Source organism: Erythrolamprus reginae, chromosome Z (genome assembly GCF_031021105.1).
Source record: "Erythrolamprus reginae isolate rEryReg1 chromosome Z, rEryReg1.hap1, whole genome shotgun sequence".
NCBI lineage: Eukaryota > Metazoa > Chordata > Lepidosauria > Squamata > Dipsadidae > Erythrolamprus > Erythrolamprus reginae.
This window is the reverse complement of record NC_091963.1, coordinates 90,378,124-90,898,811: the sequence shown is the minus strand read 5'-3', so window position 1 is coordinate 90,898,811 and position 520,688 is coordinate 90,378,124. Positions and strand designations below refer to the sequence as shown.

General features: G+C 42.1%; 2 protein-coding genes across 5 annotated transcripts; both read left to right on the top strand.

The window, feature by feature from the left end:
* The first annotated feature begins 66,258 nt into the window (after window positions 1-66,258).
* Window positions 66,259-100,753, top strand: VSTM2A (V-set and transmembrane domain containing 2A). The gene is made up of 5 exons (XM_070727055.1): window positions 66,259-66,334; window positions 68,398-68,564; window positions 70,825-70,875; window positions 83,639-83,966; window positions 100,677-100,753. The coding sequence occupies exons 1-5, from the start codon at window positions 66,259-66,261 to the stop codon at window positions 100,751-100,753; spliced, it is 699 nt and encodes a 232-aa protein (XP_070583156.1).
* Window positions 100,754-148,526: 47,773 nt separating this feature from the next.
* On the top strand, window positions 148,527-512,493 carry FHOD3 (formin homology 2 domain containing 3). Of its 4 annotated transcripts, XM_070728905.1 has the most exons (26): window positions 148,527-149,291; window positions 189,366-189,472; window positions 208,948-209,012; window positions 271,336-271,403; window positions 289,432-289,537; window positions 297,997-298,091; window positions 309,243-309,354; window positions 323,277-323,371; window positions 331,545-331,688; window positions 338,389-338,624; window positions 339,916-340,011; window positions 348,786-349,139; window positions 353,601-353,735; window positions 367,422-367,472; window positions 383,396-383,610; window positions 412,860-413,159; window positions 416,127-417,022; window positions 421,735-421,893; window positions 423,595-423,777; window positions 428,016-428,135; window positions 444,378-444,539; window positions 459,685-459,875; window positions 464,560-464,752; window positions 501,422-501,590; window positions 508,196-508,357; window positions 511,047-512,493. In XM_070728905.1, the coding sequence occupies exons 1-26, from the start codon at window positions 149,094-149,096 to the stop codon at window positions 511,127-511,129; spliced, it is 4,695 nt and encodes a 1,564-aa protein (XP_070585006.1). In that variant the 5' UTR covers window positions 148,527-149,093; the 3' UTR covers window positions 511,130-512,493. The 4 variants fall into 4 exon arrangements, with proteins under 4 accessions (XP_070585006.1, XP_070585007.1, XP_070585008.1 ...); XM_070728906.1 differs by lacking the exon at window positions 339,916-340,011; XM_070728907.1 differs by lacking the exon at window positions 348,786-349,139.
* Window positions 512,494-520,688: the final 8,195 nt, after the last annotated feature.

Here is a 520,688-nt window from a genome sequence, read left to right as displayed (position 1 = left end):
CTGCAGCATGTGGGTGTCTCCCCCACATCCACAGTCCTTGGGGCAGGAGCTGGGCCAGAGCTAACCCCAACAATGTTCGACTTCTTTTTTATTGTGTTGTATCTATTTATATTATATTTTTTATTATTGTTGTAAGCCGCCCCGAGTGCTTCGCGATTGGGCGGCATAGAAGTCAAATAAAATAAATAAATAAATAATTGATCTGATTGTGTACCATCAAGATCCAGTCGTAAATGATATGTATGGTTTTTAACTGGTGGGTTTAAACTGTATTTAAATTGTTTTTAGAGGTTTTATTATTATCTCTATGTTTTAATTTGGGTTGTGAGCCACCTAAAGTCCTTAGGGAGATGGGCGGCATACAATTGAATAAATAAATAAATGGGCCTATCAGAAGTTCAGAAACGACCTTCTGGTTGGGCTGATGGGCTGTTTTTTTGCCATCCACAGCCTCCGGAGGCTTTCGTAAAGCCTGGAATGGGTGAAAATGGTCTCCCTCAGCTGTTTTGAATGCTAAAAATCAGCATGTCAGTGAGCACATATGCACTGGAGCTGACAAAGAGCAACACCTTGCATGCCCTCAGATATGGCTCCGCATTGTTCTTGTGGCATGCATGCCATTGGTTTGCTGTCACAGCTATAGGCCACCCAAGCAGAGAAAATAAGTGAACTTTTTGCTAACCAGTTAGCTAAAGTGTGAATTGGGGTTGGATACAAATACCCGGAATAATCTTATGCAATATTATCTGGATATAAATTCCAAAATCAGTCTGGACTTTAGGAGATAAATTTAATATTCAGAAGGATCATCATGACATACTTTAAAATCAATCCCTATTCAATATAATGTAGTTAAATGGTGAGAAAAGCAAGGTCATACATTTAGGCAAGAAAAACATGACTAGAATGTCTGGTATATGACTCAACAGTAGTAATTGTGAGAGGGATCTAGGAGACTTGGTAGACTGCCTGTTAAATATGAACCGGCAATGTGCAGTAATTGCCAAAAAAGATAACCCACAGAGTTCTAGGTTGCATTAATTATAGAAAAATAGTATAAAGATTGTGAAAAGTTATAGTGATGCTTTACACTACAGTAGTGAAACCACATTTGAAATACTGCTTTTGTAATCCAGGATATTAGAAAGAGTGCAGAGAAAAGCAAGAAAGAGGATTAAGGGTCTGGGGGCTAAATGCATGGTGAATGCTTGAGGGAATGGATATAATGAAGAAGAGAATTATGAGTGACATGATAGCAGTCTTCCAGTATTTGAGGGCTGTCAGAGAGAAGAGGACATCAACCTATTCTCCAAAGCACCTGAGGGCAGTACTAGAAATAATAGGTACAAGATTGTTACATAGATATCCAACCATGGAGAGCTAAGGAGAAATTTCCTGACATAGTTGGCAAACAGCATGGTCAGCTTCAGCATAGTCTGATCTAGCGTGAGCAGTTGATTGGAAATTGGATCTGCCTCCTGGAATAGCTCCTATCATTTGTCTCATTAGCGCCATTGTTGCCCATTGCCACTGCCGCCTATTGCCACCTTCACATGCCCCATTTCGGCCCCCACATGTCCCATTTTCGGCCCATTCCAGGCAACAAGGATCCCCACTTCCACTGCTGCCTGGAACCAGCCAAGATTGGGAGGCCAAATGGGGCATGCGAAGGTGGTGATGGGCAGGGGCCATCTGGAACAGCTGATAGGAGGTATTCCAGGAGGCAGATCCAATCACTAATTAGCTGCCCATGCTAAATCAGGCTGTGCTGAAGCTGACCACACTGTTTGTTGTTTGCTGCAAGGGGGCAAATTGCTCTGTGGGCAAGGAATTGGCATCATTTGCTATATAAGACACACAGACGTTTCCACTCACTTTTTTGGGGGGAGGGTGCATCTTATACACATAAAAATATGATATGTGAGATTGACAGCTGTATAAAGATAGATAGATAGATAGATAGATAGATAGATAGATAGATAGATAGATAGATAGTAATTGATAACAATATGAAGCTAATCCCTGACCAATCTGAAGGAAACTTGCATATACAGTGATCCCTCGATTTTCGCGATCTCGATCTTCGCGAAACGCTATATTGCGATTTTTCAAAAAATAATAAATTAAAATACATCCGGGTTTTTTTCTACACCACGGTTCAATCATTTTCTCATTTCTCTTTTTTTCTCCCCTTTTTTCTATCATTTCTCTCTCTCTTCCTTCCACTCTTCTCTCTCTCTCTTTCCTTCTCTCTCCCCCCCTCCACTTGCCCACGAGAAGAAAAAAAGCAACCTCTGCCGGGCAGCTCCCCTTGTGCCCTCGCTTTGTGCCTGCCTCTTGTCCCTCTCTTTTGGGGATTTTTTTTTCTTTTCTTTTTTCGCCTTTGGTCTCCCATTACTGTAAACCTGCCGCTTGGTCGCCGCCGAGGAGAAGCGCGGGGAGGGCGAGAGAGGGAGATCCCTGCAGAGGGGTGGCTGAGGCGGCGGAGGCGTAGCGGCGGCGGCGGCAGGCGAGCTTGGAGACGCAGCCTCGGCGAGCCGAAGGTTTCCGCGGCTCTGACCCAGAGCAGGAAGGGCTGGTGGGGGCGGCGAATCCACCTCCCCAGCCACCGGCTCCACCATCTGCGCATGCACGGCCATGGGGAAAAAAGGGCACGCATACGCAGATGGTGTTTCCACTATATCGTGAAAAATCGATTATCGCGAGAGGTCTTGGAACGTAACCCTCGCGATAATCGAGAGATCACTGTATTTAGGTTTTGTATAATATTAATGATCTTTTTCAGAGAAAAAATGGGGGGGGGGAACAGAATGTGATTCCAACTAAATGTAGCATTACACCACTGGGTGTCACTATATGAACACAAATGACTGTAGTACGTATTAGAAAATAGTCCTCCAACATTTAATAGTAGTGATTAATTTCTTGGAAATGTTTTCTCCTTGAAATTTTGAATTGTGGTTCAATTAAAATATTTGTCATTAACATAATAACTCTCTACACAAACACAATCTGGGATCAAAGTAAACTGAAAGCTTGCCTTTTATTTTAAGCATGTAATATTATCTGAACTGTATATAGTTTGAGGAACAGTCTATGTCTGCTTGGTTCTACTTATCCGTCCCCACAGAGCTATTTTCCACAGATATCCTAGGGTAATAACCCCACATTTTTTAAAAAATTAAAGTAATAACCATGGATATTTGCTATTTATATAGGCAATAATATCAAACCAATAAAAATAAATGGAAAAAAATTGAAAAATTATGGCAGATTAAGAAGCAATATTTAAAGGAAGAGATATCACAGTGACAACAAATATACACATTGATAGGGTCCTGGTTTATTTTAATTTTATTGATTGATTGATTGATTGGGTTTGATTTTTTTATGCCGCCCTTCTCCTTAGACTCAGGGTGGCTTACAACATGTTAGCAATAGCACTTTTGAACAGAGTCAGTATGTTGCCCCCACAATTTGGGTCCTCATTTTACCCACCTTGGAAGGATAGGAGGCTGAGTCAACCTTGAGCCAGTGATGAGATTTGAACTGCTGACCTGCAGACCTAGCAGTCAGCTTTAGTGGCCTGCAGTATTGCATTGTAGCCACTGCGCCACCTCACAGCTGTAACAAATGGCTATAAAACCTGGATTCTGAGAAAGGCTGAATAAACTAGAACTGATGTCTTTGAAGAGTAATTTTGGAGAAAAATTCTGAGAATGCATTGAAATGCAAAGAAGATAAATCGTTCTGTATTAGGAAAGAACCCAAAGTTCTTACTGGAAGGATCTATAGCAGAGAGGGGTTGCTCCTGGTTTAGACTGGTTCTATAGAACTGGTGGTGGGAATTTCCCTCACTCACTGAACTGGGAGCGATCACTGGCTGGCCATTCCCTGAACTGGATCTTGTTATTGGCCTCTACACAGAAACTGTTTTTGTACATGCACAAAAGCTTGGATTTTGGCACTGCTCATGTGCGTGTGGCTGTGTGGCACACAATGCATGAGTGCCCATGCAGCACAGGAGGGAGTAAAGTGGTGGCGAGGTAAGTTAGAACCCATCCCTGACATATAGTAATGCTAAAACCTAGTTCCTTTAAACATATATTATGTTTCCCTGAAAATAAGACTTCCTCCCGAAAATACCATTGCCTCTGGTTAAGGTTAGGGAGACCGAGTTGAAAATCAAATAAGATGGCAAGAAGAGCCCGTCTTGCTCCACACACACCAAAATAATAAGACTTACCTGAAAATACGGCCAAATGTCTTTGAAGATGTTTCACGTCTCATCTTGGATGAGAAGTGAAATGCCGTCAAAGAAAAACCAGAAAGTTCAGTTTTATTTATTTATTTTATTTTTTCTTTGTCCAATATACAATACATATGGAAGAGAATAGACATTAAGTAATATATATAACGATAGAAAGTAAAAAGAAGAGAAGAAGATGGGAAGGAGAGAATATATATGATATAAGAGATAAGGAGAGAATATATATGATATATATATAATATATATATATATGTTAAATGTTTTTAGCTGGAATTTTAAAATTAAGGAAGACTAGGATGGTCCCATTTCGGCCTTGTTCTGGCCTCATCAGCTAGCCACACCCTTTCCTTTACTGGGATTCGATCTGGTGAACTCTGCCTTGTAAAGCAGAGAACTAGCAGTTAGAGCTATCAGATCAGAACCCTTCCAGCTCTGTACCAGGGAGGGGGTATATGTTTTTTTATGTCGGATCACCCTGGTATATTTTAAGGAACGTCACAGCTCTTAGAGGCAAAAAAGGAACTAAGAACTTAGTTGTACATTGTCTAAATCCCTGCCAATCAGTATCCATAAATGTTCTGATGAACTAGCAATCCAAGTAAGGCAACCAGGTGCAAAGAAGTACAGGACACATTTCATAATGGTGTAGAGTTTTTACAAATATCACTTGTCATCTGTGAAAGTTCCTTTCCTGTACAGCTATGGAATGCTATACCTCTTTTGTATCTGATTATTTTATTTATGTCAGAGGAAAAGAAGAGCTGTATGCTTTCTCTCACTACATATAATTTTAAATCCATTGTCAATGCTTTGGATCAGATCTCTCACAGTCCCTTGGTAAGCAGGGAGTCTCAAATTTTATTCTTTCTTTTTAGTTCTAATTTTATGCTACTTTTAAAAGATGTAATTATTTATTTAAACCCTTTATATGGCTATGTAGAACTTTGATTTATATTGAAAGGATTAAAATAAGAACATAATATATAACATAAACAATTATTAATCAAAACCACCCTCCTCCTCCTTATCATCATCATATAAAATACACTTTGATCTAAAAACATTCTATCTTCAATTTATGAAGACTGAAACAAACAAACCCACCGCTTAACCTCCCAGCCCAAGTCCTTGAGGAGATAACCTGGGGGGATTAAATTCTCCCCCCCCCCGAACAACGGACCAACAGATAGAATGTTCTTTTGGAGGAAATACCAGAGCCACTCGGTCTTGTCGGTGTTGAGCTCGAGCCTGTTGGCTTCCATCCAGACACTTACAGCATCCAGGCACTGGCACATCACATCAACCACTTCACTGAATTGGCACATGGTGGAGATATATAACTAGGTATCATCAGTGTACTGATGATATCTCACCCTATGCCAGTGATTGGCAACCTTTTGAGCTTGGTGTGTCACCTTGAGAAAAAAACCACTCTCACTCTCTCTCACTCTCTTCCTTCCTCTCTCATCACTCACTCTTTCTTTCTTGCTCTCTCTCTCTCCCTCTCTCTCTTCCTTTCTTTCCTTCTCTTTTGCTTCCACTTTTTTCTCTTTCTCTCTTTTCCTTCCTTCCCCTCTTCCCCTCCCTCTCCCTCTCTCCTACTCTTCTCCTACTCTTCCTCTCCTGCTTTTCTTTCTCCTCCTCCTTCTCTTCCTCCTCCACTCCTCTTCCTCTCCTCTTCCTCCTCCTCTCCTTTTTCTCCTCCTCTTCCTCTCCTGCTTTTCTTTCTCCTCCTCCTTCTCTTCCTCCTCCTCCTCCTCTTCTTCTCCTTTTCCTCCTCTTCCTCCTCCTCTCATTTTTCCTCTTCCTCTTCTCCTTTTCTTTCTCCTCCTCCTTCTCTTCTTCCTCTCCTTTTTCTCCTCCTCTTCCTCCTCCTCTCCTTTTTCTCCTCCTCTTCCTCCTCCTCTCCTTTTTCTCCTACTCTTCCTCTCCTGCTTTTCTTTCTCCTCCTCCTTCTCTCCTTTTCCCCCTCTTCCTCCTCCTCTCCTTTTTCCTCTTCCTCTTCTCCTTTTCTTTCTCCTCCTCCTTCTCTTCCTTCTCCTCTCCTTTTGCTCCTCCTCTTCCTCTCCTTTTCCTCCTCCTCTCCTTTTTCTCCTCCTCTTCCTCTCCTGCTTTTCTTTCTCCTCCTCCTCTTCCTCCTCCTCCTCCTCTCCTTTTTCTCCTCCTCTTCATCTCCTTTCCCCCCTCTTCCTCCTCTCCTTTTTCTCCTCCTCTTCCTCTCCTTTTCCTCCTCTTCCTCCTCCTCTCCTTTTTCTCCTCCTCTTCATCTCCTCCATTTCCTTCTGGTTCTCCTCCTGCTCTTCCTTCTCCTTCTCCTCTTCCGCTTTCTCCTCCTCTCCTTTTCCTCCTCCTCTTCCTCTCCTTTTCCTTCTCTTCCTCCTCCTCTCATTTTTCCTCTTCCTCTTCTCCTTTATCTCTTCCTTCCTTCCCCTCTTCCTCCCTTTCTCTCTCCTTCTCGTTCACTTTTCTCTCCCTTCCCTCCTTCTTTCCTCTCCTCTTTCCCTCCCTCTTTTTCCCTTCTTTCTCTCCACGTCTCCGGCGGGCAGACGGCTTTGCTAACCGGCACAAGGTTCAAGCCAGCTGCCCAGGAAAGCCCTGTGCCAGTCAGGAAAGCCGGCTTTACGGGAAAGCAGCGCGCTTTTCAAATGCGCTGCTTTCCTGCTGCAACTCTTTCCTGGGTGGGGGGGGGGCTAAACAGAGGCGGTGGCGGGGGGTTCAAGGGACCAACAGCCGGTCCTTTTCGAGGCTGCGTTGTTGCAGCGTCTGAGGCCGCCGCTGCCTCCGCCTCCAGGCGAAGGGATCTCCTCGGTGGGTGGCCTCGGAGGCTGCAACAACGCAGCCCCGAAAAGGACCAGCTGTTGGTCTCTTAAACCTGCCGCTGTCGCCCACTGCGGAGATCCCTTCGCCTGGAGGCGGAGGTGGCGGCCTCAGACGCTGCAACAACGCAGCCCCAAAAAGGACCGGCTGTTGGTCTCTTGAACCCGCCGCCGCCGCCTCTGTTCAGGCGAAGGGATCTCCGCAGTGGGTGGCAGCAGCTTGAAGAGACCAACAGCCGATCCTCATTGAGCTGAGTTTCCTTTGGCTTCCTTCGAGGCAGCAGGTGAGCTTTGCAGTTTTGCCTCGAAGGAAGCCAAAGGAAGCTCAGCTCGGGGGCGGGCCTGAAGCAGCCGCCGTCTACTCCACCCCACGTTTCGGCCTCGCTGGGGCCAAGTAAGCTGAGGCTAGGCCCGTCGCCCCGGCTCCAAGTGCGGGGCCTGGGCGGGCAAGCATTGGGAGGGCCTCGCCGTCACTTGGCGGGAGAAGAGCTCCCCTCCCCACGATCCGGGACAGCATGGCCGTCAGCAAGTTAGTGTGCGGGGGTCCTGATGGCTTGCTTACGGTCCCCTCCAGCCGCTCATGCAGGGTTTCCAGGCTTCTCGCGGGGCGGCGAAGAAGCAAAAAAGCGGCACTGAAGGGACCAATACGGTCTGCAGCTTAGCGTCTGGAGGAGGAGGAGGAGGAAAGCCAGGGGGCGGGGAGGAAAGCGGGCCTGCAATTGGCCAATTTCTTTCTTGCCTTCAGGGAGAGGAACTGCTGCTGCTCTGCCATAGGGTGCTTTCCTCCCCGCCCCCTGGCTTTCTTCCTTGCCACCGCCAGACTCTCAGCAGCAGAGTAGAGGGGAGATTCGGGAGCAGCCGCGTGTCACCAAAAATGGCTACGTGTGTCAGTGCTGACACGCGTGTCATAGGTTCACCATCACTGCCCTATGCCATTGGTTGATCTCACCCAGTGGCTTAATGTAAATGTTAAATAGTAGGGGGGGAGAGGACAGACCCCTGGAGCACCCCACAGAGTAGGGTCCTAGGGGTAAAACTCTGCCCCCCTACTAACTGTAACTGCAACTGCAACTGAGGTAGGAGGAGAACCCCCATACAACGTTGCCTCCCACTCCCAACCCCTTCAGCCGTCTCAGAAGGATACCATAGTCAATGGTATCAAAGGCTGCTGAGAGGTCAAGAAACACCATAATAGAGGAATGACATTGTAATAAACCGGGAGTGCTGGCCACACCCCTAAACCAGCTTTTCCTTGGTTAGGGTTAGGCCCCATCATGTTTTTTGCTTCTGTGCATGCACATAAGTTGTTTGTTTTCAGCACTGTGCATGCAGTCTTCAAGTTTCATCCCTTTCCTATATGTCGCAATGTTATATGAAAGAAATTTGGTGATGTGGTTTGGCTACTATCTGTTCCTTTTCTTGCACAGATAAATAGGCACCTTTTTAAAGGACAGAGAGGAACTATTTGCTAATTTCAAAACAAATATGCAGTGCAATTTTTCTCCTCCATTGCCTGACCAAATGCTTCGGATTCTGTGAGATGGAAACTATGACATTTTTTTTTTAGGTAAGCAGAACATTTCTCCATGGTAGGTGGAGTTAGCCTCCAAGGATGGGTTTGACCTTAGCCAATCAGGACTGAGTATCCTCCATCTTACATTGCCCCTCTTCAACTCAGTCCTAGTCCAGAACGTGTGCCCTTGCTTCCAGAAACAGGAACAAGTCAAGAGTCTTCTTCTACCTGTCATACCATCTGTGATTATAAATCACCACCACCCATTGCTTCAATGATCTCACCTGATTGCTGTTCACCAGAGCTGCTTCCCTGCCACTCTACAAAGTCTTCAGCTGATTCCTCAGCCTCCATTGATCTCCTGCGTTCCAGCTGATGATCCTCTTCTAGGACCTGCCGAGGAGCTTCAAAGAGTCATTTGCTTTCCTCACATAGTGAGCGGCCATTTTGAATAAGGCTGTGTGACTGGCAGCTATTTTGGGGTATAATTTTTTTATTTTTTTCCTCCATACCTTACATAAATACAAATTCACATACCTTCAAATTAGAATACAATACAATATAGTATCCAAATTCTTGCAAAAAAATTAATAAAATTCTTAATTATTTGTCTGTTTTGTTTTGATATACATCATTTATCTTGTGCTACCTCCTTTTCTAATTTTGTCCCCCAGATTTCAAAGATTGTTTTCTGTTCCCATTCGGGTTCAAAATACTATTAGCTACCAAAATTTCTCTTGGCCATTTGCTTTTTTTCACTAAAACTATGCCATAGTGCTTCAGTCCAGTTTTTATATTATTACTTATCTCATTCATGTTTTTTAAACCCTCATTTTAATATGACTGCCCTTTACGAGGAAAGTTCCAAATTTACTTCTCTTCATACAACAAGGGGAAAAAAAGGTTCATATCATACCTTTAATCTAATAATAACAATAGCAATACGGGGGGGAGGTTATTATTAAGAATTACAGTATCTTCTTTCTGTGCTTAAACATTATATCATTCCTTTCATTTTACAAATATATGATTTCTAATTTAGCAAATCATAATTATAATTATAGTGTAACTTATTTTTCTATTTATTTTTCACTGAAAGTATCTTCCATTATCAATCCCAGTACAATAGTAATTTTCCCTAATCTATATGTTTTTCACTGTTGTTCTCAGTGTAATAATCTTCCTTAATCTATAACTTCCACTGTCAAACCCAGTGTAATAATCTTTTCTAGTCAATATATCACTGTCTTTCCCAGTGTAATAATCTTCCCTAATCTATATATTTTCCCTATTCTATATGTCTTCCACTGTCAAACTCAGTGTGACCATTTATCAGTCGTATAGATTTTATCATTGTCAAAATCTTCTCCCATCTGCTCCTTCTTATTTCAATTCTTCTTTTACTTTCTTGCTTTTATTTTTTATTATTATTTCAAAATTTTTAGTCCCCTTTCTCAATTCAATTTCTGTGCTGCAAATAAAATCTTTAATATCCACATGTTTCTGCAGTTCTATAAAATAATTCTTGTAGAACAATGTAAATTTTCCTCTTCAAGATGTTGTAGCTTCCAGATGGAAATAATTAAGAAAATTGTAGTGCATAAATTCTTGGGCAGCTGGAGACCAATTCTACACCTGAAAAGACTAAACAGGTATGTGTTTATGTTTGTTTATGTTTATGTTTATTTAGATTTGTATGCCGCCCCTCTCTGCAGACTCGGGGCGGCTCACAACAGAATAACAAAAAACAATTACAACAAATCTAAATTTCTACTAAAAACATTTAAAAGCCCCATTTTCTAAACACACATACATACACACATACCATTCATAAATTGTAAATGCCCGGGGGAGATGTCTCAGTTCCCCCATGCCTGACGACACAGGTGGGTCTTAAGGAGCTTATGAAAGGCAAGGAGAGTAGGGGCAGTTCTAATCTCTGGGGGGAGTTGGTTCCAGAGGGTCGGGGCCACCACAGAGAAGGCTTACCACAAGTCAAAAATGCATACCTTGCAGTCTATCTTGGCAGCCATTAGGTAGGGGGATCTTCTATCCTCAATAGACCTTTCAGAAACATACCTGCACATATCAATTTGGTCCTGTCATCACCAATATTTGCACTTCTGCTACGTAGGTGTGCACATTATCCAGCAAGTTCTGGCCCAACACTCAGTTTGGCTGAGTGTGCTGTCCTCACTCCTGGGTAAGATGATATCAGCCCACTTGCACTCCAGGAACCTTCAATGGTTTTTACTTTCATTTCAGTGGGTGGGGTGGGGTTCTTCTCCAGCTAGAGTCAAGCTCCCAGCCACTGTACAGATCCCTCCAGTGGTGGAGGCCAGCAGCCATTCACAAAGGGACCTACTTCCTGGAGCCGCAAAAAATAGCTCTCACCACAAATGCCAGCACCCCCATCTGGGGGGCTCACAGCCTTTCAGAAATCACTCAGGGCATCTGGACACCAGCAGAGAAACAGCTCCACACCAATTTGTTTGAGCGCTGAGCAGTCTTTCTGGCTCTATGCCATTTTCAGCCCCTCCTGTTGAACCAGCATATGATTGTCCTCACAGACAATATGACAGCAAAGGTGCACATCAATTGGCAGGAGGGCACCATGTCCCGGCTACTGATGGACAAAGCCATGAAGTTCAGGCAGAGCACATCTTTGGGATGTGCTTTGAAAAGTAGACTGGCTCAGCCACCACAATATTGGTCAAGTGGAGTGGGCCATGCATCTGGATATCTTCAAACAGCTGGTGTCCTGGTTTGGCTGACCAGTCTTGGACCTCTTTGCCACCCTGGAGAATGCCCAGTTACCCAGGTACTTCAACTGGTCCCGGACTCAGAGTGTGGAGGGAATGGACACTAATTGCTGCACCTGGCCAGAAGGCCTGCTCTACATGTTCCCTCCAATATCCCTCATCCCCAGGGCAGAGGTCATCCTAATGTCTCCCCACTGACCCAGGAGAGCCTGGTTTGCAAACCTTATGTCCCTCTCTTATCAACACCCTGGCAGATCCCGCAGACAGAGTGGTCACTTGTCCAGGGGTCAGTGCCTCATCCTGATCCCACCTGGATACAACTGACTGCCTGGCACTTGAGCGGCTCACTTTGAGGACCTTATAGACATTATGTTGGTTTGTAGGAGGCATCAACTAAACATATTTATTCTGCTTCTTGGAGGGCCTTTTGTACATGGTGCAATCAGGTGGGTTATTCACCTCTTGATCTGTCAATCATACATTTTATCCAATTCCTATACCAGGTCTTACTCCCAATACCCTCTGCTGCCAACTGGCAATCTTCTCTACTGTACTATCATGTGTAAATCACTAGATTCCCTTGAAGTTCATCCTTTTGTGCAAAGATTTCTTAAAAGTGTAACTAATTTGTGTCCTCCAGTTATCCATAGGTTCCTTACATGGGATTTGTCTAAAGTATTGGACTCCTTAACCCTAGGGCCCTTCGAACCCTTGGACTCTGCTTCCCTACATCACCTCACCTATAAGATTGTGTTCCTAATGGCTGTGTCCTCAGCCCATCGGATCATCAAATTGCCAGCCTTCACCTCTGTATCTTTCACACTCAGGCTAGTTTCAACTTTCACTCCTAAGATAAATTCAAATTTCCATGGGGCTCAAGAGGTCATTCTGCCTTTCTTCTTTCCCTCTCTGTCTACTGACTTGTAGAGGCAATGGCACATACTTGATGTGCATCGAGCACTGGATATTTATGTGACTCAAACTTCAGACTTTTGCTTGTCAAAAGCCCTTTTTGTTTATTTTCAATCTGCCTCCCTAGGGACAAAGGTGCCTTCTCCTACAGTGGGGTGATGGATTTATGCGATCATTTCCCTGTGCTATGACCTGCTTGGTCTACCTCTGCCAGAAGGAGTCACCGTCCATTCAACACATAGCACAGCTAGCACAGCTACCACTGCTGCTTGGTCTGCCCAAGTGCCGATCGTGGAGGTTTGTAGGATGGCTACCTGGGCATCTCCCTCACCCTTTATCCATCCTTTGCCACTAGCACGGTGGACTTCTGGCCACTGAGTCTTGTTCAAGCAACTGTGGGCCAAGGTTGTCCTAATTGGGCTGCTTTGGCATGTCCAATCCTTGGAGGCTAACTCCACCTTTCATGGAGAACAGGATGTTGATACCTACCTGAATGCCCATTTTCATGTGGTGGAGTTAGTCTCCAAGTCCCGCCCTTTATTGGGATCTGGCTGGCTGTATATATGATGTATATATTGTTCTCCTCTGTATATATATCTGCGCATATGGTTCTTCTCTGTATATATGTTGTGTTACTTCTATCATGAGTGTTTGGTCTGAATTTCCCGCTACATAAAGTTTGTTTCTTATGGCACTGGAAGCTGCATACAGCCTATCCTTTGTCCCTCATAGAAGAGAGGGAATATAAGATGGGGGCGCTATTTATACTTTTCTAAGACTCAAACCTGATTGGCTGTTGGATAAGGTCAAATCCATCCTTGGAGGCTAACTCCACTACATGAGAATGGACGTTCAAGTAAGTATCAACACCCCATTCTCACTAAGAAGCTAGTGGGGCAGGTCTGGAAGACCTGGGAGAGTGGATAAGATACAATTGGGTCAAGGGTGGGTTCTTGTTTTCTTTGTCAGTTTGTTCCTCTAGGTGCCACATGGGCGTGTTACATGCTTAACACACACACAGTGCTAAAAAACCATGTATAAAAGCAAAAAAGGCATGGTAATGCCTACGCCGGCACCGAGAGAGCCAGTTCAGGAGTGTGGGAGACCACTGCTGGTTCTAGCAATCCAGGTCACCAAGTTATTACCAGTTCCATAGAACTGGTCTGAACTGGCAGGAACCCACCTGTGAATCAGATCATAGCTATTGCCATGTTAATTCCTTTGGTAAATTCAAGGGATGGGCAGTCCCAACATAGAATCTATTCTTTGTGAATCTTTGCCAATTCAAGGATCCACTGTGGTTAATGTTCTAATAATTGTGAATTTTTAATCCCACCTGTTGTATCCTGAAATGGCTACCTTGTAACGCTGTAAATAGTTTGTTCCTCTTTTCCAGCGCTGTCTGAGCCCAAGCAGGAAGTCGCTCCTGATTGGCTCAGACGCGGCCGGCTCTCGCTTTGGCGGGAACCGCAAAGTATAAAAGAAGCGGCTTCTCCCAGCAGAGCCAGTCGGTACTCGCTGAATTGTCACTTTACCTTGCTGAGCTGTCACTTATTCTCTGAGCTGAATAAAAGTACCGATTGCTCAAACCCTGTCTCTGGGTCTACTTCACTGGCGACGAACGAACGGAAGAACTTCGCGTGCAACATGGACAAAATCCAGATCGGCCAGGCTCCAGAACTTTTCGATGCCGAGAAAATGACTTGGGACGAGTACATGGCCACCTTCGAGATATTCCTCGAGGCGGCGGGAATGCAGGACGCCGGAGCCGATCGCAGACGGGCTATTTTTCTAAACTACTGCGGCGCAGAGATCCGTAGACTTGCCCAAACTCTCACCGAACCAGAACAAGCGAGAGCCACAGCGTGGGACGTCCTTCAACAGAAACTAGCGAGCCATTTTAAACCAACCAGACCAGCCGTGGTTTACCGGCATCAATTTCACATGATGGCTCAGAGAGAAACCGAGTCGATAAGCCAATTCACAACGCGGCTTCGAACGGTACTCGCTCAATGCAAGTTTCAAGATCCGGAAGCTCGCCTCACCGACGCCTTGATTTTCGGCATGAAGAACCACACAGTGAGAAGTAAACTCCTCACCGAAGATGAGCCGACTCTACAAACCGTAATCAAATTAGCGCAAACCGCGGAAGCAGCCGACGCAGCGGCAAGAGAATTAAAAGAGCACGGAAGGCGAGAAACCATTGCCAAAATCGACGCCGAGTCTCCCAGCGCCATGGGAACAGACGTCCGCAGCCAGCCAACTAGCAACGGGGACGACTGCCTCCTCCTGCAAGACCAACCGAGACACCCTAGAGCTACTCATCCAGCCCCCTGCGCGGGCTGCCGGGGAAATCACCAGCGCCATCGATGCCCGTTCCGCGACACCACTTGCCGCCGTTGCAACCGGAGAGGCCACATCGCCATCGCATGCAGAGCAACGGCACCAGAAGAAACTTTTGCCACACAACAATACCAGCGACCCCAAAACCACCCCCCCCAATCGCGAGAAAGGAGACCGTTCCGCAACTCGGGTCAAAGGAATTACCCCACCGCTAACCGAGACTACAATAGAGGTAACTCTCAATATTCCGTGAATAACACGGCAACCAAAAAGGGGGCTAAAATTGTTATCTCGTTGTTACTAAATAACCAGCCTTGCTCAATGGAGCTAGATACGGGTTCGAGATATACCATCATGCCCTGGGAAAAATTTAAGCTATATATGCCTAATGTGTCTGAGGCTGACCTAATTCAAACCTCTTTGGTGATCAGAGACTTCCAAGGGGGGGTAATCTCGGTCCTGGGAACTGCAAATGTACCTATTGTATTTAAGAATGTCAAATGTACCCTTCCCATGCTTATTGTGACGGGGGCCAAACACTCCCTGCTAGGGCTAGCATGGATGGAACCGTTGGGGATTGAAATTTCGGGTGTGTGTAATGTAAACTGTGATATTATGCCTAACTTTGTGAAAGAGTTCCCTGAAGTGTTCAGCCCCACCTTAGGATTGTATAAGGGAACCCCCATATCTTTCTCTATTGACCCCAAGGTCCCACCGGTTAGACTGAAACCTCGCAGGGTTCCCCTCCCGCTTCTCCCCAAGCTAGACTTACAGCTGGACAAACTCATTAGTCAAGGTATCTTGGTCCCTGTGGAACAGGGGCCATGGGAAACTCCCATAGTGACACCCCTGAAGCCAGATGGCTCCTTAAGAGTTTGCGCTGATTACAAATCAACCCTGAATAAGGCACTCCAACACCACCCCTACCCCATTCCGGTTGTGCAACAACTCTTACACTCCCTGGGGGAGGGGAAAAGGTTCGCAAAGATCGACCTGGCGCAGGCTTACCAGCAACTTCCGGTCGATGAACAAACAGCAAACGCTCAAACAATTGTAACGCACAGGGGGGCTTTCAAATGCACGAGGTTACAGTTTGGGGTGAGCATAGCCCCAGGGATATTCCAGAGCATCATGGAACGCCTATTGTCAGGGGTAAATGGGGCCATCCCATATTTTGATGACATCTTAATTGCAGGGGAAAACCAGGAACAAGTGAACAAAAGAATAAGGGAAGTACTTAAGAGGCTACAGGACAAAGGGTTACGAATCAAGCCTGATAAATGTGTCTGGGGAACTAACAGTATTGAATTCCTAGGATATAAAATAGATAAGGAAGGTATCCACCCCACAACTGAGAAGCTGAGAGCAATTAGAGAAGCCCCAGAGCCACGAGATAAGAGTGAGTTGCAAGCATTTTTGGGCCTCCTTAATTTTTATTCCGTTTTTTTAAAGCAGAAGGCAACAGTAGCAGAGCCTCTCCATCGTTTACTCCAGAAGGAAGCCCGCTGGACATGGGGGAAAATTGAACGTGAAGCCTTTGCTCAAATAAAAAATTTACTAACTTCTAAAAGTGTAGTAGTCCAATATAGTGCCTCACTACCCATTAGGCTCACGTGCGACGCTTCGCCGTACGGCATAGGAGGAGTCCTAGCTCACGTTCTACCTAATCAGACAGAGGCCCCAATAGCATTTTTTTCAAGAACCATGACCAGCACGGAGAGAAATTATAGCCAGTTAGACAAGGAGGCTCTGGCATTAGTGGCAGGGGTAAAGAAGTTTCACAATTACATTTTTGGAAGAAACTTTGAGCTAGTCACTGACCACAAACCCCTACTAGGCCTGCTAGCCCCCAACAAGCCCACTCCACCTTTTATGTCTCCAAGACTAATCAGATGGGCCCTTTTCCTCTCAGGGTATCAGTATGAGCTCACCCACAAGGGGGGGAAGGAAATCAATCATGCAGACGGCCTCAGCAGATGCCCCATAGCAGACTTGGTAGAAGACCCTGTTCCAACCACAGACGTGCTAATGATAGAACTCGAGGAAAACCCACTAACCACAGCAAAAGAGGTAGCTGCACACACGCAGCAAGACCAAATCCTGAAACAAGTAGTGAACTGTGTTCTAAAGGGATGGCAAAATGATATTGTTAAACCTGAAGTGTGTGATTTTAAGAACAAAAGGCTTGAATTGTCATATGTAAAAGGTTGTTTGCTGTGGGGGGATAGAGTGATCATCCCCAAACGCCTAAGGGAAAAGGTACTCAGAATGTTACACGTGGGCCATCCTGGGATTGTCAGGATGAAGAGCCTAGCAAGGGGGCATTTATGGTGGCCAGGGCTTGATGCTGATATTGAAAGTTGGGTTTCAAAGTGTGACCCGTGCCAAGAGTCTAGGCCCAATCCCCCCAAAACAACTCCGGCTGAGTGGGAACAGCCTGCTGGCCCTTGGTCTAGGATCCACATTGATTTTGCTGGCCAAGTGGGGTCTCAGTATTTCCTAATAGTGGTTGATGCTTTCTCCAAATGGTTGGAAATAATAGCAATGAACAACATAACCACAAGTGCCACTATCAAGGTATTGAGCAGACTGTTTGCATCCCATGGTTGCCCTGATCTATTGGTGTCTGACAATGGACCACAACTAACAGCCAGGCAATTCGAATTATTCCTAGATGGCCTGGGGGTCAGACATGCCCTCATCTCGCCTTACTCGCCCTGGGCTAACGGGTTGGCAGAACGTTACGTAAGGGTGGCAAAGGAGGCATTGCACAGGTCAGGCCCTGGAGATGTGCAACAGAACTTGGACCAATTCTTATTAACACAGCACATTACCCCTAACTCGCACACACATGTAAGCCCTGCAGAGTTATTGATGGGGAGAAAGTTGAGGTCACCACTAGACAGGTTAAACCCAAGGTTCTGTTTGAATAATAACCAAATGTGCATAAAACCAGAAAGAGAAATGTATTTGGGTCAAAATGTATATGTAAAATGCTTTGATGGAAATGTAAACTGGATGAAGGGAATTATTGTTAAGCAAAATGCACCCAAGACTTATATTGTTAAACTGGAGGATGGTCGTTTGTGGAAACGACACATAGACCACATTCGGAAACGAACTGAAAACCAATTACAACAACCCGCTGACTCGGACTCTTCCCCTTCAACAGACTTTTATACATTGCCCGAACTAAGAAACACGCAGAGAGACTTATCGGGCCAGGGGGAACCATCCAGCGACGCCGAGCCATCCTCGTCCTCCGAGGCCTTCGTTGGGCCCGCCAGGCCTAGTCCGCCGCACCGGGAGAGCAGCGGCGAGCCATCCTCCACAGTCAGTGGCGAAGGAGAAAATGGACTGCGCAGGTCAGCGCGAGAGTCTCGAAGGCCTCACCGATTGGACGACTTCGTCACGTGGCTTTCTTGATGGATGGGTCCAACTATGAGGGGAGGGGTGTTGTATCCTGAAATGGCTACCTTGTAACGCTGTAAATAGTTTGTTCCTCTTTTCCAGCGCTGTCTGAGCCCAAGCAGGAAGTCGCTCCTGATTGGCTCAGACGCGGCCGGCTCTCGCTTTGGCGGGAACCGCAAAGTATAAAAGAAGCGGCTTCTCCCAGCAGAGCCAGTCGGTACTCGCTGAATTGTCACTTTACCTTGCTGAGCTGTCACTTATTCTCTGAGCTGAATAAAAGTACCGATTGCTCAAACCCTGTCTCTGGGTCTACTTCACCACCTACTTCTCCACAGGGCATCTGCTACTTTATTGGTTAGTCATTTTAAAAGAAAACAAGAATCAGAAAATGCTTAAGGTTATTTTCCTCACTTTACATTACCTTCTTAACTTGGTTCCTTGAAAACATATAAAAAATCAACTATGGAAGGAATTAAGGAATAGCTTGCTCAAGGTAATTTAATTAAATCCACTGTTGATGCATTTTATATTCTCAACAGAATATTGAATTGCTTATAATATGTATTCATTAAAGCTGTTTCCTAAGCTTAATTGCTAAATTCTCTGGATATTGTACTTTAATGTAAGCATGTTCAACTGAATCCACAATAAACAAAGTTTCTATAGTCAAGTAATGTAATGTCCCATTCTAATTGGCTAATTAGCAAATTAATGAATATTTAAATGTTTTTGGTTGAATAATGTAAGTAGAGAAAGTGTCTCAAATGGTAGAAGATAAACAGTACTCCACTAACAAAACTGTCATAGATAGGACATAATTATGGAAGATGTAGCCTAATTAGTCTGTGGTTTTCAAAAGCACGACTCCAGGTTGATTATTTTGGTATAATTAAGAACTGAATTTTACAAACTAGTGAGCCCTTCTATTTTTGACATCTGAGTTTTACTTGCTTGTCTCTGTGCTAATTAAAATTGCCCAAACTCTCTTAGCATACACCAAAGAACTGTCTTTCTTCATAACGCCATTGGATGTCTTTGTAGATATTAAACACACAAAATGCTGATAACCCATAAGAGAAGTGTTACACATTTCAATTAAACAATGCATATTGACACTCTGTCCTTCTCTGTACATGAAATATTAGAAATATTTTATCCCCTCCATTTCGAGTAATGCATGCTTTTAATCCCAAGAAATATTCAGCAGCATTCTAGCATTTACAGTTAACTTAAAATCATTTCACTTTTCTTAATACATTTCCATGAAGAATAAAGTATTAGGTTGGTAGGGACAATCAATTCTCAATTAAATATGTCAGCTCAGCTGTCATTTCCAATTCTGCCATAGCTGAGATGGCTAGCAGGATTGAAAGACTTCCATTTTCTCTGATATATTCTTAGCCTGTCCAGAATGACATGGTTGGGAGCTGTGGGACATATTTAAAACATAATAATAAAGCAAAAACCAATTCAAATGTCTCACTAATTTTTTATGTTATTAATGATCTGAGCTCAGGAATAACAGTAAGTTACACATTTATTTATTTATTTATTTATTTGTTTGTTTGTTTGTTTGTTTGTTTAATTTATTTATTGGATTTGTATGCCGCCCCTCTCCGGAGACTCGGGGCGGCTAACAACAATAATAAAACAGCATATAATAATAATCCAATACTAAAAACAATTAAAAACCCATTATTATAAAAACCAAACATACATACAGACATACCATGCATAAAATTGTAAAGGCCTAGGGGGAAAGAGTATCTCAATTCGCCCATGCCTGGCGGCAGAGGTGGGTTTTAAGTAGCTTACGAAAGGCAAGAAGGATGAGGGCAATTCTAATCTCTGGGGGGAGTTGGTTCCAGAGGGCCGAGGCCGCCACAGAGAAGGCTCTTTCCCTGGGTCCCACCAAGCGGCATTGTTTAGTTGATGGGACCCAGAGAAGACTCACTCTGTGGGACCTAACTGGTTGCTGGGATTTGTGCAGCAGAAGGCTTTCTACTACCTAACAGAACTACAGAATAGCAGGATAACAGAGGTGCAAGGAATCTTGGAAGTCTTCTAGTTCAACTCCCTGCTCAAGAAGGAGACCCTTTAGCTCAGTGTTGATAAACCTTTTGGCACCGAGTGTTGAAACAGGAGTACTCCAGCACACACAGGAGTGCCAGAAACCAGTTTCTTTCACGAATGCACATGTCAGGAAGCTGAACTACTGGTTTACGGTCCTCTTTGTAGAATTAGCTCAGCATTCAATACCATCATATTGGACACTTTTCTAACTAAACTAAATCAGCTAGCAGTATCTGAACATACTTGTAAACAGATCATGAGCTTCCTATAAAACAGGAAGCAGCAGGTGCAGCTAAGCAGAATCACATCAGATACCTGTACAATTAGCATAAAGTCCCCTCAAGGATGTGTGCTCTCTCCACTTCTCTTCTCTCTATATATCAATGACTGCATCTCAAACAATCAATTTGAGACAATGATGAATCCACATGCAGATGGTGTGTGTGTATGTTGAACAGCTAACCTCATGGTGCAACCAGAACAATCTGGAACGGAACACACTGAAAAGCATAGAAATGGTGGTAGATTTTAGAGAAATCCTTCCATACTCCCCTACAATACTAGACAGAGCAGTATCAACAATAGAGACCTTTAAATTTCTAGGTTGCATCATATCTCAAGACCTAAAATGGTCACCTAACATCAAAGTCATCAAAAAAGCACAACAAAGAATGTTCTTTCTGCTCCAGCTCAGGAAACTCAAACAGTCCAAGGAGCTGCTGATACAATTCTACAGAGGAATTATTGAGTCTGTCATCCGCACCTCTATAACTATCTGGTTTGGTTCTGGAATTCAACAAGACAGATACAGACTTCAGAGGATTATTAGAACTGCATAAAAGAGCAATTACTACTAACCTGATGTCCATTGAGACTTGTATACTGCATGAGTGAAAAAGAGGGCTGTGAAAATATTTACAGACTCCTTGCATCCTGGACCTAAATTGTTTCAATTCCTACCCTCCAAACCATGCTATAGAGCATTGCACACCAAAACAACTAGACACAAGAACAGTGAATGCCATCACTCTGATAAACAAATAATTCCCTCAACTCTGTCAAACTATTCACTAAGTCTTAGAAACATAGAAACATAGAAACATAGAAGACTGACGGCAGAAAAAGACCCCATGGTCCATCTAGTCTGCCCTTTTACTATTTCCTGTATTTTATCTTACAATGGATATATGTTTATCCCAGGCATGTTTAAATTCGGTTACTGTGGATTTACCAACCACGTCTGCTGGAAGTTTGTTCCAAGGATCTACTACTCTTTCAGTAAAATAATACTTTCTCATGTTGCCTTTGATCTTTCCCCCAACTAACTTCAGATTGTGTCCCCTTGTTCTTGTGTTCACTTTCCTGTTAAAAACACTTCCCTCCTGAACCCTATTTAACCCTTTAACATATTTAAATGTTTCGATCATGTCCCCCCTTTTCCTTCTGTCCTCCAGACTATACAGATTGAGTTCATTAAGTCTTTCCTGATACGTTTTATACTTCAGACCTTCCACCATTCTTGTAGCCCGTCTTTGGACCCGTTCAATTTTGTCAATATCTTTTTGTAGGTGAGGTCTCCAGAACTGAACACAGTACTCCAAATGTGGTCTCACCAGCGCTCTATATAAGGGGATCACAATCTCCCTCTTCCTGCTTGTTATACCTCTAGCTATGCAGCCAAGCATCCTACTTGCCTTTCCTACCGCCCGACCACACTGCTCACCCATTTTGAGACTGTCAGAAATCACTACCCCTAAATCCTTCTCTTCTGAAGTTTTTGCTAACACAGAACTGCCAATGCAATACTCAGATTTAGGATTCCTTTTCCCCAAGTGCATTATTTTACATTTGGAAACATTAAACTGCAGTTTCCATTGCTTTGACCATTTATCTAGTAACGCTAAATCATTTACCATATTACAGACCCCTCCAGGAATATCAACCCTATTGCACACTTTAGAGTCATCGGCAAATAGGCAAACCTTCCCTACCAAACCTTCCCCTATGTCACTCACAAACATATTAAAAAGAATAGGACCCAGAACAGACCCTTGTGGCACACCGCTTGTAACCTGTCTCTGCTCAGAATACTCGCCATTAACAATAACTCTCTGATGTCTATGCTTCAGCCAGCTTGAAATCCACTGAACTATCCAGGGATTAAGTCCAATCTTCACTAATTTATCTATCAGCTCTTTATGTGGAACCGTATCAAAGGCTTTGCTGAAGTCCAGATAGGCAATATCCACGGCACCACCTTGATCCAACACCTTTGTGACATAGTCAAAGAACTCAATGAGATTAGTCTGACACGATTTGCCTTCAGTAAAGCCATGCTGATTTGGGTCCAATAAGTTATTGTTTTTTAGATGCTGATTTATCCTCTTTTTGAGTAGAGTCTCCATCATTTTAACTACAACTGATGTCAAGCTAACTGGCCTGTAGTTTCCAGCTTCTTCTCTACTGCCCTTCTTGTGGATAGGCACAACACTGGCCATTCTCCAATCCTCAGGAACATCTCCTGTTAACAGGGATTGGTTAAACAAATCAGTCAGGGGGGTAGCAATGACAGATCTGAGTTCTTTAAGAACTCTGGGATGGATGCCATCTGGACCCATTGCCTTATTTATCTTTAATCTTTCAAGTTCTTCTAAGACATCGGCTTCTAAGATCACTGGAGCTGAATCCGTACAGCTGGAAGCAATGCTATATCCCTCTATAGTATTATTTTGTAAGGTGTCTTTTGAGAAAACTGAACAGAAGTAGCTATTGAAATGGTCAGCGATCTCCTTATTCCCATCAATGCATGTATTATTCCCGGTACTAAGCTTTGTGATGCTGCAGTTTTTCTTCTTCCTATCACTAATATATCTGAAGAAGGTTTTATCCCCCTTCTTTACAGATTTTGCTATTTCTTCCTCTTTTGAGGCTTTAGCAGCATATATTATCTGTTTCGCCTCCTTCTGTCTCATTTTATACACCTCTCTATCAGCTATACTTCCAGACTCTTTATACCTCCTATAGGCAGCCTTTTTTTCATTGACTATAGCCCTTACATCATTGCTAAACCATAGCGGTTTCTTCTTCCTTTTACCTTTAGTTACTTGCTTTACATAAAGTCTTGTGGCTTTTAAGATGGCCTTTTTTAATACAGTCCACTGGGTGCTCGCTCCTGCCATTTTATCCTTCCCCTTTAATTCATTATTTAAATATTCCCCCATTGCATTAAAATTTGTTTTTCTGAAATCCAATACTTTGGTTGCAGTATAGGATTGCTCACAATCAGTTTTTACATCAAACCACAAACATAGATGGTCGCTGCAACCTAAATTTTCTCCCACCTTGACCTCTGAAACCCGATTCCCATTTGTAAAAACTAAATCTAGAATATTCTCCCCTCTAGTTGGTGTCTTAACTAGCTGTGCCATAGCTGCTCCTGTAAAGGCCTCTACTATATTCTTACTTTTGCATGTAAGGGCACTGGGGATATTCCAGTCAACATCAGGCATGTTGAAATCACCCATAACCACAATATCTCCCTTTACTGCCATTAGGGTAATCTCATCCACCATCTTGTTGTCATGTTCCTCAGATTGCCCTGGAGGCCTATAGATCACCCCAATTCTAATGACAGAACCATCTTTATTTTGCATGCAAATCCAGACGGTTTCCAGATCTTTACATGTATTTTGAATTAGTATTGTTTTTAGACTTTCTTTAACATAAATGGCTACTCCACCTCCCCTTCTCTCTATTCTATCCTTCCTATACAGTGTATATCCTGGTATGGATATTTCCCATTCATTGGAATCCTTAAACCATGTCTCAGTTATGGCAACCAGATCCAAATTATCTCTAGATATTATGGCCATTAACTCACAGAGCTTGTTGCTCAAGCTTCGAGCATTCGTGCACATTACCCGAAGAACATTATTTTCATTATTAGTTTGCCCCTTATCATCAACAACTACATCTATTTTATTTTCAGCTCCCTTTTCATAAGCTTTCAGAAACTGATGTATCCTCATTGGTCGGGGACAGAAATCCTCCACATCTGGTACATCTCTGTCCCCTCTGTCTTCTCATTAAACTTCTCATCATTCTTATCACATATCTCCTCCAACTTACGACTTATGATTGCATGACTGATACAAAGTGTTTGCATCCTTATCAGGTTAACCAGGTTAATCAGCTTCAGCTGCAGCTCTCTCTGTTTGGTTTCCCCTTGCAGCCTAGCTGATCACTCTGGCTGTGGTTGGTCTGTCAACTTGGAGATCTCAATTTCCTGGTCCATGTCTCCATGTTTCACTGTACTAACTTCTGCAGAAGTTCCACGTCCCTGCTCATTCTCTTCCTCCTCCAAGCTCACATCCAGAGAAGAGCCAGAGGTACATCCATGACACCCAAAAAGGTATCTTCAAAATCTAGTAGTATTATCAAAATGGTGAAAGTAGCATTAGGCCATCATAATAAAATGCACCTCTTATATGTGTATGTGATGTGACATCATGCTACATATGCCAAAGTAATGGAGTTGCATTATAGTGATGCAACACTACATTTGTTATTTGATTACTTCTCCCTATTCCAGCCCCCTCTTGCTTCTGATCACCAAAAACATTTTCAAAAGAAATCATAAAACAATTTAGCACCATAAAAAAAGTATATTCTGAAGTGAAAGAAATATTTTTGAAAAGTGAAGAACAAATTTAATCAAAGCACTGCAAAACAAATGTGCATTGATCTATCTAGCTATCTTTTGCCTAAGTCATTTGCTAAAAATGGCAGCAACTTGTCAGGATTTCAGGTTTTCCTAACCACGTCCCTGAAATATTTAAAATATGCTAAATACATATTGTTATGCTTTCCCCATGCAAAGCATGTGCAGGTGTACTGAACTACTGACAGCAGTGAGATTAAAGTCCAACCATAGCATTCTATTCCAGATGGAAACAATTGATTTTTCTCAAAGTGAAATAGGCAATCACCTGATTGCTAATTAACACTTTGATCTTAAAATGCTAATATGAGTACTCTTAAGATGGAACTCTGCCTATGTGTTATAAAAGCTACTTTAAGTGAAAGATGAATAATTTTTTTCTAATATTTTTGATTGTCAGAACTCTAACTGATTGGTGAGGAATTATGCAAAAATGGATGGCTCAGTGGTTAAAGATGCTGAGCTTGTGATCTCGAAAGTTAACAGCCTGGGTTTGACACTCAAGAGGGATAGCGAATTACAGCACACACTTTGCACTTGGAGGGAAACAGAATGAGGATGCTCATCTCTAGCCTTCACCACAATGCCTGTCGATGATCTACTGACTACTGGCCCTGCTCGTTCATTTCCGCTGGCTTCCTGCTACACAATAATAATAACAACTTCCCCCATGAACATTCCCCATGAGAACTATATGCCTTGTAATCTTACTTTCTGGATAATCCTTATAGTTTGCATATTTTTAGTCATGCTCTGGATTTTATTCTTTGAGAATTGTGAAGTTGGATTTTTGTAATCAGAAACAAAATTTGGATTTGTAGCTAAATCTGCATATAAGAAAATTAATTATATGCTGTTTTAGTATCTTGCCATCTTCACAGAACTGAGAAAGTAAACTCTCTATTTAAAAATTACGCCTTACCATAATATTTATCAAAATGTGCAAAATGTGAAATGGTTCTTTGAAGGAAATCTACAAATGGGTTTGATATTGACAGAATATTGCTTTAAGTCAAACTCAAGTGGTACTTAGATCTGACCTGTGGGGCTGCCCTGGAAACAGTAAAGGACTAGCTCATGGTACTTCTGCTAGCACGACCACAGGTGCTCCCGTGTCATTGAACTGGCCATGCCGATCCTGGCAACACTCATTTTGGCCCCACCCCAGTCAAACGCAACCCTGATGCAGCCTCAATGAAATTGAGTTTGACACCCTTACCATAAGTAAATACTGCATTTAAGCATCAAGCATTTCCAGGTTATCGCAACAAAATATTGTTGAAAAATCAGGAACACCTTGATATACTTTAAGTTTTCGAGTTCATAGTTAGGTCAATATTTATTGCATAGCACATCAGGGGTCCCAACTTCATAACTCAACTTCTTGATCCCAATTTTCTAGTTCTGGTTTACTTTGTCAAATACCTTACTGAATTCCAAGGTCAGTAATAGCAATAGCACTTAGACTTATATACTCTATCACAGTGCTTGGCAGCATGCTGCTGAACAGTTTACAATATCAGCATATTGCACCAATAATCTGGGTTTATTTTATCAACCTTGCAAGGATGGAAGGCTTTGTCAACCTTGAGCCTATCATGAATGTACTCCAGACTGTTGGAATAGTTAGCCTGCAATACTACATTCTAACCACTGTATTATCAGGGCTCTATAAAGTACACCTTGTCCACATAATTTTTGGTCAAAAGGCTATCATTTTTGTCTGGTATGATCTGTTCTTGAAAAAACCAAGCTGTTCTAGTAATAGCTTTGCTTATTTCTGGAAGCTGCTGGATTATCTTTTCCAGAATCTTCCCAGGTAATGATGTCAGGATGTATATCTGTAGTATCTTGGGTCCATATTTTTTGCTTGAATATGGGAACCATATCAGCTGTTTTGTGGTACTCTGGTACTTTCCCAGTGCTTCACGGTCTTTGAAAGATTTTGTTCAGTGGTTCTGAAATCATATCTACCACCTTCTTCAGTAGCCTAGGGTGCAATTTATCTGGTTCTGTTGTTTTGAACTGACCTAGAATGAATACATGTTTTCTTACAATTTTCATGCCTATTTTGTACTTCTAGTCTGTTTTTATGTTCTCTTTTTAGTAGCTTGGGCTATTCTTTTCTTTGTCAGAAAACAGATGCAAAAAATGAAGTAAGTAATTCCACTTTATCCCTGCTACTGTAATTTCCACATCTTCTAATAGTGGATCCATCATTTCCTTATCTTTTTTCTTGTTTTTTTTAACATGTTGAAAGAAAGTCTATTATTTTTGACATTTATTGCAAGTCTTAATTTATTCTGAGGTTTACTTAGCTTTTCTGTCTTCATATTTGTAGATTTGTGCTATATGCTGGTATTCTGCCTTAGTTATGTGTCCTTTCCTTTTTTTATACTTTTCCTTTTTTGTTTTTCACTTTAGCAGATACAACCATTCTGGCATCTCTCTTTTTTTTTTTTTTCAGTAGCATTGTGCTAGAGTGGGCTTTTATAATCTCATTTTTAGAGTTTCCCAAGCTTCTTGATTTATTTTCTATTTAAAGATTTTTATCCATAGAATTCTTCTGAAGTTATCTCTAAGTTTGTTGAAATTAGCTATATTAAAAGCCTCCAGTGATGGATTACCCACAATATTTAAAGGCAAGCTATTTCACAGGTTAATCGTTTTCACTGTTAGAAAATTTCTCCTTCTTCTCCTTGCTTCTCTCCTTGATTAGTTTTCATCCATTGCTTCTTGCCTTCTGTTGCTTTAGAAAATAGATTGACCTCTTCTTTGTGGCAACCCTTCAGTATTGGAACACTACTACATGTCTTCCCTAATCTTCTTTTCACTAGACTAGATATAACCAATTCCTGCAACTTCATATGCTTTAACCTCCAGCCTCCTATTAATCTTTCTTGCTCTTTTTTCCTCTCTTTCAGAGTCTCAACATCTTTTTATATTGTGTGATCAAAATTGGATGTAGTATTCCAGATGTGGTCTTACTAAGGTTTTATAAAGCAGTACTAATACTGCACATGATTTTTATGGATATTTTTTATTCAAAAAGGTTAAAATACAAAACATTGAAATACTTTAAAAGGGACAAAAGAATAAAATGCCAAAAGCTGGGAAGGGGGGAGCTGCAATCTGTTCAGATTTGAAGAAGCCAACATTTTGAAATTCACCTTTCAAACAGACAATAAGTTATCCCTTTCTCTTCTTAATCAACTTCAACAATAATCTTTTAAAAATCAACTTAAGCACTGAAGAAGCTGGCAGGTTGTCTCCCTCTTTGCGAAAAAGCCTCTTCTCTTCTCCCAGCTTACTTGTATCAAGTTTCCGGCACTAAGCAGCAGCCATAGAAAGAGATAAAGTCTGATTTACAATTTCATCCTCGTTTCCCCCATCACAAGCAGCGGTAGTGCCAATCTTCTCCTTCAGGAAGAACGGGTTCTTCAATCAAGTCTCCAACCCACAAGGCTCCGTCGTGCACAGGCTGCAGGAATGGCTTCAGAGGGTCATTGGTTTTAGAATTGGGAGGAAGCTCCCCTCTGAAACATTTAAACCTGGCTTCTTTTATAAGCTGGGAGCCAGCGGGGAGCAGCAGATGAGCAGAGAAGCTTTGTCCCCTGTGTTATGGGTGGCACCTGACCAGCTCTTTCAATTATCAGCAATTAAGCCCTAATGAAGACTCAGACTCTAATTTAATATGTACAATAGTCTATTTACAGAGCAGAGTGCTGGAAACAGTGATGAACTCAAAGGAATGACACTTTGCCTGCCAAGACTCCAGCATTATCAGTCCGATTGATAATAAATATCCAACAGAAAGTCGTAAATTAAAGCCAATTAATTCTCAGCATGAACAGATACTCACAAATGTTTCTCTAGATTAGATTTTGCAAGGTTGCAGACAGAAAAAACACTTTGGCTGTTAGCTCTCTCTCTCTCTCTATTCAGAAAGGAACATTGCAATTCTGCAACGACTTCTCTTTTTCCTCCCCTTTTATACTACCTGTGATGATGTGGCCTACGTTGCCGGAAATACTGCTGTCTCCCTCACATTCTTCTGACTCTCACATCTAAAATGGGGTCCACTATATCCCCTTCCTCCTCTGACTGTGATACCATCACATCTGGGGGGTCTGCAACCTTTGGAGTATGCCCAGGCCCCAACACTCCCTCGCTTTCACTGTCCGACTCCTCTGATAGATACAGTGGCCTATGACCCCGAGACAGACCCAGTTCATTTTCATCAAAGTCCAAGACCAAAGGAGCTGGATGTGAGCCAACCACAACACCCATGACCCCTCCCCCTCTGCAAGTAACTTTGAAGTAGCTCAGGAGCAACTTGGGGATTTTGGCGGATTCCAGATAACCCATAAGGAGGCTTGTGGAAGAAGTAAAGAAGAAGAAACACAAAAAGAACTGTCTGCCTGTTGCAGAGCCTGTTTGTTTCCCCATCTGAGCTGTGTCCCTTCCCTGTCAGCAGCAAGAGAAGCTCCAAAATGCAGCCAGAATTTCCTCTCCCTGAAGGGGAAAACAGGGAAGGGACACAACTTTTTCCTTTTGTCATCTCCGACCCCCAGCAGCAAGAGAAGCTCTGAAACTGCAGTGAGGATCTCAGGGATCCTCATACATTTTGGGGCTTCTCTCGCTCAAGGGCAAGACAGGGAAGGGACACACCTTCTACCCTGTCTTCCTCATGAGTGAGAGAAGCCCCGAAATGTTTAGGGATCCCTGAGATCCTCACTGCACTTTTGGAGCTTCTCTTGCTGCTGAGGGGTGAGGAAATGAAGGGCAGTCTTTGTTGCTCCGACAATTTGAGCAATTTTTTTGCCTCCCAGGCTTCAGGAAAGCTTCCCTAAACCCTCCAGAATGCAAAAAACCCAGCACATAGCAAACCGGAAGTGTGCTTTTCCAAACTTCCAGTTTTTGTGTTCAGCAATTTTTTTGCTTCAGGGAAGCATGCGCACTGGAGCTGACATAGGGTAACACCTCGCGTGCCCTCTGATATGGCTCCGCATTCCACCTGTGGCACGCATGCCATAGGTTCGCAATCACGTCTCTAACTTGTTCCAAGTAAGTTTCTTTCCAGCCCTAACCAGGTATTAACAATGTTTCCAGCTCTTACCAGCTTGAAAGGTCTTTCATTGTTACTCTCTGCAAAGAATGTTTTCCAAGCCCTAAGTCTTTGTAGGGTTTTTTCCATTGCTCTACTTGATTCAAATGTTTCTTTGCAGTATTTTTTCCCATTGGTCTAACTTTCTCCAAATGTTTCTTTCCACCTCTAGCCAGGTGCTAACAATGTTCCCAGTTCTTACTAGCTTGCAAGCTCTTTCATTGTCACTCTCTGCAAAGAATGTTTTCCAAGCCCTAAGTCATTGCAGAGGTTGTTCCATTGCTCTAATTGCTCTGAATGTTTCTTTCCAGGCGATAATGATGTTCCCAGCTCTTACTGGCTTGCAAACTCTTTCATTGTTACTCTCTCCAAATAAAGAATTTTTAAAGCCCTAAACAGGGATAAAATAATGTGTTGAAACTGACCAGACTAAGGACACTAGCCAGATGAATATCTTGTAAGCAGATTCTTTTCCCTATTTTCCTCCGCAAAAACTAAGGTGCATCTTATACTCTGGTGCGTCTTATACTCCAAAAGATATGGTACATATATTATAAAATATAACTAAATCCATCATCCTTTGCAGGGTGCAAAATGAAAAATATTTTTCTCTGAAATGTAGTGGGGGTTTTTTTAAGTGTACTTTATAATTTGTTAACAAAAAAAGCAAAGCACTTGAGTAGCACTTGTTTACCCAGTTAAGTGACATTCATAGCATGGTATATTAATTAGAACAAAATGTTTTATAACTTTTATAGATGGATAGCCATCTTCCAGGAAACAATAAAAAAGCAATTGCAGCATGGAGCAATTTATTTGAATTTTGCTTAAATGTGAATAATATGATGTCATATGCCATTCAAATAATATTCCATATAAATGTTACCTCTCCCACAATCTTCATAGAAGTTTCAACAGAAGTTTTTGTGTGCTTCAAAGCAGTCTGTGTGCCTACAGCTGGGGGTGCTGAGCTGCAATCAGTTCATTATTGTAAAAGCGGATGTATTGGAATTTATTTTTCAAATGAATAGTAAGTTGTGTCTTTCATTTCTTAATCACTTTTAAGGACTATTAATCTTTATTAAGTGAAAAGATGCTGTAATTAGCCAAGCATGTTATTTATTTTTGAAGCACTATTGTTTCTTCAAATGGTTGCTGAATAAGTAGTTGAGGACCAGAATTGATATTCAGTCAGTTCAAACTGCTTTGGGCAAACCGGTAGTGGACATTTTGAGCAATTTGGAGAACTGGCAAATATGATCTCTGATTGGCCCCGCCCTCCAATCCTCGCTGTTCTCTGTCTTATATTCCTCTTTTTTTAGCTCAGCTGATTCGCGCGGCAGAGCTGATTGCCATGCCTCAGCTGAGCTAAACAACAGCTCAGTTCACCAGCTCTCACACCGAGGGCGGTCTTTGAGTGCTGCCATGTTTTCAAGCTCTGTATATTTCAGAATATTTTTCTGATTCAGCTAGATAATCACAGTGTGGTATAGCAATTTGCCATACCCAAAGAACAGAACAATATATGATTCAATCATCATAAATATGTTAAATTATTATTACATTCATAACTTCTTTCTGTTTTCATTTTTTTCTATATGTGTTCTTGATGCAAAATGTGTAATTCACACTGAAGCAAATGGATAGCAAATGGATATTAAAGATTTGTGCATTTTCCTTAAATAATCTATTTATCTTAAAAATTTCAGAATATGTGAATGGTGTACCTGTTATAAATCAAAAGAGCTTCTTCTAATATAGTTCAATGCTTTTCTCCAGTCTTATAATATATCAAAAGCCATTATGATACTTTTCACTGAAATTAAGCCATTTTTCACTTACTTTTCAGTTACCATCTACACCTTTAATGAATATCATTGTATAATATCTAAAGCATCTGTGCTTTTGTAAATAGCAACTGAATATAGTTCAAAAAATTTCTATCTGAATTAATTCCTTCACATTTCTGTTAAAGCCATAATCAACTTTACTAGAGACGAGTACATGCTTTCAGAAATTTTCTTATCAGTACAAAAAAGTTTGCAAGACATTATTTTATGAATAGATATTTTGTAAAAAGTCACAGTGATTTAGTTGTGTTGGCTTTTAGGCAGCTGCCTAATATCAAAAGATGCTTTTCTAAGTATAAGACTCAAAATTCTCTTTAGCAAGATTGGCAAAAAAAAAAATCTCTTTAATTCCCCCAGGAATTTATAGCAATTTTGTATCACATGAGAAGGTGCAGCTAGGGAAACCATGGGGAGAGAGTTGATGCAAATTCTCATCCAGGTACAGTGGTCTGGAAGTTGAGTCAAAGTAATATTTTCTTATTGGTTTCAAATGTTTCACTGTTTAGCTAGGTAGTTTCTTCAGTCTGAGTAAATTGGTATAGGGACCCAATATATGTCCTCCAGGGAGGTTTCATTTCTCCCCTAATCTAGATAGACTTGTTAGGTGAGTACAGACACAGGGAGTGGGCAAAGTAACTTCCAGTCCCAAACAGAGTCAGCAATGGAGATTCAATGCACTTTTCAATACCATACTCTATTGGTTCATTTCTGCAGTTGCATCAAATCATGTAAAAATGGAATGCATTATTGAAAAAGTATTTGAATGCAAATATATTTTAAAAGTGAATTTTTAGCATTGCAGGAAACTTCCTTAATGATGCACCTGTTTATAGAGTAAAAATGTTTGGTTTTAATAATTTTATATCAAGGAAAAAATACAGTAGTATTACATTTTTAGTGGTATATAAAGAGTCTGAAAATATAGATTGGCAACTTTCACTTTCATTCTGATATATGGTCTAGGAAATGTGGCAAGAATAAAATTTGTTTGTTTGTTTGTTTATTTATTTATTTATTTGTTTATTTGTTTGTTTGTTTGTTTGTTTATTTATTTATTTGTTTATTTGATTTTTATACTGCCCTTCTCCTTAGACTCAGGGTGGCTTACAATAGCACTTAACAGAGCCAGCCTATTCCCCCACAATCCAGGTCCTCATATTACCCACCTTGGAAGGATGGAAGGCTGAGTCAACCTTGAGCCAGTGATGAGATTTCAACCGCTGACCTACAGATCTACAGTCAGCTTCAGTGGCCTGCAGTACAGCACTCTACCACTGTAGTCTTATAAAACAATAGTCATGCACATTGACTTTTCCATTCTCTGTACAAACTATTTCACCTATACGATATTATGAAAGAAGGGCTGTCCAGGTGGCAAAAAGCTATAGGCACTTTAAGTTTACAATATCTGAATCTTAGACCTAGTTTCTCAAGTAGAGCAGGGCTGATCAGGCTTCTGGTGTAGGGGGGGCTACCAATTTCCCTTTGCACTCCATGGATGGCACTACCAGTTCCATGGGAATGGTTATTGGGATCACTAGGTGATTTACCAAGGGGTCATCATCTGAGTCAGTGTCACTCTCCACCCTCTTGCTGGAATAGTCAGAGTTTTCTTGCCATCCTTGGAAGATGGGATGAACTCAATGACTTCCATTCCCTCCAGGACTATCTTCCAGGTTCTTAGCATTAGCTTCTGAGTATTGTATTGGCAGTTCTGTGTTAGCAAAACCTTCAGAAGAGAGGGATTTATGGGTAGTGATTTCTGACAGTCTCAAAATGGGTGAACAGTGTTGTCAGACAGTAGGGAAGGCAAGTAGAATGCTTGGCTACATAGCTAGAGGTATAACAAGCAGGAAGAGGGAGATTTTGATCCCGCTGTCTTGCTCTCTCTCTCTCTCTTTCTCTCTCTCTCTTGCTCTCTCTCTCTCTTTCTATCTCTCTCTTTCTTTCTTTCTTTCTTTCTTTCTCTCTCTCTTTTTCTCTCGTACACCACATATAAGATCAAAGTAGGAGTGGGAGGGCGCCAGCAGCAGTACACTGGGCAGTAGCCACAGGGCGGCAGCGGGGCGGGCGGCTGCGAGCGGGAGCTCCAGAATGGAGGCACTGATGGTGGTGGCTGGACGTGTTGCTAGACACCGTACATGCTGGTGCTGTGCTGGGAATGCGGGTGGGGCTGGCACTGGAAACTTTGCCAGGCTTCAGGACTGGGGGGGGGGGCAGCTCCAAAATCGGGACATCTTTGAACTGCTGCGGGACGCGGGAAAAATCATGCAAAAGCGGGACTGTCCTGCTGAAGGTGGGATGGTTGGTCACCTTAATCTAGTTGCAGGTCAATGCTGCTGACATATTTTTATCAAGAATATTAGATGGTAACATGAAAATGTCTACGGAGAGGGGCGGCATACAAAGCTAATAAAATAATAATAATAATAATAATAATAATAATAATAGTAATAGTAATAGTAATAGTAATAGTAATAATAATAATAATAATAATAATAATAATAATAATAATAATAATAATGATGGACTACAACTGACATTTTCCTACCCAACTCTTAATGCAATTAAGTGTAAGATAATTAAAAGAGCTAGTTTTGCAGATTTCATATCATGTTCTATTCTAGCAAGAACATTTTATGTGCAGTATAGAATAAAAACGAATTCTAATGTATGTCAGACCATTTGGTGTGTGAGCTTTCTTAATATAAAATGAGATTTGGCAACTGTTTCCACAGCTGTTGCAAACAAGCCCTTCTAATCATCAGTACTTGTTTGATTAATTCCTTAGAGACGATAAAGGCAGTAGATATGAGCTATTTGGAAACTCAATTTTAGCAAAGTGCGTGATTTGATTTGCAAATTCAAGCCTTTTCTTCAATTGCACTGTTCAATTAAAATTTCTGTCTTACAGCATTACTGAGACTAGATTACTATCAATTTATAGAAATATTGATTTTTCAGAAATGCCATTTAAAAAAGCAGTTCTAAAAGAAAAACAATAAGTATTCGGTTATATGCACTCATATCACTTATTTTCTCCTTTTATGTGATATTTTAAAAGCATTTATGAAGAAAAACAAAACATGTTTACTTTCCTCAGGGGAGGGTTCTGGTTTCACCCGCTGCTGGTTCACTCAGGGGTGCACCATGTGGGCATTGGCATGATGCACACTGTGCACACACAGAATATTTTTAAAAAACTTCTGTTCATGCGCAGAAGCAAAAAACCCAAATTAGTGGTGCCTTTAGTGCTGCAGAGAGAACCAGATCGGGGGCATGGCAGGCCTAGGTTGCTGCTGGCTCCAGCAACCTAGGCTGCTAAGTTACTACCAGTTCCGTAGAATTGGTCCAAACTGGGAAGAACCCACCTCTGACTTTCCTATATAGAATACATACCTAAGATATTAAGAATTAAACATACATTAAATATTTGAAATAGCAGATATTCAAAAACTTGTAATGTAGCATAATATAATTGGAAATAGGATGAGTCTGTTTGTCAAAACATATACAAGATACTAGGTATGGTATAAATATAAACAAAAGCAAAATAGGTATAGGTAAATTTGGACAATAGGACAGTAGGCAGGGATGGTATGCACAATGGTGTGTTTATGCACGCCCCTTACAGACTTCTTAAGAATGGGCTGAGGTCAACTTTAGACAATCTAAGGTTAAAGTTTTTGGGGTTTGGGGAAGAAACCACAGAGTCAGATAGTGTATTCCATGCATTGATCACTCTGTTGCTGAAGTTGTATTTTCTGTAGTCGAGTTTGGAGCAGTTTATATTGAGTTTGAATCTATTTTGTGTGCATGTGTTGTTGCGGTTGAAGCTGAAGTATTCATTGACAGGTAGGACATTGGGATAGATGATTTTATGAAGATCAAAGGCAATGTAACTCTAGGTTATCTAAGCACAAAATTTCAAGTCTGGTGAAATAGGGTATTCTCTTGTGAGCAGAGGAGTAGAAGATTTATCTTGTGAAATATTTCTGGACTCTCTCAATTGTATCAGACATTATCGGACCCACAGTGTGGGTTCCAAATGGGTATGCTATATTCGAGGATTGGTCTGGCAAATGCTTTATATGCTATGGTTAGAGAAGAAACTATGCAAGATTAGGTTAACAACTCTTAGTGCCTTTTTGGCAATGTAGTTACAATGGCCTCTGGCACTTAGGTCATTAGTTATATATCCCAAAGTCCTTAACAGAGTGAGAGTCATCTTCAAGTTTGTATTTTATGTTCTGATTGTTTTTGACAATGTGTAAGACAGAGCATTTATTGTTTGGGATTTGAAGTTGCCAATTATCAGACCATTGTAATAAATGGTCTAGGTCTTTTGAAGGGTAGAAGTATTGTCGGTAGTGTTGCATGGTTTAGCATCGTCAACAAAGAGAACACATTTACTTATAATATGACCACAAAGGTCATTTATGTAAGGAATGAATAGCATTGGTCCTAGAATGCTGCCTTGAGGGACACCACTGTTGATAGGTGCCAGATTTGATAGAGCACTCCCTATTTTAACCATTTGTTGCATCTTTGAAAAGAATGCAATTATCCAATCATGAAGGGTGTTATGTCCACAGTTAATTAAAAGGAATTGTTTCTAGGTAAATTTCTAATACTTGTTGTTAAGCAGAAATCATCTAAAGTAATGTAAACTGTTTACCTGTTTCCTATTGGTTGTTGGATTTGGCGCCAAGATCGGATAGCTGTCAGCCGCGGCTTGTTGCTGGGCTAAATGTTATAAATAGGACGGCTTCTGGTCTTACGCGTCTTCTGTTGAAGCGCGGCTAAGCGAAAGTGTTACAGCCGCTTGTTAACCTCCTGCTGTGAATAAAAGAAGGAATAGAAAGAAATCGTGTATTGCATTTATTACAGTGGCGACGAGGGTCTAGAGGTGATTTTTTTTTCCACAAAAAATCATAATGTCGACCCCATCGATCATCCAACCTCCTGAGCTGTTTGACCCCGAAAGGTCAACATGGACTGCCTATATGGCAAAATTCGAAATATTCCTTGAGGCAGCAGGAATGAAGGATGCTGAAGACGGTAGAAAATGAGCCCTGTTTCTTAACTACTGTGGCTCTCAAATTTTTGATTTAGCAGGCATCTTGACTGATCTGGAGCCCGCTAACTCCGTGCCATGGGACACGTTGAGAGAGAAATTGGCATCTCATTTTAAACCCACAAAGCCTGCGAGGGTTTACCGGCATCAATTCTCCCGTACAGCCCAGGCTGAGGGAGAGTCTATCAACCAATTTTCTACTCGTGTTAGGACGATTTTAGCTAAATGCCAATTCGAGAATCCTGAAGCTCGATTGACTGATGCCATTATTTTTGGCATGCGAAATGTCACAATTCGAAACAAACTGTTGGCAGCGGAAGATTCAACCCTGCAGGATGTCATCAAAGCTGCTCAAACAGCTGAGGTAGCCGAAGCCGCTGCAGCTGACCTCAAATCAAACGACAAGCTGCCAACTGTTTGTAAAATCTCTGACGCTCATCGCACCCCAGGGAATCGTCCCCACGACTACCATCCTCAAGACCTCGATACCTATGAAGACTACTGCTGTCAAATACGAGGACCACCAGCGAGACAGCCCCATCAGCCGTTCCAGCCCTGCGCCGGATGCCGCGGCCAGCACCCGAGATCCAGATGCCCCTTCAAGGATGCCTTCTGCCGCCGCTGCGACAAGCGCGGCCACATTGCCGCCGTCTGCCGGGCCACTCTACCGGATGACCTCTCTGGCAACCAAGAATTACTACCCACCTTTTCTTCTCAACGCTATTATCGCCCCTTCAGACAGCAAGGCAGAGGAAGCAGACGTCCGTGGACCCCCCGAGGTAATAAACCGTACTCCGACTGTGGCACCTATTTCTCCCCCCCCCCAATAAAATTGTTGTCCCGATCCTCCTCAATCACCTGCCTTGCCAGATGGAACTTGACACTGGCTCAAAGTTCACTTTAATGCCGTGGCATAAGTTGCGGCTCTATGTGCCAGCATTGTCTCGAGACTCTTTACAGCCGTTGGACATTGCCATTAATGACTTTCAGGGACACCCTATTCAGGTATTGGGGAGAATTAGAATTCCTGTCACTTTTAAAAATGTCCACCATGTGTTGCCAATTTTAGTTGTTGAAGGGGCAAATCACTCCCTTTTGGGTCTGGATTGGATGGCTCCCTTGGGATTGGCTGTCACCGGCCTCCACAAAATAACCACCGGGGGGTCGCCTAATTTCATCCACGAATTTCCAGAGGTATTTCAAGAGGGTTTGGGCACGTATAAGGGTCCTCCTATTTCTTTTTCATTGGATCCTAATGTCCCTCCCCTTCGTTTAAAACCACGGAGAGTACCGCTGCCTTTATTAGAGAAGCTGGATGCACAATTACAGAAGCTGCAGCTGCAAGGCATCCTAGTCCCTGTTGAACATGCCCCTTGGGAGACCCCTATAGTAACCCCGTTAAAGCTGGACGGCTCACTCAGAGTATGTGCAGATTATAAATCAACCCTTAACAAAGCGTTGCAGCATAACTCATACCCCATACCAGTTGTACAGCAGTTGCTGCATACCCTAGGGGCTGGAAAATTATTTGCAAGACTGGACCTTGCCCAGGCATACCAGCAGTTAACCGTTGATGATGCCACAGCATTGGCACAAACGATTGTTACACATCGGGGCGCTTTTAAATGTACACGGTTACAATTCGGTGTCAGCGTAGCCCCTGGTATTTTCCAAAGGTTGATGGAAAGACTGCTGAGTGGGCTTAAAGGGGTGGTCCCCTATTTTGATGACATCCTAATTTGTGGGGACACCCCTGTGCAGTTGCATGGCAGAATTAGACAAGTTCTCTCTCGTCTACGGGATAAGGGTTTGAGACTTAAGCCTGAAAAATGTGTGTGGGAAACACCATCCGTTGAATTTTTGGGGTTCCGCATAGATTCACAGGGAATACACCCCACGGACGATAAAATTAAGGCCATCAAGGATGCACCAGCCCCCACATGTAAAGCGGAACTGCAAGCCTTTCTAGGTCTATTAAATTTTTATTCCGTCTTTTTGAAGCAAAAGGCATCCGCAGCTGAGCCGCTTCATCGGCTCCTCCACAAGGGGGCAGCTTGGGAATGGGGAGAGAAACAACATCTAGCTTTCACAGCTGTCAAGAATCTATTGACATCGAATAGTGTCGTTATTCAATACAGCTCGACCCTACCACTTAGACTTACATGCGATGCTTCACCGTACGGTGTGGGGGGGTGCTCGCTCATGTATTCCCTAATGGTCAAGAAGCCCCAGTGGCTTATTTCTCAAGGACATTATCTATGGCCGAACGAAACTATGCTCAAATCGACAGGGAAGCATTGGCACTAGTGGCAGGGGTGAAGAAATTTCACCACTATTTATTAGGTCGCCCTTTCCAATTGGTTACTGACCACAAACCTCTCCTAGGTTTCCTAGCCACTGGTCGCCCTACTCCTCCATTTATGTCCCCTCGGATGTCTAGGTGGGCAATATTCCTCGCTGGGTATGATTATGTGCTCATTCATAAAGGTGGCTCAAGCATAAACCATGCAGATGGACTGAGCCGCTGCCCCTTAGGTCAGAGGGTAGAGGACCCAGCCCCTGCAGCTGATGTCCTCCTCATAGATTTAAATACTGACCCCTTGGTTACAGCCAAAGAAGTGGCTATAGAAACAAAAAAGCATCCTACCTTACACAGGGTGCTACAATATATTTTAAAAGGATGGCCACCTAATGGAGAAGACCCAGGTGTGGGGGAGTACAAAACTAAATGTTTGGAGCTGTCAGTCATGCATGATTGTATTCTGTGGGGTGACAGAGTGGTCATTCCCACTGCTTTAAGGCCACAGGTCATGAAGATGTTACATCTGGGTCACCCGGGAGTGGTGAGGATGAAAGCTTTGGCCAGAGGTTATGTATGGTGGCCTGGATTAGATAAAGCAATTGAAGATTGGGTTGCCACTTGTGCACAGTGTCAAGAATCGAGACCTAATCCACCTAAAACCACCCCTGCACTGTGGAACATGCCCCAAAGTCCATGGTCACGAGTACACATAGACCTGGCAGGACCGGTAGGCAACCAGATGTTCCTCATTATAGTGGATGCATACTCTAAGTGGTTAGACATTATTTTGTTGGGATCCACTACTTCCACTGCTATTATAACTGCTTTAAGAAAATTATTTTCCATGCATGGGTGTCCAGACGTTCTAGTGTCGGACAATGGGCCCCAGTTCACATCAAAGCAGTTTGAGGTGTTCTTGGCACATCTAGGGGTCAGACATGCTTTAACATCGGCCCACGCAGCGTGGTCTAATGGGATGGCGGAGAGATGTGTTCGTGTGGCCAAAGAGGCCATTAAAAGGTCATCACCAGGGGGGATGCAAGAGAGGCTGGACACCTTTCTCCTTACTCAACATATTACACCCAGTTTGACCACTAACAAGAGTCCAGCCGAGCTGCTTATGGGGAGGAAGTTGAGGTCTCCCCTGGACAGACTGCACCCCTCTTTTGTGCAATTCAAAAATGTAAATATGTCTATTCCAAAAAGGGCAATGTGCATAGGTCAATCAGTTTTTGTTAAAAACTTTGACAGGGGCCAGCAATGGGAACGTGGCACTGTGACCGAGCAACCTGGCCCAAAGACTTACATGGTCAAGTTAACCGATGGACGTCTGTGGAAAAGACACATAGATCACATAAGGGAAAGACAGGAGACAGCCAGTTTGAGACAAAATGGGAATAACAATAATAATGGGGCTTCTACTCCTTCACTCCCCGCAGGGAGTTACAACAGACCGGGCAGAAACCAGGAACAAATAGACTGGGACTTACCTGGGCACTCTGACCTCTCCAGCGCTGCCCCTTCTCTACCACATGTCAGTCGTGGAGAATCGTATGCATCAGGACATGAGGAACCCTCCTCTTCCGTAGACACCCAAGTATCCCATGATCCTCGCCGGTCAGACAGGACACCCAGAAGACCTGCCCGGTTGGATGATTATATTACTTATTTGTCAGAATAAATACTAACCAGAAGGGGGAGGGGTGTTATGTCCACAGTTAATTAAAAGGAATTGTTTCTAGGTAAATTTCTAATACTTGTTGTTAAGCAGAAATCATCTAAAGTAATGTAAACTGTTTACCTGTTTCCTATTGGTTGTTGGATTTGGCGCCAAGATCGGATAGCTGTCAGCCGCGGCTTGTTGCTGGGCTAAATGTTATAAATAGGACGGCTTCTGGTCTTATGCGTCTTCTGTTGAAGCGCGGCTAAGCGAAAGTGTTACAGCCGCTTGTTAACCTCCTGCTGTGAATAAAAGAAGGAATAGAAAGAAATCGTGTATTGCATTTATTACAAAGGGGACCAGAGATGCTGTAAGATTTTAATTCCCAAAGTACCGTATTTTTTGGGGAATATAAGACACACCTTTTTACTCCCCAAAAGAGGGTCAAAAACTGGGTGCATCTTATATTCTCAATGTAGCCCCCACTCACTCACCAGCCCCCACCCTTCAGAGATTTTCATGTGACAGTACAGCAATCCCCTCTCCAATTCCAAAAACCCATCGCATTTCAGGCAGCGGGCAGTTCGGGACAGTTCTGCTGCCCAAAAACTCTTTCCTCAATTCCAAAAATGGGGCATGCAAGCAGAGCTGCCCACCACCTGAAATATGATGCTCTTTTTTGGTCTCCGCACAACTGACAGTTTAGAGTTTAAGATTCCTACATAGTTTTTAAAGATGCCAGCATTGCCAAAAGAACCATGATCTCATGCTCTGCAACTTCTCTTTACACACAGTTGGACGCTCTGTTTTTGGAATTGGGGAGGGGATAACGGCACTGCCACCTGAAAACATTTTCCACCCTGATTCCAAATACAGGACATCCAACTGTGTGGAAAGAGAAGTTGCAGGGCAACAGATTACGGTTCTTTTGCCAATGCTGGCATCTTTAAAAGCTATGCGGGAATCTCAAATCCAAAACCATCAGTTGCCACTGCCAGCATTTAACATGCAGTTAAAATGATGTTACAGGTAAAAGCAAAAATTGTAATTCTGTCTCTGCCACAGAATTTCTCGATGACGACAATATGAGTTTGGAAGAAGTTCAAAAACAGGCAAAACATGGCCAGAAATTTCAGCCCCGTTATAGCACCCAATGAATGACCATCAGTACCTTTGAAAGCACCAAGTATGACATTCTCTCTATGGAACATATGGGGGCTGTTATGCAAAGGACAAAAACGTCCATTCGGCCACCTGAAAAAGGAGACACTGTCAGTAAAAAATAGATAATGCAGTCAGGCACTAGCGATGATAGGACAGGAAACCATAGGAGGCATCCCAGCCAGGAAGAAAACTTTCACACACACACATACTCACACACCCATTGCCAACGTAATTTGATCAACTTCCTTGCCTGGCCATGGTGAGGGAATGCTCGCCAGGGAAACCAAACCAGAAGGTGGCAGAAAGGTGGAAATGCCAGGAGCAACTGCCTAAAATGGGTTCCTTGCTTTTTAAAGCAGGAGCAGCTCCAGGAAGAGCAAGGATGTCAAAAGCTGAAAGGAAAATGGAGACCCTCAAGAGGCAGATAGACCCTTGGGGGAAACCAAGGTCAGGTTTGGGGAGAGAAAGCCACCAGGTGCTTTGGCATCGCAAACCGAGATATCCATTCCTGGTTTACTAAAAACACCTTCTTTGAATGGAAAAAACAATCAGGTGTTCCCTTTAGTGTATGAAAGGGGGTTTGGGGTACAGAAAGGGGTTTCTCTACATCAGGAAATGTTTTTAAGGACTACTAACTTCTAATGTTCTTTAAATACATGCGGGTGGTCTGTGATAGAGAATATTGCAATGATATTTAAGCAATAAAATTGCATTTCTTGTTAAAAAGCGAAGATTTGTTTTTCATTTTGCTTAATGTTTTTGTTAGTGTCAGCTGACTACAAAATCCAAGTCAAAATCCTTAAGCACAGTTTAGGAAAACCTTATTCCTTCACAACTAGCAGTTCAATGATTTTTTTCCTCTCTCCCAGCTTACTTTGTACAGAACATAGCTATTAAGAAAAGTTGCATCATAACCACTTAAATTTTTGCTCTACTAATAGATAAAGCAGATGTGCTATTATGGTCTTTGTTCTTGACTACATGCCAATTTATTTTCAAACAATAGGAGCTTATGTATAACCAAATACTTTTAAAACAGGGAGATCTGTGCTGCTCGCTATCAGAATTGGTTTTTTTATTTTGCTTCCTCAAAATTAAGGTATGTCTTATACTCTGGTGCATCTTATGCTCTGACAAATACAGTAGTTTGTCATGTACTACTGATTCAAAGGCTTTATAAAAAATTATATAAATTGCATCAATTTATTTACCTTGATTGTGTTATGAAGTCCATATGTTTTTGCAGTGTGGATAATTTTTTTCTGAAACCAAATTGTTTATTAGAGCAGTGATTTTCAACCTTTTTTGAGCCGCAGCACATTTTTTACATTTACAAAACCATGGGGCACATTGAGGGGGGGGGGCTAAAAAAAAAGTTTGGACAAAAAAATTCTCTCTCTCTTTCTCCCTTTTGCTCTACTTCTCTCTCCCTTCCTCTTTTTTTCTCTCTCTCTCCATCCCTCTTTCTTTCTCTCTTCCTTCTTTCCTCTTTTTTGCTCTCTTTCTCCCTCCCTCCCTCCCTCCCTCTGTGTCTTTCTCTCTCCCACCTTCCCTCCCACCCTCTCTTTCTCTCTCTCTCTCTCTCTCTCTCTTTCTTTCTTTCTTTCTTTCTTGCTCTCTCTCTCTCTTGCTCTCTCTTGCTTTCTCTCTTGTTCTCTTTCTCTCTCTCTTGCTTTCTTTCTTTTTCTCTCTCTCTTTCTCTTTTTTTCTTTCTCTCTATCTTGCTTACTTGCTTTCTCTCCCTGTTGCTCTTTCTTTTTCTCTCTCTTGTTTTCTTTCTCTCTCTCTTGCTTGCTTGCTTTCTCTCCCTCTTGCTCTTTCTTTCTCTCTCTCTCTCTTTCTTTCTTTCTTTCTCTCTCTCTTGTTTTCTTTCTCTCTCTGAGCTTCACGGCACACCTGACCATGTCTCACGGGCCGGCACACTGGTTGAAAAACACTGTATTAGAGAGTAGGTTGTTAGTTTTTAGGTGAAGGGTGATGGATTGATTTATGATTGATTCCATGACTTTGCAGGTGATGCAACATAAAGAGATTTCAATGTTACATGGATCTCCATTTTTGAATATAGGGACAATTATAGCTAGTGACTGTGGCTAGTAACTAAGATTCTTCCTCTTTTTCAGAATGAAACCAAATCATTCTAGTGATTTGTGGGAGAAAAAAGATAAGGCTTGGTTGTAGCCATATCAAGCAAAAGTAAACATTTCTCTTTCCCCTTTTCTTTTGTTCCTTCAGGATTTAAGAAAGCTCTATTTATTTGCAAATAAGTCTTAACCTTTCTTTGCCAAGTTTGCCTATTTTGTAATTTCTACCCAGTTGTTGCAGAGGGAGTACAGTACTGCCAAAAAGTCAAGATAGTGGCTTTGATCATACATTTGTGGCCACCACCTTGACTCTCCCTGCTTGTTTATCAAAACACCCATTCCAGGCCCTTTTAGAAAGGAGACAGAACTCTTCATGTGAGTTCAATTTGAACAAATATACATAAATGGTCAAATTCTAGAAACCTAACGCTAAAATCTCATGCTTGTTCCATAAGCAGTAAATCTCATTAATAGAATTCAGTATAGTCTGAATAAGACTGCACCCACAAACTGGTACTTGGAAATGTATCAGTATTTCTAAAATATAATTTCACAGAAAAAGAAAAAGAATAATTACCATCAGAAAAGATTTTTTAAAAATCTTTATTCATATTCCTTGTTAGTCATTAAATTGTTTGATTTCGGGGGCAGGTATAAAATCATTTACTCCTAACTAAAAATTAACTAAATTAGCAATACAAATTTGACTGAATTCTAATTAAATGCAAAATTTAAAGCATTTTCAAAATTCCCCTAAAGTTAATTTATCTGACCAATCCAACCCATATTTATTAAACTATATTTAGTAAGGGAATTGCATTAATTACAGGCTTTTTTAAAAACACCGAGTCTGTTAAAGAAACTTTCACTACAATTTTTGATAAATATTTGAACTTATATGATGGTATCTTGCCATGGGATAATTTGCTAGTTTTCATTTGCTGGGCTATAGTTGATTAAAATAACTATAATAGAAGAGGTCTTTGGGGAAGGAAAAAAAAGTAAATCTAAAGTGATCACTTGCTGACATTAATCTTCAGGAAAATTAAGAAGTGGGATAGGAAGGCTAACTATAAACAGGAACATGTTGAGAGGACAAACCATTCAATATATGATAGGATTAATGTTTGATGGAATAGAGTGGCAGTGGTGGCTTAGCCATGAAGATGCTTCTCCTTCTCGGAATGTTGAGAATTCAATCCTTGGCAGTGATAGATGTTTCTCTGTCAGGGTACAAAGAGAAAAATTAACTATTTTAGGCATCAGCAACCCAGCCAGTAAACACACAGCTCTATTCCGTTCTCCTGACTCCACCCTGGTAGTAAAAAGGGGTGGGGGGGAGTGTAGAATATACTAAGCTACATTATTTGGCCACATGTGATTAGATAAACATGGATTATTTCCGCTGGTGCAGAAGTTCAGATCAGATTAACAGAGTTAGAAGGGACCTTGCAGGTCATTTAATCCCCCATGCCCAAGCAGGAGATCCTTATATTTGCTTCAAGCTAGGATCCAACTCACAATCTCCTGATTGTGAGGCAAGAGCCCCACCTCTAGGCTCCAGCAGATGTGGAGAATAATAATCATAATATGATACCAATAATAGGGGGTAATAGAAAATGGTGCGGAGTGGTGCAGTGGCCTTTAGCTGGAATTATTGCTTCACAATCAGGAACTGTGAATTTGATGTTAGGCAGAAGCAGTTATTTCTCTCTCAGGCATATTGAAATTATATCTACTGTATATAACTCTGCATTGGTAACAGGAAGGGCATGCGGCCAGTTAACACCAATGTTCCAGCACCTAAAAATTAATAATTTATTGGATCCAAGCCAGCATGGCTTTACTGAGGGCAAATCAAGAAATCAATGTCACAAAGGTGTTGGATGAAGGTGGTGCCATGGATATTGCCTATCTGGACTTCAGCAAAGCCTTTGATATGATAGATAAATTAGTGAAGATTGGACTTAATCCCTGGATAGTTCAGTGGATTTGCAGCTGACTGAAGTATGGATATCAGAGGGTTATTGTTAATAGTGAGTATTCTGAGCAGAGTCTGGTTACAAGCGGTGTGCCACAATGGTCTTTTCTGGGTCCTATTCTTTTTAATACCTTTGTGAGTGACATAGAGGAAGGTTTGGTAGGGAAGGTTTGCCTATTTGCTGATGACTCTAAAGTGTGCAATAGGGTTGATATTACTGGATATGTCTGTAATATGGCAAATGATTTAGCTTTACTAGATAAGTGGTCAAAGCAATGGAAACTGCAGTTTAATGTTTCCAAATATAAAATAATGCACCTCGGCAAAAGGAATCCTCAGTCTGAGTATTGTATTGGCAGTTCTGTGTTAGCAAAAAATTCAGAAGGGTAGTGATTTCTGACAGTCTCAAAATGGGTGAAAAGTGCGGTCAGACGATAGGGAAAGCAAGTAGAATGCTTGGCTGCATAGCTAGAGGTATAACAAGGAGGAAGAGGGAGATTGTGATCCCGCTGTATAGAGCTCTGGTGAGACCACATTTGGAATACTGTGTTCAGTTCTGGAGACCTCACCTACAAAAAGATATTGATAAAATTGAACGGGTCCAAAGATGGGCTACAAAAATGGTGGAAGGTCTTAAGCATAAAACTTATCAGGAAAGACTTTATGAACTCATTCTGTATAGTCTGGAGGACATGATTGAAACATTTAATATGTTAAAGGGTTAAATTAGATTAGATTAGATTAGATTTATTGGATTTATATGCCGCCCCTCTCCATAAACTCGGGGCGGCTTCAGGTTCAGGAGAGGTGTTTTCAATAGGAAAATGAACACAAGAACAAGGGTTCACAATCTGAGGTTAGTTGAGGGAAAGATTAGAAGTAATGTGATAAAATACTATTTCACTGAAAGAGTAGTAGATGCTTGGAACAAACTCCCAGCAGACATGGTTGGTAAATCCATAGTAACTGAATTTAAACATGCCTGGGATAAACATAGATCCATCCTAAGATAAAATATAGGAAATAGTATAAGGGCAGACTAGCTGGACCATGAGGTCTTTTTCTGCTGTCAATCTTCTATGTTTCTATGTTTCTAAAACTATAGTGTCTGAGCAGCACATTTCCATGCCTGAGCACCTGAATTTTTTTCACAAATGTCAATAAAGTAAGGGTTATTTGAAACTCAAAGTTATGTTTATTCAATGTACTTCCTTAATTTAAAGTGTTATATATCAGTATCATTTGTAATACTGCAAGTCTGCAATATTAAAATATTTGTATAGTGTTTACAGTAATGTATACGATTGCACAAATTCTATTATAGTCAATCACTACAATAACTTCACATTTGAAGTATGTGGGAAAAGTTCAGAATATTAATTTCCCAATTAATGTAAACATAATTATCTCTTTGCACAATTGTTTCAGGATCTGGCAAACAATGGAGGTACACACTTAGGAGCTAGCATGGAAAGAGAATATAGTTTCAGCTAATGTAAGTTAATGAATTGTCAGTTTCATAGAGAATTAAGAGACTTGTACATTCTGCATGGGAACATTCCAAAGATCACAGAGAAAAATAAGGAATATTATACAGTGGTATCTCTGCTTAAGAACGCCTCTACTTAAGAACTTTTCTAGATAAGAACCGTGTGTTCAAGATTTTTTTGCCTCTATTTAAGAACCATTTTCTACTTAAGAACCTGAGCCTGGAAAAATTTCCCAGGAAATTTGAGAGCGGCACGAAGGCCCGGCCAGTTTCCTGCCACTCGCCCATTAATCCCAGCCATCTGGGCTGCCAGAGGAGCCTTTTGGTGACGCTTAAGGTGGCTTTGGCAGGCCAGAATGAACAAAGTATTTTCCTTTCTCTGGGCAGTTGGACAGGGAGTAAACCCCCAGAGAAAATAAATGCTCCCTTCACTCAGGACAGCCAAGGAATAACCATAGCGAAGGAAAGGCGCCGGCTACAAAGCGAGCGAGCAAGAAGAGAGGGGGGCCCTTCAGCATGGGAAGGAAGAGGCAGCAGGTAGCAGCAGCAGCAGCCAGTGTATGGGAGGCAGCCTCGCACCAAGTGTATAGGAGGTGCATGCTCCTCCTTGCCGCCTCAGAGTCCCTCTTTTTTTTTTAAGCCTTAAAGTTTTGGATTTTTTTTTTATTCACCTTACCTTCTTCCTTCGGCAGCAACTCTCCTCCTCCTCTTGTTCCTCCCCTTCCTCCCACCCAAATTCTGAGCTTTTATTTCTTTCCTAATGGGTTTGCACGCATTCTTTGCTTTTACATTGATTCCTATAGGAAAAATTGCTTCTACTTAAGAATGTTTCTACTTAAGAACCTGGTCACAGAATGAATTAAGTTCTTAAGTAGAGGTACCACTGTACTTTCCTATCTCTATGACCAATTAAATAGGCTGTATAAAATGTTGTAAAATTATGTTCACCACAAATTGAGAATTACTACTGTGGAAGGAGATGCAAAAGTTTATTTCTGCATATGTTTAATATTAACTGCACTATCAAGTCACTAGGGATTAGTACAGTATTCCACTTCTTACTGTTCATTCATAAGAATGCAAAAATGGTAAAAATGTGTACTTTGCTTAAGGCGGAGGTCCCCAAACTTGGCAACTTTAAGACCTGTGGTCTTCAGCTGCCAGAATTCTCCAATCAGCTTTGCTTTGCTTTTCCTTAAACCTCTGGTTTAAGGTTTCAAGTATTCTTTCTATGGTTTTGTTTATCCATGCAGTAGAGGATTGGAGTAACTTGCATACTACGTTTTTTTTAAATGAGGTATGTTTGCTTGATCAAATTCCTTCATGTGAAGTTCAAGATTAAACTTTTGCAATGGAGCAAGGGATCCCCAAACTTGGCAATTTTATGACTTGTGGACTTCAACTCGCAGAATTCTCCAGCTAGCTTTGCTTCAACTTCCCAGTGGCACCTTGTGAGGCTAATTTCCCCTTCAATCACCTCGTGGAAATTGTTTTTTTTCCTCCTTATAGTTCAGCTTTATTTTCCTTTCCCACAATCTCACTTTCTTAGTTTTGCAATTCTGCTTTTTCTCCAGCCAGAGATGAGATGCCATTCCCGCCTCCTTTCGCTTCCCAATGAAGGAGCCTCATTATGAGGTACAATTTCTCGACTATCCAGAATTTTCAAGCTTTTCCTGCATTGTGGAATCATTTTTTCTTTCTCCGCAGGAACCAGAGATGAATCATCTGAGAAAGGTCCTGGGGGAAGGGCCTTCTCTGTGGCCCTTTGGAATGAGCTCCCCCCAGAAATTCGTACTGCCCCCACTTTTCCTGCCTTCCACAAAGCTCTGAAGAAACCACCTTTGCCAGCAGGCTTGGGGCCATAGAAACTTTGACATCTTGCCCTGCCCAATGTATGATTGTAAGATGTGTAATGGATAAATCTGTTTGTTTAGTTTTAAATTGCGGAATTTTTAAAAATGTTATTTTATGTATATTTCTAATATGTTGTAAGCCACCCTGAGTCTCAGGAGAAGGGCAGCATAGAAATTGAATCAATCAATCAATCAATCAATCAATCAATCAAATAAACAATCTTCAACCATAGCAATTATTCCTCCAACCACCAGGTAGTGTCATCTGTTCTGCCCTCCAGCTCTGCCTTTCCTGTTTAATTCCATGTTGTTATTATTGTTATTTATTATTACATTAAGTCCAGTCTAATTTTCAAAGTCCTTACAACCTTTAGCCTTCCTCCTATGGTCACTCTGTTATGGCCGGGCAGCCACCATGATCGCTACCCAGTTCTTCTTGTAAGGAGCCGTGGGGCAATCCCTGCCCTGTCTCTAGGGAAAAATTTTTACAACCAAACTTCTTATGCTTTTTAAAACAGGGTTCAAAATTGTTAATAAATGGTTGCATTTCCCTTTTACTCTTGTTTCTCTCTTGTATCCACATAGCAGGACAGCAGCTTCTTAGTTTCTGGTCATTTTGTTTCCCTTAAATTGTTTCAATGTCTCTTTTTAATTTTCTTTTGATGAAATCACTCACCCATCTCCATTTTTCCTCATCTCCAGCAGAGATCTTTGATTTTTTTCTTCCCAGATGACTCCAATCTCATGATATCAATCCTTGCAAAAGCAACCATTAGGCAATCAATTTTGATGAAACCTATAATCCTGTTTTTAACAAGATGTTTAATATGTTTGTTTCATTTTGTTTCATTTTCTGACAAAGAACTTTTATCCTTATAGAGAGCAATGGCATTAATCAGAAGAATTTATTCCACTTGAAGTCAAAGAGAGGATAAGGAAAAGTTTAGACAAGATGGACAATTCAAACAAATATCTGTATCAAATCAGCTCATCACACCTGCCTCAACATAACAAAGAAGATAGCCACCTTTCTACAAAAAAAAATCTTCATTTCCATGTATATGCCCAGCCTGCTTTCCAAAACTTGACAACTTTATTACCATGTCTGACAAGATCCATACCCTAGAAGCATCCACAAAGACCCAATAAGCATATATTGAAAACCTTGGACCATGTCTTGCTTCCATGGAGAAAAATATTCAAGCACTGAAAAATGCAAACCTATCAAACCAAGTACCCTACACCACACCACCACCACCTGTTTATACTCCACCATAACCACCTCAACCACTACCCTAACCACAAAGACCTACCAACTCAACCATTAATATCTCCACCTTACTCAAAGATGCCATCGAACATGAAAAAAACCATCAGAATGCCATCATTTTTGGTCTAGAAGAAAACAATGAATCCAACATAGCAAAGGTATGAAACATCATCAGCAAACATCATACACAAACCATTACCCCTGAAGATATTGAAGTCTCCAGATATGGCCCTGAGCACAGGTATTACCAGACACTACCAGAAACAGCAGCTATTACAATAAGGTATCCGCTCCCATGAATGCCATGTGGAACTTAAGAGATGACTGAATCTTGGAGAAACAAACATACATAGATTACCATGCTGAATGCATCAAAATCAAGACTCACAATCCATCCTAAATCTTCCAACCCACCATTCCCCAACAACAAATCGACATCTCATGCACCAGCAACCAAGAATAGGAAACTGTGCTCCTTTCTTCCTCAATCCAATCCAAAACCAATCTCGAATACAAAACCAATCTCAAATGCAAACTAATCAATGCAAGAAGTGCAGTTAACAGTTGAATTTATCATTCTAAAATGTTTTCAAATAGAGAAATGTAATAGATATTTTTATTCCACTGAATTGATCTAATTAACAATAGTTTTTCCTTTCTGCATTATGAAGACTTCTATTTTGAGTGGAGCAATTGTAGCTCCTTTTTATGTTATATGTTTTGTTTGGTTTTTTATGTTTGTCTGTGATGTTTTGCTTTTCTTTTGAAAGATAATAAAAAATTTATAATGCATAAGATTTGGACCAGGATAGACATGGCCTAGGTGTCAGCCCATATACAAGACGAAATTAAAAGTATTGAGGATGAAACTAATACCTGGGCAGATCATAGTCCATTGGTGATGATATGTAAGGGCGACAAACAACAAAATGATTGGGAAATGAACCATAACATATTGAATGAGAACCAATATAGGGAATGGATAGAAAAAGAAATGGATTTAAAAAAATAAATAAATAAAAACATGGAAATTTTACCACATAGCAAAAAGGAATAAAGAGAAAAAGGCACAATATCTAGAAATAGAATGAAAATTAAAAGAGGCAGATAGGGAGTTTCAAAATGATCTGACGAATGATAAAGTTAAAGGGAAAATGAACCTACTAAAACACAAAATTAGTCTAATTGAACAAGAAGAAGCAGCGAGAAAATTAAAAAGGGCAAAACAGGATTATTTTGAAAATGCAAAAAAACCTGGATGCTGGTTGGCCTATAAATTAAGGAAACAAAAAGAACTTAAAATAATTAATGAATTAGAAGACAAAGAGGGAAAGATAAGATATAGTTTGGAGGAAAAGAAGGTAATAGCTTTTGAATTTTGTAAACAGTTATACCAATATGAAGAGGTTAATGAAATAGAAGTTAAAATTTTTCTAGACTCTCTAAAATTTACCTATTAACAATCATAAAAACTGAATTCCCAAATTACAATGGCAGAACTCCAAAAAACAATAAATAGACAGAAGAATAACAAAGCAACTGGCCCGGAAACAATCCCAGCAGAATTCTATAAATTAGACTGTAATTCCATCACAGTGAATATGCTTGAGATTTTTAATAAAATAATTTCAGAAGTAAAAATACCAACATCCTGGTCTGAGGGCCTGATTACTCTAATTCCAAAAATAGAAACAGCAAAAGAAAAAGTAGAAAATTATAGACCAATATCCCTTCTAAACGTCAATTATAAATTAGGGCTGCTGCTATAAATAGCAGCGTGTGGGTTTGACCGTTGTGTAAGAGTATCTGATTGCAGTTCTTCAGAAATCGTGCCTTGACTTTATTTGTTGAGTTTTCACGTCTTTAAAACCAATGCAGAGCAAAGCGTGTGGGTGTTTCACTTTGTGGAAGAAGAAGGGGTGTGAAGTTTCTTCACAGCTGCTAGCTAAGTACTTAAAGACTAATTAAGGGAAATTGTACAGACTATGTGGTTGTTTTGGGATGAGTGCTCTTTGCAATAAAAAAAGAATGCTCAGTTTATTTTGAATTTTGTGATAAAGAACATTGTTTTGAATTTTCAAACGTGTGTGTGTCTGAAATTTGTATCCTTGGATTTTCGGGAGGCTCCTACCAGAGAGCCTAGCAGAACATTATTATTATTATTATTATTATTATTATTATTATTATTATTATTATTATTATTATTATTATTATTAATTTATTAGATTTGTATGCCGCCCCTCTCCATAGACTAGATGGCATTTGCCACCAAACAGACTTGCCAAAATATATCTGAATCTTCAACCAAATTGCTGGAAGTGCAAAAAAGGGATAGATAACATATTATCACCAATGGTGGACCTGCCCTAAAGTCAAATACTATTGGAACTTAACCCTGCTGTTCTGTTTAAGAAAAATAACAAATCTTCTGTTCGGGTCACATACGACCCGGACCGAAAACTCTTCATTTGCAGTGCTTATGTTTGGTCTTTTTGAAAGCTTTTTTCACTTGGAAAGTAGTCTGAACATTTCTGCACACAATGATATGAAAATTGAAATGAAAAAAGTAAATCTTATTGGTTTATTTTGCGGATATAATGCACGCCCCCCCTGTTTTTGTGAAATTTTTTTCAATTTATGGATAGTTTTGCTTACAAAATGCATTCTATTTTACTAAAGTTGCTATGGGATTGGTAGCTTGAACATTTCTGAACATAATGATATGAAAATTGAACTGGAAAAATTGATGCATATTGGTTTATTTTGTTGATGAAATGCATGCCCCCCCCCCGTTTTTTTAAATAGTCTTCACTTTATGGATAGTTTTGCTAGCAAAATACATTCTATTTTACTAAAGTTGGTGTGGGATTGGTAGCTTGAACATTTCTGAACATAATGATATGAAAATTGAACTGGAAAAATTGATGCATATTGGTTTATTTTGCACATAAAGTATGCCTCAATTATTTCAATTTATATAAAAATTATGCTGTTAATTTCAAACTTACATACTTTTTTTTAGTAAAATGGATTTGTTTCATAAAATTAGTTCTCTGGCTACAATGTGGTTGATTTTCAAAAGGATATTCCAAATATTTCTAGACAAATATGTATAAACAGTGACAATAATGGCATACAGCAAGGCCGAGGGGGGGTGGCCCTTTTGTGGCAAAAATAAACCAATAAGAACCATTTTTTTCAGTTCATTTATATTTTTCTTATATTCAGAAATGTTCAATTTAGTATATCAAACCTCTTGGGGGAAAATTCCTTAGGGATTTGTAGCCTTAAAAAATAGAAATTGACACGAAATTAAAAAAGGATGGGGGGAGGGGCTTTTTGATCAAAATAAAAATATAAGTCTCAATTTTTCCAGTTCAATTTTCATATCATTATGTTCAGAAATGTTCAAACTAGTTTTCCAGTTGAAAAAGTTTTCAAAAAGATCAAATTCAAGTACCTAAAAAAAATATTTTTGGTCCGGTCACATACGAACAGAAACAGATTCAAAGTTATGATTTTTTTTTGCCCAGAAAACAATTAGCCACCACCCCAAAAATATTTTTTGATGATCAGCATTGTTAAATTGAGTAAATGGATGCCTAAGATTTTAAAGAATATTTCGGATTTGGAGCATAAAAAAATAAAAAGTGAAAATGGTTGCAAGCAGCCAAGGGGGGGGGGAGGCCTTATTTCTGATGTTAAAAAACCAATAAGAATCATTTTTTTCAGTTCCTTTATATTTTTCTTATATTCAGAAATGTTCAAGCTACCAATCTCACACCAACTTTAGTAAAATAGAATGCATTTTGCAAGCAAAACTATCCATAAATTGAAAAAAATTTCACAAAAACGGGGGGGGCGTGCATTATATCCGCAAAATAAACCAATAAGATTTACTTTTTTCATTTCAATTTTCATATCATTGTGTGCAGAAATGTTCAGACTACTTTCCAAGTGAAAAAAGCTTTCAAAAAGACCAAACATAAGCACTGCAAATGAAGAGTTTTCGGTCCGGGTCGTATGTGACCCGAACAGAAGATTTGTAACTTTTTTTGCCCAGCAAAAACTAAGCCCCCCACCCCCCCAAAAAAATTCTCATAGAGAGAACCCCTGAAATGATAAATAGTCATGAAATTTCAAGTTTCAGATATGCAGGGAAAAATTTTTACAGGGACTCAAACTTGGCTTCGGGTCACATACGACCCGAACAGAATTGAGAAGAAGAAGTAGAAAAGACGCCAGAATTTTTTTATTAGGAATTCCTACTCAGAAATATATAAAAGAAACCCAATATCTGTTAATATACAGCGATCCCCCGATCATTGCGAGGGTTCCGTTCCAGGACCCTTCGCAATGATCGGTTTTTCGCGAAGTAGCGCTGCGGAAGTAAAAACACCATCTGCGCATGCGCAGATGGTGTTTTTACTTCCGCCGCAGCAGCGAGGAGCCGAAGATTGGGGTTTCCCCGCCGCCCATGCAAACTCCTCGCTGCCGCTCGCCCGCTCTTCGCCCGCCCACGCCGTTCGCCTCGCGCCGCTTCCCAGCTGAGTCCTGAAGCCAATTCGCTTCAGGACTCAGCTGGGAAGCGGCGCGAGCGAACGGCGTGGGCGGGCGAAGGGCAAGCGGCGGGCGCGCGGGCAGGCAGGCAGCGGACAAGCTGTTCGCTCGCACCGCTCGCTTCGCGCCGCTTCCCAGCTGAGTCCTGAAGCCAATTCGCTTCAGGACTCAGCTGGGAAGCGGCGCGAGCGAACGGCGTGGGCGGGCGAAGGGCGGGCGAGGGGTGGGCGCGTGGGCAGGCAGGCGACGAACAAGCCGTTCGCTCGCGCCGCTCGCTCGCGCCGCTTCCCAGCTGAGTCCTGAAGCCAATTCGCTTCAGGACTCAGCTGGGAAGCAGCGCGAGCGAACGGCGTAAGCGGGCGAGCGGCGGGCATGCGGGCAGGCAGGCGGCGGACAAGCCATTCGCTCGCGCCGCTTCCCAGCTGAGTCCTGAAGCCAATTCGCTTCAGGACTCAGCTGGGAAGCGGCGCGAGCGAACGGCGTGGGCGGGCGAGCGGCGGGCGCGCGGGCAGGCAGGCGGCAGACAAGCCGTTCGCTCACGCCGCTTGCTCACGCCGCTTCCCAGCTGAGTCCTGAAGCCAATTCGCTTCAGGACTCAGCTGGGAAGCGGCGCGAGCGAACAGCGTGGGCGGGCGAAGGGCGGGCGCGGCAGCAGCGAGGAGTTTGCGTGGGCGGTGGGGAAACTCCTCGCTGATGCCCGCCGCTCACCCTCCCGCCAGCAAGAGGGGGAAGACCCGGGGAAGCCGCCCAGCAGCTGATCTGCCCGGCGCCATCTACGCATGCGTGGCCATAGAAAAAAAGGTCGCACATGCGCAGATGGTGTTTTGACTTCCGGGTTTAAAAATCGCGATTTAGCCCGTTCGCAATGATCGGGATCGCGATACCCGGGGGATCACTGTATATTTTAACAGCTGCCAGGGTAGCCTATGCTCAAAGATGGAAAGATACCGAAATTCCAAGAGATGAAGAAATAATAAATAAAATTACTGACTGTGCCGAAAAATTACTGACTGCGCCAAAATAGATATGTTGACAAGGCGGTTAAAGGGACAAGAAGAATCTGACTATTACAAAATTTGGTATAGGTTTTATGAGTGGCTGGATAAAAGAATGCTATCATAAATATTGTAATGTATATCAGATGGTACAAAACTATGTGAACTTTTGTAAATAGTAATTATTCATAGTCTATACCTCTTTTTTCCTTTCATTACTTCTTTTTTTTAACCTTTTCTTAATATGATCTACAAGACTCTTATTTAAATTTCTTAGACTTCTAAAAAATATGGAGCAGTTTGAGCTCCTTTTTTCTGTTGTGTGTTTTTGAATGTGTTTCTGTCTTGTCTTGAAATTAAAAATCAATTAAAAAAGAAGATTGATGGCAGAAAAAGACCTCATGTCACATCTAGTCTGCCCTTATACTATTTCCTGTATTTCATCTTAGGATGGATATATGTTTATACCAGGCATGTTTAAATTCAGTTACTGTGGATTTACCAACCACGTCTGCTGGAAGTTTGCTCCAAGCATCTATTACTCTTTCAGTAAAATAATATTTTCTCATGTTGCTTCTGATCTTTCCCCCAGTGTACCTCAGATTGTTCTTGTTCTTGTGTTCACTTTCCTATTAAAAACACTCCCCTCCTGAACCCTATTTAACCCTTTAACACGTTTAAATGCTTTGATTATGTCCCCCCTCTTTCCCTTCTGTCCTTCAGACTATACAGATTGAGTTCATTAAGTCATTCCTGATAAGTTTTATGCTTAAGACCTTCCACCATTTTTGTAGCCCGTCTTTGGATGCATTCAATTTTATCAATATCTTTTTGTAGTTAAGGTCTCCAGAACTGAACACAATATTCCAAATGTGGTCTCACCAGCAGTCTATACAATGGGATCACAATCTCCCTCTTCCTCCTTGTTATAGATATGCAGCCAAGCATTCTACTTGCTTTCCCTACTGCCTGACTGCACTGTTCACCCATTTTGAGGCTGTCAGAAATCACTACCCCTAAATCCTTCTCTTCTGAAGTTTTTGCTAACACAGAACTGCCAATACAATGCTCAGGTTGAGGATTGCTTTTCCCCAAGTGCATTATTTTACATTGCCATATTAGAGACACCTTTAGGAATATCAACCCTATTGCACACTTTAGAGTCATCGGCATATAGGCAAACCTTCCCTACCAAACCTTCCCCTATGTCATTCACAAATATATTAAAAAGAATAGGACCCAGAACAGACCCTTGTGGCACACCGCTTGTAACCAGGCTCTGCTCAGAATACTCGCCATTAACAATAACCTTCTGATATCCACGCTTCAGCCAGCTGCAAATCCACTGAACTATCCAGGGATTAAATCCAATCTTCGCTAGTTTATCTATCAACTCCTTATGTGGAATCATATCAAAAGCTTTGCTGAAGTCCATATAGGCAATATCCACGGCACTACCTTCATCCAAAACCTTGGGTGACATAGTCAAAGAAATCAATGAGATTAGTCTGACATGATTTGCCCTCATTAACCATGCAGGTTTGGGTCCAATAAGTTATTGGTTTTTAGGTGCTGATTTATCCTCTTTTTGAGTAGAGTCTCCATCATTTTAACTATAATTGATGTCAAGATAACTGGCCTGTAGTTACCAGCTTCTTCTCTACTGCCCTTCATGTGGATAGGCACAATACTGGCCATTTTCCAATCATCAGGAACATCTCCTGTTAAAAGGAGAACATTGAGGAAGCAAGCTATTCTAACCACTTGTTCAATTTCATACTGGGAACCAACTGCTGCCTGTTTACTCAGGAGGGCTGGGCTGTTTTGATATACTGTACTTTGTTTTTCCTGAGATTATTGCAAAAAACATTTTTCAGACTCAGGACATGTTCCCAACAGGTTCTGCATACTGAGAAACCCAGACCACCCACATGAAGAGAATGGAACTCTAAGAACCAGGCACACAACTGTGGGCTTTTCAGCCGTCTGCAATATGCCTGTACCTTGGCATTTGGTATTTTTACAGTTTCCATTCCTTTCCAATAAGGGTGTATTGTGAGAAGAAAAACAAGAAAACAACAGAGGGAGAGGAGACAAAATATTTTGCTCTGTGTCCCAGTGGGGCAGTGAATAGCATATCCAATTCTTTTAAGGAAACTTGACTGAAAAATGACCTTTTTTGGAAGGGAAGGGTGGGGCTTTTGTAGAACTTAGAGATTTAAAAAATACATCTTGGAAAAAGATTGCTTTTTAGAAGGGTGCCTAGTCTCATTTGATACTTTGAAAGCTCACTATCCTATTTTGTTTCCCACTTCACCATTCTATCTCTCAACACCTGTCATTTGTATTGGGATTCAATCACAGTCTTTGGCAGGGGAATCAATAATTTATCTGACAGATCTGAGATCCCAAGAAGATTTTCTCCATGGAAAGTTGGTAATCAGAGATCTTCATATTTTCAGGGGGAATTCCAAAAAAATCAGCCAGAGTCAATGTTCCCTCTAATTTTTTTTCGGTGTGGGCGGAAAAGTATAGTGTCTGAGCGACAGTCCCTTTGGGACTGGGCGGCATAGAAAAATAAATAAATAAATAAATAAGAAAAAAATTCCCTTCTTTTTTATTAAAATAAATTAATAATAAAACCAAACCAAAATCTATTACTATTATTATCTTCTCTTTTTCCATCCCTGTCTCCTCCCCCGTGTGTGTGTGTGTGTGTGTGTGTGTGTGTGAACTCTTGAACCATTTCCAACTGGAGGTGAGCTATTGGAAATGGTTCAAGAGTTCACGCACGCACACACACACACACACACAAACGGCTGGGGTTTTTTTCTCTGTTATTATTTGGGTGCTTTTTACCATATGCTTTAAATCAAGAGTCATTTCTCTCTCTTTCTCTCCCCCCCTTTTGCTCTCTCTCTCTTGCTTTCTTTCTCTCTCACTCTTTCTTTCTATCTCTCTCTCTTTCTTTCTTTCTTTCTTTCTTTCTCTTCTCTCTCTTGCTATCTCTCTCTCCCCCCCTTCCATCTCTCTCTTTCTCTCTTGTTTTCTTTCTCTCTCTCTATTGCTTTATTTCTCTTCTCTCTCTTGCTATCTCTCTCTCCCCCACCCTTTCTCTCTTTCTCTCAGCAGTGGCATTGGGCAGTAGCCGTGGGGCGGCGGCAGGGTGATCAGCTGTGAGGCGGAACTCCGGAACGTAGGCACCGATGGCGAGGGGGCTGTGAGAGCGCTTTCTCCAAGCACTTCGGGAACGCCTGCCCTGCCTCTACTGCAGCCCCCTTGCTGGAAGTTTGGGACAAAAGCGCTCCCAGCGAAGGGGCTGCGAGAGGGGCGGGGGCGGGCATTCCCGAAGCCCGCGGAGAAAGCCCTCTCTCGCAGCCCTCTGGCTGGCAGCACTTTCATCCCGCAGCTTCCACTGCCATGGCAGAAGTCGCGCACCAAGGCAGGAGGCAGCGCTTTGGTGGCCCCACAAGTTAGTGTACTCTGTGCCATAGGATGAACTTATTTTTAAACTTCATAACCATTATGCTCCAGTTCCTTCATGGATTGTGAGACATTTTACATTCTGCCAGCATGTCCAAGCCGAAGGAGAAGTGATCAATCAGTACGTAGCATTTCTGAGGGATGCAGCACTCAAATGCGACTTCCCTAACCTCCATGATTCTGTACTGGAGTAACTGGTGTGCGGGTGCATGATTTGTGTTTGCAAAGATGACTTCTCGCATGCCCTGAATTGACTCTTTCAGCTGCCTTGGATGAATCCAGAGCGGCCGAGATGTCCGCCACTTTGACAGCGGAAATTCAACGCCATCACTCATCCTCGTCTCAGTGCCTCTTGTCAACTCCAGTACACCTGGCTGACTGCAACTCTTGCCGGCAGTCAGGTCAACTCTGCTGCTGGCCAACTCTGCTGCTGAGGAATCCATCAACCGTATGTGCACAATCAACCGCTGCCGCCTGCCATCTCAGCCACCACCACCCCAATAACGCTGTCCTCTGATGCCTGCCTGTGACAGCTGCAGGGATCTCCACCCCTGCAGCACCTGCTGTTTTTTCACAGCCCCTTGCCATCATTGCAGCAAAGTTGGCCATTTAACGAAAGTGTGCTGTTCTGTTTCTTCATCAGGTGACACTTGTTCTGCTCCTCCTTGCTGTGTGGCTGGAAAACATTCTGATCAATGCGGTAACTGTTTTGGAATCTGGCCTGATGTCTCACTTCCAGAGGAAGAGAAAGAAGTGTTTTTGGCTGCAGAAGGTGGGCACAATAAACTATTCTGTTGAGGAGGCTCAATTGACTTTGGAGGTGGGCACCAGCTCTCTCTGGAGCCTGGTATCTTGGCACACACTTAAACATCTATTGCCCACTTTCTCTAAAGCCTGACCCCCCCCCCCTGCAATGTCCTGCTATGTGACTCACCTCATCACATTGGCATCGCATGACATATTGGAACTTTCTTCCCCCTGTGCTAAACCAGGCATATCCATGGTCAGGGTGTGATGCATCTGGCCCATGGGCTGGGAGTCTGACAGTCCTGCTATAAAGGGTTGAAGAAAGAAAAATATCTGTCTTCAAAAATAGTAAGCAGTTTAGGTAATCTCCATCAGCATAATATTAATACCAAGCAAAATTTTGAACAGATTACTAAGTAGTTGAGTCAACCATAGGAACTTAGTAGACAAATGAATCTTGACTTAAACCAAGTATTTGTGAAATCCTGGTAGAGAAGACAGCACACTATGCCGATTTTGTTGAATAATCATATTCAATCAGAATATTCAAATGATTAGGTTGAAAGGAAGGGTTGAATAGTAGACCACATGAACATGTTCTAATTCTTGTGCATATGTATAAAAGAATAAGGAAATGTTACATTTTCAGGCATTACAAAAACAGATGAAATAGCAAAACATCCCCATGATTCAGGAGGATTTTGACAAGTTTAAAAAATGAGTAGAAATAAGCAAGATTAATTTCACCCATGGATACCAGCCAAATCCTACATATTAGTAAAAAAAATTAAGGCATGAATATAGAAAAGGGTAATCATACAGGGTGACAAAGTTATGGAATCTGTGTATCTTAGTAGGTCATCAGGTAAATGTATAGGTTTATTGGTTCGATTTTATAAATGCTCAGACAAGCTGCTTTAAAAAAGCTAGTTGTATCAAGAGAAGTATAATATCAAGCAGTTATCATTCCTCTCTATTGTACTTTTGTTATGCCTTATTTAGAACAATGCGTCCAATTTGGGATATCATATTTTTTAAAAGATTTGAAAAATTAGAACATGTTAGTAAAAAACAACTAAAACAAGTGACCTAGTAAACATTTATGACAAGCAGCTGGAAGCCCTATGTTTAGAAAGAAAGACTGTGTGGGAGACATGATAGCTGCATATGAATAATTGTCATACAGAAGGCAAAGCAAAATTGTTGAGAGCTATTTTGCAAGAGAAGGCAAGAAATGGGTTTAAATTACAGATCCATTTCAGTTGGACATCAGAAAAAAATATAATGGCAAAAACTGTTCAAGAATGAACAAACTGCCTCAAAAAATGATGGACTTACTATCACATATGCCGCATTTTTGGAGTATAAGACACACTTTTTCCTCCCTAAAAGAGGCTGAAAATTCAGGTGCGTCTTATACTCTGAATACAGCTTTTTTCAAAGCTTTTTTATATACCAGCTAAGCACGATGGAACAAACTGCCAAAAGAAATCCATGTGAGATTCGCCAAGAAGGCAGCCAGAGATGGGGTTTATAATGCAGTCAGGGGTAATACCCTCACCTATAAGGGGAAAGAAATAATTGTCCTAAAACAAATCCCAAAACGTGTCCGGGAAAAAAGAAGATCTTATCAATTCCTCTCCTCCAAATTAAACCGCCATAGAGTCCCCTTTAAATGGCTGATTCTGGAGGGTATGTTAATTATACTGCTTGGTAAAAAAACATAGAATAAATTCCATGGAAGAAGCAAAAGAGTTTTATGAACAACACATCAAAGAAATAGAGAAACACGAGGTCAGAGAAGAAAGAAGAAGAGAGGGGGAGACAAGGGAAGAAATAAGCTCACAAGAAAGCCTGCTGGATACAGAAAAAAAAAGGGGCACAGGATAACAATGACAGAGAGGGAGCCATCACCAGATTGAAAACAGCGGGAAAGAAACAAAAGTAAAAAGTAAAAGTAAATAATAATGGAAGAAATAAGATTGCTTTCAATAAACATAAATGGCTTAAATGCTACCAAAAAAAGAAATGAAGTGTATCATAAATTAACAAAGCATAATCTTGATATAATTTGGTTTCAAGAAACTCACATTAAAAAAGGACAACAACAATCACTAGAGAATTCAAGGTTGGCTAATTTATATGGAACCAGTTAAAAAAGGGGGAATTGCAGTCTATATTAAACCATGGTTAAACTCAAAATTAATATATGCAGATGAGGATAGTAGAATTCTGATTGTCCAGATCAACAAAGGAGTCAAAACCACTACAATTGTTAATATATATGCACCAAGCATAAATTTAAAAAAAATCTATACAAAAATTCACACAAAACTGCAGGAAATAAAATGGGAGAAATTGTTAATTATTGGCGATTTTAATGCAATAGTGGATAGGAAAAGAGATTATAAATCAAAGAATAAAAGAAAAAAGAAAATGAGGAAATCTTTACCCAATACTTTTCTGCAGATGTCAGAGGAGTATCAATATATGGAGACATTTCTATCCAAATACTTTTGACTACACCTTTTCTTCAAACCCGCACCAATCCTGGTCCAGAATAGTTATGGCATGGGCAAATCAGGAACTAATAAATGGAACAACAGAATGTAAAATTCTCCCTAATACATGGGCAGATCATAATCCTCTGAGTATAAAATGGAAAGACTCCAATAAAAATGTAATTAAAAGGTGGACAGTAAACCAGACAATAATTAAAGAGAAAGCATGTGTTAATATGCTGGAAAAAGAATTAAAACTTTTCTCACAGATAAACAAAAATGATGATACCACAATATTCAATCTATGGGACACCACAAAAGCTTATGTCAGAGGGCTATCAATAGCATTTCAGGTATCATATAATAAAAACAAAATAAATAAAATAAATGAATTGACCACAAGTTTAAAAACGCTGGAAAGAGACTTGCAAAAAAAAAACCTCCGACACAAAACTATTAGAAGAGTTAAATACAACAAAACATAAAATTAATATAATAGCACAAGAGGAACTGGCACAAAAACTGAAAAGAACAAAACGTGAAAGAGACGAGATCAAAAACAACAAATCGCTAAGGATCTTCAATTACAGCACAAATAATAGGTCAAAATGCCTAGCAATCCCCCAAGGAACTCTTAAACGTCTCTGCAAAGGAAAGTCGCCTTTAATGGTCTCTTTGTTTTTAAATAGCCCATCATCACCTCCAGCTGATTCAACCGCAACACCATTTTGCAAGAAAATACAAGGGTCTCTGGTGAATGGAACAACAGGAAGGAAAAGGCAAGGGTCTTCAAACCTGGCAAGATTAAGGCTTGTTGACTTCAGCTCCCATTCCTGAGGTAGCATGACTGGTGGAGGAATTCTGAGAGTTGAAGTCCACTAGTCTTAAAGCTGTCAAGTTTGAAGACCACTGAGTTAGGTGTTAGAAGTACAAGGGTCTTCAAACCTGGCAGGTTTAAGGCTGGTGGAGGAATTCTGGGAGTTGAAGTTCACAAGTTTTGAAGCTGTCAAGTTTGAAGTTTGTAAGAAGTGTACATGGTTTTTAAAAGTATACATCATTTTAAAAAGTATACATGGTTGCAAAAAGTATTCTGCTACACTGATATTTTATCAAACAATATAATACTACACCATTTGGTTCAAAATACTTTTTTCCTTGTTTTCCTCCTCTAAAATCTAGGTGTGTCTTATATACCCGTGCGTCTTATACAGTAATATGGTAATTATTTATGCATACTTTGGTAACACATAAATTTTACAAATATTAATGCAAACTAAGTCCTTTCATTTCTTTATAATTAAGCAGGACTAGAACTGCTGGGGATGGAGAATGGAGCTAGATTATGATAAAATGTAAATTCTGATTCTACTAATTGTATGTATCAAGCACAGAAATTGTAACCAATTGCTTATTCCAGATAGACACAAACTTAAATATAACATATTCCAGACAAAGAAGATCTAATTTCTAAATCAAGATATTATATTAATAAGAGATTAATTGCTAATAAGATCCTGGCCAATCAATTAGTAATTTGTTATACAGCATGCATACTCAACAATGGCCATTCAGACAATAAACTGCAATCAGAAGTAATTGCAGACGTAATAAAATTAGTTTATTTTTTAGCCCTTTATCTAGGCCAATGTAGGTTTAATATTTTGGCGGGAAACCAAAGTACAATCATTTTGACAATTCCCTTTTCAATAGAAATTGTAGGGATATTTTCTGCTAGCTTTAAATATGTGTGTGCAGCTATTTTCATTAGTGGATATTGAAATGGTATTTATCAATTCATCTTTAATGAATGTCACTTTGGATTTTGTTCCCAAAATATTCCCCTTTTCTAATATTGATATAAAGGTAAAAGTAAAGCTTTCCCCTTCCAGTCATTTCTGACTCTAGTACTCATCTCCCTTTCTCGGGCAAGGAAGTCACTGTCATCTGAAGATATTTCTGTGGGCATGACTATAAGCAAAAGCACATGGAATACTGCAACCTTCCCACTGAAACTGTACCTATTTTTCTACTCACATTTGCATGCTTAGTAAAAATTGCAAGATTGGCAGGAACTAGGGCAAATCACCGGAGCTCACCCCATTGTGCAGTATTTAGGTCTTGAACCCAAGCTATCAGTTTTCCAGCTGAGAAGCTCAGCATCTTTACCATCGAACCACCGTGCCCATTAGTATTGGTTTATGAGAATACAATTCAGAAAATCACAGTCAGAATTCATATTATTTTTCACTTAGAAGATACGTTTGAAAAATATAGAAATGTAAAATGTCATGAAAGAAGCCAATCATCCTTCTATAATTTTAACCAACTTTTTATAACCTAGGAATATTCAAAAGGGGATGCTAAAAATAATTTCTAGGAAGGAATCTGTTTTGGATCAGAATTCTGACTCATAAACAAGGTTGTAAAATTATTTTCTGTCACTATTGTGATATATCAGAGCTTACAATATGAAACATATAAAACAAAAGCAGCACTTGGCTCTTTAATTATATCCCCTCTGGAGTGCATGCAGAAAAGAGGGAGAGAGGGAGAGAGAGAAAGAATGGAAACAGATTCATCAATGAAACCACTGCATCGAACCCTCAGTCTAGGATGGGAGGGGTGCAAAAAATTCCCTCATCAATGCAATCAATGTTTCTGCCCTCTGCAATGATCCCCCATTATATGCTTCAGCCTCATGTTTCTTTCAGCAGTATAGACAGTGAGGAGGGGGGAGGCAGAGGGAGGCAGAGACAGAAAGACAAAACCAGCAATAGTGAGAAGCCAGCGTTAAAGGCATCAGCACAGCTGTTCCGACACAGTCAAAGAAGGAGAAAAGTTGAAATATGACGAGCAACACCAGGCTCTTACCTCCCTCCCTATTTTTCCAAGCCAGCACAGTGTTTAGAGAGGGCGCTCATCATGCAGTGCTTAGCAGCAGGGGCTGATTGAATTGCCAAGTTGCAGCAACGCAATGTGTCCTGAAGAATCCATTTCCAAAGACAAGAAAGACTGGATCTGCACATCTGGCATCTGAGCAATTAGCTTCTGTCTGTCTGTCTGTCTGTCTGTCTGTCTGTCTGTCTGTCTGTCTGTCTGTCTGTCTCTATTTTCCTCTCTCTCTTTTTACCAAATCCCTCTGAAGCTGGTCTTCCCCTTTCCAGCTTTTTCAGAAGAACACTGACAGTGTTACAATTGGGGCTCTGGCGTCCAATTCATTTTAAAATTTTCTTTGCCCTTCCTTTTCTTGGGGGATTGTGTGGCTCTCCGGCATTATCCTGATGTGACTTTCTGATCCCCTCTCGCTTTGGAATCATGGGCATCTTTTGGCCTTCTGTTGGATTCCATGTCTTAACAGCATTGTACATTCAGCAAGGACTTTCTTCTCAAGGTAAGAGCCATTTATCAAGACTGGAATAGAGGGGATTTGATAAAGAGAAAAAGAACATGGATGGGGAGGCTATTGATGTAAACACTCCTTGTATTTTCTTGTTTAAATCTTACTTTAAAAAACCATTAAAAGTGGGGAATATGTTGCCGGAAGTGAGTATAATATAAATATGTGCATTCAGTTTCCAGACACAAATGTAGCAAAGAAATCATGTTTGTTTGTTTGTGTGTGTGTGTGTGTGTGTGTGTGTGTGTTTATATCTGAGAAGTGCTTTCATTTAATACAATATTTTTTGGTTTGTTTTTTAAACGAAGAGGTCATATGTGCAATTTTTCAAACCTTCTCTTCAGAATCCAGGATCCTGGAGTCTGTGGGAAATCGAATTCATTTTTCTGCTTTAAATAGTACAGTCTTTTAAAAACATCAATCTCTTTTCTCTCCCCACCCTCTCTTTTGTTTTCCACTATAATCTTATGTTCATTTCTCAAATCTTGGGTTTCTGTCTGTATTTCCACAAAGACCACTCCATTTTCTGGCCCAAACTGCTCTGACAAAGGCACCATCTGCATTCCAAGTAGCTCCTGCTATGCAGAATTCATCCAGTTGTTTGAGACTTAAAGGCTGCTGTGTAATTTTCAGCACCATGGAGAGAAATCATAATAGGGTACTCTTCCAAATATTTGTACAGATAATTGGAAATTCTGTTAGCAATTTTTAGCTTGTTATTTGTTACACTTTAGACAGAGATGGATCAGGAGTAAAGGAATAGTAGCCAGCAGGAATATGATTAATTTTTTTTTACAAGCAACGAGTTTCTATACTAGTGAAAGATTGGGAGGGAGATAGTGTGGGAGACTTTATTTTCAAAGGACAGAGAGGGAAGGAGAGAGAGGGAGGAGGACGGAGAGCAGAGGGAGGGGGATGAATGGGAGGCCGTGAGGGAGAGAGGACGGGAGGGAGGGAGGGATATATATATATCTGAGGAAGATACCTGTGGCTGTCTGCAATTTAGCTATTTTAAAAAGTGAAGAGCAATCAATAGTTTTCTTCAATGACACAGCAATGAGTCACAGGAGATAATTTTGCACATACCGTATGTGTAAGTTATTATGGAAGTCTTTTCAACATATCCACTATTAATCTGTAATATTACAGAACTGAAGTGGTCAAACTGGTGCTTACTGTCTGAAAACTGAAAGCAAGATGTGTGATACCTTAATTGAACAGATTACTTTCCCACTATTCCTGTGGGAATATAAAGGGCCTATGCAGATTTAAGAAACATGTTATTTATTTTGTGTCTTTCAATTAGATAGTTATCCTGGAGTGCTGGGACTGAACTAATGAAGCAAAGTATTTCAAATGTTTGAATTTTCTGAACTAAAATATTATCTATTTTTTATTTAGTGTAGTATTTCAAACAAATTTTAGAATGATATTAAGTAGGATCTAACCCCAGGAATTTTTATAAGAAATAAATGCCTTAACTTACTTTTTAAATCTTGTTTTTAAAAATATGAAAGAAAGAACCCAATACTTACTTAAATATATGAAAAATATATGAAAAAGAAAAATTTGGATTGCTTGATACATTTCACTAATCCCTAAGGAAAAATATTGAAATACTACCTTCCATACATTCATTATATGTGATTTTGTAAATATTTGTTTAGTTAGTTTTTCCATTTATCCATGGATAGCAGTGGTACTTAGACAAAGAAGAAAAATAAAAGTGATCATTAATACTTCAAAGGGGGGCATAGAACAAAAAAGACATTAATTTAAAAGAGGAAAAATGGGAAAGACAGTGCTGCAATCCTAAGCGTGTTTAGTTGGGTTTAAGTACTATTCAATCAACTAATCAGGTACATGCACAATCTTCTGCAATATTATTTATAAAAATGTTCTTGGTGAATGCAGTGCAATTTATTCCCATGTACATCTGTTATAAGACGGTATCCTCCAATCCTCCAAAAAGGGAAATCAAGGAAATGAATATGAAGGGGAAGTAAAGACCAAAAAAGAGAGAGAGAATCCTAATGAAACCTGCTTTTCTTTTCCAGCCAAATTTATTGAATTTCCTCAGAATCTCACAGCTACTGAGGGGCAGAATGTGGAGATGTCTTGTGCATTCCAGAGTGGTTCTGCCTCGGTGTACCTGGAAATCCAGTGGTGGTTTCTGAGGGCAACTGAGAACCAAGAAGCTGGAGCTGAAGTGACAGATGCTCAGGTACCAGCTCACAACCTAAGCATTCCCTAAGCAGGTAGAAAGTAGAGGTTCAGGGTAAAGACTTGGTTTTTCCCAGAAATGTAATATACTCACTTAATAGGAGAAGTTAAAAAAAATATCTGAGCAAGCCCTGGTTTTTTATTTCATTACTAACAAGCTTCGAAAGACCTGTTATTTCTAAGTGGGAGTAAAAGATCTGTAGACTCTTAAAGGAGTTAAATTTGATCAACGCAAAACATATAATTTTAGAAAGTACATACACAGCAATGTTGACAAATATGTACCAGCTGCCAAGCATCCGAATTTTCATCACATGATCATGGGGATGCTACAAAGGTTGTAACTGTGAAAAACAGTCATAAGTCACTTTTTTCAGTGTCATTGTAACTTCAAACTAGGAATGGGCCATGAGCTAGTACACTGGGAATGCCGTGCTGGTGGCGGAAATAGAACGCATAGCCTCGCTCCATTGCTGCCAGGTGTGCACGCATCGTGCACATGCAACTGTCATGGTTCTGGTAAAAATTACCGGGTTTTTTGCTTCCGTGCTTACGCGGAAGCAAAAAAAAAGTCATTTTTTGCCCAATCTCTGGCTGCAAGGCTTGCTTTCTGCTCTCCCACACCCCAGGCAGATGCCTGCGGTGCAGAGAGAACAGAACAAGCCGCATGGCTGGAGCTCGGAGCCGCACAGCCTCCTCCTCGTACTGCATGCTATCTTCCTCCCCATGCCGCATGCAAGCACCAGAGAGAAAAGTAAGGCAGGTGGCAGGAGGGGAAGCGCTTGGGCCATGAGTGGCAGAGCCATTGCGAGCGGCAGGGGAGACGGCGGGTGGAGGAACGCTCAGGCCGCGAGTGGCAGAGCCACCACTCACAGAATTAATGATGGTCAATACCATACAAGCATGTTGTAAATTATTCCATAAAATTCATTTTATATACAGGATATTATCTGGGCCTTTAAAATATTCCTGTGGTTTCCAGATTAGATCCAGAGTATATTGGATCCTTTCAAATTATTTCCAGACCAATCTGTTCATCCTCAGGATTCAAGATTGTTTATTTTATTTTAATGGTGGAGAATGGATTGAGATTATAGATTTGTTTCATATTATGGTAAACTGAAATAAAACCTACACTGAATAATTATTTATTCATCAATCAGCAATGTGCAGAATCAGTTCAGTATCTCACATGCTCACTGATAAATTCACAACAGTACAATAAACTAATTTTCTTCTCTCTGAATTGTTCATAAAAGTAATTCCAGTGGAGTAAACATGTCATCATGTGCCTGATAATTATAAGCAGTTCGTGGGTCCAGCCAGATCATTCTTTGGATCTATTTCCCCAGGGATAAATCTTTGCCATGTATTTCAGAGATTTTGTTTTGCTTGCTTATTACCTAATTTGCAGTTTAAAAATATTGGTAAACTAGATTTGTCACAATAATGGCAGTAAAAAGAAAAAAATGGAAGAACCTTCATCAGGATATAAATTAAGCTACTACAAGATGGCCCCTTCACTGACATTTATGGACCATAATATCTTGTGGTGGACCAGTGTGGCTTAATTAACCAGCATAGTTATTTAAGAGAATATGGACATGAATGAGTTCTGCTAGTCCCTAAGATGAGATAAGGACATTCTTTGAAGCAACATTCTTTTATGCAAGTGAGTAGACACTCTAATGTCCATAGTAGTCAACCAGATGGCTCTGGCATGCTCACAAGCAGTAGGTGTGATGTGAAAGACATTTTCTTGCTATTGCCAATTACCATCAGATTTTTAACAGTAGACTATCTCTACTTTGCTGTAACTAATAGAGTTATAGCAAAGTAACCTCTAACTACCTAACTGCTATGAAATGGCAAACACATTCATAACAGTGCTAAGAATAAGGGCCATTATCACATTTTGCAACAAGTAGGCAAAGCAGGTATAGGAAATAGGTGAGACATATATATGTTATACTGAACCACAGCAGATTTTCACTATGATTTTATATGTATACTAATGCAGTCACTTAGTGTACCATATGTCTAGTTAAATAAGCAATGACTCAATCTCACAATAAGGTACAGATTAGCAGCATTTTAGCACACTTGAAAGCTTGTAAATACTGTACTTCTTAGATATTCTTTCTTTACAGTCCTATAGATTACAATCTGGAGTAATTTGAAATGAGAAATGATGGGATTTATTTTTTACATAAAAAACCTTTTACTTTCCATAGGTAAAACAGTTATTCATTCCCCAACAGGTACAGCTATTACCAGAGAGAGACTTGGATAATGATGGAACAAAGATAAGTGTATGTCTATGATAAAGTATAAAGTATCTTTTCCTTTTAAAAAACTTTCTACTTGCTTCATTCTCTTTAATTAATAACCATACCAAAAACATCAGTCTTGGACTACTTAAAGCCTTTCCGTGTCTTTTCCATGCTTTTGGGATAAAAATCACAGAATCTGTAGATAAATTATATTTTCCTAAGGGTTTAATTGACTGCAAATATATCCATGTGGATATATTGGCAATAAAGTTGTCACTGCTGTTCTCCTAAGAGAAATTTTGAAGGTGCCTTCTTAGCTGAAGCATCTTCTAATCTAAAGAATGCCAAAGAATACAACAGCACAGTTTCCATAAGAAAGTGATCACAGTATATCAATATTTGATGCATATTTCTCAATCTTCAGATAATAATGATACAATTTCTGTGAATCTATATTGAGCATGCTTTTTATCAACCCTGAAGATTTTCCTGACTGATGAACCCTTATACTGCTTATATTTTTCCAGGTTTTGCAGCAGGTGCACAGAATTGAAGTAAATTATTGGTATTGTATGACATGGCAATAATGAAGCTGTCTTCAGAGTTCAGACCCTGTTTTTGAGGTGTTCTCCATTTTAATTTCATGTTTTTAATGAGAAGTAATTCATTCTGGGAGCATTCATCTGAAAAGTATTTGGGAGACTATATAAATGCTATATAAATATCTAAGTAAGAACAAAATAATATTTTAGAGTGATTTCAGAGTTAGGCAGCCTCTCAATCTCCTAAGTAAAGTAAGTTAAGTAAGTTAATAAGTGAAGTAAATAAATGTCTTTATATATCATGGAGAAGATTCTTAGAATAGTATTTTTAAGTAACATGTTAATATTTTAAAGTAATATAGGGAAACATATCCTTCAAAAATTGCAATAAACAGATAAGATTGCTGTAGTAGAGGGGATGTTTATTTCGGGGGACATAGAGCAGGGTCAGGTATCACAGTGGTGAAGGGCAAGGGATGCTACAGGAGCCAGAGTGCAGGCTATTACAAGGGAAGATGCTTAATATTGGCGGTGTTATCCACCACCACCATCTGAGTTTATCCCCACTCCTGGAGTCCAGGATGTGGCTGCTAAGTGCCAAGTTTACTTATTTGTTTGTTTGTTTAGATTTCTATGTCAGCTTTCTCAGCCGACTCAGGATGGCTTACAACATAATAAATACAATATAAAACGTGTAGAAATCTATTACAAATCTAAACATTTCTAAAAACCCATTATCTTAAAATCACAATCATCCGCATTCATCCAACTAATTTAACCATTTGTGGCCGGAGTCAGTTCTTAAGGTTGGTCAATACTAAAGCTGCTCTTGTTCAAGATCTTCTTGAAGAAGAGCAAGCCTAGCATGCATTACTGAGACCTGCCTGATCCCAGAAAGGGGTTGCCCTCTCGGAGATGTGTTCAGCCAGGTTTGGCAACAGTCAATAGGTAGGGGGAGTAGAGTGGCAATAGTTATCAGAGAAACTTTTCAGCTTTCAGAGGCATTGCTCCACAAATCTCTGGTTGTGAGACCCTGTTCCTGAAGTTGGAATTACAGGACCAGATGGGATTGTTGCTAGTATAACTGGTGGGGACCAGTTAAGAGGGTGAGGGTCTTGCTCCTGACTCCTACCTGGAAGAAACTCCTGAGTATAGCTCAGCAGGGCTTGAAAGTGATTGCAAAGAAGCCCCAGAGAAATCAAGAGTCTCTGTGTAGTTTGTAAAGATGGCTTGGAGGCCCTGTAACACCAGAGCGCAACTCAGGGAGATCACTGGACAGCTGGAATGCTCTGCCGTTGGGAAGCTCCATGTAGATTTCTTCAAAGACAAGCTGGAGATTGAATCACCAATAGTATAGTGTCTCAGAAAGGGGTGAGTGAAACTGAATCCCAAAGACAAAGATCAGCAAACAAGGACTCTCTAATTGAAAGGTCTCTGTGCTCTCTCAGATACTTCAACAACAGAGAAACTATTGTTTTACTAATTACTAATTACTTGAATAGCAATGCTTCATCCATCTGATTAATTACTGTTTAGTTAAATAACAGTTAATAATTAGAATTTTAATAACTAATTAGGGTTTAACTGTTTTAATTTAATTTAACTGATTAGTTACATTGTTTATTGATCTATTGTTAACAGACTATATTAATGCAATCTTTAATTACTAGCAAATAATACCAGATTAATTAATTTGATTATGCAATATTGATTAATTGATTACAAGTCTATCATCAATATCTGGTTGTGAGTCATTTTCACCATACAGTCAAACGATCTTTTGACATGCCAAGCAAAAAATCTAAAAGCAAAAAAATCAGGAAAACAACAGCAACACAAATGACACTAGTACATGTTTTAAATGCAATACCATTATCAACAATCATGAAAGGTACAAGAAATGCCACATCTGCATCAAATCAGCTCATCACACCTGCCTCAATATAACAAAACAAATAGCCACCTTTCTACAAGAAAAGTATTCATTTCCATATATATATTTATCCTGCTCTCCAAAATTGGATAATCTCAGTACAATATCTGACAAGATCCATACTGTAGAAGCAACCACTAAAACTCAACAAGCATACATTGAAAACCTTGAACCATGTCTTGCATCCATGGACAAAAACATCCAAGCACTGAAAAATGCAAACCCATCAAGCCAAATACCCTGCACCACTCCACCACCACCTGTTTATACTCCACCAAAACCATCTCAACCACTACCCCTGCCACAAAGATCTACCAACTCAACCAATTATATCCCCACCCTAGTCAAAGATGCCATGGAGCACAAAAAAAAAAGTCAGAATGCAATCCTTTTCGGTCTAAATGAAAATGATGACTCTGACATAGCAAAAGTACATAACATCATCAATAACTATCATGCACAAACCATTGCCCCTAAAGATATCCTATAAATTTCCAGAGATGGCCCTGAGCACAGGTATAATGATGGCTAAGTGGCCCCCGATTCTGTAAAGTGGTATGCAAAAATGAGCCCACTAAACAACAATTCATCAAGACCACAAACTCCATTGCCAGAAACAATACCAATTACAATAAACTTAGATCCAGACCAGATCTATCTCTCCCTCAATGTATCCATTCCCATGAACTACGAGCAGAACTAAAGAGACAACTGGATCTTGGAGAAACAAATTTATACATAGATTACCATGCTGAATGCATCAAACTCAAGATCCACAATCCATCCTACATCTTCCAAACTACCATCCCTCAACAATAAATTGACATCCCAAGTACCACCAACCAAGAATAGGAAAGCACCCTCCTTACTTCCTCAATCCAATACAAAACCAATCTCAAATGCAAACGAATGAATGCAAGAAGCATAGTTAACAAGATGTCTGAATTCCTCCTATTACTAGACACTGACACCTCCGACATTATTTTTGTCTGCAAAACATGGCTAAATGTATCCTACCCCGACTCCATCATCACATCAAGAAACTATCTTGTCTTCCGATCTGACCATGAATCCCACAGAGGAGGCGGAGTAGCTATATTCTACAAAAAGTCACTAAACCTAAAAAGCATCCAAGTTGCACATGATCTTACCCTCTCTGAAACTGTTATGCCGGGCTTCACGTTACGAGTCCCAATTAAGTCCAAAGTGTAAATTCAAACACACACTCTGTTGTAAAGTAAATAAAGAGTTGGTTTATCAAAAGAAAAATATTGTACACACGCACTTTACTCAGCCAAAGTGCTCTCCCACAAACCACAAGCCTGGAATGCTGTGAAAAGCAAAAACAAAAGCAGAGTAGATAAAGGCAGCTATGAAGACGTCACAGCCACCCCCCTTCAGGAGTCCTCAAGCTGTACTTAACTGTGAAATGTTCAGAAAGTCCTGGTAAAGCAGTCCAAAATCAAAAAGCACTTATCTCTAACCAAATGGATAATCTCCAATGCACACTCTCAGCGATGCTGGCAATTTATCAGCAGCCCCATTAGCCTAATTGCCCCAGCCACAGGTGTTCTCCCTTATTTTCTATAATACTTGTGCAGTTGTTCCCTTCTCATCATAAACCTGCGCCTGCGAGCATCTATGAATCCCTCTTCCCCTGAATCTAATGATGATTCACTAATGGGATCATTAGCTAATGGGCTGCTTGTAACTACCTCATCATCCAATCCTGCTTCACTCCCAGAATCTGCCCTTCACACAGAATCCTCACTGTCCGAAGCTGTTAGCAGCAAAATCAGTCTCTGATAATGTGAGGATTCTCCCAAACCAACACCCATAGTCCTCAGAGCAGGAACTGGCCCAGAGCCAACCACAACAGAAACCATAGTCTGTGATCTATCCCTAAAAGCCACACTTCACTTCCTACTTTGTTACAGAGCCCCTGACTATGACATCATCCATGCAAACAAATTAACCTCACTACTAATTTAAATTAGATTAAGACCTAAGACCGTTGAAGACCAGAAGAACATCATGCCTGGACTGACTAACTTCTGATGATTGAAGAGTTTTTAAAGATCTGTTTATACCACCATCGATATCAATTTTATATTAATTTATAATTTTAGCATATATTTTATATATTTATATTTTAATGTTTTTAGTGTTTAAATTGCTGTTAACTGTCTTTTTATACTATTATTAATTTAATTGATTTTTTAACGTAATTGGGGCTTTAAGTAATGGATGACTGGGATAAACATACTTGTGGTTACGAATGGAATGACTGGTACGATTGGATGGGTGGGGGGGGGTATGGTATGGATGAGTGTATCGATAGTAGTGTGAATGATATGTCTGGCCCACCTGACGCCCGGGAGACAGGAGAGGAAGGGGCACCGATCTCTGGGGTGGCAGGGGGCCGGAATATCCCTGTGTTGCTGGGGAGAGGCAGATATGGCGGGGGCCACAGAGTTAGCCATTCCAGGGGAACGAGGGATCGTTGCTTAATAATGGTCCCCTGTTCTGGCTCTGTGAGCCCAATCTTGGGTACTGGTGATGAGTGTAACTCTGGCCCTGGGCTCAGGTTGCTGCTGCTGAATGCCAGGTCGGTGGTTAATAAAGCTCTCCTCATCCGGGATTTGATCCTGGATGAGGAGGCCGACCTGGCATGTATTACTGAAACCTGGCTGGGCCCGGAGGGAGGTGTTCCTCTCTCTGAAATTTGCCCAGCCGGGTTTCAGATATGGCATCAACCGCGACCCCAGGGGAGGGGGGAGGAGTGGCTATTGTAGCCAGGGAGAGCCTTTGCCTGCGTAGACTCATTGCTCCGGAAATAGCGGGTTGCGAGTCTCTCTTGATGAAGTTGGACTTAGGAGTTCAGGTGGGCTTATTTCTCACGTACCTGCCTCCCAGCTGCGTGTCAAAAGCCCTGCCTGTGCTACTCGAGGAGGTAGCCGGGTTGGCGGTAGAGTTCCCCAGACTCATTGTCTTGGGGGACTTCAATCTGCCGTCACTCGGCGAAACCTCTGGGTTGGCACAGGAGTTCATGGCCACCATGACAGCCGTGGACCTGACTCAAGTAGTTCAGGGTCCGACTCACGAGGGAGGGCACGCACCTGACATGGTATTCCTTTCCGAGCAATTGAGTAATGGTCTGAGACTAAGGGGCTTAGAAGTGTTGCCTTTGTCATGGTCAGACCATTTTCTACTACGGCTTGACTTCCTGGCTCCAATCCTCCCCCGCAGGGAGGCGGAACCAATGAAGATGTTCCGCCCCAGGCGCCTGATGGACCCAGAGGGCTTTCAGACGGCGCTTGGGGTTATTCCAGAGGCACTCGTCCACAGTTCGGCGGAGTCTCTCGCGGAGGCCTGGAACAGGGCTGCAGCGGGGGCTCTTGACCGGATTGCGCCTTTGCGACCTCTCCGTGGCGCTAGACCCCGTAGAGCCCCATGGTTCAACGAGGAGCTCCGGGAGTTGAAACGCCATAAGAGACGTCTAGAGAAGCGATGGAGGAAGAGTAGGTCTGAATCCGATCGAACACTTGTAAGAGCTTTTATTAAGACTTACAAAGTGGCGCTCAAGGCGGCAAGATGCGTGTACCATGCCGCCTTGATTGCATCAGCGGAATCCCGCCCGGCCACTCTGTTTAGGGTGACCCGCTCCCTTCTCAACCAGGGGGGAGTTGGGGAGCCCTTACAGAGTAGTGCCGAGGATTTTAACACGTTTTTCGCTGATAAAGTCGCTCGGATCCGGGCCGATCTTGACTCCAATTGTATAACAGAGTCGACTGACAATGAGTCAGTCGAGGTGACTGGGGCACGTACTTGTCCACCTGTCTGGGAAGAGTTTGATCTGGTGACACCTGATGAAGTGGACAAGGCCATTGGAGCTGTGAGTTCCGCCACCTGTTTACTGGATCCGTGTCCCTCCTGATTGGTTTCGGCCAGCAGGGAGGTGACACGGAGCTGGGCCCAGGAGATTACCAACGCCTCCTTGGGGAGGGGAGTTTTTCCATCTCTCTATAAAGAAGCGCTCGTGCGCCCCCTCCTCAAGAAGCCCTCCCTGGACCCAGCTGTGCTTAACAACTATCGTCCAGTCTCCAACCTTCCCTTTATGGGGAAGGTTGTCGAGAAGGTGGTGGCGCTCCAGCTCCAGCGGTCCTTGGAAGAAGCCGATTATCTAGGTCCCCGACAGTCGGGTTTCAGGCCCGGTTACAGCACGGAAACCGCTTTGGTCGCGTTGATGGATGATCTCTGGCGGGCCCGGGACAGGGGTTTATCCTCTGTCCTGGTGCTCCTTGACCTCTCAGCGGCTTTCGATACCATCGACCATGGTATCCTTCTGCACTGGTTGGAGGGGTTGGGGGTGGGAGGCTCTGTGCTTCAGTGGTTCTCCTCCTACCTCTCTGGCCGGTCGCAGTCGGTGTTAGTGGGGGGCCAGAGGTCGACTCCTAGGTTTCTCCCTTGTGGGGTGCCTCAGGGGTCGGTCCTCTCCCCCCTGCTATTCAACATCTACATGAAACCGCTGGGCGAGATCATCCAAGGACATGGGGTGAGGTATCATCAATATGCGGATGATACCCAGCTCTACATCTCCACCCCATGCCCAGTCAACGAAGCGGCGGAAGTGATGTGCTGGTGCCTGGAGGCTGTTGGGGCCTGGATGGGTGTCAACAGACTCAAGCTCAACCCGGATAAGACGGAGTGGCTGTGGGTTTTGCCTCCCAAGGACAATTCCATCTGTCCGTCCATTACCCTGGGGGGGGAATTATTGACCCCCTCAGAGAGGGTCCGCAACTTGGGCGTCCTCCTCGATCCACAGCTCACATTAGAAAAACATCTCTCAGCTGTGGCGAGGGGGGCGTTTGCCCAGGTTCGCCTGGTGCACCAGTTGCGGTCCTATCTGGACCGGGACTCACTGCTCACAGTCACTCATGCCCTCATCACCTCGAGGTTCGACTACTGTAATGCTCTCTACATGGGGCTACCTTTGAAAAGTGTTCGGAAACTTCAGATCGTGCAGAATGCAGCTGCGAGAGCAGTCATGGGCTTACCTAGGTATGCCCATGTTTCTCCATCACTCCGCAGTCTGCATTGGCTGCCGATCAATTTCTGGTCACAATTCAAAGTGTTGGTTATGACCTTTAAAGCCCTTCATGGCACTGGACCAGAATATCTCCGAGACCGCCTACTGCCGCACGAATCCCAGCGACCGATTAGGTCCCACAGAGTGGGCCTTCTCCGGGTCCCGTCAACTAAACAATGTCGGTTGGCGGGCCCCAGGGGAAGAGCCTTCTCTGTGGCGGCACCGGCCCTATGGAACCAACTCCCCCCGGAGATTAGGATTGCCCCTACTCTTCCTGCCTTCCGTAAACTCCTTAAAACCCACCTTTGTCGTCAGGCATGGGGGAATTGAAACATCTCCCCCTGGGCATGTTTAATTTATATATGGTATGCGTGTGTGTATGTCTGTTAGTATATGGGGTCTTTTAAATCTTTAAACATTTTAAAAACTGTTGGATTATTTATGATTTGTTGTTACATGTTGTGAGCCGCCCAGAGTCTTCGGAGAGGGGCGGCATACAAATCGAATAAATAATAATAATAATAATAATAATAATAATAATAATAATAATAATAATAATTTGGGCAGCCTCCTGCCCATACCCCCTTGGTGACCTCAACATACCCCACATTAACTGAATACTAAATGAATGCACTACGGAACCTATTCATACTACTGTATACAATGCTGTTACCAATCTGGGACTTCACCAAGTAGTTACAAACAATACTAGACTCAACAGCTACCTAGACCTCATATTCTGCAACAGCAAAAGCACAATTTATGGACTACAAATAAAAGAACTATTTTCCAACAGTGACCACATCATGATCAACTTCAGCCTCAACTTGCGCCACTCCAAGATTCACCCTAATGATGTGACACCAAGTTCAATTTTTAAAAAGCAAACTATGAACTCATAGATGCTGATCGCTCAACTCTTGACTGGCAAACTCTATTCTCTGGCTGTAACACTGCCGATGACCTCTACAACATACTATTGCTTGAAGTCAAAGGAATTATCAGACTACATGTATCACTAATAACTACCATAAGCAAGAAAAACAACATATCCATCTCAATAAGAAAACTACAAACCAAAAAAAAGTTCTCTGGCAGAAAAACAAAAAAAGTCATATTGCCAATTTCAAAAGCTTCTACAAAAATATATGCCATCAAATAAAGACAGAATGCTTCAACTACCACAGCAAACAAGAGGAAAATCTCCTGCACACCAAATCAAACTGTGCCTTCTACAACTTTGTAAATAACAAACTCAAGGACTCAAAACCCATTCCACCATTAAAGGGACCCAACAGCAAAGAATGCTATGATGAATCAACCAAAGTTAACCAACACATTCTTTGGCTCAGTCTTTGTAAACAGTGGCTCATCCCCAAAATTTACTAATCGCACCTCAAACACTCACAACGACTTAACCCAAATAGATTTCACAGGAGATAACATTGGAAAAGCACTACACAACCTTACACCTTCTCTATCAGTTAGGCCTGATGGTCTATGCGCATACTTCCTTAAAAAAGCTCTCCACAGCTATAGCTGAACCACTAAGCATAATCTTTGAAAAATCATTCAGGATCAGCTCATTACCAAAGCTATGGTCACAGGCAACGGCCATTCCCATCTTCAGAAAAGGAGATCCCAGTCTAGTTGAAAACTACAGTCATGGAATCAATCATAAACCAATCAATTACCCTCCACCTAGAAACTAACAACCTTCTCTCTAACAAACAATTTTGTTTCAGAAAAAAAATATCTTGCAACTTGCAACTCCTTCACTGCAAAAACATATAGACTGTACATCTCGATCAGGGCAAATTAATAGATGCAATTTACATTGACTTCTGTAAAACCTTTGACTCAGTGGTTCATGACAAGCTACTTCTAAAACTCAAATCCTACGGCATCTTAGGATCCCTCCATAATTGGATAACTGCATTCCTATCAAACAGACAACAAGTTATCAAAATAGGGAGCGTCATATCCAATCCTGTTCCAAGGCAGCATACTTGGACCAACATTCTTCATACTCTATATAAATGACCTTTGCAATCACATTATAAGCAACTGCGTTCTATTCACCAATGAGGTAAAACTTTTTAACACCACCGATAAAACAGCTACTTTCCAAAAAGACCTTGACTTTGTGCCTAAATGTTCAAACATCTGGCAACTCCAAATCTGAACCAAGAAATGCTCTATTCTACACATTGGCAAAAAGAATCAGAACACCAAATACAAGCTGAACAAACAAGATCTTACAGACAACCCTCACTCCGTAAAAGACTTTGGAATACTCATATTAAAGAAAGAAAGACTCTTGCTAAACAAAAGCATTGTTAAATAAGATTCACCACATTTTACTCAATCCATAACATTTCCTAGCTACAACAATGATGTAGAATAGTCTGGCAAATATTTTTAATATTTAATAGCATGGTCTGAGTCATTCAATGCAATAATAAACAGTACTGATAAAATAAATTTCTTGGAAGATTCATCTCTTGAAATTAACCTCTCCTAGTCTAGCAACCATGTATTTCATTATGCTATCAGTCTTTGCACAGAGCTTCTGATGTTCCTATTATTTCCTGGCACTTGATTATATAATCATGTGGCAGAGATATCAAATGCCTTTTTGTAAACAATACATGATATATTCAAGCTTGCCCTCCCTCTCTTGCAGTTTATCAAAAAAAGTCTTTTCAATTAGTTGATTTTTTTTCTTCTTCTGGTGTTTGGATGATTTCCCTTCTGCTCAGGTGGAAAGCGTTTGTTGTCAAATAGATGCTGTTGGGCTGTATCAGCTACCACACCAGTTAGGAATTTGAAAATTGTAGGTAATTAGGTAATTGGCTTGCAGTTATCTGGCACTGCCCCTGGATCTTTCATTAGCCAGTAGGTTTTGCCAGATATTAGCCACACTTCAATTTCACCTCTTTGCAATATGTTTTTAAACTGCTTGACAACAAATGAGTGTAAATTAATCAGATGTTTCAATAAAAATACGTGCAATTAATGTTTACCTGATGCTAACCAATTCTTAATCATGATGTAATCCCAAACATTTATATGCGATTACACTTGCACTTCATTGTTCTTGGATAATGTTCCGGGGATCACTTTTGGCACTTTAATTCCCAGAAAAGGGGTGGGATGTGGAGCTGGAGATGGTCCATATCCCCCCTTAATTTCTCTGACATTGTACCACCACTGTTTTTCTTCTTCTGCAATTCCCCATTTATTACCCCTGACGTATCTTCTTCCATTGCTCTTTCTTATGCATAGTGAATTCTGAGTAGGAAATGAATTTTATTGAACAAAATTGATTAAAAAAACCAAACCCAAAATGATCCTCAATAGAGATATTTATTTGACTGTGATCCTATCTTTGTTTAAGTACTACTGAAATTATTCCTATCCAGGTAAATGAGAGTGATCTTATTTTCCTGTAATTAAGAGAAATTGTGGGAAAGACCAATTTGACATCAGCAACAGCATCCATGGACCTTTCCCAAATTTATCACTTCACAATTTTTCAAGAGTGGAACTGAAAGAGACTGTTCAGCTAACATTGATCTTATTGTGACCAGTGATATTCTAGTCTTTCCCAATTTAATTTCTTCAATTTAAAGAAAAATGATACAATAAAAGGTGGTTTTAGTATATCACTATTCTGTATTTTTGAAATCTAAGTTCAAGAGGGGTAAATGTTGTGATAAGTAAAGCTTCAGACAAATAGGTTGAGAAAGCAGATTGTAATGAGATAACAGGAGTTTGGGCAAATATGGACATACCCCAAATATATCCCCGCAAGGATAGATCAATAACATTTGTTTTATTAACTCAGAGTTCTTTGTAATAAAGTAGAAGTGAGTGGCATAGACTCTATATTCAGCAAATTGTAAAAATTAAAAGCCAGAAAAGAAATTGTATAATGTAAAAAAGAGATTCATATCTTAAAAAACTATTCAGATTTAGTTTTCAATAAAAAGGCAGTGTGTTGAACACTAGCTTCCCTTCCAATCAATGTAAAATGATAATTGAGTAATCTCAGTAATTAAGTAAATTTAAAGTTAATTGGATTAGATGGGTATTGAAACCACATTAATTGTAACAAATATTGTGTACAGTTAGTAAAAGTCAGAATTTAGAATAGAATATTCTAAATTTAAAACAAAGAAATAGCTAGCTGGAATGAGATCAGCTCTATTTGGACTGAAGTAGATCATGTTACATTTCTCATCTTAAAAAGATATGTTTTAAGTGAATTAAGAGAAATAAAATATTCCTTCAAAGAAATGTTGTGCCTAGTAGACATTAGATTGATCTTGACCCACCCATTCTCTCTCCCTCTCCTCTCCACCCCCTGGGCTGCTTAAGGAAGCTTAAGGAGCTTATTTGATTTAAAATCTTTAAATGCCAGAGGCTTGTATGGTCCATTTTCCAAACTGCAGAGTGTGTGAGAGAGAGAGAGGTGGGGGGAGATCTAAATCTGTAGCCATGGTTAGCTACTGAGGAATTTCCATGGTGCTGCTGGGCCAGACTGCATTCTATTTAAAACCTTAGCTCCTATTCTGATAACATGCTTAATCCTTACAAAGTGCCTCAAATGCACTTTACTTGCTTTTCCTGAGCACCATTTTCTTCATAACCTTAGCTAAGTCACCCTCTTTTAGAACCTCTGCTCTGTCCTAACAATGCAGAAATAACACTACTGTGTTATAGCTGTGTAGCAAAACATATATAAAATGTCTAAAAGATTGGAAAATTTGTACTGTATATCAATTTTAAATATTTAAAATTTAAAACTGGTCAGGATGGTTCATTTATTTGCTCTAAAATTATTTTTAATATAAATCCAGCTGTTTAATAGAACTATCCCCAATATTTTACAAAAGGTGGCAAACAGTAGATTATCATAAACACATATAGAAACACAATACCAGATATGCAACAACCTAGCAAATTTAAAGTTAATTGGATTAGATGGGTATTGAAACCACATTAATTGTAACAAATATTGTGTACAGTTAGTAAAAGTCAGAATTTAGAATAGAATATTCTAAATTTAAAACAAAGAAATAGCTAGCTGGACTCAGATCAGCTCTATTTCCCCCCTCTTCGTTCTAATTGACCTGGAACACTGTTAGCTGGGCACAGGTACAGGAAAGGAAGACATGGAGGGTATCTACTAATAGCAATAACATTTAGACATGTTTCTGGCATTTTTTGCAGACAGTAAAAGTACAGGGGAATGATATTTCCCACAAGCTGCAGATCTCCAAAGTCAGGAGAAAGGATGAAGGATTATATGAGTGCAGAGTGATGGATGCCAATTTTGGAGAACTTCAAGAATACAAAGCTCAAGCTTATCTTAAAGTAAATGCAAACAGCCACTCCCGAAGAATGCAGGCTTTTGAAGCTTCCCCAATGTGGCTGCAGGATAAACCTCGCAAGAATATCTCAGCTGCCATCTCTAAGAGCATCCATAATTCTGCCAGTCAAAGTTCCACTTCTAATCCTCCAGTAGATGCCAAAATCCCTAAGCAAAGCCCACAATCAGGTATGAGCAACCATTTTGAACATTTTAAGCTTATGACTAGCATTTAACTGAAACTCAAAACAATGTTATTATTAGAGGGAAATGATGCTGTTGTTCTATACCCTACATAGAATTAGAAAACATTTACTACAAAAATCTTGATATGCTTAATCCTTATGATCATGCATAACACAATATCATTATCATTGGTTATGATAAAATCACTTAATACAGGTACAACTGACCTGTTCTCCTGCATGTCAGTTTTAGCCTATGGTAGGACACTAGAAGTTTAATATATTTTGTTTTTCATAGAAAGGCATCCTTTTGAGGCGGGGTAGGGACATCCAACATAAACATCATTGTGATGTTTCAATACAAATTGAAACACATTATATAAGGATCAAGAAACTGTAATCATACCACAATGCTACTTTTGTTCAATCTAACTAACATAATAAACTTCTGCAGAGACCCACGTTTGTATACTTTCTTAAGATTGCAGGAACAGAGCAAAGAGTAGGTGGGGTACATCAAACAAATGACAATTAGTACCTCTCAATGGCTTAAACAAAAGAAATAAAAAATGATAAAAATATAAAAGTCCAAACTGAAACAAGAGAGATTATATCCAAAGGTCCTTACACTATTCCTGTTATTTTATTACTATTTTTAATGTGGGAAGAACTGTTTGGTCTCTGTCATTCTATTATTTTTATTCAGGAAACTATTTATTTTGAGCTTTGTCAGGACGAGTCCTTCTAGTGTGCTTGATTATCTTGCTTTAAAAGACTTAAACAGGAAATAAATAAATAAAGGTTTGGCAGCTGTACTAGGATTGGTGGGTCACAAATCCTGAGTTCTGATTAAATATTTCTTTATATCACTATGTTATCTACAATTAAAATACCTCAAGCTCTATAATAAAGAAGTACAATAGAGAGGAAATATAAAATATTCTATAAAATGTTTACATTTTGATATGTGATATTTATACTGTGTGTGTGTGTGTGTTTGTATTTTATTATTCAACAAAATTCCAGATGATTTTGCTGGGTATGGACGATGAAGGTTCATTATCATAGATGAACTATGATTTGATTAACTCATAAGATAACTCCTTACCAAAATCCCCTGCTTCCATCCTACCCCTTTACAATGTTGAACAATAATACTGATCCTGATCATATAGAATTGTTGTAAAAATCCATAGTAAAATAGGTGCTTAAAATATTTAATAGTGCTATAAATTTACTATTGTTTATCACTATCGTTAAAATTATTTCCATTGGTTGGAAAGACAATCAATGTAATATAATTAGGCATAAACATGTTGTGATAAGTTTCTGGGGTGGAATAAATTTCCCAAATAGCATCTGGATTTCCGTCATGGGTATATTCTAATGAAGATTAGACAACCTTGTGTCCAGAATATTTTAACATGGACTAAGCAGGCTAAATCGCCTAAATAATTCTTTCCAACTCTATTATTCTGATTGAATAAAATGATTTCATGCCTGATGAATTATCCTCATTCTAAGAATGTGCTCAGCATTTGATGTTCTGTTCAGCAGAATATTAGAAGTACTAGACATACCTACTTTGGGAAAGCTTTCAGTTATTATTTCCCCTCCCCCCGTCAAAAAAACCCCCTCACACACCCCTACACCCCCACACACATACATGCACACACACACACATACACACTTCTCTGTTTATAATATTCCAAAATGCAAAGCTTCCTTGGAAGATAATATATTTGTCTAAAATATTAAGTACATTCATAAATCGGTAGCTGCATTTGAAATTAAATATATGAAACTTGCTATGATCAAAGCTATGAAATGGTGAAAATTTTAAGCAGATTTTTAAATTTTCATCTTTGTAGGCAGAAAAACATAATCAAACCTTGTACTGGAATATAATCCTAGAAAGTAGAGGGATGGAGGATCTCACACAGAAACACTCCCCAATTCATGCCCACCCCCACTCCTGCTTAGAGTTACTATAATTGTAATTTCTGCCAGTACCATCTTAATAATAATAATAATATTATAATAATAAACTCTATTATTATTAATAATAATAATAATAATAATAATAATAATAATAATAATAATAATAATCTCTATTATTCTGAGACTTTGGAATTCCAATGAACTAGAGAAATCAATGGAATCCTGTCCTTTCCCTAATCTTGTCCTCAGAATCTTCCTCTGACAACCCCTTGAGTTCTACCTTCTTATGTTTTCTTTAAAAAGAAAAAAAGAATTCACATTTTCTTCTTCTGAGAGAATGACAGAGATGTTTCTCATGTTTATGTGACCAACAATCTTTCTTTCTGGTATGAAATATCAATTCCGTATCAATCCCTAATTAGTGAGTAGATTAGCACTTGGGAATTTCAGAAGCCATCCGGTTAGTTACACCATATTCAAAATCAAATTGAATTCTGTTGCTCAGGATTTGCTTGATATTTTTTCCCAAATATGTACATGGTATTTGCCATTAAATTGACTGCTTTGGCTGCCAATCAGTTTCCAGACACAATTCAAAGTGTTGATTATGACCTATAAAGCTCTACATCAGTGTTTTTCAACTAGTGTGCCGTGGCACACTAGTGTGCCATGAGACATGGTCAGGTGTGCTGCAAAGAAGGAAGCTCATCTTCCGGTCTCACAACTTTTTGCTGAGGGCGCGAAGAGCAAAAAGTTGCAAGACCGGAAGATGAGCTTCCTTCTTCGCGCATTCCAAGTTTTCCGGCAGCTGCAGTGCCCTGCGTGGCTGGAGCTTCCCTGGTGGCTGCAGCAGCTGAGCTTTGGGGCCCGGCGAGGGGGCACCGGCAGCGGGAGTGGGAGGGCGCTGCAGCAGCAGCAGCAGGCAGCAGCTGCAGGGCGGCAGCTGCAAGCGGTCGGCAACCATAGTCCACACCGGCAACAGCGGCATTGTTGATGAACTTTTCTTTTCTTTTACATACACTGAGAGCACATGCACCAAAACAAATTCCTTTTGTGTCCAATCACATTTGGGCAATAAAATTCTATTGTATTGCTAACAAATATCACTTAAAGTATCAGTTAAAGTAAAGTATTTTTTATTATAACTACATTAATACAAGTTTCTACTACATTAAATACATAATGGTGATGCTTCTGTTAGAAGCAAACTCAAAAGAAAAAGAAAAATGTTCAAGGAAATTTTAAGTACAGCAGAACTATTAATGGAAATTATTTTCAGAAACAGTATGGAAAAAATGAAGCTGAAGATTTCACAGAAAATGGCACTGGAGAATTCCATCAAATGGGGCGAAAAGAGTGCTTAAGCCATGAGATAATATAAATGCTAAGTATGGTTGTCAACTAATCAAGCTCTTTAAATTCTTATGCTGATAAGAGCATTCTCCTCCTACATTTAGAAAAGGAAGTACTCAGGAGAGTAGAAGAGTGGATATAATTAAGCTATTAAAAGAAACTCCAACATTTCTGCAAATAATAAGAAGAATACATAATAACTGGGTTTTATTCATCTCTACATTCTTGATCTCTCAGACACAAAATTAATGCGAAGATCACTTTTTGGATTGCCAGCACAGCTATACTATACAGTTCCTTTCTAGAACAAGTAATTCTTATATGGATCAATATGACACTGGTTACAGAGATTTCTTAAGACAAATATAGTTATCTTCCTCTTAAATGTCTATTTTCTTTGGCCATGCTACTGCTAAAACCCATTTACAGGTTATCTTTGACTTCATTGAAAGATTGTTCAAAATTACAATGGCACTAAAAATATGAATTAAGACTGTTTTGCATATTTACAACTGTTGCAGCATTGCAGCAGAGGCGGAATAACAACGCAGACACAGAGCTGGATTTAAAACTGGGTCATTTTTATTAATTAAATTAAAATTAATTTAATGCAACCTTACATGGACCCGCAGAGGTCAACTGAAATACTTCCGGGGCAGAAATGACGTAATAAAAACTTCCGGGGCAACATAGGGCGTAGCTCCATGCTGATCCAGGTGAAGGGGCCGTGCCCTCACCTGGATCCCAGCCATGCCATGCATGTGGGAGGTCTCGCCGTCCAATCCCTGAAAGGGGATTGGAATGGGCGAGACCCAGAGGCAGGTTCTCCCCAATTGCTCAGGCCGATTTAAAAGGCACCATGAGCCCTTGGAGAGAGTCTGCCAATCATCCCTAAAGATGCCCAACGGAGAACACGCAGTTTCTAAACACTTCCCAATTTCTGCCCCTAACCTGTCAACCCAATGACCAGAGGTAAGCCAATTAGAACTAATCGGGGAGCGAAGCACCCCCTAACCATCTGTCCTGTACCGCAGTGTGGAATAGGCAAAAAAACGGTCGCAGAAAATACTGAGACTGCCAAAAAACCCTATTCGTCCCCCTAAGGGCGACCCTTGTAGCACACTGAAAGATAGGGAGGGAGGGTGTTTGCCTGCTCATTGTCCGGGGCGAAAAGGAGGCCCCGAGCCTGCACAGCCCTTTATATAGGGCTGGCAGGCTCCGACCTGGCAACGTCATCGGCAAGCGCCGATGACAAGGCATGGCCGGGATCTCGCAAAATCTCGTGAGATCCCGGCCACTCAAAATGGCGGCTGAGGCCGAGGGCCACGTTTCCCTGGCCCTGTCGCAAATCTTGGCCGGCGTTAAGTCGCCGGCTGGGCATTCCCATGGTCACATGGTCAAAATTCAGATGTTTAGCAATGGACTCATATCTATAATAGTTGCAATGTCCTAGGGTCATGTAATTCTCTTTTGTGATCGTCTAACAAAGTCTCTCATCAGTCTCATAGGCCCTCCCCCCCCCCTTGGAGTCTCTCTCAGTCCCTCCTATAATTAATTCAGATTTCATTTCAGTTGAATTTTCTTAAAAACCCTTATAACATTCTATATAACATAAAAGCATAAGCCTGGAAACTTGGAGGCCTATTAGACCAATTCTCCCTTCAATTCAATAGGTTAGATACACTTAGCTCCTTCAAAGGTTAATAATATAATTTAGTCTCCCCACCCTTTATCTTTATTGCTCTTCTCTACACACTTTCTAAGGTTTCAAAATCTTTTTGAATCATGGTGACTGGAATAAACTAAAATTATGGAACTATGTAGAAATTAATATAGTAGCATTATTATGACTATTTCTTTATAGAATCAGACCTAAAAATGTAGAAGGATATGAAATTACACTATGTACTTACACTATTTATTCAACAGGAATAAATAGTTGCTGCAATTATCTTGCTGCTACCAAGTTAGGGAAACAATAGGTCTACTAATGAGAGAAAATGGCAAAAAAAAAATGACAGGTAGCACAGAAAAAGTAACTTAATTCCTTCTTTGCTTCTAATTTTATAGAAAAGGAAGAAATAACCCAACCTGTCAAAAGCAGCACAGAGGGAGGCAGAACAAGTGCACAAGTCAAAAATAGACAAGCATATAGTAAGAGAATATCTATCCACTTTGAATGAGTACAAATGAACTGGACCAGATGATTTGCATCCCAGGATTCTGAAAGAACTAACAAATTGTTATTTTGGAATCACTGAATGTAATCTTTCAAAGCTTCTATAGCAAAGATGTACTGGTGTGATACCAATGCACAAAAAGTGGGAAATGGATCCAGAAGATTATGTGCCAATCAGCTCGACATCAACACCAGGCAATAATAAGCTGAAAGATTAGTGAACACCTAGAAATGTACCAAGAGATTACGAAATGCCAGTATGGGTTTGCTAACAAACAGATAATGTTAGACAAACTTTATATTCTTCTTTGGCAAAGTGACCAAATTAGCAGACTGGCAAAATGCTGCAGCTAACTTGCCATGATTATTTCACCATGGCCAACTTGCTTTAGTCATCTTTCCATGGCCAATTTGCTGCAATTATCTTGCTGCTGCCAATTCACTGTGGGATAATTTGCTGTGGCCTATAATATATGGAAGAGCTCACTGTGAACAATTCTATACGGAATAACTCAATGCAATAAATATTATCTGCCACTGTTTCAACAAATTTATTTCTAGTGACAAAGATGAAAACAATGTAGAAGAAACAGTGGAATATAACATTTATAATATTGAGTTATCTCATATGGATTGTCTCATAACAAGATGTCCCACAGTGAGATGTAAAAGGGAAGATGGCCATGGTGAGCCATGTGGACAGTTTTCCTAGATCTGTTGTGGACATAGTATACTGGAACTTCAATAACAGTTACTATCAGTTGCAAAAGGCAGCTTTATTTGGAAATGTCATCACAAGGTTGTTTACATCGTATGATGATATCTATAATACCATCAAACATTCGCACCTGCCTCTCTCTTTTGCCGGATTCACTTGTACACAATTCGGCAGAGTCACTTCTGCAGCCTGGAATAGGGCTGCAATGGAGGCTCTAGACCAAATTGCACCTTTGTGACCTCTCTCTGGCAACAGACCCTGGAGGTCTCCTTGGTTCACTGAGGAGCTCCAGGGAATGAAATGCCAGAAGAGATGTCTAGAGAAGTGTTGGAGGAAGACCAGATCTGAATCTAACCAAACACTTGTAAAAGCTCATATTAAGATTTACAAAGTGGTGATCAGTTTGAGTAGACATGCATACAATGTCGGACTGATTGCATCTGCAGAATCTCGCCCGGCTGCCCTGTTCAGGATGACTCACTCCCTCCTTAATCAGGGGGGAGTTGGGGAACCCTTGCAGGGTAGTGCCAGGGCTTTTAATAAGTTTTTTGCAGATAAAATCGCTCTGATCTGGACTGACCTCGACTCCAATTGAAGTGCAGAGTCGGTTGACAATGAGTCAGTTGAGGTGACAGGAGCCAATCTTAGTCCACTGTTTGGAGCAAGTTTGACCTGGTGACACCTGATGAAGTGCACAGCCATTGGAGCTGTGAGTTCCACCACCTGTTTGCTGGATGTGTTTCCCTCCTGGCTGGTCTCGGCCAGCAGGGAGGTGACACAGAGCTGGGTCCAGGAGATTACCAACGCTTCTTTGAGAGAGAAGTCCTTTCCGGCTCCATACAAGGAGGCACTTGTGCACCCCCTCCTCAAGAAGCCTTCCCTGGACCCGGCCATATTTAACAACTATTGTCCTGTCTCTAACCTCCCCTTTATGGGGAAGGTTGTTGAGAAGGTGGTGTCGCTCCAGCTCCAATGGTCCTTGGAAGAAGTTGATTATCTAGGCCCTTGGCAGTTAGGATTCAGACCCGGTAACTGCTTTAGTCACACTGATGGATGATCTCTGGTGGGCCTGGGACAGAGGTTTATCCTCTGTCCTGGCACTTCTAGACCTCTCAGCAGCTTTTGATACCATTGATCATGGTATCCTTCTGCACCGACTAGAGGGGTTGGGAGTGGGAGGCACTGTTTTACAGTGGTTCTCCTCCTATCTCTCTGGTTGGTCGCAGTCGGTGTTAGCAGGGGGTCAGAGATGGACTCCTAGGTCCCAAGGTCCTCTCCCTTCTGCGATTTAATATCTACATGAAACAGCTGGGTGAGATCATCCAAGGGCATGGGGTGAGTTACCATCAGTACGCTGATGACACTTAGCTGTACATCTCCATCTCATGTCCACTCAGCGAAGCAGTGGGAGTAATGTGCCTGTGTCTAGAGGCTGTCAGGGCCTGGATGGGTGCCAACAGGCTCAGACTCAATCCAGACAAGATGGAGTGGCTGTGGGTACTGCCTCCCAAGGACACATCCATCTGTCCATCCATCACCCTGGGGGGAAATTATTGACCCCCTCAGAGAGGGTTCGCAACTTGGACATCCTCCTCCATCCACAGCTAACATTAGAGCACCACCTTTTGGCTGTGGCAAGCCTTCTCTGTGGGAGGGCCGGCCCTCTGGAATCAGCTCTCCCCGGAGATTCGTACTGCCCCCACCCTCCTCGCCTTCCAAAAGAGTTTTAAAACTCATCTTTTCCACCAGGCCTGGGGTTCCTTAGGTCTTCCCCCCTGACCAATGTTTGATGTTTAGTTTGATTGTTGAATGAATGGTATTGATAGGTTTTTTTAAAATTAGAATTTTAAAGATTGTTTTTTAACATTTTATTAATTGGATGGTTATTACTGTTTCTTGTTTTTCTGTACATGCTGTGAGCCGCTTCGAGTCCTCGGAGAGGGGCAGCATACAAATCCAATTAAATCTGAAATCTCAAGTCCCTTGGAAAGGACTAAAAAGATAGATAAACATGCCAAATCCATTATCAACATCTGGCTGATTGTGTGAAAACCATAATGATAATCTTGACCACCCCACCCCCCCAAATTTTGACATGGTGGTAGGGCTTATGTGCTTTGAAGATGATGAGAACTGTGCCAGCGGTTCACCCATACTAGACAGGTCTAAGACAAAGATTTGTTTTTCCTATTAAAAAAATAAAGAAAATTACAGAAATCTATATTGGCTCAGTCACTGTTTGGTTAACAAGGAGCACATTAGATGCTGGCATTCCTGGACATCTGCTGAAAAAAGATGGTTGGCTGAGCAACTGGAAGAAAAGATGTTTACTCACCACAAGCATAAAGTTAGTTTACATCTCGCTGTAATATTTAACACTATCAAACATCCAACTCTGCCTATTCCAGGTCCTTGGAATGGATACAATAAGTAAACAAAAAGGCCAAATTCAATCTAAACACCTGGATGACTATGTAACAAAATAATAAAAGGAGGAAGTAAAATAAAAGTAAAATAAAAAAGGAATAAATAATACTATAATCACATTCTAGTAGATAGAACTGCAAGAATTCAGTATTCAGCAGAATAATAGCACAGGAGGGAAATCTGTGCTTATGTCTAATTGTCTTGCCATACAATTTCCTATAGTACAGGGATGTCAAACTTGATTTCATTGAAGGCCACATCAGAGTTGTGTTTGACCAGGGTGTACCTGGCTAGGGTGGGCATGACCAGCTTGATGTCACTCAGGTTGAAGGTGTCTGTGGTGGCCCAAGCACTCTGTCAGTGAAAACGGGCTCCCCAGCTTTATTTTCAGCCACAACAGCCTTGTGCCACCCTCTGCCAATGTAAACTGAGTTCGGGTTTTTCACTGGCAGAGGGCAACATAAGGCTGTCGCAGGTGTAAACGGAGCCTGGGAGGGACGCATTTTTGTTGGCAGAGGCTCTGTGGGCCCATCCTTTGCTTTTTTTAAGGGCAGCCCTGTGGGCCAGATCTAAACACCCCATGGGCCTTGAGTTTGACACCCCTGCTATAGTTGCATCCCAAGGAAAGAAATAAAACAGTTTATTCCAGGAATATAAAGTGTTTGCAGATATATTCTCAGCTCTGCTTCTGTCCTGTAGATCTTCTGAGGTAGAAGATCTGAGGTAGAAGATCTTTAGTAATCTTGACTATCCATTGGAATCTGTACCTGTCCCATTTGGTTACTATATCAAACCAGACGGTTATAGAAGTACAAATAATAGACTCAATAATACCTCTATAAAACTGTATCAGTGGCTCCTGGGACAGTTTGAACTTTGTACATTGAGGCAAGAAGAACTCTTCTGTTGTGCCTTTTTAATGATGATTCTGATCTTAAGTGTCCAATTCAAATTGTGGGAGATTATAGAATTCAAAAACTTGAAGGACTCTACTGCTGATACCCTTCTATTGAATATAGTAAGAGGTGGTAGAATAGAAGGATTCCTCCTAAAAGTTATCATCATCATCTCTACAGTTTTAATCATATTCAACTCTAGATTATTACAGCTGCATCACAGAACCAGTTGTTCAACTTCCCATCTCTATGCAGATTTATCATACTCACAAATTAGGGCAATAGCTGCTGTACCTTCTGTGAACATTTGCATGTTAACAGAAGATGCCCTTGAGGTATAGTTATTCTTACAAAGGGAGAAGAGGAATGGAGAGAGCATAATAGCACTGAAAGGTCTTTGTGCTAATTGCCCAAGTACTGATGTAATTTTCTTTAACTTCACCTGCTGCTTCCTATCTGTCAAAAAGCTGATTATCCACCTAGAAATATGAACAAGCACAGAGAGCTGAATCAGTGTAGACTGAAGAATTTCTGAAATGATAGTAAATGTTGAACGGAACTCCACAAAAAGTATGCATAGGTTCCTGAGCATTCGAGAAATTTTAGGAAGTAGTGCAACGTCATATTGATAGCATCTACTGCCATCTATTTGTTCAATAGGTAAAGTGCAAGGAGTCTTGCATCTCCATGGATCTGTAACTGTAGATCCATGACGAGTTTCAGATGGACCAGTTCTTAAAAATCTTCATGATTATGTATGTCAGAGCAACTGACACATGTAACTGTTTTATTTATTTATTTATTTATTTTTTATTTATTTATTTAGTCCAATACATAATACACATTGAAGAGAATAGATATGTAGTAATATAACTAAAGAAATGAATTGAAGAAAAGATATAAAAGTATAGGTGAACAAATTTGAAAGGAAGAAAAGATAAATGAGATAAGGAGAGACAATTGGACAAGGGACGGAAGGCACACTGGTGCACTTATGCACGCCCCTTACTGACCTCTAAGGACCCTGGAGAGGTCAATCATGGATAGTCTAAGGGAAAAATGTTGGGAGCTAGGGGTTGACACTACTGAGTCAGGTAATGAGTTCCATGCTTCGACAACTCGGTTGCTGAAGTCATATTTTTTACAGTCAAGTTTGGAGCGGTTAATATTAAGTTTGAGTCTGTTGCGTGCTCTTGTGTTGTTGTGATTGAAGCTGAAGTAGTCATTGACAGGTAGAACGTTGCAGCATATGATCTTGTGGGCAATACTTAGACTGTGTTTTAGGCGTCGTAGTTCTAAGATTTCAAGACCAAGGATTGATAGTCTGCTTTCGTAGGGTATTCTGTTTCAAGTGGAGGAGTGAAGGGCTCTTCTGGTGAAGTATCTTTGGACATTTTCAAGGGTGTTGATGTCCGAGATGTGGTATGGGTTCCAGACAGATGAACTGTATTCAAGGATGGGTCTGGCAAAAGTTTTGTAGGCTCTGGTGAGTAGTGTGAAATTGCCAGAGCAGAAGCTACGTAGGATCAGGTTAACAACTCTAGAAGCCTTTTTGGTGATATTGTTGCAGTGGGCTTTGGCACTTAGATTATTTGATATTAGTATTCCAAGGTCTTTTACTGAGTGGGAGTTGGCTGTGAGATTTTGTTTATTCAGTTTATATATGAGGTTCAGATTCTTTTTACCGATGTGGAGGGTAGAACATTTGCTGGTTGATATTTGAAGTTGCCATGTGTTAGACCAATCTGAGACAAAGTCGAGGTCTTTTTGGAGAGTAGATGTGTTGTCTGTGGTGTTGAAAAGTTTTACATCGTTGGCGAAAAGAACACAGTTGCTTGTAATTTGATTGCAAAGGTCATTGATGTAGAGAATGAATAAAGTAGGTCCTAGTACGCTGCCTTGGGGAATGCCACTTTTAACTGGGATAGGAGTGGAAATGGCACTTCCAATTTTGACAACCTGTTGCCTGTTTGACAGGAATGCAGTAATCCAGCTGTGGTGGAATCATGAGATGCCATAGGATTTGAGTTTTAGGAGTAGTTTATCATGGACCACTGAATAGAAGGCTTTGCAAAAGTCAATATAAATTGCATCAATGGATTTTCCTTGATCAAGGTGGGTAGTCCATATGTTTTTGCAGTGAAGTAGTTGAAGGTTGCAGGATAATTTCTTTCTGAATCCAAATTGTTTGTTAGAGAGTAGGTTATTAGATTCTAAGTAAAGGGTGATTGATTGATTTATAATTGATTCCATTACTTTACATGAGATGCAGCATAGCGAAATAGGTCTGTAGTTGTCAATGAGAGAAGGGTCTCCTTTTTTGAAGATGGGGATGACTACTGCTTTTGACCATAGCTTGTGGAGTGTGCTGGTCGTGAAGGAATTTTGAAAGATGATACTTAGTAGTTCGGCTATAACAGAAGAAAGTTTTTTAGGAAGTATGCGCAAAGACCATCTGGTCCTACTGATAGAGAAGGTTTGAGGTCTCGGATTGCTTTTTCAACAGGTCTATAGTGAAGTCTACTTGGGTTAGGTCGTTGAGATAGTTTGAGGTGTGATTTGTGAAGATGGGGGATGAGCCATTACTGTTAACGAAGACAGAGCCAAAGAAAGAATTGAGGAGATTAGCTTTGGATGGATCATCATGGTATTCTTTGTTGTTGAGTCCAACGAGAGGTGGAATAGGTCTAGAGTTTTGAGTTTGTTGTTGACAAATTTGTAGAAGGCTCGGTTAGATTTGGTGTGAAGGAGATTTTCCTCTTGTTTGCTGTGGTAGTTGAGACATTCTGCTTTTATTTGTTGGCAAATACTTTTGTAGCGTCTTTTGAAGTTGGTTACTTGGCCTTTTTTATTTTTACGCCAGAGAGATCTTTTCTTGGTTTGTAGTTTCCTTATTGAGATAGGTAAGTTATTTTTTGTTTTTCTTCTGGTTGAAGTTAGTGGTACATGTTAGTGATAAGTCTTTAACTTGTAGTAAGAAAGTGTTGTAGAAATCATCAATAGTGTTGCAGTTAGAAAATATAGTTTGCAAGTCGAGAATTGAGAGATTGGCATCTATGAGTTTGTAGTTGGCTTTCCTAAAATTGTACTTAGATGACATATTATACAGGTGAAAGTTATCCTGGTGTAGATTGAGATTGAAATTAATCATACTATGATCACTGTTGGAAAAATGTTCTTTTACATGCAGACCATAGATTGCGCTTTTGCTATTACAGAATATGAGGTCAAGACAGCTGTTAAGTCTAGTATTGCTTAAGGTAGTGTGGATTGGTTCCATGCTGCATTCATTTAAGGTCCAGTTAATGTGAGGTAGGTTGAGGTCACCAAGGAAGATAATGGGGTAAGGGCAGGAGGTTGCCCATGTTAACAGTGAGGTTAATTTGGTTTCATGAGTGATGTTGGAGTCAGGAGCTCTGTAGCATAGTAGGAAGTGAAGTGTGGTATTGAGGGAGAGATCACATATAATGGTTTCTGGGAGGATAAGATCATGTGCAACTTGGATGTTTTTTAAATTGAGTGATTTTTTATAGAATATAGCTACACCGCCTCCTCTGCGGGATTCACGGTCAGATCGAAGGACAAGGTAGTTACTTGATGTGATGATGGAGTCAGGATAGGATGTATTTAGCCATGTTTCACAGACAAAGATCAAATCAAATAAGTTGGTGTCTAGAAGGAGAAGGAATTCAGACAACTTGTTAATTATACTTCTTGCATTGATTAGTTTACATTTGAGAATGAGTTTGGCTTCTGTTGGGGGTTTCTTAGGAACAGGGATGTAAAGATGGAAGGTCAGTTGTTCAGTTTAGGTTTTCAAGCAAGAGGGAGTCATTCCATTTGGGCTTGGAGCTTTTCTGACTTTTTTATCTATGAAATAGACCTTGCACATCTTTTTCTGAGATCACTAGAAGTGGGGGGACGGGGGCGGGGGCAGCAGGATGAAGATAGATGTAGAGAGTGGTTACCTGGCTTAACAACAGTAACTGAGAAAGAAAGATCTAGGTGTCCTGGTAGAACACTACTTAAATATGTATTAGTGTGCTACTGCTGCTTAAAAAAAGCCAAAACAGTGCTGGCCTGCATCAACAGAGGGAAAGCATTAAAATCACAACAAGTATGATTTTATACTGTACTAGTGAGGCTACACTTGGAATACTGGGTCCAGTTCTGGTCACCATGATACAAAAAATATGTAGAGACTCTGTACAGAGAAGAATATCAACAAAGATAAAGGGTCTGGAGGCTAAATCTTATAATAAACTATTTAAAAGGACCTAGGTATGTTTAAGCTATCAAAGAGAAAGGGGATACAATAGCTGCCATCTAGTTATTATGGGGATGTTATGGGGGATTAGTGGGGCTGTTATACCAAAGAGGGAATTGATTTATTCTCCAAATCACCAGAGAGCAACACAAGAAGTAATGGAAGCTTTGGGAAGAGAATTTCAGTCTAAAAATAAAGAATGGCATGGCATGGTGTGGAATGATGTGGCGTGGCATGGCTATTTTAAAAATAGAAGTTCATCTATTTGAGCAAAGATTAGCATATTTTTCGGAGTATAAGATGCACCTTAGTTTTGGGGGAGGAAAATAGGGAAAAGAATCTGCTTACCAGGTATTTATCTGGCTAGCGTCCTTAATCTGATCAGCTTCAGCACATTATTTTCTCTCCTGGTTAAGGGGTTAAAAAAAAACTTTATTCTGAGACAGTAACAATGAAAGAGTTTTGAAGCCAGTAAGAGCTGGGAACATCATTAGCAACTGGAAAGAAACAGTCGGAACAAGTAGCAAAGACTTAGGGCTTGGAAAACATTCTTTTTCACAGAGAATAACAATGAAAGAGCTTGCAAGCCAGTAAGAGCTGGGAACATTAACATTAACAGTAACACTTGATTAGGGCTGGAACAAGTAAAGCAATGCGGGGGGAACCCTACCAAAACAGGGTTTGGAAAACATTCCCCACAGAGAGTAATAATGAAAGAGCTTGTAAGTGGGTAAGAGCTGGGAACACCATTAGCACATGGTTAGGGCTGGAAAGAAACGTTTGGAGCAAGTTAGACCAATGGGGGGGGGAAACGTAGGGCTTGGAAAACACTCTCCGTACAGAGTAACAATGAAAAAGCTTGGGAACATTAATAGCACCTGGTTAGGGCTAGAAATAAACATTTAGAGCAAGTAAAGCAATGAAAAAAACACCCTACAAAGACAGGGTTTGGAAAACATTCTTCTTCTCAGAGAGTAACAATGAAAGAGCTTGCAAGCCAGTAAAAGCTGGGAACATTGTTAGCATCTGGTTAGGGCTGGAAAGAAACTTCTTTTGAGTAAGTTAGAATAATGGAGTAATGGGGGGGGGGGAACCTGCAAAGATTTAGGGCTTGGAAAACATTATTCACAGAGAGAAACAATGAAAGAGTCTACAAGATAAGAGATGGGAAGATCTTTAGCAGCTAGTTAGGGCTGAAAAGAAAAGGCTACATTCAGAGTATAAGGTGCACCCTAATTATCAGCCTCTTTTAGAGACGGAAAAAGGTGCATCTTATACACTGAAAAATACGATAGTTAAAAGCAGAAGTGAAGGGGAGATTTGCTTGCCCATGTTCCTGCGCCTTTGTACTGTAATATGCTTCCTCTCTTGCCCCTCTTTGTCCTTCTTTTGTTCATCTGCTTCTTTGTTTCTGCTGGGATGAAAGAGATAATTACCATTCCCTCAGTCAGAATTTCCTCCACATTTGAAAAGAAGGGAGGAATAGTTCTAGATAGATTTTTGTTATTTAAAGCCCATTGTTTAATATTCAAAAGTTCAATTCTTGAATATGAAATTTTCAGAGAGTCACAGAAAATAATAGAAAACTTCAAAATTACAAGAGAGCATTTCACCAAAGCTGCTATCTGCGTCACCATCTTGAGGGAAAGAGAAGTTTTCTGACAGTGAGAACACTTAATCAGTGGAATAACTTTCTTCCCAGAGTTGTAGCTCCTCCTTCACTGGTGGTTTTCAAAAAATAAACTGGACAATAATTTAATCGGCATGATATAAGATTCTCCTGCCTTAAGCAGGGCGTTGAACTGGAAGACCTTAAAGGTTCCCTTCAGCCTATGATTCTATATTCTATGCATTCCTTGCGCTTGATTTTACAGATCTTGCAGTCTTCTAAGTACTGTACTTGAAACATCGTCATATGTTCAGTTCAGTTGAACTTGAGTGAGCACTCTTGGCAGATTGTTTTTCAGAGTATGGAGAGGACCTATAGTGCTAGGAGTATGCACAGCATTAAGAATAACATGTCACTCCATACACTTCAGAATATCTTTCATAATATGTACATGATTGAATAATATTGATCAACCCTTAGGGCTTGGGAATAGTTTTGCAACAGACATTCTTTCAGAAACAGAAGGGTCCTGGTCCTATTTGAGTTAGGAATGAATTTTCATTGTTTTCATTATGTCTCACAATATGGTTGTTTAGTCTGTGGTTCATCGTATCTCACCAGTCTGCCATAACTTCATATGCACATGTGTGCAACATTACACAGGCCAATTTTTGTGATGTGTCACCTAATCTGCAATAGATTTATAAATATTTATGAACAGAGATACCTTTAAACATTCTCTAAAAAATCTCAATACACTATTGTCTTTTAAAAATAGACATTTTAATTTTAGATTGCACAACTGGTCTCCCAGCAAACTGAAAACAGCCTGCTACTCATATATGTTGACCCATGAGGGTTGGAATTATCCTCTGCTCATAGCTTGCTTTGAGGCATAAAGTTCACTTTGTAAAGCTATTATTGGGATGTGGGGATAAATAACAGTTTGAGAATGTATTCGTAATGCTCTTTTTCCATATGGTTAGATTATATTGTTACGGGAGAAAACATACAAAGCAATAATAATAATAATAATAATAATAATAATAATAATAATAATAATAATAATAATTTATTAGATTTGTATGCCGCCCCTCTCCGAAGACTCGGGGCGGCTCACAACAAAAATTACAAAGCAAAGCACCTTGTGGGACTGAAATCCTTTGTATGTGTTGTTATTTACAGTGCATGCCAAGAAAGTCATGGGTACAAGAGCCAAGCTGACGAACTAATTAAAATATATGAATGTATATGTTTAAACAGCCTTATAAAGGAGCATTGGAAATCTGCAAGATGAGCGAATATCTTATAACTTCTTCCGCAGGTGCGAAGATAGCTACAAGCCATGGACTTTCTGTTCTGCTTCTTGTTTATGGCTTTGTGAAGGGTGCTTTGCTTTGATCTAAAAAGTGCTGACTTTTTCCAATATCACTTTCTCTTCTTAAAGCAAAGAAAAAAATTGCTTGTAAATTCTGTGGAGCAGACAGCAAAGCTGACCCTAACTTCCAACCACCTCCCTGCACCCAATGTACTCTAAATCACTACACAATGGAGCACCTTCTTCAGAAAATGCATACAAAATCAATAAATAAAATATACTTTTTAAAAGAAAGAGATAGAGAGAGAGGAAACTAATATCAAGTTTCTTCCCTTCTTTTTCTTTTCCTTTTTTCTCTCTTTTTCATTTTTTTCTGTATCCTTTTTAAGGGGAATTGGCACACTGTAAAAATATTGTTCAATGTGGCAATGTACTATTTTTCAGTACTTTTTTTCTTTTCTTGACTAAAATTAATGAAAATACTGAATTCCCTCAATTCTTCAGCTGTTATTTACATTTTATTTTTATTTATACTTTTTAATATATTATCAAACTTGACATGATTCCTATCCTAGAAAGAGATAACACTAAGCAGAAAGATAATGAACTCAACTTCCCTCCTACTACATCTCAACACATAGCCTCGCTAGCTCTCCAGATGCCAGCAATACTCGGATGGCAGCGGAGGGAAACATCTTTGTCTTTTGGAAGAACTTCTTTCCTGAATGGCAAATCTTGTCATAAATCCAATGCAGCTAAGAAGTACAAAAAAATCTATAATGATGAAACATGTGGGCTTTCTTAGTTGATTTCTTCCTCTCATCTATTGCTTTCTTTCCTGTTTGATAGTGGCAAATACTAGCCTGACCAACCCCTATGGGGTACTTAAAAGTTTCTATAAATATATACCAGTATATTATATGTGTGTGTTCTCTATTTTGGTGGGTTTTCTTTAATTTTGCAACTTCTGTATCTTCAAACTTCAACTTGCAATCTGTAAACTGCTTCCATGTGTAATACAACCTGAAATGGATATTCCTTGGAACATTTTATAAGCCAGTTTTGAATATTATCTTAATGTGGTACCACCAATTTGACATCTTTTTTCTTTTATCAAAACATTTGTTGTGTGACATTTTTATAATGTGTGGCATTTTATAATTCATGCAATCACTTTCCAGTGACCTGAGTGCTTGCTGATAGCAATGCATCTCTCTACTAACTCTGTAAAAATCCACATTAAATTTGTTATGATCCCTAACAGGAAATATTTGAGATGCCCAGACATAGTAGAATTATTTCTGAAATATATTTTATCAATTACAAATACTCTGCAAAGAGAAAAGAGAAAGGAAGAAGGGAAAAAAGAAGAGAGAGAAAAAAATGCACCTTGTTCTCTGGTTGGGTGGGTTTTCTTTTAATTTTGTGAGTAATAGAAAGAAGAACTTGGTATACTGAAAACTAAATTTACTCATAATATAGGAAGTAGTCTCATTTATGAGGCTACAGAGAATTATTATATTTAATTGACTCGTGTACTGCATTTGATGTCATAATGAGACAGGCTATATGAGAATGATATTTCATTGTGATTTTTTAAAAGATAGCAAAGTCTTTACACTTCTTAACTAAATGAGTGCCAACAGAATGTGTTAATGACTGTATATTAAATGGACCTTTACTTCTGTTAAAGGATATAATAGCAACCAATAAGCCTCAAGGGAAAATAATAATGATTCATAATGAGCTGTTCTTCTCTTGCCATAAATACAGAGTGAATTTTTTCTTCTTACTGACTAGTCTTTTCTGAGTCTGAATCTCTGATCTCATCCACACATATATATATTTAATTTTCACCTTACACCAAAAATATTTGGCATGGTAATTTGGTTGTAGTGCTGCTGGGGATTATTTGGTAGCAATTCCTTCTTCTCCATGCAGAACTATATGTCACCTTCAGATCTTTTGAAAGAAAAGTGGATTTGCCAACAATTACTTCATTTTGTGTCACCATAATGACAGCACATGTGAGATGGCCAGAGATCAAGGAGCCTTAATGTTCCAAAATTAGGGTTTAAGAAAAGTTTCACAATTTCCTGATTTTCTCATTCTTTTGTGAGAGAAGTTATTCCTTAATAATCAGTTGAAAGAAAAGTGTTAGATGTGAGTAATAGTAGAAGATCCTATACCCTATATCCTACTATATACTTTATATATAAAATAGGTAAAGAAATCCATAATGCACAGTGTCTGGCAGCATAGTTATCAATCAAGAACACAATTCAACCAATCACTAAAATGTGGGGTAAATTTGGGAACAAAATTTCAGTCTCACAAGTAGGGTAGATATTAATTTTGTAATACACAGCTGCTTCTCCCTGTCTACAAAGTATTATAAACTACAATGCTCATTCAGATTAGATGCACTCCTCCACCTCCAATTTCTTTCTTTTAGCAGACACCTTCAATAAGGGATTTTAAAAAGTTAAATTGTAATAAAAGATTTGTTATGGGACTGTATATGGCGGGAACCCCTATGCAAAACATAGCTCATTGTTTTAAGTGAAACAATATTTTTTTTTCAAGATAATAAAATTAATCTGTTTAATATTTCAGTATTTCATATTTTTCCATATAGTCCTGAGTATTGAATTGTGGAGTTCAACAAAAAATAAACACTGACTTTACAAAAAACAAAAAAACAAACAAAGCAGATGTAGGATGCAGCAAGAAGAAATCAGGAAAATCTCAAATGAGCATTTTATTCATGAGCCAATTGGAATCTTAAAAGGGTTCTGTGTCAGTTTTCAGGTTTTGGATCTCACAATTATCGTGCAAAACCATTTTGCTTTTGTAAAATAATATAGCTAAGAACTGATTTCCTTTTACCTGACTGTCACCAAATATTTGAAAAAACTATTTCCATTTTATTTTAAGGGTAATGGGGTTTGGTACTGGATACAATAATGGCATTGGACAATCAATAAGTCGGACTTGCTCCTGTCAAGAGCTTAAGAAAGAAAGATCCTTGACTTCATTTTGGTGAAGTGCTAAATTCTTTCACTAAAAGCAACTGGTTATAATATAATCAAGTAGAACTAAGATCCCCACACAAACGTTTTTGAAGTTTTTTTCCTTAAACCATTTGACCATTTTATCTTCAACTAATGGAGAGCTGCATAGATGTTTTGCAACTCACTGAGATCTTTAGGGCAATCCACTATCCATTCTCAGGATGAGTGACCTTGAAGACTGGCACCAACTGGTTTTGTGCCACACCGGGTTTTGTCAAGATGTCATCCTCCCTCACTATTTCCCATCATATCCCATATATGTTTATTGCCCATTTGTCTCCTCTCCCCCACAAGCATTTGATGACAGGATGCCAGCAAGGTGCCAAACTGAAGATGGCAGAAGTGACACAATATTTGTTAAGAATAAAGATCCTCACAGTTCATTCTTATTCAATATTCTTACCTACAACTAAAGCAAATCCAAGCATCCAGCAGTAATGCAAATATTTCATTTGATTCTTTGATTTAGTTGATTCTAATGGTTAAGAGTAAATAGATTAGAAGCTATAGTATCTAGTAATTCACACAAATAATAAAACTAACACTGAGGAAAGATCTTTTTAATTTGTTTTTTATAATTGAATGTTTCTAATGGGGTGAAACTTCAAAGCATTTTTGAAGATTCCAGGCAAAGTGATGGAAACCATTATTAAAGATAAAATTACTAGGCACATAGAAAAACAGACATTGCTGAAAGAAAATCAACATTGTTTCTGCAAAGGCAAATCATGTCTTACTAACTTGTTAGAATTCTTTGAGGATCTAAATAAACACATAGATAAAGGGGACCCAGTTGATATTGTATATCTTGAATTTTAAAAGGCTTTTGACAAAGTCCCTCACCAAAAGCTCCTAAAAAAGCTCTTCAGGCATGGAATTAGAGGACAGGTCTTGTCCTGTATTGGTAACTGATTAAATTGTAGGAAGTAAAGGGTGGCAATAAATGGACAATTTTCTGGATGGAAAGAAGTGAGAGATGGTGTACCCCAAGGTTCAGTTTTGGGACCCTTTCTTTTTAATTTATTCATTAATTATCTGGATCTGGAGAAGTAAATAGTGAGGTAGTAAAGTTTGCTGATGACACTAAATTGTAGTGAAAAGTGAAACTGATTGTCGGGAGCTCCAGAAAATCTCTCGAAATTGAGTGCGCAACAAAGTGGCAAATGCATTTTCACCTAAACAAGTGCAAACTTATGCATATCGGGGCAAAGAACCCCAATTATACCTACCAACTGATGAGGACCAAGCTTTCTGAGACAACCCAAGAAAGGGATCTTGGGACTTTGGTGGACAGCTCAATGAAGTTGTCAACCCAGCACGCAGTAGCAGTAAAAAAAAGCAAATTCAATGCTTGGCATCACCGTTCCTGGTAAGCTGTGTGCGTGCGCGCGTGCTCCAAAATACCCTCCGCGCAGCCTTTTCCTTGGGCACGCGCTCCCCATCCCCCTGCCAGCCCACGGGGGGGAGGCGCGGGCAGTAGAAGGGAGCCACTGCCACCCCTGCCTCTCCATGGTGCCTCCGGCCCCCTCACGCTCCTGGCCCCTCGGCCCTGCCCCCCGCCCGCCCGATCTGCCCCCTCTCCTCCTCCGCCGCCTCCTGCCTTGGGCAAGACTTCTTTTGTGGCAGCTGCGGCTGCGGCTGCGGCTTCAGCTTCTCAGGACGAAAGCGCTCCCAGCCAGGGGGCTGCGAGAGGGGCAGGCGGGCTTTCCCAAAACAGACAGAGAAAGCCCTCTCTCGCAGCCCCCTGGCTGGGAGCGCTTTCGCTGCGAGAGAGGGCTTTCTCCATCCGTTTTGGGAATGCCCACCCCGCCCCTCTCGCAGCCCCTTCGCTGGGAGCGCTTTCGTCCCAGACTTCCAGCAAGGGGGCTGCAGTAGAGGCAGGGCAGGCATTCCCGAAGTGCTCGGAGAAAGCGCTCTCGCAGCCCCCTCGCTGACAGAGAGAGAGAGGGAGAGAGAGAAAGTAAGTGAGAAAGAGAGAGAGAGAGAAAGGGGGGAGAGATAGCAAGAGAGAGAAGAGAAAGCAAGCAAGAGAGATAGAAAGAAAGAGAAAGAAAGAAAGCAATAGAAAGAGAGAAAGAAAACGAGGGGGAGAGAGAAAGTGAGAGAAATGACTCTTGATTTAAAGCATATGGTAAAAAGCACCCAAATAATAAGAGAAAACAAACCCCAGCCATTTGTTTGTTTGTTTGTGTGTGTGTGTGTGTGAACTCTTGAACCATTTCCAATCGCTCACCTGTTATTGGAAATGGTTCAAGAGTTCACACACACACACACACACACACACAAGGGGGGAGGAGACAGGGATGGAAAAAGAGAAGATAGTAATAATAGTAATATATTTTGGTTTTGTTTTATTATTAATTTCTTTTAATTAAAAAAGGGAATTTTTTCTTATTTATTTATTTATTTATTTATTTATTTATACTTCTATGCCGCCCAGTCCCAAAGGGACTGTCGCTCAGACACTATACTTTTCCGCCCACACTGAAAAATAATTAGAGGGAACATTGCTTGGCATGATTAGGAAGGCAATCGAAAATAAGTCAGTAAGTGTTGTATTGCCTCTGTACACATCGATGGTGATACTGTGTACAGTTCTGGTCACCTCACTTCAAGAAGGATATAGTGGAATTAGAAAATGTGCAAAAAAGGGCAAGAAGTATGATCAAGGAAATGGAGCTCCTCCCTTGTGAAACCTAACCGCCTTGGTCTCTTCAGCCTTGAAAGTCGGCGTTTAAGGGGTGACTTGATCGAAGTGTATAAAATCATGCATGAGATAGAAAAGGTGGATAGAGAAAAAATCTTTTCTCTATCACACAATACTAGGACAAAGGCTCGCAGGCAAAGGCTTTTCTTATTTTGAATATTCCGAGTGGGCTAGCAGGGAGATAGGGAGCGCGCGCAACCGCCCGTGCGCCCCCGACATTGAATATCACCTTTGCCGCTGGCCCCGCCTCTCCTACAACCCCCTTGCTGAGAGCCCGGGGCGAAAGTGCTCTCGGCAAAGGTGAGGCGGGCAGGGTGTGCGCGCGTCACCGCTGAGAAGAACGGAGAGAGAACGAGAGTGAGTGAGAGCAACAGACAGCAAGATAGAGAGAAAGTGAGAAAGAGAGAGTGAGAGAAAGGGGGGAGAAAGAGATAGCAAGAGAGAGAGAACAAGAGAGAGAAAGAGCGTGAGAAAGAAAACAAGAGGGAAAGAGTGAGAGAGAGAGAAAGCAAAAGAGACAGAAAGAAAACAAGAGAGAGAAAGTGAGAAGAAGAGAGAGAAAGGGGGGAGAGAGAGAGAAAGAGAGAGGGGGAGAGAGAGAAAGAGGGAGAGGGAGAGGGGGAGAGATAGCAAGAGAGGGAGAGAGAGAAAGAGAGAGGGAAAGGGGGAGAGGGGGGAGAGAAAGAGAGAGGGAAAGGGGGGAGAGATAGCAAGAGAGGGAGAGAGAGAGAAAGAGAGAGGGAAAGGGGGAGAGAGGGGGGAGAGAAAGAGAGAGGGAGGGAGAGAGAGGAGATAAAGGAAGAGGAGAGAGAGAAAGGAAGAGAAAGAAAGAAAGAGGGATAGAAAGAGAGAGAGAGTGAGAGATGCTCAGTGAGCCTTTCTTTGAAATTGCCTTTCTTTCTTTCTTTCTTTCTTTCTTTCTTTCTCTCTTTCTTTCTTTTTCTCTCTTGCTCTCTTGCTCTTTCATTCTTTTTTCTTTCTCTTGCTTTCTTTCTTTCTCTTGCTTTCTCTCCTTCCTTCCTTCCCTCCTTCCATTTCTTTCATTCCCCCTCTCTATTTTTATTTCTCTTTCATTTTCTTTCTTTCTCTCTTTCTTGCTTTCTTTCTTGCTCTTTTTCTTTCTCTCTTTCTTGCTTTCTTTCTTGCTCTTTTTCTTTCTCTCTTTTACCTTCCCTTCCTCTATTTCTTCTTTTCTTTCTCCTTCCTACCTTCTTCCCTCCCTCCCTCCCTCCAGTCCTTCCTCTCTTACTCTCCCCTTTCATAGGTTTCCTTGCTTCCTTCCTCTGTTCCTGTCCCTTCCCCCTTTCTTTCTTTCCTTCCTTCCTTCCTTTCCTCCCTCCATTTCTTGCTTTCCTTTTCCTTCCTCCCTTCTTTCCTCCCTCACTCCCTTCTTTCACTCCTTCCTCTCTTCCTCTCCCCTTTTTGGCTCAAAATATTTTTTTTCTATTTTCCTCCTCTAAAATCTAGGTGCGTCTTATCAGCAGGTGCGTCTTATAGAGCGAAAAATACGGTATATTTTTCTGGTGTGAATATTGGCAACATAAATGCTTGAACAGCTTAGAACTGTAGAAGGGTAGAAAGAGAATTTTGTCATTATATATAAAAAAAATTACCTTGGAACTTTTATTACAAAGATGCAGGTACAAAATAGGTAAAGGTAAAGGTTAAGTAAAAGTTTGCTCAACAGCAATAACTGCAAGAGGATTAGTGGGCAATCACTTAAATATGGGTCAGTAGTGTGCTGAAGCTGTCAGAGAAGTCAATATAATCTTAGGCTGAATTAACAGAGACAGAATCAAGAACACAAGAAGTGATACCGATTTGTAATGTCTTGGTAAGACCATACTTGGAATACTGCATCTAATTTTGGTCACCACAATATAAAAAAGATGTTGAAAGTCTGAAAAGAGTGCAGAGAAATGCAATGAAGATGATTTGGGGGGCGGGGGAGGGCTGAAGGCTAAAACTTATAAAAGCAGTTGCAGGAATTGTGTATATCCAGTTTAGTCAAGAAAAAGGGATCAACCTATTTTCCAAAGCAACAAAAGGAAAGACAAAAAGCAATGATTGGAAACTGAACAAAGAAAAAACAACAACTTAGAACTAAGAAGAAACTTTCTGACAGTGTTGTTGTGACTGGTCCATCTCTGTTTCAGCTGGTCATGGGTTTTGAGGACCGAAAGACGGATGTGTATTGGTATCCTCGGCCAGTGTTCTTGACACCTGAGTTTAAGAGTGAGAGTGATGAGGAGTTAGAGACTGAAGACTGTAGCCCCTCCAGTTATAGTATTGAGTCAGAGGAGGAAGATGAATTAGAGGATGATGATGAAATACAGAAGGAGCCACTGTTAGATACAAGGGAAAAGAAACTATGTCCAGGCAGGAGTATCTGAGAAAGAAAGGATCTTGGTGTTAGTAGCTCTAGGGAACGCCTTGTCTCTATTTAAGTGACAGTCTTGTGAGAAGTGAGTGTGATGGGCAACATTCCCAAATCATGGCCATGTGTGATCTCCGGAGTCAAAAGAGCACTTCAGTTTCTAGTCAGCTTTAAAACCATGCAATTTGCATCCTTGAAGAGATTACAAAGGTATGTGAGTTCAGTTGATTGACAAAATCACTTCAAAGGGAATTCCTTAATTAGTCTTTGGCCCCCAGCTTATTTCAGAGACATTAGTCTGGGAACACTGCCAGAATGGACTAATTAGATCTTGGACTATTAATCATTTTATTCCTGGACTTTTTGTAATCATTATACCTTTTTATATACTATCCCTTGACTTTTAATTCAGTCAAGGGATAGTATATAAGTGGCTCATTTAGACAGAACACTTGCATTCAGAAGTTATGGGTGCTCCAACACTTGAGGCTTTTAAAAGAAAGTGGATAACCATTTGCCTAAAAAGGACATTGGCTTACCTTGAATGCCCATTCTCATAGGTTGGAGCTAGCATTCAGATAGGGTTGATCTCATCCAATCACATTGAAGACTGAGTCTGTCAATCATTTGATGGCTCATATATAACCCCCATCTCCTGGGACATATGCCAGTTTCAGACAAAAATGGACAGACAGACTCGACATGGAAATTATAAAGAAATGAAGACAACGTCCTAAAAAAAAGGAAAACTTTATTGACAACGAGAAACATGGAACAAGGTTGTGTTGAAAGAACAGAATAAAATTACACCAACACAAACCATAAAAAAATAGAAGCAGGGAGGGCCTGAATGCTAGCTCCAACCTACAAGAATGAGCATTCAACGTCCTTTCTCCATAGGAGATTGGAGTTAGCATTCAGATAGGGACATACCCAAAGTAGGTCAAACGTCCCAGAGTGGGCAACCTCAGAATGAGCAAAAGAGATTACCCTTATGGTGCACTCTCTGCCACCTGCTGTAAACCTTAGCAGCCAAAAGAGGTCTCCTCTCCTCCAAAGGTGTATGAACATTCTTCCCCCCCCCCCCTCTTGCTGAGATAATGAAGCAGCAGAGAGAAATCAACTCTGATAGGCCGAAAAGAGCAGCTTCTGAGTTTCTCCCTGAGGTACTGAGAAAAAAGCAGGAACAAGCCTTTACAGCAGAGGAAAACTTAGCAAGCTCCGACAGCCACTTGAACGCTGAACCAATCAGTGAAGAGCAGGGGGAGGAAGCCTCCAGAGCCAACCTGTAGCAAGCTCTGACAGTTGCCTCAGGGCAGTTATGCAATCAGCAGAATGAGGAGAGCAGAAATGACTGTGAGGGAGAAAAGTGGGGAGGAGTTCCCTAAGGCTCCAGAATGAGCTCTCCCAGGAACCAAAGACTGGCACTTATGAGGGAAAAAGGGGAGCAAACTCCTGATTCCCTTCAGACCACCCAGGCACTGCTGGCTCATGAGGGGAAGAAACAAGTTTCAGACCCCATTGAGAAATTCAGCCCTTTGTTAAAGAAAAGAATTAAGTTGATAAGGCTGAGAGACATGGTGCAAGCACTAAAGGTCCCCAGGTAAGATCACTATAGCCAGAGCCTCTATTGCTTTCTTTTTCTTTCTCTTCTTTGTTATTTGCTGCTTTGCTTTTTTTAAAAAAAAAAATTCTTACCTTAGCTAAACAGTAATAAAAAGCAAAAACCACGTGTAATCCTCATTGGAGGACTGAGTCTGAAACTGGGATATGTCCCAGGAGATAGGGGTTATATATGAGCTATCAATTGATCGACAAACTCAGTTCTCAATGTGACTGGACGAGATCAACCCTATCTGAACGCTAGCTCCAACCTCCTATGGAAAATGACATTTCCTGCTTGAGCTAGAATCTCCTGCTTGAACTAGATATCTCCTGGTTGGACTAGAATACCTCCAAATTCCCTTCCAACTCTATTATTCTGTTAACTTGAAGCACAAAAAGCAACTTTAGGATGATTATACACTGTGGTTCAGGGCTGTCAAATTTAATTTCAATGATGGCCACATCAGCATTATGGTAGCCCTCAAAGGGCCAGTTTCATGTAAGACCTTGTCTTATATTAGTTTAAGAATATATTATGTCTAAGATGTAGGTCAAATAGGACAACAACAATTTGTTCAAATATGAACAAATATTTCAAATAAATCTGCAAAAACAAATTTAAAACAAATCAAAAACTTCTCTTTTTCATATCATTTTGTCCAAGCTGGGTGTTCTTGCCTACGAATTCATTCATGTTTGAGGTTAAGTTCTGAGCTGTGGAAACTCTCAGGATAGAGTTGAGGTGTACATTGGTGAGAAGACGTCTGTGTACACTTTTGCTCATCTTTATCACAGAGAAAAGTTATTCACACAGGTATGTACTACCAAACATGCAGAATATTCAAGCAGCTTGTATGCAGAGTTGGGACATCATTTCAGTTATGCACCTGCTGAACTGTGTGGGCCCCACATAATTATACTTGTCTTAACTGTGCTGTTACCTTGCAGTTCTATCAACTTCATCTGGATATTTACAGATGCTTTCTGTCAACTGCAAATGAAATATTGAACAGTCCAAAATTGAATTTCTGTGTTTCAAAGTCAACAAAGCAATATGTAAACTCCACATCAAGTTGATCAGTAAAATGAGCACCTGAGAACACGGTCGAGACTTAGTTTATGATTGTTTGGCAGCAGGGAAAGTGACTCAAATTTCCTTGCTTTATTTGAATCTCCCATAATCGCAGCTTAATTTGAAAGTCCCATCCCTAAAGCTTAAGGTTTAGTGCAGTGAGATGCTTCATAATGTCTCATGGAAAAACTAATTCACACAGCCACTTTTCATCCCACAATACTAAGGAGTCTTCTCTCCTACTTTTCATGAACTGACAGATTAGAATAGAATTGCAGAATGATCCACAAAAAAATAAAAGAGAAAATTTAATTAACAAAACATAAACTAAATCTATTAGTACAAGATGAAATGTCATAAAAAATGGCAAAACAAAACTTCTTTGAAAATGCAAATAAACTAACTTGAAAAAAGAGAAAGAGAGGAAAGTGATATGCAAACTGATAGATGAGAAGGGGACTCCTGACCACCAGAATGAAGATAAAAAGAAAATAATCCAGGAAATTTTTAGGAAACTTTACAGTCAAGAAAAAATATCACAAGATACAATAAAACAATATTTGGAAAAAGCAAGTCTACCTAAAATACCAGACACAGTGAGAGTAATACTAAATGAAAGAATAACAACAATGGAACTAACAGAAGCAATTAAAGGCAAATAATAAAACACCTGTACCAGATTGGCTTTCCGCAGAACTAGTGATGGGATTCAATTGGTTAGCACCACTTCAGCTGAACCAGTTGTTAAATTGCTGGCTGCCCCCCCTGCCCCTCCTATTCTGCTATTCTGCCCCGTCCCGCCCCACTCCACCCAACTAACCACTACTTATTGCCCTCACCACCTTGGCTGGTGCTTTAGAGTCACATCACAACATAGCTGCAGTGGCTCTTTGGCTCCCTTGGCTCAACCACATGCGAATCAGCAGCAGCCCACCTCTGGCCATGGCAAAGGCAGGAAACAAAGAATTTCACAAATAAACAGAAAAATGAATTAATGGAAAAGATGGACATGCAAATAGCTAAAAGAGTAAAATATCTGGGAATCTGGTTAGCAGCAAGATGTACAACTATTGCAGAAGATAACTAAATTAAACTAATACAACAAATACAGACAGACTTGGAAAAATTGAGACATCTACAGTTGTCATTGGTTGGAAGGATAGCCTTAATAAAAATGATTATTCTACTCTTTCTCTCTCCCTCTCTCCCTTCCTCTCCCTCTCATGTCTCCCTCCCTTTCATCTCTCTCTTTTTCCCTCTTATCTCTTTCTCTCTCCCTCTCTCTCCCCCTCTCCCTCCCTTTCGCTCACATCTCTCTTTTTCCCTCTCTTCCTCCCTTTCTCATCTTTCTCCCTCTCATCTTTCTCGCTCCTCTCCTTCTCTCTTTCCCTATTTCCCTCCCTCCTCCTCTCTCTCATCTCTCTTTCTCCTTGTCTCTCCCTCTCCCTCTCTCTCTTTCTTCCCCTTTCTCCCCCTCTATCTCATCTTTCTCTCTCTCTCTTTCTCCTTTCTCTCTCCCTCCTCCCTCCCACCCTCTCTCTAATTTCTTTCTCCCTCTCATCTCTCTTTGTCTTTCTCTTTCTCATATCTCTCTGTTCCTCCCTCTTCCTCTCTCCCTCTCTTATTTCTTGCTCCCTCTATCCCTCCCTTTTTTTAAAAAAAAAATTTTAATTAATTTTTAACAGGTTTAATATACACACGACATAAAACAGTGCATAGTGAAATGTGCCCACCACCCAGACACACACACATACCCCACCACCAAATCGGGGGTGTTTTTTATATAGCCCACTTGACCCAAGAGCAAAATATCTATTTACATATTATAGAGTGATTCCAATTTATTTCTTGCAACTTGGTCTCAGATTCTGCTCATCATATATCGTCTTACCCCTCTACCCCTCTCTCTCATCTTTCTCCCTCTTATTTCCCCCCTGTTCTTTTCTTCCTCTGTCATTCCCTCCATCTCTCTCTTTCATTTTTCTCTCCCTCTCTCTCTCTCTCTGCTTCTCTCTCTCTCATTTTCTTCCTCTATCATTTTCTCATTTTTCTCTCTCTTTTTCTCCCCTTTCTTTTTTCTCATCACTTTCTCATATGTGTGTGCGTGCGCCCAAGCAGGATACACTCCTGGGCTGGGATTATGGCGGCAGGAACTGATTCCTTCTTTTGCTGCCGTCACTGAGGTGAGTAGCCACCTGTGCTTCACAGCACAGGAAAGCTGCACTGCACAGGAGAGCCACGCTGCACAGGAGAACTGGAGGTCTTCCCACCTTGCATTCAGCGGTGCCAATTGCTCCTCGCCAATTCCCTCCTTCCTGAGCTGAAACAAAGGGGACCACAGCTGGTGCTGAGCTGCCCATGAAGAGATGCAGAATTGCAAAAGGCAGCCTGTTGCGGGCAGTGCAGAGAAAATGATAGGGGCCCTTCAGCCACATGGCTCTGCGGAGAGCAGGTCATTTGACCAGATCAGCAGGAAGCCATAGGAGAGGGGACAAAAAGCCGCATCAGGCTCTAGGGCCACAGGTTGCCGACACCCAACCTAAACAAATTGATTTAAAAGTTTGTCTGCAAGGCAAAAAATCAAGAATCAAACTAAAATTGTTACAAGACACCGAAGATTGGGAGGGGGGGTTGGACTACCAGATTGAGAGCTGTATTACCAGGTTTAGCACTCACATGGTTGAAAGAGTGGATAAACTTGAAAAACAAAATAATATTGACCTTAGGAGGACATGGCTTACACTACACTGCTGTTGCAGAAATGGAAATGTTATGTATAACAAAGAAAAATGCATAATAAAAACAATTTTTAAAACTTTGGTTCTTATAAAGCTAACTATCTGTGTTTGTTTATTTGTTTGTTTGTTTGTTTGTTTGTTTGTTTGTTTATTTATTTATTCAATTTTTATGCCGCCCTTCTCCTTAGACTCAGGGCGGCTTACAACATGTTAGCAATAGCACTTCTTAACAGAGCCAGCATATTGCCCCCAAAATCTGGGTCCTCATTTTACCCACCTCGGAAGGATGGAAGGCTGAGTCAACCTTGAGCCGGTGATGAGATTTGAACCGCTGACCTTCAGATCTACAGTCAGCTTCAGTGGCCTACAGTACAGCACTCTACCTGCTGCGCCACCCCAGCTCTTATTGCATGTTCCATCTTCAGGACTTTGCCACATAGTATTTCCTGGGTATATGATGCAGTAATGCGCTGTCAGCTCATCTCTGCAATTCTCGTTCTTCATCTTCTCTCACATCCTTCCCTCTAAGCCACTCTTTTCCCAGATGCTCCATTGTTGAATGTTCTATAGGTTTGTCCCAAGCAGTTTCATATCATTTATATGTTTAGATACTGCTTCAAATATGTCTTTTCCTGTGGTAGTGCCATGCATTGATTTCATATCCAAAGATTCCTCTGTAATTCATAAACTTGAATCCATTCCACATATGAAGATTGTCAGTTGTGCTGTGTCACTGATGTCAGTGCTCTCATTCACAGGCAAGGGAATATGAAATATTTTCCCTTTTCAATCAATTGTCCTCGTAAATCAGTGGCAAGCTCATATATCTGATCGGCAACAGTATTCCTGGTTAGGCTTACATTAAAAAATGCTTGCTTTTGGTCTGGACACAAGACATCACACATTTTAATCACGGCACACTTCACAAAATCCCCCTCGGTAAGTGGTCTGGGTGATTTAGCTATCTCTTCTGCCACTATAAATCTAGCTTTCACAGCAGCTTCACTTTGTGGTTTTGCTTTTCTGAACATATACTGACATTGCATCAGACTCTTTCAACTCTTCCATCTTCTTTAGCTTCTGCTGTATGTCCAAATTTTTGTACTTGTCCTGATGTTTCATCTCATAGTGCCATCTCATGATATGTTATTTAAGTACAGCCACATTAGCTCCACAAACACAGAACAAGGCCTTAACTTCAATGTCAACAAACAAGTACTCTGCCTTCACCTCTTTTGAAAGCACCTCCGTTTTCAAAGTCCACTTTCTGGCCATATTTGGGGTTTAAATGTCAGTATAGGCACGCAGGTTTTCTTCAAGACAGATGTATATATGGAGTATGAGACTGCAAAGTCTCAGAGTGAAGTGAGCAGTTATGAGCACTCTGGTATCCATTCTGGAGCCTCAGTAGAATGCTGAATTGGGATGTTTTGAGCAGGTTTAGAAGCATCGGAGCACCTATGGAAAGAAAGCAAGTGACTGCAGCCCCCTTTGATAAACTGAAATTATATATATTTTGTACAGGAGAGATCCTAGATGGGTGGAGGGAAAAAATCAGAAATGCACCATCACATACATACATACATACATACATACATACATACATACATACATACATACATACATAAAATAAACTGTGAAGTTGATCTAGCAGCCACAAGGGCTACTCGACCTCTAGTTAAACTAGCTTTATTTCTGATCAGATTCTGATATTTTTAGGCCAGTCTTTTGGTCTCGGATTGTAAGGGGAGAAACCAAGACACATTCAACTATCCCAAATAGGAAACAAGGTCTCCATTTTCCCCCAACAACTCTCCTAAGTCCAAAAAGCTCAGAAATAGAGCTCAGAATCCCTGAAATATCCACCCAAAATTTAGCTTTTACAGGCAATGCTGGCTAGATGGCAGAAGAAGGGTGCAAGCTGCGGGAGCAGCATCCAAAGAAAGCCCAGCCATCCTTAGATGGAAGCATGCAGGGGCTGCAGGAGACACATTTAATTTAATTAATTTAATTTATTATATTTGTATGCCGCCCCTCTCCGAAGACTTGACGTGACTCACAACAATAATAAAAAACAATATTTTAGCAAACCAAATCTAATATTAAAAAAGAAGCATATAAAACCCTATCATATTTAAAAACCAAACAACACATATACAGTGATCCCTCGATTTTCGCGGTCTCGATTTTCGCGAAACGCTATACCACGGTTTTTCAAAAAATAATAATTAAAAAATACTCCACGGGTTTTTTTCTATACCACGGTTTTTCCCACCCGATGACGTCATACATCATCACCAAGAGTCATTTCTCTCTCCCTTTCTCTTCCTTTTTCTCTATCCTTTCTACCTCTTACTCTTTCTTTCTCTCCCTCCTTCATTCAATTTTCTCTCCCTCCCTTTCTCTCTCTTTCCTTTCTCTCCCTCCCTCCCTGTGCCTGCCCTGCACCACCCAACAGGGACGGACAGCCCCCGATCGTCGGTTCGTCGCTCCCCCCCCCACAGAGGGAGATCGGGCTGCGAGGGCAGTGGATCCGCGTCCCCAGCCACAATGCCTTCCACAGTCTCTTTATACTACTGAACCCCTGCTGTTTTGGTCACTAGCTCTTTCTGTTTTCTGAAGGATACAGTAGTTTTATCTAGGTCAGGGGTGTCAGACTCAATTTCATTGACGGACGCATCATGGTGCCAGGGAAGAAGGGAGCAGAGACCCTCCCCGCCCCATTCTCCTTTCTTTGCAAGGCACTTCTGAAAGTGAAGCAGGTGGGCTCCCGAGGGAATCGCTCTTTTTTTTTTGCCACGCGCGCGCGCACACACACGCACACACTTTCTTAAAGCCGCCTGTCAACTCAAGCAGGATGAATCATTTCCAACGCAGCTCTGGGTAGCCGGGAGAGGGAGGCGAGGCGGCGGCGGCCGCAAACAGCGGCGACTCCCTGAGTCCATTCGCCAAGGGGAGGAATATGCACGAAACCCGTGAGCCTCCTTTTCCTTTGGCAAAGCGGGAGCGGGGGAGGCTGGGCGGACTTTTCTTTAAAGATAACCTCGCTGAGCCCCTCCGGTCATCCCGAGCGCTTGACAATATATGTGTGTGCGTGTAGCGTGACCCGGGAGCCACCACCGCCACCAAACGCCGAGGAAAAATTGTCCTCGCTTCACCCCTCCATCCTCAGCGCAGCCTTGAAGGGGGGAAAAGCGGCAGACGTGCCAAATCAGTGCAAGGCGCTCTGAGGAGAAAGGCGGCAAGGGTTGTGAGGGCAGCGTCGCTTGTGGCGCGGCTCGGAAGCTCGCCGTAACCCCTGACCTCCTCCCTCGATCCCTCGGCTTCCTTGCTCTTGCTTTTAATCCACCCCCGCAACCCCCTTTCTTTTAATCCACCGCACTACCGGTTTTCCCCAATCCGCTGCCACTTAATCCCGCACGACGGCGAATCCACTCTCCCCAGCCACCGAAGGGAGATCGGGCTGGTGGGGGCGGCGAATCCACCTCCCCAGCCGGGCAGCAGCTGGCCGAGCGAACGGGAGAGCGGTGAGTGAGCGAGCGGCCGGCAGGGCAGGCGGGCGAGCGGCGAACGAGCGGGTGCTGGGGGGGCGAGGGCAGCCGACATTCAAAGCAATCTGTCGGCTTCCGCACTTTCGTCGCTCCCCGCCTCCACCATATGCCCATGGAAAAAGGGCGTGCATGCGCAGATGGTGTTTTTACTTCCGCACCACTATACCACGGATAATCAATTTTCGCGGGAGGTCTTGGAACGTAACCCCCGCGAAAATCGAGGGATCACTGTATACCAAACATAAAATATAAAGAGCCTGGGGAAAAGGTGTCTCAACTCCCCCATGCCTGGCGGTATAGATGGGTCTTGAGCAGTTTACAAAAGACAAGGAGGGTGGGGGCAGTTTTAATCTCTGGGGGGGAGTTGATTCCAGAGGGTCGGGGCCGCCACAAAGAAGGTTCTTCCCCTGAGTCCCACCAGATGACATTGTTTCGTCGATGGGACCTGGAGAAGGCCAACTTTGTGGGATCTAATCGGTCACTGGGATTTGTTCGGCAGAAGGCGGTCTTGGAGATATTCTGGTCTGATGCCATGAAGGGCATGGCTTGGCATGGCATGCTTTAGGGCAATTATATTGAGGCATTTGGGACAAACATTGGTCAGGAAGTTCTTCCCTCTTGGAAGGTAATGCAACATGAAGTTGAAGTGGTTAAAATATTGTGCCCATTACCCCTGTTTAGGAGAGAGCCTCCAAAGAGTTGTCAGTGACTATGAGTTCTTGTGATCAGTTCATACCTCGAAAGACATCTTGCATCTATCCAGGAAGTGCCTTTAGGTTAAGAATGCCCAACGCACTGTGTAAACCTCCCTTTTCCATACTGCCCCACCTCTGCTTGGTTGCCAACAGTTTCCAGAAAGTGGAAGTTTAAGGCAGTTTCTGGCCACCATCATTCTCCTGTAGCAGCATGGCTCCCACAGCCACTTCATTAGTGTCAGTCTGGGTGTTTGTTTCAGGTGCTTCAGGACTGGTTCAGCTGCAAACAGCTGTCTGAGCTTTACAAATGCTGCTTGGCAATCTAAAGTCAATTTAAGAGGCTGGCTAGGTTTAGGTTTATCTTCCCCTGTCTTAAGCAAGTTTGTGATGGGGAGTACAATCTGTCCAAATTTACAGGATAAAAGTTAGCAAAGACTAGGAAGCTTTGTAGCTACTCTCTGGTTAAAAGGAAACACAGTCCATCACCACTTGGACCTTTTGCAGATCCATCTCAATGCCTCTGTGTGTGGTGCAATAGTCCAAGTAGTCCATTTTACTTTGCTAAAACTCCCATTTAGACAGTTTGACATATAATTGGTGGCCTGAAGTTATTTGAGTACAGCCCTCACTGATTTCACATACTTGGCCTTCATTTTGATGTAGATTAAAATATCATTCAGAGACACCAGTACTCCCTTATAGAGGGGTTTGTGCAATACCTCATTTATCAATTGCATGTATATTGCCAGAGCCCCTTGGAAGCTGAATGAGAGAATTTTGAACTGGAAGCAGTCCAAATGGGCAGTTGAATGTAGTCTTCCACTCATTCCCCTACCTAATTCTCCCATGGCAGTAAACCTCTGGCAAGTCCAACTTAGTTAATATTTTGCATTTTGCTAAATGGGCCAGCATATCTTTCTTCAGGGGCAAGGGGTAAACATTTTCCTTGCAAAGAGCATTTAATCCCCTATAGTCCATGCAGAGATGAAATGTCCTGTCCTTCTTTTCACAGAACAGGACCAGGGCTGCTATTCTGGGTTGGGCCAGTTGAATAAATCTGCAGATAAGTTTTTTTGTCAATGAACAATCACAGTTCCTCTAACTTCCTTGTGATGATCGGAAACAGTTTTGGTTTAGACAGTTTAGCCTCTGGTAGTATTGCTATAGCACAGTCTATCAGTCAGTGGTGGGGGGTGTTCATCTGAACCCTTTTCTCTGAACACTTCTTTTAGGTCCTAATACATTTTGGGGATAGTAGGGAGGTTTTCTCTTATCCCTGTGTTACTGCCCTGATTTCCTGCTGCAGAGAGGGAAGTTTCTGCAATTTGGATAGGCCCTGGGAGGGAGACCCATTCAGATTTTTAGCAGTCTCCTTCTCCAGTTTACGTATGGATTTCATTTCTTCAGCCATGCCATGTCTAAGACTAGGGGTCATTCCATCCATGGAGTATTAAAGTCTCTACTGGGCCCCTATCCGTATTTCTATGGATTTGTGACAAAGGTGATCAGGATGCTCCCTGCCAGTGATTCATCTAGTTGGCAAAATGTGATTCCACTATAAGCAGATTCCTAATTTTCCATCAGGGCTGGGTTAACTAAACACCTGGGTGCAATCTGAATCTAGCAAGGCTTGTAAGCTGGCCTTCAGCCCTGAGGTCTATAAATTTAGTACTACAGAGAGCATCACTGGTATGACCAGGTCATTTACTGGGTGGGTGTCCTCATCTGTGTCAATTAATCCTTGGCCATTATTGGTGGAGTTGAAGTTCCCTTTTTCTGCTTCAATGACAAGGTGAACTCAATGACCTCCACTCCCTTCAGTGCCATTTCTCTGGCCCATTGTGAGGTCTTGGTGGTCTTCCCAGGGAGTCAAGGAGCAGTATTCTTGGCTGGGTGGCTGGCCTTGCACTCTGCCATGTGATGTCCCTCCTGGCCACACTGAAAGCAGGTGGTAAAGCACAGCTGCAGGTTTCACTGCCTCTCTTTTCCCCAGGTTGGTTTATTCACAATTGGGTTGAGTGGTGCTAGTGGGGCTGTTGGGGTCTGGATGGGTGTCAACAGACTCAAGCTCAACCCGGATAAGACGGAGTGGCTGTGGGTTCTGCCTCCCAAGGACAATCCATCTGTCTGTCCATAAGCCTGGGGGGGATTATTGACCCCCTCAGAGAGGGTCCACAACTTGGGCGTCCTCCTCGATCCACAGCTCACATTAGAGAAACATCTTTCAGCTGTGGCGAGGGGGGTGTTTGCCCAGGTTCGCCTGGTGCACCAGTTGCAGCCCTATTTGGACCGGGACTCACTGCTCACAGTCACTCATGCCCTCATCACCTCGAGGTTCGACTACTGTAACGCTCTCTACATGGGGCTACCTTTGAAAAGTGTTCGGAAGCTTCAGATAGTGCAGAATGCAGCTGCGAGAGCAATCATGGACTTCCCAAGGCATGCCCATGTTACACCAACACTCTGCAGTCTGCATTGGTTGCTGATCAATTTCCAGTCACAATTCAAAGTGTTGGTTATGACCTGTAAAGCCCTTCATGGCATCGGACCAGAATATCTCCAGGACTGACTTCTGCCGCACGAATCCCAGCGACCGGTAATGTCCCACAGAGTTGGCCTTCTCCGGGTCCCGTTGACTAAATAATTTCATTTGGCGGGACCCAGGAGAAGAGCCTTCTCTGTGGTGGCCCCGACCCTCTGGAACCAGCTCCCCGAAGATATCAGAGTTGCCCCCACCCTCCTTGCCTTTCGCAAGCTCCTTAAAACCCACCTCTGTCATCAGGCATGGGGGAATTGAAATTTTTCCCTTCCCCCTAGGCTTATAGAATTTATACATGATATGCTTGTTTGTATGATTGGTCTCTTAAATTGGGGTTTCTTTTAGATTATTTTTTAATATTAGATTTGTTTGCATTGTCTTCTTTACTGTTGTTAACCGCCCCAAGTCTTTGGAGAGGGGCGGCATACAAATCTAATAAATAAATAAGTAAGTAAGTAAGTAAGTAAGTAAGTAAATAAGTAAGTAAGTAAGTAAGTAAATAAATAAATAAATAAATAAATAAATAAATAAATAAATAATAGTGTAGTCTTTTGTCAATCTCTAACTCCTCAGCCAGTATGTACCAGTCATGAAGGGTGGCAGAGACTTCCCTTGACACAGGTGTTGTACAGATCGTCGTTCAGCCCATCTTTGAAGCAAATATCTTAGAAGAGGTTAACCAACCAGTCATTGAGTCAGCATGCCAGGTCATGAAATTTTTTAATGTGCTCCACCAACATTGTGGCCTTGATGCACAATTTTTATACTGTCCCTTGCTTTACAATTGGCAAGGACGGCTTCATATCACCGAAAAAGTGATATCATAAGGCGATCAGAATTTCTAAGCTCTGGTGCATCCAGAGGGCTATGGTCCCCTCCAAGGCCAGAGTGATGCTCCTCACCTTGGCACCTTCAGTAGGGATCTCCTGCCCATACTCCTGCATATAGGTTAGAACATGGGCCAGAAAAATGGGTTTCAGAATTAAATCTCAAAGATCCTAAAGATTGTCTAAAAATTGGTCACCTGCTCTCCTCATTTTTAGCTTTCTGACAAACCAAGCCAGTCATTTTCTGAATTGTTCCCATTTCTTGTGAGGTATAACCTGTCCCTTGTCAAAAGCCTCTTATTAGATGCTGCAGATAATGGTCTAGGAGCAAAGTAAAATTAGTTTTGGACTTTAAATCCTGATTTTAATGAACTTGGAGACTGCATGAGAAGGATTTCATGGATGAAAGTCCTCAAAGGAAGAAAGAAACCCAATAAGCTTGGGAAACTTTGAAAAGTGAGATTATGAAGCCAGTCTATCATAATACCATTGAAGAAACAAAATAAACGATTCCAGAAGAAACCTGCATGCCTGCACAAAATTGAATAAAAATTGAAAGACAAAAAGAGCAAAAATAAAAAAAAATACATAATTAAGACAGAATATTAGCATGTAGCTCAAAGCTGCACAGTTGAAGTCAGGAAAGCTAAAATTCAGAATGAAGTAAGGATAAAATATAAAATTTTGGGCTTAGACAATTTAGAACTACGATGCCTTCAGTCTGACCTAAGCATAGTATATAAAATTATCTGCTACAATGTCCTATCTTTCAATGAATACTTCACCTTCAATCACAATAATACACGAGCCCACACAATAGATACAAGCATAAGGTAAACCACTCCAAACTTGATTGTAGAAAATACAATTTCAGCGAGAGTGGTCAATGCCTGGAATGCACTACCTGTCTCTGTGGTTTCATCCCCAAACCCCATAACTTTAATCTTAAACTATCTACTATTGACCCTACCCCATTCCTAAGAAGTCTGTGAGGGGCATGCATAAGTGCACCACCTAACCTATAACCTGTCCACATTTATTTGTATGTATTTCCTGTATTCATAATCATGTTTATATTTATATCAGTTATCTTATACATGCGTAACAAATAAATAAAATAAAATAAATAAAGACTTCCAATAAATGTCAAAAACAATTTTTAAAAACTTCTTTCAACATATTTTCAACAGGAAAATAGTTAAGAAACAATTGGTCCATTGATGGGCTAAATTGGCAAGAAGGTTGCAAGCAATAGGGGGGAAATGGAACTGTTCATTCTTTGCATCTGTCTTTACACACACACAAATCAGTTCAATCTATCAAAAACATTACTGTAAAAGAAATAGTAGGAATGCAGCTCAAAATAAGCAATAAAATGGCAAGAGATCACCATCTTCAAAAAAGAAAAAAATAGGATCCAGGAAATTACAGACCTTTCTCAATATCTGGGAAAATCCTGGAAAAGATAATCAAAAACAAATCTGTGAATACCTGATAGTAAAGTTATAACCAGAAACTAACATTTGTTTGTCAAAAACAGATCATGCCAGATAAATCTTACTGCATTCTTTGACAAAGTGATTGAATTAGAAAAATTCTGGAGACATAATATACTTTCAGTAAGACATTTGACAAAATACAGTGCAACCTACTTCTTGGTAAGGCAGAAAATATAGGATAGACAACATCACCTCCAGATGAATTCATAACTGGCTGACAAACCACACTTAACCTGTTGTCCACAATGAAAGTACAGGTAGTCCTCAACTTATGACCACAAATGAATAAAAAAATTATGTTGCTAAGTGAGAAATTTGTTAAATGAATTTTGCCCCATTTGATATTTCTTACCACAGTTTTTGAGTGAATCACTGCAGTTATTAAATTAATAACATGGTTGTTAAGTGAATCTGGTTTTCCTATTGATTTTGCTAGTCAGCAGATCGTAAAAGGGGATCACATGATCCCAGGACACTGCAACCATCATAAATGTGAATAATTATCTTTTTTTAAAAAAATGGTGATTAAATACATTAAAAACAACAAAGAAAAATAGCACCATTTATAAGAAAAAAAGAAACAACATAATAGAAAGACGAACAAAAGACTGACAAAGCATTTCACATAGACATAAATGTGAATAATTTCCAAGCATCCAAATGTAAATCATGTGACCATGCTGAAATAGTCATAAATATGAAAATCTAAGATCCAGGAGTCCTACTGGAGAACCACTTATATATGAACCAGCAGAGTGCTGCAGCTGCCAAAGAACAGTTGCAGGAATTTGGAATCTCTAGAGCAGGTCTGTCAAATGGATCCATCATGCACTGGTCATGCCCATGTCCATTTTAGTGTAGAAGCAAAAAGTCAGGATATGTCACATGATGCCACCATGACAACGGGAGTTTGACAACATGAGTTTGGTCTAGGGTAATGAAAATAAGGACTTGGAGTGGCATGATAGCAATGTTCTAATATTTAACAGGCTGCCACAAAGATGATGTGGTCAACCTATTTCCCAAAACACCAGAAGGAAAGACAAGAAACAAAGGATGGAAACTAATCAAGGAGAGAAGGAGCAATAAACTAAGGAGATTTTTTTTGACAGTGAGAACAATTAACCCATGGAACAGCTTGCCTTCAGAATTTGTGGGTGCTCCATCACTGGGGGGTTTAAGAAGAGACTGGACCATTTGCCTGAAATTGTATAAGGTCTCCTGCTTGAGAAAGGGGTTGGAATAGATAACTTTCAAGATTCCTTTCCATTCTCTTATTTGGTTACTAATGTACTGTATATATATATGTACAATTTGCATATAGATATTTATTTGTTTGTTTGTTTTGTCAAATATGTATTGGTGGCATACAAAGATCTAACAATATTTATATACATGATACTAGTAAGAGAAAAACATTAGGACAGGAGACGGAAAGCATGCTGGTGCACTTGCCCCTTACTGACCTCTTAGGAATCCGGAGAGGTCAACGGTGGATCATCTAAGGGCAAAGTTTTGGGAGTTAGGTGATGATACTACAGAGTTAGATAGTGAGTTCCATGCATCAACTACTCAGTTACTAAAGTTGTATTTCCTCCAGTCGAGTTTAGAGTGGTTTACTTTAAGTTTGTATCTGTTGTGTGCTTGTGTATTGTTGTGGTTGAAGCTGAAGTAGTCATTGACAGGAAGGACATTGTAGCAGATGATTTTATGGGCTATGTTTAGGTCGTGGTTAAGGAGACGTAGTTCTAAGCTTTCTAAACCTAGGGTTATAAGTCTAGTTGGGTAGGGTATTCTGTTGCGAGTAGAGGAGTGGAGGGCTCTTCTAGTAAAGTATCTCTAGAGTGTTTTCTAGAGTGTTTATGTCCGAAATGTGGTATGAGTTCCAGACAGATGAGCTGTATTCAAGGATTGGTCTGGTGAAAATTTTGTATGCTCTGGTTGGTAATGTGAGATTACTGGAGCAGAAGCTACATAGGATTAGGTTAACAACTATTGAAGCTTTTTGGGTGATGTTGTTGCAGTGGGCTTTGGCACTTGGGTCATTTGATATGAGTATTCTAGGGTCTTTTACATAGTGAGGGTTGTCTGTAAGTTCTTGTTTATTCAACTTGTATTTGATGTTCTGATTCTTTTTGCCAATGTGTAGGACAGAGTATTTTATGGTTGAGATTCGGAGTTGCCAGATGTTTGACCATTCAGACACAAAGTCAAGGTCTTTTTGGAGAGTAGCTGTGTTATTGGTGATGTTGAAAAGTTTTACATCATCGGCAAAGAGAATGCAGTGGCTTGTAATGTGATTGCAAAGGTCATTTATATAGAGTATGAAGAATGTTAGTCCTGCCTTGGGGTACAGCAATGTTAACCAGAACAGGATTAGATATCCCTATTTTGACAACTTGTTTTCTGGTTGATATGAACACAGTTATCAAGCTATGGAGGGATCCTAAGATGCATATTGATTTGCCCTGATCAAGATGTGCAGTCCATATGTTTTTACAGTGAAGGAGTTGCAGGTTGCAAGATAATTTTTTTCTGAAACCAAATTGTTTGTTAGACAGTAGGTTGTTAGTTTCTAGGTGGAGGGGGATTGATTGTTTATGATTGATTCCATGACTTTGCATGTGACACACATAGAGAGATTGGTCTGTAGTTTTCAACTAGACTAGGATTTCCCTTTTTTGAAGATGGGGATGACCGTTGCTTGCAACCATAGCTTTGGTAGTGAGCTGGTCCTGAATGATTTTTTTCTTTTTTAAGATTATGCTTAGTGGTTTGGCTATGGCTGTTGAGAGCTTTTTTAGGAAGTATACACAAAGACCATCAGGCCCAATTGATACAGAAGATTGAAGGTCATGTAGTGCTTTTTCAACATTGTCTTCTGTGAAGTCTATTGGTGTTAAGTTGTTGTAAGTGTTTGAGGTGCAATTAGGGAATTTGGGAGATGACCCATTGCTCATTTACAAAGACTGAGCCAAAGAATATGTTGAAGAGGTTAGCTTTGGTTGATTCATCATAGCATTCTTTGTAATTGTGTCCTTTTAGTGCTGGGATGGGTCTTGAGTCCTTGAGTTTGTTATTTACAAAGTTGTAAAGGCACAATTGGATTTGGTGTGCAGGAGGTTTTCCTCTTGCTTGCTGTGGTAATTGAAGCATTCTGTCTTTATTTGGTGGCATATATTTTTGTAGCGGCTTTTGAAGTTTTGAAGAACATGACCTTTTTTGTTTTTCTGCCAGAGATATCCCCCCCCCCCCCAGATTGTAGTTTTCTTATTGAGATGGGTAGCTTGTTTTTCTTGCTTATGGTAGTTATTAGTGGTACATAAAGTCTGATAATTCTTTTGACTTCAAGCAAGAAAATGCTGTAGAGGTCATTGGCACTGTTACAACCAGGGAATAGAGTTTGCCAGTCAAGAATTGAGAGATCGGCATCTATGAGCTTATAGTTTGCTTTTTTAAAGTTGTACTTGGGTGTCGCATTATTAGGGTGATTCTTGGAGTGGTGTAGGTTCAGGCTGAAGTTAATCATGCTGTGATCATTGTTGGAAAATAGTTCTTTTGTTTTTATCATTGTTTATTACTTAAAGATTTATTTGTCCAGCTCTAAAAAATCTTCCCTGATTATTATTAGATTTTTTAGATGAAATTTGAATTTTTTCTTACTGAATCACCAGGCCATTTAAAATTTCAATTTGACTTAAATATACAGGCTGATCCAAAGCAGAGCAAAAAGAATGAGTTTAAATATGTATTATTGAAACCAAAGTTGGTACTAGTCTGTTATACTGAAATTGGTAACAGATGTGATCCTTTAGAAAGCAATGCTGCATTAGATTTTGAAGGCATGTTACAAAGAATATATCCATTCTTACCATTTAAGCTGCTTTGTCCTGTGCTTGTGCAGGCTTAACTCTAAGCATGCTTAAGAAAATCCTGTTTTGATGTAAAGATGTCAAGTGCAGGAAATCAGGAGCCAGAATAAAGTTCAAAAGCATTATGAATTTATTTCATGCTATCTATTCACAGGTATCTGATCTACTAAAGGTCAAGGAATATTTGTGACTGATAAAGGTCAGTGGACTTTAAGAGTAGGATGAACCTAGTTTTCTTATTTTAAAAATATAAATCTTTATTGAGAGAAAAAACCCAAATATATAAGTATATATTCAAAGCAGCACGAAGCTAACAACTTCAGCCTGATGGTGGTGAATGTGATTTCACCGAAACATCGCATAGACATTCAAAATATTACATGGGGTAAAACAACAACCTATCTATATCTATTATCTATCTCTATCTATCTATCTATCTATCTATCTATCTATCTATCTCTATCTATCTATCTATCTATCTATCTATCTATCTATCTATATATATATATATATATATATATATATATATATGTTTTTTTTATGTCGGATCACCCTGGTATATAAATACATTTGATACATCTCTATCTCTATCTCTATCTCTCTATCTCTCTATCTATCTATCTATCTATCTATCTATCTATCTATCTATATCTATATCTATATCTATCTATCTATCTATCTATCTATCTATCTATCTATCTATCTATCTATCTATCTATATATATATATATATATATGTATGTTTTCGTAGATTTTCACGGGTACAGGTATGATGGTCTTGGAATATTCGGGTTTCTTCCCGTGTAGGATTTGGAAATTTCTGGCGACGTTTCGACGAGATCCCACTCGTCATCTTCAGGCTGGTGCTTCTGTCCTTGTTCTGTCCCACTGTTCGCCCTAGAACAAGGACAGAAGCACCAGCCTGAATATGACGAGTGGGACCTCGTCGAAACGTCACCAGAAATTTCCAAATCCTACACGGGAAGAAACCCGAATATTCCAAGCCCGTCATATATATATAAATATATATATATTTCTTCTGTTGGATCACCCTGGTATATTGAAGGAACGTCACAGCTCCTTTTTGCCTCTATGCCCAACCCAGGGCCATTTCAAGGCAGTTAATTTATTGATAGCCAACAAACTATTTATTCATAGCCAACAAACTATGTACATATATATATGTAGATTAATCTGAGTTCGGGTTTTACCCCGTGTAATATTTTGAGTATATATGTATATATGTCACATGTTTTGGCTGAATTTGAAAATTAAGGAAGACTAGGATAGATCTATTTCGGCCTTATTTTGGCCTCATAGCTATACCCTCACTGGGACTTGAACCTGCAACTTTTTGCCTTGTAAAGCAGAGAATTAACCTCTAGGCTACAGTATCCAATCCCTTCACCTCTGTACCAGGGAAGGGTTACATATTTTTGTGTCGAATCACCCTGGTATATTGAAGGAATAAAGACAAAAAGATAACAAGAAAAAAATTGAGGAAGGGGTGAACAAATACAAATATTTCAAAGACATGTCAACCTCTTTGTTGACTATCCTGTCACACAGCCTCTGTGATCTTTTTACATTTGTACTATTTACTAAAGTTTTAATTAGTAGTGATTTTATTAATTTTGAGTTTAAAGTTATAAGTATAAAAATCTACCCCAATGTTATATTCTATTATGTTATAAGTCTTTGGTTTCAACATCATAAATAGAAACATCTATCCTAATGTTATACTCTATTTTGTTACAAGGTTTGCCAATCTTAAGTTGCTATTTTCAATTGATATATGGAGTGAAAATTTGAATAGTAACTTCTTTTGTAGTTCAGTCAAGTTCAAAGTATCAATATTTTGGTCAACTTTTGTTTAGCAATTTTGTGGGCCAGCCATCTTCCCAGTTTATTTGCAAACTCAAAATATCTCTGTTTCACCCCTTTTATTTTTTTGGCTATTTCCTCCTGGGTTAGCAAATAATCTTATGTCTGAGTATACTACAATTTTCTAGTATTTTGCTATCCAGAGGATCTTTCTATAATTTATTTTCTAATTTATTCAATTCCATGGTCAAAGTGTCAATTTTCTCTTCCCCCCCCCTTATTACAGTTGGCTGAATAAGCAATCGATAATCCCCTAATAAAGGCCTTAGTAGTATCCCATAGGTTTTGAATAGAAGTGGATTTATTATGGTTTATTTGAAAAAATACTTCCAACTCCTTTTCCATCATATAAATGAATTTTTTCTCCTTGACTATTGATTGATTCAATGATCATCTTTTGTTCATATGGTTTGGCTGTTCTTTCCATTTTAAACTTAAAGAACAGTGATCAGCCCATGTAGGTGGCAATTTTTGAACAGACAGCTACAATAATTTCAGGATTTAAGATGAGAGAACAAGAATATAAGTTGCAAGCCTTTGCTGATGATCTGGTTTTTATATTTGAAAATCCATCAATTTCAGGTATGTACACACACACATACACACACACACACACACCATATTTTGATGTATAAGACGCACTGGTGTATAAGACACACCTAGATTTTTGAGGAGGAAAACAAAGAAAATGGTGTAGTATTACATTGTGTAATAAAATACCAGAATACTTTTTACAATCATGTATGCTTTTTAAAACCATGTATGTATGTATGTATGCATATATGTATGTATGTATGTATGTATGTATGTATGTATGTATGTATGTCTTGGCATATTCGGATCTTTTGTATGTATGTCTTGGCATATTCGGATCTTTTCCCATGTAAGGTTGATAGAATCCTGGTGACATTTTGATGAGGAATAATAATAAGGGGGAGAAAGTAGTGATAAATACCTTAAAAGCAAAGCCTGATAGCTCCACTTTACCTCACCTCCTACCCCCAGGGAGAGAAAGAGGCAGAATATTGGAAAGAACCAGCAGAAATCACATTTGTCAGCATGAGTAAGACAGGAAAACTAAGCCAAGTACAGGAGGGAAGAAAGGGTGTAGACCTATTACGTGTACAATGACCAAATTGAGCAGCATTATATAAAAGCAAGCATTTATTCAATGGAGATTTTAATACTCTGGCAAAGTCAATAGGGATTGATGAAAGCTCAGTAATTTTTAGTAGTTTTAAATAATTTTTTTTTTCAATTTTTTATTAATTTTCATAAAACAAACAGATACACATACAAACAATAAACATAAAGTGGGGGTGTATTTCCCCCGCTTCTTTTGAAAGTATACATTCAAATATAGAAAAAGAATACATAATTAAATATATGTTAACTATTAAAAAATTTAGTAAATTTGAGTTAAAGTTTTACAAATCTTGAATACGATGTAAATGTTAGATAAGGTTAGTATAACATAATCGTCAAAAAATACCTTTAATGTAATCCTAATTACTATGGTAAGATAATATCAAACCATCAAACCAAACATTTAAGCTAATTTCAACTATTATACATCAAAAATCTTAATATGTTACTTATACTTATGCATACACTACTATGTCATAATCATCAAAAAATACATTTGAACTAGTATTAATATTGTTATCACCTAGGTAAAAACAAATGCAGAAAATTAACTAGAAATAAATATGTATGTCTTATTTTTTCTTATCTATCCATTTATAAACATTGTTCCGTGTTTCATAAAATTTAGTATCTTCTTGATCGTTTAATCTTCTTGTCATCATGTCCATTTCAGCGCAATCTAATATTTTGGCTATAACCTCTTCTTCCTTGGGGATTTCCTCCCCTTTCCAATTTTGCGCATATATTATTCTAGCCGCGGTTAATATGTGTATAATTAAATAAAAAAATTCTTTCTTGTAGGTCTGATTTGTAACACCTAGTAAGTAAAATTCCGGGGTATTATCTATATCTTGCTTTATTATTTCTTTTAATATTTTCTCAATCATCTTCCAATATATTTTAGCTTTACCACATGTCCACCATTGATGGTAATAGGTTCCTATATCCTTCTTACATTTCCAGCATACTGGGGATGTTTTGGGAAACATTTTTGCTATCCTATTTGGTGGGAGGTGCCATCTATACAACATTTTAATTTGATTTTCTTTTAATGAAACTGATTTAGTCATTTTCCAGTTATTGATCCACACTTTCTCCCATGTATCTATGTCTATTTCCTTGCCAATATTTCTACACCATCTTATCATAGTATCTTTTAAAGTCAACTCTATATTTTTATGAGCGATGAGAAGTTTATATATTTTCCCTATCATTTTTATTGAATTGGTGGTAATTAAAGTACTTAAAGGATTCTTACTTTTAGTAAAAATGTAAAGAGTTTTATCCTTCTGGTATCTAGATCGGATCTGGGCATAGTGCCACCAGTCTATTATTATCCCTTCTTCTTGTAATTCAATTCTAGATTTAAGCTTCATCTGATCATTTAGTAATTCTTTATATCTATGAGTTATTTTCTTGTCCTTTATAGACTTTGGATGCGTTATTGCTTCTAGAGGAGCTAGCCATTCTGGGATATTTAAAAAGTGGTTTTTCTTTATGTCTTTCCAGACTTCTAGTAGATACTTCCTTAATGTGTGCCTTTTAAAATATGAATGGTTTTTGTCCTTATCATACCATATAAATGTGTGCCATCCAAGCATTAAATCGTGTCCTTCTAAGTTAAGTATTCTTTTGTTATCTAGGATTATCCACTCTCTAAGCCATGTTAATGCAGCAGCCTGATAGTATAGTTTCCAATTTGGAAGGCCAAATCCTCCTCTTTCTTTAATATCTTCTAAGCAATTCATTTTTATCCTTGCTTTTTTCCCTTGCCATATGAATTTTTTAACTAGGTTTGTTAAAGTTTTTAAAAAGATTCCCCCTGGATTTATTGGTATTACCTGGAAAAGAAATAAAACCTTGGGTAAAATATTCATCTTAATTGTTGCAATTCTTCCTAAAAAAGATATTTTCAGATTATTCCACATTGCTAAATCTTTTTTAATTTCTGCTAATAATTTTATATAATTATCATTTTTTAATGTTATTGTTTTCGCTGTTAAATTTATTCCTAAGTATTTTACTTTTTTTACAGTCTTTATTCCTGAGATACTTTCTAATTTAGTTTCTTGTGTTTTATTCATATTTTTGGTCAAAAAATGTGTTTTACTTTTATTTATCTTTAAACCTGCTACCTTTCCATATTGTTCAATAGCTTGCAGTAAAGTAGGAACTGTTGTTGTCGGTTCTTCAATTATGAACATTAGATCATCTGCAAAGGCCTGGACTTTATAAGTTTCGTCTCCTACAGTTAAACCTTTTATTTTAGGGTCCGCTCTTATTTTAATTAATAAAGTTTCAAGAGTCATGATAAATAACAATGGTGATATAGGGCAACCTTGGCCAACTCCCTTATTTATATCAAGTGTTGGTAATTGATTGTTATTCAATATTATGTTCGTTGTTTGTTTTGAGTATATAGTATCTATTAGGTTAACAAATTTTGGGCCAAATCTCATTTTATTTAATTGCATTTTTATGAATATCCAATTAACGTTATCAAAGGCCTTTTGAGCATCTAGAAACATTAAAGATGCCATCTTGTCTGAATATTGTTCATAATACTCTAGTGTATTTATTACTGTTCTAAGATTATTTTTAATTTGTCTCCCTGGTAGAAACCCATTTTGGTCTTGGTGTATTATTCCATTTATAACTCTTTTGAGTCTCTCTGCATAAATGGCAATAAATATCTTATAGTCTACATTTAATAATGATATAGGCCTATAGTTTTTAATTTTTTCTGGATCTGTGCCCTGTTTATGTATTAAAGTTGTCAGTGATTCTGACCAAGATTTGGGGATTTTACCCTCAAGTCTACATAAATTAAAGGTTTCTAACATGTGGTTTCTTATTGTTTCATTTTCTATCTTGTACCATTCTGCGGGTATGGCATCTGGGCCTGTGGCCTTGTTGCTTTTCTGTTTTTTAATTGTTGTTAGGAGTTCTTCCATTGTTATTGGTCCATCCATGGTGGCCTGTTGGTCTTCTGTTATTTGTGGTAATTTTGAAGCTTTTAAGTAGTTAAAAACTTCATCTTCGGTAACATGATCTTTAGCATATAGCTCTTTATAAAAATTATACACAATGTCTGCCTTACCTTCTGTATCATATTTTATTATACCGTCTTTATCTTCTAATTTTTGGATTAATTTTGATTGGCTCTGTTTTCTAAGTTTATATGCTAGCCATCTGCCAGGTTTATTTGCGTGTTCAAAATATTGTTGCTTTGCTCTTTTGATCTTTTCAGTTAATTGGTTTTGTTCTATGACTCTAATTTTATGTTTAATTACATTTATTTCTGTCTTTAAATCTCTGTTCTTAATGTGTTGCTGCGATAAGGATTCTAATTGTTTTAATTCATTTATTAATTGTAGATACTCTGATTTCTTTTCCTTGTTATATTTTGCTGTATAAGATATTGTTAAGCCTCTTATATACGCTTTAACTGTGTCCCATAAATTCTGTGGAGTAGTGTCTGAGGTTTTATTAATTTCAAAAAATATTTTTAGTTCCTTTTCAATCCAATCCTTGTATTTCTTATCATTTAATATATATCTATTCATCCGCCAGTTGTTCTGTTTATTATTCATCGTCATAGAGACCACTATTGGGTTGTGATCAGCCCATGTATTAGCGTCTATCTCGACCTCTCTTATTTGTTCTGCAACCATTTTTGGTGCCCATAACATGTCAATTCTCGTCCAAATTTTATGAGGGTTGGAGTAGAAGGTATATTGTCTTTTGTGAGGGTGTCTTTCCCTCCAAATGTCACTTAGTAATAATTCCGCTTTCATTTTTTGGAAAGTACTAGGTAGCAAATTCCTTCTTGTTTTTTTACCTTTTTCCCTTTTTTTATTACCTCCCCCTCCTGAATGGTCTAATTGTCTATTCGCAATAGCATTGAAGTCACCTATTATCAATACATTGTCAATAGCTAGATCTATTATTATTTGATGTAAATTTTTATAAAATGTCATTTGGTGTTCATTGGGGGCATAGATAGAAACAACCACTAGAGGTCTAGGTTCAATATCAACTTGTACAATCAATATCCTACCCTCTTTATCCTTATATATTTGTTTGGAATTTATAGAATTCTTAACATACATCACTACACCTCTTTTTTTTTGGTCTGCTAATGCAGCGTACATTTTTCCAATTTTGGGATTCAACAGTAATTTTTGGTTATTTTTTTTAATATGAACTTCTTGTAATATTGCAATCTGAACATTTTGATTTCTAATTTTAGAAAAAATTTGTTTCCTTTTTCTTGGTTCATTAAGTCCATTAACATTTACGGAAAAAATTTTTAAATCTTTATTTGTTGTCATTTAGTGGGTTTTTTGGTTTCTCGCTGAGGTTGAACTCTTCTAGCACCTTGGTCCTGCTCTATTACTTGAGCAGTAGCCCCCAGATCTTCTTCTTGCTGAGTTGGTAATTTTTCCCCTGGTTGCTGTTGAGCTGGTTGTAGTTGGACCACTTGTTGCTTACTTGTGTGATCAAAGTGGCTGATGCCACTCTTTTCAAAAAAGTACATGGCTTGTTCTACGTTTTCCAGTTTGTATCTTGTAGAACGCCATGTCAGAGAAAGTCCTTGTGGAATAAGCCAACGGTAAGTGATGTTTTCTTTGATCAAAATTTTAGTTAAAAAGTGATAGTCTCTTCTGCTTTCTCTGACGCTTCTTGGAACTTGTTTTAGTATCTTTATGTCTACTCCTTGATGTTGAGGCTGGGAATTTCTTGAATAATGGAGTATCTCATCTCGCAACGCTTTTCTTGTAAACTTAATGTGTATCTCTCTTGGGAGGTTGTGTCAACGGATATAGCTATTCGAGATTCTGTATACTTCATCGATTTCTTTCAGTAAAGCTGTAGGATCCTCTTGGAGTATACCTCCAATAGTTTCCGCCATAGTCATTTTTAAATCTTCATCTTTTTCCTCTTTTATATTCTGAAATCGAAGTCCGTACGAAGCTCGTTGCATCTCCAGCTGAATGATTGATTCATCATATCTTCTGTATCTTTCATCAGCTCTCCCTTCAAGGTAGTCCATTCTTTTCTCATTTTTGTCAGATTGCTCTTCAACTTTTTTGACTCGTTCATCACTTTCTTGGAGTGTTTGTTGAATCTGCTTTATCTGATCTTTCATCTCACCCATGTCAGCTTTCAATTGGGCCATCTCCACTTTGAATTCTGCCAAGTTGGCTTTTATAGCTTCTCTTTGTTGTGTTGCATCCTCTTTTATGGCCTCTCTTTGTTGAGTGGCGTCTTCTTGTGATTTAAACATAAAGTCCTTCAAAGTATTTAAAGTCTCATGTAAAGTTGCAAAATTAGACTGCATTATTTTGTCTTTGTCTTTATCTTTGGTGGACATGGTTAACACCTGGTGCGAGGGGGAAGAATGCGGTGACACTTGTGGAGAGAGAGTAGTTGGTGTAGTTTGTTTTTTTGCTGTTTTAACAAGGGTTGAGGTACTGGACATTGTCAAATTAGAATCCACTATTTCAAATTTAGATTAGTTTCAATTTATATGTAGTAAAAAAGAAAGGAATTGCTATAAATTCCAAATCTGTTCAATGTATTTTGTTAAAAAAAAATTCCCTTATAATATAACTATACCAATTCAGTACCAATTCAATTAATAACAGAATTCAAAATGTATTATTATTTTTTAAAAATTAAAATATTCAATGCCACAGAAAAAAGAAACAAGTATTAACTTTTGAGAATAAGAGAGAAGTAAAAGTTAAAAATAAGTAATGTGATGGGAAGATAAGAAATAAAGAAAGGAAAAAAAATCAGCTATATATAGAAAACAGAAAGAAAAGCATGGGAGGAAAAAATTTGAGAGGAGGGAAGGAAAGGGAGAGAGGAAAAAAGTAAAAGTTATTAAAAAAAGTGAAAGGAATTGTTCAAAGGGGAAAGAAAAAAAAGAGGAGGTAATGTTTTAATTCAACTAATTAGAATAGAGCAGGAACCCAAGGCTTGTTAACAATGCATATGGTTCAAGCTAAACTTCTTTTAATAATAACAATACACAAGGAATAGAGAAAAAAAGAAAGTCAAAGGAAAGTCAGGAAAAGAAAAATAGTTATTCAAAAGACACAATATCAATATTATATACTTATATTCTTCTTATAGATCCTGTAGTTTTGCTAGAGAGTAAAGATGAAAATCCAAGTCTCAGAGGATGAAGTTGTGTTTAATTTCAATTCCAAGTTCAAAGGGAAAGACAAATCAAAAACTTTCTTGTATTCAAAATGAAGTCAGTTTATTTTCCAAGTTCAAGGCAGGAACAAAGAGACAAATCCCAAGATGGAGTCAAGTTAAGTTCCGTGCAGCAGGGCAGATGTTAAAAAAAATTCTCAACAAATAATCCAAAAGGAGTCAGCAGATAATCCAAAAAGGCTCAGCAAGTAATCCAAATAGGTTAATCCAATAGTAGGTAATCCAAAAAAAAAAAATGATTTCAATCTCTTCTAAATTCCATTTATTTCATAGTTATTGAATTATTTCATGTTGTGAAAAAGAACAACAAGAAAGGAAAAAAGGCAGCAAGACTGTGTTCCTCCGCTTTCAGGATTTAAGCCCAGAACATTATGATTTTAACAGTCTATCAAAAACAAATTCTAATCATCACTAGTAATTTCCTTTAGCAGTTAGGATTTTCTAAATAGTCATATCAAATTTAAGTTATTTTATTAAACCATAAAGTCAAGAAATTATTTTGTAGATTCCAAAGTTCAAGTTCAAAATGGAAAAGTAAAAGTGAAAAAATTAGATCCGGCTGTTGTTTGCGGATGAGTTCAAACAGGGAAAAACTTTCACTTTCGCCCTGAAGAAAAAAAACTTTTACTTAAAGCTTTCACAATCTTCTGCTTTTAAACACGAAACAAAAAGGAATTTTTTTACCTTAGGTCCTTTCTCTACTGTATTCTTTTTCAATCAAAATAGTTTATACTTTCACTTCTTAGATTTTTTTCTTCTTCCCGCTGGGTGAGGGGAGAAAGCGCTGGCCGGTCCTCTTATGCGAAGAGGAGCGGTTCTCCTGTCTCCGAAGCTGCGGGGCGAACCGCTGCCTCCGGAGTCCTGGCGATGGGTCCTCGGGCAGAGGGGAGCCCCCTGTTCTTGGATCGGGCCATCCGAGCCCGATCCGATCGCAAATGCGACCTTCGGAGGGGGTAGAAGGGATCGCTTGGCAGAGCCCTGCCAGAAACGTCCCGCCGCGATCTCCTCCAAACCGGAAGTCGTTTTAAATAAATTTTAAATGTTCCAGAGATCATAATGGCTATTGCCTCTTCATTTATAACTATACCTGGAACTCACATTTTTAGGAAAATTCTTTATAAGTATGTATGTATGGATGGATGGATGGATGGATTTGTCTGTTCAGGTTTTTTTCCCATGTATCAAGAGTGCTTTTGGAACTTTTTGACAAGTTCACACTCATCATCTTCAGGCATGTCCTGGGCTATGCACTGTTGTGAACAAAGTGAGGTTGGAGCTGCTATTTTTTTCTTATAAATAGAGGGAGGGTTGGAATGCTGGCTCAACTGCAAGTAGACTAGATAACTGTGTCGTAACTCCCTGATTGGCTGATGGAATCAAATCTGGCCAGTTGATTGACATGGTGGAGCTGTGATTGTTTGTTGACCAGGGCTAGCCTCCATATGTCTAGTTGGTGGGAGGTGTCATCACATTTATTCATATTGGGGGTGTTTTTCTATTCCTCTGGCTTCCATAATTATTCTTTTGTGTTAGTGTTCAGTTTTGGAGATTAACTTAGTTTTTTCAAAGTCAATTTCACGTTCTGTTTTTTTAATGTGGTGGAAAAGGGAGGAAGTTTTTTCTTCTTTTTTGATGGCATTTTGGTGTTCTGCGATGCATGCATTTATTCTTCAATTAGTCTGTCCAATGTATGTGGCTGTGCAGATTTTGTATGATATTTCATAGATTCCTTGGTGTTCAAGCTGGATTTTGTCTTTGGGGTTTCTTAAGATGTTAGATATTTTCTGGTTAGTAATGTAGGCTGTTTGATATGGTGTATGTGAAGAATTTTGTTGATTTTATCTGTGGTACCTTTGATGTAAGGGAGGAGGTGATGCCATTATCCTGTTTTGTGTCTTAGTTTTTGGGAGGGTATCTCTTTTTGGGTTAGGTTGGTAATTGTTTTTCTTTCGAATCTGTTAGAAATTAATATATTTTTGAGATTGTGTAATTCAGTTACAGGTAGTCATTGTCAGCTAGGTATTTGATTTTGGAGATGAGGGTTTTTGCTACGGAGATGGTCTGTGCAGGATGGTGGTGAGAATGCGTGTTTAAGTAGTGGTTGGTGTCTGTTTTCCTCTGGTAGATGGTGTGTTCTAGGGTGCCATTAGATTTTTTTTTGTAGATTAGGACATCCAGAAAGGGAAGTTGGTTGTTGACTTCTATTTCCATCGTAAATTGTATTTTGGAGTTTAAGCTGTTTAGATGTGTGAGGAAGTTGTCCAGTTTTTCTTTTCCATGTGGCCAAATTATGAAATTGTCATCTACATATCTAAGTCAGAGTTCGTGTTCAGATTTATCTAAGGCGCTGGTTTCAAAATGTTCCATTTAAAGATTTGCACTTGCTCATAGGCCTTTCTGAAGCCTGGTAGATTAAAAAAATCACCACAGACCAACCGGAAGTTTAGAAAAATGCATTTCTGGTTTGCCACTGTGCTGTTTTTTCATTCCTAACCCCATAGGCATGTGTCACTAGAAAGTAGAAAATTCAAAAATTCAAAAGACATTCATAGAAACCAGCCCTCAATAGACACATAACATTTACTTTATATCTGCTAACCTGATAGGCATGTATCATGCCGGACGGTAAAATATATCAGAGAGAAAGTAGGGGGGAGCTTGTGAAATATAGCTGTGCCTGAGCATCCTTTCAGCACCCGGACATGTGTGGGCAAGAATATAATTCACACGGGTGCATTAATACCCATCCAATCCTGGCAAGAAATGACAGCAGGTGCAGAAATGCCACCTCACCTTGTCTGCAGTCAGAATGGATTCAGTCAATCCAGATCATGCTGTCTGGGTTTCTGCAAAAGTTGTGCTGGCCATGCTGCAGCCAAAAAAGCCAGAGTAAAAACAAGGGGGAGGGGCGTGGAGCGCTCTCTTTCCCTAACAGAGCCTTCCTCCCCCCTCCCTTTCTTTTTACTCTGGCTTTTTCGGCTGCAGCCGAGGGAAAGGTGGCACTTTAGGTTTTAGCACTCTCCCTCCCTCGCAGACCCTTCCTTCTCTCTCCCTTTCTTTTTACTCTAGCTTTTTCAGCTGCAGCCGAGGGAAAGGTGGCACTTAATGTTTCAGCGCTCTTCCTCCCTCACAGAGCCCTCCAGGGAAGTTTTCCTGAAATTTTTGGAATGCAAAAAAATAGCACAATGTCCGTTCGCCTTTTTTTTTTTTTTGCTTCTGGGGTTTCAGGGAAGCTTTCCTGAAATATCTGGAGGGCTAAACTGTCTTTCCTAAGGCTGAAAATCAGCTGGCCAGCTCACACATGCGCTCTGGAGCAGAAACCTAGCAAAACTTAGCAAAGTCTGTTGTGCCCTCTGATATGGCTCTCTGGCACGCATGCCATATGGTCACCATCACGGCATATTATTATATTATATTATATTATATTGTATTGTACTGTACTATACTATATTATATTATCATATTCAGGTACAAATTGCAATTATTGTCAAATTTGAAGACATAAAAGACAATGTCTCAAAATGATGAAACCACTTTATAACTAGTACAACAAACTGTTAATTTGTCCTAGCTTGGAAGAGTGGTAAAATGTGCATATTTCCCATTTCAGATTATCTTAGGAGAATTCAGGATCCTTCTTGGACCTCTCAGGAACTTTCAATTTCATTGATTATGGTATCTTTCTGGACCCAATTCAGGGAAATGAGAACTGGAGACATTGTATCTAGTCATTCTTCTCCTTTCTCCACAGCAGTTTCAAATTGATGTTGATGGAGGAGAATTAATCAAGTTTGATGCCCTTGTAATGTGGGTTTCTTCAGGACTTGAATCTTTTGAACATCTTTTTAATCTTTTAAACATCTATATGAAATTACTAGTGCAGTATCAGTATGTCAATAGAAACATAGAAGATTGGTCCATCTAGTCTGCCCTTATACTATTTCTTGTATTTTATCTTAGAATGGATATATGTTTATACCAGGCATGTTTAAATTCAGTTACTGTGGATTTACCAACCACATCTGCTGGAAGTTTGTTCCAAACATCTACTACTCTTTCAGTAAAATAATATTTTCTCATGTTACTTCTAATCTTTTCCCCAACTAACCTCAGATTGTGCCCCCTTGTTCTTGTGTTCACTTTCCTATTAAAAACACTTCTCTCCTGAACCTTATTTAAATGTTTCAATCATGTCCCCCCTTTCCCTTCTGTCCTGCAAACTATACAGATTTAGTTCATTAAGTCTTTCCTGATAGATTTTATACTTAAAACCTTCCACCATTTTTGTAGCCCATCTTTGGATTATATCCAGTTATATTATTATACATCCCTGGGTATCACTGGCATACTGATACTGAACCCCATACTAATGGACATACATCAGTGGTTTTACGTGTGGAACTGGCTCTTCCTAAAGACATCTACCCATCCTACCAAATCAGCATGTTCCTACTCCCTGTTTTTAAACATTGCTCTTCTATGGAATCTAGGAAGCATATATTTTTTACTATTACATGATGAAACATGGTTTTACCTAGGGTTGGCAGGCCTCTATCCTTCTAGTCTTCTGAAAAACACTAGGGTTGGATTCCCCCCTTAATGTAGAGTATGATGGACAAGAGAATTATTGGTAGACTGCACATGAAAATTTAGCTTTGGTACCAAGTTTTAATATTTGTGATTTTAATATATGAATGTATTATGTTTTATTATTATTTTAACTTTTGGTTGGGAGCCAGTTCAGTGTAAGATGAGCTGGTATATAAATGTTTTAAATAAATAATACATTTTTTAAAAAATAAGAAAGAAATGAAAGATTATTTTACAACTTTAGGAAATGTTTTTTTTAAAAACCCTAATCCCTGAATAATACATGATTTTATGGAGAAAATGAAATGGTCACTGAGAAATGACAACAATTTGAGAGCACATAATCAATATATAAATAACTGAAGCAATTGCTGTTTAATATTTATCATGTATATAATGGTATGATGGCATGGCAACAAATATATATATAGCTGACTTAAATTTATTGTCAACAAGTGTTGTCAATATTTTCTCATCAAGCTGCCAAATTCAAATAAAAATTCCACTGTTTATTCATCAATTATGATTGTGTTCTTTATTCTTCAACATTTTTATTCATAACTCCTTAAAGAGGAGGAGGGAAAATAAAATTTACAGACCACACAAAATTCATGGCACAATTCAGTTGCCCCTTTAAAGGTTTCCATCTGTCTTAGATGGAGGTAATTCTAGAAATAGGTGGACATCTCTTTTTATGTTTTCGTAACAGTTCACTGGCAAGAAAAGCTACATGTAAGATATCATAATATTGTATTTATTTGTTGGGAAACAAATAAATACAATATTTACTTGTTAATAATTAACAATAATAATTAAATAATTTAATAATCACCAGGTAATTGAAGATGAATTAGATATTCAAGGCAAACTAGGCTAGGGAGCTGGTGTCATGTAGGTCGATAGAAGTAGTAGGTTCTAAAAGCTGTTGCTACTGGTTTGCACGTGCTTTGAAAGCTTGTGCACTTGCATGCTTGCATGACAATTCTGTGCATGCATAGAAGTGTTCTGACTCCCGGGTGGGTGGGCAGAACCTCCTGCTGCTACTGGCTTTCAGAACCGGGAACAACGCACCACTGATCTGTAGTATTTTTTAATTATAAAACTATAGTAACAGATTCTTGCAAGTCTGAAAGTTCTCCCCTACCCCTCATTTGTATGAAGTAGATTAAAATTGTTTGAGTTGTTTACTCATTTCAGTTCCTTGACCCAGCCTCAAGCCCCAGTTGGTAGAAGCTGTTCCTCCTTTCAAAACCATTTGCTTAGCATTCTACTCAGTAAGGGGTTGCTGCCGATATGGCTGGGATCAGGGCTCTGATAGCAGAAATGGAGATATGTACACATCTTTGCACCCCCAACATGTGAACATACACACCCGCCTGAAATTTGGCTTCGGCACATGAACAGCAAGCAAAATCTTGTGCAAGAATGCTCTCGCATGTGAGATTTCACTGATTTTTGTCATTTTTTTTGTTTCCATGCATGTCCAGAAGCAAAAAAATTGTTGAAAATAGGCAAAATCTCTCACACAAGAGCGTTGTCATGTGAGATTTTACTTGCTGTGCATGTGCAGAAGCCAAACCTCGTGCCGATGGGCATCTACATGCCTACAACGATCCCAGAGAGCATACTGGTAGCAGCAGGTAAGTGCAATCCTACCCGATTCTACTGGATATCATCTTCAAACTGTGATACCAGGACAGAAGATAGGTGGAATATAGACAGAACAATAAGCATGACAATTTGCTGATTTGAAAACAGAAACAATGTATCTGTTATATTAATTCTTCATAGAATGTTAATGTTAAATAAAATATCAGTTTATTACTTTATAATCTATTGATCCCCTGATTAAATAGGTGTTGGAATATAATAATCTCCTACCCAAGCCAACTGAATTATATCTCCTTTGTTTGTTTCTTGTAAATGCAAAAAAATGGATTAGATGTCTCTTGGAAAGGCATATAAGGATTTTTAATCTTCCAGAATGCTTTAACATGTACGGATGATATAAGAGTAAAAACTCTATATTAAAAATAAAAGTTCCAGTATTTCTGTAAGTCAAGGAAACAAGATTTTCATTTTAAACAAAATATCTGGAGAACAAAAGGGAAATTCTCATTAAAAAAAGCAAAAAATAAAGGAAGAAAAAGGTTCAAACTATAATAACATACAGAAAGAATGTACTGGAAATATTCTACAAAAATCTTCAAATCATGATGGTTCCTCTCCCTCAAAATATTAGCTCCCACCCCCCAAAATCTGCTTTTTGCATCAGCTGATCATGCCCGACCAAATTATCACAACCTCAGATTAAAAAACTTTACCTCAAGGGTAAAGTCTTATACAGTATACTGAAAAAAAGAAAGAAAAGGGAAATAAAATAATACATCAAGTAGAAGATAGGAACGGAGATTTGCAAAATAGTGATGAAAAAAATCAAAGACATTGTTGTGGAATTTTACGAAAAGCTATATAAATCCTCGGAGAGGGGCGGCATACAAATCCAATAAATAAATAAATAATAAATAAATATAAACAAGAAGAAATAGGGAAAGAAAAAATAGAGGAATACCTTCAACAAACTATCACCAAAATAAAAGAAGATTGAATAATATTAAATAAAGAAATAACAATAGAGGAAATGTGAAATGTGTTGCAAAGACAGAAAAAGAATAAATCACCAGGACCAGACGGATTTTTGGCAGAATTTTATAAAGTAACCACAGAAGAAATAATAGAATTACAATTAAGAGTTTATAATAAGGCTTTACTAGAAGGGAAAATTCCAAAATCCTGGACAAAATCATATATCATATACTTGTTGAAAGAAGGTGCCAAACCAAACTTAATTCAAAATTATATGTCAATCTCATTATTAAACGCCAATTACAAAATATTTATGAGTATCATGGCAGAAAGACTAAAAATAATTTTGAACAAAAATATACATTCAGATCAAAATGGATCCGTATATGAAATTACTAAATTGGAATTTTGTGACAAATTTACAGGAATGATTGATACAATAGAATGCAGCTGCGAGAGCAATCATGGGCTTTCCCAAATATGCCCATGTTACACCAACACTCCGCAGTCTGCATTGGTTGCCGATCAGTTTCCGATCACAATTCAAAGTGTTGGTTATGACCTATAAAGCCCTTTATGGCACTGGACCAGATTATCTCAGGGACCGCCTTCTGCTGCACGAATCCCAGCGATCAGTTAGGTCCCACAGAGTGGATCTTCTCCGGATCCCGTCAACTAAAGAATGTCACCTGGCGGGACCCAGGGGAAGAGCCTTCTCTGTGGCGGCCCCGGCCCTCTGGAACCAACTCCCCCCAAAGATTAGAATTGCCCCCAACCTCCTTGCCTTTCGTAAGCTGCTTAAAACCCACCTCTGCCATCAGGCATGGGGGAATTGAGACCCTCTTCCCCCTAGGCCTTTACAATTCTATGCATGGTATATATGTATGTACGTTTGGTTTTTTATATTAATGGGCTTTTAATTATTTCTAAATCATACTACTATTGTACACTGCTTTATTGTTGCTGTTAGCTGCCCCGGAGAGGGGCGGCATACAAATCCAATAAATAAATATATTCTTCCCAGTCTGCCAAATTATTAATAAATGGAGACATGACAAAAGTATTCCCAATTTAGAAAGGAATTAGGAAGGGATGCCCTTTATCTCCTTTACTTTTTATATTGACATTGGAAGTGTTGTTAAATGAAATTAGAGAAAATTGGAGAATATATAGGAATCAAAGGAATGACAGTCAAAAAGGAGACTTATAAACTGGAGGCCTTTGCTGATGATCTGATTTTTTTTTTAGAAGAGCCACGAGTCAGGCCCATGCTTAATCAAAGAATTAGAAAAATATGGCTCAGTAGTTGGTCTTAAGATAAATAAACAAAAAACTAAGGTATTAACGAAAAATATGACATTAGAAGGCCACGACCTAGAAATAGGCTGGCACTCTTTCCTATGGAATAAAGGGAAAATCCCAACCTACTTTAAGGAAACACTTAATCAGAGATGCAATTATTACAATATGGGCAGAAATAAAAAGAAAGCATCATTATAAAATACCAAACTGGTTATCAGTAATAGAGGCTATAATATATCCGAATGTACTTGACAAAGAGAAAATAAAAAGCTACAAAGATATATTGGGTGGGTCTGGGAAACTAAAAACTAGGGCAGAATTAGGTGCTCAAAATATAAATATTGATTGGTGGCCATATAGTCAGATACAATCCAGGTACAAAAAGGACATGAAGGAACATGGTGTAAGCATAACATCAAGTATATTAGATAAACTTCTAACTGGACCTGAAAATAAAATCATTTCCAAATTATATACTTACTTACTACAATATGAAAGACCCTAAGATAAAAGTAAAAGTGCCTATGGTGACATGGGCACAGAACATTGGTTATAATATTCACTTGGCAGACTGGGAACAAATATGGAATAGAAATTTAAAAATATCAAAATCAGTATCTTATAAGGAAAATTATTATAAAATGTGTTATCGATAGTATTTATCACCAACCCAATTAGCTAAAATATATCCAAAATTGAGCCCAAATTGTTGGCAGTATAAAAAAATAATAATGGCACCTTCTTCCACGTATGGTAGTCATGTTCTGTGACAAAAAATTTCTGGAAGAAAATCCACAAATGGTTACAAGAGATAATAGAACTAAAGATAGAATTCTTAGCAGAATTGTTCTTATTGGGAATAATAAAAAAGTAATATAGTAAAGCTGAAAAATATTTAATATTACATATCATGACTGTAGCCAGAATTACCTTCGCCCTGTTCTGTCGGGCTCTATGGTATGAGTCTCCCGAAAATTCAAGGGTACAAATTTCAGACACACACACACACACTTGAAAGTTCAAAAACAATGTTCTTTATCACAAAAATTCAAAAGAAACAAAGCACCCTTTTTGTATTGCAAAGAGCACTCGTCCCAAAACAACCTGGTAGTCTGTACAATCCCCTTAATCAATCCTTAAGTACTTAGCTAGCAGCTGTGAAGAAATGTCACAGCCCTCCTTCTTCCACAAAGTGAAACACACACACTTTGCTCTGCTTTGGTTTCAAAGTCGTGAAAAATCAACAAAGTCCGGAAACAGCAAGGCACAGTCCCGAAGAACAATCAGATAATCTTCCACAATGGCCCAAGCCAGCATGCTGCTATTTATATCAGCAGCTCTAATTACTGGAGCCCCGCCCAAACACAGGTGGCCTCTCTTATCTCCTGTAATATTTCTTCAATTGGTCTCTTCTACGCATAAGTCTGTGCCTGCGTGGGTCTAACACAGTGTTTCCCAACCTTTTTTGAGGCGCAGCACATTATTCACATTTTCAAAATCCTGGGGAACATTGAGCGGGGGAGGGGAGGGGGGGCTAAAAAAAAGTTTGGACAAAAAAACCTCTCTCTCCCTTTCGTTCTATTTCTCCCTCCCTCTCTCCCTTCCTTCCTCTTTCTTTCTCTCTCTACATCCCTCTTTCTTTCTCTCTTCCTTCCTCTCTTTTTTGCTCTCTTACTCCCTCCTTCCCTCCCTCTGTCTTTCTCTCTCTCTCCTTCCCCCCTCTCTTGCCCCCTCTCTCTTTCTCTCTCTCTCTCTTTCTTTTTCTCTCTCTCTTTCTCTCTCTCTTTCTCTCTCTCTGTCTCTGTCTCTCTTGCTATCTCTCTCTTTCAAAGGACACTTGCCAGAGCCCCTGCCAGGGAAGCTGCAGCTGGCTGGGGCGCTGCCGGGGCCTCCACCCTGGAGCTCTTGCTCGCCACCGCCATCCCTTGGCTACTGCCCAGTGCCGCTGCTGCTGGCGCCCTTCCACTGCCGGTGCCCTCCCGCCGGGCCTCAAAGGACTCTTGTTGCCGCCCCTGCCAGGGAAGCTCCAGCACAACCTGTGAGCACTTCTGTTGAGGAGAAAGAGAAGTGCAATGGGAGGCTTGGTGGGTGTCAGATGGGCAGCAAGCACTTCGTATCTCCTAAGTGGGATTGAGCCTCCTCACTCACATTTTCACCTAAGGGCATCACTGGCATTTGTTTCCTATGTAAAGAACTTCCTGCTCTTCCTGCTGCTGCTTGGCCTCCTCAATGCACAGAGGCAGGAGGCGGTGGTTTCTTATGCTGCAGGCAAACTGCTGGCTACCTCTAATCTGCAGTTTAAGCATGGTTAGCATATTGTGCTCATGAGTAACTGAGGGATCATTGGTGCACTCTGGTGTGAGACCAGGGGCAGGCAATGGAGGCAGCAACAGCTAATGTACTGCGATGTAGGCAGAATGCTGTTTTCCACATTTGGTTTAGTCTCATAAACTTTTGCAAACAATGGTGAGAAACATGATGGAGAAACGCGATGGAGCTAGACTGGGGCAACAGTGCGTGTGTCCAGAGAAGGTTCTGAGTACCACCTCTGGCATGCATGCCATAGGTTTGCCACCACTGCACTAGTATATAAAAAGAAGGAAAACCCTCCCCCTTCTAGGACTGATATTATCTAATTGGGTAATGAAATATCTGCAAGAAAACTAAGATCAGAGTGCACCAATGATCCCTCAGTTACTCATGAACACAATATGCTAAACATGCTTAAACTACAGATTAGAGGCAGCCAGCAGTTTGTTGGCAGCAAAAGAAACCACCACCTCTGTGCATTGAGGAGGCCAAGCAGCAGCAGGAAGAGCATGAAGTTCCTGACATAGGAAACAACTGCCAATGATGCCATTAGGTGAAGATGTGAGTGGGGAGGCTCAATCCCACTTAGGAACGACAAAGGGCTCGCTGTCCATCTGACATCCAACAAGCCTCCTCCCATTGCACTTCTCTTCCTCCTCAACAGAAACACTCACAGGTTGTGCTGTTTTTTGCACTCCGGATCTTTGGGAAGCTTCGCTGAAGCCTCTCGAGTGCAACCCCCCCCAAAGAAAACTCAAATAGGGAAATCCTCCCACGTTTGTCCTCTTTCCAATGGTTCACATGCTTCCTTTACTTGGTATCTGGTAAAGGTAGAGCCTTATTTTCACCTACCATTACCTGTTTTTCCTTAAATACATCTATTGCCTTATTCTTTTGTGGGGCAAGTGTGGAAAAAGCGCAAAGTGCGAGGAAAAAATATGGAACAGTAAGGAATAGTACATTCCATATAAGGCCGGAATTGAGGGGGGGGGAAGAATTATCACTCTTTGTGTTCCAAAACTATTTATTGTATTGTTCCATCTTTGTAAACCAGCCTTGCTTCCCCGTGAAATAACGCACCTATGAATTACACTGCTGACACCAAACTAAGGGGTTCTTTAAAATAAAACCTTGTTTTCAAAATAAACATTCAACCGCTATATGAACTTAGGCCCTCCCTGGGAAAGAAACAGCAGTGCCAAGTCGCCATTGTTGGGTCCATTCATCTGCAGCCACTGGGTGGCGCCAGCATTTGTTTCTCGCAGGCAACAGTGAAGAGGGGAGGGGAGCAACTTTCCCAGCAGCAGCCGCTTTCCTCATTTGTCTTTGCTTCTCCCCGCTTCGGTAGGGCGAGCTGCCGACTGAGAATGAGTGAGGCAGAGACACCGACACCGCCCCCACCACCACCGGTCGCCGCCGGGAACTTGTTTTAGCTCCGGCACCCGCCTTTCCTTTCTGCAGTAACTTTGCCTGGAAGATGCGCTGGCTCTAATGTCGCTCTCCTTGATTCGTGGCTAAAGCTTTGGTGGGATCTTCCTGATTCTACCAGCCCAGTTATGGTCGGGAGATGATTGCTTGCAAGACTCCTGGATTGCGTGCATATTGTTCTTTCTCTCTCTCTCCCTTGGCGCGGTTGGCGCCAGATCTTTTCAGCAGCGGGAAAAGACGCGCAAAGATTTCTGTCGCCCGCCCGATTACTGAAATATAACTTTGTATGTTTTGAGAGAAGAACGGATCGGTTTCGTTTGCTTGGTGGTGAAGATATAGGTCGGAGTTCTTCTCTACCTTGCGTTTTGGTAGTGTTGTTTCCACGGCTGTATGTCTGTTTTTTTGAATGGCTGCACCATGGCTACCGCAACGATGGTTTGCAGAGTGCAGTTTCTGGACGACACCGATCCTTTCAATAGTACAAATTTTCCTGAGCCCACCCGACCGCCCCTCTACTCCTTCAGGGAAGACATCCCCCTGGTTACCCAACTGGCCGGGGTACACCGCCTGCTAAAAGCTCCGCAAAAGGTATGAAACTTCCTGGGGACGTTTAATTGGCTGGAATGGCATTATTGGGTGAGAAAGGAGCCAGAAACTTCGCGAGGGGGATGAGCTCTGTTTAGGCCGTTCGGTTTTTGCATTCATATGATGATGCCATTGGTGTTTTTCAAGGGAACATTTTAAAAAACTCCTAAGCAACTTAGGGCATTTTTGTGCATGGTGGACGTAAAATACCAGTGGTGTGACAAATTTCCTAATATTGGATATCTGAGTTATTTAGTGAAATGAATCGGCAGGAATTTGATGACAATATCTGCTATAAATAATGCGTAATAATGTTTAATATATTGTTTCAAGTTTATGGACACAATCCTAGAAGTTGTAAAGAGAAATTCAGGAGTTAGGCTATATTAATTATGCTTTTCTGCATTAAAATAATTAAAAACCAGTAGGAATTAATAACCTAAATTGACTTGCCCCATTGATTTTAGCGAGGTTAAAACGTGACTTAAGTGGATCAAATGATTTCTGGAGCTTAAGTCAACAGCTATTTTGACTGTATGAAATATTCAGATGTAGAGGCAAGTACCCCTCTGACGCTGAATATGGAGGGGGTTGGGATAATTGAGACTGACTGAATTCCTTTAAACCCCCCCCCCCAATATCTAATTTAACACTGCTGAAAAAGATCTGCTTTCAGATTTTATCGATAACAGAATATACCACATGCCTGCTGCTATCTAAATTGTTGTATGGCTTAAGAAACAGTTCTTACTTTCTTTGTATTTTGTTTTTTAAATAATAAAACATTCTGAAATTAAAACAATAGGAGCAGTCAAAATAATTAAAAAATTACTTCCTTGACTACAAAGTGAAAGGTGTATTGAAGATTGCATTTAATTTTCCAGAAAATTCCTGAATATACAGGGGAAATCATCCCATACTATGCCATGTTGCTTCAGTACTTTTTATTAGATAACTCAGTGATGTTCAGCTAGTAAGTTATAAGTTACTGAAAAGGCAATAGATCTGCAAGATGCTAGGTTGGGGAACAGTGTCAATATAATTAATTCATAAAAGGAACTATGCAAATTGGCTATACAGTATTTGTACAGTCTGGGACAGGCCTTTCAAATTATTTAGTTGTACTTATATGGTCTGTGGAGGAAATAAGGTTTTATACAATGATGGTTCATTTATTTGTGGTTTGATTGTAATATATTGTTTGCTAGGTAAAATAATTACCTATTTTCTCTGTCACATGATGGGATAAACATGAAAAATAATATCTTGAAATTGTTGCAACCCCTATAAACAAACCACCAATGAATGACATGATGAAATAGATATTTTTTAGTGTTACTAATTGGAAAATTTGTTTGGAAATTAAGAGTGTGACTGTTTATTTGGTTCCTATTTTTCAGAATTAACATATTTATCACAATTAAGTTCTGCTAAATTAAATGATAAACTTTTTGCTTGTGAGGAGAAGGAAGATCTAATTTTAAATTTTTTCCCTCCTACATATAATAGGCTGGGATAATTATAAAAATAGTTCTCCATTTAGATATTTGAGATGGAAAGCTTGTATCTCAAGTTTCGATAGTGGTTTTTGCTAAGAACCTGGCATAAAAATAGTGCAACAGTATGCTGATACCAAATAAGGTGCAGATGGAAATACAACAATGATCAGTTAGTAATAGCAATCACAATGTAAGGTCGTTTTTGATGGTGCCTGAATATATTAATGAGTATTTTATAATACACACATACATACATACACACACACACACACACAAACACACATGTAGGTATATGCTGTTTGTACGTGTATGTGTACATATGTATTTTATTACATACACACATACACATCCTGGGGTACTATTTCTTTTCCAATACATTTTGAGTTCTTTCTTAATAAATTATCCTTGCATGGAATGAGTCATCTGAATATTATCAAATAGCTGTTTCTTACAACTGGATTTGGCATCCAGGTAAATGAATGCATGTAAGTGTTTCTATTAATCATTAATTTGCCCTTTTTTCTTAGGTCTCTTTAGAAATTGCTTTTCATTTTCACAGCAGCTTTACAGGACAAACAATTCTATTTAGCATGGATTTCTGAAATGATTGAAGTCTTAAAAACAAAGTTAACCCCATAAAGTCATCCTTATATAGGAATTTGTATTACCAATTTTTCAGAAAGAGAAGTAATGGTGGCAAGACAGAGTTCCCTGCTAGAAAATTGGGGGGGGGGGGGGCAGGAAATATGTATAAACAAAAAGGGTATTCTTAAGTGGTTGCATTTGTTTGTCTTAAGATCTCACACTTGTGCTGAGTTTTAAATAAAAATAGAGGTTGAGTTTCCTATTCTTAGAATAATTGATACCCTGGTAAAGCTACAACATATCAAATAAAAGGAAGTCATCTACAATGGGTATAAAAGGTCTGCCACCCTTATAAAAATGCCAGATTTTTGAGATAAAAGAAATCAGTTTTTAAAAAAGCAGAATTTTTTGATCTTTAACATAACAAGCTGTGTAATTGACATTGAAAAACAGACAAGTATTTTAGAAGGAAAAATAATAAAAAGTACAATAATTGGGTTGCATAAGTGCACATCCTTAAATTAGTACTTTTTTGAAGCACCCTTTGACTTTATGACAGCATTTAGTTTTTTGGGATAAAAGCCTATCAGAATGGCAACATCTTTCTTTAAGAATCTTTGCCCACTTTTTCTTGCAAAAGCACTTCAGATCTGTCAGATTGAGAGGGCATTTCCTGTGCGCAGCCTCTTCAGTTCATAACTACAGATTTTCAATTGAATTCAAGTTCGGACTCTGAGTAAAACTTTGATTTTTTGGGGAAACCATTCTTGTATTGACATGATGGCTTGCTTTGGATTATGGTCATGTTGAAGGGTGACATTTCCCCTTAGTGGGCAGAGACATCAGCCAGTGTGGGTTGACCTAGTCCGTCAACCAATGAGGACTGAACCTGTTTATTTACTTTTTTTCTCTCTGGTGTCCATCATCCCGCTTTTGGCTCAGTCCTCACCAAGGTTAGGACATTTGGTCAATTCCTCTGGCAATCTTTGGACTCTTTCCTTACCTCCGGTCTTCCCTTCCCTTCCTTCTTCAATCATAAGTTTCTCTTTCTTCCTCCGGTCCCTTAAAAACAAAAAAAGAAAATGTTTTTTTCCTCCCACCCTTAATTCCTTGCTGGGGAAAGGCAACGGAGCTTGCTCCGGCCCCAGGCCGAACCAGCCAGCTGCTTTTAAAACTATTTAGCTCAACAGCCAGGCAGCAGAAGGGCATCCCATCGCCACAGCCTTTCCCCATTCATTGCGAGAGGACTCAAAGCGGTGGTTGAGCCTTTCCTGTCCCTTACTCAATCGGCAGGCTCCTGGCTGCAAAGTAAGAGACCTCTGGGCCTTTCAGCTGTTTGGCGCTTCGGCTTTAGTGTGGAGAGAGCGCGATTGTGTGCCTCCCACATTTAAATTGAGTCTCCAAGCCACTTTTTTTTTTGCAAGTTAGAGCTTTAGCCCCTCAGCTGTTTGGTGCTTCAGCTTTTGGCGTGGAGAGAATGATCGCAGCCCTCTGGCATTTAATTTAATTTAATTCAAAGCGCATCTTCTCCTAGGGTGCTTGCTCACCTAGGAGGGCTCTTACCCAACTATCTATTTTCAAGCAAGGAAAGCTGATTGAGTTTTTGAAGTTTCTGATTATTTTTTGAGGCAAATAAAGTGTGAGGTGAGTTTTTTCACTGTCTTCAGTTTCCCAGCCTTTCCCTTGCTCAGCCTTAATGGTTGCCCTGGGAGCCATTTTAAAGGGTTCCTGCTAGTCGCCATTTTGGTTACATTCTAAGGGGTCCTTACCCTTGGCCCATCACCCCAAACCTACGACCAGGACCCAGGAGAGGCCCCTCTGTCACCAGTTGATGAGGGGGGAGGGATCCAGCAACTACAGCATCCAGCTCCCTGGGCTATTCTTATGCCCACAAAGGGCCAAAGAAAGTAGGTCCAAGGCAACCTAGGCTCCTAAGAATGATGACTCTAGGCAACACAAAGCCTTAACTAAATTGTGCAATAAGGCATCTTGTTCTCAAACTGTCCTTAGTGGGGAGGCTTGTCCCCTACAGGTACTTGCTGATAATACACTTATGGAACCTCGTAAATTGGCCTTAGCAGATACAGATATCTTCTCCATCCTCCCGTATGGCTCAACCACCCCTCTCTCAGCCTCCTCTTCCATCTGTTCCTACTCCCTTGCCTCCTCAAACTCCTTCAGGCCTTATAGACCGTCCAGCCTATTCAGTATTCACAGAACTCTACCAGCCTCCAGGCAATGAGTACTGCTGCTGTAAAACAAAGCGTAGCAGAGTGTATTCAGGCCATGAGGGTACCACCAGCTCCAGTGGCTTTATCCCCCAAAGGGATTCATTGGCCACCCTAGGGATCCAGCTACTAACCCAGGTTTGGCAAACTCAATCCCAACCTGCATCCAGGGGGTGGGGGGAATTCAAGGATGCCATGGAGAAGGGAGATCCAGACTTAGACCTCTCTGAGGACAAGGGAATTTCTCCTGAGTCACCGGCTTCTAGAGGCCTCTTTTACCCAGCACTATTCCATTCTTTATTATTTAAGGCACAAAATGTGGCCAATATAGGGGCTGCTACACCCTCTACCTCTAACGCATAACCTCTAAATTCTCTCTTTTTTCAACTTTTCGCAGAGGCTCCGGTGGTTTTTTGTCCACAACTGTTTGTAGAGACAGTTCAAGGCAGATACTGGGCTCTGGTCCCTTATTATCTGCAAATGACAGGAAGTTTTTAAAATATAAGCCCAGAGCTTGCTTCCTTTTATTATTGTTTCATAGTCACCTGAGTCGTTTTCTAGATTGTTTTTTCTGCGTGCATCTTGCCATTTTCTCTCTCTGCCACTTTCTAATCACCTTGACCACACGGCGAGCCTGCGCTTCATCCTTTACCAAAAGTGGGATGATGGACACCAGAGAGAAAAAAAGTCAATAAACAGGCTCAGTCCTCATTGATTGACGGACGAGGTCAACCCACGCTGGCTGATTTCTCCGCTCTCAAGAGAATTCAAGTAAGGAGACCATTCAAGTAAGGAGCATTTCAGAATGCTTGAAGGTTTTGTGCCCAAATTTACTAATATTTGGAATTATTCCTTATTCTCTCTACCTTGACTAAAGCCCCAGTTCCAGCTGAAGAAAAACAGCTGAAATATGGGTGGTGTTGCAGTGTTGTTTTTGCAACAAACGTGTTTGGAATTATGCCCAAAAAGTTCAACCTTGGTCTCATTAGACTACTACATATTTTTCCACATGCTTTTGTCAGACAATGTCGGTTTTTGCAAAATGCATCTGGACTTGGATGTTTTCTTAGTAAGTAAAAGCATACATCATGCCACCTCAAACATATGAACAATAGGGGAGATTGTTGTCACATATAGTACACAACCCATGCTTTCCAGGAGTTCTGTAGCTCCTTTAACATTGCTGTAGATCTTTTGGCAGTCCTTGAACCAAGTTTATTTTCCCATCAATTTAGGTTCTTGGTAATGTCACTGTTGTACCATTTCTTCTCCACTTGTTGATGTCTGCCTTAACTGTCTTCCATGGTATATCCAGAGTCTTTAAAAAAATGGTACCCTTCTCCTGACTACGTATTATCTTCCAACAAAGAGGTACCTTTGATGCTTTATAAACTCTTTGCAAACCATATCTTTTGCTTTAAGAGGCAATTGAGTAAATATCAGACAGAATCTTATCAGCACAGCTAAATTTTGTATGGCCATGATCAGAGTCACTTTAATTGATGGCAGGTGGGTACAAATTAGCTGATTGGTAATTCTGAACACAGCCATATCCCTCATTATAAAGATAGTATGCACACTTCTGCAGCCATGTTATTGTAAGTTTTTATTGCTATTTTACCCCCTTAAAAATTCAGGGTTTTTCCCCCAATTGGATTGTAAATCATATATTATACGAAAGGTAAAAAGAATTCTGAAGTGATTTATCTTGATCTGATTTTTTTTACTTCAAAAACCTGGCATGGGTGTAGACTTTTGTATATCCATTGTACAGTATAATCTTAGTAGAAACAGCTTTTTTTCTTATGTCCTACTCCATTCCTTCCCATTTTGTTATCTCTGTGCACTTCTAACCATTTTTTTCCAACTGCAAATGGTACTCAATAATTCCTTTCTGGACCAGTAGCATCTTTTATTTTGGGAAGGATACTTGATTCTGTTTTTGTTAAGTGGCTTTTCCTCTGTGTAAAAAACACAATCTCTTGATGGCTCAAATTCTGGAATATGTCAAACAATATCATTTTGGGGCCATAAACCCTTATCACCATCTGATATGGATTTAGAGTGCTGAATAAAGTACCTTATTTTTCAGAGTACACATCAGGAGTATAAGACACACCTTAGTTTTGGAGGAGGAAAATAGGGGGGAAAATAATCAGGTATTTATCATGCTAGTCCTTAGTCTGGTCAGTTTCAGCATATTAGTTTGTTGGTTTTGAGCATCCATGCTTGCTTTTATCCCCTGCTTGGGGATAAAAAGCAGTTTCTAAAACACTTCACAATGAGAAAAGCAGGCAATTGGAAGATCTTCTCTAGAAAAGCATGGAAGCTTCATTCGTTAGCACCTTAGGGCTGAAAAACGGTGGAAAATCTCTTGCTAACAAAGCACAGAAGATCGCTTCACTGGCCTTAGGGCTGAAAAAAGGCTTCTAAAGCCCAGAAGGCCAGCTAATTGTTGGAGGAAGCGGCTGTGAAAAAAGCAGGCAAAGGGAAGATCACTTAGCTAGTAAAGCTTGGAAGATGGCTTCACTTGTTAGCACTTAGTTAGGGCTGGGGGAAAAAGCAGATTGCTTTCTAACAAAGCAAAAAAGATCACTTCACTCATTAGCACCTCATTAGGGATGAAAAAAACTTAGTAAAAGCAACATCTGGAGTATAAGACACATCCAAATTTTAAGTCTCTTTTAGGGGAGGAATGGTGCACCTTATACAGTACTCCAAAAAATATAGTACCCTATTTTCTCTTATGAAGTTGCACTTTGAATTCTTATGCAGTTTGTGTTACATAAAATTGAATTTTAGGAGAGGGGATTGTAAAATATGTTTATTGCATAACTTATAATAGAGGCTGTTGAAAAAAATCCAGCCAGATTCTTCCCTTTATGATTTGGTCTATAAATATGTACTGTATTTCTTAGATAGTATGTGAAAAGAAAATAAGGAAACTGAGGTGCTTCTAATTTTTAGAGTTTTTGATGTTTGTCTATAAAATCATTGAGTAAATTGAGGCATTTACTTTAGCATATACTCTGCTAATTTTTAATTTTATATAGAAAACTATAATCTTGATTATTTTGTAATTCTTTTTAGTAAACAATATAATTTCAGTGTTAGACTATTCAATCTCTGCCTAGATGATGCATTGTCGATAAGGAGATGGATGCTTAGAAACATAGAAACATAGAAGACTGACGGCAGAAAAGACCTCATGGTCCATCTAGTCTGCCCTTTTACTATTTCCTGTATTTTATCTTGCAATGGATATATGTTTATCCCAGGCATGTTTAAATTCAGTTACTGTGGATTTCCCAACCACGTCTGCTGGAAGTTTGTTTCAAGGATCTACTACTCTTTCAGTAAAATAATATTTTCTCAAGTTGCCTTTGATCTTTCCCCCAACTAACTTCAGATTGTGTCCCCTTGTTCTTGTGTTCACTTTCCTGTTAAAAACACTTCCCTCCTGAACCCTATTTAACCCTTTAACATATTTAAATGTTTCGATCATGTCCCCCCTTTTCCTTCTGTCTTCCAGACTATACAGATTGAGTTCATTCAGTCTTTCCTGATACGTTTTATACTTAAGACCTTCCACCATTCTTGTAGCCCGTCTTTGGACCCGTTCAATTTTGTCAATATCTTTTTGTAGGTGAGGTCTCCAGAATTGAACACAGTATTCCAAATGTGGTCTCACCAGCGCTCTATATAAGGGGATCACAATCTCCCTCTTCCTGCTTGTTATACCTCTAGCTATGCAGCCAAGCATCCTACTTGCCTTTCCTACCGCCCGACCACACTGCTCACTCATTTTGAGACTGTCAGAAATCACTACCCCTAAATCCTTCTCTTCTGAAGTTTTTGCTAACACAGAACTGCCAATGCAATACTCAGATTTAGGATTCCTTTTCCCCAAGTGCATTATTTTACATTTGGAAACATTAAACTGCAGTTTCCATTGCTTTGACCATTTATCTAGTAACGCTAAATCATTTACCATATTACAGACCCCTCCAGGAATATCAACCCTATTGCACACTTTAGAGTCATCGGCAAATAGGCAAACCTTCCCTACCAAACCTTCCCCTATGTCACTCACAAACATATTAAAAAGAATAGGACCCAGAACAGACCCTTGTGGCACACCGCTTGTAACCTGTCTCTGCTCAGAATACTCACCATTAACAATAACTCTCTGATGTCTATGCTTCAGCCAGCTTGAAATCCACTGAACTATCCAGGGATTAAGTCCAATCTTCACTAATTTATCTATCAGCTCTTTATGTGGAACCGTATCAAAGGCTTTGCTGAAGTCCAGATAGGCAATATCCACGGCACCACCTTGATCCAACACCTTTGTGACATAGTCAAAGAACTCAATGAGATTAGTCTGACACGATTTGCCTTCAGTAAAGCCATGCTGATTTGGGTCCAATAAGTTATTGTTTTTTAGATGCTGATTTATCCTCTTTTTGAGTAGAGTCTCCATCATTTTAACTACAACTGATGTCAAGCTAACTGGCCTGTAGTTACCAGCTTCTTCTCTACTGCCCTTCTTGTGGATAGGCACAACACTGGCCATTCTCCAATCCTCAGGAACATCTCCTGTTAACAGGGATTTGTTAAACAAATCAGTCAGGGGGGTAGCAATGACAGATCTGAGTTCTTTAAGAACTCTGGGGTGGATGCCATCTGGACCCATTGCCTTATTTATCTTTAATCTTTCAAGTTCTTCTAAGACATTGGCTTCTAAGATCACTGGAGCTGAATCCGTACAGCTGGAAGCAATGCTATATCCCTCTATAGTATTATTATTATTTTGTAAGGTGTCTTTTGAGAAAACTGAACAGAAGTAGCTATTGAAATGGTCAGCGATCTCCTTATTCCCATCAATGCATGTATTATTCCCGGTACTAAGCTTTGTGATGATGCAGTTTTTCTTCTTCCTATCACTAATATATCTGAAGAAGGTTTTATCCCCCTTCTTTACAGATTTGGCAATTTCTTCCTCTTTTGAGGCTTTAGCAGCATATATTATCTGTTTTGCCTCCTTCTGTCTCATTTTATACACCTCTCTATCAGCTATACTTCCAGACTCTTTATACCTCCTATAGGCAGCCCTTTTTTCATTGACTATAGCAGAGGTCCCCAACCTTTTTTACACCAGGGACCGGCTTTAAGTTAAACCAGTTTTCCACGGCCCGGTGGGGGGGGGGCTTTGGTCATATGGGGGTGGGGTTATGGAGGGGTGGAGCTTAGTGACGCAGCAGGTTTGGGGGGGGAGGAGAAGCAGCTCGGGGAAGGAGAGACGGAGGTGTCCCAAAGACACTGCAAGGGGTGTATGTGTGTGTGTGAGAGAGAGAGAGATCAGGGACAGGCAAAAAGCCGGCGAGTAAAGAGCGGCCAGAATCGTGGGACTCCTCTCTCTCATGAGTGAGGGGAAAAAACCCGAAACAGGAAACACCACCATCTTTACTGCGGGCAAACGACGCCCCTGACCTGCCCTGCATAACTCACCAGGGGCCGCGACGAACAGCCGTTCCGTTGCCCTCGCTTCCATTTCCTCCTCAGGAGGACGCGCTCGCGACAGAGCCGCGAGGGATTCGCGGAGTCTTCCTCTGCCGAATGCGCTTCTCGGGGGAGCGGCGCACCTTCATCCATCGCGCCCCCCGCCGCTGCCCGCCTCTAGCCCGCCCAGCGGGAGGCGAAGCACTGGGGTGGGGGGGCTGTCAGGACACCCCCCACCCCAGCACTTTGAATCCCGCCGGCCAAGAGCACTCGGGTAGTAGCTTCTGCTGGATACGGGCGATGGGCGGGACGAGCGGCGCCGAAGCCAGTGGCTGTGGCAGCTGCTGCAAGAGGCTTCTGCGCCGCTCTGTCCCACTCATCGCCCGTATCCAGCAGATAGGCTTTGAATTTTTGGCTGGGGGAGGAGAAGTAGGACCTTCCTAACTCCCCCCCCCCAGCCAAAATCACAAAGCCAGGCAGCCCCCAGCCGCCAAAGGAGCCTCCTGATTCTCCCCGCCCTGTGGAGAAGTGTGGAGGGCTGCGTCACCGCCCGACGCCCCACCCCGTCCTGCATGTTCTCTGCCGGGAGGGCAGCGGCGCCGCGGACCGGCTGAAAACCCCCAACGGCCCGGTCCTGGTCCGCGGACCGGCGGTTGGGGACCTCTGGACTATAGCCCTTACATCATTGCTAAACCATAGCGGTTTCTTCTTCCTTTTACCTTTAGTTACTTGCTTTACATAAAGTCTTGTGGCTTTTAAGATGGCCTTTTTTAATACAGTCCACTGGGTGCTTGCTCCTGCCATTTTATCCCTCCCCTTTAATTCATTATTTAAATATTCCCCCATTGCATTAAAATTTGTTTTTCTGAAATCCAATACTTTGGTTGCAGTATAGGATTGCTCATCATCAGTTTTTACATCAAACCACAAACATAGATGGTCACTGCAACCTAAATTTTCTCCCACCTTGACCTCTGAAACCCGATTCCCATTGGTAAAAACTAAATCTAGAATATTCTCCCCTCTAGTTGGTGTCTTAACTAGCTGTGCCATAGCTGCTCCTGTAAAGGCCTCTACTATATTCTTACTTTTGCATGTAAGGGCGCTGGGGATATTCCAGTCAACATCAGGCATGTTGAAATCACCCATAACCACAATATCTCCCTTTACTGCCATTAGGGTAATCTCATCCACCATTTTGTTGTCATGTTCCTCAGATTGCCCTGGAGGCCTATAGATCACCCCAATTCTAATGACAGAACCGTCTTTATTTTGCATGCAAATCCAGAGGGTTTCCAGATCTTTACATGTATTTTGAATTAGTATTGTTTTTAGACTTTCTTTAACATAAATGGCTACTCCACCTCCCCTTCTCTCTATTCTATCCTTCCTATACAGTGTATATCCTGGTATGGATATTTCCCATTCATTAGAATCCTTAAACCATGTCTCAGTTATGGCAACCAGATCCAAATTATCTCTAGATATTATGGCCATTAACTCACAGAGCTTGTTGCTCAAGCTTCGAGCATTTGTGTACATTACCCGAAGAACATTATTTTCATTATTAGTTTGCCCCTTATCATCAACAACTACAGTGGTACCTCAAGATACGAACCCCTCGTTTTACGAACAACCCGAGATACGAACCCGGGGTTCAGAAAAATTTTGCCTCTTCTTACGAACTTTTTTCATGTTACGAACGGCAAACCCGAACTTCCGGGTTTGGCATTCCGGAGGCTGCTGGGAAGCCCCGCAGCCCGGCTGTCACCTTTTAAAACAGCCAGGGGGCTTCCCAGTTGCCTCCCGGAGCCAAACCCGGAAGTTTGGGTTTGGCGTTCGGCTTGGAGAGGCTGCTGGGAAGCCACCCGGCTGTTTTAAAATGTGACAGCCGGGCTGCTGGGCTTCTCGGCGGCAGCGGCAGGTACGTAAGACGGAAAACGTTCAGGAGGCCGCTTTGGGTTTTTGGCTGGGAGGGAGGGCAGGAGGTCTGACGCTGGGGGAGGGAGTCAGGAAGGTCCTCCTGCTCCCCCCCTCAGCGAAAAACACAAAGACGGTCTGCCATCGCATGACAGGCAGGGCGGAGCAGCGTGGAGCAAAGGGAGTCTGAAACCGCCAGCAGCTTCAGTTTCCCATTGCTCCGCGGAAGGCGGCAGACCGCCTTTGTATTTTTGGCTGGGGGGGAAAGCAGGAGGCGCAGGATCAGGCCGGCGGCGGGCACAGGTGAATGTCATGTCCTCTGGCCAGTCAAGCAAGGCAAGGCGGGGAATGTTGGGGGAGTGAAGGAAATTTAAACAGATTACGAAAAGCTCGGTGGTGGATGGCATTCCTTCCAGGAAAACGCCCAGCCCAGCCCCCGTGACTGGCCAGAGGACATGACATTCACCGCCTCCCGTGCCTCCTTTGGCTTTGCGATTGGGCAGAGCGGCGGGAGGTGCGTCCATAGGCTTGGTCGGGTCGCCGCAGCACCCTCCCTTCGCCAACCCTTTGGCGGTCACCGGTGGGCTTAGGGTGCCTCGGCACCGACTTCGCTGCCCCTTCCCGAGCCCAGCCCCGTGACATTCGCTTTCCTCCCACCCGCAGCCGAGACTGATCGTGGGCTCCTTCGCAACCTCGGAGAGCTTCCAGGGCATGAAAGCTCACGAAAACCAGGAAGCTCTCCGAGGTTGCGAAGGAGCCCACGATCAGTCAACTGCGGGCGGGAGGAAAGCAAATGCCAAGGGGCTGGGCTCGGCTCCCCCCTCGGCTCCGCCCCTTACCAGCCCCGCCGCGGAAGGCTCCATTCTGTTCCCTGCCGGCCCGATTGAGCGGCCGGCGGTCTCCATTCAGTGGCATTTGCTTTCCTCCCGCCCGCAATTGACTGATTGTGGGCTCCTTCGCAACCTCGGAGAGCTTCCTGGTTTTCGTGAGCTTTCATGCCCTGGAAGCTCTCCGAGGTTGCGAAGGAGCCCACGATCAGTCGGCTGCGGGTGGGAGGAAGGCGAATCCCCCGTGGGCTCCGTTACATCTTCCGCTGCCAGCCAGGCCATGCTGGCGGCAGCGGAACAATCGCCTTCCTCCTGCCCGCAGCCGACTGACCATGGGCTCCTTCCCGAGCTCCCTTCCTGAGCCTCCCGTTCTCTCTCCCCCCCCCTCGCCCCTTCGCCTCCGTGTGTTCCTAGGAGAAGTGCTGGGGATTGAGGCAAGACAGACCTTCTGCTCCTCACCAGCACTTCTCCTAGGAACACAGGGGGGCGAAGGGGCGAGGGGGCGGAGAGAGAACGGGAAGCTCAGCATTCCGTCAGCCGCAGCGCTGGCTGTCAACTTTTCTTTTTAAAACTGGGCAGGAGCTGACTTACCTCCCCAGTGCTAAAAAGAAAAGTTGACAGCCAGCGCTGCGACTGACGGAATGCTGAGCCTCCTGTTCTCCCCCCCCCCCACCTTGCCCCTTCCGGTTTCGGCGTTCGGGAGACCGCTGGGTTCCCAGCTGTCTCTGAACGCCAAACACCAAAGCCGAACTTCCGCGGGCTTCAGGAGACAGCTGGGAAGCGGCGCGGCTCTTTTAAAAGATGACAGCCGGCCTGGGGGGCTTCCCAGCACCCCCGAACCCTGTGCTGGGAAGCCCCCCAGGCCGGCTGTCATCTTTTAAAAGAGCCGCGCCGCTTCCCAGCAGTCACGGAAAGCCGTTTTTTTGCGGGGGTTTTTTTGGTTGCACGGATTAATTGACTTTACATTGTTTCCTATGGGAAACAATGTTTCGTCTTACTAACCTTTCGTCTTACGAACCTCCCCCCGGCACCAAGTAAGTTCCTATCTTAAGGTACCACTGTACATCTATTTTATTTACAGCTCCCTTTTCATAAGCTTCCAGAAACTGATTTATCCTCATTGGTCGGGGACAGAAATCCTCCACATCTGGTACATCTCTGTCCCCTTTACCTAGTTTAAATGCCTGTCCAAAAAAGTTCTGAATTCCTCACCGAGCACCTGGGCATCTCTGTATGATGGATGCAAACCATCCCTCTTAAACAACTCCCTATTAGACCACCTACTGACATTATGACTTACATAACCAAAACCTTCAGCTTTACACCACTGCCTTAACCACACATTAAACTCTCTGATACAATTTGTTTTACCCTCCTGGCCACAAACCGGTAACACCTCTGAGAAAGTCACTGAATCAGTTATTTTACCCAGCTCCACACTTAGACATTGAAAATCTCTTTTTACTACATTAACATTTCTCTGGGACAAATCGTTTGTGCCAAGATGCACCACCACATCAACTTTATTACCTTTACTCACAGCCTTGATAATGTTTGTAATCCGCCTCCTGTCCCTGTGGGCAGTGGCTCCTGGAAGACACCTCATCACCTTCACCACATCCTTCCTCTGTCCCAAATCAACACCTCTGACAATCGAGTCACCCACAAGAACATGTGTCCTCTCTTTATTTCTACTAACTGGACTTGGTTTGGTGACACTACGCTCCTCATTTACAGCAACTTCTCCTTTGAACATCCCTTCATTCTCCGCCTGAGGGGCCTTGCTAATATCTTGACTGAAAGGAGTTTTTCTGTGAAACCAGATATGTCATTAGTTACATTGAGAAGGAAATACAAGTACAGTGGTACCTAGTGATACGAACCCCTCATCATACGAACTTTTCGAGATACGAACCCGGGGTTCGGAATTTTTTTGCCTCTTCTTACAAACTTTTTTCGTCTTACGAACCTGCTGCCGCCGCTGGGATACCCCACCTCCAGACTTTCGTTGCAAGCCAAGCACCAGTTTTTGCGCTCTGCTGGCAATGGAAGTCCAGAGGTGGGGTTTCCCAGCGAGGGAAGCCTCGCAAAAACACAGAAACACCTCCAGACTGTTTGCGATCCTGGGATTCCCCTCCTGGGATTTCCCTACAGCATTGCAAAAACGTAGAAGTCAGGAGGTGGGGTTTCCCATGGAGGGGAGCCTCAGGGAAATCCCAGGATAGCAAAAACAGGCGCTCCGCTGGGCAGAGTGGGGGGGACAAAAAGGGAGGGAAAGGCTCATGGAGCTCAAGGGAGGAGAAAGGTGTGGGGGAGATGAGCACAGTGGGGGGGGGACAAAAACGAGAAGAAAAGACTCATGGAGCTTGAGAGGAGAAAGGTGTGGGAGAGATGAGCAGAGTGGGGTGGGCAAAAACGGGAAGAAAAGACTCATGGAGCTCAAGGGAGGAGAAAGGTGTGGGAGAGATGAGCAGAGTGGGGTGGGCAAAAACGGGAAGAAAAGACTCATGGAGCTCAAGGGAGGAGAAAGGTGTGGGAGAGATGAGCAGAGTGGGGTGGGCAAAAACGGGAAGAAAAGACTCATGGAGCTCAAGGGAGGAGAAAGGTGTGGGAGAGATGAGCAGAGTGGGGTGGGCAAAAACGGGAAGAAAAGGCTCATGGAGCTCAAGGGAGGAGAAAGGTGTGGGAGAGATGAGCAAAGTGGGGGGGACAAAAACGGGAGGGAAAGGCTCATGGAGCTCAAGGGAGGCTCTTTTCGCCTTGCTTTGTTGGGACTCCCTTCCCCCACTCCGTTCGCCTCAGCTTTGTCTGGCCACTGCTTTTTTTTTTTTAAGCCTTAATATTTTGGATTTTCCTAATGGGTTTGCACACATTATTGGCTTTTCCATTGATTCCTATGGGAAACATTGTTTCATCTTATGAACTTTTCACCTTACAAACCTCGTCCAGGAACCAATTAAGTCCGTAAGGCAAGAAACAAATAATAACCAGTATTTTTGGAAAGCCTATTAATCTCAATACATTTGATTTCCTGCAACAATCTTAAATTAACCTATAGAAGGAAATACATTGTGAAAACATTATGGGAACATTTCTCTTTGAAAGATTTGGAAGGAAATAATCTACAATGTAGATAGTCTTCGACTTACAATTGTTCATTTAATGACCATTTGAAGTTACAGTGGCACTGAAATAAATGACTTATGACAATTTTTCATACTAATGACCATTGCACAGTCACATTATTAACGTTCAGATGCTTGCCAACTGACATTTATGACAGTTGCAATAGCGTTTCTGACAAGCAAAGTCGATAGGGAAGCCAGATTTGTTTAACTTACTAATTTAACAACTGTAGTGATTCATCAAGAAAAGTCGTAAAATGGGGCAAAACATATTTGACAAATTTCTCATTTAGGAACATAAATTTTGGCCTCAATTATAGTCATAATTTGAGGATTACCTGTAGTGAACTATTCTGCCTTTGTTGGAAATTTTCTGCTTCTACTAAGCTTTTGTTATCAGCTGTAAATTCTACTATATTAGAGTTATTTACACAAATTCTCCAAAAGAATTTGTTTTTCAATTAAAACTTTACATGTAAGTATGATACTATGAGTATTACGATTCTGGGAATCCTTCAGACAGAAAACAGTCATTTACACCAAAAAGGGAGTCCTCTGAGCAACCAATTATATAAAACAAAATAGAATGTTACCCAGAAACCATTCCTTGTGGAGCAAGGATTACAAACTATGAGATATCTGATTATGAAGAAATTAAACAAATGAAAATCTTCCAATTACTCTTTTTGGGTTTTTCATAAATATGAAAAAAATAGTTCAGGCTATATACCACTGTATAGGACAGAACTCTGTTATGTCCTATACAGGTACTGTTTTGGAAACCTCTATAAATAAACATGAGTGAATTTGAAAATATAACTCAAGACCTTGAATTTTTATTGAAAATGATTTATAATCTATTATGGAAATATAATCCAGAACTTGAACAGGTAAAGATTATATGGTCAAGCGGATACAAATTTTTAATATAGTTAGAGAGATGGAAGAAATGTTAAGTTCACTTCAAACATATTTGGAAATTATTGGCATAAGATGTTTTATCACTTGATGGTAAATATATTTGGTTCACTTGGTGTATTACTTTAGTCACATTTTCTAAAATGATAGCTCCATTTCCCTGCAATGTTGAAAATACAATGAAAAAATTGGTTTCTTCAAAATATATTGAATTGGCATTGTATATAATATATATTGTATATATTAGCCATATTCTAAGTTATGTCTGATTGGGTAATTAGAGATATGTTTATTCTTCTGGAAATAAATGAATATCTGTTTCTTAAGGAAGAAGGTATTGTTGATCCATGTCCTCAAAAATTCCATCATAATCTCTATGTGATTACCTTCTTGAAAAGCTGCTGCTGCTGTTTTATTTTGAAATAAGGTATTTACTAAGTTCTAGATCAATATTTCGGGGTGATACCCTGGCAGTGAAAAAAGACAAGGACAGTGATAGGGCAACAACACAAAACAATTATTCCTGCTTAGTTCACCTTTTTTTGGGGGGGGAGTAAGACGAGAAAGCCTTTGGAGAATAAGTTCAGGTGAGTTATACAGAAGTCATTGTTCTGGACTGGGTGTTTCAGCAGGAAGAGCCTTTGTAGCAATGGCCATTGGGAGTGAATCATCCGTCACCCTCCCTGCTTGCCCGGTCTCTGCCTGGGAACAGTCGGTATCCATAACAGCATACCAAGGAAAGGTCCTCTCCCCAAGCCTGAATATGATAGGTAGCTTTTCAGCTAGGATGTGGATAAAAATCCCAAACTCTGAAATCAGTGTGTGTGTATTTGCACGTGTGCGCATTCATGTACATACAGGCGCACATACCGCAGAGCATGATTAGCAGCTTTTCCAGCTTGAAAAATTACCCATGCTCAGAATGGTGTGTGTGTAAAACAGTGACTACTGCTCAGCCCACCTTTCAGCCCCCTGGAAATAGAACAAGGAAGCCTTCACAGAAGGAATATGAGCAGGCAGGAACTTTCACCTCCGTTAAGAAGGGCTGGCTTTGGAATCTAGGGTTGAATGTCCACGCTTGCAATGAGTTGTCCCTGTAGCAAGTTGGTTGGGGCGATGTGTCCCACAACAAGGTGGTGGAGATGAGTTGGTGGCAAGGTGGCAGCAGCGAGTTGTCAGATCCTTTTGGATTCATTCCTGCCTTTTGTCCTATGTAAGATCTGTATGGCGCTGAAAAGTATTATCTTTAATTTTCATTGTTGTTTCCTTTATATATTTATAAACTGTTTTAGATTGAGATTAAGATTATAAATAAATGATTAATAAATACAATATTGTTCTGTAAAAATACTGCTATAATCTTTGGGTACATGAGGTTCAGTGAGTTGTATGTGTTTGCTGGTGTTTACGCAGAAAAACTTGTGTAGTACCTCTGGGAACTCCACAACTTTAAATGTTCCAGCTGTTTTATAAATAACCCCTTTTCTGCTTGCTTTTGTGGAAAGTAAGATTTGTTGATTTGTTCTTGGTGTAATGGGATGCTTTGCTGTTCCTACTCACTGAACTTCTGTGGCGTTAGGAGAGCTGGCTTGGCAAATGCAGGTCTTCTGAGAAGGAACTACAGATAATCTTTGAGGTACGACACAGGCTGTTGTTGAAATTTACAACACATACCCCAAATGTTAAATACAAATCTGTTTCAAAGATACAAATTTGCAGGGGCCCCTCCCTGTGGTCATTTGGCTTTAATGACCAACTGCAGAGAAACTGCAGCACACACTCACGCATACCTCTATTTTCCTCCTATCTTGCCTAGCCAGGTCTTCAGAGGCCCCCAGAATTCAGTACGTTAGCCTGCTGCTTTGCCAATATACAGGATCTATGCATTCTTCTCTATCCCCATTCTCCCATAACCATTTATTTTCTTTTTGAGGAGTTCAGGAAGTCAGTGAGAGAAGGCTGCTCCCTCATTGGGCCACCTGGCATAATCATGAACCCGATCTCTTTTGTTTCCATGATAATCCTTTCCCTACAGCCATGTTAAACCATTACAGTGTCTTCTTAGTTCCCCCATCACTTGTTCTACATTAGTCTTGTTCTGTTAGGCCCAATTGATGTCATAGGTTGGAGACTGCCTGTACTCATTTATGTTATGACTGCAGCTTTCAGGCAATATGGCCAATTAGTAATGTCAGTAGAAGCAGCATTAAAAAAATCTCACAGATTCAAAGGTTTGGAAGGGATATTGGAGGTTTTCTTCTCCAGCTCTCTGCCCAAGAGAGCAGTCTTTACACCATCCCCAACCAATGAATGTTATTCAATAAAGTTTTATAATTTTTCTTTAAAACATCCAATGATGGGGCACCTACAAGTGTGGGAGACAATCTGTTCTATTGATTAAGTGCTTTCAACTGTCAGAAATTTCTCCTTTTCTAAAGAGGATCTCTCTAACAAGCGTCCACCCACTGCTTCTTGTCCTGCCCTTAGGTGCTTTTAGAAAACTCCAGGCAGATGCCCCAATTGGAGGGAGGAATATTTATTCTTCGACCATTCCTTTTTAAAAACAAATATTTGAATGAATTTGGTATTAGCCCAGTTTGGGAAAAATGTTCAAGGGCCATAATCCCTATTCAAGATATGAGGAAAGTGTAGGCCAGTGATAATGAAGCTATGGCATGGGTGCCACAGGTGGCACACGGAGTCATATCTGCTGGCATGCGAGCCGCTGCCCTAACTCAGCTCCAATGTGCACGTGAGCACCGGCCAGCTGATTTTTGGCTCTCACAGAGGCTCTGGGAGGGCGTTTTTGACTTCCAAAGTGCCTCCAGGGTAGGTGGGGAGAGTGTTTTTACCTTCCCCTGGCTCCAGGGAAGCCTTTGGACCTTGGGGGGGGGGGGGAATGAAACACGAGCCTACTAGACCCACCAGGAGTTGGGAAACAGGCCGTTCTGGGTGGGGGAAAAGCTGTTTTTGCCCTCCCCAGGCATTAAATTATGGGTATGGGCACTCGTGCATGCGTGATAATGCGCATGCCTGCTCTTTTTGGCACCTGAGGAAAAAAAGGTTCGCCACCACTGGTGTAGGTTATTGTTCTTTTGCAGCTTATTTGTTTTTTAATAGTACCTCTCCCAATCAAAGAACTTTCACCAATTGTTCAGTTAATTGATCTCATTTTAAAAGACCATAAATAAAATCCTGTTTTTCAGAATGTCTGCTTCATTAATTGTTGTCATTAGGATTGTGCACTTCTTAAGCAAGTTATTTCATGGCTTTTATCAATGTTTTGATGAACTTTATAATGTCTTGGTAAGGCCACACTTACAATACTGTACATAGGTTTGGTCACCACAATGTAAAGGAGGTGTTAAGTGTAAAGAGGGAATACAGAGAAGAACAACAAAAATGATTAGAGAAAGATACCGTCTCTGGATCCAGCCGAACTGAAGAACTATAGGCCAGTCCACCAGGACTGGCTAACTCGAGCGTCACATCAGCCTTGTCGCTGCCACCCGGAGGCCCTGGGCAGCTGCCTGGAAAGTGACGCTTTGATGCTGATGCTTCGCCCTGCCCATCCCTGGGGTGAGCTGCTGACCTCCCGCCGAGGGCTGCAGGGCAGCCTTAGCAACATTTGGTATATAAGAGAGAAGAGAAAAAATAGTTGATAAATTGCAATATTGTTAATTCTATATCTGTGCTTAACATAATTATATAGTTATAACGTTCACTAAAAGTCGAATAATATAAGAACAACAATGTACTTATAATATTGACTAAGAAAATTGATTAATGTAAGAGCAGCAATATAGGAGCAGCAATAATAATAATTCCTTATTTGAATTTGAGTGAATAAGATCAATAAAGTTGAACTACTAAACGGTCAAATAATTAAATAGATAATCTTGAATGAATTTAGCAAAATCAATATTAGAAATAACGTCCAAATTCAATAGTAATGAGTTAAAGTTCTTCCAGTCAGGAAATCAACTTGTCCAGTTCAATAAATTAATATGTCATCCAAATAGCATAAAATGTGGATGGGCATGGCTCGAATGTGAGCCGCCAGGGTTCCTGGGAGCTTAGTAAAGACTCGAGGAGCCGAGGAGAGCCCAAAGGGCATAGCCCTGTATTGGTAGTGCTTGCCCTGGAAGGGAAAGCGTAAAAATTTCCTATGACCTTTGGCAATGGGAATATGAAGGTAGGCTTCCCTGAGATCCAGGGAGACCATAAAGTCCCCAGGATAGATAGCTGCTAAGATGGATGACAATGAGTGGCATCTTGAATTTCCTATATTTAATAAACTGGTTCAAACTTTTAAGCTCCAAGATGGCTCTCCATCCTCCAGAAGTCTTAGGGACCATGAAGAGGATGGAGTAGAAGCCCAGACCTCTTTAGGAAAATGGAACAGGTTGGATAGACAACAAATGTTGAATAGCTTCCTCCATTCGGATACAAGATGGGGAAGACCTGGGGGATGGGCATGAAATAAAACGTTTTGGAGGTATGGAAATAAACTCCAACTGAAGGCCCCATTCCACAGTAGCAATAACCCAGGGGTCCTTGCAGGAATAGCGCCATCTGGAGGAGAACCAAGCCAGGCGCCCCCCTATGGGAGTGGAATGAAGCTCACCATCTGGGCTTTCTGGAAGCTCTGGTGAAGGAGGAACCTCTTTGGTAATAGGATCCTCTACCCCTGGGGTTTCTGCCAGCTTGGGAGTGAAAACGAGGGGAATACTGACCTGTGTTTCTTTGAAAAGCGAACCCTTGATCCTGTTGAACATTGGGACGTCGAAAGGATTGAGTTTTGATGGCCTTCTTGTTGGTGGGCCCCAAAACTTTCTTTTTGTCAGCGGTTTCAGTGAGAAGGGGCTCCAGGAGGTCGCCAAATAGGTAATTGCGTTTCAAAGGACCCATTGGAAAAGACTGTGCGGGGGGTGTTTTTGCGTGCGCAACCATATGCCTTAGAGGGAACATTGGCGGGCAGGCCGGTCACAGACAGCGGACCGCCCAGATGCTGCCTGCGCCCCTTGCCCAGGTCTGCTGTACACTAAAGTTGGTACCCAAGTATAGTGTTGTTGATGCTTCTTGGGAAATCATATTGCTGGGCTTGCCTTGTTTATCAAAGAAGCAAGAGAGATATGAACTCTGATTAATTTTATTTTATATATTGTGTTTTTGTTGATATGCCGTGAGCCGCTCTGAGTCCACAGAGGGGGGCAGCATACAAGTCCAATGAATGAATGAATGAATGAATGAATGAATGAATGAATGAATGAATGAATGAATAATAATTAGGATGAGGCACAAACAGCATTCCTCAGCATGTCGTTCTGCAGCATAAAATGGTAAAATGATAGGAAGCTAGTTTTATTTTATAGTGCTTATGTAAAGGCACTGGATTTTTAAGAAGCTGTCAACAGAATTTTCCTTGCTCCTTTGTTACATTTGGATTGACTCAAAACCTGGGATTGTCCCCATGATGGGTTCTGAAACCCGTTGCTACTGGTTTGTGCACATGCTTGCGCGCACAATGCTTCTGCACATGGGTGTGTGGGCAGAACCCCCTGCCACTGCCACTACCAGTTCACAGAACCGGTCTGAAGCAGGAGCAACCCAACGCTGGGTTGGCCAAGATTAAAGCATTTTCAGGATTTCTTCACTCATGCTAAGAAATCTTTTTTCTTTTATGAGCTTGGCAACTGATTTGTATTTCTCCGTACTGAAGGAGCGGGTCCAGCAGTCACATGGGTTGCTCATGTCCAATCCGGTGGAACTGAGCCTAGTGTTAAAAAAGCTTGCCGGATCCGCCCCTTCCCCAGAATTCGCTCAGTTCGCATATCCTGCGGTTGTATTGTGATAGCTCGTTCAACATTCTAACACCTTCCCTTCGATCTTTTCCTTCAAAAGTAGTAAGAATTGTTTTATCCTTATTATTTACTTGCACTAATAGCGCCAGCCGTTTGTGGCTCGGCTTTTTTCCTTGGAGAAGTTGCGGTTTCGTTTTCCCCCGGCGGTTTTGCCGGTTACGATTCCCGCTGCCGCTTGTGGATTCTTTTAATCCTTTGGCCTGGAGGTCTTGGTGCAAGTATTGATTTATTGATTTATTGATTCATTATTGTATATTATTAAAGGGCTTAAGAAATACCTCCTGCGGAGTGAGACGTCTTTCTAGTCTCCTGGACTTAGTCGATCGCTTCCCCTTTAAGAATATTACGGAGCGATTTTTCGGCGCGAAGGCCTTCGCGCCCTTTTTAAATTTAGGCCTCTCGTGTTGGCCCCCTGCCAGCCGCGTAGGCCTCAGTCCACCGCGTGGATCCCGGAGCGGGCCTTGGGACGCCCAGGCTTAATTCTCCACCGGCTAAGCCTCCAACCAGAGTGCCTTGGTTTACTTAATTAAAAAGTTTAGGGAGGCTGGCCCCGCTGGATTTGGGGACACGAACTCTGGGTTTGCCCAGATTGCCCTCAAGTCTCAGCAGCTTCGAGGCCTCGAAGCAGGATCCATTCCTCTTGGGAAGTCCTTGAAATTCTTCTCCTTAATTATTCAGTTATTGGCTCAGCCTTGTCTTCTGTTAATTGTCAGACTATGGCTACTTTTCCCAAGAGAGGCACAACTAAAGGTCCCAGAGAGGCCAGGCCTACAGGCGATGAGATTACTAGTATCCCCCAGGCCTCTTCCTCCTCTTCTCCAGGGGCCCGCCCCTCGACCAAGGTCACCAGGGCCGAGAAGAGAAGGGACCTAGCCCTACAAAGAATCCATGACAAATCAGCAAAACGTTTGAAAGTACAGGCCCAAGTACTCAGTAGTCAAGACCCCCCAGAGGCTTCTAATCTACCTCCTTCTGGGGTCCCTGTGTTATCTCTGGATGAGCCTAACCTAGACAGACCCCAACCTAACCTATGGGGCATAGGTCCAGAGGAACCAGATATTATTGAAGATTCCCCCCAGCCAGGATCCTCCCAGGCCTTTAGGGATTCTTCTGCCTTTCCTGCTGATATTTCTAGTTTACCTCCTGAGTTCCAATCTATTTTTGCTGTGTTGTCCAAGGCCATTGATGCCAAACTCTCCACCATCAATGAGCTTCCCTTACCTCCTCCTCCTCCTCGTCCCTCCCGCCCCTTGGGTTCTTCCCCAGCGGTTAGAGCTCCTATTCAGGATGATTCAGATTCCTCTCAGGACGAATATGAGGATATGGAGGATGATGAGGATCCCTTTCAAGGCCTCTCAGATGATGAGGAATCCCAAATAAAGGTTCCTTCTCCAATTACTATTTTTCCTTCTCAATTATTCAAATCTCTCCTCCTCAAAGCTAGAATTTCTACGGGATTAGCGGCCCAGGAGAAACAAGCCTCCACTGCCACTGATCCCCCGGAGGAGAATTTACCTTACTTCACAGAGGAACAGGAGGATAACGAGGTAATTCCTATGCCTAAATTGTTTAAAGATGCTTTACTCAAACAGTGGGATTTCCCAGCCTCTGGCCTTAATCCCTCCACCAAGGACAGAAAGTTGTACAAACTTTCCTCTTCCTATGAAGAGCTTCTATCCTTTCCCAAACCGGATGAACCTGTCAAGATCCTTCACTCGGCAGCGGCTGTGCCAGGCGAAGCGGAGGAAGTCCTCCGCCCAGAGGACAAGCGGATTGAACAAATGCTCAAAAGAGGATTCACCGCAGATTCCTGGGCCATTAAAAGTTCTGCAGCAGCTTCCTTTTTCTCCAGAGCCATGCTTCTGTGGCTTCGCCAACTTCAACAGCATATTCCTCCCGATGACTTGAGAGGTCAACAAGACTTCAACAAGGTCTTTGCAGCTGCCCAGTACGTGGCTGATGCCACCTTGCAATCTACTAGATTTTCTGCTAAGTCTATTGCAGCTTCTACAACGGCAAGAAGACTCCTATGGATTCGCCCTTGGCAAGCGGGAGTACGCCAGAAGTGGCAGTTATCCCAGGGACCCTTAAAGCGCGACCTTCTTTTCGGTGATCTTCTGGATCCACTCCTCACGGAAACCACGGACAAGAAGAAAGTTTTGGGTCCAACCACAAAAAAGGCTACCAAAACGCAGTCCTTTCGTCGCCCAGGGCGCCAGCAAGATCAAGCGGCGTCCTATCAGAGGTCTCCAGGTCAGTATTCCCCCCGCTTTCGTTCCCAAGGTAGGAACTCCAGGGGCAGAGGTTTTCGCTTCCAAAGGGGAGCGTCCTCTAACAGGGCTTCAAAAAAACCTAGATGGTAATCTTTCCTCAATTCCCATAGGGGGTCGCCTAGCCCATTTCGCCTCTAATTGGCGTCTCACCTCCAAGGACCCCTGGGTCATTGACACTGTTCAAACAGGTCTTCTTTTAGAATTTATTTCTCCTCCCCCGAAACGTTTTATTTCCTGCCCTTCTCCCAGGTCCTCCTCAGATTGTAACCGTATGGAGGAGGCCATTTCTCATTTATTGTCCATCAGAGCCATTCAACCGGTTCCTTCCGGTCAGAAGGGCCTAGGTTTTTACTCCATCCTATTTATGGTTCCAAAGTCCTCCGGAGGTTGGAGAGCTATTTTGGATTTAAAGAAGCTAAACCTATTCATCAAATATAGGAAGTTTAAGATGCACTCCTTATCTTCTATTTTGGCCGCCATCCACACGGGAGATTTCATGGTCTCTTTAGACCTCACTGAGGCCTACCTCCACATTCCTATAGCCAAATGCCACAGAAAATTTTTACGTTTTTCCTTTCAAGGCAGGCATTTCCAATATAGGGCGATGCCATTTGGCCTTTCCTCGGCCCCTCGGGTCTTTACAAAGCTCTTGGGGTCCCTGGCGGCCTATATCCGGGCGTCTCCCATCCACATTTTATGTTATCTTGATGATATTTTGATTCATGGGAACTCCCTAGAGAAAGTGAAAACAGACCTTTCTGTCACCATGTCAGTCCTTCAGGACCATGGATTTTCCATCAACTTTGATAAAAGTCACCTCCAACCTTCCACATCCATCTTACACCTGGGATCCATTATTAATTCAGAATCCTCCCAGGTTTTTCTCTCTCCCGAGAGAAAACTCAGTATAGGGGAGTTAATTTCTAACATTTTATCTAATTCTTCAGTATCCATAGTAACTCTGTCATCCCTTTTGGGGAAGATGGTGTCATGCATAGGCATCATTCCCTGGGCTCGCCTTCATGCTAGGGAACTCCAGTGGCTCCTATTACCCTTTCAGAGATCGGGGCACAGCAACTCAAATCGTCGCATTGTCATCCCACCAAGTGTTCGCAGATCCTTCAAGTGGTGGAAGTCTCCGGCCATGGACAAAGGATCCCCGTTCAGGTGCCCGGATCAATTTGTCATCACCACAGATGCCAGTCTATCGGGATGGGGCGCCCACGCCCAGGGGATGATAGCCCAGGGCACGTGGTCCCCGGAGGAAGCTTCCAGGCCAATCAATTGGCTAGAGTTAAGAGCCGTTTCCCTGGCTCTGAAGCATTTCTCTCCTCGCATTCCCAACCGGCACGTTCTCATTCTCACCGACAACATTGCCACAAAAAGCCATATCTGCAGACAGGGGGGCACGAGATCCAAGGCCCTCATGAGGGAGGCCCTCAAGTTAGGCCTTTGGGCGGAAAAACATCTTCGGTCGCTCCTAGCAGACCACATCTCGGGGAGCCTCAACGTCCAGGCGGATTGGCTATCTCGAGCAACGATAGACCCAGGAGAGTGGAATCTCCATCAAGACCTGTTCCATCAAATCAGCCTCAGATTCGGCCTACCAATCCTGGATCTCTTCGCGACCAATGCGAACGCCCAACTCCCTCGCTTCTTTTCCAGATTTCCATCCCCGGGAGCGGAAGCAATCAATGCCCTCCGGAGTCCATGGCCTCCAGGCCTACTCTACGCATTTCCTCCAATTCCAATTCTCCCGGACGTGATTCACAAGGTCCTCACCGAGAGGGCCCGAGTAATCTTAATCGCCCCTCATTGGCCCCGCCGGCCCTGGTTCGCGGATCTCCAACAACTGTCCGTCCAGGACCCTTGGCGACTCCCCGTTTCGGGGGATATGCTGCGGCAGGGGGCTTCATTTCATCCAGACCCGGAGTGGTTCCACCTCACCGCCTGGCTGTTATCAGGAGAGACTTAGAATTGCGTGGTCATGACCCCGATTCAGTGGAGGTCATTTTAAAGGCCAGAAGGGGTTCGACCAATCGAATCTACGACCACACGTGGTCCAAGTTTCACCAGTGGTGTCTACAGGAAGGTCTCTCCCCTCTGTGCATCCCCATACACAGAATCATTTCCTTCCTTATGCAAGGCTTCCATAAAGGACTTTCCACCAGCACCCTCCGGCGTCATCTGGCAGCCATTTCATCTGTCCTAGGGGGTCCCCGCAGACAGCCTCTCCGATCCTTCCCTGAAGTTCAGGAATTCCTCAAGGGCATAGCCAACCTCAGACCTTCCAAGGTCCACAGGTACCCATCCTGGGATTTGCCAAGGGTTCTCCACTCCCTCACGCAGGCACCATACGAACCCTTAAAATCGGCGTCCCTCAGGTACCTATCCTTTAAGGTAGCATTCCTGGTGGCTATTACCTCTGCACGACGCATTTCGGAGCTGGCTGCCCTCTCGATCAGGCAGGACCTTTGTCAATTTCATCAGGACAAGGTAGTCTTGCGACTGGACCCCACCTTCTTACCCAAGGTCAGTTCCATGTTCCACAGAACTCAGGATATTGTCCTACCATCCTTCTGCCTCCAACGAGATCATCCCTTGGCAATTAGATGGCACACCCTGGATCTTATTAGAGCGCTGAGAATCTATATCCAACGCACTGGACCCTTTCGGAGGTCAGAAGCACTGTTTATAGCCTATCACCCCAGAGTCATGGGTACCAAAGTGTCTTCAACAGTAATAGGCCGTTGGATCAGAGGGACTATATCTAAGGCCTATGAATCGGCCTCCCTCTCAGTCCCAAGGAACATCACAGCGCATTCCACCAGAAGCGCAGCCACCTCGGCCGCTTGGGCGACTCAAGCCCCGTTGGAGGAGGTCTGCAAAGCAGCCACTTGGGCCTCGCCAAATTCCTTCATCAGGCACTACAAGATTGATGCTTACGCTTCAGCGGACGCTGCCTTCGGCAGAAGGGTACTCCAATCCGTTATCTCACACGATAGCAATCTAATCCCTCCCTAGGGACCATCTCTTGGGTATGTCCCATGTGACTGCTGGACCCGCTCCTTCAGTACGGAGAATAGGCGTTGATTGCTTACCTGAACGCCTCTTCTCGTACGGTGAGCGGGTACAGCAGTCACTTCCCGCCCTTGTATGTGTCTTCTTTACCTTCTATAATCCTTTTTTCCTCTAACAATAAGAGTTGAACACTACAGAGCTTCACAGCTGAGCCTAGTCTATGGATTCGCGAATTCTGGGGAAGGGGCGGATCCGGCAAGCTTTTTTAACACTAGGCTCAGTTCCACCGGATTGGACATGAGCAACCCATGTGACTGCTGTACCCGCTCACCGTACGAGAAGAGGCGTTCAGGTAAGCAATCAACGCCTATTATCTGCAAATATTCTGTTTCACTGGAATCATGATTATTTTCAATGACTCTAAGAGTAACTTGGGGGTCATAGAAACCATTCTTTGAAAATTTTAAAGATTTCTATCTCCACAGGAATTATTCATGCATCTACAGTACTAGAAAACAAAATTGTGATGTCAAAAGAAACTGAGACAAGAGTTAAGCCTATTAGGATATAAATACTAATTGGCCACACAAGAATGAAAAAGAAAGAAAGAAATGGATTGAAATGTATTTTAGCTCAAATGTATTAGTAAATCTATTCTCCCAGAAAAGCATCTCTTATAATCTTGTATGTTAAATTCATGAAGCATCCCAGTAAAAGTTGATTTAGAATTGCAGAGCAAAATACTTTAAATATGTTAAATTAGATTGTATTCTCTCTGCATATGATTATGACAATTGTTTGCTAACCTTAATTAAAATTTACGGATTTATGCTGCAAAATAGTGTTATTTTATATTTTTATCCTCTCGAATACTATACCTTGAAAATGGTGAATGTGTTTAAAATATTCAGGGAACGGTTGTCTATGTTGTCCTTTACTAAAGCTAATTATAACTCTTAGTACCACTTCATACCATTTTCATTCTGTGTTTCAACAGAGCTCTTTTGTTCCCCTGAGAGCTGATCAGAGATTCTTTAATTAGAAAATCCACAATGAGGCACAGGAATCTCAGGGAAGTAGTTTGCAAGATGATTGGTGAGCTCATAGAATAGCTTAACTAAGGCTTCCAGGAAAATTGAAAAGGCTCTTTAGAAGATGATCTGGAATCCTCTGAATTGAATTGCTGTCACTGGGCTTGAATGACAATTTTCTCTATGACTGAGAAAGGGTAGACAACACTAGCACAAAAGTTGTGTCTTCTGTTTAAAATTATCTAGGAAAGTTAGAGTAATTTACAGAATTATAATACAGTATCTCAAACTTTTTTATTGGGGAACTAGCCCCAAAGTTTATAGAATAAAAAGTTAAAACATTAGTAGAAAAGGCACATAGATTGCAGTTGATTAAGGACAAGGATTAAATTTGTGAGAAAAATGGACATAGAATTTTATTTTCCTATTAACTGTTTATTTGTTTGTTTGTTTGTTTATTTATTTATTTATTTGATTGATTGATTGAATTTTTTTTTAATGCCGCCCTTCTCCTCAGATTCAGGGCGGCTTACAACATGTTAGCAATAACACCTTTTAACAGAGCCAGCATATTGCCCCCACAATCCAGGTCCTCATTTTATCCACCTCGAATTAAAGTTGTTGAAGAATTCTAGTTAAAAATGTCTAGCATAAAATAACTAAGTCTGGATTCATCAAAACCTATTGAAAGCACGGTACTATTTAAATCCAGTTCTTTTTTTTCATTAATTCCCTTTACTTTGCTTTCATTCACTATAATTTCTAATTTTAAAATAGGAACAGTGCTTTTGCCCAGGAACCTAATCATATGAAAAAAGAACAAGTAATTATTTGACTACAGGAGAGTGGGGATGGGAGATTGGATGGGGATTAAAACATCTTCCTATTATACTTCGGAAATCAATCTATTCCTTTGAGTTCCATCCCTCTTACAGCTTTTATACTATGTTCAAAGTTATTTGGACTTGTTAGACTTTGGAAAAAACAGATCAGAAAAATTTAAAGGATCCTGCACTATCTGAGGTTGATTGTTTGCAGGTGTTTTCTGCCAGGTAATATCAGAGCAAATAAGTGTGGGATTTGCTCTGTTTATATCATTGTTCTACAAATTTGGGGAAAGAGATAAAACGTGTTGATTTTACATATTGATTAGACAAATTAAAAAACAGGTGATAAAGGCTTGGCTAAAGTTTTCAAGATATTTCACAATAAAGTTTTATACACAGTCAAGTATTTGCCTACAAAGCAATGAGGTATCTTAATGATCACAATGCCTCGTAATAGCTAGACAAAGTACAGTAGAACAATGAAAATGGCATGGAAATGTATACATTTATCTAACAGCTAAGCAGATGACTATGAAAAAAATGTGGAAAATTTGCTTAGGTCCTATAAAGCATTTGGTACAAGCATGTCATTGAAAATTATTTCTCTTTGAATTGAGGATCAGTGAAGGATATGCATGGGAAGAGATTCCACCAGGATATCACAAACATGGCAAAAAGATACCAATTTCCCAAGGGATGATCCAGTGTAGTTCACAGGAGGAAAGTCAAAAAGTGCAGTTTATATACCAAATAAATATGGAACCTTGTTGTTTAATCTGATGTTAAGAGCTTGTCAGTTTTTCATGCAAAAAACATGAAAACGTTACATGAAAAACCAATAAATGAATGGAATGAGTTATGTTAATCAATAAAAAGATAAATTTATAATGACTGGTGTGGCATCATTTTCATTGTTATAATCACATTTTGCAGAAACGTTATGGAACATAATCACATATACCTCCTGTAATTTTGAATTATTTTGATGGAATTTTGTCCTGAAGCTGTATCTTGGAAACTGGAGCCAATTAAAACTCAGGACTTAATTTTCCTTTATTAGTGACTCAATTCTGATAAAATTAAGCTACTTTCATTTCTGAAGTATTCTAAATACAGTGTATTTAGTGTCTTGCACTGCCAGTTTTGGTCCAGATGTAGTTTCTTTTCTTAGTAAAGAAAAGAAAAGAAAGGAAACTCCAAACTTAACAATGATTATGTTTGCTAGTTGAGTAATGAAACATCTGCAAGCAAATAACCAAGCTCAGAAAGCACTATGGACTCCACAGTTTAATCTTGAGCTATATATATTCTCAGCTATTGAGATCCATCTATTCTTGACTTGTTATTAATCTTTGCAGAACACTTAGTTGCAAAAATAGAAATGCTAACACTAAGTACATAGATGAAAATAATTATGTTATAGTGGTGTTCTTGATTTTAAGTCAACCTAAAGCATGTTTTAGAGAAGTATTTTGGCTTTAATTTTTTTAAAAGTAAATTCAAAACAATAATATTTAATACCCTGGCAAAAGGAAATAATAGGAAAATAACTCAACATTCTTTTGAGTTCTTTAAAAATAAAAGAAAACCTAAAAGGACAATTGCAAATAATTCCACTAGGGTGAGAGGAGGGAAGGATGACAGCAGAGGAAACTAAAGTGACTACAAAAAGCTTAGTGAGATTCTGAAAATAAAAAGGGACATATAATAGAAAATGAAAAAGGCCCAAAATAAGAACTGGAATTAAAATCATAATAATTAATATTCTGAATCAAATTAAAAATAAAAGTCAGGTTAAGAAAAGAAAGCCTCTTTATATGCAAAATTAAATGGGAGAATTAAGGTGCTATCTGGTCAAAGAGTATAACACATCTTAACAGTACTAAAGAAAATACAGAACTATTCAGGTCTTGTAATTGGTTCTTCTTCACCAGTATCAGAATAAGTATCATCAAGTAATTTGTGAAATTTGTTTATTTCATTTTTTTTATTCAATTCACATGCAAATTTGATCAGGGAATATTACACTGGGCCCTCTACTCTTCAAATTTTTAATTAATTTTATTATTAGTGAGGAAGTAGATGTTTATTAAAAGAAAAAAACATTTAAAATACTATTGCTAGATTAAAGAAATGGGCTGAAATAACAGAAAAAATGCAAGTGCTTCATTCAGATCTATGCTGTGAAATATCTGGCTTATTAATGGTGGTTTTGATAGAATTTTGAAATAGGAGCAAACTGAATATGAGCTAGCAGTGTGATATGATTTAAAAGAAGGTAATTGAGTTTTTAGATTTTATTAAAAGTGTTATAGTTTTAAATCACAGGAAAATACGGTATTGATTTAATGTGTTCAATTGTGGGCACTGGACTTTTAAGAAGGAGAAAACAGATTGGAACACCAAATAATCTGGGAAAGTAGGCCTTAGGTGGAATCTACGCCCCATATACAGAGACTAAGGGACTTCAAAATATTTAGCTTTAAGAAGATTGAGAGGAAATTGTAGAACTTATCGCTTCACAGAAGTTCAAAATAATTTCTCAATTTTTTCAAAATCCAGAACATAAATTTATGGATTTCAATTATAGGTAGGCACATTCTGATAGAACATTTGGTGGTGGTAGTGGGGAGTAAAAATAGTAAGAACAGTCCAGGAACAAATGAACCAAAACAGTAGTGCACCTTTCATTAGATGTAGAAAACCATTTGTTGAAGATGCTTAATTGAATTGAGTGGCATGAGCGGCATTTTTCCATCTCCATGATTTTGTTATATTCAAAGGAAGCCTTCTGTAACCATACTTAAATTAGCAATTTCGCAAACCTTGCCCAAGTACTGTAATTGATTAAAGCGTGCTAGGGAATCATGCCTTACTTAAAATTATGAATAACATTGTTTTCAAACATTTTGCTTCATGAAAAACTTTCAGTGATTATGATAAACCTTTTCAAACAAAACATATAGTATATAGGAATCTTGGGTAGTGTGAAATTTACTGTACTATATTGTATTGCATTACACATTTTCAACAAGTTGCATGACTTTAACAAGGCCAAATGTGCTTTACTGCTGATTTTTCATTTGTACTTGGTATCCAAAGCTTCTTGCTGCAGTGTGCAATAATAGTTAGCCAATGTTGATGGATTCCAGTTGCCCTGATATTAATTTTTCATTTTGACAGTGTCTTAATGAAACCTTTCACCATGTTTGTTATTGATTACACCTAGAATTTTTGAGAAAGATTGAATTCAGAAAATGAATTCTTAGATATATATTGCACTTCATGGTCTTGTATAGTACAAAAAGCTTGTCAACCAGCTGAATGTAGTTTGGTGCTCTATAATTGCCAAGAAAATTCTCAATGAATCCTTGAATGCATTTAAGAGACTGTCCATACTGAGGAGCAGGTCCAGCAGTCACGTGGGTTGCTCGCTGGCCTATCCAATCAGGACCAAGCCTTGTCTTTAAAAAAGATTGCTGAATTTGCCCCTTCCCAGAATTTGCTCAGCCCTCCTACTGGCAGGACATGTGGTGGCTCAGCTCCTCTTGAATTTCTAACACTTTCCCTCTCGACGACCTTTCCTGCAATCAAAAACATTAGATAAGTCTTAGTTCTCTTTTTTACATTGAACTACCATTTAAAAGAAAAAAACTATTAGGCTAGAGCCAGCCCTCCTGGGCTCGGCTTTGGCTTTGGAGAAGCCACGGTGCAAGATTTTTCATATTTCGCAGCCAGAACTGGCTGCCTTGATCCGCGCCGCCCCCAGTCACATTTTATTCAATTAAATCTACCTGGCCCCTTTCACGGAGTGGGACATAGGAACTGATCCCCTGTTCAGTCTCCTGGACTTTAGAACTGAAAACCTTCGGCGCAATGGCCCTCATCCAGAGAAAGCACAGGGACCCCAGAGGGAGGCAGGTTAGAAACCTTTGGGGGATCAGGGCTAATGTGCACTTGGGCCTGCACCTTTAAATGTTTAGCTGATTTTTCATGGATTCTCTGCAATCCTAGGTCCCTTCTCTTCTCAGCCCTGGTAGGTCTAGCCATTGTAGGAGCCCTGGCAGCTCACATTCGAGCCACGCCCATTCATATGATGACGTATTAATTCATGGGGCTTCTAAAGAGGGCACCTGCTCAGACCTCAACATTATCATGTCTATCCTACAGGATCATGGTCTCTCCATTAATCTCAAAAAAAGTCAGCTCCATCTGTCTACTTCTATTCAACACCTGGGAGCCATCATTAATTCAGATCTCTCAGGTTTTTCTCTCTACTGAGAGAAAAGTCAGTATTAAGGAGCTCATTTCCCAAATACGATCTCAGAGAAGGACTTCCATTGTTACCTTGTCTTCTCTACTGGAAAAGATGGTATCCTGCATTGGCATTATCCCCTGGGCCCGTCTTCATGCCAGGGATCTCCAATGGCTCTGTTACCATTCCAGAGCAATTTGACACGCCTCATCACCGTTACATCCACAGTTTTAAGATCCCTTACGAGGTGAATCTTCTCCGCCCTGGACAAGGGATCTCCCTTCAGGTGTCCAGACCAATTCACCATCACCATGGATGCCAGCTTATCGGGCTGGGGAGCCCATGCCCAGGGCCTGATAGCCCAAGGCATGTGGTCAGCGGAGGAAGCTTCCAGACCTATCAACTGGCTGGAATTGAGAGCAGTGTCCTTAGCTCTCAAATAATTCAAACCGCATATCATCAATCAACATGTTCTGATTCTCACGGACAATATAGCCACAAAGAGTTATACAGTGATCCCTCTATTATCGCGAGGGTTCCGTTCCAAGACCCCTCGCGATAATCGATTTTTCGCGATGTAGGGTTGTGGAAGTAAAAACACCATCTGTGCATGCGCGCCCTTTTTTTCTATGGCCGTGCATGCGTAGATGGTGGAGTTTGCGTTCCCCGCCGCCCACGCAAAGGGGAAACCCCGATTCGGCTCCTCGCTGCTGCTGCGCTACCGAGCAGATCAGCTGCTGGGCGGCCGAAGGAACCTTCCCTGGGTCTTCCCCCTCTTGCTGGCGGGCGGGCGAGCGGCGGGCATCAGCGAGGAGCCGGGGTTTCCCCTTTGCATGGGCGGCCGGGAAGACCCAGGTTGGGGGTTCGGGGGGGTGCTGGGAAGCCCCCCAGGCCGGCTGCGACCTTTTAAAACAGCCACGCCGCTTCCCAGCTGAGTCCTGAAGCCAAACGCGGAAGTTCGCCTTTGGCGTTTGGCTTCAGAACTCAGCTGGGAAGCGGCGCGGCTGTTTTAAAAGGTCGCAGCCGGCCAGGGGGGCTTCCCAGCACCCCCCGAACCCGGGTTGGGGGTTCGGGGGGTGCTGGGAAGCCCCCCAGGCCGGCTGCAACCTTTTAAAACAGCCACGCCGCTTCCCAGCTGACTCGCGAAGCCAAACGCGGAGGTGGTTTTTTTTTAATTAATATTTTTTTAAAAATCGCGATATAGCGTTTCGCGAAGATCGAGATCGCAAAACTCGAGGGATCACTGTATTTGCAGACAAGGGAGCACCAGGTCCAAGGCCCTGATGAGAGAAGCCCTGAAGTTGAGTCTCTGGGCAGAGAGGCATCTTCAGTTGTTAAAGGCCGACCACATATCGGGAGTCCTCAATGTATAAGCGGATTGGCTCTCCCGGTCGACTCTAGGACCAGGAGAGTGGAGCCTTCTTCCAGCTCTGTTTCAGCAAATCTGCCTCAGGCTTGGCCACCCATCGGTAGACCTATTTGCGACCGAGGCCAATGCTCAACTCCCTCGATTCTTCTCCAGGTTCCCATCCCCGGGAGTGGAGGCAACCTACGCACTCAGAATCCCTTGGCCTCAAGGGCAGCGTTACGCCTTCCCTCCTATTCCAATTCTCCCAGATGTGATCCACAAGATCATCCTCGAGAAGGCCCAGGTGATTCTGATAGCCCCTCACTGGCCATGCAAGCCCTGGTTTGCGGACCAAAAATGTCTGTCTGTCCAGGACCCCTGGCGACTCCCCGTTTTGGAGGATATGTTGCAGCAAGGCGCCTCTCTCCATCCAGATCCAGAGTGGTTCCACCTCACCATTTGGCTTTTATCTGGCGTGACTTAGACCTGCAAGGATATGACCCGGACACCGTAGAAATAATTCTAAAAGCCAGAAGAGCGTCCATCAACAGGATCTACGACCATACCTGGTCCAAATGCCACCAATGGTGCTCACAGGAGGATCTATCCCCCCCTATGTATTCCCATCCACAGGATAGTAGCCTTCCTCATGAAAGGGTTCCAGCAAGGCATTTCATCCAGCACCATCCGTCGCCATCTGGCAGCCCTGTCTTCAGTCTTAGCAGGGCCTCGCAGACAACCACTTCGCTCCTTTCTGGAAATTCAAGAATTTCTTAAAGGTATTTCAAACCTCAGACCTTCCAGGGTTCATAGATACCCGTCCTGGAACTTACCGCGGGTTCTTCATTCCCTTACTCAGGCACCATACGAATCCCTAAGATCAGTGTCCTTCAGGTACCTATCTTACAAGGTAGCATTCCTGGTGGCGATAACATCTGCACGACGCATCTCAGAATTGGCAGTCCTTTCAAGGCAGAATCTATGCCAGTTCCATCCGGACAAAGTAGTCCTGCACTTGGACCCCACCTTTCTACCCAAGGTCAGTTCCATGTTCCATAGATCCCAGGACATTGTATCATAGCACATTCCACAAGAAGTGCAGCCACATCTGCCGCATTGGCAACTGAAGCTCCATTGGAAGAAGTCTGCAAAGCAGCCACTTGATCTTCTCCAAACTCTATCATAAGGCATTACAAAATTGACTCTTATGCTTTAGCGGATGCTGCCTTCGGCAGAAGAGTTCTCCAATTCGTTGTCTCTCACGATAGCAAACTAATCCCTCCCTAGGGACTCATCTATTGGGTATGTCCCACGTGACTGCTGGACCCGCTCTCTCAGTATGGAGAATAGGCGTTGATTACTTACCTGAATGCCTCTTCTTGTACGGTGAGCAGGTACAGCAGTCACTTCCCTCCCTGTATTTCTTTTCTAACTATGATTATTCCTTTAACCTGTTTTTTTCCTATCATGAGAGTTGAACACTATTGAGCCACCACAATTGAGCCTAAGTCTACGGATTCGTGAATTCTGGGGAAGGGGCGGATCCAGCAGGCTTTTTAAAGACTAGGCTCGGTCCTCAACGGACTGTATAGCGAGTAACCCATGTGACTGCTGTACCCGCTCATCGTACAAGGAGAGGCGTTCAGGTAAGCAATCAACGCCTATTCTCAAAGGGAATAGGCAGTTCCTTCATTTTGCCTTTCAGGGCAGATATTATCAATATTGTAAAAATCTTTCACTTTACCCACTATAGCTTCATCTAATGTTTTTCCTCGTTTAGGATCAGGACAAGACACAAAACCTTTTTGTTCAACTACAGATTTGGCTTTTCTAGCCATTCTATTGCTAATGTTAAATTCATTTACTATTCTTTTGCATGCCCAACTCTTGGGTAGTGTATAGTCAGTATCATGAAGTGTTCTCTTCTGCTATGGGTGGATTTAAATTTATCTTTAACCAGTCCTTAAACGCTTGGCTGTTCAGTCACCATGTTCCACATCCACTGCCGTCTCCACGTTCTCTCTCCACTTTCCACAGTCTTCCATGGGCAACAGCACTCTCCAGCTCCAGAAAATCAGGGTAGACAATTCTGGTAAATAGTGGCTATTCCTATGTGGTTCCTAGCCTCAAAACAGTTTTACGATGGTAATTTCTATGTTAAAACTTTAGTTGCCAGCGACGGAACTTTCCTGTCTGCTTCCTCCTCCCCTGCTTCCAGAATTAGAATCCTCCGGAGCAAAAAACTAATGGAGGTTCCCTTAAGGCAGAGTCTCCCTCATCCAGGGGGAATTGGTCTACCCAGATCCTCAATGGCTCCAACTGACTGCTGGCATTTGAGCAGAGTGCCCTGAGAGAGGGAGGGCAATCTCTCCTCCATGACCATCTAGGAGACTCACCACCACCCATATCTACGATGCCACTTGGAGTGAATTTTGCAGGTGGTGTGATAAGGCAAACATTGTCCCCACGGCAACTATGATAGCCCAGATTCTGAAATTTCTCCAAGATGGACTGGATAAGGGGTTAGCTTCTAACACATCAGGAGACAGATGTCAGCCTTGTATTCAATGTTGTTGTGTGGAAGTTGGACTCCCTTGCCCAACATCCCATGATCCATAGGCTTATCTGGGGAGCTACCAACTTGTGTCCATCTGTGACACATAGGTACCCGACCGGGATTTGTCCAAGATTCTTAAATCCTTCACCGGGGCCCTTACAAATCAGACTCAGCCCACCGATATAAACTAACCAGCTTTGGTATATCCCATTCCTGAATGCTATATCCAATACTATGGAGAAGGATCATTAGTCTTACCTGCATTTAAGAGTCTTCCCTTTGTAACTTGTTAATGGGACTACTTACAACAGCTGGGAGGCTGCATGCAGTCAGCTGGTCTCTTATTAACATAGTCCTGGACTTAAAACTACTATTCATTTAGTGGCTGTTTGAAGTTAAAACAATACCGAAAAAAGTGACGTAAGACCAGTTTTTTACACAAATGTTGCATCATTCACATGGTCATGTTCAAAATTGAGAGGCTTGGCAACTGGGTCATATTTGTAATGGTTGCAGTGTCCTAAGGGACTCATATGATCACTTTTTATGAACTTCTGACAAGCAAAGTCAACAGGGAAACCAGATTCACTTAACTGTTACTAACCTAACAACTTCAGTGATTCACTTAACAATTGTGGCAGCGAAGATTGTAAAATGGGGGAAAACTTAACAACTGTCTTGCTTAGTAATGGAAAAGTTTGAGCTCAAAAAGAACTACCTATCCTTATTGTTCAGTCTCTACGTCTGACCCTTCGTGACCCCAAGGACCACAGTGCATCATGTTCCCTTGTGTTCTCCATTGCCATCTGGCATTTGCCCAAATTCATGTTCATTCCATCAATGACACTATCTAACCATCTCATCTTCTGTCCTTTCTCCTTTTGCCTTCAGTCAGAGTCTTTTCCAATGAGTCCCCTCTTATCATTAGATGGCCAAATGATTTGAGCTTCAGCTTCACTATCCATCCTTCCAAAGAACAGTCAGGGTTGATTTTTTTTAGAACTGATTGATCTGATTTTGCAGTAATAAGATCCAATACTCAGGGAGATTCTCAAGAGATTCTCATGTCTTCTCCAACTCCACAATTGAAAAGGATCAAATGTGTAGGCTTCCTTATGGTCCAACTCTCACAGCCATACATTACTAGTAGGAAAACCATAGTTTGATTATACACCTTTGTTGCCAAGGTGATATCTCTGCATTTTGCTATGTAGGTTTCCCATAGCTTTCCGCCCAAGGAATAAATCCCCCCCCCCGCCCTCAAATAAAATAAAAAACTCTGCTTCCATCCCCCTGTTTGCCAGGAAATGATGGGACTGGATACCATGATCTTAAGTTTCTTAATGTTGGGTTTTAAACCAGCTTTTGCACTCTCCCCCCTTATCAAGAGGCTCTTTAGCTCCTCTACACTTTTTGCCATTCAACTGGTATTTATCTGCATATCTGAACTTTCTGATATTTCTCTTGGCAATCATAATTTTGGCTTGTGAGCCAGCCAATCATTTTGCATGATGTACCGTGCATGCAAGTTGAATAAGCAGGGTAAAAATGCACAGCCTTTTGCTTCTTTGCCTATTTTAAACCAATCAGTTTTTCCATGTTCAGTTTTAGCTGTTGGGTTTTGAGTCATATATAGGTTTATTAATAGCTCAGCTGAATATCATCACCTCCACTAACTTTGCTGTTGGTAATATTTACAAAGGCCCACTTGACTTTGTTCTCCAGGATGTGTGGCTCAAGGTCAGTGTTCACATCATTGTGGTTATCAGGGACATTAAGATCTTTCTTGTATAATTCTTCTATGTACTCTTGTTGCCTCTTCTTAATCTCTTCTGCTTCTGTTAGATCCCTATCATTTTTGTGCTTTGTCATATCCATGTTTCTGTAAATCATTCCCTTGATATCTCCAATTTCTTGAAAAGATCCCTATTCTTTCCTATTCTATTGTTTTCCTCTATTTCTTTGCATTTTTCATTTAAGAAAGCCTCATAAACTTTTGAGAATATATGTTAACACATTTGCTAGAATCTTTTATTTGTATGAACATGTATTGCTTTAAAAAATCTTAAAAAGTATTTTAAATTGCAATTAAACAAGTAATCCTATAGTAGGAATCGTAATAACCCTAATCTTTCTAATTTAGAATTTTTAAAAATTATTTGTTAAGAGGAATAGATAGTGTAGAGTTAAAAGTTAAAATGTTTCATTTTTCCTATCTGTAGTGTTAATGTAAGTTGTTTTGCTGGATGGAAGTGTTATTGTAACAATGATTTCTAAATTGTTAAATTCTTTTTCAGCTTGATGATTGTGCACTGCAGTTATCTCACAATGGTACCTACTTGGATTTAGAATCTACTCTAGCTGAGCAAAAGGATGATTTGGAAGGTTTCCAGGGGGAATTTGGGTAAGGAAATAATTATGTTTATCCATCTATAATTAGAGTTGGTAGAATGCTTTTATAACATCACATGCTTTAATACAAGCTTTAAGAACAGTTTTTGTCTTAAAGTGAATTGCACAAAACTGATGATATTTCAATGTGATGTAGTTAATAGATTTTGCAGAAAAATTGGATGATCAAACAGTACTTTGGCATAGAATATATATTCCCATTTTCAGCAAAAGGTGCCATAGAAAACAATGGGTTTATTTAATGACTTCGCTTTACAACTACACTCACATATCTATCAAGTGATTTGCTTAATGACCACTGCAAAAACAGTCATAAAATTGGGTGAGTCACAGGGCAGGCTCCATTATGGTCAAGGGCTACCTCTATAAATCTGTTTTGAGGTTGGAAGGCTAATATTTCTTGAAAACCTTAAGTTGAAACAGCTTTTGCAGTGACAGATATTTTTATATGATGTATTTGAGATTAGTAGTGTTGCAAAACCAAACTGCTCAACTCAAGTTCTTGCTCAGTTATCTTGGAACAGTTTGGCCTTATGGCTCTTGAGGAAATGGACTATGGAGTATGAGTGCAAGCAACTGTGTAATAAATATTTTAGATCCATGCTCCTTCTGACTTGTAAAAGCTTCCTAGGAGGTAAAATGAGAATTGGTTCTGATGGTGATTAATTCTCCCTTGTGGGAGGGGTGTTCACCTAAGCCTTCATAACAGACTTTATCTATACCCCAATTTTTGGATAATGTTTATCCTGTCTCCAACTTCCCTTTCTGGGGAAGGTTTTGAGACGTGATTGCGTTGCAGTTCCAAAGGCTCCTTGATAAAATGGACTTCAGTAAGTATACGTGTCTACAGATATGGGACAAAAATGGCATTGGTCACACTTTTTTATGAACTCTAGCAGGGGTGAGATGGGACAATGCATCCATCTTGTCTCTACTTTACCTCTCAGTGGCATTTGATTTCATTGACCATGGTATCTTTTTGGAGCGGCTTTGGGGAATTCGGAGTATGTAGCTATGGGTTGTTCTGGGTTCAGTTATTTCCTTGGCTGTCGCTCTCACTTAGTTTTGATAGGAAACAAGAGGTTCAGCACTCATCCCCTGTTTTGCAAGGTTCTACAGGGATACTATATCCATCTCTGTTTATCATCTACAAGAAGTTGCTGAGTGAGATCATTCACCACCATGGGCTGTGATATTGTCAATATACTGATGGCACACAGGTATACAGTATGTCTCAACCCACCATGAGCTAAGTGATGTTGTGGCCTCCTTCTTGCAGTATCAAGAAGCTGTTAAGGCTAGATAGGGAACAATGGACTGAAAATGAATCTTAGTACGATGGAAAGGTTTCAGGTTTGGAGTTCATCAGTCCAAAAAATACTGCTATCTTGGTCTTGGATAGAATTGCTCTATCCAGCCAGACCTAATGTGTTTTCAAACTTCTACTCGAAATGCAGATGACAGTCATAGCTAGGTGGGCCTTTGTTGTGTGTCATTTACACCCAGATTGTGGGTGTGTGCCAGGTTGTGTGTCCGTTACACCCTTTCCCAGACTAACAGTCCCTGTTCACAGTTGTCCACGAACTAGTCACTCCCTCCCTTGACTATTGCAACATGTTCTACAAAGGACTGCCTTTGGAAAGTATTCAAAAGTATCAGTTGGTTCAAAATACAGTGGTTTGCATGGTTTTGTGCAGGCCTAGATTGGCACGTGTTACCTTCTCTTATAGGAGTTGCACTAACTGTTGATTTGTTTCTGAATGCAAAGTGCTTGTTTCCTTCAAAATCCACATGACTTGGAACCGTGTTATTTGAAAGCAATCTTTTCCAAATCATATTGTCTGATCCACCAGAGTGATACCAGCAAGGAATGTTGTGAATCTCCTCCTAAGGAGGTCCATTTATTGGGAGCAAGAAGGGCCTTCACTATACAGGCTCCATTCATCATTTTTAGAGATAAGATTGTCTTCCACTTTGACTCTTTAATAAGTCCTTAAAGACAGCGTTCTGCAACAGACCTGGGGACCCTGAGTGATATAGAGCCAATCTAATGCCTGGCTTGATTGTTTCCCCAGGAAATTAGGGGTTATTGGTTTTATCCTGCACTGACTTACAGCAGAAATTCTGTTCCCAATTGTGATAATAAATCAAGGAATACCCATACCAACAAAATTAGGTAAAATCCACTACCTAACAGGGAGATAAAGAGAATCTCAAACATTCTGTTAGGAAGAAGGCAAACTTTTTGAATGAGTTGAAACATGCAAACATGGGAATCAGATATTGTTTACCTCTGTTTTTATAGTTATTCAACTGACATAGAGTACCAGTGATTTTTGAATTCAGCCAAATTAGAGAAAATATTTTATAGATTGCATTTATCATCAGAGAAATTTAACATGATAAATTAGTTATTTATTATTTATTTATTTAATTGGATTTATATGCTGTCCCTCTCCGAAGACTCTGAAGAAATTTATGTCATTAGTTTCTTAAGTTTGAAACAATATAAAGAAAAATACATGTTAACATAGGTAGTGATTTTGTAAATTTGTTTAATTATTTTAGGTTAATTTTGTTAAAATATAAATTGAATAAATCACATCTCAGAATTATACAAATCAATCTGGCCTTATTAAGGAAGTTTTTGTTTGTTTGGTAGTATGCTTTGATGAGACAAATCATACTATGAGCATAAATATTTGATTGGGTCGGGGAGGTGCTGGTTTTTAGCTAGAAACAGGTATCTGTTGGTATCATTATAATGCAGGTGCTGATTTTTATTTCACATAGTTCAAACATCAGTTACAATATGTGCAACAAAAGCAAATTATCAATAACATCTAAACCTATATATTGCTTCGCAGTATTTTTTACAACTCTATCTAAACAGTTTACAGAGTCAGCATATTTTTCCCACAATCTAGGTCTTCATTTTACTGACCTTGGAAGGATGGAAGGCTGAGTCAACCTTAAGCTAGTTCAAACAGTTTGAACAGCCAAACCTCTGGCAGCCTACGGTACTGCATTCTAACCACTGCGCCACCATAGCTCTTGATGATTGTTTACTATTCAGTTCTTGATTCCTAAACATTTAATTGAAACTACATAAGTTAAAACTACTTGCTTTTATATTATCTTCATTGTAGTGTAAATAAAATTAAATAGTGTATAATTATACTTAAATACAGTGATCCCCCGGTTATTGCGTTCCTGACCATTGCGAACAGGCTAATTTGCGATTTTTCAACCCGGAAGTCAAAACACCATCTGCGCATGCGTGCCCTTTTTTCTATGGGCACGCATGCGTAGATGGCGCCGGGCAGATCAGCTGCTGGGCGGCTTCCCTAGGTCTTCCCCCTCTTGCTGGCGGGAGGGCGAGTGGCGGGCATCAGCGAGGAGTTTCCCCACCGGCCACGCAAACTCCTCGCTGCCGCCCGCTCGCGCATCGCCCGCCCACGCCGTTCATTCTCGCCGCTTCCCAGCTGAGACCTGAAGCGAATTCGCTTCAGGACTCAGCTGCGAAGCGGCGCGAGCGAGTGCGAGCGAACGGCTTGTCCGCCGCCCGCTCGCGCATCGCCCGCCCATGCCGTTCATTCTCGCCGCTTTCCAGCTGAGACCTGAAGCGAATTCGCTTCAGGACTCAGCTGCGAAGCGGCGCGAGCGCGAGTGAGCGAACAGCTTGTCCGCCGCCTGCTCGCGCATCGCCCGCCCACGCCGTTCATTCTTGCCGCTTCCCAGCTGAGACCTGAAGCGAATTCGCTTCAGGACTCAGCTGCGAAGTGGCGAGAATGAACGGCGTGGGCGGGCGATGCGCGAGCGGGCGGCGGACAAGCTGAGTCCCCTTCCCAGGAACCCCAATCTTCGGCTCCTCGCTAGCACAGCGGAAGTAAAAACACCATCTGCGCATGCGCAGATGGTGTTTTTACTTCCGCAGCGCTACTTCGCGAAAACCCGATCCTGGAACGGAACCCTCGCAATGATTGGGGGATCACTGTATCTAAAATGAAAATTATATTATTGATACTGTACTTATTTCTGTCATTGATAATTAATTCAATTTTAAGTTATCTTTAGTTTCAAAAGAACATACAGTGTTACCTTGTCTTACGAACTTAATTGGTTCCAGGATGAGGTTGGTAAGGTGAAAAGTTCGTAAGCTGAAACAATGTTTCCCATAGGAATCAATGGAAAAGCGATTAATGCGTGCAAGCCCAAAATTTAACCCTTTTGCCAGCCAAAGTGCCCACTTTCGCACTGGTGGGATTCCTCTGAGGATCCCCTCCATGGGAAACCCCACCTCCGGACTTCCACGTTTTTGCGATGCTGCATGGGAATCCCAGCAAGGGAATCCCAGCATCGCAAAAACGGGCGCTTCGCTATTGATTGAGGATGTGTAGTTTGAACCTCTTGAGGGCTAGCAACACTGCTTTCAGTTCTAGCCAATTGATTGGTTTGGTTGACTCCTCCACTGACCACGTGCCTTGGGCTATCAGGCCCAGAGCATGGGCTCCCCATGTCAGCAGACTGGCATCCGTGGTGATGGTAAACTGGTCTGGAATCCTGAATAGGGATCCGTTGTCCAGGGCGGAGGAGGTCCACCACAAGAGGGATCTCAGGAGGAACAAGAATAGAGCGAGCCAAATTGCTGATTTCTGGAATGGCAATAAGAACCATTGTCTACGGATTTGTGAATTCTGGGGAAGGGGCGGATCCAGCAACCTTTTTAAAGAAAAGTCTCGGTCCTATGCAGATTGGACAGTGAGCAACCCACGTGACTACTGTACCCACTCAGTGTACGAGAAGAGGCGTTCAGGTAAGCAATAAACGCCTATTCTAGTAAAGTATCTGTGGACATTTTCTAGGGTGTTTATGTCTGAAATGTGGCGTGGGTTGCAGTCAGATGAGCTGTATTCAAGGATTGATCTGGCGAAAGTTTTGTATGTTCTGGTTAATAGTGTTAGTTTACCGCAGCAGAAGGATTAGGTTAACAACTCTTGAAGCCTTTTTGCCGATGTTGTTGCAGTGGGCTTTGACACTTAGGTCATTTGATATGAATATTCCAAGGTCTTTTACGGAATGAGGGTTTTCTGCAAGGTCTTATTTATTCAGCTTGTATTTGGTGTTTTGATTCTTTTTGCCAATGTGTAGGACAGAGCATTTTTTGGTTGAGATTTGGAGTTGCCAGATGTTTGACCATTCAGACACAAAGTCAAGGTCTTTTTGGAGAGTAGCGGTGTTATTGGTGATGTTGAAAAGTTTGACATCATCGGCGAAGAGAACACAGTTGTATGTAATGTGATCGGAAAGATCATTTATATAGAGTATGAGGAGTACAGTGATCCCTCGATTTTCGCGATCTCGATCTTCGCAAAACGCTATATCGTGATTTTTCCCACCCGATGATGTCACTCTCTTCCTTTCTCATCTTTCTTTCTCTCTCTCTTTCTCTATCTTGCTTCTTCCTCTCACACTCTCTTCCTCCCTCTCATCTCTTTCTTTCCTTCTCTCTCTTTCTCTATCTCTCCCCCTCTTGCTGGCAGGCGGCGGGCGGGCGAGCGGGGGCATCAGCGAGGAGCCGGGGTTTCCCCTTTGCGTGGGCGGTGGGGAAACCCCGATCTTCGTCTGCTCGCTGCTGCTGCGCTGCCGAGCAGATCAGCTGCTGGGCGGCCGCAGCAGCAGCGAGCAGACGAAGATCGGGGTTTCCCCGCCGCCCACGCAAAGGGGAAAGCCCGATTCGGCTCCTCGCTGCTGCCGCCGAGCAGATCAGCTGCTGGGCGGCCGCAGCAGCAGCGAGCAGACGAAGATCGGGGTTTCCCCACCGCAAGGGGAAAGCCCGATTCGGCTCCTCGCTGCTGCCGCCGAGCAGATCAGCTGCTGGGCGGCCGCAACAGCAGCGAGCAGACGAAGATTGGGGTTTCCCCGCCGCCCACGCAAACTCCACCATCTGTGCATGCGCGGCCATGGAAAAAGGGCGCGCATGCGCAGATGGTGTTTTTACTTCCGCAACCCTACATCGCGAAAAATCGATTATCGCGAGGGGTCTTGGAACGGAACCCTCGCGATAATCGAGGGATCACTGTATATTGAAGTCCGAAGGCTTATGGTATCTTATTGATCAAGATCAAGAAGAATGTGAAGCCAGAAGGCAATACAATAGAGAAAACACCAGAGCTAAATTGTTGCTGGTTTTGAATATAGAAGATACAATATTATTCAGAATTCAAGATACACCAACAGTAAAATTAATTTGGAAAACATTTGAAAATTTATTTGGAAGACCACGAGTAAGCAAGAGCCTGTTTCTGAGGTGAATGTTGTATCAAATGAAGATGAAACCTGGCACAAGCATGATTAATCACCTAGACCAAATTGAAAAAACTGTGAGCTGAGAAAGAATAATGCATAAATAGATGAAGGGGAGCAGGTTGCAGTGATGCTAAGTTCAGTAGAAAATAGCTACTCAATCATAGTTAGTATTCTTGAAAACTTGCCAAATGAACAGATAACTGTAGAAAATGTGACAAGTAAATTGATAGAAAAATACAATAAAAGAACTAAAACATCAGCAGAGGGTGACAGTGGAAGCACCAGATTAACTGAGAGTAATGTGGATAAAGCATTGAAGGTGAAGAGGAAAAGATGCTTCAGATGTGTGTCTGCCAAACATCTTATTGGATAATGTTTAGAGAAACAGAGTACCAAGAATAAAGAAAACTTTCAAAACTATAGAAGAAAAGAAACCTGAGAAGATGATGATGTGCAGAGAAAATGATGCAGAGGAAGATGATCTACAACACTGGGTGGTCAATTCAGGAGCATCAAATCATATGAGTTATAATAAAAATAATTTTTTGCAGGTTAGAAAGCAAGAGTCAGATGGATGGGTCGAGATGGCTGATGGATGAGAAATAAGAATAGCAGGGGTTGGAAAGGCAAAAAATCAGCACTGAAACATCGAAAAGATCAAGACAACAATGTGTGGAACAATGTTATGTGGGTTCCAGAAATTAGTAGCAATTTATTGTCTGTCTAGACCAGTGTTTCCCAACCTTGGCAACTTGAAAATATTTGGACTTCAACTCCCAGAATTCCCCAGCCAGCGAATGCTGGCTGGGGAATTCTGGGAGTTGAAGTCCAGATATCTTCAAGTTGCCAAGGTTGGGAAACACTGGTCTAGACTAAATAAGGATGTTTTTTCTGTATTATTTGAAAACAATATATGTAAGATAATGCACAAGGGCAAAGTGTGTGTAACAGATAAAATGGAAGGGTCTTTATATGCAATTGAAGGGAAGGAGAATTTGGAAAGGGCAAAAGGATGTTTGCAAAATTTAAATGAAGAAAAATGTAAAGTTCCAAATTGCATACATAAATGGTATCGTAGGTTAAGCCGTGTAAATTTTGGATATTTGAATAAGATGATAAATGAAAAAGATGAATATAATCTAAAGGTACAAAAATGTGGAAACTATGTAGTGTGTAACTGCTGTAACACTGAAAAAGCAAAGAGAAAAACAGTTCCTATAAGAAATAATGCAAAGTCAAAAAGAGTAATGGAACTTATGCACATTCATGTGCATGGATCAGTATCAGTATCAGTGGTAAATCTTATTTTTTAACCATTATTGATGATTTCTCTAGATATTGCTTTGTATATCCAATGGAGAGTAAGTCAGAGGTACTGAAATGGTTCAAATTATTTGTTATGTGGTCAAAGAAGAAATTTGGAAATACAATCACTACAATATTAAGTGACAATGGTAGTGAATTCACAAATAGAAATTTTGAAAATTATTTAATGTCACACGGAATAAGTCATAGACGCACCCCAACATATACCCCAGAAGAAGGGGAAATTATTGAAAGGAAACATCAGACATTATGTACTGGAGTCAGAGCGATACTTTCAGATTCCAAATTAGAAAGGAAATTTTGGGCTGAAGGGCTCAGGTGTGTAAATTACATACAAAATAGAATTTATCACTCCTATCCTAGAAAATCTCCATATAAAGTCCTATATGGAAGAAAGCCAAATCTGAGCTATACTAGAGTGTTTGGATGTATAGCCTATGTTCATGTTCCAAAGCAGATCAGGCGAAAATTATATTCAAGGTGCAAGAAAGGAATTTTTATAGGATATGATGAGAATAGCCATGCATACAGAATTTATATAGAAGAAGACGATAGGATAGTAGCGTCTAGGAATGTAATATTTGAAGAGTACATAGGGAGAGAACATGTGTGGTTGAGAAATAAAATTAATGAGAAAGAAAATAAAGTTATAAAAGAAATCAGTAAGGAAAAGGAAACAGAGTAGCTGAAGTTAAAAAAAGAGAATAAGGCTAGGATTACGCCAGTAAAAGAATTACAAAATTGGGAAACAAAATGCCAAATGAAGAGGCAAGTAGATGGAAAAAGGCAGCTTCAGAAGAAATTGATTCATTGAAGAGAAATGGAATTTGGAAATTGGTAAAGCTACCAGAAGAAAAGAAGCCAATTGGTTGCAAATGGGTGTTTAATGCCAAATACAGGGGTGGGGTGGGATATTTAGTCAGAACACCAATTATGCAATTTCTCCCACTTAAAAAGATGAGAGATGCCTGTAATTGACATCATAGATAGACCTCAACCATGAAAGACAACATGGGAAACACATCCAGAAAATCACATTGTCTGATTTTTAACGAATTTCTTTGCAAATTATAGTGGAAAATAAGTACAGTGGTATCTCATCCTACGAACTGAATTGGTTTGGTGACAAGGTTTGTAAGAAGAAAAATTCGTAAGATTAAACAATGTTTCCCATAGGAATCAATGAAAAAGTGAATAATGTATACAAGCCCATTAGGAAAATTCAAAATTTTAAGGCTTAAAAAAAAGTGGACGAAGTGGAGCTGAATGGAGTGGGGACAGGTGAGCCGAGGAAGCAGGATTTCCCCCATCTTGCTGCCAAAATGTGTCCGTGGGAGCCCTGGCCATCCATCTCCTGCTGCCCCCTCCTTCCAGAAGCCCATGAGGGGCCAAAGCCAGGGGTGGGGAAGGGAGGAACTTTCAGCTCCTGGATTGACCGGAGAGTCTGGAGATGCCACCTTCTTGCCCGTTCACCTTGCCGCCCTCCGCCAACAGCGCCTGTCCCATTCGCTCCAAGACCTGCACTGAGGCCGCCCGGGAGCTACTCCTGCCAGGACAGGTTCTCCTTGCTACCTGTGTCCCCACTCCGTTAGCCTCCACTAGATCTGCCATTCAAGGCTTTGGTTAATGGTAACTTTGGAGGATCCCTGCCCAGCACGCGCGCGCTCTCCCAGCGCAACTTGCCCAGTGGATTTTTTTCCACCTCTCACCGATCCCTCCAATGCCCCCCTGAACTTTAGCTTGCCAGAGGAGGGGGGATTGGCTCCACCCAGGGGAGCCACCCAAAGCTGAAATATGATTTGAAAAGCTCTGGTGCACAAAAAGCGTGGGGAGAGCGTGACTTGGTAAGGTGGGGAGGAGGAGGAAGACTTCGGAAGATTAGCTCCGCAGCCGGGCCGGGACTTGGGAAGGGCGAAGACACGCAGGGAAGGAGTGGGAGGAAAGCAAGATCTGTGCGCAACTCCCTTTGGGAACACGCAAACCGAGGGTTCTCAGCCAAGGCTTCTGAAAGAGACCGAGCTTTATGCAATCTCTCTTGGAATTAAAGGAGCAGGTGCACGTAGCCAAAAAGAGGCGGAATAATGCCAAATGTTTCTCCCAGGGCAAGATCTCCGTTAGGCCGACCCTGAAGGATTCCTCGGAGAAAAAAGAAAGTGTAAGCTTTCCAAGAGGCCGCAGAGATTTATAAGCTGCTGCTTCTTTTATAAAAGAATCTCAAAGCATTGGGGGGGGGGGGGGGACCGGCAATGAAAAGAATCCAGAGCCGCAGAATAAAAGTGAAATCGGGATGCTCATATGCACAAAAGCGCAATCCCTTCGCTAGAAACACACGCTCGGTATCGGAGCTTCTTTCCTGAGCCCAAGATGTCAGGGGAGCGAATTGGAGGTGCGGGGTGGGGGAGGTGTGTGTGTGAGAGAGAGAGAGAAAGGAGAAGGGAACCCACGAGTGCAAGCTTTTCAAGAGGCCACAGAGATTTATAGGCTGCTGCTTCTTTTGCAAAATAATCTCAAAGCATGGGGGGGGGGGGGGGACCGGCAATGAAAAGAATCCAGAGCTGCGGAATAAAAGTGAAATCGGGATGCTCAGACACACAAAAGCACAATCCCTACACTAGAAACACACGCCCCACATCAGAGCTTTGTTCCTGAGCCCGAGATGTCAGGGGAGTGATTTGGAGTTGCAGGGGGGGAGGGGGAGAGAAGGAGATGTGTGTGTGAGAGAGAGAGAAAGGAGAAGGGAACCCACGAGTGCAAGCTTTCCAAGAGGCCACAGAGATTTATAGGCTGCTGCTTCTTTTATAAAAGAATCTCAAAGCGCGTGGGGGGGGGGGAGGTACTGGCAGTGAAAAGAATCCAGAGCTGCAGGATAAAAGTGAAATCGGGATGCTCAGATGCACAAAAGTGCAATCCCTTTGCTAGAAACACACTCTCGGTATCGGAGCTTCTTTCCTGAGCCCAAGATGTCTGCATGGCTTTTGAGCGGAGCGTCCTAAGAAGCCAGGGTTTCGACAACGATGTCATTGACTACATCCATAAGGCTTGGAAACCTTCCACAGAGCATATCTACTCCTCAGCATGGTGGACTTTCTGCTCCTGGTGCAATTCGCAAGGATTGTCCCCTAGCCACATTCCTCTCTCCAAAGTCCTCAGATTCCTGAAACGGGCTAGATGGTGGCCCTCTTGTCCATCATCGCTTGTGACAACTGGGTTTCCCTTACATTCCTCTGGTATCCAGATTCCTCAGGGGCGTCTCCAATGCTCACCCACCTGTCATTCATCGTTTCCCCACATGGGATCTCCCGAAAGTACTACACTCCTTAACAGAGCCTCTCTCCGATACCTCTCATTCAAGTTAGCCTTCCTAATAGCTATTACAACAGCCAAACGCATCTCCGAACTGGCAGCCCTTTCAGTCAGGGAGGACGTATGCTGTTTCCACCAAGACAAGGTAGTTCTCCGTCTTGATCCATCATTTATTCCTAAGATCAATTCCATCTTCCATAGAAGCCTGGACATTGTCTTACCGACCTTCTGTTCTCGGCCATCTCACGCTTCAGAACACAGATGGCACACATTCGATGCGAGGAGAGCCCTCCGTATCTACTTGAAACGAACACAGCCCATCAGACGAACTGAGGCCCTGTTCATTCTCCGTGCTAAAGGAGCGGGTCCAGCAGTCACGTGGGTTGCTCATGTCCAATCCGGTGGAACTGAGCCTTGTATTTAAAAAGCCTGCTGGATCCGCCCCTTCCCAGAATTCGCTCAGTTCTCGTATCCATCGGTACGGTGAAAGGCTCGTTCAACCATAACACCTTCCCTTTGACTCCTTCTACATAGAACAGTAAGAATTTTTTTCTGTTATTTGACTTGCTTATTCTATTGCCAGCCGTAACCGGTTAGGCTTCCCTTAGGGGAGAAGTCTGCAGCCCGGCCCCCCGCGACTTTCCCTTCGCCGCTAGCCGGCTGCTGCTGCCGAATTGGATTTTCTCCTTAATCCTCTCGGCCTGGAGGTTTGTTAAGCAAGCGGTGTTTTTTATTTAGAGGGCATTTACCTCCTGCGGTGTGAGACGTTTTCAAGTTTCCCTTGTCAGTCTCCTGGACTTTATTAATCGCTTCTCTTAGGCTAACGGAGCGGTTTATTTTTGGCGCGAAGGCCTTCGCGTCCCCTTAATTGCGCACTTTCGTTTTTGGCCTTCTGCCATCCATTTAGTGCCTTCAGTCCACCGCTTGGATCCTGGAGTGGGCTTTGAGTCTCTCAGGCTAAATTCTCCACCGGCTACACCTCTAACCAGTGTGCCTTGGTTGATTAATTAGCTTTAGGGAGGCCAGCCACGCTGCATTTGAGGACACGAACTCTGGTCTCGCCCAGATTGCCCTTAAGTCGCAGCAGCTCCTAGGCCTAGGAGCAGGATCCCATTCCTCTTGGGAAAACTTTTAAAGGTACTTCTCCCCCCTAAGTTCTTTTGGCTCAAGTCTGGTTTTCTGGTAGTTTCAGACTATGGCTTCTTTTCCCAAGAGAGGCACAACTAAAGGTCCCAGAGAGGCTAGGCCTACAGGTGAAGAGATTACTAGCATTCCCCAGGCCTCTGCTTCCTCTTCTTCTAGAGCCCACCATGTGGCCAAGTCCACCAGGGCTGAAAAGAGAAGGGACCTAGCCCTCCAAAAAATTCATGATAGATCAGCTAAACGCTTAAAAGTGCAGGCCCAAGTGCACATTAACCCTGACCCCTCAGAGGCCTCTATCTTGCCTCCTCCTGGGTCCACTGTATTATCTCTGGATGAGCCAAACCTAAACATACCCCAACCTAACCTATGGGGCTTAGGTCCAGAGGAACCAGATATAATAGAAGATTCCTCCCAGCCAGAAACCTCTCAGGTTCCCAAGGACTCTTCTAACATTTCTGCTGATATTTCTTCCCTACCACCAGAATTTCAATCTATTTTTTCTGTCTTATCCAAGGCCATTGATGCTAAGCTCTCAGCCATCAATGTGCCATCTGTGTCTCATCCACCTCTGCGACCTCCCCGCCCCCATGGTTCTCCCTCAACCTTTAGAGCTCCAATGAATGAGGTCTCAGACTCTTCCCAGGACGAAGATGAGGATGAATATCCAGAAGAGGAGGAAGACCCCTTTCAGGGTCTCTCAGAAGACGAAGAATCCCAAGTCAAGACCCCTACTCCAGCTACTATTTTTCCTTCTCAACTTTTCAAATCTCTCCTTCTCAAGGCAAGAGTATCCACAGGTTTAGCTGGCCAGGAGAAGCAGACTACCTCCTCCACTGACCCCCCGGAGGAAAATTTACCATACTTCACAGAACAGCAGGAAGATAATGAGGTAATTCCTATGCCAAAATTGTTTAAGGATGCCTTACTTAAGCAGTGGGATCATCCAGCCTCTGGCCTTAACCCCACTACCAAAGACAAGAAATTGTACAAGCTCTCTCCTTCATACGAAGAGCTTCTATCATGCCCTAAACCTGATGAACCTGTAAAAACCCTCCACTCTGCTGCAGCCATGCCTGGTGAGGCAGAGGAGGTGCTTCGCCCAGAAGATAAGCGACTTGAGCAAATGCTCAAGAGAGGATTCACCGCTGACTCCTGGGCAATAAAGAGTGCCGCAGCTGCATCTTTTTTCTCCAGAGCTATGCTTCTATGGCTTCGTCAACTTCAACAGCATCTTCCTCCCGATGATCTGAGGGGTCAACAGGACTTTAACAAGGTTTTTGCTGCCGCCCAATACGTGGCAGATGCTACACTTCAATCCTCCAGATTTGCAGCCAGGTCTATAGCGGCCTCCACAACGGCCATAAGACTTCTATGGCTTCGCCCTTGGCAGGCAGGAGTACGACAGAAGTGGCAACTAGCCATGGGGCCATTAAAACGCGATCTCCTCTTCGGAGATCTTCTGGACCCCCTGCTCACTGAGACCACAGACAAGAAGAAGGTTTTGGGTCCCATCATCAAGAAGGCCACCAAAATGCAGCCTTTTCATCGCCCAGGGCGTCAACAGGAACAGGGGTCTACCTTTCAAAGACAACCAGGTCAGTATTCCCCTCGTTTTCGTTCCCAAACTAGAAACTCCAGGGGTAGAGGCTTCCGTTACCAAAGAGGAGCCTCTTCCATTAGGGCTTCAAAGAAACCTAGATGGTAATTCCCCTTTTTGTCCAATAGGTTTCTCCTCCGCATGGCGCCGCTCCTCCAAGGACCCCTGGGTTATTGACACTGTAGAAAGGGGCCTCCGTTTAGAGTTTATTTCCTTTCCCCCTAAACGTTTCATTTCTTGCCCCTCCCCCAGGTCTTCCTCATCCCGTCTCCGGATGGAGGAAGCTATTTCTCATTTATTATCTATCAAAGCCATTCAATCAGTCCCTCCCGACCAAAAAGGCCGGGGCTTCTATTCCATCCTTTTTATGGTCCCTAAGACTTCTGGAGGCTGGAGAGCCATTCTAGATCTCAAAAAATTGAACCTATTCATCAAATATAGAAAATTCAAGATGCACTCCTTGTCATCCATTTTAGCCTCTCTTCATCCAGGGGACTTCATGGTCTCCTTGGATCTCACAGAAGCCTATCTCCATATCCCCATTGCCAAACACCACAGAAGATATTTACGTTTTGCCTTCCAGGGCAGACACTTTCAGTATAGAGCTATGCCCTTTGGGCTCTCCTCGGCCCCAAGAGTCTTTACCAAGCTCTTGGGAGCCCTGGCGGCTCACATCCGGGCCACGCCCATTCATATTTTATGTTATTTAGATGACATTTTAATTCATGGGAATTCTAGAGATAGAGTGGCCGCAGATCTTTCTGTCACCATGTCAGTTCTACAGAACCATGGTTTCTCCATAAACTTCGATAAAAGCCACCTTCGACCATCCACTTCCATTCTACATCTGGGATCCATCATTAATGCTGAGATATCCCAGGTATTTCTCTCCCCTGAGAGGAAACAGAGTATAGAAGATCTGATTTCACGTGTTTTGTCCCAACAATCAGTTTCCATAGTCACCCTATCTTCCCTACTGGGAAAGATGGTATCATGCATTGGCATTATTCCCTGGGCTCGTCTCCACGCCAGGGAACTACAGTGGCTTCTGTTACCTTTCCAGAGATCGGGGCACAGCAACTCGACACGTCGTATCGCCATCCCACCAGCAGTTCGCAGATCTCTCAAATGGTGGATCTCTCCAGCCATGGACAAAGGTTCCCCCTTCAGGTGCCCAGACCAGTTTGTTGTCACCACAGATGCCAGTCTACTGGGTTGGGGAGCCCATGCACAAGGATTGATAGCCCAGGGCACTTGGTCACCGGAGGAAGCCTCCAGGCCCATCAACTGGCTGGAGTTAAGGGCCGTTTCCCTAGCCTTAAAACAATTCATGCCTCACATCACCAACCAACATGTTCTGATTCTGACCGACAACATAGCCACCAAAAGCCATATTTGCAGACAGGGAGGCACGAGATCCAAGGCTCTCATGAGGGAGGCCCTAAAGTTAGGCCTTTGGGCGGAGAAACATCTCCAGTCGCTCCTAGCCGATCACATCTCGGGAAGCCTCAATGTCCAAGCGGACTGGCTCTCACGAGCGACTATAGATCCAGGAGAGTGGAATCTTCATCAGACACTGTTCCACCAAATCTGCCTCAGGTTCGGCTTTCCAGTACTGGATCAGTTTGCGACCGAAACCAATGCCCAGCTCCCTCGCTTCATCTCCAGGTTTCCAGCCCCGGGAGCGGAGGCAGTCAATGCTCTCAGGAGCCCCTGGCCTCCAGGCCTCCTTTATGCTTTCCCCCCAATTCCAATCTTACCGGAGGTGATCCACAAGATCATCCTAGAAAGAGCTCGAGTGATCTTGATCGCCCCCCACTGGCCTCGCCGGCCCTGGTTCGCGGACCTTCAGCAACTGTCCGTTCAGGACCCTTGGCGACTCCCCGTTTCGGAGGATATGTTACGGCAGGGGGCCTCATTCCATCCAGACCCGGAGTGGTTCCACCTCACCGCCTGGCTATTATCCGGAGAGACTTAGACCTGCGAGGGTACGACCCGGATACAGTGGAAATTATCCTGAAGGCCAGAAGAGGATCTACCAATAGGATATACAACCATACTTGGTCCAAATTTCATCAGTGGTGCTCGCAGGAGGGTTTATCCCCCCTGTGTCTTCCCATCCACAGGATAATTGCCTTTCTCATGAAAGGTTTCCATCAAGGCCTCTCTCTCTATCCGTCGGCACTTAGCAGCCATTTCTACGGTCTTGGCAGGACCTCGCAGACAGCCGCTCCGTTCCTTTCCGGAAATCCAAGAATTCCTCAAAGGTATGGCCAACCTCAGACCTTCTAAAGTCCACAGGTACCCTTCCTGGGACTTGCCACGGGTTCTCCACTCCCTTACTCAGGCACCATATGAACCCCTGAAATCAGCATCTCTCAGGTACCTATCCTTCAAGGTAGCATTCCTGGTGGCGATTACATCCGCCCGACGCATCTCTGAGTTGGCTGCTCTCTCAATCAGACAGGACCTCTGCCAGTTCCATCAGGACAAAGTGGTCCTACGCCTGGACCCCACCTTCCTACCCAAGGTCAGTTCCATGTTCCACAGATCCCAGGATATCGTCTTACCTTCCTTCTGTTCCCAACGGGACCATCCCCTGGCTATTAGATGGCACACTCTGGACTTGTCTAGAGCGCTGAAAATTTACATTCAGCGCACAGGCCACATTCGGAGATCTGAAGCACTCTTCGTGGCCTATCATCCCAGATCCATGGGCTCCAGAGTGTCTTCAACAGTGATAGGCCGTTGGATCAGGGGAACCATTTCTAAAGTCTATGAGTCAGCCTCTCTCTCCATTCCAAAGAATATTACAGCGCACTCTACCAGAAGTGCTGCCACTTCGGCGGCGTGGGCGACTCAAGCCCCGTTGGAAGAAGTGTGTAAAGCAGCCACTTGGGCCTCGCCTAATTCCTTCATCAGGCACTATAAAATCGATACATATGCCTCAGCGGATGCGGCCTTCGGTAGAAGGGTTCTCCAATCCGTTATTTCTCACAATGACAACTTGAACCCTCCCTAGGGACCTATCTATTGGGTATGTCCCACGTGACTGCTGGACCCGCTCCTTTAGCACGGAGAATAGGCGTTGATCGCTTACCTGAACGCCTCTTCTCGTGCGGTGAGCGGGTACAGCAGTCACTTCCCTCCCTTATGTGTTTTCCTCTTCTTAACTTCTATAACCTAACCTTATTCTAACTCACGAGAGTTGAACATACTTGAGCCTTTCACATCTGAGCCTAAGTCTACGGATTCGCGAATTCTGGGAAGGGGCGGATCCAGCAGGCTTTTTTAATACAAGGCTCAGTTCCACCGGATTGGACATGAGCAACCCATGTGATTGCTGTACCCGCTCACCGCACGAGAAGAGGCGTTCAGGTAAGCGATCAACGCCTATTTTCTTCTCACCTCAAAAAATCGGGCTCAAAGCATCCTCCTCCACCATTGGACGATGGATCCGTGGGACCATTGCAAAGGCCTATGATGTGGAAGGCATCCAAAGACCTCTGGGCATCACCGCCCACTCCACTAGGAGTGCAGCCACATCAGCAGCCTAGGCCACTCAATGAACCTTGGAGGAACTATGCAGGGCAGCTACCTGGACCTCCCTCACTCCATTCATTCGCCATTATAGAATTGACAAATTCACTTCGGCTCAAGCGGCCTTTGGTCGGAGGGTCCTACAACGAGTAGTGGAACATGTGGGGTAATCCCTCCCTCGGGACAATAACTTTGACATGTCCCATCCTGACTGTCGACTCCTCCCTTCAAGGAGAATGAGCGTTGACTCACCTGATACGCTCTTTCTCTTGGTTGAGGAGTCGACAGTCAGGTCCCTCCCTATTTTATCCATTACCTGTCTCCCGTTTTTTGGGCATGTTTGCTTAACCCCCACAACATTAAACAATGATAGTTCCTGTATATAGTTCAGATTTTTACCCTTTTTGAATCTTTAGAAGTTTAAGTTTGTGCTGCCACTCCAAGTCAATGTTTTCAGTTACATCATCAAAACTGGGCCTATGGGCGGGTCCAGCATTTTTATACTTCTCTGACTTGGACATGCCTCTGATGAGTGTTGACTCCTCAACCAAGAGAAAGAGCGTATCAGGTGAGTCAACACTCATTTTCTCATGTTGTCTCTCATGGTTGAGGTCAACCTATGATGTCAATTACAGGCGTCTCTCATCTTTTTAAGTGGGAGAACTTGCACATTTGGTGTCTGACTAAATACTTCCCCCCCACTGTATAATGGAGAAGGCAACATAATGAGGTATACATATGTAAAAGATATGGTGTTTAAGAAAGAAATTACCTTAGAATATGTGTCAACAGAAAATATGCTAGCTGATATATTTACAAAGCCATTATCAAATGAAAGACATAGAAACTTGATGTATTTGCTAGCAGTAAAGAGAAAGTGTAAATAAATGTTTTTCCATGCAAATGAAATAATAAATGAATTTATATTATTTTAGTTTGAAAAAAAAAGTAAATTATTTCAGCAGGAGTATGTTAGCATATAGCATGGGAAAGGAGGATGGAATGTTGAGAGAGAGCTAATTTGCATATTGGTATGTAAATCAGTTATTGGCAGTTGGAAGATAGAATTATTGGGGATTCGTATGCTGACTGTTGGTGAATCTGCATCATAGAGAGCAGATGTATAGAGAAATATAGTTATATTGTCAAGTTGTTTATTTGTGTAAATATGAAACTAGTTCAATGAGAAAAGAAGAAATAAAAGCATAAGATTTATATTGAAGTCATTGTATCTATATCATGGTTCTGCTATGAAGAGTCTCTGCTGTATGAACTGCAGAACCTCACTTATAACCATAAATAACATAGAAATCCAACATAATGGGTTATAGGCCCAGATAACCAGATACCCAGAATGTGCTTCATTAAAGTTTAATAATAAAAAGAAGAAAAATTTCAGTAGAGAAGATATTGAAGGCTGTGGCAGTTGGTGGTGTGAGGAGAAATTTCTGTGACAGTTGGCAGTGTGAGGAGAAAATTTAAAGGCACAGTATTAAAGGTGCAAATTTTTCTCTGAAGATTTATCAAAATGGCTGGGGATATGATACAAAAGTCACTAATCAGCAACTAGTAAACTTCAAATTTTGTTTGATTCTCTTGGCAGTAAGGATCAGTTGCAAGTTTGTAAGAAATTTTGAACTGGCTCAGTTATTTTATGAGAAGTTATGATACCTACATTTTCTGAAGAAATTTTGGAGCATCTGTAATGGGGGAAGGAAAAGAAGACTATAATTCTAACCCTAATTTTAACTAAAGTCTTGGGTGAGTCCTGAACAAATGGCACGCAGATATAAGTATGAATACACAAATAAAACCATAGACAGAAGTTCAGATAATTGGGCCTTTTGTTCGAAAATTTATTTTCTTTGTACTCCTTATTTGAAATTCCGATAAGTAAGTATGGGCTCAAATATATATGAATATGTATGTACCCTTGTATATTTCCAATTTTGGTTCAAAATGGGATTTGGGGAAACTAGTAATAAAATAACATTATTTTTTTTCTACAGGGTTAATTCACAGTACAAATCAATCCAGACCAGATCTGATAAAAAAAATAGAATTAAAAGTTTAAATTCAAAATTCAACTGCAGATATCATAATACACATAGACATGTATGATTTTTAATTGAAGAAATAATATCTGATTGTCTTTAAATTCATTAGATATCATTAAGACTAGATAAATTATTTTTTTCTGTAATTACTTTACACTGTGCTTATCACATTTATTTATTTCTTCTCCCCAGTAGGGGCAAGAAACACAGCATAATTCTGAGAACCCAACTTTCAGTCCGAGTCCATGCCTGCATTGGTAAGTGTGCATAGTAGGTTTTAAATAGAAACTTTTATGAAGTAGAAATATTCTTAAAGAAAGAATCTATGTGTTTGGAATAATATAATCTTACATTTGTAATTTTGAAACAACTGAAATTATCTTACTATAGAATCCTGCAAACCATATTGCCTAGCAAAATATAATTTATCTGTTTAATGAGTAATACAACAAAAATAATTATAACAATCATTCAGAATAAGCAATTTCAGAGTTTTATTTCTATTTATTTATGAAGTTTCTGTCTAATTCCACAGTTCTTGAACTGTGAATATTAGGGCAAATTGTATTCAGAATGTATAAAAGTTTCATTTTGTGTATCATTTAGTTTATAGATAGTCCTTAATAACTAATTGTGTAGCAAAACAATAATTATACACACCTTGATATAGGGTAGTGATGGCGAACCTTTTTGAGACCAAGTACCCAAACCGCAACCCAACACCCACTTATTTATCTCCGAGTGCCAATAGGGCAATTTACTGTATTTTTCAGACTATAAGACACACCAAGATTGTGAAGAGGTAAGTAAGAAAAAAGATTTGTTCTCCCCCCCCCCCCCCAATCCCCGGAGCACTTTGTAGGCCTATCAAATCATCTGTACACCCTACTATATGCAAAAACAGGCCCATTTTGCAAAATATGGGACACAGAGAGAGTTTGGGAAGTCTGCCGGGGAAGGCAAAAACACTCCAGTTTTTGTGAAAACTGGGTGCCATAGGTTCGCCATCATGGGGCGAGAGGATGAGCTTAACAGAGAACAGCTGCTGAAAGGGATTTGCTTCCCATCTCATTTTCTGATATAAACTGATGAAAAGGCTTTGTCTTTCATTGGTCTCTCTGAGGGAGAAGTTTCTGATGTGAAGCTCTGATCTTTTTGGATTTGCAGTCTATTTTTATAACAAAATTCTTGAGTATGTAATCACAATGATTGACTTGGTCCAAAGATAGCTAACTAGTAGCAAGTTAATATACAGCATTGGGAAAGTTCATACTAAGCAAGCAGGTGGGCATATAATTGCTAATTTAACCTTTTGCTCTTAGGTAGAACAATAGAGCTGAACAAGCAAGTAACCTTTACCCTATATCCGTGATGGCGAACCTATGGTATGCGTGTCTCTCTGTCTGTCTCTCTCCCCCTCCGCCTCCCTCCTTCTCTCCATGAATGTATCCAATCCGGTATCCTAAATGCAGCGAGATGCAGGTAGGCTTCCCATCTAAGGTTCCAAATTTTAAAATTCCTGGTGGTTATCTGCTCTAGAAAATGAGATAGACTAGATTTGCCTGAAGAGATTTCAAAATCGTTGTTAAAACCTGGCTTTGCCGACAGGCCTGGGGGACCTGAATTTTAACACCAGACGTGCCCGAATTATGTTTCTTAGATTTTGGGGGGAAAGGGTTATAATTTGGGTTTGTTATGGTTTTGGGGTTTTAATTATTGTTAGTTTTGACTTCTTTTTTTATCATTGTATCACATATTGTTTTTTATTGCTGTAAGCCGCCCTGAGTCCTATGGGATTGGACGGCATAGAAGTCAAATAAATTAGATTAAATTAAATTAAAATATATTTTTTATGACAGAGCCTGTTGCTCATGCAATGGAGTGCAAACCAGGTCTTCTACTCCAAAGCGTCCTATGAAGTAGATTTGTTTACTGATTTACCCATGACATTAGAGAATTCAAGAGCCACAAGCTAGTGAGTGCCAAAAAGTTAGGTGATATTTTCCAATGACCGTAAGCCATTTCTAGGTCCTCAATTATCTAGGCTCTCAACAGTCAGGATTCAGGCCCGGCTACAGCACGGAAACTGCTTTGGTCGCACTGATGGATGATCTCTAGCGGGCCCGGGATAGGGGTTTATCCTCTATCCTGGTTCTTCTTGACCTCTCAGCAACTTTCAATACTATCGACCATGGTATCCTTCTGCGCCGACTGGAGGGGTTAGGAGTGAAGCAGTGGAAGCGATGGAGGCTGTTAGGGTCTGGATGGATGCCAACAGGCTAAGGCTCAACCCTGACAAGATGGAGTGGCAGTGGGTTTTGCCTCCCAAGAACAATACCATCTGTCCGTCCATTACCCTGGGGGGGGGGATCACTGACCCCCTCAGAGGGTCCGCAACTTGGGCGTCCTCCTTGATCCACAGCTGACTTTAGAACATCATCTTTCAGCTGTGGCGGGGGGGGCATTTGCCCAGGTTTACCTGGTGCACTAGTTGCCGCCCTACCTGGACAGGGAGTCCTTGCTCACAGTCACTCATGCTTTTATCACCTCAAGGTTCAACTACTGTAATGCTCTCTACATGGGGCTACCTCTGAAGAATGTTCAGAAACTTCAAATCGTGCAGAATGCAGCCGCATGAGCGGTCTTCCTAGATACACCCATGTTTCTCCAAAACTCTGCGGACTGCACTGGTTGCCGATTGGTTTCCAGACACAATTCAAAATGTTGGTGATGACCTACAAAGCCCTACATGGCATCGGATCAGATTACTTACGGGATCGCCTTCTGCCGCATAAATCCCAGCGGCCGGTTAGGTCCCACAGAGTTGGCCTCCTCCGGGTCCCGTCAATCAGACAATGTCATTTGGCGGGGCCTAGGGGAAGAGCCCCGCCCTCTGGAATCAGCTCCCCCCCAGAGATTAGCACTGCCCCCACCCTCCTTGCCTTCCGCAAGATTCTTAAGACTCACCTATGTCGCCAGGTGGGGACAATTAGATCTAGACCCCCTGACCACTAAATGTGATGCAAGGTGTGATTGAACTGGTTGATTGATTAATAGATTGGGTTTTTAGCTGTAGCTTTTGAATGTACTAGATTTGTTTTATATGCTTTGTTTTTACACTGTATCCTGTGAGTTGCCATGAGGTTTCAGAGAAAGACGGAATACAAATCTAAGAAATAAATAAATTAATACATTTACCGGTATTTGCATGGAATGGGGAATCTGTGGCCCTGCAGATATTACTGAATTTAAATGCCTAACATGCCATCAACTAGCTGGGGCAGGAGGGAGTTGATATTCAGCAATTTCTGTTGGGCCAGCCTATGTATATCTGCTTGGTAGGCTGCAGCATAAGTCCAAATTTACTTGCATGACATTCTTTAAAATTGGCAGTAAAAAGGGTTTAGTTCAACTGGCAATCTTTTTATGAATTTGCATCAGAAAATGAGATGGGAAGCAAATCCCTTCCATCAAGTTCATCCTCTAGTCTCGTGATGGTGAACCTACAGCACCCAGTTTTCACAAAAACTGGGGTGTTTATGCCTTTCCCGCGTCCTCAGAAGCATTCTGCAGACCTCCCAAACCCTCTGTGTGTGGCTTATTGTTTGCAAAGTGGGCCTGTTTTTCACCCATTTTTGCGAAAAGCAGGGTGTGCAGAGGGTTTGAGAGGCCTACAAAGTGCTCCTAGGGGTGGGCCAGGGAGGACAAAAACTTTTTTCTTACCTCTTCACAATCTTGGTGTGTCTTATATGTCTGAAAAATATGGTAAATTTCCCTATTGGCACTTGGAGATAAATACGTGGGTTTGGATTGCGATTTGGACACTCAGTTTCAAAAATATTACCATCACTGCCCTAGATACATGGAAGGGTCTTAATTACCTTAGGTGAAGGAAAGTCTTAAGTGAATATTAAGCATAAAACGTATCAGGAAAGACTTAATGAACTCAATCTGTATAGTCTGGAGGACAGAAGGAAAAGGGGGGGACATGATCGAAACATTTAAATATGTTAAAGGGTTAAATAAGGTTCAGGAGGGAAGTGTTTTTAATAGGAAAGTGAACACAAGAACAAGGGGACATAATCTGAAGTTAGTTGGGGGAAAGATCAAAAGCAACGTGAGAAAATATTATTTCACTGAAAGAGTAGTAGATCCTTGGAACAAACTTCCAGCAGACGTGGTTGGTAAATCCACAGTAACTGAATTTAAAAATGCCTGGGATAAACATATATCCATCCTAAGATAAAACACAGGAAATAGTATAAGGGCAGACTAGATGGACCATGAGGTCTTTTTCTGCCATCAGTCTTCTATGTTTCTATGTTTCTAATATTATTTTCCTTAAGCTAATAAAAGGAGTGGGTTGCATTAACTAGGCACGTAGGCTTGATTCCATCATATATCGTTTTAGACTTAAATAATTCAGAATAATGAGATGCTTTATTGACAATATAGATTTGCCTATCATTGCAATAACTGGCAAAGGCCAACAAACTATTCAAAATCTTAAAAGATGATGCAGTAAAAGTACTACACTCAATTTGCCAGAAAATTTGGAAAACTGAACAATGGCCACAGGTTTGGAAAAGGACAGTTTACATTCCAATTCCAAAGAAGGGCAATGCCAAAGAATGTTTATTGCACTCATTTTATATGCCAGCAAGACTATTCTCAAGCTAGGCTCCAGCAATAAGTGGACTGAGAACTACCAGAAGTGCAGGTAGGATTTTGAAGAGGCAGAGGAACTAGAGATCAAGTTGCCAACATACTATGGATCATGGAGAAAGCTCTGAGTTTTAGAAATACATCTACTACTGTTTCATTGACTATGCTAAAGCATTTGATTGTCTGGATCACAACAAAGTGTGGCAAGTTCTGGAAGAGATGGTAATACCAGACCATCTTATTTGTCTCTTGAGAAACCTATATGCAGGTCAAGAAGCAACAGTAAGAACTGGATATGGAACCACTGATTAGTTCAAAATTGAGAAAGGAGTTCAGCAAGGCTGTAGAACTGTTGCCCTATTTAACTTTTATGCAGATCATGATTAATCACAAATTGGAATTAAGATTGCCAGGAGAAATATCAAATATCAACAACCTCATATATGCAGATGATGCCACCCTAATGACAAAAAGTGAAGAGGAACTAAAGAGCTTCTTGATGCAGATGAAGGAGGAGAGTGCAAAATTTGGCTTGAAACTCAACATTAAGAAAACTAAGATCATGGCATCTGGCCCTCTCAGTTCCTGGCAAATAGATGGGGAAGAAACGGAGGTAGTAAGAGATGGTATTTTCCTGGGCTCAAAGATCACTGTGGATGGGGACTACAGCCAAGAAATTAAAAGACAGTTGCTCCTGGGAAGGAAATTTATGGCAAACCTAGACATCATACTAAAAAGCAGAAACATCACTCTGCCAATAAAAGTGCTTGTGGTCAACTCTATAGTTTTCCCAGTTGCAATGTATGGCTGTGAAAGTTGGATTATTAGGAAGGCTGAGTGCCAAAGAATTGAAGCCTTTGAACTATGGCTCTGGAGAAGACTTCTGAGAGTCACTTGAACTGCAAGGGGGAAAACCAGTCAGGAAAACAGTCCTGACTGATGGACAGATTGTATTTGTATAAGCAGGGGTGGGCTACTGCCCGGATGGGGTGGGGTGGGGTGGGATGCAGTGGGGTAGTGAAAATGGGTACCCAATTTGCACTGAAAGATGTTAAATAAAAATAAGCCACGCCCACAATGCGGTAGCAAAAATTTTGGCAGTCCTTCACTGAGTGAGTATAAGATGCACCGGAGTGTAAGATGCACCTAGAAAACAAGGGGGAAAGTATTCTGAACCAAATGGTGTAGTAATTTATTTTTTAATAAAATACCAGTGTAGTAGAATACTTTTTACAAACATGTATACTTTTTACAACCATGTACACTTTTGACAAACATCAAACTTGACAGCTTTAAGATTTGTGGACTTCAACTCCCAAAATTCCTCCTCCAGTCATGCTAGTTCAGGAATCGGAGTTGAGTTTTAACCCTTGTATTCCCCTCGGGTCAAAAGGACCCAAAATGAAGTTTGAGACCCTGTAAAAAATTTTCACTGCATATCTGAAACTTGAAATTCCATGACTTTTTCCTCATTTGATGGGGTTTTTTGGTGTGTGTGTGTGTATAGTTTTTGATGGGCAAAAAAAGTTACCAATGTTACCCTCTGGGTCCTTTTAGACCCGGAGTATAAAAGGGTTGGTTCTAGCTACTGGGATGGTCTTTTTGAATACTTTGTTCACTAGTATACTAATTTGAACATTTCTGAACAAAATGATATGAAAATTGAAATGAAATAATTAATGCTTATGTGTTTATTTTGCTCAGAAAAGCCCACCCCCCGTTTTTGTGGAATTTGTTCATTTTCATCTAGATTAGGCTGCATAATCTTACTTTATTGACCATCTTTGGCATTGAATACTAATTTGAACATTTCTGAACACAATGATATGAAAATTGAAATGAAAAGAATGATCCTTATTTGTTTATTTTGCTCAGAAAAGGGCCTCTCCCCCCACGGCTGTGTGAACTTTTTTCAATTTATAGATAGAATAGCCTGCCAAATCAGAATTTTTTGACCATCTTTGGCGTTGGCATACTAATATGAACATTTCTGAACATAATGAAATGGGGAAAAAATTAAGTTTTGAACACTTGTAGTCCTCTGGGTCATATGTGACTCAGAGTAAAAAAGGTTGGTTCTGGCTACTGGAATGGTTTTTTTGAATACTTTTTTTGCTAGTATACTAATTTGAACATTTCTGAACACAATGAAATGAAAATTGAAATGAGAAAATTAATGCTTATTTGTTTATTTTGCTGAGAAAAGCCTGCCCCCCCCCCCGGCTGTGTGCAATTATTTCAATTTATAGATAGATTAGCCTGCAAAATCTTTTTTTTTTCAATTCAATTTTTCATTTGTTTGTGATTAGGGATGTTCAAATTATTGTACTAGTGAAAAAATATTCAAAAAAACCATTCCAGTAGATAGAACCAACCTTTTTATACTTCGGGTCTAAAAGGACCCGGAGGTGCACAAGTGTATAATCTTTGCGAACATCCTTTTTTCTCATTTCAATTTTCATTTCATTATGTTCAGAATGTTCAAATTAGTATGCCAATGCCAAAGATGGTCAAAAGGTTCTGATTTTGTAGGCTAATCGAGATAAAAATGAACAAACTTCAAACTTGACAGTCATGCTAGATGTCTTCAATTAGAAGGCAAAAACAGCTCTATTTTTGTGAACAAGGGGCCGCAAAATGCCCCCATTTTTGTGAAAAATGAGCCATTATTCCCCAAACGGAGTCATTTTTGCCATTCTCCAGCACCCAAGAGCTGTCTGCAGGCTCCCCATACCTTTTCCTCACCCCATTTTTGAGAAATGCACCCATTTTTGCAAAAATTGGCATTTTTGTCATTCCCCAGCACCCAAGAGGGACTGTAGGCAGGGGGTGGGACTTTGGGACAGCAAAAAAAATTAATGGCTGCATTCGGTGTATAAGACGCACCAACATTTCCACTCTCTTTTGGGGGGGGGGGGGAATTGAATGTTATACTCCGAAAAATATGGTACTATGGACAATGTCTGTAGAAGAGTTTTCCCATAGTTTGGAACTTAACACTAAGTCAAAGGCAACCCCGAGATCAATATAGGCATAATAAAGTACTGAATGTGCTGTAAAAGTATATTGCTGATCTAGGAAATACTTTAAGTTAAAGCATAGTCCAAGACTACTACATGGGGCTACCTTTGAAGAGTGTTCGGAAATTTCAAATGGTCCAAAATGCAGCCGCGTGAGCGTTATTAGGCCTCCCAAGGCATGCCCATATCTCAGCACCACTCCATGGACTGCATTGGCTGCCGATCGGTTTCTGGACACAATTCAAAGTGTTGGTTATTACCCATAAAGCCCTAAATGGCATAGGACCAGATTATCTCCGAGACCGCCTTCTGCCGCAAGAATCCCAGTGTCCGGTGAGGTCCCACAGGATGGGTCTTCTCAGTGTCCCGTCAGCCAGACAATGCTGGCTGGCGGGGCCTAGGGAAAGAGCCTTCTCTGTGGGGGCCCCAGTCCTCTGGAATCAGCTTCCTCCAGAGATTTGCATTGCCCCCACCCTCCTTGCTTTCCGAAAAAGCTTGAAAACTCATCTTTGCCACCAGACCTAGGGCCACTAGATCTCTCCCCCTGACCAACAGATGTGTTTAGAGTGACCTATTGAGTGAATGATAAATTGAATGTTTTTAAGTTTTTAGGATCTTTTTAGTTTTTTAATCGTAATTAATTGGATCAAATTGTTTTACTATACAGTCTATGTTTGTTGTGAGCTGCCCCAAGTCCATGGAGAGGGGCGGCATACAAATCCAATAAATGAATGAATGAATGAATGAATGAATGAATGAATGAATGAATGAATGAATGAAAGAAACAAACAAACAAACAAACAAACAAACAAACAAACAGTGTGCCCTTCCTAAAAGCTGTTTTTCTATATCAGAGTTATCTGAACATAATCAGATGAAGTTTTAATTCTGCATCCAATAAAGATTAAAAGGGAAGGCAGGGCATGGACCATCAATCCAAATTATTAAGAAGGTGATGCCATAATGAAATTAATGATCTATTGTGGTTATTTGGCTATTCCAATAATCTTGGGACATTACTTGGAGAATGAAGGTTTTTTTTAATCCAATCTTAGGAGAGAAAGTCTTCTTAGAAGAATATAGCATCCTGAAGAGATCCTCCCAAATATTAGCTTTTTACCTTAACTTGAAATATATATGCAATGATTGATGTTCTTCATTATTTTGTGTAAATAGAAGTTACTAAAATAATTTTTGTTGAATGAAAAGAATAAGACATAAGTGTGTTACTGATTTGATGAGAGAGAGGAAGAAACAAGAGGAGGGAGGAATACATACTTTTTATGTAGTGCATTACTAGTGTCTCCAGGCTTCCAGACCACAAAGGTAGGGACCACTGCTTTAGAGAAGTGTAGCCTATTGAGGGAGATAATGCCATGTGGATAATACTGAGCTAGATAAACCAATGATATGAATTGCTACGAATAGGGTATAAGATTTTAAAAATAATGCAAAGTTGACTATTTTTTTAAAAAAAAAATCTGCTGCTTGGACAAAACTCTATTTTCTATATTTGTTTTCTATAATTAAATAATATTATTTTACAAAGTTTTTTTTTTAAAAAAAACTCAGATTAATAGACCAAGGGATATCCAAGTGTATTCATATGGGGTGGTGTATTATTTTAAAAGATAGGAATAGAACTATGAAAACTGTATCCATTTATGTTAGATGAAGGATATTCAATAAATGTACATCATTGAATGTATAGGATTAACACCATGGGAAATGACAGTTGTGTACCGCATTGATTGTCAGACTGCAGCAGGAATATTATGTTCAGTTTTGATTGCCACAATACAAGAAGGACACTGAAGAACTGCACTGAAGAGTGCAGAGAAGAACAGTGAAGATGGTGAAGCTAAAATAGGAATGATTAAAGGAAAAGAACCTTTTGGCCTAAAGAATAAAAGATTTGGATAGCAATATTCCAATATTTGAAGAGCTAAAGCATAAAAAAAGTTTTATATCTGTAGTTCCTGAAAGTAGAACATAGGAAGATCCAGATTCAAAATGATAGTTTTTAATCATGATAGCTTGTGCACTATGGAACCTTCTCCTTCTTGGAGTTATGGGCGTTCCATCACTGACGTTTTCCGAGAAAGACTGCCCAACTATGTGTCTGGTATATCTATTTGTCTGAGGATATCAATCTCTGTATTTTTCTAAGAACAATAGGGAACCCTAAGAGGGTTAACAGATTGGAGCATGAGAAAAGTAGGTATATTAAACTATTAGCAATTGTAACTTAAATAAGTTATTTTAAATTTTAATGATAAATTGTCACTTGAGCAGATATTCAAAATATAGCAAAAATTGAGCTTATTTTAAGTTTTAACAAGAACTAATTACCATATATGAAAAATGTAAGTAGATTACAAATGGCACATCATTATGTGATATATTACATATTTTTATAGCAAAATTTGTTTCAAAACATCTTTCAACATTTATTTTAAAAAATCCTGCATGTAACCAAAAGGTTTTATAGAACTATTATGAGAAAATGCTGCATCATCATTCTTTTCCTAATGCTTGCTTGCCTGTTAGTCAGCCATCCACCCACCCACCCACCCATCCATCCATCCATCCATCCATCCATCCACCCTTCAGGATGTTTTGTATAATTGAGATTCCTAGCACTCAAAAGAGATTACTCCTTCCCCCAACAGTTTCTTACCCTCATTTATTTCTGTTCTTTGAGGTGGGATTGAAAGATCTTTGATGTCTTTTACCATATAAAAATGAGTTCAGAAGCTGTAGTGTGGAAGTCATCTATGTCAAATTAGGTTGTTGAAAAATAGCAAACGTTGAAGGTGGCTTTGTGTTGATGTCTCTCTTAAAAACATTATGGCAATGGGAACTATTCTAAAAAGAAAAAAGAAAATATATTAAGTCAGATGCAAATATGTTGAAAGAAATTTAGAGGAGAATTCATATAAAAATAATTTTATAGAAAGCTTATAGGAAAAAAATTGGTGGGGTAAAACTCATGACTGGAATGTACTGCTGAAGGATATGAACATTCAAAAGAGACAGATCTAACAAAAGAGGAGGTGCAGTAGTATTATATATTTAAAAAATCACTACACCTCTTCAGAAATGCCTAAAACTAGAGGATGAAAGCCCCCTTGAATGGATATGGATTAATATAAAAGGAAAAAAAGAATGACAATTTTATAGGCCATGGGCATCAGCCTTGAATGTGTCATGTGACGTATCATGATTTATCACAACATTTCTTGCCTTTATGGAAATGGGGTGGGCATGGCCTGGGCATGACACATCTGGCCTGTAGGCCGCCAGTTTGACAGGCCTTCTATAGGGTTATTATATTACAGGCAGAAGAATCAAGCAGAAGAAATGAACTTTTTGCTAATCAATTAACTAAATTAATGTATGTAGGAAATACACCTCAATAGTAATGGGGGACTTTAACTAGGAACATCAACTGGGAAACAAACTTTGCATCAACCACGAAATGGAACAGATTCCTTAAAAAGCCACCAACTTTGGTCAGCCAAAAGCTAGAGGAGGGAACTAGATGGTCAGCCAGATGAAGTAACAGAGTGGGGTTGAAGTTGCAGGGACTATGTGGGAGAGCGACCATGTCATATTGGAATTCATTATAATGCAGACACAAGCAATACAACAAAATCAAAGTAACTTCTTAGCCTTTAAAAGAGCTGATTTCAACAAACTTAGAATTTGGGAAGGATTCCCTGGATGAAAATTTTAAAGTTTGGAAATTCCCATAGGAAACAATGTAAAGTCAATTAATCCGTGCGACCAAAAAACCCCCCCCGCAAAAAAACCGCTGCCGCCCCGGCTGTCACCTTTTAAAACAGCCTGGGGGCTTCTCAGCGACCTCCCGAACGCCGAACACCAAACCCGAACTTCCGGGTTCGGCGTTCGGAGACAGCTGGGAAGCCGCGTGGCTGTTTTAAAAGGTCACAGCCGGGCTGGGGGGCTTCCCAGCAACCTCCCGAACCGAACCCAGGGTTCAGAAAAATTTTGCCTCTTCATACAAACTTTTTTCGAGTTACGAACCGGCGTTCGGGAGGCTGCTGGGAAGCCCCGCCGCCCGGCCCGGCTGTCACCTTTTAAAACAGCCGGGGGGCTTCCCAGCAGCCTCCCGAACGCCAGTTCGTAACTCGAAAAAAAGTTCGTAAGAAGAGGCAAAATTTTTCTGAACCCCGGGTTCGTATCACGAGTTGTTCGTAAGACGAGGGGTTCGTATCTTGAGGTACCACTGTAATCCAATTTGCAAAGATGAAATCAGAATGAACTAAGACTTGCAACAGATGTCAATAATAATAATAATAATAATAATAATAATAATAATAATAAAATAAAAATAATAAAATAGTAATAAAACATGTATTTTAACATGTAAAAAGCAAGAAAAAGTTAAGGGAAAAGTAAGTCCAATAATGGGATGAGTTGGGAAAAGAAGGTGATCTATCCACCCTAAAGAATTAAAGTTAATGTCATAGTCAGTAGAGAACTTAAATATTTATATAGGAACTAATGTAGTGGTTCTTAACCTATAGTCCATGGACTCCTGAGGAGGTGCAATGTTTTTTTTAAAAAATATTTTTATTGGTTTTTATAGGTTTACATAAAACAAACATATAACAGTGCACTGTGCATGTGCCCATCACCTAACAAGACTCACCCCCCATCACCCCCACCACCCCTATAAGAGGATTCAAATTTTTTTTTACTTATTTATCTATCTATTGATCCTTGGCTCTATCTTGAACAAATATTACTGAAAGAGTGATTGTAATTTATTTTTCATATTTACATCACAGATTCTACTTAACATATAGTCTTTTACCTTGTTCCATCGCACCATCAGCTTCTCCAATTTATTCTTATCAAAATTATTTAATCTTATTTCCATAATTTCAAAATGTATGTGATCCACCATATACCAGTACCAATTTTGTAGTGTCCATTTTGTAGAATCTTTCCATCCTAATACCATCACCGCTTGAGCACTTTCCAATGCTGCGGTTTTAATTTCCTTAAATTCTCCTAGTTCTCTATATTTGATTAAAATTGCTATTTCTTTTGTAATAATCCAGTTAATGTTTAACATTTTATTAATTTCATTCTGGACTACATTCCAGAATTTCTGAATTTCTGCACACTCCCAAATCATATGCATAAAAAATCCTTTTTTCTGGCATCCGTGCCAACATATGCCCTTCTCTTTCCCCTGGAAGTGTGCAATTAAATAAATAAATAAATAAATAAATAAATAAATAAATAAATAAATAAATAAATAAATAAATAAATAAATAAATAAGTGTGCAATTTGTACAGGTGTATAGTACCATTTATGTAAGATTTTTCTTCTCATCTCTCTAACTCTCGTATTTTTAATCTTGTATATATTTTCTATTATTTCTTTCATTTCTCTTTCATCTATTTGTAAATCATCCTGCCAACATCTTGTTAAACTTTTTGTTACTTCTTCTTCAATTTGCAATAGCATTCTATATATACTACCGGCTTGTGCTTTACTTTCATTTATCTTTTCACTTATTATTTTTTCTACACTATTTTCTTCCCGTAAGAAGGCTTCTTTATTCTCACTTTTGTTTAAGTATGTACATATTGCATTAATCTGCAATGTCCTCTGCCATTTAAGCCATATTTCTAAACATGCTTTAAAAGGATCACTTAAGGTACTGGTTTCAATTCTACTCCAATTTTTAAATAATAGTTCTTTATTATTTATATTATTAATTTCTTTTTCTATCCCTACCCATTTCTTTTCCCCCCATAACTGTAGCTCCATTAACCTTTCCATTTGAAATGCATTTCTATATAATACTAGACATGGGCTGCCCCCCCCCCCCCTTTCTCTTGTGCAATCTGCCAATGTTTCCTTATTCTGGGTTTTTTATCTCCTTCAATCCAGAAATTTAGTCTGTTATCCCATTCTCTTAATTTTGCCTCAGGAAAACTACCAGGTAGAACCTGAAACAAATACATCATTTTTGGTATTATCATCATCTTAAGAGCCCTAATCTTAGCCATTCTTCCTAACTTTTTACCCTTCCAATTTTTAATCTGCTTCTGGATTTTTTTCCATATTAGGTTATCATTGGCCGTTGCTATTTTTATTGGATTCTTGAATAACCAAATTCCCAAATATTTCATTTTTTTACAACCTAGTTTCAGTCCTGAAGTTTTTTGAATCTCGATTTGCTCTTTAGGGCCTGTATTTAAACATATTATCTCTGATTTGTCTATATTAACCTTCAGTCCAGATTGATCTTTAAATTCCTGAAGTAGTACCATTATTCTTTTCATCATTTCAATTGGGGTTTCAGACATCACTATAGCATCATCTGCAAATAAGTTTAATTTCAATTCCAATTCCCCTATTTGATAGCCTCTCCATTCCTTATCATTTCTAATTTTGTTTGCTAGGGTCTCAATTGCTAATGCAAATAACATTGGGGATAGTGAGCAACCCTGCTTAGTTCCATTTTGAATTTTAACCATTTCTGTTCTATTGCCATTTACTCTAATTTGAGCCACATTATCCTTATATATTGTTTCTATAACTCTACAAAATATGTTTCCCATATTTAAGTCTTTACATAATTGAAATAGGTAGTCATGGTTAACTTTGTCAAAAGCCTTATAGACATCTAATTTTAAAATGCATAATTTTCTTTTGGTACTGGTAGCATGGTGTAAAACATTGACCACGTTTCTTATTGGTTCATAAATTTTCCTTCCTTTCACAAATCCATATTGATCTTCTCCAATTATTTTTGGTAATATATTCTCCACCCTATTTGCCAATATTTTCATAAATATCTTATAATCTTGATTTAATAGGCTGATGGGGCGATAAGAACTCGGATCCATTAAATCACAATCTGGTTTTGGGATCGTTATAATTTCTGACATTTTCCACGTCTTTGGAGTTTCAAAAGTCTCCAATACATTATTGAACAATTTCTCCATATGCGGTAATAATTCATTCATATACACTTTATAATATTCAGCAGTAAAACCATCTGGACCTGGAGCTTTGGCCGGTTTCAATCCCTTAATAACTCTAGATATCTCCTCACTTGTAATTTTTGCATTTAACATTTGGGCATCTTCTTCCTCTAATTTCTTTTTAACCTCTGAGGTTTGCGAAACAACATACTCTTTTTTATATAATTCCCCATAGAAATCTCTCATTATTTTTTCCATTTCTACATTACTACGTTTTATTACACCACCCTTATCTTTTAAAGCAGAGATGTAAGATTTCTCTTTTCTTTTTTTCAAATAATGTACCATTTGCTTCATTGATTTGTTACTCCACCCTCTAATTCTATGTTTCATAATCATATTCATTTTATTCCATCTTTCTTCATCAAGTAATTGCAATTTCTTTTTCTTAAATGATAATAATAAATTCCATTCTCTATTTCTTGTAATTTTTAAAGTTTCTTGGATTAAATCTTGGATTAAATCTGCAATGTCATCATGCAGGATCTTCAAAGTCTTGAAAAATATTATGGTTTGATCATCCATGGCCACAAAAGGGGTCAGCAATGAAGAAAAGGTTGAGAACCACTGAACTAATGTATGTATCAGATATTTATTGTATCAGTTCTTTTTCTGTAATACTGCAGGTAATAACATATACCGTGTATACTCGAGTATAAGCCGAGTTTTTCAGCCCCAAAAATGGGCTGAAAAACCTGACCTCGGCTTATACTCGAGTCACCAGAAGAGGGTGCCAAATCACCACAAGAGGGCGCCCCGCCAGCAAGCTAAACAGGGAGGACGGGGACGGCATGAACTCTCTCCAGGCTTTAGAAGCCTCCAGACGGAGAGAGAAGCAGATTTGTTAAAGAGATCCACTTGGTACGGCACCAGGGGAAGGAGGAGAAGGAGGAGGAGGACAGCTCTTTCCTTTCCTCCTACTCCTCCCCCGCGGCTGTGGGCTATTCTGGCTCTCCTCCGCCTCATTTCCCTGTTGCAATCCCAAGTGGATCTCTTTAGCAAATCTGCTTCCCTGCACAACACATGGGGCAATAAAGGGAGACGAGGAGGAGGGAGGATCAGGGGTGGGAGCTCAAGCCAACTAGCCAGCCAGCAAGCTAAAAAGGGGGAGGGGGGGAAACAGCATGAACTCTCTCCAGGCTTCTAAAAACTCAAGTTTAAAGAGCCCTGGGTTAGGATTAGAAATGCAAGAGTCTTCAAACCTGGAAAAATTAGGGCTTGTGGACTTCAACTCCTACTCCTGAAGTAGCATGGCTGGTGCAGGAATTCTGGGAGTTGAAGTCCACTAGTCTTAAAACTGTCAAGTTTAAAGACCCATGGGTTAGGGTTAAAAATGCAAGAGTCTTCAAACCTGGAAAGATTAAGGCTTGTGGACTTCAACTCCTACTCCTGAAGTAGCATGGCTGGTGCAAGAATTCTGGGAGTTGAAGTCCACTAGTCTTAAAACTGTCAAGTTTAAAGAGCCCTGGGTTAAGGTTAGAAATGCAAGAGTCTTCAAACCTGGAAAGATTAAGGCTTGTGGACTTCAACTCCTACTCCTGAAGTAGCATGGCTGGTGCAGGAATTCTGGGAGTTGAAGTCCACTGGTCTTAAAACTGTCAAGTTTAAAGACCCATGGGTTAGGGTTAAAAATGCAAGAGTCTTCAAACCTGGAAAGATTAAGCCTTGTGGACTTCAACTCCTACTCCTGAAGTAGCATGGCTGGTGCAGGAATTCTGGGAGTTGAAGTCTACTAGTCTTAAAACTGTCAAGTTTAAAGAGCCCTGGGTTAGGGTTAGAAATGCAAGAGTCTTCAAACCTGGAAAGATTAAGGCTTGTGGACTTCAACTCCTACTCCTGAAGTAGCATGGCTGGTGCAGGAATTCTGGGAGTTGAAGTCCACTGGTCTTAAAACTGTCAAGTTTAAAGACCCATGGGTTAGGGTTAAAAATGCAAGAGTCTTCAAACCTGGAAAGATTAAGCCTTGTGGACTTCAACTCCTACTCCTGAAGTAGCATGGCTGGTGCAGGAATTCTGGGAGTTGAAGTCTACTAGTCTTAAAACTGTCAAGTTTAAAGAGCCCTGGGTTAGGGTTAGAAATGCAAGAGTCTTCAAACCTGGAAAGATTAAGGCTTGTGGACTTCAACTCCTACTCCTGAAGTAGCATGGCTGGTGCAGGAATTCTGGGAGTTGAAGTCTACTAGTCTTAAAACTGTCAAGTTTAAAGACCCCTGGGTTAGGTTTAGAAATAGGTTTTAGCTTGGTTGCTGATTAAGCTACTTTTTTAACTTTTTAATTTATTGTTATTACCAGATTGCTTTCATTTACCCTCTTTTAAATTTACAGAGCTAATTTTGGTTTTCTTTAAAATAAATATTCTAAAACATGTAATCTACTGATGTCTCAATTAATGTAATTTTATTGGTTTCCATTTTTATAAGTTACCAGTAGCCACTGCATTTTCTAACCTCGGCTTATACTCGGGTCAATAAGTTTTCCCAGGTTTTTGTGGCAAAAACTGGTGCCTCGGCTTATACTCGGGTCGGCTTATACTCGAGTATATACGGTAATACTTTTGTCTTCAATAGCTAATTAAGTCTGTGGAATAAAAGCTTTTGTTTACATCTTTTAATTTTCAGAATTTTCATGGCAACATAATTGGATGTTGGTACTTTTATTTGTATTTGTTTTGTTTCTTAACAAGAAAATGAGAAAGACAAAATGAAAACAACACCTCATAAGATTATATGTAATTATCAATAATTGGTCTTTAGGGTATCATTTCTAATGCAATTAACATGTTTATTTTCACCAAGAAATGTGTTGTGCTGTCTCATCAGAATAAGAAATGTGAAATAATAATAATAATAATAATAATAATAATAATAATTTATTAGATTTGTATGCCGTCCCTCTCCGAAGATTCTAGACTCTTTTAAATAATGATTTAAAAGACTCTAGATTCAGTTTGATAAAGTAAAAACAGGAAGATGTAAATGTACAGTCGAGTTAAAAGCTGATAGAGATATAATAATAACAATCTTACCTTAACCATAGTTTAGATTTAGATTTAGATTTAATTGAATTTGTATGCTGCCCCTCTCCGGGGACTCGGGCGGCTCATAGCATGTACAAAAACTTCTCAGACTCATAGCATGTACAAAAACTTCTCAGACTCAGAGCAGCTTACAAAGTACAAACATGATAAAAATGTAAAATACCCCAATACATAACTAAAAACAAGTAAAATAAATTAATCCAATAAAACAGCATATAGTCACCTCTCATACATACTAATAGCCAGAGCAGAGAACCATCACTCATTGACCCAAGACCTGTGGACATAAATATGTTTTAAGTGCTTTTTGAAAGGCGAGGACTGGGGCTGCAACAGAGAAGGCTTTCTCCTGCAGTCCTGCCGGCCGGCATTGTTTGGCCGATGGAACCTGAAGGAGGCCGATTCTGCAACCTAATCGGTTGCTCAGTCATGTGAGGTAGAAGACAGTCTATAGGTAAAAACCAATGCCTTGAATTGCGTTTGGAGATCAGTCGAAAGCCAGTGCAGCTTGCGGAGTGTTGGACTAATATCGAACAGCTGCCTGATGGACATATTGCAGTCTCTGAACATTCTTCAAGGGTATCCCCAAGTATAGCGCATTGCAGTAATCAAGCCTTAAGGTGATGAGGACCTGAGTGAATGTGAAGAGAGACTCCCTATCCAAATAGGGCCGCAACTGGCACACCAGGCAAATGTGTGCAAAAGCCCACCACAACCAAGAGATGTTGCTCTAGCCTCAGCTGTGGATCTAAGAGGACTCTCAAGTTGTATACCCTCTCTGAGCAAGACAAGACCCCCCCACACCCCCTGAGTAATGGATGGACAGATGGCGTTGTCCTTGGGAAGCAAAACCTCAGAATCCTTGTGCCAGCCTTTTTCCAGAGCAGGTTATGGCACAGAAAGTTATTCCCTCACCCAGGTTTTTGTGGATACAATCAAAAGACAGTGGGATCAGCCTGGGTCTATCCCTGCTCTTAATGGCATGGATAAGAAAATGTACACTACAGAACAGGAGTTGGAGGAGCTCCTACAAATTCTATCTGCGGATGCCTTCTAGCCAGTTTGACTTCCACAGCTCTTCTCCTTTCCAACACTGCGGAAGGTCTCATGGCAGAAGATAGGGAAGCTCTAAACTATTCTTGTGCATCAAAGTTATCATCTCATAAAGTGCTGGTTGATAGATGATACAACTCCTTTCCTCTCTCGTAACCCAGTTACTTCAGACTAACTATTGTGAGATTAATTTCTTAAAATTTCCAGAAGAAAGGTAGTCTTCATTTCACAGGTGTCAAAATTGAAGCACAACTTGGTCACTAAGCAAAGCAATTGCTAAGGAAACAGCAACTGTGCTTATGATTTCACTTCAGCTATCCTTTCATTTACAGACGTGTGAAAAACTTCAGCAAACTGGTTATAAAACTGGTTATAAAATTACTTTGTCATTATATCATAACTGTGCTCACTAAACAAGGTAATGCTAAATAGACTATGAAATATGGAACATAGAGAATTGAACGGAATAGGTTATCCTTTATTGGCAAAGGGATTGGACACATGAGGAATTTGTTTCAGGTGCATAAGCTCTCAGTGTATATATAAGCAACAAAGTGGGAAATCACAAATCATAATATAAATGAAGTCTGTTTGTAGTTTCAAAATTTCTAGGATCTCTATTATTAAATACCATAGTATATGCCTATCAGAGAATTAAAACTCAGTTATGTATTTGTTTTTAGAAGCCTGTCTGTTTTTCAGACATTGAGTATCTAATTCTGCATTCATGGCATTCCTCACTAAGGTACATTTGGTCTATTTATTGTTGTTTCTTTTTTATTTAGATTTGTCAAAGCATTTGCATGTCATTTATCTTATCTTTGATCATGAATTAATAAATAAAATAGTAATGGGCAAAGACTTGCAATTCTTTTGATCCCTCAACCAGAGCTTTAAAAGGACTGACATATCTAAAGCTTTTGTTGGAACAATGTTTATCTTTGCTGACTGAAAGAGCTAATGCTTCCACTTAGGCAACTCTCTTTCAGTTCAATCTACTTCATGGGTGAGATGAGGAAAGTGAGGTGATTAAGCACTAGGTCCACATCTCAAAACCCTGAATAAAAGATGGAATTTAATCCAACATACAAGGAATACATAACTATTTTCTACATTCTGCTTATCCAAATTGGCCACGCAGTTGCAACTCCTATATTCTCCGTGCTAAAGGAGCGGGTCCAGCAGTCACGTGGGTTGTTGCTCATGTCCAATCCGGTGGAACTGAGCCTTGTATTAAAAAAGCCTGCTGGATCCGCCCCTTCCCAGAATTCGCTCAGTTCTGCATCCAGCAGTATCGTGAAAGGCTCGTTCAACTATTAACACCTTCCCTTCCACTTCTTTCTCTACTAGAACAGTAAGAAAATTATTTCTTTCATTTAGCTTGCTTATAGTTTCGCCAGCCGTAGCCGGCTAGGCTTCCCTCAGGGGAGAAGTCTGCAGCTCGGCCCCCTGCGGCTTTTTTCCTCGCCGCTAGCTTGCAGCTGCTGCTGGATTGGATTTCTTGTTTATAATCCTCTCGGCCTGGAGGTCTGTTAAGCAAGCTTTTGTTATTATCTAAAGGGCTATTACCTCCTGCGGTGTGAGACGCTTTTCAAGTTCTCTTGTCAGTCTCCTGGACTTAGTTAGTCGCTCCTATTAGATTTAACGGAGCGGTTTATTTTGGCGCGAAGGCCTTCGCACCCCTTAATTGCGCACTTTCGTTTTTGGCCTCCAGCCAGTCGTTTAGTGCTTTTCAGTCCACCGCTTGGATCCTGGAGTGGGCTTTGAGTCTCTCAGGCTAAATTCTCCACCGGCTACGCCTCCAACCAGTGTGCCTTGGTTACTTATTTAAGTTTAGGGAGGCCAGCCACGCTGCATTTGAGGACACGAACTCTGGCCTCGCCCAGATTGCCCTTAAGTCGCAGCAGCTCCTAGGCCTAGGAGCAGGATCCCATTCCTCTTGGGAAAACTGTTTGAAAACTTCTCCCCCCAAAGAACTTTGGCTCAAGTCTGGTTTTCTGTTAATTTTCAGACTATGGCTTCTTTTCCCAAGAGAGGCACAACAAAAGGTCCCAGAGAGGCTAGGCCTACAGGCGATGAGATTACTAGTATCCCCCAGGCATCTGCCTCCTCTTCTTCTAGAGACCACCCTTTGGCCAAGTCCACCAGGGCTGAAAAGAGAAGGGACCTAGCCCTCCAGAAAATACACGATAAATCAGCAAAACGTTTGAAAGTGCAGGCCCAAGTGCACATTACTCCTGACCCCCCAGAGGCTCCTAACCTGCCTCTTTCTGGTGTCACTGTGTTATCTCTGGATGAGCCAAACCTAAACAGACCCCAACCTAACCTATGGGGCTTAGGTCCAGAGGAACCAGATATAATGGAAGATTCCCCTCAGCCAGAAACCTCTCAGGCCTTCAAGGACTCTTCTGCCATTCCTGCTGATATCTCTACTCTACCACCAGAGTTTCAATCTATTTTTTCTGTCTTATCTAAGGCCATTGATGCTAAACTCTCGGCTATCAATGTACCCTCTTTGTCTCACCCACCTCTACGTTCCTCCTGTCCCTTGAGCTCTCCTTCAACCTTTAGAGCTCCAATCAATGAGGACTCAGATTCTTCCCAGGAAGAGCATGAGGACGAATATCTAGAGGAGGATGATGATCCCTTTCAAGGTCTCTCAGAGGACGAGGAATCTCAAGTTAAGATCCCAACCCCAGCTACTATTTTCCCTTCTCAACTTTTCAAATCTCTCCTTCTCAAAGCAAGAGTGTCCACAGGTCTAGCTGGTCAGGAAAATCAGGCTACTCCCTCCACTGATCCCCCGGAGGAGAACTTACCCTACTTCACAGAAGAACAGGAAGATAACGAGGTAATTCCTATGCCGAAACTGTTTAAGGATGCCTTGCTTAAGCAGTGGGAACATCCAGCCTCTGGCCTTAACCCCACTACCAAAGACAAGAAATTATACAAGCTCTCTCCTTCATACGAAGGGCTCCTATCCTGTCCTAAACCCGATGAACCGATCAAAACCCTCCACTCTGCTGCAGCCATGCCTGGTGAAGCAGAGGAGGTGCTTCGCCCAGAAGATAAGCGACTTGAGCAAATGCTCAAGAGAGGGTTCACCGCTGACTCCTGGGCTATTAAAAGTGCCGCAGCCGCATCCTTCTTCTCCAGAGCTATGCTCCTGTGGCCTCGTCAACTCCAGCAGCATCTTCCCCCCGATGACCTAAGGGGTCAACAGGACTTCAACAAGATCTTTGCTGCCGCCCAATATGTGGCAGATGCTACACTGCAATCCTCCAGATTTGCAGCCAGGTCAATAGCGGCCTCCACGACGGCCAGAAGACTTATATGGCTTCGCCCTTGGCAGGCAGGAGTACGACAAAAGTGGCAATTAGCCATGGGTCCATTGAAACGCGATCTCCTCTTCGGAGACCTACTGGACCCCCTTCTCACTGAAACCACAGACAAGAAAAAAGTTTTGGGCCCAACCATCAAGAAGGCCACCAAAACGCAGTCCTTTCGTCGCCCAGGGCGTCAGCAGGAGCAAGGGGCTACCTTTCAAAGGAATCCAGGTCAGTATTCCCCGCGCTTTCGTTCCCAAACTAGGAACTCCAGGGGTAGAGGCTTCCGTTACCAAAGAGGAGCCTCTTCTAACAGGGCTTCAAAAAAGCCTAGATGGTAACTAACCTTCTTTTCCCATAGGTGGTCGCCTTGCCCGTTTCTCCTCCTCATGGCGCCGTTCTTCCAAGGATCCCTGGGTAATTGACACTGTTGAAAAGGGTCTCCGTTTAGAGTTTATTTCTCCCCCCCTAAACGTTTTATTTCCTGTCCCTCCCCCAGGTCTTCCTCATCTCGTATCCGGATGGAGGAGGCTATTTCTCACTTATTATCCATCAAAGCCATTCAATCAGTCCCTTCCGGCCAGAGAGGCCGGGGTTTTTACTCCATCCTTTTTATGGTCCCTAAGACCTCTGGAGGTTGGAGAGCCATTCTGGACCTCAAAAATCTGAACCTCCTCATCAGATATAGAAAATTCAAGATGCATTCCTTGACATCCATTTTAGCCGCCCTTCATCCAGGGGATTTCATGGTCTCCTTGGATCTCACAGAAGCCTACCTCCATATTCCTATTGCCAAATGCCATAGAAAATTCTTACGTTTTGCCTTCCAGGGCAGACATTTTCAGTATAGGGCTATGCCTTTTGGGCTTTCCTCGGCCCCAAGAGTCTTTACCAAGCTCTTGGGATCCCTGGCGGCTCATATCCGGGCCACGTCCATTCATATTTTATGCTATTTAGATGACATTTTAATTCATGGGAATTCTAGAGATGGAGTGGCTGCAGACCTTTCTGTAACCATGTCAGTTCTACAGAACCATGGTTTTTCCATAAATTTTGGTAAGAGCCATCTTCGGCCATCCACTTCCATTCTACATCTGGGATCCATCATTAATTCAGAGATATCCCAGGTATTTCTCTCTCCTGAGAGAAAACAGAGCATAGGGGACCTGATTTCACGTATTCTACCCCACCAATCGGTCTCCATAGTCACCCTCTCTTCCCTTCTGGGAAAGATGGTGTCATGCATTGGCATTATCCCCTGGGCCCGTCTCCATGCCAGGGAACTACAGTGGCTTCTGTTACCTTTCCAGAGATCGGGGCACAGCAACTCGACACGTCGCATCCCCATTCCGCCGGCAGTTCGCAGATCCCTCAAATGGTGGATATCTCCAGCCATGGACAAAGGCTCTCCCTTCAGGTGCCCAGACCAGTTTCTTGTCACCACAGATGCCAGTCTACTGGGATGGGGAGCCCACGCCCAAGGGCTGATAGCCCAGGGCACTTGGTCACCGGAGGAAGCCTCCAGGCCCATCAATTGGCTAGAATTGAGAGCCGTGTCCCTAGCTCTAAAACAATTCATTCCTCACATCTCCAACCAACATGTTCTGATTCTGACTGACAACATAGCCACCAAAAGCCACATTTGCAGACAGGGAGCCACAAGATCCAAGGCTCTCATGAGGGAGGCCCTAAAGTTAGGCCTTTGGGCGGAGAAACATCTCCAGTCGCTTCTAGCCGATCACATCTCGGGGAGCCTCAACATCCAAGCGGACTGGCTCTCGCGAGCGACCATAGATCCAGGAGAGTGGAATCTCCATCAGGCACTGTTCCACCAAATCTGCCTCAGGTTCGGCCATCCAGTGCTGGATCTGTTTGCGACCGAAGCCAATGCCCAGTTCCCTCGCTTCATCTCCAGGTTTCCAGCTCCGGGAGCAGAGGCAATCAATGCTCTCAGGAGTCCCTGGCCTCCGGGTCTACTTTATGCCTTCCCTCCAATTCCAATTCTCCCGGACGTGATCCACAAGATCATCCTAGAGAGGGCTCGAGTAATCCTGATCGCCCCCCACTGGCCTCGCCGACCCTGGTTCGCGGACCTCCAACAGCTGTCCGTTCAGGACCCCTGGCGACTCCCCGTTTCGGAGGATATGTTGCGGCAGGGGGCCTCCTTCCATCCAGACCCGGAGTGGTTCCACCTCACCGCCTGGCTATTATCCGGAGAGACCTAGACCTGCGAAGGTACAATCCGGATACAGTGGAGATCATCCTGAAAGCCAGAAGAGGATCTACCAATCGGATATACGACCATACATGGTCGCAGTTTCATCAGTGGTGCTCGCAGGAGGGTTTATCTCCCCTGTGTCTTCCCATTCACAGGATAATTTCCTTCCTCATGAAAGGATTCCATCAAGGCCTATCTACCAGCACTATCCGTCGGCACTTGGCAGCCATTTCTACTGTCTTGGCAGGGCCTCGCAGACAGCCTCTCCGTTCCTTTCCGGAAATCCAAGAATTTCTCAGAGGTATGGCCAACCTCAGGCCTTCTAAGGTCCACAGATATCCTTCCTGGGATTTGCCACGGGTTCTCCACTCCCTTACTCAGGCACCCTATGAACCCCTGAAATCAGCGTCTCTCAGGTACCTATCTTTCAAGGTAGCATTCCTTGTGGCGATTACATCCGCCCGACGCATCTCTGAGTTGGCTGCTCTCTCAATCAGACAGGACCTCTGCCAGTTCCATCGGGACAAAGTGGTTCTACGTCTGGACCCCACCTTCCTACCCAAGGTCAGTTCCATGTTCCACAGATCCCAGGACATTGTCTTACCTTCCTTCTGTCTCCAACGGGACCATCCCCTGGCAATTAGATGGCACACTCTGGACCTTACTAGAGCGCTGAAAATTTATATTCAACGCACAGGACACATTCGGCGATCTGAAGCACTCTTCGTGGCCTATCATCCCAGATCCATGGGTTCCAGAGTGTCTTCAACAGTAATAGGCCGTTGGATCAGAGGGACCATCTCTAAGGCCTATGAGTCAGCCTCCCTCTCCATTCCAAAGAATATTACAGCGCACTCCACCAGAAGTGCTGCCACTTCTGCTGCTTGGGCGACTCAAGCCCCGTTGGAAGAAATATGCAAAGCAGCCACTTGGGCCTCGCCAAATTCCTTCATCAGACACTACAAGATCGATACATACGCCTCAGCGGATGCTGCCTTCGGTAGAAGGGTTCTCCAATCCGTTATTTATCACGATGGCAATCTTAACCCACCCTAGGGACCTATCTATTGGGTATGTCCCACGTGACTGCTGGACCCGCTCCTTTAGCACGGAGAATAGGCGTTGATTGCTTACCTGAACGCCTCTTCTCGTGCGGTGAGCGGGTACAGCAGTCACTTCCCTCCCTTTTATGTGTCTTTTTCCATATCTCCTATAACCTAACTTTCTTCTAACTTACGAGAGTTGAACATACTTGAGCCTTCACATCTGAGCCTAAGTCTACGGATTCGCGAATTCTGGGAAGGGGCGGATCCAGCAGGCTTTTTTAATACAAGGCTCAGTTCCACCGGATTGGACATGAGCAACAACCCACGTGACTGCTGTACCCGCTCACCGCACGAGAAGAGGCGTTCAGGTAAGCAATCAACGCCTATTCCCTCACACACATTATAGATGCAATTATTACTTTTCAGATCACTTGACTTTCTCCTTGCCTGGTTCTAAAAAGAGATAAAATAAATGGGCGGAAGTGGAGTTGTATCTCTCCTTGGATACAGAGAGATGCCAAAAGTAGAGAGGGCCAGAGGTGGGCCTTTTCTAAATTGGAGGTTATGGGTACTGGGTCTGGGCTCCTGAAATTATGTAATTTTATATTAGTCAGTTGCAATGTGGATCTGTGCATTCTTCCTGTTCCCATTTTCTACAGTACGTACTCATTGCACCTTAAGGCAGCACAATTTTCTCCTCTTTTCCTTTTGTCCATTGAAATCAGTAGACCAGTAATTGAAAACGAAGAGGGAAACCTGACTGTTTCTACCTTTGTTTTTCACTCATACTCCACTCCGTTTCCACATTACCATCTCCCTACTACACTTCCATACTCATGCATGCAAGCACACACTAGCAGAAAATACTATGGTTTCATAGACTTAATTGAACGTCTCCCTGTTCTTTGTTTTTTATCCTGTATAAATAGCAATAGCATTTAGACTTGCATACCACTTCACAGCACTTTACAGCCCTCTCTAAGTGGTTTACAGAGAGTAAGCACATTTCTCCCAGCAATCTGGGTCCTCATTTTATTGGAAGGATGGAAAGGTGAGTCAACCTCGAGGCTACTGAGATTCGATCTGCCAAACTGCTGGCAGCTGGTTATCAGCAGAAGTAGCTTGCAGTATTGCAGTCTAACCACTGCACCACCGAGGCTCTAAATTAAGTCATTTTTCTAATTGTTTACTGTTCACAGTTAAAAATATAATAGGACTGTAAAATGAAGCCAAACATTGTATTGCGTATTATTTTTTTCCATGATAAGAGAGGGGGAGGGAAAGGGAGGAGAGGGAGAGAATGAGAATTTGTAATGATGATACCCATTATTTTATGCTAACATGGTTGGTAATTCAATCATCTATCTCCTCTTTCTAACTCTTTTCAAGATCACATTGAATATATTACAGATGGAATGTGGACTATACAGAAGATAAAGAGAGCTGTAATTCTGTAGTTTAATCCAATATAAATTGTTTAAACTCTAAAAACTAAGGGGGGGAATCAAATTTGAACATTGCACTCTTGCTTGGATCATTTTAGTCCTATTGGATTGCTAAATAGAACCACCCCCCTTTTAAACTGCATTTGAAAATTTAGATTAGAATCTTCTCAAACTGCTCGAAAAAAATAAATGGAACACTTAAAAAACACAATATAACTCCAAATAAATCAAACCATCCACTTAGAAATCAACACTGATTGACAATCAATTTCACATGCTGTTGTGCACATTCAGCTTTGTACACAACAAAGTATTCAATGAGAATATTTCATTCATTCAGATATAGGATGTATTATTTCAGTGTTCCCTTTATTTTTTTGAGCAATGTATTTCCATGCACCTAGGAAGAATCATCACTCTCCTACCCTGTTTCCCCCAAAATAAGACATAGGCTTTTGAGTGCATGACAATAAGGCCAAGTGCTTATTTCAGGGTTCAAAAAAATATTAGACAGGGTCTTATTTTTTGGGAAACATGGTATATATGCTGTAAAAGTGTGACCGTGAAATGCGTTACCTTATTTCCTTATAAGGAATGATTTTAACCAAATTGTCTAATTGAATTAACTTTCATAAAATTTAATACCTAAGAAAAATATTTTTGACAATTGATCACTTACAAATTTTATGTCATTTGTATCTTTCCTATAATACATTCAGAAATTTAATCATGGGGGATAGGAAGAAACTCGTCCTTTAAACAATTATTATGGTTTAGTTCAGTTTTGACAAATCATTTAATTTCAATATTGTTTCATAAAGCTTAAGATACACTTTTTGTCTCTTCAGTTGATGTTGAAGAAGCAGCATTTTATCACAATGTCATTTTTAATAGTGCTTTTATTGGTAAAAAGAGTGTTGTTATTCCAGTTAGAAGATATTATGAATATCTTACATTATTAGGATGGGAGGGTGTATGAAAATCTAATCTCTACAAGGAAAATATGTCCAACATTAACTTGCTCTTTCTATTTTCCCCAAAGCAACCACCATGTGATTTGGGTTGGATTGAGAGTGACTAGTCCAAATTCACCTAGCTAGCTTTCATGGCTAAGGCAGAACTTGAACTCACTTTTTCTTGCTTTCTACCCTGATGCCTTAACCACTAGACCATACTGGTTCTCTTTACAAACCACAATCTCTTTCTGCAACTGAACTTTATCTTATTTTCCATAGTGAGTCTTTTTCTCCCTTGTTTGTTCTGCAGTAATAATAATGTTGGATATGTAGGAAAGCTATGTATTCCTAAGGAAACATGTTTTGCAATGCAGTAATTACAAGTTGCAAAGGAACCTACTGGAATTATAGGCTTTCTGAATATCTTGGTCGCTGTGATTCTCAATTTAAAAAAGAAAGATGTCCCCAATTTCTCTATTTTTACCTATATTGTTTTAACCTGATCTATAATTTTCAGTTAAGTGGACTATACCCTAGCAGATTTGGCCCTGAGGTTTACTTTTAATTCTGTCCTCTTTCACAAAGTATCTCTTATACCTTACTTCTATATATTCTTTTGCATCTTTTCCTTCAGCTGTTGTTTTGTAAAGAACTGCTATATTCAGATACAAAATACAGTGGTACTTCTACTTAAGAATGCCTCTACTTAAGAACTTTTCTAGATAAGAACCAGGTGTTCAAGATTTTTTTTGCCTCTACTTAAGAACCGGAGCCCGGAAAAATTTCCCAGGAAATTTGAGAGCTGCACAAAGTCCCGGCCAGTTTCCTGCCATTCCCCCTTTAATCCCGGCCATCTGGGCTGCCAGAGGAGCCTTTTGGGGGTGCTTAAGGAGGCTTTGGCAGTCCAGAGTGAACGAAGCATTTTCCTTTCTCTGGGCGCTTGGAGAGGGAATAAGCCTCTGGCAGCGCCCAGAGAAAAGAAATGCTCCCTTTGCTCTGGGCAGCGAAGGAAAAGTGCCAGCTACAAAGTGACTGAGCGAGAGGAGAGGGAGCTCTTCAGCATGGGAAGGAAGAGGCAGTAGGTAGCAGCAGCAGCAGCCAGTGTATAGGAGGCACCTGGGTGTATTGGAGGCGCGTGCTCCTCCTGGCTGCCTCAGAGTCCCTCTTTTTTTTTTTAATCCTTAAAATTTTGGATTTTTTTTATTTCCCTCACCTCACCTTCTTCCTTCAGGAGCGACTGTCCTCCTCCTCTTCTTCCTCCTCCTTCTCCCACCCAAATTCCAAACTTTTATTTCTTTCCTAATAGGTTTGCACACATTATTTGCTTTTACATTGATTCCTATGGGAAAAATTGCTTCTACTTAAGAATGTTTCTACTTAAGAACCTGGTCACGGAACGAATTTAGTTCTTAACTAGAGGTACCACTGTATTGGCATATTTTCAATACATTTTGCATAGTCTTTACTTAAACGCTCTTTTTATAATCAATATAATTATAAATATTTAGTTTTAAAATGAGAAATATCTAAAAAGGTTTAGATGGGTATATTTTGTGACTTTTATTTATCCTCTATTATTTAATGCATTTTATACATATACATGTACATACACACAGGCACGCACACACACACACAAAATGATTTCTTGGGTTTTTTTGAGTGACACAACAAAGATTAATGCTCAGTCAGATTGCCCTGTCCTTTATGGTCTCTATTTAGTGACTTTTGTTACCCTTTGGATCTTACTACTGATGTATACATTCCCTGATTTTAAGCTGCTTCAAACTAAAATATTTATCCTTTTCTGTCTCTTAGAACATGATTACTTAGGAATTCAAAGGAATTCCTTCAAAGGAAAGAATGAATGGGTTTTCCTTTTCAAAAGTTGTAACTGAATTAATGATAGCTTAGAATATTTTATTAATTAATCAACAAAGGCTTATTTGCACATGGTTGTCATTATTTGTTCAATCAGCCACTGAATGTATTGAATCTTGTGACATAAGGCAGATATAACTCAAACATTTGTGCAATCACTATAAATTAATGGCTGGATTTATTTATTTGAAATAAAATGGTCAACAACTCATGATTAATCCATGATGTGTGAATTCAGTTAATAAATTTCTGATATCACTGGAACATGATAAGTTACAGTAGAGGAGAAAGAAACCTCTTAAATGTTGTGTAGTTCTTGGTTATGGAAAACATCAACCGGCTGTTAATCACTGCCTCTTCTACATTTGCCTCAGGGGAAAAAGAAAATATTACTTTTCCTTTTTAATACTGAGGCCTCCTGCAGCCCTCTGCCAGCGAAAATGAAGCTCAGGAGGACCGTGTGCAGGAAGCTGTTGCAGCCAAAAAAAAGGAGCTCGGAGGGAGGGCATGCCCATGTCAGGGGTGCCTGTAGTGTTGTATGTGTGGGGGATATGCCTGTGGTAGCCCAGTCAGGGCTGGGGAGACCTATTGTGATGGCCTTCTTCATTGCTCTGTCAGCAAAAAGGGAGCTCCTGTTTAATTGTCACCATCAAAGACACCCAGAACATGTGTATTACTGCCAAGCCTGACCTTCATTATTTTATACGTGCCATACATTTTTACACAGATACAGAAATTACTTTCTGTTAAATTTTTATCTTTTAAATTCTATTTATTGAACATGCCAATTTAATTTTTTTCGTTTAAAAAAATCAACAACATTCTCAAATTTCTACAATGTGGTCTGACAAGGGGTCTTTTCCCCAACACACTTCGATGTCAGGGGGCGACTGTCTCTTCTGTTTTGTCCTGCAGTTTTCTGGACTCCTTGTCTCACTATTCCCTGTTGCACGGGTTTTTGAAAGGGACTATAAATTGGTGTTCTCCCATCATCCTTTGGTACCCAGCTGGGAGGTCTCAAAGGTTTTCCTGTCACTGATGGATGCCTCCTACGAGCCTCTGAAAGCTCTTCGCCACTTTACCTGTAAGGTGGCATTCCTAGTGGCCATCACCTCAGCTTGGAAGATCTCTGAACTTGCCGCCTTGTCTGTTAGAGAGTCTCTGTATATTTCATTCTGATTGAGTGGTCCTGCGACTGGACCCTATGTTTATTTCAAAAATAAACTCTTATTTCACAGAGCTCAGGAAATTGTCCTGCCCAATTTTTGCCCACATCCTTCGCACTGTTTAGAGAGAAAGTGGCAAAAACTTGATGTTTGGAGGGCACTAAATATCTACCTGAAGTGCACTTCCATCTTGTGCAGAACTGAGGAGCTGTCTTCTTTTAACCCACTTCCTTGAGACACAAGGTGTCCTCCTCCACTGTTGGGCGTTGGCTGTGTAGCATAATAGTAAAGGCTTATGACTGCAGTCCTTGCCATGACCTAGCGGGGTGACTGCACACTCAACACATAGCGCTGCAATGACAGCTGTGTGTTCCACTCAGGCATCCATCGAGGAGATCTGCCACACGACCACTTGGCCCTAATCAACTCCCTTTACCCGTGAAAATCTACGAAAACATATACATACATACATACATACATACATACATACATACATACATACATACATACATATATATGTAGATTGTTCTGAGTTCGGGTTTTGCCCTGTGTAATATTTTGCATGTTTATGCGACGTTTCGGTGAAATCACATTCACCATCATCAGGCTGAAGTTTTAAGCTTCGTGTTGCTGTAAATATTTGGAACATATATATATTTGGTTGTAGGGTTTTCCAATGCATGTGCCATAGACTGGAGAAGCCAGACAGACTTAGCGGATCGCCCACACGCGTCCCGTCTGGTGCCAGTAAGTCCGCCGCTTGGCCCTGGAGTAGGTTTTGAGTCCTTCAGGCCTTTTCTCATGCCTTGGTTTACTTTTTGATTAAGGTTAGCGAGGCCTGCCCTTCTGCACTCTCTGGCATGAACTCTGGTGCCGACCAGATTGACTTTGAATCACAGACGCTCCTAGGCCTAGGAGCAGGGCCCCCTTCCCCTTGGGAACGTTGCCCTACAAGCTTCTCCCATCAGATTTTGGCTCAGGTCTTGTCCCTGTAATTTGTTCAGGCCATGACTTCGTTTCCCAAGAGAGGCACGTCTAAAGGTCCCAGAGAAGTTAGGCCTACTGGTGATGAAATTGATAATATCCCCCAGGCCTCTTCCTCCTCTTCCTTGGAAGCCCCTACAATGGCTAGACCTACCAGGGCTGAGAAGAGAAGGGACCTAACATTGCAGAGAATCAATGAAAAATCAGCTAAACGTTTAAAGCTGCAGGCCCAAGTGCACATTAGCCCTGACCCCCCAGGGGCTTCTAACCTGCCTCCCTCGGGGGTCTCTGTGCTTTCTCTGGATGAGCCAAATCTAAACAGACCCCAACCTAACTTATGGGGCTTAGGTCCAGAGGAGCCAGATATTATGGATGATCCCTCCAAGCCAGACCCATCCCAGGCCTTTAGGGAATCTCCATCTTTATCTGCAACCATTACTAATCTACCTCCAGAGTTTCAATCTATGTTTTCTACCTTGTCTAAAGCCATTGATGCCAAGCTCTCCGCTATCAATGTATCTTCTCGTGAGTTCCCTCTCATCCTACAGAGTTCCTATTAATGAGGATTCAGATTCTTCCCAGGATGAGATTCACGAATTCTGGGGAAGGGGTGGATCCAGCAGGCTTTTTAAAGGCTTGGTCCTCAACGGGTTGGACAGCGAGCAACCCACATGACTGCTGTACCTGCTCATTGTACAAGAAGAGGCGTTCAAGTAAGCAATCAACGTCTATTCTTATTTTCTCCTTTGTTTTGAGTTTGGGAGTTACATGCCAAGTCTGACCTTCGTCAAAGAGTGGGAATTCAGGCAGGAGGACGAAGATATCAATTTGTCAGACTCAGTCTCATTGACTGAAAGGATGATATAATACCATTCTTGGAGGTAAGCTCCATCCTACAAAAAGAGGCATATCAGGAAAGACCAACACCTCTTTCGCCATCTAAACTTTATTAAATGCTGAACATTCCATAAAACTCTGATACTTCCAGATGGATTGAGATCTCAGCACAAAAACTGTGACTGGTTTCTCTGGATGGGAGAAGGAGGCTGGAATGGCCTCACTTTTCTTTCCTATCAATGCTTAGCATTGCTTCTGTTAATGGAAGTGATGAGATAGGAAATGGAAAGACAAGCCTGAATGCTACTTTGTTCAGGAACATGCTGTACCTATTTTGGCTAGTAATGTCAGGGTTGCTAAATTTTACTTATAAACTAGATAAATGCAAAATAAAGGCATAGTATTGTACATTTGAACAGGCAGTTACAATAAAAGGAATTTAACCCTGTCCTGCTAGAGCAGCAGGGCAGAAGACATCTTTTTTAAAATAGTGTAGCTTCATTTCTTCTTTAATAGAATGATGAAAAATCAAGATTATTTTCTATTGAAGAAGAAATGCTACAAATGTTAAATTGTTGGGATAAGAGACTTTTCCAGTATATAGGCTATGAAATAATTACATAAGTAATTATTTGCAACAAAAACCAGAAGCTAAATAGTGAAAAATAACATTACCGGAGATTGCCAGACTTTCTTTTAGGGATTGTTGATGAACATGTGTGCGATACTTTGTTCTATAAGCTGTAGAGAGGACAAAAATAGCATGTAATTGAGAACTTTAAAAAAAATCAGACTGGAATTAGTTTCCATCCACTGTAGTTTATAATTAAAAACTCTGATACCTTTCTAATTATCCATTAATTATACACTTTAGGGGGCTTCCCTATATGTATCCTATCCAATCTGGTAAGATGGGCAGATACACTTTTGGAGAGGTGTTTCTGCACAGAACCTAGTACTATTCCTTGTAGGGCTTTTGTTAGTATGTCTTGGAGCAGCTAGGCTGCAAGTCCCTCGACATACGAAGAGCAGAGTTTTTGGTAAGAGTGTGGATGTGTGATACAGCCAGTAACGACACAGACTTAGTTTGCTAAACAAGTATTATTTACATATATACATATTTACAAGAACAAAGCAGAAATAAACAACAAACCGCTCATAGCAGCACAAAGCAGAACATACTCCCCCGACAAGCAAAGGCAAAGAATGAATGAGTTATCCAGCATCATCATCAGGAGAGAGAGCTGATGCCCTCTTATGGTGAACCAGCCAAAGTCCTTAAAGATATATTGCATCAAACTACAATTGGTAGTTTACATACATGGCAACCCCAAATACTGGCGAGTACCATGTACTAACAATCTTTCCCCTTGGGGTTGACAATGGTTAAATACAGTTACATTTACTGCTTCAGGTTATACCTGGTACAATTGTCAATATGTAGTTTAGCTCCTTGCGCCTTGGTGAAATTGTCAGCAATATTATCAATACTCTCACAGTACTCTAGTTTTATCAAGCCATCTTTAACACACTCTCTTACATTATAATATCGTAAGTCTGTGTGCTTTGATCGAATCTTAACAGCTTTTCCCTTAGCCATACTCAAAGCTGACTGGTTATCCTAATAAAGCACAATGGCTTATGGCATTCCACACCTAAATCCAACAGCAACTGCCAATATACCACCAAATCCGTACATAACTGTGACAGACTGGCAAACTCGGCCTCGATTGTGGACAGACTAATGTGTTGCTGTCTCATAGACTTCCACCCTACCAAGGCTCCTCCAAAAAGAATTGCTAAACCAGTAGTAGACTTTCTGATCACACTGTCAGAGGCAAAATTAGCATCCGCATAAGCTACCAGTTTCAAACTATCCTCAGGTTCCAAATATAGACCATGATGCATGGTACCTTTTAAATACCGTAAAATCCTCTTAACAGCCTTCCAGTGGTATTCAGTTGGCTCCTGGTTATATTGTGCCAACTGATTAACGCTATATGCGATATCAGGCCATGACCAAAGTCCCAAATATGACAAGCTTCCAATCAGAGAACAGTACATTTCCCTATCAACAGCCTTTCCTTCCTTATGCACAAAGCAACTCTCCATCGGAGTCTGGGCAACCTTACAGCTTTCCATATTATACTTTTTCAAAAGACTGTTAATTTTCTCAGCTTGCAATAATCTAAAACCATTCTTGGTTTTCTTAATGTCTATGCCTAAATAGTGGCCAATCTAACCAAGATTCCTTATCCTGAATTTCTTTTCCAATTCCTGCATTATCCTATTAGCTGACTCAACGGATCTAGCAATAATTGCAATGTCGCCCATGAACAGTAACAATACCTCTTTGAAATCTTTTCTTTCTCTAATGAACATACAGGGATCAACCTTACTCACATGAAATCCCATATTCTCTAATGCTTTCACAATCATGGAGTTCCATTCGAATCCAGATTGCTTCAATGCATACAAACTTTTCTTCAGCTTCCAACATCAACTGGTGTTGTACACTGGTTGCCGATCAGTTTCCGGTCACAATTCAAAGTGTTGGTAATGACCTATAAAGCCCTACATGGCATCGGGCCAGAATACCTTCGGGACCGTCTTCTGCCACATGAATCCCAGCGTCCGATAAGGTGCCACTCTGCAAGTGCTCCCCAACTCCCCACTGGTTAAGAAGGGAGCGGGTCACCCTAAACAGAGCGGCCGGGTGAGATTCCGCTGATGCAATCAAGGCGGCATGATACGCGCATCTTGCTGCCTTGAGCGCCACTTTGTAAGTCTTAATATGAACTCTTACAAGTGTTTGATCGGATTCGGACTTACTCTTCCTCCATTGCTTCTCTAGATGTCTCTTCTGGCGTTTCAACTTCCAGAGCTCCTTGTTGAACCATGGAGCTCTACGGGGTCTAGTTCCGCGGAGAGGTCGCAACAGCACAATCCGGTCAAGAGCCTCCGCTGCAGCCTTGTTCTAGGCTTCAGCAAGAGACTCTGCTGAACTGTGGACGAGTGCATCTGGAATAACCCCAAGCGCTCTCTGAAAGCCCTCTGGGTCCATCAGGCGTCTTGGGCGGAACCACCTAGTTGGTTCCGCCTCCCTGCGGGGAAGGATTGGAGCCAGGAAGTCAAGCCGCAATAGAAAATGGTCTGACCATGACAAAGGCAACACTTCTAAGCCCCTTAGTCTCAGACCATAGCTCAATTGCTCAGAGAGGAATACCATGTTGGGTGCGTGCCCCCCCTCGTAAGTCAGACCCTGTACTACTTGAGTCAGGTCCATGGCTGTCATGGTGGCCATGAACTTTTGCGCTAGCCCAGAGGTTTTGCCGAGCGATGGTAGGTTAAAGTTCCCCAAGACAATAAGTCTGGAATACCCCACTGCCAGCCCGGCTACCTCCTCGAGCAGCACAAGCAGGACTGTTGACACACAGCTGGGAGGCAGGTATGTGAGCAACAAGCCCACCTGAACCCCTAAGTCCAACTTCACCAGGAGGGACTCACAACCCACAATCTCTGGAGCAACAAGTCTACGTAGGCAAAGGCTCTTCCTGGCTATAATAGCCACTCCTCCCCCCTTTCCTGGGGTCGAGGCTGATGCCATATCTGAAACCCAGCTGGGCAAATTTCAGAGAGAGGAACTCCTCCCTCTGGGCCCAGCCAGGTTTCAGTCACACATTCCAGGTCGGCCTCCTCCTCCAGGATCAAATCCCGGATGAGGAGAGCTTTATTTACCACTGACCTGGCATTGAGTAGCAACAGCCTGAGCCCAGGGCCAGAATTACACTCGTCACCAGTGCCGTGGGTTGAGCTCACGGAGCCGGAACAAGGGATCGCTATTAAGCGATCTCTCCTTCCCCTGGAACGGCTAGCTCCTGCCATATCTGCTTCTCCCCAGCATGTTTGGGATATTCTGACCCTCTGCCACCCCAGAGATAGGTGCCCCCTCCCCTCCTGCCTCTCCTACATCAGGTGAGACAAATATGTCATTCATACCATTCCCATTCACCTCATTCATGCCATAGTCCCACCCATCCCAGTCATTCATTCCATACATATTACTACACCCACCCCAATTATCCATCAATTTAAATAAAACCCAATAATTTAGTTAAAATATAGATTAAATTAATAATAGTTAAAACTCTAATAAAAATAATTATATATATGTACATATACATACATACATGCATACATACATACATACATACATACATATATATATATATATGACGGTCTTGGTATATTCGGGTTTCTTCCCGTGTAGGATTTGAAAATTTCTGGCGACGTTTCGACGAGGTCTCACTCGTCATCTTCAGGCTGGTGTTTCTGGAGTGTCTATGCGACGTTTCGGTGAAATCACATTCACCATCATCAGGCTGAAGTTTCAAGCTTCGTGCTGTTGTAAATATGGAACGTTTGCAACTGCCATTTCTTCCTTGTATATAGTGTATATATCTCCACCCCATATACTATATACAAGGAAGAAATGGCAGTTGCAAACATTCCATATTTACAACAGCACGAAGCTTGAAACTTCAGCCTGATGATGGTGAATGTGATTTCACCGAAACGTCGCATAGACATGCAAAATATTACACAGGGCAAAACCCGAACTCAGAACAATCTACATATATATATATATATATATATATATATATATATATATATATATATATATATATATATTTGTTTTCGTAAATTTTCACGGGTATATGTATGTAGATTGATGATGGTGAATGTGATTTCACCGAAACGTCGCATAAACATGCAAAATATTACACAGGGCAAAACCCGAACTCAGAACAATCTACATATATATATATGTATGTATGTGTGTGTGTATATATATATATATATATATATATATATATATATATATATATCAAGAATAGTCCTAAAAATGCGAGTTCCAGGTACATACGTGAATGATGAGGCAGCAGCCATCTCGATCACCGGAACATAGAAACTTTAATAAAACCACTTAGCTTTCATTAGCGTGCTGCTAACTTCGTCAGAGTATTAAAATGCCGTGGGAGACAAACATCTTTATAAAGCATTACTCAGTCTGCTCATTGCCCGGGTCACGGGGCCACACCCTTCCCTCCCCCCTGCGGTAAGCCTAATTGTGGGCTTAATCCTGCTGGCTGAAGGGAGATCTACCGCTTTTGCTCGTGTTCGTTGCCTTTTTCCCTCCCCAAGGGAGGGGGTGGAATTGTGAGGCTTAATCCTGCTGGCTGTAGGGAGATCTACCGCTTTTACTTGTGTCTGTTGCCTTTTTCCCTCCCCACGGGAGGGGGTGGAGTTGTGAGGCAATGCTTCGGAGGTGTTTGGTATTCCTTTCTTCCCCCCATTGTCGTTGTTACTTTCTATAGTGGTACATGTCTGCTCTTGCAATTTTTTTACCCATGTCCTCGTCCTAGGTCTACACTGTTCTAATCCCCCCTTGTCCTCTATGTTAGACTTAAATTGTGCCCCTCCACCTCTACCTCCGTAGTGCTCTAGTATGTTCCCTTGTTTCTCGTGGGGGGTTATCCCACCCTCATTTGGCTGGTTTCTATGTCTGGCCTGGGGAATTCTGCTGGGGGCTGTGTCCAATCTTAATGACCCATCTCCTTTAAGTCGTTGTTGGTGCCTTAAAGCCTGGTATGCCGATGGCATATCGATGTGTCTATTTAAAGAATTTTCATTCGAGAACCAGGCTTCTTTTAGGAGGCGACCTCCCTTGGTTTCATCCCGTGCAGACTCCGGCAGCCTATTGAAAGCACAAACGAAACATCAGCGTGGAGGGTACTCCCGTACATACAAGGGGTATCCGAAACAGCTGCACGCATACTGGCACCCCACGGGGTCAAAGTAGCGCATAGGCCTGATCAAACTTTGAGAAAATCAGTAATGCGCCCGAAGGAAACCCTAGTGAAGGAGGAGTCGTCCTCGGTAATTTACCGTATAAACTGCAGTAATTGTACACACCACTATGTGGGTGAAACAGCTAAAAGGTTGAGAACTCGTGTACACGAACACAAATTAGCGGTCCGGCGTCAGGAACAGCGCTCCCAGATTTGGATACACATGGAGGAGCAAGGTCATGGCTTCGATTTCCAGGGAACTGAGATTCTGGCACGGGATGAAACCAAGGGAGGTCGCCTCCTAAAAGAAGCCTGGTTCTCGAATGAAAATATATATGTTTTCGTAAATTTTCACGGGTATATGTATGTAGATTGTTCTGAGTTCGGGTTTTGCCCTGTGTAATATTTTGCATGTCTATGCGACGTTTCGGTGAAATCACATTCACCATCATCAGGCTGAAGTTCCAAGCTTCGTGCTGTTGTAAAATGGAATGTTTGCAACTGTCATTTCTTCCTAGTATATAGTGTGGGGGTGGAGATTTGGTTTGAATGTAGCAAATAGATTGGGTGATTATGTTTTAGTGATCTGATTGGTTGGTGTAATCATTATTATTATGTTTTCGTAAATTTTCACGGGTATATGTATGTAGATTGTTCTGAGTTCAGGTTTTGCCCTGTGTAATATTTTGCATGTCTATGCGACGTTTCGGTGAAATCACATTCACCATCATCAGGCTGAAGTTCCAAGCTTCGTGCTGTTGTAAAATGGAATGTTTGCAACTGTCATTTCTTCCTAGTATATAGTGTGGGGGTGGAGATTTGGTTTGAATGTAGCAAATAGATTGGGTGATTATGTTTTAGTGATCTGATTGGTTGGTGTAATCATAATTATTAGAAGGATTGACATGGTGATTTTTATGAAGTGTTTTGTTTTTTTTGTTTAAATTTCAAAATTCCAAAATCATAATTATTAGAAGGATTGACATGGTGATTTTTATGTAGTGTTTTTTTTGTTTAAGACTGGTTTCCAAATTTCTGGTAGGCGGGATGTGTCATCTCTTTTATTTATGAAAAGGGGGCTCTTCTCAATTTCTATGGCTTCCAGAGCAATTCTTCTATATAAATTCTCTGTTTTGTGAAGTAATTTAGTTTTTTCAAAGTCAATTTCGTGCCCTGTTTTTTTAATGTGCTGGACAAGGGAGGAAGTCTTTTCTTCTTTTTTAACTGCATTCACATGTTCTGCAATGCGTTGGCTCACTCTTCGGTTGGTTTGTCCAATGTATGTGGCTGCACATGTTTTGCAAGGGATTTCATAGATTCCTTGGTATTCCAATTGGATTTTATCTTTGGGGCTCCTTAGGATATTAGATATTTTTTGGTTAGTGCAAAATGAAGTTTTGATGTTATGTTTGTGCAGAATTTTACTAATTTTGTCTGTGGTGCCCTTGATGTAAGGGAGGATGGTGGTACCATTGTCCTGTTCTTGATCTTGTTTTTTGGGGAGTGTCTCTTTTTTGATTAGGTTTGTGATTGTTTTCCCTTCGAATCCATTAGAAATTAATACATCTTTGAGTTTGTTCAATTCAGTTTTTAAGTGCTCATGGTCAGCTAAGCGTTTGGTTCTGGTGATGAGAGTTTTGGCCACTGAGGTGATTTGTGCGGGGTGGTGGTGTGAGTGTGCATTTAGATAACGGTTGGTATGGGTTTTCTTTTGGTAGATAGTGTGTCCTAGGCTGCCATTGGCCCTAGAAGCCATAGAAATTGAAAGGAGCCCCCTTTGCATGAATAAAAGAGATGACACGTCCCGCCTACCAGAAATTTGGAAACCAGCCTTAAACAAAAAAAACACTTCATAAAATCACCATGTCAATCCTTCTAATAATTATGATTACACCAACCAATCAGATCACTGAAACATAATCACCCAATCTATTTGCTACATTCAAACCAAATCTCCACCCCCACACTATACACTAGGAAGAAATGACAGTTGCAGACATTCCATTTTACAACAGCACGAAGCTTGGAAACTTCAGCCTGATGATGGTGGATGTGATTTCACCGAAACGTCGCATAAACATGCAAAATATTAGACAGGGCAAAACCCGAACTCAGAACAATCTACATACATACATACATACATACATACATACATACATACATACATACATATATATATATGTAGATTGTTCTAAGTTCGGGTTTACACACACATATATTTACACACACACACACACACATACATATACCTATATATATATACATACATATTTAGGTTGCAGGTTCAAGTCCCAGTGGGTATGGCTAGCTGATGAGGTCAAAATAAGGCCGAAATAGATCTATCCTAGTCTCCCTTAATTTTCAAATTCAGCAAAAAAACATGTGACACACACAAACACACACACACACACACACACACACACACAGGATATAGGTAATTATACAGTGATTGTCCCAGATAAAGTATTTTATCTTCTTGGCATCCTCCTCCACACCAGGATCCAAGGCATCGAAATTGGGGGATTCAACAACAATATCCCACAGTCCTTCACATTGCAGCAACATAGTACATTTAGCAGACCATGTGCTGTAGTTGCTTCCATCCAATTGAGCAATGGAGAAAGCTTTACTGGACTGGAGCGTTGCCATCTTAATAATAATAGTGTTACAGCAAAAATACTAACTGATACAATGCTGGCTAAATTAAACCTCACATTAACAAGCCACAATTTTCTCTGCCAGCACTGGGCCCATAACCAATGTTAGTATGTCTCAGAGCAGCTAGGCTGTGAGTCCTTCGACATACGCAGAGCAGAGTTTTTGGTTAGAGTGTGGATGTATGATACAGCCAGTAATGACACAGACTTAGTATGCTAAACAAGTATTATTTATATATTATATACATATTTACAAGCACAAAGCAGAAATAAACAACAAACCCCACATAGCAGCACGAAGCATAAAATACTCCCCCCACAAGCAAAGGCAAAGAATGAATGAGCTATCCAACAATATTGATTGCTTCTTCATTGCTTATTTGACCCCTATGACAATCATTAAGTGTTGTACCACATGATTCTTGACAAATGTATCTTTTTCTTTTATGTACGCTGAGAGCATATGCACCAAGACAAATACCTTGTGTGTCCAATCACACTTGGCCAATAAAATTCTATTCTATTCTATTCTATTATTGGGAGAGAGCGCCGCCCCCCTCTTATGGCAAACCAGCCAAAGTCCTTAAAGGTATATTCCATCAAACTACAATTGGTAGTTTACATACATGGCAACCCCAAATACTGGTGAGTACCATGTACTAACAGCTTTTAAGGGGATGACCAGTGTCTTGAATTTCAACTAAAACAAAATTGGGGGCCACAATAGGGATGCAATATGGGCAAACCTAGAAGTTCCCAATGCTGTGCATATTGCTACATTTCAGATCAATTGTAGCCTCCAGGTGTTCTTCAAGGATGGTTCCACAGAGAACATATTCCAGTAATCTAAAAGAGAGTAACCAAAAACAAAAAATAAAGTCATGAATGACAATGACCAAGGCCTTCTTTTATAGGTTTTGTTGTTAACTGAATATGTTTATTTTTTTCCTGTCTTTGTTTTATGAAGGGCAATTTTTTGGAGAAAATACAATCAAAGTCTATTATATTTGAATGACTTGACCTGCTTTATTCTTCCTTTAATGACAAATCAATTCTAATACTGTATACCAATTAATTTTGGAAGGAAATCCTGATTTGTTCAAATACATATTATCTCAAGGTATTTATTTTTCTCCCCCTCACCCTTCTTTTAACTATTTGAGGGTGTCTTTTTATATCGATACCCTACATTCATATCTTATTTTAAGGAATAATTGTGTTCAAATGTGAAAGTATACTGTTGATAGGACAGCATTTTCTATGAATGCTTTTATCTGCTGGCATTCATATGCTATGTAACATGATCATGTTATTTCTGTTCCAGGCTGTGTAAAGTGCAAAGTTATTTTTATTCCATTAACAGCTGCTTATTAGGACTAAATATGAGAGAGTGCCTTCGTAGATCAATGCTATAATATTGATTTTCCCTTTTCCAGTTTTGTATCATAGGCTGGCTCCTTTTGTCATATTGTTGTGATTATTGGCCATATGAATCATTATTTAAATAACAATTTTCTTTTATAACTTAGTGGGGGTTTTTAGAATTAAGCATACAGGACTGTCAAGCTAATTGATACTTTTAAAGTAGCATAAAGTAGTTGTAGATTTTGGTCATTTAACCATGGTTAAGACTTTAGGAACAAGTTGTTCTGCCCTTCATTTTTTTTTCCCCCTTTGGAGTAGAAATGTATAAAATATAGTAGTTGAATGTAATTACCAGTTTCTTTTCATGTCGTTCTAAAAACCAATCAACTGTCAAATCCAGATAGAATTACTAGTAATAAAATAAATTATCCTAAGTTTTTCTTAATACATATATTTGCTGATAAAATCTCTGCAGTTACTATTCTCTGATTAACATATATTTTTAACATTTTCACATCCAAAAATATCACTGTGTTAAATAAAACAGGGCCTTGTATTTTTTGAACCCCAAAATATGTCCTTGGCCTTATTATTGGGAGAGAGGCTTATTATATTGGGAGGGTGTGTGCAGTAGGTGGCGAGTGTGGGATTAGAGGTCCCATTGCCGTCACCTCCCCCACCTGTTCTTAGTATTGGCTGAACTGCTGGGCCGCTGCCACCGTCTTGTAGTCTTGTTGCAATCTTCCTGCCAGAATTCCTCAGAAAGTTAAAGAAAGGTTGGGCATATCTTTGATGGTAAAAGACAACACTTAGTGATTGGATAGAGCAAAGTCATCAGTATATATATGCATATCATTATCACTTGAAATTTCAACACTGAACCTTTGAAAGAATATTTTAATGTGTCCCCCCCCCAAACTTCGCAACTTTAAGACTTGTGGATTTCAACTCCCAAAATTCTCCAGCCGGAGAATCCTGGGAGGTGATGTTCACAAGTCTTAAAGTGGCCGAGTTTGAAGACCTGTGTTTTACTACTGTGAGGACACTCTTCCACTTGCACTTGAAAGTACCGTATTTTTCATAGGTATAAGACGCACCAGAATATAAGACGCACCTTAGTTTTGGGGGAAGAAAATAGGGAAAAGAATCTGCTTAGCAGGTATTAGTCTGGCTAGCTTCCCTAGTCTGGTCAGCCTCAGCACTTTATTTTATCCCCTGGTTAATGGCTTAATTTTTTTTTAATTCTGAGAGAATAACAGTGAAAGAGCTTGCAAGCCAGTAAGAGCGGGAACATCATTAGCACCTGGAAAGAAACAGTCTGAACAAGTAGAGCAATGGAAAAAGCTCTGCAAAGACTTAGGGCTTGGAAAACATTCTTCTTTGCAGAGAGTAACAATGAAAGAGCTTGCAAGCGGATAAGAGCTGGGAACATCATTAGTACCTGGTTAGGGCTGCAAAGAAACATTTGGAGCAAGTTAGACCAATGGGGGGGGGACTGCAAAGACCTAGGGGCTTGGAAAACATTCTTCGCAGAGAGTAACAATGAAAGAGCTTAGGTACATTACTAGCACTTAATAAGGGATGGAAAGAAATATCTGGAGCAAGTAAAGCAATGAAAAAAACCCCCTACAAAGACAGGGTTTGGAATACATTTGTGGCAGAGAATAACAGTGAAAGAGCTTGGAAGCCGGTAAGAGCTAGGAACATCGGTAGCACCTGGTTAGGGGCAGAAGGAAACTTACTTAGAGCACGTTAGAGTAATGAAAAAAACCCTGAGGGCTTGGAATACATTCTTGGCAGAGAGAAACAATGAAAGAGCCTCCAAGATAACAGCTGGGAACATCGTTAGCAGCTAGTTAGGGCTGAAAAAAAACCTACATTCAGAGTATAAGACACACCCTAATTATCAGCCTCTTTTAGGGAGGAAAAAGATGTGTCTTATACACACCAAAATATAAACTGTTTTACTTTCAAATGCTTTGTACGGCACTAATGATCACCATTGAAATGGAGAGGATGAGAGCAGAATACTTGTAATATGGCATAACGTTTTTAAAAAACTGAAGACTTCTTTAACAGCAGAATTTCAGTTGCAGTTCATCTTGTTACTTACAGCAAACAAGCAGTGACCTGAAAATACATTTAGTGGATTGGAGAGAGACTGAGAATATATCTAGAGGTTAAAATTGAAACCCTATCATTTTCTATGATTTTAAAAGCTGAACACACAATGGAAATTCAGCTGATACATTTAAGCTTTTCTTCTAGAAAATAAATTGTCTTATTGATGTTTCCATAAACCATTGTACAGAGAGAAGTATTTGTCCTATATGATAAGTACAGGGTTTTTTTTTCTAATAAGTGATTGATATGTTTCCATAAAGGTTTACACTGAAGAATTTCTATATTTAAAAATGGTTGTTGAAGGGAAACTTTCATTATTCTTTAGTTGAAATTGTACATCTTATCATAGTTCTTAGTGCCAAATCTACTTGAACCTTTATGAAAAACTAACTTGTATGCTAAAGATTTTAATAAGATTTATTTGTAAAATTGAAACTGCTAGACTCCACATTTGAAAAGAGTGATTAAAATGTTTATTTGTAATCAACATTTTAATCAAACAATCTTTTCAAATGAGGAGGACTGTTCCCTCTAAGGCGTGCGGCCGCGCAGGTGCACGCCTAGCAACGACCTGCCACGCAGCGTTTTCCAATGCTGTGCAGGAGCCGGGCGCCATTTCTCCCCGCCCAATGGCTTCTGTCTCTCCTTGGTGGGGGTGCCACATCTTCTAGAGCCACAGCCCCCATGTGGCCCAAGAAGGAAGAGCCTCAGCCCCGCCATCCCCGTGGTCCCCCTGGGAGGAAGCCAAGACATAGAGAGGGAGGCAAAGAGAGAGACTCGGCAGTAGGAGGGGAGAAGGAAAGCAAGGAGGAAGGCAGGCAGGCATAGGGCTGCGGGGACCGGCCGGTCATCTGATCCCAACCCAGGGCCGCAACAGCAGCATTCGAGGGAGGGAGGAAGGTACAAAAATCAACAACCTTTCACCATTGCCTGCCACCCATGGGAGACCCGCCCATTGTCAGCCGGAGCTTTAAGGGTGAGGGAAATCTCTGAACATCCAAAGCACGATGCCAGTTCTCAGCACTCCCATGCTTTAGTTTGCTCTAGGAGCTGCTCAGCGGTAGCTGGAGCAGCGGAAGCACTAGGGTCTGTAAGAGAGAAAGAAAGAAAGAAAGAAAGAGAGAGAAATGGAGGAAAGAAGGGGGAGAGATAGAAAGAGAGCAAGAGGGAGGGAGGGAGAGAGAGAGAGAGAGAAAGAAAGAGGGAGGGAGGAAGGGAGAGAGAAAGAGAAAAAAAGAGGAAAGAAGAAAGAGAAAGAGGGAGGGAGAGAGAGAGAAAAAGAAATAGAGAGAAAGGGAGGGAGGAAGAGAGGGTGGAGGCCCTGTTTCCTCCCAGGGGATTCCTAGAGAGTCCTCACAGAGGCTTCTCCCCGCCTTTTCTAGCCCTGTTTCCTCCCAGGAGATTCCTAGAGAGGCCCCATAGGGGCTTCTCCCTGCCTTTCCCAGTTACAGTTTCAGAGGTTCGGGTTTGTAAGTAGAAAATGGTTCTTGAGAAGAGGCAAAAAAATCTTGAACACCCGGTTCTTATTTTTAAAAGTTCATAAGTAGAGGCATTCTTAGGTAGAGGTACTCTGTAATTCATTAGCAATCAAGGCATGTCAAACTGATCTGTGTTGGAACTATACAGCATAGTTCAAGTCAGTTTCCTGAACTGGAGCATATGGATAGTAGATGTAGAAATTGTTTATGGTTATTTTTGGTTTCTGGAAGTACAGTCTACAAGGTGGGAAGATGTTCCTCTAAAGAGATGTCTCTTGTGGCTTGTACAGATATTTTAATATGAAACACTTTCTAACTGCCTTGTATAATAATAACAACAGAGTTGGAAGGGGCCTTGGAGGTTTTCTAGTCCAACCCCCTGCTTAGGCAGGAAACCCTATACTACTTCAGACAAATGGGTATCCAACATCTTCTTAAAAACTTTCAATGTTGGAGCACTCACAACTTCTAGTGGCACGCTGTTCCACAGATCCATTTATTGTTCTAACTGTCAAGAATTTCTCCTTAGTTCTAAGTTGTTTCTCTCCTTATTTAGTTTCCACCCATTTCTTCTTGTCCTACCCTCAGGTGCTTTGGAGAATAGATTGACTCTTCCTTATTTGTGGCAACCCCTGAGATATTGGAACATTGCTATCATGTCTCCCCTGGTCCTTCTTTTCATTAAACTAGCCATGCCCAGTTCCTGCAAGCGTTCTTCATATGTTTTAACCTCCAGTCCCCTAATAATCTTTGTCACTCTTCTCTGCACTTTTTCTAGAGTCTCAACATCCTTTTTGCATCATGACAACCAAAACTGAATGCAGTACTCCAAGTGTGGCCTCACACTTGGAATGCTGCATAGTATCATAGTGAGATGCCACATATTTCACTTTCAAGCTCAAAACAGTAGGAAACAAACACACACCCGCCATCAACTAAGGTTGGAAAATAATGGAAACTGTCACAAAAAGATATATTAAGATACTCACTTTTGTAATACATGTTGGGCTTAGTCAGATGTACTGATACTGCTTTTGAGCAGTAAAGATAAGCTTCCTGAACAAAATTGTAGATAAGCTGTCTCAGATAGTTCTCTTAAAACAGAGCTCTTATAAAATTGAACATTAAGTAATATGCTAATTTACATTTCCAAACTTTGAACTGGAGGAATCAGCATATGTATGATACTTTAGTGAATAGACTGATATTTAGCAAGATATTTAGTCTATTCCACTGCTAGTTGGCATTTATAGCTAAAGAAATATGCAAACAATTGTTTAAATAAAGCCTTCTGTCAACATAATATACTGATCATGCTAATTTCAGTTGGAATCTTCGTATGCTAGTGATGTCAATAATTAGGCAACCAGAATAATAGAATAACATAGTGGGAAGGGACCTTATTCTGCCCCAGCACCGAGCCCCAAATAATTACACAACAAGTTGTTTTGGGTGAAATCTGTGAAAAAAAAAAGGGGGGGGGGCTTTGGCATGAAAATGACACTATACTTTTCCGCCCACACTGAAAAAAAAAATTAGAGGGAACATTGCAGGTCAGTTTTAGTGGGGTGAGAACGTTCCTCAAGTAGGATAGACCCATGTTAGGGCTTTAAAAGTGGTAAACCAACACCTTGACTTGCACCCAAATGAATTGTACTTGCAGAAATACCAGTATAATATGGACTACTCTAGTGGTTCCAAAACTTCTTGGTGTCACCTAAACTCTGTAGCAGTTGTATCTTCTCAATGCTCTTCAAGGGTAGTTGCCTTGGGTGCACTTTCAAATAAGAATTACATGAAAATAAAATAAAAAGAACTGTAAGATGAATATTTCTCCAAGATGAAATTTGTTATATGTGGAAATAATTGAAAATCTCTGGGTATCCTTTAATGCAGAGTTAGATCAGCCTCTAGTGGCCTTCATGGAAAATATTTTACAAAAGCTTTTTTTATAGAAACATAGAAGACTGACGGCAGAAAAAGACCTCATGGTCCATCTAGTTTGCCCTTATACTATTTCCTGTATTTTATCTTACAATGGATATATGTTTATCCCAGGCATGTTTAAATTCAGTTACTGTGGATTTACCAACCACGTCTGCTGGAAGTTTGTTCCAAGGATCTACTACTCTTTCAGTAAAATAATATTTTCTCATGTTGCTTTTGATCTTTCCCCCAACTAACTTCAGATTGTGTCCCCTTGTTCTTGTGTTCACTTTCCTATTAAAAACACTTCCTTCCTGAACCTTATTTAACCTTTTAACATATTTAAATGTTTTGATCATGTCCCCCCTTTTCCTTCTGTCCTCCAGACTATACAGATTGAGTTCATTAAGTCTTTCCTGATACGTTTTATGCTTAAGACCTTCCACCATTCTTGTAGCCCATCTTTAGACCCGTTCAATTTTGTCAATATCTTTTTGTAGGTGAGGTCTCCAGAACTGGACACAGTATTCCAAATGTGGTCTCACCAGCGCTCTATATAAGGGGATCACAATCTCCCTCTTCCTGCTTGTTATACCTCTAGCTATGCAGCTATGCAGCCAAGCATCCTACTTGCTTTTCCTTATATCAATCTATTCTGAAAATTGATCTTGGATTTATTTTCATTCAGAACTGAAGCCCACCTCAGTTGTAGTAAACTTATTTAGATGAATGGTCTGAGACAACTTATAGCTTTCCTGTCTAGTATTTATGGGGGAGGGGAGAACAGCTGTAGTGAAAATAATATATTTTCTTCTTCTGTCTCCTACATTAAAAATGTGAGAACTTATAAAGTCAAAAATAAACATCCTGAGTCTCTGTTTATTGATTATTGTTTCTTTTTCTTTTTTTCTTGACCTGATTTTATTAATACAGTGATACCTCGTCTTACAAACGCCTCGTGATACAAACTTTTCAAGATACAAACCTGGGATTTAAGATTTTTTTGCCTCTTCTTACAAACTATTTTCACCTTACAAACCCACCACAGCTGCTGGGATGCCCCGCCTCCAGACTTCCGTTGCCAACATAGCACCCATTTTTGCGCTGCTGGGATTCCCCTAAAGCTCCCCTCCATGGGAAACGCCACCTCTGGACTTCCGTGTTTTTGTGATGCTGCAGGGGAATCCTAGCAGCGCAAAAATGGGTGCTTCGTTGGCAACGGAAGTCCAGAGGTGGGGTTTCCTAGCGAAGGGAGCCTCATTGAAATGGCAGCATCGCAAAAACACAGAGGTCCAGAGGTGGGGTTTCGAGGACTTTGGTGTTTTTGCGATGCTGCGATTTCAATGAGGCTCCCTTCGCTGGGAAACTCCACCTCCGGACTTCTCTTGCCAGCAAACCGCTCATTTTTGCGATGCTGGAATTCCCCTGCTGGGATTCCCTTGCAGCATCACAAAAACAGGGAAGTCCGGAGGTGGGGTTTCCCATGGAGGGGAGTCTCAGGGGAATCCTAGCAGTGCAAAAATGGGCACTTTGGCTGGCAAAAGGGGTGAATTTTGGGCTTGCACGCATTAATCACTTTTCCATTGATTCCTATGGGAAACATTGTTTCATCTTACAAACTTTTCACCTTAAGAACCTCATCCCGGAACCAATTAAGTTTGTAAGACAAGGTATCACTGTACATATATACTTTTGTATTCAAGTTTCCCTGTGAAATTTTAGAGACTTGAGATACCCATCCGAGAGAAGAAGGTGTTCTTAGATACTGTATTGATGTATTTACAGTATATGTATATACTTTCTGACTCCCAACCACTCTTTATAGTTTGAAATGAGAACGAATTTACTTTTTGCAAGAAATATTTCTTTTCAAGGAAATAGATTTATCAGGGGTGTTAATATTATAATTATAAATTATATAAATTTATAACTATAAAGCCCTACATGGCATCGGACCAGAATATCTCCAAGACCGCCTTCTGCCACAGGAATCCCAGCGGCCGATTAGGTCACACAGAGTTGGCCTTCTCCGGGTCCTGTCGACCAAACAATGTCAGCTGGCGGGACCCAGGGGAAGAGCCTTCTCTGTGGCGACCCTGGCCCTCTGGAATCAACTCCCTCCAGAGATTCAAACACCCCACACCCTCCTTGCCTTCCGTAAAATACTGAAGACCCACCTTAGTCGCCAGGCGTGGGATAATTACCACTTTCTCCCCCTCCCCTTTTTATAATTTTTTCGGCCTTACTGTATGATGGATTAGGTTGAATGTGTATGATTCTAGATATTTTACTATGTTATTAATGTTTTTAAAATTGATTTAATTTTTCTACTATTGGATTTGTAATGTATTGTGTCACTATTTACTACCTCATTATTTACTCTGTACTGTATAGTTTTGTCTTAGGAATGTTGTATGTAATTCTTTGCTATGCTAACAACGGGTGGCAATTTAACATTGATAACTTATTTTTGTTTTAGAGTATAAAATACCTGATATTTATATAATTGAATTTAATTTTAAATTTGAAATTTGAGCATTCAATTATTAGGATCAAAATGTTGTATCATACTTTCATTTGAAAGATGAAATATATAAATATGGCTTAAGATCAGATTTTAGTTCATCACAATATTTTAAACAAATTTCAAGTACATTAAAAATATATTTCAAGCCTACTTATTCAGTGATCCTTTTTCTCTTCTCCATTGTGGGTGGAGCTAGCATTCAGAATGGGTTAGAAACATAGAAGATTGACGGCAGAAAAAGACCTCACGGTCCATCTAGTCTGCCTTTATAATATTTCTTGTATTTTACCTTGGATATACATTTATCCCAGGCATGTTTAAATTCAGTTACTGTGGATTTACCGACCACGTCTGCTGGAAGTTTGTTCCAACCATCTACTACTCTATCAGTAAAGTAATATTTTCTCACATTACTTCTAATCTTTCCCCCAATTAACCTCAGATTGTGCCCCCTTGTTCTTGTGTTCACTTTCCTATTGAAAACACTGCCCTCCTGAACTTTATATAACCATTTAACATATTTAAATGTTTTGATCATGTCCACCCCTTTCCCTTCTGTCCTCCAGACTATACAGATTGAGTTCATTAAGTCTTTCCTGATAAGTTTTATGCTTAAGACCTTCCACCATTTTTGTATCCCGTCTTTGGACCCGTTCAATTTTATCAATATCATTTGTAGATGAGGTCTCCAGAACTGAACACAGTATTCCAAATGTTGTCTCACCAGCACTCTATTACAGTGGTTGTCTCATTTGTCTCACTGTCTCCCTCTTCCTGCTTGTTATACCTCTAACTATGCAGCCAAGCATTCTACTTGCTTTCCCTACCGCCTGACTGCACTGTTCACCCATTTTGAGACTGTCAGAAATCACTACCCCTAAATCCTTCTCTTCTGAAGTTTTTGCTGGCACAGAACTGCCAATACAATACTCAGATTGAGGATTTCTTTTGCCCAAGTGCATTATTTTACATTAGGAAACATTAAACTGCAGTTTCCATTGCTTTGACCACTTATCTAATAAAGCTAAATCATTTGCCACATTACAGACGCCTTCAGGAATATCAACCCTATTGCACACGTTAGAGTGATCAGCAAATAGGCAAACCTTCCCCTATGTCACTCACAAAGATATTCAAAAGAATAGGACCCAGAACAGACCCTTGTGGCACACCGCTTGTAACCAGGCTCTGCTTAGAATACTTGCCATTAACAACAACCCGCTTCAGCCAACTGCAAATCCACTGAACTATCCAGGGATTAAGTCCAATCTTCACTAATTTATCTATCAGCTCTTTATGTGGAACCGTATCAAAGGCTTTGCTGAAGTCCAGATAGGCAATATCCATGGCACCACTTTCATCCAACACCTCTGTGACTGTCCTTATCCACTTTGAATGAGGACCGAGTCTTTACTTTTAACATGATCCACCCTGCTAGAACCCAGCTTCAACTCAGTTCTCAGACAGGACAATTGTGGCTTGATTTTGCTCCTCTCCTGAATTGCTAGTTCAACTAGATTCTGAATCATCGGATAGTGGCTTTCCAATGTGAGTTGGTCCCCAGCATCTTCTATTCAATAGCAGAGAATTGTGGGGCATTTGTCAGTGGAGCTTTGGCTCCTGCTGCGGCAGTGGTTACACTGCCTGTTGGTGACATTGACCATGAGGGCTTTGGCCTGGTCTGCCATTGGAGACTTAGGCTCCTTGTCTGTCTGAGGCATTGATTTTTGTGGCTGCGGGCTGAGGAGTGTCAGGCTCATTTCACCTTGGTCGTTAACAGGTTTTGCCAGTTGAGCTGCCCTTTTGGTGTCAGAAGGGGGCAATTACTAACTTGGACTGAACTTCTCACTTGGCATTGCAGTCTGAGTCTCACACTCAGGCATCAGACCACAAGGGAGGCTTCCTCCTTTCCCCTCCCCTCCATTTCTACAAATTGTCACAAATCTTACCACTGCTCTTGCGAAGGAATAAATTACCAGCTGCCGCAAGGATTGGTTTCAGCGTTTAGCGTTCACTCAATCTTCCCTTTGGCTTCTCTTCTCCAGCCACTGAATTATGCTCCATCTGTCACAGACACATTGTCCAGCAGCACGGTCAGTGATTGCAGCAATCGGATCGCTTGGATTCCGTGAGTTTTACCAACATATTAACGGAGTCGCGGTGCCTGAACCACTCAGGACTTGCTCTGGTCGGCACCTGTGGTTTCTTGCCTCCTCTCCAGTCCACCAAATTGTCAGCGACCATTTCAGTGACCATTTTGTCTCAGCTGTCTGTTGGGACTTCCAAAATGGCGGATGCTGCTGCCTCACCACAAGTCAAATCACGGTCCGGAGAATGATAAACCTGGGCCTTCTTCTCAGGCCCCGGTTAGGGTTTCTCGTGATTCATGTGGTTCTCGAGTTTTTGAGAAGATAGAGTGCTGCATGGACAGAGTCCTCACTAAACTTTGTGCTCAGTCTGCCATACAGCAAGTTTTTATATTTGCTGGAGAGACTGTGAGAAACCTTTTACTAATGTTAGAATGAGACTTCACTAAACAGCTAATGTAGTTTTGTCTTGTTGTAGTTCTTCAAATACACGTCACAGAATTCAGTGTTTCAAAGGTATTCATTTCATTTTAGCCATTTTTGACATAAGATTTCTGGATGTAAATTCTGAGTGTTTAAACATTTCACAGAAATGTCTTCTATATTGCTACTATCAGGCATTATATATTAGGCATGTCAAATTTCTTGTTTCTGATCAGATTGCATTTCACAATGCTTCAAGTGTATAATGGCTTATTTAGTTATATTAACAGAACAGATAACAGTAAAAAATATAACTATAGCAAAAAAAGAGAGTAAGTAATCCATGGGAAATTGTGTGGGGAGGAGTAAGTGGAATCTGAGATGCTAGCAAAGCAGGCCCAGTCTGTGGAGACCCAGTAGGGCAGGATAGGGGACCCCAGGGGAGCAAAAAGTATCTCTGTGGATTGAGGGAGGCCTTGAATGTTCTGCTCCAGCACTAGGCCCTACATGTTGTTCCCCAGCTGAGATACCTCATGTGCCTTTAAAGACCTGCACATTCAATTAATAAATGAATTGAGGAAAGCAGGGAGTGATCATATTCATTTAACATGATTCAATCAAATGAATCCCCAGGTTACAAATGTAATTGGCAGGCTCTATTACATTTATAACTGGAGGACTACCTGTATAATAAGAGTGAGGGAGGCTCTCAGGTAAGTCTGTGTTATTTATTTATTTATTCTATTTTTATGCCACCCTTGTCCTTAGACTCAGGGGGGCTTACAACATATTAGCAATAGCACTTTTTACCAGAGCCAGCATATTGCCCCCACAATCCGGGTACTCATTTTACCCACCTCGAAAGGATGGAAGGCTGAGTCAACCTTGAGCTGGTGATGAGTTGAACCGCTGACCTTCAGATCTACAGTCAGGTTCAATGGCCAGCAGTACAGTACTCTACCTGCTGTGCCACCCCAGCTCTGTTAGCACCGCATGACATGCCCACCCTGGCCATGCTCACCCAATCACATGACCACCCAGCCATATCTACCTAGCTGGTCATTAGGGCAGAGAACCATTTTTTAAATTATCTGGATTAACCCTGTTTTCTGAAAGGATCTTCCCACTGATATTTGGCAGTTAAAAAGACCCAGGAAGTATGAGGAAAGAAAATCTATCCCCTTGCTCCATTTCACTATGTAATTGTACAGTAAGGAAATACTAATGTGGCATTTTGAATTTACTGAAACAAAGTAGTAAAATATAAATATTATATAATTCTACAGAACAAACAAATTATTTAATATAAAGTAGATAGTAGTGGCTTCAACCGTTTTTCCTCATCAAAGTGTTCCAGAATCAGGATTAATATCATTTACATGCAATAAAGATTGCCTTGCTGTATTGCTCCATTCTAATATCAATTAAAAAGAACTTGAAAAGAGTTATCACTACCAAGTGTACAGTAACAGACTATTTTTCTGTTTTTAATGGAGCTAATAGAAAATCAGTTTTAAAAAGGCCTGGAATTGGCCATTCTCCAATGCACTTGCAAGGAGAGTCTAAGATGGGTTATTTATTCTTCAGTCTGATTGGTAGGAACTGAGTTTAATTTAAATATTAAGTACTAGGCAGGCACCGCCTCCCCCTTAGCCCTCCAGTCTAAAAAACTCAGTCGCAGTAAAGGGACTTCTGAGTTTGCTCTTCATGTAATTATTGTTTTTATTGCTTAATTTCTGCGTATATACTAACTTTGTTTTCTCCTTTCCTTTTTTCTTAGGTGCAGCTGGGGGTATTTTGCCTTGGGCGGCTCTGGGTTCAAATCTCCAGCGGGTTTAACCCAGTTGCCTGCTGCTCCTCCCTACTTGGGACCCACACGGAGAGAGAAGACTCTGCCGGAATGCCAGTGTGGGTTCGGGAGAGAGCTCCTGGGTGGCCTACCTCCGCGGTAGCGCCCGGAAGCCGAGGAGGTGGTTGACGCCTCGGGGGGGGGGGTCCGTCCCCTTCCCGGCGGATATACCACAGGGCTGGGAAGCGGACTTCTCGCAAGTGGCCCGTGGGGGAGGCGATTGCCCCCCCCCAACGAAGGCAGGCTAGAGCCGAGTCGCGGCTTTAGTATGCTCCTGCTCTCAGCGACGGATCGGCTCTTCAAAAGGAAATTCGGCCCTTGTACACGGCACCGATCGCGGAAGGCGGGAATCGCTGACCCTTCCAGCCCATCTCCGTAGCAACAATCGGCGGCCATTTTAAGTATACAAACTGTTGCCAGGGAAGCCAGCCGGCGGCCATTTTGGTAAGGTCGCCTTGGCAACGATCGGCGGCCATCTTGGGAGGGTCCGGAGTCACCTGGCAACTGCTCCTCGCGCCCAATCAGGTCGCGTTCCCATGGGAACCGGCCGGCGGCCATATTGGTAAGGTCGCCCGATTGGAGCCTTACCCAGGCACAGCCCCCCCCCCCCATTGAGCCTGCTCGGGAGACACGCAGGCGCAGAAGGGGCTCTGTTACAATTTCACTTTCGTTCTTTGGGAGTTTGGCTTTATTACGGAGCTTTTTGGCACTGCGCAGCAGTTTTACTGGCATTATACACGGATCGTGAGTACAATTCTGGGCATGGCAGAACAGGCAGCTCAGATTGGGGAGGAGACCACCGCCACGGGGCCTAGTACCCCCAAGGAAAAAACCTCAAAGGCAAAGTCCTCTCAAGGGACATCGTGAGGGATGCAGAGAAGCGCATCAGAGCACTTGAAAAACAGCTGGAGGCTTCTCAGAAAGCATCGGGGCCGGCTCTCCCTCCCAGCCAGCAATTAACTTCCAATCCCCCATATTCTTCCCGGGGGTTACAGCCTCAGCCTCAGAGCGAGATTGGTCCCCAGAGAGAGGGACTCAGACCTGGGCACCATCCAGGGCAGAATCATGCAGCATGGGGAGGCAATCCTCAGGGTGGTCTGCCAACTTCCCACCCTCTCAGCCCTCGCAATATGCGCAGGCAACCACTTTCACCCCAACTGCCGCGGGCCTACGCAACCCCTGGGACGCTTGGCAAAGCATGCCCCAGGCCCTTCAGGACTTGATTACCAATGCATACACCCAGGGCCTGGCCACTGGGGCACAGCAACAACAGATTCCAGTGGGACTCCCTCCAACGAGGCTTAGAGACCCCTTGATGGCCCCTGCCACGCAGGCCTTGATGGGCTCCATGGATGAGGAGGATTCATCCAGAGATGACTTTAGTGCAGCAAAAGATGACCTGTCTGGAGATGACCAGCCACCAGAACAGCCCAGCTTCACGGGCCTCTTTAAATCCTCCCTCTTCAAGGTGCTCTTGAATAAGGCAAAGCTTACCATTGATCAGGCTGGAGAAGGAGGCCAGGCGGGGTCCTCTGAGGCAGCTCAACCGACAGGAGGTCTGTTCGCCTTCCCCAAACAGGAGACTGTAAACATCCCATCTTCCCAGCTGTTCCTGGAAATGATCCAGCGACCGTGGGAAAACCCTGCGGCAAGCCAGGGCCCTTCCAATCTTGACCGCAAGTTTTACACCTTCGACCAACAGATGATCTACTAGAATTCCCAGCTGTGGATAAGCCCGTAACGAGCCTGGTGTCTAACGCCCTTGTCCCGTCCGAATCACAAGAAGGACTGAAAGCTAAGGACAAGAGGGCGGAGAACGTAGTTTGCAGGACCCACCAGATGGTGGCCTAGGCTGTACGAGCCGCCTTGGCGGCCTCGTTTTTCAATAGAGCCATGATCCTCTGGATTCAGGAGATCCAGGCCAGGGCCGATCCTGAGGACGGAAGACTTCGCCAGGACCTCAATAAATTGCTGGCGGCCACGGAGTTTTCGGCGGATGCCACAGTCAATGCCGCAAAGTTCGCGTCATGGGCAATGGCTTCGTCCGTGGCCTCTCGCAGCGACATTTGGCTTCGCAATTGGCAGGCGGATGTCAAATCCAAATGGAGTCTAGCCTCCTCTTCATTCAAGGGAAAGTAAGCTGTTTGGGGAGGTCCTGGATGATGTCCTAGTCGAGGACAAGGACAAGAAAAAAGTGATGCCCAGGGCCCACAGGAAACAGGATAGACGCTTCACTCCCTATCAACGGCGTCAACCCTTTCGAGCAGAGCCCTCCTCGACCAACACCCAAACGTCGAGGCCATACTTCCAGGGCTCCTTCAACCAGGGATCATTCAGGTCAGACAGGTCTTCCCAGGCCGACCGAAATCGGCCATACCAGGGCCGCCGCCCCTTCAGAGGGGCCAACAGGGGCTTCAGGAAGAAAAAGTGACTCTCCGGGCAATGCCCCCCTGGGTGGCAGGCTGCTGCACTTCCCGGGCATCTGGGAGGCCACGTCCTTAGACGCATGGGCAGCGGCTACGGTATCCCGGGGCCTGAGGATCGAGTTCTTTCATCCTCCCCCTCAATGCTTCCTGCCTTGTCGCACCCCAGCAGACATACAAAAGAGGAATCTCCTATACCGGGAGGTGTCTCACCTGTTGGAGATAGGGGCTATAGAAGAGGTGCCCTTAGCCCAACAAGGCAAAGGCTTTTACTCGGCAATATTTCTTGTTCCAAAGCCCTCGGGGGGAGTTCGAATGATCCTCAATCTACGGCAATTGAATCTCTACGTCAAGTACAGGAAATTCAAAATGCATTCACTAAAAACCATCCTGGCTTCTATAAGGCAGAACGATATGACATCGATAGATCTGAAGGAGGCCTACCTTCACGTACCCATTTTCCCACAACACAGACAATTCCTGAGATTCTGTTTAAACATTTTCAGTACAAAGCGATGCCATTTGGGCTCTCTTCCGCCCCCAGGACGTTCACAAAGTTACTGGACGTCCTCACGACCAGCCTCAGACGCCAGTCGGTACGCTTGATGGCGTACCTCGATGACATCGTCATTCTGTCAAGGACAACGGAGCAGGCACACAGAGACTTGCAGCTGACAATCCAAACACTACAGGACCATGGCTTTACAGTCAACTGGGACAAGAGCCACTTGACTCCTACGACTCATCTTGCCCACCTGGGCACCACTATAGACTCCAGCCTGGGCATGGTCTTTCTGTCCCAGGAAAGACAAAGAACAATCAGGAAACTGATAAAGGAACTGGGACCTCAACAATACCCCAGTCTTGCCCAGCTGTCAAAGGTCTTGGGAACTCTTGTCTCATGCATAGATATAGTTCCATGGGCAAGACATCATTTGCGCCCGCTCCAATGGTTCCTGTTGCCATATCAGAGACAAAAGTCCAGCCACTCTCACAGGAGAGTCTTCCTCAGCGCCAGGATACGCAATTCACTGCGATGGTGGATGTCCCCTTCGCTGAACAGGGGCTCCCTATTCCTGGACAAGGACTTTCTTACAATAACAACGGACGCCAGCTTGACAGGGTGGGGAGCACACCTTTCCTCACACATGGTTCAGGGACTCTGGGATCTCCAGGACTTACAGGAGATCAATATAAACTTCTTAGAACTAAAGGCAGTTTCATTGGCCCTCCACAGTCTTGCCCATCTGGTTCGGGGTCATCATGTATGAATCCTGACCGACAACGTATCCACGCGTTCCCATATCAACAGACAGGGGGGAACACAGTCAAGGAGGCTGATGAAGGAGTCGACATCACTACTCAGATGGGCAGAGGCAAATCTGGCCTCGCTGTCAGTGGAACACATTTCGGGAGTAGAGAACATGTGGGCAGACTGGCTCAGCTGCCAGACACTCGATCCGGGAGAATGGCGACTGGACCTCAGAATTTTCCAGGAGGCGGTGAGGAGATTCAGGAATCCGGTGATGGACTTATTCGCAACCAGCCTCAACACCCAGCTCCCTCGCTTCTTCGCTTGCTTCCCTTCCCCGGGTGCGGAAGGGGTGGATGCGCTAACTCTTCAGTGGCCTCAGGGTCTCCTATACGCGTTTCCGCCTCTGTCCATCCTCCCCAGGGTGATACGGAAGATCCTGGAAGAAAGAGCAGAGGTTCTGTTGATAGCCCCCTATTGGCCTCGTCGCACCTGGTTTACGGATCTGATACAACTCTCGATGTCGCCCTGCTGGAGAATCCCAGACCACCGGATCTCTCTCACCCAGGGGTCATTGTCTCACCCGGAGCCACAGTGGTGGCAACTAACCATGTGGCACTTGAGCGGGAACATCTGAAGCGCCAAGATCTGCCAGACACAGTCATTGACACTATACAAGCAGCCCGCAGACCATCTACCAGGCGAGTTTACCAGGCCACTTGGGCGGCTTTCTGCAGTTTTTGTGAACAGCGGGAGGTAGACCCTCAGAGGGCGTCACCGCGCATTGTCTTAACCTTTCTACAGGCAGGCCTAGAGAAGGGCCTCGCCCCCAATACTTTACGTCATCATGTCGCCGCTCTGGCCACCATCATCTCGACAGACAGCTACCGCCCCCTTACCAGACATCCCTGGATCAGAGACTTCCTGAAAGGGGCGGCCAATATCAAACCACCGGTGATACATCGTTTTCCTTCTTGAGACCTCCCCTTAGTGTTGCACGCTCTGACAGGTCCCCCCTTCGAACCTATATGCCAGATCTCGTTAAGATTGCTGACTCTTAAAACTGCCTTCTTGGTTGCGATCACCTCAGCCAGGAGGGTTTCCGAGATAGCTGCTTTGTCAATGCGACCGGACCTTTGTCAGTTTGATCCAAACAGAGTAGTCCTTAGACTAGACCCGGTGTTTATCGCAAAGGTGAACACTTCTTTTCACACAGCACAAGACATCATGCTACCGGACTTCTGTGCCCATGGGACTCACCCATCTGAATTGAGGTGGCACAAGCTGGACGTGAGACGAGCCCTAAAGATCTATATCCGGAGGACTCAGACTTTTAGGACTTCAGAAGCTTTGTTTGTGTCCTTTTCCGCCAGGACCATGGGCACCAAGGTGTCCTCCCAAACTATCAGCCGCTGGTTGAGGGAATGCATTTCAGAAGCATATAGGACTAAGGGATCCCCAATTCCATTGGGGATAACAGGACATTCGACTCGTAGTGCGGCCACGTCATCGGCCTGGAGAACCCAGGCTTCTTTGGAGGACATATGTAGAGTGGCCACGTGGGCAGCTCCGTCAACATTTATCAAGCGTTATCGGATTGACTCATTTGCTTCTGCGGAAGCAGCATTTGGGAGGAGGGTTTTGCAAGGGGTGTGTTCTTTTTCGGAGCCCCTGGTCCAGTCTACTCCCTCCCTGTGATCCTAACTTGGGCATATCCCATCTTGGACTCTCCTTGCAAGTGCATTGGAGAAAGACCGTTGAACTTACCTGAACGGTCTTCTCGATACACTGCAAGGAGAGTCCAAACCCTCCCGACTCTGGGACCAGGGCCACTGTGGGGGTTGAGTTTTCGTTACAGTTTGAGTTGTGGAATTTGAATTGTTTAATAAATTATATTTTGCTTTACTGCTCCTTCGCTTTATTTTAGACTGGAGGGCTAAGGGGGAGGCGGTGCCTGCCTAGTACTTAATATTTAAATTAAACTCTGTCCCTACCAATCAGACTGAAGAATAACCCATCTTGGACTCTCCTTGCAGTGCATCGAGAAGACCGTTCAGGTAAGTTCAACGGTCTTTTTCTGTTGAATGCAATGTTGGTGATTAGGATTCAGAATATAGAGTTAGGTGTATTCAACAAATTGTGCTATGCATACAGTGACCATATATTCTTTATTATGAAAGTTAGTAATTTATTTTGTAAGACAGCTTTTAGAGTTATTTATTTTTCAAAAATTCATTTTCAAAAAAATGGAAATTGAATGATCTTTAAAAATAAATCTTTTTATACTATTTGATTTTAGACAACTTTATTACAACATGCTTTTGAAAAGGGTTTTTTTTGGTTTTGCTCTTTTATTTTCTTTTGCAAATATTTTATCCTTATAAACCTCTTTCAGATTTCTCCTGTTTTTGGATTTATCTCCCCGCCCCCCCAAAAAAAATACATAGGTAGTCCTTGACCTAAGATCACAATGGAGCCCAAAATCTCTGTTGCTAAGCAAGGCACTTCTTAAGTGAGTTTTAGCACATTTTAGGACTTCTTTTCAAAGTTGTTAAGCAAATTATTGTAGTTGTTAAATGGATCACGCTTCTTCCATTGACTTTGCTTGTCAGAAGGCAGCTGGAAAGTTTACAAATGACCCCAGGACTGCACAACAATCATAAATACATGCCAGTTGCCAAGTACTCAAATTTTGATCATGTGACTATGGAAATGCTGAAATGAGGATAAGTGAGAAAACCATTCATAAGTCACTTATAATTTTCAAAAGTCACTAAATGAATGGTTGTAAGTCATGGACTACTGTAGTCTCCATTGCTATACAATTAAAGGGTTTTTCCCCCTCATTAAATATAATTTCCTGGATTGTATCACAACATTTTTTGGAAATATTTTCACTTTGTAAACTGTGTTGGCTTAATGGCAAAAGTATGCTACACTTGGCTACATGAGTGAGTAAATTACAATTCATACAGTCAGCATTTATAAAATTTGATAATTAAACTTTTAAAACTTATTTAATAATGTTGATATAGGAAATTATTTACATTATATGTAAATGATTAATGCATTGGCGTATCCTATTACTACTCCCCAATTACTCTTTTAGATCAAACTGGCTCTGAGTTTGTTTATTATTGCACTTTTTTTACATATACAGTGATACCTTGTCTTACGAACTTAATTGGTTCCAGGATGAGGTTCGTAAAGTGAAAGGTTTGTAAGATGAAACAATGTTTTCCATAGGAATCAATGGAAAAGCGATTAATGTGTGCAAGCTCAAAATTCACCACTTTTGCCAGCTGAAGCACCCGTTTTCACACTGGTGGGAATCTCCTGAGGCTCCCCTCCATGGGAAACCCCACCTCCAGACTTCCATGTTTTTGCAATGCTGCAGGGGAATCTCAGCATCGCAAAAACGGGTGCTTTGCTGGAAGTCCGGAAGTGGGGTTTCCCAGTGAGGGAAGCCTCAGCAAAATCGCAGCATTGTAAATTCCCTTGCTGGGAAACCCCACCACCGGACTTCCGTTGCCAGTGAAGTGCCCATTTTTGCGATGCTGGGATTTTCCTGCTGGGATCCCCCTGCAGCATCGCAAAATCTGGAGGCGGGGTTTCCCATGGAGGGGAGCCCCAGGGGAATCCCACCAGTGTGAAAACGGGCGCTTCGGCTGGCAACAGAAGTCCGGAGGCGGGGCATCCCAGCGGCGGCAGGTTTGTAAGGTAAAAATAGTTCGGAAGAAGAGGCAAAAAAAATCTTAAACCCCGGGTTTGTATCTCGAAAAGATCGTATGACGAGGGGTTCGTAAGATGAGGTATCACTGTACAAGGTATTTCATACTATAAACATTGCCAAAGGAAAGGGGAGAGAGACCATATTTTTTTCTCTATAAGCAACAGGCTCCACGACTGATTATAATAATCAGATAATTTTTAAACATTTTGTCCTTTCAGAGAAATTATACAACTCAAATGGACGGGAGTTAAGGCGGGCCCTCTTCTCCTTGAAACAGATATTTCAAGTAAGTGAACGTTGCCTACAATATATATTTTGTTTCTTCAGAAACTAATGTATTTCATTGTTATTGCTGGGAGAGGCGTTGTTATTATTTTGCCACAACAGGTAATAGAGTAAACCTCTAGGCTTAATATCTTTTTATCTGCTTTATTTTATTATTTATTACTATTACTTCTTAATGTCTTTCTCCACTCACACTTAGCATTATTCACAGAAAATTCTAAAGAAGCTTCAAAGTAATTCCTGAGGAAGCAAGGGCATCTGCAGAAAGGCCAGATGAGTAATCAATATAACAGCCACATCTTGGCAGTTAAAACCTTTCCCATTTTACACAAGTCATGTGCAAGAAAAAGAAAGAACTTTCATCATGTGGTCATAAGTTTTTTGACTCAGCTTCAACAAAGAAAATAAATTCAGTGAAAAAACCCTTCATATACAGTATTCTCAACATAAATATATTTTATTTAGTGGCGGCCCCGACCCTCTGGAACCAGCTCCCCCCTGAGATTAGAACTGCCCCCACCCTTCTTGCCTTTCATAAACTCCTTAAAACCCACCTCTCTCGTCAGGCATGGGGGAACTGATATAACTTCCCCAGGCCTATATTGTTTATGTATGGTATGTTGTGTGCATGTTTTTTTAAATTATGGGTTTTTAGCTTTCTAATTATTAGATTTGTATTCTACTTTGTTTTTTCTATTCCTGTTGTGAGCCACCCCGAGTCTACGGAGAGGGGCAGCATACAAATTTAATAAATAAATAAATAAAGTGGAAAAAGTGTGAAAGGGCTAATGAGATGGAATTTACAAATAATGAAATTTCTTTATTGTGTCATAATTTAAAAAACAGAATCATCACAATATTGAAATAAATGAATAATACGCTTACATAGTGTTTCTGATTTTTATAGGTAATAAGAACAAAAACAAAGTCATAAGAATTACAAAACTATACACTTGAAAATTGGGCCACTGAATCTATGTTTTCATTCAGTACAGGAATATCAACCAAACAGATCCCTGGCCTGTTTGGATATCTCTATGCAGACATATCACCATCTCAAATGAGCCTGATAACTATTGTATCATCTGCAAACTTCAGTACTTTAACAGAGAGATCTCTACAGATGCCATCACTGGTATATAGATAAAAGAGTAGTGGCGTCACATACAGCCCTGAAAATCACATATGCCAGTTGCCCAGGTATTAAGTGTAAGTTTCCTTAGCTTCATATCTGTCAGAAAGCTTATAATCTATCTACAGACACAGCTAGTTGAGTCATTTAGAGCAGAGGTATCAAACTCAAGACCCTTGTGCAGGATCCAGTCCATGAGGCCTCCTGGAAATATCAAAGGAGCAGCCTGTGGTGCTTCTAGTGGCTAAAATGGGCTGCATGTGGGGGGGTCTGCCTCACTTTTACATTCCATGGCCTCCTGCAGCACTCTGCTGGCAGAAAATGAGCTGGAAAAATGGCCGGAAACAGACGGTGTGGCCCATTTTCGGCTGTCAGAGTGCTGTAGGAAGGAGGCCATGGAGGGCAAAAATGAGGCACGGGGTTGCACACTGACCGACACACCCTATATTGGCTGGAAGGGTACTGCTGGAAGCATCTGTCCCACCCACTCCAGCCCATAGAGATCTACAATACTGATCCACCCCTCGAAGAAATCCAGTTTGGCACCACTGGTTTAGTGTAAAGAATTGCTGTTATGATGGTATTGAATGCTGAGCTGAGCTGAAATCTGTATGACCTGCAAATACCATATTTTTTGGAGTATAAGACGCACAAGAATATAAGATACAGCTTAGTTTTGGGGAAGGAAAAACACATTATTTTATCCCCTGGTTAAGGATTTAATTTTTTTTTAATTTCGAGAGAGTAGCAATGAGAGAGCTTGCAAGCCAGTAAAAGCTGGAAACATCGTTAGCACCTGGAAAGAAACAGTCTGAGCAAGTAGGGCAATGGAAAAAACCCTGCAAAAACCTAGGACTTGGAAAACATTCTTCTTTGCAAAAAGTAACACTGAAAGAGCTTGCAAGCGGGTAAGAGCTGGGAACATTGTTAGCACCTGGTTAGGGCTGGAAAGAAACATTCGGAGCAGGTAAAACAATGAAAAAACCCTACAAAGACAGGGTTTGGAATACATGCTTCGCAGAGAGTAACAATGAAAGAAATTGGGTACATTAATAGCACCCGGTTAGGGCTGGAAAGGAATATCTGGAAAAAGTAACACAAAGAAAAAAAAACCCTACAAAGACAGGGTTTGGAATACATTCTTGGCAGAGAGTAACAATGAAAGAGCTTGCAAGCCGGTAAGAGCTGGGAACATTGTTAGCACCTGGATAGGACTAGAAAGAAACTTACTCAGAGCAAGTTAGAGTAATAAAAAAAACCCTGCAAAGCTTGGAAAACATTCTTCATAGAGAGAAATAATGAAAGAGCCTGCAAGATAAGAGCTGGAAAGATCATTAGCAGCTAGTTAGGGCTGGGGTGGGGGAAAGAGCTACATTCAGAGTATAAGATGCACCCTAATTATCAGCCTATTTTAGGGAGGAATAAAGTGTGTCTTATACACCGAAAAATACAGTAAGTCTCCAGGGATTCAAGATATTTCAAAGTGTAGTGCGGTGCCATTTTGACAGTAACAGCTGCCAATCGATTTGCTCAGTAGGCAAATTGAGGTGTCTAACAGTTTTTTCCTGACTTCTTTTTATTCTTATTTGTAATTCTATATGATAATTTTATATTGTTGTAAGCCGCCCCGAGTCCTTCGGGATTGGGTGGCATAGAAGTCAGTCAATCTGTCTGTCTGTCTGTTTGAATAAGTAAGTAAGTAAGTAAATACCAGGACTCCTGATACAAATATTCATGCAGAACCTCATTAATCAACTGTGTGCTGTGCATGCCTTGCAACCCAAACGGCATCACATGAAATTGGTAGCTCCCTAAAGGACAATTAAACATTGTTTTCCTGGTTCAATACCCACCCAGTAGTACACTTCCCTAAGGTCAAGCTTTGTAAAGACGTGACCATACCCCAGGATTGCAAGGAGATTTTTAATGAGAGGTAGAAGGTAGAGATACTCCACACATACTGCATTCAGGCCCTGAAAGTCCACACATAAGTAGAAACCCCCCTTTTTTATCTCAAAAGAAGATAGGTGTAGCCATTCTTGACCTGTGATAAAAACCCATGGCCAAATCTTTATCTATGTAACGTCATAGCTTTTTGAGTTTTTTAGGCTTCATGGAATACATGCGTGGCTTCAGCAATGTCACCCTGGGAATTAGTTCCATGGCACAATTGATAGAACGACGAGGTGGCAGGATCTCACATTCCTCCTCATTAAAGAGCTCTGCCAAATTCCCGCATATACTTGGAAAATCCAATTGGATTTGAGATTCCTTTCCCCTCACCCCCTTTCACCTGTCCCCAGGATGGTGGTTTTGTGCCCATTGCGAAGCACAATTTCTGAGAACCCCCATCCCACCAAACTGATTTATCCACTGGCCATCCTGGCTGTCCTGGGCCTCCATTCCCTTGCATCCGGAACTCCTACAACCCAATATCTAAATCCATGGCTGCCCTAAATCAGTCAAGCAGATAGTGTGGTAAACCTTTATATAGACAAGTCTGTCCAAGCTACCTCTAGGTCTCTCCCTTGCGGAGTGCCTCAGGGGTCGGTCTTCTCCCCCCTGTTATTTAATATCTACATGAAACCACTGGGGGAGATCATACAAGGTCATGGGGTGAGGTATCATCAGTACGTTGATGATTCACAGTTGTACATCTCCATCCCATGTCCAGTCAGTGAAGCGGTGGAAGTGATGTGTCGGTGCCTGGAGGCTGTTCGGTTCTGGATGGGAGTCAAAAGGCTCATATTCAACCCTGACAAGATGAAATGGCTGTGGGTTTTGCCTCCCAAGGACAATTCCATCTGTCCGTCCATTACCCTGGGGGGGGAGTTATTGACCCCCTCAGAGAGGGTCTGCAACTTGGTCATCTTCCTCGATCCACAGCTAACATTAGAGCACCATCTTTCAGCTGTGGCAAGGAATGCGTTTACCCAGGTTCGCCTGGTGCACCAGTTGCGGCCCTATTTGGACAAGGAATCACTGCTCACAGTCACTCATGCCCTCATCACCTTGAGGTTCGACTACTGCAACGCTCTCTACATAGCGCTACCTTTGAAAAGTGTTCAGAAACTTCAGATCGTGCAGAATGTGGCCGCGGGAACTATGATGGGCTTTCCTAAATATGCCCATGTTTCATCAACACTCTGCGGCCTGCACTGGCTGCCGATCAGTTTCCGGTCACAATTTTAAGTTTTGGTTATGACCTATAAAGCCCTACATGGCATTGGACCAGAATACCTTCGGGACCGCCTTCTGCCGCACAAATCCCAGCGACCGATTAGGTCCCACAGGGTTGGCCTTCTCCAGGTCCCGTTGACAAAGCAATGTTGTCTGGCAGGACCCAGGGGAAGAGCCTTCTCTGTGGTGGCCCCGGCCCTCTGGCATCAACTCCGCCCAGAGATTAGGATTGCCCCCACCCACCTATGACGCCAGGCTTGGGGAAATTGACATACCCCTAGCTGTTCCATTTTATGTATGGTTTGTTTGGATTGTATGACTGTTTTATAATGGGTTTTTTATAATTGTTTTTAATATTAGATTTGTACAGTGGTCCCTCGACTTGCGCGTTCTCGATTAGCGCGAAACGCTGCAACGCGGTTTTTCAAAAAATATTATTTAAAAAATAAAATATTAAAATATTATTTTAAAAAAAAAATTTTTTTTTTAAATTTTTTTTTTATTCTGTTCCCTGAATGGAGACCGCCGGCCGCTCAATCGGGCCGGCAGGGAACAGAATGGAGCCTTCCGCAGCGGGGCTGGTAAGGGGGGGAGCCGAGGGGGGAGCCGAGCCCAGCCCCGTGGCATTCGCTTTCCTCCCGCCGGCAGCCGACTGATCGTGGGCTCCTTCGCAACCTCGGAGAGCTTCCTGGTTTTCGTGAGCTTTCATGCCCCGGAAGCTCTCCGAGGTTGCGAAGGAGCCCACAATCAGTCTCGGCTGCGGGTGGGAGGAAGGCGAATCCCCCGTGGGCTCCGTTACATTTTCCGCTGCCAGCCAGGCCATGCTGGCGGCAGCGGAACAATCGCTGGGTGGAAGGCGTGCTCGGCTCTGCCGCTCCAGCCGCTTTCGGCCGAGCCTCCCCGGCCAAGCAGCCAGGGAAGTCGAGCCAGGCGTGGCGGCGGCAGCGCTGCTTCTCCGGTCGCCCGGTCCTCTCCTGCCTCCTGCGCCGATGTTCCCCGCTGCGACGGAAGGCAGTCGCTTGGCTAGGGAGGCTCGGCCGAAAGCGGCTGGAGCGGCAGAGCCGAGCACGCCTTCCACCCAGGGAGTCCTGCCCTTTCATCCCCGCCGACCACAGGGGCGAGGGGTGGGGATGAAGGGGCAGGACTTCCCGGGCGGAAGGCGTGCTCGGCTCTGCCGCTCCAGCCGCTTTCGGCCGAGCCTCCCTAGCCAAGCGACTGCCTTCCGTCGCAGCGGGGAACATCGGCGCAGGAGGCAGGAGGACCGGGCGACCGGAGAAGCAGCGCTGCCGCCGCCACGCCTGGCTCAACTTCCCTGGCTGCTCGGCCGAAAGGGGCTGGAGCGGCAGAGCCGAGCATGCCTTCCGCCCGGGAAGTCCTGCCCCTTCATCCCCACCCCTCGCCCCTGTGGCCGGCGTGTGTGGACTGGCAAGCGGCAAGCGGGAAGACCAAGGGAAGGTTCCTTCAGCCGCCCAACACCTGATCCGCTCCGCAGCGCGGCAGCAGCGAGGAGCCGAAGATGGGGTTTCCCCTTTGCCTTTACCCCATCTTCGGCTCCTCGCTGCTTCCGCGCTGCGGAGCAGATCAGCTGTTGGGCGGCTGAAGGAATCTTCCCTTGGTCTTCCCCACCGCCCACACGCAAACTCCACCATCTGCGCATGTGCGGCCATGAAAAAAATGGCGCACATGCGCAGATGGTGGTTTTACTTCCGCATCCAATATAACGCGGAAATCGGTTAGCGCGGGAGGTCTTGGAACGTAACCCCCGCGCTAACCGAGAGATCACTGTATTTCTGTATTATTTGTTGTGAGCCGCTCTGAGTCTTCAGAGAGGGGTGGCATACAAGTCTAATAAATTATTATTATTATTATTATTATTATTATTATTATTATTATTATTATTATTATTTGCACAGAATCTGGGCAGCTAGATTTGCAGCATGCTGCTTGCAAGCCTGGAGTTTTATATAAGCCCAATCAAAATGAATGAAGATAACTCTTGCTGAGCATAAAAGGCTTGACCATTGATAAATAGTGTTTTTAAGGCTACATAGTAAAATTTCTCTAGTATTGTGACATCTTTGCACCATCAATTATCAACATAGAAGCAGATTCCCTCTCACCTGTTTTCCCAGATGTCTCTATAACCCAATCCATCCTTTGAAACTGAAACCCAGTGCTCTGTATTATACTGTCTTCACTGAGTCAGGTTTCTGTAAAGCAAAGAGAACTGCTGAGTCAGAAAAGGATGGTTCAAATTTAGAAGAGCAGCTCATGTATTTCATCCCTATTTATAGGGAATGTATATTTGTTTGGTGAAGCAATGGGAGTGCAGTCCTAGTCCTCTTCCTTTTCAATGTTGCCAGAATGCTCCGTGCCTTCCTCTTCTACACTTCCTTTGTTTTCTCCAGTATTTTTTTCCTCTAGCTGTTGAAGAGAGCCTTTGCTCTGTCAAATAGAATATATACACAACTTCCCTCTGTGTTTGAAGGAACACGTGAGAAACTAAAGAAGGAATTATTCCTAGAAAGTTTTCTGAATTTTTGAAGATCATCTTTGGAAAACATAATCCATTCTGAGTCACAGAAAATAAAAATTAAAAAAGTAAAAAACACTAAAGAGCATTTCAGCAAGGCAGCCACTAATGTCAGCAATCACGTTCATTTTATTAGGAAGGACACAGGTAGGAAAAAGAAACATGTGGATGTTGGGTTTGCTGAAAATAATGCGATTTTGAAAATAAATGTAAAGGGAATCTTACAAGGGTTTGAACACAAAGTAATATAAAATTATCGGACTCTGAAAGCATTTTTCTCCTAGACATCTATGCATGATTACCTACCAAGCCTACCAAGACTGCTTACCAGCTAGAAGTTAAGGTCCGGTGACCTTGTGGGCACCCAAAACAGAGATGGCAAGACACCATCAACAGAGATATGCAAGCTACAGGCCTGCGCCCTGGAGACGCAGCTGACAGTGCAAGATGGTGTTCAGTGATCTGATAAACAGAGCTTACACTTGTGGGAATACGCTAGGAGGAAGAAAAAGAATATCGGTTCACGATTAGTTCTCTTCTCAGTTTCAATATTGTAATTCTCATTCTATAACCTGTAAAGGGTTTTTTTACATTAGCCTGCAATGCTCCTGGGAAAGTTGACAAGCAAATAGCTCCAGCAAATTACTTCCTTAACAACATGTCTATGGAGGTTCTCAGCCATCCAGGTCATGGTTGTCCCAAAGATGCTTTTTCAAGAGACAACTGGACTTTCTTATTTTTCTCTGAAAAGATTTTGCTTCTCATCCAAGAAGCTTCTTCAGCTTCATCAGAACACTGTAAGATCTCTCCTACATTAATTATGTTATCTACAAGGATGCAATGAGATAGCTCTCGAAACATATTAGCAAAATCAAGAAAATATATCTATCCATCTATCAGCCAAACTAGGGTATAAGTAAAAGAGACAAAATTACTCAAATACAAATAACTATTCAGAAAAATATTTTTGCTCCTTCTTGCTTTATATTTCTCTCTCCAGATATAGGACATTAATTCCTTGTTTGGGGAGTAAAACATTATTATTATTATTATTATTATTATTATTATTATTATTATTATTATTATTAATTACATTTGTATGCCGTCCCTCTCCGAAGACAGGATGGGCAAAGGAAAAATAAAATAGTATACCCATGAAGCTGGCAGGAGAGTTATAAGCATCTTATCAATTAATAATTGCAGTCCATGTAAAAAAAAAAGCATTCAGTTTTCCTGAAATAGCTTAAAACTTTTGATATATATCAATTTAGTTGTTTCTTACTTAATTGTGCTTGCAAAATTTCTGTGTTGCAGAACTTCTACTTTTGAGTTCTGTAATGAAATGTCCTAGGACAGTAATGGCGAATCTATGGTGCCACAGGTGGAATGCAGAGCCATATCTGCTGGCACGTGAGCCATTGCCATAGCCCTAGCTCAGCTCCAACATGCATGTGTGTGCCAGCCAGCTGATTTTTAGCTCACACAGCGGCTCTGGGAGAGTGTTTTTAGCTTCCAGAGAGCCTCTGGTGGGGGATGAAGGAGGGCACTGGCTCCCCTGGCTCCAGGGAAGCCTTTGAAGCCTGGGGAGAGTGAAACATGAGCTTACTGGGCCCACCAAAAGTCGGGAAACAGGCCATTTCCAACCACCAGAGGGCCTCCATTGGGGGTGGGGGGCATTTTCTCCCTCTCCAGGCAATGAATTATGGGTATGGGCCCTTGCCCATGCGCGATAGCGCGCACGCATGCTCTTTTGGCACCCGACAGAAAAAAGGTTCGCCATCAATGTCCAGGAGATTAAAATGTTCTGCTATTTCTTTGTTCTTATATGTATCCATTAATCATTTTGTGAAGTCTGACCTGTTCATCCTATGTAGAATCCAGAGACATCTAGGCTTGCAGGCTTGCCTGTTTTCATCTTTTTAATAGTATCTGGTATTTCAAAAGTAATTATAGGATCATTCATAAGTTGTTTTTGCACCTATGAAAGCTTTGTTAGTTGTTATTTTAAAAGATACTCATATATATATTTTCTGTAAATTCATGTCCCTTTTTTAGTAGAAATTATAGAATGCATTTTTCTCCGTACTGAAAGAGCAGGTCCAGCAGTCACGTGGGTTGCTCGCTGTCCGACCGAGCCTTGTTTTTAAAAAGATTGCTGGATCCGCCCTTTCCCCAGAATTCGCTTGGTCCTCCTACCAGCAGAACGTATAGTGGCACAGCTTCTCTCAAAAACACCTTCCCTCTTCATTCTCTCTCTCTCTGCAAATTCAACAGAGAAGTAAAATCGTTTACCATTATTTTTCTTCTTCGAAGCTTAGACTTCGCGCCGGCTCTACTGGGCTCGGCACCAAAAGTTTCGCAATTGCCCTGCTTATGCCACTGCCAGATTGCATTTACTTGTAAATCTACTCGGCTGGGAGGTTTTTATTTGTAGCCCTTTTTCCTCCGGCCCTGTGGGACACATAACAAGCTGTCTTGTTCATCTCCTGGACTTTAGTCTTTCCTCCATTCAAACTATTGGAGCGTTTTCTTTGGCGCGAAGGCCCACAGCGGCCAGTAATTTTGGCAGCTTGCCCATGTTCCAGCCGCTTGGCGCCATAAAGTCCACCACGTGGCCCGGAGTAGGCTGTGTGACTCTCAGACTATTACTCCTTGACTAGGCCTCTAAACCAGCGTGCCTTGCTTTGTTCTTAATTAGTGAGGCCTGGCCCATCTGTACTCATCGGCACGAACTTTGGATTTGTCCAGATTGTCTTTGAGCTGCAGACCCTCCTGGGCCTAAGAGCTTGAGCCCCCTTCCTCTTGGGAATTTTTGCCTATTCATAGTAGCTTCTCCCCCTTTGGGTCAGGCCTGGTTTGCTTCCAGCTGTGCCGTTCCTGTAAGGACCCCTGGGTTATTTCCATGGTTGAATGGGGGCTCTAATTGGAGTTTATCTGCATTCCCCCCAAACATTTCATCTTTTGCCCATCTCCTAGATCCCATTCCTCCCATCCTAGACCCAGGGGTGGATGGGGATTTCACGGAAGTTTGATTTACTTGGAGTTATATTGTATTTTTTAAGTGTTCCCCTTATTTTTTGAGCAATATATATAGCAATATAAACCCGAATATGCCAAGACTTTCATACATGCACACATACGTACGTAGGTACATACATACATACATACATACATACATACATACATACATACATACATAGAGAGAAATGTATGTATGTATGTATGTATGTATGTATGTATGTATGTATGTATATAAAGAATTGCCCTAAAATGTGAGTTCATGGTGTATTTATAAATGAAGAGGCAGCAGCCATTGCGATCTCCAGAACGTTTAAAATTTATTAAAAACTACTAAAATTAACTAATCTTTTATTAATCCTCTACTAATGTCGCCAGAGGGTGTAGAACAATGCAGACCCAATACACGATCATGGGCAAAAAAAGATGTTAGAGGAGATAGTTTGGGTACCTAAGGAAGGGAGGAATAACAACAAGGGGGAGAAATTAGTGATTAGTACCCCCAAAGTAATGCCTCATAACCCTACAGGAGAGAAGGAAGGGGTGGACCTGTGATGCGGGCAATGAGCAAATTGAGCAAAATCAACCATCTTCAATGGGGATTTTAACACTCTGATGACATTAGTAGAGGACTAACCAAAGCTTACTTCATTTTCTCATATAAATCTCTTTATATATACACACACACACACACACACACACACACATATTCATAGCCGACAAACTATATCCTGTATGTATCACATGTTTTTGCTGAATTTGAAAATTAAGGGAGACTAGGATAGATCTATTTCGATCTTGTTCTGGCCTCATCAGCTAGCCATACCCTCACTGGGGTTTGAACTTGCAGCCTTGTAAGGTAGAGAATTAACCTGTAGGGTACAGTATCTAATCCCTTCATCTTTGTACCAGGGAAGGGTTATATGGGGTTTTTTGTGTCGAATCACTCTGGTATATTGCAGGAGCATCACAGCTTCCTTTTTGCCTCTGAGCCCAACCCAGGGCCAGGGTATGGCTAGCTGATATAGTCAGTGCATATAGTCAGAAGGCTCACTATACGCACTTTTGTTGGCAGGGTGATGTCTCTGCTTTTTAGTATGCTATATAGATTTTCCATAGCTTTCTTCCTCAGGAGCCAACGTCTTTTATTTTCTTGGCTGCAGTCCCCATCTGCGGTGATCTTGGAGCCCATGAAAATAAAATCTGTCACTACCTCCATTTTTTTCCCCATCTATTTGCCAGTAATTGGGAGGGCCAGATGCCACTATCTTAGTTTTCTTAATGTTGAGTTTCAAGCCAACTTTTGCACTCTCCTTCTTCATCCACATCAAGAAGCTATTTGGTTCTTCACTTTCTGCCATTAGAGTGGTATCATCTACATATCTGAGTTGTTGATATTTCTTCTGGCAATTTTAATTCCAATTTTTTATTCATCTAGTCTGCCTTTCCCATGATATGCTCTGAGTCCTATGGGAGGATTGAGTGGCATAGAAGTTGAATTAAACAATAAAAAAAACAAATAAAAGTTAAATAGGCAGGACAACTATATACAGTCTTGCTGGACTCCTTTCCCAATTTTGAACCAATCAGCGGTTCCATGTCCAGTTCTCCAGGTCTTAATCTACATATAGATTTCTCAAGAGACAAATAAGATGACCTACTACTCCCATCTATTTAAGAACTTGCAACAGTTTGTTATGATCACACAATCAAAGGTGTTAGTAGTCAATGAAGCAGAAATAGATATTTTTCTGGAACTCCCTAGCTTTCTCCATGATCCAGCATATGTTGGCAATTTGATCTCTAGTTCTTCAAAATTTTGCCTGTACCTTTGGTAGTTCTTGATCCACATACTTATTTATTTATTTATTTATTTATTTTATTTGTCAAATGAGTATTAACATTATACTTTATACTTTATTAACATAATAAAGTATAAACAACTGATAAGGATAATAGGACAGAAGGACAGGGACGGTAGGCCCAAAAGTGCGCTTATCCACGCCCCTTACAGGCTTCTTAGGAAAGGGGAGAGGTCAACAGTAAATACCGTATTTTTCAGAGTATAAGATGCACCGGAATATAAAACACACCTTAGTTTTGGGGGAGGAAAACAGGGGAAAGAATCTGCTTACCAGGTATTCATCCAGCTAGTGTCCTTAGTCTGGTCAGCTTCAGCACATTATTTTATCCCCTGGTCAAGGGTTTTAAAAAATTATTCTGAGATAATTACAATGAAAGAGCTTGCAAGCCAGTAAGAGCTGGGAACATCATTAGCACCTGAAAAGAAACAGTCTGAGCAAGTAGAGCAATGGAAAAAAACCCTGCAAAAACTTAGGGCTTGGAATACATATTTGGCAGAAAGTAACAATGAAAGAGCTTGCAAATCGGTAAGAGCTGGGAACATTGTTAGCACCTGGTTAGGGCTGGAAAGAAACTCACTCAGAGCAAGTTAGAGTAATAAAACAAACCCTGCAAACACTTAGGGCTTGGAAAACATTCTTCACAGAAAGTAACAGTGAAAGAGCTTGGGTACATTAATAGCACCTGGTTAGGTCTGGAAAGAAATATCTGGAGCAAGTAAAGCAATGGGGGAAAAACCCCTACAAAGACAGGGTTTGGGATAAAGTAAGAGAGTAAAATTGAAAGAACTTGCAAGCAGGTAAAAACCGGGAACATTGTTAACCTCTGGTTAGGGCTGGAAAGAAACATTTGGAGCAAATAAAGAATGAAAAAAAATCAATTTGGATTTGGAATACATTCTTGGCAGAGAGTAACAATGAAAGCGCTTGCAAGCCGGTAAGAGCTGGGAACATTGTTAGCACCTGGTTAGGGCTGGGAAGAAACTTACTGAGAGCAAGTTAGAGTAATGAAACAAACCCTGCAAAGACTTAGGGCTTGGAAAACATTCTTTGCAGACAGAAACAAAGAAAAAATATGCAAGGTAAGAGCTGGGAAGATCGTTAGCAGCTTGTTAGGGCTGGAAAAAAACAAGCTACATTCAGAGTATAAGACGCACCCTAATTATCAGCCTCTTATAGGGAGGAAAAAGGTGCCTCTTATACACCGAAAAATATGGTAATTTAAGGTTGAAGATTTTGGGGTTAGGGGAAGAAACAACAAAGTCAGGTAGTGAGTGCCAGGCATTGATCACTCTGTCATATTTTTGGCAGTCAAGTTTGGAGCGATTTACATTTAGTTTGTATCTATTACATGCTCCTGTTTTGTTGTTGTTGAAGGTGAAGTAGCCAATAACAGGAAGGACGTTATGGTGTATGATCCTATGAACAACAGTTAAATCAGTTTGAAGGTGACCTAGTTGTAAATTGTCTAGCCATAATATTTAAAGTCTGGTGGAGTAAGGTAGTTTGTTTCGAGAGGAGAAGTAAAGGACTCTTCTTGTGAAGTATTTCTGGACTCTCCCAAATGTGTCAATGTCAGTTATACAATGTGGGTTATACTACTTGATACTTATATACTTATTATACTTATTGTATACTTATTGTACTCCAGTATACTACTGGAGCCTAGCTTGTAGGATTTTAAGCATAACTTTACTAGCATGTGAAATGAGTGCAATTGGGTAAAAGTTTGAACATTTTTTATTTTAACATTCTTTATTAAAATTATTTTTAATATATATTTAATTGTCATAATGGATAAGCAGGAACATCAATTGATGCAGAGAGATGGTGGTTTAGTTTCTATCATATTCTAGGAAGAATAAACATATGGAGGAGAGCAGAGTAAGTAAAAATCTATGCATATGGGGACAAGGAGATAAAGCTTTTTCATTTTGTCTAAAGCAGAGGGGCCTGGGTCATGGACGGGTATCAGTCCATGACCTGCTAGGAACCAGGCCACACATTGGAGGTGAATGTCATGCGAGCAAGTGAGCAAAACTTCATCTATATTTGCAGCTGCTCCCCAGCACTAGAATTACCCTCTCAGCTCGCCTCACATCATCAGACCTGATCTACTTGTAGGAGCGTGAACCCTACTGTAAATTCTGCATGTGATATTTCATGCTCCTCCTTCCTTCCTTCCTGGTCGGTCGAAAAATTGTCTTCATGAAATCAATCATGCCAAAAAGGTTGGGAACCACTGGTCTAAAGCATTTGTAGTTAGGGAAATGGAGAATGAAAGGAACAAAATTGATATCATTTGGATCATGATACATCTTCTAAAACATTCTTGGGGGCCAACAATCTTTTTCATCTTAGTTTATGGGTGAATGGTTTTTTGAAGAGTGGTTACATCAACACAGAACAGTTTTTTATCCAAAAATTAGTCTTCATTCTCCAATGCACTGATGTGGAGAGTCCAACATGGGTGATACTTCAGCCTGATTGGTTGGGGACTGGATTAAATTAGAATAATAATTAGCTCCGCCCTACAGTCCCTCCAAGTCAAAGAGGGCTAGCAGGGGGATGCAGATTGATTCTCAATTTGAAACAACTCAATCTCTACATCAGATATTTGATATTCAAGATGCACTCCCTACGTGTATTCCTTTCATCCATAAGACGGGGCGACTGGTTGACTTCCATCGACCTGAAGGAGGCGTACCTCCACGTACCGGTGCATCCAACCATCGGAAGTACCTCAGGTTTTGCATCGAGAACCAACACTACCACACTATGCCCTTCGGCTTGTCTTCCGCCCCAAGGACTTTTACAAAACTTTTGGACATACTGACAGCATCTCTGAAGTCTCGTTCAATCCACCTTATGGTGTTTTTGGACGACATCGTGATTCTCTCAAAGAATCCCAAGCGGGAGCGAGAGGATCTATATTTTACCATTCAAGTCTTGCAGAGTCATGGCTTTACAAGAGTCATCTAACTCAGACCACGCATCTTCCTCATTTGGGTACGATAATAGACACTTGTGCAGGGGAGGTGTACCTGTCAGACGACCACAAACAGAAGATCTGTGGCATGGTAAATCTTCGTCAGCGGAAACGGGTGTCATTAGCCTTCCTTTCTCAGGTGTTAGGGACATTCGTTTCTTGCATCGACATCGTGTTTTTGGCTCGCCTGCATGCCAGACCATTCCAGTGGTTCCTCCTGCCCTTCCAGTGGAATCAGACCAGCCACTCCTCACATTTAGTTATCGTGACCAGGAAGGTCAAGCGTTCCCTTCCCTGATGGCAATCAGCGGCACTTTTTCGGGGTTCCCCCTTCCTGAAACAGGAGGAAGTAGTCATCACCACAGACGTGAGCCTTACGGGTTGGGGGGCCCACTCCAAAACACAGGTGGCCCAAGGCTAATGGACACACAAGGATCTGGCAGAGATAAACATCAATCTCCTGGAGTTGAGGGCTGTGTTCTTGTCCTTACAAACCTTCGGACGCAGAGCCAGGGCAAGCACGTATTGATACTCACGGGCAATGTGGCCACTCGATATGACATAAACCATCAAGGTGGGACGAGATCAGGCAGGCTGATGCAGGAGGCAGAAGTCCTGATGACCTGGGCAGAGAGGAACCTACACTCACTGTGAGCCGAACACACTTCAAGGGTGGACAATGTGCAAGGCGACTGGCTGAGCAGGTCTACTCTTCACCCGGCGGAATGGCGCCTAGGTACGGACGTCTTTCAGGACATTGCCAACAGATATGGTATGCCGCTCGTGGATTTGTTCGCCACACCACAAAATACACAGTTTCCTCGCTTTTTCTCTCGGTTCCTGTCACCTGGAGCCGAGAGGATCAATGCCCTGAGTGTCCCATGGCCAATAGGCCTTCTTTACGCCTTCCTGCCAGGGTGCCTTATTCCCAAGGTAATTGCCAAACTAATATTAGAACGAGCCGAGGTCATCTTCATTGCTCCATATTGGGATCGTCGGCCATGATTCACGAACCTTATGAATTTAACGCTCTCTCCACCATGGCGTCTTCCGAGTCATTGAGTCTCCCTCAGCTAGGAATCAATTTTCCATCCAGATCCTCAATGATGGAAACATTCTCTCACTGAGAGCAGAACACATTTCGGGAGTAAACAATGGGCAGGCCGACTGGCTGAGCAGGTCTACTCTCCACCCAGCAGAATGGCGCCTGACCTATGCGTATTCTATCCAAATAGGGTAGTCTTGTGCCTGGACCCAACCTTTTTGCTGAAGGTTGCTATTCCATAGAGCTAATGAACTCATTCTACTAGACTTTTGAGCCCATGGTGCGCACCCATTGGAACTGCACTGGCATAAGCTGGACGTGCATCGCGCTTTAAAGATCTACATTCAGCGAACCTCTCCACACCATAGAACGGAAGCCCTATTTGTGTCCTTCACACCGTCTTCTATGGGTGCTAAAGTGTCTTCTACGACTGTTGTGATTAGCTCTGACCCAGCTCCTGCCCCAAGGACTGTGGATGTGGGGGAGACATCCATATACCGCAGGCCTGTTTTGCTCCCAGTGGAATCTGCTGATGAAGGCTCCTCTGACCAAGAAGACATGAGTGATAGGGAGGAGGAGAGTGTGGCAGACAGCTCAGAAGGAAATCAATTATCTCTCTCCTCCTTGGATTCAGAACAAGAGTTAATGATACAGTCATGCATGCGGAGAGCGATGCATAGGCAGCAACTGAGAGATTATTATCAAAGAAAATGAGGCCACCTGTGGTTGGGTGGGGCTGTGGTAATTACTGAGGCTGCTATAAAGAGCAGCATGTGGGTTTGGCCATTGTGGAGGATTATCTGATCATGCCTGCCTTGCTGATTTCGACCTTTGTGTGTTGCTTTTTCCCCGCTTTGAAACTAAAGCAGAACAAAGGGTGTTTCACTTTGTGAAAGAAGAATGACTGTGAATTGCATCACAGCTGCAAGCTAAGTATCTCAGAACTGATAAGGGACTTGTACAAATTACCAGTTTGTTTGGAGACGAGTGCTCTTTGCTATACAAAAAGAGTGCTTAGTTTAAGTGAATTTACGTTATAAAGAACATTCTTTTGAATTTTCAAACGTGTGCGTGTCTGAAATTTGTACCTGTGAATTTTCGGGAGGATTCTACCAGAGAGCCCGACAGAACAATGACGATTAACCGTTGGGTAAAATCCTGTATCGTGACTGCTTACGAATCACAGTCCTTGCCGGTTCCTGGGAACATTACTGCCCACTATACGAGGAGTGCTGCAAAATTGGCGGCATGGATCGTACAGGCTCCTCTAGAGGACATTTGTTGAGCGGCCACTTGGACCACTCCAAATATTTTTATTAAACATTATAAACTGGGCAAAGAGTGCTGCAGCGGGTGTGTGAAACACATACGTCCCTGGTCCAGCCTTCTCCCGCCCTGTCATCTTAATCTTGGGTATACCCCATGTTGGACTCTCTGCAGCAGTGCATTGGAGAAGGACCATTGAACTTACCTGAACCGTCTTCTCGATGCACTGTGAGGAGAGTCCAAACCCAACCCGGCCAGTTGGTCCAGGGGCTCAGTTGTTTGTTTATCGTTGAGTTAATAAAGTGTTTGTTTGCACTACTCCTTCGTTTTTATTGACTGAGCTATTGGGGTAGCTATATGGTGAAGCTAATTATTATTCTAATTTAACTCAGTCCCTAACCAATCAGGTTGAAGTATCACCCATGTTGGACTCTCCTCGCAGTGCATCAAGAAGACTATTCAGGTAAGTTCAGCGGTCCTTTAGTAACCTTAATTGGTACTAACAACTCAGTCATTAAATTAATCAGTCTCTTAAAAGAATCACAACTGTGCTTATGATCCTTCTTCTACTTTGCTTTATGGACTTTAAAAAGTTACAGATGCAACGATTGGTTGTAAAATTGCTTTTTCATCACTGCCTTGGCAGAAAAAGTTGCTAAAAGAGGGCAATCTGTATGTGCTTAGTAAAACAAGAAAAAGAAGCAAGCAAAGAGTATGCTGGCTTGATACCATCAAAGCTGATACGAACGACTGAAAGAAACTGTGTTTGATAGGATAGCGTGAAGAGCATTTGCCTATAAAGTTGCCAAGTCAGATATGACTGAATGTTGAAAACCACTGCCACTTTATTTTCAATATGTTACAATATGTTTTTTTTATATTGTTTGTAAGCTGCCCTTACATAGAAGGGCGGCTTACATAGGCAGCCTAGATGTCGAATAAATAAATAAATAATAAATAAAATGTATCATTTGTCTTTTTTCCCTTTGTCCTCTCCCTTACAGGATGACAAGGATTTGGTTCATGAATTTGTTATAGCAGAAGGCCTGGCTTGTTTAATAAAAGTGGGAGCTGAGGCAGACCAGAACTACCAGAATTACATCTTGAGAGGTACAGAAATTAATCAAACTAGATTAACACATAATCATGTGTTTCACATAACAACTTATAGTTTATTGCTCTCTATTTGCTTAGTTCATTGTAAACTATAATTTCAATATGCCATTTCTACTATTTTAGAATAATATTGATTGATTGATTGGATTTATATGCCGCCCCCCCCTCCGAGGACTCAGGACCACTTACAACATATTAAAGAAAACAATTCAAATACAGTGGTACCTCGGTACTCGAACGCTTTGGTTCTCGTACATTTCGGATACCAAACAAAATTTTCGGCAAAAATTTGCTTCGGTATCTGAACAAAAATTCGGATACCGAACAGCCACAGAAAATTTTGTTTATTATCCAAAATGAGGGGACAGGGTGAGAAGGAATGGGAGTCAGAATCCTACACGCCCATCCTAGCCGCCCACTAAACACCCTCCCAGTCGTGCTCCAAGCTGTAGGAAGGGGGGGGGGCTGCAATACCGGCAGTTTCAGGGGGCCTCCTTTCCTCAGTGGTTCGTCTTGTTCCCTTTAAACAGCTACACCAACTTTCTCCTTCCCAATGGCGGCAGAGGCTTTCCTTCGAGCAGCAGCAGCGTCGGGATCGTCAGCGGCTTCCCTTTCTCATGTCACATTCCCGGCGCTGCTGCTGTTTGAAGGAAAGCCGCCGCCGCCGCCGCCGAGAAGGAGAAAGTTGGTGTAGCTGCTTAAAGGGAAGACGAACCACTGAGGAAAGGAGGGCCCTGAAGCTGCTGGTATTGCAGCTGCCCCCACCCTTCCTACAGCTTGGAGCAGAAAGGTGTAGGAAGGGTGGGGGCAGCTGCAATACTGGCAGTTTCGGGGGGGCTCCTTTCCTCAGCGGCTTCCCTTTCTCATGTCACGTTCCCGGCGCTGCTGCTGCTCTAAGGAAAGCCGCCGCCGTCACCGCCGCCGGGAAGGAGAAAGTTGGTGTAACTGCTTAAAGGGAAGAAGACGAACCACTGAGGAAAGGAGCCCCCCCCCCGAAACTGCCGGTATTGCAGCTGCCCCCACCCTTACTACAGCTTGGAGTGCTTAGACCTCAGATCTTTATCCCATAGGAAATAAAGGAAATAGGGGCTGGAAACCAATTAAACCCATTTCCATTATTTCCTATGGGATAAATTAATTCGGTACTCGACCAAATTGGTTCTCGACCACACTTCTGGAACGAATTGTGGTCAAGAACCGAGGTACCACTGTATTCTAAATCCAATTAACTTAGACTAGCTAGTCTAAAAAAACCCATAACATTAAAAGTCAATCATTCCCATTCAAACAACAAACATATATTACATTCATCAGCCAGGAGTTTAGAGTCTAATAGCTCCAAGCCTGGTGGCATAGATGAGTCTTCAGACTCTTATGAAAGGTGAGGAGTGTGGGGACAGTGTGAATTTCTGGGGGGAGCTGATTCCAAAGGGCTGGAGCCCCCATAGAGAAAGCTCTTCCCCTAGGTCCCGCCAAGCGACATTGTCTAGTTGACAGGGCCTGGAGAAGGCTGACTCTGTATGACCTAATCTAACTGATTGCTGAGACTCATGCAGCAGGAGGCTTATCCTTATTCCTTATATTTTTCTCTTGTCTTTTCCCGACAATCTATTCTGATAATTTCCAATTTTTTCCTACATTTTAAAATTCTATTCTTCAAAAGAAATTCATCTCTGATTTCTCGGAATGGCTTTCATCCCTTTAATTTTCCTCATATTTTTCTGTTCTTTAGAAAAATGCTTTATCTATATAATTTTTTTCACTGTGCCCAGTATACATACATTTGTGTGTGTACATACAGAAACCAACTGCCTGAACTGGTTTCTATAGTTTTCCTGGCAAGATTTTTGAAAGTGCTTTGCCTTTGCCTATTTCAAAGAAGCTCGAAGCAAACATGACTGGTCTAAAGTCACCCAGCTGGCCTTGTGTGATTTTACTTATCCTTACGGCCATTTCTAAGCTATTTAAATCCTTGTCCCTTTGAGTTTTCTCCAACAAGCTTGGAATTCTCAGAATTTCGCCTTCAATTCTGCCAGCAACAAATTGACTTCCAATCTACCTCCACTGCATGCCTGATTTAGCTGTACAGATAGTCCTCAACGTAAGACCACAATTGAGCCCAAAATTTCGGTTGCTGAGTGAAACATTTATTTTATGAGTATTGCCCTGTTTTACAACCTTTTTTGACACAGCTGTTAAGTGAATAGCTGCAAGCTGTTAACTTAGTAACAGAATCGGTTAAAATCAGTTCACTTAACAGTTAAGTGAATCTGGCTCCCCACTGACTGCTTGTCAGGAGATTGCAAAAGGAGATCTTAAATGAACTCAGGACATAACAACAGTCATGAATATGAACCAGTTGCCAAACATCTGATTTTGATTATATTATCATGAGGATACAGGAAAGTTGTAACTGTGAAAAATGGTAATAAGTCACTTTTTTCAGTGCCATTGTTTTTATTTTTCCTATAATCTAAATTTCTTTTATAGCTTGACCTTTACAACAAAGTATAGATAATTTTTCTCACTTCAAAAGAAGTAGACGTTCTGTAATTAAAGGAGGGCAGGAAATATTCATATAATTCTCACAATACAGAATAAAGAGAAATGAAAGAAAATTCTTGTCTCTTTAGAAAGAAAAAAGACTATTTACTTTGTGTGTGTGTATGTGTGTCTGTGTGGTTTTGGTTAAGAATGGGTTGACTACTTGGCTTGGAAGAGTGAGAGACTTGGGGATGAAGACCAATGCTCCCCCCTGCAGAGTTTTAACAGAAATAGGGGGAGGCTCAATTGTTATCCCTGGTCTGGTATGAATGGGATGGTAGATCTGCCAAGAAGTTGGGAGGTCAGTAGGGTATCGGGGAGACATCAGGAATCGGAGTGAGCCAGGCCATCATGGTCTTGACTGGGAGGGGTAGGTATGATGGGAGCCAAAGGGAATGAGGACTTGCTGTTTGAAAGTGATTCCCCATTCTGTCCCTCCAAGCTCATCCCTTATAGTGGGTGTCAGACAAAATCAGGGCCCTGGTCTCAGGCTGCTCCTCCTCAATGCCAGGGCAGATGGCAATAAGGCCCCCCTGATCCGGGATCTACTCCTGGAGGATGGTGCTGACCTGGCTTGTATGACCCAAAACCTGCCTGGGACCCATGAGGCGTGTGTGTTCCCCTCTCAGAAATGAGCCTATGGGTGTTCTCCTCTCGTAGGGGAAATGGGTGTTCCCTTCTCAGAAATAAGGGGAATATTTAAATAATGAATTAAAAGGGAAGGATAAAACGGTAGGAGTGAGCGCCCAATGGACTGTATGTAAGGCAAATAACTAAATGTAAAAGGAAGAAGAAATCGCTTTGGTTTAGTAATTATGTAAGGGCTATAATCAATAAAAAAAATCTGCCTATAGGAGATAAAAAGAGTCTGGAAGTATAGATGACAGAGAGGTATATAAAATGAGAAAGCAGGAGGTGAAACAGATAATATATACTGCTAAAGCCTCAAAAGAGGAAGAAATTGCCAAATCTGTAAAGAAGGGGGATAAAACCTTCTTCAGATATATTAGTGATAGGAAGAAGAAAAACTGCAGCATCTCAAAGCTTAATACTGGGATAATACATACATTGATGGGAATAAGGAGGTTGCTGACCATTTGAATAGCTACTTGTGTTCATTTTTTTCAGAAGACAGATTACAATATAATACAGTGGTATCTTTACTTAAGGACGCCTCTACTTAAGAACTTTTCTAGATAAGTTCAAGATATTTTTGCCTCTACTTTAGAACCATTTTCTACTTAAGAACCCAAGCCCGGAAAAATTTCCCAGGAAATTTGAGACCAGCACAAAGGCCCAGCCAGTTTCCTGCCATTCCCCCTTTAATCTCGGCCATCTCAGGCTTTTCTGGGCTGTCAGAGGAGCTTTTCAGTGGTGCTTAAGGAGGCTTTGGCAGCTCAGAGTGAACAGAGCATTTTCCTTTCTCTGGGCACTTGGAGAGGGAATAAACCACTTCACTGTGGTGACTCCTTCGCGCTGTCTCCCATACACCTCACGGAGTGTCTGGGCTCGAAAAGGCAAAAGGAGGCCTGATCAACTCATCTTCAGCCAAACCAAGGAGTCACCACAGAGAAGGAAAGGTGCTGGCTACAAAGCAAACGAGCGAGAGGAGAGGGGACCCCTTCAGCATGGGAAGGAAGAGGCAGCAGGTAGCAGCAGCAGCAGCAGCCTTTCGGTCAAAGGAGCGGGAGGTTCCCCCTTCTCGCCCACCTGGGTTTCTCTCTCTGGCGCAGTGTATGGGAGGCAGCCTCACACCAGGTGTATGGGAGACGCATGCTCCTCCTCGCTGCCTCAGAGTTCCTCTTTTTTTTTTTTAGCCTTAAAGTTTTGGAGTTTTTTATTCCTCTCACCTCACCTTCTTCCTTCGGCAGCGACTGTCCTCCTCCTCTTCTTCTTCCTCCTCCTCCTCCCACGCATTATTTGCTTTTACATTGATTCCTATGGGAAAAATTGCTTCTACTTAAGAACGTTTCTACTTAAGAATCTGGTCATGGAACGAATTAAGTTCTTAAGTAGAAGTACTACTGTATCAACATAATGGATGGATATAGCATTGCTTCCAGCTGTAGGGAAGTTTGTAAAAAGTGTACATAGTTTTAAAAAGTATACATGGTTTAAAAAAGTTTACATGGTTGTAAAAAGTATTCTGCTACACTGGTATTTTATTAGACAATGTAATACTACACCATTTGGTTCAGAATGGTTTTTTCCTTATTTTCCTCCTCTAAAATCTAGCTGCATGTTATACATTGGTGCGTCTTATACACCGAAAAATACAGTAGATTAGATTAGATTTATTGGATTTATATGCCGCCCCTCTCCGCAAACTCGGGGTGGAGATTATTTGAATTTAGGAATTGCTGATCTGTTTTAATAAAGTTAGAAGTATTGATTATAAGATATGTAGTAGGTGATACTGATTTGGATTAATGCATAAACGGAATTGAATTTAGAATTGTTGGGGAGATTAAAGATGTTAATGATTTTTAATTGATTGAAAATAGAGAATATTTAGATTTTTTCCCCTTTTTTTCTTTTCTCTAATTGACTGAAATGTAAGATTAATAATTAAGTAAGAAATGTAGATAAGTATTAACTGGCTAAATGTTAGATGGGCTGAAATAATTTTTAAATTTGGTATTAGGTAAATGTACTATTTAGAGGGGGGGAAGAAGTCTGAAATTCGTATATGTTTCAATTTTGTTTTTAATTTTCTTTTGTTAACATCTGATTGGCTATTCAAGGTTTTCTTGGTTTATAGAAAATGTATAAAGAAAGAAGGAAACACTTTGGCATAATGGTTAATACAGGGGGTGGACAAAAAATGGAAACATTTGATTTTTGGGCATCATGTTTGAACATGTTCAAATAAATCAAAACTTGACATATTTTAATGTTTTTTTTTTAAAATCTGTTATTAGAAAACCTCTGCTCTCAAAGACAAATGTTTCAAAGCGTTTAGAGTGGTGTAGAAACCACCAGAAATGGTCCCTCGAGTAGTGGCAAAATGTGATTTTCTCTGACGAATCATCATTTACTCTTTTTCCAACCTCTGGCTGTGTTTACGTTTGGAGACAGCCAAAAGAATCATTTCATTCAGACTGCCTTCTCCCAACCGTCAAACATGGCGGGGGTTCAGTGATGATCTGGGGTGCTATTTCTTGGAAATCCGCCAAGCCAATGATTTCCCTTCATGGAAGAATTAACAGCCATCACTATTTAGGAATTTTGGCTGATCAAATTCATCCTATGGTTCAAGAATTGTTTCCAGAGGGGGATGCCATCTTTCAAGATGATAATGCACCAATCCATAGAGCAAGAATTGTTAAAGAATGGCACGAGGAACATTCTAATGAAGTTTAGCATCTCATCTGGCCACCACAATCACCGGACCCCTCAACATTATTGAGCATTTATGGTCGATTTTAGAGATTCAAGTAAGAAGTTGATTTCCACCACCATCGTCTCTAAAAGAACTGGAGGGTGCTTTAACTGAAGAATGGGCTAAAATTCCTTTGGAAACAATTCACAGTTTGTATGAATTAAAATCTCAGAGAATTGAGGCTGTATTTGCCGCAAAAGGTGGACCAACACCATATTAAAAGATATTTTGATGATTTTTCAAGGTGTTTACATTTTTTTTGTCCAGCCCCTATAAGTTAGAAATATAATTTCTGTAATATAATATATTATATTATCTATAATATATAATATACTTTTTGAAGGAACATTAAGGAGGGAATTTAATTAAAAGAAAATGTATGTAACTGGATGACAAAATTAGAAAAAAAACTTTTGCAACTTTTTGGATGATTGATATTAGTTACTAACAAAATACTGCATTTTATTCATGGAAAATTAGATTCTGTACTGTATTGTTTGAATGTATGTTGAGAGAAAAATTAAGAAAAATTACACCCCCTCCCAAAAAAGCTTTCTTTCCTCTGTCCCTCCATTCATTTCATTCTTGCTCCTTCCTTCCTTGTTCTCTTCATTTCTCTTTCCTTCCCTCTTTCCTTCCTTGTTCCCTCCATTTTTCCTTCCTTCCCTCCCTCCTTCCTTCCTCTCCACTTCTCTCTTTCCCTCCCTCTTTTTTTCCTTTTCTTTCTTTCTTTTCACTTCTCTCTCTCTCTTTCCCCTCTTTTCCCTCTCTCATTCTTTCCCTCCAGGTCTCTCATTTCTGTATACTTCTCCCTCTCTTCCCCTTCTCTCTCTCACTTGTTTTTTCTTCCTTTTTGCTCTCATTTCTCTCACCTTCATTTCTGCTTCTCTCTTTTTTTCCTCTCCCTTTTTCTTTCTCTCGCAGTAATCCAGAAGCAAGGGCTGCAGGACCTGGAGGGAGGCGTGGGAAGAGGCAGGCTCTCTTCTGGTGGGGGGTGCGGCTGTGGTGGCAGCGACAGAACCTGGCAGGCAAGGGAGGAGGAGGAGGAGGAGGAGGAAGAAGAAGAAAGGTGACGTCACAGAGAGGAGCTGAGGAGGAGCAATCCGCGCTTTCATAAGCTTTCCCTGCTGGATGGTCAATCACTATTCAGCAGGAAAAGATTGACCATCCAGCAGGGAAAGCTTATGAAAGCACAGATCGCTCTTCCTCGGCTCCCCTCTGTGAGGTCGCCTTTCTTCTTCCTCTTCCTCCTTCCTTCTGCTGGATGGCACTTGACCGGCACCGAGAAGAGGGTGGTGGAGGGGACCGGCCCCTCCCCGAAAAAAACAGCTCTTTGCCTGCCTCTGCCGCTACCATCGCAGCCGCACCCCATACCAGATCCGGAAGAGAGCCCTCCTCTTCCCGCATGTGAGCAGCTTGCTCAGATGCAGCAAGATCCCCGGGGAGGGGCACACACCCACCTATGCTTATACCTCGCTCTTCCTTCCTTCCTTCACTCTCCAAGTCTCTACTCTCATTTCTGTGTACCTTCTGTGTACACTTGGAAAGCAATTAACTTCTGCGCCCTGCCATACGCTGGGGGGGGAGAAGCCAATGTTGTAGACTACTTAAACTCGAGGCCCACCCCAATGTCGCTCTGCACACGCGCTGATGGAGCCGCTCTGTCTCGTCTTACCCGATCCAGCCGATCTTTGTCTATTGCACTGTGCTTCCTTCCCCATGCCATCCTCGCATGGGAAGGAGTGACACAGGGAGTTTTTTGTCTTTATCCATGGGGAACCCCTTCCTTTTAGGCAGCTGCTTGAAGCGGCAGTGATTCAAACAGCACAACAACCGTCCACAAGCCCGACAACTTGGGAGGGGCAGATCAGCTGTCCAGCGGGGAGAAACGGCGCCCCTCTGTGCAGCCTTTGGAAACCCTGCGCCATGATTGGGTTTTGGGTGTGCCACCATGCAGGTGCGCACCTTAGAGGAAACATTGCCGGTAGACCTTGATTTATAATCAAAATAGAGCCCAAACTTTCCATTGCTAAACAAAATAGTTGTTAAATCAGTTTTCTCATTTTATGAACTCTTTCCATCATTGTTAAATGAATCACTCAGTTATTAAGTTAGTAACATGATTATTAAGAGAACATGGATTCTACTTGGTCCGAAGTTAATCACATAACCCCAGAACATTAACCATAATAAATACATGCCAGTTATCAAGTGTCCAAATTTTGATCAGGTCACCATGGTGATGCTGCAGTGGTTGTTACTGTGAAAAACAGTCATCAGTCACTTTTTTCAGTGCCATAAATTCATATGGTCACTAAATGAATATTTGTATGCCTAGGGCTACTATATCCCAGTAGGATAAATTGTGTTTAGGTTGTGAAAAACTTCCATTTCAGTCTGAGCAAGATTTGGCTCTTGATCAACTCAGTGACCCCTTTTAATTTACAGTTGCTAATTGCATGTTTCTGTTTGTAATAGCAAATTATTAAATATGGCAATTTTTAAAAGTCATCTTTTGTTTCTTTAGCACTGGGACAAATTATGCTGTATGTTGATGGGATGAACGGAGTAATAAATCACAATGAAACCATCCAGTGGTTGTACATACTAATTGGGTCTAAGGTAAGAAATTATTATTTTGGGGGAGATTTTATTACAGTTTTTCTTTTTAACAGTTCTGAGCCATATCTGTACTTTTTAAGAATTTCAAATAGACCAGTACTATCCTCCTGGCAAGAAACAATCTATGAGCACCAGTTTTAGGGTTTTCCCAATTTGTTAGCTACTTGAAACCATCATTGATTGATTGATTGATTGATTAATTGATTGATTGGACTCTTATGCCGCCCATCTCTGGGGACTCGGGATGGTTTACAACATATAATAGAACAATATATAACATCTTAAATCCAATTAATTAAATTTAAAATCTAAAAAACCCCAAAACCATAAAAAACAGTCATTGCATTCAATCCACTTTCTCTCAACACATTCATTGGCCAGGGGGCAAGAGTCTAATGGTCCCAAGCCTGGCAGCATAAATGGGTCTTAAGATTCTTGCAGAAGGCCGAGTAGAGTGGGGGTAGTATGAATCTCCGGAAGAAGCTGATTCCAGAGGACTGGGGCCCCCACAGAGAAGGGATTTCTGTAGCCTTTCTGTAGCCTTTTTAATTATCACAATATGATTATTTATTATTCATTCATTCATTCATTCAACTTCTATTCCTCCCAATCCCGAAGGAATCAGGGCGGTTTACAACCATAATAAAAATACAATATTAATAGATACAAGGGGATTAAAAGGAAGTTGAACATTATCTAAAACTAAAACATTATCTAAAACCAGAACCACATAAACAGTTATTTAAAAAGGCAGTCACAGTCATACACATGCACACCATTCATAGATTTGGCCATCAAGGATGTAAATTTATGGCCCCCAGGCCTGCCGGCAAAGCCAGGTCTTTGTGGCCTTACGAAAGGTCAGCAGGGTGGGAGCAGTACGGACATTGGGCAGAAGTTGGTTCCATACAGCTGGGGAAGCCACAGAGAAGGCCCCCCCTCTGGTCCCACCAACCTGCATTGCTTAGTCGATGGGACCCGGAGGAGGCCAACTCTGTGAGCTCTTATTGGTCTCTGGGAGGTATGTCGCAATAGACGGTCCCGTTGATAGTCTGGCCCTGAGCCATATAGGGCTTAATAGGTATTAACCAACACCTTTAATTGTGCCCAGAGACTAATAGGGAGCCAGTGCAGCTCACGGAGCAAAGATGTTATATTGGTGTACCGAGGTACACCCATGATAGCTCTTGAGGCTGCATTCTGGACTATTTGCAATCTCTGAACACTTTTCAAGGTTAGCTCCATGTAGAGCGCATTGCAATAATCAAGACGGGAGGTGATGAAGGCCTGAGTGACTGTACGGAGAGCCTCCTGGTCCAAATAGGGCCACAATTGGTGAACCAGGTGAACCTGAAAGGTGATGGTCAAAACTCAGCTGTGGGTCCCGGAGGACACGCAAGTTGCGGACCCTATCTGAGGGGGGCAATGTTTCCCCCCACCCCCCAGAACAATGGATGGACAGATCGAATAGTCCTTAGGAGGAAAAGTCCAAAGCCACTCAGTCTTATCTGGGTTGAGCCTGAGCCTGTTGCAGATCCTTACAGCATCCAGGCACCGGCATATCACATCCACCACTTCACTGAATTGGCATAGAATGGATATGTATAACTACCTGGGTATCATCAGCATACTGATAATATCTCACCCCATGCTGTTGGATGATCTCGCCCAGCGGCCTCATGTAGCTATTGAACAGCAGGGGGGGCAGAACAGACCCCTGCAGCACCCCACAGAGGAGAGGCTGAAGGCTGGACCTCTGCCCTCCCCACTAACACCAACTGTGAACGACCAGATACCATAGTTGATGGTATTGAAGGCCGCTGAGAGGTCAAGGAGCAATATAATAATGATATAGTATTTTGTGGTTTTATTTAAGAACCAGTAAAACACTATTGAATTTAATTCTCTTTTAGAAAAAGTAACAATTGTTCATTAGTTTAACATTTATTATAATGCAGCCAGGTCACTGCTTTCAGACTCTATATAAAATGAAATATGAAACATGTTTACTCAAAATACAGTAAATTACAAAAGAATGGTAATTGTATAAATGAATTAGAAATATATAAATAATGTTTATATTAGATAATTATATGTAGAATTGTAATTGTTATGGTGTATTTCGTTTCTTCTTTTCTGTTTTTTTTTTCATTTTAAAGAATTTTTATATGTAGTTTTTGTATGCATTTGCATTATTTATCTTTGTATTTCGGTTTTTTCCCTTTGATTTCTGTTATTGTTTAAAAGCAATAAAAATAATTTTTCAAAAAGTATGTATGGTAAAATACCATTATTTCTATCAGCTGCTGAGGACATGAGATAAATAGGTTTTTTTTTTAAAAAAACACCAGATAATTTGTCAAGCAAAATACGTTCTGCAACTGACTCAGTAGCCAGAGTTCTGATATCTTTCATTATCCTGTGCCAAAATGGCTTGCTGCGATCCATAGGACTGATGCTGAAAACTAATATTAGAATTTTGAAAACTTTTGAACTGTGGGTTTCTGTTACTTTATATAGTGTTTCAAAATACAACACCATGTGACTCATCCATTCATGTATTCAACTTCTGATATGATTACCCAGAGCCAGTTTGATTCTTGAGTCCAAACAAATTGGTTCTGTGAATCATTTAAATTAATAGTTATGACTCAGGATAAAAAAGATCCATATGTTTTGATAAGGTGGAAATATAATTAGTTTTAGACAGCATGCTTTAACAGTACAGTAATACCTCGTCTTACGACCTTAATTGGCTCTGGGACAAGGTTCGTAAGGTGAAAAGTTCATAAGATGAAACAATTTTTCCCATAGGAATCAATGGAAAAGCGAATAATGCGTACAAGCCCAAAACTTTTGCTTTACTACTACCGGCATTCAGATCTTTGTTTGGGGGTGGGTGGAGGGGTGGGAAGATAGCGCAGGCTGCCCGGAGTGAGCCTCGTGGGTGGATTGACATGCGCAGGAAGCTACCTGGCAGCTTGTCAACCAATGGGGCTTCCACCCTCCTTAAAGGTTTTTGGTGATGGCAAAGGAGAATCCCGGCGCTTCGGCTTCAGACAAGGCTCCCTTGACAAGATGCCCCCCTTCCTCCTCCTCCTCTGGAGCCCTTGGGGACAGCCACACTCTCCCCTTTGTCTCCTCAGCCAAAGAAGCGGTGCCCAGTTGAAGTAACAGCCCAGAGTCCTAATCCGGCCACTGCTTCTCCACTGCATCTGGAAGGAGAGTCCAACATGGGTATTTAACCAATCCTATTGGTAGAGACTGAGTAAAAATTAGCATAATAAATAGGTACCGCCCCCTTGCAGTCCCCCATGAGCTCAGTTTTAAAAACTCAGTCCCAGAGTAGAGACATACTGAGTTTTGCTTAAGAATAAAGTGACGGTAATTACCTGTTTAATGTTGTTTATTTTGTTTCCTCACAGGTTAGATCAATGTTGGATGAAGGGGTCTCTGTCCTCCGCGGACAACACCCCCAACGATCTCCTTAGGGGTTGTTTCCCTCCGAGGGAACTACCCCCAAGAGGAGCACCTCAGCCCGGAGTCACTGGCCTCCGCGGTCAAACGAGGACTGCGAGCCGAAGGTGGGGGGGTTCGCCCCCCCCCCACTGGGAGGCTCGAGGGCTGGAATACCCCGGAGGGCTCCGCGAAGAGCTTCAGAGCCCCGATCAGCTGTTGGGCGGCGAGTGCCGAAAACACCGCCGCCGTGGCCGTGGCTGCCCTGAAAGGGGGCCATACCGGGCCGGATGAGGAGGACAAGAGCGGACCGGCGTGGGTCCGAATTGGCGGCGGCTTGTGGGGAAGGCGCAAAAAGCCCGCGAAAAAGCTGGGCGTCGCCATTTTGGAAGGCTCCCCCATGGAACCCAGAAGGCGCCAACAGGAAGGGTTTCCGGCAGCTGAGAGGCGCGAACTGAGCTTCGGGCTCTACTGCGCAACCGCAAGGGGCAGGGTGACCAGACGCCATTTTCCACGAGCAGTGACAAAGCGTTGGGGAGAAAAGTTTGTACCGGGCAGCGCATCTAGACCACCAAGTTGTGAGTAAGATGGATGATAAACCCGGTGGTGAGAAATCCAGCTCCCCAATGGTGCCTAAGGAGAAAGCTAAGGAGAAGGATAAGGAGAGATCCAAATCCTCCCAATCTCCTGCCTCAGGAGCCTCTCTAAAGGAGGCAGAGAAGCGCATTAAAGCGCTGGAAAAGAAATTGGAGGCAGCCCTGCACCCTTCCCCCTCGCCAATGCCACTGACTCAGAGGCAGGTTTCTACACCTGACCCTATGACCCCTCAGTCGGCCTTTGGACACATGGGGACCCTCCAAGAGGGTGACTGGTCACCAGATGGACAATTTCTTACATTGCCACAGGCGGCCCCATCACCAGCCTTATCTTGGACCAGGCCTGAGCCAGCAGGCCCTGCAAGGCGGAGCTCCCAGGCACCTTCAGCCACCTTTACTCCCACAGCGGCGGGGCTGAGGTCTCAGACTGGCTCATGGCAACACATGCCACCTGACCTACAGGAAATCATCGCCAGCGCCTATTCTCAAGGAGTGACCGCCGGAGCAGGCCAATACACACATCGTGCATCACAGGCTCAGGCAAAGAACCTTTGGCCAGTACCGCCCCCCTCGGGATTGGGGTCTCTTTCGGAAGAACCGGCTTTGGGCGAGGACAGTGACAGAGAGTATGAGTTTTTGGAGGATGAAAACACACCGGAACAGCAGCCGGTTGCTGGCCTGTTCAAGCCTGCACTGTTTAGGACTCTACTTTTCAAAGCAAAGCAGGTGATGGACCTCCAGGGAACAGCTAAAACACCAGAAGTAGACGCCGGTAAGACTTCAGCTGCCCTGCTAAGGGAACCCCAACCCGAGTCTGACCATATTCCAGCCTCGCACATCTTTGTTGAAGGAGTCAAGAAGCCTTGGCAGCACCCCGCAGCGGCCCAGGGACCATCTAATTTGGAACGAAAGTTTTATACATTCGATGAGGAGGTGGAAAAACTTCTGGAGTTTCCTCCCATTGACCAGCCAGTGGTCACGCTGGTATCTAGTTCCCTGGTGCCATCAGAGACAGGGGAAAGCTTAAAACCTGAGGACAGGAAGGCGGAAACCCTATTGCGCAAGACACACCAAATGTCTAGCTGGGGGTTCAGAGCGGCTGCCGCAGCCTCCTTCTTCAATAGGGCCTCCATAATGTGGCTGCAAGAGATGCAGTCATGCCTTGGCCCAGAGGAGGGCAGACTTCACCAGGATCTAAGTAAATTACTGGCTGCGGCCGAGTTTTCCGCTTACGCTACCCTCCACGCGGCTAAGTTCGCCAGCAGAAGCATGGCTTCCACGCTTTCCTCACGCTGACTGCTGTGGCTAAGGAATTGGCCAGCGGATTTAAAATCTAAATGGCGACTAGCCTCAGCCCCCCTGCAAGGATCAATGCTCTTCGGAGAGATTCTGGACAAAGTCCTCATAGAGGACAAGGACAAGAGGAAAGTCCTACCCAAAGCCAACAGGCGCCAGGACCGCAGGTTCACTCCTTACTCGAGGCGCCAGAATCCCCATTGGGATCCATCCACTGGTTCGGGACAAACGCAGAGAACCTTTAGTCAGAGCCAATATCCACAGCAATCCTTCAGGAGTGATCGTGGATCCTTTCAGGATAGCCCAAGGGGCTATCAACAGTCAAGGCGGCCCTTTCGGGGAAGCAACCAGAGAGGGTACTGTCGTTCCAAATGACTCGCCCAGTTCTCTGCCGATAGGAGGGAAGCTACAACACTTCAGTCCCTCTTGGCAACTCACTTCCTCAGACAAGTGGGTTTTAGCCACCGTATCAAGAGGACTTCGTCTAGAATTCATAGGGCGACCCCCACACCGGTTTGTGCAATGCCCAATAATCCGGGATCCACAAAAGAGACAACAAATCCGCAAGGAGATTGCACATTTACTAGCAGGTACCTCCACAGGAGGAAGGCAAGGGATTTTATTCCAGAATTTTCCTCGTCTCCAAAACATCAGGAGGATACAGGATGATACTAAATTTAAAACAGCTCAACGTCTTTATAAAGTACAGGAGGTTCCACATGCACTCCTTACAAACTATCCTCCCCTCAATCCGATCCCGAGATCTGTTAACCTCAATAGATTTAAAAGAAGCCTACCTCCACGTGCCTGTACATCCAACACATCAGGAATTCCTCAGATTCTGTTCAGAGGGCATCCATTACCAGTACAAGGCCATGCCCTTTGGCCTCTCCTCAGCCCCACGAACCTTTACCAAGTTGCTGGACGCACTGACGGCCCATCTTCGGTCTCATTCCATCAAACTGATGGCCTACCTGGACGACATAATTATCTTGTCCAGGTCCCCCAGTCAGGCCAGGGAGGACTTATCCAGAACAGTGCAGACATTAGAAGCCCATGGCTTCACCATCAACGTGGAGAAGAGCCAGATGTCTCCCGCGACCAGACTACAACATCTGGGGTCAATCATAGATACCTTATCAGGCACGGTGACCCTTTCTCCCGAAAGACAGGAGAATATTCATCGTCTAGTTACCGACCTGGGCCGCCACAGACGGGTCCTGCTAGCACTGTTGTCCAAAGTTTTGGGGACGCTGGTGTCAGCCATAGGTATTGTACCCTGGGCCAGACACCATATCAGAGGGCTCCAGTGGTTTCTTCTAGCAGCTCAAAGGGCCAAGGTCAGTCATTCGCACAGAACAATCAAACTACCAAGGGGAGTCAGAGAGTCTCTGAAGTTGTGGACTACCAGAGCGATTCAGGAAGGCTCCCCCTTTCGCACACAAGACCGTCTCATTCTCACCACGGATGCCAGTTTATATGGATGGGGTGCCCATCTTGGACGACATATGGCACAAGGGCTGTGGACTATGGAAGACCTATCTCCGGTCAACATAAATTTCCTCGAGCTGACGGCAGTGTTCTTAGCCCTACTAGCCTTTGCCCCCATGGTAAAAGGCAGACATGTGCTAGTACTAACCGACAATGTGGCAACCAGAGCCCATTTGAACCACCAAGGGGGCACGAGGTCGCAGCGTCTTATGGAGGAGACTGCAGGTCTTTTCAACTGGGTCGAGACCCATCTGGTCTCGCTGACCGCGGAGCACATTGCAGGAGTCAGCAATACCAAAGCAGATTGGCTCAGCAGGGCCATTCTGGATCCGTCAGAGTGGAGACTCGACCCAGACATTTTCCATGAGTTGACCCAAAGGTTTGGAGTTCCCCTAGTGGACCTGTTTGCCAACAGCCAGAACACTCAGCTCCCGAGGTTCTACGCATGATTTCCGGACCCAAGGGCAGAGGGGACCAACGCTCTATGGTCACCATGGCCCCCCGGTCTTCTTTATGCCTTTCCCCCCGTGAACCTCATCCCGAGGGTGGTGGAAAAGATTCTTCACAAGAAAGCAGAAGTAATATTGATAGCACCTCACTGGCCACGCCGACCGTGGTTCGCCACTTTCAGTGTCAACTCCGTGGAGAATCCCGGATCAGATCATCTCTCTCAGCCAGGGGAACCTACAACACCCGGACCCCCAATGGCTGCACTTAACAGGTTGGCACTTGAAAGGCATAGACTAAAACAATTAGACTTACCAGAGAAGGTCATAGATACCATGCAGGCCGCCAGGCGCCCATCGACCTCTCGAATATATCAGGCAACTTGGGCAGCCTTTTGTAAATTTTGTGACAAGGATTTTCAGGATCCTAGGGAAGCTTCTGTAATTACTGTTTTGGAATTCTTACAAGCAGGGGTAGAGCGAGGTCTAGCCCCTAATACCTTGAAAAGACAGGTGGCAGCCCTTTCCACCATGATTCAAACATCAGAGTCTCGTTCATTAGCTCAACACTCTTGGATTAGAGACTTTATTAAGGGAGCCACAAACAAACATTCCCCACCAGTCAGGAGATTTCCATCCTGGGATCTTACATTGGTGCTTAGAGCTCTAACTAAACCTCCCTTCGAACCATTGAGGACTATACCGATTAGGTTACTTTCCCTGAAAACAGCCTTCCTTGTGGCTATTACGTCAGCACGCAGAGTGTCAGAGCTGTCGGCCTTATCGGTGAGGCCAGATCTCTGCATATTTTACCCAGATAGAGTGGTGCTTCGGTTAGATCCTTCCTTTGTACCGAAGGTAAACACCACATTCCATAGGAAACAAGAACTAATCCTCCCTGATTTCTGTACGCATGGGAGCCGTCCATCGGAATTGTTGTGGCATAAGGTTGATGTCAGGAGGGCTCTAAAGATTTACATTAGGAGGATGGAGGCGTTCAGGAAATCTGAAACTATGTTTATATCGTTTTCTGAATATAAGATGGGACTTGGACTATCTGCGAAATCCATTAGTCGTTGGCTTAAAGACTGTATTTCTGAAGCCTACAAGGCCGGAGGACACACACCTACAGAAGGGTTGACGGCCCACTCGACCAGGAGTGCGGCGACGTCGGCGGCTAGGTCTACGCAAGCATCGATAGAGGACATTTGTAAAGCTGCAACCTGGGCAGCTCCCACGACGTTTATTAGGCATTACAAGTTGGACTCCTTTGCTTCTGCAGAAGCGGCCTTTGGCAGGCGGGTTCTTCAAAAAGTTTGTGTTTCTCCTAAGTCCCTAACTAGACCTTCTCCCTCCCATGGGCTTTAAGATCTTTGGTATATCCCATGTTGGACTCTCCTTCCAGATGCAGTGGAGAAGACCCGTTGTACCTACCTGAATGGTCTTCTCGATGCACTGGAAGGAGAGTCCAAACCCACCCGGTAGTTGAAGTTCAGGGACACCGGAGGTTGGGTTAGTTTAATAAGTTATTGAATTGTTCAATAAAAGTTGGTTATCCTCTTTCAGTGCTTTTTCGTTTTTAAAACTGAGCTCATGGGGGACTGCAAGGGGGTGGTACCTATTTATTATGCTAATTTTTACTCAGTCTCTACCAATAGGATTGGTTAAATAACCATGTTGGACTCTCCTTCCAGTGCATCGAGAAGACCGTTCAGGTAGGTACAACGGGTCTTTTCCTCCCTCCATTTGATGCTGGGCAGCCCCGTCTGGGAGAAACTGCTCCGAGTCCTCTTCGCCCCTCCTGCCCATCGGAAAGAGAAAGAGAAATAGAAAGAGAGGAAGGAAAAGAGAGGGGGGGGAGTGTGTGTATGTGTGTGTGAGAGAGAAGGAGGGGTGACTGCCTCTCCTTTGCAATGACACCCAAGGACGAGAGAGCAGCTGAGGGACAGGCAAACGCAGGTTTCTTTCTTTATTTCTCCCCCCTCGTCATTTCAACCTTCTCCTCAGAAGCTTCTTCCCATACATGCCTCACACAGCTTCCCTGCCTTGTGTTTCCCTGGAGGGGTGTGTGTGTGGATGGGGGGGGGGCTTCTCCGTCTTTCCCGGAACTGTTGCCCACCCTTCCACATTTTATCTATCTATCTATCCATCCGTCCACCCACCCACCCATCCATCCATCCATCTATATAAAGATTTGCCTGAGAAGGGAATGGAAACAGTTGCTAGTCCTGGATACGTAACAAAAGTTGGGGGGGGGGGACTTTTACCTGGGATAGAACGAAGCAGCTAGGCAGCTTTGGGTATCATTGCAAAGGAGAGGCAGTCAGCCCCCCCCTCACACAAACACACACTCCCCCCTCTCTCTTTCCCTTCCTTCCTTTCTCCTTCTCTTTCTCTTGGCAAGAGGGGTGAGGAGGACTCGGAGAGGTTCCTCCATGTAGAAGCCGCGTAGGCTCCCCCCGGCTGCCGAGGATCAAACTGTTTCCATTCAGTTCTTAGGCAAGCCTTTAGATAGATGGATGGGTGGATAGATACGTAGATGTTGGATAGGTAGGTAGGTAGGTAGGCAGGCAGATGATGGATGGATGGATAGATGGATTGACAGATAGGTAGGTAGATGATGGATAGATGGATGATAGAGGTAGGTAGGTAGGTAGGTAGGTAGATGATAGATAGATAGATAGATAGATAGATAGATAGATAGATAGATAGATAGATAGATAGATAGCCCCCACCTGGGTTTTGTGAGAGCCAGCCCATTGCCAGCCCAGCACACCATGAAAACACGCTCCATCGGAGGGGTGGGCAACAGTTCCGGGAAGGATGGGGAAGCCCCCCCCCTCCACACACACACCCCTCCAGAGAAACACGAGGCAGGGAAGTTGCGTGAGGCACGTATGGGAGGAAGCTTCTGAGGAGAAGGTTGAAAAGACGAGGGGGGAGAAATAAAGAAACCCATGTTTGCCTGTCCCTCAGCTGCTCTCTCTTCCTCGGGTGTCATTGCAAAGGAGAGGCAGTCAGCCTCTCTCTCTCTCTCTCTCACACACACACACACTCCCCCCCCTTTCTTTCCCTTCCTCTCTTTCTCCTTCTCTTTCTCCTTCCGATGGGCAGGAGGGGCGAAGAGGACTCGGAGCAGTTTCTCCCAGATGGAGCTGCCCAGGATCAAATGGAAGGAGGAAAAGCAGCGGCCGGATTAGGACTCCGCGCTGTTACTTCAAGAGGCCGCCACTTCTTTGGCCGGGGGGACAAAGGGGAGCGCATGGCTGTCCCCAAAGGAGGGGGGATTTTGCCCAGCCACTGGAAAGCAAAGGGAAAACCCTAGGCGCTTCGGCCGGCAAAAGTCCAGAACGGCAAGCAAATGGGAAATCCCGGCAGTGGCAGTCACATGGCAGGGATATCCCTGGGGCAGTAAGAGAGCGCACACGCAGTAAGAGAGCCCATGGGCTCGGGTTTGTAAGGTGAAAATGGTTCTTAACATGAGGCAAACAAATCTTAAACTCCGGGTTCGTATCACGAAAAGTTCATATGAAGAGGCGTTCGTAAGACGAGGTATCACTGTATCTGATTTAAATTATGGCATCAGTAATTAAAGGTGTTTAGATAGCACCTAAAGAGTGATTTTTAAAAAGTGAGGAACTAGGCTAGAATAACGAGTTCTAATAGTACCTATTTTATGGATTTTCTTTTCTTCTACTTTGACATTTAATTTAGAAGATGAAGCATATTTTGCTTCAATCAGGATATTGATGCTGCTACTTCACTGGTTTATTTCCACATAGGATTAGCCTGCATTGCAGTAAAGGAAACAACCATTCTGCAAATTTTACAGTTTGATTTATGAATAGCTGTTTCTTCCCTTGCAGTTTCGCCTGGTTGTAAAGACCGCACTGAAATTGCTCCTTGTTTTTGTGGAGTATACTGAATCCAATTCATCCCTTCTTATTGAAGCAGTGACTACTGTTGATGCAAAAAGGGGTGAGTCATTATTCTTCTAAAAAGAGGGGAAATAATTGTGGATTATTCTATTTTAATTAATTAATTAAAATATTTACATTACAAAAATAGTTTGGGGGTCATTTGATATTTTCCTAACCTAACCAACACACTTAATATCCTTTCATAAACTATACATTAACATTCAAACCCAAGTCCAGATGTTTATTGATTTTTAGAGAAAAATTGTTGAAATAAATTATTAAAATGGAGGGGTAGATTGAGAGGGATTGGAAAATATGTGAATTATTTGTTAAAACAAAAGAACAATTAGTCCTAGTCTCCAGTACTATATTATACAACAGCATTGGATGGATCTCTCTTGAGACAATTGCAATGAATGTTCTGCAAAAGGGGTTATTTTGGCATGTTATAAACAACCCTGAACTGGTATCCAGGATGACTAAAGGATTGTCAGGTAACTCAAAGATGAGAATATAGTTGTAATAATGTTTTTCAGGTTCTACATAGAACTGGTTAGAAATTTGTTTGAATTAATTTACTGTATAAGAAATTTAGCATCCATCTACAAAGACATCCAAACTTGTTTATTTTCCAAGTTTCGATAGGATTGAGCAAAAAGGAAGCAGTGTGCTTCCTCCCATACTTGGGTATACCAGGGTGATTCACCCTGGTATAGGCTAGCTAGGCTAGCTGATGAGAGCTAAATAGTTTAAAATAGTGGTCCTCCCTTCATTTTCATTATTGCAAAAATATGTTACACGTATAGAATATAAGTTTGTTGGATATAAAATTAACTGCCTGGATGGCTCCTGGAGGGGCTGAGAGGCAAAAAGGAAGCAGATGCTCCTTCCCCTATTTGAATATACCAGGGCGATTCGACAGAAAAAACGTGTGTGTGTGTGTGATGGCAATTTTTCCTTACATGATCCTTTAATATCCCATGTGATTGTTTAATACCTACCACTGGGAACAGCCAGGATTGCATTCATTGAATGAAGCAATCATGTGGGCATCACACTTAATAACTGCTTCTATCAGTGACTGAAATTTCAGGCCAAATTGGGTTTGTAAGTTGAAGTCTATTTCTATAAGAATGCAAATTGTATTTGCCTCTCATTCCCATAATTATTTGTTGGTTTGAGGCTATGGAGTAAGACATTTGAGCAAGCAGGCATAAGCTGTGACACTGTAGGAATAAGTAGAAGGAATACATTATAGACTTCAGTACTAAGCATGTTGAACTCAACTTTGTCAGGAGGCTTTACTTCCAGAAATAATACGTACAGTAGAATTGTATTGTTTTAAATATTAATCCATTATATATTTTCTCTGTTGGGAGAGTTTTGCGCATGTGGAAGGTAACCCCACCAACTAGCCGCAGTTCACAACTATACCTAATTGAAGTCTTCAATGAAAAACACTGCAGCAAGCTTTCTTGTAAAAATATACTTTACTTTTCTTCTCAGCAAAATGTTTCACTAAATCAGTGTTTCCCAACCTTTTTTGAGCCATGGCATATTATTAATATTTTCAAAATCCTGGGGAACATTGAGCTGGGGGGGGGGGTCGCTGGGGGGGGGTCGCTAAAAAAAAATTGGACAAAATATCTCTCTCTTCCTCCCTTTCGCTCTATTTCTCCCTCCCTCCCTCCCTCTTTCTCTCCCTTCCTTCGCTTCTTTCTCTCTCTCCATTCCATTTTCTTTCTCTCTTCCTTCCTCTCTTTTTTGCTCTCTTTCTCTCTCTCTTTCTCTGTCTCTTGCTATCTCTTTCTCTCTCTCTTTTGCTTTCTCTCCCCCCCTCTCTCCCTCTCTTGCTATCTCTTTCTCTCTCTTGCTATCTCTTTCTTTCTTTTCTTTCTCTCTCTCTTTCTCGTACACCGCACTGCAGCAGTGGCATTGGGCAGTAGCCGTGGGGCAGCGGCAGGGTGGTCAGCTGTGAGGCGGAGCTCCGGAACAGAGGCACCGACGGCGGCGGCTGGACGTGTTGCTAGACGCCGTACATGCTGGCATTGTGCTCGGCATAGGGATGGGGCTGAAGCCTCCGTCCCGGCCCAGCCAGCAGGCAAGTGCCAGCCACGCAATGCCAGCATGTACGGCATACAGCAACATGTCCAGCCGCCGCCGTTGGTGCCTCCGTTCCGGAACTCCGCCTCACAGCTGACCACCCTGCCGCCGCCCCAGGGCTACTGCTCGGTGCCGCTGCTGCCACCGCCCTCCCACTGCCACCACCCGCCAGGGAAGCTCTAACTGGGCAGGGCGCTGCAGCTGCCAGAAAACTTGGAAGGCGCAAAGAAGGAAGCTCAGCTTCCGGTCTCACAAGAAGCTGAGCTTCCTTCTTTGCGGCACACTGGTTGGGAAACACTGCTCTAAATAAACTATCACAATACTATCATACAACTCCTATTACATCCATCACTGCAACCTCCCACAAAGCACTAACCACCAAACCACTAAGCACTAAACCACAAACCATTAACTACAAACCACACCCATGCAAGGGTGTAATAATAATAATAATAATAATAATAATAATAATAATAATTTATTAGATTTGTATGCCGCCCTCTCCGCAGACTCGGGGTGACTCACAACAATAATAATAAAACAATATTGCAATGAAACAAATCTAATATTAAAATTAATAAATTATAATAAAAATAAATTATAATATTAATATTAAAGTTATTCCTTTTATATAGATTATAGCCAATCAGGTTGCAGCACAGTTAGGACACCCAAGATTACATTATGGCTTCCATCAACCTTTCCTATGATTATGGCTTCCATAACCTTTCCTATGATTACAGACCATTATGGCTTCCATCAACCTTTCCTATGATTACAGACCATTTTCTTGCATTGTAATATTACTTCAAGAAATAAACTTATTTCTGACACCCCTTTTAACATTACAATTCAATTACACACATTTTCTCTAACATTGTTTTGTGCTTCATATTTAACAGTGGTTTAGTCAATACATGAGCAGTATTATCTTCCATGGTAATTTAACACAGTTTAATTTCTTTCTTTTGCACCATTTGTTTTACATGTTGATACCTAACATCAGTATACTTTGTCCTTGACTTTTAAGTTTTCAGATTCCGCTAAAGCTATACAGTGATCCCCCGGTTATTGCGTCCCCGACCATTGCGAACAGGGTAATTCGCGATTTTTCAACCCGGAAGTCAAAACACCATCTGCGCATGCGTGCCCTTTTTTCTATGGGCACGCATGCGTAGATGGTGCCCGGCAGATCAGCTGCTGGGCGGCTTCCCTGGGTCTTCCCCCTCTTGCTGGCGGTAGGGCGAGCAGCGGGCATCAGCAAGGAGTTTCCCCACCGCCCACGCAAACTCCTCGCTGCCGCCCGCCCTTTGCCCGCCCACACCGTTCATTCTCGCCGCTTTGGAGCTTAGTCCAACGCGTTTGTCTTCGGGACTCATTGGAAAGTCGCGCGGGTGTTTTAAAACGTCCCCGCCGACATGGGGGGCTCGCTAGCACCCCCCCGAACCCCCAACCCGGGTTAGGGGGTGCTAGCGAGCCCCCCATGTCGGCGGGGACGTTTTAAAACACCCGCGCCGCCCCCAATCTTCGGCTCCTCGCTAGCGCTGCGGAAGTAAAAACACCATCTGCACATGCGCAGATGGTGTTTTTACTTCCGCAGCGCTACTTCGTGAAAACCCGCTCGTTGCGGGGGGTCCTGGAACGGAACCCTCGCAACGAGCGGGGGATCACTGTACATGTTTGCGAATCTTCAAATACATTTATTGGTCTTTTAACTCCTATACCAAAATCTTTTAATAATTATTTCATCCACACTAACTTGCAGCATGCCTCTGACAGTGCAGAATATTCGGATTCATCTGTGGATAGATTAATAGATGTATGCTTGCGTGATTTCCAAACTATGGATACATTTGCATATTTCACTATATACCCAGTGTACAGTTTCCTATCTTCTATACTTGCAAATGAACTGTCAACTAAGCAAGTCAGATCATTTTCACTTCCAGGTATTATATCAAGTCCATAATGACTAGTTCCTTTTAAATACCTTAATATCCTTTTAGGACCATACCGGTCTTTTACTGAAGGATTACTAACCTTTCTACTTAATACACTCGCTGCATAAGCAATGTCAGGCCCAGTATAATTTGCTATGTGGAGTAAACTCCCTACTACTGATCTATATAGATCCTGCTGCTTAAATACCACATCACAACTTTGACTATGGAAATCCACTAACATTGGGGGTTTTACGGTCTGTGCATCTTGCAAACCAACTTTTTCTATCAAATCAATGATCTTTCTCTTTTGATTTAACACAATACTAGGTTTACTTGTCTGTACAATATTTATTCCTAAATAGTGTTGTAAATAACCTTAATCCTTAACTACAAACATTTTGTTTAGATAATTAAACACTTTCATAATAGACCAATCATCCTTGGCACTTACACAGATATCATCTACGTACACAAGTATCATAACCTGATCCTGACCAACACCTTTGTTGTAAACACATGCATCAGCAATGCTTCTTTTAAATCCCAATTCAATCAGCCTTTTATTTAGACCAAGCAATTAGGGGCAATTAGACCAAGCCCACTTCCTCTTTTTAGAGATACAATGTGTAGTTGTGAATGAATTGGCTGACTGGTTTTAGTATATATGGAATTTTAGTAGTAATCTTTATTAATTAGATTTGTTGTGTTGTTTTTGTATCCTGTGAGCCGCCCCGAGTCTTTGGAGAAGGGCGGCATACAAATCTAATGAATGAATGAATGAATGAATGAATAAATAAATAAATTTAAACAAGTATTCCAACTCCTTGCAGATTGTTTCAAGCTGTATAAAGCTTTCTTCAGTTTGTATACTTTGTTATTATTTTCAACTTCAAAACCTGGTGCTTGCTTTAAGTATACATTGCATTTAAATAAGCACATGCATTGCATTTAAATAAGCACATTCAAAATCAAAATGCTTTATCTTGAAGCCTTTCTGAACTGCTAAAGCTAACCTCAGTCTTAAAGATTCTGCCTTAGCTGTGGGTGAATATGTTTTATCATAATTTCCCAAATAATTGGATAAAATTCTGTGCCACAAGTCTTGTCTTGCATTTAAGATTGTCATCTGGCATTGACTTGATTCTATACAACCACCTAGAGCTATAACTTTCTTACCTTTGGGTAAATCAACTTCAAACACCTCTTGCTTTTGTAACACCTTATACACTTCTAACATGGCTTATTTCCACTTAACAATTTCCTTAAGTGATTTCCTTAACATATCTTTATAACTCTGAGGTTCACTTAATACACTGCAAGCAAACACACTCTGAGAATACCCAAATCTATTAGGTGGCTTACCAATATTAGCCCTCTCTGATCTCCTTGGTATTACCCTTTCTTCAATGCTAGTTTGTGGTTCCTCAACTATACCTTTCCTCTCTTCTTCAGCTTTAATGCTGCTAGTTACTCTAGGAGGACTTTTTATTTCAGGGTTATTTGTGCTAACCTCCGTTGATTTCACTACCAAGAATACGTCAACATGAATTTTGTCCCAACTACTATGCTTCTCAAAATCAGCACTACGTGAAATGATCACCTTTTCATATGAACTAGAAAACCTATAACCCTTTGAGTTTTCATTGTATCCTACAAAACTTAATTTTCTCCACTTTGGTTGACCCTTTAAAAGCTGCCCCTCAGGAATCAACACATAGGCATACGATCCAAAAATTCTTAAATGTTTTAACTCAGGATTCCTCTTATATGATTTACAATATGGAATTTGATTTATGGTTGAATTCCATGTTCTATTAACAAGATAAGTTACAGTATTTACAGCTTCTGCCCAATAATGAAAAGGTAACTCGCATCTGTTAACAGTGAATCCGTTATGGTATTTAAGATACCAATTTTGTTTTCTGCCACCCCATTCTCCGAAGGTGAGTAAGGGTTAGTCATTCTGTATACAATTCCTTTACAGTTAAGCCAATTTTTAAAAATATAATTATTGAATTCTCCACACCTATCAGTTTACAATTTTCCAACTCTGCAAGTAAACTGCCTTTCTACCATGCCGACCCATTGTTTGAACTTTACAAACACTTCACTTTTAAATTTTAACAAAATACAACACATATATCTTATATAATCATCAATAATCACAAACACATATTTAGCACCCCTTTGACTAGCCTTATAAGGTCCGGACAAATCTCCATGAACCAATTCAAAAGGCAGTCTGGTACTCTAGTGCTCAATTTAGGGATGGGAAATTTCTTTACCTTAACTTTGTTACAAACTGAGCAATCTAAAAATTTATTGTAGCCTTTGACATTTAAATTACAATTCTCAGCTAGTTTATTTAAAAATCCAAAATGACTCTCTGCAGATAATGAATACAGCTGTCATGGAACGGTGTGTTTGTAATACATGTAGCACTCCTTGTTACATTCTTTTCCTTCATTACCTAAAACCTATTTTGCATTTCCCCTTCAACACACACAACATTATCTTTTAGGATAGTATATTTGTTTTTATAGAAATGAATTACATATCCATTAGCAATTAATCTTCCCACACTTAATAAACAATGTTTCAGTGAAGATACAAAGATAACATTTTCTAAAGTTGTATCTAAACATGCCATATACGCTGACCCAGATAACTGAACATTAGTTTCTTTTCCATCAGCTAACCTAATATGGCTTATCACTGGCAACTTTAAATTTCCTTGTAAAAAGTATTTTCTGTTCATGATGTGTTCTGAGCAAGCTGAGTCCAGAATCCATGTTTGTTTTTCCTTAAAACATTTCCACGACACTAGCAACACTGAATCCCCTTTCCGGACATCTCCAACACACCCTTTCTTGGTGGTAATTTGTGGTTTATTTCTCCTGTAGCAGTTCTTTGCAATATGTCCCCTCTTTCCACACTGGAAACATTTTATTGCTGCAATTTGCACAGGTCTCCTGCTAACAGCTTCCTTCTGACTACTGTCCATAAACTGTTTTTGTTTAGAACAGTCCATCAATTTTGCTGTCACAAAGTCCAAATTTAATGAACTTTCAGGTACACTTCGAAGACTAAGTACTAGTTGATCCCATGTTTTATCTAAAGATGATAGAACAATATAAGCTTTATGGTCTTTGGGAAAACTCAGCCCCCTAGACTCCAATTCAGCAAACAATGTCTTCATCTTTGTTAAATGTTTAACTATGTTTTCTCCAGTTTGTAGCTTCAAATTAAATAACTGCCGTGTCAAGACGACCTTGGCCCCAACAGTTTCTCTCTGATATAATTGTCTGAACCTCTGCCAAATCTCAGACAAATTGTGATTGCTTTCAACATTTACGAACTGGCTATCTTCTAAGACCAAAATTATGGTTTCTTTTGTTTTTCTATCAAGGGCCTGTTTCTCATCATTGTCATCATCAGGTGGAGTTTGAACAATGTCCCATAAATTTTCTCTAAATAATAAACTTTGCATTTTAATGCTCCAAGAGTAATAGTTCAGTTCATTTAGTTTGGCAAATGGCAAATTTGCTGATAAGGAAGCCATTATCAAACTTCAAAATAGCCCCTTCCTACAGATAAACATTTCAAACAGTTTTTCTGTAATTCACCAAGCTCTTTCTTGCAAAGAAAACAGCTCTTTGCCAAACTTTGTTTCCTGCTAGCTTTCAGCTCCTACCAGCTCTGACCACCAATTTCTGTCAACCTGGTCTTCTGACTTTTTCTCCAGCACAGGAATACTGGAATATAGGAACACTATATTTAATATTAAATATTGAAAATATGTTAATAATTGGAGATTTCAACGCTATTGCAAATAGACAATTAGACCACTCGGGGGGGAAGAAAAATTGTAAAAAGAAAAAAAAATATTACCTAACACATTTCAAAAAATGAAAACAGAATTATTACTGAATGATATTTGGAGGGACAGACATCCCCAAAAGAGACAATATACCTTTTATTCTAACCCACACAAAATATGGACAAGAATAGATATGGTATGGGCCCCAAAAATAACTGCAGAACAAATAAAAGAAGTGGAAATAGATGTAAACACATGGGCAGATCATAACCCTGTAGTAGTTTATATGAGGAATAACAAAAAATATACAAATTGGCAGATGAATAGAAATATTTTGAAAGAAAAAAAATATAAGGATTGGATTGAGAAAGAATTAAAGATATTTTTTGAAATTAATAAAAATTCAGACACTACCCCACAAAATTTATGGGATACAACTAAAGCATACATAAGAGGATTAATGATTTCCTACACTGCAAAACAAAATAAGGGGAAAAAAATAAAATACGAATAATTAATAAATGAATTAAAACAATTAGAAAGCTTATCACAACAAAATACAAAAAATAGGGAATTAAAAAGAAAATGGACCTAATTAAACACAAAATCAGACTGATAGATCAGAATCAAATAGCGGAAAAACTAAAAAGAGTTAAACAACATTATTTTGAACATGCCAACCAACCAGGAAGATGACTTGCATATAAACTTAGGAAACAGAGACAATCAAAAATAATTAAAAAATTAGAAGATAAAGATGGAATAATAAAACATGACACAGAAGGAAAAGCAAATATAGTACAAAACTTTTTTAAAGAATTATATAAAGAAGAAAATATTAGTGAGGACGAAGTTTTTAAATATCTAGAACACACTGAACTACCACAACTAACCGAAGATCAACAGGCAAACATGGAAGGACCAATAACAATTGAGGAACTCCTTACAATCATCAAAAAGCAAAAAAATAACAAAGCAACTGGACCAGACACCATACCGGCGGAATGGTATAAAATAGAAAGTGAAATAATAATAAATAATATGCTAGAAATTTTCAATGAATGTAGGCTAGATGGTAGAATTCCTAAATCATGGTCAGAATCTTTAATAACTTTAATCCACAAATCAGGAACAACGAAAGAAAAAATTAAAAATTATAGACCCATTTCATTATTAAATGTTGATTATAAAATATTTACTGCAATATACGCAGATAGATTAAAAAGGATTCTCAATGGGATAATTCATCAGGACCAAAATGGCTTTCTACCAGGTAGACAGATTAAAAATAATCTTAGAATGATTATTAATACATTAGAATATTATGAACAACATCCTGAAAAAACACTATCATTAATGTTTTTAGACGCCCAAAAGGCCTTTAACAACGTTAACTGGACATTTATAAAAATGCAACTGAACAAAATGAGATTTGGTCCCAAATTTGTAAATTTAATAGACGCCATTTATTCAAAACAAACAACTAAAATTATATTAAATAATGAACAATTGAAACCATTTGAAATAAACAAAGGAGTCCGACAAGGTTGTCCTATATCACCTTTACTATTTATTCTGTCCTTAGAAACTTTATTGATAAAAATAAGAGCAGACCCAAAAATAAAAGGTTTGAATGTTGGAAAGGAAACATACAAAGTCCAAGCTTTTGCAGATGATCTGACTTTTATAACTGAAGATCCGATAACAACAGTTCCAACACTAATTCAGACAATAGAACAATATGGAAAAGTAGCAGGTTTAAAAATAAATAAAAGTAAAACACAATTTATAACAAAAAATATGAGTAAAACACAAGAAAGGAAATTGGAATGCATTTCCGGAATACAAATAGTTAAAAAGGTTAAATACTTGGGAATATGGATAACATCTAAAACAATAACATTAAAAAATGATAACTACACAAAATTAATGATGGAAATTTAAAAAGATTTAGAAATTTGGAATAGTTTAAAAATATCCTTTTTGGGAAGAATTGCCACAATCAAGATGAACATTTTACCTAAAATTTTATTTTTGTTTCAGGTGATTCCAATAAACCCAGGGGGAAATTTTTTTAAAAAAATTAACAACGACAGTTAAGAAATTTTTATGGCAAGGAAAAAAGGCAAGAATAAAGATAAATATTTTGGAAGATATTAAAGAAAGAGGAGGATTTGCACTCCCTAATTGGAAATTATACTACCAGGCAGCCGCCTTAACATGGATTAGAGATTGGATAACATTAGAGAATAAAAGAATATTGAACTTAGAAGGACATGATCTTATGCTTGGCTGGCATGCCTTTATATGGTACGATAAGGATAAAAATCATTAATATTTCAAAAGACACACATTAAGAAAATATTTATTGAAAGTTTGGAAAGACATAAGAAAAAATCATTTTTTGACTGTCCCTGAATGGGTAGCCCCCTTAGAAGCAATAATACACCCAAAATCTATAAAGGAAACGAGAATAATAAGATATAAGGAATTACTAAATGATCAAATGAAACTAAAATCCAGGACGAAATTACAAGAAGAAGGGATAACAATTGATTGGTGGCACTATGCACAGATTCGATCTAGATACCAGAAAGATAGTACGCTATATATTTTTAATAAGAATAAAAATTTACTAAGTAATTTAATAACCATTAATCAAACTAAAATAATAGGTAAAATCTATAAATACTTGATTGCCCATAAAAACATAGATCTGACTTTAAAGGATAACATGATAAATTGGTGCAAAAATATTGGAAAAGAAATAGATATACCGTAGATAATGGGAGAAGGTCTGGATCTGTAATTGGAAAATGACAAAATCAGTGTCCCTAAAAGAAAATCAAATTAAAATGTTTTATAGATGGCACCAAATAGGATAGCAAAAATGTTCCCCAAAACTTCTCCGTTATGTTGGAAATGCAAGAAGGAAATAGGGTCCTACTATCATCAATGGAGGACCTGCAGCAAAGCTAGACTCTATTGGAAAATGATAGAAAAAATAATAAAAGAAATAGTTAAACAGGATATAGAAATAACCCCAGAATTCTATTTATTAGGAATCACAAATCAGACCTATAAGAAAGAAATTTTATACCTAGTTATACATATTTTAACTGCGGTTAGGATTATATATGCGCAAAACTGGAAAGGGGAGTATTGTATATCCCCAAAGAGGAAGAAGTTATTATGAAAATATTATATTGTGCTGAAATGGATATGATGACAAGACGCTTAAATGATCAAGAAGATACTGAATTTTATGAAACATGGGACAAAGTTTATATATGGATAAATAAGAAGAAACACTAGAAGGTTAAGATAAATAAATAAATAAATAAATGTGCAAAGTATTTCGGCAAAAATTGCTGTATTATGTGTTTATTTATTTATTTATTTATTACTTAGATTTGTATGCCGCCCCTCTCCGAAGACTCGGGGCGGCTCACAACACGTGGAAACAAATCATAAATAATCTGACAATTTTAAAATATTTAAAGATTTAAAAAAGACCCCATATACACAAGCATACCATATATAAATTAAACATGCCCAGGGGGAGATGTTTCAGTTCCCCCATGCCTGACGGCAAAGGTGGGTTTTAAGGAGTTTACGGAAGGCAGGAAGAGTAGGGGCAGTTCTAATCTCCGGGGGGAGTTGGTTCCAGAGGGCCGGTGCCGCCACAGAGAAGGCTCTTCCCCTGGGGCCCGCCAACCGACATTGTTTAGTTGACGGGACCCGGAGAAGGCCCACTCTGTGGGACCTAATCGGTCGCAGGGATTCGTGCGGCAGGAGGCGGTCTCGGAGATATTCTGGTCCAATGCCATGAAGGGCTCTTTTGGCGTTTCAACTCCCGGAGCTCCTCGTTGAACCATGGGGCTCTACGGGGTCTAACGCCACGGAGAGGTCGCAAAGGCGCAATCCAGTCAAGAGCCCCCGCCGCAGCCCTGTTCCAGGCCTCCGTGAGAGACTCCGCCGAACTGTGGACGAGTGCCTCTGGAATAACCCCAAGCGCTGTCTGAAAGCCCTCTGGGTCCATCAGGCGTCTGGGGCGGAACATCTTCATTGGTTCCGCCTCCCTGCGGGGGAGGATTGGAGCCAGGAAGTCAAGACGTAGTACAAAATGGTCTGACCATGACAAAGGCAATACTTCTAAGCCCCTTAGTCTCAGACCATTACTCAATTGCTCGGAAAGGAATACCATGTCAGGTGCGTGCCCTCCCTCGTGAGTCGGACCCTGTACTACTTGAGTCAGGTCCACGGCTGTCATGGTGGCCATGAACTCCTGTGCCAACCCAGAGGTTTCGCCGAGTGACGGCAGGTTGAAGTCCCCCAGGACAATGAGTCCGGGGAACTCCACCGCCAACCCGGCTACCTCCTCGAGTAGCACAGGCAGGGCTTTTGACATGCAGCTGGGAGGCAGGTACGTGAGAAATAAGCCCACCTGAACCCCTAGGTCCAACTTCATCAAGAGAGACTCGCAACCCGCAATTTCCGGAGCAATGAGTCTACGCAGGCAAAGGCTCTCCCTGGCTACAATAGCCACTCCTCCCCCCCTTCCCTGGGGTCGAGGTTGATGCCATATCTGAAACCTGGCTGGGCAAATTTCAGAGAGAGGAACACCTCCCTCCGGGCCCAGCCAGGTTTCAGTAATACATGCCAGGTCGGCCTCCTCATCCAGGATCAGATCCCGGATGAGGAGAGCTTTATTTACTACCGACCTGGCATTCAGCAGCAGCAACCTGAGCCCAGGGCCAGAGTTACACTCACCACCAGTACCCAAGATTGGGCTCACAGAGCCAGAACAAGGGACCGTTATTAAGCAACGATCCCTCGTTCCCCTGGAACGGCTAACTCTGTGGCCCCCACCATATCTGCCTCTCCCCAGCAACACAGGGATATTCCGACCCCCTGCCCCCCCAGAGATCGGTGCCCCTTCCTCTCCTGTCTCCCGAGCATCAGGTGGGCCAAACCTATCATTCACACTACTATCAATAAACTCATCCATACCATAACCACCCCCACCCACCCAATCATACCAGTCATTCCATTCATAACCACAAGTATATTTATCCCAGTCATCCATTACTTAGAACCCCAATTACGTTAAAAATCAATTAAATTAATAATAGTATAAAATGGCAGTTAATAACAATTTAAAAACAATACCATTAGATAGAATAAGTTGCAATACCATTAGATAGAAGTTTGTTTCAGCAATATATTAGAATTAGTTTATATACATAGAATTACTATAAGAAGAACTTTGAATTTATGTTAGTACTAGTTTAAATATGAAAAACTTTAATGCAAAATTTAACAAATTATTTCTTAACATTTACAATAACGAATTGTATTTAAATATGTATTCTTTTTTCTGTATTCAAATTTATACTTTTGAGATAAGCGGGGGAAATACAACCCCATCTTTTATGTTAAATGTATGTGCGTCTGTCTGTCTATTTTAAGAAAATCAATAAAAATTTATGGGGAAAAAAAGGAATATAGGAACACTAGACTAGTACTAGTCCTGGTCCTGGTCAGGTAACTGGGCCCATAACCTGTTGAGAGAGTTTTGTGCATCTGGTGGTAACCCCACTATTGGTGGTAATCCCACCAACTAGCCACAGTTAACAACTATACCTAATTGAAGTCTTCAATGAAAAACACTGCGGCAAGCATTCTTGTAAAAATATACTTTCCTTTTGTTCTTAGCAAAATGTTTCCCTAAATAAACTGTCACAATACTCTTATAGAATTCCTATTACATCCAACACTGCAACCACCCACAAAGCACTAACCACCAAACCACTAAGCACTAACCACTAAACCACAAACCATTAACTACAAACCACACCCATGCAAGGATGTTATTCTTTTTATATAGGTTACAGCCAATCAGGTTTGCAGCACAGTTAGCAAATCCTTGGTTACATATTGATTATGGCTTACATCAGTCTTTCCTAAGCTTACAGACCATTTTCTTTCATTGTAATATTACTTCAAGAAATAAACTTATTTCTGACATTCTCTGTTAAGTATTTTTATTAAAAAATAGCTAATACAGGTAAACTAAATTCTTCTCTATAATATTAATATTTCTTTGTTCAGATTTCAAGCCATGGTCCAGTGTCATGGAGATTTTGGAGGAAAAGGATGGACTTGATACAGAATTACTAGTTTATGCAATGACTTTAATAAATAAGGTTTGTTTTAATTCGACATACATATATTAAAGTATATTCAGGGCTATCTTTGTATTAAAGTTATAATTAGAAAGTTATTTTAAAGTCAACAGAGATATTAATATCAGAATGGATTTTTAAAAATGGTTTCTTCCATCAAGGTTCTTCCAAATGCTATGATCCACAAAAAACCAATTAATAAACAAGGGCAACCCAGCAGAATTCCAATCACATAATTTTAGGCATACTTAAATATATCTCTGACTACACTGATGGACAAATGTACTGCTTTCTGATCTATATTGTTTTAATGTTTTATAACCTTGTTTTTATTAAATATGGTGAAGAATACTTCCCATTTTAAAGAAAATATGTATGCATGTGGGTGCAGAAATGTATTTGTTTATTAGAATTTTTTAACAAAAATGAGAGCAAGAATAAAAGAAAAAAAATGACAGGGATGATAGGCATAGGTGGCGCAGCAGGTAGAGTGCTATACTGCCAATGAAGCTGACTGATCTGTAGGTCAGCAGTTCAAATCTCAACACCGGCTCAAGGTTGACTCAGCCTTCCATCCTTCCGAGGTGGGTAAAATGAGGACACAGATTGTGGGGGTAATATGCTGGCTCTGTTAAAAAGTGTTATTGCTAACATATTCTAAGCCGCCCTGAGTCTAAGGAGAAGGATATCGAATAAATAAATAAATAATAAATAAATATTAGGCTCTATCTAATTTTAGAATCAGATCATTAAAAATTATTGCTTTTTTCTATGTCTGAAATAAATCACTTGACTATTTTGATTTATTTCAACTGTCACTTAAATACATCAACAGTTATGAAAGAATTTGGTTCTATCATAATGGAAAAAAGAAATACACCTTTTCTGAAAATCTTTATTATTTCTTTTGTAAGCATTATAATTAGTGTTGGGCGAACCGAACTTGTATAGTTCGGGTCCATGCCGAACTTTGCGGTGTTCAGCATACCGAACCTGTACTTTTTAAAAAGTCTGTGTTCTGGTTCACCGTTCGATCGAACACCGCGATAAATCAAAAGCCGTATTGTAAGCCAAAGCCATGCTGTATCCGGGCAGGAAACGCAAGGACCGGCTGTGATTGGCCAGCCAGACGCATAGCTGTGATTGGCTCGGCGGGACACCTGACCCTGTATAAAAGGCAGTACCATGCATTCCAGCGCCATTAAATGAGCTCTGTGTTAGGTAGGGACAGTGCTGTTGTTGCTGCTGACAGGGAGAGATAGGTTGGGGAGATTTCTAAGGGCAGATCACCTAGGCTGCATCTGGTAGTGGCTGCCACTGAAAGGGGACATATCCCAACTGTGCCATTGTCTTCCTAAGTGCAGATCACCTAGGCATCCAAGACAAAAAAAGGGAAGATTTTTTTTTGGGGGGGGGGCAGTCTAACTGCATCTGGTGGTGGCTAACACTGAATGGGGACATATCCCAACTGTGCCATTGTCTTCCTGAGGGCAGATCACCTAGGCAGCTAAGACAAACAAAATGAAAGATTTCTGTGTGGCCTGCCTCACTGCATCTGGGGGTGGCTGCCACTGAAAGGGGGCATATCCCAACTGTGCCATTGTCTTCCTGAGGGCAGATCACCTAGCCATCCAAGACAAACAAAGTGAAAGAATTTTGTGTGGCCTGCCTCACTGCATCTGGGGGTGGCTGCCACTGAAAGGGGAACCAAACTTGCATAGTTCTGGCATGTGCCTGATAAATTTCACTACCTTTATCTGTGCATTTACATTTTCTGTGAAATGAAGTGCCACTAGTGCTGTCTGCGCATTTACGTTTTCTGTCAAATAGAGGGCCACTTCCTTTATCTGTGATTTTACTTTTTCTGTCCAATACAAGACCTCTATTGCTGGCTGGGCATTTAATTTAATTCCACAGATTAAAACGGGGGGGGGGTCATTTTTACCTGGCTGTTACTGCTCTCTGGCAATTTAATTTTGCGTCAATCATAGGGCCACTTCCTTTATCTGTGATTTCACTTTTTCTGTCCAATACAAACCTCTACTGCTGGCTGGGCATTTAATTTAATTCCAGAAATTAAGACAGGAGTGTCATTTTTTCGTGGCTGCTACTGCTCTCTGGCAATTTAATTTTGCATCAAACACAGGGCCACTTCCCTTATCTGTGATTTAACTTTTTCTGTCCAATACAAGACCTCTACTGCTAGCTGAGCATTTGATTTAATTCCAGAAATTAAGACTGGAGGGTCATTTTTTCTTGGCTGCTTCTGCTCTCTGTCAATTTATTTTTGGTTCAAACACAGGGCCTTTATCTGCATTTCCTTTTTCTGTCTAATAATGGGACTTGGCTTTGCCACCACTTGAGTGAGTGGTTAGAATGTTTGCTACCACCACCACTACCTCCTCCTCCTCCTCTGCCACTTCCACCTACATCACCCCCCCCCCCCCGGCAGCTGTAAAATTCATGAATGTATGTATATATTTAGGTTTATTTTTAGGTAAAAATTTGTGTATAGTTTGGGTTCAAATTCTGACAATTGGATAACTGCAGCTGCCCATCAATAAAATTAATTTTGGCACAGATGGTTTCTGAGAGCCTAAATGCATGTTCCTTCCCAGGGGGGTCACCTTGAAAAAAGCTGAAATAATTTGCATCAGGCCCTGGCCGGGTGCTATGATTGAATTGTCAGAAGTCCACACCCTGTTAATTATATAAAGCTGGCAATGGCCTGGTGCAAACCACCACCTGAGTGAATGGTTGGAGTGTTTGCTAACTCCTCCTCCTCCTCCTCCTCCTCCTCCTCTGCCACTTCCACCTACATCAACTCCCACCCCCAGACAGCTGTAAAATTCATGTATGTATGTATGTATGTATGTATGTATGTATGTATGTATGTATCAGGTTTATTTTTATGTAAAAAAGTGTGTATAGTTTGGGTTCAAATTCTGTTAATTGGATAACTGCAGCTATCCATCAATAAAATTAATTTTGGCACAGATGGTTTCTGAGAGCCTAAATGCATGTTCCATCCCAGGGGGGTCACCTTGAAAAAAGCTGAAATAATTTGAACCAGGCCATGGCAAAGGCTGGGCTCTATGATTGAATTGTCAGAAGCCAAAACCCTGTTAATGATATGAAGCTGGCAATGGCCTGGTGCAAACCACTACCTGAGTGTTAGAGTGTTTGCTACCACCACCACCTCCTCCTCCTCCTCTGTCACTTCCACCTACATCACACACACACCCAGACAGCTATAAAATTCCCAGAGTGGTCACCTTGAAAAAAGCTGAAATACTTTGCACCAGGCAAATCGGGTTCAGGTTCAGCGAACTTACGAACTCCGCCGCCAAGTTCGGCCGAATCCGAACTTTGTCGGGTTTGCCCAACACTAATTATAATACAAATAATTTCTTACAGAAAAATAAATCAGTGGATCAGTTTGCCTTCAGAAGTTGTGGGTGCTTCCACACTAGAAGTTTTAAAGAAGATATTGGACAGCCATTTGTCTGAAATACAGTATTACAAGGTTTCCTGCCTTAGCAGGGGGTTAGACTAGAAAACCTGCACGTTCCTTCCAACTCTTATTCTCTTAAAATTAAAAACTTTTTATTATGATTGTTTATGTATTTATTATTTATTATTATTTATTAGATTTGTAGGTCATCCTCGCAGACTCAGGCTTAATCAATTGATTAATCAATCAGATCAATTGGCTTAATCAATTGATTAATCAATTAATCAAACTGATTAATCCGTTGATCATATATTTTAAATGAATTTGGCATTTTATCAATCTATTGAGTACTTTAGGAATTGGGTAGGCCCACAGGATTGGGCGGCATAGAAGTCAAATTAATAAAAATAAATAATAATAATAGGAAGATGTTATATGATAAAGTTTCTTAATTAATTAATTAATTAATTAATTAGATTTATATGCCACCCCTCTCCGTATACCCGGGGCAAGATATCATTGCAAGATATAAGGTGTTCCATGTGAAACTGCTTTTTTGCAATTGATTTATACTGATTTTGTCAATGCTAAACATGTTCAAGTAACTTTAGAGTTTTGATACCTGTGGTCAATGGTAATGTGTTTGCTTTATTTTGCCACATTTATTCAACATCTATTTGCAGGTCTTTGCCATTTTAAAAAATTAGACACACATTCAGCTAGATATTTAGACAGGATTTGACATTATTTCAATCTATTGAGACTTTCTTAAGGAGCTGGAATAGGCAGGTGTTCTTTTTTGATGGTGTTAAAGGCATCACAATTCATAAATATTCCAAGTAATCCTGTGTTTTGCAATTGACTGATGGTGATATTTTCAGTGATGGTGGTATTCAGGTGGTGCTCCACTTGTTTTGGAGTACATAACTACAGTGGTACCTCTACCTAAGAACGCCTCTACTTACAATCTTATCTAGATAAGAACCGGGTGTTCAAGGTTTTTTTGCCTCTTCTCAAGAACCATTTTCCACTTATAAACCCGAGCCTCCAAAACTGTAACCGGAAAAGCCAGGGAGAAGCCTCCATGGGGCCTCTCTAGGAATCTCCTGAGAGGAAACGGGGCCGGAAAAGGTGGGGGAGAAGCCTCTGTGGGGCCTCTCTAGGAATCTCATGGGAGGAAACAGGGCATTTATTTTGCATGCAGAAATACAAATGTGTTTCCTCTGTAGCAAGTCATTGCTTTCATAAATGCAACACACTAGTTTTTTATACATACCATAAAGATAAATAAATTAGATATGCAGTGTTATCTCATTTTAGATATCAAAAGAGTTTTGTGGCTCCCAATGTTTTCTTTTCTGTAGGAAACTGTTCCAAATGGCTTTTTGAATATTTAAGATTGCCAACCCCTGACCTAGGATGTTGTGATATATTGGTGTAATGTATGTACAGATCCAAGCAGGATGACCTTTTATTATTAGTTATTCTTATGGTACAATCAACCAAATGTTTAGACAGGATTTGGCATTTTTATCTACCTATCAAGTCTTTCCCAAAGACCTTTGATGTTGATATTTGATGATGTTAAAGGTATTGTTGCAGGCTGTAAGCTGTTCTAAATAAACCTGATTTTTGCAAATGGCTGATAGTGATGTCATCAGTGCTAGTGGTGTTCAAGTGATGCAATAGTTATTTTGAGATTACATCCAAGGTGCCTATTACTTTGCTTTCTTTTACCACAATCATTCTATTTTCATATGCAGATCTTTTGTTTTATAATTTTCTGTCTGCTGTCTCCAAGTTCTTCCAAATCTAATTGTTAAGTCTGAAATGATATTTGTTGTAGATCTTACTTTATTCTGAGCCTTAATTTTCCTGACTTCATATTTGCATTTTCCGGCTATTTGATGGTGCTCTGTCTTAGTTTCACATATCTCTTTCCATTTTTTGTATTTATCCTTTTTGTCTTTCAGTTTATCATATAAATTTTTGTGCAGCCATGCTGGTTTCTTCTTGGATATTTTCTTTTTCAATTATATGATAATCTTTTTCAGAGTTTTCCAAGCTTTTTGAGTTGTTTTCCTCTTTTAAGATTTTCATCCTGGAAACTTTCCCAAGCTATCTCTAAGTTTGTTGAAATCAGTTCTTTTAAAGTTTAAGACACTGATTGTATTTTATTTTATTGCTTATGACTTCATGATATTGAATTTCAATATGATGTGGTCACTCTCATCCAAAGTATTGGCAACTTCAGTCACTCTTTGTTAGTGAGAACTGGGTCCAGTACAGCTTTTCCTTTAGTTCCCTCCTCTATCTTTTGGATGACAAAGTTATTAGCCAGATTAGTAGGAACCTGATCAATCCCCCACTTGATGCAGTTTGTCTTTGAGATAGTTTAAAAGTCTCCCATTACTACTGTGGTGTGTTTCCTATATATGTGTGTTGATTGGTTTTCATAACTTTAAGCTATTTCTTTTGCTTAGTCTCTTTTTTTTCTTTTATATTGACCCATATGCATTCTAGGAGGTTTTAATCCTTGGTTTTGTATATTTCTGTAGAGATGTAATGATCTCCTACATATAATACAACACCACCTCCTCTTTTGTTAGATCTATTTCCTTTAATATTTTGAATCATTTCATCTTTGTCATGAATTTCACCCCACCAATATTCAGTAATAGCAACTACCGTATATTATACCTGCTCTTGTGTACTAGTACTTCAAGTTCACACTGTTCGTTCCCTAAACTGTGAGTGTTAGTGTATAGGAATTTGAATCCTTTATGGCTGATCCTGGGTATATTTCCTATATTTCCTAGCTTTTATCTAGAAGCACCTGCAGACACATCAGGGACAGCGCACAACCTGTTAGATGTCAAGGTCCTCTTCAAATAGGCTGGACAAACATTAGTTAGTATCTAGGTTTTTTTTCTTCCCATCACTCTACTTCATGGCTTGATTGGAAGAAACACTTCTTTAGCTTTTCTTTGAGACTTGTCTATTGTGGTTGACATTCTGGGATAGCTCTCACTTTCCTCACAGCATGCAAGACACACAACATATCAAGGTGGTGCCTTTATATATGTGGATCTAAGCATTGTGGCCTTTTGTTGTTAGTTATTATTAAATAATTCTATATAGCATTAGTTTTATTTATTTCCCATAGAATTATTTAGGGTTGGTCATACCGCTAGCCAGATGTTTAAACTGGATTATATTATTATATATGATATAGTATGGTATTATTAAATTATGATATTATTATAACAAACATATAGTTATATAATTCATTATCATTTTTATTTATTATTTTATTATTTTTATATACATAATGTAAAATCACAACTGCCAGGTTTTTTAGTTGGTGATGGTGAAGAAAAAGTTTAAAAGGAAAAGGGAGAATGAAAGAAAAATTGGGGCCTGCAAACAAAAAAGAAAAATCTATAGAAAAAGATAACTTTTAACTTTTTTCGATAGGATAAAAATATAAAAACCAATGTCATTTGAACTACAGTAAGACATAACAAACAATACTTCTATCACCATCACTATTATCAAAACTGAGAGTTAAAATTCAGTTTTTTTTGTTTTAGCTTCGAATGTTTTAAAAAAATGAGTGGTTTTCAAGTGGAAACCAAATTAAATAAATAATAGCCAACAAAGTAGTCAATTTTGCCTTATCCTCATACTCCATTAATTTCACTATCAATTCTTCCATTGTGGGTATATGTGAAAAACAAAGTTATAATTTTTCAATCTGACTGTCAATCAAACCTTTTTAAACAAGTTGACTTCAATTGTATATTCAATTTCTTACATATTGAAATATACTTTTCCTATTATTTATATCAGCAGTCCCCAACTGATGGTCTACGGACCACTGGTGGTCCATGATAAAATTTTGATGGTCCACAGAAAAAATAGTAGCATTTTTCATATTGCATTAAATCAGGGGCGCTCAAACTATGGCTTGTGTTTCTGCAGAGAGTCTCTCCCTTCGGAGTCTTCTTGTGTGGGTCAGAAGGGGGGCAAAAATTCCAACTTGGAGTCTGCTTCAGCCTCCTGGTGCCAGGGCTTTGGGTGAAGGCAGGAGGGAAGTACCACTGGTAGCAAAAAAGCAGAGGGCCTTGTTCCAGTGGGACTACATCATGGCCTGGAACTGGCTGACCATCTCAGCTGGCTTAGCCTCCAGGCACTGATACCTGGCCTTGCATTCCCACTGGTCTTCCCTCTGCTTGCAAAGCCTATGCTCATAGTACTCAGTGAGGTACTTCTGCTGAGACCTTTTCTCTGCCAGATCCAATTTGAACTGAGTCAGCTATTTTGCCAATTCTTTCTTGTGGTGCTGCTTATCTTCAACAGCAGTTTCCTAAGGAGGCCAGGTGAGCAGACAAAGAGTGGAAGACGGAGGGCAAGTAGAGGCCAGTGAGAACCTCAACATGAGTGGCATTGAGTTGGCCACGACCACACTGTCACATGATCACTTAGCCACATCCACCCAACTGGTCATTAGGCACATCATATTAGTGGTCCACAGGATTTAAAATTATGAATTTAGTGGTCCCTGGGATCTGAAAGGTTGGGGACACCTGATTTATATCATCCCATTAACTTTCCATTCTGCAAAATTACTCCAAAAGACATTGGTGGCATATATCAAGCAAAGCATAGGACTGACCCTTAAGTCGCACTTTATGGTCTCCAGAACAAAAATTGAAATAATTCCATTTTTATTTTCAGACATTATCTGGCTTGCCAGATCAAGATTCTTTTTATGATGTTATTGACTGTCTAGAAGAGCTGGGGATGGAAATTATTTCTCGGAAGTATCTGAACAAGAAAGGATCAGATTTGGACTTAGTAGAGCAATTCAACATTTATGAGGTAATATAAAATGTCCTCCTTTACAGCTTGGGAATATTTCATAACTTTGGAAGAAAAGTACAGTGGTACCTCAAGATACGAACCCCTCGTCTTACGAACAACTCGTGATACGAACCCGGGGTTCAAAAAAAATTTGCCTCTTCTTACGAACGTTTTTCGAGTTACGAACGCCAAACCCGAACTTCCGGGTTCGGCGTTCGGAGGCTCCTGGGAAGCCGCCTGGCTGTTTTAAAAGGTGACCACCGGGCTGGGGGGCTTCCCAGCACCCCCCAGAACCCCGAACCCGGAAGTTCGGCAAAAGTTCGGGGTTCGGGGGGGTGCTGGGAAGCCCCCCAGCCCGGCTGTCACCTTTTAAAATAGCCGCACGGCTTTCTAGGAGCCTCCCGAAGCCGAACGCGGAAGTTCGGGGTTCGGGAGGTTGCTGGGAAGCCCCCCAGCCCGGCTGTGAAATGCCTCTCGTAGCAGCTGCTAGAGCCGCCGACATTTCACCTTCCCTCCCAGGCAAAAAGATGCCAGGGAGAGGGGCACGCCTTCCGTCTGGGAAGTCCGGCCCCATCATCCCAGAATGCCGGCATCTTTTTGCCTGGGAGGGAAAGTCAAATGCCGCTCGTAGCAGCTGCTAGAGCCGCCGGCATTTCACCTTCCCTCCCAGGCAAAAAGATGCCGGCATTCTGGGATGATGGGGCCGGACATCCCAGGCGGAAGGCATTCCCCTCTCCCCGGCATCTTTTTGCCTGGGAGGGAAGGTGAAATGCCGCTCGTAGCAGCTGCTACGAGCGGCATTTCACCTTCCCTCCCAGGCAAAAAGATGCCGGCATTCTGAGATGATGGGGCCGGACTTCCGTTTTAAAATAGCCGCACGCATCTTTTTGCCTGGGAAGGAATGTGAAATGCCGCTCGTAGCAGCTGCTAGAGCCGCCGGCATTTCACCTTCCCTCCCAGGCAAAAAGATGCCGGCATTCTGGGATGATGGGGCCGGACATCCCAGGCGGAAGGCATTCCCCTCTCCCCGGCATCTTTTTGCCTGGGAGGGAAGGTGAAATGCCGCTCGTAGCAGCTGCTACGAGCGGCATTTCACCTTCCCTCCCAGGCAAAAAGATGCCGGCATTCTGAGATGATGGGGCCGGACTTCCGTTTTAAAATAGCCGCACGCATCTTTTTGCCTGGGAGGGAATGTGAAATGCCGCTCGTAGCAGCTGCTAGAGCCGCCGGCATTTCACTTTCCCTCCCAGGCAAAAAGATGCCGGCATTCTGGGATGATAGGGCCGGACTTCCCAGGCGGAAGGCGTTCCCCTCTCCCCGGCATCTTTTTGCCTGGGAGGGAAGGTGAAATGCCGCTCGTAGCAGCTGCTACGAGCGGCATTTCACCTTCCCTCCCAGGCAAAAAGATGCCGGCATTCTGAGATGATGGTGCCGGACTTCCCAGGCGGAAGGCGTTCCCTTCTCCCCGGCATCTTTTTGCCTGGGAGGGAAGGTGAAATGCCGCTCGTAGCAGCTGCTACGAGCGGCATTTCACTTTCCCTCCCAGGCAAAAAGATGCCGGCATTCTGGGATGATGGGGCCGGACTTCCCAGGCGGAAGGCGTTCCCCTCTCCCCGGCATCTTTTTGCCTGGGAGGGAAGGTGAAATGCCGCTCGTAGCAGCTGCTACGAGCGGCATTTTACCTTCCCTCCCAGGCAAAAAGATGCCGGCATTCTGGGATGATGGGGCCGGACTTCCCAGGCAGAAGGCATTCCCCTCTCCCCGGCATCTTTTTGCCTGGGAGGGAAGGTGAAATGCCGCTCGTAGCAGCTTCTGGTCGAGGCGCCTGGAACTCTTAGGCTCAAATCCCAAAATGGCTCAGTGGAGGTGGGAGAAGAACCCAACAACTATTTCAGGAAGGACCATTCTTGGGCTTAACTTCTTTGCTCATGCTGTAAATGTAGGTGATAAACAATAATGGTGATAGTACACATCCTTGTTTTATTCCAGCCATCTGTGTGAAGGGTTCCAATGTTCCTTGGTTTGTTCTAACTACACGTCTACAATCACTGTATAAACTTCTGCATAAAATATTTCCTAGAAGACACTGGCATTGCTTTTCCCTTTCTCAGAATTGCCAGGAGAGGCCTGTTATTGAAAACAATGACAAAATAGGCTAAAGAGTTCTTATACTTGAGTATAAGTCGACCCGATTATAAGCCGAGGCACCTACTTTTGTCAGAAAAACTGGGAAAATTTATTGACTCGAGTATGTCAAGGATGGAAAATGCAGTGGCTACTGGTAACTTATAAAAATGGAAACCAATAAAATTACATCAGTTGACACATCAGTACATTAAATGTTTTAGAATATTTATTTCAAAGAAAACCAGTAAACTAGCTCTGTAAGTTTAAAAGAGGATAAACAGGTATATGTCGCCCAAAGACAGGTATAGGCAAAAAAAATGCAAGTATTTACCTCAATCCCCCGCTGCTCCCGCTGGTTTGGGTTAGGGTTAGGGTACTTGGCCTCTCCTTGCCTCAAAGAAATACAATTTCCCTATTTACTATTACTGAACATCCAAAATATACTATTTAATTCTATGTATACAATATATGCCATATATGTACATACATATTACACACAGGCATACAAAAATATACCATACATTATCTACTATATACCGTATATACTCGAGTATAAGCCGAGTTTTTTAGCCCCAAAAATGGGCTGAAAAACACAGCCTCGGCTTATACTCGGGTCATTGACAAAGTCACCACACGAGGGCGCCATTGCTTGAACCAGAGCGAGGAGGCACCAGCTTTTGTCCCCTCTTGCATGCCGTAGTTCCTCTCCCTGGCTCAAGCAAAGAAGGCAGCCATTTGCAATGGTGAGTCGGATTAAAAAGGCCCCCTGCTGTCAGATTCTCCTCCCCCTCCTTTGAAAGGATTTAAACTGTTTAAAAAATGGTATTTTGTGGTAGTTGCTGTCCTTGCTTGGATAGGATCTAATAATGTGTTATGAGGCAGAGCTAGACAGGAATTCTTTTTCTATCTGTCTATCTTTCTATCTATCTATTTTTCTATCTATCTATTTTTCTATCTATCTATCTATCTATCTATCTGTATCTATTTCTTTCTATCTATCTATCTATCTATCTATCTATTTTTCTATCTGTCTGTCTATCTTTCTATCTATCTATCTATCATCTATCTATCTATCTGTATCTATTTCTATCTATTTTTCTATCTAACTATTTTTCTTTCTATCTATCTATCTATCTATCTGTATCTATTTCTATCTATCTATCTATCTATCTATCTATCTATCTATTTTTCTATCTGTCTGTCTGTCTATCTATCTTTCTATCTATATCTATATCTATCTATCTATCTATCTATCTATCTATCTATCTATCTATCTATTTTTCTGTCTGTCTGTCTGTCTATCTATCTTTCTATCTATATCTATCTATCTATCTATCTATCTATCTATCTATCTATCTATCTATCTATTTGGTTTTCTATGCTGATAACCTCACAGCAGCTAATGCTGAAGCTCTTCTTTGGATACACTTATTTGTTTGTTTGTTTGTTTGTTTGTTTGTTTGTTTATTTAATTGGATTTGTATGCAATCCCTCTCCAAGGACTCAGGGTGGCTCACAGCATATATAAAAACAGAACAATAATGTAAATCCAATTAATGATGAGAAGGAATCCAGTTTTGAAGGATTTTAACTCTTAGGTTTTAGCTTTGTTCCTGATCGGGCTACTTTTTTTACTTTTTAATTTATTGTTAATATTGTTAATTTGTTTACCCTCTTTTAAATTTACAGAGCTAGTTTACTGGTTTTCTTTAAAATAAATATTCTAAAACATGTCTCAATTAATGTAATTTTATTGTTTTCCATTTTTATAAGTTACCAGTAGCCACTGCATTTTCTAACCTCGGCTTATACTCGGGTCAATACGTTTTCCCAGTTTTTGTGGCAAAAATTGGTGCCTCGGCTTATACTCGGGTCGGCTTATACTCGAGTATATACGGTAAACTGTATGTGTATATACAGAGAGAGCGAGAGAGCGCTCTTTTAAAATTATATACATACAACCTCACTTACTGTGATAGGAAAAACAAACCCAGAGTCCACTTTCCACCACACATTTAACCATAACTAAAACATTACACATGCCTTCAGATTTACTTCCCTAGCTTGTACGTCACTGTTAGAACTAGGAAATGTCATGGATTGAGTAAAATGTGGTGATTCTCACTTAACAACGCTTTTGCTTAACAACCAAAATTTTGGGCTCAATTGTGGTCATAGGTCTTTCTTTTTTTTCTTTCTCTCTCTCTCTCTCTCCTTTCTTCTTTCCTTCTTCCCTCCCTCCTTTCCTTCTTCCCTCCCTCCTTTCTTTTTCTGTCTGCCTGTCTTCCTTCCTTCCTTTTTCTTTCGTTCTTCAGTCCCTTCCCTCCCTCCTTTCCTTTTTTGTCTGTCCTCCTTCCTTCCTACCTACCTACCATCTTTCTTTGTCTGTCACTCTTCCTTCCTACCATCTTTTTCTGTCTGCCTGCCTGCTTTCCTTCCTACCATCCTTCTTTTTCTTTCTTTCTGTCTTCCTTCCTAACATTTTCCCTCCTTCCTTTCCTGTCTGTCCGTCTGTCTTTCTTTCTTTATGTCTGTCTTTCTGTCTTTCTTCCTTCTTCTTTCATAGGTAAATTACACAGTCAATACTGTACTGTTTGTTATTTATTATTTATTTATTTATTTAAGGTTACAAAACAAATGAAGAATCATTTTGAGTATTCTCAAAAATTTCTTCAGTGGGATCCATAGCTTAGCTGGCAAAAGATTTTTCACCTGGCAGGCGCCTTGGTGCAATGCAGGCAGAAAGTGAAGTCCCGGCAGATGGGTGACTGCTGAGGACCACATGCTCCCATCTGCCCCTTGCTCCGGCCGTTTTAGAGGACCCCCCACTGCCTGCTCTGGTAATTTTCTTTTGGAAAAATTCCTTGCTGCAATCCCAGCTGCTCAGTTTTTTAAAAAGCTGAGCGGCTGGGATTGCAGCAAGAAATCCCAGAGCGGGCAGGGGAGGTGCCTTCACGGACACAGTCACCTTCCTTTGTGATTGCTGCCTGCTTGGAGCCCCTACCCCCATCACCACCAGGTTGCGATTCGGTGGCGCTGGTGGTGGTGGGTGCCTGGGGCCTGGACGTGACATTCCCTGGAGGAACAATGCGGCAGCGGCAGCAACTGCTGAGGCGGCCCAGTGGCTTTTCTTAGAGAAGCAGCAGCACCAGGAATGTCATGTCTACACCCAAGGCACCCACCGTCGCCACCACCGCCAAATTGCAAGGCTGAGGTTTCTCGCTTATTTTGAGTGGGGGATTTGTCTCCTGCACCCAGAGCCACGGCATCCCTCCCCCTTGCCCTTCATTTTGCCTTTATTCCTTTAGCACCAGCCGACATTTCCCCCTGGGCATCTGGCCACCTGACGCCTAAGCCATCCCCAGTTCCAGCCATCCTGCTGCCTTCTCCAAATCTCTCCAGCCGCCCAAGACTGCTCGGGGAAGCAGCCGGTCTTCCAGCAGGGAAGGGAAGGTGCAAGGCTTGTCTGCCGGGGGAGAGGGAGGGGTGGGAAGGCTCTGCATGCCGGCTCTTTCTCCAGCCTTGGGCGACTGGCTGCGGCAGGGGCCTCTTCCCGGCTGAAGCAAAGGCAAGCACTCTCGAAGTGGTCGGCGAAGGGCGCTCCGAGCAAAGCGGCTTCAGACGGGGAGAGGTGGCACTTGCCCTGCCCCTACCGCAGCCGCTTTGCTGAGAGCGCTTTCGCTGAGCGCTTCGGGAGGGTCTGCCTTTGCTTCAGACAGGGAGAGGCGGCCCCTGCACAGCCCCTGCACAGCTCACTCGCCTGAGCCGCCAATGCCCGCCGGTCTCCCGCGGGCGGCCCTCTGCTCCGAACTGGAGTCCCTGCTGGCACTTGGGTCATCCCAGCGCCTGAGCACCATCAGTGACTTGAGAATAAGTCAAGGTCCGATTTTTCAGCACATTTTTGGTGCTGAAAAAATTTACTTATACTCGAGTATATACAGTAATTAAAATATAGGCCCCAGATTTTTCTTATACCTCTGGAGGCCTTCTGGAGGCTGGAAACGGCCTGTTTCCCAACCTCTGGTGGACCCAGTAGGTTCGTGTTTCGCCCTGCCCAGGCTCCAAAGGCTTCCCTGGAGCCGGGGGAGGGTATAAACAGCCTCCCCCATCCTCCCAGAGGGTCTCTGGAAGCCAAAAATGCCTTTCCAGAGCCTCTGTGTGTGCCAAAAATCAGCTGGCCGGCACCCACATGCACATTGGAGCTGAGCTAGGGCAATGGGTCATGTGCCAGCAGATATGAATCTGCATTCCACCTGTGGCACCCATGCCATTGGTTCGCCATCACTGGTCTAAGGGTTAAGGGGACATTTTTCTTGTGTACACGTAGAAGATGAAGCATATGTTATATTGGGAATTTCTACAGGGACAAATTGATTTTTCAACATTTGTAAAAAGCATCTGAAATCTCCTGTTGTCCTGCAAAATCCAGATTATTAAAGGTTTGATAAAGAACAATCATAAAAAGACATTTTGAGATGTCTTTGTGATACAAAACACATCCACACACATGTGTGTGTGTGTGTGTGTGTGTGCGTGTGTGTATCAATATGCATTATTCCCTACACTTTGCCTTTCTTTTTTCTTTTTTTAGATGACATTGAGACATGAAGATGGTGATGATAGTGGAGAACCTCTTCCTATTGCCTGCAAAGACAGAAGAGCCAGTCTTGGTTCCAGTGAACGAAGGGGGCTGGAACGTAGGAAAAGCAGGAGGCATTCCATTCAGAGTGTCAAGAATGCTTTATCAGCCCCTGCTAGCCCCTGCACTCATTCAAGCCCTAATTTCATGTCTGGCCATAGACAGAGCACTGAAAAATATAGTCAGAAGTAGGTATAGAAACAAAAAGTGTTCCTAGTTTCTTTTTGCCTTTTATATTTTCAAATGTCCATGACTTCTAATTGACTGATATAACTTCACACCCACAGTTCTGATCCATTTTGTTGAAAATGACAAACACTTATGTAACATTTTGGCCATATGCTATTTGCTCAGTTTCAATAAATTTCATTTATTGGAAATGAAATAAGGCAAGCTATTGATTCCTAGGGCAGTGATGGCGAACCTATGGCACAGGTGCCACAGGTGGCGTGCGGAGCCATATTTGCTGGCACGCGAACTGTTGGCCTAGCTCAGCTTCAACATGCATGTGTGTGCCGGCCAGCTGATTTTTGACACTGGGAGGGTGTTTCTAGCTTCCAGAGAGCTTCCAGGGAGATGGGGGAGGGTGATTTTACCATCACCTGGCTCCAGGGAAGCGTGAACCTACTGGGCCCCACCAGAAGTTGGGAAACAGGCCATTTCCGGCTTCCAGGGGGGTGGGGGGGAGATGTTTTCGCCCTTCCCAGTCATTGAATTATGGGTGTGGGCACTCACACATGCATGATAGTATGCGCACATGCTCTTTCAGCACCTGAGGAAAAAAAAGGTTTGCCGTCAATGTTATAGAGAATTAAATCATAGCTTTCTGTAAGAGTGATAACTTAACATCTGAAATTTAGCAAGAGTTCTCCAAATGTAGGCCACATTGCTGCAATAATAGTATAAAACACTAAAAAAGGAGTGAACACTATGTATCTTACCACACAGATGCAATAAAAGGATACCAAACTACCTACACAAAATAGAAAATTACAAAATAAACCAAATATATGATATATAGGATCAATATAATAGGAAATACTATTTTAAAAACATGTTTGAATGATAGGCAAATGAAAGACATAACAACTAAAATACACCATAATGAGATAAAATGTGTGACACTGACAGTAAGGCATGGTCACTTGAAACAAATATTTAAATTATCTTCAGTTCTTTTCAGTTCCTTTGTATCTTCATCCCTGGATGGCATTTTATATACACAGATCATCTTTTCTTGTTATTCAATATTTCTGTTTAGCAACAAAGATCCCCAGAAACTGATTGAGAATTGAATGTTTGAGGTCCCAAATCTGCTTCATACCAGTCTCCTTTGCATCTCATTTTATTAGCAAATATAATCCATGTTTATTTTTTCCCCTTCATTTCTAGTTTTATTTTATTTTGCTGAAAATATCTCCTTACATTTCTTATGTGACTTGTGTAGCTGTCCAACTTGCATGCCTTGTTTTGTCCTAGAGAGAAGGCTTATGACAAGGAAGAAGAACAGCCAGTCATAGAGCCTGGTACAGAGGATGAGAGGGAGAAAGATGCTACTGGGCAGGTCAATGCCAGGTACTAGGATCGTGACCTCAGTAACATCTTCAACATTTCTTGAAGCAACTAACAATAAACCTTTGCAATATTATAATATTTTGTTAGAATGCGCATTTTATTAAAATTAAACCCATATATCTCAGTATACATAAATAGATTTATAACCAGATTTAATTATGGTTAAAGTATACCATAAAGTAAAGCTCATAGAGTATAAGCTGTGGTGGTTATAATGCAGTACTGCAGGCTACTTCTGCTGACTGCCAGATGACTGTAATTTGGAAGTTCAAATCTCACCAGGCTCAAGGTTGACCCCACCTTCCATCCTTCTGAGGTGAGTAAAATGAGGAACGTAATTGTTGGGGGTAATATGCTGATTCTATAAACTGCTTAGAGAGGGCTGTAAAGCATTGTAAAGTGGTATATAAGGCTAACTGCTGTTGCTATACCCATGTAAGATAGTCATGATGGACTTGTTCCATTAGTTTCAGTGTTTTTACTTTACCATAATTAAATTGGAATAAATCTATTTCTTAATTGTGCATACTTTATTAACAAAACAAAAACATTGAAAGAAAGTTACATTTCCTAAATTCCTCAGTATAACTAGGACAGAGGTTTACCAGTGTCAGGATGTTTCCTCTTCTCTTTTTCATTTGATGCTTGGTTTGTTTCTCTTTAATTCCTCATTTCTGATAGAGCTCCTTTACCAGAGTAACTATAGTACTGCAAAACTCCCAATTTTGGCAACTTCATAGAAATGATTGTCCCCTTGTTTTTTGAAAAAAAATTCTGAAGACAGTACAGTGGTACCTCAAGATACGAACCCCTCGTCTTACGAACAACTCGTGATACGAACCCGGGGTTCAGAAAAATTTTGCCTCTTCTTACGAACTTTTTTCGAGTTACGAACTGGCGTTCGGAGACTGCTGGGAAGCCGCGCGGCTGTTTTAAAAGGTAACAGCCAGGCAGCGGGGCTTCCCAGAAGCCTCCCGAACGCCGGTTCGTAACTCGAACAAAGTTCGTAAGAATAGGCAAAAATTTTCTGAACCCCGGGTTCGGTTCGGGAGGTTGCTGGGAAGCCCCCCAGGCCGGCTGCGACCTTTTAAAACACCCGCGCCGCTTCGCAGCTGTCTCCCGAAGCCGAACGTGGAAGTTCGGCTTTAGCATTCGGCTTCAGGAGACAGCTGCGAAGCGGCGCGGGTGTTTTAAAAGGTCGCAGCCGGCCTGGGGGGCTTGCCAGCACCCTCCCGAACCCCGAACTTTTGCCGAACTTCCGGGTTCGGGGTTCGGGGGGGTGCTGGCAAGCCCCCCAGGCCGGCTGCGACCTTTTAAAACACCCGCGCCGCTTCGCAGCTGTCTCCCGAAGCCGAACGCGGAAGTTTGGCTTTAGCGTTCGGCTTCAGGAGACAGCTAGGAAGCGGCGCAGGTGTTTTAAAAGGTCGCAGCCGGCCTGGGGGGCTTGCCAGCACCCCCGAACCCCGAACTTTTGCCGAACTTCCGGGTTCAGGGTTCGGGGGGGTGCTGGGAAGCCCCCCAGGCCGGCTGCGACCTTTTAAAACACCCGCGCCGCTTCGCAGGTGTCTCCCGAAGCCGAACGCGGAAGTTCGGCTTTAGCGTTCGGCTTCAGGAGACAGCTGGGAAGCAGCGCGGCTCTTTTAAAAGGTCGCAGCCGGCCTGGGGGGCTTGCCAGCACCCCCCCGAACCCCGAACTTTTGCTGAACTTCCGGGTTCGGGGTTCGGGGGGTGCTGGCAAGCCCCCCAGGCCGGCTGCGACCTTTTAAAACACCCGCGCCTCTTCGCAGCTGTCTCCTGAAGCCGAACGCGGAAGTTCGGCTTTGCCGTTCGGCTTCAGGAGACAGATGGGAAGCGGCGCGGCTCTTTTAAAAGGTCGCAGCCGGCCTGGGGGGCTTCCCAGCCCCCCCCGAACCCCAAACCCGGGTTCAGGGGGGTGCTGGGAAGCCCCCCAGGCCGGCTGTCACCTTTTAAAACAGCCGCGCAGCTTCCCAGCAGTCGCCGAAAGCCGTTTTTTGGCCGGGTTTTTTTTGGTTGCACGGATTATTTGACTTTACATTGTTTCCTATGGGAAACAATGTTTCGTCTTACGAACCTTTCGTCTTACGAACCTCCTTCTTGCACCAATTAAGTTCGTATCATGAGGTATTACTGTACTTGCTATTTTTAATAGGAAAACTACTAAATATATTTCTCCCAAATACTGTGTGTCAGGTGACACCATCTAAATGTTAGGTGTTTTTCTTTGTAATTCTCAATTATTTCTAGGTGGGAAAGGCAAACTTACAGATCAATACAACAATGTACTTATTTGGGATAGTTTTCTTCAAGGACATGAATAGATATCACAGTTTCAATAAACACCAGTATGCCCATGGTACTTTCTATGTGACCTTTATAAAATGCCTTTTTAAACAAAATTGATATGGGAAGTTTATACTTAACAAAACAAAATGTTATCCTTTATGGGTATCAACAGGCTCAAGCTCAACCCTGACAAGACGGAGTGGCTGTGGGTTTTGCCTCCTAAGGACAATTCCATCTGTCCGTCCATTACCCTGGGGGGAGAATTACTGATCCCCTCTGAGAGGGTCCGCAACTTGGGCGTCCTCCTTGATCCACAGCTAACATTAGAGAACCATCTTTCAGCTGTGGCAAGGAGGGTGTTTGCCCAGGTTTGTCTGGTGCATCAGTTGTGGCCCTATTTAGACCGGGAGTCACTTCTCACAGTAACTCATGCCCTCATCACCTCGAGGTTCGACTACTGTAACGCTCTCTACATGGGGCTACCTTTGAAGAGTGTTCAGAAACTTCAGATTGTGCAGAACATGGCCATGAGAGCCATCGCAGGGCTACCTAGATTTGCTCATGTCTCTCCAACACTCCGTGGACTGCATTGGCTGCTGATCAGTTTCCGGTCACAATTCAAAGTGTTGGTAATGACATATAAAGCCCTACATGGCATCGGACCAGAATACCTGTGGAACCGTCTTCTGCTGCACGAATCCCAGTGACCAATTAGGTCCCACAGAGTTGGCCTTCTCTGGGTCCCGTCAACTAAACAATGTCGGTTGGCGGGCCCCAGAGATGTGGGAAACAATGGCCCTTTTATGATTTGTGGACTTCAACACCTCAGATTCCTGAGCCAGCTGTGTTTTCTCAGGAGGTTTGGGAGTTTAAATCATAAAGGAGCCATAGTTTCATACCTCTGGACTACAGGTACGCATCACAAGACAAATTTTTTGAACTGGAAATCTGCAATACATAGACATTCTTTATAGAGAGGTGGAGTCAGCAGTCAGGATGGGTTGTACTTGCTCGTCAGAGGCGGAACCGAGTCAGAGGTATAAAAGCAATGGATCCGCCCATTGGTCCCAGTTTTTCTGACTCTCCCTCAAAAGAGCAGGATGTGGCAGCACAACCTATCCAACTTCTGACTTCTATCTTCTTTGTTATGGAAATAATAATATTATTATTAATAAAGATAGATAGATAGATAGATAGATAGATAGATAGATAGATAGATAGATAGATAGATAGATAGATAGATAGATAGATGACAGATAGAGTTCCCTGGAATAGGGTAGTTCCCCTTACTTAGAATATTAGAGTAGGACCTTGGTCTAGGTGCCTCTCTACTCTTAGGAGCAGCCTCTAGTGTCTATTCCTCCTTTCCCTCTCTTTGTCTCTACTATGTCTGATTCTGTCATCCCTACTGTCCCCAGGACTTGGGCAACAAATCCAAAAGGAACGCTAGGTCTCACCCGGAGGAGACAGACACTATTTCTCTTGCCTCTGACTTAAGGGATAGCTCCTGAGCTTCCACTAGAGCTGAGAAACGTAGGGACCATTCCCTTCAAAAGATACATGACAGGGTGGCCAGAGCTCTATCTCCTCCAGGGATGCCTCCTGAATCTGACCAGCCCTCTCCTGCTGGGACACAGACTCCCCCTCCTCTAGCTTCTAGCGTCTGGGGTCCGGCTGGTCTTCCCAACCAAAACCTGTTGAAGCCTCAGCCTTGCCAGCCTATTCCACTCTCACCAACTGTAGTGATAGTCCCTCCTCTCTTATCAGTCGCTTCCCCACCTCCCTTGGAACCCCAGGTGTCTTTGACTCCTCTGGGGGAGTCCTCTTCCCTCTCCCTCAATGGACTACATGGCCTTCCAGCATTGGATTGATGCTGCAGTACAATGCATCAACACTTCAAATTTACAAATCTTGGCCTCTGCAGACTGCCCCCCAGTCTGCAGGCGACTTCTCAACCTCCTCCTCCTCAAATCTTACCTCAACGGCTTCTTCAGGACCATCTCTGATTCTTCAGACGAGGATGCCGAGGACCGTGACAGAGAGAGCTAGGAGGACATCCCCATGGAACTTTCTGGAGATGAGGAGCCAGCCCAGTTGCAACCAGCCTCGGCAGCCCTCTTCCCTACTGATTTGTTCTTGACCATCCTATTCAGGGTTTGAACTGCAGCAGGCCTTACGATTCCTCCGGCTCAGTCTCAACCCTCTGCCTATCAGGTGGAGACACTCTTTCAATTAGTGACCCTGGAACAAGACACAGTCCTGGCCTCTCCTTTGTTTTTAGATACTGTCGTTTAACAATGCTCTAACCCCGCTGTGAGTCCCGCCCCCTCTAGCATGGAGAAGAAATTATTTAATGTGGCAACGGAGCTCTTCTCTTTTCTTCAGGTTCCAACCATAGACACCCCAATCCTGGCCCTTCACTCTTCAGCCACTCTACCTGGTGAAGCGAAGCAGATGAACTCCTCAAGGCCAAGGATCATAAAATAGACCAGTAAGATGCTCCAGAAGGCCCACCAGTCAGCTGCTTGAGCCATAAAAGGAGCGTCTACTTCCTCTTTTTTGCCAGAATTGCTCTTTTCTGGATTAACTATTTGCTACCTGCCAGCTAATCGCAGACTCTACACTGTACACTACCCAAGACCATGGCCTCGGCCATTGTAGCCAGGAGGATGACTTGGCTCAAACAGTGGCCCATTGATATCAAGCACAAATGGTGTTTCGCCACAGCAGCCTTTAAGGGAAAACTCCTTTTCAGGGAAGTTCTTGATCCATTTCTCATAGACTCCAAGGATAAGAAGAAGATCCTTCCCACGTCACACAAAGTATCCACTTAGTGACCATCACTATATTTTCCGCCAGCCCTTTTGTAATCCGACCAGCTCTTTTCCTACTTCAGGGGCGCAGATCAGTATAGTTACAAATACCATTCCACTCAGGACAAGGCTCCCTGGGTTAGAGGCTCCAAGCGTCCATTCCGGGGCTGGCCATAGAGGTAGGTGGTAACCCTCCTACCCTCTCTTCCTTTCTTATTGGGTGGCGGCTAGCTGAGTTTGCCCCTATCTGGGCCCAAACCATATCGATACCTGGGTCCTCGACACCATTACCCTTGGCTTGCATCTTGAATTTCTCTCTTCCCCCTGCCCTCATTTGTTCCATGCTCTACGTCCAGGGAGTTGTCTAAATGGGCCCTAATGGATCAGGCTATCCAGGATTCTCCCTGGATTTACTAGATATTAGAGCCATTCAACCAGTTCCCCCAGAACAACAGGGACAGGGTTTCTATTCAATCTTGTTTATAGTTTCTAAGTAATTTTGGATCTCAAGCAACTAAATTTCTATTTGGCTTACTACAAATGTAAAATGCATACTCTCAAAACTATTCTGGTCTGTATCAGAAAAGGGGACTTCATGGCTTCCCTTGACCTCACTGAAGGCTACCTGCACATCCCCATCACCTGAGAACACCACAAATTCCTGCGCTTTTGCTATGTGGGTAGGCACTTCCAGTACCAGGCTCTCCCTTTTGGGCTCTCCTCTGCTTCTCATGTCTTCACGAAGGTGCTCTTGGTTCTAGCTGCTCACCTAGTCCAATATTATTTAGATGATATTCTCGTCTTAGCTCCCTCCTAGACCGTAACCGAGGCTCACCTCTGTACTACAGCAAGTGTCTTGTCAGTTCATGGCTTTTCCATTAACTATCAGAAAAGTCACCTTGTCCCTTCTACCTCCATTCTACACTTAGGCACGATCATAGATTCCTGAGAGTTCTATCAGCCTTTCCCCAGACAGAATTAACAGCCTCAGGGATTTAGCATCTCAAGTCCAAAGGGATCACCTCCCTTTCCTTTCCTCCCTCTTAAGCAAGATGGTTTCCTGTTTTTCAATTGTTCCCTGGTCTAAACGCCACTCCAAGGATCTTCAATGGTTCCTCCTTCCCTTCCAGAAAGTGGGCCAGGCACCTTTGGCAAGACAGGTCCGTCTCACTCCGCATGTTCATTGATCCCTGGTGGAAGTCCAACGCCATTGGGAAGGGATCCTTCTACAAGGCCCTACCATCTATAATCATCACTACCGATGCCAGCCTAACAGGATGGGGAGCTCACTGCAACCACCAGATGATCCAAGGCCTCTGAGTCCAAAGTCAAGCTTCGTGCTCTATCAATTGGTTAGAGTTGCATGCCGTATTTTTGGCTCTCAGACACTTCAGTCCCCTCATTTCGGCCCAGGACATCCTCAAGCACACCGACAACATGGCCACAAAGGCTCACATCAATCGTCAGGGAGGCACCTGTTCCAGAGCCCTCATGGTGGAGGCTAGGAAATCGGACTATGGGCAGAATGACACCTGAGCTCACTCACCTTGGAGCACATTTCTGACACTGACAATGTACAGGCGTACATGCTCAGCTGGGCAGTGGTGGACCAGGCAGAATGACGACTGGACCCAAAGGTATTCAAGCAAATTTCATTCAAATTCGGCAGGCCTTTTTGCAACTCCACTCAACAACCAGTTGCCCTGTTTTTTCAGCCGATTCTGTTCCCGAGGGGTGGAGAACACCAATGCTCTCTGTTGTCTGTGGCTGAGGGTACTCCTGTATGTATTTTCCCCACTTCCGATCCTTCCTCAGGTGATACACAAGATACTGGAGGAACATGCGGAGATTATATTGCTTGCTCCATTTTAGCCCAGGCAACCCTGGTTTGCCGACTTAAAGATCTTGTCCATGTCGGACCCCTGGCATCTTCCGGTGTCACCACAACTGCTGTCTCAGGGACCTTTGCTACACCCAGACCCCAATTGGTGCTGACTGACCGCCTGGCGTCTGAGTGTGGCATCCTAATGACCCAGGACTATGATAGCGATATCATAGATTACATACACAAGGCCCGGAGGGCTTCCACTGAGCACATTTATTCATCCACGTGGCAGTCCTTTGACTCTCAAGGTTTTTCTCCCATCCACATACCATTGTCCAAAGTTCTCCGTTTCCTCAAGCAGGGCCAAGACAAGGAACTATTGCCAAACACGCTCTGTCGCCAAACGGCAGCTCTCCCCTCGGTAATTGCCTGTGACCAGTGGCCTTCGCTTGGACACATACCCCTGGTTTCCAGATTTTTAAAGGCATCGCTAACGCTCATTCTCCAACGATCCATCGCTTTCCCACATGGGATCTCCCTAGGTTCCCTGACAGGTTTCCCATATGAGCCATTATGGGAAGCCTCCCTACACCACAGATCCCTTAATTATCACATCTGCTAGGCAGATTTCAGAGTTGGTGGCCCTGTCGGTCAGGGAGGACTTGTGCTGTTTTCATCAGGACAAGGTGGTTCTCGGAATCGATCTGGCATTCATACCTAAAGTTAACTCAGCCTTTCACAGGGGGCAGGACATAATCCTCCCTACCTTCTGCTTCTGGCCTTCTCACTCTTCAGAGCACAGGTGGCATTCCCTTGATATAAGGCAGGCCCTTCGCATCTACATCAAGCAGACACAGCCATTTAGGAGAACCAAAGCGCTGCTGGTCAGCTTTCTTCCTCAGCCCTTAGGCCTCAAGGTTTCCCCAACCACCATCAACTGATGGATTCGCGGGGCTATCGCTAAGGCCTATAACATTGACTCTGTATAGCGACCACTGGGTATCACGGCCCATTCCACTTGTAGCGCCGCTACATCTACAGCCTGGTCCACCCAATGTCCTTTGGAAGAGCTGTGCAGAGTGACCACATGGGCATCGCCACTACTGGATTGATAAATTTGCATCGGCTGAATCAGACTTTGGCCATAGGATCCTTCAGAGGGTAGTGGAGAATTCGGCTTAATTATCTCCCTTGGGACAGCAACTTTGGTATGTCCTATCCTGACTTCTGACTCCTCCTCTCTATGGAGAATGAACGCTGACTCACCTGATATACTTCTTCTCATAATAGAGGAGTCAGCAATCAGGTCCTCACCCTTTTTGTTGGGGCTACTGTTCATTTCGGGGTTTCTCTCCATTACCTTTGTCTTGTTTGCCTTTGTTCATTCTAAAAAGTTGGATGGAGTTTTCTTTTTTTTTTTATTGAATGCAATGTGAGTTTTGTTCCATGTTGTGCTGACCACACTGAGTCACTGTTTCGGATTCGCCAGTAAAACTGGGGCCAATGAGCAAATCCATTGCTTTTATATCTCTGACTCGGTCCCGCCTCTGACAAGCGAGTACAACCCATCCTGACTGCTGACTCCTCTACTATGAGAAGGAGCGTATCAGGTGAGTCAACGCTGATTTTATGACAGTGTCTATAATATGGTTAAAAAATAATAGTGCCAATTCTAACGAGTTATTTCTGTCTTCCTGACAGATAAGTAAGTGTGTAACCAAATTTCTACTATAGTTATTTCTCTTTGCTTTCAGCATAATCTTTTTTAGATACTTGCATAATACCATTTTCTCTTATTTTTCTACTTTTCCTTATCTGTCTTTTCCATCCAGTGGGTTCTCAGAAATACAGAAGGTTAAACATGCTCCACAGAATTCTGATACTTCAGTCCTCTCAAGTGTTGTTTCTCAAGATGAAAGGCTTCTCAGAAACTGTAAAATAAATATTTCCAGTAACTCATCATCCCTTGATTCAATTGCTTTGCATCCTTTTTCTCCTCATTCATCACCTTCCTCTTCTTTCAAAGTTACTTCTCAAAATTCATCATGTGTTACTCCAAAGACATCTCCAAATATTGAGAAATTACCTTATGTACCATATAGCCCCTTTCACCTTTTCTCTTATGATGTTGAAGAGCCTCAAACAGCAATGAAAGAAAAAGAAGCAGAAGAGTTCAGAGAAAACAGGTAATTATCTTTCCCTCTTCCTATTTCTCCCTCTCCCTCCTTCTCTCTTCCTCTTTCTCTCCCTCTCTATCTCTGTGTGTACACATATACAGTCACATTTTGGGCAAGCAATTCTTAAGAGATTGAAATGATCTTCCCTAAAATTTATACAATGCCTGATTCTATAGTCAATGTGCTGTCAAGCATACTCTAATTTATATACCAGGGAACTAAGGTATAAAATGGTATTTAAAGTCCTATTATATGATGTTAGTCCAACTTTTTACACTTTTTAAAAATTGTAAATCACTCATAATCATTTGGATTTAATAATAATGATAGGATTGTTCATTATTCTTCAGAAGGAAAAGGAAATTATGCTTGGTTATATGCAGATATAATGCTATTATTTATATACAGTACTAGATTGCATTTGAAATGCCAACATGAAGCATTTGTCAAGTATCGCCAAGATTATTAATTACAAAATAACTGTGCTAAAACTAAAACGTTGAGGATTTTTACCTCAATTCTGAATGGTTCCATGATTATCGAAAATAGTATATAAATAGAAAAAAACATTCTATTTGATTATAGGCAAACTGAAATAACAATCCAACATTTCCTTATAATCCAATATTTACTTACTTAAACAGATAAATAATAATATGTTCCCTGACCCAGCCGAGGTTGGCCTCCGGGGTCTCAGGGAATCACACATCACTAGACCCCGGGCCCTGTCCCAAGGCAAAAGGTGATAGGGCAGTATGCATTGCTTACCTTTGAAGAACTGGTGAGGCTATTAGCTGGGCCACATAGTGAAGACAATATATATAGAAGCATGAGGTGAGCTGCGGGAAGTGGTGTGTGGCCGGAAGGGGAAAGTGGAAAGCAGCCAGAAGCAGTGACTTGGCAGGCATGGGCAGGGCCAGGGGTGGACCTCTCCCAGAATGGGGGGAACACCACTCTGGTAGCCGAAATGGAACTGTACACACAGCTCCATCACTGCCAGCTGTATATGTGCTGGTCGTGCGCGCAACTGGCAATATTCCAATGGAAATCTCAAAATTTTTTTGCTTCCGCGCATCCCACTGTGGAAGGGACATTAGAAGGAGATTTCATTTGCTGCACATGCACAGCAGCTGAATCTTGCCACAGCACCTAGAGCAGCAGAGCCCCAGCTATGCAGGCATCCTAGTTGAGTAATGATCTGAAGTTAAGTGGCTTGGATACCATGCCTTTGTCTTGGTCAGATCAATTTCTTCTACTGCTTGAGTTTAAGGCTCCAATCCTCACCTGCATGGAGGCGGAACTGATTAGGTGGTTCCGCCCCAGATGCCTGATGGACCCAGAGGGCTTTCAGAGGGCACTTGGGGTTTTGCCAGATTCACTTATATAAAGTTCGGCAGAGTCCCTTGCTATGGCCTGGAATAGGGCAGAGGCGGGGGGGTCTAGACCAAATTGCACCTTTGTGGCCTTTCTGTGGCAGTAGACCCTGGAGATCTCCTTGGTTCACTGAGGAACTCCGGGGAAGAAACACTAGAAGAGATGTCTAGAAAAGAGTTGAAGGAAAAGTAAATCTGAATCTGACCAAACACTTGTAAAAACTCATATGGAGACTTACAAAGTGGCACTCAGGGCGACCAGATGTCCATATCATGTTGCCCTGATTGCATCTGCAGAATCCTGCCCAGAAGCCCTGTTTAGAGTGACCCACTACCTCCTTAATCGGGGGGAGTTGACAAACCCTTGCAGTGCTGAGGATTTTAATCCGTTTTTCGCAGATAAAATCGCTCAGATCTGGACAGATCTTGACTCTGACTGGAATGCAGTGTCAGCTGACAATAAGCTCAGTCAAGGTGGCAGGCCTGTATTAGTCCTGTTGTGTGGGAAAAGTTTGATCTGCTAATGCCTGATGTTTTATTATTTTTTCTCTTAGCTTGTTAAGCATTTAAAAATTCTTAAAAAAATAAAATAAATAAACCATTTTAACTGAATTTTTAAAAAAACAATTAGGAAAAATTCAAAAGTTGAAATAAGATTTGTTTTTAAAAAATGGAAAATGAAATGGAAAATTGAAAAAAGTTGAAATACAATTTAAAAGTTGAAAAAAGAATTTAAAATGGAAAATGAACAAAGAAAATGAAAAAAAATTGAAAATGTTTGATAGGTTTTAAAAATTTAAGAATTTACAACACTTCTTGACCCTTTTTGAAGTACTATGCACTTCTTTTTTGTTGGAAATCTGAGGCAGTTTTCTAAGAGATGCTTTGCGCTTAATCCTCTACTTCCTGCCTTGAAAGTTTATTCCTTTCCTTCCTATCTACAAGTGAGTACTTATCCCCTTTTCTCTGATTTTTTGTTTTTCGATTGCCTGGCCAGGATTTCAAGCTACGATGTGCTGATGAGGGCACACTCCTTAGCTGGTCTGCCACACTGCTCTCAGCTGTTGCACTTCTTTCACCTGCTCCTATAGGCGCTGCTGTTCAGTTGGTACTCTGCTCTGCTCTCAGCTGCTGCTGATCCATTGTGCTGCTCTCAGTTCCAGCTATGGACGGCACTCCTCAGTTGGTCCTCTGCACTGCTCTCAACCACTGTTCACTCTTCTGTCATTTAAGTCTGCACCACTGTTGCTCAAGGTTTGCTTTGCTGCTCCCAACTGCTACCCAGCTCCATTTCACCATTGCTCAGTGGCCTCCATTTGCATCATACTGCCTCTGCTCAGGCTCGATCCCTGGGCTCCATCTCATCTCAGCTGTTGCACCTTCTCTCAAATGGGTCACCAGGTCATTTTTCAATTGGGACACTAGGCTGCTTCTCAGCTGAGCCACCTATCAACTGGACCAGTTCTTAGTTGGACTGCCAGCCTGTCTCTCAGCTGAGACACTAGGCTGCCTCTCAGTTGGGCCATCTCAGCTGGGATACCTCTCACCTCTTGTTGTAGGAGTACAAGTTCTTTTTGGTTCCTTCCCGTAGCTGATCTTGATGTTCCCTTCTTGATATAATTTGTAATCCACACATACATTGTAAATGACATGAATAAAATATGCGAAGTAAAATGAAGCACATGTATTAAAAATGACAGATGACTAAATTTTGCAAAGTGAAACAAGGTTTTAGTTTAAAAGAAAAAAATATAGTATCTCAGCTGAAAGTTAAAAAAAAAAGGATCAGCTTGTTAGTGTAAAACACACACGTGTGTGTGTGGTATAAAATATATGATATAAAAAGATAAAAGACAGTCCACAAAAATCTACGGAAGTTCGGCAAAAGTTCGGGTTCGGGTGGCTGCCAAGAAGCGCCACTGTCTGGCTGTCACCTTCCGAAACAGCCGGGGAGCTTTTCGGCATTCTCCCGAACCCGGAAGTTTGGCAAAAGTTCTGGATCGGCGTTCGGGTTCAGGAGGCCGCCGAGAGCTTTGACATCACGGAGACGTCCTTCCTGGCCGGCCGAAACGTGGACTCCAGGAAGGACGTCTTCGTGATGTCAAAACTCCGCCCATGGAATTCCCTGTTGGGATTCCCCACCTCCGTTTGAGTCTTCCAATCAGCTGACAGCTCCGCTGCTCTTCTGCGAAGGTGACAGCCAGGCGGTGGCGCTTCTCAGCGTTCTTTCGAACGCCGAACCCGAACTTTTGCCAAACTTTTCGGGTTCAGGAGAACACCGAGAAGCCCCTCGGCTGTTTCAGAAGGTGAAAGCCAGGTGGCAGTGCTTCTCGGCGTTCTCCCGAACCCGAATTTTTGCTGAACATTTCGGGTTCGGCGTTCGCAGGAACGCCGAGAAGCGCCCGGCTGTTTCAAAAGGTGACAGCCGGGCAGCGGCACCTAGCAGAGCGCCGTTTTTGCGATATTTTTTTTTGCTTGCACGCATTAATCAGTTTTACATTGTTTCCTATGGGAAACATTGTTTCGTCTTACGAACTTTTCACCTTACGAACCTCCTCCCGGAACCAATTAAGTTCATAAGATGAGGTATCACTGTATTTAAAAATCCAAAATATTGTAAGAAAATACAAAAAAAGGTAGAATGATTATTACCATTCAGGGCAATAAAAAGCAGTTCAGAGCAATTAAAGTTTACCCTTCAGACAATAAAAAGTTGTAATCTTATGTACATAATATATAACAATAGCACTTAAGCTATATACGGCTTCACAGTGTTTTACAGCTCTCTCTAAGCAGTTTGCATAGTCAGCATATTACCCCCAACAGTCTAGGTCCTTATTTTACCAACCTTGTAAGGATGGAAGGCTGAGTCAGCCTTGAGCCAGTAAGAATTGAACTGCTGAACTGCTGGCTACCAGCAGGCAGTAGAAGTAGCCTCCAATACTGCATTCTAACTAACAGGCCACCGTGGCTCAAATATATATACAGTATTTTATATAGTAGTCATGATTTATTTAATAAAATTTGTTTAACTAGGAAAATATAATGAAGGCAACAGTTTATTTTAAAACTATGAATATTTCTACTTCTCCTATAGGACAACTTTGGGTGGTCTTCTTACATCATCATATAGACAACACCAAGAGTCATTGGCAGTAGAAAGGGAACGGAGACGTCAAGAGAGAGAGGAGAGGCTGCAAAGAATAGAACGTGAAGAGAGAAATAAATTCAAGTAAGCAATAATTCTTTAATCATTTATTACCTTAATAAATATAATAGATTTTTTAAATATTTGCTACTTGTTAATCTCTCTACATTGATTTGTATTTTTCCATCTAAGAAACTGGGAACTATGCCATAAAATCTCAAGATTAGATTTTACAGCCAGACAGGGCAGCTGAGAGAAATAGACTCAAGTATTCCCACACACACCCTCTCTCCCCCTCCCTCTCTCCCTCTCTCTATCTCTCACTCACACAGAGAGAAAGAGAGAGAGAGAGAGAGACTGCAAGAGATAACATCTATGTGTATGTACAGGTAAAACTCAAAAAATTAGAATATCATGCAAAAGTTCATTTATTTCAGTAATGCAACTTAAAAGATGAAATGTAATATATGAGAGAGACTCATTACATGCAAAGCAAGATAGTTCAAGTTGTGATTTGTCATAATTGTGATGATTATGAGGTACAGCTCATGAAAACCCCAACTCCACCATCTCAGTAAATTAGAATATTACATATGATCAATAAAACAAGGATTGAAGAAGAGTGAAAAAACCCGGAAAGTGCTTGCAAGGTGAAGAAAGATCAAGCGATGTGCTGGTGAGTGAGGATTGCCGAAAAGGGACTTAAAACTGTTTTTTTTTCCTGGATTTTTTTTTACCAACGGAAACTTAAATTGCCGGAAATGGGAACAGAAGCGGCTGTTCAGCGATGGGGCAAATAGCGAAAGGCTTCAGGTTACAAATTACCCAAGATTGGATTTTTCTCCAAACAGTTTTAAAGATTTCGAATTTGGACTTTTAAATGGATTATTAAAGTATTTTTGTTTCAATGAAGCTGTTTTCCTTTGCAGAGAATGAATGAAGAGAATCATTAACTGAGTTAACTGAGCTTAAAGAACAGTCATTGTAATGGTAGATATAAAAGACTGCTATCCTCTGGTTGGAGGAGTCACTGCAAATTGAGTCTCCGGAGAGGGACGGCATACAAAGCCAATAAATTAATTAATTAATTAATTAATTAATTAAATAATTAAATAAATAAATAAATAAAATATGAGTGGCAGCAATATCTTTAAAGAAGAATATTGAAACTATGATAAAGTTATACATTTATAAGAATAAACTTATGTAAAATGATGTATTGGTGTAGGGGAAAAATGAGGAATTTTAATTTTAATTGGAATTTATTATAAGGAAACTACCGTACATACTCGAGTATAAGCCGAGTTTTTCAGACCAAAAAATGGGCTGAAAAACCCGACCTCGGCTTATACTCGGGTCACTGAGGAGTCACCACAAGAGGGCGCCCCGCTGGAGTCCAGCAGGCATTGGCTTGGGCGGGTGAGGGAGCTAGGGCTGGGAGGGCATTGCTGTCTGTGTAAATACGTAGTGCCATCTCTGACAGCTGGACACAGGGACTGGGCTGCAGAGGTCGCACTTTTCCACCCTCCGCGGCTCCAACTTTTAATTAGGAGAGAAGGGTGGCGCGGAGGAATGATGCCGGTGCCGAGGAGGCACCTTTAAGGCAAATTCAATAGTTCAGAAAAGAGAGGGGGGGAGAGGCGGTGGGAAGCTGGTGAGGTGGGGGGGGGCGAGAAGACAGAAGCAGGAATCCACAGCTGCTTCAAAAACGGAGCCGCCTGAAGAACGAGCCGGGTGAGACATTGATAGAAATGGCGGCGGGGCGGGGCCCTGCAGGTCGTCTCTCTCACTTCCTCACTTGCTTTCTTTCTTTTTAAAATATTTAAATACCACTAAATCAATATGCTGTTGGCTGCTTCCTCTTCTCTTTTGTTTTCTCCTGTTAGTTGCGGTCATGGAGGAAAAGGAGGAAAGGAAAGAGGCGAGGCTTCTTTTTTCTTTCCTCTTCCTCCATTTCATTTGCAGCTGCCGTCCCAAGTGGATCTCTTTAGCAAATCTGCTTCCCCGAACAACACATGGGGCAATAAAGGGAGACGGAGGAGGAGGGAGGATCAGGGGTGGGAGGGAGATCCAGCCAGCGAGCCAGCCAGCAAGCTAAGGGGGGGGGACAGCATGAATTCTCTCCAGGCTTTAGAAGCCCCCAGCCGGAGAGAGAAGCAGATTTGCTAAAGATATCCACTTGGCGCGGTAGCAGGGAAAGAAGGAGGAGGAGGTCAGCCTCTTTCCTCCTCCTCCCCCAGGGCTGTGGGCTATTCTGGCTCTCCTCCTCCTCCCCCTGCTGCCGTCCCAAGTGGATCTCTTTAGCAAATCTGCTTCCCCGAACAACACATGGGGCAATAAAGGGAGACGGAGGAGGAGGGAGGATCAGGGGTGGGAGGGAGATCCAGCCAGCGAGCCAGCCAGCAAGCTAAGGGGGGGGACAGCATGAATTCTCTCCAGGCTTTAGAAGCCCCCAGCCGGAGAGAGAAGCAGATTTGCTAACGATATCCACTTGGCACGGTAGCAGGGAAAGGAGGAGGAGGTCAGCCTCTTTCCTCCTCCTCCCCCAGGGCTGTGGGCTATTCTGGCTCTCTTCCTCCTCCCCCTGCTGCCGTCCCAAGTGGATCTCTTTAGCAAATCTGCTTCCCCCGAACAACACATGGGGCAATAAAGGGAGACGGAGGAGGAGGGAGGATCAGGGGTGGGAGGGAGATCCAGCCAGTGAGCCAGCCAGCAAGCTAGGGGGGGGGACAGCATGAACTCTCTCCAGGCTTTAGAAGCCCCCAGCCGGAGAGAGAAGCTGGTTTGCTAACGATATCCACTTGGCACGGTAGCAGGGAAAGGAGGAGGAGGTCAGCCTCTTTCCTCCTCCTCCCCCACGGCTGTGGGCTATTCTGTCTCTCCTCCTCCTCCCCCTGCTGCCGTCCCAAGTGGATCTCTTTAGCAAATCTGCTCCCCCCGAACAACACATGGGGCAATAAAGGGAGACGGAGGAGGAGGGAGGATCAGGGTGGGAGGGAGATCCAGCCAGCCAGCCAGCCAGCAAGCTAAAGGGGGGGGGGGGGCGGCATGAACTCTCTCCAGGCTTCTAAAAACGTGTCAAGTTTAAAGATCCCTGGGTTAGAGTTAAAAATGCAAGAGTCTTCAAACCTGAAAACATTAAGGCTTGTGGACTTCAACTCCTACTCCTGAAGTAGCATGGCTGGGGCAGGAATTCTGGGAGTTGAAGTCCACTAGTCTTAAAACTGTCAAGTTTAAGGAGCCCTGGGTTAGGGTTAAAAATGCAAGAGTCTTCAAACCTGAAAAGATTAAGGCTTGTGGACTTCAACTCCCACTGCTGTGGTAGCATGGCTGGTGCAGGAATTCTGGGAGTTGAAATCCACTACTCTTAAAACTGTCAAGTTTAAAGAGCCCTGTGTTAGGTTTAGAAATAGGTTTTAGCTTGGTTGCTAAGTGAGATACTTTTTTTACTTTTAAATTTATTGTTATTACCAGATTGCTTTTGTTTACCCTCTTTTAAATTTACAGAGCTAGTTTACTGGTTTTCTTTAAAATAAATATTCTAAAACATTTAATCTACTGATTTCTCAATTAATGTAATTTTATTGGTTTCCATTTTTATAAGTTATCAGTAGCCACTGCATTTTCTAACCTCGGCTTATACTCGGGTCAATAAGTTTTCCCAGTTTTTGTGGCAAAACTGGTGCCTCAGCTTATACTCGGGTCGGCTTATACTCGAGTATATATGGTATATTGGGAAAGAGAATACATTTGGACTAGGAGACAGGAATGGTTAGATGGAAGGGGAAATAATTAATTTGAAAGATGGAAAAGTATTAATTGAGTTGTATATGTAATAATGTTTAATCAAGATATCCTAAGATTTCTAAAATTATTCTTATGGGTAAATACTGGAACAGTGAAATAGTAGAATATTGAAAATAGAAAATGGTTATGCTTATCTTGGATGATTAATATCTCTATTATTTTAAATATTTGTAGGAGAGAGATGGAAAGAAAAATAATAATAATGAATTTTATAGCTAATAGGATTTAATTAAGGATAATTACTCATGTGGATGAATTATGGTATAAAATTATGGAAATAGAAAATAATGATGATTATATTGGATGATTTTTATTTTTTAAAGAAAAGGAAATAATAATACTGTGAAATATTGATTATAGAATTTATAGAAGTATAGAATTTAAGCAAGATGTGTGGATTATAAATAATTAACAATAACTTTATAAATTTATAAAGGTTATAAATTATTTTGATATAGAGAGGGTACAATGTTTCTATGGGGATTACAAAGGTTTAAATTAGATTACGGTATGAGGATTTTAAGGGGTTTATTGTCTTATAAAAGGGACTAGGCAGGAGGATCTCACTGAGTTTACAGTATTTTTTATAGAATAGGGCATTGTGATTCCACTGGGTTTACAGTGACATAATTAGAATAGGGTATGATGATTCCACTGGGTTTGCAGTGATATAAATGGAGTAGGAAATGATGGTTTCATCATTTTACTGGGTTCACAGTGATATGAACTTGAGTAGGGTTGGAGGATTTTATTGGTTTATTTTTGAACTATAAAATCCTGTAGGTTACAATGGCTATATTGGGTTCCACAAGGAATGTATGAAAGAAAAAGGAGAAAGATATATTTTTTCTTTCTTTTTCTTCTTTCTTTTTTCTTTCTCTTCCTTCCATTTTAATTTTTTTCTATTTTTTTATTTATCTATTAAAAGGAACTATTAATAATTGGGTTTGTTAATTTGGTTCAGGGCGACACCTATGGCACATTATTTGGATTTTTTCCCCTTGAACTGATATAATCTTGATCCCTGTAAGTGTTAGAAAAAAATTAACAACTGGTGGATGTGATTTAAAATTTTTGCTGTTTCGTCTTGGGTTTTTTTTTCTATTAAAGGGTAATTATTATAAAAGTAGGATTAAGAAATATACATGAAATTTGATATTAAGGATATATGGAGAAGAATGAAGCACTATGGCCTAAATAATTATATGTGATTAGAATAGAAACAGCCTAAAAAGTGTATTAGCTAATAGCTTTTCAATGTCATATAAGAAATTTGAGTAATTATTTTTGTCCAGATTTCAAATGAAAAGGAGGCAGCATTGGATGGATTATGAATACCAAAATTTAAAAATGATTCATTGTAATGTAATTGGTTTGAGGGTATTTTATTTTGTATATGTGTTTGGAGTGAAAAAATAAAAAATTATTTGCCAAAAAAAATAAAACAAGGATTGTACATCTGAAAACAAGGATTGGACGTCTGAAAAATATAATCAGGCATATGTACTCAGTAGTTGGTTTGCACCCTTTTGCAGCAATTAATGCAGCATGGCATAGAAGCTATCAGCCTGTGGCACTGCTCAAGTACTATGGAAGACCAGGATGCTTCAATAGTAGGATTCAGCTCTTCTGCATTGTTCGGTCTCATGTCTCTCATTTTTCTCTTGGCAATGACCCACAGATTCTCTATGGGGTTGAGGTCAGGTGAGTTTGCTGACCAATCAAGCACAGTAATCCTACGATCATTAAACCAGGTTTTAGTGCTTTTGGCAGTGTGGGCAGGTGCCAATTCCTGCTGGAAAATTGAAGTCAGCATCCCCATAAAGCTCATCTGCAGAAAAAAGTATGAAATGCTCCAAAATCTCCCAGTAGACTGCTTCGTTGACCTGGAATTAATGAAGCACAGTGTACCAACATCAGCAGATGACATCAACACTCCCCAAACTGTGGGGAGAAGACTGTGGAGAGATTCCCCAAACTGTGGGGAGATTGTGGGGAGACTTTGAAAACTTTTGCATCTCATTTGGAATCCCAGAATTCAAAGTATGGAGGAAGTCTTCGGAGAGGGGCGGCATACAAATCTAAGTAATAAATAAATAAAATAAGAATGGAGAGGCACACACAGCAAGATGCTTGAAGTCTATTGTGAAGCTTCCACAGTCATGTTGATTTGAGGAGCCATGTCATGTCATCAATGGGACATTGCCAAGACAAAGATGAGAGACAAAAGACCGAACAATGCAGAAGAGCTGAATGCCACTGTTGAAGCATCCTGGTCTTCCATAATACCTCAGTAGTGCCACAGGCTGATAGCTGATAGCTTCTCCACTGCATCTGGAAGGAGAGTCCAACATGGGTATTTAACCAATCCTATTGGTAGAGACTGAGTAAAAAATTAGCATAACAAATAGGTACCGCCCCCTTGCAGTCCCCCATGAGCTCAGTTTTAAAAACTCAGTCCCAGAGTAGAGACATACTGAGTTTTGTTAAAGAGTAATTTGTTTAATCTTGTTTATTTTGTTTCCTTACAGGTTGGATCAGCGTTGGATGAAGGGGTCTCTGTCCTCCGCGGACAACACCCCCAACAATCTCCTTAGGGGCTGCTTCCCCCCGAGGGAACTGCCCCCAAGAGGAGCACCTCAGCCCGGAGTCACTGGCCTCAGCGGTCAAACAAGGGCTGCGAGCCGAAGGTGGGGGGGTCCGCCCCCCCCCCCACTGGGAGGCTCGAGGACGGGAATGCCCCGGAGGGCTCCAGGAGCAGCGTCGGAGCCCTAATCAGCTGTTGGGCGGTGAGAAAAAGGAACGCCGCCGCCGCCAAAGCAACCGCCACCTCTGCGGCTGCCCGGTGAGGGGTCCATTCCGGGCCGGACGATCGAGGACAGGCGACGTGGGTCCAGATTGGCGGCAGGCTTGTGGGGAGGGCGCGGAAAGCCCGCGAAAACGCTGGGCAGCGCCATTTTGGAGAGGCTCCCCCACGGAGTGCGAAAGCGCCAACCGGAAGGGCTTCCGACAGCTGAGAGGCGCAAACTGAGCTTCGTGCTCTACTGCGCAGCCGCAAGGGGCGAGGTCACCAGACACCATTTTCGTCGCTAGTAACGAGGCGTGGTGAGAGGAAATTTACCGGGCAGCTCATCTAGACCACCAGAGTTGTGAGTACAATGGAGGACAAGCCCGGTGGCAAAAAATCCAGCTCCCCAGTGGTGAGCAAAGAGAAAACTAAGGGGAAGGATAAGGAGAGGTCCAAATCCTCCCAATCCCCTGCCTCGGCAGCCTCCTTGAAAGAGGCAGAGAAGCGCATTAAAGCGCTGGAGAAGAAATTGGAGGCAGCTCTACACCCCTCCCCCTCGCCAGTACCATTGGCTCAGAGGCAGGCAGCCACACCTGACCCTATGACCCCACAGTCAGCCTTTGGACACATGGGGACTCTCCAAGAGGGTGACTGGTCACCAGAGGGGCAATTCATGGCATTGCCACAGGCCCCATCTCCAGCATTATCCTGGGCCAGACCTGAGCCATCAGGGCCTGCAAGGCGGAGTTCCCAGGCACCTTCAGCCACGTTTACCCCCACAGCGGCAGGGCTGAGATCTCAGACTGGTTCATGGCAATACATGCCTCCGGACCTGCAGGAAATCATCGCGAATGCCTATGCTCAGGGAGTGAATGCTGGGGCAGGCCAGTACACAAACCGTGCACCTCAGACTCAGGCAAGGAACCTTTGGCCAGTACCGCCCCCCTCGGGTTTGGGGTCTCTTTCAGAAGAACCGGCTTTGGGCGAGGACAGTTACAGGGAGTATGAGTTTTCAGAGGATGAGAACACACCGGAGCAGCAGCCAGTTGCTGGTCTGTTCAAGCCTGCACTGTTTAGGACCCTACTTTTCAAAGCAAAGCAAGTGATGGACCTACAGGAAGCTGCTAAAACACCTGAAGCAGAGACCAGCAAGACGTCAGCTTCCCTGCTAAGGGAACCCCAACCCGAGTCTGACCATATCCCGGCCTCGCACATTTTTGTAGAGGGAGTTAAAAAGCCTTGGCAACACCCCGCAGCGGCCCAGGGGCCTTCGAATTTGGAACAAAAGTTTTACACATTCGCTGAGGAGGTGGAAAAACTTCTGGAGTTTCCCCCCATTGACCAGCCGGTAGTCACGCTGGTTTCTAGTGCCCTGGTGCCATCAGAGACGGGGGAAAGCTTGAAACCGGAGGACAGAAAGGCGGAAACCCTATTGCGCAAGACTCACCAGATGTCTGGCTGGGGTTTCAGAGCGGCTGCCGCAGCCTCCTTCTTTAACAGGGCCTCTATCATGTGGCTGCAGGAGATGCAGTCACGTCTCAACCCAGAGGAGGGCAGACTTCGCCAGGATCTAAGCAAATTACTGGCTGCAGCTGAGTTTTCCGCCGATGCTACCCTCCACGCGGCTAAGTTCGTCAGTAGAAGCATGGCCACTGCACTGTCCTCACGCCGACTGTTGTGGCTAAGGAATTGGCCAGCGGACTTAAAATCTAAATGGCGTCTAGCATCAGCCCCGCTGCAGGGATCAATGCTCTTTGGAGAGATTTTGGATAAAGTCCTCATTGAGGACAAGGACAAGAGGAAAGTCCTACCCAAATCCAACAGGCGCCAGGACCGCCGATTCACTCCTTACACGTTGGGATTCATCTACTGGACCGGGGCAAACACAGAGAGGCTTTAACCAGAGCCAATATTCACAGCAATCCTTCAGGAGTGATCGCAGATCCTATCAGGATAGGCCGAGAGGCTATCAACAGTCCAGGCGGCCCTTTCGGGGAGGCAACCAGAGAGGGTTCCGTCGTTCCAAATGACTCATCCGGTTCCCTACCAATAGGAGGAAAGCTGCAACACTTCAGCCCCTCCTGGCAACTTACCTCCTCAGACAAGTGGGTCTTAGCCACCGTATCGAGAGGACTCCGTCTGGAATTTATAGGGCATCCCCCACATTGGTTTGTACAATGCCCGAGGCTCCGGGATCTGCAAAAGAGGCAGCAGATCCGCAAGGAGATTGCTCACTTACTAGAGATACAAGCCATCGAACAGGTACCTCCACAAGAAGTAGGCAAGGGATTTTATTCCAGAATTTTCCTGGTCCCCAAGTCATCAGGAGGATACCGGATGATACTAAATTTGAAACAGCTCAATATCTTCATAAGGTACAGGAGATTTCACATGTACTCCTTACAGACTATCCTTCCCTCGATACGTTCCAGAGACCTATTAACCTCAATAGATTTAAAGGAAGCCTACCTCCACGTGCCTGTACAACCTACACATCGGGAATTCCTCAGGTTCTGTTCAGAAGGCATTCATTACCAGTACAGGGCCATGCCCTTTGGCCTTTCCTCAGCCCCAAGTACTTTTACCAAGTTGCTGGACGCTCTGACGGCCAACCTTCGGTCTCATTCCATCAGACTGATGACCTACCTGGACGACATAATTATCTTGTCCAGGTCTCCCGGTCAGGCCAGAGAGGACCTAGCCAGAACAGTACAGACGCTAGAAGCCCATGGCTTCACTATCAACGTGGAGAAAAGCCAACTGTCTCCCGCAACCAGACTACAACACCTGGGGTCGATCATCGACGCCTTATCAGGCAAGGTAACCCTTTCTCCCGAAAGACAGGAGAATATTCATTGCCTAGTTACCGACCTGGTCCGCCACAGACGGGCCCCGCTAGCACTGTTGTCAAAAGTATTGGGGACGTTGGTGTCGGCCATAGGTATAGTTCCCTGGGCCAGACACCATATCAGGGGCCTCCAGTGGTTCCTCTTACCAGCTCAGAGGGCCAGGGTCAGCCACTCGCAAAGAACAATCAGGTTACCAAAGAGAGTCAGAGAGTCGCTGAAGTGGTGGACTACCGAAGCAATTCAGGAGGGTTCCCCCTTTCGCACTCAAGACCGTCTCATTCTTACCACAGACGCCAGTTTATACGGATGGGGTGCCCATCTTGGGCGACATATGGCCCAGGGACAGTGGACTGTGGAAGAGCTAGCTTCGGTCAACATAAATTTCTTAGAGCTGAGGGCAGTGTTCTTAGCCCTATTAGCCTTTGCCCCCATAGTGGAGGGCAAACATGTACTTGTTTTAACCGACAATGTAGCGACCAGAGCCCACCTGAACCACCAAGGGGGCACGAGGTCACAGCGTCTTATGGAGGAGACTACGAATCTTTTCAACTGGGCCGAAACCCATCTGGCTTCATTGACCGCGGAGCACATCGCAGGGGTCAGCAATTCCACAGCGGATTGGCTCAGCAGGACAACATTGGATCCGTCAGAGTGGAGACTCGACCCAGAACTGTTCTATCAGTTGACCCAGAGGTTTGGAGTTCCCGTAGTGGACCTGTTTGCCAACAGCCAGAACACTCAGCTCCCGAGGTTCTTCACACGGTTTCCGGACTCAGGGGCAGAGGGGACCAACGCCCTATTGTCACCTTGGCCCCCCGGTCTCCTTTATGCTTTTCCCCCCGTGAATCTCATTCCGAGGGTGGTGGAAAAGATTCTTCACGAGACGGCGGAGGTAATCTTAATAGCACCTCACTGGCCACGTCGCCCGTGGTTCGCCGACTTAGTGGAACTTTCAGTGTCACCCCCGTGGAGAATCCCGGATCAAGTCATCTCTCTAAGCCACGGGAACCTACAACACCCGGACCCCCAATGGCTGCACTTGACAGGTTGGCACTTGAAAGGCATAAATTGAAGCAATTGGACTTACCAGAGAAGGTCATAGATACAATGCAGGCCGCCAGACGCCCATCGACCTCTCGAATTTATCAGGCAACTTGGGCAGCATTTTGTAAGTTTTGTAACAAGGATTTACGGGATCCTAGAGAAGCTTCTGTAATCACTGTTTTGGAATTCTTACAAGCAGGGATAGAGCGAGGCCTAGCCCCTAATACCTTAAAAAGACAGGTGGCGGCCCTTTCCACCATGATTCAAACTTCAGAGTCTCGTTCACTGGCTCAGCACTCTTGGATTAGAGACTTTATTAAGGGAGCCACGAACAAACATTCCCCACCAGTCAGGAGATTTCCATCCTGGGATCTTACGTTGGTGCTTAAGGCCTTAACTAAACCTCCCTTCGAACCGTTGAGGACTATACCGATTAGGTTGCTTTCAATGAAGACAGCCTTCCTTGTGGCTATTACGTCAGCGTGCAGAGTGTCGGAGCTGTCGGCCCTGTCTGTGAGACCTGATCTCTGCGTCTTCTACCCAGATAGAGTGGTCCTTCGGTTGGACCCTTCCTTTGTGCCGAAGGTAAACACGGCATTCCATAGAAAGCAGGAACTAATCCTCCCTGATTTCTGTACTCATTGGAGCCATCCATCGGAATTGCTGTGGCATAAGGTGGATGTCAGGAGGGCTCTAAAGATTTACATTAGAAGGACAGAGGAGTTCCGAAAATCTGAAACTTTGTTTATATCGTTTTCTGAATATAGGATGGGACTTGGTCTATCGACGAAATCCATTAGTCGTTGGATTAAGGACTGTATTTCGGAAGCCTACAAGGCCGGAGGACACACGATTCCGGAAGGGTTGACGGCCCACTCGACCAGGAGTGCAGCGGCGGCGGCAGCTTGGTCTACGCAAGCATCGATAGAGGACATTTGTAGGGCTACAACCTGGGCAGCCCCTATGACATTTATTAGACATTACAAGTTGGACTCCTTTGCTTCAGCAGAAGCGGCTTTTGGCAGGAGGGTTCTTCAAAAAGTTTGTGTTTCTCCTAAGTCCCTAACTAGACCTTCTCCCTCCCATGGGCTTTAAGATCTTTGGTATATCCCATGTTGGACTCTCCTTCCAGATGCAGTGGAGAAGACCCGTTGTACCTACCTGAACGGTCTTCTCGATGCACTGGAAGGAGAGTCCAAACCCACCCGGTAGTAGAAGTTCAGGGACACCGGAGGTTGGGTTAGTTTATGAGTTATTGAATTGTTCAATAAAAGTTTGTTATCCTCTTTCAGTACCTTTTCGTTTTTAAAACTGAGCTCATGGGGGACTGCAAGGGGGCGGTACCTATTTGTTATGCTAATTTTTTACTCAGTCTCTACCAATAGGATTGGTTAAATACCCATGTTGGACTCTCCTTCCAGTGCATAGAGAAGACCGTTCAGGTAGGTACAACGGGTCTTCCATGCCATGCCGCATTGAGGCAGTTACTGCTGCAAAATGGGCCCAAACCAAGAGCTGAGTACATATGCATGCTTATACTTTTCAAAGGTCTGATATTGTTCTATTTTTTTATTGATCACATTTAATATTATATTATTCTGAGATGGTGGATTTGGGGTTTTCATGAGCTGCACCTCAGAATCATCACAATTATGACAAATCATAGCTTGATCTATCTTGGCTTGTATGTAATGAGTCTCTCATATTACGTTTCACCTTTTAAGTTGCATTACTGAAGTAAATGAACTTTTGCACAATATTTTAATTTTTCAAGTTTCACATGCATGTATGAATGTATGTATGTATGTATGTACGTATTACTTGCTTAGAAAATATGTCTAAATTTTGCCTTCTCAGTGGGTAAAAGATTTCTCTGATTAGATAAATATTCAATAGGTTTGAAGATACGCAAGAAGCTGTCTTTAACATGTCCCAATAAGGATTTCAGATATAAAATTTTATATAATTAAACATGAATAACTGCAGATGACTTCCACAAGAAAAGCTGTCGGTTACTTCATGTTGAAGGTCAAAATTCACTGTGATTTTAAGCATAAAGTTTAAAAGTTCTGTGTTAGCAAAAACTTCAGAAGAGAAGGATTTAGGGGTAGTGATTTCTGACAGTCTCAAAATGGGTGAACAGTGCAGTCAGACAGTAGGGAAAGCAAGTAGAATGCTTGGCTGTATAGCTAGAGGTATAACAAGCAGAAAGAGGGAGATTGTGATCCCACTGTATAGAGCGCTGGTGAGACCACATTTGGAAAACTGTGTTCAGTTCTGGACACCTCACCTACAAAAAGATATTGATAAAATTGAACAGGTCCAAAGACGAGCTACAAAAATGGTGGAAGGTCTTAAGCATAAAACTTAGCAGGAAAGATATAATGAACTCAATCTGTATAGTCTGGAAGACAAAAGGGAAAGGGGGGACATGATCGAAACATTTAAATATGTTAAAGGGTTAGATGAAGTTCAGGAGGGAAGTGTTTTTAATAGGAAAGTGAACACAAGAACAAGGAATCACAATCTGAGGTTAGTTGGGGAAAAGATCAGAAGCAATGTGAGAATATAAATTTGACTGAAAGAGTAGTAGATGCTTGGAACAAACTTCCAGCAGACGTGGTTGGTAAATCCACAATAACTGAATTTAAACATGCCTGGGATAAACATATATCCATCCTAAGATAAAATATAGGAAATAGTATAAGGGCAGACTAGATGGACCATGAGGTCTTTTCCTGCTGTCAATCTTCTATGTTTTTATAATTTTGAATTGTATGCCTTAACAAACTCTTAAACCCTTTCTTTGAATACTTGAAAAGATAACATGTTTTTTTAAAGAATTAATCCAGTTTTCAGCAAGAAAATGAAACAACTCATTTCTCCCTGCATTCCTCATAACCACCCAAGCTAGAAGACCTTCAATGTGCACCAAGTGGACTACAGGCTGGTCATCTTGGTTCACAGTGCCATCGAGTTTAATCTTCTACTGGAGCAGGCTAAGAAGGGCTCTGAACCAGTGAGATAAAATAAATATAGTCATTTTACTCTTCTTTTAGAATCAATGGAATCATGTCATTTCATTTAGTGACCAAGCATTGGAAGAAAACACAGTAGCTAAATAGGAGGATGTACTCAAATCATGCTATATTTTCTTGTTGAAAATTACCAAAGATTTAGCTGCTTTTGATTCATGTGCTCTTACTTTGTTTCTTGCTTTATTTATTTGTCTGTCTTGGTTTTTTTATTTACCTGTAACTTTGTGAATATCTCTTCTTTTAGTCAAAATTATCTAGATAAAAGAGAAGAGCTGAGACAAGCAAGAGAAGAGAGGTATGTTCTTAGCTCCTGTTTTTGGCTGTTTTGTATTTCGTATATCCACTATTAGGAGGTGCATGATTCTATAAACACATTTCTAACTAACCAAAAAGGACATAGTACAGACATGCATAGAAAATTGTTATATACTAAAAAATCAAAAATGTACTTTACTGAAGTACATGAACTGTGTCTTTAGTATTTGTTCATCCTCTTTGCTGTATTTTGTTGTACAAGTAATGGATGCACTGTTGCCTCTAAAAATGTCTATTCATTTGTCTTCTAAACCATTGGTGATCAACTTTCATCGGCTGTTAAGGACCATATTCCCAAAGTAGGCATAGTCAATTTTGAAAGTGGATTGGATCACTTTTTTTAAAAAAATCTGTTATTGGAGTTGAATTCAGTCAGATAATTATAAGGACTAGATTCGTCATTCTTATCCACCTATTCCCAGTTACCTAAGAAAGGCAAATGTTGTTTAATCATATTAAATGTATTGTTGTTGGATGTAACATTTCCAAATAAAACTGCCTTTTGCAATTGACTAAAGGTAACTTTGCTCATGATATTCAAATGGTGCTCCAGATGTGTTTGAATTTTATTCAAAGCACCATGACTATTTAAATGTTCTTTGGGTTGTTTGTTTTGCTTTGTTTTGTTTTTGCTGCAGTCATCATTTTCTGTAGTTAACCTACAGTTAGATTGACAATCTAAGGCTAGTGGAAATTTAGTGATGCATGTTCTAACCAGGAACCTAAGGATTAGGTAACATTTAAGAATATAAACCGTTCCAAGCTATTGGAAAGAGTCTGCATTAAAAGAGGTTTAGAATCAAGATCATATGAAGTATTAGTACCACTTTACAAAGCCTTAGTATGGCCACACTTGGAATATTACATTCAGTTTTTGTCACCCCAATAAAAAAAGATGTTGAGACTTTGGAAAAGAGTGTAAAGAAGAACATAAAGAAGAACAACAAAGATGACTAGGGAGATGGAGACTAAAACATAAGAAAAATTGTTGCAGGGATTGAATATGTTTAGTATAGTGAAAAGAAGGACTAGAGAAGACATAGCATTGTTCCAATATTTCAGAGGCTGCCACAAAGAAGAGGGGGTTTTCCCCCCAAAGCACTAGAATGTAAGACAATAAGCAATAGTTGGAAACTAATCAGGGAGAGGAGCAACCTAGAACTAAGGAGAAATTTCCTGACAGTGAGAACAATTAACCAGTGAAATGGCTTGGCTCCAAAAGTTGTGAGTGGCAGGCCAAGACTTCTAAATTTAGATGTTAATTGGAATGCTGGCAATGGGTGCTCCATCACTGGAGGCTTTTAAAAAAAGACTGGTCAACCTTTGTCTGAAATGATATATGGGTTCCTGTTTGAATAATGGGTTGGACTAGAAGACCTCCAAGATATCTTCCAGATTTGTTATTTTGTAAATTCTTCCTACCTGTTGTGGTTAGCTCTGGCCCAGCTCCTGCCCCAAGTAATGTGGAGGTGTATGTGGGGGAGACATCCACATGCCGCAGGCCTGTTTTGCTCTCAGTAGAATCTGCTGACAAAGTCTCCTCTGACCCAAGAGGAGATCAGTCATCTGTATCATCCCTGGATTCGGAACAAGAATTAATGACACATCCACGCATGTATAGAGTGATGCATAGGAGACAACAACTGAAGGATTATTACAAGAGAAAATGAGGCCACCTTTGGTTGGGTGGGGCTGCTGTAATTAGTGCTACAGATAAAAGTGCAGCCTGGGGTTTTAGCCTCATGGCAGGTTATCTCATTCATTGTTTCATCAAGATTGTGATTTTTGCTCTTTAGGATTGTGTGTGTGGACTCTCTGGACTTTAGAATTGGACTCAATTTCCCAGTTATTGGGTGAGCAATTGGACTGCATTTAACCTGTGCCTTGTGTGTACCAGAAAATCCCTTTGACATTTAAAAAGGGAGCTGTTTCTGTTTTTCTGCTGATAAAAACTTTTGGGTTTTCCTTTTATCGTGTGGTGTGTGTCTTCCTGGACTAATTACCCTGTAATTACGGGCGGTTGAGACAAGCCGGCAGAACACTACCCAGTTTTTTTCACCTGTTACAGTTCTTAGCAAACTCAGCTGATCAATACCACTTTTGGGGTACAAAAATGCATCATAAAAATGACAATGCACTTCTTGTTGTATTGTCATTTTTATTTTTGTCTTCTGGTCCCAGTTATTATTTAATCTGGGTCAGGATTATTATATTATTATTATTATTATTATCATCATCATCATCATTGGTTCCTTTTGTATAATTCCCATAAAGTTTCTTCCAATGAATCCTATCCATGGCAATGTCTTCATCATCTTCCCATTTGGCATCCATTGTCCACAAGTCATCTTTTAACATCTGAAGCTAAGTTTTGTCTGGTCTGCCCCACCTTCACTTTCCCTCTGGCATCTTCCACTATACAGAGTGTTTTGGATATTGATATTGTGGCAGGCAAAGAATACAGCTAGTTAGATACATTCAACATTTCGTCACAATAGCCTGCAACTGCCTGGATCCATTCCATTGCAAAAAACTTAATTGGTGACATTGTCATGACATCCAGAATTCTCTATGGGCAAGGTTGATGGAATATAGTGAGATTTTGTGCTGTGCATTCTGTTATTGCCCGTATTTCACTGGAGTAATTTGTAATTTACAATGATTGTCTTCCAAAGCTGTAACTTTGTCTTCCTATTTTTGGAGCTGACCAAATAAGTCATAAGTTTTGATTTGTTGCTGAAGTTTTACAAGTTCTGTGTTTCACATCTACATCTGTGCTGCCATCTTATGATAAGATGCTACTGAATAATCTAAACTGTGGATCATGTTCTATTGACCATTGGGCAGTCGTGATTAATGTGTTGGGAGGGTGACTCCCAATCAATAGTACACTAATACACTTTTTAACCTCAGTTTGTAAGTTTATAGTCATGTCCTGTAAGGAGGTGCTTATTTCTGACAACAAATCAATATCATCAGCAAAATCAAGATCTGTGAATGTAATTCTTCCAGGAAATTCTAGAATTTGATCCATGCATTGCTTTCTGCAAACCAAAGTCTGTGATGAATTATAAAATGCAAGTCTTTATAATACCAGTATTAATGTTGAAAAAGTTGGTGTCTCCATTCTGAACCTTTACCCAGCAACTTCTGTTATGATAGAGATTTTTTATACAGCCCTTCATGGCATCGGACAAGAATATCTCCGGGACCGCCTTCTGCCGCACAAATGCCAGCAACCGGTTAGATCCCACAGAGTTGGCCTTCTCCATGTCCCGTCGACTAAACAATGTTGTTTGGCGGGACTCAGGAGAAGAGCCTTCTCTGTGGTGGCCCCGACCCTCTGGAACCAGCTCCCCCCGGAGCTAGAACTGCCCTCACCCTCCTTGCCTTTCGTAAGCTCCTTAAAACCCACCTCTGTCGTCAGGCATGGGGGAATTGAGACATCTCCCCCGGGCCTATACAGTTTATGCATGGTATGTTTGTTTGTGTGTATGTTTGCTTTTAATAAGGGTTTTTTAGTGTTTTTTAAATTATTAGATTTGTTGTACATTGTTTTATTGTTGCTGTGAGCCGCCCCAAGTCTGCGGAGAGGGGCTGACGGAAAGAGAATCTCACTGAGAGAACTCAGCCTGTTAGAACTGAAGTGAGGCTTTCTGGAGGTCGATGAATTAAAGCTACAAGCATTCATTATTAAAATGAAGTAAACTTTTATTGTAAAAAGTAGAAAAAAATATTTTTGCCGGAGCGGCATAAAAACATGTCTTACATCTTAGCAAGTAAGAGAAAGAAGATGTCTGCAGCTTCTCTTCCTGCGTGAGGGAGGAAGTGAGCAAAGCAGTGTTACATCATAGAGAGGGAGGAGCTACATTAACAAACAGAGTTAACTATTTAACTACAGGATGTTTCTTAATGTCTTTGGAGGCTGTCAACCCACAGCGTGACACCCCTTCTTTGGCAGTCATCAGAGACATGAGGGACATCAAGACATCAATTCACTTAAGGCACATTTTGTTGGAGAGGTATTCATGTTGATCAGCTGGCAACGGCTTATTCAGCAAGTCAGCGATCTGCTCAGTAGTAGGAACATACTGGATTTTCACGAATCCTGCTTTCACACTCTCTCTGATATTTCTATACCGGATGTCAATGTGCCGTGAACGAGCTCCAACACATTCAGCTTCAGCAATATATGTGACTGAAACATTATCTTCCATGATAACAATTGGTTTCTTTGGACATTCCCAAATACTATCAATGAGACCAGAAACAGAGGTTAATGCATTACAACAATCAGAAACACAAGCATATTCAGCCTCAGTTGAAGAGCAAGAAATAAACTTCTGCTTCCTAACTTTCCAAAAGATAGGACAACCATTTAAAAACAGTATGAAACCAGAAGTACTTTTTCGTGTTTCTACATCACCTGCCCAGTCAGCATCTGCGTAGCAAATCACTTCAGGGTACTTATCATGTTTCGGCTCAAGGAACAACTTCATGTCCTTTGTAAGCTTCATGTATCTCAACAGTCTCTTTATGCAAGACCAATGAAACGTAGTTGCCTTGCCAACGTATCTGGACAGTACATTCACACTCAGTGAAATGTCAGGTCTTGTCCAACTGCTGATGTACAATAGCGATCCAATCACTGACCGATACAGCGTTTGGTTCTCAAACTCAGGATGTTCTTCTCGGGTTAACCTGTAAAAATCAGTCTGCATAGGAGAACGACAAGTGTTCGCATCAGACATATTACAATTCTGCAAAAGCTGGTCAACCTTGCTTTCTTGTGAAAGAGAGAACCCCTTCTCAGTTTTCTCAATCTGAACACCTAGATAATCATTAATATGCCCTAGGCTCTTTAAAGTGAAATGTTTCTCAAGACCCTTAGCAAAAGTTTCACTCATGCGTTCATTGGGACCAATGTAAACAATATCATCAACATAAACAAGAACAATTTCATAAGTCTTACCTTGCCCTTTTGTGAACACACATTCATCTGAGACGGACTTAATAAAGCCCATTAAATTTAGCTTTTGAATTAGGCAGCGATACCACATGAGGGCGCTCTGTTTCAGGCCATAAAGAGATTTGTGCAGGTACCAGACATCACCTTCTCGGTCCTGGAACCCGGGAGCACTCTTGACGTAGATCTCTTCATTCAGATCAGCGTTCAAATAGGCAGTCTCTACATCGAACTGAAAAACCTCTAAGTTCAAAGCAATAGCAGTGATCAGGGCAATTTTGACACTTTCATTTCTGACAGTGGGTGAAAATGTATCAGTGTAGTCATCTGGATAAATTTGAGAAAATCCTTGAGCTACGAGTCTAGCTTTGTACAGCTTTCCTTCATTAGGTTTTTGTTTGACTCTATACACCCAACGTGTGCCAATGACTTTCTTGTCTGTTGGAGGCTCCACCTGTTGGAACATCCTAAGTTTCTTTAAACAGTCCAGTTCACGTTCCATAGCCTCATACCACTTTTCTTGTTCAGATTCAGGCAAAAGTTTAATCTGATGAAAACGTTCAGGTGGAAGTGTAAGATTGTTACACATGAAAGAAAAAGGAGATTGAGATACTTGCTGTGCAAATCTCTTTGGAGGAGTTCCTTTGGTGGTTCTCTGAACGCCTTGGAACTTTGGTCCATTGTTCATCATCATCTCCGTCTCCAAGTTCATCGTCAGGGATTTCCTCTGCGACTGTCGAAGACTGTTCATCTGGAACATCAGGATCATCTGGAACAGCTGCCTGAGAATCAGGTTTCGCCATACCATCTGTGTCATCCTTAGGAAAATAAACTGAAGTATCATTACTATGTATACTGGACCAATTAGTGTCTTCCTCAAATTTGGCTGAATTGGAAACAACAGCTCTATGGTAAGTGTCAGCAAATTTGTAGTACTTAGAGCTTTCATCAAAGCCGATGAATCTCATTCTTTCTGACACAGGACCTCCTTTTCTTCTTTGGTCAAGTGGAATGTTAACAGTGGCATAACAACCAAAAATGTAGATGTTTTGAACATCAGGCTTCTTAGCATGAAGCAAGTAATAAGGAGTCTCTTGTATAGCGCTACTCCATGTTCTGTTAACAATGTAATTAGCATATCTTAATGCTTCGCCCCAATATGAAAAGTCCATGCCTGCATCCTCAAGGAGACAACGGAACATTGTCTGCAAAATACCGTTCCTTCTCTCAGAAACACCATTCTGAGCAGGAGTTGAGGGTGCTGAGGTTTGTTGACGGATTCCATTCCTTTTCATCCGTCCATGGAACTGCTGAGACATAAATTCTCCTCCACGGTCACTTTGAATTCGCTTGATCCAGACATCGTATTGGGTAAGTACCTCTGCAGCAAAGTCTTTAAAGACCTGAAACGCCTCAGATTTCTGCTTCATTAGAAAAACAAAGCCATAACGTGAGTAACTGTCAACAACAGTTAAGAAATACTTACAGTTACCTTTAGTAGGCCGAAATGGACCGACAATGTCGGTATGGACCAATTCAAAAATGCATGAGGACAATCGAAGAGCAAATTTTGCAACCGGAGCTGCACGAGATATTGCTGAATTATACACTTTACAGTCTAGATGAATTTTGCAATCACCATCAACTTTGAAACCATTCACAAACTCAGGCATCTTTGCTAAAACGGGGTAAGATGCATGCCCCAAGCAACGGTGCCATCTGTGAACACACCTGGAATGAAAAGATTTGTTTGTTAATACAGGTTTAACATTAGTAACAGCATTAGGAACCTCGGAGACTTCATTGGCTTTAGGAGCCTCTGAATCTATAGTTGCAACAGGTTTTCTCTCTGGACCTGTGCTTTCGCCCTTTGGAACTTTTATACTTACATCACCCTTAGGTGGAGGTTTAGGTTTTAAATAGTAAACACCTCTAATAGGAATGCCAGTGGCAAGGATTTTGCCATCCTTCATAATGTAAGCTTCTGAAAGTTCATGGGTTACTACAGTCCCTAATTCTTCATTCAGGCGATACACGCTGAGAATGTTGTTCTTGGCACTTGGAACGTACAAAACACGTGAGATGTGGCTGTCCAGTTCTTTGACGTAGACATTTCCTTCTCCTTCCACTTTGCAGAGGTATTCTGCAACTCCAATCAACTCTTTGACATCTGTCTGGTGGAGCTCAGTGAAGAATCCCTTCTGGTATGCGATGTGCACGGCTGCTCCGCTGTCGAGTGTCCATAAGTGATGTATGTCGTACTGTGGACTCTTGTCAGGAACAGTGTTGAGGAGGAGAGTGTTAACATAAACACGTTTCTCACCTTTGGAGTCCTTGGGAGTTGACTTGGCACCTCCGGAACTCTTTCCTCTGGATCCTTTCTTTTGCACCGCCTTGGGTTGAGTTGGATATGTGGGAGAATCAGATTCGCCAGATTGAACACTTTGCAAATCGCTAGATTTCTGAGTGTCATCTTTCTTAGATTGCTTCTGGCGTGTGTGTCTCGGTGTGCTACTTTTCTGTTGACCGCTCTTGGCCAAGTTAGGTTTGTATGTAGCTGACATTGGTCTAAACCTAGTGTGCAGCAACTTTTCTTCTTCAATTAGCATGTTACAGAGTCTCTGTGTTGTTCTATGGGCCAATGGGAAGCTGCTAAATCTGAAAACTGCCTCCTTCCATTCAGGGCCAAGGGAATTTATGATGGCAGCATTGACTTGCAAGAAGTCCATGTGGTACCCTCTCTCCTCTAAGTCCTTGTGCATTGATAACATCTTGGACAAGTGTGGAGCGATTTCATTCCCAGAATTAAGTTTGGCACTATGGAATTGGGATAACAGAAGGAAGTTGCCTTCTTCTGAAACTGGCCTGAACATTCCATCCAATGACTCTAACAGCTCAGCAGAAGTAATGTCAGGTGAATACCTGGCTGATAGGTCTGAGTCAATACTCATAAGAATGAGAAGCGTGGCTTTTATGTCAGCCTCTCGTTCTTCTTCAGTCCAACGCCTTACTGGTGGATTCAGAGCGATCTGGTCTATCTGATGTGCCAGTAAAAGCAATCTCATTTTATGGAGCCAAATTCTATAGTTATGCCCGTTCGCTTTCAACACTGACTCACCTTTCAGGATTGATGAGGTGATGGCTTGCCTTGTAGATGCAGCAGGCATTGCTGCAGGTGGCTGTTGCGCTTGGGGCACAACAACCAGTGGCAAGGCTGAAGGTTGAGAAGGCTGGGCTGGCTGTGGCAGATGAGGAGACAGGACTGGTGGTCTCTGTTGTGGTACAGAGGTTGCTGGAACTTGAGGAGGTCCGTCCCGTTGCATTTGTGCAGCCTGGAATGCCTGTGAGAATGTTGGCTTAACATCGAAAGGATTAGACATCTCATGTAAATAGGCTTTTGTTTCAGGAAATGACTTTGATTTTTGGCCATACCATCCACTAGAGGCCACTGCTGCACTGTCTGCAGCTGCAGTGGGCATTTTGACCCCCCTTTTTTCAGCTCCTAGCAATGAGCTTTCTGGTTGGAATGCAGCGGCAGGAAAATAATGGGAGACAATGGACACATGCCCAGTCTGAATTGGGTCACACATAGGAATTGCAGACGTGTCTTGACCAAACTGTGCATGACCGCTTTGAGCTGGACAGGACAAAAGAATTCCATCGCTATCAGCTTCTTTGCTTTGCGCATGCTCGCGGTTTGCAAGGGAAACACATTCCATTTGATCAGTTAACAGTTTAAACTGCAATTTCTTCAATTCTCTCAATTCCTTTCTAGATTCTGTTACTTGTTGCAAATAACATACATATGAATCTTGTTGCTGCACTGTTTTCCCTCCAGGTTGATTATCGAGATGGATACAGAATGATTCTAAATCACGGATCTCACTCTGAAGCTTCTCAATCATTCCCTCTATTCTCTCCAGATTTGAGGGAGTTTGCCTGCTTCTATTGGAAGTTTGGGAAACTTGATCATCAAGATGCTTTGTTTTAGCGTTTGCCTTTAACGGAAGACTTGATGACTGGAAGCTAAGGCTTTGGGAGGGGACAAGAGTTTCATCCTCCTCCTCCTCACTTTGCTGGGTAGAAGTAGATTCTATGGGGACCCCCATAATTGATTTTACTTCTTCATCCCCCTTCTCAATCAGATAAGTAAGATGACTTACGGTTTGATGAGAATCACCGGCTTCATGAGCTTCCAGCATACGCTGCTGAGACATGATGAAGTTTCTCTTCTCTTCCGAAGTATGGATGAGGGACTTGAGGTCAGCTAGCTGTCCTTCTGAAATTTCATCTATGAAACTCTGGGAGAAGAGAGGATTCTTTCTCCTTTTAGCCGGCATCAGGGTACGCCCAGTAAGTGCTTTCCGTGAGGAAGCGCTTGTTGCTTTAATCGGGAAAGCCGCCCGATGCTACCATGACGGAAAGAGGATCCCACTGAGAGAACTCAGCCTGTTAGAACTGAAGTGAGGCTTTCCGGAGGTCGATGAAGCTACAAGCATTCATTATTAAAATGAAGTAAACTTTTATTTTAAAAAGTAGAAAAAAATATTTTTGCCGGAGCGGCATAAAAACATGTCTTACATCTTAGCAAGTAAGAGAAAGAAGATGTCTGCAGCTTCTCTTCCTGCGTGCGTGAGGGAGGAAGTGAGCAAAGCAGTGTTACATCATAGAGAGGGAGGAGCTACATTAACAAACAGAGTTAACTATTTAACTACAGGATGTTTCTTAATGTCTTTGGAGGCTGTCAATCCACAGCGTGACAGGGGCGGCATACAACTCTAATTTATTATTATTATTATTATTATTATTATTATTATTATTATTATTATTGAAGAGATTAATAAATTGATCTGGATTCTATATTTTCTAAATGATGTTCGACAGGGAATTTTGACACATGCTATTAAAAATCTTCCTGAAATTTATAAAATGTATGGCAAGTGATCTCTGGAACAGATGTAATGCTAAATAATGTTGCATAGTATGAGAATTTGTTCAGAGCATGACTGACCATGTTGAAACTCAACTGTTCCATTTTACACATTTCTGCTTGAAAGTGCCTAAGGAGAATAATTGAGAACAAATTGCCAGATACAGGGAAAAAAGAGTGATACCAATTATTGGGAATGCATTGTGTGCACCAACACATATTTAAAAACCTGGTCATCTGCATCACCAGATTATCTCTGCCAGTTTTCAAGAGTTCCACTGGGATCTGATCTGTGCCAACAGCTTTATTATTCTTGAATGCATTTATTGCATGTAGAACTTTGTAGGTTACAGTCATGCTCAGTTCAGTGTCCATTAATGCAGTGGAATCAGCATTAGTGAAATCATAGATAACCTGATTCCTTTCTTGATATTCGCCTTACCTAATCTTACCTTTGACCAGCAGCCATGTGTTCCATTGTGTCTTTTGATGTTTCTACATCAAAAGTCAAATGCCTTCATGTAATCACTCCATGCTTCATTCTACTTGGTCTTCCTTCTCTTGAAGTTTTCCAAAATCATCTGATCAATTAGGAACTGGTATTTTCTTCCTCTGCTGTTTAGAGCTTTCCTTTCTACTTAAGTGGAAACAGCTTGTTTTCAAATAGATCCTACTGGAGCTGCACCAATCTGAAAATTGTTGGCAAGCAGATAATTGGCCTGTAGCTGCCTGGTACTTCCTCTTTTTTCCTCGGATCTTACATTGTCAGATAGGGTTTTTTTAGATGTTAACCAAACTGCTTAATGAGTGAGTGTAGACCAATCAGATGTTTCAGCCAGAAACAATGCAGTTCATCTTCATCTGATGTTGATTAATTCTTGGTAATTTCTTCCATCATTACTGCTTATGTTACTAGTTCTTTCATTTCAGCTTTTTTAAAAAAATTATCTGCTTCCTTTATCCAAAATGCATTCTTGTTATATTTATGTGGGTTATTCTATTGTTGTACCATGAACTGCACTATTTTTTTCTTTGTCAGGCGTTTATTACATCTCTCAATTGATGATGGGTTAGTAGAAACAGTTCTAATTTAACTGAAATTGGATATTCTATCTATAAAGGACGATTCAAGCTTTATATCTTCTGTAGCTATTATTTGCTCCTTTATTATTCCCAGTGCTTCCTTAATCTTCCTTGTTTCTAGAGAATATTTCTTATTCAAATGTTGTTTGATGTTCTTGCTCTTCAAATTATTTTCGTTCATTTATTCTATCTTGCTTGCATCTGATACTAGCATGTTGATCTTATTTCCCAGCCGGATCTTGCATTTTGGTGATGCAATATCCGACGCTTTGGCTTTTTTGTTGTTTGTTAATTTAACATCCAATGTATTTCATTATAACTGCAGCCGTGCTGTACATTGGTTAATTTTTTCCTGGCAGTGAGCTAGTACTTATATTTCACATGATATTGGCATCATTAATACTTATGTTAGCTGTTTCGATACAAATACTGTAGCCTTATTCTGTTGTTTTTGTGCTGCTTTAAATACTGAGTTATTCTTTGTTTTGATTCTTTTTTAGGCAGAAAACTTTGTTCTTTTCCTCATAAAATTACATCCCTTCTCTATATAGTTATGTTTTCGATGGCACTTTGAAAAAGAAAAATATCTAATCACTAGCTTGTTCATAGGCTTATAGGACACAGTGCCATGTGGCATACTTGGTGCTTCTTTTTAAAGCAAAAGGTTATCTTGAAATTTGAAAGGAATTAAGAGACAAGGGCAAACCAGATTCAAAATATTTGAGAGATATTTTCATGATTGAAAAAGAATATGTTTATTTGCTCAAATAGCTGGTAAAATATTATATAATATAATACAAGGTAGTATCTTTAAGAATATACAGTTGTTCTAAGAATTAAAGTATACAGTAATGTTCAATTCTGAAAATTAATCATTGGACGGTTTATCTCAAAGATATATTGTTTTCTTTTGTTTACTTATAAAGAGAACGCATGGGCAAATAACACGTTCTGGAAGAACAATATATCTACTCTTCATCTCCAAAACATCACTTTATTCTTTTTTTAAAAAATTAATATTTGAAAAGACAGCTGGCTTTCCTGTACAAAAAACGAGACTCCAGGATCTTTCAAAGATTTTTTCAGTGGTTCTGAGAGCACATCTGACAGTTCCTGCAGTACCTAGGGGTATAAATCATCCAGAACAGGAGATGTAGATTCATTTAGAGCAGCTAGGTATTATCTAACCAGCTCCTTACCAATTTTGATCTGCATTTTTCTTTCATCTCCCATAGTGCTGCTTTTGTCAGGTAGGAATATTTTTCCTTTTATGCATGTAAGAGATGACGCATCAATGAAGAGTCTTTGAGGTGGGGGTGTCTTGCGGAAAGGCACATTGGACAAAGCCTGGCACCCCTTTTTATTATACTTAACATTCCAATAGTCATTAGGTTGCATCTCATTGGATATTTGGGAATATCTACAGAATTCCATTGGTTGGTTGATGCATGAGTGGCTTCATGATTGCCTCGTGGGTATGAGTGATCAATCCACATTATCCATTGCCTACATGCATTTTTGTGGTACATCTTCTCTCTAGGTTTGATCAAGGAGGAAGTCTGGTTTTGGGGAACGGTGGTATTTGTGAAATGCCAGTAATTTATCTGGTACCTTATCACAGGATTTTAGCCAACTCCGTGGTATGCAAGCCAGAGACAGCTTTTAGTCCTGTCTCCACAATGTATTTCTTTTTGTAAGAAATTAAGCAGATCTACCTTCTGCCTGCTACCCATAACCCTATTGCCATCTTCTCTCATTAGTGGACCAACAATTTTCTTGAATATCTTCTTGATCCTTACATATCATCCAGGGGCATGGGGTAAGGTGTCATCAGTACGCTGATGATACCCGGCTGTACATCTCCACCCCATGTCCAGTCAATGAAACAGTGGAAGTGATGTGCCAGTGCCTGGAGGCTGTTAGGGTCTGGATAGGTGTCAACAGACCCAAACTCAACCCTGATCAGACGGAGTGGCTGTGGGTTTTGCCTCCCAAGGACAATTCCATCTGTCCGTCCATTACCCTGGGGGGGATTATTGACCCCCTCAGAGAGAGTCCGCAACTTGGGCGTCCTCCTCAATCCACAGCTTACATTAGAGAACCATCTTTCAGCTGTGGCGAGGGGGGCATTTGCCCAGATTCACCTGGTGCACTTCTACTGCTTCGTTGACTGGACATGGGGTGGGGATGTACAACTGGGTATCATCAGCGTACTGATGATACCTCACCCCATGCCCTTGGATGATCTCGCCCAGCGGTTTCATGCAGATATTGAATAGCAGGGGAGTAGAGGACCAACTCCTGAGGCACCCCACAAGGGAGAAGCCCAGAGGTCGACCTCTGACCCCCCCACTAACACCGACTGCGACCGACCGGAGAGGTAGGAGGAGAACCACTGAAGAACAGTGCCTCCCACTCCCAACCCCTCCAGCTGGCGCAGAAGGATACCATGGTCGATAGTATCGAAAGCCGCTGAGAGGGCGAGAAGCACCAGGACAGAGGACAAGCCCCTGTCCCAGGCCCGCCAGAGATCATCCATCAACGCGACCAAAGCAGTTTCCATGCTGTATCCGGGCCTGAACCCTGACTGCTGAGGACCTAGATGATCGGCTTCTTCTAAGGACCGTTGGAGCTGGAGCACCACCACCTTCTTAACAACCTTCCCCATAAAGGGAAGGTTGGAGACTGAACGATAATTGTTAAGAATGGCTGGGTCCAGGGAAGGCTTCTTGAGGAGGGGGAGCACAAGTGCCTCCTTGTAGGGAGCCGGAAGGGACCCCCTCCTCAAAGAAGCATTGACAATCTCCTGGACCCAGCTCCGTGTCACCTCCCTGCTGGCCAAAACCAGCCAGGAGGGACACGGATCCAGTAAGCAGGTGGCGGAACTCACAGCTCCAATGGCCTTGTCCACTTCATCAGGTGTCACCAGATCAAACTCTTCCCAGACAGATGGACAAGTACGGGCCCCAGTCACCTCGACTGACTCATTGTCAGTTGACTCTGTTATCCAATCGGAGTCGAGGTCCACCCGGATCCGAGCAACTTTATCAGCGAAAAATGTGTTAAAATCCTTGGCACTACTCTGCAAGGGCTCCCCAACTCCTCCCTGGTTGAGAAGGGAGCGGGTCACCCTAAACAGAGCGGCTTGAGCGCCACTTTGTAAGTCTTAATATGAGCTCTTACAAGTGTTCGATCAGATTCGGACTTATTCTTCCTCCATCGCTTCTCTAGACGTCTCTTCTGGCGTTTTAACTTCCAGAGCTCCTCGTTGAACCATGGAGCTCTACGGGGTTTAGCGCCACAGAGAGGTCGCAACGGCGCAATCCGTTCAAGAGATTCCGCTGCAGCCTTGTTCCAGGCCTCAGCCAGAGACTCTGCCGAACTGTGTACTAGTGCATGTGGAATAACCCCAAGCGCCCTCTGAAAGCCCTCTGGGTCCATCAGGCATCTGGGGCGGAACCACCTAGTCAGTTCCGCCTCCCTGCGGGGAAGGATTGAAGCTAGGAAGTCAAGCCGCAATAGAAAATGGTCTGACCATGACAAAGACAACACTTCTAAGCTCCTTAGTCTCAGACCATTACTCAGTTGCTCAGAGAGGAATACCATGTCAGGTACGTGCTCCCCCTTGTGAGTCGGACCCTGTACTACTTGAGTCAGGTCCATGGCTGTCATGGTGGCCACTTCATCTTTGAGGCAGCCACTCAAATGTTGGAACATTGCTTTCACTAGATTAGCCATACCCAATTCCTGCAACTATTATTCGTAGGTTTTAGCTTCCAGATCCCTAATCATTTGCACTCTTTACAAAATTTCAGTATCTTTTTTATTGTGGTGACTAAAACTGAATGCATTATTCTAAGTGTAGTCATACTAAGACTTTGTAAAGTGGTATTAATACGTCATATGATCGTAATTCTATTCCTCTATTAATGAAGCCTAGGATTGCATTTGCTTTTTTGGATGCTGATGTACATTGTTGGCTAATATTTAAGTGACTATCTATTTGAACTCCCAAGATCCCTCTTGCAACTCGTATTAACCTAAGTTTGACCTAGTCTGTACCTATACATCTGTTTTTTCTTGCTTAACTTTTATCTACATTCAATTTTATCTACAATTCAATTAAATTTTGATTTGGCTGTTTTAGAAGTTGATGACTGAGTAACGTAAAATCAGCAATCCAGTTTCATATATGTATTCATGTATGCACTCCATGTTCAAATAATTTGATACATTAGTAGACATCTGGCAGAGGCCTAAATTCTAAGTAATTTTTGTCACAACATATAAAATAACATGATTGGTAACCGGTCTTAATAAATAGTTAGTGAATCTTGCCTGCCTAAATGCAAAACAGATGTATCTTTGTTCTTTTCAATTGACTTTTACGAATAAACTATATGTGACATCATATCCAAGTTATTGGATATCTTGAATCTGGCAGAAAAATCTTTTAATGTTTTTTAAAAGTTTCCATTGTACAACAAAGTGATTCCAGTGTACTGTACTTAGAACAAATAGTAGCAGGTTCAGACAGACACTCAGACTGTTTTTAGTCCAAACACTTAAAAGTTGCATTCTTTAGGGCTTTCTTCTCTAAGCAGTAAGCTTTTCCATGCTCTCTCTTTAATAAAACTGGAAATAGAAATTTGGAAAACATTTTTTTTTCATTTAAGTTGTTTTCAGAGGCAATATAGAAAAATCTAAGCAACGTATTATTATTATTATTATTGTTTGTTTGTTTGTTTGTTTTCACATCTTCGACCCATCCCCATTCAGCACTGGAAGATTAATCCAGCAGCTTGTTTTGCTGTCTATTTCATGTGTCAAGAAGTAATATTTTCTTATGGCTGTTTTATTTATAAACAAGTGTAAGCTGAACTTTTTTCTTCTTTATGGAATACCTATGGAATTTAACTTTCAGATATAAACACTTGGAAAAGTTGGCAGCTGAAGAATATGAAAAGGATCTGAAAAATCGAAATTTATGTTGGGAAAGGAATGACTTATCCTTGAATTTGGATGGTTCTTCAATTCCAGTTGTTACCATTCCCAAGTGTATTAGCCCAGGTTCAACCGATTCACATGAGAAACCATCAGCTTGTGTGACTTCTTGCATTACATCACGAATTCTAGAAGGTAAGTCTTCTAACTATGGCAAATAAATTTTTACTGACTATATGGTGCTCCATTTTATGAAAGTGTTATGATTATTGTTGAAACATGCTTAGAAATTAAAAACCTAATATTTTAGAAATTGAATTGAATTTAAAACCATGCAAGCAGGTGTGGCATTTTGGCATCCAAGCAAAAAAAAAAGTTCACCATCCCTACTCTAGAAAGTCGAAAGTTATTTAAAACAAAGTGAGCAGCATAAAAATAGGAGATCTTGGTGCATATCTTCAAATTTTCATTTGCTAAATTTTAATTTATATTATATAATTATTTGTACTAAACTATTGTTAAATACCACCTAGCAATTAATTTTTTTAAAATATTACAGTATATATCTAAACAAAATACTTTGGTTTTTCTTTCAAGGATATTTAAAGGAAATGTAGCTTCATGGAGAAAGAAAAGTATACAAAAGAGCTATTTTTAAAAAATATAACTAATTAAATGGTAGGAGGCAGGGAAGGAAAAGGAGGGTAGAAGGAAGCAAGGAAGGAACCACGTTATATCTTTCCCTGAGATTAGTTGGCATCATTTGCATCGGTTTAAATATTTCTACTTTGGGTGTGTTCAGTTTTAGTTGAATTTCAATTCCAGTTAATTATTGGAGCTTAATTAAAATATGTCCATGCACTATACAATATATACCACATATGTATTCATATTTTCCTTATAATGTGCTGTTATGATTGTAAAAACTTTTAAATATGGTACATAATCAAAAATAATTTTCATTTGATGTAATGTGCCTTGATGGTATATGATGATGCATATGACTTGAGTTTCTGGTCTAATGACTATTTCTGCCGCAGCCATTAACCTAACTATCTGAACGGAAGACTGAATGTAAACTTTCTTCATAGGCCAGTAACAGACTTTAATTAGTTTGCAAAGACTGTATCTGTATATTCACTTCTGGGTAGAAATATTTGGAATGATCGTCATTCAAATTCATTTAATGGCATTGCAGTCTATTTTCCCTAAAATCAGAATTCTTGGGTGGAAAATAGATATCTCTTTTATAAGTGGTTTAGCATACGTCTCTGGCAATTATCCCAAACACTGCCTTGTGAAATGGAGTGCTTTTTAAGTATTGCAATAGATTATACCCGATACAGACTCTTAATGGCTGAATCTCTTTTAATCTACAGTAAATGTGTAGTAAATGCATCACAATAATTAGCAAGGGTACAGCATTATGGAATTTTGCAAATTTTGCATATTTTGGATATTACTGGAAATAGAATGAGATAGACTACAAAATATTTTTTGCACTAAGAGAAAAATGAATTTCTCAATTTTAAGTGTAACCATCAGCCCCCAAATGCAGATGAATAGATAGCAGTTAATAAGCTCAGAAAGCACTTTTTTAATATGATTTTCTTAGTAGCAATATTATACAACCCAATTTTAATATCTAGATAATGAAAAATCTGCTTTATCCTCATTTTAAAATCTTCAAACTTCAACTACAATAGAATCTCATCCATCCTTCGTCTATGCAACATTTCAGATCATCCAAACTCATGGCTCCTTGGGACGTGGCTGTAGGCATTTCTGCACACACACAACGACATGCTTCCAAACATGGCAGCCACGATAGGGAAGAAATGCAATTTTCCTCTTCGGCTAGTCAGAAACGGGCAAGAATTTTATTTCCTTCTTTGTGGGAGGAGCATATAGGACTTGCCATGACGTACAAAAAAATCAACAAGCAAATCTCTGGGCTCTCTTCTGTTTGGAGAAAATCCCCCCTTCCTCTCCCTCTCTCCCATTACCCGGATAGTTTTCCTAGAAAGCGTGCTGAAATATGACCCGCTTTCTGGAAAAAAATCCAACTTGTAAGGAGAGGAGGCGCTTTGGGAATGAAGCGGGGGGATGCGGAGAGAGGAGAGGAAAGCTTGGACCAACATGTTCATCTCATCTCACCTTCCAGGCAGGAGGGTTACCCTGAGAGGAGCCAGGGCGGAGGAAGTGCAGGCTGCTGCGGTGCCCAGGCAAGCAGGCAGGTGGAAGGGCAAGTGGGTAAGCAAGCAAGTTGGGAAGAGCAAAGCTGAGAGCAGCGGGGGGCCTTCCGGAAATATTCGCCCTGGCAGCGGCAGTGGCTTGGGCAAGCAAAGGCGTGAAGGAAAGAGCGTGCGAGGGGCGGATGGAATACCCATTGGCTTTTAGTAGCTTGCAGGAGCTGGGGCCTATTTATTTTTCTCCGGCCTTGATTTTGAGTCAGGTCAAGGCCACATATAGTAGAGTCTGGATTATCCGACATTTTCGGCTATCCAATAATTAGCCTGCCTATTTACCTCGGATAATCAAGACTCTACTGTACATAGCTTATTGATTTGATTTGATTTGATTTATTGGATTTGTATGCCACCCCTCTCCGAAGACTCGGGGCGGCTAACAACAATAATAAAACAGTATACACAATAATCCAATAGTAAAAACAGTTAAAAACCCATTAAAGTAAAAACCAAACATACATTCAGACATACCATGCATAAAATTGTAAAGGCCTAGGGGGAAAGAGTATCTCAGTTCCCCCATGCCTGACGGCAGAGGTGGGTTTTAAGTAGCTTACGAAAGGCAAGGAGGGTGGGGGCAATTCTAATCTCTGGGGGGGAGTTGGTTCCAGAGGGCCGGGGCCGCCACAGAGAAGGCTCTTCCCCTGGGTCCCGCCAAGGGGCATTGTTTAGTTGACGGGACCCAGAGAAGACCCACTCTGTGGGACCTAACTGGTCGCTGGGATTCGTGCAGCAGAAGGCGGTCCCTGAGATAATCTGGTCCGGTCCCATGAAGGGCTTTATAGGTCATAACCAACACTTTGAATTGTGACCGGAAACTGATCGGCAACCAATGCAGACTGCGGAGTGTTGGTGTGACATGGGCATATTTAGGAAAGCCCATGATTGCTCTCGCAGCTGCATTCTGAACGATCTGAAGTTTCCGAACACTTTTCAAAGGTAGCCCCATGTAGAGAGCATTACAGTAGTCGAGCCTCAAGGTGATGAGGGCATAAGTGACTGTGAGCAGTGACTCCCGGTCCAAATAGGGTCGCAACTGGTGCACCAGGCGAACCTGGGCGAACGCCCCCCTCGCCACAGCTGAAAGATGTTTCTCTAATGTGAGCTGTGGATCGAGGAGGACACCCAGGTTGCGAACCCTTTCTGAGGGGGTCAATGATTCTCCCCCCAGGATAATGGACGGACAGATGGAATTGTCCTTGGGAGGCAAGACCCACAGCCACTCCGTCTTGTCTGGGTTGAGTCTGAGTTTGTTGACACCCATCCAGGCCCCAACAGCTCCCTGGCACCGGCACATCACTTCCACTGCTTCGTTGACTGGACATGGGGTGGAGATGTATAATTGGGTATCATCGGCATATTGATGATACCTCACCCCATGCCCTTGGATGATCTCACCCAGCGGTTACAAACAATTATCAGAAATTACAAGTAAGTAAAAATGTTATGTGGTGCAACATGACATTGGTGGATGGAGTGAGAAAGTTTGAACAGATGTATTCAATCGGATTCAAGTCTGGGGAGCGGACAGGCCAGTCCGTAGCTTCAATGCCTTCATCTTGCAGGAACTGTTGACACACTCCAGCCACACGAGGTCTGGCATTGTCCTGCATTAGGAGCAACCCAGGGCCAACTGCACCAGCATATGGTCTCACAAGGAGTCTGAAAATCTCATCTCGGTACCTAATGGCAGTCAGGCTACCTCTGGTGAGCACATGGAGGGCTGTGCAGCCCTCCAAAGAAATGCCATCCCACACCATTACTGGTCATGCTGAAGGATGTTGCAGATCACTCTTCATGTCGTCTCCACACTCTGTCACGTCTGTCATGTGCTCAGTGTGAAACTGCTTTCATCTATGAACAGCACTGAGCACCAGTGGTGAATTTGCCAATCCTGGTGTTTGTGGCAAATGCCAAGTGTCCTGTATGGTGTTAGGCTGTGAGCACAGCCCCCATCTGTGGATATCAGGCCCTCATACCATCTTCCTGGAGTCGGTTTCTAACCGTTTGTGCAGACACATGCACATTTGTGGCCTGCTGGAGGTCATTTTACAGGGCTCTGGCAGTGCTCCTGTTCCTCCTTGCACAAAGGAGGAAATAGCAGTCCTGCTGCTGGGTTGTTGCCCTTCTACAGTCCCCTCCATGTCCCCTGGTGTACTGGCCTGTCTCCTGATAGTGCATCCAGCCTCTGGACATTATGCTGACAAACACAGCAAACCGTCTTGCCACAGCTTCCATTGATGTGCCATCCTGGATGAGCTGCACTACCTGAGCCACTTACGTGGGTTGTGGAGTCTGTCTCATGCTACCATGAGTGTGAAAGCATAACCAACATTCAAAAGTGACCAAAACATCAGCCAGAAAGCGTTGGTACTGAGATGAGGTCTGTGGTCCCCACTGCAGAACCATTCCTTTATTGAGTGTGTCTTGATAATTGCCAATAATTTCCATCTGTTGTCTATTCCATGTGCACAACAGCATGTGAAATTGATTGTCAATCAGTGTTGCTTCCTAAGTGGACAGTTTGATTTCATAGAAGTTTGATTTACTTGGAGTTCTGTTGTTTCAGTGTTCCCTTTATTTTTTTGAGCAGTATATAATTTATATTGGAAAACAACCATTTTGGCTGTTTCCCATGCCTAAAAGATATCCTGAGTGATAAATTCCAAATATTGGGTTTGCAGCCCAGCCAAAGATATATTTATATCTTCATTTACCCTTCATTTCTGTCCATATTTATAAGATCATTCAAATAATATGGCTTAATGTTCCAATTCTTCAACTGAATTAAAATGAACTGAACTATACTGAACAATTGGTGATTGCAATCATGCCTTAGTAAACATTTTCTGAATTATCCAATATATTCAGAATAGAATTTTGTTTATTACTACTATTTTTAACTTTAAAACTGCATTTTCATTTTTGTTTATTCAAGCTCTGATGAATATTTTAGAATTCATTGGGTCCATGATTGTATACAGAGTTCAATAATTTCTTTCTCTTTTGGTTTCGAGGCAATTTGTGGTTTAGGAGCCTAGATTGACTCCTCCAAACATCTTTTAAAAACAAGGAATTTCAAAAGAGGCAATAGTACAATTATCTCAAATATAAGATTACATTGGTTTGAGGTCTAGAATATCAAAGCAAATAATAGTTTTTTGTTAGAATCAAGGACCACTAATACAACCGATAATAATCTGAAAAATTGTAACCATAATAATACAAAAAGTATAATTTGTGGGTAGGTGGGTGTTACAATATAAAAGTGATCCAGATTTTGAACCTAACTTTTCCATTCATTCAAGTGACTTAAAACAAAGATGCATTTGTTCTGGAGAATCTTATCATTGGATAAGATAATTCAATACAAGCTAGCCATTAATCTATAAATCTAATTTTAAAAACCATATATACTCGAGTATAAGTCGACCCGATTATAAGCCGAGGCACCCACTTTTGCCACAAAAACTGGGAAAACTTATTGATTCGAATATAAGCCCAGGGTGGAAAATACAGTGACTACTGGTAACTGATAAAAATGGAATATTCTATTATAGCTTCTTAAAATTGTTTTTGTAGGAGAATAAAAAAAACATGAAGAACGGTTGCAGGAACTGGGTATATCTAGTTTAATGAAAAAAAGGACCAGGGGAAACATGATAGCATTCTTCCAATATCTCAGGGTTTGCAACAAAGAAGAGAGTCAACCTATTCTCCAATGTACCTGAGGGCAGAACAAGAAGCAATGGGTGGAAACTAAACAAGGAGAGAAGCAACTTAGAACTAAGGAGAAAATTCCTCACAGTTACAACAATGAATCTGTGGAACAGCCTGCCACCAGAAGTTGTGAATCCTCCAACACTGGAGTTTTTAAGAAGATGTTGGATACCCACTTGTCTGAAGTAGGGTAGGGTTTCCTGCCTAGGCAAGGGGTTGGACTAGAAGACCTCCAAGGTCCCTTCCAACTCTGTTGTTATTATTATTATGTTACTTTTCCTTCCAAAATATTTTTTATTTCTTGCACATTTCTTCCTCCCCTTCCAAAATCTTTAATTTTTTAAATTCCAAAAACCTCTTAAAATATCTTTAGGAATGTTATCTTAATCTTAAAACCTGTTATCTTAATCTTCATTACAATATCATTATAATTTTCTTAATAATTGGGATTTCATATATTCTTTCAAAACAATTGCTTAAATCAAACTTCCATATGATAAATATTCAGATTTTCCACTTAAAACATAAATGGGCCTCAGCAGCAATTCAACAGGGTTCATCCTTCTGTGGACACTCCCCAATAACAATAACAACAGATGCCAGCCTGACAGAATGGGGAGCCCATTCCTCCGGTCAGGTGGCCCAGGGACTCTGGGAGCTACAAGACCTGCAAGAGGTGAATATCAATTATTTAGAGCTCAAGGCAGTATCCTTAGCGCTGCACAGCTTTGTTCATCTAGTTCAAGGACAGCATGTCCTAATTCTCACGGACAATGTTTCAACACGATCACACATCAAGCACCAGGAAGGTTAATGTGGGAAACAGAGAGACTTTTCAGGTGGGCCGAGGTTCACCTAGCATCCCTCACAGCAGAACATATCTCAAGACAGGAGAATGTTCAGGCGGATTGGCTAAGCCGTACGATCATAGATCTGGCGGAATGGCAACTGGAACCCAGAATCTTCCAAGAGATAGTCTGTTGGTTCGGCCATCCGGTGATCAACCTCTTTGCCACACGCCACAACACGCAGCTCCCGTGCTTCTTCTCCTGCTTCACCGGGTGCAGAAGGGGTGAATACACTATGCCACCCGTGGCCCCGGGGACTTCTTTATGCATTCCCACCAACGTGCATAATACCGAAGATGATCAGAAAGATACTTTCAGAGCGGGCAGAGATTCTACTGCTGGCCTGTTACTGGCCACTCCAGGCATGGTTCACAGATCTGAAGGACCTGTCCATCTCACCACACTGGAGGATCCCGGACCACTTGATCTCCCTCAGCCAGGGGTGCATTGTACATCCAGAGCCACAGTGATGGAAACTGACCGTGTGGCACTTGAGGGGAATCGCCTAAGATGTCAACACCTACCTGACACTGTCATCGCCACCATGCAAGCCGCACGTAGGCCTTCAACTAGGCACATTTACCAAACCACCTGGTTGGCCTTTTGTGATTTTTGTCAGCAACAGAAAGTGGATCCACAAACAGCATCCCTACTCACAGTCTTAATTTTCCTTCAGGCAGGCTTGGATAAAGGTCTTGCTCCCAACATCCTGCGCAGACATGTAGCAGCACTATCCACCATACTCGTTCAGGACCACTACCACCCCCTAACTCATCATCTGTGGATCAAGGACTTTCTGAGAGAGGCCCCTAATGTTCGGCCACCAACGGTTCATAGATACCCGACGTGGGACCTGCCTTTAGTTCTACCAGCTCTGACAAGACCGTCCTTTGAACCAATCCAGACAATTTAATTGAGATTCATGTCAATTAAAACTGCCTTCTTGGTCACGATCATGTCGGCTAGACGTGTTTCGGAAATATCGGTTCTGTCTGTAAGACCGGATCTTTGCCAATTCCACCCAGACCGGGTTGTCGTACGATTAGACCCGGCCTTTGTACCAAAGGTAAATTCCTGGTTCCATAGGGCTCAGGAGGTAGTTCTTCCAGACTTTTGCACACATGGGACTCATCCTTCTGAACTGAGGTGGTACAAATTAGACGTGTGCTGAGCCTTGAAAATTTATGTCCATAGGACACAGTCATTCAGAACTTCAGAAGCATTGTTTGTGTCTTTTTCCCAGCGTTCTAAGGGAAACAAGGTTTCATCTCAAACGGTTAACCGCTGGCTGCATGACTGTATTGCTGCGGCATATAAAGCAGGGGGTCATCAGGTTCAGCGTGCTGCCAATCAGACAGCTCTCTCAGTGCCTCCTTTCTGTGTTGAGGAGGAACTGTGATTGGTTCAGCCTGCTGCCAATCAGGCAGCTGAGGGGTGTTGCCGGCCGAACTGTAGCAAGAGCAGAAAGAAAAAAAAACCTTGTGTTGCCGGAGCCATGAGGTTTCCTTCCCTGCCTTTCACATCGGAACTGTGGAACTTTGGGGCAGTTTTCAGGTCAGTGAAAGTCAGTGACTGTAGTATAAGTCAAGGTTGGATTTTTCAGCACATTTTTATGCTGAAAATCTCAACTTATACTCAAGTACAGTGATCCCTCGATTAGCACGGTCTCGATTAGCGCGAAACGCTGCAACGCGGTTTTTCAAAAAATATTAATTAAAAAATAAGTCCGCGCTAGTTCTCTCTCTCTTTCTCTCCCTGTTGCCGGCGTGGTATATGAGAGAGAAAGAGAGAGGCAGAGGTCGGGCGCATTACCGGGAGGTGGAGGCGGCGTGGGGACGCTGGGTGCCGGGGACACCGAGGAGGGGGTGGACGTGGCCTCTCAGCTGCAGAGCCGAACAAGGGCGGAGGCAACGGCGGAGTCCGGCGCTGGGGCCATGCGGGGACGCTCATCCAGGGGGGCGTGGACTGGCAAGTCGCCCTCCTTTCTCTTTCTTTCTCTCTCTTATACCACACCGGTAACAGGGAGAGAAAGAGAGAGAGTGGAGGGCACCTTGCCGGTCCACGCCCCCCTAGATGAGCGGCTCCGCATGGCCCCAGCGCCGCCCAGGCAAAGGGGAAACCCCAAGATCGCTTGCCGCTTGCCGTATTGCAGCGAAGGAGGCGAAGCAAGGCTCCAAGCTGCAATACGGCAAGCGGCAAGCGATCTTGGGGTTTCCCCTTTGCCTGGGCGGCGGGAAGACCAAGGGAAGGTTCCTTCAGCCGCCCAACACCTGATCCGCTCCGCAGCGCGGCAGCAGCGAGGAGCCGAAGATGGGGTTTCCCCTTTGCCTGGGCAACGGGGAAACCCCATCTTCGGCTCCTCGCTGCTTCCGCGCTGCGGAGCAGATCAGCTGTTGGGCGGCTGAAGGAACCTTCCCTTGGTCTTCCCCGCCGCCCACACACAAACTCCACCATCTGCGCATGTGCGGCCATGAAAAAAATGGCGCGCATGCGCAGATGGTGGTTTTTACTTCCGCACCACTATAACGCGGAAATCGATTAGCGCGGGAGGTCTTGGAACGTAACCCCCGCGCTAATCGAGAGATCACTGTATATACGGTATGTATAAAACAACCATTTATTTTATCTTCAGCAACAAAGTTAGACAATCGTAATGAAAATAAACTTAAATGTGTTTAGGTTATATATTAGTATTAAATTAGGAATTGAGTGATCAGAGCTTTAAGTCCATTCTCAATCATAGAAGCTCACTTTCAGTCAATCATTCTCTCTCAGTTCTACTTATTTCATAGAATTGTTTTTGGGAGGAAAATTGGAGAAAGAAAAACTGCATGTGGATCTGTACAATAAAGGTAGGATAGAAATCTAATAAATGTATGCAAATATAATACGTTTATAATATATAAATGTATAATATAATATATATAAGTATCCAAACAAACAACACTAATTTACACCACACAGATGGTACCGTATATACTCGAGTATAAGCCGAGTTTTTCAGCCCAAAAAATGGGCTGAAAAACACAGCCTCGGCTTATACTCGGGTCATTGACAAAGTCACCACACGAGGGCGCCATTGCTTGAGCCAGAGCGAGGAGGCACCAGCTTTTGTCCCCTCTCGCACGCCGTAGTTCCTCTCCCTAGCTCAAGCAGAGGCAGCCATTTGCTCCAACCGAGAGGGGGAAAAAGCAATGGTGAGTAACTATTCCTTGCTCTCTCTGCATTGGTATTTTGTAGTAGTTGCTGTCCTTGCTTGGATAGGATCTAATAATGTGTTATGAGGCAGAGCTAGACAGGAATTCTTTTTCTATCTGTCTATCTTTCTATCTATCTATTTTTCTATCTAACTATTTTTCTATCTATCTATCTATCTATCTGTATCTATTTCTATCTATCTATCTATCTATCTATTTTTCTATCTGTCTGTCTGTCTATCGATCTTTCTATCTATATCTATCTGTATCTATCTATCTATCATCTATCTATCTATCTGTATCTATTTCTATCTATCTATCTATCTATCTATCTATTTTTCTGTCTGTCTGTCTGTCTATCTATCTTTCTATCTATATCTATCTATCTATCTATCTATCTATCTATCTATCTATTTGGTTTTCTATGCTGATAACCTCACAGCAGCTAATGCTGAAGCTCTTCTTTGGATACACTTATTTGTTTGTTTGTTTGTTTGTTTGTTTATTTAATTGGATTTGTATGCAATCCCTCTCCAAGGACTCAGGGTGGCTCACAGCATATATAAAAACAGAACAATAATGTAAATCCAATTAATGATGAGAAGGAATCCAGTTTTGAAGGATTTTAACTCTTAGGTTTTAGCTTTGTTCCTGATCGAGCTACTTTTTTTACTTTTTAATTTATTGTTAATATTGTTAATTTGTTTACCCTCTTTTAAATTTACAGAGCTAGTTTACTGGTTTTCTTTAAAATAAATATTCTAAAACATGTCTCAATTAATGTAATTTTATTGTTTTCCATTTTTATAAGTTACCAGTAGCCACTGCATTTTCTAACCTCGGCTTATACTCGGGTCAATACTTTTTCCCAGTTTTTGTGGCAAAAATTGGTGCCTCGGCTTGTACTCGGGTCGGCTTATACTCGAGTATATACGGTACTTAAAACTAAAGATCATACCTCAGTAACAACAGCTAGTCAATCAAACAGTACAAAGTCAGACCCTGACTCAGAAGTAGCCTGACAGGCAACATCCACACACTAATTTGTATCACATAAAAAGGTATTTAAAGACCAGTGCCCTCACAGAGAAGCACAATTCAAGACACTGTTAATGTCTCCTCAAATGGTGATGAAACATTTGCAACCAAATTGCCAAGCTAGGAATTCAGACCAACAGTCCAAATCTAATTGAGTATGCTCTCATTGTGGAGAATATAGTCATTCCAGCCCCTCCTCATGAAAAAATAAAAATAAAAATTTGTGAAAGTAAACACACAATTTGTACTTCTTGGTCTTTAATAAGTCAGACTTTTATACAGATGGAGGAGGTGGTGGTGGTGATGGTGATAGTGATAATTTATTACAGGAGGATATGAGTGAAAAAGATGATTAGATTTTTTGTTATTTTTGTTGTCTGATGTATTGAAATACATCTTCATAAATTCAGATTCAAAAAACAAATGCATATTTTGGAATAAATAATAGCTATTTTTAAAAAGCCTGCAGTTTTTATTTTTTTCCTATTATTTCCAAGGACAATTCCATAGAACAAACAAATGCCTAATTAGGAGTTACAGATAAAAATGTTGGCACTCTGAAGTTGAAAGAGGCACAGTGACAAAGCCTGAAAAACATTCAACCCTCCAAAGTGATTTCAGCCAGAACTTAAAGCAGCAAGAAATATTTTTTCCTCTGTTATAAAAGGATATCTGAACATTATCCAATACTTTAAAAATAAGGATAGCTAAATTCCTAATAAAATATTGAAAATTCTTCCCACAAGTCATGAGGTTCAGAATATCAAAACACCTTTCTACATTGTTGGAATTCCTTCATGTGATCTGGGAAAAACAGAAGTGAGGCATTCTATATTGGCAATGATACATATTTTAATGGAAAATCTGAGAAAGTTCAAAATGAATAGCCAAAGATTATCACAATATGAAAAGAAGTACTTTCTCAATATCTAGCAGAGGCAATATTTCACATAGCTTCCATAAAATAATATGCTGGGTTTTTTTTTTACTTGTTCTGGAATTCCTTGCACATTGAATCAAAGAGGCAGAGAGTGCAGTGTTTTAATCCACCCAAATGGGGCACATTTTCTGTATACCATTTTAATTTAAGAGCAATTTATCTATTTACATATTATAAAGTAATTCTAATTTATTCTTTATACCTTGGTCTCGAATTCTACTAACCACATATCATCTTACTTTGTCCCATCATCCCATCAGTTCCTGCACCTTAGTTTCATTGGCCGAATTCATCCTGTTATCCATAATCTCAAACTGAATATGATCTACCATGTACCAATACCAATTTTGTATTGTCCATTTTATCACATTCTTCCAGCCTAGGACTACTACCGCTGAGCACTTTTTATCGCTTCTTCTTTTATCTCATTCCTTTTGACTAATATCACCATTTCCTTTGTAATTGTCCATCATATATTTAACATCCTATTAATATCCTCTTGCAATTCTTTCCAAAATTTTTGAACTACTGGGCATTCCCAAATCATATGCATAGACACCCCCTTAGTATTAACATTCTACTGAAAGTATGCAAGTTGAGTAGGTGTGTGATACCATTTATGTAGTATTTTCCTTCTCATTTCTCTAATTCTTATATTCTTGATTTTCCTTATATTCTCCACTACAGTGATCCCCCGCTCGTTGTGAGGGTTCCGTTCCAGGACCCCCCGCAACGAGCGGGTTTTCGCAAAGTAGCGCTGCGGAAGTAAAAACACCATCTGCGCATGTGCAGATGGTGTTTTAAACTTCCGCAGCGCTAGCGAGGAGCCGAAGATTGGGGGGTGGCACGGCTCTTTTAAAACATCGCCGCCGACATGGGGGGCTCGCTAGCACCCCCCCGAACCCCCAACCCGGGTTTGGGGGGTTGCTAGCAAGCCCCCCATGTCGGCGGCGATGTTTTAAAAGAGCCGCGCCGCCCCCCAATCATCGGCTCCTCAGCGGCGAGCGAGCGAAGCCAAGCCGGCAGCAATGTCGCCGCCGCTGCAGCCAACGCGCGCTACGATCTTCCGGGCCAGCCAGGCTCAGTCACGGAAGGCAGCCGCTTGGCCCGGGATGCTGGGCCGAGAGGAGCCGGGCTTGATCCGCTGAGCCTGGCTGGCCCGGAAGATCGTAGCGCGCGTTGGCTGCAGCGGCGGCAACATTGCTGCCGGCTTGGCTTCGCTCACCGCTGCAGCCAACGCGCGCTACGATCTTCCGGGCCAGCCAGGCTCAGTCACGGAAGGCAGCCGCTTGGCCCGGGATGCTGGGCCGAGAGGAGCCGGGCTTGATCCGCTGAGCCTGGCTGGCCCGGAAGATCGTAGCGCGCGTTGGCTGCAGCGGCGGCGACATTGCTGCCGGCTTGGCTTCGCTCGCCGCTGCAGCCAACGCGCGCTACGATTTTCCGGGCCAGCCAGGCTCAGTCACGGAAGGCAGCTGCTTGGCCCGGGATGCTGGGCCGAAAGGAGCCGGGCTTGAAGATCGCAGCGCGCATTGGCTGCGGTGGCGATGGCTTGCGATGGAGGGTGGAGGAAGCGGCCATGGGAGGGCGAGCTGCCTCAGGGAGGAGGATCGGGCGGGACCAGGTGGGGGCTGGAATTTCTCCGCTGGGAAGAAGCGGCCAGGGCGAAGGGCGGGCGAGCGGCGAAGGGCGGGCGAGCGGGTGCTGGGGAGGGCTTCTCGCCCTCCCGCCAGCAAGAGGGGGAGCGAATGGCGTGGGCAGGCGAAGGGCGGGCGAGCGGCAGCGAGGAGTTTGCGTGGGCGGTGGGGAAACTCCTCGCTGATGCCAGCAAGAGGGGGAAGACCCAGGGAAGCCGCCCAGCAGCTGATCTCCCGGTTGCCATCTACGCATGCGTGCCCATAGAAAAAAAGGGCATGCATGCGTAGATGGTATTTTGACTTCCGGGTTGAAAAATCGCAAATTACCCTGTTCGCAATGGTCGGGGACGCAATAACCGGGGGATCACTGTATATTCTTCATCTCTTGCACATCTACTTGTAATTAACTTTGCCACCATTTAGTCAATCCTTGGACCACACACCCGTCTACCTGCAATAACATCTTATAATTCTATTATTATTTTCTCTCCCTCTATCTCCTCCCTTAGTAGTGCTTCTTTATCCTCCCTTTCATTCAAATATTTACATATTGTATTTATTTGTAGCCATCTTCCCTGGCCCAGCCACCATTCTATAAAATTTCTACTTACCCTCCCATCCTTCTCGTATAACTGCTCTATCCTAGATATCCATTTTCCCTTCAACTCTCCTAATACCCTATTTAAATTTGTTTCATTATCTCTGTTTATTACATATAACAATGACAATTTTGATTCATATAATCCTAGTTTCTCCTGACATTTTTTCCAAATTTCCACAATCCCTTTCAAGGGACCTATTAATTTATCTAGATCGCTCTTATTTCACTTCATAAATATTAAATTCTCTACTCTTTATCCCATTCATCTCTTTTTCCAACTTCATCCATTCATTCATATAAGTTTTATAAAATTTTCCTGTAAACCCATCAGGGCCCGGTGCTTTGGCTTGTTTTAACCCTTTGGTTACTCTAGCAAATTTATCCTGTGTGATTTCTGCATTCAATATTTGTTTATCCTCTTCACTTACTATTTTTCCAACATTAAAAGCTCTTCTTTATACAAATCCTCATAATATATCCTCATTATCTTCTCTAGCTGCTCTTTACTGTATCTAACCACTCCACTAGGGTCTCTTAAAGCTAATATACATGAAATTTCTTTCCTCTTCTTTAAAATCTTGCCATTTGTTTCATTGATTTTGTCCCCCAACTCATTGTTTTTTGTCTCATTGTTATTCTCATTTTATTCCATTGGATCTCATCAAACAATTTCAGTTGTTTCCTTTTCAGTTTCAATAGCGTATTCCATTCCCTACTCTTGGTTATTCTCAATTGTTCTTTTATCATATCTATTTCCCTTATCCTGCTCTCCCTTTCTCTACCCCACCTCTTTCTTATATTTATTTCCATACATATACATTGTTCCCTCTTATACGCCTTGCATGCATCCCAAACAATTCTAAAATATTCACTTAACTCTATCTGTAGCTTATCCTTATCTTGTTCATTGGAGGTACCACATTGTATCTCCAGATTCTTTGATTACGTTCCTGATCTATTTTCAATTCTGCCAATATCTGACAGCCAAATATTTTTAATTTCTACTTTTTTAACTTGTACATTTCCCACCTTATTCATTAATATGTAATCAATGCAGCTAAATGTATGTCTTGCTGAGTATTAAGTATAGTGATACCTTGTCTTATGAACGTAATTGGTTCCAGGATGAGGTTCGTAAGGTGAAAAGTTCACAAGCCCCCAAATCACCCCTTTTGCCTCATTACTGCTGGAATTCTAATCCTTTTCGGGGGCGGGGTGGAGGAGGAGCGGGGAGAGAGCGCAGGCTGCCTGGAGAGAGCCTCCTGGGTGGAGTGACATGCCTGGAACCTGCCTTGCGGCTTGTCAAGCAGTGGGGCACCACCCTCTCGACGAAGCGTGGGGGGCAGGCCCCTGGGTCCAGAGTCGCTCCCTCTGCCCCCCTGCCCCCCCTAAACCGAAACAGCAGCTCTGGGCTTCTTAAAGCCCGAAGCAAGGATGCCTCCCCCGCCCCTCCCATCCAATGCCGGCTTTCTTACCCAGCAAGAGGAACCTGCCTCCTGGGGAAATGAAAGGCTTGGGAGGTGGGGCAGCCCCTGGTTCCGGAGTCACCCCCCCTGCCCCCTCCAAGCCGAAACAGCAGCTCTGGGCTTCTTAAAGCCCAAAGCCAGGACGCCTCCCCTCGCCCCTCCCACCCAGTGCCGGCTTGAATCTATCCCGGCAAAGAGGAACCTGCCTCCTGAGGAAACGAAAGGCTTGGGAGGGAGGGGGGGTGGCCCCTGGGATAGCCAAGGTTGGATAGAAGGATGAAAGGAGTTTTTATGCACATGCTCTGGGAATGTGCTGAAGTTCAAAAATTTTGGAAGGAAGTACAGAATGAAATTAACAATACGTTAAACATTAATTGGATAATCACGAAAGAATTAGCAATACTAGTTAAACATGGGGAATTACAAGAATTTAGAGAAATCAAAACAGCAGCCTTGGAAAGTGCACAAGCAGTAGTGGTATTAGGGTGGAAGGACAGCAATAAATGGACAATCCAAAATTGGTACTGGTACATGGTGGACCACATTCACTTTGAAATTACGGAATCAAGAATAATTAACTGTGATGAAAATAAATCGGAGAAGCTGATGGCACGATGGAATAAGGTGAAAGATTATATTTTACGTAGAATATTTGACGACAATGTGAAAAATAAACTTCAATCACTCTTTGTATGTAAAGGAATGTAAACCGGAGCCAAGGAAGAAATTGAAATTTACTGTAAATAACTGAACCCCCTAATGGTAGAGGGGTTATTGGTGTTGGGCACTTTTTCTTTAAGTTTTTTTTTTTTGTTGTTTGTTTGTTTGTTTGTTGTGGAAAAATTTAATAAAAAAACTTATTTAAAAAAAGGGGGCTTTAAGAAGCCCAGAGCTGCTGTTTCAGTTTGGGGAGGCAGGGGGCAGCGACTCCAGACCCAGGGGCCGCCACCCCCTCCCTCCCTCCCTCCCAAGCCTTTCGTGTCCCCAGGAGGCAGGTTCCTCTTGCCAGGTTAGAAAGCCGGCGCTGAGTAGGAGGGGCGGGGGGAGGTTTCTGGCTTTGGGCTTTTGGAAGCCCAGAGCTGCTGATTCGGCTTGGGGGGACAGGAGCAGCGACTCCGGACCTGGAGCCTGACATTCTCCCCCAAGCACTTAGCCAGGAAGGAGGAGGAGGAAGGGGGGTATTTTGACTAGCCGCTGGAAAGCCAAGGGAAACTCCCAGGTGCTTCAGCTGGCAGTCGGGAGATGGGGAATCCCGGCGGGGAATTCCCAGCGGGGGCGGGAAGAGAATGAGATATCCCAGCCTTGGCAGTCACAAGGCAGGGGAATCCTTGCGGAAGAAAGAAAGCGCACACGCAGTAAGAGAGCCCATGGACCCGGGCTTGGGTTTGTAAGACGGAAAGGGTTTGTAAAACCCCGGGTTCGTATCTCAAAAAGTTTGTATGACGAGGGGTTCATATCACGAGGTACTACTGTACTTCTATTTGTTAGGTCTACATGAAAAGCCACATTTAAGTCTATTTAAATGTAGCATTCTACTATTTCCAATCCCATTCATTAATTGCATGTTAAAATCTCCTGCCAAAAATGCTGTGCCCTCCATAAAATTGTCCAACTTTCTCTTTGTGTTTATTATAAATTGTTTTGTTTTCGTATTGGGGCATAAATTGCTGCCAACGTCAATTTCTTTTGATTCATTTCCCCTTTAACAAATAACCACCTTCCTTCTCTGTCTCTCTTGAACTTCCACCTCTTCAAATGAGACCCTCTGGTACATCGTGATACCTCTACCTTTGGGTACCACAAGATTCATATATCCATTTCCAGTTTTTATCATTTACCAGTTTGTCCCTTCCCCGGTGTCTTTTATGTGTTTCTGTCAAAACCATAACATCCACCCTGTTTTGCTTAGCCATCCTTAGTACTCTATGGCGTTTCAAATCCGATCCCAAACCATTCACATTTAAAGCCATTATAATGCTTTATAACTCATAATATATAAGTTTAATCTGTTTCCCCATTTGTTTTGCTCTTAGTTTACTTGTTTCCCCCTTCTTCACCCTACTACCCCCCAAAAGTGTCTCCCCCCCCGTGCTCTCCCCCAGGAGAGGGGGGCCGATCCAGATTACGTTCCCACCTCTCTGGGCTCCCCTTACAACCACTGACTAATTGTTCTGTCAGGAAATTTCTCCTTAGTTCTAAGTTGCTTCTCTCCTTGATTAGTTTCCACACATTTTTGCCCTACACTTGGGTGCTTGAGAGAATAGCTTCAATCCCTTTTGTTTGTGGCAGCCCCTGAGATATTGGAACACTGCTATCATGTCTCCCTTAATCCTTATTTTCATTAAACTAGACATACCCAGTTCCTGCAACCGTTCTTCATATGTTTTAGCCTCCAGTCCCCTATTCATCTTTGTTGCTCTTCTTTGCAATCTTTATAGCAGCGGTCCCCAAACTGCTATAAAGATTGCAAAGAAGAGCAACAAAGATGAATAGGGGACTGGAGGCTAAAATATATGAAGAACGGTCCGCATCCTGTGCTCCTGGCCACTGTTCCCAATAGCCTGTTCCCAATAGCCGTGCAGGCAATAAACAAACTGCAGGTTTTTCAAACCCCGTGCGGTAGAGCCGATGCCGTTTCTCCCACTCGACAGCTGATTTGCTGTTGGCCAGGAGAAACCCCTGTGGGCTCTGAGCCCCACCCGGCCTCTCCAGCGGTGTCCGGGGACCATGCCCCGCCCACTCCTGACGATATTATTCCCGCCGCCGGGAAGAAACAGGAAGCATGAGGCAGCAGTTGGATGGCCTCACCACCTGCGCGCAGATGTGGCGCCCTGGGAAAAAAGTAGCGGGCGTAGACTTGTTCCTACACCGGAACTGTCGCCTCGCCCTCTCTCCACCTTTCCCGTAAATTGACTTGCGGGAAGTCTCATTTTTTCAGCAGAGAGAGAGCAGAGACGCACCCCCTCAAGTTCATTCATCCTGCCTGCTTAGACTTTTTAATATTGGAATTGTTTGTTGAAACAATAAGTGATCACATTACATGGATCTCAGCTATGTGTTAAATTGAAAAAGGTTTCTCACAGGATATTTTGTGGGGATAAAAAAACACTTTATTTGGAGTCCTCTCATTTTTCAAGAATTCTCTCATATTTTTTAGACATTGGCTTTGTTAAACGTTAAGCGTACTTTAAATACAGATTGATAATTTGGGCGTTTGCGGCAGAGCCTCTCCCACTCCCCATCCCCCGAGGCGCATGGCGGGGCACAGAGGTTTTTGTGAGAGAGAGGGGAAATGAGAGAGGGACAGAAAGAAAAGGGAAAGAGAGGGAGGGAAAGAGAAGTGGAGAGGAAGGAAGGAAGGAAGGATGGATGAATGGAGGGACAGAGGAAGGAAGGACTGTTTTGGGGGGGTAATTTTTTTTTCTCTTAAAATACATTCAAACAACACAGTGTACCATCTAATTTTCCATGAATAAAATGCAGTATTTTGTTAGTAAAAAATATCAATAATCAAAAAAGTTGCAATTTTTTTTTCTAATTTTGTCATCCAGTTACATTCATTTTCTTTTAATTAAATTCTCTCCTTAATGTTCCTTCAAAAAGTACACCAATTATATTTCTAACTTATTAACAATTATGCCAAAGTGTTCCTTCTTTCTTCATACATTTTTCTATAAGCCAAGAAAACCTTGTATAGCCAATCAGATGTTAACAAAAGAAAATTAAAAACAAAACATAAACATATGAATTTCAGACTTCTTCCACCCCTCTAAATAGTACGTTCCCATTTTGTTTTTTACTTTAAAATAAGATATGTACAGTGTGCATAGGAATTTGTTCGTAGGTTTTTTTTATAGTCCAGCCCTCCAACAGTCCGAGGGACAGTGAACTGGCCCCCTGTGTAAAATATTTGGGGACCCTTGCTTTATAGAGTCTCAACATCTTTTTTACATTGTGGAGTAAAAACTGAATGCAGTATTCCAAGTGTGACTTTACCAAAGCATTATAAAGTGGTATTAACACTTCACATGATCTTGATCCCTTTGTTTATGCAGTTTAGAACTATTAGCTTTTTTGGCAGCTGAAGCATACTGCTGGCTCATATTTAAAAGAGTCCATTAGGGCCCCAGGATCCCTTTCACGGTCACTACTATTGAGTAAGGTACCATATATACTATACTTGTGCATTTCATTTTTCTTGCCTATATGTAGAAACCTTACTTTTTTCCATCATTGAATTTCGTTTTGTTAGATAGTGCCCAATGTTCAAGTCTGTCAAGGTCCTTCTGTATTTGAGCCTATCTTCTGAAATGTTAGCTATTCTTGCCAACTTGGTGGCAATGACAGATTTGATGAGTTCCTCATCGATCTCCTCTTCCAATTAATTGATGAACATATTAAAGAGTACGGGGCCTAAAACAGAGTCTCCCACAGCATACTTCCCTCTATGTAGATGAAGTTCCATTAAGGATTACACGTTGAGTGCTGTTGGTCAGCCAATTACAAATCCATGTGGTAGGGATGCCAGCTAAACTACATTTTTTATCTCATCAATTAATAGGTTATGGTCTACTTTATCAAATGCCTTACTGAAGCCCAAGTAAATTATATCGGCAGCATTCCTCTGGTGCATTAATTTTGTCACTTTGTCAAAGAATGCAATAAGACTAGTCTGGCATGATCTGTTTTTGACAAATCCATGTTGGTAGATAGGTGTTCACTTACCATTTTCTTCCCTATTGTAACTTGTGCCCCATATCTGTTTTTTGTGATGCTGTTTTTGATACGTTAGATAGGTTGGACTGTTTTTCCCTTTGTGTAATGACAGATGCAAAAAATGAGTTAAATAGTTTTGCTTTCTTTCTTTTGTTTGTCACTTTCTTGCCACTTTCTCTCAGCAGTGAACCAATTGTTTCATCTTTCCTTGTTTTTAACATGTTGGAAGAAGCTTTTTTGTTGTTTTTTACTTTTATGACAAGTCTTTGTTTATTGTGAGCCTTAGTGTCAACCTTGCTATGGTTCTACATTCCTACTAGCTTCGGTTGCCATGAGAAACAGGGACGGGGTTTGGTCATTGGGTGGGAGAGTGCAGGAAGCCCTGTTAAGTTTTGTTTCCTAATGTAGAGTGGGATAAGTTTCGGTTTCCTGGAAAACAGGTGACCAGGAAGAGACCGTTAGAAGCTGCATTCCATCAGTATGATGTGATTTTGAAGATGTGTCCACCTGACGGTTATGGACACTAAGGATTGGCTAATCTCCAAAGGGGGTTCAAGTGTGGTTTTGATATACCTTTGTATCGCACCTTTTTTCCTTAGTCTTTGCTTTACTTTCGTTGCTTTCAGTTCTGATTTTTGATAAATTCACTTTTGAAGTTAAATTGGACTCTGAGTTTCATTTTTCTTAAATTCTGATTGAAGCAGCTGACACTTAGCTTTCCTCACTTCATCTTTACAGGCTCAGGCTATTTGCTGATATTTTGAATTAGTTATTTACCCCTCTTTCCTCTTTTTATTCTTGTCCCTTTTGTCTTTCAATTTGTCAGAGAGTTCTTTATGCTGGTTTCTTTTGGGAGCAGTTATTTTTCTTTATTGGCATTGTGCAGACTAAGCTTTTATCATCTCACTTTTCAAAATTTCTCAAGCTTCTTGAGTTATTTTCCCCTGAGGGCTCTCATCCAAGGAATTCTTCGCAAGGTCTCTCTAAGTTTATAGACATTAGCTCTCTTAAAGTCCAAGACTCTAGTTTGACTTTGATCTATTACTTGTATTTGCATAATGTTGAATTCCAATATTGTGTGATCATTTGCCCCAAGGTTCCTGTAGCTTCAACACCTGCTATCATTTCATCTTTTATTAGTAGAATTAATTCCAATATGGCTGATCCCCTTGTTCCCTTCTCTACTTTTGGGGAAATGAAATTGTCTGCTAGGTTGGTTAGGAACCTGTTGGATCTTTCATTTATTGCAGAGTTTGTCTCTCATTCGATATCGGGTATTTAAAATCCCCCATTGCTGTTGTGATGTGCTTCCTAAATACCTTAGTTAGCTGACTAGTAAAAGGTTCAACTATTTCTCCTGTCTGGTTGGGTGGCCTATAGCCTATGGCCATGTCATCCCCCTCCCTCCTTTAATATTAACCCAAAAGCATTCAGGATAATTTTCATCATTGTTGTGCTTAATTTCTGTAGAGATGTACCATATTTTTCAGAATATAAGATGCACCTTTCCTCCACTAAAAGAAGGTGAAAATGTTGGTGCATCTTGTATATCGAAGGTCTTAGTATCAAGAAGCGTCGGCATAGGAAGGTCCTAGTATCAAGGAGCCTCGGCATAGGAAGGAAATATCGGGATGGGGATAAATGAGATGTTTACGAGTCTACGGAGAGGGGCGTCATATAAATCTAATAAATGAAATGAAATGTTTCCAGTGGCGGAGCCCTCTCCTCCTGTTGCTACTCCAGAACCAGAACCAGTTCTAATTATAGGACTAAACAAATGCTGAATTATTTAATTTAATCTTAGCAGCCAACATTGTAAATTTTTAAGTAACATAACAATTGAGATGTATAACAAGACCTCTACAGTAGTTAACGTTAGAAGCAAATATCACAGTTAAATTAATGAATCCAGAGAGAAGAATTACAATTTTATCAAATTTTGATGAATTTGATGGTTTATCTTGATAGCAGTAGACTATAATCTGATATACTTTATGTACCATATTAAATTACATCTCCACTCCGTAATCTGCACTGGTTGCCAGTTTGCTTCTGGGTACAATTCAAGGTGCTGGTTTAAAGTTTAAAATCCTTATGGCATGGAATTGAGATACATGAGGGACCATCTTTCCACCACCACCCACTTTACATTATCCGGTTCTAATTATATCTCATTGAGAAGGCATATAGTTGATACCAGAGCTACTTTTGATGGGTACTAAAAAATATGCTTTCTCTGCTGTGTCATCCACCTTATGGAACATCCTCCCACCCACCACCCACCACCCAAAATAAGACTGGTTCCATCAAAGTGTAAAAAAGTCTGGCATTCTGAAATGCCCTTAAGACCTGATTATATAACCATGGAACTGGAGACTTGTATAGGTATCTCAGTTATTCATGCTGCCATTTTTTATTCTCCCTTCAGTTATTATTTTGTTATGTCCACGCAGGCGCAGGCAGATGTTTTCCTGACGCACAAGGGCAGGACATATTTAAAATTATTGGTTAATAATAACCAACCTATAAAAGGTTGTCAGAAAGGAACGAGATGTTGATTTATAATGAATCCTTATCTTAAATTTTAAAAAGCGTTGCTGGAAGTTTGGCTCTTCGTTTGATGTACTATGCCCACATTGCATTGGCAATGAAAGAGGGATGCTGGGCTCTGAGCCAATGCAGAGAATTGCTGATTGTGAAGTCGTAGAGATTAAGAGGCACGCTGTGAGTGATGACTGTTTGCACCATTTGATCCTGAAACACAGACATAAACCTTTTTGACTGTGTATTGGAAGCTATTGACTATACAAATATCACAGACTATCATAAACAAGCACTTTTCTTGAACATTTGTGGAAAAGATGTGTTTGAGACAGTGAAGGTCCTCATTGTGCCCCCTCCCCTACAGACAGTTCTTTGGGACATAATATTAAACAAACTGTGGGAGCATTATGCGCCCTGACAATCTTTGCTAGAAGACATGCTTATTAGCATAGGGACCAGGTGGAGGGTGAGTGTATTAGCAGTTACATGGCAACCCTCCAAAAAGCAGCTATTTATTCTGAATATATCAATCTAGATGAAGCCATTTGAGAGAGATTTGTCTATGGGGTTTGGGATGTTCAGTTGCAGAGGTGATTACAGTGATCCCCTGTTCGTTGCGAGGGTTCCGTTCCAGGACCCACCACAACGAGCGGGTTTTCGCGAAGTAGCGCTGCGGAAGTAAAAACACCATCTGCGCATGTGCAGATGGTGTTTTTAACTTCCGCAGCGCTAGCGAGGAGCCGAAGATTGGGGGCGGCGCGGCTGTTTTAAAACGTCGCCGCCCACATGGGGGGCTCGCTAGCACCCCCCCGAACCCCCAACCCGGGTTTGGGGGGGTGCTAGCAAGCCCCCCATGTCGGCGGCGATGTTTTAAAACACCCGCGCGGCTTTCCAATGAGTCCCGAAGACAAATGCGGAAGTTTGACGTTTGTCTTCGGGACTCATTGGAAAGCTCCGATCGTTTTAAAGCAGGCGCGCCGTTCTCCGCTGACTCCTAAAGCGGGGAAGTTCGCCAGGAGTCAGCGGAGAACGGCGCGCCTGCGATCGGAGCTTTCCAATGAGTCCCGAAGACAAACGTCAAACTTCGGTGTTTGTCTTCGGGACTCATTGGAAAGCCGCGCGGGTGTTTTAAAACGTCGCCGCCGACATGGGGGGCTTGCTAGCACCCCCCCAAACCCAGGTTGGGCGTTCGGGGGGGTGCTAGCGAGCCCCCCATGTCGGCGGCGACGTTTTAAAACACCCGTGCGGCTTTCCAATGAGTCCCGAAGACAAACGCGGAAGTTTGACGTTTGTCTTCGGGACTCATTGGAAAGCTCCGATCGTTTTAAAGCAGGCGCGCCGTTCTCCGCTGACTCCTGGCGAACTTCCCCGCTTTAGGAGTCAGCGGAGAACGGCGCACCTGCTTTAAAACGATCGGAGCTTTCCAATGAGTCCCAAAGACAAACGTCAAACTTCCGTGTTTGTCTTCGGGACTCATTGGAAAGCCGCGCCGGTGTTTTAAAACGTCGCCGCCGACATGGGGGGCTCGCTAGCACCCCCCCGAACCCCCAACCCGGGTTTGGGGGGGTGCTAGCAAGCCCCCCATGTCGGCGGCGACATTTTAAAACACCCGCGCGGCTTTCCAATGAGTCCCGAAGACAAGCGCGGACGTTTGACGTTTGTCTTCGGGACTCATTGGAAAGCTCCGATCGCAGGCGCGCCGTTCTCCGCTGATTCCTGGCGAACTTCCCGGGCGAAGGGCGAAGGGCGGGCGAGCGGGTGCTGGGGGGGGCTTCGCCCTCCCACCAGCAAGAGGGGGAAGACCCAGGGAAGCCGCCCAGCAGCTGATCTGCCCGGCGCCATCTACGCATGCGTGCCCATAGAAAAAAGGGCACGCATGCGCAGATGGTGTTTTGACTTCCGGGTTCAAAAATCGCAAATTACCCTGTTCGCAATGGTCGGGGACGCAATAACCGGGGGATCACTGTACTGGCAAAACCAACATTAATGCTAAAACCCCCAAATTGTTGAACAGATCGAAAGAAGAAATACAGAAGTCATGTAGCCCTCCAGCAGATAGACCGGGGCAACCATCCAGCAGGGAGAGGTGGAATTATGGGGGAATTACTGAAGACGAGAAAGATTATCATGATGATGTCTATCAGTTGAGAGCAGCCAGCAAGGGTCGTAGACTGACCAAGGATCAGAAACTGTCCTTCTCATGCGTAGAGTAAGGTGGAAACCACCCAAGACCTACCTATCATCCTAAAAACACAATTTATAGATGGTGTTGGAAGAAGAGTCACCTAGCACAAGTTTGCTGTGCCCCCCAAAGGACATACCCCATTTTGTAATGGAACAAAGTATGGACTGCCAAGATTAAAAACCCCAGAGGACAGGTGGCAGTTCCCCCCAGTAAGATTTGCTAAAATGAATCAAAACATATCAGGAACATGTTGGAAATGCCAAAAGAATAGTCTATTCTTTTATCTACCACACATATTATCATGTGTGGTAGATATGCCACAAAGCAAGGGATTATTGGGAAAAATTAGACAATGGCTTGAAGAAATCCTAGAAATGAAACTCAATTTGAAAGCCGAATTATTTTTGTTAGGAATAACCATTAATAAATATGAGAAAAATAAAACATATTTAATTTTACATAGTTTAACTGCAGCAAGAATTTGTTTCAGATTATAATTTGTATAAATAATCATTATATTTATACAGGGGTGCCTCTACTTAAGAACGCCTCTAATTAAGAACTTTTCTAGATAAGAACCAGGTGTTCAAGATTTTTTTTGCCTCTACTTAAGAACCATTTTCTACTTAAGAACCCATCTTGGGCTTTTCTGGGCTGCCAGAGGAGCCTTTCGGTGGCACTCCTCCTCTTGCCCGCCTGGGTTTCTCTCTCTGGCGCTATGAATGGAAGGCAGCCTCGCGCTGGGTTTATGGGAGGCGCGTGCTCCTCCTCGCTGCCTCAGAGTCCTTTTTTTTTTTTAAGCCTTAAAGTTTTGGATTTTTTTTATTTCCCTCACTTCATCTTCTTCTTTCGGCAGCGACTGTCCTCCTCCTTTTCTTCCTCCTCTTCCTCCCACCCAAAATCTGAGCTTTTCTTTCTTTCTTAATGAGTTTGCACACATTATTTGCTTTTACATTGATTCCTATTGGAAATTTTTTTCTTGGTCATGGAACAAATTAAGTTCTTAAGTAGAGGTACCACTGTATTTATAATAATTATAATTATATAATTATAATCTGTACAAATAATTATTATAAATATGCGGAGAGGGGCAGCATACAAATCTAATACTGTAAATAATAATAATAATAAATTATTATTATTTTGAAACCTGGAATAAATAATATAATTGTATAGAGGGGAATACCAAGATTAAAGGCTAGAATGGTGGAAAAGGTAGAAATCAATTAAAGAGGGTTGTGGCCTGGTGCTGTGGCGGGACAGGAGTTCTCCATGCTCTGTGGGAACCCCAAATTCCCGCCGTCTTTCAACACAGCCAACCAATCTGCTTGCAGCAGCTGAGCCACCACTCCACATCTACCCAATAGTATTTATAGAGGGACTATGCTTTGTTTGCCCAAGCACAAAGCCAAAAGCACCAGCATGAAGATGACGAGTGGGACCTTGTCGAAACATCACCAGGATTCTATCAACCTTACACGGGAAAAGATCCGAATATGCCAAGATGTGTGTGTGTGTGTGTGTATGTATGTATATGCATATGCATATGTATATTTGTATATTCCAAACTTGCAAAGAACTGATAAAGAAATAAAGGGAGATTAGTTTAGATCTATTAGAGCTATTTAGCTTTCTTCAGCTAGCCATACCCTTCTAGGATTCGAACCTGGGCTGCTTTTTGCCTTGCTAGGCAGTGTTTTTACCCTCTAAACCCCGGGTCCACAAATGTTTTGAACAGGGGGTCAATTCACGGTCCTTCAGACTGTTGGGGGGGCCGGACTGCCTAGGTAGGCATGGCTTGGTGGCCATGTGACTGTGTGGGCGTGGCCAATTTAGCAGTCCATTTTGCCAATTTAGCAGTCCATTAAATAATACAAATTAAATTTAAATTGGTCTCCCCCCACTCTGCTGGGGGTGTGGACAGAAGCAGGGCATGTGGACATTCTCTGGGGTTTTCACCCGCTCCTTTTTTTGGCCTCCCCCGCTCCCTGGAAACACTCTACTGGCTCTCACAACATGCATTTGGCCAAAGGGTGGGAGCCAGCTAATATGTGCCAGGTGTGGCAATGTGGGCAGGGCATTCTCATAGTCCCGCGCAGGTCAGTTTAATGGCTTTGGCGGGCCGGATCTGTCCCGCAAGCCATTGTTTGAGAATGCCTGCTCTAAGCCAAGGCAAAAGGAAGCAGTATTCTCTCTCCCATATTTGGGTATATCAGGTGATCAGGTGATTTGACAGAAATACATATACATACATACATACATACATACATACATACATACATACATACATACGGGAGCAGTGAGTTCCCTCCCATATTTGGATATGCCAGGTGACTCGACAGAAAAACATGTAATCTTTCACTGGCTCAGCTGATAAAAGGGAGTAGAACCTGTGGCTTAGATGAAAAATCACTGCCTAGCAAGGCATAAACTGCCCAAGTTCTAATCCTAGAAGGGTATGACTTGGCTGACGAAAGCTAAAAAGCTTGAAATAGATCTGTACTAGTCTCCCTTTATTTCTTTGTCAATTCTGATCACCCTGGTATATTGAAGGAACGTCAAAGTTCCTTTTTGCCTCTAGGCCCAACCCAGGGCCATTTCAAGGCAGTTAATTTATTCATAGCCAATAAACTATATTCTGTATGTATCACATGTTTTTGCGGAATTTTTTTAAAATTAAGGGAGACTAGGATAGCGCTATTTCAGTCTTGTTCTGGCCGAAATAGCACTATCCTAGTCTCCCTTATATATATATATATATAATATTATTATTATATAGATAATAAAAACATGTGATACGTACAGATTATAGTTTGTCGGCTATGAACAAATTAACTGCCTTGGAAATGGCCCTGGATTGGGCCGAGAGGCAAAAAGGAAGCTGTAACGCTCCTTCAATATACCAGGGTGATCCGACAGAAAAAACATATACCGTATTTTTCGCTCTATAAGACGCACCTGCTGATAAGACGCACCTAGATTTTAGAGGAGGAAAATAGAAAAAAAATATTTTGAGCCAAAAAAGATATAACGATATTTATATACAGGATACTAGTAAGAAAGACTATAAAAAATTTAAATATTTTAAATAATATTTAAGACAAAATAACAATTGGCTCAACAATTCAGGCTTATAGTCTCTCAGATTTATTTTAAAATAGGCAGAGGGTCGAGGGGGGAAAACCTCAATGGTGAAGCTGTGCCCCAAATGTACCCCAGCACTTCTACATGACACCCAAAGGACAAGGGGCTAAGTGTGCAAAAATTGATCCAACCTCGCAGCAGCAGCAGCAGCAGCAGTCGGGATTTGGAAAAAAGAACTCAAAGGCTTCCGCTCCCTTGCAGCCTCTCACCTCTTGATGCCTTTATCCATGAGGCTGAGCTCCCCGGGAGTTGCGCAGACCTCAGCCATGCCTCCGCCTCCGCTAAGCGACCTCTTCCCCAGCCCTGAATCGCGGCGATTGCCGCCCTCCGCTTTGAACCCCGCCCACCCGGTCCTCCTCTTCACCTTCCCAGCGGCTGCGAAATGGAGGCGCTGCGTTTGCGAGATAGACGCGGACGGTCCGGGGGGCGGAAAAGAGGAAAAAACCGGCTTAAAAAGTTCAGCAAGTGATTCGCATTTGTGGACGCGTGACACGAAAAGAGTTAAAACTTATGAGCAAGGGACCGCCTGCCGGTCTTTTCAGCTGTACCTGCGAACACGCCTCATGTACTTGCCTTTTTAAATATTACAAATAAAAAACCCGGTCAGCCAAAGCAATTCCAGACCATTATTTTTTTAAAGATGTGAACCTGAAATGGTCGGTGATTGGCTATTTTTATTGGGGGGGAGGGAGGCAAGAGCACTAAGAAACTACCCTCTGCTCCAGCGCCTCCCCCCCCCTCCCTGCCTGCATCTTCGCTCCATAAGACGGGGCTGATTTTTCATCCTACTTTGGGAGGAAAAAAACTGCGTCTTATGGAGCGAAAAATACGGTATGTATACTGTATATATATATACAGTGGGTATGGCTAGCTGATGAGGCCAAAATAAGGCCGAAATAGATCTATCCTAGTCTCCCTTAATTTTCAAATTCAGCTTAAACATATGACATATATATATATATATATATATATATATATATATATATATATATATATATATATATATATATATATATATAGAAGTATACTTTTCAGATAAACATGCATAAATAAAAAGTTCAATATATGACTACATTTGATTCAGGTAAGCATTGGCAGGACTCCAAATTGTGGTTCTGAAATTGCTGTTAAATAATTTTTTCTCCATTATTTTTTTTACCAGTGAATGCCAGTCAACCTGAATCAGAACCTGAACCTGAGGCCAAAGAAGAAATAAAATCAGAGCAGGAAGAAAAGACCAAATTTAATCAGGGAACAGAAACAATACTTAAAGCAGTAAAAGGTGCAGAGGTAAAAGTGGGTCAAGAGCCAGAGAGAGAAGAAGGTGCGTTAAGTGAAAAAGAGAGGCAAAATGAAGATGTGAATGAAAAAGACAACTGCTCGGCATCCAGCCTCTCTTCACGAAGCAGCACTTTAGAGAGGGAAGAACCAGAGCAAAAAATAAGCAATAAAGATAAAGCCGGTAAATTGAAGCCTTTTTCCTCTCTCTACTGTGTAGTTTTCTAATTTTCATACTTGCGTTCTTAAAAAAAACTTTGAGTCTGTTTTCTCATTTCTGTAGTTTCCTATAAATTTATAAAACATAGGAGCAGGACTTTGATCACATCCAGACATCCCCATAGCGTATTATATTCCTATGGTTTAGACATTGGAAGATTTAAATATATATTCTATACTTTTATGTATTATTAATTTAATTTTTTAAAATGGATTACAGTTTGAGAAAATAAGATACAGTTATTTTTAAATGTGTTTTATAAGATAGAGGCATTTTAATATTTGTATATGGTATGAATGAGTTGTATGGTTTTAATAATGGGTTTTTAATGTGCTTTTTATCATATTGGATTTGTGATATTGTATTCTGTTGTGAGCCGCTCCAAGTCCTCGGAGAGGGACAGCATACAAATCTAATAAATTAAATTAAATTAAATTAAATTAAAAGTAATGTATCTTAGATTAGTATTTACAGTAGTCCTCGACTTACAACAGTTCATTTAGTGATTCTTTAACATTACAATGCAAGTGAAAAAAATAACCTATGACCATTTTTCAAAGTATTGCAATATTCCCGTGATCACATGATCAAAATTTAGACACTTGATAATTGACTCACATTTATGATGGTCAGTGCTGCGCCACCATGGCTCTATAATGTAATAATATATTAATTCTTGATAGCTAGGAAAAATATACAATATAATGGATTTATTCTTTCTATAATACATGTAAAATGTATTATTAAAAACATGTAAAATGGGAAGAAAGGGGATTTTACTTAATGCAAAAGCATACTAGCTTGGAAGTAGAAGGTGGTGCCGTGGATATTGCTTATCTGGCAAAGCCTTTGATACGGTTCCACACAAAGAGCTGATAGATAAATTAGTGAAGATTGGACTTAATTCCTGGATACTTCAGTAGATTTGCAGCTATCTGAAGCGTAGATATCAGAGGGTTGTTGTTAATGGCGAGTATTCTGAGCAGAGACTGGTTACAAGCGGTGTGCCATTTCTTTTTAATATGTTTGTGAGTGACATTAGGGAAAGGTTTGGTAGGGAAGGTTTGGCTATTTGCCGATGACTAAAGTGTGCAATAGGGTTGATATTCCTGGAGGCATCTGTGATATGGCAAATGATTTAGCTTTACTAGATAAGTGGTCAAAGCAGTGGAAACTGCAGTTTAATGTTTCCAAATGTAAAATAATGCACTTGCGGAAAAGAAATCCTCAATCTGAGTATTGTATTGGCAGTTCTGTATTAGAAAAAACTTCAGAAGAGAAGGATTTAGGGGTAGTGATTTCTGACAGTCTCAAAATGGGTGAACAGTGCAGTCAGGCAGTAAGGAAAGCAAGTAGTATGCTTGGCTGCATAACTACAGGTATAACAAACAGGAAGAGGGAGATTGTGATCCCACTGTATAGAGCACTGGTGAGACCACATTTGGAATACTGTGTTCAGTTCTGGAGACCTCACCTACAAAAACATATTGATAAAATTGAATGGGTCCAAAGACGGGCTACAAAAATGGTGGAAGGTCTTAAGCATAAGAGACTTAATGAACTCAATTTGTATAGTCTGGAGGGCAGAAGGAAAAGGGGGTCACGATCAAAACATTCTTAATATGTTAAAGGGTTAAATAAGGTTCAGGAGGGAAGTGTTTTTAATAGGAAAGTGAACACAAGAACAAGGGGGCACAATCTGAGGTTAGCTGGAAGAAGCAATTTTTCCCATAGGAATCAATGTAAGAACAAATAATGTGTGCAAGCCCATTAGGAAACAAATAAAAGCTCGGAATTTGGGTGGGGAGGAGGAGGAGAAGCGGAGGAAGAGAGTCGCTGCCAAAGGAAGAAGGCGAGGTGAGAGAATAAAAAAAATCCAAAACTTTAAGACTTAAAAAAAAAAGAGAGACTCTGGTGACGAGGAGCACGCATCTACCATACACCCGGCACGAGGCTGCTTCCCATACACTGTGCCAGAGAGAGAAACACAGGAGGGCAAGAGGGGGTAACCTCCTGCTTTTACCGAAAGGCAGCAACTGCTGCTGCTGCTACTACCTGCTGCCTCTTCCTTCCCATTCTGAAGGGCTCCCTTCTCCTCTTGCTCGCTCGCTTTGTAGGCAGCACCTTTCCTTCACTGTGGTGACTCCCCGGTTTGGCTGAAGCCGAGTTGGTCTGGCCAGGGCAAAGCACCCCCTTTTGCCTTTCCGCTCCAGGAGGCAACCTCGCACCAGGTGTATGGGAGGCAGCATGAGGGAGTCACCACAACAAAGTGGTTTATTCACTCTCCAAGTGCCCAGAGAAAGGAAAACACTCCATTCACTCTGGGCTTCCGAGAGCGAAGGGAGCATTTCTTTTCTCTGTGCGCTAGCAGAGGTTTATTCCAAGCACCCAGAGAAAGGAAAATGCTTCGTTCACTTTGGACTGCCAAAGCCTCCTTAAGCACCACCGAAAGGCTCCTCTGGCAGCCCACAAAAGCCCGAGCTGGCCAGAATTAAAGGGGGGGGGGCAGGAAACTGGCTTTCATGCAGCTCTCAAAGTTCCTGGGAAATTTTTCCAAGCTCTGGTTCGTAAGTGGAAAATGATTCATGAGAAGAGGCAAAAAAATCTTGAACACCTGGTTCGTATCTAGAAAAGTCTGTAAGTATAGGCATTCGTAGGTAGAGGTAACAACTGTAGATGTATCTTGTTTTTTTATGAATCTCATTCATTTTTTTAAACTAAAGAATGAAAAATTATCATTATTTTTAATAAGCTGCTCTCTTTTATTTTAAGCAACTTTCTTTTGAAACAGGAAGAAAGTTACCCCACATATCCCCTTTTATTGAGTAGATTACAATACTGTTATGTCATTTCTGACTATCAGTGTTATTTCAGTTTGAAAACAATACTAGATTCTCTGCAAATGTGTCTCATTACTATTCAATGTTTCAGGTCCGTGTTTGCAAGACATACAAGATGATGATGTGAACGACCAATACAACAACATCCTCAATAATAAACGGTTTATGCTGGATATGCTTTTTGCCCATAATAATTTTCCTTTTACCAAAGAGGAAAGAGTTAAAGAATTGGAGGCAAAGATAGATATAAAGAAGGTGTTGAATGCAAGTGAAGATACTGATATCAGCCTACCCAGCAGGATTTCAGCCCTACAAACTAGTAAGCAGGCCAAAGATGAATGTATTAAAAAAATGGAGATTGGAAGTTTGGAAAATCAAGGCAATGTGAAGATCTTTGCAGAAAGATTCAACAGTGGTGATGTGACCAAAATTTCTAATTTACCTGAAAATGATTTTAATGAAAAGATTTATGAAAAAACACCACTGCAAGCTAAAACAGAATCTGACTTTATTTGGGATCAACTCTTGGCTAGTCCAAGAAAATTGAAAATCAAAGATATGGATTTTACAGATTTAGGAGATGAGGATGATATTGACATTTTGGACATACAGATCAGCCCTAGTGATGCCCTGGTTCCCCCTCCACCACCCATATCTTCTGTTTTAGGTTTTCCTCCTCCACCCCCTCCACTGATTTATAGGTGTCCTCTTCCACCCCCACCTTGTAGTAATTTATTGGCTCCATGTCTGTCAAGCACTCCTCAAGGTTTAGGGTCATCCCCACTTCCTAAAGATCAAGCAAACTTTATAAAAAAGAAGAAAACCATTCGTCTCTTTTGGAATGAAGTGAGGCCATTTGAATGGCAGTGCAAGAAAAACAGACACTGCAAAGGATTCCTGTGGTCCAAACTAGAGCCTATTGAAGTAGACACTGCAAAATTAGAACATCTCTTTGAGACTAAATCAAAGGATCTTCCTATCACAAAGGTACTGTTCTTTATATATCTTAATTTTGTTCATATTATAGTAATATTTATAAATAATTCAATAACTACTGAGGTCAGATTTTCATATATAATAAATAATGTTTTATAAGATACAGGTAGTCTTTGACTTATGACCACAATTGAGTCCAAAACTTTCTGCTGCTAAGCAAGACATTTGCTAAGTTAGTTATACCCCATTTTATGAACTTCCTTGCCACAGTTATTAAGTTAATCTGGTTTCTCTATCACCTTATTATTATTATTGCCTTACCTTGTCAGAAAGTAGCAAAAAAATGACCCTGGGACATTGCAATTGTCATAAATATGAGTAAGTTGCCAAACATCTTAATTTTGATCATGTGACCATGGGGATGTTTCCATAACTGTGAAAACAGTCATAAGTGACTTTTTTCAATGCTGCTGTAAATTTGAACAGTCATTAAATAAATTGTTGTTGAGGACTACGTGTACTGAGAATCAAGAAATTGCCTAAATAAGTTTAAAACCTTAAATGAAGTTCAATATCATGTGTAAATACCAGATTTAAAAAATTAATTGGGACAAAGATGTAATTTCTTCCTCATTTTCCTTTTTATCTCTTAAAATCTTTAAAAGATTAAATAAATATCAATTTTTTGTTTCATGTTGCCAACAAAGAAATCTCTAATATTGTTGAGTGTCAGACAGCAAATAGATTTTGTTCCTATTGTGGGAATTATTGTGTAAATACTTTGCAGTTTAACTACCATATTTTCGTTTTATATGAAATATACTGTAAGTGCTAAATAGTATTACAGTTCTTTTAGTATATTCCAATCCAGTTGGGAATACAAAGAGAGAAGTGTGTCTCTGTCTTCTTCTGATATTCTTATTACTTGTAAATTTTATATCTAGAAATTCTGTACAGTTAGAATCTGTATTAGGCTATATAACTGGTTCTCTTATACTCTCTCTCTCTCTCTCTCTCTCTCTCTCTCTCTCTCTCTCTCTCTCTCTCTCTCTCTCTCTCTCACACACACACACACACACACACACACACACACAAATAGGCATAACCTAGAATAATAGGGTTAGAAGGAACCTTGGAGGTAGAATAGAATAGAATAGTTGGAAGGGACTTTGAAGATCTTCTAGTCCAACCACCTGCTTAGGCAATAAACACTACACCACTTCAGACAAATGGTTATCCAATATCTTAAAAACATCCAGTGTTGGAGCATTCACAACTTCTGGAGGCAAGTTGTTCCACTGATTATTCAGGAAATTTCTTCTTAATTTATTCTCTCCTTGATGAGTTTCCGTCCATTGCTTCTTGTTCTGTCCTCAGGTGCTTTGGAGAATTACTTGATCCCTCTTCTTTGTGGCAGTCCCTGAGATATCAGAACACTGTTATCATGTCTCTCCTAGTCCTTCTTTTCATTAATCTAGACCAGTGTTTCCCAACCTTGGCCACTTGAAGATATTTGGACTTCAACTCCCAGAATTCTGGGAGTTGAAGTCCAGATATCTTCAAGTGGCCAAGGTTGGGAAACACTGATCTAGACATACCCAGTTCCTGCAACCATTCTCCAGTCCCCTAATCATCTTTGTTGCTCTTCTCTGTACTCTTTCCAGAATATCAACATCTTTTTAGGTCGTGTTGACAAAAACTGAATGCAATATTCCAAGTGTGGCTTTACCAAGGCATTACAGAGGTATTAATGCTTCACATAATCTTGATTCTATGTTGATGCAGCCTATGACTGCATTGGCTTTTTTGACTGTTGCAGCATGCTGCTGACTCAAACTTACATAGTGGTCAATTAGCACATCTAGATCCTCTCACAGTTGCTACTGTTGAGCTAGGTACTACCTATTCTCTACTTGCACATTTTTCCTGCTTATGTGTAGGATTTTACTTTTCTCACTACTGAATTAGAATTTGTTGCTTAAGGCCAAGTGTTTAAGTCTTCCACGATCCTTTTAAATTGAGTTGTAGTCTAAACCCGTGATGGCGAACTTATGACACGCGTGCCACAGGTGGCATGCGGAGCCATAATATTGGAGGGTACGCGACACTTTGCCAGGTTTCAGCTACAGCACACCTGTGCACTGCCCAGCTGATTTTCGGCCTTGAAAAAGACCATTTTGTCCTCCAGACCCTTCGGGGAAGCTTCCCTGAAGCTCCAAAGGCAAAAAACAAATCACCCAACAAACTGGAAGTTCAGAAAAAGGCACTTCCAGTTTGTTGTTGTTAGCTTCCTTAGCAGCCGGGATTGGCAGTGCCGCCACTCCAGATCCAGCTTTCTACTCCAAGATAGCCGCTGCTGCAATAGAGCAGCTGCTGGGCAGAAGGGGTGCAGGGGCTGAAGCTGCAGCTGCGGCTATCTTGAGCACAGAGAGCTGGGTCGGAAGCAGCAGCCAAAACCTCTGTGCCCCATGCCCTGCCAATCCCGAGGGAATCGGCTGCCATGTCAAGCAAGCCACCCGCAGGAGTCACACTATGGCTGTTAGTCAGCAGTGGGGGGAGGGGCACAAGCCGGGCTGGTGGCAGTGCTGGCAGTTCGAGCCTTGGCTGAATCGGAAAGTGCCTGCAAGAGGAGAAGAGGAGAGTCAACAAGCCAGTGAGGTTGGGCTAGAAGACTTCCCGAGGTCCCATTCCAGCTCTTATGGGGGCATCATATCTGCACCGCAGCCGCTGCTTACCATACGGGCAGGAGACATTGCAAAAAAATCTCACCCGGAAGAGCAAAAGCACCACGCAAAAGAGCCGTTCCATCGGAGGGGGGAGCGCAGTTGGAAAGCCATAGTGCATAGCTGCAGCTTTAGCCCCTGCGCCCCTTCTGCCCGGCAACCGCTCTATTGCAGCAGCAACTATCTTGGAGTGGAAAGCTGAGCCCTCGGTGAGTCAGCCAAGTGGAATATAAGCTCTAAAAAACTAACCCCAATAAAACCCATTTATATAAAAACCAATCAAATCTTGTACATGCACACCATTCATAAAATAAAATTTGGCCATGAAAGATGGACAATTCATGGCCCCCAGGCCTGCCGGTAAAGCCAGGTCTTTGTGGCCTTGCGGAAGGCCAGTAGGGTGGGAGCAGTACGGACAGTACAGAAAAAACAATTGCTGCCAACCTGCCTTCCATTGAGGACCTGTATACTGCACGAGTCAAAAAGAGGGTGGAAAAAATATTTACTGACCCCTCACATCCTGGACACAAACTGTTTCAACTCCTACCCTCAAAACATCGCTACAGAGCACTGCACACCAAGACAACTAGACACAAGAACAGTTTTTTTCCCAAATGCCATCACTCTACTAAACAAATAATTCCCTCAATACTGTCAGACGTTCTATTAAATCTGCACTTCTATTTCTACTAGTTTTTCTCACCATTCCTATCATCCTTTTCCTCCCACTTATGACTGTATGATTGTAACTGTTGCTTGTATCCTAAGATTTTTATTAATATTGTTTCTTCATTGCTTATTTGACCCCTATGACAATCATTAAGTGTTGTACCACATGATTCTTGACAAATGTATGTTTTTCTTTTATGTACACTGAGAGCATATGCAGCAAGACAAGTTCCTTGTGTGTCCAATCACACTTGGCCAGTAAAATTCTATTCTATTTTAAATACTGTAATTATTTAATTGGATGCGTATAAATGGCAATAATTTGAATATAACCACCCTCATCTAAAAATCTCAATACCAGAGTAATAAAATGAGGAGTTTCTTGTTTACCTCACCTGATCCAAAATAGCATCAAGAGTCATATATTGCTAACAGTGATGGAATGTGCAACTGTAGTAGCAGAGGGCGTGTACTTCAGCAGTTAGTTGCTCCCAGTTTGCACCAGGTCTTAGAACAGCAATATATGACTCTTGATGCTATTTTGGGTCAGGTGAGGTAAAGAACAGCAGTGAGCGGCTCTGATACACAGAAGATTCTGCGCAACCGCGCAAACCAGTAGCAAACTAATTCAGAACCCTACTAAATAGTTCTACTGGAGTACTTGGCCAATCAGATCCTTCCCAGAAAGAGGCCCGATTAAGAGACTGCTGTCCTGAGTGGGAGGGAAAAGGGTAGCCATAGGATCTTCCAAAATATATTTAGTAGATTAGAAAGTTATTTACTTGGGCCACTTTCTGTCCATTAAATGCAAACAAATAAAAAATTGAACTCAATTGGATTTCATAGTGTTATCTCTGAGTTTGGGCCTGTTAAATAGTCATAAATTTATTGCAGCAATAATAGCTTCTCCCTTGCAAAGCAGGTCCACTATTTATTAGCTTATACGCGTATTTAGAATCCAGTTGACATGTCATAACTTACATATATGAAAAAAAATATTCAAGTTAAACCACAATGAAATTAAAGTTCAAGAAGTCTTTTGTTGAAATTTACTCCTAGAAAATCTATATGGTTTCTTATTTACCACAAATCACCCCAATCATTATCTTTAAGTCTAAGAGTCAAATACCCCTGTTTAGTCCTTAGATTTTTAATTGGGAACTTTCCCAACAATGGCATCTCATTTCCACAGTTCATAAAGTCTTATGAATCTTCTAAGAAAAGTCTATGAATAATCTATCATAGGTTATTTTACTGTCAAGTTATCATGTTATCCATATGCTATACTAACTATATAGATTTAATTGTTTAAAGAATATTTATATGACTGAAGAAATGTAGGCGTTTACTGTCTCTGCTTCTTATTCTTAGAAAACTGCTGCAGATGGCAAGAGGCAAGAAATCATTGTCCTGGATTCCAAGCGGAGCAATGCTATTAATATAGGGCTGACTGTGTTACCACATCCAAGGACAATCAAGGTTGCCATTTTGAACTTCGATGAATATGCCTTAAATAAGGAAGGAATAGAGGTACTGAGAAAACCAAACATAACATTACATTAAATAGTATATTATTTCTATACATTAGTGGCTAAAAATATGTTGGATGTATGAATTCTCATAATGGACTAATCTGATTACTATTACATTATAGTTTCTGTTTCTGCAGATATATAATCTTTTTAAAATCAATCAGCAACAATTAGCATAATTTTAATTTTTGAACAGAACTTATGCATTCATACTCACATTTGTTTCAATATCACCGTTTTCCTCTGTTTTCCAATTAAGAAATAGAAAGCCAGGGGGGAAAAGCCATCATGGGAATAGATGTTATAGAACTCCATAAAGGCTTCGTTTAGGTGTGTGCTCAGTTCTATTGATAACCTAAATGCCAGTGTAAACCTGGGCAATTCAGAGTACTAAATGCTAATCAACTGAGTTGTAACAGATATATGACACCCATGCAAATTTTCTCAGAGCAGTAAAAATTCTCATGATAGCATTGCGATTTCATGGGATTTCAATGTTCTTCCTTAAGAGATTTGGCTGTAAACAAGCAATTTCCCTGTCTGTCTCCTCAAGCATATTATGACAATTTGTAACATGTCCTAGTGCTAATTCTTTTTGAACCTCTGAGTCAATACATAAGACTTCAGTTAACAATAGATACGGAAGTACAGTGATACCTCGTCTTACGAACGCCCCTTCATATGAACTTTTCGTGATACAAACCTGGGGTTTATTATTTGTTTGCCTTGTCTTAAGAACCATTTTCGTTTTACGAACCTGAGCCCGGGAGCATGGGCTCTCTTACTGCGCGTGCACTCTCTGACTGCCGCAGGGATTTCCCTGCCTTGTGACTATCACCCCTGGGATTTCCCATTTGATTACAGCCCCCATTGGGATTCCGTGCTTGGAGAAAGCACTCTCGCAGCCGCTTCGCTGGGAGCGCTTTTGTCCAGGGCTGTCAGCAAAGGGGCTGCAGGAGAGGCGGGACAGGCGTTCCGTAAGCGCTCAGAGAAAATCCTCTCACAGCCCCTTCGTTGGGAGCGCTTTTGCCGAGCCAACCCCTTCACAGCCGCCCCTCTGCTCCAGCCCCACCCTCCCAAAGGGTGGGGCTGTCACGTAGCGCCGGATTCCATTCCTCTTGCTAGGACAAGAGGATAGTGGCGACGGCGGTTTCCCTTTCAGAAGCAGCAGCAGCGCCAGGAATGTCATATCCACCACCACCCCGAACAAGGATCCGAATGCCAGCAGTAATGGGCAAAAGGGGTGAGTTTTGGGTTTGCACGTATTATTCGCTTTTCCATTAATTCCTATGGGAAACATTAGTTCATCTTACGAACTTTTCACCTTATAAACCTCATCCCGGAATCAATTAAGTTCGTAAGACGAGGTATTACTGTACATGATTCTTCAGCAAAATCTTTTATGTTGCAACAGAGTTGAAAATGTAAAATGATTTTTAAAAAATAATTAATTATAATATTTTAAAGAATTATTAAAATAATTGAAATGTAAATGTTTTACATAATTTTGGTGTGGCTAATACTGAATCATACTAATATTTATAAAAAGAAAAGCTAGTTCTATCAAGAAATTTTACAAAACTTTAACTATTTTTTCAGTTTTGATATAGTCAATGTAGAAGAGCAGTCTGTATAGTTGTCTTTGATGGGGTGGTGTTTTTTTGGTTCTCTTTTGTTTGTTTTGTTTTGGTCTTTCTAGAAAATTCTTACAATGATTCCCACAGAAGAGGAAAAGCAGAAAATTCAAGAAGCTCAGTTAGCCAATCCTGATATCCCTCTGGGTACTGCTGAACAGTTCCTACTGACTCTGTCTTCCATTACTGAACTCACTCCTAGACTTCAGCTCTGGGCATTTAAAATGGATTATGAGCTTGCGGAAAAGGTAATTTCTTACTGCTAAATAAATATAATTGTTTTGGATCTTAATTTAATCTATTTTCTCTCACTCTTGGGAATTTCTCTCTACTAAACTGTTCCTTAATATCGTTTTGAATATTCAGCAGATCAAGACAGCACTTAAGTTTTTGAATATAAAATCTAAAACAACAAAATCCTTATGAAAAAGCCCATGATGAAACAGTCACAACAACATGCATAGATACCATTCATACAATTTGACCATGATGGTTATTAGGCCTGCCGGCAAAGCCAGGTCTTCATTGCCTTACAAAAGGCCAGTAGGGTGCAAGCAGGATGGACATCAGGGGGGAGTTGATTTCATAGGGCCAGGGTGGCAAGAGAGAAGGCACTCCCCCGTGGTCCCACCAACCTGCATTACTTAGTCCAGTGTTTCCCAACCGGTGTGCCGCGGCACACTGGTGTGCCACGAGACATGATCAGGTGTGCCGCGAAGAAAAATGCTCAGCTTCTGGTCTCGCAACTTTTTGCGAAGATCAAAAAGTTGTGAGACCGGAACCTGAGCTTCATTGTTTGTGCCTTCCAAGTTTTCCGGCAGCTGCAGCGCCCCGCCCGGCTGGAGCTGTCCTGGCGACGGCAGCAGGTGAGCTTTGGGGCCTGGTGGGAGGGTGGCGGCAGTGGGAGGGCAGCGGTGGCAGCGGGCAATAGCCGTGGGGCGGCGCCAGGGTGGTCAGCTGTGAGGCGGAGCTCCGGAACAGAGGCACCGATGGCGGCGGCTGGACATGCTGGAATTGCGTGGCTGGCACTTGCCTGCTGGCTGGGCTGGGATGGAGGCTCCAGCCCCACATCCATGCCCAGCGCAACGCCAGCATGTACGGCGTCTAGCAACATGTCTAGCCGTCGTCGTCGGTCCCTCGGTTCCGGAGCTCCGCCTCACAGCTGATCACCCTGCTGCCGCTGCTGAGAGAAAAAGAGAGGGAGAGAGGGGGGAGAGAAAGAGAGAGGGAGGGGGGAGAGAAAGAGAGAAAGAGATAGCAAGAGAGGAAGAGAGAGAAAGAGATAGCAAGAGAGGGAGAGAGAAAGAGAGGGAGAGGGGGGAGAGAAAGAGATAGCAAGAGAGGGAGAGAGAGAGGGAGAGAGGGGGAGAGAAAGAGAAAGAGAAAGAGATAGCAAAAGAGGAAGAGAGAGAAAGAGAGAGGGAGAGAGGGGGGAGAGAAAGAGAAAGAGATAGCAAGAGAGGAAGAGAGAGAAAGAGAGAGGGAGAGAGGGGAGACAGAAAGAGAGAGAAAGAGATAGTAAGAGAAGGAGAGAGAGGGGGAGAGAAAGAGAGAAAGCAAAAAAAAAGAGAGAGAAAGAGAGATAGCAAGAGAGAGAAAGAGGGGGGAAGGTGAGGGAAAGACATTGAGGGAGGGAAGGAGGGAGAGAGAAGGAGGGCAAAAAAGAGAGGAAGGAAGGGAGAAACAAAGAGATGGAGAGAGAGGGGAAAAGAAAGAGGAAGGAAGGGAGAGAGAGAAAGAGGGAGAGAGAGAAATAGAGCGAAAGGGAGGAAGAGAGATATTTTTTGTCCAAACTTCCCCCCCCCACCGCTCAATGTTCCCCAGGATTTTGTAAATGTGAATAATGTGCCGCGGCTCAAAAAAGGTTGGGAAACACTGACTTAGTCGACGGGACTTTGAAGAGGCCAACTCTGTGTGCTCTTATAGGTTTCTGGGAGGTATGCAGCAAGAAGCGGTCCCATAAATAGTCTCGCTCTGAGCCATGTAGGGCTTTATAGGTAATAACCAACACCTTGAATTGTACCTGGAAACTAATAGGAAGCTAGTGCAGCTCGCAGAGCATAGGTGTCACATGGGCGTACACCCATGACAACTTGCACAACTGCATTCTGGGGTATTTGCAGTATCCAAAAACTTTTCAAGGGTACCTCATGTAGAGTGCATTGCAATAATCAAGATGGGGGGTGATGAGGACAGAAATGACTGTGCATAAAGCCTTCTGGTCCAGAACCTGGGCAAAGGTCCCCCTGGCCACAGCCGAGAGGTAGTGATCAAGCCTCAGCTGTGGATCCAGGAGGACACCCAAGTTACGGATCCTTTCTGAGGGTGTCAGTGTTTCCCCCCCCCCCCGCCACCCCCGAACAATGGACGGACAGATCTAATGGTCCTTTGGAGGAAATGCCCACAGCCTCTGCCTTTCTGCAGCCCTGAAACAGCTGACAGTTAAGAGGCAAATCCAACCAATAATCAACTGCATATGCTGAAGCTGAAAGTGAAACAGGCTGTTGGCTGTTTGCTGCAAGGAGGTAAATTGCTGGGAGGCAGAGGCCAAAGGGTGGGATGGGTGGGCGGGGCTACATTCAGTGTATAAGATACACCCAAGTTATCACCCTCTTTGGGGGGGGGGGGGTTATCTTATACTCCGAAAAATATAATATATTCATAGCATTTTCTAATCCATTCATTTAGTCCAATGATGATGAACCTTTTTTGGCTCAGGTGCCAAAAGAGTGCATACATGATAGCATGTGCACATGTAGCCACACCCATAATACAATGCCTTCCTCTCTGCGCTGTCCCACACACATACACATAGGCCTTACGGAAGTCCAGAGGCTTCCGATAGGCTCATTGGACTGCTTTTCACCAATCCCAGGGTTCAGGAAAGCCTCCTGAGGCCTGGACAGAGCAAAAAACAGCCAAATGAACTTCTTTGGGCTGTTTTTTGCCATCCTCAAGGTTCAGAAAGTGAAAACAGCTGAAAAACAGACCGAAAAATGCTGCACATGCACGCTGGACCTCAGATATGGCCCCTCGTGCCACCTGTGGCATGCATGTCATAGGTTTGCCAACACTAATTTAGTCACTGTCTTCTTTTCAAAGAAGGCAGTAAGGTTTATCTGGCATCATCTGTTTTTAACAAATCCACATTGGCTTCTAGTGAATGCCTTGTTCATTTGTAGGTGCTCACAAATTCACTGCTTGATTATCTTCAGAATTTTCACATATTCATATCAATCTGATTGGTGTAGTTTCCTGAATCCACTAGAACAGTGGTTCTCAACCTGGGGGTTGGGACCCCTTTGGGGGTCGAACGACCGTTTCATCGGGGTCGCCTAAGACCATTGAAAAAGACAAATTTCCCATGATGTTAGGAACTAAAGCTTCTCTTCTGGGGCCTTGGAACATATTTTTACAATCCATCCTATCAGGCGTTTACAGTGGGGGTATCACTCTGACCATCCTGCCAATCCACTTAAAGCTCTGTTGGGAGAATTGATGCTAGACTTATGGTTGGGGGTCACCACAACATGAGGAACTGTATTAAGGGGTTGCAGCATTAGAAAGGTTGAGAGCCACTGCACTAAAACATAAATCATCCTGTTTTGGTGATGATTTACCCTCATCTAAAGTAGATAGGTTGTCTTTTACCAATTTCTTGCCTATTTTAACTCGCATTCCTGTTCTGTCTCCCACAGTGCTGCTATTGATAGGTTCGGCTCCTTTTTCATGAAGAGACATGGAAAAGAATTAAGCAATTCCACTTTCGCTCAGCTGCCAGTCACCTTCTTGCCTTTTTCTCCCATTAGTGCCTCAATCATCTCTTTACTTTCTATTTGTTCCTTAGCATATTGAAAGATTTTTGATTTTGTAGTTCTTATTTTGCCACTTGGTACAAGCGCTGATCATCTTTGTAGATTTGGGCCACAGGTGGTCCTCGGCTTATGATAACTATTAAGCTGCAAGTTTCCATTGCTAGGTTCATTTTATGATCTCTCTAGCCACAGGTGTTAAGTGAAACTGGCTTCCACATTGGCTTTGCTTATCAGAAGGTTACATGACCATGGGACATTGCTATCATTGCAAATATGAGCCGGTTGCCAATTTTGATCACATGATCATGGTGATGCTGCTATAGTTTTGTGAAAAAAGAGTCATAAGCCACTTTTTTCAGAGCCAGTATAATTTTTAAATAGTCACTAAACAAATAGTTGCAAGTTGAAGATTACCTATATTTGCTGATATTCTGTTCTTATACTTGTCCTTTTTGTCTCTCAGTTTGTCAGAGGTTTTTGTGCAACCATGCTGGGCTTATCTGGTGCAATTTGTTTTTCTTTCTCCTTGTTTTTTTTTTATTTGGGCCTTCAGTTTATAGTAACACCCTTTACCTGAAAAGAATTCTTCACTGTTAAATGAAAGTCCCTGTTCATAAAATTTAATTGATGCTAAAAAATATTTTCCATGTTTTATTTTTTGTTAATGACAGGAGATTGCAGAACCACTTTTGGACCTGAAGGAAGGAATGGATCAGCTAGAGAACAATGCTACCTTTGGATTTATTCTTTCTGCTCTCTTAGCTATTGGAAATTTTCTCAATGGAACCAATGTGAGTAGCATTGCATTAAAAAAAGTATTTACATTATATAATTATATATGTAGCCAAATTCTTTAAAAATTACATATCAGTTTAAAAATGTCCCCTTGAACATTAACAGCATTATTTGTCATCTTGTGCCCCTTTTAGCTTCCTGGTGGTCATTGCATAAAATACAACTTCTTTTGTTACATGTTCATCTTCATCAGACAACAGAAATTATTATTATTATTATTATTATTATTAATATTATCATCATCATTATCATTATTATTAATTAGATTTGTATGCTGCCCTTCTCCAAAGACTTGGGGCAGCTCACAAGACATAATATAATATATATACTACATATGCAATATACCGTATTTTTTGGTGTATAAGACACACCTTTTTACCTCAAAATAGTGCGCCAAAAACTGGGTGCGTCTTATATACTGAATGCAATTGGGTGGCGGTCAGCAATAGCGGCGGCAGCCCTCCTGTAATCCGGCAGAGGAGGCTTTGAAATCGGTTTGGCGGCTGGCGGCGGCCTCCGCTACCAATCTATGTGAGAAGCCGTTATCGCCGGACTATGGGAAGACTGCTGTCGCTGCTGCTGACTGCCACCGCAGTCACCCTGCCGCAGGTACCATGTTCTTCTTACCACCACTGCACACACACTTTCCTTTGCTGCCATCCCCACCCCGGTCTCCTCTTCTGTCTCTTACATCAGTGCTACAGAGCTAAACCGAGCTTTTGCTGGCAGCGGCATTTGAGGTTGCTGCAGCAAAGGACATTGATTCAAGACAGAGGGAAAAAGTTGCAAGTGCCGAACTGCCACGCTGCTCTCCTCGGTGACTGGGAGGGGGAAGGAAAGGTGGCCATGACTAACCTACCAAGGGAAAAAGGGGCCGAGGAGAGCAGCACGGCAGCTTGGCACTTGCAACTCTTTTCCCTGGTCTTGAATCAACCTCCTTTGCTGTAGCAACCTCAAATGCCTCAAAAAAGAGGATTAAGAGGTAGTGGAAGCCAGAAGGAGAAAGGAGAAGATGAGAGAAAGAAAAATAGCAATAGGCTCTGAGGTAAGCCATAGGTACAATGGTGAGAAAGAGCAGGAGGAAAAGTTCCACTCCAACAGAGAAATCTGAAACCACTCACAGACTACAGCAGAAGCCGAGCGGCCACCAGCTCCACTTAAAAAGCCGGCAAGGGGGCCACGAGCGCTTTGCTTGAAGCTTCTTTTTCAAAGCCCCGTGGATCGGGCGGTCCTGATTGGGTGATGGGATGAGTTGCCCCGGCTCCTTTTCCCGGGCTCTGGCATTTCGTCTCCGCCTCAAAGTGAAGGCTCATTTGCTTCCTCCCCACTTCCTCCTCCTCCTCTTCCTCCTCCGCTGTGCATCACTATCCCCATGCCCTAGTTGTGCTCGTGGAAAGTCATAAAAAGAAATGAGCAGGGAGTTGGGGGGGGAGATCTTGGAAAATGGCAAGATGTCATTGCATTTTATATATTAAAGATGCTGAAATGAAAAGAGTAAGGGAAGCGGGCATTCATCCCTGAAACCTTTTATAACAGCGGTTTGAACTTTCATGGAATAACAGGATCCACATCCTTGAGAGATTCCCACCATTTTGTCTTATTTTTGAGTCTTTTGTTATTTCCTTGCTGCTCATACAGGCTTTCACACAGAAGTCAAGGTTTGAAAAGTAGTTTGTACAGTTCATTCCACAAAGAAATGGCCGGCAGATAAAAACAAAACAAAACTCTCTGCTTTATCACCTGCCCTCCCACTCTTGCCAAGGTTTGTAAAAAACCCAACCCCCCTTTTTTTTTAGTTTTCAAACTTCAAAACCTTAAGTTCTAGAAGGCAGTGTCCCCCCCCTTTCCCTGACATTTTGTAACTAGTCACCTTCATGTAAGAAAATAATATAAATATACTTACGCACAGATTAATCTTAACAAAAAAAACCACATTAGCTTCATTGAAATGCAATGCAGAGAAATTATTGGAAAGTTTTAATGCAGTACATATGTGTTAAGATATGGATATAATACCGTCATACATCTCAGGGAATGGGAAATAACCATACATTCATCTTGAGATGTGTAATATTGCCATAGAAGACAGAAAAGTCTGGTCCCCAAATGATTGAGGGCACATAAGAATTGGGAGAGGAGTGGATATGTCCATTTAGCACATCTGTTCCCAAAACCTTAGATTCAGACCACACCAGTCTTCTGACCACAGTGCAATCCATTAAGGCAGCAGCATGGTTGACCCAGAAAATCTCATTTATGTGATTGCTTAAGTGATGTTATTGTAGATCACTTGATGTTTAGCGGTTTTCCAGTATTTGCTGGTATTTTATTAAACAATATAATGCTACACCATTTGGTTTAGAATACTTTTTTCCTTATTTTTCTCCTCTAAAATCTAGGTGCGTCTTATACATTGGTGTGCCTTATACACCGAAAAGTATGGTGTGTATATATATTGTATATATAATATATACAATATATGTTTTCTTCCAAACTAGACTGAGTTAATTGGATTATCAAGGGTACAGTGAATCTACTTCTAGGTTCCTGATAAATTTTGCAGTGGTCAAGTGGGTTATATGTTCCATCTGAAAATTATTACAAATGCATAAACTCTGTTAGTTGGTAATCTTTTTGTAACTTCCATCCAAATAGGCTGTTGTCATTATTTGGAAGTAAAGTTATTTAAATACTTTAAAGGATGGGGTTTAAGAAGCTGTAAACAATACAACATTCCTGCAGGGAATCCAGCAAACCTGGAAAACAGGGAAATTGTGGAATTATCAGGGAAATCGGCAGTTTGTTAATTATCATGGAATTCGTTAAAACAAGTTGGCCTTCTCCGGGTCCCGTCAACTAAACAATGTTGTTTGGCGGGCCCCAGGGGAAGAGCCTTCTCTGTGGCGGCCCCAACCCTCTGGAATCAGCTCCCCCCAGAGATCAGAATTGCCCCCACCCTCCTTGCCTTTCGTAAGCTCCTTAAAACACACCTCTGTCGTCAGGCATGGGGGAATTGAGATATTCATTCCCCCCAGGCCTATACAATTTATGCATGGTATATTTGTGTGTATGTTTGGTTTTTAATAAGGGTTTTTAGTTATTTTAAATACAGTAATACCTCATGATACGAACTTAATTGGTGCCAGGAGGAGGTTCGTAAGGTGAAAAGTTCGTAAGACGAAACAAAGTTTCCCATAGGAATCAATGGAAAAGCGATTAATGCATGCAAGCCCAAAATTCACCGCTTTTGCCTCATTTCCGCCGGCATTCGGATTTTGTTCGGGTGTGGGTGGAGGGGAGGGAGACGGGGGAGACAGCGCAGGCTGCCCGGAGGGAGCTTCGTGGGTGGATTAACGGAAAAGTCAACAGTTACTGTCCGGCTTGCAATGACTGGAAGGAAAGGGAGGGAAACGCAAGGCCGGTTTGTACGTGCGTCTTCTCTGATTTCCTCCCTCCCTCCTTCCCCCTCTCCCTCCTGGCCTCCCTCCTCCTCCTCCTCCTCCTATATTCTGCCTCCCTCCCAGCCTCCGGGCCACATTCTCCGCGCCGCCGGCCGGCTGTCATCTTCTAAAGAAGCAAGAAGAGGAGGAGGAGCTGGGCGCCTTCCTCCACCACCACCGGCGGCGCGGAGGCTGGGGAGGGTGTGCGTGTGTGGAAAGGGTCAGCAGGAGAACTGGGGGGAGCTGTGGCCACTGCCCCGTGGAAGGGACCTGGCTGGGAAGCTCCCGAAGGTGTGGGCTGGTGTCTTTCCGGGAGAGCAAGCAGCAGGCGTGGGCTGGGTCCCCTCAGTTCTCCCGCGGACCACTTCCACACATCCCGACTCCTGCAGCCTCCGCGTTTTTGTTTCGGCTTCGGGCTGGACAGGAGAAGCTAAACCAGCCCAGCGGCTTTTTACATTGGGGAGATGTTACCAGCCCAGCGGCATTGATTCCTCCGGCCGCTTAACTCCTCCCATCCACCCAGAAGCCAAAAGTTCTGGCCTTTGTTCACCAGCCTCCACGTTTTTCAGGTCTGCGTCCTGGGCGGGCAGCGGGCGAGGAGGCGCGACCGAGCGGGCCGGGAACATCAGCGTGGGAGGCAGAAGAGGACCAGGCAACCGGAGCAGCGTCGCTGCCGCTCCCTGCTCGCCTTCCCTCGCCGCCGCAGGCAACACGTGCTGTGATCTTCCGGGCCGGCGAGGCTCAGTGATGGAAGGCAGCTGCCGGACTGGGCTTGATCCGCTGAGCCTGGCCGGCCCGGAAGATCGCAGCGCACGTTGCCTGCGCCGGCGAGGGAACCCAAGCCGGGAGCAACGTCGTCGCCGCTCCTGGCTCGGTTTCCCTCACTGGCGCAGGCAACGCACGCTGCGATCTTCTGGGCCGGCCAGGCTCAGTGACTGAAGGCAGCTGCCGGGCCGGGCTTGATCCGCTGAGCCTGGCCGGCCCGGAAGATCGCAGCGCATGTTGCCTGCGCCGGTGAGGGAAGCCAAGCCGGGAGCAACGTCGCCGCGACTCCTGGTTCGGTTTCCCTCGCCGGCGAAGGCAACGCACGCTGCGATCTTCCGGGCCGACGAGGCTCAGTGACGGAAGGCAGCTGCCGGGCCGGGCTTGATCCGCTGAGCCTGGCCGGCCCGGAAGATCGCAGCGCACGTTGCCTGCGCCGGCGAGGGAAGCCAAGCCGGGAGCAACGTCGCCGCCCCTCCTGGCTCAGTTTCCCTCGCCGGCGCAGGCAACGCACGCTGCGATCTTCCGGGCTGGCGAGGCTCAGTGACGGAAGGCAGCTGCCGGGCCGGGCTTCATCCGCTGAGCCTGGCCGGCCCGGAAGATCGCAGCGCGCCTTGCCTGCGCCGGCGAGGGAAGCCAAGCCGGGAGCAATGTCGCCGCCGCTCGGCCGAAAGGGGCCGGGCTTGATCCGCTGAGCCTGGCCGGCCCGGAAGATCGCAGCGCGCGTTGCCTGCGCCGCCAAGGGAAGCCAAGCCGGGAGCGGCGGCGACGCTGCTCCGGTTGCCTGGTCCTCTCCTGCCTCCCACGCTGATGTTCCCCGCTGCGTCGGGCGCCGCCAACCCCGAGTCAGACGCACCCTCGCCACCACGCCCAGCCGCTGCCCGCCCCGTCCTAGCCGGAGCCTGAGCCGGGCCCGCTCGGTCGCACCTCCTCGCCCGCCGCCCACCCAGGATGCAGACCTGCTGCCTCTCCCCACCCCCTGCAGCCGGCCTGATCCTGCGCCTTCTGCTTCCCCCCCAGCCAAAAATACAAAGGCGGTCTGCTGCCGCCCGCGGAGCAATGGGAAGCTGTAGTGCCGATCAGCTGAGGCGCGGAAGTTGGCGGCCGCGCCTGAACGCTGAGAGCAAAATGCTGAGAGCAAAATGCCGAAGGAGAGGAGAGAGGAGAGAAGCTGTGAAGGTGGAGAGCCGGACCGAGCCGAGCTTCCTGGCGCGGCACTGGTGAGTGAGAGTGACCAGTGCCAGTGCCGGGGCGGTGGAGGCGAGGTTCGAGGGTCGATGGAAAGGAGGGGAGCGGAGAGAGCGGAGCGGAGTAAAGCAGAGACCAGCGCTGGAACTGAGGCGACCCTGCCTGCTCGTGAGACCGAAGCCGCTGACAATCCAGGCCGGTGGGAGCGACCTGCAGTCGGTGGTGGAGGGCATCTGCGGAATACCCAGAAACAACCCCCCCCCCTGTATGGCACCAATGGGTGAGAGCTGCTGGTGCCAAGGGGGGGATAAAACGGAATGAAAGAGACATACGCCCAGTATGAGTGCTTACAGAGACCTGAAGAACTAGAGGGGGGTGAGAACTATGGAATTAACTGCCAGAATCATCATGGCTAATTAGACTGGGGTTATTGTTTATCGTTTAATTCCTGTTTTTGTCATCATTTGTCATCTCCCCCTCCCCATTTTTCACATTTTTTTCCCCATCTCCTCAACTGCTACTAAGACCATAGAAGAACTGCGCCCCTAGTGGCAAGACCATAGACTATAGAAAAAACAGCAAACTTTAAGACTCTGACTATATGGAAGATCTATAGAGGATTCGGACCTGGATTGATTGATTGACTGATGATTGATATTAATTAAGATCTGATTTCATTTTTTATATTTTTTATACTATTTTATTAACTTTTTAACTTTTTATCTTATTAACTTATTTATAAGGAAAATTTTAATGTTTTAGTGTTTAAATTTTTTACCAATTGCTATTTTATACTGTTACTGATTTAATTGTTTTTTAATATATTGGGGCGTTTAGTAATGGATGACTGGGATAAATATGCCTGTGGGTATGAATGGAATGATTGGTATAACTGGGTTGGGGGGGGGGGTTATGGTATGGATGAGTTGACTGATAGTGGTGTGAAGGATAGATCTGGCCCACCTGACGCTCGGGAGACAGGAGAGGAAGCGGCACCGATCTCTGGGGTGGCAGAGGGTCGGAATATCCCTGTGTTGCTGGGGAGAGGCAGATATGGCGGGGGCCACAGAGCTAGCCGTTCCAGGGGAACGAGGGACCGTTGCTTATTAACAGTCCCTTGTTCCGGCTCTGTGAGCCCAATCTTAGAAACATAGAAACATAGAAGACTGACGGCAGAAAAAGACCTCATGGTCCATCTAGTCTGCCCTTATACTATTTCCTGTATTTTATCTTACAATGGATATATGTTTATCCCAGGCATGTTTTAATTCGGTTACTGTGGATTTACCAACCACGTCTGCTGGAAGTTTGTTCCAAGGATCTACTACTCTTTCAGTAAAATAATATTTTCTCATGTTGCCTTTGATCTTTCCCCCAACTAACTTCAGATTGTGTCCCCTTGTTCTTGTGTTCACTTTCCTATTAAAAACACTTCCCTCCTGAACCCTATTTAACCCTTTAACATATTTAAATGTTTCGATCATGTCCCCCCTTTTCCTTCTGTCTTCCAGACTATACAGATTGAGTTCATTTAGTCTTGCCTGATACGTTTTATACTTAAGACCTTCCACCATTCTTGTAGCCCGTCTTTGGACCCGTTCAATTTTGTCAATATCTTTTTGTAGGTGAGGTCTCCAGAACTGAACGCAGTACTCCAAATGTGGTCTCACCAGCGCTCTGTATAAGGGGATCACAATCTCCCTCTTCCTGCTTGTTATACCTCTAGCTATGCAGCCAAGCATCCTACTTGCCTTTCCTACCGCCTGACCACACTGGTTACCCATTTTGAGACTGTCAGAAATCACTACCCCTAAATCCTTCTCTTCTGAAGTTTTTGCTAACACAGAACTGCCAATGCAATACTCAGATTGAGGATTCCTTTTCCCCAAGTGCATTATTTTACATTTGGAAACATTAAACTGCAGTTTCCATTGCTTTGACCATTTATCTAGTAAAGCTAAATCATTTACCATATTACAGACCCCTCCAGGAATATCAACCCTATTGCACACTTTAGAGTCATCGGCAAATAGGCAAACCTTCCCTACCAGACCTTCCCCTATGTCACTCACAAACATATTAAAAAGAATAGGACCCAGAACAGACCCTTGTGGCACACCGCTTGTAACCTGTCTCTGCTCAGAATCTTGGGTACTGGTGATGAGTGTAACTCTGGCCCTGGACTCAGGTTGCTGCTGCTTAATGCCAGGTCGGTGGTAAATAAAGCTCTCCTCATCCGGGATCTGATCCTGGATGAGGAGGCCGACCTGGCTTGTATTACTGAAACCTGGCTGGGCCCAGAGGGAGGTGTTCCTCTCTCTGAAATTTGCCCAGCCGGGTTTCAGATATGGCACCAACCTCGACCCCAGGGAAGGGGGGGAGGAGTGGCTATTATAGCCAGGGAGAACCTTTGCCTGCGTGGACTCATTGCTCCGGAAATTGCGGGTTGCGAGTCTCTCTTGCTGAAGTTGGACTTAGGGGTTCAGGTGGGCTTATTTCTCACGTACCTGCCTCCCAGCTGCGTGTCAAAAGCCCTGCCTGTGCTACTCGAGGAGGTAGCCGGGTTGGCGGTGAAGTTCCCCAGACTCATTGTCCTGGGGGACTTCAATCTGCCGTCACTCGGCGAAACCTCTGGGCTGGCACAGGAGTTCATGGCCACCATGACAGCCATGGACCTGACTCAAGTAATACAGGGTCCGACTCACGAGGGAGGGCACGCACCTGACATGGTATTCCTTTCCGAGCAATTGAGAAATGGTCTGAGACTAAGGGGCTTAGAAGCATTGCCTTTGTCATGGTCAGACCATTTTCTACTACGGCTTGACTTCCTGGCTCCAATCCTTCCCCGCAGGGAGGCGGAACCAATGAAGATGTTCTGCCCCAGACGCCTGATGGACCCAGAGGGCTTTCAGACGGCGCTTGGGGTTATTCCAGAGGCACTCATCCACAGTTCGGCGGAGTCTCTTGCGGAGGCCTGGAATACAGCTGCTGCGGAGGCTCTTGACCGGATTGCGCCTTTGCGACCTCTCCGTGGCGCTAGACCCCATAGAGCCCCATGGTTCAACGAGGAGCTCCGGGAGTTGAAACGCCAAAAGAGACGTCTAGAGAAGCGATGGAGGAAGAGTTGGTCTGAATCTGATCGAACACTTGTAAGAGCTTTTATTAAGACTTACAAAGTGGCGCTCAAGGCGGCAAGATGCGCGTACCATGCCGCCTTGATTGCATCAGCGGAATCACACCCGGCTGCTCTGTTTAGGGTGACCCGCTCCCTTCTTAATCAGGGGGGAGTTGGGGAGCCCTTGCAGAGTAGTGCCAAGGAGTTTAACACGTTTTTCGCTGATAAAGTCGCTCAGATCCGGGCCGACCTCGACTCCAATTGTAAAACAGAGTCGACTGACAACGAGTCAGTCGAGGTGACTGGGGCACGTACTTGTCCACCTGTCTGGGAAGAGTTTGATCTGGTGACACCTGATGAAGTGGACAAGGCCATTGGAGCTGTGAGTTCCGCCACCTGTCTACTGAATCCGTGTCCCTCCTGGTTGGTCTCGGCCGTCAGGGAGGTGACACGGAGCTGGGCCCAGGAGATTACCAACGCTTCCTTGGGGAGGGGAGTCTTTCCAACACTCTATAAAGAAGCGCTCGTGCGCCCCCTCCTCAAGAAGCCTTCCCTGGACCCAGCCGTACTTAATAACTATCGTCCAGTCTCCAACCTTCCCTTTATGGGGAAGGTTGTCGAGAAGGTGGTGGCACTCCAGCTCCAGCGGTCCTTGGAAGAAGCCGATTATCTAGGTCCCCGACAGTCGGGTTTCAGGCCCGGTTACAACACGGAAACCCCTTTGGTCGCGTTGATGGATGATCTCTGGCGGGCCCGGGACAGGGGTTTATCCTCTGTCCTGGTGCTCCTCGATCTCTCAGCGGCTTTCGATACCATCGACCATGGTATCCTTCTGCACCGGTTGGAGGGGCTGGGGGTGGGAGGCACTGTTCTCCAGTGGTTCTCCTCCTACCTCTCTGGCCGGTCGCAGTCGGTGTTAGTGCGGGGTCAGAGGTCGGCTCCGAGGTCTCTCCCTTGTGAGGTGCCTCAGGGGTCGGTCCTCTCCCTCTTGCTATTTAACATCTACATGAAACCGCTGGGTGAGATCATCCAAGGACATGAGGTGAGGTATCATCAATATGCCGATGATACCCAGCTTTACATCTCCACCCCATGCCCAGTCAACGAAGCGGTGGAAGTGATGTGCCAGTGCCTGGAGGCTGTTGGGGCCTGGATGGGTGTCAACAGACTCAAACTCAACCCGGATAAGACGGAGTGGCTGTGGGTTCTGCCTCCCAAGGACAATCCCATCTGTCCGTCCATCACCCTGGGGGGGGGAATTATTGACCCCCTCAGAGAGGGTCCGCAACTTGGGCGTCCTCCTCGATCCACAGCTCACATTAGAAAACCATCTCTCAGCTGTGGCGATGGGGGCGTTTGCCCAGGTTCGCCTGGTGCACCAGTTGCGGCCCTATCTGGACCGGGACTCATTGCTCACAGTCACTCATGCCCTCATCACCTCAAGGTTCGACTACTGTAATGCTCTCTACATGGGGCTACCTTTGAAAAGTGTTCGGAAACTTCAGATCGTGCAGAACGCAGCTGCGAGAGCAGTCATGGGCTTACCTAGGTATGCCCATGTTTCACCATCACTCCGCAGTCTGCATTGGCTGCCGATCAATTTCCGGTCACAATTCAAAGTGTTGGTTATGACCTTTAAAGCCCTTCATGGCATCGGACCAGAATATCTCCGAGACCGCCTCCTGCCGCACGAATCCCAGCGACCGATTAGGTCCCACAGAGTGGGCCTTCTCCGGGTCCCGTCAACTAAACAATGTCGGTTGGCGGGCCCCAGGGGAAGAGCCTTCTCTGTGGCGGCACTGGCTCTCTGGAACCAACTCCCCCCGGAGATTAGAACTGCCCCTACTCTTCCTGCCTTCCGTAAACTCCTTAAGACCCACCTTTGCCGTCAGGCATGGGGAAATTAAACATCTCCCCTGGGCACATTCAATTTATACATATTATGCTTGTGTGTGTGTCTGTTAGTATATGGGGTTTTTCTTAAATCTTTAAATATTTTAATTAATTGGATTATCATGATTGTTTCACTTGTTGTGAGCTGTCCCGAGTCTTCGGAGAGGGGCGGCATACAAATCCAAATAATAGATAAATAAATAATAAATAAATAATAAGCTGAAGCCGCTGGCGGTTTCAGACTCCCTTTGCTCCACGCTGCTCCGCCCTGCCTGTCATGCGGCGGCAGACCGTCTTTATGTTTTTTGCTGAGGGGATGAGCAGGAGGACCTTCCTGACTCCCTCCCCCAGCGCCGGACCTCCTGCCCTCCCTCCCAGACAACCCAAAGCGGCCTCCCGAACGTTTTCCATCTTACCAACCTGCCGCCGCCGCGGCGAAGCCCCACCGCCCGGCTGTCACCTTTTAAAACAGCCGGGTGGCTTCCCAGCAGCCTCCCGAAGCCGAACACCAAACCCGAACTTCCGGGTTCGGCTTCAGGAGGCTGCTGGGAAGCCCCCCAGCTGTTTTAAAAGGTGACAGCCGGGCTGCGGGGCTTCCCAGCAGCCTCCGGAATGCCAAACCCGGAAGTTCGGGTTTGGCGTTCGTAAGATGAAAAAAGTTCGTAAGAAGAGGCAAAAATTTTCTGAACCCCGGGTTCGTATCTCGGGTTGTTCGTAAGACGAGGGGTTCGTATCTTGAGGTACCACTGTATTAGATTTGTTATATGTTGTTTTATTACTGTTGTTAGCCGCCCCGAGTCTACGGAGAGGGGCAGCATACAAATCTAATAAATAAATAAATGGGGGGGGGAACCAAACTGTATTAAAATGTTTAAAAGTCAGGGGGAAATCATATTAAAAAACCCTGGATCATGCTGCCTGGCAGAGTCGAGCAAAAATGAGCATAACTGTGGCAACAACTTGCTTCCTCAGCTATCGATATTTCTCCACGGCTTAGCTGTTTGGTATGACGTCACCTATGACTGCACCTTAACTAGATCGCAAGTTTCAGGGAAATATCAGGGAATTTCAAAATGCTTTCCCCCGGACACCCTATTTCTGGTTCTTATTTTTTTAAAAAATAGGTATAATTTAGGAAAATTAAGCTTTCATATTTGCTCTTTATCTTGTCTAAAATCTTTTAAAGAAAAATAGTCATTCAATACTGTATGATAAATACAGGGTACGTAGTGTATGATAAGTACTTGTATGTAGTAAATATGACTATTAACTTATTCTTACTAACCAATATTTTCTCAATCCTACAATGGCAAATGAAAATATATACAAATATCATAAGGAAGAAAACCCAAATAGACACCCCCCCAAAAAAAAAAAAATTATTTTTTTTTGCTTTTTCTTCCTTTTCTCTCTCTTGACCTTGAGCTTTTGTTCAGTTGTTTAAGACTGTGGGATGTGGCATAAAAAGATGGTAGTGCCTTTCACTCTGAAGTCAGTGCAGATCCTTTGCTTCAGCTACTCAGTCTTTTAAACCAAAGCCAAGAACGTCTACCTCCTTTTGTTCAGGCTATTAATTGACACAGAGCAAATGGTAACTGCCAAAATGTGGTTCCCAAATGAAGCACTTTTCCATTTAGTAATGAAAAAGCTTCTAGTTGGATAGAAAATTGGAAATGATAAGCAGAAGAGCTATAGAATGCATGACTGGGTTAAAATGAAGAATAGATGTGTTCAAAGCTTTCAAGTTCAAGGCCATACCATGTGGCAAAAATTATGGATATTTATTTCTTGACTCCTACTGCATGCATAGATAGTCACCCAGCAGCATTTTTCTAAGGTTCTAATATGGAAAATTGGCCAGAAGATTCTCTATTCAACTTTTGTGATGAATTGATTCAGAATCTGAGTAGAGTTCCCAATTGGTGTCATGTTTGAGTTATATGGAAATATAAACTTTCTAAGTAATTACCGTAATAAAGTAAATGATTTATTTTATTTATTTCATTAATAAACCAGAAGGATAAGCATTGCTAAGAATTGACTTATCAAGTCCAACTGAAATGATAGCAGATTCTTGAGAAATTATTTGGGACCAGTTTGACTCTGTAGATCTTGAAAGAATTTAATAACTCTTTACTAGAAGGTTATACCCTGACTTACTTGGTTGATAAAGGCTATAGAAGGTGGCAGAAAACTGAATAAAGGTGGAGGTGAAAACCTCCTTGAGTAAGAGGTTTTTCCCTCCTTCAATGAAAAAGATACTAGTATACCTCAGGGATGGATTGCTACCAGTTGCAGTAGACAACTGTGCAAGACCGCTCCAGTGCCACTCTTTCGGGTGCTGCCATCTTTTTTCTTTAATTTTTCACATTTTTTTGCTTTGTGTGCATGCACAGAAACAAAATCTTGCAAGGGGACTGTTGTGCATGGGTCTCCTTATGATATTTCGGAACATTTTTGCTTTGTGTGCATGCGCAGAAGTAAAATCACACTGTGAATGCACGCACACATAGTGTGCACACAAGATAACCCAAGCTGCACATGCAGCGCACCAGTAGTGGGTGCCCCTGGTGCCCCTCCTCCATAAAGACCCATACCTGAGCCCAGCTGTTTGAGGCAGTTATCAACTAATCTCCAATTTTTCCATTCTTTAGGGAAAAGTTCAGAAGATTATAGATTTGTGGATATTAAACAAATTTAATGAAACAAGTTTATGTAGTCAATTTTCATTTGGGATTCAGGCCTAATCATGGGATGAACTGCAAAGTCAACTTGTTGATATCCTTGTTATAAAGAGCTCCTTCCATAAAGAGTTCAGATACCTTTACACTAATGCTCAGAGTTTGGAGAACAAACGGGGAGAACTTGAAATCCTAGTACATGAAAGTAGGTGTGATAATATACAGCACCGAAACTTGAGAGATAGAAATAGAAAATATTGCTAGAAAGATATAAGTTGTTCAAAAGAAACAGACTAACAAATGAGGAAGTGGAGTTGCATTATATGTAATGCAATTATATGTACATCTCTACATCCAGTAACAAGGATAAAACTGTCCTGAATGCATTTGGGTGAATATTAGAGAAAAAAGAAATGATATTTATGTAGGTATATACTTTGTGCCACTCAATCAGCCAGGGGAAATAGATGAACATTTTACTAGTCATTAAGATGTGCAGGGAACATTGTAGTAATGAGGGATTTTAACTACCCTGACATAACCTGGGAGACAAACTCTATATTAAATGTTAATCAAACATGTTTTTGACATGCCTAGCTGACAACTTTGTTACTGAAAAGGTAAAGAAAGGAACTATAGAGGTTTAGCTACGCAGGATTTAATTCTTACTAATAGGAATGAAATGATAGAAGCGGTCAAAATTGTGGGAACTTTGCGGGGAGAGTGACTGTGTCATACTAAGATTCAATGCAGGCACAGACAATTGAACAAAATTAAACTAGCATTCTAGACTTCAAAAGAGCTGATTTCAAGAGAAAGATTAAGAAGGATTCCAAGGAAATCCAGAATGGAAAAGATGCTTGGGAAACTCTAAAAATTAGATTATTAAAGCCCAGTCAAACACATAGCACAGAGAGAGAAGGGGGGGGGGAGAATAAATTCCAGATGGCATCAGCATGGTTGCATAAAGATATCTCTGACAAACTGAGAGGGAGAAAACAACACGTTAAAAAATGGAAAGAAGGACTCATAACTAGAACAGAATATCAGCCAATTGACTAAATCTGCAATGATGAAGTAAGGAATGTTAAGACTCAGAATGAACTAAAACTTGCAAAATTAACAAAAAAGGGTTTCAATATGTAATGAATAAGATTAAAGACAAGGAAATGATCGATCTACTAATGGGAGTATATGTCAAGCACAACTGCTTAATTCCTTCTTTGCCTCTGTTTTCATGCAAAAGGAAAATATAATGTAATCAAAACCAGCACGATGGGAGATAGAAAAAGAAGGCAAGTCAAAATAAGCAAGAAATTGATAAAAGATAATCTATCCATTATAGATGAATTCAAATTCCCAAAACCAGATGTTTACAATCCAGAGTTCTGAAGGAGTTGGTAGATGTGATCTCAGAACCACTGAACACATTTTTTTAGAGCTTCTGATGCATGGGGAAGTACCAGAGGACTGGAAAAGAGCTGAAGGATTCCAGCCTTCAAGAAGGCCAAAAAAAAGGGATCCAGAAAATTACACACCAATTAGATTGACATCAGTTCCTGGCAAATTCCTGAAAAAGAAGATCAAGCAGCAGATTTGTGAGTATCTAGAAATGAATAGGGCAGACATTAGGAGTCTAATGACTGTTAAAAACAGGTGATTCCAAGCAAACTATATTGCCTTCTTTGAATAAAGTAACTAAATTGCTGGATGAAGGAAATGCTATGGATTTCCTTCATGTTTCCTTCAAACTATGTTTACTTGGACATTTGACAAAGTAGACCACAGCCTAATTCTTATATAAAATGGAATAAACTGGACTAGACAATACCAACACCAGATGGACTTGCAACTAACTGACCAACTGCATTCAACATGTAATTCTCAATGGAACCACATCTACCTGGAGATTTGCAAATGACATCAAGCTGGGAGGAATTGCTAGCACTTTGGAAGATAAATTCAAAGTAGGGCAATGTGCCCTATCCAGTAAGATACTGTTCAGCTGTAAGAAAAGTAAGGATTTGATTTTAGGCAGAAAAAACAAATACACAGATATAGAACATGTGGTGTTTGGCTCAACACTAGTAACTGTCAGATGAATCTAGATTTCCTAGGGCAGAACCACTAAAGTATGAACCAGCAGTATGCTGCAGCTTCCAAAAAAGCTAATGTATCATAAGCTGTATGAATAGAGGGATAGCATCAAGAAAAAATTGTACTGTTTTAAACTGCAGGATTGAGGCCACACTTATAATATTGTGTCCAGTTCTGGTTTCATGAGGCAAAAAAGATACTGAGACCTTAGAAAAAGTGCAGAAAAGAGCAACGAAGATACTTGGCTTCCTTTGCGGCCTTGGATGAGGTGACTGTCCATAGCAAAAAGGAGCATTAAGCCAGTTGTCAGAAATGGTGTGCGGTCTTCTGCTTGAGTGACTAGATGAACTTGAAGGACTAGATGACCTAGAAGGTCCCTTTCAATTCTGTTAATCTGTAAATAGGCTAAATGTACAATGAACAGTTAATAGAACTGGATATATCTAGCCTAACAAAGGAAAGGAGTAGGGATGACACAACTCTCTTCCTATTCGTGAGGGGCTGTCCTAGAGAAGAGGAGCTCCTCCTCTATAAAACACTTGAGAGCAGGACAACAAGCATAGGGAGGAAGTTTATTAAAGACAGATCCTGGAAATAGGGAAAAAGTAACCAATGGAACAGCTTGCTTTTTGGAATTTTGGGTGCTCCATCAATGGAGGTTTTCAAAACAAGACTGGACACCCATTTGTCCAGCATGATAATGAGTTGAGGTGGCTCAGTGGGTAGAGTACAGTTCTGCAGGCCACTAAAGCTGACTGCTAAATCTGCAGGTCAGCGGTTCAAATATCATCAGCTCAAGGTTGACTAGCCTTCCATCCTTCCATATTGTGGGGACAATATGCTGGCTCTGTTAAAAAGTGCTAGTGCTAACATGTTGTAAGCCACCCTGAGTCTAAGGAGAAGAGCGACATAAAAAATTGAATGAATGAATGAATGAATGAATGGTATATGGCTCTTACTTTGAGCAAGGGAGTAGACCAAATGGCCTCCCATCCCTTCTAGTTTATGACTCTATAATGTCAAATATATAATGTATTCTTTTTTTTACTTTTTTCCATACAGACTAAAGCCTTTGAACTAAGCTACCTTGAGAAAGTGCCAGAAGTCAAAGATACAGTCCATAAACAATCTCTACTTCATCATGTATGTACAATAGTGGTGGAAACATTTCCAGATAGCACAGATCTTTATTCTGAAATTGGAGCCGTTACTAGATCAGCCAAGGTATGTCAGTTAATGCAAAGAAATCTCTAATAGTAGAGTACATTGTCAATAAGGAACAGATAATACTTTACATGCAACATTTACATTTACATATTATTTTTCTCAAATAGTCCTTACAAACTTGGAAATAGAATTGGTTTACATCATTCATCTGTAATTTTTAAATTATAGCAGTTTTCTTTTTTCTCTTTAATAGATTTCTCATGGTTTCCAAATATATAGTCTATTCTTTTAATCTCAGTCTGTTTCAAAATGTAATGTTAATAAACTGTCAATTCTAAACTGAATCCATAAACATCCATTGGATGTTTTAAAAATAAAATGAAAACAGAAAGCAAAAAGAAAGTGGTTAACAAGTTTAGGAAGATGGCAAAAGGCAAAAAGGAAGAAACAAAATCATCCAATTATTTTGTCTCAATCTTCTTGAGAAGTGTAAATATACAATACTCCTGTAAACTATTGTGGTGACTTGCTTAAAGAAATAAGATATCCAGATTGAACTTGAAAGTTGAATTTTGATTTATTTAAAATAGTAACCAAACTTCTAGGGAAATGTATTGATAGTTTGGCCAATCTTGTATCTGTTAGAGCTGAGAAATCCTGAAGATCCTTTAATATCATTTTTTCTATTACTTATTTTTTATTTTTTTTCTAATCCCCCAAACTATACATTTAAATTCCTTTTTTTCTGCTTCATGCATACAGTATAGTATTTTAAGAGATTTCCAATCAGCAATAAAAATAGATAACAGAATAACAGAGTTAGAAGGGACTTTGGAGGTCTACTTGTCCCCTGCTCAGGTAGGGAACCCTATATTAATTGTTCCAACTATCAGGAAATTTCTTTTTCTAGATTGCTTCTCTCGATTAATTTCAATTTATCTGTTGCTTCTTAACATGTCTTCAGGTGCTTTGGACAATAAGTTGAATCCCTCTTCTTTATGGCTACTATTGAAACACTTCTAGTGTTTCACTCCTAGTCCTTCCTTTCAATAAACTAGACATAACCTTTCAATAAACTAAACATAACAATTCCAGCAACTATTCTTTATATGTTTTAGCCTGTAGTCCCTAATCATCTTTGTTGCTCTTCTCTGAGAACAGCACGTTTCCTGCCATTCCCTCTTTAATCCCAGCCATCTCGGACTTTTCTGGGCTGCCAGAGAAGCCTTTCGGTGGCGCTTAAGGAGGCTTTGCCAGTCCAGAGTGAACAAAGCATTTTCCTTTCTCTGAGTGCTTGGAAAGGGAATAAACCTCTGCCAGAGCCCAGAGAAAAGAAACGCTCCCTTCGCTCTGGGCAGCCCAGAGTGAACAGAGTGTTTTCCTTTCTCTGGGCACTTGGAGAGGGAATAAACCACTTCGCTGTGGTGACTCCCTCGCGCTGCTTCCCATTCACCCAGCATGAGGTTGCCTCCCAGAGCGTCTGGGCATGGAAAGACAAAAGGGGGTGTTTTGCCCTGGCCAGATCAACTCAGCTTCAGCCACAGAATCCAATTTACTTGCCTAATTAAATTAGTTTATTTAAAATAATATTTTAAAATAACTATTTGCTTGTCCACTTTATGTTTTCTTAAATCATTTCTTTAAAAATATAAGGATTTTTTTAATCAAAAAATTATTCAATCTTTAATACTTCTTTTAGTTTTGTAATCCAGAGAAAAGTAAAACTCACCAAGAGGGATCTATCCTATGATACAAGAAAATATCTGTTTCTATAGAATAATTAATTCCAAAAAATAAGTAGGAAATAATGTTCAGATGAGCTTAATGACCTGTGAGCCTAGATGAAATCAATCCTATGATTCCCAATTCCTAAGTGAACCACAAGTAATCCCCGGGTTATGAGCATTCCCTTACCAAATGTTTGAAGTTATGTGATAAATGCCCCCTAGTGTTTACAAACGAGTTCCAAAGCTACAAATCTTGTAGCAGTTCGGCATTTGTTCGTTCTTACGAACAACCGCACGGGATCTGCAACATTCAGCCTGCATGTTGCCAGCCAAAATGAAGCTTCTGACTGGAGATTCATTCCATGAATCCTCGGGTTATAGATGAAATGGGCAGGCTCCATTACATTCATAACGTAAGGACTACTGTACAAAAACTTCAATTCATGCAGTTTATTTACAAGAAGCATTTGTCCAGAGTGAAAGTAGGCTACCTCACAATCTCTCCTTCATCTGGAAAGATGCAATATGGATATTGCATGGCTGTAGTAGCTGTCACTCACCAACATATATGATATTTATTCTACAACAATTAACACTTTCAAAATAGTTTTCAATGATAAAATAATCTCATTCCAGGTGTATTGGAGTAATATAAAGGCATAAATCACTTTTGGTAAGTCTTTCCATCCCAGATAGGATCTTAACTGGATATTGGACAAAGTATATGTGATTAAAGAAAATTATGCAAAAAATGTCATCCAGATTTTTTGAGGGTTCTTTAGAAATGGGAGAGAAAAAAATGCTAGGAAATCAATTGAAATTAACAGCAATGAAAAGTCTTCCCTATAACAAGTGAGGCCTTAATTAATCTTCATGTTTAATACAGAACTCGTGCCAGGCTGGCAGGTACAGGCTTAAAGCAATAGCAACATACACAGTCTAATATACCACACACAGGCTGAGGCAGGAACCAATCAATACACAGTAACTTTCCCGCTTACAATGTAACTGGGGATACGCGACCTATCAGTACCTTGGATAGGGACGCCAATCGCACGGCTCTAACCGGCCGGCTGTTACTAAGCAAACTCAGCACTCTTATCCCCTTGAATAATACATACATAATCCTTCAAATATGCTGGTTTGTGACGAATTCTCTCCGAGCGCCGAGGTTCGATTGGAGGATCAACTCTAGGCTCGGGGTTAGGTTCCCTTAATTCCATGTCAGGAGCCGGAACATTCTCTGCTCGCGGAAATGCCACTAGGGCTGGCTCCTCGGGATTCCTTACTGGGAGACAATGCTCCTGATCGGGGTCATTATTTCCGTACCTGTCACCCCCTCTGTCCAGACGGATCTGGTCCAGGTGTCTTTTCCAAATCCTGCCATCGGTTAAATCTATTTCGAAAGACCGAGGCCCCAGCACTCGGCTTACCCTTCCTCTTTCCCAATTCCGTCCACCCCCGGAGTACGCGCGCACGAACACGGCATCTCCTACCTTCACCTCTCTTGCTGGGGGTTCTGGCCATGGAACAGTCTGGGAATACCACGGGTGCAACCTGTCTAATATAATCCGAAGCTTGCAACCCATTAGTAACTCCGCTGGGGTCTTACCCGTAGCCACGCAGGGGGTGGCATGTTGTGCTAACAGTAAATCAGCCAGCCTTGCTTGCCAGGAACCTTGTGGCATCTTTTTGAGGGCATCCTTTACTGACCGAACTGCCCGTTCCGCCTGACCATTACTAGCCGGATGCCACGGCGATGTTAATGCATGTCTGATGCCAGCTGACGCCAAGAATGATTCAAACAGTAGCGCAGTAAACTGCGGGCCGTTGTCAGAGACCAGGAGGTCGGGGAACCCATGCGTGGCAAATAGTGTCATTAAGGCATCTATGATGGCCTGGGACTGAGTTGACTTCAGGTGCACGACCTCCACCCATTTGGAATGGGCATCTACGATAATTAGGAATGTCTGTCCCATGAAGGGACCAGCTAAATCTTTATGTATGCGAGCCCATGGCCCGGCAGGCGGTTCCCATGCTAACGGCTCGGCTCGGGGGGGTAATGGACGACTCTCCTGGCATGCAGCACACCCCGCCACCCGTTGTTCCACTTCTTTGTCCATACCTGGCCACCAAACGTAATCTCGAGCCAGACTTTTCATGCGCACAATGCCAGGATGGCCTCTGTGCAGAAGTGCCAACACCTGGCTGCGTAGCTGTCCAGGAATAACCACCCTGCTCCCCTTCAGCAGGATCCCTTTCTCTACGGAGAGTTCTGTCCTACATCTGAAAAACGGGACCAAATCTTCAGCAGGGGTAGTTGATGGCCATCCCCTTAGTACCCATTGCCTTACCTGGGCCAACATGGGATCCCGCCCTGTCTCCCAAGCTACTTCGGGCGCTGACAAAGTAATAGCCCCTTCAGAGAGAGCGAAAAGAGAGCATGCTGGAGCGGGGTCAACTAAAACATCGGTCAAGGGACACCTACTGAGGGCATCTGCGTGCACTATGTGGCGCCCAGGTTTATAAGTCAGGGTATAACTATAGTTGGCTAAAAAGACAATCCAACGTGACATTCTGGGGGACACGACAGTCGGACTTTGGTGGGTGCCGGACAATAAACCCAATAATGGCTGGTGATCGGTTACCCCAAAATGCAAGCGATGGCATTTGAAGACCCCCCTGTGGGTGATGATAGACTGGGCCTCCGCGGTCAGGGGGTCAACGGGGAGCTGCTGATAAGCTTGAGAGAGATCAAGCTTTGCGAATACTCGACCCTTACCCAGGGTATGCAGTAATTGCTGCACAACTGGCAGCGGGTATGAATGGTGGGCCAACGCTTTGTTCACAGAACACTTATAGTCCCCACACAACCTGATACCCCCATCCCCCTTGAATGCAATAACCACAGGGGTCTCCCACTTAGCCTGGTCTACTGGTTCTAAAACCCCTTGGGCAATTAATCTGTCCAGCTCAGCGTCCACCTTTGGGCGGAGAGGAATGGGAACACGGCGGGCTTTTAAACGAACTGTCGGAACTTGGGGATTTAAACTAAATGAAATAGGGGTCCCCGTGTAACATCCCAAGTTGCCATCAAATACTGAAGGGAATTCCTTAGCCAAAGTCTCAAAAACCCCAGTCTCGTTAACTGCATTTACCCCCGTAACAGAGAGTCCTAACGACTTGAACCAGTCTAATCCTAAAAGGTTAGAGAATGGCCCATTTACCACAATCAGTGGCAATCTGCCTGCAAAAGTCTTGAAGCGGACCGCAAAACGACCCTCTCCCAGAACCGGAATCGGTGCTCCTTGGTAGTCCTTTAAATGTAAAGTACATGGCTGCAAGCGACCCTTGTTCATAGTGGGGAAACAACGTTTTAGTGTAGCCCAAGAGACTAGCGAATGGGCAGAGCCAGTGTCCACCTGCAAGTGGCATCGCGAACCACCCAGCTGAACAACAACCGAAATTTTCTCCGTGGAGTCAGACGTCTCCCTGACATACGTGGTAGCCAAACGTGGCTGACTGTAGACGGCATTGCAATCCTCGCGTCGACTTGAGGGAAATTTCCGCTGCCAATGGGGGTTGAAACCTTGGGGCTCCCTCTGCTCCCTGGCGGTGGCTGGAGAAGATCTGCGAGAACGGCAGACCCTGGCAATGTGGCCCTTGGCACCACAGTGCCAACACGCCGAGTCTCGGGATGGGCAGTTGGACCTGAAATGATTACCCCCGCACCCCCGACAAGGTGACAGTGGGGGCCGGGGCCGTGCAGGAGGCAGGTCTCAGCTCCGACTTGCCGCCAACTTGCAAACATCTTCCTCCTCTGTTCCCAAACTGCCTTCCTCTTCTGGGGAGACTTTGGCTTTATCCGCTTTTTCCGATACCTTTTAAGTGACATTTACGGCGCTGTCCATGGCAGCCAACGATTGCGTGGACAGCTCGAAAGCACGAGCCTCCGCTAGCGCCGCCTGAAATGTCAGATCTCGGATGGCCAGGAGGCGCCGCTTAAGGCGACCATCCCTCACCCCAAAAACTAGCCTGTCAAGCAGATAGTCATTAAGATCAATAAACTCACAGTATAAAGCCGCTCGGCGAAGAGCGGCCACATAGTCATTAATCGACTCTCCCTCGGCTTGGTTTCTCTGATAAAATTTGTAACGCTGCGCACACCGTGAGGGCGCGGGGGCATAATGGTCCTGTAAAGTCTTTAAGAAATCTTCCCAAGAAACATTGTGGATGGAGATTGGGGCAAATAGCGCTCGGGCAGTCTCGAACATCTCGGGGCCACAAAACCCGAGGAAATAGGAACGTTTCCTATCCCCAGAAATCTCCATGTAGCCATTGGAGATCAGGAAACAATGGAAATGGGCGACATAGGAGTCCCACGTCTCTCCTTGTGGGTCAAAGGGGGCAAAAGTAAGTTGCACGGACATCTTCACTTACTGTCAGCGTCTACATATAACAATTCCTCAATGGATGGCTCGAATCCTCGTCGCCAGTATAACAAGTGAGGTCTTAATTAATCTTCATGTTTAATACAGAACTCGTGCCAGGCTGGCAGGTACAGGCTTAAAGCAATAGCAACATACACAGTCTAATATACCACACACAGGCTGAGGCAGGAACCAATCAATACACAGTAACTTTCCCGCTTACAATGTAACTGGGGATACGCGGCCTATCAGTACCTTGGATAGGGACGCCAATCGCACGGCTCTAACCGGCCGGCTGTTACTAAGCAAACACAGCATTCCCACTGATAATAATCAACATTGTCCTTATATGAAGTTTTGACCTGACTTCTTGATCCTTAGAAGATGCTAAGCAATTTGCAGTTGCTGGAAAATAACAGAGTTCAAAGGGATCTTGGAGGTCCTAGTCCAATCCCCTGTTCAAGCAGAAGACTTGTACCATTTCAGTAGTGAAGGGCTACAAAATGTTTTACTACCATACTGGGTGTGGCTTATCTTGTTGGTGTGGCTTGCTGGCCATATGATCAGGTGGGAGTGGCTTGATAGTCATGTGACCTGGGGTGGCTTAAAGGGCATGTGACTGGCCAACTTGACATCACTCACGTCAAGGGTTTGGGTTAGGGTTAGGGTGTCTGGCCTCTCCTCACCTCAAAGAGATACAATTTTCCTATCTAGTTACTATTACCGAACATCCAAATTATACTATTTAATTCTATGTATATATGCCATATGTATACATACATATTACACACAGGCACACAAAAATATACATTATCTACTATATAAACTGTATGAGTATGTATACACGCACGCACGCACAGCTCTTCTAAAATTATATACATTCAACCTCATTTACTGTGATAGGAAAAACATATCCAGAAGGGAAAAAAAGAAAAAAGATTCAAATTTTTTCTACCAGTTCTGCATACCTGAAAATTTTTAACTACCGGTTCTGCCTACCTGACCCATACCCATAGGAGCCCATCACTGCAGTTCAGACAAATGGTTGTCCAGTCTCTTTTTAAAAGTCTCCAGCAATGGAGCACCCACCACTTCTGAAGGAAAAGCATTCCACTGATTAATAATAATAATAATAATAATAATAATAATAATAATAATAATAATTATTATTTATTAGATTTGTATGCCGCCCCTCTCTGAGGACTCGGAGTGGCTCACCACAAGTAAAAGCATCATATACAAATCCAACATTAAAACATTTTTTAAAACCCTTATTAAAAAACAGTCATACAACCCAAACACACCATACATAGACCAAGACAGCTAAGGATATATCAATTCAATTAATTGATGAATTAATTGATTAATTAATTGTTATCACTGTCAGGAAATTTCTTCATTGTTCTAGGTTGCTTCTCTCCATGATTAGTTTTCATCTATTGCTTCTTTTTGGTTCTTTGGAAATTACGTTAACCTCCCTTCTTTGTGGCAACTCTCAAATGTTAGAACACTCCTATCATACCGCCTCTAGTCTTTCTTTTTACTTGACTAGATATGCCCAATTCTTGCAATCCTACTTCCTATACTTTAGCCTCCAGTCATCTAATCATTTTTGTTGCTCTTCGTATATTTTTTTATTTTTATTCGGTCATTCAATCAATCAAATGAAGGTGGCAAATATACATAATATTCCTTCCTTCTTCTATTTTCCCCACAATAACAATAACCATGCAAAGTGAACTAACTTTCATGCCTAAGTCAGGACTAGAATTAATTATTTCCTGATTTCTAATCTGCTATCTTAACCAGTAGACCAGACAGACATGATGCTTATGTAAATTCATATTACCATATATGTTTAACAATTAGATTGCATTTCTGATTCATTTCTGATTTATCTAGACTCTGAATCTATTTTCTGCAGGCCATGTAAATTTTCCCATTGGCAGAATCGTGTTTCATCTTGATTCATAGTTCTTGGGCACAAGCTAATTTCTCCCTCTTCTTCCCCATGGAAGTTCATCTATTGTGGCATATTGCTATCATTTCATTAATTAAATGTAACAGAGGAATAATTATTTGATATCTTAGCCATTTTCTCATAGGATCATTTTATTTTAGAAAATCATGAAGAAAACACAACAGATAAGAAAAAAAATAGGAGGTATATCACTAACTGAATATCATTTTTTGTACTCTTCCACCGCAGTGGAAAGAATTACTGGAATTTAGTAGTCTTAGTCAACAGATCCTAAATCTTAACAAATCTTTCCAAAATACCGCTGTTTTTATAATGTTCCTGAGTTTACTGAAAAGGAGGTTCAAAACTTTCTACATCTAATCCATAGCTTAAATTGTCTGCCACCGCTTAATTTTAGGTCATATGTCAATATAAAATTTTAGTGCATTATTTGAAGAGGTTTTTTTTTTAACACTACTGTTCGTTTATTCTGCGAAAGATAACAATTTAAATTTCTGCATTTATATTTGTAAGAAGATGATCCTAATTCACTTTGAACATGTATTATGTGACCTAGTATAATAACAAAATCATAATTGCAATTTATATATATCCACAGTTGTCACTGCATCTGTGTTTAGCAATTACACAGTGTATGTAATGAAATTTCACTGGGCTTTCCTATTTTAGCATTATAAGCCAAATTCTGGAATACTGCTATCTAACCAACTTTTATGGTTAATGACTTTAACAGTTTTTCTCTTATTTATTTTATTGAGGAATTTTTGGGTTCTTTCATGTAAAACTTTTTAGCAATAAAATTCATTGACACAAACATTCAAAATTATAAATGTGCCATAACAAAAAAACGGTTTATTTGGAATACAATGATCAGGTATGATAAAAAGAAGTTTTAAAAAATAATTGCACATAGTTCTCGACTTATAACCATAATTGAGCCCAAAATTCCCATCACTAAACAAGATAGTTGTTAAATTAACTTTACCCCATTTTGTGACCTTTCTTGACACAGTTCACTGCAGTTGTTAAATTAGTAACATGATTGTTAAGTGAATCTGGCTTCCCCAATTATTTTGCTAGTCAGGAGCTTTATTTATTTATTTATTATTAGAATAGAAAGGGACCTTGCAGGTCATCTAGTACAATCCCCTGCACAAGCAGGAGACCTTACACCACCCCAGTTAGATGGCAGTCCAATCTCTTTTTGAATGTGTCAAGTGTTGGAGCATTCACAACCTCCACTGGCAAGCAGTTCCACTGGTTGATCGCTCTGACTGGCTTTTTTAGCTACCACTGCACATTGCTGGCTCATATTTCATTGTTTTATCCACCAAGATTCCGAGATCTCTCACAAGAACAACTGCTAAGTGTGGTTTTTTCCAGTTTGTATGTGTGCCTTGAATTTTTCTTGCCTAGGTTTAAGATTTTGCTTTTCTCAACGTTGAACTTCATTTTGTTAGTTTGGGTCCACAGTGCAAGTCTATCAAGATATTTCTGTATTTTGAGTCTATCCCCTGGGGTATTTGCTTGGTGTCCCGCCAACTTTGTGTTATCTGCAAATTTGATTAGTTCCCTCTCTATTCCCTCATGTAGGTCATTGATGAATATGTTGAAGAACACTGGGCCCAGTACAACCCTATAGTACCCCCGCTGCCTACCTCCTTCCATGTAGATTTGGATCCGTTGAAGACTACTTGTTGGGTGCGGATGGTCTGCCAACTGTTAATCCATCTACATGTGTTGTAGTCTATCCCACTTTTTTCCAATTTGTAGAGTAGTAGATTGTGGTCTACTTTATCAAAAGCTTTAGTAAGGTCCATTGGGTCTATTGCATTATGCTGGTCTACTGATTTGGTTACGGTGTTGAAAAATGATATGAGATTGGTTTGGCATGATTTAGCCCTGACAAACCCATGTTGGCTGTTGGTTATTATCTTGTTTGTTTCTAGGTAGTGGCAAAGCTGTTTTTTGACTATTTTTTCTAGTATTTTTCCCCAGTATAGAAGTCAAACTGATTGGTCTGTAGTTGCCTGGGTCTGATTTTTTCCTTTTTTTATAGATGGGGACTTCGTCGGCTCATTTCCAATCTTCTGGTAATTCTCCTGTGATCCAAGATTTTTGGAAGATAAGGAGTAGTGGTTCTGCGATGATATCTGCCAGTTATTTTAGGACTCTGGGGGGTAGTCCATCTGGTCCTGGTGGTTTGTACTCATCGAGTTTCCTCAAGTGGTCACTTACTATGTTTTTACTCATGTTGGGATCTGTTCCAAAACTGTTTTTTTAAGGTTTGTTGGTGGGTGGTTTCTTTTTGTGTGAAGACTGATGCAAAATAGGTGTTGAGCAGTTCTGCTTTGTCTCTGTTGTTTATGATTTCTTTGCCATCTTATCTTGATTTTTTTTCTTGTTGTTTATGTGTTGGAAGAAACTTTTTTTTATTATCATTGACTTTTGTTGCAATGTTTTGTTCATATTGGGCCTTTGCTGTCTTTATTTTTTCTTGCAGATTCTGGGTATTTGTTGGAACTCTGGCTGGCTATGTGTCTCCCTTTCCATTTTTTGTATTTGACCTTTTTTTCCATTTAGATTGTCTATGAAGTCTTTGTTTAGCCATGCTCGTTTCTTTTTAGATTTTGTGTTTTTCTTTTTCATTGGGATTATGTTGCTCTGGGCTTTTATGAACGTGTTTTTCAGGACCGCCCAAACTTCTTGTGTAGATTTACCCTTTAAGACTTCCATCCAGGGAATCTTTCCCAGATTATTTGTTGAAGTCTGCTTTTATGAAGTCTGGAACTTTGGTGCTATTGGGTCCAGCTGTTTTGTTTGCATTATGTTGAATTTTAGTTGAATTTTAGACATGATCATTGTCATCCAACATCTCTTCAGTTTCGATTCCTTCTATCATTTCTTCTCTGTTTGTGAGTATTAGATCCATTGTAGCTGTTCCCCTAGTTCCCATTTCCACCTTTTGGGCAACAAAGTTGTCTGCAAGGCTGGTTAGGAATCTGTTTGATTTTTTCACTTGGTGCTGAGTTGGTTTTTTAATGTCTCGATGTCTGGATGACATCTTGGTAAAAGTCTCCCATTATTATTGTGTTGTGTTTCCTGCATATTTCCGTTAATTGGTTTGTAAAAAGGCTGTCCATTGCTTCATTTTGGTTTGATGGTCTATAGTATACTCCTATTGTTGTGTCACACTTTTTTTCTTTTATGTTGACCCATATACTTTCTAAGGGGTTTTCTTCTTTAGTTCAATATAGCTCCGTGACAACATAGCGGTCTTTTATGTACAGTGCTTCTCCACCTCCTTTTTTGTGAGACCTAGTTTTCTTGAATAGTTTGTATCTTTTATCTTTATGTTCCAGTCGTGTGATTCATCCCACCAGGTTTCAGTTATTCCAACTTTATCATGTTCACCTTCGTGCATTAATATTTCCAGTTCACTCTGTTTGTTCCCCAGGCTTTGTGCGTTTGTGTAAAGGCATTTATATTGTTTGTGTCTGATTCTGGATAGGCCTTTTTTATCTTCTGGTTGGTGTTTGAGTTTGTCTTGCTCCCCATCCTTATTTAGTTCATTGTTTGATCCTTTAGTATAGTCACCCCACCCCTCTCGGTTTTAATTTAACGCCCTCCTGACGAGTTGGGCCACTTGGTTTCCTAGGACATTCTTCCCACCCTTGGTGAGGTGAAACCCGTCCCTTGCAAGAACCCATCCTGGAGGTAGTGTAAACGATGATTTAGGAAACCAAAGGTTTTTTTGTGACACCAGCTGTTTAATGAATGATTTATTTGTGGGATTTTATGTTCTCTTGTTGGGTGTTGTCCTCTTGTCGGTAGAATAAACTTTAAAAACTACTTGTGCACCTAGGTCTTTGAATTAAAAAAACTACTTGTGCACCTAGTTATTTTGCCCAATAGGTCATAGTCCCTCATTATTACTTTCAACTCTTTTCCTGTATTATTAGTTCCTACACGAAATACCAGTAGAGGGTAGTAGTCAGTCGGTTTTATTATTTTGGTTAGGTTTTGTGTTATGTTGGAGATTTTAGCTCCAGGGAAGCAGCTCACCTCTCTGGATTGATTGTCCAGGCTACAGATGGCAGGTTCAGTTCCTCTGAGAATGGAGTCATCAATTACCAGCACTCTCCTTTTTTTTCCCTTTGACTGGGGTAGATATTTCTTTATTATGGATTCTTTCTGGTGATTGTTTTCTTCTATTGGGAGTCCATTGAAATGGTTGCTTGAAGCCAGTGGAGTTGGGTGAGGGTGGGTTGCTTTTGGGAGAGGTTTTGTATTTGTTTTTTGCTTTCTTCTGTGGTTGACATGAATCCAGCTATTTTTATCCTCTGAGGGGTTGGCTCTGTTTTGTTCCTCTAAAGGGTTGGTTCTACTAGGAGTTGTTTGATCATTTTTATGTTCAGACTGTGCTTGTTCTTTTGGTGGGCTTTGGGGCTTTTCATTTTTATAGTTGAGTTTCAGGTTGTTTAGATTTTTCTCTAGATTTCCTATTTTTTCTTCAGTAGTTGGATTAGTTTACATTTAGTGCATGCAAAGTTTTGGAGGTCTGGGCAGAAGTGTGTATATAGAGCACAGTCTACAAATTGTATAGAATCTGTTCCTTCCTCCTCCTTGTGTGTGAATGGTTTATCTTCCATGAGTGTGGTTGGTTTGCAAAATGAATGTGGCAGTCTAGTATGAAGAAAGTTTAGTTTGTTAGGTTTGGTATGCAAGTGTGGAAGTGTAGTGTGAGAGTTATACCATAAGTTGGTTTGGGTTAATTGTCCAGTTGAGTCAGTATGTGTCCAGTTTTGTGTTTTTTCCTCCCCCTCCCCTTTGGGTCATAAGGTTTATTTGTATACTTATGGAGTCTCAAAGTGTGTGTCTCTATAGTAGTAGTGGCCGATAGTTAATTCAGTAGTGAGTGGGGGAGCCCTATCCTAGTCGTGAGCAGGGCACCAGGGCTCCAGTAAGTATCCGTCATCAGCTGGGCGTTGAGGCATGGTCAGCTGGACATCGGGGGCAGCTCTGTCATCAGTTGGGCGTCTTGTGTCTTCAGCTGGGCGTCGTGAACTCTTGGCTGATTCCGTACAAAAACACATTGGGAATCTCCTGTTTTGCAGAGCTTGGAATTGCTTTGCAGGAAATCACCTCACTCGCTTCAAAGGAAATCACCTCATTCTTCTCTGGGAATCGCTTTGCAGGGGACACTGGCTTTGCCTGGAGCTACCATTTAACCAATTATCAGCTCTCTGCTCTCCACTGGGGGTGGGGGCGGGAGATTCTCCAAGCACTGCCTCTCAGCTGGCCTCGCTCTCCACTCTACACTTTTGGTGAGTCTCAAAATGCAGAGAATGCAGAGACTCTCAGCTGGCCTTTCTCTCTCTCCTCTCTTTGCAAACCTCCACAGCTGGCCTCTATCTACTCTCCTCTCCCACTCTCCTTTCCCAGCTTCAGTTTCCGCTCTGCTTCTCGTTTGCCTCCATATCTGACTCTTTGTTCCTGGCTCCTGGTGAGCAGTCAAAGTAATCCAAGGGTTTTTCAATTTCTCCGGTATTTTTCCAATCTCTGAGGCCATGTGGTTAGTCTTTTTTTCTTTTTCTTTTGGATTCCATTGGCCCCAGTCCCTATTTGTTGCTATATTAATTTTAGGATTATTGAAGTCTATTTTCTTAGGCTGCTTTTACTTCTAACTTTAGGAACTCTTATGTTTTTAGGCATTTTCCCTATTAGTATTCCCCCTCAATGTGGTTATGTGTCTGCCTCAGTGACCATCTTGACAAATCAAAAAGCTGATCATGTGACCCCAAGGTACTTCAAGCATCATAAATATATTCCACTTACCAAGCATCCAAATTTTGATCATGTCTTTATGGGGATGCTGCAACAGTCTTAAGTATGAAAAATGCTCATACAGTAAATCACTTTTTATAGAAGTGCCATTGTAACTTCAAATGGTCACTAAATAAATAGTTGCAATTTGATGATTTCCTATATGAAATTTTAATTAATGTTGTCCCATAACTTCTCTGTCAGTTTGATTAAAGTACAAAATAATAATGTACGAGAAACCAAACAAAATTTCAAATTGTAATCTGGGCATTTGTGTATTCTTTCCCTGAACAAGCTGGCAAATAATCATCTCCATTTAAATTAAGCAATTTTTCTGTAACTTTTTATTACTTAATGTAGAAAAAAAAATATTAATTTTTTTAATTAGTTTTTTTAAATGTTACACACACAGACTGCCCATCATGCAACATAAAACAGTGCCCTGTGAGGGTGCACCCACCACCTAACAACATACATACCCCACCACCAATTGGAGGGTCTGTACAAACATCTTTAACATTCTTCTAAGCTAGGATCTGCATTTTATTTACATATCAAAGAGTGATTCTAATTTATTGTTTATGGCTAGATCACAAATTCTACTTGTCATATAACCTCTCACCATGTCCCATCGTTCCATCAGTTTCTTCAATTTATTTTCATTGTACATATTTATCCTTACCTCCATAATTTCAAAGTGAATGTGGTCCACCATGTACCGATACCAATTCTGTATTGTCCATTTTGCTGCTTCTTTCCAACCCAATACAATTACTGCTTGAGTGCTTTCCAGTGCTACTACTTTTATTTCTCTAAATTCTCTTAAATCTCCCTTTTTACTAGTACTGCCATTTCTTTTGTGATTGTCCAGTTAATATTTAATATTCTGTTCATTTCATCTTGCACTTCTTTCCAAAATTTCTGTACCACTGAACACTTCCTGAACATATGCATAAAAACTCCTCTCTCTTGGCATCCATGCCAACAGGTGCCCTTCCCCTTCTTCTGAAAATATGCAAGTTGTGTTGGTGTATAGTACCACTTATGTAAAATTTTCCTTCTCATTTCTCTAACTCTTGTATTCTTGGAATATTTTAAATTTTTGCGAACTATTTTCCACAACCAGAGAGAAATAATGATTTTCGGAAATCGTGATGAAAGATAAAACATTTATGCATGCTGAAAAGATGAAGTACTAATATATATAACAGTTTTGTTTTTCTTTTTCTTCCTTTCAGGTTGACTTTGAACAGCTTCAGGACAATTTATGTCAAATGGAAAAAAGATGCAAAGCATCATGGGATCACTTGAAGGCCATTGCGAAGCATGAAATGAAATCAACATTAAAGCAAAAAATGTCAGAATTTCTTAAAGACTGTGCAGAAAGAATAATAATTTTAAAGATTGTCCACAGAAGAATAATCAATAGGTAAAACATTATAAGGCATAGTGCAATTAATATATAAACATTATGTGATAGCATTATATGTTATTGATAGGTATCTGGAGGTTATAGTTAAGATATAATTGGCTTAAACTAATTAATGTGGTTTTAAACTAATTTCTTTAAGATGGTGCCATGAAGCCCATTTGACTGATAGTTCCACAGAAAATCTCCAAAGTTCATCAGGGTAGAATTCATTAAACCACTCCCCCCTTCCTGCTTACCCATTCCATGGGCCAAACTGCTAGGGGATATTATGATATGTGTACAGTATTAATATATATAGCAATGAATGAATGAATTTCTTAGATGTTTATCACTTTTCATTTAGGAGGCTCATTTAGCATATAGGTTACATCTTTTCACAACAACTATGAGAGTTAAGGTGGACTCAGAGAAAGTGGCTGGTCCAAAATCACTTTGAGTTTCCATAGCTAAGGATAGACTTGAACCTGGGATTACTAGGTGCCATTCCAACAGTTTAACAATTATGCCACGCTTAGGAAGATGTGGGCTTTGTTTCCCTGAAGCCCAAATGTGAAGGGAGGAAAACCAGAGTGCAGAACTCTTTTCTTTTCCTCTTTTTGTCTTTATTATTTATTTATTTTTTGCAAGGAGGTGGTGGAAAGTTTAGAAGACTTAGACATTTGCAATCCATGATAATGTGCTGTTCTAGACTAGTCTGAGATGTTATCCTGCCTAATTGTGGCATCATCTCGCTCATTTTTATGATGAGCTGGGAAGTTGATGACGTAGCTCTCACAAGCAGAAGAAATAGAAGGCAGTGGCAGCCACAATTTTTTCTTCCTCCTCCAGCCTTTTACAGATCTTTTACAGTCCAGAATCCCAGGTCCCAACCCTTCATTCCTCTAATGCCTACCTGACCTAGGAATTTCTAGCAGTTGGAGGAAGGTGGATGAGTAATGAGAGGAACTCCTCTTCCCATAACATTTGTGACAAGCTGAATACCCCCTTCCGCAAAAATTCTCTACCTTTACATGGAGATTGAGATTAGTGTGATTAGTCAGAGCAATCAAATGTAAGTGGAGCCACGCTGACTACATTTCTCCTTTGTCTGGGTAATATTAAATTAAATTAAAAATAAAATGTGTGATAGCTCCACTCTCCTTAAGGTTGCTTTGGATTTCCCAGTGGGTTATGACTATACATTGAGAATGCATGGTCAAGGGAGGATTTATTCCAGTACCAAATATTTGGAATTCTCTTTTTTTAATTGCAGCAACAAATATGTTGGATTCCTTTTATTTTATTTTATTTTTCATTAAGTTATCTTTATGATCTGCTACAATATATTACAGGCAATCCTCGAGGTACAAAAGGTTATATTTAATAGAGATTCAGAATTATGACTGATCCTCTCAAGACTATTTATGACTCCATTTCAATAATATGACAGCTGCAGCAGACTTGAGGTCACGGCAGGGTTGCTGTAGGATCACCTATTTTACTCTTCTGAAAGCCTTTCATGTTATGGAAGGAGGGCAGTACTGTGTTGCTGTGATTCAAATGCAGCAGCCATTTTTCCCTACCACCAAATAAACAATTTCAATTTTCTGCTTTAGAGAGTTTCTACAGCACTGTGCAGAACCTATTGAATCAGCATAGCAAAACTGATGCCTTTGCGGTATGCAACAGTGACCCAAATGCAACTTCCTTTTTGTTCCGACCCACAAATGGGCAGGGAAAAATGGTAGCTGCCAAACAAATTGGGCTCAGCACTGGGGCTAAGTCTGTGAGTGTGTGTGAGAGAGAGAGAGAGAGTAAGGAAGACAGACAGAGGCAGTAAGGTATTCAGATTTCTATTCTGGACCTAATGCACATCAATATTTTTTGAAAATAGAGATAAAATGTTCAGCAAATTTACTGTGATACAAAGCTAACTGGGAGGAATTGGTAGCAGCTCAGAAAACAGCCTTGAGGTTCAAAAGGATCTTCAAAGATTTAAAATATTGGCCCTTTTGCACTAAAATGTAATTCAGTGGTAAACAGGTTTACACTGCATAATTATTAGGCAAATTGTATTTTGGAAGATTACTTTTATTATTGAACAATTACAGTGCTCTTAGTCAATCTAAAATGTTAATGACCCTCAAACCTGAGTATTTAAGGAAGTAAAAATAAGGTTTTGTCTTTTTTAGGAGAATAGTGTGCTCAATATTGGGCAAGTATTAGTGTGCAGAATTATTATGCAACTAAATGCAAAAGAAAAATTTGCCCACCTTATTCGTTTATTTGCATTTGTTAGAGTGAGAACAATAAACAAACAACTCAAAATGTATACATAAACATTTCCGAAATTTGAAGGAGAAAAAAATAAGTGACCACTATAGCCACCCTTCTTTTCAATAACAGTCATAAACCTTCCATTTATGGAGTCTGCAAATTTCTTGATCTGTTGATGGTCAACTTTTTCTGCAACAACACCCACAGCCTCCCAGTCACTGTTCAGAGAGGTATCCTATAAGAAGGTATCCCATAAGAAAGGCCCACAAGTTCTCAATGGTGTTTAGGTCAAGTGAGGAAGGGGCCATATCATTATTCTTTCATCTTTAAGGCCTTCACTGACTAGCCACACAGTGGAGCACTTTAATGATTGCAATGGAGCATTGTTCTGCATAAAAATAATTGTCTTCTTGAAAGATGCAGACATTTCCTCTATCCTTGCTTGAAGAAAGTGTTTTCTAAAAATTGGCATGAGAGTTTATTTTGAGTCCATATTCAGCCCAAAATGGTACACCAAGCTCATCTTTAATAATACAACCTATACCAGTACCCCACCTTCACCTTGCTTGCATCTGAGTCAGAATGGAACTTTTGGCACACAACCAGAAAAGGGTTCACTGTCATTGGGATAGATAATTACTTGGATTAGCATAGCACTTATAAGAAAAAAATTGGATGGTCCGATTGATTATAGTATAAGCATGAGCTAGTAGTATACTTCACCTGCCAAAAGAACAAATGTAGTTTTGAGTTGCATCAACAGAAATACAGTGTTCCCTCCCCACTTCGTGATTCACCTTTCAAGGACTCGGTGCATCGCGGGTTTTTAAAAAGACCTTGCCAGTCCTGATAGGAGGAAAAAGGCATGACATTTATGCATGCATGGTCAGGGGCTCGCGGTGACTGCCAGAGCCAGTGGTGGTGTTCCACTGCAGGTGGCTGGGTGGGGGGGAGGCACTGGCGGCCAGGATTCTAGGGCTGTCTGGGGCTCGGGGGACTGTGGCAGAGCCGAGGGCGAAGCAGAAGGCTCACCGATCTCTGCCTCTGCAGCTTTTCTGCTCTGGACTGGACGAAGGAGAGGAAGGCAGGCATCTCCTTTCTTCCCCTCTGGATCCCTGAGCACTTTCAAGGAGGTGGCTGCAGCAGCCAAGGGCATTGCACAGCTAGCGGTGGAGAGGCGCCTTTTGTCTTACCCGGCTGTCTTTGGGGGAAATGCAAAGTGTCTGTCTTTGGGGAAAATGAGAACTCCCATGGGCTCATACGTTGGGGCTTGAAGCCAAAGCCCAGCCCACCTGGAACTTTTGCAGGAAGCAGGCCACCCCCTGCCCAGAATGTCGCTTTATTGTCCCTACTTCACGGATTTTCATTTATTGCGGGTGGTCCTGGAACGTAACACCCGGGATAAACGAGGGAACACTGTACAATGTTGAGATTATAAGAAAGGATAGCTCTGTGATATGCTATGAGAGGCCACACCTGAAAAACTGTGTCCAGTTTTGGTCACCACAACATGAATGCAAAGAAACTAGGAAGTATGCAAAGAAGAACAATAAAGACAATGAGGGGCTTAGATGCTAAATCGTATGATTCGAGTATGTTTAGCCTAAAGAAGAGAAGGCTAAGGACAGTCATGATAGTTATCTTCCAAATCTTGAAGAAGGTGGAAGAAGGTGTGTATTCATGTGGAAGAAGGTGTGTATTTATTTTTCATAGAGCTCAAGAACAGGGCTGTAAACCAGCTAGTGGAAGCATTATAAAGAGATATCAAAATCAGAAAGGAGGAATTTTCTGGCCAAAAATGATTTGACATTGAAGTATTCGGCCACAGGAGTTTTTCAGACAAATGCTGAATAGCCATTTTTCTGGGAGGAGGGCAAGAATTCCACTAAAGGAACTTTCTACAATTGAATTCAATCTATTTCTCTGAATTGGGAACCAATTTGTATTTGGCTAGAAAAATGAGATTATCCTGACGTAGTGTGGAAGTGAAAATTGAAGTTATAAAACTAGCATCGAAATAAATGAAATTGTATTTTGTTTGCTTATAAAACCAAAGTCTCTTCGAAAGCAAGCTCGATTCTTGATCCTTACATATTAATTGGTAACATTATAGCCATAGTTCCCCATTTCCTTTTTCTAGAATGTTTTTAACCCACTGAAAAAATAGGAATCCTGAAAAAAGGATAAATGTGGAGTAAGCGGAACAATAAAAAGATGTAATATTCAAATAGTACTTGACTCTAAGTAGGGTAGGTAGTGGGTGAGTGGGTGGTTGAATGATTGATAGCTAGGAAAGCAGCTCTGACTTGGGTCTTCTATTCCCAAAATGCCAAACTTTGGTCTTTCTGCATGAAAAGAATGTTTGGGGCATTCTGTTACTAATTATAGAAAAAACTCTAAAAGGTAACTTCTTATGGTTGTCTAGGTTCCATTCCTTCTTGTTATTTATGGGCTATCCTCTTTATGCAATCCGTGAAATCAACATCAATAAATTCTGCAAGATTATTAGTGAATTTGCACTGGAGTATCGTACCGCCAGGGAACGAGTTTTGCAACAGAAACAGAAACGAGCCAACCACAGAGAAAGGAACAAAACCAGAGGGAAAATGATCACAGATGTAAGTTGAAAATAAATCACATGCAATAATATATATATAAATCTGTGGGTTAGTAAGTGACAAACTCATTCACTATTATTCTGGTATTATCAAAATTAACCATAATTATAATTAGTGTTTTTCAACCAAACTGAAATTAGATTTAAAATTCTGATTTAAGATAAATAATTTTGTTGCTAAAATTGGATCTCAGAGGGGCTGGGGACAGCAGTAGTAAGAATTGAAGATCAGAAAGTCAGAAAGAGATGTTAGAGTATAATGTGTAGGTTTTTTGCACATTTTTTTTCAAACAGAACAGTAATTAAAATTGACAAATCCATTCTACCTGTACCCATGTGCACCTTCATCTTTGTCTCTTGTACAGGAAAGCCTAATTACCAGATTGCTCTGCTTGCATAAACAAGTTATTATTCACAAATTATTATTGCCTACCTGTTATGCCTGCATGAAAGGCAGATGATTGATCTACATTCACTTATTGCAGTGTATTAGAAAACAAAAATATGATTATGAATGTGTGGTGGTGCAGAAAATAACAGAAAATAAAATACCATTTCACGGATGTTGGTAAATGTATTTCAGACTAAGTACTTGCTAACATTATATAGTACATACTTGATTTACGATTACAGTTTGGACCAGAATATCTGTTGCTAAACAAGGCATTTGTTAAGTGAATTGTGTTCAGACAACTTTCTAACCATCTAATTAGAATTCCCAATCTTCTCAGAGCTGCAGATATCCTATTTTTTCAAGATCTGATTCTCAAAGCACATTCACAGCCTTGAGCCACTTAATCCAGAGCAGACAGGATGGTATGAAAACACTATGACAGAAAAAGAAGAGAAACTCAGACACAAACATACAGAGAATGGGGCTATTTCCACATGCTAATAAACAAGTTTTTATTAAAGCCCGCTGCGTTTCAGGTGTCCCCCCCCCCCCCCACACTTTTCAAAAGCTCTATAACAACAGAAATAATGCCAAAAGGACATTAGAATGACTTGTAACATACATATAATAGTATGTCTCATTTTCATTGTGTATATTCAAATAGTTCAATAAAAGTCTAAAATGGAATAGTTTCAAGTTATATTCAAGTACCACATCATTTACAAAAAACATTCTTGTAAAACCTATACACTGTCCTGTCCTAAAATTTACATGGACCAAACTATTACAACTGTCAAGACCAGAATTTGTAACCCAAGGTTAAGTCTTTACATTAACACTTAAATTTAACATTTAAAACTACCACACATATTAAGAAAACATTGAATTCAAAGTACATTAATGGAACATTGTACTTCAGATTTGTGATTTTGAACCATTTTATTATATATGCATGAATATCACATTGCTTATACAAAAGAGCCCAAACTTGCATCATGACAGCAAAGTGCTGCTTTTTTCTTCCTTAGATCCTCTGGCATATTTTTAAATAATGTTGCTGAAATAAAATTTTATTAATTTACTACTTGTCTACAATTTATTCTCAAAAGTTGAGATAAAAATCCTGTTCATTAAAAATGTATCCTAACTTTTGAGTAATAAATCTATGCACAGCGGCGGAGAGACGCCTTTTCTCTTGCCCGACTGTCTTTGGGGAAAACATGAAGTGTGCTTAGGCAGACTCATACACCCATGGTCTCACCCTCATCGCCTCAGATGTGCCGGACTCCAACTCCTATGCGCCTCTACCTTGGGGCTTGGAACGGTAGGAGCCGAAGCCCAGCCCGCCTGGGACTTTTGCAGGAAGCGGACAACCCCCTGCCCAGAATGTTGCTTCATTGTCCAGTGGTCCTGGAACATAACACCTGCAATAAACAAGAGAACACTGTAAATAAAAATGTAAATGTTTATTTGTTCAAAATCTTAAATCTTTTAAAGTTCTTCACTGATTACTTTGAAATTTTGCCACAATGTTGCATTTGAGTATATTCATGTTTTTATATACCTATATTATATAGACGTTACAGCTGTGACAGGTAAAAAGATACAGGTGCTTAAAACAGGACCTTCTTCACCAATTGCTTTGAGATTTTGACACAACATTGCATTCAAATATGTGTGTGTTTTTATATACCTACTATTATATTATATAGATGTCACACCTGACAGGTAAAATCATGCAGGTGCTTAAAACAGGACCTTCTTCACCGATGGCTTTGAAATTTTGACACAATGTTGCATTCCAATACGTGTGTATTTTTATATACCTACTATTATATAAATGTCACACCTGTGACAGTTAAAAATAGTAGCAATGAAGCTGTATGGCAAATTCTTTCATTTGCCATAGATGAAAGAAGGACCTGTTGTCCTAATTAGATTGATTCTGGCAGCAATTCAAGCCCAAAATGACATAGCCTTGGCTCTTGCGTCATCCAGAATATCTGCAACATTCCTAGTAGGTGGAAGAACTGCTTCCGCTTTGAAATTGTCATTCAACATGCAACATGCAAAGATCTTAACAGGACCTTTCAAAGATGAAGATGTCCTCATTCCTCGCATTCCTATGATTCCAACGGATATGACATTTCAATTTCAGATATTCCATTTCCCAATACAATTGATGTTTACAATTACCACCAACAAAGCTCAAGGCCAATCTTTAGAATTGTGTGGTTTAGATCTATAAACGGATTCCTTCTCACATGGAGAATTATATGTTGCATGTTCTAGAGTTGGTTAGCAAACCAAACTGAGCTTCAGCAATGCGTGGCCAGGTACAGCTGGTGTATAATAAATGTACAATCAATCATTTCACCAGATGCTATCTAATTTTGACCCCATACTAACTAATAATCTTTTTTCATTCAATAACATAATTAGTGAAGCCTAGATCAACACTTTCTCTATAAAAAAGGATTGCACTTTTAGCAATAGTTTCTAAAGTAAAAGCCTGCAGCAACAAAAGTCTTCAAAAGATAGAAATACAGTTTCTAATTTTAATTTTCAGACTGTTTTCAACAAACAAAGGGATTGTATCAAAATCATGGGAAGTGATAGTGCCACTTTATAAAACTTTATAAGATCACACTTGAAATACCATATAATTTAAAGTTGGATCTTATTGTCAATTTTAATTCCCTTGTAGAAAGGAATTATGATGCAGTAGTGTCATGGCTGTCCAAACATGTAATTCTTGTTTAGATTCTGCTTGCTCAAAACTTGTTCTAAAGAAAAAAATATTATTTGTTGCTATTCATTGTCACAGCTTTTTAATTTTCGTATTCCAGATCAACATTAATGAAATGCGAATTATTTTTTAGACTTCAGTAACAGGTAACAGATAATATATATTGCAGCTTTCTTCTAAGCAAGGCATCTTTTTATTTACTTTACTATATTGAATATTTATTCTCTGGTTATAAAAGCAGTACATATTTTAATGTTACTTAAATAAATCAATGTCAGGCCCAAACTCAGAGATAAGACAGTGAGATCCAGTTGAGTTCAATCTTTTTATTGACCTAATGGACAGAAAGTTGCCAAAATAAAGCAATAACTTTCTAATCTACTAAATACTGTATTTTTGGTGTATTAGACGCACCTTTTTCCTCCCCTAAATAGGCTGATAATTAGGGTGGATCTTATACACTGAATATAGCTCCCCCGCCAAGCCCTAACTAGTGGCTAGCGATCTTCCCAGCTCTTATCTTGCAGGCTCTTTCATTGTTTCTCTCTATGAAGAATGTTTTCCAAGCCCTAAGTCTTTGCAGGGTTTTTTTAATTACTCTTACTTGCTCTGAGTAAGTTTCTTTCTAGCCCTAAGCAGGTACTAACGATGTTCTCAGCTCTTACTGGCTTGTAAGCTCTTTCATTGTTAATCTCTGCCAAGAATGTATTCCAAACCCAGCCTTTGATATTTTTTTTTTAAATTCTCTGCTCCAAATGTTTCTTTCCAGCCTTAACCAGGTGCTAACAATGTTCCCAGCTTTTACCGGCTTACAAGCTCTTTCATTGTTACTCTCTGCCAAGAATGTATTGCGAACCCTATCTTTTTTTTTCATTGCTTTACTTGCTCCAGATATTGCTTTCCAGTCCTAACCAGGTGCTATTAATGTACCCAAGCTCTTTCATTGTTACTCTCTGTGAAGAATGTTTTCCAAGCCCTACATCTTTGCAGGGTTTGTTTCATTATTCTAACTTGCTCTGAGTAAGTTTCTTTCAGCCCTAACCATGCTAACAATGTTCCCAGCTTTTACCAGCTTGCAAACTATTTCATTGTTACATTCTGCCAAGAATATACTCCAAACCCTGTCTTTGTATGCTTTTTTTCATTGCTTTACTTATTCCAGATATTTCTTTACAACCCTAACCAGGTGCTATTAATGTACCCAAGCTCTTTCATTGTTATTCTATGCGAAGAATGCATTCCAAACCCTGTCTCTGTAGGAGTTTTTTCATTGTTTTACTTGATCTTAATTTTTTCTTTCCAGCCCTAATCAGGTGCTAATAATGTTCCCAGCTCTTGCCCATTTGCAAGCTTTTTCACTGTTACTCCCTGCAAAGAAGAATGTTTTCCAAGCCCTAAGTCTTTGCAGGGTTTTTTCCATTGCTCTACTTGCAATGTAAAGAAGATCTGAGGAAGGCTGGGGTGTGAGTTCAGATGGGGCTGGCTAGCTTTCCACCAGGTTCTTTTCCTTTAAAAAGAGAGAGAAAGAGAAAGAGGGGCGGGCGAGTAACCAGTTTCTCTAGAGAAATCATCAATTGCAGTGTAAAAACAGAAAGACCGAAAGAAAGATAGAATTACAGACTTTGAAAGTGGGCAGCTGAAATACTTTCCAAATCTAAAAATGCATTTAGAAAATTCTACAATATTTGCAGACAATCTTACAAGCCATCAAGAAATCTACAAAGAATCTAGTATTGTAGCAACTGCAGAGGTGAATTTTGGTAACAGCTTTTTACAGTTCTGTAAGATGGAGAAACGCCGTGTTTTCTTTCTTCCCCAGAAAAAGCCAAATTTATAAAAATTGATCTTTTTTGCTTAAACTGGTTAGATTTAGAAAATCTGGAAATGGAACTATTGGAATTTTTAAAAAGTATCACATGGAAAAATAAATTCTGTGACCTGCGTGAAAAACCTGAAAATATAGATACCTGTACAGTGGTATCTCTACCTAAGAACGCCTCTACTTACGAACTTTTATAGATAAGAACCGGGTATTCAAGATTATTTTGCCTCTTCTCAAGAACCATTTTCCACTTATAAACCTGAGCCTCTGAAACTGTAACTGGAAAAGGCAGGGAGAAGCTTCCGTGAGGCCTCTCTAGGAATCTCCTGGGAAGAAACAGGGCCTCTGCCCTCCCTGTGGTTTCCCCAATTGCACGCATTATTTGCTTTTACTGTGGTTCTCAAGGGAAAAATTGCTTTTTCTTATAAACCTTTCTACTTAAGAACCTGGTCACGGAACAAATTAAGTTCATAAATAGAGGTACCACTCTACTTATAAAAATGAAATCTTTAAAATGTGGAATTCTCTTCCAGAGGATTTTAGGTCCATGGAAGCACTTGGGATTGCTTTCCTTACTTTGTTTTGATCATCTTACGGGCAGCTGTTTTCTGCTTTAAATTGTATAAAAATGACACCAGAAACAGACTTACAGATGACCTGAATGCTGCATGTTTTTCTCTCAAACTTAAAGAATATGAGTCAAGGATAGAAAAGTTATCAGCGGGCATACAACAGCAAAAATCACACTAATAAAAAGCATGCCAAGTGCAAAGTTTTACATTTCAATAAAAAGTTTCATTGAAAGTGCTGTTGTAGTAGGGGGGATACCAGAGGAAAAAACATTATTCACATATGAGGGGTTTTTTTTTTCTAAAAACAGAGTGTGCAGAGAGTTTGAGAGGCCTGCAAAGTACTCCTGGAGGCAGGGGGCAGGAGACACAAAAACTTTTTTCTTATTTACCTCTTCACAATCTTGGTGTGTCTGAAAAATGCGGTAAATTGGCCTATTGGCACTCGGAGATAAATATGTGGGTGTTGGGCTGCAGTTGGGCACTTGGTCTCAAAAAGGTTCTTATCTAATATTTCTGTTTAGCAATACCACCAACAAGATAAATAATAAAGGAGTTAGAAGACAGCTCTGTCCTGTTCCTTTTGGGATTTCATATAATTTTGTCAGATCTCCACTTACCATAATCTAAGCCTTCTGGAGTGCATAAATGGACTTCAACCCTATAACTGAGTTCAAAGTCCATACTTTTAATTACTTGAAACATAAAGTTTGATTTCAACTTGTCAAATGCTTTTTTTGCATCTCAGAAAATTAACGAAACCTATTTGTCACTACATTGTTGTAGAAGTTCATTTATATAGAAGATTACTCTAATATCGTCCTTCAGTTATAGAAATCATATTATCTTCATATATATGTATGAAGAATTGTCCTAAAAATGCGAGTTCCAGGTGTATTTGTAAATGGAAAGGCAACAGCCATTGTGATCTCCAAAACGTTTAAAATTTATTAAAAACTACTAAAATTAACTAAGCTTTTGTTAGTCCTCTACTATTGTCGTCAGAGTGCTAAAATCCCCATTGAAGATAGTTGATTTTATATAATGCTGCTCAATTTGCTCATTGCCTGTGTCACAGACTCATACCATTCCTTCCCTCCTGTAATTAGCTTTGCTGTTGCTAGCGAGAAAGTAGTGATAAGTACACCCAAAGTAATGCCTCATAACCTACTCTAACTCTTGGGGAGAGAAAGAGGCAATACACAAAAGATAAAGAAGGAACAGCTACTCCACCTGTTTAGCATGACTAAACTAAATTGTAAACAATTTATAATCATTATTAAAAAGAAGGGGGGAAAGTCTGTAATGCTTCGCAGTTTAGTCGTTCCTTGGGTATCAAAGAAATACTTATTTCCATAAGTCATGCATAGAATTTACTTTAAAAATAGAATTCATTAAGTCCTTCATCAGAAGTATTATTATTATTATTATTATTAAATGGATTTGTATGTCGCCCCTTTCTGCAGACTCAGAGCGGCTCACAACAGCAAAACAATATAAATCCAATGGTAAAACCATTTAAAACCCTTAATATAAAAACAATCATACATCTCATACAAACTATACATAAAATGGAAATGGCCCAGGGGAATCAATTTCCCCATGCCTGGCAACAGAGGTGGGTTTTGAGAAGTTTGCGAAAGGCAAGGAGGGTGGGGGCAGTCCTAATCTCCGGGGGGAGTTGATTCCAAAGGGTCAGGGCCACCACAGAGAAAGCTCTTCCCCTGGGTCCCGCCAGACATTGTTTCGTCGGCAGGACACGGAGAAGGCCAACTCTGTGGGACCTAACCGGTCGCTGGGATTTGTGCGGCAGAAGGCAGTCCTGGAGATATTCTGGTCCGATGCCATGAAGGACTTTATAGGTCATAACCAACACTTTGAATTGTGACCTGAAACTGATCGGCAACCAATGCAGACTGAGGAGTGTTGATGTAACATGGGCATACCTGGGGAAGCCCATGATTGCTCTCACAGCTGCATTCGACACGATCTGAAGTTTCCGAACACTCTTCAAAGGTAGCCCCATGTAGATAGCATTACAGCAGTCAAACCTTGAGGTAATGAGGGCATGAGTGACTGTCAGCAGTGACTCCCAGTCCAGGTAGGGCCGCAACTGGTGCACCAGGTGAACCTGGACAAATGCCCCCCTCGTCACAGCTGAAAGATGGTTCTCTAATGTAAGCTGTGGATTGAGGAGGACGCCCAAGTTGCGGACCCTCTCTGAGGGGGGTCAACAATTCCCCCCCAGGGTAATGGACGGACAGATGGAATTGTCCTTTGGAGGCAAAACCCACAGATACTCCGTCTTGTCAGGGTTGAGTTTGAGTCTGTTGACTACAATATAATCAATACATTTAATGCAACTTTGTTTCTTTTACATAGATTAGTACAGTGGAACCTCAACATACGAGCAGCTCTACGTACAAGCTACTCGAGATAAGAGCTTGGAAGGGAGCGACATTTTTGTTCGCCTCCCGAGCTCACATCCGGGATACGAGCCGAGAGGAGCCGCGCCCCCTGACGCTTTCGGCAGCTTCCGAAGACGCTGGAAGGAAGGAAGGCAAGCCAGCGCCCGGCTCCTCTCGGCTCGTATCCCGGCACTTGGTAAGCGGAGAGGCGTTCGCCTCCCCTGCCGCCCCACTCTGGGGGTCCTTGGCTTCTGCTTGGAGGTGGGGGGATCCGAACGGTGGCAGGGGGACTGTCGCCGGCAAAGCCTTTTCTTTTTTTTAATTCCGAGGGGCCTAGCAGGGAGATCGGGAGCGCGCGCAACCGCTCTTGCGCCCCCGACATTTCCAGCACCCCCCCGAACCCCCAACCCGGGCTCGGGGGTTGCTAGAAAGCTCACCCAGGCCGGCTGCGACCTTTTCAGACAGGCGCACCGCCTCTCCGCTGACTCCTAAAGCCGGGAAGTTCGCCAGGAGTCAGCGGAGAGGTGGTGCGCCTGTTTGAAAAGATCGCAGCCCGCCTGGAGGAGCTTTCTAGCAACCCCCGAGCCCCCAACCCGGCTGCGATCTTTTAAAACCTCCCGAGGATCCCCATCCCGGGCGGAGCAGCCTGAGAGAGCCGCAACACACCGACACACGCGCGGCTCTCTCTCCATTCTTCTCTTTCCCCGGATCGCTTGCTTCCCCGGCCAACAAGCCGGCTGCCTGGGAAAGCAAGCGATCCGGGGAAAGAGAAGAATGGAGAGAGAGCCGCGCGTGTGTCGCGGCTCTCTCAGGCTGCTCCGCCCGGGATGGGGATCCTCCGGAGGGGCGCACGGGAAGGGCTTAAGCCGCCGCCTTTTCCCTTCCCCTTCGGAGCCTGAGAGGGGGAAAGAGAAGAATGGAGAGAGAGCCGCGACACACCGACACACGTGCGGCGCTCTCTCCATTCTTCTCTTTCCCCCTCTCGGGCTCCGAAGGGGAAGGGAAAAGGCGGCGGCTTCTCTTTTCACCTCTCGGGCTCCGAAGGGGAAGGGAAAAGGCGGCGGCTTAAGCCCTTCCCGTGCGCCCCTCCGGAGGATCCCCATTCCGGGCGGAGCAGCCTGAGAGAGCCGCGACACACGCGCGGCTCTCTCTCCATTCTTCTCTTTCCCGCTAAATCCTGTGGCAGCAAACATGCTTTGGGGGGTTGGCTGGGGGGGAGAGAGTTAGGAAGGTCCTACTTCTTCTCCCCCCCAGCCAAACCCCCAAAGCATGTTTGCTGCCACAGGATCTAGCGGCGAAGGGACGTGAAGGAATGGAAAGCTGAAACAGCCCCGTTTCAGCTTTCCATCCATCCACGTCACTTCGCCGCTAAATCCTGTGGCAGCAAACATGCTTTGGGGGTTTGGCTGCGGGGGAGAGAGTTAGGAAGGTCCTACTTCTTCTCCCCCCCAGCCAAACCCCCAAAGCATGTTTGCTGCCACAGGATCTAGCGGCGAAGGGACGTGAAGGAATGGAAAGCTGAAACAGCCCCGTTTCAGCTTTCCATCCATCCACGTCACTTCGCCGCTAAATCCTGTGGCAGCAAACATGCTTTGGGGGTTTGGCTGGGGGGGAGAGAGTTAGGAAGGTCCTACTTCTTCTCCCCCCCAGCCAAACCCCCAAAGCATGTTTGCTGCCACAGGATCTAGCGGGGAAGGGACGTGAAGGAATGGAAAGCTGAAACAGCCCCGTTTCAGCTTTCCATCCATCCACGTCACTTCGCCGCTAAATCCTGTGGCAGCAAACATGCTTTGGGGGTTTGGCTGGGGGGGAGAGAGTTAGGAAGGTCCTACTTCTTCTCCCCCCCAGCCAAACCCCCAAAGCATGTTTGCTCCCACGGGGAAGGGAAAAGGCGGCGGCTTAAGCCCTTCCCTGTGCTTCGGAAGCCGCTGACGCGCCCCTCTGACGGTGTTCGGCGGCTTCCGAAGCACAGAGAAGGGCATTGGAAAGGCGCGAAAAGGTCCAGGAGGGGGAGAGAAAGAGAAAGAGAGAGGGGGGAGAGAGAGAAAGAGAGGGATAGAAAGAGAGAGAGAGTGAGAGATGCTCAGTGAGCCTTTCTTTGAAGTTGCCTTTCTTTCTTTCTTTCTTTCTTGCTCTTTTTCTTTCTCTCTTTTACCTTCCCTTCCTCTTTCTTCTTTTCTTTCTCCTTCCCACCTTCTATCCTCCCTCCCTCCCTTCACTCATTCCTCTCTTACTCTCCCCTTTCATAAGTTTCCTTGCTTCCTTCCTCTGTTCCTGTCCCTTCCCCCTTTCTTTCTTTCTTTCTTTCTTTCTTGCTTGCTTGCTTGCTTGCTTTCTTGCTTTCTTTCTTGCTCTTTTTCTTTCTCTCTTTTACCTTCCCTTCCTCTATTTCTTCTTTTCTTTCTCCTTCCCACCTTCTTCCCTCCCTCCCTTCACTCATTCCTCTCTTACTCTCCCCTTTCATAAGTTTCCTTCCTTCCTTCCTCTGTTCCTGTCCCTTCCCTCTTTCCTTCCTTCCTTCCCACCCTCTGTCCATTCATTCACCCATTCCTCTCTTGATCGCTTAAAGCCGGTCCCTGCTGCAAAAAGGGTTGGGGACCTCTGTCCTACAGGATTGGGTGGCAGAGAAGTTGAACATATGTAAATTTAAAAGTTTAAGAAAGTTTACAAGTTAAGTGAAAGAAACTTCATTATTCATTTATATGTACATGTACATTTCTTAATTAAAAACATGTATTTTTGCATAATTTAGACTAACTTTGTGAGTTTTTTGAGGGCTGGAACCAATTAAAATTATTTACATTAATTCCTATGGGGAAAAGTCGTTCGAGATAAGAGCTGCTCGACTTAAGAGCCCAGGTCCGGAACGAATTAAACTCTTATCTCGAGGTACCACTGTATAATAATTCCAAAATCAATGAATATTTTTGAATATTTTCACTATGCCTATAAGTCTTATTTCCTTCCTGAACTTTGGTTATTATCTTGGTTTTTGTCCGTTTTCTTAATTAAGTAGGTTCAAAATACTTTTGTTTTGTACATTTCAGATTATTTTCAATATCTTGAAATGATCAACAAAGAAATTTGTTGTTGCAATAGTTTTATTTGATGGCATATATTACAGTCTTCTTGCAGGCACATTACATCTTGATTAACTTTTTTTTTCAATAGTGAAATTGTTATATTTTTTTTTGTCGGGAATTTGCCCCATTTGTATTCCATGTAAAAATCTATCCTTATGATAAAAAGTTTCAAGATGTCTGCTCTCCTAGGCCAGTGCCAAACCTCTTTTTATTTTTTTCTTTAAGGCCCATTTTTTGTGGTAATTGATCCTTATTTTGGGGAAAAGATCCATATCTTTCTAGAAAGCCTTGTGCTTTGGATACTAAATTTAATTTAAAATGTTGCTTTCTAAAGATGAAGATAATGCCTTCCACTTTGTTCCAATGAAAAAGAATGTTGTTTTGCTTTAAAAGATTTATCAGGAAGAAGTATTCTTTATCCTAAAGGCAATTTTTCATGACCTGGATTACTAAGAATCTCTACAAACTTCGAATATTCTTTATATTTCATTAGTGTTGTAATTTGGATGACTATAAATATTTGCACTTCCTTTCCAAGGATCATAAATCTCTGTTGGTAATAATTCTGCATCTCTGATGCTTTAGTAGATTTTCTTACCAGTGGAATCATGGTGTCCCTTGGCAACTGTCTTCTAGTTGCATATGTTAAATTAATTTTGTTAATTATATCAGTTTCCTTGGAGAAGTCTAATTTACGAACTGTAATTGTAACAGTTTCTAAATGGTAAAATCATTTAGAAATTTCTGTTACAATTACAGCTTTTAAATTTGCACCTTTTTTCATATTTTCCATATTTTCTGGTAATCCTCAGAAAAAATCTTTTTCATTCAGATTGAATACTATAAATTAGATTCCAATTTTATGTCTGCATATTTTATATATCCTTGTCTGTATATTTTAACATATTTTAAAGATATGTTTGTTACTAATTCTTCAAACTTTTTGTCTAATTTTTCATTCATAACTTGCAACATATCTTGTCTTTGAGAGCATTTTGTTCTCAATTTCTTCCCTAAAAAGTTTAACATTAAAGTCTTCTGATTCCCACCTTTTAAGGCATTATACAAATATGTAATCTTCAAAGTGCTCAAATTAATATTTATTAAAATCTTAATTTATTCCAATTCCCATTTATGGGCAGTTGTTAAAAGCAAGAATCAAGTACATTTCTTTTAAAGTTAGTAATATAAACAATCAGTGTAGATAGATCATTTTCACAACTACTAAAAAATGGATAAGCCTCTGACTTCTTTGGGGCAGAAGTAGAAGTATTTTATGCCAGTTGACAAAGTAATGTTAATTTAGGTGGAATGTGGGGGCAGGTTATTTAATTTTATATCACTTTATTAACAAATGAAAAGAGAAAAGAAAAATCCTTTGCAAAATATAGCATTAAAAGAGAAGCGTCCTTTGAGAATAAACTTTGATCAGATGAGATTTAACCCTTCCAGATGGGCTTACCAACCAGTAGTAGTTCCCTGTAACTTTTCTCCTTGGCCCTTCACAACCACACAGGGCCTTCTGGGGTGATTCAAAGTCACTCCTTTTCAAATCCAGGAGCATGCTGCTAAGGAAGCCAGATTGTGGCGAAGACAGAATGACACTCAGACAACCATGTGGGTTTTATAGATCACTTTATTAACATATGGCAACAATTAACAGACACCTGCAGAGGTGAAGCCAGAGAGGCGGAAATGTCCCTGCCAGTAACATTTCTAAGCAACCAATGGGCAAAAGCTCCTTGCTGGACACAGGAAGCAGTCACTCCCTTCCCATGCCGTGCCCCTTGGCCTGTGGGAAGGTTTGCCCACAGTCCCTGGGAGATCCTGGCCAGCGAGCCTCAAGGGCATCCCCCTCCATTGCTCAAGCAGCCTATCACCTTCCAAATGGTGCCCTAAAGGAAATCACACAGCTAACCCCCCTTTTCTGCCCCTATCCAACACAGCAGGGGGTCAAATTTTTAATTTTGGCACCCTGACTCTCCCCCCCCCCCCGCACACATTGTTGCAGGTACCTCTGCAGGTCTGACAGGAAAATGTCATTGTCCTTAAATGGACTCCGTCTTCCCTATACAGCCCTTTGTGTGACAAGCAGATATGTGGGTAAGGAACTACTATCCCACCGAGAGGCATCCCCCCTTGGTCACTACATAAAGCCGCCGGACGAAAGCTCTATCCAGCGCAATTACCCTGCAAGTGACATTGAGGAGACCTGCTAGCTCTTGTACTTGCGGAAGTATAACCCTCCTGGAAGAGAGTGTGCCCTCTAACTGAAGCTTGTTCCACCAAGTCCAGCTCGATGCCCAGGAAGATGATTTTGGTTGAGGGCCCCTCTGTCTTCTTGTGAGCCAGAGGGACTCCCAAATCTCCGCACAAAGCCTGAAAAGCCTCCATTCCCTCCCTACAGAATTCGCTCACGGCTGGCCCTGCAAACAGGAAACCGTCTAAATAGTGCACCACAGATTTTGGCCCTGTCTCCTGTTTGTGCACCCACTCCAAAAAGGAGCTCAAGCGCTCAAACAGTGAGCATGATATGGAGCATCCCATCAGCAATGCCCAATTGATATAAAATTCCCCATCAAATGTGAAACCCAGCAAATTAAAATTGTCTGGATGAACTGGCAACAGGCAAATGTGGACTTGATGTCGCATTTGCCCACTAACACCCCTGTACTGCATGAACATACCATATGCACTGCTGCATCAAAAGATGTTTACCTTACAGAGCACAATACTCCTGGCATGAAGTTGTTCACCGACTCCCCAGGGGGGGGAGGGGATAGATGGTGAATAAGCCTAAACTAGCCCTCTGTCCTGTTGGTTACCAACCCCAGAGGGGACACCCTGAGGGACTCAATCGGTGGGGTAGAGAACAGCCCCACCACCCTGCCTTCAACCACCTCCTTCTTAATCTTCTTCCTAGCCATCTCCTCTATGCTGATCACTGATTTTAAATTATGAGACATGAAAGAGCGACGAGGGCCCATGTAAGGGATTCCAAAACCTTTCCTGAACCCTTTCAATAAGTCAATTGCACGTTCCTTTGGTCTAAAGCCATGAAGTCTAACCTTGAGCCTGTCCAGCCTGATGGGACTGGGCCCCTTTACCTGGAAGCTGGGTCAGCTGACCTCTGGTGTTGCTGCCTGTCTCCCTCTCTGGTCTGCCATCTCAAGCCCTACTGCAGTGCAAAGTTGTGTGACTGGCCCCGCACCAAGCACACCCATGGCAAAACTTACACTGGGATCTTGAGCAGATCTCCCTTGATCCAAATTCAAAACACAACAGGGGGGCTCAAAACCCCTGCCCAATGCCACTGTGTGGTGGCTGCGCCGACTGAGCTGTGCCCACCAAAGGTCGCGGAAGATAGGGGATGTTCAGCTTGGAAACTACAAGGTGGTCACTGGCCATTCTGGCTCCCCCCAACGGGTGGCCTGAAACCATAGGTCCTGCTGGCAACACTGTCTGATCACTCAAAGGCTGTTGCTCCGTTTCTTCCAGCACAGCCTTCCTCACCCTTAGGACTGCTGGGTCGATTGCTGGTGTGTTCCCAGCTTCCACTGCATCTAAGTGAGCTAAAAGAGCAGAAAGAAGACGTGTAGATACTGCCACCTCTTGTTCCCGGGTCCCTCTGCCCCCTGGTCCACGAGACAGCTTCCCAGGGTTAGTTTCCCTAGCTTCACTCCTTGGTGAGGCTTCTGAGGCCCTCTTCATCGTCCTAATCCCAGAGGGGGTTACCGCAGACCTACTTCCCAGATTAGCTGCCCAAAGCTGGATATCTGCCCAGGCCCGAGGATGTGGCTTGGGCTTCGGCCCAGGCCCTCGATGGAGTTCTCTGCCTCACTGTCCTCCTAACCAGGATTTCCCCACCCTGCTGAGTCCCGGGCCCTGTCTCTGTCGCAGCCGCGGCTGAGCCCTTTGCCATCCTTTTCTTCCCTTTTTGTGCCATGCTCATGATCCTAATGAGCGCCCAATGCCCCATGCTAATACTAAACTCCTGGTCCAACCTCACCACGCCACCTCTCTCCCCCCTGCCTAGCAATCCGCTCCCACCGCCCTTCACCCAGGGACCCGGAAACTGTTAAGTCCAGTGATGATGTCTTCCTCGCTGAGTCCCACATGGCCTCCTGCAGCTCCAAGCTCGGCGACAGCTTCTTTCTTCGGGAAGCAAGGAGAAGCAAGGCTTGTCCTTTTTCGGCCAGCGAAGCAAAAGGGGGAAGCAGAATCTGAGGGCTCCTTAAATGCCCCTCGCTGGCCCCACCTTTGGCTGGTTACTGGGCAGGCGTGTCCACGCCTGGCATTTTGGGAAATCTCGCGAATCCTCACGAGATTGCCCAGCATTGCCCAGGAGCCGCCCAAAATGGCGTCCACCAAGCACCCTCATGTCCTTCACCTCTCCGCAAGTGTGGCTGGCGGTGATCCCACCAACTATGAGTTATAGCAGCTAAATCAGTTGTTTGTCAGCAGAGCAAAATAGATGCGCTGCCAATCAGGGCACTGTTTTTGGAGAATTCACCCTGCTTGAGCTTTCATAACATACTGAGGAAGCTAGAACTAAATAATTGGGTATTACAATACATATTGTACAGGGGTGGACAAAAAATGGAAACACCTTGAAAAATCATCAAAATACATTTTAATATGGTGTTGGTCCACCTTTTGCGACAAATACAGCCTCAATTCTCCAAGGTATTGATTCATACAAATTGTGAATTGTTTCCAAAGGAATTTTAGCCCATTTTTCAATTAAAGCACCCTCCAGTTCTTTTAGAGACTATGGTGGTGGAAATCGACTTCTTACTTGAATCGACCATAAATGCTCAATAATGTTAAGGTCTGGTGATTGTGGTGGCCAGATAGATGAGATGCTGAACTTCATTAGAATGTTCCTCATGCCATTCTTTAACAATTCTTGCTCTATGGATTGGTGCATTATCATCTTGAAAGATGGCATCCCCCTCTGGAAACAGTTCGCGAACCATAGGATGAATTTGGTCAGCCAAAATTCCTAAATAGTGATGGCTGTTAATTCTTCCATGAAGGGAAATCATTGGTCTGGCAGATTTCCAAGAAATAGCACCCCAGATCATCACTGAACCCCCGCCATGTTTGATGGTTGGGAGAAGGCAGTCTGGATGAAATGATTCTTTTGGCTGTCTCCAAATGTAAACACGGCCGGAGGTCAGAAAAATGGTAAACAATTATTCGTCAGAGAAAAATCACATTTTGCCACTGCTCGAGGGGCCATTTCTGGTGGTTTCTACACCACTCTAAACGCTTTGAAACATTTGTCTTTGAGAGCAGAGGTTTTCTAATTGCAGCTCTTCTGTGGAATCCAGATTTGTGAAGCTCCCTTCAAACAGTTTTTATGGAAACTGGGTTCTGTACATGTCTGCAGTGATTTTAGGAGCTGAGGTCTTGTGATCCACTCTAACAATTTGTTTTAGAGTCCCACGGTCTCTCTCAGACTTTCGACCAGACCTGTGCTTGGCTGAGGATGTTTTCCCTTCTCTTTCAAAAGCAGTCATTATTTTTGAGACATTACCTCTTGAAACACCAAACATTCGGGCACTTTCTGTTACACTAGCGCCTGCCATTTGAGCACCAACAATTTGGCCTCTTTGAAAGTCTGAGAGGTCTGCCATTTCTAGAAGGTGTTGTGGTTAGCTCTGGCCCAGCTCCTGCCCCAAGGAATGTGGAGGTGGATGTGGGGGAAACATCCACATGCCACAGTCCTGTTTTGCTCCCGATAGAATTTGCCAACGAAGTCTCCTCTGATGAAGGAAGCATGAGTGACAGGGAAGAGGGGAGTTTGGCAGGCAGCCCAGGAGGAGATCAATCATCCTTATCATCCCTGGATTCTGAACAAGAACTTATGACGGACCGATGCATGCGTAGAGTGATGCATAGGAGAGAACAACTGAAGGATTATTACAGGAGATAAGTGAGGCCACCTGTGGTTGGGTAGTGCTACAGAGAAAAATAGCAGCATGCTGGTTTAGCCTCGTGGAAGTTTATCTGATTCATAGTTTCATCAAGATCGTGGTTTGCTGTTTCCCTGTTCAAGACTGTGTGTGGAATTTCTGGACTTTGGAATTGGACTCAATTTCCCAGTTACTGGGTGAGAAATTGGATTGCACTTAACCTGTGCCTTGTGTGTACCAGAAAATCCCTTTGACATTTAAAAAGGAAGTTGTTTCTGCTTTTCTGTTGATAAAGACCTTTTGTTTTCCTTCTATCATGTGGTGTGTGTCTGTTTGGACTAATTACCCTGTAATTACGGGCGGTTGGGACACACTGGCAGAACAGAAGGTTATAACCAATTTCCTTAAATTTCTGGGGGGGAAGGTAATTTTAAAAAGCATATCAAATAACAGAATTTAAAAAAAACAACATTACAATATGTCAAGTTTTGATTGATTTGAACATGTTCAAACATTATGATGCCAAAAAGTCAAGTGTTTCCATTTTTTTGTCCACACCCTGTATCTGTTAGTGTTAAAACGTACACGATTTTGGTTCCACTTGTTTCTTCTTATATTAAACTCAAAGTGAAAAATACTGTTAAGGGAGCTAAAACAGGGCAATTGAAAAACAAGAATATCCTAGAAACATCTTCCTGCCCCATGCACTCAGATGGAGATCTTTCTAAAAAATTTAACCTTATAGCAGCAGTCCAACCTTTCCAGTTTGGTGGACTGGCTGGGGAGGACAAAGGATTGTTCTTGGTGCACAAGTGGTGCACAAGTGTTCCTTGCCGTCATTTACACAAATGGAGCTTTGTCCACAAATATGTCCACTCACCACTTGCAAATGGAGCTTTTCACACAAGTGTGCCTATCTGCCTCTTGCAAGAAACTACTGAGGATCTTCTCTTAGTCTCTCTTTTTTCTCTTTCTCTTTTTTTCAGCTGGGGGCTATTCACTCTCTATCCCTGGATAACATTTCTTCATCCCATGTTTCACTGTATTCCTCATATTCCATTATACAAGTTGCCTATCTCAGCCCTCCCTAGGCTCAAGTTTGCTTGCATTTATGAATGCTTTAAGGTCTAGCTTTTCCTCCTAGCGTTTCAGGCCAGTTGAATAGTCCTTTTAGTTATTTTTATTATGGTGCTTGATCACTGTTTTATGTTCTATATTTAATACTTTCATGTATTCTGATGTTTTACTATACTTTTTCAATTTGCAATAATTAGAAACATAGAAGATTGACGGCAGAAAAAGACCTCATGGCCTGTCTAGTCTGCCCTTATACTATTTCCTGTATTTTATCTTAGGATGGATATATGTTTATCCCAGGCATGTTTAAATTTAGTTACTGTGGATTTACCAACCACATCTGCTGGAAGTTTGTTCCATTAGGCAACTTATAAATCTAGTAAATAAATAAAAATAAAATAAACAGAAAGGATAAGTAATGGAGAGAAGCTTATCAAAAAAGAAATCCAACCTAGAATTAAGAAGAAACTTCCTAACAGAACGATTAACCAGTGGAACACTTTTCTTCCAGAAATTGTTGGTGCTCCACCACTGGAAGCTGTCAAGAACAGACTGGACAGCCATTCGGAATAATATAGGGCCTCTTGCTTGAACAGGAGACTGGATTAGAAGACTTCCAAGGTCCCTTCCAATGCAGTTATTCTATTATTCTCAGATGACTGTTGAAGTTTACAGAAACCCAAAATACTTTATAAATGTGACAACATTAATGTTCAATTATCATCTTTTTGGAGTATAAGACGCAGCAGAGTATAAGACTCACATTAATTTTGGAGGAGGAAAATAGGGGGAGGGGAAAATCTGCCTTCCAGGTATTTATTTGGCTAGTATCCTTAGTCTGGTCAACTTCAGCATATTATTTTATCCCCGGTTATGGCTTTAAAAAAATCTTATTTGGAGAGAGTAATAATGAAAGTGCTTGCAAGCCAGTAAGAGCTGGGAACATCGTTAGTACCTGGTTAGGACTGGAAAGAAACATTTGGAACAAGTAGAGCAGGGGTAGGTAAAGATGGCTCTTTTATGACTTGTGGACTTCAACTCACAGAATTTCTGAGACAATCATGTTAGCTCAGGAATTCTGAGAGTTGAAGTCATAGAAGAGCCAACTTTGCCTACCCCTGAAGTAGAGCAATGAAAAAAAGTATTTGCAAACTTAGGGCTTCGGAAACATTTTTCGCAGAGAGTAACATTGAAAGAGCTTGCAAGCTGGTAAGAGCTGGAAACATTGTTAGCATCTGGTTAGGGCTGGAAAGAAACATGGAGCAAATAGAGCAGTGAAAGAAAGCCTGAAAAGACTTAGGGCTTGGAAAACATTCTTTGGAGTGAGTAACAATGAAAGAGCCTGCAAGGTAAGAGCTGGGAAGATCATTAACACCTAATTAGGGCTGAAAAAAAGCTTTGAAAAAACCTACATTCAGAGTATAAGACACATCCAATTTTCAGCCTTTTTTAGGGGGGGGGGAAGGTGTCTCTCATATTCCGAAAAAAATGGTAAAATCCTGAGTTTAGATTGGGACATTCCTATTTTATGTCCATTTTCAGTCAAAAACAGTTTCCTGGTGATTTTAGGACAATTGTTTTACTCACAATTTAACTCACAGATTTGTTAGGAAATGCTTTGTTTGCAACTTTGAATTTCCAAAAAAAGGTTTGACAGAATGCAGAGTGTTCCAGAAAAACGTAGAATGGCTGCTGGCCTCAATAATAATGAAGGTTGAAGAAAAGATAATAACAAATAGAATGGGGGGGGGGATTTTAATTGACCTTATTGACCTTTAATTGACCTCCAACTTAGTCCATAGATAACTTTTTGCATCTGTGGAATACGCTGGAGAATGCGATGATAAATTGCAAACAAGACTACAGTGTAATTTATTACTGAAACAAAGTTCCCACAATATTATTATTATTATTATTATTATTATTATTATTATTATTATTATTATTATTATTTTATTAGATTTGTATGCCGCCCCTTTCCGAAGACTCGAAGTGGCTCACAACAACAAAACACAGTACAAATCCAATGATTTAAAAAAACAGTTTAAAACCCTTAATATAAAAATAGTCATACATCCCAGACAAACCATACATAAAACAGAACGGCCCGGGGGAATCAATTTCCCCATGCCTGATGGCAGAGGTGGGTTTTAAGGAGTTTGCGAAAGGCAAGGAGGGTGGACGTAGTCCTGATCTCCAGGGGGTAGTTGATTCCAGAGGGTCGGGGCCGCCACAGAGAAGGCTCTTCTCCTGGGCCAACCAGACGATACTGTTTCGTCAACGGGACCTGGAGAAGGCCAACTCTGTGGGACCTAATCGGTTGCTGGGATTCATGCGGCAGGAGGTGGTCCCAGAGATATTCTGGTCTGATGTCATGAAGGGCTTTATAGGTCATAACCAACACTTTGAATGCAGACTGCGGAGTGTTGGTGTGACATGGGCATATCTGAGAAAGCATTCTGCACAATCTGAAGTTTCTGGACACTCTTCAAAGGTAGCCCCATGTAGAGAGCATTACAGCAGTCGAACCTTGAGGTGATGAGGGCATGAGTGATTGTGAGCAGTGACTACCGGTCCAGGTAGGGCCGCAACTGGTGCACCAGGCAAACACCCCCCTCGCCATAGCCGAAAGATGGTTCTTTAATGTTAGCTGTGGATCGAGGAGGACGCCCAAGTTGTGGACCCTCTCTGAGGCAGTCAATAATTTCCCTCCCTCAGGGTAATGGACGGACAGATAGAAATGTCCTTGGGAGGCAAAACCCACAGCCACTCCTTCTTATCAGGGTTGAGTTTGAGTCTGTATATAAAATCTGGGAGGCGATATTGTTCTGTGACATTAAAGATAAATATTAATAGTTGATTTCTATATTAAATATTGTATTTTATCATATAGAAGCAGCATCGTAATTACTTTTGATGGCTGATATATTGACATAATATCTTACCTAATGTTGCTTCCTATCCCTCTCTATTCTATTCCTTCTTCCACTGGTAGACAGATGAAGAAGATGGCATTGAGGTATGGTTCTGACAAAGAGCATGTTCTGTTCAAAACTGATTGCTGTGATTATTCATAACAAAGGCAGTTCCATGGGAATGCTTCATTATCATGCTTTGTGACTGGAATTCTTATATCTGCAATTCTGTATTTTCATAATTGGGAATAAGTTATTTTAAATTAAAATTTAAAGCCAAGGTGGCATAGTAATTAGAGTGCAACACTGCTAACTGCTACCTGTAGTTCAGCAGTTCAAATCTCACCACTGGCTCAAGATTGATTTAGCCTTCCATCCTTCCGAGATGGATAATATGAGGGCCCAGATTTTGGGGCGCAATATGCTGATTCTATAAATGGCTTGGAGAGAGCTGTAAAACACTATGATGCAGTATATAAGTCTAAATGCTATAGTCTAAATGCTATTAAATTTGATAAGATTAATTTCTTAGGAATTCATAGGATTGCACTAATAGACTACAAAGTGCCTAATGGGCAGTCCTTAGCTTAAAACCATTCACTTAGTGATTATTCAAATTATAATGGCACTGAAAAAAGTTTTTCACACTTGTCCATTCCAACATCCCCGTATTCACATCATCAAAATTTGGGCACTTGGCAACTTACTGTATATAATAAATAAAAATCTATGACAGTTTCACTGTCCCAGGATTATGTCATTACCATTTGTAAACTTCCCAGCTGGCTTCCAATAAGCAGAGTCAACAGGGAAGACCAGATTCGCTTAACAACTGCATGATTAACTAACAAACTGCAGTGATTTGCTTAACATCTATGGTACAAAAGTCATAAAATGGAGCAACATTCATTAACAGCTATCTTGCTTAGCAATTGAAATTTTGGGTTAAATTGTGGTCACGAGTTAAAAACTGTCTGTATGGCATTTTTTCTTTCAACATAATGACTGTAATTGGTTATCTGGAAAAGCATGGCAAGTCTAAGCATTATGGATTATAGATTTAGGCCCATTTGCCATAAAGATTGCTAATCCTAAATTTCACATTGCATTATAGAAATTGTGACCATTAAATGCTGTGTAGGCTGTCCACATTTGGCCACTGCAATCTGTTCTGGTGACATGCTTGTTAAGAAACTTAGTTGCTAAATGGATTTCATCAATGAAAGAACTTCTATGAAACTCACTGTTTGCCACCACATCATTTGGATAACATTTTTGTGTGTAGCAATGCCAGGGAATATTTGGATTGATTGATTGGCTTTATATGCTGCCCCTCTCCAGAGACTCCGGGTGGCTTACAATATATAAAAAGATCAATACAATACAAATCCTAAATCCAATTAATATAAAACCCAGTTATCTAATCTAAAATCCCCATTTTATTAAAAACCAATCATTCCCGCTCAACAACATACAAATCTCTGGGGGGAGCTGATTCCAGGGGGCTGGGGCCCCCACAGGAAAGACTCTTCCCCTAGGTCCCGCCAAGCAACATTGTCTAGTTGACAGGACCTGGAGAAGGCGGACACTGTGGGACCTAACCGGTCACTGGGGCTCATGTGGCAGAAAGTGGTCTCTCAAGTAATCTGGTCCAATGCCATGTAGGGCTTCATAGGTCATAACCAACACTTTGAATTGTATGCAGAAACCAATTGGCAGCCAATGCAGTCCGTGGAGTACTGGAGAAACATACCTGGGAAGGCCTATGACAGCTCACGCGGCTGCATTTTTGCATGATTTGTAGTTTCCGAACACTCTTCAAAGGTAGCCCCATGCAGAGAGCATTGCAGTAATGAAACCACAAGGTGATAACGGCATGGGTAACTGTGAATAGTGACTCCCTATCCAAATAGGGCTGCAACTGGTGCACCAGGTGAACCTGTGCAATTGCCCCCCTCGCTACAGCTGAAAGATGATGGTTCAAAGTCAGCTGTGGATTGAGGAGGACACCCAAGTTGCGGACTCTCTCTGAGGGGGGGTCAAAATCCCTCCCCCCGAAGTAATGGATGGACAGATGGAGGTGTCGGGCTTTGTTGGGTATTCTGGTTAATATTAATATTACTAGTATTAGCAGAGTTTAGCTGGCTTAAGTTGCAGCGGATTCAGCATGGCAAGAAATCAGTTGTATGGCTTAGAATCCCATTTGTTGGTAATGAATTATCACTCCTTCATAAAGATGAAATAAACTGTAATCTTTACTTACAATTCTGCTGATTCATGCATTTACATAATGCAGGCATATATGCTTATATTTCAGTATATATCAATAACTTCTGGATGCTTCCATGTGTGAGGATGTCTTCGGATTGATCTCACACATGTGTCCTCAGCCGAGGACAATGGAGCACACAGGGAGAGAGAAGGAGGTGGAATAAGGCTCAGCAGGGCCAAAAAGAGGATCAGAAGGGGAGGAGCATCTACTCTGCAGAGGTTTATATAGTCTAAAGAGTACCTGCCACTTTTGGTCATCAAAAGGTGACACACTGGTCAGTTAATTGCGACCTGACCATAGAGATGTGTTTACAAGACAGTGCAAGCATGTAGTAGAGTGGTTAAACCCAACAAACCCCCCCCCCCCAAGTAATGGATGGACAGGTGGAGGTGTCCTTGGGAGGCAGAACCCACAGCCAACCCATCTTGTCGGGGTTGAGTCTGAACCTGTTAACACCCATCCAGACCCTAACAGCCTCCAAAGACCAGCACATTACTTCCACTGCTTCACTGAGTGGACACGGGGTGGAGATGTATAGCTGAGTATCATCAGCATACTGATAGTAACTCACCCCGTGCCCTTGGATGATCTCAACCAGCGGTTCCATGTAGATATTAAACAGCAGGGGGGAGAAGAATGATCCCTGAGCAACCCCACAAGGGAGGGAAGTAGTAGTCAACCTCTGACCCCCTGCCAACAACGACTGCAACCGACTGGAAAGGTAGGAGGTGAACCACCATAAAATGGTGCCTCCCACTCCTAGCCCCTCCAGATGGTACAGAAGGATACTATGGTTGATGGTATCGAAAGCTGCTGAGAGGTCAAGAATCACCAGGATAGAAGATAAACCCCTATCCTGGGTCCACCAGAGATCATCCGTCAATGCGACCAAAGCAGTTTCCATGCTGTAGCCAGGCTGAATAATGACTGTTAAGGGCCCAGATAATCGGCTTCATCCAAGGACTGTTGACGCTGGAGCGAGACCACCCTCTCAACAACCTTCCCTATAAATGGAAAGTTGGAGACCGGATGATAGTTATTAAATACAGTTGGATCCAGGGAAGGCTTCTTGAGGAAGGGGCGCATGAGTGCCTCCTTGTAGGGAGCCGGAAAGGACCCCTCCCCCAACGAAGCATTGATGATCTCCTAGACCCAGTTTTGTGTCACTTCCCTACTGGCCAAAACCAGCCAGGAGGGACACGGATCCAACAAACAGGTGGCAGAGTTCACAGTTCCCATGGCCTTGTCCACTTCATCAAATGTTACCAGGTCAAACTCTTCCCACACAACAGAACTAAGATGGACCCCTGTCACCTTGACTGACTCATCAGCCAATACTGCATTCCAATTGGAATCAAGGTCCATCTGGATCCGAGTGATTTTATCTGCAAAAAACTTCAGATTATCCTGCAAGGGTTTGTCAACGCCTCCCCTCAGTTAAGGAGGGAGCAAGTCACCCTAAACAGGACGGCTGGGTGAGATTCCGCAGATGCAATCAAAGCGACATGATACGCACCTCTTAACATGAGTGCTTACAAGTGTGGTCAACTTCAGATTTAATTTTTCTCCAACGCTTCTCTAGGCATCTCTTCTAGCGTTTCAGGGTGTACTGCCACAGAGAGGTCGTAAAGGCGCAATCCGGTCTAGAGCCCCTGCCACTGCCATTTTCCAGTCCGCAGCAAGGGACTCTGCCGAAGTACCCTCTGAAAGCCCTCCGGGTCCATCAGGCGACTGGGGCGGTACCACCTAGTCGGTTCCACCTCCCTGCAAAGGAAGATTGGAGCCTTAAAGATAAGCCGCAGCAGAAAATGATCTGACCATGACAAAGGCAACGTATCTAAGCCCCTTAGCTTCAGATCATTATTCAACTGGTCTGAGAGGAATACCATATCGGCATTGTGTCCCTTCCGTGAGTTAGTCCCTGAATTACTTGGGTCAGGTCCATGGTGGCCATGAATTCCTGTGCCAACTCAGAGGATTTGTTGAGTGATGGTAGATATAAGTCCCCCAAGACAATAAGTCTGGGGAACTCTATCGCCAGCCCACCTACCTCCTTGAGTAGCGCAGCAAGGGCTGTTGACACGTAGCTTGGAGGCAGGTATGTGAGCAACAAGCCCACCTGAATCCCTAGATCCAACTTCACACAGAGCGACTCACAACCCACTATTTCAGGAATAGTGAGCCTGCATGGGCTGAAGGTTTTCTTGGCTATAATAGCCACTCCTCCCCCACTTCCCTGGGGGTGCCAAACCTGAAACCCAGATGGGCCAAACCTGAAACCCAGATGGGCACATTTCAGAAAGAAGAATCCCTCCCTCTGGGCCTAGCCAGGTCTCAATCACACATGCCAGATCGGTCTCCTCATCCAGGAATAGTTCCTGGATGAGAGGAGATTTATTTACAACCAACCTGGCATTGAGAAGCAGCAGCCTTATTATTGGGTGCTGAAATTTGAGTGTAAGGGCATACTTTAATGAGAATATAATTTATTACTATTCATGTTCATTAACAAGGTAGTTTCTAAACAAGGCCTAAACAATATTATTGGAAGAAAAGAGTTTGTGGTAAATTCCAGAAGATAAACAAATAGAAAAACAGGTAATATCAAGTTATCTTTTCCCTTCTTCATATCATGTTTGTCTTGGGAGATGTAACTAAAAGGGAGAGACTCTGTAAAGAATGCAATAAAATAAGCAATTTTTTACAATTTAAACACAAATACCAAAAAAAAAGAAAGAAATGGAGCACAAAATGTATTTTACTGGAGATGGTACATCTTATCCTTGCATTATTTTAGTGTTCCATCTTTGCTTTCTTTCACTCAGCTTCAGTGTGGTATAAGCAATTCTAGAGCTCTGCATCATGTGGAAATACATCATTCTCCACTGCATCTGGAAGGAGAGTCCAACATGGGTATTTAACCAATCCTATTAGTAGAGACTGAGTAAAAATTAGCATAATAATAGATACCGCCCCCTTGCAGTCCCCCATGAGCTCAGTTTTAAAAACTCAGTCCCAGAGTAGAGACATACTGAGTTTTACTTAAAGAATTTTGACTGTTGTTTACCAGTTTAATCTTGTTTCTTTTGTCTCCTCACAGATTTGATCAGCATTGGAGGAAGCGGTCTCTGTCCTCCGCGGACAACACCCCCAACGATCTCCTTAGGGGCTGCTTCCCCCCGAGGGAACTGCCCCCAAGAGGAGCACCTCAGCCCGGAGTCCCTGGCCTCAGCGGTCAAACAAGGGCTGCGAGCCGAAGGTGGGGGGGTCTGCCCCCCCCCACTGGGAGGCTCGAGGAGGAGAATGCCCCGGAGGGCTTCACAGACAGCGCCGGAGCCTGGATCAGCTGTTAGGCAGCGAGAAGGAAAAGCCGTGGAGGCTACCACCGCCGCCAGGGCTAGAATCGCCGCGGCTGGCCAGTGAGGGGTCCATTGCGGACCGGAAGACCGAGGATGGGCTGGGTGAGCACGGATGGGTGGCAAAATCATGGGGTGAGCGCAGAAAGCCCGCGGAAACGCTGGGCAGCGCCATTTTGGAAGGGGGCCCCCCACAGAGCACGAAGGTGCCAACCGGAAGGGCTTCCGGCAGCTGAGAGGCGCAAATTGGGCTTCGGCTCTACTGCGTAGCCGCACGGGCGAGGCCAGCAGCAGCCATTTTTACTGCTTGTGACGAAGCTGGTGAGAGGCAATTTCCTGGGCAATTCATCTGGAAAAACCACAGAGCTGTGAGTACAATGGAAGACAAGCCCAGTGCCGAGAAATCCAGCTCCCCAGTGGTGAGCAAGGAGAAGGCTAAGGGGAAGGATAAGGAGAGGTCAAAGTCCTCCCAGTCCCCTGCTTCGGTGGCCTCATTAAAAGAGGCAGAAAAGCGCAGAAAAGCGCTGGAAAAGAAATTGGAGGCTGCCTTACACCCCTCCCCCTCGCCAGTGCCATTGGCTCAGAGGCAGGCAACCACACCTGAACCTATGACTCCACAGTCAGCCTTTGGACACATGGGGCCCCTTCAAGAGGGTGACTGGTCCCCAGAGGGGCAGTTCATGGCATTGCCACAGGCCCCATCTCCAGCATTGTCCTGGACCAGACCTGAACCATCAGGGCCTCCAAGGCGGAGCTCCCAGACCCCTTCAGCTACGTTTACCCCTGCGGTGGCAGGGCTGAGATCCCAGACTGGTTCATGGCAGCACATGCCTCCAGATCTACAGGAGATGTTCGCGAATGTCTATGCTCAAGGAGTGAATGCCGGGGCAGGTCAGCACGTGAACCGTCCACAGACTCAGGCAAGAAACCTTTGGCCAGTACCGCCCCCCTCGGGATTGGGGTCTCTTTCGGAGGATCCAGATTTGGGCGAGGACAGTGACAAGGAGTATGAGTTCTCAGAGGATGAGAACACCCCAGAGCAGCAGCCAGTGGCTGGCCTGTTTAAACCTACACTGTTTCGGACCCTACTTTTCAAGGCAAAGCAGGTAATGGACCTGCAGGGAGCTGCAAAAACACCTGAAGCAGAGACCGGCAAAACATCAGCTTCCCTGCTAAGGGAACCCCAACCCGAGTCTGACCACAATCCAGCCTCGCACATTTTGGTTGAAGGAGTTAAAAAGCCCTGGCAGCACCCCGCAGCGGCCCAGGGGCCTTCAAATCTGGAGCGAAAGTTCTACACATTCGACGAGGAGGTGGAAAAACTTTTGGAGTTTCCACCCATTGACCAGCCGGTAGTCACGTTGGTCTCTAGTGCCCTGGTACCGCCAGAGATGGGGGAAAGCTTGAAACCAGAGGACAGGAAGGCGGAAACCCTATTGCGCAAGACCCACCAGATGGCGGGCTGGGGTTTCAGAGCGGCTGCCGCGGCCTCCTTCTTCAACAGGGCCTCTATCATGTGGCTCCAGGAACTGCAGTCACGCCTCGGCCCGGAAGAGGCCAGACTTCGCCAGGATATAAGTAAGCTGCAGGCCGCAGCTGAGTTTTCCGCCGACGCTACCCTACACGCAGCTAAGTTTGCCAGTAGAGGCATGGCCACTACACTGTCATCACGCCGACTGTTGTGGCTAAGGAATTGGCCAGCGGACCTGAAATCAAAATGGCGCCTGGCTTCAGCCCCGCTACAGGGATCTATGCTCTTCGGAGACATTCTGGATAAAGTCCTCATTGAGGACAAGAACAAGAGGAAGGTCCTACTTAAGTCCAATAGACGCCGGGACCTTCGCTTTACTCCCTACACAAGACGTCAGAACCCACGTTGGGATTCTTCTACCGGACAAGGACAGGCGCAGAGAGGCTTTAACCAGAACCAATATTCCCAACAATCGTTCAGGAGTGATCGTGGATCCTATCAGGATCGACCAAGAGGTTTCCAGCAATCCAGGCGGCCCTTTCGGGGAGGCAACCAGAGGGGATTTCGTCGTTCCAAATGACTCATCCAGGCCCCTACCACTAGGGGGGAAGCTGGAACACTTCAGCCCCTCCTGGCTACTCACTTCCTCGGACAAGTGGGTACTAGCCACCGTATCGGAAGGACTTCTTCTGGAATTTATGGGACCTCCTCCTCATCGATTTGTAAGTTGCCCGAGGCTTCGGGACCTGCACAAGAGACAGCAGATCCGCAAGGAGATTGCCCATTTATTGGAAATACAAGCCATCGAACAAGTACCTCTGCAAGAAGTAGGCAAGGGATTTTATTCCAGGATCTTCCTGGTACCCAAGTCTTCAGGAGGATACCGGATGATACTGAATTTGAAACAACTCAATATCTACATCAAATACAGGAGATTCCACATGCACTCCTTACAGACTATTCTTCCCTCGATACGCTCCAGAGATCTGTTGACTTCAATAGATTTAAAGGAAGCCTACCTTCACGTGCCTGTGCACCCGACACACCGGGAATTTCTCAGGTTCTGTTCAGAGGGCATCCATTACCAATACAGGGCCATGCCCTTCGGCCTTTCCTCGGCCCCACGGACTTTTACCAAGTTGCTGGACGCCCTGACGGCCAACCTTCGGTCTCATTCCATCAGACTGATGGCCTACCTGGACGACATAATTATCTTGTCCAGGTCCCCCGGGCAGGCCAGAGAGGACCTAGCCAGAACGATACGGACATTAGAAGCACATGGCTTCACTATAAACGTGGAAAAAAGCCAGTTGTCTCCTGCGACCAGACTACAACATCAGGCAAGGTAACCCTTTCTCCCGAAAGGCAGGAGAATATTCATCGCCTAGTTTCCAACTTGGTCCGCCTCAGAAGGGCCCCACTGGCACTGTTGTCAAAAGTGCTGGGAACGTTGGTGTCGGCCATAGGTATAGTTCCCTGGGCCAGACACCATATAAGAACATATCGCAGGGATCAGCAATTCCACAGCGGATTGGCTCAGCAGGACTACCCTGGATCTGTCAGAGTGGCGTCTCGATCCAGACCTGTTCTATCAGTTGACCCAGAGGTTCGGAGTTCCCCTATTGGACCTATTTGCCAGCAGCCAGAACACCCAGCTCCCGCGGTTTTTCACACGCTTCCCGGACCCAAGGGCAGAAGGGACCAACGCTCTACTGTCACCTTGGCCCCCCGGCCTCCTTTACGCCTTCCCTCCCGTGAATCTCATCCCGAGGGTGGTGGAGAAGATTCTTCACGAGGAAGCGGAAGTGATCTTACTAGCACCGCACTGGCCACGTCGGCCGTGGTTCGCGGACTTGGTGGAGCTTTCAGTGTCACCCCCGTGGAGAATCCCGGATCAGATCATCTCGCTGAGCCAGGGGAATCTGCAACACCCAGATCCCCAATGGCTGCACTTGACAGGCTGGCACTTGAAAGGCATAAATTGAAGCAGATGGACTTACCAGAGAAGGTCATAGATACCATGCAGGCTGCCAGGCGCCCATCGACTTCACGGATTTATCAGGCAACCTGGGCAGCATTTTGTAACTTTTGCAACAAGGACTTACGTGACCCTAGGGAGGCTTCTGTAATCACAATTCTGGAATTTTTACAAGCAGGGGTAGAGCGCGGCCTAGCCCCTAATACCTTAAAAAGACAGGTGGCAGCCCTAGCCACCATGATTCAGACCTCAGAGTCTCGTTCATTGGCTCAACATGTTGGATTAGAGACTTTATTAAGGGAGCCACAAATAAACATTCCCCGCCTGTCAGGAGATTTCCATCCTGGGACATTACGTGGGTACTTAAGGCCTTAACTAAACCTCCCTTTGAACCGTTGAGGTCTATACCAATTAGGTTTCTTTCCATCAAGACAGCCTTCCTTGTGGCTATTACATCTGCACGCAGGGTGTCGGAGATATCGGCCCTATCTGTGAGACCTGACCTCTGTGTCTTCTACCCAGATAGGGTGGTCCTTCGGTTGGACCCCACCTTTGTGCCAAAGGTGAACACGGCGTTCCACAGGAAACAGGAACTCATTCTCCCGGATTTCTGTACTCATGGAAGTCATCCGTCGGAGCTGCTGTGGCATAAGGTGGATGTCCGAAGGGCTCTAAAGATTTACATTAGAAGGACGGAGGAGTTCCGTAAGTCTGAAAATCTCTTTATTTCATTTTCTGAATATAGGAAGGGACTTGGACTATCGGCAAAATCCATTAGTCGTTGGATTAAGGACTGTATTTCGGAGGCCTACAAGGCCGGAGGACACACAGTTCCGGAAGGATTGACAGCTCACTCAACCAGGAGTGCGGCGACCTCGGCGGCTTGGTCTACTCAAGCATCGATAGAGGACATTTGTAGGGCTGCAACCTGGGCAGCCCCTACGACGTTTATTAGACATTACAAGTTGGACTCCTTTGCTTCAGCGGAAGCGGCCTTTGGCAGGAGGGTTCTTCAAAGAGTTTGTGTTTCTCCTAAGTCCCTAGCTAGACCTTCTCCCTCCCATGGGCTTTAAGATCTTTGGTATATCCCATGTTGGACTCTCCTTCCAGATGCAGTGGAGAAGACCCGTTGTACCTACCTGAACGGTCTTCTCGATGCACTGGAAGGAGAGTCCAAACCCACCCGGTAGTTGAAGTTCAGGGACACCGGAGGTTGGGTTGGTTTATGAGTTATTGAATTGTTCAATAAAAATTGGTTATCCTCTTAAGTGCCTTTCGTTTTTAAAACTGAGCTCATGGGGGACTGCAAGGGGGCAGTATCTATTATTATGCTAATTTTTACTCAGTCTTTACCAATAGGATTGGTTAAATACCCATGTTGGACTCTCCTTCCAGTGCATCGAGAAGACCGTTCAGGTAGGTACAACAGGTCTTTAATCATTTCCACTTGAATAAGAACAGAAATGCCTTGAAATGTGCTTTGGTAGCTCTCAATGAGTCACTCTTCTGGTCTTGTATTCTGCTAATTTAATGGTCTGAAAACTAAGGTAGACTTCTCCACATATAGCTTTTTTCTTACATATGTTTCAGATTAACAATTATTTCCATATGTTATAAGAATTTTTAATGTTTTAAATTTGCAATCAATATTGCAAATAATCTCTAAATAATGTTTATATTTTGCTTGAACCACTTCAAGTGATTGTCCACCAAGAATCCTTCATGCATTTAATGCATTTAGTTTTACCGACTATTTTTCAAAGTATAAGAGGCACCTTTTTATCCTCCAAAAGAGGGTGAAAACTTGGGTGCGACTTATAGACCAAATGTAGTCCCATCCAGAGTACCCCCAAAGAGTAATTTACCTACTTCCAGCAAACAGCAGTCTAATTAGTACAAACCACTAATTATCTGCCTCCCAACACTCAGATGATGATTGAACTTGCCTGGCAAGCCCACCTGATAAAATGAAAGTGAAACTAAAACTGTAGATAAGGCAGCTGAGTTAAACCCTGATTTAGTCATGTTTGGAATAGATCTAGTAAAAAATAATTGGGAGGAGTTAGAGTAATTACATTTTAAAAAACTTTATGAGATTAATATAGTGCCATAATGTATATTTCTCCAATTCTTTGCTTCTTATGGGTCAGGCACACATGATAGAAATACATAGTAAACATCTGTACTGTTTGCTGTTTGGCAAATTGCTAGGAAGCAAAGGCCTTTTATCCTTGTTTTCTTCTCCCAAAACTAAAGTGTGTCTTATTCTCTGGTGCATCTTATATGCCAAAAAATACAGTAATCTGTAGCTGTACGTTTAATTTTTGTTGCCTAACAACAACAAACTTCAGAGCACTTAAAAAGAAAAAAAACAAAATTCCAGTTACCTCCTGAAAAAAAGCACCTGTGGCAATCTAGTCTTTTCTTTAAAACCTACAGTGATGAAGCACCTACAACTTGAAAGTTGAAAAATTTGACTGGCCCTAAAAATGAAACAAACAAAATGTTAAACAGTTACAATATTTATGTACTGTAGTTACTTAACAACCACATCTAATTATATTAAAATAACCAACTTAAAATCGCCTAGGTATGTCACAACTTTTGATGATCCCAAATGTTTGTAAATAGTTTTGATCTTGACCTGCTCCAAGTTCGACTCAGCTTTCATCCTTCCAATGTCGGTAAAATGAGGACCCAGATTGTTGGGGACAATATGCTAACTCTGTAAACCATTTAGAGAGCTCTGTAAAGCACTGTGAAGAGGTCTAAGTGCTATTGCTATTTCTATTTTGCCAATTTTTGCAAGTGTTACTTCATTCTGAGCCTTCACATTTCTCACTTCATCTTTACAAGTTTGAGCTATTTGTTGGTATTCTGCCTTGGTTTATGTGTTCCTCTTTCCATTTTTGTACTTCAATTTTTTATTAATGATGTTGGCTTCTTACATCTTTTTCTTTTTCATTGATATTGAGCTGGACTGAGTTTTTATAGTCACATTTTTCAGTTTCCAAAGCTTGAATTGTTTTCCCAATTAAGATTTTCAGTCATGGAATCCTTCCAAAACTCTGTTTATTAAAATAATCTCTTTTAAACTCTAAAACACTAGTTTTATTATTTATGTTGCATTATATTGAATTCCAATATGACATGGTCACTCCCCCACTAAAATTTTGGCAACTTCAACCCTCTCTATCACTTCTTCTCTATTTGTAAGAATTAAATCCAATATAGCTATCACACTAGTTACTTCTTCTACCTTTTGGATGACAAAGTTATGAGCTAGATTGGTTAGGAAATGCTTTGATCTCCCATTTAATGTCAGGGTAGTTAAATTCCCCATTATTACTGTGTGTGTTTCCTACGTATAATTGCTAATTGGTTAGGTAAAAAGTCTACCTATTTCTTCTGCTTGGTTGGCCTGTTGTATATACCTTTGGTAATGCCATTCTTTTTTCTTTTTATATTGCCTTCTAGGAGGTTTTCACTCTTGGTTTTGTACATTTCTTCAGATATATAGTGATCTCTTATATGTAATGCAACTCCATCTCTTTTGTTAGGGCTCTTTCTTTTGAACAGTAGCCTTATATCAATACATTCAGGCATGCATTTCATCCCACCACGTTTTGATAATGACAACTATATCATACCTAGTGTACTAGTACTTCAAGTTCACCTTGTTTGTTCCCCAAACTTTGAAGGTTTATGTATAGGCATTTGAATCCTTTAAACCTTGGGTATGTTTCTTATATCTCCTACTTTATATCTGAGTTTTCCTTCTTTTCTATCACTCCCTACCTCATTGTTTGAAAAAAATACCTTTCAACTTATAGGTTCTAAATGAAAAATTAGATAAAAGATTTATTATTTAATAACAGTCACAACTCAACCTAAGTATTATACTAGTGTCAGGCATGGAAGTCATCTTTTGCCTTAAATCTTCAGGCCTGCCACATTTACGACGTAGGAAACTGGGAGGGGGGGATTGTATGGAGCAAGGGTGATAGTATTTATGATTAATTTATTAATGCGATTTGTAGGCCGCCCAACTCCTTACAGGCTCTGGGCAGCTATTGCTGTGAGCCGCCCTGAGTCTGCAGAGAGGGACGGCATACAAATTTAATAAATGAATAAACAGCAGTATAAAAAAAGCAGTGTAAAAAATAATGAAACAATTTTTAGAATCCTTAATTAAAACATTCATCCATTCAGTCAGGACAAGATGAAACCATTCACCAACTCCAGGCCTGACGGAAAAGCCATGTTTTTACCATATTTTAGAAGGCCAGGAGGGTGGGGATCGTACAGATCACAGGGGTGAGTTGAATCCATAAAGCTGGAGCCATCACAGAGAAGGCCCTCCTGCGTGGTCCCACCAGTCAGCATTGCCTGGCTGGAGGAACCATGAGAAGTCCGACTCTGTAGGACTTTAAAGGTAATAACCAACCAACACCTTGAATTGTGTCGGGGGATCTATTGGGAGCCAATGCAGGGCACGAAGCATTGATGTAACATGGGTTTATCTAGGTATACCCACAACAGTTCATGCAACTATATTTTGGACCAAACTGTAGTCTCTGAACATGGGATAGCCCCATGTAGAGCACATTTCAATAATCAAGACGTGATGTGATAAGGGCATGAGTGACTGTGAGCAGAGATTCCTGATCCAAGTAGGGCCACAACTGGGGCACAAGATGGACCTGTGCAAAAAAAACCCATAGCTGCAGCTGAGAGATAGTGGTCTAGTCTCAGCTACATATCTAAGAGGACACCCGAGTTGCGGACCCGCTCTGCAGGAATTAATATTTACCCCCCTAGAGTCAAGGATGGATGGATCAAACTGTCCTTAAGAGGCAATGCCCACAGCCTTTCAGTCTTGTCTGGGTTGAGCTTGATTCTATTAATACTCATCCAGACCCTAACAGTCTCCAGGAACTGGCACATCATGTCCACCACTTCACTAAATTGGCATGGGGTGAAGATGTAAAGCTGGGTATCATCAGTGTACAAATGATACCTCACCCCATGTCCTCGGATGGTTTCACCATCTACATGGTTTCATGTAAATGTTAAATAGCAGGGGGGAGAGAACCAATCCCTGCAGTGGCCTAGGAGTCGATCTCCGTCCCCCCACCAACATTGACTACAATGATCGGAGAGATAGGAGGAGAATCACAGGAGAATGGTGCCCCCCACTTCCACTCTCTCCAACCATCGCAGGATACCATGGTCAATGATATCAAAAGCCACTGAGAGCTTAAGGAGCACCAAGATGGTGGAGTGCCATCTAGGGCTTTATAGGTCATAACCAACACTTTGAATTGTGTCCGGAAGATCGGCAGCCAGTTCAGTCCGCAGAGTGATGACAAGATATGGGCATTTCTTGGCAGGCCCAAACCACTCACGCAGCTGCATTTTAGACGATCTGAAGTTTCCAAACACTCTTCAAAGGTAGCCCCATGTAGAGAGCATTGCAGTACTTGAACCTCGAGGTGATAAGGGCATGAGTGACCGTGAGCAAAGACTCCCTGTCCAAATAGGGCCGTAACTGGTGCACCAGGCGAACCTGGGCCACAGCTAAAGATGGTGTTCTAAAGTTAGCTGTGGATCGAGGAAGACGCCAAATTGTGAACCCTCTCTCAGGGGGTCAATAATTCCTCCCCAGGGTAATGGACAGACAGATGGACGTGTCCTTGGGAGGCAGTACCCACAGCTACTCCGTCTTGTCTGGATTGAGTCTGAGTCTGTTCGTACCCATCCAGACTCTGACAGCCTCCAGACACCGACACATCACTTCCACTGCTTCGCTGAGTGGACATGGGGTGGAAATGTACAGCTGAGTGTCGCCAGCGTACGGGTGGTAACTCACCCCATGCCCTTGGATGATCTCACCCAGCAGTTTCATATAGATATTAAACAGCAGGGGGGAGAGGACCGACCCCTGAGGAACCCCATAAGGTAGGGACCTAGGAGTTGACCTCTGCCCCCCTGCTAACACTGACTGCGACAGACCAGAAAGATAGGAGGAGAACCACCGTAGAACAGCACCCCCCACTCCCAGCCCCTCCAGTTGGTGCAGAAGGATACCATGATCGATGGTATCGAAAGCTGCTGAGAGGTCAAGAAGTACCAGGACACAGGATAAACCCGTCCCGGGCCCGCCAAAGATCAGCGCAACCAAAGCAGTTTCCGTGCTTTAGCCGGATCTGAATCCTGACTGCCGAGGGCCTAGATAATTGGCTTCTTCCAAGGACCGTTAATAGATTATCAATAGAGGATTTTGAAGTTTAGTTTCGTTATTACTTATTAACTTTTTTTACATTAAATAGATGGTAAGTCAATTTAGTTAGGCAAATAGAGCTGACAGTTCATAAATTAAAGATCTATTTTTAAGGGGAAGGGCAAGTTATTATTGGGGGGGATAATACATGTGCATTATATGCATCATTTGTCTTGCTTAATTTTTGCTTTGCAGCTGTCCCTTTTTTCTTCGTAAGTTTGTATTTTAAGAAATAAAATTTAAAAATTATAAAAACGTATTTCTAGAAATTCAGCATGAATAAAATCTACTAAGGATTGAACTCTTTTTTAATTGATCTAGAACTGAAGAATTAAATCTAAAAATGATTAGTTTCTTTTCTTGTTTTCACAGTGTGGAAAATTCTCTAGTAGCTCTCCAACACCTCACAATCAACTGCAAGGGCTCCAGGATACTGAAGGCGCTGTAGAACATGAGAACATGAAAGCTGTTCTCAAGACATCATCTCCAACTGGAGAGAATATTGCGTTAGGAATACGCACTCGATCCAGGGCAAATCAAAGTGAGTAATTTGGATTTATGTGAGGAGTTGTGATTCATTCTGTTTTTATTTTTATAATTTGTCATACAAACAAAGGTTTAGGCTGGATTCAGCAGTTCTCTCCACCTATCAATTCCTTCCCAAAGATCTGAGATAGGCAGATGTGGCTGTTTGATGGTATTACAGATATTTATTTATTTAATTAGATTTCTATGCCACCCTTCTCAACCCACTCAGGGCAGTGTATAACAGAATAAATACAATACAAAGTGTATAAGAAATCTAATATTAAAAATCTAAAAAAATTATAAAACCCTATTTATCCTAAAAACTTACCGTATATTATATTATCCTATACAGTAGTACCTCAACTTAAGAATGCCTCTACTTAAAACTTTACTAGATAAGAACTGGGTGTTCAAGATTTTTTTGCTTCTTCTTAAGAACCATTTTCTACTTAAGAACCTGAGCCCGGAAAAAAATTCTCAGGAAACTTGAGAGCAGCACAAAGGTCCGGCCATTCCCCTTTTAATCCCAGCCATCTCGGGCTTTTCTGGGCTGACAGAGGGGCCTTTCAGTGGCACTTAAAGAGGCTTTGGCAGTCCAGAGCGAATGAAACATTTTCCTTTCTCTGGGCATTTAGAGAGGGAATAAACTATTGCCAGTGCCCAGAGAAAAGAAACGTTCCCTTCGCTCTGGGCAGCCCACTCCATTGTGGTGACTCCCTTGCGCTGCCTCCCACATACCCGGTGCGAGGTTGCCTCCCGGAGCATCTGGGCAGGGAAAGGCAAAAGGGGCGCTTTGCCCCGGCCAAATCAGCTTGGCTTCAGCTAAACCGAGGAGTCACCACAGTGAAGGAAAAGCGCCAGCTACAAAGGGAGCGAGAGAAGCAGGGAGCCCTTCAGCGTGGGAAGGAAGAGGAAGCAAGTAGCAGCAGCAGCCGCCTTTCGGTCAAAGGAGCTTCCCCCCTCTCACCTGTCTGGATTTCTCTCTCTGGTGCAGTGTATGGGAGACAGTCTCGCACCGGGTGTATGGGAGGCACGTGCTCCTCCTTGCCACCCCAGAGTCCCTTTTTAATTTAAGCCTTAAATTTGGGGGGTTTTTGATTCCCCTCACCTCACCTTCTTCCTTCGGCAGCAACTGTCCTCCTCCCGTTCTTCCTCCTCCTCCTACCCAAATTCTGAGCTTTTGTTTCTTTTCTAATGGGTTTGCACACATTATTTGCTTTTACATTGATTCCTATGCAAAAAATTGCTTCGACTTACAAACTGTTCTACTTAAGAACCTGATCACGGAACAAATTAAGTTCTTAAGTAGAGGTACCACTGTAATTGTATATTATCCTTATATTGTCACAGGATATAAGCTGTTCCGAATAAAAGCTGCCTTTTTGCAGTTGACTGATGACAATTTTGTCAACGTCTATTGTATAGAAATGATGTTCCAATTGTTTTGGGATTGCAAGCAAGGTGCCTATCTTAATATTGGTACAATCTTTGCTTTGCTTTTTCCCCCCATAGTCAATCTATTTCTTTTTGCAGTTCTTTCTAATTTAGTGATTTTCTCCCATTCTTTCTCTTCTTTTCCTATGTCTCCAGGCACTGCCACATCCAATAAGCAGACTTTTTTTCTTTCTCTTATTTACAATTTTTTAATCTGACATGTTATATGGAAGGTTCCTATTGATTTGAATTCTGAAATTCCTTTAGCATCTTCTATCTGTATTTTGCGGTCTTACCAGTTCTTGCTTGCAAGCAGAGTCTTCGGAGAGGGGCAGCATACAAATCTAAGTAATAAATAAAATAAATAAATAAATAAAGATTGTATTGCTTGAAATTTTCCAATGCATCATTGTTGCTACTTTGCCATGCCTTTTATTGTGGATACAATGCGATCTTCCTACAACAATTAGTCAGGTGGTCCACTATTTCTTCAGCTTCTTTGCAGAAGTAGTATTTGCTGTCTTGCTGCTGTCTTCTCAATTCTGACTTTGAAAGAATTTGTTCTTGTGCAGCTAGAATTAGCCCTTAAAATTCTTTCAATTTTCATGCTCCAGATCGTGCTGTTAGCGGGTTTAGGGCATTTTGCCTCTGCCAGTTGGACGAAGCCTTTGGCGAGGGAGAGAAAGCAGCGGCCGATCAGCTTCTGCGGAAGAAAGAGCTTCGTCCAACTGGCAGAGGCAAAATGCCCTAAACCCGCTAACAGCACGATCTGGAGCAGGAAAATTGAAAGAATTTTAAGGGCTAATGATAGAGAGGGAAGGGACCTCGGTGGCCAACTAGTCTGACCCCCCCCTTCTCATTCAGGAGACTTACAGAATGATAGAGAGGGAAGGGACCTCGGTGGCCATCTAGTCTGACCTGACCCCCCTTCTCATTCAGGAGACTTATAGAAGGATAGAGAGGGAAGGGACCTTGGTGGCCATCTAGTCTGACCCCCCTTCTCATTCAGGAGACTTACAGAGAGAGGGAAGGGGCCTCGGTGGCCATCTAGTCTGACCCCCCTTCTCATTCAGGAGACTTACATAATGATAGAGGGGAAGGGACCTCGGTGGCCATCTAGTCTGACCCACCTTCTCATTCAGGAGACTTACAGAATGATAGAGAGGGAAGGGACCTCCATGGCCATCTAGTCTGACCCCCAGCTCAAGCAGGAGAATGGAGGGGACTGCAGAGGCCATCTAGTCTGACCCCCCCCAGCTCAAGCAGGAGAATGAAACAGAATGATAGAGATGGAGGGAACCTCAGAGGCCATCTAGTCTGACCCCCAGCTCAAGCAGGAGAATGAAACAGAATGATAGAGAGGGAGGAGACCTCAGAGACCATCTAGTCCAACCCTCTTCGCAAGCAGGAGAATTGGTCTTCCGGTCAAATTCTTGAGCTGCTAAATTGGCTGGTGGAACTCCTTGCCTCACAACAAGCTAATCCTTTAAAAGCTAATTTGGGAACCCAATCAGAGCAGTCCTCTCAAAAGAGGGTTGGGAGAGACTGCTAGGTAGCAAAGAACAGAAGTGAAGCCTTTGATACTGTTCCACATAAGGAGCTGATAGATAAATTAGTGAAGATTGGACTTAATCCCTGGATAGTTCAATGGATTTGCAGCTGGCTGAAGAGTAGACATCAGAGAGTTATTGTTAATGGTGAGTATTCTGAGCAGAGACAGGTTACAAGCGGTGTGCCACAAGGGTCTGTTCTGGGTCCTATTCTTTTTAATATGTTTGTGAGTGACATAGGGGAAGGTTTGGTAGGGAAGGTTTGCCTATTTGCCAATGACTCTAAAGTGTGCTATAGGGTTGATATTCCTGGAGGGGTCTGTAATATGGTAAATGATTTAGCTTTACTAGATAAATGGTCAAAGCAATGGAAACTGCAGTTTAATGTTTCCAAATGTAAAATAATGCACTTGGGGAAAAGGAATCCTCAATCTGAGTATTGTATTGGCAGTTCTGTGTTAGCAAAAACTTCAGAAGAAAAGGATTTACGGGTAGTGATTTCTGACAGTCTCAAAATGGGTGAACAGTGCAGTCAGGCAGTAGGGAAAGCAAGTAGGATGCTTGTCTGCATAGCTAGAGGTATAACAAGCAGGAAGAGGGAGATTATGATCCCGCTATATAGAGTGCTGGTGAGACCACATTTGGAATACCTTTGAAAAGTGTTCAGAAACTTCAGATCGTGCGGCCGTGAGAGCCATTGTGGGGTTACCTAGGTTCACCCACGTTTCTTCAACACTCCGTGGCTTGCATTGCCTGCCGGTCAGTTTCCAGTCACAATTCAAAGTGTTGGTAATGACCTATAAAGCCCTACCTGGCATCAGACCAGAATATCTCCGGGATCGTCTTCTGCCGCACGAATCCCAGTGACCGATAAGGTCCCACAGAGTTGGCCTTCTCCGGGTCCTGTTGACTAAACAATGTCATCTGGCGGGCCCCAGGGGAAGAGCCTTCTCTGTGGTGGCCCCGGCCCTCTGGAACCAACTCCCCCCAGAGATCAGAACTGTCCCCACCCTCCTTGCTTTTCGTAAATTGCTCAAGACCCACCTATATCGCCAGACATGGGGGAATTGAAATATCTCCCCCGGGCTTATATAGTTTATGTATGATATGTTTGTGTTGTATGATTTTTAAATGAGGGGTTTTAGATAATTCTTAATATTAGATTTGTTACATTGTATACTGTTATTATTATAACTGAATAGTGATATATGCTGAATAGTGATATATTACTGTTGTGAGCCACTCCGAGTCTTTGGAGAGGGGCGGCATACAAATCTAATAAATTATTATTATTATTATTATTATTATTATTATTATTATTATTATTATTATTATATTAAACAGTATATAGAATATATTTGCTTATTTCAAACAGAACTTTTCCTTTTAAACAAATCTCTCTTATGGAACTAACTGGTAAAATACAATTTCTTATTTAGAAGAGGCAGAAGAAAGAGCATTCAATAGGAAAGTCTCTTATTGGAGTGACTACATGTTTTCTCCATGATGACGTTCTCAACCTATTTCTTTAGATTTTCAAACAATGTACCTTTCATTGCTGCAACTGAGTCCATCCATTTGGCTGCTAATCATCCTGTTTTTCCTTCTTTTTTCTCTCATACTGTGTCAAAAATATTTAATTTGAGCCTGCTAAGTAATGTCTAGCTGCAGGGAGTAAAATTATACCATAGATGATAAAGAACTGTGCTTCCAGGTTGAAAGTGAAACTGAAAGTAGCTCTCTAAGGCAGGGTGTCTCCAATCTTGGCAACAGAATTCTAGGAGTTAAAGTCCACAAGTCTTAAAGTTGCCAAGGTTAGAGACTCCTGGTCTAAGGTTTTTTTTCACTTTAATAATGAATTGGAACTCTTCATTCAAACATCCCCTTCTCTGGCTGACTGCCAATCTGGGGCCACTTCCTCTCTCATAACCCTCCAATGGAAGCGCTCAGGAAAGACCAAAATTAAATGACAGAGTGGGCTGACCAATGGAGTACAAAAGTGATCCTATGGGCAGAGCTTCCATGGCCCTCTGAATTAATGGGATAAAGAGTCTCAGTATTAGAGGCAGGGTTTGTTAGGGAAAAAAGATACGAGTAGGTGTCAGCAGCAGCAATCTGGAAGCAAATAAAGGGTAAAAGACACTCAGACCCCTGGAGTTCTTTGCTCAGTGGGAGGCGGGTAACATGAGTTCAGGCTAACCAGTCTCTGTAAAGAGCCGGAAGGGAATCTCCTCCGCAGAGCCTTAGGTTCCTGCAGCTTCTATGTTGGGTGTCTGCGCTGAAGTTGAAAATCCTGCACAGCAGATTATTATCGCAAGCGCTAGCGTGCGGGGCGTACCTTAGCAGGAACAGTGGCTGTGAGTAGAGACTCCCTATCCAAATAGGGCCACAACTGATACACCAGGCGGACCTGGGCAAATGCCCTCCTCGCCACAGCCAAAAGATGATGGTCCAAAGTCAGCTGTGCATCGAGGAGAACGCTCAAGTTGCAAACCTTCTCTGAGGGGGTCAGAAGTCATCCGTCCCCCCGGGTGATGGATGGATAGATGGAAGTGTCCTTGGGAGGCAGCACCCACAGCCACTCCGTCGTTTTGGGATTGAGTTTGAGCTTGTTAGTACCCATCCAGACTCTAACAGCCTCCAGACATCGGCACATCACTTCCACTGCTTCACTGAGTGGACACGGGGTGGAGATATATAGTTGAGTGTCATTAGCATACTGATGGTAACTTATCCCGTGTCATCGGATGATTTAGATTTCTCCTCTCCAAATCTTGGGGGTGTAAGCGATGAACAAGATGAGCAGTTTCACCAGGATATTAAAGTAAATGGAACCAGGGTTTTTGGAGTGACTTGATGGCAGATTACTGTTGGATGTTATATAGGACAACCCTGAAAAATCATATCAACGACAATCTAATGTCAAGGACTTTTAATTTTTGCTCATATTTTGGTTTCTATTTGCCTGTGAAATTATTTTGGTTCAATAAAAACTGTTTGTAAGATCAAGCATTTTTTTCTGATACGTAGATTACTGTTTTCTTAATGTCGCCAGTATATTTTCTATACCTTTTAATAATGATGCTGCTCAGTGGAAACTATACTTGCTACAGAATATCTATGTACATTTTGAAATCAGAACAAAAAACTGATTCAGAAAAGTACAAGATCAACTGCGATGATTACAAAAAATATTTTTGGTAGACCTGTGTAATAATCGAAACTTTGATTGCCCCATGTATGAGATTGGTCAAAATTCTGTCAGGATATCTGATAGCAATAGAATTTAGATTTATATAATTCTCATATCCCATGGGCAGTTTAGAAAGTAAGTATTATTTGCATATTGCCCCCAACATCTGGGTCTTCATTTTACCAGCCTCAGAAGGATAGAAGACTAGTAAACCATGGAGTTCTGTCGGAATATAATTCTAGGCTATGAGTAGAGTTTGCCTGGAGTTTAACCACTGCACCACTAATTGATAGTGATGTTTCAGACAAACCCAGAAGTAATATATCTTTCTCATTGATTTGTAATTCCTTAAAAGGCCTATGGCCTCCACGGAATTACTGTCTAATATACTCAGCCATGTTGAATATAATTTCATTAACTATTTTGGCTTATATTTTCCAGGCAATGCAGGCTCATGGAATCCTAACAATGATGATTTGACTAATGCTACAGACAATGCAGCAGATGAGATAATGGATCGTATTGTTAAATCTGCCACACAAGTACCAAGTCAGCGTGTAGTGCCCAAAGAAAGAAAGCGATCAAGAGCAAATAGGAAGTCAAGTAAGCTGAACTAATATTCATTGTCTATAAACAAAACAAAATAAAAGATGTTTGGATTCTTCTCTACATCACATGCACATAGACAACCCAGAAGTTGACCAGTGGGAATGCTCCCTACAGCAGTAATGGCGAAGCTTTTTTGAATCGTGTGCCAAAATGGGTTTGTGTGAGGGTGCTAGCATGCATACACCTGTCCACACCCCTTCCCTCCCAACCACGCATGCCCAATCCCCCCTTGGTACACACACACACCCCGCATGCACACAGGCTTTTCTAAAGCCTGATGGGTGGGGAAAAAATGTCCAAACCGGCAAACTGAAAGTTTGAGAAAACACACTTCCAGGTTACCGTTGTGCTGTTTTTTGCATTCCAAAGGGTTCAGGGAAGCTTCCTGAACCTCTGAAGTGCAAAAAACAGCACAATTGGCAAACCAGAAGTTCGGAAAACGTACAGTGGTACCTCTACTTAAGAACTTTTCTAGATAAGAATCGGGTATTCAAGATTTTTTTTCCTCTTCTTAAGAACCATTTTCTACTTAAGAACCCGAGCCCGGAAAAAATTCCCAGGAAATTTGAGAGCGGCACGAAGGCCCAGCCAGTTTCCTGCCATTCTCCCTTTAATCCTGGCCATCTCGGCCTTTTCTGGGCTGCCAGAGGAGTCTTTCGGTGGTGCTTAAGGAGTCTTTGACAGTCCAGAATGAACAAAACATTTTCCTTTCTCTGAGCACTTGGAGAGGAAATAAACCTCTGCCAGCGCCCAGAGGAAAGAAACGCTCCCTTTGCTCTGGGCAGCCCAGAGCGAATGGAGCATCTTCCTTTCTCTGGGCGCTTGGAGAGTCTATAAACCACTTTGCTGTAGTGCCTCCTTCGTGCTGCTTCCCACACACCTGACGCAAGGTTGCCTGCTGGAGCATCTGGGCTCGGAAAGGCAAATGGGGGCACTTCACCCCGGCCGAAAAGACTCTGCTTCAGTCAAACCGAGGAGTCACCATAGTGAAGGAAAGGCACCAGCTACAAAGCGAGCAAGTGAGAGGAGAGGGTAACCCTTCAGCATGGGAAGGAAGAGGAAGCAGGCAGCAGCAGCAGCAGCCTTTCACCCGCCTGGATTTCTCTCTCTGGCGCAGTGTATGGGAGGTAGCCGCGTGCCGGGTGGATGGGAGGCACGTGCTCCTCCTCGCCGCCTCAGAGTCTTTCTTTTTTTGTTTTAAGCCTTAAAGTTTCAGATTTTTTTATTCACCTCACCTTCTTCCTTCAACAGCAACTGTCTTCTTCCTCCTCCTCTTCTTCCTCCTTCTCCTCCCACCCAAATTACAATCTTTTATTTCTTTCCTAATGGGTTTGCATGCATTATTTGTTTTTACATTGATACAAACTTTTCTACTTAAGAACCTGGTCACGGAACAAATTAAGTTTACCCATTGTGCTTTTTTTGCACTCTGGGGCTTCAGGAAGCTTCCCTGAACCCTCCAGAGTACAAAAAACAACACAATGGAAAACCGGAAATGCATTTTTCTGAACATCTAGTTTGTTTGTTGGGAGATTCCCGGGGCTTCAGGGAAGATTCCCTGTAGTGTCCAGAGAATAAAACTTCACAAGGCCAAAAATCAACTGGCGCGCTGGAGCTGAATCATGGCAAAGTCTTACGTGCCCTCCAATATGGCTCTGCGTACAATATGTGGCCACGTGTGCCATAGGTTCACCATCCCGGCCCTACAGCAATCCTGGCTAGCAGCTGGGGCAGCTGATCAGCCTTCATGACTGGTTTTTTTAAGGAAGCACTTCCAGTTTGCCCATTGTGCTGGGTTTTGCATTCCAGGGCTTCAGGAAGTTCTCCTGAACCCTCCAGAGTACAAAAAAGAGCCCAATAGAAAAACCAGAACTGCGTTTTCCGAACTGTCATTTTCCCCTTGAGCTGTTTTTTGCACTCCATGGCTTCAGGAAGGTTCTCAGAATCCTCCAGAATGCAAAAAACAACACAACGGGGAATCAGAAGTCCGTTTTTTCACAGTCCCAGGCTTCAGTGAAGCCTGTGTGCATGTGTGGTCAGAGGGATTGTACACAGGGGCAGCACGGAGATATGTTCATGCATGGGGGGAGGAAAGGGTTGTGGGTACTTGCAGGCATGCTAGCGCACCCACACACTCTCTTTTGGCATGCAAACCAAAAAAGGTTCATTATCACTGACCTATAAAGTCCTTCGTTGCATAGGACCTGGCTATCTAAGGTCAGTCTTTCCCTGATAATGTCTTATTTTAATTACTAGGCCAGTCACCTTATTGGTGAAATGGGCAGCATATAAATGTAATAAATAAAATTTTTAAAAATGCTTAGCATTGGACTGAAAACTAAATTCTACTAGGAATTAAGGAATTAGGAATAATCTATAAATAAACTATCATAAATAGTATTCTGTCTGCTATGCAGTGGCTTGATTTCACATATATTTTATATGTACAATATTTTATATGTACAGTTATTCTATTCAGGAAAGTAATCCTTTGCCTTTATACAAATGTAAATAAAAGTACATGTTTTTCAGTTTATGATAATATTGTCACAGTCATACATATTCACATCTGCAAATGAAAGAAAGCAAGAATAATAATTCTGAGTGCTCCCTTGTAGGATTGTGCAGCTTGTGTTTTAGAACATTCATACTATTTTTTTTCTTTCTATTTCTGATTACACAGTAAGGAGGACATTGAAGAGTGGATTGTCTCCAGAAGAAGCTAAAGCTTTGGGTCTGATTGGCACTTCAGAAATGCAAGTGTGATGACAGCAATTAAGTCTGCTAAACGAAATATCTTCCTCTTTTTTTCATGCACACATGCCATCAACAGTCTTCAAATTCAGCAAGCTTCTGCCAGTTTCAGCTGCTATTTGTTTTATCCCACTGCTGCATGACACTGAATCAAATAACTTAAATTAGTAAACTAATCTTGTAATCTTGTAACACACCACTACAAAAATAAATTATAGGAGCAGAAGATCAATTGAACATTGTGTCACATTCATTCAGTCGTGCTGCATTTAAGAAAGTTGCCCTTCGCCATCTTGTATTGTACGAAAGATGTTAATGCTAATTTTCTTGCAGTATATTGTAGTAATTGTAAACTACCCTGTTTTATCAATTTTAACAAATTTAAACAATTTTTTAAATTAAAGTTCTTACTATCTTAAGGCAGATCAATGTCAGTCAAGCATAAATATGAAAGACAAGTTAAATTATATGAGAGTAGTTTTAAACAAAATGCTATTTCTTAATTTTATCTAATAACCCTTTACATCTTTTCCTGAGACCTCTTCTGGACTATAAAAAGAAATTAAATGAGTATGTTGACAATAATTTGAATAAAGAGCAACGATTTTGAATGCTTAGTAAAACAGTCGTAAGGAGTTACTTTATACAAAATACTATTTCCTATAAAGGATTAGATAAGATAAGAAAATAGTGCTCATATTGGGCCCCATTAAAGTGCTGTTTTTATTCTATTTTAAAACATTTAAATTATCAGTTACATTAGATTTTACTAATATTTGCCTTTCTCTCACAAACCTTGAAGAAATGATAAGGAAAACAATTGTTTTAGATATAAAATGTATTCCCTATCAACTATTCAATGCATTTTTCTTACCACAAGGGTTGGTAACCTTGTGTTATTATTCTGGATTATTCATCAACACCTTTATATAGAAAATATTTCATATACAATCTTTAAAAAAACCACATTCTAATCTTTTTTTTAGGTACGAAACCTCTGAGACCTAATCAGCATCTCCAACAAGCTAGTTAAGAAAATAAAACACTTGTTAAATCATGTACTGAAAGCTTTTCAAACTAGGTAAGCATTGTACAAAACAAGTGGATCTCACACTAAGCAGTGCAAGCAGAAAGAATAATAATCTGTATTTCTTTATTTCTGATAATGTCTATTACTTGATTTATTTTGTTCTACAATTTACTTGGACCTATAAGGGATGTTATATGAATCTATAAAAGCTTCTACCTGGCTGCAAAATTACATTTTTTTCGTCCTGGTGCCGTACTATTTAATGATTTTACAATGACCTGTAACTATTTTGTTAATAAACCTCATTGTTGTGTTTTCAACTAAAAAGAAGGAATTATTACTACAATGAATAATATTGATCTTTTTTTCTCATTTAACTTTGTATGTGTTTCAAAAGAACTAAACTGAATGTTGGTATTGGTTTTCTAAAATGTTGCCATCAGAAACATTTTTGTCACTCGCATCAGGATTTTGTAGTGATAGAAGCAACAAAATAATTCAGGAAAGGTACTTCAGAGCATGAAGCATCATTGAAACAAATCTATTGGCTATTTTAAAGCACTGCCAGGAATCCTAAGTTTTTATGTTTCCAAATATTCAAGCATATTTTTTAATTAAATCCAAAGCACTGGACAATCAAAAAACAATGAATATTTATAAATTTTCAGAATAAGGGAGGAAATCTATAAAATAATGTTTAATAAAGAACAGTTATCAATGGGATCACATGATTTGACTCTGATCTGCATTAATTGAGATTTCATGAATCAGTACAGAAAAAAGTATTTGTGTTCTTCATCTCTTTACTGGTAAAACTTTTTCTCTGCTTTCATCCTATTGCCAAGTCTTTCTGTCCCATCTTCTTTTCAAATTTTCTTGACACTTTACTTTTTGTAGTTTGGAAGGAACCAGCTTGACCTGGAAGGAGGAAGAGGTAACTTTCTCTCCAAGACTGGAATCATATTTCTCACTGAAGTAGACCCAGAGACAGGGTTTTGAGCAATCGGTACTTTTATTCAGCTCAGAGAACAAGTGACAGCTCAGCAAGTAAAGTGACAGTTCAGCGAGTACCGACTGGCTCTGCAGGGAGAAACCGCTTCTTTTATACTTTTGCGGTTCCCGCCAAAGCGAGAGCCGGCCGCGTCTGAGCCAATCAGGAGCGACTTCCTGCTTGGGCTCAGACAGCGCTGGAAAAGAGGAACAAACTATTTACAGCGTTACAAGGTAGCCATTCCAGGATACAACACCCCTCCCCTCATAGTTGGACTCATCCATCAAGAAAGCCACGTGACGAAGTCGTCCAATCGGTGAGGCCTTCGAGGCTCTCGCGCTGACCTGCGCAGTCCATTTTCTCCTTCGCCACTGACTGTGGAGGATGGCTCGCCGCCGCTCTCCCGGTGCGGCGGACTTGGCCTGGCGGGCCCAACGAAGGCCTCGGAGGACGAGGATGGCTCGGCGTCGCTGGATGGTTCCCCCTGGCCCGATAAGTCTCTTTGCGTGTTTCTTAGTTCGGGCAATGTACAAAAGTCTGTTGAAGGGGGAGAGTCCGAGTCAGCGGGTTGTTGCAATTGGTTTTCAGTTCGTTTCCGAATGTGGTCTATATGTCGTTTCCACAAACGACCATCCTCCAGTTTAACAATATAAGTTTTGGGTGCGTTTTGCTTAACAATAATTCCCTTCATCCAGTTTACATTTCCATCAAAGCATTTTACATATACATTTTGACCCAAATACATTTCTCTTTCTGGTTTCATGCACATTTGGTTATTATTCACACAGAACCTTGGGTTTAACCTGTCTAATGGTGACCTCAACTTTCTCCCCATCAATAACTCTGCAGGGCTTACATGTGTGTGCGAGTTAGGGGTAATGTGCTGGGTTAATAAGAATTGGTCCAAGTTCTGTTGCACATCTCCAGGGCCTGACCTGTGCAATGCCTCCTTTGCCACCCTTACGTAACGTTCTGCCAACCCGTTAGCCCAGGGCGAGTAAGGCGAGATGAGGGCATGTCTGACCCCTAGGCCATCTAGGAATAATTCGAATTGCCTGGCTGTTAGTTGTGGTCCATTGTCAGACACTAATAGATCAGGGCAACCATGGGATGCAAACAGTCTGCTCAATACCTTGATAGTGGCACTTGTGGTTATGTTGTTCATTGCTATTATTTCCAACCATTTGGAGAAAGCATCAACCACTATTAGGAAGTACTGAGACCCCACTGGGCCAGCAAAATCAATGTGGATCCTAGACCAAGGGCCAGCAGGCTGTTCCCACTCAGCCGGAGTTGTTTTGGGGGGACTGGGCCTAGACTCTTGGCACGGGTCACACTTTGAAACCCAACTTTCAATATCAGCATCAAGCCCTGGCCACCATAAATGCCCCCTTGCTAGGCTCTTCATCCTGACAATCCCAGGATGGCCCACGTGTAACATTTTGAGTACCTTTTCCCTTAGGCGTTTGGGGATGATCACTCTATCCCCCCACAGCAAACAACCTTTTACATATGATAATTCAAGCCTTTTGTTCTTAAAATCACACAATTCAGGTTTAACAATATCATTTTGCCATCCCTTTAGAACACAGTTCACCACTTGTTTAAGGATTTGGTCTTGCTGCGTGTGTGCAGCTACCTCTTTTGCTGTGGTTAGTGGGTTTTCCTCGAGTTCTATCATTAGCACATCTGTGGCAGGAACAGGGTCTTCTACCAAGTCTGCTATGGGGCATCTGCTGAGGCCGTCTGCATGATTGATTTCCTTCCCCCCCTTGTGGGTGAGCTCATACTGATACCCTGAGAGGAAAAGGGCCCATCTGATTAGTCTTGGAGACATAAAAGGTGGAGTGGGCTTGTTGGGGGCTAGCAGGCCTAGTAGGGGTTTGTGGTCAGTGACTAGCTCAAAGCTTCTCCCAAAAATGTAATTGTGAAACTTCTTTACCCCTGCCACTAATGCTAGAGCCTCCTTGTCTAACTGGCTATAATTCCTCTCTGTGCTGGTCATGGTTCTTGAAAAGAATGCTATTGGGGCCTCTGTCTTATTCGGTAGAACGTGAGCTAAGACTCCTCCTATGCCGTACGGCGAAGCGTCGCACGTGAGCCTAATGGGTAGTGAAGCACTATATTGGACTACTACACTTTTAGAAGTTATTAAATTTTTTATTTGAGAAAAAGCTTCACGTTCAGTTTTCCCCCATGTCCAGCGGGCTTCCTTCTGGAGTAAACGATGGAGAGGCTCTGCTACTGTTGCCTTCTGCTTTAAAAAAACGGAATAAAAATTAAGGAGGCCCAAAAATGCCTGCAACTCATTCTTATCTTGTGGCTCTGGGGCTTCTCTAATTGCTCTCAGCTTCTCTGTTGTGGGGTGGATACCTTCCTTATCTATTTTATACCCAAGGAATTCAACACTGTCAGTTCCCCAGACACATTTATCAGGCTTGATTCGTAACCCTTTGTCCTGTAGCCTCTTAAGTACTTCCCTTATTCTTTTGTTCACTTGCCCCTGGTTTTCCCCTGCAATTAAGATGTCATCAAAATATGGAATTGCCCCATTTACCCCTGACAATAGGCGTTCCATGATGCTCTGGAATATTCCTGGGGCTATGCTTACCCCAAACTGTAACCTCGTGCATTTGAAAGCCCCCCTGTGTGTTACAATCGTTTGGGCGTTTGCTGTTTGTTCATCGACCGGAAGCTGCTGGTAAGCCTGGGCCAGGTCGATCTTTGCGAACCTTTTTCCCTCCCCCAGGGAGTGTAAGAGTTGTTGCACGACCGGGATGGGGTAGGGGTGGTGTTGGAGTGCCTTATTCAAGGTTGATTTGTAATCAGCGCAAACTCTTAAAGAGCCATCTGGCTTCAATGGTGTCACTATGGGAGTTTCCCATGGCCCCTGTTCCACAGGGACCAAAATACCTTGACTAATGAGTTTGTCCAGCTGCATGTCCAGCTTGGGGAGAAGCGGAAGGGGAACCCTGCGAGGTTTCAGTCTGACCGGTGGGACCTTTGGGTCGATAGAGAAAGATATAGGGGGTCCCTTATACAATCCCAAGGTGGGGCTGAACACTTCAGGGAACTCTTTCACAAAGTTAGGCATATTATCACAGTTTACATTACACACACCCGAAATTTCGATCCCCAACGGTTCCATCCACGCTAGACCCAGCAGGGAGTGTTTGGCCCCCGTCACAATAAGCATGGGAAGGGTACATTTCACATTCTTAAAGGCAATAGGTACATTTGCTGTTCCCAGGACCGAGATTACCCCCCCTTGGAAGTCTCTGATCACCAATGAGGTTTGAGTTAAGTCAGCCTTAGACACCTTAGGCATGTATAGTTTAAATTTTTCCCAGGGCATGATGGTATATCTCGAGCCCGTATCCAGCTCCATTGAGCAAGGCTGGTTATTTAGTAACAATGAGATAACAATTTTAGCCCCCTTTTTGGTTGCCGTGTTATTCACGGAAAATTTAGAGTTACCTCTATTGTAGTCGCGGTTAGCGCTTGAGTAGTTCCTTTGACCCGAGCTGCGGAACGGTCTCCTTTCTCGCGATTGGGGGGGTTGGTTTTGAGGTCGCTGGTATTGTTGTGTGGCAAACGTTTCTTCTGGTGCCGTTGCTCTGCATGCGATGGCGATGTGGCCTCTCCGGTTGCAACGGTGGCAAGTAGCGTCTCGGAAGGGGCATCGATGGCGCTGGTGATTTCCCCGGCAGCCCGCGCAGGGGGCTGGGTGAGTAGCTCTAGGATGTCTCGGCTGGTCTTGCAGGAGGAGGCAGTTGTCCCCGTTTCTAGTCGGCTGGCTGAGGTCGTCTGTTCCCTCGGCGCTGGGAGACTCGGCGTTGATTTTGGCAATGATTTCTCGCCTTCCGTGCTCCTTTAATTCTCTTGCCGCTGCGTCGGCTGCTTCCGCGGTTTGTGCTAATTTAATTACGGTTTGTAGCGTCGGCTCTTCTTCGGTGAGGAGTTTGTTTCTCACCGAGTTGTTCTTCATGCCGAAAACCAAGGCGTCGGTAAGGCGAGCTTCCGGGTCTTGAAACTTGCATTGAGCAAGTACCGTTCGAAGCCGCGTTGTGAATTGGCTGATTGACTCGGTTTCTCTCTGAGCCATCATGTGAAATTGATGCCGGTAAACCATGGCTGGTCTGGTTGGTTTAAAATGGCTCGCTAGTTTCTGTTGAAGGACGTCCCACGCTGTGGCTCTTGCTTGTTCTGGCTCGGTGAGAGTTTGGGCAAGTCTACGGATCTCTGCGCCGCAGTAGTTGAGAAAAATAGCCCGTCTGCGATCGGCTCCGGCGTCCTGCATTCCCGCCGCCTCGAGGAATATCTCGAAGGTGGCCATGTACTCGTCCCATGTCATTTTCTCGGAATCGAAGAGTTCTGGAGCCTGGCCGATCTGGATTTTGTCCATGTTGCACGCGAAGTTCTTCCGTTCGTTCGTCGCCAGTGAAGTAGACCCAGAGACAGGGTTTTGAGCAATCGGTACTTTTATTCAGCTCAGAGAACAAGTGACAGCTCAGCAAGTAAAGTGACAGTTCAGCGAGTACCGACTGGCTCTGCAGGGAGAAACCGCTTCTTTTATACTTTTGCGGTTCCCGCCAAAGCGAGAGCCGGCCGCGTCTGAGCCAATCAGGAGCGACTTCCTGCTTGGGCTCAGACAGCGCTGGAAAAGAGGAACAAACTATTTACAGCGTTACAAGGTAGCCATTCCAGGATACAACACTCACTTTTTCAGAAAAATATTCAATGAATCTTATTTCTTAATTGATTGTTGGCTACCAAAAACCCAATTATATTTGTCTATAACTTATCGAAATAAATATATAGAATATTTTTTTGAAAACTTAAGCACAGTATTAAGAATGCTTTTAGAAGTAAACAAATTCCCATCCTAAATCATTGCATTGATATATCTTACCATTTTATTGTTTATATTACAATACATTTTGTGCATCACTTTTCAATCTTATTCCAAATGCATCTTGTAAAAAATCATTTCTGTAAAAAACACTTTCAAGCACTTGCTTATTGAAATCATGATTATGGTTGTGTTTGGATATACAAATGATATTTTTGTTTCCTAAAACCATTACGTTTCTAAATAAGTCTTCGTTAACATTTACAATGGTATGACAATAATTCAAACAGCTGTTTTAGTTTATATGACTCCTAATAATCAGAAAACATTAGATCAGAGTTCCCAAACCTTTCTGGGCTCGCAGCCCAGTGCAAAGGGACGAGGCAAAGAGGGCATGATTTTATAGGAGGGGCAAATGCCTGTGTGTGCATGTGTTGAAGCACCCATGATATTCATAGTGATGTTCCCATGAGCGGAGTAGCAAGCGCGCATGAGTGGAGTAGCAAGCGCCGACAATAAGGCTAAGGCAAGTGTGGTCACAAGCATCTATAACAAGGCTTGCATGAAAGGAGCCATGAGCACCCATCACAAGATTTACACAAGTGGAGATGTGCACAACAGTTGACCACTGATGGAGCTTGGTGGCAATTAGCCCATGGCACAGTAGTGGGCTGCAGCCCAGAGGCTGGTAACCCCTGCACTTGATGACATTGAAGAATTAAAGATAATCTGTGTATTTCTTTGTTGCTATCTCAGGGTCATGTGCATTTTCACATTTGACTTACTCAGATACGGTAATTTTTTCTAATGAAGTATACTATTGTATATGAGCTTTGTCTTTGAGAATCTTGTGAGTCAACATATCTGGAGCCTGCTTTTGAAGCTTACCATGCAGGAATGGGGATATTTTGAGAAAATCAAATCTACATATGTACTCTTAAAAATATATAGAATTAACTTCATTGGACTCTGGTCATAATCTCCCATGTAATTTGTCTGTTGGATTGTTATTTGTCTTCTAATGATTGACAAAACTTCGAAAGTATTCCTAATGACATGTCACAATTTTTCTGTTACCTCCCTCCTCCCCTCCCCCTCCCCTCCCCCAAAGGACACCAACTGAAATTCCCGTATCAGTAAACATTTTCCAAGATGCAGTGAGCTTTTGTTAGTGGAATAAAGGTCAAATGACCCCATTTAAATGACTACAGGTGGGGGAGAAAGGAAAGGGAAAATTTATGAAAATTAAGAGTGGAAATTCTGTTTCCAAGTAACTGAGGACTGACTGTCTAAATTTATAAAAAACATACTAATCTTCCAAATGACAATCTTTCTTTTAGAATTGTTGCCTTTCACTACACTGTATCCAGAAGATTATGAAAGGGAAATTAGTGAGATGTGGCATGAAGAACACAAATGTCTATTAACTCCTCTTCATAAAATGCTTAGGGAAGTGACATTATCTTATCCTCTTCCAAGGCATTTTTGGAAAGACAGCCTTTGAACCTGGTGGATCTGGTATTTCAGTGAAAGATAGAAGGCATTTTTAAAGGAAGAAGAAAAAAATAAAAATAAAAACTTTATCTTATTTCATAAGATAAAATAAACAATAGTAATCTCATTTCACCTAAAATTTAGCCCAATATTGCAAGAGGAAAATTCTGAGGAATGGAGGTATAAATGTCAGATAGGGCACAATTTGGCGGTGGGTTGGGCCGCGATACTATTTACAGTTACAGCAGAGAGTTGGCAGGGCATGAAATGTTTACTTATTCTTGCAGGGGCATAAAAAAATTATTGAGAAGTACTGCTCTAAAATAACTATTCATTTACCGTATATACTCGAGTATAAGCCGACCCGAGTATAAGCCGAGGCACCAGTTTTGCCACAAAAAAACTGGGAAAACTTATTGACCTGAGTATAAGCCGAGGTTAGAAAATGCAGTGGCTACTGGTAACTTATAAAAATGGAAACCAATAAAATTACATTAATTGAAATATCAGAAGATTACATGTTTTAGAATATTTATTTTAAACAAAACCAGTAAAGTAGCTCTGTAAATTTAAAACAGGATTCCTTCTCCTCATCTCATCATTAATTGGATTTACATTATTGTTCTGTTTTTATATATGCTGTGAGCCACCCTGAGTCCTTGGAGAGGGGCAGCATACAGATCCAATTAATTAATTAATTAATTAATTAATTAATTAAATCTGTATATCCAAACAGAGCTTCAGCATTAGCTGCTGTGAGGTTATCAGCATAGAAAACCAGGTAGGTAGGTAGGTAGATGATAGATAGATAGACAGACAGACAGACTAGTGAGACAAGCAAAACTTGCAAAACACAGACAGCTCTTGTGGTTTTGTATCCTAAATATGCAGGTCCTATTAAGAATCGAACTTGCTCTCAAACCCACTTTATAAAAGGCAACTTTTAAAGATCCACAAACACACTTTAGGAATTCCTGTCTAGCTCTTGCCTTATTAGTTCCTATCCAAGCAAGGATAGCAACTACCACAAAATACCATTTTTTAAACAGTTTAAATCCTTTCAAAGGAGGGGGAGGAGAATCTGACAGCAGGGGGCCTTTTTAATCCAACTAAGGGCAATGCAGAGAGAGCAAGGAATAGTTACTGTAAACCTGTTGACAAATACACACAGGGAGTAAAAAAAAACCTCCGGGTTTCAGCAAGA

Bases quoted from the DNA above. Each gene is read 5' to 3' on its own strand.
- VSTM2A (XM_070727055.1), top strand. From the start codon at position 66,259: ATGGGCATCTTTTGGCCTTCTGTTGGATTCCATGTCTTAACAGCATTG. The intron at 68,565-70,824 runs GTACCAGCTCAC...ATTCCCCAACAG, and splicing joins CTGAAGTGACAGATGCTCAG to GTACAGCTATTACCAGAGAG. The intron at 70,876-83,638 runs GTATGTCTATGA...CATTTTTTGCAG, and splicing joins ATGATGGAACAAAGATAAGT to ACAGTAAAAGTACAGGGGAA.
- FHOD3 (XM_070728905.1), top strand. From the start codon at position 149,094: ATGTCTGTTTTTTTGAATGGCTGCACCATGGCTACCGCAACGATGGTT. The intron at 331,689-338,388 runs GTAATATAAAAT...TTCTTTTTTTAG, and splicing joins AGCAATTCAACATTTATGAG to ATGACATTGAGACATGAAGA. The intron at 340,012-348,785 runs GTACTAGGATCG...TTTTCCATCCAG, and splicing joins ACTGGGCAGGTCAATGCCAG to TGGGTTCTCAGAAATACAGA.